The following is a 573,557-nucleotide window of genomic DNA, read 5'->3' on the forward strand; positions in this document are numbered from 1 at the left end:
CACAGTTCCAATCTGGTTGGTCCTACATAGCTTGCCATATTCCTTGCTATACTTGGCACACAGCTGATCAGCAACCTAAAAAGAAAAAGGACAGCAAATAAAAATAGAGACCACTCCAACAGACTGCTTTAAGCTTCTTGCTGGCAACAGCAAACACGCGTCTATTACAAGATTTCCAAAACACTGGACTGGAGTCTGCAAAACATTAAGGGGTACACATTAATCCACTATTTGTTCATCCATCCATCCATCCATCCATCCAATGAGCAGCACTCAAGTGCCAAACACTATCATGAGTATTATACGATACAAATAAAATGAACAAAACAGATACTGTTCCTACTCTTATAGAGTCTTACATTAATCAAATTGTACAAAGTAAAGTTTCCTCTTCAAAATTTCCCTTGTTAAAGAATAAATCATAAGTGTTAGAAATAAGTTTCTTTTAAAAGACTAACTTCCTTCAAGCCTCCTTGCTTTGTGCTAATAACTCTTTGTTAAGCTGTATCCTATGTAGCTGTTAAATACAAGAAATACATTCTATGTCCTTGTACTTTAACCAAGATATCTGTGCTAGACGTGCTCACAGGCATGTCCCAGCTCGCAGCCTATGCCCCTTCCTTATTTGGGAATGTTAGTGGCTTTTCTAAGTCTTCTCATAAGCAACTTCCTCTTTTCCTTTGTTCTCCCTTGCATACATCTATTTTAAAAAGTTTTAAAACCTTTAGCCAAACGGGTGTAGCCCAGTCTGTGAGGTCCAGTTCCAGCCAATGGAATCAGGACACAGCAGTAGGGTCCAGATGTGTAGGATATAAATATCTTTACCCCCTTTGTTCAGTGTGCTTTCGCCATTGTTCCATCTGCGAGGAGCACTCTTTCTGCAGAAGGTAAAAAATTGCCTTGCTGAAATAAATTTATATTGGAGTGCTATTTCTTTGTGGCACTGGGGAACAAGCATTTCTAACAAAATAATCACACAGATAAAGGTACAACTGAAGCTACAATAAGTGATACCAAGGGAAGGTGCACCATGCTATCACCAGCTTCTAACAGCAGAATCAAATCTGATCAGAAGAGTCAAGTAAGGCTTCCTGAAGGAAGTGATGCTTTGCTGAGATTTAAAGGATGACTAAGGCCAGGCATCGTGGCTCATGCCTGTAATCCCAACACTTTGTGAGGCTGAGGCAGGCTGATCACTTGAGTTCAGGTGTTCAAGACCAGCCTGGGCAACATAGCAAAACCCTAGTCTCTATTTTTAAAAGATACAAAAATTAGCTGGGCATGGTGGCACGCACCTCTTGTCTCAGCTACTCAGGGGGCTGAGGTGGGAGGATGATTAGTTGAGCCCAGGAAGCCGAGGCTGCAGTGAGGCAAGATCGTGCACTGCACTCCAGCCTGGGTGACAGATCAAGACCCTGTCTCAAATAATAAATTAAAGGATGACTAGGAGTTAACTAAATAGGGAAGGAAGCGCATTCCAGGAAAAGAAAACAGCAGTGCAAAGGCCTCTGGTAGAAACAAACATGGTCAGTTCTCAAGCCTGCTATCAGCCAGTGAGCTCACTCTAGTGCAGAGGCCAAGGAGCGTGGTGGGAAATGAAAAAGGCAGGTGGGAGCCAGACAATGCAGGACCATGTAGGCCGTATCAGGGAGTTTTGTTTCTATCACAAGAGCAACAGAAAGCTACTAATGGGCTTTAAAGCAAGAGGTCGTGACAGGATCAGAGCTGTATTTTGGACAAAACCCTCAGGTGGTTCTGATGGCATGGTGAATAGATTAAAGAAGCCAAAGTAGGAATAGGAAGAATATTCAAGAAGCTACTCTCTTTTCCAGACAGGAAACGATAGTAGCATTGGACCAGAGTGGTCCCAACATTCCAGAAGCCCAGTAGGAGAGTTCTCACTGTTCATTATGAAGACTTTCAGGGGTAACTGACACCTATGATATAAATGGCATTTGTCTTTTATGGTTTTTGTTTTGGCTGGTTTATACTACACAGAGATTTTTTTATTCACATTAATTTATCACTCTGTTTATGGCTTTTGAGTTTTGTAACATATTTAAGCCTTTTCCAAAATTAATTTTAAAAGAGTATAGAAGAGACCAAAAACGGCTGAACGTGGTGGCTCACGCCTGTAATCCCAACACTCTGGGAGGCCGAGGTGGGCGGATCACAAGGTCAGGAGTTCAAGACCAGCCTGCCTGGTCAACATGATGAAACCCCGTCTCTACTAAAAATACAAAAAATTAGCTGGGCATGGTGGCGGGCGCCTGTAATTCCAGCTACTCAGGATGATGAGGCAGAAGAATCGCTTGAACCCAGGAGACAGAGGTTGCAGTGAGCCAAAATTGTACCACTGCACTCCAGCCCAGGCGACAGTGCAAGACTCCATCTCAAAAAAGAAAAAAAAGTCTACATAAGAATCAGTTGCCTCTACTGTCCCTCTTCTCTGCCCACAAAACTCAATTACTATCCCTGGTACCCTATTGGACTATCGGAGGTTTACTCTGGGGGGAGTAAACTAAAGGGACTCGAGTCTACACACAGGAGACAACAGTGATACTTACAACAGAAGAATTAAGTGTAAGTCTTCTATATATCAAATACATTTTTGGCTTCCTTCTCCACTGGGCTCTCAGAAATGCTGGCAGCCAGCTTATACACTCGACAGAAGATAGGAGGATTCTGGAGAAAACGACCAACCCAAGGAAAGATGACTAGTTCCTCACAGTCTGGAATTCCTCCAAATAAGAGCTTAGCCAGATCACTCAGCAATGCAGGCATCTGGCAGTAAAAACCCACCCACGCACACGAGGTTCCAATCTCCTTTTTAGTGCCTCACTCTTAAATGTAAACCGACAGCCAAGGACCACTAAATCTTTGGAAAAGCCTCTACTATAAAACTAAGAAATAGGAAAAATGAACTTGAGAGAAACAAACATGACAGAAGTTTAAAAATAAACTATAATTAATATCCTCAGAGACTTAGAAAACATTGTAACCATGAAACAAACCATAAAAAATATTCAGAGAATTAAAAAGAGCTCTTGAAAAAACCTAGAAAACAAGGAAATCTCAGTAGATGGGTTGAGAGAGAAGAATGAGACAGTCTCCTAGGAAATAAAACAGAAAGGCAAAGATGTAGAAAATAGAAAACAACACAACTGAATTTGTATCCTAGGAGTCAGTACCATATCCACGTTGTGATGTGCAATTTTCTAGTTAATGTCTGTCTCTTCTGCTGGACTCTCAGCTACAGGAGTATGGCTGGTGCCATATTTTGTTCACCACTGTTACCCCCAGCACTTACATAGCTCATACAATTAATTTAATAAATATTTGTGGAATTAATAAAAGCAAAAACATCTGTCACCTTAATGTTATTTTAACTTTACTGGTTTACAGTTGTATAAGAACTTTTCTATTTGCATAGAGTTAAATAACATTAAGACAAAACTGGAGATACACAAAACTTTGCTCCTTAAAAAAACTGCTCAAGTTTGCAAAACGCTGTTCTATTCTAGGATATAAGGCTGAAAAGGAGAAACAAATTTATAAAACCTATTTCAAAAGCAACATAAGAATGGTACAAAATATCTGGTCAAATCAGCAGAAGTAACTTATATTAACCAACATTTCTAACAATATGAAAAGCTACAGACATCACTGAAACTACTTGTACTCACTATTTTCAACTCAGCCACTTCTGACTGGAGTCGAGGAGCAGCCCAGATCAATGTAGACACAGATTCAGCCAGACCAGAATCTAGTTCCCTAATCAAGGAAAAAAATTAATATAACATTCTTTAAAACAAACCAACAAAATCCTAGCTTTTGTTTCATATACTTTATAGCCTCCGAAGCTATTCTGTGAATCTCACTAGATTCTCACAATAACTCTAGGCTTCTAGCCATTTTCATGATCTTATTTTACTTTTGGAGGAACTCAAAACTACGGAACAAGCCCAAAGCCATGAAGTCAGAAAATGGTCGAGCCAAGATTCAAACTTAGGCTTCTCAGTTTCAGATTCTGTATTTCCTTTTTAACAGGACTTTCAGCACCTGTTGGGAAGCAGATCCTTGGGCAAGTGAAATAGTCCCTTAATGCAGAAAGAGATCATATTACTCCTTTCTCAAATTCCAGAAGTGATTTAGGTCTCTGAATCAAAATATCTTACTTCATAGACTGGATAAGGCCAAACCGAGCCAGCAGCAGGTCACAGTACAGCTCCAGGATCTCCATGGCCTCCACAAGGTAGTCTTCCCGGATAATGTGCTCCACACGGATCCGAGCTCGTTCATCTTTCCCAGCAGCCAGATAGTCAGCAATCTCCTTCCTTGCTTTCTGGGCCAGTTCCGCTAAGACACAAATCCCACTCCAATCTCACGGCCATAGAGCACTTGCATCTGGCCTACAGGCCAATCTCCCCACAACAGGAAGAACTGGGTGTTTCTACTATATCCTAGCTCCTCTCCTTTAGCAAATCTAATCCCATCCCCTCTACTGTAGAATATGCTACTCTGTCTAGGTGAGAAAACATAGCTCATGTGGCTTGACATTTCCAACTCGAGTCAGCTGACCTAATGCCACAACAACAGAGTATGTCCCTTTCTCTGCAAAAAAGGTACTCAGTCTAAAAGTCACAAAGGGCAGAAATGCATCCAAAGCTTAAAAGATATGATCCCAGGGCGGGCATGGTAGCTCACGCCTGTAATCCTAGCACTTTGGGAGGCCGAGGCAGGCGGATGAGTTTGAGGTCATGAGTGCAAGACCAGCCTGGCCAACGTGGTGAAATCCCGTCTCTACTAAAAACATGAAAATTAGCCAGGTGTGGTGGCACACACCTGTTAATCCCAGCTACTCGGGAGGCTGAGGCACAAGAATTGCTTGAACCCAGGAGGTGGAGGTTGCAGTGAGCAGAGATCACAGCACTGCACTCCATCCTGGGCGACAGAATGAGACCCTGTCTCAACAAAAACAACAAAAAAAAAGATATGATTCCTAAGACTTCATAGTACTGGCCTGAAAGACCCATTACTGGGGTGCTAGTATCCAGTGATTTATTTTTGGGGAAAAAAAGTACACTACTCACTTTTCTTTTTCTCCAATAGTTTAAGGCGATTTATGACTAATCTCAAATTCACTCTTAAGCGCTCAGCTTTAAATCCAGAGCCCAGCATGCTGTGCTGTTCCTCCTAGAAACAGAAGAAACACAATGACTATTTTCAAGTCAACATTAGTTCAGGAACTAACACCTCTTAGGGGTGAATCATGTGAAACAAAAACAGAGTGTTTTTCTAATACAGGAAAATGACATGATCTAATTCACATTTTTTACAGATTGTTTTGGCTGCTGTAAAGAAAACTGACTGGGGAAGGATAATACCGGAAGCAGGAAGACCAATGGGAAGGCTATTATCATCCAGACAAGAGATGGTAATAGCTCAGATTAGGGTGGTTAGCAGTGTCAGCAACTGGATTTGAAATCTACTTTAAAGGCACAGCTGAAAGAATTTGGTGACAGATGAAATTAATACCTAGATATTGGCATGGGGGTGGTGTGATAAAAAGATTAAAGCAGAAGGGCTCCCTGCTTCTCCCAAAAAAATCTCAACAGGGATGGCAATGGGGAAAGATGATCAAATTTAGACCCATAATTGAAACTATTTCATCTTAACTCCCCAAATCCTGCCAACAAGTCTCAGTTTTTGGGGAAAAGCTAGTACCCAAGAGTACAGAAATATCATTGACATCTACTCACGTACAGAGTTACACAAAGGGGTGAAAAGTCCAAGAAAAAAACTGCTCTACAAAATTCTACAACAGAAGGCTCTTTACCAGGAATTTCACTGAATAGCAGTTACAGTCAACAAAACCACCCCTCCTCTACCCGCAAGACTTTAGGGTATACCACTGTGCACTGACCACTGTGCATTCTATTTCAAAACAGCACAATTTCTATTTCTCTAAATTTAAATTCTGGACTCAAACTTAAAAACATGTAATACCCAAACAAAAGATAGGTCAAACAAAGTAACTGAAGAACAGACAAATCAAAAGAGCACCCAAGAAAGAAAGAGCAGTAGGAATAGTACTTGTCTACTAGTGAATTAACCACTAATAAAAAACATCAGATGTGTTTTCCTTTTGTAAAATTGCCCCCAAAAGCCTTTACCCTATATTTAAGAATTAACCTAAGTCCCAGGTTAAAATGGGGCTTTTATGTCATCAAGTATCTGGAATCCAGTAATTAAATTATGTTCAATCCATGCAATAAGTATTTACTGATTACACGTATGTGAGACACTGGCTTGATGGAGATAAAAAGCATAAATTAAGGTACAGTCCTGGCTGGGTGCAGTGGCTCACATCTGTAATCCTAGCACTTTGGGAGGCCGAGGTGGGCAGATCATGAAGTCAGGAGATGGAGACCATCCTGGCCAACATGGTGAAACCCCATCTCTACTAAAAATACAAAAAAAATTAGCTGGGCGTGGTGACGCACACCTGTAGTCCCAGCTACTCGGGAGGCTGAGACAGGAGAATCGCTTGAACCCAGGAGGTGGAGGTTGCAGTGAGCCAAGATCGTGCACTCCAGCCTGGGGAAGGAGCAAGACTGTCTCAAAAAAAAAACAAAAAACAAAAAACAAAAAACGGTACAACCCCTGTCCTCAAAAGAACCTGTATTCTACTGGAAAAACAACAAACAAACAACAAAAACCGGCCGGGCACAGTGGCTCACGCCTGTTATCCCAGCACTTTGGGAGGCCTAGGTGGGCAGATCACCTGAGGTCAGGACTTCGAGATCAGCCTGACCAACACGGAGAAACCCCATCTCTACTAAAAATACAAAATTAGCCAGGCGTGGTGGCGCGTGCCTGTAATCCCAGCTATTCGGGAGGCTGAGGCAGGAGAATTGCTTTAACCCAGGAGGCGGAGTTTGCAGTGAGCTGAGATCACACCATTGCACTCCAGCCTGGGCAACAAGAGTGAAACTCCGTATCCAAAAATAAAAAGCTAAATAGTAGGGTGTGAGTGTGGTGGCTCATGTCTGTAATCCCAGCGCTCTGGGAGGCCAACGTGGGAAGATTGCTTGAGCCCATGAGTTCAAGACCAGCCTAGGCAACATGGAGAAACCCCATCTTTACAAAAAATACAAAAATTAGCCGGGCGTGGTGGCATGCACCTGTGGTCCCAGCTACTCGGGAGGCTGAGCCAGGAGGATTGCTGGAGTCCCAGAAGCAGAGGCTGTGGTGAGCCGAGATCACACCACAGTATAAAACCAAGAGCTAATTGCATGTAAATGACTCCTATAACTCAATAACAACAATGTGATTAAAAACTGGGCAAAACACTTGAAGATATTTCTCCAAAAATTATATACAAATGGTCAACAAGCATATCAAAAGTGCCAATATCATTAATCTCTAGAGAAAGGCAAAATGAAATCACAATGAGATACCACCTCACACCCATTAGGATGGCTACTATCAAAAAAAAAAAAAAAAAAAAAAGAAAATTTCAAGTACTGATGAGGCTGTGGAGAAAATGGAACCCTTGTGCACTGTTGGTGGGATTGCAAAATGGTATAACCATTATGGAAAGACAGTATGGCAGTTCCTCAAAAAATTAAAATTAAAAATGGAACTACCACATAATCTAGAAATCCCACTTCTGGTATATATCCAAAAGAACTGAAAGCAGAACTTTAAAGAGCTATTTGCGTACCTATGTTCCCAGCAGCATTATTCACAATGGCCAAGAGGTGGAGGCAACCCAAATGGCCACTGAGGGATGCACGGATAAACAAAATGTGGTCTACACATACAACAGAGTACTAATCAGCCTTAGAAAGGAAATCCTACCCATCACATGCTACAACATGGATGAACTTTGAGGACATCATGGTAAGTGAAATAAGCCAGTCATGAAAAACAAATACTGTAAGATTCTACTTTTGTGAGGTATCTACAATTCAGAGGAACAGAAAGTAGAATGGTGGTTACCAGGGTCCGGGAGTGGGGGAAATAGGGAATTGTTTAATGAGTACAGAGTTTCAGTTTTGAAAGATGAAAAGTTTATGGAGATCTGTTGCACAACGATGTGAGTACACACTACTTAACTCTACACTTAAAAACGGGTAAGTTGGTAAATTCTGTCATGTTGCCATGTGTTCTTCACCACAGTTAAATTTTTAATTCTCAAGAGCTAAAATAAAACTATTAACATAGGATAAACATAAAAGAATAATTTAGGCCGGGTGCAGTGGCTCACGCCTGTAATCCCAGTACTTTGGGAGGCCGAGGTGGGCAGATCACGAAGTCAGGAGATCGAGACCATCCTGGCTAACACGGTGAAACCCTGTCTCTACTAAAAATACAAAAAATTAGCTGGGCGTGGTGGTGGGCGCCTGTAGTCCCAGCTACTCGGGAAGCTGAGGCAGGAGAATGGCGTGAACCCAGGAGGCGGAGCTTGCAGTAAGCTGAGACCGCACCACTGCACTCCAGCCTGGGCGACAGAGCAAGATTCCGTCTCAAAAAAAAAAAAAATTTATAATGGAGACAGAACAGGCCTTTTTAAGAAGAGACATAAAATTATTTTGTATGGAAAAATTACTTAAACTATAAAAAAATTAAAAGGTAAGCAATATTTGGGGGGAAATCTGCAATGGAGATTATTCTAAACTTGATCATGATGATGAGTGAGAAAACTGGTGCATTCTCAAACTCCTACTGGAAATGTAAATTGGCACCACCTCTCAAGATCACTCTTTCAAACTTCCAAGTTTGGCCGGGAGTAGTGGCTCACACCTGTAATCCCAACACTTTGGGAGGCAGAGACTTGAGCTCAGGAGTGAGACCAGCCTGGGCAACATGGTGAAAGTCCAACTGTACCAAAACTACAAAAATTCGCCAAGGCATGGTGGTGCGAGCCTGTAGTTCCAGCTACTCGGGAGGCAGGAGTGGGAGGATCACTGGAGTGTGGGAAGTCGAGGCTAAGGTGAGCCATGACTGTGCCACCGCACTCCAGCCTGGGCAACAGAGCAAGACCCTGTCTCAAAAAAAAAAAAAAAAAAAAAAAAAAAATTCGAAGTTTAAATGTCTATCCTGAAGAACAGTTCACATTCCCATGTATACAGAGGGGAACATACAATGATAAAAAATCATCTAAATTCCAACAATTAGAAACTGATTAAATTAAGACACATCTATTTTATGGGATACATGGCAGTAGTTTTGTTGTTTTTTTTTTTTGGTGTTTTTTTTGTTTGTTTTTGAGACAGTCTTCACTTTGTCGCCCAGGCTGGAGTGCGGTGCTGTGATCTTAGCTCACTGCAACCCTGCCTCCCGAGTTCAAGCAATTCTCTTGCCTCAGCCTCTGGAGTGTCTGGGATTACAGGCGTGAACCACCACACCTGGCTGATCTTTGTATAGCAATAGTTTTTTTTTTAAAAAAAGGTAACGTAGCATTCTAAAACATTTTAGCACAAAGCAAGCACTCAGATAATAACTGCCGAACAAATGAAAGGGAGGAGCTCCAAAATGTGTTACTTTTATTGTTTGTTTTTGATAAGAGTCTCACTCTCGCCCAGGCTGGAGTGCAGTGGCGCAATCACGGCTCACTGCAACCTCTGCCTCCTGGGTTCAAGCTATTCTCCTGCCTCAGCCTCCCAAGTAATTGCGATTATAGGCACCCGCCACCACACCTAGCTAATTTTTTGTATTTTTAGTAGAGATGGGGTTTCACCATGTTGGACATGCTGGTCTTGAACTCCTGACCTCAAGTGATCCACCAACCTCAGCCTCCCAATGTTTTTTTGTTTGTTTTTAAATCAAGCTGAAAAGTAGCATACACATTATACTACCACTTTATACACATACATAAATGCATGGAGAAGGGGCCTATAAAAACAGGTATTAACATTTTAATGGTGTTAACTCTGGAAAGCAGAGCTGAAGGGGAGCCTCAGTATTTTCTCTTATATACTCCAAATTGATGAATATTTACAAAAATGTATTCACATATATTTGAGTAAGAATATTTCTATTAATATGTAATCACCCTTGCCATTATGAAGTAGAGTAGTACCCCCTTATCCAACAGTTACGTTCCAAGACCCCAGTGGATGCCTGAAATTGCAGATCATACCGAATCCTATACATAGTACCAATTTTTTTTTTTTTTTTTTTTTTTTTTGAGACAGAGTCTTGCTGTGTCCCCCAGGCTGGAGTGCAGCAGCGCAATCTCGGCCCACTGCAAGCTCCGCCTCCCGGGTTCACACCATTCTCCTGCCTCAGCCTCCCGAGTAGCTGGGACTACAGGCACCCGCCACCACACCCAGCTAATTTTTTGTATTTTTAGTAGAGACGGGGTTTCACCGTGTTAGCCAGGATGGTCTTGATCTCCTGACCTTGTGATCCGCCTGCCTCGACCTCCCAAAGTGCTGGGATTACAGGCTTGAGCCTCCACGCCTGGCCAGTACCATGTTTTTCAATCTGATATCCAAGAAGGCTAAGTGACTAATGGGCAGGTAGCATACACAGCCTGGATATGCTGGACAAAGGGGTAATTCACATCCCAGGTGGGATGAACAAGATGGCACGAGATTTCATCAAACTACTTGGAATGACACACAATTTAAAATGTATGAACTGTTTATTCCTGCAATTTTAGACCACACTTGACCAAAGTAGCTGAAACCCCAGACAATGAAAACATGGATAAGGGAGGACTGCTGTACATCAAGACCTTTTATTATGTAACCAAGATAACAAATCAACTCCCACACAATTTATTTTTATCAGCAGTGACTGAAATTAGAAGACATTAACCTAAGGAACATTATCCAACTTGCTGTTAAATTACTCAATATACTCATGATTAATAAGGTAATTAGGTTTAAAAAGGTACAAAAAATATTCCTGAGTATGCCTCTATCATGGGTCCTACAAAGATCTTGCCCTTAGTAGACAACTACTCCAGCTTAAACACGGATACACCAAACTTGTCAAGTAAACAGTGACATTTCTAAAAGAAGGATAACCTAAGGAGTTATTCTCAAGTTTTCATTTACTATTTTGTATAATCCTAGAAGTGAACATGTTAACAAAGATAAGATTATACCTGCCAGACTGGCAAAAATTAGAAGTAGGCTTTCAAATATTGGCCAATATAAATGTATAAATTGATATGACCATTTTAGACACTAATTTGGCAGTATGTAATGAAAAGTATGCTTTAATGAAAGGTATCCACATACCTTAAGACACAGCAATTCCATTCCTGGACACACACCACCACAGAAATTTGTACACAGCACCATGAAGACACATGTATGCATTTTGTGGTAGTAAGGAAGTAGAAGAATGCTAAGTGTCCATTTCAAGAGGACAAATGAGGCCAAGTACGGTGGTCCATGCCTATAATCCCAGCAGTTTGGGAGGTCCGGGCAGGAGGATCGCTTGAGGCCGGAGCTCAAGACCAGTGTGGGCAACATGGCGAGACCCCCTCTACAGAATATTTAGAAATTAGCTGGGTGTGGGGGTGCACGCCTTTAGTCCTAGCTACTTGCAAGGGTGAGGTGGGAGGCTCACTTGCGCCCAGGAGATCAAGTCAAGGAGGCAACAGAGAGCTACGTTCATGACACTGCACTCCAGCCTGGGTGACAGAGTGAGACCCCGTATACAAAAAAAAAAGAACAAATAAAATTTGACAAAAACATGACAGAATACTATGCAGCAGACAAAATTAATTAAACAGCTGTACTTAAAGCAACATGGGTGGTCCTTAAAAATAGAAACTAAAGATGTAAGGAACAGGGTTCTAGGTTCAGTGTCTCTTTCACTGAATGAAGCTGTAAAACCTGAACAGAATGCATGTAGCAGCTATCTGAGAACTATGAAAAATAACAGCAGATGGACAAAGAAGACCACAATTTGAAGTACCAATAAACTGGCAGCGAGTTTATCATTTTTCCCTCTGATGTTCCCCGGCCTGGATGCACAGCAGGCTGAAACCCGGAAATGAGCATCAGCAGACAGAAAGAGCATCAAGAGCTCTCTAGTCCTGGCTTGAGGAACTAGAAAGGGGACCCCTGGTATAGACAGAGAGTGGGTGATACTCACTGGGAAAATCTCAACTCACACATCAACCTGAGACAACACCAACGTTGGAATTAACTGACAAAGACTTTAAAGCAGCTACTATAAAAATGCTGGCTGGGTGCAGTGGCTCACGCCTGTAATCCCAACACTGTGGGAGGCCAAGGCGGGTGGTGTTCGAGACCAGCCTGGCCAACATGGTGAAACCCCTCCTCTACGAAAAATACAAAAATTATCCGGGCATGGTGGCACACGCCTGTAGTCCCAGCTACTCAAGGGACTGAGGCAGGAGAATCGCTTGAATTGGGGAGGCGGAGGTTGCAGTGAGCCGAGATCGTGCCATTGCACTCCAGCCTGGGTGACAGAGCAAGACTGTCTCCAAAAAAAAAAAAAAAGCTGCAACAAGTAATAGAAATTTCTCTTGAATGGAAAGATTAAAAAGTAAAGACAGGCCGGGCGCAGTGGCTCACGCCTGTAATCCCAGCACTTTGGGAGGCCGAGGCGGGTGGATCATGAGGTCACGAGTTCAAGACCAGCCTGGCTAACGTGGTGAAACCCCATCTCTACTCAAAATACAAAAATTAGCTTGGTGTGGTGGCACGTGCCTGTAGTCCCAGCTTCTCAGGAGGCTGAGGCAGAGAATTGCTTGAACCCGAGAGGCAGAGGTTGCAGTGGCTGAGATCACGCCACTGCACTCCAGCTGGGCAACAGAGCGAGACTCTGTCTCAAAAAAAAAAAAAAAAAAGTAAAGACATAAAGAGGAAACAAATCTTAGAATTAATCCTTGCTTCTCAGGGGGCTGAGGCAGGAGGACTGCTTGAGTCTAGTTTAATTGACTAGCCTGAGCAATATGGTAAGATCCTGTCTCAAAATAAAAATAAAAACAAAAAATCTTAGAATAAAAAAATACAAACCAAAGAAAGAAACTGTATGGACTAAACACCAGAATGGGAAATGACAGAGAAAAGAGCCAGGACACTTGTAGGTAAGTCAATAGAAAGTATCTAATCTGAAAAAAAAAGAGAGAAAAAAATTGAAAAAAGTGAACAAAGCCTTACAGATCTGTAGGACAAAAGCAAGGGGTCTTAATGACAGTTGGGTCACTAAATCCAATAAGGGGGCCGGACGCGGTGGCTCACACCTGTAATCCCAGCACTTTGGGAGGCCGAGGTGGGCAGATCACGAGGTCAGGAGATCGAGACCACCCTGGCCAACAAGGTGAAACCCCGTCTCTACTAAAAATGCAAACAATTAGCCAGGCGTGGTGGGCGGGCGCCTGTAGTCCCAGCTACTCGGGAGGCTGAGGCAGGAGAATGGCGTGAACCCAGGAGGCGGAGATTGCAGTGAGCAGAGATCGCACCACTGCACTCCAGCATGGGCAACAGAGAGAAAGAGACTGTCTCAAAAAAAAAAAAAAAAAATCCCGTAAGGATAGGAGAAAGAATATTTTTATTCTTTAAAAACGTTATTTAAAATATTGCCTTTCTCAGATCTTGATTTAAAAAAAAAAAAAGAAAAAATACTGCCTGAAAACTTCCCAAATTTAGCAAAATACATCAACTCTACAGACTCCAAAAGCTTAGCAAACTTGAATCAGACAAAATCCAAAGAAATACATGTCCAGATTCATAATCAAACTGCTAAAACCCAAAGACAATTTTTTTTTTGAGACGGAGTCTCGCTCTGTTACCCAGGCTGGAGTGTAGTGGCACGATCTCGGCTCACTGCAACTTCTGCCTTCCAGGTTCAAGCGATTCTCCTGCCTCAACCTCCCGAGTAGCTGGGACTACAGGCATGAGCCATCGCACCCAGCCGACAAATTTTTTAAAATATTGAAAGCAGTCAGGGAAAAACGATGCATTACCTACAACGGACCTATTAAATGACTGTAGATTTCACTTCAGAAACCAGGGAGACCAAAAGGAAGCGAAAAAACGTTTTTAAAGTGCTGAAAAAAAAGAACTGTCAACTAAAATTATATATCCAGGGAAAATATCCCTCAAAAATAAAGTCATTCTCAGATGAGGGAAAACTAGTAAGAGAATTTGTCACCAGTAGACCTGATCTAAAAGAATTGCGGGCCAGGTCTGGTGGCTCACACCTGGTAATCTCAGCACTTTGGGAGGCCATGTCAGGTGGATCACCTGGGGTCAGGAGTTTGAGACCAGCCTGGCCAACATGGTGAAACCCCGTCCCTACGAAAAAAAAATACAAAAAATTAGCTGGGCGTGGTGGCGGGTGCCTGTAATCCTAGCTACTCAGGAGGCTGAGGCAGGAGAACCGCTTGAACCCAGGAGGTAGAGGCTGCAGTGAGCCGAGATCCCGCCACTGCACTCCAGCCTGGGCAACAAGCGCAAAACTGTGTCTCAAAAAACAAAACAAAACAAAACAAAAAGGCTGGGCGCAGTGGCTCGCACCTCTAATCCCAGCACTTTGGGGGGCTGAGGTGGGCGGATCACGAGGTCAGGAGATTAAGACCATCCTGGCTAACACAGTGAAACCCCGTCTCTACTAAAAACACAAAAAATCAGCTGGGCGCAGTGGCGCTCGCCTGTAGTCTCAGCTACTCGGGAGGCTGAGGCAGGAGAATCGCTTGAACCCGGGAGGCAGAGATGGCACCACTGCACTCCAGCCTGGGTGACAGAGTGAGACTCCATTTCCAAAAAAAAAAAAAAAAAATTGCTCAAGAAGTTTTTAATGCAGAACGGAAGTGTTAACCAGAAGGAAACCCAGAACATTATAAAGCAAGAGTTACAGAAATGGCGAATATCTGTTATAGATGGCTCTGCAAGTCTCTTAAAATATGTTTGACAATTAAAAACAAAACCAGTACTGTCTGATAGAGCTTTCAATGTAGGTAAATGTGATACATAAGATAACCAAAACATTATGGGATAAAGGGAAGAAGGGTAAAGAGATCATCTATAGAATAGTAAGGTTTTCATACTCCATGAGAAGTGGAAAAACATTGACTGGAAGTAGCCTATGAAAACAAGTTCGGCTGGGTGCGGTGGCTCACGCCTGTAAGGCCAAGGCAGGTGGATCGCCTGAGGTCAGGAGTTCAAGACCAGCCTGGCCAACATGGTGAAACCCCGTCTCTACTAAAAATACAAAAAATTAGCTGGGCATGGTGGTGGGCGCCTGTAATCCCAGCTACTAGGGAGGCTGAGGCAGGAGAATCACTTGAACCCAGCAGACGGAGGTAAGCTGACATGGTGCCACTGCACTCCAGCCTGGGCAACGAGAGTGAAACTGTCTCAAAAAAAAAAAAAAAAAAAAAAGAAAAGAAAAGTTAAGTTAATCCATTGTAATCCCTAGAGCAACCACTAAAAAATACTATACGGCCGGGCATGGTGGCTCATGCCCATAATCACAGCACTTTGGGAGGGCGAGGCGGGTGGATCGCAAGGTCAGGAGTTCGAGACCAGGCTGGCCAACGTAGTAAAACCCCATCTCTACTAAAAATAAAAAATTAGCCCGGTGTGATGGCACGCACCTGCAGTCCCAGCTACTTGGGAGGCTGAGGCGGGAGAATCGCTTGAACCCGGGAGACGGAGGCTGCAGTGAGCTGAGACCATGCCACTACACTCCAGCCTGGGTGACTGAGTGAGACTCCATCTCAAAAAACAAACAAAAACACTATGCAAAAAAAAAATTTTAATGGAATTTAAAAATATGTTCAAATAGCCCAAAAAGCAGGAAACAGAAACAAAAATGAGAGAACAGAAAACAAATAATAAAATGTAGACCTAAACTCAAACATTCAAAAATTACATAATTAAATGAAAATGGTATAAACACAATTAAAAGACAGATATTGTGAGAATGAACCAAAAAACGATCCACTATATACTGTCAACAACAAACTCACTTCAAATATAATAATGTAGGTAGTTTAAAAGTAAAGTATGGGAAAGGTATATATGCAAACACTAATCAAAAGAAAGTTGGAGGCCAGGTATGGTGGCTCATGCCGTAAGCCCAGCACTTTGGGAGGCTGATGTGGGAGGATCACTGGAGCTCAGGAGTTCAAGACCTGCCTAAGAGCAAGATCCCATCTCTACAATTAAAAATAAAAATTAGCTGGACATGGTAGCATGTGCCTGTAGTCCCAGCTACTTGGGGGGACTGACGTGGGAGAATTGCTTAAGCCCAGGAGGTCAAGGCTGCAGACAGCCATGTTTGTGCAAGTGCACTCCAGACTGGGCAACAGAGCAAGATCCTGTCTCAAAACAACAACAGGCCGGGCACAGTGGCTCATGCATGTAATCCCAAAACTTTGGCAGGCCGAGGCAGGTGGATCACTTAGGTCAGGAGTTCGAGATCAGCCTGGTCAACATGACGAAACCCCATCTCTACTAAAAATAAAAAATTAGCCAGGCGTGGTGGCATAAGCCTGTAATCCCAGCTACTTGGGAGGCTGAGGCAGGAGAACTGCTTGAACCTGGGAGGCGGAGATTGCAGTGAGCCGAGATCACACCACTGCACTCAGCCTGGGCAATAACAGCGAAACTCCGTCTCAAAACAACCACCACCACCACCACCAAACAAACAGAACGTTGGAGGGGTTACATTAAAATCAGACAAAGTAGACTTCGGAGAAAGGAAAACCAGGAATACAGAAGGACATTACATAAGCATAAAAGGGTGAAGTCACCAGGAAGATACAACAATCCTAATTGTGAATGCACCCAACAACAGAGCTTCAAAAACACAAAGCAAAAACTAACAGAGAGGAAAGGAGAAATAAACAAATCTAATTATAGTTAGAGGCTTCAACATACCTCCCCCACCGTAATTGATCAACCTAGCAGACAGAACACAAACAAGGACAGAGAACTGAACACCATCACCAACTGACGGCATCTCATTGACATTTATAGAACATTACACCCAACACAGCAGTGTACTAGAACATTCATGAATGTAGGACATAGCTGGGGTTCTAAAACCAAACTTAACAAATTAAATAGGACCAGGCATGGTAGCTCTCACCTATAACCCCAGCTACTTGAGAGGCTGAGGTAGAAGGATCGTTTGAGGCCAAGGGACCAGCCTGAGTAACACAGTAAGACCTCGTCTCTATTAAATTTTTTAAAAAGAAGAAAACAAAACCCAAATTAAATAGAATTGAAGTCATACCAAGAATGTTCTTTAACTGTAATGGAATTAAACTAGAAATCAACAGAAAATCTCTTAACATTTGGGAATTCTACAATATACTTCTAGATGAACTGCTTGGAAGTCAAAGAGAAAGCTTCAAGTGAAAAAAAATTTTAAAGGTTTATACTAAAAAAAAATATATATATATATGTAACAAATTTGTGGGATGTAGCTAAGGCAGTGCTTAGAGAAAAATTTATATCATTAAGGTTTTAATTAGAAAAAAAGAGGCCAGGCTCAGTGGTTCACACCTGTAATTCCAGCACTTTGGGAGGCCAAGGGGAGAGGATCACTTGAGGCCAGGAGTTTGAGACCAGCTTGGACAACGTAGCAAGACCCCATTCTCTACAAAAAAATTAAAACATTAGCAGGGCATGGTGGCACACACCTGGAGTCCCAGCTACTTGCAAGGCTGAGGCAGTGAGCACAAGAGTTTGAGGAGGCAGTGAGCTATGATCATGCCACTGCACTCTAGGCTGGACAACAGAGCAAGACTCTGTCTTTCCAGAAAAAAGGTCTCAAATTACTAATCTAAGCTTCCACGTTAAGGAACCAGAAAAAGAGCAAAATCAAACCAAAGTAAGCAAAAACAACAAAAAGAAAGCAAAAATCAATGAAATAGAAGAAAAAATAGAAAAAAAAAAAATCAAGGAAACTAAATGCTGCTTCTTCAAAACGATTTTTTAAAAACTGACATACCTATATAACAAACTCACAAAGAAAAAGAACATATAAACATATAAATTATCACTATCAGCGATGAAAGGGTGAATATCACTACAGATTCTAAAGACTTTTAAAGGTGATATTATAACCAACATATATCTATAAATTCAACAATTAAATGAAATAAACAAATCCCTCAGAAACTCAAATTTACTAAATTTGACACAAAGAAATAGAAAATATAACTGCACTAGATCTATTACAAAAATTGAATCTAGGCCAGGCACAGTGGCTTATGCCTATAATCCCAGCACTTTGGGAAGCCGAGGCGGGCAGATTACTTGAGGTCAGGAGTTCGAAACCAGGTTGGCCAATGTGGTGAAACCCCATCTCTACTAAAAATACAAAAATTAGCCAGGCGTGGTGGCAGGCATCTGTAATCCCAGCTACTTGGGAGGCTGAGGCAGGAAAATCACTTGAACCCAGGAGGTGGAGGTTGCAGTGAGCCGAGATCACACCACTGCATTCCAGCCTGGGTGACACAGCCAGACTTTGTCTCAAAAAAAAAAAAAAACAATTAAATCTAAAATTAAGAACCATTCCCAAAGAAAATCCAGGCCCAGGTGGCTTCTCTGGCAAATTCTATCAAACATCTAAGGAAAATCAGTACCAATATTACATGAACCTTCACACCTCTTGGGCTGGTATGAGAATTAAGTGAAAATTTGTGAAGAAATTAGCACATTGTGTTATATGTACACAGTAAGCACCATGTAAACATTTGTTAAATAAATTCCAGTCAATGGACCCATATTTTAAAAAGTCTTAGCTCTTCATCTAAAGATTAGCTAGCCTTTTTTGTGTGTTTTATGTTAAAATAAGATGTTTAAGGCATGCTTTGTATCTTTTTCCCCCGGTTTAACAATTCTGATTAATCTGTTTCAATCTCACTGCAAGACAACTGTTTCTTACATACTGCCTAGCACAGTATGTCACCCACACACCGCCTAGCACAGTGTTTTGTACAAAGCTGTCGCTCATGTATTATGTTAATTAGTAGAAAATTTAATTAAAAACCACATGCTTTTAAAAAAATTCTTCAAATTTATATAATCTAGTTTTGTTTTAGAATTAAGGAAAGAAAAGCAATTTGCTAAACTATTTTGTTAAGTACTGAGGATTTTTCAACTCCTATTCAACAGATCCCCATTTTACGAAGAAACTAATCATTAAAGACAATGACAGTAAACCACAAAAGTAGTAACTAAAGGATATATCCTAAATGATTACCAGTACATTAAATAAATCAGACTAAAAACGAATTTAAAGCAAAAGACTAGGCAGGGCGCAGTGGCTCACACCTGTAATCCCAGCACTTTGGGAGGCCGAGGCGGGCAGATCATGAGGTCAGGAGATCGAGACCATTCTGGCTAACGCAGTGAAACCCTGTCTCTACTGAAAATACAAAAAATTAGCTGGGCGTGGTGATGGCGCCTGTAGTCCCAGCTACTCGGCAGTCTGAGGCAGGAGAATGGCGTGAACCTGGTAGGTGGAGCTTGCAGTGAGCCAAGATCGTGCCACTGCACTCCAGCCTGGGCGACAGAGCAAGACTCCGTCTCCAAAAAAAAGAAAAAAAAAACAAAAGACTGACTTAATTACTATCTCAGAATTTGAACCTGTTTCCAAAGCTAAACATAACATAAACTTTGTTATCTTGTTTGATTAGGAACATTAATTTTGGAGATAATAACCTAAAAGTTAATAAAATATTCTAGTCAACATTTACTATTCATATATACATTAACAAATAAACAAATTTTTATACATATGTGATTATATACACATCACATACTAATACTGTCCAGTAAGTAATCTAAAATTCTTTTTGTGATTCAGAGGTTACTCTAAAATCACTCTGTGCTTCAACATCTTTACTGTCATTCACTCACTCACCAAGTATTTATTGAGTGCTATTCTATTAAGCACTGTGCTAAGCCACTGTCTACAACAGACATCCAAATGAGAGCTTCCCTAGCCTTCAAGGGGCTCACAATCAAATGGGTATAGCGGACATAAAAACAACTATAAGACAAGTAAGCAATTATAACATAAACTCTAAAAAATGGTTATGAACTAGTGACCACAATCCTAGTTCTCGGTATTGTTTATATACATAAATATACTTATCTTTATTAGTGTAACACCATTATTTTTATTAGTGTCACACATGGATCAGCAGCCCAATCCTTCACTTTACTCTAATTCTTAACACTGGCATAGCAAACCCATCTAGTTCCTCTTTTATCACTCAGCTCGCTGAGACTTCGGGAGCTAGATAGCCTCTCCATCCTGAATAAGCAAAGTAAAACCGTGGACTGAGTCCTTCCTCTTAGGATATTTGGGCGAGGAAAAGAATCAGAACTGCTGCCCAAAATAGTGAAGCTGCCCAGAGGTAATGATCCTGAAAGCTCTATTCAAAGTAGTAGTAGCTAAAAGTAGCCAAAAAAAAAAAAAAAGACTTCCTAAGGGAGTAACTTCAGTGTTTGTAGCTCTAAAAGTACGAAGTGAGGAGGGGAGAGAGCAGGGTCAAGACTGGCTACAGACATTCCAATACGTACAAAAGCTTTTGGTTTTGAAATGTATTATTTTATTTATTCTGATCTTTTTTTTTTTTTTTTTTGAGACTGAGTTTCCCTCTTGTTGCCCAGGCTGGAGTGCAATGGTGCGATTTCAGCCTATTGCAACCTCCGCCTCCCAGGTCCAAGCAATTCTCCTGCCTCAACCTCCCAAGTAGCTAGGATTACAGGTGTCTGCCACCACACCCAGCTAATTTTTTTTTTCTTTGAGACACAGTCTCGTTCTGTCACCCAGGCTAGAGTGCAGTGGTACGATCTCGGCTCACTGCAACCTCTGCCTCCTGGCTTCACGCCATTCTCCTGCCTCAGCCTCCTGAGCAGCTGGGACTACAGGCACCCACCACCATGCCCGGCTAATTTTTTATATTTTTAGTAGAGACAGGGTTTCACCGTGTTAGCAAGGATGGTCTCGATCTCCTGACCTTGTGATCCACCTGCCTCGGCCTCCCAAAGTGCTGGGATTACAGGTGTGAGCCACCGCGCCCGGCTGTTCACCCAGCTAACTTTTTCTATTTTTAGTAGAGACAGGGTTTCACCATGCTGGCCAGGCTGGTCTCAAACTCCTGACCTCAGGTGATCCACGCGCCTCGGCCTCCCAGAGTGCTGGGATTACAGGTATGAGCCACCGCTCCCAGCCTGAGTTTTTTTTGTTGTTGTTCTTATAAAAGAAGTAATTCGAACAAATTTAGGTATGACCACTGTATTGCAGTTACGAAGATGTGACGTTAGAGTAGAAACAGACACAATGAGGTGCTAGGACACATTTCCGAGATAATACAGCCCAATTCCTTTATCTTTTTAAAAATTTTTATTAGTAGAGATGGAGCCTTGCTATGTTGACCAGGCTGGTCTCCCAACTCTTGGGCTCAGCAATCCTCCTGCCTCAACCTCCCAAAGTGCTGGGATTACAGGCATGAGCCGCCACACCTGGTGGTCCAATTCCTTTAGAAGCATTACATGTACAAGTGGCACAAAGTTTACTGTGTATTTTCACACTATAATCAAATCTTCACTGGCCAAACTAATTAAGACTGAAAATTTAATTAAAAAAAAAAAGACTGTAAGATCAACAGCATCATGTGTTTGTTATTTACAAGAAAATAAGGCTTCAGAATTCAGAGACCATCAAAATTTTCTTGAAGGAGCTATAAATACTGAAATGCACAGGCATTACCAAAGTATCTTCATCTTGTTCTCAATAAAATTGAGATAAAAACATTACGGAAAATTCATTGGGTCTTTTACCAAGAGTGTTTCCTTTTTTTTTTTTTTTTTTGAGACAGAGGCTTGCTCTGCTGCCCAGGCTGGAGTGCAGTGGTGCCATCTCGGCTCACTGCAATCTCCGCCTCCCAGGTTCAAGTGATTCTCCTGACTCAGCCTCCCGAGTAGCTGGGAGAACAGGCACCCTGCTAATTTTTGTATTTTTAGTAGCGATGAGGTTTCGCCATGTTGACCAGGCTGGTCTCGAACGCCTGATCTCGTGATCTGCCCACCTCGGCCTCCCAAAGTGCTGGGATTACAAGCGTGAGCCACCACTCCCGGCCTATTCCTTTTTTTTTTTTTTAAAGACAAGAGTCTCACTCTGTGGCCCAAGCTGGATTTTGGCTCACTGCAATCTCCACCTCCTGGGTTCAAGCAATTCTCCTGCCTCAGCCTCCCAAGTATTACAGGTGCCCGCCACCATGCCCAACTAATTTTTGTATTTATAGTAGAGAGGGGGTTTCACCATGTTGGCCAGGCTGGTCTTGAACTCCTAACCTCACATGATCCGTTCACCTCAGCCTCTCAAAATGTTGGGATTACAGGCATGAGCCACAGTGCCCTGCACCAAGAGTGTTGGTTTTTTTTTTTTTGAGAGAGAGAGTATCTCTGTCACCCAGGCAGGAGTGCGGTGGCGCCATCTTGGCACATTGTAATCTCCACCTCCCAGGTTCAAATGATTCCCCTCCCTTGGCCTCCCAAGTAGCTGGGATTACAGGTGCCCACCACCACACCTGGCTAATTTTTTTGTATTTTTAGTAGAGAAGGGGTTTTACCATGTTGGCCAGGCTGGTCTCGAACTCTTTATCTCAAGTGATCTCCCTGCCTCAGCCTCCCAAAGTGCTGGGATTACAGGCGTGAGCCACGGTGCCTGGTCAAGAGTGTTTCTTAAGGCATAGTTTTACAAAGCTATACTCATGGACTGAGCAATATAGAATCCTTCTCATCGTATCTTGTTACAGTCTAAAACCTTGTAGTAAACGCTAATATTCCACTCAGTAATAATTTTTTCTTTCTTTTTTTTTTTTGAGACGGATTCTCACTCTGTTGCCCAGGCTAGAGTGCAGTGGCACCATCTCACTTCACTGCAACCTCCGCCTCTCGGGTCGAGCAAGCAATTCTCCTACCTCGGCCTTTGGAGTAGCTGGGACTACAGGCCACACCAACACTCCAGGCTAATTTTTGTATTTTTAGTAGAGACAGGGTTTCACCACGTTGTCCTGGCTGGTCTCAAACTCCTGACCTCAGGCGATCCACCCGCCTCGGCCTCCCAAAGTGCTGGGATTACAGGCGTGAGCCACCGTGCCTGGCCTCCACTCAGTAAGAATTTTTTTTTTTTTACCAATTCTCCAAACTTTTGACCATCTGTACCATATAAGTAATGCTGAAATAAGTATTCATAGGCATATTACTTTTCCTGTATTTGGAATGACTAATTATACTACTCTTTCTTTTTTCTAGTTTTATTGTAAAACCCTGGGATTTTATTCTGATTATCTTACAAGAACCAGAGCTTAAATCAAACAAACTAGAGATGGAGATTCTGGAGCTCCTGATAATTTAGAAACCAGAGACGTAAGAACAAAGAGGGAGAATGAAAAAGTATTTGGACAAAATAATAATACTATTTTTAAAATAAGATATACGAAACTGGATGACTTTAAAATGTAACACTAACACTGGGGATTCAAAATACTTCTACTCCCAGCATTTTGGGAGGATCACTTGAGCCCACGAGTTCAAGACCAGTCTGGGCAACATTAAGAAACTCTCCCCTCCCGACCCTGACCAAAAAAAAAAAAAAAGGCCAGGCGTGGGCCTGTAGTGTCAGCTACTACTCCCGAGGCTGAGGCGGGAGGATCACTTGAGTCCTGAAGGTCGAGGCTGCAGGCAGCGTGCACTACAGCACTCCAGCCTGGGAAACAGAGTGAGACCCCCGTCTGCAAAACAAAAACAAATACAAAAAAAAAGGAAGTGTTTTTTTTTTTGTTTGTTTTTTTGTTTAGACAGGGTCTCACTCTGTCCTCCAGACTGGAATGCAGTGGCACGATTACCGACTCACTGTAGCCTCCACCTCCCAGGCTCAAGCAATCCTTCTACCTCAGCCTCCCGGACTATAGATGCAGGCCTCCACGCCTGGCTATGTTTTTATTTTTGCAGAGAACGGGGTTTTGCTATGTTGCCCACGCTGTTCTCCAACTCCTAAGCTCAAGTCATCATCCCACCTAGCCCTCCCCAAGTGCTGGGATTACAGGGGTGAGCCACCACATCTGGCCAGTTTTATCTTCTAATGACTATTACCAAGTCCCCCTAACCCAAAAGTTCTGAGGAAGCAAATTTCCCACAAACTATTGGCTTGTAGGTACAAAAGCCAAAAGGCTTCTACTGGGAAAGCAGAGGGAAATATATACATATATATTTCAACTATTATTAAATTAGAAAAATACAGACGTAGGAGGGGTATAGATAAAACAAGATTAGACATGAGTTGATCGTGTTTGAAGATGGATGAGAGAATTCATTATACTCCTGTCTGCTTGAAATTTTCCATAATAAAAAGTTAAAATATTACACATAATTTTAAAATTCAAGTTTCCCGTAAAGATCTGTTTAAGACCAGACTTTAAGTTTACTACGACAGACAGTGTCTTTTGTAATTAACCTACAGCTCCTGGGTCCCGACCATCCTCAAAGTTTATGCTGTCGAGTTCCAAGAGCTCACCTCCATTACCCCGGAAGAGGAGCATCGAGAAAAACAAAGAGGAGAGGCGCAAGGATCCTTCCAAGACCTCTCACTACACACGCAGGGATCCGAGAAAGCGGGCAGAGGCCGCTCCTCGCTTCAGCGAAAGAAATTGTAATTTTCTCAGGCCAAAGTGGACCCAAGTCCGTTCCCCTAGCCCAGAAACAAGCCCAGGAGGCCACCCCGCCCAGTGGAAACGGCCCGGACTCGGGGGCATCCGCCTCTCGCGGCACTGGAGGCTCCGACCTTCCCGAAGTCTCTCCGGGCCAGAAAAGACGGGGTAGGGGTGTCGCCGAGGAGCCCTCGCCGAGGCCGCGGCGTTTCCGCCCCAGGGAAGACACACCTCGGGGCAGGAGGACTAGGAGAAAGTTAAGCGGCTTCGAGTATCCAGGACCAGCGGCCTCCGAGCCGCTCGCGGCCCTGCCACGCCCCCCACCCAGGCCTGGGCGGCCTCCTGCGCCGCGGGCCCTCGAGGGCCTGACCTCCGGTCTGATCCTCACTTCCACTATCCTTCCCTTTCTCCTCAGCTGCCCCCTCCGAAGTCGTTTGAATCCCGGGCTCTAGCGCTAGCTAGAAACCGCCAAATCAGGAGCGCAGAAGGAAGAGGAAGACAGAGACCTCTGACGCCGAGGATGCCACACTCACCTAACCGAATCCTGCCGTGAACACAGCAGACACCGACTTCAGGGTTCACCATCCAAAATGGCGGCTCCCTCGGCCTCAGCACAGCAAGCACGGGCGGAGGGATCCACGGGGCGACATAGCCACGCCCCCCTTTCCAGGGATTGGCTGCGCGATCGCCGCTGCCGGGACCCACGCGCTGACTCGGGGCATCCTCTCTCGGTTTCCTTTGGAGTCGGCGCGGCCGGGGACTACTTCCCGCGGCGGAGGCACGGGAGACGATGGGAGAAGCGCAGCGCCGGCTGAGTCAGCTGCTGGGGGCGCGCCCTTAATTTCGCTCTGGGCGCGGTGAGGCCAGCCACAGCTGTTGATTCTCGGACTCTGCGCCCACGGCCTCACCGCGCCGGCCTCACCGCGCCCAGTGCCTTGGTTCCGGATTCTTCCACAACCGGCTCCCAGTACCGCCTCTCTGACGCCGGCAGTTGCTCCCTGAGATTTGCTGCCGCCCTTCGCTGGACTTTCCCCCTGGGTGGAGCGGCCGAGCAGGTTTCGAAGCCTCCGTATCCCTGACTCTTCACCCAGCGCCTCCATGTCCCTCTACGTGCTCTACGCGTTCCCCCGCCCCGCTTTTTTAAGCCGTCCAGTTGCCCTTTCGACCAGCATCGCTACGGTCTGTGTGGTGTAATTCAGTAGTGGTTCCTCAGCAACACATTCTCTGGCGATTTCCCTAATTTATCTCGGTATTCAGAGAAAACATTTAACTTGGTTACCTTTGTTTTTAACTTGAAAACCATTATCTCTGTTTAAGCTTGGAAGGGGCCTTCCCAGCACTTTGAGAGGCGGGGCGGGAGGATCGCTTGAGGCCAGGAGTTGCACACCAGCCTGGGCACCACAGTGAGACCGCATCGCTACAAAAAAAAAAAAAAGTTAAAAATTAGGAGAGCGGCAGTGAGCACTTGTGGTCTCAGCTACTCGGGAGGCTGAGGCAGGAAGATCGCTTGAACCCGGAAGGTCGCTGCTGCAGTAAACCGTGATCACGTCACAGCACTCCAGCCTGGGCTACAGAAAAAAAGAAAAAGGGCCGGGTGCGGTGGCTCACGCCTGTAATCTCAACATTTTGGGAGGCCGAGGCAGGTGTATCACCTGAGGTCGGGAGTTCGAGACCAGCCTGGCCAACATGGAGGAACCTTGTCTCTACTAAAGATATAAAATTACGCATGGTGGCGCATGCCTGTAATACCAGCTACTCCGTAGGCTGAGGAAGGAGAATCGCTTGAACCCGAGTTACAGTGAGCCGAGATCATGCGATTGCCCTTCAGCCTGGGCAACAAGAGCGAAACTCCATCTCAAAAAAAAAAAAGGGAAAAAAGAAAAAGGGGCCTCCAGAAGGCAGTCATCTGCTCCCTGCTGTAGAGGCTGCATCTGACGCTTGTACCGGGGCAGTCATGTGACAAGTAGGAGCTAGCCGTTATCATAAGATGTTGATGTGAATTTAGAAATACTGTATCTTTATAAACGTTTGCAACATTTCAAGCTAAAACCAGGTTCCATGCCAGGCGCGGTGGCACATGCCTGTAATCCCAGCACTTGGGGAGGCTGAGGCAGGTGGATCACCTGAGGTCAGGAGTTCAAGACCAGCCTGGCCAACATTATGAAATCTCGTCTCTACTAAAAAAAAAAGAAAAAAAATTAGCCAGGCGTGTTGACACATACCTGTAATCCCAGCTACTCCGGAGGCTGAGGCAGGAGAATCGCTTGAACCCAGGAGGCAGAGGTTGCAGTGAGCCGAGATCTCGCCATTGCAATCTAGCCTGGGCAATAGAGCAAGACTCCATCTAAAAAAAAAAAAAGTGCGGATTTTTTTGGCTGGGCATGGTGGCTTATGCCTGTAATCTCAGCACTTTGGGAGGCCGAGGCGGGTGGCTCACCTGAGGTGCGAAGTTCTAGACCAGCCTGGCCAACATGGTGAAACCGTCTCTACTAAAAATAAAAAAATTAGCCGGATGTGGTGGCAACACACCTGTAATTCCAGCTACTTGGGAGGCCAAGGCAGGAGAATCGCTTGAACCTGGGAGGCAGAGGTTGCAGTGATCTGAGACTGTGCCACTGCACTCCAGCCTGGGCAGCAGAGTGAGACCCTGTCCCCCCCCCCAAAAAAAAAAGTGGGCCAAGCGTGGTGGCTTACACCTGTAATCTTAGCACTTTGGGAGGCTGAGGCAGGTGGATCACCTGAGGTCAGGAGTTGGAGAGCAGCCTGGCCACGTGGTGAAACCCCATCTCTACTAAAAATACAAAAAATTGACCGGGCGCGGTGGCTCACGCCTGTAATCCCAGCACTTTGGGAGGCTGAGGCGGGGATCACAAGGTCAGGAGATCGAGACCACCCTGGCTAACACAGTGAAACCCCGTCTCTACCAACAGTACAAAAAAAAAAAAATTAGCCGGGGGTTGTGGCGGGCGCCTGTAGTCCCAGCTACTCGGGAGGCTGAGGCAGGAGAATGGCGCCAGGAGGTAGAGATTGCAGTGAGCCGAGATCGCGCCACCGCACTCCAACCTGGGTGACAGAGCCAGACTCTATCCCAAAAAAAAAAAGGCCAGGCAGGGTGGCTCATGCCTGTAATCCCAGCACTTTGAGAGGCCGAGGTGAGTGGATCACTTGAGGTTAGGAGTTCGAAACCGACCAGGCCAACATGGTGAAACCCCGTCTCTACTAAAAATATAAAAAATTAGCAGGGCATGGTGGCGGGCGCCTGTAATCCCAGCTACTTGGAGGCTGAGGCAGAAGAATCGCTTGAACCCGGGAGGCGGAGGTTGCAGTGAGCCGAGATCATGCCATTGCACTCCAGCCTGGGTGACAGAGCAAGACTCCCTCTCAAAAAAAAAAAAAAAAAAAAAAAGGCTTTGTGGCTCGTGCCTGTAATCCCAGCTAATTCGGAGGCAGAGGCAAGAGAATCGCTTGAACCCGGGAGGCGGAGGTTGCAGTGAGCCGAGATCATGCCATTGCGCTCCAGCCTGGGTGACAGAGCAAGACTCCCTCTCAAAAAAAAAAAAAAAAAAAAAAAAGCGGATTTGTGGCTCGTGCCTATAATCCCAGCTAATTCGGAGGCAGAGGCAAGAGAATCACTTGAACTGGGGAGGCGGAGGTTGCACTGAGCCGAGATAACGCCCCTGCATTCCAGCCTGGGCGACAGAGCAAGACTCCCTCTCAAAAAAAAAAAAAAATTTGGCCGGGCACGGTGGCTCACACCTGTAATCACTCTTGTTGCCCAGGCTGGAGTGCAATGGCGCTATCTCAGCTCACTGCAACCTCCACCTCCCGGGTTCAAGCGATTCTCCTGTCTCACCCTTCCAAGTACCAAGTAGCCGGGATTACAGGCATCCACCACCACGTCCAGCTAATTTTTTTTTTTTTTTTTGAGACGGAGTCTCGCTCAGTTGCCCAGGGTGGAGTGCAGTGGCTCAATCTCGGCTCACTGCAACCTCCGCCTCCCGGGTTCAAGCGATTCTGCTGCCTCAGCCTCCTGAGTACCTGCTACAGGCCTGCACCACCATGCCTGGCTATTTTTAGTAAAGATGTTTCACTGTGTTGGTCAGGCTAGTCTCAAACCCCTGACCTTGTGATCCACCCGCCTCAGACTCCTAAAGTGCTGGGATTAAAGGCGTGAGCCACCGCGCTCGGCTGACTTTTTGTATTTTTAGTAGTGATGAGGTTTCACCATGTTGGCCAGGCTGGTTTCGAACTCCTGACCTCAAGTGATCTGCCAGCTTCAGCCTCCCAGGGTACTAGGATTACAGGCATGAGCCACCGTGCCCAGCCGACATGATTCATTTATTCGTTTAGAAAAATTGCTTTCTACTCAGGAGTTGTAAAGATTTAGCAATCATCACCTGTGTCCTGGGCTTTAACAAAACCTGTCTATTTAGATCCTGTAATATATCAACTGTGAATTGTACCCCAACAAGCCAATTATTCGAAACAGTATCTCTGAGGGAATTAAAAAACACAACATTATCTCTGTCCCTGCCTGAACAGACAAGTTTCATTCAGAAGCTAAACATACTGAAAAATAAACACTGTTTCCCTTGAAAGTCCAGTTTTGCTGTTGGGACAAATGTTAACACATAACATTTCTTTGGTAACTAACCAGGTACTTTTTTTGGGTAAATGACTGTAACTAGTAGCTGTAACTAAAACCAGATACAGTGTTTGAGCCCAATAAAATAAGAATCTATAACAGGCCTGCAAGCCCTAATCAGCCAACCTGTTTCGTGTACAGCCTCTCCAGCTAAGAATGATTTTTATATTGTTAAAAGGTTAAAAAGCAGGAAGGGGCTGGGCGCGGTGGCTCACGCCTGTAATCCCAGCACTTTGGGAGGCCAAGGCGGGCGGATCACGAGGTCAGGAGATTGAGACCATCCTGGCTAACACGGTGAAACCCCCTCTCCACTAAAAAATACAAAAAAAAATTAGCCGGGCATGGTGCTGGCGCCTGTATTCCCAGCTACTCAGGAGGCTGAGGCAGGAGAATGGCGTGAACCTGGGAGGCGGAGCTTGCAGTGAGCCGAGGTTGCGCCACTGCACTCCAGCCTGGGTGACAGAGTAAGACTCCCTCTCAAAAAAAAAAAAAAAAAAAAAAGCAGGAAGGGGAGGAGCATGAATGTGTGACAGTGACTTTATGTTACCCACAAATCCCAAAATATTTACTATGTGGTCCTTTACAGAAAAAGTTTGCTCACCTGTAATCCCAGCACTTTGGGAGGGCAAGGCAGGGGGATCACTTGAGGTCAGGAGTTCGAGACCAGCCTGGTCAACATTGTGAAAATCTGTCTCTATTAAAAATACAAAAATTAGCCAGGTGTGGTGATGCACTGTAATCCCAGCTACTCAGGAGGCTGAGGCAGGAGAATCGCTTGAACCCGGGAGGCAGAGGAGGCTGCAGTGAGTTGAGATCGTGCCACTGCACTCCAGGCTGGAAGACAGAGTGAGATCCTGTCTGAAAAAAAAAAAGAAAAGTTTGCTGACTTCTGCATAAAAGTACTACATATTGTGTAAGAGAAAGAAGGGAAAGATGATGGGCATAGAGTTATTTCCTTTGTTTTAACTATTAACATTTAGACTAAAGAATATACAATGAAATAAGAAAAAGAAAAAACAATAAAAAAAAGAATATACAAGGATATAGGAACTGCTCTGGATATCTTCCTAAAGCCTAGGAAAAAAAATCAAGATCACTTGTTAACCTATGAAACAACTCTTCAGAGAACTTATTAATATCACTAATTAGGGCTCTATACAAATATTAACTTATCTTTGTGGCATTTTACAGTTTACAAAGTACCTATAAACACATTATCTCAATTTCAGGCTGACATTTCTGTGAAGCAGCTGCAGGTCAAAAATCATTTTTTTGTTTTTGTTTTTGTTTGGTTTTGCCTGAGACAGGGTCTCACTCTGTTGTGCAGGCTGAAGTGCAGTGGTGCAATCATGGCTCACTGCAGCCACGATCTCGGGCCCAGATGATCCTCCCACATCAGCCTCCTGAGTAGCTGGGACTATAGGTGCATGCCATGCCACCATACCTGGGTAATTTCTTGTATTTCTTTTGTAGAGATGGGCTTTTGCCATGCTGCCCAGTCTGGCATTATCAGGTCAGGTTTTTTCGGGTTTTCTTTTGTTTTTCTTTTTTTGTTGTTGTTGTTTTGTTTTGTTTTTTGAGACAGAGTCTCACTCTGTCTCCTAGGCTGGAGTGCAATGGCACGATCTCAGATCACTGCAACCTCCACCTCCCAGGTTCAAGTGACTTTCCTGCCTTAGCCTTCCTGGTAGCTGGGATTTACAGGCATGCGCCACCACATCCGGCTAATTTTTGTATTTTTAGTAGAGAAAGGGTTTCACCATGTTGGCCAGGCTGGTCTTGAACTCCTGATCTCAAGTGATCCATGCACCTCAGCCTCCCAAAGTGCTGGGATTACAACAAGTGTGAGCCACCGCACCCGGCCATTATCAGTTTTTATAGGAGAAAAGTGAAGCTTAAAGCTATGAAGTGACCAATCTAAGGTCAACAGCTATAAATGCCAGGATCAGATCTTGAACCCAGACTTTGACACTCAACATCATATATTTTCATTTATTTACTTTTTATTTTAAGACATGGTTTCACTCTGTCATCAGGCTGAAGTGCAAGGGTACGATCACAGCTCCCTGCAGCCTCAAACTCCTGGGTTCCCATCTCATCCGCCTCAGTAGCTTAGACTACAGGTACATGCCACCATGCCTGGCTAATTTTTAAAAAACATTTTTGTAGAGACAGGGTCTCACTATGTTGCCCAGACTGGTCTCAAACTCCTGGCCTCAAGTGATTCTCTCACCTCAGCCTCCCAAAGGCATGAGCCACCTCGCTTGGCCTGATTATATACTTCCTGTATATCCATGTTTCCATAATAATTTCCATCCCTGTTGTACTTTCAATTTGTGTATATGGAGTTTATCAATACGTGAAAATAAAATGCATTAAATCACAGTTATTACTGTGATTTCGGTTCATATATAACATCAACAAAGTTTTCAAATCAGGTTGTTTTTACATTTATCATCATTGTAATCATCTAGAAAACTTACTTTTTCCTTAAATGAACTCAAAGGCATGAAAACTTGTAACTCTAGATTCTAAATATAAACACAAAAGTTTAAACATTATCCTTTAAAATGTCAGATTTTTATCAAGACTGTATGATAGTGGCATAAGGATAGGCATATAGGTCAATGGAATAGAACTGAGAGTCCAGAAATAAACCCATACATTTATAACCAATTGATTCTCAACAAGGATACCAAGACAATTCAAAGGGGGAAAGAACAGTCTTTACAACAAATGGTGCTAAGAAAACTGGATAACCACATGCAAAAGAATAAAATTGCCCCCCACCCCGGCCTCACGCTGTATGCAAAAACTAACTCAAAATGGATCAAAGACCTAAATGTAGGAGCTAAAATATAAAACTCCTAAGAGAAAACATAGGTGTAAATTTTCATGACTAGACGGTGATATGTTCGTAGACATGGCATCCAAACCACAAGCAATGAAGGAAAAAATAAATTAGACTTCATATAAATCAAAAACTTTGTGCTTCAAAGGACACTATGTGCCGCGACAGGGATACTAAATAAATAAAAATAAATTTTAGGCCAGGCGCAGTGCCTCATGCCTGTAATCCCAGCACTTTGGGAGGCTGAGGCAGGGAGATTGCTTGAGCGCAGGCGTTCCAGACCAGCCTGAGCAACATGGTGAAACCCCGTCTCTACAAAAAATACGAAAAATAGTCGGGTGTGGTGGCATGTGCCTGTAAGGGCATGCCTGTAGTCCCAGCTACTTGGGAGGCTGAGGTGGGAGGATCACCTAAGCTCAGGGAGGTCAAGGCTGCAGTGAGCTGTGATCACACTACTGTGCTGCACTCCAGCCTGGGCACCAGAGTGAGACCCTGACTCCAAAAAAAAAAAAAAAGACAACCCAATTTAAAAATAGGCAAAGGATTGGAATAGATATTCTCCAAATGGTCAATAATAAGCACATGAAAAGATATTCAACATCCTTAGTCATTAGAGAAATGCAAATTAAAATCACAATGAGATATGACTTTATATCCACTAGGGTGGCCATTAATGTCAAAGACAAACAATAACAAATGTTGACCAGGTTGTGGAGAAATTGGAAACACCATATGTTGCTGGTAGGAATATAAAATGGTGCAGCCACTTAGGAAAACAGTTTAGCACTTCCTCAAAAAGTTGAACACAGGGGGCTGGGCGCGGTGGCTCACGCCTGTAATCCCAGCACTTTGGGAGGCCGAGGCGGGCGGATCACGAGGTCAGGAGATCGAGACCATCCTGGCTAACACAGTGAAACCTCGTCTCTACTAAAAATACAAAAAAAAATTAGCCATGCGTGATGGCGGGCGCCTGTAGTCGCAGCTGCTTGGGAGGCTGAGGCAGGAGAATGGCATGAACCCAGGAGGTGGAGCTTGCAGTGAGCCGAGATCACGCCACTGCACTCCAGCCTGGGCGACAGAGCAAGACTCTGTCTCAAAAAAAAAAAAAAAAAGTTGAACATAGAGTTACCATTTGATCAAGCAATTCCACTCTTAGATATATGTATGTACTCATGTCCATACATAATGTAAAGACATAATGTTTATACAAAAACTGTACACAAATGTTCATAGTAGCATTATTCATAATAGCCAAAAACTAGGCCCAAGCCAAATATCATTCCACTAATGAATGGATAAATAAAATGTGGCATATCCATACAACAGAATATAATTCAGCCATAAAAAGGAATTAAGTACTGATATATGCTATAACATGAATGAACCTTGAAAACCTATTAAGTGACAAAAGCCAGATTAAGTGACAAAAGCCAGACACGAGAGGTCCCATATTGTATAATCAATCACATTTATATGAAATGTCCAGAATAGGCAAATCCATATAGATAGAAAGTAGATTTGTGGGTGCCAGGAGCTGGGGGAAGGAAGAATGGGGAGTTACTGCTACTAGGTATGGGATTTCTTTTTGGGGTGATGAAAATATTCTGGAATTAGATAGTAGTGATGTTGTCAACCTTGTGAATGTACCAAAACCCACTGAATTGTACACTTTAAAAGCATGAGTTTCGGCCTGGCGTGGTGGCTCACACCTATAATCCCAGCACTTTGGGAGGCCGAGGCGGGCGGATTACCTGAGGTCGGGAGTTTGAGACCAGCCTGACCAAATGAAGAAACCCCGTCTCTACTAAAAATACAAAATTAGCCAGGCTTGGTGGTACATGCCTGTAATCCCAGCTACTCGGGAGGCTGAAGCAGGAGAATCGCTTGAACCTGGGAGGCGGAGGCTGCGGTGAGCCGAGATTGTGCCATTGCACTCCAGCCTGGGCAACAAGAGCGAAACTCCATCTCAAAAAAAAAAGCAAAAAAAAAAAAAAGCATGAGTTTCATGGTATGTGAATTATACCTTAATTTAAAAAAATTTAACATGAGGTTCTTAAAATCCTCCTACCTTTATTGTTGGAATATAGAGCCCTAACAAGGTCATTGAAGAAGCCAACAAATATAAAATGGATTAGGAAGATATTTCAAGTGGAAAGTTAAATAGTTGAAGTGGCAAAATGATGACATAACTGTGAGTAGATTGGGAAAGCAGAAAAAAGTGAAGCTAAAAAAATATATATGGCTAATTAAAAGGTCTTCTAGATGTAGAACAAGTTTAGGTGAAAGCAGAGGAAAAATAAATTAATTCTTCTGTTTTAAAGAGACAAGGGTTTCACTATGTGGCCCAAGCTGGCCTCAAACACTTGGGCTCAAGTCATCATACCATCTCAGCCTCCTGAGTAACTGGGACTATAGGTGCCAGCCACCATGCCTAACTTAAACTAATTATTTATTTAATAATTTTTTCATTATTTGGTTGTAACCCTGAGTCACAACACCTCTGAGAAATTTTTAGAGCACAGGAAAATTATAAGAATAGCATTATTATGATCTCATTTTATTTGGAAGTCAAGGAGATGGAACAAGCTGCCCAACATTACATAATAATAATGCATCCAAGAAATTTCACTGGAGGCAAACTTTACCTGTTTGCTACTTTTCTGTTGAAAATGTCAACTAAGTCAGCTTTAAAGTGACATAATAAAGCCATACTTGTATCCCTCAGTCCAAACTGATCAAGAATTACTGTTAAATATAAAAGCCAATGTGTATTCTAGGTTGTATTCTTACACAAAATAGTACAAAAACTTGCTGGTTGGATGATAATATTCCATTTTCTGTCTACTTGGAAACCAAGTTTTTAAATGAAATTAAAATGTTTCCTTGACTGAAGTTAAACAATAATAATTGCTATCTAAGTAGCCCAATCACAATAAATAAATCAGTGAATGATGAATGAGCTATTTATCACGGAATTGTGAAGGACCAAGATCCTTCAGTGTAGTCATTCTATTACATTGAACACAAGACGCAGACAATGAGATCATCTCATAAAAGATTTGGGGAAAAGACAATTTGCAAGAATGTTCTATGCAAATACCAGGACTTGTCACTTTATCAGCAAATGTCAGCATCCTCGTTAGCCCTGCCTTTGTGCGACCAGTAATCACGAAAAACATTTGCATGACGCTTTTAGCCATTTGTTTTACTTAACTGGCACAACAACCCTCTGAGAATAAAGGCCAGGAATTATTGCATCATTATCCATTTGACATCTTAGGAAACAGAGGCTCAGAACAGGGAAGTGACTTGCCCAAAGTCAACAGGCTGGTGGGTGGCAGAGCTAGGGCTCAAAGCCGGATCTTCTAATACCAGATCTCATCTTCTTTCCTCTGCATTCCCTACTTCTCCAGGTAAGCGATGTCAGGGCAGGCTCAGGCATTCTAGAAGAGAGGAAGAAAAGAAGGCAACAGGAACTAGGAGAGAGAAGGACGTGGACAGGAGGAGGTGTTTGACTAGAAGTGCGTCCAACCAGGCCGGGCACAGTGGCTTACGCCTGTAATCCCAGCACTTTGAGAGGCCGAGGCGGGCGGATACCTGAGGTCAGGAGTTCAGGACCAGCCTGGCCAACATGGTGAAACCCCGCCTACTAAAAATACAAAAATTAGCTGGGCATAGTGGTGCACGCCTGTAGTCCCAGCTACTTGGGAGGCTGAAGCAGAAGAATCGCTTGAACCTGGGAGGCGGAGGTTGCAGAGAGCCAAGATCGCGCCATTGCACTGCAGCCTGGGTGACACAGCGAGACTCTGTCTCAAAAAAAAGGATCCAACGGCTCTCCATTGCACCCAAAATCCCTCACGTGACAACAGTGCCACAAGTTTCCCTGCCCCTGGGTCTGCAGCCAATGTTATTTTATCAGTTGAGAATCATGTCAGAAAATTAAATGCTCAAAAGAAATCTCAAGATTTCCCAGCTCTGAGGTTCTGACAGCTGAACTTGGCCCCTCCCACCAAGGCCCGTGGTCACATTCAAAGCCTCGGGAGCCGAAGCCACCGCGAAGCGTGGGGGAATGAGGCGAAGAGGGTTTGTGACGGTGGTGGGGATCCGGGCTAAGGTAGGGCTAAGGAGAGGGGGTGCCTGCGGCGGAGCTGTGGTTGGGGGATGTGGGTTTTGTGGCTGAACTCGATGGTGGGGTAAGAAACCAGGATCGGGGCTGGGTAGGGTGGCGTTTACACGTCCAGGAAGGTCTGGGGGAGCTGAGCGGCTGAGACAGCCAGAGAAAGACCTGGGAATGAGCGAGGCGGGGGGGGGGGGTCCCGGAGCCCTGGAACGCGGGCGAGCCCCTCTCGGGCGCCCGGGATTGGGCGCTCCCCGGAGCCCCTCCTCTCCGGAGCCCCTCTCCTCAGGCCCCGCCCACAGCGCAGGGCGCGCGCCGGGCCGCGGGGAGAGGGACCTGGCCGGCGCGGGGGAGGGGGAGAGGGAGGCTCGTGCACGCGCCTCACTAGCTGCGGGTGCGCGAGCCGCGCGCTCCCGCCGTCCGCGTCGCCATCTTTTTCCCCCTCCGTCTGTCTGTCTGCTGTTGGCTTTGTCCGTCTGCAGCGCCGCCCCTCGGCTCCCCGCCACCGGCTCGGCCCGGAGCCCCTTCCGCTCGCCGGGGCCCAGTCCCGGAGCGCCCCGGCCCGGCTGGCTTGGGCTGCGGTCCCGGGTCCATTGTCCGGCGGTCCGTCTGTCCGGAGGCGGGGCCCAGGGACCCAGAGCGCAGCGCAGCGCGGAGGCGCCGGGTAAAAAGACCCTCGAGCCGTCCCTCCCTGTCCGGGCTGGGAATGCGGGCTCCTCGCCCCCTCGCGGCCGCCGGCTGTCGGTCCTTTTGTCTGCTCTGGGGAGAGGGCCAGGGGCCAGCTCCGGCCCTGGGGGGGCAGCCCGGGCTCACCCTCCCCGCTTCCAACCCCAATTCCTCCCCGGCCGCTCCTCCTGCTGCCCCTCGGCGCTCTCGGGCGCGGGGCGCGGGGTGCGGGGCCCGGGGGTTTTTGCGCGGGCCGCGGGCACCCCGCCTCCTCGGGCCCCGGCGGGGACGGCCCCGGCGTCTGACAGCCTTGGGTGGAGCTGGGGGAGGGGAGGATGGGCGTGGGCGTGCAGACCGGGGGGTATCAGTCCCCGCGTCTGGGTCTAGCAGAAAAGCTTCTAAATTTAGATTTCGGAGATTGTGTTGTCTAAGGGTTTGTCTGAGCCGCCTCGGAAGACCTCCGGCTCTTGTCAGGCTCTTGTCTGGTAATTCCTAGGAATTTACCTGGGCTCGTGCTTGAAGAAGCAGAGGGACATCTGGGCTGATTAGACACACGCCCCAGACCCAACCCCAGGGGTCAGGTGAACAGCCAGGCGGCTAAGTGACCAGCTTTCTTGTCCTCTCCTTTTTGGCAGATACAGATCACTTGGATTCAGTCGAGTTTGCTTTGCTCCGTGGGAACTGCACCAGAGCTGGAGGTGGGAACGCACTCTCTTTTCATCAAGCTGAGATTTCACCCGTTTTTTTCTTGCTGAAGTCTGTGGTGTGCCCTAGACGCTGCCACCTAATACCTGTGGGAGAGCAGAGACAGTGTTCAGGGGAGAAGTTGCACCTTCCCAAGGACTCTTAACCTTGCTCTGAAGACGGACAGAACTGCTTTCCTTTTAAAATGGAATCCCTTCAGACCTGAATCTCACCGTTTACCTATCTTCCCAGCCCATATTCAGGCAGCTATCTATTTACATTTTTGGTTTGGTTTCAGATTTTGGCTTGGAAATTGAGGCAGTGTTAAAAGTAAAACAAAATGAGTGACCTTTAGGGCTGTATGTCTCTGGGTTTTATTAGCTTTAACTGGCTATAAAACAGTCATCTGGCCTCTGAGATCTTGCTTTGTGGTCAAGAGTGTCCTTTCAGCGCCATTTATTTATTTACTTATTGATTTTCAACAGCCCATGACCCCACAGGCCTGTTTTTGTTATTATTTTCGTTTCGTTGTGTGGGAGGGGACAGTAATTGTTTATTTTTCTCTTGATCACTCAGGTGTGAAGTCCCATTGGGTACCATCTGGTCAGTTCCCCATTTGGCCACTAGGAGGATTATAAGATGCAGCGGGCACTGCTGATTTAAATACGCAGATACTCATCTCTGTCTTTTGACTTGGAGCTTTAATATTGAAATGTTGCCTGGTTCAAATTATTTGGCCTTCCTTTAGAAGGGACTTTATTACCTTTATCTTACAGTTTCAATTTCTGATCTTGAAGGGAGAAAATATAAAAATTAGTCAAGATTCTGTTTTTTTCTTCTATAATAGAGTATATATATATTTAGCCTCAATAGATTATCACATTAGAGAAGTATATTTTATTTTTAAAATTTTTTATTTATCTTTTTTTTTTTTGAGACAGAGTCTCGTTCTGTCGCCCAGGCTGGAGTGCAGTGGTGCGTTCTTGGCTTCCTGCAACCTCCCCCTCCCGGGTTCAAGCAATTCTCCTGCCTCAACCTCCTGAGTAGCTGAGATTACAGACATGTGTCACCACGCCCAGCTAGTTTTTGTATTTTTAGTAGAGACGGAGTTTCACCATGTTGGCCAGACTGTTCTCAAACTCCCAACCTCAGGTGATCCACCCGCCTCGGCCACCCAAAGTGCTGGGATTACAGGCGAGAGCCACCGCCCCTGGCAGTTATTTATCTTTTTTTGAGATGGAGTCTCACTCTGTCGCCCAAGCTGGAGTGTAGTGCCTCTATCCCAGCTCACTGCAACCTCCTCTCCCCAGGTTCAAGCGATTCTCATGCCTCAGCTTCCCGAGTAACTGGGATTTACAGGTGTGCACTACCATGCCCAGCTAATTTTTGTATTTTTAGTAGAGGTTTCACCATATTGGCCAGGCTGGTCTCAAACTCCTGGCCTCAAGTGATCTGCATACCTTGGCCTCCCAAAGTGTTAGGATTACAGGCGTGAGCCACGGTGCCTGGCCATATTTTTAAAAATATTAATAAAGCCTGCATTTCATTACCTTTCCACTTGGTGATTCCACACACATATAGGAAATCCAAAGTGTGATATTCATTCACTGCTTCCGTGAATAAAACAACTACTTGATGAGAAAAAAATGACATACACAAAACTTAGAGAACATACACTATCAGCACTCAGTATATTGCCCTCTAAATAGTTAAAATTGATTTTTATTGTATACATTTAGAGTTTTGTTTTGTTTTGTTTTTAATTAAAGGTCTGAAAAAGAACTGTGTTTGATATGCAGATATGCTAGAAGACTGCCTGAAAGCTGCTTCCTTTGCCACTTCCTGTGGAGGCCTGTCTTTGCCATTTGCGGTTTCTTTCTTCTTTTGGTAAGGGGAGGCAGGATCTGATTATAGGTTTGAGGTCCTTCTAGCTACATAGAGGAGTTAGTTGACACAACAGGAGGTGAGTCTTCATTAACTGGAGTACAAAGTATAGCTAGCAGTAGTCTCCCATAACTCCTCTTAAGGCAATAAACTATGATTTTATATTTGCTTATTCAATGTGAGTATAACTCAAGAAGGTAGGAACTGAAAGAAAACTTAGAGTGTGACCAGATCCATATTCCTGTCTTTGGTAGGAAAGACAATCCCTTTTTATTCTATGTCTTTATTCACTCTATCTTTCTAAGAAAATGACACAGCTATTGATACTAATCCATCTCAGATTCTCTAACAGTGCTTAAGGCTGGGGCACTCTTTCTGTAATCAGGAACCTTCAGGCTTACATATATATCCCCTCCTATATGGGGTGGGGAGCAGATGCATGTCTTGGCAGCATTTTTCGTTTGGGGAACTTTTCTCTTTATTCCTCCCACTGGTCTCTTTGCTATCCAGAGGCTAGATTGAGAAGAGCCTCTAAAGTTATTAACTTTGACCACTTCTCTGGAATGTGTGAGGAGGGCCAGGTGGTACTCCACACTGGGGTGTTGAATTAGTACTCATCAATGTGGATGGCATCTGTCTCTTCTGGTGGGAGCCCATCTTCAACATTAGAAGTTTGATTTGCTTAGTGCCATGTCATTCACAGTGCAGTAGAGCATTGCGCCTGTATCACCAGATAGAGGCTTTATTTCCCATGCTGTTCTCATTTACAGATGCCTATTTGAGACATTTTCTGTCTCGCAGGGATGTGATGCCTTTGCTACCTCTAGGCAAGATAACATCCTGAGAAATCCGCTGGTGTAGACTGCAGGGCTTGACTTCCAGTGGGCATGTGACATGTGAGCTGCCACCCTCTTTGGCTTCCTTTTGCTTCCTTTTGCAATTCATGGGGGTTATCCCCTTGAGCCCACAGTACTTCTAACCCTGGTTGCCTGAGTTTTACTTCCTCTTTTATCCTGTGACCTTGATCATGATCACTTAACAGTATTCTGGATTCCAAAGATGGATTTAGAGTATAATTCTCTAAATCCTCTGAGGGAGTCCCCTCTTAAACTTTCTGGGACCTTGACGTTAGGCTAGAGATTTCTTTCTTTCTTTCTTTCATTAGTTCAATTATTTATAACTGGTGAGTTTTATATGCTCAGGAGCTGTTTTTTAAAGACATTTTATCTTTAAATTTGGTATAACTGCTGGGGAAAATGACATGTGCTAACAATAACCTTTGTTATTGCAGCTTAGCATCTTGCAAGGAAGTAGTAACATATCCAGTCGTGAAACTGGGGAAGACCAGAGCTGTTGCATCAGGGAAACATGTCCCGTCGGAAACAGACAAATCCAAATAAAGTTCACTGTGAGTATCGGGCTTTGTCTTCTGGAACCTGGGAATGCTGAGGGGTGGAATGGAAGAGTAACCTGAATTTAAGGGAGAGGCTCACACTGATTTGTGAAGAAGAAAAGTTTAAATGTAAAACACACTTTGCTGAGCAGAAGAGGAAAAAAGAAAAAAAGAAAGAAAAAGGGTTAAAGATGTTGGAAATGATGGATTTAAAGTGTGTCTGGTTGCTGAGGGAGGTGTTGGAAACCTATCTTAGGGGTATGTACACTTGATATATCTTTAATATCACATTAACAAACAGTTATAGGATACCTACTCTGTGCAGATCCTTATGCTAGATGTCAGGGCTGTAAAACAATATAAGATCTATAAGACCGTATTGTAACCTCAGATATATAAATATGAATGGTAGTATATGCTAAGTGCTAAACAGATGCTGCAGATTATATATACTAGAGAAGTTCGGAGGAAGGAAGTTAAGAGAGCTCAGTGGACAGAAGTAGCAAGGGGAATGCTTAATGGAAAAGCCTCTAAACCATGCGCCTGAGCTGGGCCTTAGAGGGTAGATAATGGATTTGAAAAAAAAAATTAAAAAGCAAGAGGCAGGGAGAGGGAACATCAGGTAGGGAAAATGAAGTGAGCAAAGACAGAAGCGGGAATCCACATGTTCAGAGGACAAGGAGACCTTATATGAAGCAGAGGTTTCATTTGTTCAAAAGTCAGAAGATGTGAGGTCAGAGATGCTTAACTCTACACTGTGGAAGCCTGAATGCCAGGCCAAGTTCAAAGTTCATTCTACAGTCCGTAGGGAACTACTGAAGGTTCTTAAGCAGGGAGAGGGGAGTGACATTTAGAATACAGCATTTTGGTACTATGAAGCAATTTGTGGGACGGATCACAAGAGGGAGAGGCTAGAAACCAGAAGGCCAGGTATACACTATTACCTTGTGTTGTTTTCAACAGTGTCACATGCATGTTTTCCTTTGCTGTTTTTTTTTTTTGAGACAGTCTCACTCTGTCACCCAGGCTGGAGTGTAGCAGTGTGATCTCTGCAACATCCGCCTCCCGGGTTCAAGCAATTCTCCTGCCGCAGCCTGCCGAGTAGCTGGGATTAAGGTGCTCGCCACCATGCCCAGCTAATTTTTTTGTATTTTTAGTACAGACAGGGTTTCACCATGTTGGCCAGGCTGGCCTTGAACTCCTGACCTCAGGTGATCTGGCCACCTCGGGCTCCTAAAGTGCTGGGATTACAGGCATGAGCCACCGCACCTGTTGCATATTTTATTTCAGTAATTGCATAGTAAACTTCTAGAAGGCAGAGACTATGTGCCATATGTATTTCCTTATATATCCTCTCTACTTCTAGCACTGCTCATAGAAGGTGTTCAAAAAGTGCCTTCTTAAATTGACATTAATATCTACGCAGATTTGAGATAATTAGCCATTTTCCTATTATCTAGGATATAATCATTCCCACCCAAATGTTCCTTAAAAAGACAAATAGTGGCCAGGCATGGTGGCTCGCGCCTGTAATCCCAGCACTTTGGGAGGCCGAGGTGGGCCGTATTACCTGGGGTAAGGAGTTGGAGACCAGTCTGGCCAACGTGGCAAAAAACCCATCTCCACTAAAAATACAAAAAAAATTAACCAGGCGTGGTGGCGGGAGAATCACTTGAACCTGGGAGGTGGTGGTTGCAGTGAGCCGAGATCGTGTCACTGACTCCAGCCTGGGCAAACATAGACTCCATCAAAAAAAAAAAAAAAAAAAAAAGACAAATAGTTCCCTATTATTATGAACTGATTGAGTGAAGTGCAGCAACATTTGAAGAGAATTCAGAGGTATAACAGATGAAAAGTTTGTAAAAAACAAAAACCTATATATATGTGTGTGTATATATATAAAATATATATACATAATATATATTGTTATGTATACAAAAAATATATATATTATATATATATATATAATTTATATAATTTTTTTTTGAGATGGGGTGTTGCTCTGTTGCCCAGGCTGGAGTGCAGTGGCGTGATCTCAGCTCACTGCAACCTCGACCTCCTGAGCTCAAGTGATCCTCCCACCTCAGCCTCCCGAGTAGCTGGGACTACAGGTGCATGCCACCACACCCGGCTAAATATTTGTATTTTTTGTAGAGACAGGGTTTCACCATGTTGCCCAGGCTGGTCTTGAACTCCTGAGCTCAAGTCACCTACCCACCTCAGCCTCCCAAAGTGCTGGGATTATAGGCATGAGCCACTGCAGCTGGCTAAAACCCTACATTGGAGAGGACAGATTAGTCAAGTAGTTGACAAGATAACTAAAATTTCTTAAAAACATACTATATAGGCTGGGCGCGGTGGCTCACCACTGTAATCCCTACACTTTGGGAGGCCAAGGCAGGAGGATTGCATGAGCCCAAGAGTTCAAGACCAGCCTGAGCAACATGGCAAAACCGTGTTTTTACAAAAAAATACAAAAAAACTAGGCCTGGGGGCATACATCTATAGTCCCAGCTACTCAGGAGGCTGAGGTGGGAGGATGGCGGGAGCCTGGGAGGTTGAGGCTGCAGTGAGCCAAGATTATGCCACTGCACTCCAGTCTGGGTGACAGAGTGAGACCCCGTCTCAAACAAACAAACAAAAAACCAAAAAACTATATCCCAGGCACTATGCACTTTATCTGAATCTTACTGGGTTACTTCAAGAGTAGAAGACAAAATAGTATAAACAGAGGAATTACGAGGGTTTTGAAATTTTATACATTAATGAGATTACAATAGCAAACCTCCATATGCAATTCTTTCTTCTATTTAAGTCCTGGAAAAGAGTAAAACGGAACGAGTTGGATGCTTCTAGGAGTATATTCTGGAATGGGGATGTGCAAAGGCTACTTGATACACAGATGAGTGGTTTAGGGAAGATTTAGAAATTGCTGCTAAAACAGCAAAATGCAGCGGGCTTGCATGTGAGGATTGTCAAGGAAGATAAAATGAAGTATCTTTAGCCGAGCTCGGTGGCTCATGCCTGTAATCCCAACACTTTGGGAGGCCAGTGCAGGATAACATGAGGCCAGGAGTTCGAGTGTAGCCTGGGCAACAAGGCAAAACTCCATCTGTACCAAAAATACAAAAATTAGCTGGGCGAGGTGGCACACACCTGTAGCGCCAGCTACTTGGGAGACAGAGGTGGGAGGATCGCTTGAACCCAAAAGGTCAAGGCTGCAGTGAGCTGAGAAAGCTGAGATCATGCCACTGCACTCCAGCCTGGGCGTCGGAGTGAGATCCTGTCTCCAAAAACAAAAAAAGAAAAAGAGAAAGAAAAAAATGAAGTATTTTAGCATAGGCCATCCATCACAGGGGTTTAGGATTGTTTCTCCTCTCTGGTTGATAAAAGACACAAGTGGCCAGGCACAGGTGGTGCACGCCTGTAATCCCAGCACTTTGGGAGGCCGAGGCAGGTGGATCATGAGGTCAGGAGTTTGAGACCAGCCTGGCCAAGATGTTGAAACCCCATCTCTACTAAAAATACAAAAATTAGCCGAGTGCAGTGGCGGGTGCCTGTAATCCCAGCTACTCGGGAGGCTGAGGCAGGAGAATCACTTTAACTCAGGAGGCGGAGGTTGCAGTGAGCCGAGATAGTGCCACTGCACTCTAGCCTGGGCAACAGAGCAAGACCCCATCTCAAAAAAATAAATAAATAAATAAAAAGACACAAGTGTGACCCCAAGAAGGCATCTGAAAAGGTACTCTTAGTAGAAATGATAGGTTCACAAACAAGGCAAGTATAGGAGTTGGGTGTTCACCTACAAAAGCCATCTGTCCAAGAGCCTGGTTAGATTTGAGGAAAGTAGCTGGTGGGGTGATGGCGTGATTGTAGTAAGGCCAGGGGAGCCACTTCAGGCTTGTGTGGCCAGTGTCTATGCCCATGTAGCATATATCCATAAGCTCCATCTCCCTGCACCATAGTCAAAGCCAAGATGAGCTAGTAATGGAGTTGAAAAATAGATGGAGGCCAGGCGTGATAGCTCACGCTTGTAATCCCAGCACTTTGGGAGGCCAAGGTGGGCGGATCACATGAGGTCAGGAGTTTGAGACCACCCTGGACAACATGGTGAAACCCTGTCTCTACTAAAAATATATAAATTAGCGCTGGGCACGGTGGCTCACTCCTGTAATCCCAGCACTTCGGGAGGCCAAGGTCGGCGGATCACAAGGTCAGGAGATCGAGACCATCCTGGCTAACACGGTGTAACCCCGTCTCTACAAAAATACAAAACAAACAAACGAAAAATTAGCCGGGCGCGGTGGTGGGTGCCTGTAGTCCCAGCTACTCAGGAGGCTGAGGCAGGAGAATGGTGTGAACCTGGGAGGCGGAGCTTGCAGTGAGCCGAGATCGCACCACTGCGCTCCAGCCTGGGTGACAGAGCAAGACCCCGTCTCAAAAAACAAAAAAAGAAAACAATTAGCTGGGCATGGTGGCGCACGCCTATAATCCCAGCTACTCGAGAGACTGACGCAGGAGAATCACTTGAGCCTGAGAAGCGGAGGTTGCAGTGAGCCAAGATCACACCACTGCACTCCAGCCTGGGCGACGGAGTAAGACTCCATCTCAAAAAAAAGGAAAAAAAGAAAAACAGATGGAAAAACAGGCCATGGAGGTGGGGAGAATATCACACATCCACAGTTGCAGAAATGAAGTTACAGAGTCAAGCGAAAGAACATTGTTTTGAGGTGGAGTAGGTGGGACTTTGCAGGCTCTTCAGAGGTGGCCATTACAAGGGCCTTTACTGCGGGGCTGTGAGCACAGATGTTCAGCTACAACTAAAGAGCAGACCCCCAGGGAGGGGCTGTTTTCAGTGACGCATTTGGTCAGGGAGCCATGAAGGCTTCTCAGGTGATACACTAAGCTTGACTAAAGAAGAAAAGACCCTGAGATTTGCTAGTTTCAGAGGACCTTCTATTTATTTGTTATTTGGGAACTGAAGCTGACCCTACCCTTTTCAAAAGATCATCTTTTCATTGCGCATGACAATAGTGGTAAGTAGAAATAGGTAATTTCATTTTCTGACCATGTGAGTCTCCTGTCACCTTGCGGTGAAATAGAACCAAGTAAATATATTTAATTTAATGCTGCTTGTCTATTAAAAGTAAATGAAATGGGGCCTAGCGTGGTGGCTCATACCTGTCACGTCAGCACTTTCGGAGGCCGAGGCAGGCAGATCACTTGAGGTCAGGAATTCAAGACCAGCCTGGCCAACATGGCAAACCCTGTCTCCACTAAAATCCAAAAAAATAGGTGGGCATGGTGACACACGCCTGTAATCCTAGCTACTTGGGGGGCTGAGGCAGGATTGCTTGAACCCAGGAGGCAAAGGTTGCAGTGAGCCGAGATCACGCCACTGGACTCCAGCCTGGATGACAGAGCAAGACTTGGTCTCAAAAAAATAAATACACAAAATAAAGTAAATGAAATGGACTCAAGGTCTGGGGGGCAGGAAAGTCGGCATTAAGCTTTGCTTAAATATAAAAGTTAATTGACACTTGAGCAGAGTAATGGCTGAGCTTCATTAGATCTGCTTTCTGGGAAGACGAAGATTGTGTGGCATGAAACTAATAGGCCACATAAAGGGATATATTAAGATTTCCTGGGTCGGGCTCAGTGGCTCATGCCTGTAATCCCAGCACTTTGGGAGGCCGAGGCGGGTGGATCACCTGAGGTCAGGAGTTCAAGACCAGCCTGGCCAACATGGTGAAACCCTGCCTCTACTAAAAAAATACAAAAATTAGCTGGGCATGGTGGCGGGTGCCTGTAATCCTAGCTACTCGGAAGGCTAAGGCAGGAGAATCGCTCTGACCTGGGAGGTGGAGGTTGCAGTGAGCCAAGGTCACGCCATTGCACTCCAGCCTGGGCAACAAGAGCAAAACTCCATCTCAAAAAAAAAAAAAAAAAAAAAAAAAGAATTCCAGCCGGGCATGGTCGCTCACACCTGTAATCTCAGCACTTTGGGAGTCTGAGACAGGTGAGACAGGAGAATTGCTTGAGGCCAGGAGTTCGAGACCAGCCTGGGCAACATAGCGGGACCTGATTTCTATAAAAAATTTAAAAATTAGCCAGGCACAGTGCTCATGCCTGTAATCCCAGTACTTTAGGAGGTTGAGGTGGGAGGATTGTTTGAGCCTGGGAGTCCAAGGCTGCAATGAGCTATGATTGCACCACTGCACTGCAGCCTGGGTGACAGAGCAAAACCCTATCTCAAAAAATATATATATATTTTAAAAAAAGAATCCCACTGCTATAACCCAGCAACATTTGATGGATCCACATTAGAAGCCAGTGGGCAACTGCTTTGGCACTCGCTGGGTTTTTATCAGGACTCTTTTTATGTCTAAATCACTGGCATGATCCTTTCCTCAGAAATATCTAGATAGACTCTTGTATTTTGCCCACTTCACTTCATTAATAGACTTGTTACAGAGCTTTTGGAATAAAAGCCCAAAATTGTTATTAGTTATGGAAAAACTGCTGATGGGCTGAAATCTGTGTTAGACCTCCTCCCTACCTCCTTCCCCATTTTACCCCTTCTGAGTACAGTTTTTTTTTTTTTGAGACGGCATCCTGCTCAGTCGCCCAGGCTAGAGTGCAGTGACGTGATCTCGGCTCACTGCAACCTCCGCCTCCCAGGTTCAAGCAATTCTCCTGCCTCAGCCTCCCAAGTAGCAGGGATTACTTGCGTTCGTCACCATGCCCGGCTAATTTTTGTATTTTTAGTAGACACAGGGTTACGCCATGTTGGCCAGGGTGGTCTCAAACTCCTGATCTCAAGTGATCTGCCCGCCTCAGCCTCCCAAAGTGCTGGGATTACAGGCATGAGCCGCCTCACCCAGCCCTGAGTACACATTTCTGTCAACTATTCATAGAAAGGTTGAAAATACAGTCCGTTGTACACTTTCATTTAGTGTGTTTGAACTAACCAAACCACTAACCAAATGAAAACCTCTTTTACTTGAGAGACTTTTGCTTTTAGATTGTAAAACACATGAGTGACTTAAAACTTTCAACTTCAACTAAAAGCTTTACAAAGAGGAGGAATAAAAGCCTTTGAAGTCCTTTCTCTTATAAAAAGCACAACTTGCTTTGTTTTGATTCATTCTGTTAGCATCCTCATGAAGTAAATGGCTATGTTCCCCACCTGCGATAGCACCGTGGATTACAAAGACTGTCAGCTAGAAATGGAATCCTAAGCTCCTCACTCCCAGTACTAGCTCATTTTTCCTGAACTGGATAGCTGCTCTCTCTTTTTTTTTTTTTTTTTTTTGAGACGGAGTCTCACTCTGTCGCCCAGGCTGGAGTGCAGTGGCGTGATCTCGGCTCACTGCAAGCTCCGCCTCCCGAGTTCACTCCATTCTCCTGCCTCAGCCTCCAGAGTAGCTGGGACTACAGGCGCCCGCCACCACACCGGCTAATTTTTTTGTATTTTTAGTAGAGACGGAGTTTCACAGTGTTAGCCAGGATGATCTCGATCTCCTGACCTCGTGATCTACCCACCTTGGCCTCCCAAAGTACTGGGATTACAGGCGTGAGCCACCGTGCCCGGCCTATCTGCTCTCTTAAAGAATGTTCCAGCTGCTTTACTTAATTGTAGAAGGTTGAAATTATGTTTGTTTAACTGCACCAAGGACCCAAGAGAGAACTGTAAAATCTTTACCTTTCTAATAACTTTCATCTCATTCCTCTCATCTGTTCTCCAAACTTGCTTACATGGCCTTGTTCTCATCTGGTCTGAAAAACCTTAACCAGGCCGGGCGCAGTGGCTCACTCTTGTAATCCGACCACTTTGGGAGGCCAAGGTGGGTGGATCACCTGAGGTTGGGAGTTCGAGACCAGCCTGACCAACATGGAGAAACCCCATCTCTACTAAAAATACAAAATTAGCCGGGCGTGGTGGTGCTTGCCTGTAATCCCAACTACTTGGGAAGCTGAGGCAGGAGAATCGCTTGAACTCAGGAGGCGGAGGTTGCAGTGAGCCGAGATTGCGCCATTGCACTCCAGCCTGGGTGACAGAGTGAAAAACTCTGTTTCAAAAAAAAAAAAAACCTTAACCAAATTGCAGACACCAGTATTTTGATTTTGTATCCAAAAAAAAAAAGGAGAGAGAACACCTTGGTTTTTATTGTGAGAGTGTAGTTGACTCTTAGCTATTAATAGACAAATAAATACGCATATTAAATAAGATGGCTGCCCTACATTAATATCTAGGGACCAGAGGATTTTTTTAAACCTACTCCAAAGGTCTCAAGACAGAAGGGAATAATAATTCTAACATTATAAAAATAGGCAGTTCTGTAACACTTCTTAATCACTAGTATCTCCATAGATCACATTAGACATTATACGGCAGTTAACATGACATGCTTTTAGCAAGTCTCACTGCCTTCTTATGAAGGGATAATTCTGGACAATTTTATTTGGAGATTAGGTAAATAGTAACTACTGGAAGATAATTCACATATCTTTTCTTATGAGGTCTGCTAAAATTGCTTCTTTTTTATGGTTTTGATATATTTTGCTTTATGGTGATGTTTAAAATAGGAATAGTCCTGAGGAATAAAGTTCACCTTTATTCTTTTTCCCAAGTCAGGAATAGACTAAAATATAAGAACATTAGCTCTTCTTTCCAAATTGCCAAAAAGGAATGACAGAATTAACTTCTCCCGGTTACACCAGGTGAGATTGCCTAAGAGTCCTAGATAGGCAAGTTGTATTGAACAGACTCCTCTCTGTTCCATGAAAGCCTCAATATTTAGACAACATCAATAGAAAAAAATAACTTTTGAGCTCAAGTTGGAGATGAAACTGAATTACTGACTCATCTTGAAAGGTACATATCCTTTTAGATGTCTTTTTACTAATCCAGTGGTGAATCCAAGAAAGAGGATAGAATGTTTATTCTTAGTATGTTCTAAATCTAGCTGGTTTCTGTCTGAGTTTCTTTGGAGACCAGAAGTGTCACTGATGAGAAAGGTCTTCCCCTGGATAATTATATGTTAGTACATAACTTGTTCCTTAGTGCTATGTCTGCCCATAGCTCCTAGGTCTGAAAACATGCACCTACCCCAAAGAATTCAGTAACTATTCCAGTTGGCCCTTGGCCAGGCATAGTGGCTCATGCTTGTAATCCCAGCACTTTGGGAGGCTGAGGCGGGAGTATCACTTGAGGTCAGGAGTTCAAGACCAGCCTGGCCAACATGGTGAAACCCCATCTCTACTAAAAATACAAAAATTAGCCAGGCGTGGTAGTGGGCACTTGTAATCCCTGCTACTCAGGAGGCTAAGGCAGGAGAATCGCTTGAACACAGGAGGCAGAGGCTGCAGTGAGCCAAGATCACGCCACTGCACTCCAGCCTGAGACTCTGTCTCATATAAAAAAAAAAAAAAAAAAAAAGGAAAGTACCAATTGGCCCTGGTCTTGTTGGAGTGTAACCAACACGGAGAAATTAAGTATTTCACTTCTGCAAAGGGACAAGGAAGTACTCCCCCATCGAATTCATTTTTTTTGCTTTCTCTACCCAGTAATTTATATCCAATGTGTCATCTTGGATATTGTGAAGATGGACTTAAAACAGCTTATTTTTCCTTTCCTTGAGGGATATGTAGCTAAGAGTACACTTTAACATGAACCACCTCCATTCCCAATCACAGTATGAGTCATAATAGCCATAATGTTAGTTACTGTAATCCAAGCATGATAACTCATGATGTGGTATCAGAACCATCATTTTTTCCTTTGATCATATACTGGCCCTGATAACATAATTTCGCTATTTGAGTTGTATGTATCCGTTTCTCATGGTATGAAGGAAACACTAACACTAGGATCAGAGCCATTCTCACACAGAGATAAGAGTTTGTTTTCAGCAAAACCATCTGAGGAAGCTTCTAACCTTCTAATTACATCTTTATTAGAAGGCGGTTAAGGAATATAGACATTAGGCTGGGCGCAGTGACTCACACCTGTAATTCCAACACTTTAGGAGGTTGAGGTAGGGGGATCCGTTGAGAGCAGGAGTTGCAGATCAGCCTGGACAACACAGTGAGACCCTGTCTATACAAAAAATAAAAATATTGCCAGGCATGATGGTGCACACCTGTAGTCCCAGCTACTCTGGAAGCTGAGGTGGGAGGATTGCTTCAGACTGCGAGGTTGAGACTGGAGTAAGCCATGATCACACCACTGCACTCTAGCCTGGGGGAGAGAATGAGACCCTATCTCAAAAAGAAAAAGGACATTAGAGTTAGATCTGGGTTTGAATACTTGGTTCCACCGTTAACCTTAGTTTTCTCCTAAGTAAATATAGACAGTAATACCTACCACCGAGAGTTTTGCAGAGAATTAAGGTGAGGTGATAACTACAAAACACTTACCATAGAGCCTGGAGCTTGCAAGTGTCAAACTATTATTAGTGTTCGGTAGCTGGCATATAATAGATGCCCAATGAATGTTTGCTGAATGAATGACTAAGGGGATCACATGAAGCCTACTTCACATCAAGTCTTTCACTGCTCAAGGTCTAGGAGTGCAGGTCAGCTCACCATTTAGTTCCTCCCACATCATTGTATCCTATCTCAGAACCTGAGCCTGTATGCCTGTGTACTTTCCTTTATATCTTCAGCAAGAAAGGACCTGGCTATTGTCAGACATTTCACTAGGGCTTTTTATTATTCCCTCTTGCTGGCTGGTGAATGGGGACTGTAGTTTCTACTCTGACTGAGATAATAGAAACCTCAAGAAACCCAACTCTCTTTTCTCCTTATGCCTGGTCTCCTGGAAATAAAAGGGCACTTATACTAACTCTTCAGTAGCCTCATGGATCCCAAGCAGAGTTCATGAGAAGTAAATGCAAAATCAAGGATAGGTCTGGGGATTTGGGATACTACACTTAAAAAAAAAACTGGACCGGCTGGGCACAGTGGCTCACGCCTGTAATCCCAGCACTTTGGGAGGCCGAGGCGGGCGGATCATGAGGTCAGGAGATTGAGACCATCCTGGCTAACATGGTGAAACCCCGTCTGTACTAAAAAATACAAAAAAATTAGCTGGGCATGGAGGCGGGTGCCGGCACTGTACTCCAGCCTGGGTGACAGAGTGAGACTCTGTCTCAAAAAAAATAAAAATAAAAATAAACTGGACCAAGAAGACTACATGAATATTATTTGTTGTAAATTAGCAGTGTGTTTCAGGAAGTTTGTTCATCTGCAGAAGTGAGTTCATATCTATTCTTCTTCTAGTCCACTATTCAACCAGTTGTTAATTTTCTCATGGCTAATTATGATAAACATTAGAAAGAAAGTCAAGGAAGAACTTCCAGAGTACGTTTTGGAAGAAGAGTGGATGAAAGATGGGGTTAGAGAGATTGTTACTTAGAAGGATGATTTGAAGCACTTGTTTATAGTCAGAGATAAGACACTGAGTCAAGACCATAATGCTAGTACATTAAGGTACAGAGACTTGGCCCAGATTTGTTGCCCTGTCTTCATCCCATCACTTTGCCCCTTCTTGCCTCTATCTTCCCAATCCTGATGGAAGGTTGTAAATGGATTTGAGCATCTGCAGTTACATTTGTGAGAGTCTGCAGTTACATTGATCACCTTTTGAAAGGAGTCAAGACTAGGAGGATTTAAGAGGAGCAAGTGATGCTTTCTAGAGCATCTGGCTTACTGCCCAGGAAGAGCAGCTGCACCCAGAAGCTGTTGGAGGCAGCAAGCTGACTTGGAGATGAATTACTCCACCACAGGGTACCTGCCTGTCTCCTACCTTTGAATGGTCTGACCTTCCAACCAGCTTGCCTGGGGATATGCTGCCCAGCTGGTGGCCTGACTATTTTTCCTTGTGACCACCAGGGGATCAAGTATTTGCTGGGCTAGAGGAGCAAGCCCGCCAGGCGATGATGAAAACTGATTTTCCTGGAGACCTTGGCAGTCAGCGACAAGCTATCCAACAACTAAGAGATCAGGACTCCAGTAGCAGTGAGTTCTGCACCTTCTGGTAATGACTCAGGGCAATGGGAGAAGAATTATCAGAGTGTGTGTGCTCTGGGGATTGTGCATGGGGGTTGGGAGAAAGACATGAAAAAGGATATATGTGGATCCTCAGTGTCCCCAAAGGTGGTCTAAGGTGTGTGGGCATATGTTTATCCAAAAAAGAGGACAGGTTTGGCATTTTATTTATATATATATAATTTTTTTTTTTTTTTTTTTGAGACAGAGTTTCGCTCTTGTTGCCCAGGCTGGAGTGCAATGGCGTGATCTCAGCTCACTGCAACCTCCACCTCCCAGGTTCAAGCGATTCTCCTGCCTCAGCCTCCTGAGTAGCTGGGATTACAGGCATGCACCACCAAGCCCAGCTAATTTTGTATTTTTAGTAGAGACGGGGTTTCTCCATGTTGGTCAGGCTGGTATCGAACTCCCGACCTCAGGTGATCCACTCGCCTCGGCCTCCCAAAGTGCTGGGATTACAGGCGTGAGCCACTGCGCCTGGCCGATATATATATTTTTAACTTACGGACTACAGTGTTTGGCACAGTGCCACATACAGATAGGTTTGTTGGTTGTGATAGGCAAGGATATAGGAATAAATAGTGCTCAAGCAGTCCCTGGGTTAGGTCAAATGAAAGGAAAAAAAATCCCTGTCTCCTAGTACCTATGTATTTGTAATCAATAAAATATAAGGGTGGCATTAATTAAACCTTGCTTGAAGGCCCAGTTTTAATGTTAAACAAGAAGATTTGCTTAGTAATGAGGTTATGCAGTGTATAAAATGCTAACGTCAAGGTCTTCCCATACCAATTCCCTAAGAAGATCCCTGTGGTTAAGACAGTAGCTGTTACAAGTTGAGCCTCATGGATTGTCTGTCTGTCCTGTGACCTGTCTGAACAAACACGTCTTGAGATGTGTTTTCCTAGGAAGATTTCAGCACTTTCCCCACCTCATCCATTTGATACTGGTTATTATTAGTATGAATTCAGAATGACTTTTCCAGTTTTTCACCACATCTGAGTCTGGGTTGGGTGAAAATGGAGAGAGGACTCTGTAACCTTCTAGGAACTTGTTTCCACTGAAGCTAATAATTAAGCAACATCAACAACATAAAATAATTTAGCAATTAATTGCTCGGGCACAGAAAAATGAACCCAAACATGTCTGGAAAACCTATGGAAGCCACCACTTTCTTGAGTAGCAGGTGGGAATTACAATATCTGCAAAAGTCTAATAGGTTTCCATTCTGAAGGATGTACTATCCCTCTAGACAGTACACATTTTTAAAAAATTTTTCTAGCAGTGAGATATATTTGGATTATTGCAAAATTACAAAAATAAGTTTGATATATCACTTTATATTATAAAGTTTACAAGTATTTCAAATAAGCTGGGGAGAAAACATGGTATGATGTAATCTGTGCCAATCCTTCATTATTGAGTTGGATTCAAATGAAAGGCGCTTTGGGCTAGGGAATAAGACACACAAACCATAGCTCTTTCCAGTCCCCAAATCCAGTCCACCAATTTCCTGGAGTATCTATCTAGTAAGGACACATGTAACTACTAGCAGATGATTTGGTTAGACCTTCTCATGAAGAAAGGGAGTATAACTAGTTTTGCCCAGGAAGAAGGGAAATATGTTGCTCACATACTGGTGGATTTAGATATTATGCAAGGGTAGTAGAGAAGACAGGCACGCTGTTAGCTAGGAAATCTGAGTTTCTTGCGGACAGCCTGGTGAGACTCTGCCCTATATTTCTCTCTTGCTCACATCAGGCCCAGAAATCCAGGATCCAGGTGGGGTTAAGATAGGGCTGGAGTGTGACAGCTTCCCTAGGCTTGGCTACCTCTTGTGATCTTCAAGGTACTAGCACTTTATTTTTTCCCTTTCAGAAAGAACTACGTTTGTTATTTGTTTTTCTGATCTGTTTTCATTTTCTATTTTATAAGTAATAGAGAAGAAAAATCAGCTCACATAAACCTTGCAGACTCCCCAGCCACCGGCAGACCTCCCCATAGCCACATCCTACCCCTAAAACTAAAACAAACTCAATTCCTATGTTAGTCACAAGAAATTACATTTCATCCTAAAGAATGGCCCGTTCCTTCCACTTAATGCATTCAGTTACCCATCAGATAATCCAAATAATCAACCGAAACAATGGACTTAGTTTAGAATGCCATGTTACAATAGTAGAGTAAGAACCGAGTGAGTCGGATACCACTGCAAAGTGCCTGAGGTTGGTTGCTGTGCTAATTTTTCCACTGTAATGAGCAGCCCTTTCCCTATAAAGTGACATCGTTTCAAACTAATTTACTGTTGCTTCCTTTGCTGGTAAGAGGGAAGAAAAACTTGATGTTTCTGTAAGTGTGCCTTGGGGTTTGCTGGGAAAGAAGAGATTAGTTGGGTTCAGAGTAGAATAGTATAGTGACACCGTGGAGAAGTTGTGCAGGGGGCTCATGGCGAAATCAGTGGAAAGTGTTGGTAAGTCAGAGGTGGTGTACAGTGGGAATGAGCTCAGTGTAAGGTGCTTGGGGAGGTGTGATTTGAAGTGTGAGGTATTTGAAAACCATGAGTCAGAAAGATTATTTTTATAATCATGTAGAGGGCACGATAACCATTTCCAATGCAGTTTTGCCTCATATCTTCCCTTTACGTGTATATGGCATAACAAATGACAGCTATAGCTGGTTTCCACTTGACATAATATGTACCCAACAAAACTATATAAACTATATTATGGAAGATCTGAAAATGTTTTCTATTATAACTGCCAACTCTAGGGTGGAGAGCAGCTCAGGATGTATTCATGCAAAAATCAGAACAAGTGACCAGTTTGTGTGTTCCAGGTGACAGTGAGGGTGATGAAGAGGAGACCACACAAGATGAAGTCTCTTCCCACACATCAGAGGAAGATGGAGGGGTGGTCAAAGTGGAGAAAGAGTTAGAAAATACAGAACAGCCTGTTGGTGGGAACGAAGTGGTAGAGCACGAGGCAAGTGACAATGGCCCCTGGGTCCAGGTCCAGCAATGCCCTACCCGTCTGCCTGCCCTGATGCTGCTCACCCCTGTGGCACAGTCTTGCCTCTGATGGTCTCCTGGGCCTGCACAGGAGGCCTCTTCCTTCATGGCACCAGAACCCACACCTCAGACTCTCAGTTCTCACCACACTCAGCTTTCCTTTTCCATCCACGAATCACTGCGCCCGTGCACAGCTCTTTCCTACAGCTCCCCGCGTCTTCCCGGACAGGAGAGAAACTTTGGTGAAGTAGAAAGCTGACTTCCCAAGGTGGACTCTTGAATGTGCTTGCAAATCTAAGTCAAGGTGTCACCTGGAGTGCCAGCTTCTCACTAACTTGTTTCCTGAGGATTCCTGAAAGGAACATGACAGGAAAAACGCTACCCCTGTCTGCAGAGTATCTTCAGGGAAAAAAATCGATTGGCTCTCTCTGAGGCAATCCTGTGTCCTCATGGCTGAAAGCCATAATTCCCTTTCAACTATGACTTTTTCCTTCAGCCCACACAGGGAAGCTAAGAATAACATGTGCCATCAGTCTGGGTTCCTTTTAACAGGATACCCTGTTTAAAAACCTGGGGCAGGGAAGGGATGAGTAGAGTCCTAATGAGTTGCCTATTTGTTGAATCACAGGTCACAGGGAATTTGAATTCTGACCCTTTGCTTGAACTCTGCCAGTGTCCCCTCTGCCAGCTAGACTGCGGGAGCCGGGAGCAGTTGATCGCTCATGTGTACCAGGTATGGATCGGGGAGCTGTGTGCTCTGGAACACAAGTGTGGGCAGCTTGTCTGTAGCCCAGATCCTGGTTTGGCCTTTGTCTCTCTCTGGCTCCTGAAGGAGTCTTGGGTTGTCACTTCTATTAAGATTCGTCGTAGGGAGGCTGGGCGCAGTGGCTCACGCCTGTAATCCCAGCACTTTGGGAAGCCAAGGCGGGTGGATCACTTGAAGTCAGGAGTTCGAGACCATCCTGGCCAACATGGCGAAACCCTGTCTCTACCAAAAATACAAAAATTAGCCAGGTGTGATGGCATGCACCTGTAGTCCCAGTTACTCGGGGTGCTGTGGCAGGAGAATTGCTTGAACCCAGTAGGCAGAGGTTGCAGTGAGCCAAGATCACACAATTACACTCCAGCCTGGGTGACAGAGTTAGACTCTGTCTCACAAAGAAAAAAAAAAAAAAAAATTCAGCCCAAAGCCAGGCATGGTGGCTCACACCCAGAATTCCAGCACTTTGAGAGGCTGAAGTGGGGAGGATTGCTTAACCTCAGGAGTTTAAGACCAGCCTAGGCAACATAGCAAGACCCCAGCTCTACAAAAATTTTTTTAAAAATTAGTTGGGCATGGTGGCGTGCACCTGTAGTACCAGTTACTTGGAAGACTGAGGTGGGAGGATAGCTTGAGCCTAGGAGGTTGAGGCTGCAGTGATCATGCTTCAGCTAGGGTGACAGAGTGAGACTGTATTTAAAAAAAAAAAAAAAAAAAGATTCTGCTCCAAGCTTCCAACATTTTAGAAAATAAATGAGATATATTAGATAAACACGTTCTGGGTTTCTGGGCAGACACACTGTGAAAATTAAGTGATTTTTTTTCTAAATTATTTAATGCATATTTTAAATAGTGAAATAGAAACTAATGTATACTAATAATGAGGGCTTTGTGTTAAAGAAAAGAAAATTAGTTAACATGGGCCAGGCGCAGTGGCTCACGCCTGTAATCCCAGCACCTTGGGAGGCCAAGGTGGGCGGATCCCTTGAGGTCAGTAGTTCAAGACCAGCCTGGCCAACATGGTGAAACCCTGTCTCTAATAAAATACAAAAAAATTAGCCAGGTGTGGTGGCACGTGCCTATAATCCCAGCTACTCGGGAAGCTGAGGCAGGAGAATGGCTTGAACCTGGGAGGCAGAGGCTGCAGTGAGCTGAGATTATGCCACTGCACTCCAGCCTGGGTGACAAAACGAGACGTGTCTTAAAAAAAAAAATTAGTTAACACAAATGGTGTGTTAAAAATTAGCATGAACCAGGGGATCCGAATACCAGACTTTTGTGTTCTTTTTACCATGATCCAATCACAGGGCACCTGTACTTCCCGGTTGGTGTTGACAAGGCATCAGCACACCTGGCAGCCTGGGCTGTACCATAAAGATAGTTGGTTCACGAGGACAAGTATTTCTTCAGAAGACTATCTTGAAAAGATTGAGAAAGCAAGATATAAATACCTATTGCACACCAGTATTCCAGGCCAGCTTCTAGATTTGGCCTTTGCTGTTCCCTTAACACGTATTTGTACCTGCACAGTGTGAGCCAGGGGGACAGAGAGAAATTATCCGAGACATGAATTCCTCTTAGGCTCTGAAGAGGGCTCCGGCGCCCCACTGTTGCACTGTTGTTGTTTGTTTGTTTGTTTTGTTTTGTTTTTGAGACAGAATTTTGCTCTATCACCCAGGCTGGAGTGCAGTGGTGTGATCTTGGCTCACTGTGAACTCCACTTCTCAGGTTCAAGTGATTCTCCTGCCTCAGCCTCCCGAGTAGCTGGGACTACAGGCGCCTGCCCCCACACTGGGCTAATTTTTGTATTTTTAGTAGAGATGGGGTTTCACCATATTGGCCAGGCTGGTCTTGAACTCCTGACCTCGTGATCCACCTGCCTCGGCCTCCCAAAGTGTTGGGATTACAGGCATGAGCCACTGTGCCTGGCCCCCACTGTTCCTTAAGTCAGCCGCATGTTCCAGAACGTAGGCAGAGCTCAAGCTAATGAAATCTAAGCAGTGGTCTAAATGGCCAGGGCCTCTAATGTAAGAGACTGACTTTTCTAGGGGCTAAACAGAATACTTGCAAGTTGCTTATTCTGAGACTAAAGAAAGGGGACATTTCCCAAAAGTCATTTCTAAATGGGTGCAGATTGTCCTGGAGGTAGCGCAAGACTGACAGATCAAGGCTCTGTTTTACAGCACACTGCAGCAGTGGTGAGCGCCAAGAGCTACATGTGTCCTGTCTGTGGCCGGGCCCTTAGCTCCCCGGGGTCATTGGGTCGCCACCTCTTAATCCACTCGGAGGACCAGCGATCTAACTGTGCTGTGTGTGGAGCCCGGTTCACCAGCCATGCCACTTTTAACAGGTCAGCTGGGCACTTATCCCTGTTGTGCTGGGAGCAAATTACTGGGTGTGAGTTCTGCTTTCTGAAGTCAAAGCAAAGGCTAGAAATAGGTAATGCAAAGGCAGCTGATGCATGCTCCTTGGAAGTACAAGTAAGAAGGCTAGGAAATATGCCTATTCCATCACATAGCCCCAAAGGAAAATGAATTCCCATTTCTTTTCCCATCAGAATATCTTCAACTAGAAAGAGATGTAGGCAATTCCAAGAACACTCATGATAAAGCATGGAGAAAGAAGTTATAGGGTAGAGAGGACCCTGGCATGAGGATGCAGTCTCCACCGTGTCCTAGGAAGACTGGAACGTTGTGTCCTTGTCCCGTTTGTCTAGTGTACAGTGCAGAGTCTGCCTTTGCATGCAGGCAGTGCGAGGGAAGGAGGTGAGTTGGTGGTCTGCACCTTGCCTGAAGGAGGTCTCCACCTCCAGGAGCCTCCATTCCCACAGCAGGACTGCCCATGCAAAGCTCTTATCAAAACCATTATTCTGGCTTGAGTGAAAACGCCAAGGGTTTGTCTGATTTCTGGTGCATTGCTGTGGCAGGTGCTTCAGTCATTAGCTCCAGATGGGCTTTTAGAGTTGGTAGACACCCGGCCGGGCGCAGTGGCTCACGCCTGTAATCCCAGCACTTTGGGAGGCCGAGGCGGGTGGATCACAAGGTCAGGAGTTTGAGACCAGCCTGACCAGTGTGGTGAAACCCCATCTCTACTAAAAATACAAAAATTAGCTGGGCGTGATGGCTTGTGCCTGTAATCCCAGCTACTCAGGAGGCTGAGGCAGGAGAATGGCTTGAACCTAGGAGGCGGAAGTTGCAGTGAGCCGAGATTGCGCCATTGCACTCCAGCCTGGGCGACAGAGCAAGACTCTGTCTCAAAAAAAAAAAAAAAAAAAAAAAAGGTGGTAGACAACTCTCGCGCAAAGAGAAGGGACAGAGCAGTAGAAGAGGTCCACCAAGCATTCAAACTGACCCCTTGTGGGTGAGCGTGGAGCCACCCGCCTCATAGGAAAAGAATAAGGCAGGGCTGGAGTCTCGACTCTTGCTAGAAGGAAACACTAACCATCCAAAATGTTTGCTTTCCAGTGAGAAACTTCCTGAAGTACTCAATATGGAATCCCTACCCGCAGTCCACAATGAGGGCCCCTCCAGTGCTGAGGGGAAGGACATTGCCTTTAGTCCTCCAGTGTACCCTGCTGGAATTCTGCTTGTGTGCAACAACTGTGCTGCCTACCGTAAACTGCTGGAAGCCCAGACTCCCAGTGTACGCAAGTGGGCCCTACGTCGACAGAATGAGCCTTTGGAAGTACGGCTGCAGCGGCTGGAACGAGAGCGCACGGCCAAGAAGAGCCGGCGGGACAATGAGACCCCCGAGGAGCGGGAGGTGAGGCGCATGAGGGACCGTGAAGCCAAGCGCTTGCAGCGCATGCAGGAGACAGACGAGCAGCGGGCACGCCGGCTGCAGCGGGATCGGGAGGCCATGAGGCTGAAGCGGGCCAATGAAACCCCGGAAAAGCGGCAGGCCCGGCTCATCCGAGAGCGAGAGGCCAAGCGGCTCAAGAGGAGGCTGGAGAAAATGGACATGATGTTGCGAGCTCAGTTTGGCCAGGACCCTTCTGCCATGGCAGCCTTAGCAGCTGAAATGAACTTCTTCCAGCTGCCTGTAAGTGGGGTAGAGTTGGACAGCCAGCTTCTGGGCAAGATGGCCTTTGAAGAGCAGAACAGCAGCTCTCTGCACTGAACCACACCCTCCTGCCTGCCCTCCTCCCCACCTACCTACCCACCCACCCACACCCACAGCCACGAGGACCAGTGCTGCTGCCACCCACGAGGCCTTGTCCTTGCTGCCAGAGGGTAGGCCTGGGTTTATTGCAGGTGGACCTGAGCAGCCCTTGCATATGGGAGCAGGATGATGGGGTCAGGAGGGACCTGGCTCAAGGCAGCTCTGGACAAGGGAGCAGGCAGTCCAGAGAACTGGCCTCCCCAGCCCACTGCCACAGGCCGTGCTTCTAGGACTGTGGGGCCCCTGTGTGGCCCATGAAGTTGTGAAGTCAAATAAATTAATTTTATCTTTACTGCCCCTTTCTTGCTTTTCTCTCTATGTCATTCTAGCAAATGAAGTGATCTAGGAGAAACCTGGGTGGAAATTTTCAGACAGTGGCTTCTGGTGGCTTGCCCTTTTCTTAGGGAGGGTGCTCCTCAGCTTAGGCTGTCCAAGCAGAGGTCCTTATTTGGGCCTTTACAAGTTGCCGAGGAATTAGCATGACACCGAAGAAAGAACCGATGTTGACTGTGATGATGATTCCCACAACCATAATGAAGATACCTGTGGTCCCAAGGGCTATTTAAACCTAGCTTACCTTTTCCAAACTCAGACGAAGTCTCTCCTCATAACTGGTGTTTTCTAAAGACTATGCAATACCTTCAACTAGGTGTGCAACTTTTCCCAGCAATATTGTCGAACATTTACAATTCTAGACAGTAGTCAGCTGCATCTAGGAATAGGCTCATAGAAATAGCTGCAATATTAAGGTCCACAGCACCAAGAAACTCATGTTTGCATTTTATTTGTGTTTTATTTGTTCACCAGAGGCAAGGTAGGAAAATAAGCTCACTGAAGAAAATCCAGAATTAAGGTGGTAAGAGAGCTCAGGTCAATAGTGGTTAAGGCTAGGGCAAAACGATTACTCTGGCAGGTTGTATGACTGCCAGACCATGGAGGAGACAAGAGCTGAGGTCATTTCTAAAAAGTGTATGTGATGGTACAGAACAGGCACAGAACCTTCCTAGCCTGCACCAAAGGTTGTGTTCAGTTTAGATAATTATAGATCTTGAGGTCCAGAAGGAAGTGCCCTAGTTAAATTGTAGCCAGAAAAATAACTATGCCAGGAATGTGGACCTCTTCCAATATCTTAACAGGGAAACTTGGATTCCTCTCTGACCTCCATAGGTCCACGGCTGTTTAACAGTGTCAATTGACCCCCACCAAACTAGGGTTTTTTTTGTTGTTTGTTTTTTGAGACGGAGTCTCGCTCTGTTGCCCAGGCTGGAGTGTAATGACGTGATCTTGGCTCACTGCAACCCCTGCCTCCCGAGTTCAAGTGATTCTCCTGCCTCAGCCTCCCGAGTAGCTGGGATTACAGACACATGCCACCACACCCAGCTACTTTTTGTATTTTTAGTAGAGACAGGGTTTCGCCATGTTGGCCAGGCTGGTCTTGAACTCCTGACCTCAGGTGATCCTCTGCCTTGGCCTCCCAAAGTGCTGGGATTACAGGCGTGAGCTACTGCACCCTGCCTGGGGTTTGTTTTTTTGAGAAAGGATATCACTCTGTCACCTAGGCTGGAGTACAGTGACAAGATCATAGCTCACCATAACCTCTAACTCCTGGACTCAAGTGATCCCCCTGCCTCAGCCTCCCAAGTAGCTGGGACTATAGGTGTGCACCACCACGCCCAGCTAACAAACTAAGATACTTTCACCAAGCAGGCTAAAATACTTGTTTTGAAAAATACATTTAAAAGAAAATACTTAGTTGGCGTGCTTGTAATCAATCCCAGCTACTCGGGAGGCCGAGGACGAGAATCACTTGAACCCGGGAGGTGGAAGTTGCAGTGAGCTGAGATTGTGCCACTGCACTCCAGCCTGTCAACACAGTGAGACTCCAAAAAAAAAAAAAAAAAAAAAAAACTACTTAATTGACCCAAATGCCTTTCTCTCAGAGCTCCATACTGGAGTCCTACTTGGGATGTTGGGATGCTTTAAAATGACTGAGTCCTCACTATGTGCCACAGATGATTCTGAGCACTTTACGTAGATGATCTCAATCTTCACAAGAAACTCTGAATTCATACAAACTCAGGAGTTGCATCTCTGGGTTCAGAAGTGCCCTGCCACTTACTAGCTGTGTGACTTTGGGGAGGTTACTTAACCTCTATGTCTTGGCTTCCCCATCCACAAAATGGAAATAATAACTAGCAACAAATGCTTGTCTGTACATACAAAGCACTTAGGATATTTTGTAGCCCATAATAAGTGTTCCATAAATGCCATTACTAGTGGCAAGCTTCCTAAGTTTTAGGCAGTAGTTATGATTGGGGCTGACTTATTCCAGCGATTTCTGGCAGTATTCCTGAGTAAAGAATTGGGGAGAAGGCCAGCAGCGAAGGCACCTACAGATCCTTGTGATTTCACTAGAATCTAAGTCTTCAGGTAGACTTCCAGGTCTCTGAAATCCACACCAACAGAGAGGAAAGACCATGCTTGAGGACAAGCTCATGCCATCTCCCTTGAGCTCACAGCACAAATATAGGCACCATTTGTGTTCCATTACAACTGCTCCCACAAAGGTTTCTATCCCCCACCCCATGGCCACCATCTAAGGCTGGGATAGGAAGAAGGCGCAAACACCAAAAGGAAAAGCTAGTAGTTTATATAGATAGATATATAGATATATAGATATTGATAGATATTGTGTTTACATAGTCCACAAGTTAAATGCAGGTATCCATAAGAAGAGCATTAACAATAAAAATACAATCTGTGTGTAGCCAAGTACAGAGACTTAAAATGGTAAAACAGCAAAAAGGATCTCACAAAAGTACAAATATACAGTACAAATTGATTTATTTAAAACAGTTACAAAAAAGCACAACAAAATAGAGATTATCCTTAGAATTATTAATGCTTTGTTAAAGATCAGGTAGGATTAGAGGGTAAGAAATGGTATTGGGTGGAGGGAGCACCTGACTAGTTCTAAGGCTTTAGATACAATGCAGTTGATTACATATTAATTCAGCCATTACATACTGGGGATAGTAGATGGGGGATCAGTAATTTATCTACAGGGAACTCCTACACAGATCCATCCAGACCTCCCCAGTGCCATCCTTCTCCACTCCTTAGGACCCTAAAGCCACCTGGATGACAACATTCCCATCCTTTCTCCACCCCATTCCCTATCCATATATTCCTCCCTCGCCTAAGGTGCTGTGCAAGCTGAGAGCAGTCTGCTCTGCAGCTGGATCATATACTGTTTTGGCTACAGGGATCCTGTGTGACTAAGAAGGTTGTAGGGGACAGCCTTATTTTAATACTTTAAGTTAGCCATGAGTACAGTCAGTCCCTCCCCCAACACAATCTAGATTCTCTTGAATGCAAGTATCAGTCAAGTGAGGGATCAACCCTGCCTTCAGCAATACCAGCAATGCACTAACCACTCACAGCTCACAACTACGTGCAAACTCCCTGTCCAGGGGGTGGGTGTAAAACCACTGTGTCATCAGCTCACGCTCTCTCTCTGAAGAACCTCAGTCCCCATGACAGTCACAAAGACAAATAAATGCTTGCAAGTTTGACAATAGGTAAAGGCACATGGGCTGCTGCCACACACACTGCAGGCAGGAACCCAATTTGAGGCCATCTTCACTGCCGGGCATTTGCAGTGGGATGGCTTTGGGATCACAAAACTTTGAGTTCGCAATCTACCAGGGAGGGATCTAGGTTTAACTGGAGAACTAATAAAGAAACCTTTAGTGTGAAAAGTGCATTTATGACTATTGTTCCTGCTGGGGAGGCAGCAGGGCAAACCGCAACACCTCTCCTCCTTCCACCCCAGGCACTGTGCATAGTCTGCAGCTAAGGAGAGAGTGCAGTCGACTCTAGCATCTCTGGGGCCAGTGTCATCCGAGGCACAGACCAGGATTCTGGTCCAAAGATGGATCCTAGAGTTGAAAGAGCAACTGACAGCTGCAAAGACCCAGATGCTTATTTTATTATTGCATAATGTGGGAGACCTTCCCTACCCCAGGAAAGCTGGAGGGTGAAGGCTTCCCAGCAAAGGGCAAACAGGTTCCTGATCAACATCCAACCTAATAAGGTTCAGCTCCTCAACTGTAGTGTACACTTTTGCCCATCTGGAAGGTACTATAGCTTCAGTGTGGTTTAGTAAACTTAGCCTAGGAGGCCAAGATGTCTCCCTAAAACTTAGTCTCTGTCCTATTTACTTTGTTTATAAGACTGTGACCTAACTTCCCATGGCCAATTCAGTCAACTAGGTTATCTTTACTCCAATGGACCCAGGCCTTTTCCCAGTCAATCCATGTCCAACCCTTCATCTCCAGTGTGATCACTCAACTCTTCAATATGCCTGCTTGCTGCAGGTTTAAACCACATCACCATCCTGTGCTTCCCCCTAAATCGCCCATGATGCCCACAGGTAAAAATAAAACTAAACCCCACTTGAGGTGCTATTTTAGCCAAACTTTAAACCCTCTCCAAACCCCAGAATCCACCTAACTGGAGCTGGACGAACTTCACTGGGATGCTGGCATGGGCCCTAATGTGGTTCCCTTCATCTAGTTTTTAAAACAAGATACAAGATACCACAAAGGAAAGAAGTTAATACAACAGAAGACACCACTAGTAGAAACCTGCTTGTTTCTCCCTCAAGATAGTCAGACATTTGGAGCCAAAGGGCTCCCAACAGCACTGAAGCCTTATCCCTTTGGATTTACCAGCCCACCAGCAGCATTTCATACCAACCCTATTGAACATGACTTTGCTATAAAATAACATGGCCTAACACAGGTAAGAATGAACCGGATGCCTAGACTTATCTACATGGCCAAAGACATGGAAGGACAGGGAGCTGTAGAGGGCAGCAGGCAGGACAGTGAGCGGACAGCAGCAGTGGCAAAGCAGCGCAGGGCAAAGCCCTTGGTGTTATGACCAACTGGGACCAAGAATATAGAAGGATCAGCCCAGATCGGCTGGGGGCCCTCCCCTCAGGTACAAGTAAGTACTCAGCTCTGAACTCCCAGAGTCCCTTTCCCCCATGCCACCTCTTCCTCATGTACACTAATCTTGATAGGAATGATTCAAGACTTGGCTTATTATCCATCCATGACTGGGTTCCTCTATTCCCAAAACGGTATACACATTTTTATACAGTGCCAGACAGTCAGCAGTCCTCCTTTCTATTCCTAACAGCTGGAAACGTCCTACTGCTGGACAAGGGACAGGCTCTGGCCCTTGTCAACTGCTCATTCCTAAAAAGTTGGTAACTTCCCACTAAAATACTCTCTAAAAACTGCTCTTATGTCTCCTGCAAACTCAGGAAATTCTTATAAGGAAGAATGGACACACCACAGGTTAGTCATATTTTTCATGCCTGGAGGAAAAGACTAAACTAGAGGTTAAAGGCAAGGGGGAGGCCACAGCTCTGACCGAGATTTAGAGCACAGAGCTTCTTTTCCTGGGGACCATATTTTATGAAAGATACCTTTGCAGCTCAGCAAAATCAACTATTAATATGTTATATATGCATGGAACGATATTGTGATATTACAGGAACTGCTGGTATTGCTTCACCAGCAAGAGACAGCAACAGAAAGGTCAGGGTCCAACTTGCCAGGGTCCGCAAGAATTTCTCTTTCCAGAATTCAGTGGAAGTTACCAGGCTGGAAAGTCACAAGTAGCCCAAGTGGAGGGTGATTTGATCTAAACTAATTGGTCTGTATCTGGTTAGACATAGGTTTACCCCATAAGGAGAAAGCTCAGCTTGTGTCCTTGCAGACACTGCTTGAGCATCTACTGTGTACAAGTCACTAAATTCAGTTGATGAGCCTTCCTATGAGGAAGGACGCTTGTGAGAAACCCGTGCAAACAATGAACTCTAGGAATGAGTTGCTCATGAAACAGCCAGAGATGAGGCCTTCTCCCAAGGCCTTCTCATTTGAGGGGATTCCTCAAGACTCAACCCCACAGGCCCCCACTGTAGGAAACAAGCCAGAGAAAGCAGCATTCAGAGAATGGGGGACAGAGAAGGGGAAAGATATGATCCCAAATGCAGTACAAAGTTGGTGTCTGGTTCTGACACAAACCAGATACTGAAGCACTCGCGGTCAGGTCAGCAGCTTCCTTTGATGGACCCCCAAAAGCTGACTGACCAGGCAACTGCTTTCAAGGAATGAAAGAGTGGAGTGTAGGGCTTGTAGCAAACAAGCCAGTTTCAGTCACTCTGTTCCCCCAGGAGAACAACCTTTAGCACCTGAACACTAAGAATGACTCCATTCTCAGAACTTCCCCTCCCCCCAGGAGGTAGGTAAGATTATTTATCCCCATTTGGCAGGTGGGGAGGAAGTGAAAGAGCCAGAGGTCACGAGACTTGCCGAAAGTCCTTGACAGAGCAGAGATCAGACCTCAGAGGTTTGGACTCCTGATGCCAGGCCAGGTCTCGGCCAATCCAAGTATACCTTATAAAGGACATGCCAGGATCATAGCCTGGGAGAAGTCTAACCAGAGAGCTGCATGGACAATACCCTGAGTTGCCTTCAAGAGTCTAAAGACCCCCAAAAAACAAACAAAAAAACTCACCCACCTGAAAGCTAGTGGGGGAGCCTAATTCCCAATACCCAATGGAACCCCACGGTCTGAGCTGATGCTAAAAGTTGTGAAGAAAATGTGGGATTAAGACATTGTTTGGGGGTGGGGGTGGGTGCAAATGCAACTAAGATTGAAAATACTTTTTGCAGAGGAATATACCGCCACAAAATGACATCTATTCAGGTACTGAAATGTTATCAAGACTATCCTAGAATCTTAGAGCTGGTGGTGGGAGGGGATGGCTTGGAGGCACCAGAATGCTGGGAGAGCCAGTGGAATAAGACGGGAGGGGCATATGGGACGTGTGAAAATGCCATGATGGGCACTGCCCAGCCACGCATTCGCCCTGGCCCAGGGCATAGTTCCCTTCTTGTTTCTTCACCAAGCTGTTTGGCAGTGGAAGTGGAGGGGACATGATTTTGAGATTTTAAAAATAGAGATTATAGCTGAAGGGGAAACCAGAGAGACCCCTACCCACCAAAAACTAGAGGTCTTGGTCAGAGTGGACAAAACCAACTTTGCAGACAAGGAAAGGCAGTGCAGCTACAAATGAGGCCCAGGTCACGACACCATGCAGAGGTCGGGGAGCAGGAGGATGGGAGTGGCGCAGGCACTTAGGCACAACACAGACAAAGGTGGGGGGTCGGTGCCTGGGAAAAAGGGTCTACTAGTTCTTTCTAAAGTCACCATTACCAGCAAGATTCTGTGAGATTTCAAAGTGGGTCTGGCATGCTGAGTTGGAGGAGCTTTGCTAGGTGAGCTACCTTTCCAGAGGGCCTGCCTAGAACCCAGTCAGCCTGGCTATCAAGTCTTTCTCCCAAAGTCCCCTGACTGAGTCCCTGACAAGGTAGTACTTCACTCTGAACCCTGAAGGGGCTCTCCCTGCGGGCCCCCGTGCTGCTAGAAGCCTTGTAGGCGGAATGGTGAGGAGAGATGGGGAAGGGCTATGAAGCAGAGCATCAAGCAGAGTCCTGCAGATGAGAGTGCTCCTCCCCCACACACCCAGCCATAGATATCTGGAACAAAATCACCCTTTAAAGTGCGCATCTCTCACAAGAAGGGTTCTGGGTGGGAACCCTCTTATTTCCAACCTTGGGGCCTCCTGCCCTTCCACCACAAAAAAGAAAAAAAACTTCTGACAGTTTAACTGCTACTATAAGCTGTGGATCATCATTTTTGGCTCTTTCTTTACTCCCTCCCTCTGCCATCTGCTCCCAAAGCCTGGACTTTCTCTTGCAGGAGCTAGGGATGGGGAGGAAAGAACAGGGAGGCCCTGATTTTGGAATGTTTCTTCTCCTGTGTGCACCCCCTTCCTTCCTTGCCCCAGGCCTGCTGCTCCCCATCACAACACCCTCTGGGGTTGTCCTGAAAGGACGCCATGGGGTAATGAGCAACAGATCCTGCCTTGGGAGGCTGACTTCATGCCTCCCCTTTCCCCCAAATCTCACTGCCAAGAAAGCCATTCCCTGCTCGGCGTGTGCAAATCCTCTGCCTGCTCACGGCGGCGAGGCGAGGCTCTGGGGTAAAGCCCCAGTCCTGGTCTGGGGAAGAGGTTCATTTTCCCGCATTGGAACGCCCTTCAATGGACAGCTTTACCTCCTGTGGAATGAAAGAGGGACGGAGCAGCGCAGCCCGTGCCTCCTCCCCTTGCATGCTGTATCTTTGGAAGCTTGGGGCTGGCCAGCAGGCCTGAGCACCGGACTCAGGCTGGGAAGGCTCTACCACACGGGAGCCCTCTCCTGCCGGCTGGCTCTTCCCCTCACTGTCACATAGCTCTCTGGGTCCCAAGACCGTCCTCTCAGGCCTTTCTCGGGGGGGACCCAGCTGGCCTGGGGGAGCACAGCTGGCCTGAGAAACTGAGTTACTGTTCAAGCTCTGTAAACTGATAGAGATGCAGACATCTCCCACCTGTAGCCGATGGCAGGGCAGAGAGAAGAGTTGTGTCGTCCGCCCAGGGCTGCAAGAGGACCAACCCTGGCCATATACAAAGAAGGGGTGCTCGGGGGGCACTTCGATGCTCACTTTGCTCTGCTGCTCACCAACCACAAAATGCAGCATGACAAATCCAGGCCACTGGCTCTCCTGAATGTCCACGACTGTGCTGGAGTCAATCTTCAGCCCCCCGCTCACTTCGGCACTGCGCACAAAATCCTGGGTCTGGAGGTCCTCCACCCGCTTCAGCTCTCCCGTAGCCAGCTGGATGATGGCGCCTTTCATGAAATGGGAAGGCAAGTGGGAGGAGGTAATGGGGGGCGGCGTTGGCTCCTTGTCTGGGAAGGTGGCTCTGGCCTGCACGTCCAGACTTGATGCTACCAGGATCTCCGAGCCGACAGGCAGCAGGCCTGATTCAGTTCCAGTGGGCACCAGGTTGCCATTGGCTACAACCATTGCTTTGGGTAAAGGTCTATGTTTTACTGGTTCCTGATGGGACTGAGGGTAGAACCCACGGGCCTGACTTTTCTCTGCCAGCTCTGCAGGGTTCCTGGCTGACCCTCGCCCCTCACCCTGATGGTCGGGGGTATGATGGGATAGGTTGAGGGGGCTGGGTTCCTCCTTCCTCTGAGCTGCCACCACACGATAGTCCTGAGAAGCTAAAGCGCCAACCACCCGCTGGACCTCAAGGTCAGTGTCCGGGGTCCCCCGGTGTGCTGGTGCCGCTACCTCCACCCGTGGAGTCTGAGAACCTGAAAACAACTGTCCATCCACCACACATTCTACCACTGGCACCAGTCCCTGGCCTTCACCCTTGCTGTTGGGGGAGTCAAGGGCTTCACTTTCCCGTCTTACTAAATTTCGCTCTCGTGGTCTCTGTCCTCCATTTGCAGCAGCTGCTTCCAGAGCAGACTGGCTCTCCTGAGGGGTAAGAACTGGGCTGGCACCTGCTGGAGGGGTTTCATGCAAAGTATACCCAGCAGGTAGCCTGGACATCTGATAATAAATGGGCATCCGACCTGGAGCAAGGTCCAGCGGCTGAGTACTCGAATGATGTGGCAATTGCCCAGGTGGGGAGGTGGCAGAGGGAGCTTTGTTAAATGAGTGGGCAGGGGAGGGAGCTTGTGGGGGAGGAGTGGCTCCTTCAGCCAGAAGTGAGGCATATGGCACAAAGTGTGGAAGGTGAGAGGTGGCAAGGTTGGCAGAAGGAGATAGGAGGGGACTCGGCAGGAAATTAGGTGGCACAGCATAGGGAAGGCTATAAGGAGACCCAATGAACTGCAGCGAGGTGGATGGGAGCTGAGCATAGTGGATTGGAGGATAGTGGATGCCTGGATGTTGAATTAGTGAAGACGCTACATTAAACGTTGGGGGCAAGGGACTCATATTCACCACAGATGGGAGGCCAGTTGGTGAAAAGGTGGCAGGCGGCACAGCCACCTTATACAGCATGCCATACTGGTCCACTGTCAGACCGGTGATGGCCTCAGCTCCATCACCCCCCAGGCTGACTCTGGCTCCTGCCTGGCTCTGCCCAGCCACCACAACCCCTCGGGACCATTCAGAAGCATCACTGGAGGGTGTGTGGTTAGTGGAGCAGCTGGTAGTTCTCCCCATATCCTCGCTGGTCACGGGGAGGTCTCGTTTCTTTGGTGGAAGGCATTCCTGACTCCTTTCATGAACAGGTTTCATATTGCTTTGTGGTGTTCCTGGAGCCTGGAAGGAGTCGGCTTGCTCCCTGGGGCATCAGAAGGGGCTTCTCTGTAGCTTCCCTGCACCCCTCTCTGCTTCTGGCTGGGGCGCCCACCATCTATTAGGGAACAAATCAGAGGCAAAGAAAAGTAACCTAAGGATGAGCCAAGACAAAGGAAATAGAACTGTGCCATGGAGGAAGATGTAACAAAGGGGACTGTTAGAAAATAAGGAGGAAAGAGAAAGAGGCAGACAAGGAGGCTACCCCCAACTCATCCAGCCTGGGACATGAGAGAAACAGTAGGGGAAATCACAAGGCACAAAGAGCTACAGGGACAAGCATTCACCAATGTACAAATAACCTGTGGGCTCCACAAGCCCAGAGAGACCAACAGCTTCACAGTTAGTCATGTGTCTCATAAGCACCTTGTCTCTTTTCTGCCTTCTTCCCAAAGGGGGCTTTGAACACATGGTCTTTCCTGCTGGCTCTTTTGCTTTTTTTTTTTTTTTTTTTTTTTTTAACACATGGAGTTTTGCTCTTGTTGCCCAGGCCAGAGTACAATGGTGCAATCTCAGCTCACTGCAATCTCCGCCTCCCGGGTTCAAGCAATTCTCCTGCCTCAGCCTCCCAAGTAGCTGGGACTACAGGCATGCACCACCACACCTGGCTAACTTTGTATTTTTAGTAGAGATGGGGTTTCACCATGTTGGCCAGGCTAGTCTCGAACTCCTGCTCTTGGGTGATCCGCCCACCTCAGCCTCCCAAAATGCTGGGATTACGGGCGTGAGCCACAGTGCCCAGCCTCCTGCTGGCTCTTTTTCTTAAGTTTCTCCTTTTGGTACCAAACATGAATGTGCCACCTTCTTTCCTGAACATATGACCTCATCCTTGCTTCCTTTCTGTAGCCTAATTTGGGTTATGATCTCATCTACTACTATCCCAAGCCTGGCTAAAAACTCTCTTTGTCCTTTGCCTCATCTCATCAGTACCTCAAGGACCTAGGTGCCAAAACCCTCAGGTCTGCTTGTGTGTTTTTCTTTTTTTTAGACTTTGCTCCCTAACCAGGTTATGAAAATTAACATCTTTGACCCATGAAATAATACATTTTAACTCAGCCTCTATATAGTTAAAGTGATTAAACTAGTTTGCTGTCAACTTGTTTCTCCTCTTCACCAAAGAACAACAAAATTCTAAATTCTTCTGACCTTCGTACACTTCCAGTTCCCTAGTCTCAAAAGGCTTCTTTTCTTCTCAATGATCGCCTTCAATTTGCCTTCTCTATTCATTCCCTTTCGTTTTTCGTTGTGCTTTCTTTTACCAATAGCTCCTTCTCCACTGTAGGTCTGCTCCAGGCACCACTCCATGAAATTTGGTTCCATTTCTCTAAACATGCCTGTTTTTTTCCCCGTATCTGTATGATTCATAAGAAAGTTCTTTTCCCCTTTTCTCTTATTGTCACCTTTCACAAATGCTTTTGTCCATTGTTATAAAGCAACTTTTTGGTCTGAACACTTCAGCGCACATGAACTTTGCTGCCTATTTCTTCCAACCAGGTTCCAGTTCTTTGGATCTGAAAAGAGCTTTCTATATTATATTCTGTTCTGTTTTTCCACTGTGACATCCCAGATATTTTCCTGAAACAAGGAATTCAAAGTGCCGGTATTACCTGAGTTTCCAGTGGTGCTTCTGAGTAGCTGTAGTAAGTGTCCTCCCGGCTGGCTCGGGAGCCTAGAAGATAGAAACAGGAATGGAGTAAGCGGCTAACTGACCTCTAATTCTCCCCAGGGTCACCATGAAAGGTAATTCCAAAGCATTAGAGTATACACGTCCTTGCCTCATCGTCTTCTCCACAGGTAAACAGTACATTTACCCAGAGTGCCCCAGCAGTTGAACAGAGAGAAAAACATCTCTAATGCTCCAACTTGTAAGAAGACATCCCTGAAAAAAAATTTCCATGTATCAAATTTCATCGCTTTTCCTCAACATCATTTCCCTAACATCTACCTGTGCCTGTTCCCCAAAGGTTAAATTTGCTCCAATCCAAATTTCAGATAAATGCACAAATAAAAATGGAAGCTTTAACACTGTTCCCATACGAACAATGGGAAGCAGGAAAAATCAACTCTATGAATTTCCCCTTTATTCTTGGCCTATGAAAACATAAATGTGGAGTTATTTAAATGAAAAAAAGCAGCACTAGATGAAAAAGAACAATTATTTATGTTTCTGGGGCAGAAAAAGAGGTCGGGGGGGGTCACTCAAGGAGAAGACTTATTAAGAGATTTTCAGGGTTAAAAAAAAAATGAGCGTATGTGTGTGTTTATGTATGTAAAATTTTCTGAGTGACAACTTTATACCAAGTGCTGAATCAAGTACGAAAGAAACTGAAAATATTGCTTTGGTCCTCAGCTGGCTAACACTGGTGAAACAAAACTACCACTAAACCATCACTATGTGAATCTACACTTGCCAGAAACGCAAAGCGAGAAAGAATGGAGCCTTAACCTCTGAAAACAGAGAAGGTAGTACAGATGAGTGACTGCTCTGAGAAACTGACTATCCTGTCCAAGTCCTATAGAACACTCTAAGCCTCAACCCAAACCGAATGCAACATTTCTCTCTTAAGATTGGCAAGGTGCAGGTGTACACAAAAGGTGGAAGGATAGGAAAACACAGTGGGAAGACAAATTCCTAATTCCACAAACACATATTATTACACAGTGGCATAAATGATGCCTCTTTTCTCCACCAGCAGCTTTAGTAACTGAAAAGCAGTTTGCTTTCTTCTTCATTCCCAACAGAAACTGGGGTCACACTTCAATCCCAAAATGATCCTTGCTTTCTGTAACGAAAACTTTAAAGAAAACCTGCCTCCAGGTCACCCAGAGGTTAGCAAACACAGGCTAGTAAAAGGACCGAAAAAGGCAAAAGGTCTGCAGAAAGGACAACAAAGAGCCAAGCCTGTGCGCCAGGTTCCCACAACGCAAAACACACTTAAGAATCCGAAACCTCCGCCCCTCGAGAACCTCACTGAGGATCTCAAAGGGAAAACGCAGCTTGTGACCCCAACCGAGCTAACAGGCTGTTCAGGAGAGTTGCCAACGCTGCTAGCAGAGCCCGGAACCGAGCTCCTCATCACGCTTGGGTCGGAATCAAGGGGCTGAACCCAGCTGGAGACCCAAATTCTCTGCGGGCGAGAGGTGCGCCCGACAGAAAGGGAGAAGCTTGTCAGAGACTATGGTTATGGCTCCCAGTGGTCCCGCAATCCTTGATCCAACAAGGGTAGGGCTCGAAATTGGGAATTCTGCGTTTAGAGAGTAGGGGGTCCACCCTTCACCAAGGGGGCAGGGACGAGGCCCTGCAGGCGACGCTTCCTTGTTTGGGGGCCCTTCCCGCCCCGCAGACTCGGACACCTTGGCTCGCAGGCACACAGCCTCCGGGGCGCCGGGGCCTGAGGCCGCCATCCAGGCCAGGCCAGAGAGAAGCGCGAGGGGGTCTAGGTGCGGCCTCTCCCCTCCGTCTGTCCGCGGTTCATGGGCCCCGGCCCGGCGGAGCAACGGGCTCCTGAGGGCCACTTCCTCCGGAGCACCGACGCCAGGCCTGCCTGGCCCCGGAGGCCACCACTTCCAGAGACACTCACCAGCCCATTTCAAAGCGCTTCCCAGGATCCACCCGCTCGTCCCGGAGCCGCCGCAACTGCGGCCGCCGCCATCCCCGGCCCCGGAGCCGCCCCACACCCAGCGCCCCCCCAACCGGGCGCCCGGAGATGGCGTCAAGCGCGTCCCGCCCCCCCGGCGCGGAGAGATTGCGTCACGGCGGGGTGGGAGAGCAACGCCCAGGACTCCCCGGGAAGGGAGGGTGCCACACTCCCTTCGCGTCGGGCGTTCCCTCTGGTGGGTGAACAAACTCCTCTCCCTGGGACCGGGTCATGTGAATAGGGCTGGGCCCGGCCCCCTCAGCCTGACCCCACAATGACCCCGCAATCTTTCCACCTCAGTAAATTTTGGGGGTTCCCAAACAGAGCCCCGGGGCGTGGTCATCAGCGACCCCCCATTTCCTGGACTTCTTGTCCTGACTTGTGCAGCCTCTTCTGGGGAACTTCGGGGAACTCCGAGGTGACCTAGGCTCAGGAGAAAAGGAGATGCCTCTTACCTCTTGGGGACCCAGGTGGAGATAGGAAGTCTTTTTTTCTTTTCTTTTTTTTTTTTTTTTTTGGAGATAGAGTTTCGCTCTTGTTGCCCAGGCTAGAGTGCAGTGGCGCGATCTCGGCTCACCCAACCTCCGCCTCCCGGGTTCAAGCAATTCTCCTATCTCAGCCTCCCGAGTAGCTGGGATTACAGGCATGCGTCACCACGCCTGGCTAATTTTTTGTATTTTTAGTAGAAACAGGGTTTCTCCATGTTGGTCAGGCTGGTCTCGAACTCCCGACCTCAGGTGATCCGCCCGCCTCGGCCTGCCAAAGTGCTGGGATTACAGGAGTGAGCCACCGTGCCAGGTCAATAGGAGCTCTTTAAGTGTTGAGAAGTGGCCCCCGAGGGAGCTAAGAGAGTGAACCCCACTCAGGATCTAGGGGAAGGTGACAAGGAGTGGAACACCTGAAAGTTTAGAGAGAGCCTGGGGTTTAGTACAGTGAGAAGCAGCTTGGTTTAGTGGAAAGAGGGCTTGACTACTCAGTGAAATATTATTCATTACAAATTAACTAGTTATTCATTACAAATTAACTAGTCAACTTCATAGTAACATGAACATCTGATTAACTTAAGTGAAAACAAAAGTGAGCGCCAGTTGAATTTATGTTTGAATAACAACTGTGTTTTTGTTGTTGTTGTTTGTTTTAAAGTATTAGGTTGGTGCAAAAGTAATTGCGGTTTTGGCCACCGAAATGGAGACTTTCAGTTTCTGCAAACTCTGTTCAATAAATAGCAATTGGGCCGGGCGCGGTGGCTCACGCCTGCAATCCCAGCACTTTGGGAGGCCGAGGCCAGCGGATCATGAGGTCAGGAGATCGCAGACCATCCTGGCTGACACGGTGAAACCCCGTCTCTACTAAAAATACAGAAAATTAGCCGGGCACGGTGGCGGGCGCCTGTGGTCCCAGCTACTTGGGAGGCTGAGGCAGGAGAATGGCATGAACCCGGGAGGCAGAGCTTGCAGTTAGCCGAGATCGTGCCACTGCACTCCAGCCTGGGCAATAGAGTGAGACTCCGTCTCAAAAAGAAAAGAAAAAAAAAAAAAGATATGTCATTGCAGTTGCATGTATGTGTGTTGCGTGTTTGTGTGTGTGTGTACACATAATTTTTTTTTTTTTTAGCCTTGTCGCCCAGGTTAGAGTGCAGTGGTGCCATCTTAGCTCACTGCATCCTCAAATTCCTGTGCTCAAGCAGTCCTCCCACCTCAGCCTCCGGCGTAGGTGTGATGATAGGCATGCACCACCATGCTCAGCTAATTTTTAAAAATTTCTTGCAGAGACAAGGTCTTGCTATGTTGCCCAGGCTGGTCTTAGACTCCTGTGCTCAAGTGATCTTCCCTCCTCAGCCTCCCAAAGTTCTGAAATTTCAGGCATGAGCCAACCACACCCAGCCTCGGTTGTATGTATTTCTGTGTATCTGTACAGAAAAGAAGTAGAATACATAACTAATTAACATTGGTTATTTTTGGGAAGGAAAGTGGAATTGGGTGGTGGTCAAAAGGCAAAGAAACAACTTATATTATGGTTTGAATAGGAGAATATTATCTTAGAAATAAAAAAAGTAAGTTGAGATACAGATACAATGTATGATCTCTAAGATTCTTTCTAGGGAAGCCTTAGACCCCAATTATATTTTCTCACCTGGATGGACACATAGGGCCATAAAAAATTATCAAGCACCACACACACACACGCACACATACACACAGCACAAATGGGAAAAAACATAGTGAAGTTACTGCTGTCATCTAAATCATCTGAGTGTTTTGCTTCATTAATATTAATATTGTTCATGACAGTCTCCTCTCTCAGTTTGGCCAAGAAGGAAGTCCTGTGGTCACTCAGTGTGTCCGTTTTAGCACTAACTGGCATTCTGGTTTCTAGTTCATTTCTTAGCTCACTAAACTGGCATTAAAATAGTCAAGATAGGAACCCTTGGACTATCCAAGCATATTCAAGGATAGCTAGTTTCTCCCAGATCAAGATATACACTCAGAGCTGGGTTTTCTGTACAAATTTGAAAGAGTAGACACAGGTAGATGTAAGCAAAAAAAAGTTTTATGGCTACCAACCATTAACATAATGACGTACATGATACAAAAGCATGTCCATTAGAAAATAAAAACAGGATGTTCTGATTGGTGAAACACAGGTGATTTCCAGGTTTGGCACTGCAGTCCCAAAAGGGTGGTTCATATGTCCGCTATATCCCATTCCCGAACTCTTTACTACTCTGAGTAATCCTTTTTTCTTTGGTTGTATATCTGGATGGTAGAAAGCTCCATAGCAACAGTTTGACAGGCATATTAGTGATAAGTAAACTAATAAAGTTTTTAGATTTATGGCACAAAAATAACCAAAAGTTACCTAATTTGTCCAAATTATATCTGTCCAAAAAATATCTGTATTATTTTTCTGGAATCTGGATAACACCCCTATTTAAGCTACTTATATTCAGTAAACCAGGCCGGGTGTGGTGGCTCACGCCTGTAATCCCAGCATTTTGGGAGGCCAAAGCAGGTGAATCACCTGAGGTCAGGAGTTCAAGACTAGCCTGGCCAGCTTGGTGAAACCCTATCTCTACTAAAAATACAAAAATTAGTTGGGCATGGTGGCCCGTGCCTATAATCCCAGCTACTTGAGAGGCTGAGGTAGGATAATCACTTGAACCCAGGGGGCAAAGGTTGCAGTGAGCCAAGATCACGGCACTGCACTCCAGCCTGGGCAACAGAGTGAGACTCTGTCTCAAAAACAAAAACAAACAAAAACTGATAAAGTAAATTTTTTTTGTTTTTGATGTGTTTTAGGTATTTGGGGTATTTGGAAAATGAAAAGTTAAACTTCAATCTGTTTTGTCCACTTCTTCCCTTTCCCTGGATTCCTATTGAATTCCATTGTTGTGTATAGATTGAATTTTTGTGATGGGAGCGCTTGAGCTGCTCTGTTGGAAGGAAAGCAAAAATAAAACCCTGTTAATGCTGGTTATTTTTCTCCCTGAGCAGTCAGGAGTTGCAAACTAGCTCTCTGTGTTACCTAGTTCTCACTGGTGATATTTCTTGTCCTGTAATACAGGGAGAGGAAACTCAGGAAACTACCCCAACTCTTTTTGACAATGCAGATCAAACCAGAGAGAAGCACTGGTAACTTGGGAAACCATGCGTGTCATAACAAGAGGAGTAGGTGGTGTCTTTCATACTGTCATGTCTTCCTGTTTGTATACTTGAGCATGTCAAGGTGTCATTTTAGGAAAGGAACTTTATCTTTGGATGCCAATGGCAGAAACAACAACAAACCAGCCAGGCGCGGTGGCTCATGCCTGTAATCCCAGCACTTCGTGAGGCCAAGGCAGGCAGATCACTTGAGGTCAGGAGTTCGAGACCAGCCTGGCCAACAGGGTGAAACCCTCTCTCTACTAAAAATACAAAAATGAGCCAGGCATTGTGTCAGGTGCCTGAATCCCGGCTATTCGGGAGGCTGAGGCAGGAGAATGGCTTGAACCCAGGAGGCACAGGTTGCAGTGAGCTGAGATTGCACCACTGCACTCTAGCTGAGGCAGATGGATCACGAGGTCAGGAAATCGAGACCATCGAGACCATCCTGGCTAACACGGTGAAACCCCATCTCTACTAAAAATACAAAAAATTAGCTGGACGTGGTGGTACACGCCTGTAGTCCTAGCTACTCGGGAGGCTGAGGCAGGGGAATCGCTTGAACTCAGGAGATGGAGGTTGCAGTGAGCCGAGACCGCGCCACTGCACTCCAGCCTGGGCAAAAGAGCGAGACTCCATCTCAAAAAAAAAAAAGAAAAGAAATTATACTGATACTCTAGAAATGTATCGGTGCCTAGTACTAGATTACATTTTTTTTCTTTTTTATTTGAGATGGAGTCTTACTCTGTCTCCCAGGCTGGAGTGCAGTGGCCCAATCTTGGCTCACTGCAACCTCCACCTCCCAGGTTCAATTGACTCTCCTGCCTCAGCCTCCCGAGTAGCTGGGATTACAGGTGCCTGACACCATGCCCAGCTAAATTTTGTATTTTTAATAGAGGCAGGGTTTCGCCATGTTAGTCAGGCTGGTCTAGAACTCCTGACCTCAGGTGATCCCCGCCTCAGCCTCCAAAAGAGCTGGGATTACAGGGATGAGCCACTGTGCCTGGCCTTAGGTTACTTTTCAAAAGCTTTTCTAGATATCCAAATGTAGAGATAGGCAATTCTCAAGCTTCTGTTTTAGCTACTTCTCTGAACAATTCTGTGTCCTCATTTCCACCTGCTTTTAATGTTATGTGACCTTGCCAGATTCCAAAAGGGATTTCCCTTGAAAATTCATTAATATTTTATTTAGAAGGAGGTCTTACAATTTCTCTGTAAGTGACTACTATTTCCTTTGGGGAGGGGGATCTCCATCTCTTGTATATTTCCTCAGACACTTGCCAGTTTTTGTCAAAAACTTCCTGCAGAACTCTTAAAGGTTACAGTAGAAAGAATGACCATTGGAATAAACTAAAGGAAAGCTAACCCTTATTTGCACTGTAAGAGTCATATCTGGGGAACTGGTCCACAGAGAAGCAAGTACATTCAGGCCATTGCTGAGTGGCCAGAAGTTCCTTACAGGAGGCTTGTTGAATGAATAAATTGAGTGTGGAAAAACTGGAGCCATTCGTAATACTAATAACTTTCTCTGGGAAGCTTGCTCAGCAAGGTAACTTGTGAGCTGTTGTGTCCTGTGATGAAATGTTCAGCTCCACCTGCAAAGTTAACTTTGTAGTTAATTTGCAACTAGTTATAAATCGCCTATAACTCCTGGGAAAAATGTGAGTAAATATTCTAGGCAGCATGGCAAGCTGCCTCTCAGATCACTGCACAGTCCTCAAGGCGATACATCGCCTAAGACCTCACTTAGCAATTTTGGAATTTAAAGGAATGTTTCTGACTTGTGAGAATGTGGTAATAATTATGATAGTGATTAACTCATTTTAAATGTTTCCAAAGACTGGAAGGGCACGTTGACTCATGCCTGTAATCCCAGCACTTTGGAAGGCTGAGGCGGGTGGATCACTCGAGGCCAGGAGTTCAAGACCAGCCTGGCCAACATGGTGAAACCCTGTCTCAACTAAAAATACAAAAATTGGCCAGGCGCGGGGGCTCATGCCTGAAATCCGAGCGCTTTGGGAGGCTGAGGTGGGTGGGATCGCCTGAGGTTAGGAGTTTGAGACCAGCCTGGCCAACATGGTGAAACTCCATCTCTACTAAAAATACAAAAATTAGCTGGGTGCGGTGGTGGGCGCCTGTAATCTCAGCTACTCGGGTGGCTGAGGCAGGAGAATTGCTTGAACCCAGGAGGCGGAGGTTGCAGTGCGCTGACATCGTGCCATTGCACTCCAGCCTGGGCGACAAGAGTGAAACTCCGTCTCAAAAAAATAAAAAATAAAAAAAATTAGACAGGCGTGGTGGCGAGAGCCTGTAATCCCAGCTACTCTGGAGGCTGAGGCAGGAGAACTGCTTGAACCTGGGAGGTGGAGGTTGCAGTGAGCCGAGATTGCACCAGTGCACTCCAGCCTGGGTGACAACGTGGGACTCCATCTCAAAAAAAAAAAAAAGTTTGCAAAGTCTGTTCTGTATCTTGACTATCAATATCGAGATCCTGGTTGTGATATTCAACTACACCTTTGGGGAAAGGTAGGGGATATGGTACTCCAGATTTATCTGTATTGATTCTTACAACGTGTGAATTACATGTGAATCTACCATTGTCTCAAAATAAAAAGTTTAAATTTAAAAAAGTTTCTGAAGGTTTAAATGTAAAACAATGCCCAGGATCGACACGGTGACTCACGCCTGTAATCCTAGCACTTTCGGAGGCCAAGGCCGGCGGATCACGAGGTCAGGAGTTCAAGACCAGCCTGACCAATATGGCAAATCCCCATGCCTACTAAAAATACAAAAATTGGCCGGGTGTGGTGGTGCGCACTGGTAATCCCAGCTACTCAGGAGGCTGAGGCAAGAGACTCTCTTGAACCCAGGAGGCGGAGGTTGCAGTGAGCCAAGATCTCACCGCTGCACTCCAGCCTGGTTGACAGAGTGAGACTCCGTCTCAAAAAAAAACAATGTCCAGATGTCCAGATTACTGGACTTCTCTCCACAAAGGCAGAGAACTTTTATCTAGTCAGTCTTTTAAATTGTGCAATAGCTATTAAGTTTGAGCGCTCTGGGCAAATTTCTCTGGAAGGGCTCCTTTACCTTTTTTCTTTCTTTTTTTTTTTTGAGATGGAGTCTCACTCTGTCGCCCAAGTTGGAGTGCAGTGGCGCAATCTCGGCTCACTGCAAGTTCCACCTCCCCAGTTCACTCCATTCTCCTGCCTCAGCCTCCCAAGTAGCTGGGACTACAGGCGCCCGCCACCACAGCCGGCTAATTTTTTGTATTTTTAGTAGAGACGGGATTTCACTGTGTTAGCCAGGATGGTCTCGATCTCCTGACCTTGTGATCCGCCAGCATCAGCCTCCCAAAGTGCTGGGATTACAGGCGTGAGCCACCGCGCCTGGCTCCTTTACCTTTTTTCAAACATGCACACACAGTGCTATTCCTTCCATCAGGTGACAGCTCAAGTCAGAGTACACCCATGAGCAGGGGTAGTGCTGAGTGTTATTTTTCTTAAGTTCAGCTTGTTTTCTGTTGCCTTTTGCTCTTTCCTCATTCCTATGGGTCACATGAGTCATTAACCCCTCAATAAACTAAAAAACTGATGATCTCTGATTATGAGAAAGGTTCAGGTGAAATAAATATTGCATGTTAATTAACTGCAGTTCCCTGAGTCTACAGTTAACAGCCCTGTTGATTTATCATAATCTATTAGTAGGAAGGTAGCCGTTGCTCAGACTTTCAAATTGATTTTTGGGCTTCTTTAGCCAGGTCTTGAAGATGTTTGTGCATTATTTAGACAATAAAGACCTAAGGAAAGTATCCAAAACACATGAAATTTATGCAAACCCATTGGTATCCATTATTACGACCATGAACAATGAGGATGACATTGATGGTATAAACAGCCCTTGTAAATTTTAAACTGTAGGCCAGACGCGGTGGCTCACACCTGTAATCCCAGCACTTTGGGAGGCTGAGGCAGGCAGATCATTTAAGGTCAGGAGTTCAAGACCAGCCAGGCCAACATGGCAAAATCCTGTTTCTACTAAAAATAGGAAAAAAACAATTAGTCAGGCGTTGTAGCGCATGCCCGTAATCCCAGCTACTCTGGAGGCTGAGGCAGGAGAATCACTTGAATCCGGGAGGCAAGATTGCACCACTGCAGCCTGGACGACAGAGTGAGACTCTCTCAAAAAAAACTATACATATATATTTTAAACTGTATGTCCACATGTTCTTTTATTTTATCCTGACAATCTGGGGACACATATTATCCAGATAAATATTACCCTCTTTTTACAAATGAAGAAATTTAAACGAAGCACCTGAGTGATTTGATATAAAACAAATTAGCCCTGTCTTACTGAAGTTTACTGTTTTTTTGAAAGGAGATAATAATCTTGACCTTCTATTTCTCCAGAGTTCTGTTTGTAACACAGTTCTATTACCTGGGCACACAATAAATGTGTGCTGATATTGGTATTGGTGTAACGGTGGCTCAGCATTGATCTGAAACAAGTCTGGTATTACCATGATTTCTTTTCCCTGAGCTGTCTAGTGCAAAGAACATTTTCCTACTTTGGACTTAGTCATGCCCCCTTTCAAGCACTGGGCCTTGTGTTTATCTCAGATCCAAATGTAGTCTCATGTCAGCATGTTTTGCAGTAACAGAGTAACTCTGTCTATTCATGATTAGATGGTAAACATCACTTGTTAGGGTATGGTGGACAGACAGCATATGTAATTTGGAGGCTCACAGGTTTTCCCGGCTTGTGAAAAGACCATTTCCTCAGGACTCAGTCATCAATTGATAACACAAAGTTTTTTTGTTTTTTTGTTTTTTTTTTTTTGAGATGGAGTCTTGCTCTGTCGCCCAGGCTGGAGTGCAGTGGCGCAATCCTGGCTCACTGCAAGCTCCACCTCCTGGGTTCACGCCATTCTCCTGCCTCAGCCTCCCAAGTAGCTGGAACTACAGGCAGCCGCCACCACAACCGGCTAATTTTTTGTATTTTTAGTGGAGATGGGGTTTCACCGTGTTAGCCAGGATGGTCTCGATCTCCTGACCTCATTATCCACCCGCTTCAGCCTCCCAAAGTGCTGGGATTACAGGCGTGAGACACCGCACCAGGCCTACAAAGTAGAACGACTTTATTTGTCTCAGTGGATTGGCCTGGGAGAGGTTACATTTGTTACCCTTCCAACATGATTCTACTTGTTCATTCTGTGGCATAATGTGGTTAAAAAAAAAAAAAAGTCATAGGAATTTGCAGCCGGAAAGTTTGGCCTCAAGTTCCAATTCAACCAATTACTCCTAATCATGTGACCATGGGCAAGCCATTTAATCCACCAGAGCCTCAATTCTCTCAGCTATAAAATGCAAATAATACAAACACACAGGTGTTGCTGGGATCAAATGGAACTGTATATATATACACAAACATGTTTTTCTTTTTTATTTTCTTCTTAATATAATTTTTTTCTTTTCTTTTTTTTTTTGAGACAGAGTTTCGGTTTGTTGTGCAGGCTGGAGTGCAGTGGCATGATCACAGCAGCCTCGACCTCCTGGGCTTAGACGATCCTCCTTCCTCAGTCTGATGAGTAGCTGGGACCACAGGTATGTACCACCATGCCAGGCTAATTTTAAAATTATTTGTAGACAGCCGGACATGGTGGTTCACGCCTGTAATCCCAGCACTTTCTTGGAGGCCGAGACAGGCAGATTGCTTGAGGCCAGGAGCTCAAGACCAGCCTGGCCAACATGGCAAAACCCTATCTCTACTAAAAATACAAAAACTAGCTGGGCGTGGTGGCACACACCTGTAGATGCAGCTACTCGGGAGCCTAAGGCAGGAGAAATGCTTGAACCCAGGAGGCAGAGTCTCAAAATTTTGAGAGTGAGGCTCAAAAAATAAACAGGCCAGGCACAGTGGCACACGCCTGTAATCTCAGCTATTCGGGAGGGTGAGGCAGGAGAATCACTTGAACCTGGGAGGCGGAGGTTGTACTGCAGCCGAGATTGCACCACTGCACTCCAGCCTGGGCGACAGAGTAAGACTCCGTCTCAAAAAAGAAGAAAAAAAAAAGCTCCAGGGAATCTTGTTAATGAATTTGCCAATGTGTTGAGGCAAAGAACATGTATGCACAACTACTAGTTTTATGTCCTCCCACTGACTGGTATCAAAGTTTTTCATTAGGGAACTTGTGGGCAAATTAGAGGGAGGTAAAGGAGTTTTCTTGATTACCTCCCAGAATCCCTGCATCTGTTGCAGCACATTACGGGTTCTGACACGACTTTGATAGCTTCAGCAATGTTAAGGCCATTCATTGCTCCTGCAAGACGGTGTTGAGTTTGTTGATCTCTGGATCAGTGGTTTGCCTAACTTTAAGTTTCATTTTTTGAGGCTGGGTACAGTGGCTCATGCCTGTAATTCCAGCACTTTGGGAGGCGGAGGTGAGTGGGTCATCTGAGGTCAGGGGAGGCTGAGGCAGGAGAATCACTTGAACCTAGGAGGTGGAGGTTGCAGTGAGCTGAGACTGTGCCATTGCACTCCAGACTGGGCAACAAGAGGAAAACTCCATCTCAAAAAAAAAAAAAAAAGTTTAATTTTTTATTTTTTGGATCCAATTCACTTGATTTAATTTTTTTTTTTTTTTTTGACAGAGTCTCATTCTGTCGCCCAGGCTGGAGTGCAGTGGCACAATCTCGGCTCACTGCAGCCTTCGCCTCCTGGTTTCAGGTGATCCTCCTGCCTCAGCCTCCCAAGTAGCTGGTACTACAGGTGCATGCCACCGTGCCTGGTTAATTTTTTTTTTTTTTTTTTGAGACGGAGTCTCACTCTGTTGCCCAGGCTGGAGTGCAGTGGCACCATCTCAGCTCACTGCAAGCTCTGCCTCCCGGGTTCACGTCATTCTCCCACCTCAGCCTCCTGAGTAGCTGGGACTACAGGTGCCCACCACCGCACCTGGCTAATTTTCTTTTTGTATTTTTAGTAGAGACAGGGCTTCACGGTGTTCGCCAGGATGGTCTCAATCTCCTGACCTTGTGATCCACCCGCCTCAGCCTCCCAAAGTGCTGGGATTACAGGTGTGAGCCACTGCGCCCAACCTAATTTTTGTATTCTTAGTGGAGACGAGGTCTCACCATGTTGGCCAGGCTGGTCTTGAACTCCTGACCTCAAGTGACCCACTCGCCTCGACCTCCCAAAGTGCTGGGATTACAGGTGTGAGCCACTGCACCCGGGCTTTATTTCAATTCTTTAATACTTTACTTAAATATTTTAATCAGTAACTTGCTAGTCTCCGTGGTATTCAAGCGAGAAAGAACATCTCCCCAACGCCAGTTCTCAAAACTCTAGAAGAGGGATTCAAAGGCATAGCCATTTCTTTTTTGAGCATGAACTTCTTCAATACAACAGAAGACAATGCTTGGTGTGGTCAACACCAGTAACACGGATTCCACAGAGTAGCTGTGTATCAGTCAGCCGGAGAATGCTGAGAGGTACTCCAGATGTCCTTTGAACACTGGCATTTTAGAAGAGATCTTGATCTTGTTATGTTTTCCTCAAACCCTTCAGGGAGTAATTAACCTGCAGGCTGTTGACTGCAGTTGCTAAAGTTTCCTTACAGCACCCCAGGGCACTTGACTGAATGGATAGTCTCCACAGTGAATTCTGCACGTTCTCCTTTAAGCTACCTTGTATTAGAGTTCTCTTAGAGGGGCAGAACTAATAGTTTTTTATATATGGGAGTTTATTAAGTATTAACTTACATGATCACAAGGTCCCACAATAGGCTGTCTGCAAGCTGAGGAGCAAGGAGAGCCAGTCCGAGTCCCAAAACTGAAGAACTTGGAGTCTGATGTTTGAGGGCGGGAAGCATCCAGCTCGGGAGAAAGATGTAGGCTGGGATGCTAGGCCCGTCTCTCCTTTTCACATTTTTCTGCCTGCTTTGTATTCGCTGGCAGCTAATTAAACTGTGCCCACCAGATCAAGGGTGGGTCTGCCTTCCCCAGCCCACTGACTCAGATGTTAATCTCTTTTGGCAACACCCTCACAGACACACCCAGGATCAATACTTTGTATCCTTCAATCAAGTTGATTCTCAGTATTAATCATCACATGTCTTCTAAGCATTTTTTTTTCCAGAAGTTGTGCAAGTAAGCCAAAATTCAAGGATCATCAAACAGACTGTAACAAATTGGGCATATGAGATCTTTCAGCACCTCCATCACATACTTTGTCCCCTGCCAACAGATGTGTTCAGCAGGGTTACCATCTCCCAGGGCAAAGCAATCACATTTATCTCCAGATCTAGACATAAGAATTGTAGCGTCTCTCCTTTCAGTCCCTATGTATGTAACTATATGTAACATACACAAGTGTGTAGACACAGGTATATTAATATATAGGTTTATGTTTCAATTTTAGTTTTTAAAACTGATTTAACATTATATTGTGAGCATTGTCCATGGACTACTCTTGAAGCAAGGAAAAGAGGGAAACAAGGCCCTGAATTTCATAATATTGTGCTTTCCTTAGGGAACTAGATTCTTGTCTGGCTGAATCAATATCTATACTAATCTGGGCAGTCATCAATTGCATGTAGAGTTGCCTGAGTTGAACTGAGTTTGACCAGTTCTAACTCTCTGCACCATAATTGTTTTTTGTTTGTTTTTAGGCAGGGTCTCACTCTGTCACCCAGGCTGGAGTGCAGTTGTGCGATCTCGGCTCACTGCAACCTCCGCCTCCCAGGCTCAAGTGATCCTCCCACCTCAGCCTCCCAAGTAGCTAGAACCACAGATGCACACCAACAAACCCTGCCAAATTTTGTATTTTTTGTAGAGACGGGGTTTTTCCATGTTGCCCAGGCTGTCTCAAACTCCTGAGCTCAAGCGATCTGCCCACCTTGGCCTCCCAAAGAGTTGGGATTGCAGGGGTGAGCCACCGTGCCTGGTGTGTCTGTGCTGTAATTGTATATGAGGGTATTCCTAGTGTTACTTGTTTGGAATTGTAGGATTATTTGGGGAATCCTTTTTTCTCTTAAGGGATAACCAAAAAGTATTTCCTTTTATTAGTCTTTTAAAAAGTGAAACATAAATACTTTATTATGGCAATGGTATAAAAACTAAATAAGCTTTAACTAAAAACAAAACAAAACTTAAAAAGTGAGTTTGTTTAGAATTAAAGATTTTTGTTTGTTTGTTTGTTTTTTTGACAAGGCTTGCTCTGTTGCCCAGGCTGGAGTGCAGTGGCATGATCTCGAGTCACTGCAACTTCCACCTCCTGGGTTCAAGCGATCCTCCCACCTCAGCCTCCAAAGTAGCTGGGACTACAGGTATACACCACCACACTGGGCTAATTTTTTGTATTTTTTGTAGAGATGGGGTTTTGCCATGTTGCCCAGGCTGGTCTTGAACTCCTGGGCTCAAGTGATCCCCCCACCTCAGCCTCCCAAACTTCTGGGATTATAGGTGTGAGCCACCACACCTGGCCCCAGTTGTTCTTCGTCTAAAACGAATTCATCATAACTTGATGAATCTTGCCTTTCTTTCTTTCTTGGTGATGATTTGCTGCAGGTATCTAATCAGCTGTGTGCCAAATACAGCCAAGAATATAATCAATGAGATTGGAATTGTCAGCTCTCAAGTAGTACCATTTCTGGAGACACTTATTTACTTATTTTTTCTTTTCTTTTTTCTTTTTCTTTTTCTTCTTCTTTTTTTTTTTTTTTCTGGAGATAGAGTCTCACTCTGTTGCCCAGGCTGGAGTGCAATGGCACGATCTCATCTCACTGCAGCCTCTGCCTCCTGGGTTCAAGTGATTCTCCTGCCTCAGCCTCCAGAGTAGCTGGGATTACAGGCACTCACTACCACGCCTGGCAAATTTTTTTGTATTTTTAGTAGAGACGGGGTTTTACCATGTTGGCTATGCTGGTCTCAAACTCCTGACCTCAAGTGACCCACCTGCCTTAGCCTCCCAAAGTGCTGGGATTGCAAGCGTGAACTACCACCCCAGTGACACATACTTTTTCTAAATGAAGAAGTCTGAGAAAAGCTGAGCAACTTAGAACACATAATTTGGTGCAGACGGAAAGATGTATAGAAATAAGTTTTGCATTGGAGGCAAAGCAACTTGGATAAAGGTCTCAAACTAGGGAATTGAACTTTATAAAAAAGCTAATGCCACCAGGCATGGTGGCTCACGCCTGTAATGCCAGCACTTTAGGAGACTGAGGTGGGAGGATCACTTGAGCTCAGGAGTTCAAGACCAGCCTGGCCAACATGATGAAACCCCATCTCTATTAAAAATACAAAAAATTGGGCCGGGCTCAGTGGCTCATGCCTGTAATTCCAGCACTTTGGGAGGCCGAGGCAGGCAGATCATGAGGTCAGGAGATTGAGACCATCCTGGCGAACATGGTGAAACCCCGTCTCTACTAAAACCACAAAAAAATTAGCCAGGCATGGTGGTGGGCGCCTGTAGTCTCAGCTACTCGGAAGGCTGAGGCAGGAGAATGGCATGAACCTGGGAGGCAGAGCTTGCAGTGAGTGGAGATCGTGCCACTGCACTCCAGCCTGGGCAACAGAGCGAGACTCCATCTCAAAAACAAACAAACAAATAAATAAATAAATAAAATAAAAATACAAAAAATTAGCTGAACGTGGTGGCAGGCGCCTGTAATCCCAGCTACTCAGGAGGCTGAGGCAGGAGAATTGTTTGAACCCGGGAGGTGCAGGTTGCAATGAGCTGAGATTGCGCCATTGCACTCCAGCCTGGGCGACAGAGTGAGACTCTGTCTCAAAAAAAAAAAAAAAAAAAGCTACAGCCAAGAAAACTGAGCTGATTTCTTTTTTAAGAAAATACACATTGGCCGGGTGCGGTGGCTCACGCCTGTAATCCCAGAACTTTGGGAGGCTGAGGTGGGTGGATCACGAGGTCAAGAGATAGAGACCATCCTGGCCAACATGGTGAAACCCCGTCTCCACTAAAACTACAAAAATTAGCCAGGCGTGGTGGCGCATGCCTGTAATCCTAGCTACTCAGGAGGCTGAGGCAGGAGAATTGCTTGAACCTGGAAGGTGGAGGTTGCAGTGAGCTGAGATCATACCACTGCACTCCAGCCTGGAGGACAGAGCGAGATTCCGTCTCAGGAAAAAAAAAAAAAAAAAGAAAAAAGTGAAGTACACATTTTACTAAATGTAACTGGCTTAGTAATATAAAGGAAGCTAATGAAATTTAGAAGTTTCAACTTTTGAACATCTGACATCATGACCACATTTACATAATTCAAAACTGACATTCAATGGAACACAGAGTTCTGGCCACAGCAGTTGCTTCAGGCTGGTGGACATTTTTTGTCATTCAGGGTGTCCATTCTGATCGGTTAGTGCCATGTTTTACTGGTTCTTGAATATGTTTACTGTCACCCTTGACATAATTCAAATACTTATCACAAAATCGAACTATCGATTCAAAGTTTGGATTTTTTTTTGAGACAGAGTCTTGCTCTGTAGCCCAGGCTGGAGTGCAGTGGTGCGATCTCAGCTCACTGCTGTATTTTTAGTAGAAACAGGTTCTCGCCATGTTGGCCAGACTGATCTTGAAATCTTGGCCTTAGGTGATCCACCCACCTCGGCCTCCCAAAGTGCTGGGATTACAGGCGTGAGCCACCACACCCGGCCTTTTCTTATGTTCACTTTCTTCCTCATATTCTGCTCGGTTTGAAGTTCTCTAACTCCGGAATAGGGCTGTCTTATACAGTCACAAGCAAGGCCACTTTTTGTTGCTAAATTATACATCATCTAAAAAAATTATACAGTAGTCCCTGCTTATCCATGGGGAACACTACCAAAACCCCTATTGGATGCCTGAAACTGCAGATAATACCAAACCTGAGTAAGTTTCTGTACATGTTTCCCACCCCCAAAATTAAGGCTTTTTCCATCCTAACTAAGCATTTATCACACTCTACGACCAAAAGTTTTGCAGTTTGTTTGAGCTGCGACAGGCAAACTAGCATGAATTTCTTTTTCCTTCTTCACAATTTCACAAATAGAAGATTCATTCTTGGCTGAGCACGGTGGCTGACACCTGTAACCCTAGCATTTTGGGAGGCCAGGCAGGTGGATCGCTTGAGCCCAGGAGTTAGAGGCCAGCCTGGGCAACACAGTGAAACCTAAACCCTGTCTCTACCAAAAAATAATTTTTAAAATATTAGCCAGCTGTGGTGGCACGTGCCTGTAGTCTCAGCTACTCAGGAGGCTGAGGTGGGAGGATACCTTAAGCCTGGGAGGCAGAGGTTGCAGAAAGCCGAGATCCTGCCACTGAACTTCAGCCTGGGTGACAGCGAGACCCTGTCTCAAAAAAAAGAAAAAAAAAACAAAAAGAAGATTCATGCTACCCATAGATCTTTGCTCTTTGCAACCTTACCATGTGATTTTTTTTCTATCCTTACACTTTTTTTTTTTTTTTTTTTTTGAGACGGAGTTTTGCTCTTGTCCCCCAGGCTGGAGTGCAATGGCATGATCTCGGCTCACTGCAACCTCCACCTCCTGGGTTCAAGCGATTTTCCTGCCTCAGCCTCCTGAGTAGCTGGGATTACAGGCATGCACCACCATGCCCAGCTAATATTTGTATTTTTAGTAGAGATGAGGTTTCACCATATTGGCCAGGATGGTCTTGATCCCCTGACCTTGTGATCCGCCCTCCTTGGCCTCCCAAAGTGCTGGGATTACAGGCGTGAGCCACCATGTCCGGCCCATGGTAAGTACTTTTAAGATGGGAAAATTGACTTAAAGCTGAGGTTTTTATTGTGCACTGAAAGATTTTTTTCTACTTAGTGATGTGGCTTCTAGAGTAGCTCTGGAAGAATTGTAAAGCAGGTAAAATTTGTACTTTTTCTCTGCCCACATACTATTCCTAACAGACCCTTATAAGTGGTTAGGTTTCTACAATAGAGTAGAAAACAAAAAAATGAAGGTACCTAAAAGTGTTACATCCAGAAGTGTGTGAAACATTTTTAATTCTTTTCTCCCCCGTCCTCTACTAAAAATACAAAAAAAAAAAAAAAAAAAAAAAATTAGCTGGGCATGGTGGCGCATGCCTGTAATTCCAGCTACTTGGGAGGCTGAGGCAGGAGAATCACTTGAACCCAGGAGGCAGAGGTTATGGTGAGCTGAGATCACGCCATTGCACTCCAGCCTGGGCAACAAGAGCAAAACTCCTTCTAAAAAAAAAAGAAAAAGAAAAAAGAAAGAAGAGTATGGGTTCAGGAGTGAAACGATCCATGTTCAAATCCTTGCTCCACCATATATTAACTGTGAGACCTCAGGTCAAGTGTCAACAACTCAGTTTTCTGGGCTAGGGATAATAGTATTTCCTAACTCATAAGTTTGTTGAGATGACTCAATTAGCTAATACACATAAGGAACTTAAATGCAATGCCTGGAACATAACAAATGTAATCAAATTTTGCTTTTGCTTTTTTTCATTGTAATCATTATCATGGGGGGTGAATTAAGCTTCCAGAAGATGGTCATGAACTGTCTTAGGACAAGACAGATTTTCCCCTAATGCATTTCACATCATTTCATGTGGGGAGCTACTTGTTTTAGTAATTGATTAAACTGTCTCTGGTGACTTCTTTATAAAGGATGGCTTCATACTTGGGGGTCAAACTTCTGCTTAGTGCAGGCATGAAGCAAAAAGTCTGTTCCATCTCCTGTGTTCCCACTGCTCTGCTTTCAGATTGCTGGATGTATCATGTTGGATTCCAGAGAATGGGCCACATTTATCTTTGCTGATGATGGTTTCCTGTTAGGGATTCTTTTACTCTTGTTCTCTTCCAAAGAATTATATAGCTTTTTGAAAAATGACACATTGTATACATTTAAACCATACAGAAAGGGACTTTAAAGCAGTAAAAGACATATGAAATGCCACTAGAGATGTGCTCAAGGGCTTAGTCTTTGGACCTCTTCCCAACTCTTGAGCTGACTTCATCCAACCACATGTTTTTCAATACCTTCTTTATGGTGGGGGCTTCCACATGTATAGCATTACCTAAGGCTTCTCAGTTTATATGAGCTCCAGGTTCATATATCCTCCTGCCTTCTTGACATCTTCACTTGAGTGTTTCATAGACACCTCCAACTTAACACGTCCCAAAGTGCTCTCACCCCTTCCAAAATATCTACCTATTCTACAGTTAATGGTAATTCTATGCTACGACAAAAATACTGATATCTTCCTTGACTCTTCCCTTTCTCTCAACCCCTACCCATCCAGGCTGGATTGCAGTGGTGCAATCTTGGCTCACTGCAACCTTTGCCTCCTGGGTTCAAGTGATTCTCGTGCCTCAGCCTCCCAAATAGCAGGGATTACAGGCATACGCCACCACGCCCAGCTGATTTTTTTATTTTTAGTAAAGACAGGGTTTCACCATGTTGGCCAGGCGGTCTTCAACTCCTGACCTCAAGTGATCCACCTGTCTCGGCTTCCCAAAGTGCTGGGGTTACAGGCATGAGCCACTGCACCTGGCCTCCAGTGCCTTTTTATTTTTTTTTTTTTCTTTGAGATAGAGTCTCGCTCTGTCGCCCACGCTGGAGTGCAGTGGCTCAATTTCAGCTCACTGCAACCTCTGCCTCCTGGGTTCAAGCAATTCTCCTGCCTCAGCCTCCTGAGTAGCTGGGATTACAGGCGACTGCCACCACACCCAGCTAATTTTTTATATTTTTGGTAGAGATGGGGTTTCACCATGTTGGCCAGGCTGGTCTTGAACTCCTGACCTCAAGTGATCCACCCACCTCCACCTCCCAAAGTGCTGGCATTACAGACGTGAGCCACCACACTTGGCCACATTTCACTTAGAATAATAGGCAAAGTCTTTCCCACAACCCATGCCTTCCCTCCCCATTGCTCTGACTTCATTCCTCCCAACCTTCCTCCTTGCTTACTCTGCCTTAGCCACGCTGGCCACTTTATGCTTCTTCAAATGCCCAAGAACATTCCAACGTCAGGGCCTTTGTATCTCCTTCTGGTATTCTGTGCTCTCTAGATATCTGCCTGGTTCCTCCCTTACTTCCTGGAAGTCTAAATGTTCTCTTCTCTGTGAGGCCCTTCCTGGCTATCTTCTCTAAAATGTCAGCCTCCTCCTTCTTCTCTGCTATTTTTTTTTCCTCTGTAGCACTTACCTCTAGCTCACATCCTTCATAGTTCACTTAGTGATCGTGTTTATTATTTGTCTCCCCCACTAGAATGTCAGCTCCATGAGGGCAGGGACTTTTGTCACAGTTGCATCCCCAGCCCTGTTCCTGTCTGTTCATTTTGTCAAAGGAATGAATAAATCTGGAGTTTACCACTGCTAAAGTTTAATAAACTTTCTTGTAGACCTATCTATGCATATTTACAGTTAGCTCTTAACTGTTTGTGTGCTAGTGTCTAACCTCATAGGTACTCAAAACATAGGCATGGAAAGAGAGAGAAGGAAGAAGCCTGTGGACTGGAAGGCCCAAAGTTTGCTTTTAACTCTCATTGACTAGACTATAAGCTTCATGAGGGCAGGAACCATGTCTCTTTGCTCACCATTTCTTCCCCAGGGATTCCAGGAATGTTTGGCATGTAGTAAGCGTGTAATAAACCAATGTGTAAAAGATTGAGAACCTGGCCAGGCGCGGTGGCTCACACCTGTAATCCCAGCACTTTGGGAGGCCGAGGCGGGTGGATCACCTGAGGTCGGGAGTTCGAGACCAGCCTAACCAACATGGAGAAACCCCATCTCTACGAAAAATACAAAATTAGCCAGGCGTGGTGGTGCATGCCTGTAATCCCAGCTACTTGGGAGGCTGAGGCAGGAGAATTGCTTTAACTCGGGAGGCAGAGGTTGTGGTGAGCCAAGATCACGCCATTGCATTCCAGCCTGGGCAACAAGAGCAAAACTCTGTCTAAAAAAAAAAAAAAAGATTGAGAACCTGGTGGAATTCTTACTCTCTTGTAAGGCTGAAGTCCCCAGCAGACCTAGTCAGTATTGGATTTACTGATGATGTCAAGAAAGATGGCCGTGGCAGAGGAGGTGGTACTGTAGTAGGAACTGGTGATCAACTTGGGGGGTATCAACAATATCTTCACCAGGACCCTTACATGTCATCTCCAGCCCTTTGTTGCTCTGTCCTTCCTCCTAAAAGATCAGTATGGATAGGAAAACAAAATCTGGAAGGACACTTGGGTAGTGCCAAAATACGTTTTTCGTTGTTGTTGTTGTTGTTTTGAGATCGAGTCCTGCTCTGTCGCCTAGGCTGGAGTGCAGTGGTGTGATCTCGGCTCACTACAACCTCTGCCTCCCAGGTTCAAGTGATCCTCCCACCTCAGCCACCCAAGTAGCTGGGATTACAGGTGCACTCCACCATGCCCAGCTGATTTTCGTATTTTTTGTAGAGATGGGGTTTCACCATATTGGTCAGGCTGGTCTTGAACTCCTGACCTCAAGTGATCTGTCCGCCTCAGCCTCCCAAAGTTCTGGGATTACAGGCATGAGCCACTGCGCCCAGCCACTTTTTTTTTTTTTTTTTTTTTTTGAGACAGGGTCTCACTCTATTGCTCAAGGCTGGGGTTCAGTTGCGTGTTCTTGGCTTGCTGTAACCTCTGCCTTTCAGACTCAAGCAATCCTCTCATCTCAGTCTCCTGAGTAACTTGGACCACAGGTGCACACTACCACGCCCAGCTAATTTAAAAAATTTTTTGTAGAGATAAGGTCTCATTATGTTTCCCAGGCTGGTCTCTGAACTCCTGAGCTCAAGTGATCCTCCCTCCTTAGCCTCTCAAAGTGCTGGGATTACAAATTACAAGTGTGAGCCACTGTACCCAGCCAAAAATACATTTCTTTTTCTTCTTTTTTTTTTTTTTTTTTTTTTGAGATGGAGTCTCACTCTGTCACCCAGGCTAGAGTGCAGTGACGCGATCTCTGCTCACTGCAACCTCTGCCTTCTGGGTTCAACAAATTCTCCTGCCTCAGCCTCCTGAGTAGCTGAGACTACAGGCATGCGCCAGCACGCCCAGCTAATTTTTGTATTTTTAGTAGAGACACGGTTTCCCCATATTGGCCAGGCTGATCTTGAACTCCTGACATCGTGATCCGCCTGCCTCAGCCTCCTGAAGTGCTGGGATTACAGGCATGAGGCACTGTACCCGGTCTGATCTTTGCAATGTTTTTAAGGATGGAGGGATATTTGCAATCATTTAGCTGATATGCAATGTATTTTTATGCTTAAATCATAAGAAAACAAGGCTATAGTCTCTCATCAACCTCTTAACAATAAAACAGTACAGACTGCAGAGAACATTTTTATGAGCTGGACAAATTTGAAAGTCTTTAATGTACAGTGATTTAGACTCGTTTTAGATTAGATATATTCAATTCATATAATATGGAAAACAATTTACTTTTATGTTGAAAATAGTATTAAGTCCAGGTGCAGTGGCTCACGCCTGTAATCCCAGCACTTTGGGAGGCGGAGGCGGGCGGATCACCTGAGGTCAGGAGTTCAAGACCAGCCTGGTCAACATGGTGAAACCCATCTCTACTAAAAATACAAAATTAGCCTGGCATGGTGGCACATACCTGTAATCCTAGCTACTTGGGAGGCTGAGGCAGGAGAATCATTTGAATCCAGGAGGCGGAGGTTGCATTGAGCCGAGATCGCATCATTGTACTCCAGCCTGGGCAACAAGAGTGAAACTCTGTCTCAAAAAAAAAAAAAAAAAAGAAAAAGAAAGAAAATAGTATTAAAACTTTGGGTGGGTAGGGGGGCTCACACCTATAATCTCAGCATTTTAGGATGCCGAGGCAAGAGAATCATTTGAGCCCAGGAGTTTGAGACCAGCCTCAGCAACATGGGGAAACTTCGTTTCTACAAAATATAAAAATAAATTAGCTGGGCGTGATGGTGTGTGCCTGTGGTCCCAGCTATTCTGGAGTCCGAGGTGGGAGGATCTTGAACCCAAGGGGTCAAGGTTGAGTGAGCCATGATTGCATCACTGCACTCCAGCCTTGGTGACAGAGCAAGATCTTTTCTCAATAAAAAAGAAAACCTCACAAAATTTGTATACATAAATCTGAAGAGGTCAAATAAATAAAAACTAAAGAGCTGTAGGCACTAATTTTCTTCACTTTTTATTCCTTCAGCATAAAGATAACTTCTTTGATCACTTTGCTAGGTTTTTTTTTTTTTTTTTTTTTTTGGTTTTTACTTCAAAATTTTCCTCATTACTTGCTAGGCATTTCTGAGCCTGAAGCTCTTTTTCTGAGACTTTATATTTCAGACATAATCCAAATCTGATTTTCTTGTTGAAATTATTTGTCTCAACCACACCTTGTATATTGCTCAGCTTCTATTCTCGAAATTCGAGTCCTCTGATTTAAAAATAAAACAAAGAAAACTTTACTAAGGAAAATTTTAGATACTGCATTTACAAAATTAGTATTACATATGAACTCCCTATCATTCAGTTTCAATAGTTATCAATATTCTGCTGCTCTTATTTCATCTATCTCTTCTTAACTTTTCTTTTCTTTTCTTTTTTTGAGATGGAGTTTCGCCCTGTCACCCAGGCTGGAGTGCAGTGGTGCCATCTTGGCTCACTGCAAGCTCCACCTCCCAGGTTCACACTATTCTCCTGCCTCAGCCACCTGAGTAGCTGGGACTACAGGCACCCACCACCACGCCTGGCTAATTTTTGTATTTTTAGTAAGACAGGGTTTCACTGTGTTAACCAGGATGATCTCAATCTCCTGACCTAGTGATCCACCCACTTCGGCCTCCCAAAGTGCTGAGATTACAGGCGTGAGCCACCGCACCTGGCCTCTTCTTAACTTTTCTGGGGGGAGAAAGCAGAGGAAGAATTTAAGCAAATGTGAGAAATTATATAATTGCAACTGTAAATACTTCATTACATATCTCTAACACATATCCTTTGTTTAACATAAAACAATGTCATTATTCTCATTATAATGAAAATAAGTCCTGGCCGGGCATGGTGGCTCACACCTGTAATCCCAGCACTTTGGGAGGCTGAGGCGGGTGGATCATGAAGTCAGGAGTTTGAGACCAGTCTGTCCAACATGGTGAAACCCTGTTTCTACTAAAAATACAGAAATTAGCTGGGCATGGTGGTGCGCGCCTGTAATCCCAGCTACTCAGGAGGCTGAGGCAGGAGAATCGCTTGAACCCAGGAGGCGGAGGTAGCAGTGAGCCGAGATCACGCTATTGCAACCCAGCCTGGGCGACAAGAGTGAGACTCCATCTCAAAATAGATAAATAAATAAAATAAAATAAAATATAAATAAAAGAAGTCCTTAATATCATATGATATTCATCTATATATTAAATTTATCCAACTGTCAAAAATGAATTATGCAGTTATTTTGTGAAATCAAGATCCAAAAAGATCCACATATTGTATTTGGTTGATATGTATCTGAAGTCTTTTAATCTTCAACACATCCTTTTTTTCCCATTACTCCTTTTCCCCTCTCTAGTTATTTATTGGAGAAGGTGCCTTCTGATTTTTTTTTTTTTTTTTGAGATGGAGTTTTGCTCTTATTGCCCAGGCTGGAGTGCAATGGCGCAATCTCGGCTCACTGCAACCTCTGCCTCCTGGGTTCAAGCGATTCTCCTGCCTCAGCCTCTCGAGTAGCTGGGATTACAGGCATGTGCCACCACGCCCGGCTAATTTTGTATTTTCAGTAGAGACGGGGTTTCTCCATGTTGGTCAGACTGGTCTCGAACTCCCGACCTCAGGTGATCCGCCCGCCTCAGCCTCCCAAAGTGTTAGGATTACAGGGGTGAGCCACCGCGCCCAGCCGCCTCCTCTGATTTTATTAAACAAACATCTTTCACAAATAGCATCTCCAGGTTCAAAGATAAAACATTTCCTGGGTTCTTATATGAGGCCATACATGACAGAAGCAGCAAGACCTATGGTCACTCTAAGGCTAATTGTTAGAAAGCACTAAAAAAAAAACTTCACCCCAAACAGGCCAGGCGCGGTGGCTCACGCCTGTAATCCCAGTACTTTGGGAGCCTAAAGCGGGCGGATCTTGAGGACAGAAGATTGGGACCATCCTGGCTAACATGGTGAAACCCCGTCTCTACTAAAAATACAAAAACAAAATTAGCCGGGTGTGGTGGCAGGCGCCTGTAGTCCCAGCTACTCGGGAGGCTGAGGCAGGAGAATGGCATGAACCCAGGAGGTGGAGCTTGCAGTGAGCCAAGGTGGTGCCACTGCACTCCAGCCTGGGGACAGAGGGAGACTCCATCTCAAAAAAAAAAAAAAAACTTCACCCCAAACAGGAAGGAAGCTTGACTGTGATAATGGGTAACTAAATTTCTATTCATTTTAAGAGATATTTATTGAAGGGCTACTATGTGCAAAATATGCATTTGTAACTCAAACCAATTACTTCCCAGTGATCTTTTTTCTTTTCTTTTCTTTTCTTTTTTTTTTTTTTTTTGAGACAGGGTCTCGCTCTGTTGCCCAGGCTGAAGTGCAGTGGCACAATCTTGGCTTACTGCAACCTCTGCCTCCCGAGTATCTGGGATTACAGGTGCGCGACACCATGCCCAGCTAATGTTTGTATTTTTAGTGGAGATGGGGTTTCACCATGTTGGCCAGGCTGGTCTGGAACTCCTGACTTCAGATACCTGCCCTCCTCTACTTCCCACCAGTGATCTTTTTTCTTTCAGAATGATGACTGGAAGAAGAATGATTTCCTTCCTTCATTGGTTCCTGGTAATTATAGAGAATGCTGGTAGCAGTTGGAGTTGTTTAGTATTCACTGAAGATATATATATATATATATTTTTTGTTGTTGTTGTTGTTGTTGTTTGTTTGTTTGTTTGTTTGTTTTGAGATGGAGTCTTGTTCCGTTGCCCAGGCTGGAGTGCAGTGGTGTGATCTCAGCTCACTGCAACATCCACCTCCCAGGTTCAAGCGATTCTCCTACCTCAGCCTCCCAAGCAGCTGGGATTACAGGTGTGTGCCACAACCCCCGGGTATTTTTTGTATTTTTAGTAGAAATGGGGTTTCGCCATGTTGGCCAGGCTGGTCTGAACTCTTGGCCTCAAGTGATCCTCCCACATTGGCTTCTCAAATTGCTGGGATTACAGGTGTGAGCCACTGCACCTGGCCTCACTGAAGATATTTGAGTTGTTATAAGACTATTTATTTTGTCCAAGTACTGTTTCTCACGCCTATAATCCCAGCACTTTGGGAGGTCAAGGAGAGATAATTGCTTGAGTCCAGGAGTTCATGACCAGCTTGGGCAACATGGTGAGACCCCATCTCTACAAAAGAATTAAAAAACAAAAATAGCTGGGCATGGTGGTGCACGCCTGTAGTCCTAGCTCCTTGGGAGGCTAATGTGGGAGGATGGCTTGATCCCAGGAGGTTGAGGCTGCAGTGAGCCATGATTATGGCATTGCATTCCCGTCTGGGCAATGAAGTGAAACTCCCTTTCAAGAAAAAAAGAAAAGAAAAAGTAAATAATATATATAAATTTCTTTAGCACTTAGTATGTGTGCAATAAATATTAGTTTCCATTTTTTCCTATCTTCTAGTGGACTAAATGTTAGTGATTCTGTGAGACTGGAGAGGCTAGAAAAGAAGGCCAAAATATTATTATTTTTTGGTTTCTTGCATAACTAGCTTTTGTTTGTTTTTATTATTATTATTATTTTGAGACAGGGTCTTACTCTGTCGCCCAGGCTGGAGTACAGTGGCTCGAACACTGCTCACTGCAGCCTTTACCTCCCCTAGCTCAGGTGATCCTCCCATCTCAGCCTCCTGAGTAGCTGGGACTACAGGCAGGCATCAACACACCTGGCTAATTTCCTCCCTCCCTCCCTCCCTCCCTCCCTCCCTTCCTTCCTTCCTCCCTTCCTCTCTCTCTCTCTCTCTCTTTCTTTCTTTCTTTCTTCTTTCGAGATGGAATCTCACTCTGTCGCCCAGGCTGGAGTGCAGTGGCGCTATCTCGGCTCACTGCAACCTCTGCCTCCCAGATTCAGGAGATTCTCCTGCCTCAGCCTCCCAAGTAGCTGGGACTACAGATGCATGCCAACACGCCCGGCTAATTTTTTGTATTTTTAGTAGAGATGGGGTTTCACCGTGTTAGCCAGGATGGTCTCAATCTTCTGACCTCGTGATCCGCCCTCCTCAGCCTCCCAAAGTGCTGGATTACAGGCGTGAGCCACTGCACCTGGAATTTTTTTTTTTGAGACGGAGTTTCACTCTTGTTGCCCAGGCTGGAGTGTAATGGCACGATCTCTGCTCACTGCAGCCTCTGCCTCCCGACTTTAACCGATTCTCCTGCCTCAGCCTCCCGAGTAACTGGGATTACAGGCATGCGCCACCACACCTGGCTAATTTTTGTATTTCTAGTAGAGATGGGGTTTCACCATGTTGGCCAGGCTGGTCTCGAACTCCTGACCTCAGGTGATCCGCCCACCTTAGCCTCCCAAAGTGCTGGGATTACAGGTATAAGCTACTGCGCCCAGCTTCTTTAGTATTTTTTGTAGAGACCGGGTTTCGCCATGTTGCCCATGCTGGTCTTGAACTCCTGGACCCAAGCAATCCTCCCGCCTCAGCCTCCCGAAGTGTTAGGATTATTGGCATGAGCCACCACACCTGGCCCATTTTTCTTTTTTCTTTTCTTTTCTTTCTATTTTTTTTTTTTTTTGAGACAGAGTCTCCCTCTGTCCCCCAGGCTGGAGTGCAATTGCGCGCGATCTCCGCTCACTGCAAGTTCTGCCTCCCGGGTTCACGCCATTCTCCTGCCTCAGCCTCCCGAGTAGCTGGGACTACAGGCGTCGGCCACCACACCCGGCTAATTTTTTTTTGTATTTTTAGTGGAGACGGGGTTTCACCGTGTTAGCCAGGATGGTCTTAATCTCCTGACCTCGTGATCCGCCCGTCTCGGCCTCCCAAAGTGCTGGTATTACAGGCGTGAGCCACCGCGCCCGGCCACACCCGGCCAATTTTATGTATTTTTAGTAGAGACGGGGTTTCACCGTGTTAGCCAGGATGATGTAGATCTCCTGACCTTGTGATCCGCCTGCCTGGGCCCTCCAAAGTGCTGGGATTACAGGCGTGAGCCACCGCGCCCGGCCCCATTTTTCTTTTCAACATATTTTATTTTTAAGATTCGTTTTAGGTTCATACCCAAAAGCCAAATTAATTTTTAGGTGTAATTATTGGTTATGCAAAATTTTTGGTTCAGAATTCTCTTTTATGTATCCCGGGGAGTTTACATTCCTCCTTTTGCATATGAGAAGGTGATACCTATAAACCAATGACTCTTTAAAAACCCAGTTTGGGGCCGGGCGCGGTGGCTCACGCCTCTAATCCCAGCATTTTGGGAGGCTGTGGCGGGCAGATCAGGAGGAGAGGAGTTGGAGACCAGCCTGACCAACATGGTGAAACCCTGTCTCTACTAAAAATACAAAAAATTAGCTAGGCGTGGTGGCGTGCGCCTGTAATCCCAGCTACTCAGGAGGCTGAGACAGGAGAATAGCTTGAACCAGAGAGGCGGAGGTTGCAGTGAGCCGAGATTGCACCACTGCACTCCAGCCTGGGCGCCAGAGCGAGACTCCATCTCAAAAAAAAAAAAAAAAAAAAAATCAGTTTCATTTTGAATGCTTCATTGTAAGATTTTCCAGTCCTCATAAAAGACAAGTTTATTTAAAGAATATGGAGTTAGAGAGAAGATCTTTAGGTCCAGGGCCAGGGACCTGCTTGCATAGCAAACTGCTTGCCTCTCCTTAGAAGTAAGACACCTCACTCTTGGCACCTACTTGGGTCCTAGACCATCAGCTGGCATGTGTGGACAGCTTGGCGAAGGAGTTTGTTGTTCCCTGAGTTGGGCACCAGGGACTGGCTGCCCCAGTTACTGCAGATGTCTTAATACTTCTTGGACGTCCCAGGCTAATTTTAAAGCAACTAATAGAACTGATTTTGGAAGAACAAGTATAAGACTTTGCAATTAAAGGAAAACAAAACAATTTACTATAGATTTTTCTAGACAAATGATGGTGCCCATATTTATACATATATTTTCGAGATGAGGTTTCACTATGCTGTCCTAGCTGGTCTCAAACTCCTGGGCTCAAGGCTTTTTCCTGCCTCATCCTCCTGAGTAGCTGGTACTACGTGTATGAGCCACTGCTTCTGGCTCAATGGTGTCCATATTAAGGAAATAAAATTACCTGAGTAGAACACAACGGGTCAGAAATCCTGCTTTGTTTCTAGATGGTGCATTCTCTTCTAGTGTACTTAGTTTTGTCATTCCTAAGAGGAGAATGGCACCATTTCCTCAATTTGGAATTTAAGTTGATTGCAGTCTCATACCTGGTAAAGTTTTTCCCTCCAAAAGTGCCAAAATAATACAGAATAATTTACAAGTCAAGAAAAACTACTCTAAGAAAATATTGTAACATAAAGCATCTCAGGTGGCACTTTGGGCTGCCTCTTTTTTTTTTTTTTTTTTTTTTTTGAGATGGAGTCTCACTCTGTTGCCCAGGCTGGAGTGCAGTGGTACAGTCTCGGCTCACTGCAACCTCCATCTCCTGGCTTCAGGTGATTATCCTGGCTCAGCCTCCCAAGTAGCTGGGATTACCGGTGCCTGCAACCACGCCTGGATAATTTTTGTATTTTTAGAAGAGACAGGGTTTCAACATATGGGCCAGGCTGGTCTTGAACTCCTGACCTCAGGTGATCCACCTGCCTCGGCTTCCCAAAGCGCTGGGATGACAGATGTGAGCCACCGCGCCTGGCCTAGGGCTGCCTTTTTAAAAAAAAAAAAATTCTGAAACAAAGAAGCAGCTTGGCAGAAGTTAATATCCTCCGGGCTTTGGTCTTTGCTCTTCTACATATAGTAGAGTTCCTAACGCTCTTGGTAAGAGGTCAAAGAGTATATGGAGTTGGCTGTTGGAATTTTAATTTTTACATCCTTTCTGGCTTTTGTCATAAGTGAAAGATGAATTCCTAAACTCTTGTCTCAGGCCAGCACACATTGTGATTAGGGACTGTGCTTTAAAAGAATTGTGAAAATGCTTTTTGTGAAAACATTACATAAACAGCAGACAGACTAATTTCTCTCTGACTTTCAGTCTTATTTATAGATTCGTGTGACTCAAAGGATAACAAAACAGGCCAGTGGAGCCGCCTCTTTGACTCACGTCATTGTATTTCTTACACGGCTGAGCCCCTCTTCACTCTAATTTCTCGGCTGAGATCTCTGGCACGTGGAGAGGCGGCAGGAAGGGTTCCTTGTGAAAGATGCTGACTGCATTTCTTCAGAGAGAGCTTTTCCCATCTGCTCTAAAGGTCACATGTTCAGCTGCTGATACTGACCGAATCATTTAAGAAACTCACTGTGCCGGATGAGGTGGCTCAAGTCTGTAATCCTAGCACTTTGGGAGGCTGAGGTTGGAGGATCACGAGATCAGGAGTTCGAGACCAGCCTGCCCAACATGATGAAACCCCATCTCTACTAAAAATACAAAAATTAGCTGGGTGCAGTGGCACACCCCTGTAGTTCTAGCTACTCAGGAGGCTGAGGCAGGAGAATCACTTGAATCCAGGAGGCGGAGGTTGCAGTCAGCCGAGACTGTGCCACTGCACTCCAGCCTGGGCAACATAGTGAGACCCTTTTTTTTTGTCTCAAAAAAAAAAAGAAAGAAAGAAAGAAAGAAACTCACTGCATCCTAAGCCCAAACAAGACAGTTCCCCTCTAGTACCCCAGATTCCACCAGATACTATGTATTCCAAAAGCCATCTTTCACTGCTCTAGTTCCCAGCGACCTCTCCTTTTTCTGCTCCTTCTGAACTAGAACTTCAGCGACCTCTCCGTTTTCTTCTCTTTCTGAACTAGGACTTATCTGCTGAATGATATCACTGGCTTATTTTATATTTGTGGATTTTTAAAAAATCTTGTTTTCCTCAATGAGATTGTAATTATCTGGAGGGTAGGGGCAGTCTCTTTTGTTATGTCTATTACAGATTCTGGTGCACCCAGGACAGTGTGGCCTAGGGGAAATAATCAGGTAGCCTGTTTGAATGATTACTATATGGGCTAGAAGACGAATCCAGAGTTGGAAGGACTAGATTTGAGTCTGGTCTCTACTGTATGAAAGTGTGACTGATTATTTAATCTCTCTGAGCCTCTCCTCCCCTCCCCTTCTCCTTTTGTTTCTCTCTCTCTCTTTTTTTAATATATTTTTTGAGACAGAGTCCTGTTCTGCCACTCAGACTAGAGCGCAGTGGTGCAATCATGGCTCACTGCAGCCTTACCTTTCTAGTGTCAAAAAATCCTGCCTTAGCCTTCTGAGTAGCTGGAACTATAGGCACATGCCACGATGTCCAACTAATTAATTTTTTTTTTTTTGAGACAGCGTCTCACTCTGTCACCTAGGATGGAATGCGGTGGCGCGATCTTGGCTCACTGCAACCTCTGTCTCACGGGTTCAAGCAATTCTCCTGCCTCAGCCTCCTGAGTAGCTGGGATTACTGGTGCATGCCACCATGCCCGGCTAATTTTTGTGTTTTTAGTAGAGACGAGGTTTCACCATGCTGGCCAGGCTGGTCTCAAACTCTTGACCTCAGGTGATCCCCCCTGCCTTGGCCTCCCAAAGTGCTGGGATTACAAGTGTGAGCCAGCGTGCCTGGCCTAATTAAATTTTTTTTTTTTTTTTTTGTAGAGATGGGGTCTCACTATGTTACCCAGGCTGGTCTCAAACTCCTGGGCTCAAGTGATCCTCCTGCCTTGGCCTCCCAAAGTGCTGAGATTACAGGTAGCCTCTGTTTTCTTATCTCTAAAATAAGGATGATAATATTTATCCTAAAGTGAGCTAATATTTATTGTGTCCTTACTATGTGCCAGTCACTTTCCTAAGTGCTTTAAGTGTGTCAGCTCATTTAATTATCACACCAGTCCTAAGATGCCAATGCTACCATAGGCTTCATTTTTCAGATGGGAACACTGGGTTCAGAAGTGTTCAGAGATGTTAAGTAACTTGTTGCAGGTCACATAGTAAAGTAAGGAAGAGCAGAGTTTTAAGCCCAGGTAGTGTAGCCTTAGAAACTTACACTCTTAACTACTATGCTATAATGCCTGTGTGGTTTACAAATTCATGGTGTATGAGGAGCAAATGAATGGATGTATATGAAAATACTTTTTTTTTCTTTTTTTTGAGACAGAGTCTTACTCTGTTGCCCAGGCTGGAGGGCAGTGGTACGACTCTGGTTCACTGCAACCTCTGTCTCCCGGGTTCAAGAGATTCTTCTGCCTCAGCCTCCCAAGTAGCTGGGATTACCGGTGTGTGCCAACACGCCTGGCTAATTTTTGTGTTTTTAGTAGAGACAAGGTTTCGCCATGTTGGCCAGGCTGGTCTCGAACTCCTGACCTCAAGTGATCCACCCACCTTGGCCTCTCAAAGTGCTGGGATTACAGGCATGAGCCACTGCGCCCAGCCTGAAAATACTTTTGTAAATGTAAGACACACTGTACTACTGTTACTTATAAAGGGCAGTCAGTAAATGCTTTAGTTGAATGATGAGGCAGCAGAAAAATTTCAGTATTTACATTCTTATGATGCTTCAGGCTTTTCAAAGTGCTTTCATGTAGCTGATCCCTTCTGCATAACAAGCCACTCTAAATCCATTTTGGAACAGGCAAGACATAAATAAATATTGGAAAGCTGAGTAAACAGGCTCAGAGATGTTTAACACCTTGCTCTGGGCAAAAAGTGAATTAAACCTAGCCAAGACTGGCATCTAAGTGGTCTGACTGCTAGCCAATGTTTCTTCAGTTTTATTTTTTGTTGTTGTTGTTTGTTAAATTGTTGTTATTATTATTTACTTATTTATTTTCGAGATGGAGTCTTGCTCTATCGCCCAGGCTGGAGTGCAGTGGCGTGATCTCGGCTAACTGCGACTTCTGTGATTTTCAAGTGATTTTCCTGCCTCAGCCTCCCGAGTAGCTGGGATTACAGGTGCACGCCACCATGCCTGGCTAATTTTTGTATTTTTAGTAGAGATGGGGTTTTGCCACATTGGGAAGGCTGGTTTTGAACTCCTGACCTCAGGTGATCTGCCTGCCTCGGCCTCCCAAAGTAATCACGTTGGGATTACAGGTGTGAACCACTGTGCCTGGCCTATTCATTGTTAAATTGAAGCAGTCCTCGGTAGTAAACAAAACCATAAAAATAATAATCTTTGGCCAAGCACAGTGGCTCATGCCTGTAATTCCAGCACTTGGGGAGGGTGAGGTGGGAGGATCACTTGAGCCCAAGAATTCCAGACCAGCTTGGGTAAAATAGCAAAACCCTGTCTCTACAAAAAAAAAAAAAAAAATTAGCTGGGTATGGTGGTATGCACCTGTAGTCCCAGCTACTCAGGAGGCTGAGGTGGGAGGATCACTTGAGCTCGGGAAGTCGAGGCTGCAGTGAGCTGTGATTGTGCCACTGCACTCCAGCCTGGGCAATAGAGCAACACCTTGTCTCAAAAAAAAAACAAAACTTTTTTCCTAGTTATTATCTCTTACTAAGTTTGTTTAACACTTTCAGGATATTGTTGTTTTAAAAACAAAAATTGGCCAGGCACGGTAGTTCACGTCTGTAATACCAGCACTTTAGGAGGTGAAGGTGGGCAGATCACCTGAGGTCACGAGTTCGAGACCAGCCTGGCCAACATGGTGAAACCCCGTCTCTACTAAAAATACACAAATTAGCTGAGTGTGGTGGCAGGCACCTGTAATCCCAGCTACTCGAGAGGCTGAGGCATGAGAATCTCTTGATCCTGGGAGGCAGAGTTTGCAGTGAGCTGAGATCATGCCACTGTACTCCAGCCTGGGCAACAGAGCAAGACTCTGTCTCAAAATAATAGATAAATAAAATAAAAACAAAAATCCATAAAACTGCATTTTCTTATGAGAATTTTCTTTTTAACTGTGTGCTCGTTGCAAAAACAAAATATAATATCATAAAGTAAAAATTCTCTGTAATCCCATCATCCAAAAAAGCCATTTTTTTGTTGTTGTTTGTTTTGTTTAAGATGGAGTCTCGCTCTGTCTCCCAGGCTGGAGTGCAATGGTGTAATCTCTGCTCACTGCAAGCTCTGCCTCCTGGGTTCACGCCATTCTCCTGCCTCAGCCTCCCGAGTAGCTGGGACTACAGGCGCCCGCCACCACGCCCGGTTAATTTTTTGTATTTTTAGTAGAGACGGGGTTGCACTGCGTTAGCCAGGATGGTCTTGATCTCCTGACCTCATGATCTGCCTGCCTCGGCCTCCCAAAGTGCTGGGATTACAGGCGTGAGTCACCACGCCCAGCCCAAAAAAGCCATTTTTAAATTTTAGTTTTGTCCTTCAATTTTTTTCTATGCATGTAAGTTATGAGTAGTAAACAAACCCATAAAAATAATAATCTTTGGCCAATGGCAGTGGCTCACGCCTGTAATTCCAGCACTTTGGGAGGGCAAAGTGGGAGGATCGCATGAGCCCACGAGTTCCAGACCAGCTTGGGTAACGCGGCAAAACCCTGTCTCTACAAAAAATTTTAAAAAATTAGGCGGGCATGGTGGTATGCACCTGTAGTCCCAGCTACTCAGGAGCCTGAGGTGGCTCAATATACACTTTGCAAGCTCATTTTGTAACATTGTTTTATAATATTTCCTTTTAAAGTCTACCATACTATAATAATAATGTTTTCATTTTATTGGTAGCATAGTATTCCCTTTTATAGATGTGCTGTAATTTATTTATCTGGAATTAGGGATTATGTTTGAGAAGATGGGGAGTAAGCCTTTCTAAACTTAAATCACTAGCCATGGAAACCGAAGATTCCAAGATAATGTGACTATGCTACATATTGGGGCAATTGCTTTTATTTATTTATTTTATTCATTTATTTAAAAGATGAGGAGGCCGGGCACAGTGGCGAATGCCTGTAATCTCAGCCCTTTGGGAGGCCGAGGCAGGTGGATCACCTGAAGCCAGGAGTTCGAGACCAGCCTGGCCAACATGGAGAAACCCTGTCTCTACTAAAAAATACAAAATTAGCTGGGCATGGTGGCGCATGCCTGTAATCCCAGCTACTCAGGAGGCTGAGGCAGGAGAATGGCTTGAACCCGGGAAGCGGAGGCTGCAGTGAGCCGAGATTGTGCCATTGCACTCCAGCCTGGGCAACAAGAGTGAAACTCCGTGAAAGAAAGAAAGAGGGGCGGGGAGGGGGGAAGAAGGGAGGAAGGGAGGAAGGGAGGAAGGCAGGAAGGCAGGAAGGCAGGAAGGAAGGAAGAAAGGAAAGAAGGAAGGAAGAAAGATAGGGTCTCACTATGTTGCCTGGGCTGTTCTCAAACTCCTTGGATCAAGTGATCCTCCCACCTTGGCCTCCCAAAGTGCTAGGATTACAGGCGTGAGCCACTGTGCCCAGCTGGGGCAATTGCTTTTAATTTTAGTTGCATGGAAGAAGGGTTTGGTAATTATAAATAAAGATAAATGGGCTGGGCGCGGTGGCTCACGTCTGTAATCCCAGCACTTTGGGAGGCTGAGGCGGGTAGATCATGAGGTCAAGAGATCAAGACCAGCCTGGCCAACATGATGAAACCCCGTCTCTACTAAAAACAGAAAAATTAGCCGGGTGTAGTGGCACGTGCCTGTAGTCCCAGCTACTCGGGAGGCTGAGGCAGGAGAACCACTTGAACCCGGGAGGTAGGGCTTACAGCGAGCTGAGATCACGCCACTGCACTCCAGCCTGGCGACAGACTCCGTCTCAAAAACAAAAACAAAAAAAAAGAGAAATGTAAGTTAAAAAATACTGAGAAAGGGTTTAGTTTTTAATGTTTAAAACTCTTAAACGCTCTGCACTTGGCATGGTAGAAAAAAGCTCTTTCCGGGGCCAGGCGTGGTGGCTCATGCCTGTAATCCCTGTACTTTGGGAGGCCGAGGCGGGCAGATCACAAGGTCAGGAGATCGAGACCATCCTGGCTAACATGGTGAAACCTCGTCTCTACTAAAAACACAAAAAATTAGCCAGGTGTGGTGGCGGGCGCCTGTAGTCCCAGCTACTCGGGAGGCTGAGGCAAGAGAATGGCGTGAACCGAGGAGGCAGAGCTTGCAGTGAGTTGAGATCGTGCCACTGCACTCCAGCCTGGGGACAGAGTGAGACTCCGTCTCAAAAAAAAAAAAAAGCTCTTTCCTCCTTAGGTAGCTGGCTTAATTTTTCTTTTGTGGTTCACAATGATACACATTTAAATTTGACCTCTAAGCATTTTTTTGTGGTGTTCCAAACGGAATACTTTAGCTAACTCTGCTTTGCAACTTACAAACTTCTTACTTATGTGGAAACCCCAAACTAAGTTTGGCCTGTGTTCCCTGCATAGCTATACCTCAGAGGAAATTGTGTTTTGGCTTCATTCCACTATTTACTAGCCTTGTAGTCCATGGTTGCACTGTACAGTAGCAGCATGGCAGGGGATCTGAATTCTGTAAACATTCTGTTCTCTAAACCACTTGTTGGGGGTTGACTCCATCCACCCTGAGAGTGTAGGTGTGTGTGTGTAGGTAGGTAGGTAGGTGGGTGGGTAGGTACGGGAGGTGGAAGATTGTGGTACCCTATGCTAATTTATAAAATAGCACTCTGGCCTGGTGTGGTGGCTCATGCCTGTAATCCCAGCACTTTGGGAGGCCGAGGTGGGCGAATCACCTGAGGTCAGGAGTTCGAGACCAGCCTGGGTAACATGGTGAAACCCCGTTTCTACTAAAAATACAAAAAATTAGCTGGGTGTGGTGGCGCGCACCTGTAGTCCCAGCTACTTGGGAGACTGAGGCAGGAGAATCACTTGAACCTGGGAGGCGGAGGCTGCAGTGAGCCAAGATCACACCATTGCACTCCAGCTCGGGCAACAAGAGCGAAACTCTGTCTCAAAAAAAAAAAAAAAAAAAAAAAAAGGCACTCTATAGCTCTATAGCAGAACCCCAGTGGAGGAGGGGAGAGGATGTGTCTTTTACCCAAGTTAGTTTCTTGAAGCCTCTTTTTCCTTATTTGTAAAACTAAGTTACTTATGCTTGCCTAGCCTGACTCAGGAGGTTGTCCAGAGGGTCAGATTAGATTATACACATGAAAGTGCCTTAAGAACAATGTGATATCAATATTTAATAATAAAAATGATAATTATTATCGCACCCATGGCCTCCTTTCTTTCCAGCCACTTGGCATGCCCCAATAGTTCAGGGACAAAATTGTACAGATGGGCCTACTTGGTTCAATTTTTTTTTGTTTTTTTGAGACAAGGTCTCACTCTGTTGCCCAGGCTCGGCTAACTGCAACCTCTGCCTCCCAGGTTCAAGCGATTCTCCTGTCTCAGCCTTCCAAGTAGCTGGGATTACAGGTGCCCGCCACCATACCTGGCTAATTTTGTATTTTTAGTAGAGATGGAGTTTCACCATGTTGGCCAGGCTGGTCTTGAACTCCTGACCTCAGGTGATCCGCCCACCCCAGCCTCCTAAAGTGCTGGGATTACAGGCGTCAGCCACTATGCCCGGCCTACTTAGAGCAATTTTTGTTAAGTGTTTTGAAATCCCTGCATGAAAATGACTAAGGAAAAAAGTGTAACCTTCTGTCTATGACACCCAGGTCCTAAACTCAAGATTTGTGGTTAGTTCTGGCCAGGCCGGTGGCTCACACCTGTCATCTCTACACTTTGGGAGGCCGAGGCAGGCAGATCACCTGAGGTCAGGAGTTCAAGACCAGCCTGGCCAACATGGTGAAACCCTCTCTCTACTAAAAATACAAATATTAGCTGGCTGTGGTGGCGGGAGTCTGTAATCCCAGCTACTTGGGAGGCTAAAGCACGAGAAATTGCTTGACCCCGGGAGGCAAGGTTGCAGTGAGCCGGGATCCTGCCACTGCACTCCAGCCTGGGCAACAGAGCGAGACTTTGTCTCAAAAAAAAAAAAAAAATTTGTGTGGCTGGTTCTGTTCTCTTTGGCACCCAGCCTGGTGCTGTGTTGTATTGTACTTTGTTGCCAATCTAGCAGAAGGATTTTAGTCTAGGTAGGTCACCTTTCCTTTAAACAGGCCAAGATATCAGGCCCTCTTTACATTCACATGGAAAAGACTCGCGTCATATGTAGTAATTATTTATCAGGTTAGGAACTGTCTGGTTAGACTTTCTTTGGCCCTGGTCATTAATTCATGGATTCATAGACCGAAAGCCCATTCTGTAAGGGTTTCAGCTAACATGAGTCCAAGTATTCTTTCTACATATGAGGAAACTGAATCCCTGGAGAGTTTAAGTGACTTGAGCAGTGCAAGAGCCGCGGTACTGGGCGTGGAATCCATTCTTTTGAGTCATCCTCTTAACTCTTCAAAAAATATGTTGCAAAGACACCATAAAACCATAGAATACCACCTGGAACATGCTCCTTAAGTTATAAAGAAAGCAAAAATCTTAAAGGAGACAGCAAAGAGTTCGGGATTCCAGTGGACGAAGACCTTTTCAGCCCTGCTATCTTCTCCGCCCCCACCTGTCTCGCTTGCTCTCACTTCCTGGGCTACCTGACCTAGCTCCGCCCCCTCCAGGTGGCTCCACCGCTTCCTGGTAGCCCAGCGGCCCCCCACCCCCCCACCAAGCGGAACCAATGTCCGTCCGCTACGGGGTAGGCCGGATCTTTCTCGCTCAGACTCATCGCAGCGGTGACTCGGCAGCAGCGTCTCGCGTCATCAGTGACAGCCCCGACCCTTGCTACGCTTTGCGTCGCTCTGCCAGGAGCAGTCACCTCCTCCTTGGCAAATAGTCCTCGGCAGGGTCCGAGTTCTTGGATAATCCGAGAGAAAAGGCACGATAAGTTGCAGTACGAGGACACGGAAACGACCAGGAGAGGAGGCCAGGGAGCGAAGTTTCCGCAATAGTGTGTGAAGTTAGTTAAAAACTCCCTCCTTCCTCAGGATCCCTCCGCCTGCAGTAGCGGTGGTGAGGCCGAGGGAGCCGCCATTTTGGATGTTCGGTTCCTGCTGCCACTGCTGCCGCCGCCCCCGGAGCTGCTGGTTTCATTCGAGGTTTCGGGCCGGTGAGTGTCACTCCCGGCGCTGAGAGCATATTGCTGCTTTTGCCCCGCCGCTGCCGCGGGCGCTCGACCGGAAGCTTCCTGTCAGTTTCAGGGGTCCCGTCCCAGGCTGTGGGTGTTGAGAAGAGAGGACACAGAAGCTGGGCCAGGAGGGGCCGGGAGCCCCAGGGGCTGCTCCGACTTCTGGAGGGCCAACCCAGAGGCCTCGGGCCGGGAGGTTCCGCGCGCAGCGGCGTTCCGTGTTGTGGCGTTGCCCCGCCGGTACGGGCCTCCTTGAACCCTTGACTTTCTCAGGCTGCGATCTTTGAGAGCTCATTCAGGGAGCCTGGGGTTTAGCGGGGCGGGCCCCACCCCCGCGTGTCTTCTCTGAGCCACGTATCAGCGTTCTTGTGTCTTGTACTCGTGTCAGGTCTCTCAGATAACTCCCAGCATATCCAAATGCCCAGTTAATCGCTGCCTGCCCCTGCAGTGCCGTCCTCTCGGAACCGGACATCGGCCTCGCCTCTCTCTAACCTTCCGACCAACTTCTTTCCCAATTTTCCGTGTGTGTGTGTATATGTTTTTTTGTTGTTGTTTTGTTTTTTTCAACCTACCTGCGAGTATACTGTTTACCCTTTTCTCAGTTCCTGGCCCTGCGGACGTCAGCGTCTAATAATTCTCCCGGTCTTCCTGATTGCTTGAAACAGTCGGGACGGTTCTGTTGATTGTGTTTCCCGGTTAGGACTTGGTGTAGGAGATCCATCGAACCACTCGCTCAGAGTAATGTTTATGGAGCAGATTTTGTTTATGAAGCAGATTAAATGGCTTTTGGGAGGCAGGAGTTGTCAAATGTTTTCTCATATGTGGATTCCCTCCCTGTGCTGATTACTTAGCTTTTTGGTACTTACTGACACCTGTGTGGTGTTTTTTTTTTCTCCCCTATTATTTATCCCTGAGCATGGAAATCTGTCCATGGAGAGAAATATTAATCTGAGGTAGGTAGAAAGGAGAGTTGGGCTGCTTTACAGTGATTAGTTAACAGAAGAGAGGAGTTAGTGCTTTCTTAGTGACCTTAACTTTGACGTGTTTGTACAGTAATGATCTTTGCTGACTGATTCTAAAAAATACTTGTAATGATTTCATGTATTGGGTTTTTCTGGGGATAGTTGAATTTTAAATATTCACTTCCACCATTCCCTAGAATACTTGTCAAATACCTAACTTGTCACACACCCTAACTTTCAAGCTTGAAAAATATGAACCCTCTAAGTACTCGTAATCTTGTCACTTTTATTCTAAAGGCATGTTTGCAGTCTAGCATGCTTGAATAAAAAGTATGTCTTTATTTTCATTTATTTATTTATTTTTTTGAGACGAAGTCTCGTTCTGTCTCCAGGCTGGAGTGCAGTGGCACGGTCTCGGCTCACTGCAACCTACGCCTCCCGGGTTCAAGCAATTCTCCTGCCTCAGCCTCCCAAGTAGCTGGGATTACGGACACACGCCGCCATGCCCGGCTAATTTTTTGTTGTTGTTGTATTTTAGTAGAGATGGGGTTTCACCATGTTGCCCAGGCTGATCTCGAACTCCTAAGCTCAGGCAATCTGCCCGCCTCGGCCTCCCAAAGTGCTAGGATTACAGGCGTGAGCCACTGTGCCTGGCGAATAAAAAGTATTTCACAGTAATTCACTGATATATTTCCTAAGTTTCAAGTTAGGCGAGTGTGATTGAATCACCCTTATTTCATCTCAGCCTGGGTTTTCACATCTGCAAAAGAGAAATTAACTTATTTGAGATCACAATCTAGTGGTTGAAGTTTAAATTTATAACTTGAACTGAGTCAAGCTTTTTAATATTGCTAAGCCACTTATAGATGCATTATTCTTATCAGGTTATTGAAATGAGATTGTAGATAAATTCCTCTATAGGTCATATGATGTCTCAGAAAAAAACAATATTTTCAGTTTAAATACTCAGTGATCTTGTTATTTGTTTTAAGCAGATTTTTCAAAAATATATTAGTTACTATTAGATATGTGAGTTCTGTATTACCCTGAAGCAATGGAATTCTCTTTTGGTTTAAAGGAACTGTCAAACACTGAACACCTATGTAATGCTCACTCATTTACTAAGTATGCCCTCACAGTTACTACTGAAATGTTCCATTTCTGACTTAGACTTTTCAAGTAAGGTGTTAGAAGAGCTATCACATAGATGTTAGTTAACTCAGTGTTTTTCATGCTTTAATATATTGGTATTTAAATGTCATTCAGGCGGGCGCTCAGTGGCTTATGCTTGTAATCCCAACACTTTGGGAGGTGGAAGCTGGATCCCTTGAGCCCAGGAGTTGGAGGCCAGCCTAGGCAACCTAATGAGACTCCGTCTCTACCAAAATATTTAAAAATATTAAACTTTTAAAAATTCATTCTTAGATAGTTTGCATTCACTGTAGAAAGGGTCCTTTTGCAGTTTGTCTTAATTTTAACTTCCCTGTTACTGAGGCTAGCCTTATTTGATACGTGTAATGGCCATTGGATTTCCTTTATCGAGAATTGTCTGCTCATGTCCTTGGTTCCTAGCAAAGTGTTGTTTAGTGCACCATTGATCAGTGCATATTTGAATGTCTGCTTTGTGTTTAGGAAACCTCCGTTTTCTTTTGGGAGCAGTTGCTTGTTCTTTGGTCTGACGTCTGTCATTGATAGCAGTTCTAGATTTGAGGGCAGATTTTAGAGTGAAACTATAAAGTACAGAATTTGCCAGGAATGCCTTGGTGATATTTCACCCCAGTATTTATTTTAAAAAGGAGTTTTAAAAATCAGTGGTATGCAAACCAAAACCAACTTCTTTATGATTTATAAAAACTCTTTTTTATTTTTTTATTTTTTTTTATTTTTATTGTTTGAGACAGGGTCTCACTCTGTTGCCCAGGCTGGAGTGCAGTGGTCTCGGCTCACTGCAGCCTGGACCTCCTGGACTCAAGCGATCCTTCTGCCTCAGCCCTCCACGTAGCTGGGACTACAGGCGTGTGCCACCACGCAGGGCTAATTTTTGTATTTTTTGTATAGATAATGTTTTATCATGTTGCCCAGGCTGGGCTCAAGCAATGCTCTTGCCTCGGCCTCCCAAAGTGCTGAGATTACAGGTGTGAGCCACCTCACCTGGCCAAAACTCTTTTAATTTATACAAATGAAAAAAGTTGAATGAGTGTTTTCCAAGATATTATTTTTAATTAAAAAAATTGAATTGGCCGTCCACATACCAAAACATATTTTCCACAATGCTTAATCCCCTTATTTGCATTTGATGAGGATTTTAAAATTTTGTGTATATAGCAGGACTTAATTGCTATCAAAACTTTAAAACTCTTATTTAGAACTTCAGAAAATTTAAAAATACTGTTTTAGGTGTTTGTAATTTAGTCTGTCTTTGCTTTATGAATTGTTTTCAGTTCTTTTTTGTTTGTTTTTTGAGACAAAGTCTTACTCTGTCTCCCAGGCTGGAGTGCAGTGGCTCGATCTCGGCTCACTGTGCAATCTTCACCTCCTGGATTCCAGTGATTTCTGCTGCCTCAGCCTCCCGAGTAGCTGGGATTACAAATGTGCGCCACCATGCCCAGCTAATTTTTGTATTTTTAGTAGAGGCGGGGTTTCACCATGTTGGCTAGGCTGGTCTTGAACTCCTGACCTTAAGTGATCCACCCACCTTGGCCTCCCAAAGTGCTGGGATTACAGGTGGGAGCCACTGCATCCAGTCTGTTTTCAGTTCTTGATTTTGGCTTTCTTTATTCTCTGTTGCTTTTACTCAGTTTCTAATGCAGAATAATGTTGAAAGTAGCAAACAATTTTTTTTCAACTCCTCTCAGCTTATAACTAACAAGCAATTTTATTTTTATTGATTGATTGATTGAGACAGGTTCTCACTCTTTCACCCAGGCTGGAGTGCAGTGGTGCAATCTCAGCTCACTGCAGCCTCGACCTCCTCCCAGGTTCAAGTGATCCTCCCACTTCAGCCTCCTAAGTAGCTGGGACTGTAGGCATGTGCCGCCTGATTTATTATTTTTTTGTGGAGACGGGGTTTCGCCATATTCCCCAGGCTGGTTTCGAATTCCTGGGCTCAAGAGGTCCTCCCACCTCTGCCTCCCAAAGTGCTGGTATTAAAAGTGTGTGCCACCATGCCTTGCCCACAAGCACTTTTAAACTTAAGAGAGCAGGTTGGTGCAGTGGTTCATGCCTGTAATCCCAGCACTTTGGGAGGCCGAGGCAGGTGGATCACTTGAGGTCAGGAGTTTGATACCAGCCTGGTCAACATGATGAAATCCCGTCTGTACTAAAAATACAAAAGTTAGCCAGGCATGGTGATGCGCAGCTGCATTCCCAGCTACTTAGGAGGCTCAGGTGGGAGGATTGCTTGAACCAGGAGGTGGAGGTTGCAGTGAGCTGAGATCACGCCACTGCACTCCAGCCTGGGTGACAGATGGAGGCTCTGTCTCAAAAAAAAAAGAAAAAAAATTAAGGGAGCGTATAGATTTATATAATCTTTTGTATTTCTTGGCTTACAGGTTTTGAAATTATCTTTGTTGGCCAGGCGAGGTGGCTCACGCCTGTAATCCCAGCACTTTGGGAGGCCGAGGCGGGTGGATCACGAGGTCAGGAGATGGAGACCATCCTGGCCAACATGGTTAAACCCCGTCTCTACTAAAAAATAGAAAAATTAGCTGGGCATGATGGTGCGCGCCTGTAGTCCCAGCTACTCGGGAGACTGAGGCAGGAGAATCACTTAAACCCGGGAGGTGGAGGTTGCAGTGAGCTGAGATCACGCCACACTGCACTCCAGCCTGGGGACAGAGCGAGACTCTGTCTCCAAAAAAAAATAAATAAATAAAATATGTTTGTCAAAATGTAGTAGCATTTTTCCAGTTGCCTTTTTGTATAGAAAATTTTATTTCAATGAGGTCAAGAAAGAGAAAAGGGAAAAGAGGTGTCTTTTTTTTTTTTTTGAGACGGAGTCCTCCTCTGTCGCCCAGGCTGGAGTGCATTGGAGCCATCTCCGCTTACTGCAACCTCCGCTCCCGGCTTCAAGCAATTCTTCTGCCTCAGCCTCCCGAGTAGCTGGGACTACAGGTGTGTGCCACCATGCCTAGCTAATTTTTGTATTTTTAGTAGAGACACGGCTTCACCCTGTTGACCAGGCTGATCTCGAACTCCTGGGCTCAAGTGATCCACCAGCCTTGGCCTCCCAAAGTGCTGGGATTACAGGCGTGAATGAGGTGTCATTTTTACTTTGAGGATACATGTTAAGTTTTTTTCTTCACTGACCTAGTAACACAATACACTTAATATGGCATGAGTTTTGGTTGCTGGAGAAACTGGTTAAAGTTTGAAGGGTCCAGAAGTGGGAGAAAAAAACACACTTGCCAAATGTGTTGAGTCAGCATTAACTAACACTTTAGCATAAAAGGGCAAGGTTTAGGATGAGATGATTGAAATGAGAAATGCTTTTTTTCACTAGGTACTTGGAAATTTTACTTTAAAAAAAAAGCCTACTCAGACCATTGGAGAGATTTAATTAGTAAATTATAAATGTTGTTGGCAACAAATTAAGTAGGTTTAGAAGGAAGAAGTCATTTTTTTAAAAGATGAGGAAAAAATACATGTGACTTTTGTAATTTATAAATAAAAAACATCTTATTTTTTATTTATTTATTTTTTTTGAGACAGAGTCTCACTCTGTCACCCAGGCTGGAGTGCAGTGGTGCCATCTCAGCTTACTACAGCCTCCACCTCCTGGGTTCCCATGATTCTTGTGCTTAGCCTCCCGAGTAGCTGGGACTGCAGGCGTGCACCACTGTACCTGGCTACTTTTTGTATTTTTAGTGGAGACGGGGTTTTGTCATGTTGGCCAGGCTGGTCTCAAACTCCTGACCTCAGGTGATTCACCTGCTTCAGCCTCCCAAAGTGCTGGGATTATAGGTGTGAGCCACCGAGCCTGGCTAAAATATTTTAAATCTTTCAAAGATATGTAAAGATGTTACGTGTTTTCTAAACCTAAAAATAAACTTCGCTGGCCAGACCTGGTGGCTCATGTCTGTAATCCCAGTACTTTGGGAAGCCAAGTTGGAAGGATCACTTGAGGACAGGAGTTCGAAACCAGCCTGGGAAACACAGTGGGACCCTGGCTGTACGAATTTTTTTTTTTTTTTTTTTGAGACAGAGTCTTGGTCTGTCTCCCAGGCTGGAGTGCAGTGGTGCGCTCTCACCTCACCTCAACCTCCGCCTCCTGGGTTCAAGCGATTCTCCTGCCTCAGCCTCCCAAGTAGCTAGAATTACAGGCGCCCGCCACCATGCCCAGTTAATTTTTGTACTTTTAGTAGAGATGGGATTTCACCATGTTGGCCAGGCTGGTCTTGACTTCCTGACCTCAACCTCCTGACCTCAGGTGATCCACCCACCTCGGCCTCCCAAAGTGCCGGGATTACAGGCATGAGCCACCGCGCCTGGCCCAAAATTTTTTAAAGTAGCTGGGTTGTGTCTTTGCCAGTAGCCTTAGCTGCCTGGGAGGCTGAGGCAGGAAGATCACTTGAACCCAGGAGTTCAGGGCTGCAGTGAGCGAAGACTGTGCCACTGCACTCCAGCCTGGGTGACGGAGATAGACTGTCTCAAAAAAAAGAGATAAGTAAAAAATGCTTCTTTTGCTTCCTTTTAAGACCGAACACTTTCTCAGTTGTTTAGTTTTGACGTTTAGTTAAATAGGTTCACTAACTTGAGCTGTAAAAACACTAATGGAACTCCTTTTACTTTGAGTAGTACAACTGTATAATCATTTGTATAAGTTAGCTCTTTCAACCAAATACACATTGAGTATCCCTTATCTGAAATGCTTGAGACCAGAAGTGTTTCATATTTTGTATTTTTTCAGATTTTGGAATATTTGCGTTACACCACTTGTACATCCCTAATCCTAAAATTCAAAATCTGAAACACCTGAAGAGCATTTCTTTTTTTTTTTTTTTTTTTTGGTTACGGAGTCTCGCCCTGTCGCCCAGGCTGGAGTGCGGTGGCGCAATCTTGGCTCACTGCAAGCTCCACCTCCTGGGTTCATGCCATTCTCCTGCCTCAGCCTCCAGAGTAGCTGGGACTACATGCGCGCACCACCACGCCTGGCTAATTTTTTGTATTTTCAGTAGAGACGGGGTTTTACCATGTTAGCCAGGATGGTCGTGATCTCCTGACCTTGTGATCTGCCCGCCTCAGCCTCCCCTGCTGGGATTACAGGCGTGACCCACCGTGCCTGGCCTTGAAGAGCATTTCTTCAAGCATCATGTCAACAATCAAAAAATGTCAGGTTTTGGAGCATTTCAGATTTTGGATTAGGGATGTTTACCCTATAGTGTTTACCCTGTAGTGTTACATCATCTATTCTATGACAGTCTTAATTTTAACCCAAAATTTTAACAGATTATGAATGAATATGCTTCAATATTTCTCTCAATGCTTAGTTAAGTCCTGTATATACTCACATAAGTGTACATAGGAATTTTTTGTTTTTACTAAAGAGAGATCATATTATTTATGTTACTCTATGACACGCTTTTTTTTTTTTTTAACATGTCATGGTCAGTAAATATAATTCTTTTTTTTTGTTTGTTTGTTTTTTTTGAGACAGAGTCTTACCCTATCACCCAGGTGGTGGGAACCTCCGCCTCCTGGGTTCAGTGATTCTCCTGCCTCAGCCTTCAGAGTAGCTGGGATTATAGGCACCTGCCACCACACCCGGATAATTTTTGTATTTTTAGTAGAGATGAGGTTTCACCATGTTGGTCAGGCTGGTCTCAAACTCCTGACCTCAAGTGATCTGCCTGCCTTGGCCTCCCAAAGTGCTGGGATTACAGGCATGAGCCACTGCACCCAGCCAATATAATTCATTTTTGTTTTGTTTTGTTTTTTCGAGACGCAGTTTTGCTCTTGCTGCCCAGGCTGAAGTGCAATGGCATGATCTTGGCTCACCGCAACCTCCGCCTCCCAGGTTCAAGTGGTTCTCCTGCCTCAGCCTCCCGAGTAGTTGGGATTACAGGCATGTGCCACCATGCCCTGCTAAGTTTGTATTTTTAGTAGAGACGGGGTTTCTTTCTTTTCTTTTCTTTTTTTTTTTTTTGAGACGGAGTCTCGCTGTGTTGCCCAGGCTGGAGTGCAGTGGCGCGATCTCGGCTTACTGCAAGTTCTGCCTCCCAGGTTCACGCCATTCTCCTGCGTCAGCCTCCTGAGTAGCTGGGACTACAGGCATCCACCACCATGCCTGGCTAATGTTTTGTATTTTTAGTAGAGATGGGGTTTCACCATGTTAGCCAGGATGGTCTCCATTTCCTGACCTCGTGATCTGCCTTCCTTGGCCTCCCAAAGTGCTAGGATTAAAGGCGTGAGCCCCTGCGCCCGGCCCGAGACGGGGGGTTTCTCCATGTTGGTCAGGCTGGTTTTGAACTCCCGACCTCACATGATCCTCCCGCCTTGGCCTCCCAAAGTGCTGGGATTACAGGTGTGAGCCACCGTGCCTGGCCAATATAATTCTTTTTTTTTTTTTTGAGATGGGGAGTCTTGTTCTGTGGCCCAGGCTAGAGTGCAGTGGTGCGATCTTGGCTCACTGCAAGCTCCGCCTCCTGGGTTCACGCCATTCTCCTGCCTCAGCCTCCCAGGTAGCTGGGACTACAGGCGCCTGCCACCACATCCGGCTAATTTTTTGTATTTTTTTTTTTAGTAGAGACGGAGTTTCACCATGTTAACCAGGATGGTCTCGATCTCCTGACCTCGTGATCCACCTGCCTCGGCCTCCCAAAGTGCTGGGATTACAGGCGTGAGCCACCACGCCCGGCAATATAATTCTTTATTATTATTTTTTTTAAAAGATGAGATTTTGTTATGTTGCTCGGGCTGATCTCGAACTCCTGGCCTTGAGCGATCTGCCTGCATCGGCCTCCCAAAGTGGTGGGATTACAGGCGTGAGCCACCGCATCCAGCCCATATAATTTATTATTATTATTATTATTTATTTTATTTTTTTTAAGATGGAACCTCGCTCTGTCACCCAGGCTGGAGTGCAGTGGCGCAATCTCGGCTCACTGCATGCTCCGCCTCCTGGGTTCACGCCATTCTCCTGCATCAGCCTCCCGAGTAGCTGGGACTACAGGTGCCTGCCACCACACCTGGCTAATTTTTTGTATTTTTAGCAGAATTGGGTTTCACCATGTTAGCCAGGATGGTCTTGATCTCCTGACTTCATGACCCGCCCACCTTGGCCTCCCAAAGTGCTGGGATTACAGGCATTAGCCACTGCTCCCAGCCTATTAGTTTTTTTAATAAGAGATGAGATATAGCTGTATTGCTCAGGCTGGTCTCAAACGCCTGGACTTGAGCAGTCTGCCTGCTGCGGCCTCCCAAAGTGCTGAGATTACAGGTGTGAGCCACTGCACTCAGCCCACAGTAAATATAATTCTATCTTGTTCCTTTAAACAGTCCTATTGTGTCTTATAGCATGGATGTACCATAATTTATTATTTTCCTGTGGACATTTAGATCATTTCTAAATTTTTGCCACTTAAAGTGCTACAATAAATATCCTTGTACATGCCACCTTATTTGCTGATGCTTTTATTTCTGTAGTCTCCAAAGGGGGAATTCTAGGTTAACAGAGAAATATATTTTAAATATTATTATTGCTAGATTACTCTCTAAATAGGTATCATAATTTTCATCCCAAATAGCAGTAACTTCTCCATATCATGAAATCACTGGGTATAAATACATAGTTTAATTTTTACTAGTCTGCTAGATGATAAATGGGTCATGCAGTTTGTCTTAATTTTAACTTCCCTGTTACTGGGGCTAGCCTTATTTGATACATGTAATGGCCATTGGATTTCCTTCATCGAGAATTGTCTGCTCATGTCCTTGGTTCATTTTTCTTTCTCTTTTTTTCTCCTCCTGTAGGAACACTTATGGAATGTTAATTCTTTGTTATATGGCACGTGTATTTTGCTTGTCTTTCATTTATCCTTTTTTTTTTTTTTTTTTTTTTTTTTGGAGATAGAGTCTCACACCCTTGTTGCCCAGGCTAGAGTGCAGTGGTGTGATCTCGGCTCACTGCAGCCTCCACCTCCTGGGTTCAAGCGATTCTCCTGCCTCAGCCTCCTGGGTAGCTGGGATTACAGGTGCCCGCCACCATGCCCGGCTAATTTTTGTACTTTTAGTAGAGACAGAGATTTGCCATGTTGGCCAGGCTGGTCTCAAACTCCTGACCTCAGGTGATCTGCCTGCCTCGGCCTTCCAAAGTGCTGGGATTACAGGCGTGAGCCACCGCACTGCGCCCGGCCTCATTTATCTTTTAACCTTATTTATGTCACAGACATTTTCAGGTAATTATATATATCCCTCTTTTCCTCTTTAGTTTCTGAAACTGTCTTAGAAGAGTCCATTCCAGCTGGGTGCAGTGGCTCATGCCTGTAATCCCAGCACTTTGGGAGGCCGCGGATCACAAGGTCAGGAGACTGAGATTATCCTAGCTAACAAGGTGAAACCTTGTCTCTACTAAAAATACAAAAAAATTAGCTGAGTGTGGTGGCACGCGCCTAAAGTCCAGGCTACTCGGTAGGCTAAGGCAGGAGAATTGCTTGAATCTGGGAGGCAGTGTAGAGACACAGTCTCACTGTGTTGTCCAGGCTGGTTTCTAACTCATGGCCTCAAGTGATCCTCCCACCTTGGCCTCTAAAGTGTTGGGATTACTGGCGTGAGCCACCACACCCAGGCTTAACAGTTTTTGGTGATAATTTTTCCTTGCTGTAGTGTCTATTTGTTCAAGTTTATTTTAGGTCTTTCAACAAATATTTTATAGATTTCGTAGTTTTTTTCATATAGTTTCTATACCTTTCTTACTAAATTTATTCCTATGTATTTTATTTTGACACTATTGTCAATGGGACTGTTTACTCTCCATTTCTAACTAGTTAATATCAGATACATCAATTAAAAGTAAATATTATACCATCTTTAATTTTCTTTGGACAACTCCCCCACTCTCCTTGTATATCCAGAATTAATAGAACTTGGATTCATGAAGAATATGCCAGGGAAAATTTGTCATCTTAGTGTTATATTAAGTAACTTTTTTTTTTGAGACGGCGTCTTGCTCTGTTGCCCAGGCTGGAGTGCAGTGGCTCGATCTCAGCTCACTGCAACCCCTGCCTCCTGGGTTCAAGCGATTCTCCTGCCTCAGCCTCCTGAGTAGCTGGGGTCACAGGCGTGCGCCACCGCGCCTGGCTAATTTTTGTATTTTTAGTAGAGATGGGGTTTCACCATGTTGGTCAGGCTGGTCTTGAACTCCTGACCTCATGATCTGCCCACCTCAGCCACCCAAAGTGCTGGGATTACAGGGGTGAGCCACCGTGCCCGGCTATATTAAGTAACTTTCTAATGTTTCTGCTTGTCATCCTAGGGAAGAGTACCCTTAGATAAGTTTTTCTGGAATGAATGACACCTTACTAGGTTTGAAAGTTTACAGTTGCTTTTTGTTAATTTGTTTGATTTTTTTCAAAGCAAGTTTTATTCCAAGTTTTACATGCTCATTACTTGAAAGATAGCAGACTATATATACAAGTTAAAAAGGCATCTATATTTACATCAGATAACCTCCTTCAACATTAATTATACCCTTTGGGTCATGTCTTTAAGCCAAATTTTTGTTTTGAGAATTTGATGATACTTCTTGAATTGAGAGTACTTTAGAATGGTTTTGCTAATAAGATTATGGTTGGGAGAATGAAAATTTTTTTTATTTCATTAGTGTCAGATTAGATGTTTGTCTTGTTTATCGATCATTGTTTACTTGGCCTTTATTGCTTTTCATGCTTATATACATATATATGTATATATTATGTATATAATAATAATATACATAATATATACATATATATGTATATAAGCATGAAATATAATATATATTATATATATTATGAAATATATATAATATATATATATAATTTTTTTTTAAGAGTCAGGGTCTTGCTGTGTTGCCTAGGCTGGTCTTTAACTCCTGGAATCAAGCAATCTGCCCGCCTCGGCCTTCCAGAGTGCTGAGATTACAGACCTGAGCCACTGTGCCCGGTCTGCTTTTTATGCATCCCAGTGCTGTTGAATTGTTCAGTAGGCATGTTTGCATTTATAGACATCTGCTTTTTAGATCTCAGTTCTGGTGAATTTTGGTTAGGGATAATTAAGCATAAAATAAGATTCCTGTAATTACTGTGACAATTTAGGGAGAATTGAACTTAAGTCCTCTTAGAGGGATGCCAGCTGGCTGCCTAGACAGGGTGGGGTGGTGTCTCAATGTGATCCTACATTCCACAGCCTATTCTTTAGCCTTGAAGATCCAGAAATTCCATTTTAGTAGTTCATCTCCTAGGGGTGATTGAGACCAATCAAACACACTGATTTATAAGTTATAATAATACTGTAGTATTGTAATTCACAGGGGGGCATATGCTTTTCTCCTGAATTACTTGTGTCTGCATTCCACAGGACACTGTTCCTTGTATGGAGGTACTTGGGAGTTGAGGCGCTTAAGGAAGTATTTAATAATCAGAAAGTTACACTGTGAGCCTGAAATCAGACCATATAAAGTTGGTCTTGAGTGTTTCATCATTTTAGGCCGTGGTGAAACCTGATCAAAGAATTATGCTTGTCTTACAATGCTGTTTGCCTCTCTAATGACCAGAATACTTATCCCCAGATTTATTTCATTTTATTGTTATTATTATTTTTGAGACGGTCTTACTCCATAACCCAGGCTGGAGTGCAGTGATTCGATCTCAGCTCACGGCAACCCATGTCCCCTTGGCTCAAGTGATCCTCCCACATCAGCCTCCCGAATAGCTGGGACTACAGACGCATGCGCCACCACTCCCAACTAATTTTTGTATTTTTAGTAGAGACTGGGTGTCGCCATGTTGCTCGGGCTGGTCTTGAACTCCTGGACTTGAGCAGTCTACCTGCCTCGGCCTCCCAAAGTGCTGGGATTACAGGCGTGAGCCACCACGCCTGGCCTATCCCCAGATTTAATCTCTCCTATTCAAACAGTGAAGTTCTAACTCTGGTCTTTTCCGTTTATTCACTCTGTAGACCATTTCCCTTCTGTGAACACATTTCTTCATATAGGGGAAATAGGTATGCACCCCTCTACTCCCCTCAAAAGAAAGAAAACCACAAAAACACAGGCAGTAAGAAAACCAGCTAGGCTAGATCAGTGTAATGATAGCCAGAATATCTAAGATGTATTGTAAAGTAAAAGTCTGATTGAAGCATAATACAATCAGTTGATTTGATTTAAGCTTTCCTAGTGTCACATTCTAGTCATAGTATTTTGCAGGTTGTAAATGCGTTAAAGCAACTCAGATATACATATGAAATAAAAATCTGAAATAGGGGTTCTGTATGGCCCATAATAAAGGTCATCTGGCGAATGCAAGAGGGAAAGCATGGTAACTTCTTTGGAGGGTTTTGCCTGTTGTTAACTTACATCCCTTGAACATTCTCAGCCAGACATTCTGTGACTGACACAGTAGTCAGTGGTGAAGTTAATTGAAGTCTCGTTTATTTGCTTGGGTCTTTTCTCATTGTTTAGCCAGAAAGACTTCTTCAAGTACAGTCTTTGTTGGATAGAAAAATAGGTGATTTTAATGTTGAAAAGTTAAGTTTTAGAATTTTGTTTTTAGATTTAGAGCTCAAATAACTTTAGGTCTATTAGGGGAAGACTGACCCCATAGTTGCAGAAGCTCCAGCTTTTTGGTTGTGTCCTTGACAGTTGGCTGTCAGTAGCTGAAAGTGCACAGCGGGGCAGTGTGAGTTCTGAAGCAGGGAGAACGTTATCTGGGCAGGGTAGAAGAGAGAACTGGGTTGAGTTCTGACACCCTTTTTCCATAGCTGTTGGTGAGCAGCTGGTACACCTTTATTTTGTGTGCTTTGGAAAGGACAATTCAATTTTTTTTTAAAGATGTTTTAGCATTTAGGATTTAATAAATATAGTATTTATCAAGTTTGTATTCTTATAGGAGGATACAAGAGTGAACAAGGCAAATGAAGATCTAGCCTTAGGGAGCTTGTATTTAGTGGGAAAAATAGGCATTTCAAAAAAAAAAAAAAAAGGCACTTCTCATGGCCTGAGAATGGTATTGCTGTGTGAGAAAAATCTTTATCCTTAAAGGGATTTGTGGAGATGTTGGAAAATAGCCATCTTCCCCATTTTGGCCATAAATTTGAGGAGAATTGAAACATGCACACATTATTTTTTTCTTCTTCTATTTAAAATTTTTTTTCCTTTAGTTTGTTTATAATTTTGATTCTTTGGGCATATAAAGTAATCTTATTTAGTTTAAGCTCCAAAACCCAATATTGCTTAACCATTTTGGATAGAAATTTTTCTAAAATGAATTTTATGTTTCCTTTTTTCCTCTGTTTTTATCATTATTTATCATATAACTGTTAATAAAAACTGAAACACATTAATCTATAATCCGTGTCCCTTAAGTCAGACTTTTAATATTTTTGTGTTCCCTTTCCATCCTTGTTTTAAGAGATGTTTTTATTATTTGCTTTAAAAAAACAGGACAAAGAGGGACATTTTATTTTGTTAGAGTGTACAAGCCATAATGAATATAAAATATGGAACACTTAAGCGTAGAGTGAAACCATTGAAATACTAAATGCAAGTGGTTATATATAAATGGAGAAATTGACAGAAACACAATCATAGTGGTAGACTTTAACATACCTTTCTCAGTCTTTGATGAGTCAGGTAGTTAAATTAGTAAGGGCAGATGGTATCTGAACTATAAAATTTTTAGAAGTTGGTTATAATACAGATATAATTTTGTATTCATGTTTTTCTTATTTTAACCACTTCTTGGAGAATCAAGGTCTTTTTATAAAACCACATTGTAGTCCAGGTACGGTTGCTCACGCCTGTAATCCCAGGACTTTGGGAGGCCAAGGTGGGTGGATCACTTGAGCTCAGGAGTTTGAGACCAGCCTGGGCAACATGATGAAACCTCATCTCTACAAAAAATACAAAAATTAGCCTGGTGTGGTGACTTGCGCCTGTAGTCCCAGCTACTTGGGGAGCTGAGGTGGGAGGATCGCTTGAGCCAAGGAGGCAGATTGCAGTGAGCCGAGATCGCGCCACTGCACTCCAGCCTGGGTGGCAGTGAGACCCTGTCTCAAAAAGAAAGCGAAAAACGACAACAAAAACTATATTGTGGTACTGTTTATAATTTACTGGTGCTCTTAGGACCTTAGTGGGAGTTGGCTGCTTTTTGGTTACACACTAAGTAGCTCCAGACTGTTTTAAAAATGCTTGTTTCTGCTGTATATAGGTTTTTATTTATTTGTTTGTTTTTGTTGCTGCTTTTGTTTCTTCCCTTGGTGTTGGGTGACATTTTTAATTATCATAGATATCCCCTTTTCTAAAGCAGTTTCTATCTCCTGGGTCCACCCTCCTCCCCTCTTTCCCTTACAGTTTTCTGATTGGTAGCTTCTGTTCCAGAACAGGCTGAATGAGGACCTCTATTTGGAGTAAAGTAGATGTTTTAGTGTGTTGATGTGTCACTATATTGGCTGCTTGAGATAATAAAAATGTGTTTTTGGATTCTCAGCTATGTTCTGTATAGTTTCATTACTGTGTTCAGGACTTAAAAAAAAAATTGGAGTTTATTATTGTTATTTCTTTTGTTTGTTTGCTTTTTGTGTTTTTTGAGACAGGGTCTTGTGCCATTGCCCAGGCTGGAGTGCAGTGGCCTGATCTCAGCTCACTGCAGCCTCACTCCTAGGCTCAGGTCATCCTCCCACCTCAGCCTCCCAAGTAGCTGGGACCACAGGTGCATACCACCATGCCTGGCTCATTTTGTTTATGTTTTGTAGAGACAGGGTTTCAGCATGTCGCCCAGGCTATTCTTGAACTCTTGGGCTCAACCGATCTGCTCGGGTCTGTGTCCCAAAGTGTGGTGATTGCAGGTGTGAGCCACCGTGCCCAGCCTCACTTGTAATTCTTTTTTTTGTTTCTTTCTTTTTGACAGACTCTCGCTCTGTCGCCCTGGCTGGAGTGCAGTAATGCGATCTTGGCTCACTGCAATCTCCACTTCCCGGATTCAAGCGATTCTCCTGCCTCAGCCTCCGTAGTAGCTGGGATCACAGGCGTGCGACACCACACCTGGCTATTTTTTGTATCTTTAGTAGAGATGGGGTTTTGCCATGTTGGCCAGGCTGGTCTCGAACTCCTGACCTCAGGTGATCCACCTACCTCAATGCTCCCAAAGTGCTAGGATTACAGGTGTGAGCCGCTGCACCCGGCCTCCTCACTTGTAATTCTTTAATTTCCTGTTACTTCCAATGCTTGGTTCCTGTGGTGTGCCTCCTTCCTTTCAGTGCTTTGGCCAAAATACGGACTCACATTTCTTTGTTTTTCAGGGTTGGAAAGGGCTGGGATTTTCGGAATAGACTTTCTTATATATCTAGGGTAGAAATAAGTAAAAGTTCCTGAAGATTTGTCATTGCCCTTCTCCACATATGTTAAGCATTATCTTCCCTTTCAGTCTGATTTTACCACTTTAGAATGCCAAAAGGGACATAGCTTAGCTGGTGGCTTTTTTGACCTGCCTGTGTTTGGAGGGCACGGTCTTTCAATCTGCCATACAGAAACTCCTGTCTAGACATCTTGACACCTTTATGGTTCAGATTAATAGAACCTTATTTTAGCCTTCCATCCCCCCATAGTCCCTGTCTCTAGTTTATTGACTCCGAAAATGACTTCATTTTTGAGGTGAGACTACCTTCAGCCATCCCCTGTATAAGAGTTTAGTGTTGGCCTGGCGTGGTAGCTCACACCTGTAATCTCAGCACTTTGGGAGGCCAAGGCAGGTGGATCACCTGAGGTCAGGAGTTCGAGACCAACCTGACCAACATGGTGAAACCCCGTCTCTACTAAAAATACAAAAATTAGCCAAGCATGGTGGTGCATGCCTGTAATACCAGCTACTTGGGAGGCTGAGGCAGGAGAAGTGCTTGAACCCAGGAGGTGAAGGTTGCAGTGAGCCGAGATTACACAATTCACTCCAGCCTGGGCAACGAGCGAAACTCCACCAAAAAAAAAAAAAAAAAAGACAGAGTTTAGTGTTAGCTTTTATAGGCCCAGCCGTATGACCATATCTTACTTAATATACCCATTACATACAACTTTTTTTTTTTTTTTGAGACAGGGTCTCACTCTGTCACCCAGGATGCAGTGTCACAGCTTACTGCAGCCTCAGCCTCCAGGGCTCAGGCTATCCTCCTGCCTCAATCTCCCGAGTAGCTGGGACAGTAGTCGTGTGCCACTATGTTCGGCTAACCTTTTTTTTTTTTTTTATTATTTGTAGAGACAGGGTTTCCCTATCTACATACAACATTCTTCACAAGATTTTACGATAATGTTTTGTTACTTGAGTGGTTAAATATGCCTTTAAGCAGGTTAGAACAACTAGTAATTTTCTCAGGTATATATTCTATAACTGATCAAATAGGTCTTAATTGTTTAGTTCAAGGGCTTTTTTGTTTACTTTAAAATAAACTCTTTAAAGTTAACATATGGTAAAATTGACTCTTCTGGTTTATTGTTTTACAGTTCTGTGAGGATTTTTTGTTTTTTTGTTTTTTGTTTTTTGTTTTTTTGTTTTTTTGAGACAGTATTGCTCGTTGCCCAGGCTGGATTGCAGTGGTGTGATCTTGGCTCACTGCAGTCTTGCCTCCCAGGTTCAAGCAATCCTCCTGCCTCAGTATCAGAAGTAGCTGAGACTACAGGTGTGTGCCACCATGCCCAGCTAATTTTTGTATTTTTTGTAGAGACAGGGTTTTGCAATGTTGGCCAGGCTGGTTTCGAACTTCTGACCTCAGGTGATCTGCCTGCCTCAGCCTCCCAAAGTGCTGGCATTAAAGGTGTGAGCCACTGTGCCCAGCTGGTGTGTCCTGTTTTCATAATGATGTCTTTTGAAGAGCAAAAATTTTAAACTTTGATAGGGTACTGTTATTAAGTTTTTCTTTTATACTTTGTGGTTGTGTGTGAAGTCTCTCTGTTTAACCTGTTTGCAAAGATTTTCCTCTGTGTTTTCTTCTGGAAGATTTTTAGTTTTAGCTTTGACTTTTAGGTTTGTGATCCATTTTTAGTTAATTTTTGTGTATTGTGTGTGGTTAGGATTGAGGTTAATTTTTTTCCCCCATGGAGAGAGAGAGTTGCCATCACCATTCATTGAAAGACTATCTTACTCCTATTGAATAACTTTGGCCTCTTTGTTAAAAATCACTTGTGTATATTTGTGTGGGTTTATTCCTAAACTTTCAGTTTTGTTTCTGGCTTTTTTTTTTTTTTTTTTTTTTTTTGAGATGGAGTTTCACTCTTGTTGCTCAGGCTAGAGGACAATGGTGCGATCTTGGCTCACTGAAACCTCCACCTCCTGGGTTCAAGCAATTCTCCTGAGTAGCTGGGATTACAGGCATGTGCCACCATGGCCGGCTAATTTTGTATTTTTAGTAGAGATGGGGTTTCTCCATGTTGGTCAGGCTGGTCTCGAACTCCCGACCTCAGGTGATCCGCCCACCTCGGCCTCCCAAAGTGCTGGGATTACAGGCGTGAGCCACCGTGCCTGGCCTGCTTCAGTCTATTCTTACATTCAGTTAGTTCCACATTTCCCTGATTACTATAGCTTTGTAGTAATTCTTGAAATTAGATAGTGCACATTCTGTTTTCTTTTGTTTGTTAACAATTATTTAGGCTGTTATATGTCCTTTATTAACTTTTTTTTTTTTTTACTCTTAAAAGATATTCATGACACTAATAGCCTTATTTTCTGAGGTTAGTTTATTTTTTCCTCATCACATTTTCAAAGTATACACGCAGTGTACTGGGATGATTACAGTTTGTTGAATGTGTTTTAATCTGACAATTGGTCTTCTCTCTTAATCTCTCATAATTGTTTGAGTTGAGCTATGATTGTGACCATATTTATTTTTGTTGAGCTATGTTATGTTTAACAGCAGTTGAACAGATAATATCTATCTTTTTCTAAGGTTAGGCATAGGCCTTTTCTTATTACTTTGAGGATTGAGTAAAGATTTGAGTTGTATTAGGTTCTGAGATATTTTGATATTAGTGATAGACTTTACATATTTAGTGTATTCTTTGTCTTATTTTGCTTAATTTAATACTTAACCATTTATGTTTGTAGCCTTTCCAGAAATGTACAGAGTTGAGAGGTCTGTATGTAATAGCTTTGCAGAAGCTTAGCACGCTTTGTTTAGCTTAGCTAAGCTGGATTTGGCAAGTCTTGAATTCTTAAAAACTAGTCAAAAATTTAAATGGGAAGTTGTGTGAATAGCTTTGGTAGTAAAAAATGTGAACATCTCTATTTAATGTCTTTCCATATCCAGAGGATGCCAGCCCCCATCAGATTGCGGGAGCTGATCCGGACCATCCGGACAGCCCGAACCCAAGCTGAAGAACGAGAAATGATCCAGAAAGAATGTGCTGCAATCCGGTCATCTTTTAGAGAAGAAGACAATACATACCGATGTCGGAATGTGGCAAAATTACTGTATATGCACATGCTGGGCTACCCTGCTCACTTTGGACAGGTAGGCTGGGCTGAGACTACATATAGCAAGGGTATTCTTTGACACTGTTGCTCAGGGATTGTCCATCTTTTTCTGGTGGGGAGGTACTTTTGATAGCCTTGTAGTCTGATCATTGTGGAACTGAGGGTAAGATTGAGAGAGCAAGCCAAAGACCTGGAAAGGCATGATATTGCTATAATTATCCTTTCCATTGGGAGTCTCATTATACGGATGAGAGAATGTTTTGATGGTGGCAGCTAGCTTGCTTAAAGATTGACCAGGATTATGTGGTTGTTCTGCCAGAGCGCCTGGACTATAATGAATATTTAAGAAAATGTTTCTTGCTGGGCATGGTGGCTTGTGCCTGTAATCCCAGCTACTTGGGACACTGAAGTGGGAGAATCACCTGAGGCCAGGAGTTTGAGATCAGCCTGGGCAACGTAGTGAGACCCTGCTCTTAAAAAAAAAAAAAAAAAAGCGTGGTGTGATAGAGCATGCCTTTAGTCCCAGCTACTCAGGAAGCTAAGTCAAGAGGATTGCTTGTGCCCCAGGAGTTTTGAGGCCTCATTGAGCTACGATTGCACCACTGTACTCCAGCCTGGGCAATAGAGTAAGATCCTATTTCTTTTTTTTTTTTTTTAAAAAAAAAAGCTTGCTAAATGTCTTCTTAATTACTTTATCTGGGCACAGCGTTGTGTGGAGAAGTTCACAATATGTTTTTAAGTTAAGGAAATTAGGTGGTTGCCAATTGGTGGCATCTATTTTGTTCTAATTACTTTGTGCCTTGATTGCTGTAACTAGAGCAGATCTGGCTGCTGATTCTCTCCCATGCACAAATGGTTACTATATAGTATGTCCAGTCTGGGCTTTGAGAATGATAGTCTCAATGATAAGTACTTTCTTCTTTCCATGTTTATATTGTCATAAGTGGGATTTAGTCACGGAAAAGGAAATAGTGGGTTATTTTTTATTTCATATTAATGCTATTAAATTTTATTTTAATAATTTAAGAATTGTATTGTATGCTAAATAGTCTCTCTAAGGAACAGACTGCCCAATTGAAAGAAAGAATGTGCAACACTATCAGGAAAGATAGTCATCAGCTTATTTTCTGTTTAGGTCAGTAATTTCAGTGGAAGGAGATCTCCTGCCCCCAAGTTAAAACAAAAAAGTACTGGGATTTAATCTTACCAGACTGACTTGGGTTTTATGCTCATCTTGGGGTTTGGAGTAGGGTCAACATCTTTAGAAATACATGATCAAGAGTGGGAATCCATTAGTTTCCCAAAGAAAAATTGATGTGTTAGTATCAGAGGAAAGGGGACTGGATCAAAAGAAAAGGGGCCAGGCAGAAACAACTGCTGGCTCATCAATATAGTCATATATTTGGTTTGGGACAGAATTAGTGTCATAATAGCATTCTTCTCTTTCACATGAATAGTTTCTAAAAATATAATATGTTCTTTGAAATATATTTCATATTTCATTTGTAGAGTGTTAGGAGTGGAATGAAACCCTCAGGCTCTGATGTTTCAGTTATAAGCTTTACCACATCAAAAATTGATCCAGGTGGTTGTCCATATAGTGTGTGTCATAGTATAAAGCAAATAGATGCCCACGTGTTCTTGTTGATTGGTTGATTGATTTTAAGTATTAGGTTAGATTTACAGAAATCTGATATATTAGAAATTGGGCTATAAAAAAGTCTAGTGAGGGAGAAGACTCTTAATTCCTCAGTGATAACCATTATTAACATTTTGGAAGCAGTACATTTACGTATTCCCAAGGAAGTTCTTTAAGAGCATATTCTTTTTTTGTTGTTTTTAGAGTCAGGGTCTTGCTCTATGGCCCATGCTGTGGCTCTGTGATGGCTCACTGTCGCCTCAACCTGCTGGGCTCAAGTTCTCCTCCTACCTCAGCCTCTCGAGTCACTGGGACTGCAGGTGCATGGCACCACACCCAGCTAATTTTTTTTTTTTTTTTTTTGAGACAGAGTCTCGCTGTGTTGCCCAGGCTGGAGTCCAGTGGCGTGATCTCGGCTCACTTCAACCTCCACCTACTGGGTTCAAAAGATTCTTCTGCCTCAGCCTCCCGAGTAGCTGGGACTACAGGTGTGTGCCACCACACCTGGCTAATTTTTGTATTTTTAGTAGAGATGGAGTGTTACCGTATTGGCCAGGCTGGTCTTGAATTCCTGACCTCGTTATCTGTCTGTCTCGGCCTCCTAAAGTGCTGGGATTACAGGAGTGAGCCACTGCACCCGGCCCCAGCTAAATTTTTGAGACGGGATCTCACTCTGTTGCCCAGGCTGGAGTGTGCAGTGGACACCTCAGGCTTACTTTCTACTGGGCTCACTGCAGCCTTGACCTTCTGGGAACCACACCTGCTAATTTTTGTATTGTTTATAGAGACAGGGCTTTGCTGTGTTGCTCAGGCTCATTTTGAACTCTTGAGCTCAAGCAATCCATGTGTCTTGGCCTCTCAAAGAACTGAGATTACAGGCGTGCACTACTGTGCCCAGTCAGCTAATTAAAAAAAAAAAAAAATTGGGCTGGGCGCAGTGGCTCATGTCTGTACACCCAGCACTTTGGGAGGCCGAGGTGGGTGGATCATGAGGTCAAGAGATAGAGGCTATCCTGGCCAACATGGTGGAACCCCCTCTCTACTAAAGATACAAAAATTAGCTGGGCATGGTGGTGCGTGCCTGTAGTCCCAGCTACTCAGGAGGCTGAAGCAGGAGAATCGCTTGAATTCAGGAGGTAGAGGTTGCAGTGAGCTGAGATCGTGCCACTGTACTCCAGCCTGGCAACAGAGTGAGACTCTTTCTCAAAAAAAAAAAAAAAAAAAAAAAATTGTTGAGTTGGATTTCTGCCACATTCCTGGCTGGTGTTGAACTCCTGGGCTCAAGTGATCTTTGGGCCTCAACCTCCCAAAGTGCTGTGATTATAGGTGTAAGCCACAGTCCCTGGACTAAGGGCAAATTCTTGAATTTGGAATCAGAGTAGATTTAAGACTTTGGGGGATATTTCATTTTGTAAAAACATCTCTCTATATTTTCTAAGATTCATTTCTTTAATATGTTTAAATAGAATGTGCTTTTAAGGTTAGGTGGCATTTGGGGGTATTTTGGGACTTAATTATTTGATAAAATATTTAATTCTTAGAAAGTGTAAATGCTCGAGAAAACTGTGCTAAAATTTTATCATAAAATATTTTTCTGAATGGGACTGGGAATCATAATTTTAAGTTCATATTCTGTTTCCTCTGTTTGAATGAGTCACCATCTTGTTCATATCAGTAATTTGGTACCTCATCCATTGGAATTACCTTTATAATATGCCTGTAAAAGGTTCATATCTAGATTTTGTCACCTGCACATGTGATCACAGTGCCATTTTCATTTAGTGTATAATAATAGCCACTTTTTTTTTTTTTTGAAATGGAGTCTCGCCCTGTTGCCCAGGCTGGAGTGCAGTGGTGTGATCTCGGCTCACTGCAAGCTCCGCCTCCTGGGTTCACGCCATTCTCCTTCCTCAGCCTCCCTAGTAGCTGGGACTACAGGTGCCTGCCACCATGCCCGGCTAATTTTTTTGTATTTTTAGTAGAGATGGGGTTTCACTGTGTTAGCCAGGGTGGTCTCGATCTGACCTCGTGATCTGCCCGCCTCGGCCTCCCAAAGTGCTGGGATTACAGGCGTGAGCCACCATTCCCGGCCCACTTTTTTTTTTTTTTTGAGACAGGGTTTCGCTCTTGTCACTCAGGCTAGAGTACAATGGCACAATCTTGGCTCACTGCATCCTGTGCCTCCCAGGTTCAAGCGATTCTCCTGTCTCAGCCTCCTGAGTAGCTGGGATTACAGGCGCCTGCCACCATGCCCGGCTAATATTTGTATTTTTAGTAGAGACAGGGTTTTACCATGTTGGCCAGGCTGGTCTCAAACTCCTGACTTCAGGTGATCCACCTGCCTTGGCCTCCCAAAGTGCTGGGATTACAGGCGTGAGACACCGCGCCCAGCCTGCAGCCACTCTTTAATTGCATTTTATTTGTTAGATGCCGTATTCATTATGGTAACCAGTAGTGCATGTAGCTATTGACCTCTTGGAATGTGGCTACTTCAACTGAGGTGAATCCTAAAGGAAAATAAGGTTTTTTTTGGTACTTGATTTAGCTAATGGAAAACTTTTTTTTTTTTTGAGATGGTGTCTTGCTCTTGCCCAGGCTGAAGTGCAGTGGCACGATCTCGGCTCATTGCAGCCTTCACTACCCAGGTTCAAGCGATTCTCCTGCCTCAGCCTCCTGAGTAGCTGGGCTATAGGCACCCGCCACCACACCCGGCTAATTTTTGTATTTTTGGTAGAGACAGGGTTTCACCATGTTGGCCAGACTAGTCTTGAACTCCTGACCTCAAATGATCCACCGTCTTGGCCTCCCAAAGTGCTGGGATTACAGGTGTGAGCCACCACACCCAGCCTAGTTATTGGAAGACTTTTAAATATGTTTTAAACAACTTGGGTATGTGAGTCTACTTTATAAATAGTAAATTTTATGAAATCTAAATACAGTTCAGCTATTTCTTTTTTTTTCTTTTTAGTTTAGCTATTTCTGATGAAAATGTACAAATTGAGATGTGCTGTAAGTGTAAAGTACATACTGTATATAGAAGCTTTAGTGCAAAAGCAAGTGTAAAATACCTAATTATAATTTTTGTGTTGATCATATGTTGAAATGATATTTTAGATATATTGATTAAAGAATATTATTAAAACTAATTTCACCTTTTTAAAACTTTTTACTGCAGTATCTAGTATGGTCCTGATAGAAATAAAATACAAGCTACTAGAAATTTAAAAATTTCTAGTAGCTATATTTTAAAAGTCTTAAGTTTTGCAATAAAACTTAAGGGGTAGGATGGACACGGTGACTTATGCCTGTAATCCTGGCACTTTGGGAGGCTGAGGTGGGTAGATCACCTGAAGTCAGGAGTTTGAGACCATCCTGGCCAACATGGTGAAACTCTGTCTCTACTAAAAATACAAAAATTAGCCAGGCGTGATGGTGGGCACCTGTAATCCCAGCTACTCGGGAGGCTGAGGCAGGAGAATCACTTGAACCTGGAAGGTGGAGGTTGCAGTGAGCCGAGATCATACCATTGCCCTCCAGCCTGGGCGACAAAGCGAGACTCTGTCTCAAACAACAACAAAAAAATATCTTAGCCCTGCCTTGCTGTACAAAGGATTTGAGATGGCATAAACTACCAGCATCTACATTAAAGAGAAAAAGAATAGTAAAAATTAAGAGTTGGAAAAAGGAAGCTTTTAGAGCGTAAGGCCAGTGTAGTTGCTGTTGGCGTGACAGCTAAGGCAAGAAAAGAGACAGTCAGCTCTTAGGTAATTGTTATTGCCAAGATGGAAGAGCAAAACTGCAGAGAACCAGACTGCCTGCATGTGACTTCTGGCTTTGAGCAAGATCTTTAACCTTTCTGTGTCTCAGTTTCCTCATCTGTAAAATGGGGACAATCTTAATGCCCACTTCATAGTGTTATTATGAAGATTAAGTTAGAAGTGTTCGACACATTTTGTATATAAAAAGCCTCAAATGTTATGCATTTTACCATTTCCTAAAGGACAGCAATGTTTTTTGAAGCACTGAATTCCAAGAGATTTTTTTATATGGACCTTTTGTCTAGGAGTCTCTTAATAATGTAAGAGACAGTATCCTCAGCATTTTTATAACAAAAGTGGTGATAGATTTCCTGTAGTGTGTGTAACCTTTTGCGTGTGTAGGTTAAGCACAACCCAGAAATATTAGTGAATTTTCTAAAGATAAGTAGGTAGATTGCAGGAGTAGAAAACTGGTGGCTCGGGGCCAAATTCTTCCAGAGATGTGTTCTTTTTTGTCCTGTATGGTATTTAAAATTGTTTCTGCCAGTACATTAAAAAAAAAAAAAAAAAAAAAGAATTTCCATAGAAATCTGGGTTTCTAGTTTCTCTTAGAAACATAATAAGATTTGTGGAATGGAAATCTACATTTCCATATGTCAGTAGTATGCTGCTTTTAGGCTGGGCCTGATTCTGTTTTTCCTCAGTTCTAGCCTTGCTTGCCATACCCAATTACCTGTGTAGGATATTCTTCCCTTCCATCTGTGTAGCATAGGACTGCACTTCTTTAGCTTCTCTAAATTTTACAGTGTTCTCCGTAGAGTCTTATGCATCTTTTTAAAAAATGTCCCTTAAAACACAGGATTTTTAAGTCTTAACACATCTTTGGAGAAATATATTTGTAGATTCTTTAGAGCTCTTGTTTCTGTTGCAAATAGTATCCTTTAAAATTTTAAATAATTATGTTGTAGATCTATAGTGATATAATTGATTTTTAAAAATATTTATCTACTTTGCCACATTATTGAACTTGGTTCTAAGAGTCTCTGTGGACGTCATTGTTTCCATGTAGTCAATACTACTATTGTCTGCAAACAATGGCAGTTCTTTTTTTTCCTTTGATATCCTTATACATTTTCTTATTTTCTTATTACACTGTACAGGTAGTACATTATTGCAAATAAGTGATGATAATAGCCACTCTTGTTAAAGCCGTAAACAAATGCTCTACAGTAATATGTGGGTGACTGTCATAGGGTTTAGTAGACACGCTTTCTCACATTAAGGAATTTTTTCTTAAAAAAAAGTACTTAAGCTAGTACTATTCCTTGAAAAGCCTCAGAATTAATGACCAGACCAGAAGCAATGAGCTATCCTTAAGCCTAGATTGTGGTCTCCAAATACTATTTTCAGCCCGTTGGAAAGATGGCTGATCCCAAATCCAGGGTAAGGAAATGTACAAAATAAGCTTGAACGATGTTACTATGCCAGAAAGCAAGAAAGACTGCAAAGATCATGTCAAAAGTTTCAGTAGTCACCAGAAGAGGCAGTCATACCCCCAAAAGAGATAATTTGAGTATTAATAAGAATAATAATTGGCCGGGCATGGTGGCTCATGCCTGTAATCCCAGCACTTTGGGAGGCCGAGGCGGGCAGATCACAAGGTCAGGAGTTCAATACCATCCTGGCCAACATGGTGAAACTCCATCTCTACTAAAAATACAAAAATTAACCAGGTGTGTTGGCAGGCACCTATTAATCCCAGCTACTCAGGAGGCTGAGGCAGGAGAATCGCTTGAACCCGGGAGGTGAAGGTTGCAGTGAGCCAAGACTGCGCCACTGCACTCCACCCTGGGCAACAGAGCGAGACTCCATCTCAAAAAAAAAAAAAAAATAATAATAATAATAATAATTGTAGGCTGGGTGCGGTGACTAAACCTGTAATCTCAGTCTTTTGTGAGCCTGAGGCGGGCAGATTGCTTGAGCTCAGGAGTTCGAGACCAGCCTGACCAACATAGTGAAACCCCATCTCTACTAAAAATACAAAAATTAGCCGGGCATGGTGGCAGATACCTGTAATCCCAGGTATTCCGGAGGCTGAGGCTTGAGAATCGCTTGAACCTGGGAGGCGAAGGCTGCAGTGAGGCAAGATCGTGCCACTGCACTCCATCCTGGTTGGCGGAGTGAGACTGTGTCTATAAAAAAAAGGATAATAATTGTAATTGATTGAAATAAACATTTATATTGCCTTTCCTTAGCAATAGTATGGCCTTCCTTTTATGTAGAGAAGTTTCTTCTTAGAGCTGTAGTCCAACTGATAAATAAAGGAATGAGTTAGAATATAATCATTTTGCAACCCATGATGATCATCAGTGCTGCTAATGTCACAAAAGAGAGACGACTACCAAAAATAATTATACGCCTCCTGATGAAAGTTCATACCACTGGCTCTAAGTGGTGCATATTTGCAAAATGAGATCACAACAGAACAAAGCAAAACCTGAAAAATCTGAATTTGATCAAGCCTCCTTAGGTATATAACCTAGATAAATTTTCCAGTATACAAAGACATGTATGTATAAGAGTATTCATTTCAGCAGTGTTTCTAATAGGTAAAGCATTGCAAACAATCTGTTTGTCCTCAAATAATAGGTAAGTTTATATTCAAAAGTGGGATACTATGTAGCAGTGAGTTATGACTGAATTAGAACTTCTTGTCTTGATGTGAGTAATACTCAAAGCTGTTGAGTGAAAAGAGTAGGAATACAGTTTGATATTTGTTTAAAGTTTAAAACATTTAAAACCACCTGTCTCTCCATGTGTAGTAAGAATATATGGCATGGCAGTCATGAGCAGCAGTTTAGGGTTTTGATTACTTCTGGGATGGAGAAATGAGATTGAGGCCCAGTACACAGAGGGCTTCAGTTGAATTTGTAGTGTTAAAAACTTAAATAGGGTGAAATGTTAAGATTTGATAAAGCTGCTTGGTGGGTCAGTGACAGTTACGTGATTTTTATGTATTTTGAGTGGAATATTTCATAATTTTCTCAAAAGAAAAAATTGGATTCACTAGGAATGTCAGGTTTTTGTTTTTTGTTTTTCTGCCAGAAGAATGAAAAAACAGACTCTAGTCTATATAGATTTTATGTTGTCAGGCCTACATGGTGGTAGTGCAGTTGTAACAAGCTTGCTTTTCAAAAATGATGATTTTAGGTGTGTGTGTATAAACCAGGCAGTTATTTCTGAATATTAAAAAGAAATAGGTTGGATATGGTGGCCCATGCCTATAATCCCGCACTTTGGGAGGCCAAGGCAGAAGGATCATTTGAGGACAGGAATTCAAGACCAGCCCAGGTAACATAGTGAGACCTCATCTCTACAAAAGTAAAAAGTTAGGGCTGGGTACAGTGGCTCATGCTTGTAATTCCAGCACTTTAGGAGGCTGAGGCAGGCGGATGGCCTGAGCTCAGGAGTTTGACACTAGCCTGGGCAATATGGTGAAACCCTGTCTTTACTAAAATACAAAAAATTAGTTGGGCATGGCACCGTGCACCTGTAGTCCCAGCTACTCGAGAGGCTGAGGCAGGAGAATCATTTGAACCTGGGAGGCGGAGGTTGCAGTGAGCCGGGATCACGCCACTGCACTCCAGCCTGGGCGACAGAGCGAGACTCCAGCTCAAAAAAAAAAAAAAAAAGTAAAAAATTAGCCTCATGTCGTGGCACATGCCTATAGTTGTAGCTACTTGGGAGGCTGAGGCAGGAGGATGGCCTGAGCCCAAGAGTTAGAGGTTACTAACTGTGAACTAACAGTGAACTGTGATCATGCCATTGTACTCCAGCTTGGGCGGTATAGCAAGACCTGTCTCTAAACAAAAAAATAAAATAAATAAAGGTAACTTTTAAAAAGGTCTACCCAATCAGTTGCAGGCCTGTTAATATTTACAGAATTTTAATTGCATCTTTTCATTAAGGTGATTGTTCATATCATAAAGGTGCAATTTTTTTTTTTTTTTTTAATTAAGAGACAGGATCTTACTGTCACTCAGGCTGGAGTGCAGTGGTGCAATCATAGTTCACTGCAGCCTTCAGCAGGAGGTTCAAGCGATCCTGCGGCCTGAGCCTCTTGAGTAGTTGAGACTACAGGCGCATGCCACCACGCCTGGCTGATTTAAAAAAATTTTTAAACCAAATTTTAAGACAAAACTTTGTTTAAGAAACTTTTGGCCGGCGCGGTGGCTCATGCCTGTAATCCCAGCACGAGGCCAAAACGGGTGGATTGCTTGAGGTCAGGAGTTCAAGACCAGCCTGGCCAACATGGCGGAACCCCGTCTCTACTAAAAATACAAAAATTAGCCGGACACAGTGCTGCATGCCTGTAGTCTCAGCTACTTGGGAGGCTGAGGCAGGAGAATCGCTTGAACCCAGGAGGCAGAGGTTGCAGTGAGCCGAGATCGCACCACTGCACCCCAGCCTGGGTGACAGAGCCAGACTTCGTCTCAAAAAAAAAAAAAAAGAAATTTAAACAAAATTTTTTGTTTTTAAATTTTGTAGAGATGGGGTCTTGCTGGGTTGCCTGGACTTGTCTCGAGCTCCTGGGCTCAAGGAGTCCTCCCACCTCGGCCTACCCAAAGTGCTGGGATTACAGGTGTGAGCAATTTAGATGTGCATCTGACCGTGTGCGAAACTGTTCTAAAAGCTAACAAAATAGGTGCAGCTTTTATCCAGGGGTAACCGGATTAAACATTGATAAGTGGCAACATTTGTACTTGCTACAGGAAAATGTAAAACGGCCAGAAACATGGAAAGTTCTCTTCGTAAAATAGCTTTGAAATTCAAAGAAAATTGTAACATTAAGAGCCATTTGGCGGGGTGTGATTGCTCACACCTGTAATCCCAGCACTTTGGGAGGCCGAGGTGGGCAGATCACTTGAAGCCAGGAGTTTGAGACCAGCCTGGTTAACATGGCAAAACTCCATCTCTACTAAAAACACAAAAATTAGCTGGGGTTGGTGGCATGCATCTGTAGTCCCAGCTACTTGGGAGGTTGAGGCACGAGAACTGCTTGAACGTGAGAGTCAGAGGAGGTTGAATTGAGCCAAGATAGCACCACTGCACTCCAGCCTGGGTGACAGAGTGAGACTCTCCCCACCACTCCCCAAAAAAGAGAGTCATCTAGAAAAACTGTGAAAATTAAATTGTCAGTGTCTACGTCAAATTTACTCCATCAGAATATCGGCAGGGGTGGGGTGGGGGTGGTGGGTGACCCACAGTTTTCAAAACTCTCCTACCTGTTCTGACCAGTTAAGTTTGGGAACCACTTCTTCAGGCACTGTATTTGTTACATAGGGGGCTGAAAACGTCGATCTCTTAGGCTTGTTGCTAATGGCTGACTAGAATGCTTCTGCTGAGAAGAGTTTGAAGTAAAAGTTTTCCGTTAATTGTGTGGAGTTCGGATATAAAAGCTGGACTGCTTACTCTGGTCTTAAGGCGTCTGCTAGAGTTGTGGTTAGAAATGTTTCAGGTAGGTTTTTCAAGTCACTTTAAGTGGAGTAGTAGTACTCCACTGAAATATTTGAGATTGTTACCTAAGGGGCAGATGCATGTAATTGATTACTTTTTTCCTTCTGTTCTTTAACTCATGCAACAGTGTGGAGTTTTGCTTTTGGAGATTTGGAGATTGCTGCGGAAAAATGGATGCCCTCCTTTTGTGTGCATCTCCCCCATTGTACTTTTTTCCCCCAAACCTTTATCTTTCTTTTTCAACATTTGATAACTTTGATAACATTCTTTTTTTTTCCCTTTTTTTTTTCTTTTTTTAAAGACAGAATCTTGATTTGTTGCCCTGGCTGGAGGGCAGTGGCGCGATCTCAGCTCACTGCAACCTCCTCCTCCCGCTTTCAAGTGATTCTCCTTCCTCAGCCTCCCGGGTAGCTGGGATTACAGGCGCACGCCGCCACGCCTGGCTAATTTTTTGTATTTCAGTAGAGACAGGGTTTCACCGTGTTGCGCAGGCTGGTCTAGAACTCCTGAGCAGGCAATCCACCCACCTCGGCCTCCCAAAGTGCTAGGATTACAGGTGTGGGCCACTGCGCCCTGCCTTGATAACATTCTTAAAGATTAAACATGGTATGTTCTCAGCACTATTGCTGGCCACTTAAGTATAAAGTGTGATCAGAGTTAATCCATCACTGGAGAGTATATATCAGATGCTATTTCCAGTCATATAACCTTATATTTTCCCTTAGATTTGTCACCTTCAAAAAGCAAATGCTTGTTTTTGTATAAATGGAATATTGAAATAATGCTTGCCCCTTTAAATTTCAGTTTTTCTTTTTGCTGTTTAGTTTTTAGGTAAGGTTTTTTTTTGTTGTTGTTGTTTGTTTTGTTTTTCCACCTCTTCTCTGTGCCTGCTGCACACAGAGGGAGAGGGCAAATTTTAGGTATGTCTTAAACAAATGTTACAAAAAACAGCTTGTATTCATCAGTCACTGGTGACTTAGTGTGACTATCTTAAAACTTGACCCGACTGAGCAGCCACTGCTGCCGCCGCCACTGTCACAATGCCAGGTTCTGGTCTCAGCCACCCTCCACTGTCCAGGGCCCCTCTGTCTTGGCCCTGGGACCCTAGCTCCCTGCCAGCCCCAGTCCTAGCACCATGTTGGAGAAAAGCGTGGAGGCAGTGGCTGAGTTGGGCACCAAGGACCTGAAGGAGAAGGTGGAGGAGAAGGCAAGCCAGAAAGAGTGAAAGAAAGAAGTGGTGGAGGAGGAGGAGAACGGGCCCAAAGAGGAAGAAGGAGATGATGAAGGGCTCGAGCTGAAGAGAGCTGCCGAAGAGGAGGATGAACCGGATCCCTAGCAGTAGAAGACAGAATGGGGCATCGGCATGACCTCCTGCCAACAGGCTGGGGATGGGAGGCCTCTCTCGGCCTGGAGGTTGTGGTGGGAGCAGACAAGTCTGGCCACTCTTCACCTGGCTCCTTGCTATGGGCCCTGCACCAGAGCCGCCACCCTCTTCTTTCTCCCCAGCTTTCTCATTTCCGCCTCTCCAGACACTGACCCCTCCACCCTCACTCTGCCATTGTTCCACCTGCTGACCTGCTCCATCTGAGCTCCCCAGCTGGCCCCCAGTTGCTCCTCTCTGTTTTCTTCTTGCCTCCCTCCCGCTTCCCCCACCCTCTGGTAGCCTCTCCTGCCTAACCTCTGCATCCCCTAGCCTCATGTCCTGCCTCATCCGTATCCTGCCTGGGATCTCCCTCAGATCCCCTCCTCTCAGACAGCGCCAGACTGGGGGTGGGCTGGGGTTGGGGCCAAACCCCACAGCTGCTCCCCTCCCCTCCCTTTTTGGTATAGGTTTTTTTTTTTTTTTGTAAACAGTTTGGCTCTTTTCCTAGGCTGGAGTGCAGTGGCGCGATCTCAGCTCACTGCAACCTCCGCCTTCAAATTTCAAACAATTCTCCTGTCTCAGCCTCCCGAGTAGCGGGGATTACAGGTGCCCACCACCGCACCTGGCTAATTTTTGTATTTTTAGTAGAAACAGGGTTTCACCATGTTGGCCAGGCTGGTCTCGAACTCCTGATCTCTGGTGATCCATCCACCTTGGCCTCCCAAAGTGCTGGGATTACAGGCGTGAGTCACTGCTCCTGGCCTGCCTTTTTTTGTATAGTTTAATAAGAAATGGTCGTGCAAAAAAAACAAAAACAAAAAAACCACACTTGACCCTAAAACCACAAAGTAGTATTAATGCCTAAGAGTATGTCCTATTCCTAATAAAATATTTTTGGATAATTTGTGTAATGCTTGGAGTTTGTCAGAAGTAAGATTGAATGAGAATGATGAAAACTCTGATATCTGATTCTTGGAACATTTGCTTTCACTACTAAAATACTTATAGAATTATGAAATGAGAAGATTGAAAAACCAGTTTGAAAAACCAGTTTGAAAAAGAGTAAGATTTGTTTGATAATATTTTAGCTTCTGATTTTCTCATTCACCTTAGTAAATTTTCTGTTGACATTGTAAAGATGACTTTCATCAACTTGTTTCAGAAATTGCTGTTTAAATTTAAATTGAATGTGAAGAAGAAAGAGAAGATTTGTTACTTACATAATGTTTTCAATTTCACAAGGCATTTATGTTTTCCTTTTTGATCCTGGTTATTTTCCTTGGAGACTTCTTTGAAATGCTCGTGATAGTATAGTCATTCAGCTAACTTTAGATATTTTTAATGCAGGTACATTGAGAGAACAATTTTTAAATAGCTTGAAACAACTCTGTGGAACTGTTTTACTTTCCTCAATTTCACTTTCGAATTTAGTAGATAAATTCATAATGGAAAGTAGTCTTACGTGATTTTAGCTTCCTGTATACACAGGTATCCATTTGAGCCCCTTTCCTTGGGAGGTATGATTCTAAAGGGGATCATGGTTTTTAAAACTCTTCTTGGTTAGTCTGTCTTGTGTACGCACTTTGAATACTGCTGTAGAGGTAATGTTTTGGCCTTTTCCATGTTTGTCAAGATGGAGTGATAAAGTATGTCAAAGTGATTTTGAAGGTGGTTCAAGAAAGGCCAAGTAGAGGGACAAACTAATTTACAAGAACTCTTAAGCCCTAAGAAGCTATTTCTAACAATGATGTAAAGAAGAAATCATGTAAATCATTTTAGCTTAATTCCACTACTGAGTTTTCCTCTGTTTTTTGTTTTTTTCTGTATTGGATTCCTAAACCCTCACCCTCTCCCATAGTACTTGGATCAAGCTCTGAATGTACTTGGTTCACATACTTTCCACATTATATTAAACTTAGTTATTGCCTCTCACTTTTTAAATTAATTATACGTTCCTCATGGTTAGTATGGGTTGGTGTATTTCTAGTTATTGAGTTTTTTTAAATTCCCAAAATGGAACTATACCTAAAATACACGTTAGGTGCTCATTTAATGTAACTTGGGAATTAAAGTAGGAATTTGGTTTGTTAATCTCTTATAATACTTCTAGTTTGTGTTTGTGTGAATCTGCAAAACTAATGTAAAACTGAGAGATTATTTGAATGGCAAATATCATGGGGCCTTGATAAAATGATCTGTTCTAGAACTTGATTTCTATTAAGATATCCAAAGGTCTTAAATCTTTGCCTTCTAAAAAGATTTAGGTAGTTTGGCTGGGCGCGGTGGCTTAGGCCTGTAATACCAGCACTTTGGGAGGCCGAGGCGGGCGAATCATCTGTGGGCAGGAGTTCGTGACCAGCCTGGCCAACATGTTGAAACCTTGTCTGTTCTAAAAATATAAAAAAAAAAAATTACCTGGGTTCGGTGGTGGGGGCCTGTAGTCCCAGTTACTCGGGAGGCTGAGGCAGGAGAATTGCTTGAACCCAGGAGGTGGAGGTTGCAGTGAGCCGGGATCGCGCCATTGCACTCTAGCCCCTGGGCGACAAGAGCAAAAACCCCGTCTCAAAAAAGAAAGAAAGAAAGAAAGAGATCCAGGTGCGGTGGCTCATGCCTGTGATCCCAGCACTTTGGGAGGCCGAGGCAGGTGGATCGGCAGAGGTCAGGAGTTCGAGACCAGCCTGACCAACATGGTGAAACCCTGTCTCTACTAAAAATTTAAAAATTAACCAGGCATGGTGGCTAATTCCTGTAATCCCAGCTACTCGGGAGGCTGAGGCAGGAGAATGGCTTGAACCTGGGAGGCAGAGGTTGCAGTGAGCCGAGATCATGCTATTGCACTCCAGCCTGGGCAACCAGAGCGAAACTCCATCTCAAAGAAAAGAAAAGATTTAGGTAGTTTGAAACACATTTGTACTTTACTTTAGCCAGCTGGGGACTCTGGGTTAAAACCATTGCTTTTCTAGATTGTGGTAGCAAGTTTTTAATTTCCTTCTTTTTTTTTTTTTCTTTTTTTTGCAGTTGGAGTGCCTCAAGCTTATTGCCTCTCAAAAATTTACAGACAAACGCATTGGCTATTTAGGGGCAATGCTGCTGTTAGATGAAAGACAAGATGTCCATCTTCTCATGACCAACTGTATCAAGAAGTAAGTCTTACTTTTCTTTCTTCTAACAACTGTTAAATACTTTGTTCTTTTTTGTATTTTCTTTGAGATGGAGTCTTGTTCTTTTGCCCAGGCTGGAGTGAAGTGGTGTGATCTTGGCTCACTGCATCCTCCTCCGCTGCCACCGTCCTCCCCCCACTGCCAGCCCAGTTGAAGTGATTCTCCTGCCTCAGCCTCCTGCGTGGCTGGGATTATAGGCACCTGCCACCACGCCTGGCTAATTTTTGTATTTTTAGTAGAGACGGGGTTTCACCATGTTGGCCAGGCTGGTCTCGAACTCCTGACCTCAGATTATCCACCCACCTCGGCTTCCCAAAGTACTAGGGTTACAGGCTTGAGCCACTGCGCCTGGCCTACTTTGTTCTTTTTTTTTTTTTCTTTTTGAGACGGAGTCTCGCTCTGTTGCCCAGGCTGGAGTGCAGTGGGGTGATCTCAGATCACGAGGTCAGGAGTTCAAGACCAGCCTGGCCAATGTGGTGAAACCCCGTTTCTACTAAAAATACAAAATACAAAAATTAACCGGACGTGGTGGCATGCGCCTGTAGTCCCAGCTACTTGAGAGGCTGAGGCAGAAGAATCACTTGAACCTGGGTAGCTACTCAGCCTCCCGAGTAGCTGGGATTATAGGCGCCCGCCACCACGCTTGGCCAATTTTTACAGTTTTAGTGGAGATGAGGTTTCACCATGTTGGCCAGGCTGGTCTCGAACTCTTGACCTCAGGTGATCCACTTGCCTCGGCCTCCGAAAGTGCTAGGATTACAGGTGTGAACCACCCCCACCCCGCCGCCAAGTTTGCTGAGTTTTCTAAAGTGTGTGTCTGACATCCAGTAGATAACATGTTTTTCAACTTCCACTGCTTTGGTACCTGGAAACATCGGCTTGTAAGCCTATAGGAGGGACTGTCAGTCTGTTTACTGTATTGATAATTTGTAATAAAGTTGGGATAAACATTTTCTGCAACAAATAATCCTATTGTTTTTGTTATTGGAGAAATCTTGAGTCATCCTGAACTAGTTTGAAATTGTGAAGCTGCTTCTTGGGGAGCACCAGGCTTGTTCCTACCTTCCTCTTTTCTTTTGCAGTGATCTTAATCATAGCACGCAATTCGTACAGGGGTTAGCACTTTGTACCCTCGGCTGCATGGGCTCCTCAGAGATGTGCAGAGATCTTGCAGGAGAGGTAGAGAAGCTCCTGAAAACCTCCAACTCTTACTTAAGAAAAAAGGTAACTTTTAATGAACCAAATGTCTGTCTGGATTAGGGAGTATTATGGAGATGAGAAGGCAGGTTACTCATTTTTGAAAGATCTGATGATAATGTAAAGTCACTTTTTCTGTGCAGTAAATCTGTTTTACATGATTATATATTAACCTTAATTCCTCTTTTCTTAAGGAAATGATTTATAAACAAACAAATGTTACTGGATATATCCTAGGTGGCATACCAAATTCCTAAGTTATCTGATTCTAAACAGTATTACAGCAAGGTGATTATGAACAGATTTTTATGAATTTACTTTTGTCCTAATAATTAATACCCATATCTTTGTATTAGTGCCTTTGTGTCTCTGGAAGGGCAGTTGTATTGGGATCTAGATAATTATTAGGGAATGATGTAGAACCCACTTTCTGAATGGATTAGTAATAGAAGAGAATTATTCTATCTGATTTTATTTGTTGATCTAAGCATTTTATTGAGTTTTTAAAAATTGCTTGAACCCTACAACCTTTGAAAATGAAGTGTATGGAATTTAGAAGTCCAAGAAATGAACATAAACTGTGATCTGTTTGGCATTTACTGTGCCTCTCTATTAATGGTTTGGGAAAGAGGCATTGAAAGGGCCAAGCCATTTCCCAGGATGATATGCAGTTAATGATGGCTGCAAACAAATTATTTTCTTAATTTGTAAGCTGGTCCTTTTTCTTAAAGAATATGTGAGCTACTCTTGTTCAGAAAGCTCATTATCATATTAAAATGAAACGTTCCTGCAGGTTAGAAAAAAAAGATAGGCCGGGCGCGGTGGCTCATGCCTGTAATCCCAGCACTTTGGGAGGCCGAGATAGGCAGATCACAAGGTCAGGAGATTGAGACCATCCTGACTAACACAGTGAAACCCGTCTCTACTAAAAATACAAAAAAAATTAGCCGGGCGCGGTGGCGGGCACCTGTAGTCCCTCACCTGGAGGCTGAGGCAGGAGAATGACGTGAACCCAGGAGGCAGAGCTTGCAGTGAGCCGAGATTGCGCCATTGCACTCTAGCCTGGGCGACTGAGTGAGACTCTGTCTCAAAAAAAAAAAGAAAAAAAGATATTTTTTCCTCCCAAATATAACATGGATGGAATTAGCAGAAATTTTTTTTGTTGATATAGCTAAACTTTTATGGTATTTGACTCAAACATATCGTAGTTATAGTTACTTTGGGGGATATACAAAATCAGTGTTTAAATGTACTTTTATTTTCCAGTGAACAAGCTAGTAAAACCATCTTTTCTTTAGTAGAGACTAAGTATTTTTCAGATGATTTTCTTGATGTCAGTAGAGTCATTTGAGGGCCACATAGATATTATTAAACATAACAGTAGATTTATAGCATTTACAGTATATATCTTTCAGTTGTGTGATGTTTTTATAGCCTGTTAGTCATCTTACTCAGAGGTATGATTATCACAGATTGAGATCGTTATCTATTTTTACTTCCTCAAAACTCCACATAAGTTATGTTTAACTTTTTGATAAATTCATATTAACCATACATAGTCTAATGTAGAAAGTTTTTGCCTATTTGTCTAGCAATATATGAACAAAGGGAGAGGTGAACTAGAAGATCTCTTTAATATAATAGTATAAACTGGAAATCCCCAACCAGTTAATAAATAATCTTCTCTCCTCTTAATTTTTTTTTAAATAGAGGCAGGTTCTTGCTGTGTTGCCCAGGCTGTTCTCAAACTCCTGGGCTCAAGTGATTCTCCTGCCTTGGGACTCCCAAAGTGCTGGGATTATAGGAGTGGGCCATCACCGTGTTCAGCCATAAATCTAACATCTAACCTCTTCCTTCTTTATTTTTCTAGTAGATGAACTAGTTGGTGAGATTTTTGTGTTGGTGGTTTTTTAATAAGATTTGTTGCCCTGGCATAATTGAAATAAACCTTTTGTTCTTTTATTTTTTTTTTGTAGGCAGCACTGTGTGCTGTTCATGTCATCAGGAAAGTTCCTGAACTTATGGAGATGTTTTTACCAGCAACAAAAAATTTATTGAATGAGAAGAACCATGGTAATGTAATTTGGATGTATTCATGAAGTATTGAGGGAGAAAGGGAAAGAGAAAAGGCTTAAGGCTATGTTAGTCCTGTGTCTCTCAGAACAGTGGAGTTGCCTTTCTGCTGTGCCTTAGACACTTTTCCAGGAAGGTCTGGTCTGACAAGTCTTTCCACTCACATATCCTAGTTTTATATTAGAGATTGATTCCTTCATAGTAAACTTATCTTTCATCTCTGGTCCTCTTTTACTTTATTAAAAATATTAAGTTATTAATATTTAGTGTAATATACAAATGAGCCTACCCATGATTTTCATGTGTAAAATCCTTTGATTTCTTGCCTGTTTTACAATAAAAGAAAAAATTTCATTATCATGTGGTAGGAGTATAAGATTTGTGCGGCTGGGCGTGGTAGCTCATGCCTGTAATCCCAGCACTTTGGGAGGCCAAGGTGGGCAGATCATTTGAGCTCAGGACCAGCCTGGGCAACAAAGTCAGAACCCATCTCTGCAAAAAATACGAAAATTAGCTGGGTGTGGTGGCACATGCCTGTGGTCCCAGCCACTCAGGAGGCTGAAGTGGGAGGATGGCTTGTGCCTGGGAGGCAGAAGTTGCAGTGAGCCAAGATTGTACCACTGCACTCTAGCCTGGGCTACAGAGCCAGACCCTGCCAGACTCAAAAATTGTGAAAATTCTTTTGGGTTATTTCTGAAAGAAGCTTGTATTAGGTACTCAGAATCTTTATATAAAACAGAGGAATTAAATGAAATGTGGCTGTTTTTTCCCCAAACATTTTATTCTTATTTGAAGTCAGTGAAATAAGTTCGGAATAAAGAAAATTCATGTGGCTTAAATGCTAAGAGGAAAAATTGTATGGTATATTTAATTTGACAAATTCGGTGCTGTGCCCAGAATGCTCAAAATGTACTTGTTGAACAACTGAATTATTTGGAGCACGTATTTATTACTTAGTGAAAAGCATTGTGAGATTGTTTTTACTGACTCTGGAGCAATTAAATTTACTTTGTCATCCAAAGTTTTCTCAGAGTTTTGATGCGTTTTATGTGGAAATGTAAAATCTTACTAAGATTTTTGCCTCTTGAATTATCTGTTACAACTCAGATAATAGCTTACTGATTAAGTATAGAACAGATCATACCTAGCTTGCATTGTGTGTTTTTATGGATATTCTCAGATGGAGAGACATATGTATTGGTCGTCACTTTTTAATAATTATTTTGATCACATAATTGTTGAAAACATTCCGATTTTACCAACTTGGCCACTTTTAAATCAGGCATCTATTAAGTTCCTCCTTTGTATTCACTTCAATGCTTAGATTCTTTGGGGGATTAAAAAGCAAAAGTAGCAACTATCCTTTTGGAATTGACCTTCAGGAACTCAAAGTCCTGTTCTATAAAATTGAATAATAGGCCTCATTTTTAGTTTTCCTTTGAACTTTTCTTTCAGGTGTCCTCCACACATCTGTAGTCCTCCTCACAGAAATGTGTGAGCGAAGCCCAGACATGCTTGCGCATTTCAGAAAGGTAGGTGCCATTCTATATGCCTAAGCCTTTCTTGATTGAAAAATGATTTTCCTGAAAAGTACATGATTTTCTTATTATATATTTTTTTGAAAGCAAGCTGTGGATCTGAATAAGGGATTTAACTAGCCCTGCTATGCAGTTGGGCTGGAAGCCAGATTTAGGCATATAAGTAAGAACTGGCACTAGTATTGTGTTTTCCCTTTCGTAATAGAAGTCTTCTCTCATTGTTGGCAGACACACCAATCTCATGTGTTTTATCTGCTGTTTTCACATTTGAGTCAAGAAACATAATCTGAGGTCAAATTAGAAATAGGAGTTTTGTGTGTGTGTTTTTTGTTTTTTTTTTGAGATGTAGTTTTGCTCTTTTTGTCCAGGCTGGTGTGCAATGGCGCGATCTCGGCTCACTGCAACCTCTGCCTCCTGGGTTCAAGCGATTCTTCTGCCTCAGCCTTCCTTGTAGCTGGGATTACAGGTGTGCGCCACCATGCCCATCTAATTTTTGTATTTTTAGGAGAGTCGGGGTTTCACCATGTTGGCCAAGCTGGTCTTGAACTCCTGACCTCAGGTGATCAGCCCGCCTCAGCCTCCCAAAGTGCTGGGATTACAGGTGTGAGCCACTGCTCCTGGCCTGTTTTTTTTTTTTTTTTTTGTATTTTTTTTTTTAAGGCAGGAGTTTCTTTTCTTTTCTTTTTTTTTTTTTTTGAGAGGGAGTTTTGCTCTGTCGCCCATGCTGGAGTGCAGTGGCGCGATCTCGGCTCACTGCAAGCTCCGCCTCCCGGGTTCATGCCACTCTCCTGCTGCCTCAGCCTCCCGAGTAGCTGGGACTACAGGCACCTGGCACCACGCCCGGCTAATTTTTTGTATTTTTAGTAGAGTCAGGGTTTCACTGTGTTAGCCATGGTGGTCTCGATCTCCTGACCTTGTGATCCACCTGCCTCAGCCTCCCAAAGTGCTGGGATTACAGGCGTGAGCCACCGCGCCCAGCTGTTTTCTATTTTTTTAAGGTTAAAACTAAAAATTTTTTTATTACTTTAGTATAAATTTAGTATAAATTAAATGAACCCTACTGTTCATTTTAGGCCATTGACTCCTGTGATGGAAGTCTTAGCTCTCTTAAGTACTCCCTTCTCTCTCTTTTTTTTTTTTTATGGCGGAGTCTCGCTCTGTCGCCCAGGCTGGGGTGCAGTGGTGCAATCTCGGTTCACTGCAACCTCCACCTCCTGGGTTCAAGTGATTCTCCTCCCTCGGCCTCCTGAGTAGCTGGGACTACAGGCGCCTGCCACCATGCCCGGCTAATTTTGTTTTGTATTTTTAGTAGAGATGGGGTTTCACCATGTTAGCCAGGCTGGTTCGAACTCTTGACCTCAGGTGATCCACCCGCCTCAGCCTCCCCAGGTTCTGAGATTACAGGCGTGAGCCACCGCGCCCGGCTTTTTTTTTTTTTTTTTTCCAACTAGTGTTTTAAAGTGGACATTTCTGTTTATCCACTTAATTTTAGAAGACAGTAGTAAGGAGGACTCAGAAGAAGACTGTTCTTTGGGTAGTTACATGCATTGAACTTCTTTTATAGGATGCTGGTCATTCCGTAAGTAGAACTCACTTTGTACTTTAGATCTAGTAAGGCTCTAACAGGAGTTCTTTTTTGGCTTTTTTTCCCTCAGATGTTCATGTCTTGATTAAATTATTGTAATATAGTATGAGGCCCGTATCTGTCCCTAATGCTTGCTTTGTATGTTTTGTTCCTGTTGTCTGTTTGGAATCCTGCTGTATGTTAGAATGAAAAGGTAAGAATTAACCCTCTTTTAGATGGTGCATGCTGGCATTAGGTCCTTAGTAGCTTTTGTGTATCCATCCACAAATGTGGCTTTTAAAATATACTAATGCTGAAGCTGTGCTTAATACTGTGAGTTATTGTTCTAGCATTTTTGGCTAACATCCTAGTCTAGTTTTTGTTTTGTCACTTAAACTCCTGACTCCAAAGTCAGCCTTGGATTTCAGTTGCAGCCTTTCCTGAGTTGTAAGCCTTCTTCTCTGCCTTTTCTTTATCTTTACTTGAGAAACTTTGAGCAGTTTCCCAGTGGCTTTGGTGATGGCAATTCCAGATTAGTCTGGAGCTTTGACACAAAATGCTGCTGCTGTTTGAAGTAGATATTTTAGAACCGCATGTGGGTAACCTCATACTTTAAAAAGCTCCGTATGTACTGCTGAGCTTTCAGTTCAGACTTAGAGCTTTTATTTCTCTCCTACCTGTACTTAATCTTACATAGAAGTTTTGGAATATTAAAAGGATTTTGAGGTAGAGTAGTGGGCACCAACTGATTTTCATGGCTGCAGCCTTTCCCTATGTCATCTTATTTTGTTTGTCTTGTCATCAGTTTTAATAACTTGCATTTTTGTCTGAAAAATGAAACTGGGTTCCAAGAATTGTATGCTGAACATTTAGACATTTGTGCTCTGTGTCCCAGGGTAATCTTATGTGATGTGCTGACCTTTTTGGCAGTGGATAAAACAATTTCTGAATTTATAGCCCAAGGAAAAATGACTTTTCCAAGAAATAAACCAGATGAAAAATAACTAGGGTTATATGTAGTACAAAAAAAACCCAGACCATTGGGAAGTATGCAAGATAAGGTTGGTAACTACTTGGTCTTCGTTTTATTACAAAAATATTGATTTAAAGTGGTTTTAAAAGGTATATTATTATCTCTAATATAACTTTGCCCATAGTTGACAGATTTAATGAATTTACACATCTCCATGGCTTAGATTTGTCTTATTTGGAGTTGTCCAAAGTAGACTTTTGTTTAGGTGACTTATAAGTTACTTAATTCCAAACTGTTATGGCTCAACTTATTTAAATTCATACATACTGTGTTTTCTTGTGTTTAGAAGTGGCTTTAATGTTTTGAATGCTTTGAGTGCATGCCTTGGATATAGCTTGGCTTTTCATTTCAATCTTAATCCCCTTTTAGGCTTGGGGAGTAGGGAAGGGACACAGTCTAAATACAGTGAGAAAAAATAACTGAGTTGCAGCAGAGTTGTAGCTAAAATTGCCTGCAAAAAAGATGGAATGCAGTTCACTTTGCATACTATTTAACTTAATTTTTGGTCATTAGAGTTGTTTATATAGCTAAAAATTGAGTTTTTAGTTGGAAACGTAAAAAGTTCCTATTGTGGCAAACCTTTTGTTTTAATATCAAGTAATTGATCAACAGAAATGAAATGAGTGCCAATATTTAAAACATCTTCGGCTTGGTAGTAAAATTGCCTTTACTATGTGTTAGGACTCTTTTTTTTTTTTTTTTTAATTAAGTATTTATTGATGATTCTTGGGTGTTTCTCGGAGAGGGGGATATGGGAGGGTCAAAGGATGATAGTGGAGAGAAGGTCAGGAGATAAACACATGAACAAAGGTCTCTGGTTTTCCTAGGCAGAGGTCCCTGCGGCCTTCTGCAGTGTTTGTGTCCCTGGGTACTTGAGATTGGGGAGTGGTGATGACTCTTAAAGAGCATGCTGCCTTCAAGCATCTGTTTAACAAAGCACATCTTGCACCGCCCTTAATCCATTTAACCCTGAGTTGACACAGCACATGTTTCAGAGAGCAAGGGGCTGGGGGAAAGGCCATAGATCAACAGCATCCCAAGGCAGAAGAATTTCTCCTAGTCAGAACAAAATGGAGTCTCCTATGCCCACCTCTTTCTACACAGACACAGCAACAATCTGATCTCTCCTTCCTTTCCCCACACCTCCCCCCCTTGTTTTCAACAAAACCGCCATCGTCCTCATGGCTCGCTCCAGATGGTCGCTGTCTCTTCGGAGCTGTTGGGTACACCTCCCAGACAGGGCGGCCGGGCAGAGGCGCTCCTCACCTCCCAGACAGGGCGGCCGGGCAGGGGCGCTCCTCACTTCCCAGACGGGGCGGCCGGGCAGAGGCGCTCCTCACATCCCAGATGGGGCGGCCAGGCAGAGGTGCTCCTCACTTCCTCCCAGACGGGGTGGCGGCCGGGCAGAGGCGCTCCTCACTTCCTCCCAGACGGGGTGGTGGCCAGGCAGAGGCACTCCTCACCTCCCAGACGGGGCGGCCGGGCAGAGGCGCTCCTCACATCCCAGATGGGGCGGCCAGGCAGAGGTGCTCCTCACTTCCTCCCAGATGGGGTGGCAGCCGGGCAGAGGCACTCCTCACCTCCCAGACGGGGCGGCCGGGCAGAGGCGCTCCTCATCTCCCAGACGGGGCGGCCAGGCAGAGGCGCTCCTCACTTCCCAGACGTTGGGCGGCCGGGCAGAGGCGCTCCTCACTTCCCAGACGTTGGGCGGCCGGGCAGAGGCGCTCCTCATCTCCCAGACGGGGCGACCGGGCAGAGGCGCTCCTCACCTCCCAGACGGGGCGACCGGGCAGAGGCGCTCCTCACCTCCCAGACGTTGGGCGGCCGGGCAGAGGCGCTCCTCACTTCCCAGACGGGGCGGCCGGGCAGAGGGGCTCCTCACATCCCAGACGATGGGCGGCCAGGCAGAGATGCTCCTCACTTCCTAGACGGGGTGGCGGCGGGGCAGAGGCTGTAATCTTAGCACTTTAGGAGGCCAAGGCAGGCGGTTGGGAGGTGGAGGTTGTAGCGAGCCGAGATCACGCTACTGCACTCCAGCCTGAGCAACATTGAGCACTGAGTGAGCGAGACTCCGTCTGCAATTCCAGCACCTCGGGAGGCCGAGGCGGGCAGATCACTCGAGGCTAGGAGCTGGAGACCAGCCCGGTCAACAGGGCGAAACCCCGTCTCCACCAAAAACACAAAAACCAGTCAGGCGTGGCGGCGCGTGCCTGCAATCCCAGGCACTCGGCAGGCCAAGACAGGAGAATCACAGCCCGAGGCAGGGAGGTTGCAGTGAGCTGAGATCACCGCAGTACAGTCCAGCTTCGGCAACAGAGGGAGACCGGAAAAAGAAGGGAGAGGGAGACCGAAGAAGGGAGAGGGAGAGGCGGAGGGGGAGGGGGAGGGGGAGGTAAGGGGGAGGGGGAGGGGAGGGGGAGGGAGAAGACTCTTAATGGATAAAGTAAAGGAAGGACAGGAAGGAAATTCCTGATTATAAGGAATGTATAGTCTCATTGAAAAGACAAGAAAACAGGCCGCAAAGCCATATATATAAATAAGTCCTGAAATTTAAAAAAATTGTATCATATGAATTAAGAATAGGAAGACGAAATTATTCATGGCCTTGATCTCTCTTAAGATGAAAGATTTAATTTTTTCATGTGTCTTCCATTTGATTACCGTATTACTGTTGTCAGCTTTGGTATTCCCTGTTGTTTGTTGGAAAAGGGTATAACTTCTATCTTAAGAGAAGAGATTTTTTTTCTCTATTTGAGGTTGTATGTTTTAAAGCTATAATTTTAATAAGATCACTAGTTGCATTTTGGTGTGATGACATGTTACATGCAAATGTTTGAATGGATGAAAACTGAACATGTTTTTGCCACCTAGGTTTGTCAAGTTCTACAGAACTAGAAATGCGGTATGCCCCATAGGCATCTGTTTTACCTGGTTCCCATAGGCTTTCTGGCCCAATATTATTTGTAATATCTTTACATATAACTCTGGCATAAAAAAGTCTGGTTTGGTTTTATCCAGATAAAATACATACTACTTCTTGAATATTGGCCTAAGTTACTCCTAAGTTTATCAGACATCTACAATACATTAGTATATTAAATCAGTAGAATTTACTTGGACTCGGACCCTTACACCCTTTTTCTAAACCAAAGGACCTGCTTATTCATGAGACATTCTTCAATATTCACTGTTTTTTGATGCATCTTTCTTCTCTGCAGCTTGTGCCCCAATTAGTTCGTATTTTAAAGAACCTCATCATGTCCGGATATTCACCAGAACATGATGTTTCTGGTATCAGTGACCCCTTTTTGCAGGTGAGGTTGAAAGAACGTTTTAACTAAATGTTATATGAATTTAATATCTTTAAGTAGACAATTTCCTTCCTAAGTTTGTGTTGAGTAGAAATTTGGTAGTTGGGGGGAGGGATAGCATTAGGAGATATACCTAATGCTAAATGGCGAGCTAATGGGTGCAGCACACCAGCATGGCACATGTATACATATGTAACTAACCTGCACATTGTGCACATGTACCCTAAAACTTAAAGTATAATAATAATTAAAAAAAAAAGAAATTTGGTAGTTAATTGATTAATTATATTAATGAATAGTGACACAATTCTATATTAGATTAAGAGGATACAATTACAGGTCTTGCTCTGTCACTTAGGCCGGAGTGCAGTGGCACAATCTTGCCTCACTGCAGCCTTGACCTCCCAGGGTCAAGTGATCCTCCCAAGTAGCTGGGATTTCAGGTGCACACCACCATGCCCGGCTCATTTTGTATATTTTGTAGAGACGGGGTTTTGCCATGTTGCCCAGGCTGGTCTCAAACTCCTGGACTCAAGCAGCCTGCCTACCTCAGCCTCTCAAAGTACTGGGATTACAGGCAAGAGCCACTGTGCCCCACTTCAAATTACAGTTTTAATAGTCAAAATCATTTATTATTTGAATTATTTAACATAGCTCTGCAGGTGGTAGTATCTGGTAGTATCCTTTAGCTGTGGAGTACTGAAGTGTGGATTGTCTTATAATAACTTTATTAGATGTAGAAGCATATATAGCTTCTCTAAATAAAGAAAATGTTTTCAATTCTTCTGTTTGATTTTTGACGATTTCTGATATGAATAAATGGTTCCAAATGAATTTCTAAGACTTCATTTAGTTATTTGAATTTCATACCAGTGAGATTTCTTTGTGTGAGACATAATTTGTTGACACCTCTCATCTTTTGCACATTAGGTACGAATTTTGAGGTTATTAAGAATTTTAGGACGAAATGATGATGATTCAAGTGAAGCTATGAATGATATATTAGCACAGGTGAGTAGACCAAACTTATATTAAATATATATTTTAGTTTCGCTGGGAGTAGAATGATTATGGTTATATGGAACAGTTTTTATTTGTGTTTCCTCATTGATAGCTGTAATCACAAAATGCCTCTTGTTAACTGTGAATATTTTTTGGGAGCATTGTTTTTATCACTTATGTACTGCCCTCGATATGTCTTTTCAGGTTGCCACTAATACTGAGACTAGTAAAAATGTAGGAAATGCTATTCTTTATGAAACGGTTTTGACTATCATGGATATTAAGTCAGAGAGTGGATTGCGAGTAAGTCTTTTTGAATCTTTTCTTCCCCCCCTAAATGTTTCACTTAGAATGGTTGACTTGGACTTCAGTACTTCAGAATTGTATTCCATTTGGAACTCGACTTTAAGAAAGAATGATGCAAAATGTGGAATGCTGGATTTTTGGTATCTGAAATATTCCTTCCCACTGAAGGCTTAACATTGATTATAATAAACTTTGGGAGATCTCAGGTGTAACAATGTAGTAAATATATTTGTCTTATCATTGGTGATGTTAACCTTGATCATTTGGTTGAGATGGTGTCTGCTGGGTCTTTCCACTGTAAAGTCATTATTTTTTCTTTTGTAATTAAAAATATTTTGGCAGATATTTTGAGACTATGTAAACATCCTATCCTCAGACTTTTACCTATCAGTTTTAGTATCCACCAGAGGATCTTGCCCACAACAATTATTAAGATGTATTCTAATGACAATTTTCCATTTCCCTCATTTTTTTCGCATTAATTGGAATTCTTCTATAAAGAGGAGTTATCCCTTCTCCTTCATGAATTTGTTCATTCTATCATTTATTAATATTAGAACTGTTAGCCCATAGCCTTGTAAAAAGCAAATTTACTAGAGTATAATATTTGTATACAGTTCTTTTTGTCTGTAGCATTATGGTGTCTAGTTAGATAACCAGAGTAACTTAGGTTAAGTTCTTTTCCTCTCCCCACGTTTCAAACAGAATGGTAACATACCATATATATTGTTCCCACTGTACTTTGTTCACCTAACATTATCTTGGAGCTACTTCCAAATTTATGCATAGAGATAAGTCTTGTTCTTTTTTTCTTAATTGTGATAAAATATATATAACATAAAATTAACCATTTTAAGCATTTTTAAGTGAACAGTTCAGTTAGTACACTCATCTTGTTGTGTAACCAGTACTATAGTTTATCTCCAGAACTTTTTTGTGTTCTGAAAGTCTGTATCCATTAAACGATAACTCTCCATGCTGTAACTATCTCTAGTCCCTGGCAACCACCATTCTACTTTCTGTCTGTGAATTTGACTACTCTCAGGTGCATCTGAAGAGATATAAGAAAAAAACCCAAAATGTTTTTTCTACTTTTTACTCTCTGCTCTCACACAGTCATTCAACACTTCACTTCTTTTTTGTTTTGTTTTGTTTTAGCGACAGGGTCTCTCTCTGTTGCTCAGGCTAATCTTGAACTCCTGGCCTCAAGCAATCCTCCCACCTTAGCCTCCCGAGTAATGTGAGCCATCATGTCCAGCTCCAGCATTTCACTTCTGACGCCATATGTGTTGGGGCTATTTCCCTATACATCAAGCAGTTTTCTGGTGGATACCAGCTGGGTATCCTCTAATTGAATTCAATTCTGACACTGTCTCCCTGGACATAAGGTGTCACATCCCACAGTTTGAGGGCTCAGTCCCAGAAGACTGACCCCCCTGCCCCAACTTCAGATGCCACTCCCAAGCTCAGGTTGTGACCTGTGCTTGTGACCAACCAACTGTAAGTCAGGGTTCCCACAACCCCCTCCTCAATTTTGGTTAGTTTGCTAGAGTGGCTCACAGAACTCAGGGAAACACTTTACTTATGCTTGCTGGTTTGTTATAAAGGATATAGATGAACAGCCAGATGGAAGAGATGCATAGGGCAAGGCATGTGGGAAGGGGTTGGAAGCTTCCATACCCTCTCCAGATGTGCGGCCCTCCAGGAAGCTCCACATGTTCAGCTATCTGGAAGCTCCTCTGAACCCTGTCAATTTGGGATTTTTGGAGGCCTCATTACGCAGACATGATTGATTAAATCATTGGTGATCAGCTTAACCTTCAGCATCTCTCCCCTCCCCAAGGTTGGGGGATGGGACTGAAAGTTCCAGTCCTCTAATATCATGGTTGTTCCCTTGGCAACCAGTCTCCATTCTGAGGCTATCTTAGGAGCCCATTGAGAGTCATATCATTAGAACTAAAGATGCTGTCACACAGGAAATTCCAAGGGATTTAGGAGTTGTATGCCAGGAAACAGGGACAAAAACCAAATATGTATTTCATCATATCACAGTACCTCATATAAGTGGAACTGTACAGTTTTTATCCTTTTGAAAAGCAGATTATCTTATTTCATTTAACATAATGTCTTCAAGGTTGAACCATGTGTCAGAATGCATTCTGTCTTAATGGCTGCGTGACGTTCCATTGCATGGGTGTGCCATAGTATGATTAGCAAATTTGCTATTAACGGAGTTTTAGGGTATCTCCTATCATTTGCAGTTATCAGTAGTGCCACAGTAGACTTTTGTCTATATGTGCAGTTGTTTGTCAGATCAATTCCTAAAAGTGAAATTGATAAAACAGAGAATATATATTCATTTTAAATATAGTTATTGCCAGATTTCCCTTAAAGAGGCTGTACTAATATTATTCATCCACTGACAAAACAGTGTCAAAGCATTAAAACAACCTTCCAGCACTTACCTTTAGAATATGATTTTAAGAGTTTGCCTTTAGATTTTTTCCTTTTTTTTTTTTTTTGAGACGGAGTCTTGCTCTGTTGCTCTGACTGGAATACAGTGGTACGATCTTGACTCACTGAGCTTGTGATCCACCAGCCTTGGCCTCCCAAAGTTCTGGGATTACAGGTGTGAACCACCGCACCCGGCTCCTTTTTTTTTTTGCTAGCAGTCTGTGAAGCACCAGAGGCCACGAAGTGATCCTTTAAACTGAGGAAACAATATAAAACTTCAATTTTCCTAAATTTCGACCTATGCTGTTTCTCTTTAGGTCCTAGCCATAAATATCCTGGGTCGTTTCTTATTGAACAATGACAAGAATATTAGGTAAGTCAACTGAAATTTATCTTTTATCTTGGATATTATAAGCCCAGTATTTTAAGAGCGATTCTGCTCAAGATCATACATGTATTAAGTCACATATCTAGAACTTTTAGCTCAGAATTTTTATGTTTTTCTGGTCTTAAAACTACTGTTTTGTGAAGAACTTAAGGATTTATCTCATGGCGTATATTCCTATTTGTTCTGTAAATCAGGAGTCAGCAAAATTTTTCTGTAAAGGGTCAGATGGTAAATATTTTAGGCTTTGTGGGCCATGGAGTCTTTGGTAACTACTCACCTCTGCCCCTTAGCATGAAATTAGCCATAGACAATATGTAAATGATGAGTGTGTCTGTGTTCAATAAAATTGATTTATTTACATCAAACTTGGGAACTAGTATGAAAAAAATATTTTGATGTACAAAAACAGCAGAGTGCTGGGTTTTACAGGTGGGCTGTAGTTTGTTGACCCCTGCTCTAAATTAAGAAATATGTAACATTTCAGGTAGCAAATCTGGAATGTCTTTGTGAACTCTAGCTAGTTTTTTAGGTAAATGAATTGATCAGTATTATCTTTTATTTTGTTATTTTCCTGTGTGTAGTATGTATTCCTGCTTACCTGTTTTTCTAATCAGGAGAAATTTTTCTTATATGAAACATGAAAAGATGTGGAAGCTAGGCGTAGTGGCTCACCCCTGTAATGCCAACACTTTGGGAGGCAGAGATGGGTAGATCATGAGCCCAGGAGTTCGAGACCAGCCTGGGCCACATGGCAAAACTCCATCTCTACAGAAAAATACAAAAATGAGCCAGGTGGCTTGGTGATGTGCACCTGTAGTACTAGCTACTCAGGAGGCTGAGGTGGGAGGATCACCTGAACCCAGGAAGTTGAAGCTGCAGTGAGCTGTGATCATGCCACTGCATTCCAGTCTAGGTGACAGAGTGAGACCCTGTTTCTTTTTTTTTTTTTTTTTGAGACGGAGTTTTGCTCTTGTTGCCCAGGCTGGAGTGCAATGGCGCAATCTTGGCTCACTGCAACCTCCGCCTCCCTAGTTCAAGCGATTCTTTTGCCTCAGCCTCCCGAGTAGCTGGGTTTACAGGTGAACGCCACCACGCCCAGCTAATTTTTTTGTATTTTTGGTAGAGACGGGGTTTCACCATGTTGGCTGGGCTGGTCTTTAACTCCTAACCTTAGGTAATCCGCCCGCCTTATCCTCCTGAAGTGCTGGGATTACAGGCATGAGCCACTGCACCTGGCTGAGACCCTGTTTCAAAAAAAAAAAAAAAAATGTGGAAATAATGATTGTGGCACCCAGAATTGTCTTCTCCTTCTAAAGAACACTTGGATTGCTGGGCGTGGTGGCTCACACCTGTAATCCAGCACTTTGGCAGGCTAAGGTGGGAGGAACGCTTGAGCCCAAGAGTTCGCGACCAGCCTGAGCAGCATAGTGGGGGATCCCATCTCTACTAAAAAATAAATACATAAATAAAATTTTAAAACACTAACATACTAAGTTAAATACTTGGATTTTAAGCTCAAATTTTTATAGATACAGTTTTGGTACCAGTATCAAATAAAAGCAGAGAAAACTCAAATGTTAAAATTAAAATTGCATTTTGGGGCAAAGGCAGCCTTAAAAGACATATTATATGCTCTTTTTGTATTACTATTTGGAAAACTTTAAAAGAATTGAGTCAGTCACTTCTGTTTATTTTATATTTTATATTTAATTAAATTAATTTTTTTTTTTTGAGACAGAATCTCGCTCTGTCGCCTAGGCTGGAGTGCAGTGGCACGATCTCCGCTCACTGCAAGCTCCACCTCCTGGGTTCACGCCATTCTCCTGCCTCAGCCTCCTGAGTAGCTGGGACTACAGGCGCCCGCCACCACGCCCAGCTAGTTTTTTGTATTTTTAGTAGAGACGGGGTTTCACCGTGGTAGCCAGGGTGGTCTTAATCTCCTGACCTCTTGATCCGCCCGCCTTGGCCTCCCAAAGTGCTGGGATTATAAGCATGAGCCACCGCACCCAGTCCCAGTTTTATTTTTTTTGAGACAGAGTCTCGCTCTGTTGCCCAGGCTGGAGTGCAGTGGCATGATCTCAGCCCACTGCAACCTCAGCCTCCCAGGTTCCAGCAATTCTCATGCCTCAGCCCCTCGAGTAGCTGGGACTACAGGCACCTGACACCCATGTGCCCAGCTACTTTTTATATTTTTAGTAGAGATAGGATTTCACCATGTTGGCCAGGCTGGTCTTGAACTCCTGACCTCAGGTATCCACCTGCCTCGGCCTCCCACAGTGCTGGGATTACAGGTGTGAGCCGCCATGCCCGGCCTACTTTTAGAAGTTTAAATGGACTTGACCATGAATGCAAATCTAAAATCCAAAGCATCTCCTGGTTGCCACTATTTTAGATTATGGTATCGCTTATACCTTTGAAATGTTACTTTTATGTTCACTAACTTTCTTTTAAATAAAAATGTATGCTTTCTCTTATCCGTTAAACGTCTTTCTTTTTATTATTTAAACAGAGAAAAACTATCCTGAATTTTACATTTTAACTCTGTTATTTTGTACCTGTTTCATCCAGATATGTGGCTCTGACATCTTTGTTGAAGACTGTACAGACAGATCATAATGCAGTACAGAGGCACAGAAGCACAATTGTGGACTGTCTTAAAGATTTGGATGTCTCAATAAAACGGTAACAAACTGAGAGCCTTTCTCAGTCTAGTGTTTTTGGTAAATTGAGTGACAAACAGATTATTGAGAGCTCTGTGCCCCTGCCATGTGATACTTTGTAATAGTTTTCAGAGCAAGAGTGTTGACATTTATGTATTTAGTCATTGTGTTCACAGATGGACTCTGCTCAGTGAATCCTTTTTTAGAAAGGATTGGCAGGGAGAAGTTTAGGTTGTTAAGGAGGCCAATAAGAATACTTAAGTGCACACTGAAGTTGTCCTTGGCTCTTTGATAAATACAACAGGCACAGATAACCTAGGCAAAAGTTTACCTAACAGAGGTACTGTGCTTTGTGTGTTGGAGGATGAAAGTACGGAGTGATCCATCGGCTAAGTGTCTTATCACAATGCTGACACTCAAATTGCTGACAGCACACGTTTTTCACAGTACTTATGCCCCAGGATCCTGAAGGCAGCATATTGCTTAGAACAGTGTATCCTGAAATGACTGATAGGCAGCAGATAGCACTCTCAAAAAGCATAAATCTCTTCCCTCAGTGGAGTAATTCTACTGGATCTCTTCTTAGAACTCTAGATGTTTGTAGACTATGTAGAACCTAGCTAAAGTTGGCCTCTGAACTTTCGGTTGTATGTTCAAATCTAGAACAAAGTATATTTAAAGTGATCTCTGAAACCATTCAGTTACCAAACATTTATTGATGGTGAGTTCCTTTGATTTGCACAGAACAGGTACAAATAAAAGGTGCTAAGTGCTTGAGCAATCTAAAGATAAGACCTAAACTTAATAACACCAAATTTTATATAGTGCTTTGCAAAAGATTTTATAAGTACCTTCTCAGTGGGTTCTCAGAGCAAGCCAATGAGAGAGCCTAAGCAACTACTTCTATCCCTAACTAACAGATTAGCTAAAATTCGGTCCCACGGGGATCAAATAACTTAACCTAAACCTTAATCCTTGTAAGGGGCAGTCTTGGGAATAGATATTAGCCTTCTGACTCTTTTTGTGTTGTTTCTCTCTAGCTCATTACTGGGCTGTGAATTTCAAAAAAAGTGAAACCTGTGTCTCTTTGACAGGATATATAACAGTAAGAGCTTAGACTCTGGAGCCAGACTGCCTCATTTCATTTTCTGACTCTGCCTTTAATAGACTGGGTCAAATTGCTTAAACGTTCAGTGCCTCAATTGCCTCATAAGTAAAATGCAGATAGAAGGGCAACCACTTCATAGGGTTATGCAGGATAAATTGAATTAATATATGTAAATTACATAAGCACCCTATAAAAGTTATTATATCTAAGGATTGAATTTTTTTGCTACTTATATGTTAGCTAAGATGAAAGTATCCCCTACTCGTTAATTTTTTTTTTTTTTTTTTGGGAGACGGAGTCTTGTGTCGCTCAGGCTGGAGTGTGGTGGCGCGATCTCGGCTCACTGCAACTTCCGTCTCCTGAGTTCAAGCGATTCTCCTGTCTCAGCCTCTCAAGTACCTGGGATTATAGGCGCCTGCCAACACACCCGGCTAATTTTTATATTTTTAGTAGAGACAGGGTTTTGCCATATTGGCTAGGTTGGTCTCGAACTCCTGACCTCAGGTGATCTGCCCGCCTTGGCCTCCCAAAGTGCTGGGATTACAGGCGTGAGCCACTGTGCCCAGCCTAAATTGTTACTTTTGAAAGTCAGTGTACGTACAGTGTTTGATATTATTGACCAAGTATGGAAAGATGCATATAGCAACCTTACAGCTTTTACATGTTAAACATTCCTATTTTTAACTTCATTGCCAACTTTGAATAGGCAGTTATAGAAACTCTTATTTGTCCTCATAGCACATGCCACTTTTTTTTCCCTTCTCATGGCCCTCATTTTCCCTTTGAATTTTTTTTTTTTTTTTTTTTGAGACAGAGTCTCGCTCTGTTGCCGAGGCTGGAGTGCCTCGCCTCACTGCAATCTCTGTCTCCTGGGTTCGAGCAGTTCTCCTACCTCAGCCTCGCTAGTAGCTGGGACTACAGGTGCCCACCACCATGCCCAGCTAATTTTTGTATTTTTAGTACAGAAGTGCTTTCACCATGTTGGCCATGCTGGTCTCAAACTCCTGACCTCAGGTGATTCGCCCGCCTTGGCCTCCCAAAGTGGTGAGAAAACAGGTGTGAGCCACCACGCCCGGCCTTGAATTTGTTTTTAATTTGAATTTTCTGCATACCTTTTGACATAAACTATATTACATCATGTTTGGACAGAGTGGGGTGTAATAAAAGTAGAATATGGTTACTTAACATGTCACATTTTTAAGGAATGAAGCAGATAGGTATTATTATTGGGTAATACATTTGTTGCCCCTCTTTTTGAGACTCTCAGGTATTCCAATTTCCACCTTTGTAGAACAGCCTGTTGAACCCAAGCTGCATGTTTGGACATTAGTGGTATATCTCGTAGAGACTTTTGAAGAAGAATATTGCATAAAGATTAAAAATATCAAAACTAACTTTGATTACATAAGAATACATCTCCTTGGTTATTTTGTGTGCAAAGATTGGGATCACAAGATCGTGCAAAGATGTTAGCACATCTGGCAGTACTTGGTGTTCACAGAGTGCATACCTGGGTCTTTGTTTCGTTTCCACTATAAATTTCTTAACTGTTTTTAATTTTTCCCTTCTGCAAGGCGTGCAATGGAATTGAGTTTTGCCCTGGTAAATGGGAATAATATCCGAGGCATGATGAAAGAATTACTTTATTTTCTGGATTCGTGTGAGCCAGAATTTAAAGCAGACTGTGCATCTGGAATCTTTCTTGCTGCAGAAAAGTAAGAATTAATTTTTACCTTTATTGGTAAAGTCTGCTTGGAACTTTTGGAAGTGTCTTTAAAACATGGGGAGGGGGCTGGGCACGGTGGCACACACCTGCAGTCTCAGCAGTTTGGGAGGCCGAGGCAGGCGGATCATGAAGTCAGGAGTTCGAGACCAGCCTGGCCAACATAGTGAAATCCTGTCTCCACTAAAAATACAAAAATTTGTTGGGCCTGGTGGCATGCGCCTGTAGTCCCAGCTACTCGGCAGGCTGAGGCAGGAGAATCACTTGAACCTGGGAGGTGGAGGTTGCAGTGAGCCGAGATTATGCCACTGCACTCCAGCCTAGGTGACAGAGCAAGACTCCATCTCAAAAACAAAACAAAAAAAAAATGGGGAAACTACTGTAAATATGTTTAAAACACATAACATTTATTTCAAACTCTCAATTATAAATTAGCTTGGAGAAGGCTATTATAGCCAGCATTTAAATACGCTGAGACCAAAAAAATTTCACACTTTTATGAAATCTTCTCCTTTATCTGTTATTTAACCTCTCATCTATGATGCTGGTTTTTTTTGTCTTGGGTTTTTTTGAGACAGGGTCTCACTTTGTCACCTAGGCTGGAGTGCAGTGGCACAATCTCAGCTCACTGCAACCTTGACCTCCCAGGTTCAGGGGATCCTCCTGCCTCAGCCCCCCCAAGTAGCTGGGACCATAGGCTTACGCCACCATACCCTGCTAATTTCTGGGGGTTTTTTTTTGGGTTTTTTTTGTTTTTTTTTTGTAGAGATGGGGTTTCGATATGTTGTCCAGGCTAGTCTCGAACTCCTGGACTCAAGCGATTCGCCTGCCTCAGCCTCCCAAAGTGCTAGGATTACAAGCATCAGCCACCACACCTGGCCTATGATGCTGTTTTAATAAAGGGAATAGAATAGTTACAGCATCTGAATTGCAGCTCTATGCAGAATTTTGAGGAAGTACCTTATGATTTTAGTAGTACAGCTATTCTTTCTCTTCTTTCTACTCTGAATTTAAGGAAACAAGTTTTTAGTCCTAATGTTGTTGTCTTGGTCTGAAAGCAGTCCCTTTTCTTCTTTCTTCTTTATCGTCTCCTGCCCTGACTGAATGATTCATTTTCTCTGAAACTGAAAATAAATCTCATTTCTCAGCTTAGCAACTCTTATTGCAATCTTATGGGAAAATCTGAGTTTGACTATGTACCCTCTTTTTTTTTTTTCTTTAATTTTAGAAACGGAGTCTTGCTCTGTCACCCAGGCTGGAGGGCAGTGGCCCAGTTGTAGCTTACTGCAGCCTGGACTTCTGGGCTTAAGCCATCCTTCTGCCTCAGCCTCCTGAGTAGCTGTGACTATAGGTGCAAATCATCATGTGCCACTAATCTTTTATTTTTATTTTGTAGAGATGGGGTCTTGCTATGTTGCCCAGGTTTGTGTGGAACTCCTGGCCTCAAGCACTCCTTCCTCCTTGGCCTCCCAAAGTACTGGGATTATAGGCATGAGCCACTGAAGTCAGTTGGCTGTATACCTTTTTATCACTCTTCGAAATGGCATTTGCTGCTAGATTTGAAGTTGAAATGTTTCCAGATATGTTCACTTATCCAGGGAACCTAGAAAAGACTGTAGGACAGGATTTTCTTTTCTTTTCTTTTCCTTTCTTTTCCTTTCCTTCCTTCCTTTCTTTCCCTCTTTTTCTTTTCTTTTCTTTCTTTTCTTTCTCTCTCTTTCTTTCTTTCCTTCCTTCCTTCCTTCCTTCTTTCCTTCCTTCTTTCTTCTTTCCTTCTTTCTTTGCTTCTCTTTCTTCCCTTTCTTTTCTTTCTTCTCTTTCTTTTCTTTATTTTCTTTCTCACTGTAGCCTCAACCTCCCAGGCTCAGGCAATCCTCCCACCTCAACCTCCCAGAGTAGCTGAAGTACTGGCACCCACCACCACACCCAGCTAATTTTTGTATTTTTTGGTGAGATGGAGTTTCACCATGTTGCCCAGGCTGGTCTCGAACTCCTGAGCTCAGGCGATCTCCCACCTCGGCCTCCCAAAATGCTGGAATGACAGGTGTGAGTCAACCTGCTTGGGCAGGATTAAGTCACTGAAAACAGTATATTTTACTGGTTCCAAGTGTCCCTTTCCATTGTTTTTTTCAGGTATGCACCTTCCAAACGATGGCATATAGACACAATTATGCGTGTTTTGACAACGGTAAGTAGCTTTTTTCAGACAGCATATACGAAGTGCTGGGATATACTGATGTTATCATGAAGTTTATGTTCTAGTCAGGGAGGTAAGAAATTCACAAGTAAACAGGTAACATTAATGTCAGTTAGGAATAAATGCCATGAAGAAAAACCTAAAGCAGCATGGAGGAATATAATGATGGCAGGATAAGGTGGGATATAGGGCAACTTGCCAAGTGTTTTAGATTAGAGTTAGTCAGGGAGGTCTCTCAAAGGAGATAACATTTGAGTAGAGACCTAAGAGACATGAGGTGCAAACCATGCAGAGACCATACAGAGGGAACACTAAGTGCACAGACCTGAGGTAGGAACAAGCAGCAGGAAGGCAAGTGAAGCCATAAAGTGAGAGAGGCAGAGAATGGTAGGATGGATGTCAGAGACATAAGCGGGGCCGGACTATGTAGGCCTCATGGGAGCTTGCATTTTATTTTGAATATGTTAGGAAGCCATTGCGGGGTTTTGAATGGCTACAGTTACTCAGGATTTGAAATCCTGTTTTGGATGGGATCCTTTCTTTGGCATTCTTGCAGAAATTAAGGGTTTCTGTGTTTATTATTCAATTAGTAGGCAAGGATTAGGTATTTAAGAGTAAAAATGAAAGTGCAGTGACATGTAAAGAAAACCATTTCCATCTAATTAAGGCACTAGAAGTAGATACTGTAAAGGAAAAGTCACAAATTTAACCATATTAAAATTAAAAAATTGAATAACGAAAAGGGGAACAGTCTACGATTTAAAAGGCAAATTAACAACTGGGGAAAACATTAACATATGACAGCATATTAATATATTTAATCTATGAAACAACTGGGGAAAACATTAACATATGACAGCATATTAATATATTTATGAATAATTTACAATTAATAGGAAATACCACTCTAATGGAATAATTGGTATTTGAGCCAGCAATTCATGAAGAAAGAAATGGCTAATTAACATTTGAAAAAATTTTCTTATTAAAGAAAGTAAAAGTGAGGTATCATTTTTCACATTTCATATTTTTTAATCTACTTCCCAGTGTTAGAAAATAGAGAAACAGGCAGTACTCTTCACTTTATGGAGTATAGGATGATGCCATCTTTTTACTGTGCAGTTTGGTAGCATGTAGGAAAAACCTTAAATTGTACCTTTGATTCATTAATTCAATTTTTAGGACTTTAGCCTGAAAAAATAATAGGACAAGTACACAAAAATATGTATGTAAAAGTATTCATCCTAATCTTGTTTATAGTAGGAGAAAACCGGAAACAACTAGTAGTCCCCAAATGGGGATTAAGTAAATTATGAAACATCTGTAGGGAGAGAATGATATTGAAATTATGACTTATATGTATTTGTTGACTTATGAAATTATGACTTATATGTATATGTATTTGTTGCTGTGGAATTGTCTCTGGGGCATACTCATTTTTTAGTTTACTTACAATGAATTAACTTGGTAAAAGGTTAAAAGTTAATAAATTTGATTAACAAGGGGAAAAATTATAATCTAACAAAATGTAATTAACATAATGATGAACAGAACATGTTTTCCTAGTTTTCATGAGGCTCAAAAGAAGGGAGAAATTAACACTCCTGAAGGAAAGTGTTTATAAGAATTCAAAAGCTTTTTTTTTTGTGCCCCTGATTTTATTTTTCTAACTGACTTGTGTTCTCTTATGATCATGTGATTTGTTTTCTTTAGCCTGTTAGGTGCTGGGTTACATTGATATTTGAATGCCTAACCAGCCTTACATACCTGGAATACGTGGTCAGGGTATATTATTATTTTTATAAATTTGTTGGGTTTGGTTTGCTAATATTTTGTCGAGTATTTTTATATGTATATTCATGAGAGAGATTGGCCTATAGTTGTCTCTTATAATGTTGTTTTTGACCCATGTGTTATTTAGAAGTTTGTTCTTTCAATCTGCAAATATTTTGGAATTTTTTTGCAGCTGTCTTTGTGTTGCAGATTTCTAGTTTAATTCTGTGTGGTCTAAGAACATACTCTGTATGATTTATGTTCTTTGAAATTTGTTAAGATATTTTTTATTACCCAAAATGTGGTCTTTCTTGGTTCAGTGTAAGTTTGAGAAAAATGTGTATTCTGCTGCTGTTGAATGAAGTAGTCTTATTATACAAGCCCATCATTAGATCACCCTGATGCTTTCGTGTATTTAATGCACTCTGCTTTAGGGAAGGATGTAAATAAACTAAACTGCAAATTACCTGCTTTTTACCTTCTCACCTTTCCTTTTGATCATTTTCCCAGAATTCTTCCTCTGTCTTTGTGTTTCTTAACAGGAGTGACCTGATAAAACCCTGATCACCTGGCTGTTTTTTTTTTTTTCTTTTTTTTCCTTTCCAAAATACACATGGTTAGGACTGGTCTCAGTCTTACAGATTAAATCTATTGTTCTATTTAGGAATGGGAGATTGACCAAGGTTGGGTGATAAAGTTTTAAACCTTTACATTATTATTATCATTGTTGGTAGTGATGGAGTCTTGCTGTGTGGCCCAGGCTTGTGTCAAACTCCTGGCTTCAAGCAATCCTCTTGCTTCAGCCTCCCAAAGTGCTGGGATTACAGGTGTGAGCCACTGTGTCCAGCCTTCCTTTTAATTTGGACAAAGAGAAATTTTTTTTTTTTTTTTTTTTTTTTTTTTGAGATGGAGTCTCACTCTGTCGCGCAGGCTTTAGTGCAGTGGTGTGAACTCGGCTCACTGCAAGCTCTGCCTCCCGGGTTCACGCCATTCTGCTGTCTCAGCCTCCTGAGTAGCTGGGACTACAGGCACCCACCACACGCCCGGCTAATTTTTTGTATTTTTAGTAGAGATGGGGTTTCATCATGTTAGCCAGGATGGTCTCGATCTCCTGACCTTGTGATCCGCCCACCTTGGCCTCCCAAAGTACTGGGATTACAGGCGTGAGCCACCGCACCCGGCCTTTGGACAAAGAGAAAAATTTTAAAAATAAAATAAAATTTAAAAATTTAACATATTTAAATAAGACTTTGAAGTTTGAGCTGTTATGAACCTGAGAATTGGAACCAAATTTATCTTTGAGGGTGTTTTGTGGTATTCTTCTTTTAAAAACAATAGTAATGGCTGGGCGCAGTGGCACATGCCTGTAATCCCAGCACTTTGGGAGGCCGAGGCACGTGGATCATATGAGGTCAGGAGTTCGAGATCAGCCTGACCAACATGGTGAAACCCCATCTCTACTAAAAATAGAAAAAATTAGCCGGGCGTGGTGGCTTGTACCTGTAGTCCCAGCTACTTGGGAGGCTGAGGCATGAGAATCGCTTGAACCTGGGAGGTGGAGGTTGCAGTGAGCCAAGATCGCGCTATTGCACTCCAGCCTGGGTGACAGAGCGAGACTCTGTCTCAGAAAAAGAAAGAAAGGAAAAAACACACAGTAATAATAATAGCTAACACTTGTTATCATCATTGCTGTGTTTTCTAGGGGTAATTGTCTGCATTTCCTTTTAGGCAGGAAGTTATGTTCGTGATGATGCAGTCCCCAATTTAATCCAGCTAATAACTAATAGTGTGGAGATGCATGCCTATACTGTCCAGCGCCTGTACAAAGCAATTCTTGGTGATTATTCTCAAGTAAGTACTTCCTTCAGCTATTTTAGGGGTAATTTTACCCTCAATGTTTCTGGTATGTTTTTCTTCTTTTTTTTCCCCCTCCTCTCTCCCCTTTGGTATGTCTTTATTTCTAACACTCTAGATATGCACAGTTTTGATCTTTATTATGAGATGACCTATGATTTGCATTAAATAACTGGAAAAATTGAAGTTCTTGAGAAATGTTGACTTTTCTTTTCACAGCAACCTTTGGTACAGGTGGCTGCATGGTGTATAGGTGAATATGGTGATCTTCTTGTATCTGGCCAGTGTGAAGAGGAAGAGCCTATTCAGGTACTCCTTGTCACTCTTGGTTAAATGGGGGAAAATAGTGGTTTTGGTTATAGGAGAGTAGTGTTTAATGGGGAGTTGAGGTTGAGTCCTTGAAAACTTTTTAGGCCAGGCGTGGTGGCTCATGCCTATAATCCCAGCGCTTTGGGAGGCTGAGATGGGAGCATTGCTTGAGCCCAGGAGTTTGAGACCAGCCTGGGCAACATGGTGAAACTCTGTCTCTACAAAAGACACAAATATTAGCCAGGTATGATGGTGTCTAGTCCCAGCTACTCAGGAGTGAGACCCTGTCTCAAAAAAATTTAAAAAATACCCAACTTTTTAAAGAAGCAAACAAGAATTATATTGGAAAACCTGCCATTTTTTGAGATGGAACTTATTGAGCCATTGTGAGGTTTGTTTTTTTTTTTTTTTTTTTTTTTTTTTTTTTTTTTTAAGAGAGAGTCTCACTCTGTCACCCAAGTTGGAGTGCCGTGGCGGGATCACAATTCACTGCAGCCTTGATCTCCTGGGTTTCAAGCGATCTTCCTACCTCAGCCTCCTGAGTAGCTGGGACTATAGGCATGCACCACCATGCCTGGCTAATTTATTCTACTTTTTGTAGAGACAGGGTTTCACCGTGTTGCCCAGGCTGGTCTTGAACTCCTGGACTCAAGCAATCTGCCTGCCTTGGCCTCTCAAAGTGTTGGGATTAACAGGCGTTGCTGGGCGTGGTGGCTCACGCCTGTAATCCCAGCATTTTGGGAGGCCAAGGCGGATGGATCATGGGGTCAGGAGAATGAGACCATCCTGGCTAACACAGTGAAACCCCATCTCTACTAAAAAATAGAAAAAATTGGCTGGGCGTGGTGGCAGGCGCCTGTAGTCCCAGCTACTAGGGAGGCTGAGGCAGGAGAATGGCGTGAACCTGGGAGGTGGAGCTTGCAGTGAGCCAAGATTGCACCACTGCACTCCAGCCTGGGCGACAGAGCCAGACTCCGTCTCAAAAAACAAAAAACAAAAAAACAAAAAAAACAGGTGTGAGCTACTTTGCTTGGCCCCGTTGTGAGATTTTAAAACCACTTTAGGCCCAAGTCCCTGTCCTAGTGGACTGAATTACTGTTTCTCTTACCCTCTGGCTGGTAAACAAGAAGAAATGAGACATATATCCATGTTCTTATTTGCACATTAAAGGACTGGCTTTAAAAGGGAAAATTGTGGCAACAACACTTGAACTCTGTGTGTTTTTCTTTTCTTCTTCTGTTTCTGCCACTTGAAGCTCTAATATTGCCTCTCAGCCCCAGTGGTCATTTTTCACTCTTTTTACCCCCACCTGCTCTGGTTGATAGAACCAGAGCACTTTTTTTACCCCCACCTACTCTGGGTGATAGAACAGCTTGGACAGTTACTCTGGCAAAGCACAGGTTGAGTTAGAGGCTTTTGTAATGGTAGGATTGTCTTTCTGGCTGCATCCCCTGACTTGATATCAGATTTAGATGCTTAATCATGCTACTCATTCTTCATCGTCTTCTTTTTCCTCCTCCTCCTCAGGTAACAGAGGATGAAGTGTTGGATATTTTAGAAAGTGTCCTAATCTCTAATATGTCCACCTCTGTGACACGAGGTTATGCCCTCACTGCCATTATGAAGCTTTCCACTCGATTCACTTGTACTGTAAAGTGAGTATTGAAGAAACATAGGGTGAACAGGTTGTTTTGTAATTAAAAAACAAAAAAAACCCCAAAAACTTATCATGGAAAATTTCAAGCATAGACAAAAGTAGAGAGAATAATAACACAAATTTGCATTACTTATTTCTCCACAGTCACAGTGATCAATTCATGGTTAATCTTCATTCATCAGTACTTTGTTCCCTCTCATTCTTTTACTCCCCTGTGGATTATTTTGAAGCAAAAAAGTTTAGGGGGTTTTGTTTGTTTGTTTGTTGAGACAGGGTCTTGCTCTCTTACCCAGGATGGGGTGCAGTGGTGCCATCATATTTTACTGCAACCTTGAACTCCTGGGCTTAAGGGATCTTCCTGTCTCAGCCTCCAGAGGAGCTGGGACTATAAGTGCACACCATCGTGCCTGGCTAATTTTTACATTTTTTTGTAGAGAAAGTGTTTCGTTTGTTTGCCCAGGCTGGTCTCAAACTCCTGGGCTCAAGTGATCCTCCTGCCCTGACCTCCCAAAGTGCAGGGATTACAGATGTGACCCACTCCACCTGGCCTAAAAGTTAACGTTTTTAGAATGAGATTTCTAATACCTTTTTTTTTTTTTTTTTTAAGTTGAGAATCTACTTCCCCACATAAAGGTTTTGGTTTATTTGTATTTTATATTTCATTTTATTTTATGACAGAGTCTTGCTCTGTTGCCCAGGCTGGAGTGCAGTGGCATACAATCTCGGCTCACTGCAATCTCCACCTCCAGGGTTCAAGCAATTCTCCTGCCTCAGCCTCCTGAGTAGCTGGGATTACAGGCGCGCACCACCATGCCTGGCTAATTTTTGTATTTTTTGGTGGAGATGGGGTTTCACCATTTTGGCCAGACTGGTCTCGAACTCCTGACCTTGTAATCTGGCCAAGGTTTTGATTTATTATATTTTGACAAGTCTTAATAGGAATAAAATCATGAATGTTTTGGTGATTAAATCTTTTAATTCTCCTCTTTGCTTTTTTGAATAAAGTAGATTCTCAGGTCACTTTCCCACCCAAGCATATTTAAGGCAAACTTAGTTCTTGTAGTCTGCTTCACTTTTAAATGTGAAGTCTTATAAAAAGTGGTATTGAATTACTTTTAAAATTCTGAACTGGAAGAATTTGGGGTCAACATTTTGATGCTCTGACCCTTTTGTAGATTAAAAATTATTTTAAAATTATCAAAGAAGAGAATGAACAGTACAAATTTCTTTCGTGGCAAAGTAATAGTTGGTACTTTTGTCTAGCAAAGTTTAGGGAGTGGCATATATATATATATGTTTTTTCCACACCATCATTGCTGCAGAATGGGGATGGCATATTTAACAGACAAAAATCTAGTGTTACAATGAGAATAGTATGTGAATGTCAGATAAATGGGTGAAAATAAAGTGTTTTGTTTTTGAAAAATTATATAAATTAAGAAAAAATGAGTATTTCAGTATTTTAACCAGAAAATTCTGGCTTATTAAACATTATCTCTGGTTATTTGTGAATTTTCTTTTGGGTATTTTATTTTGTTTGTCATTTTATCTATAGCCGAATTAAGAAAGTGGTTTCCATCTATGGAAGCAGCATTGATGTGGAACTCCAGCAGAGGGCAGTAGAATATAATGCACTTTTCAAGAAATATGACCACATGAGGTGAGCGAAAGAAACTAAGCAATGCGTGTATCTCTTAGCATCCTGACTAAATTGTCATGGTAATCCATAAAGAAGATTCATTGCTTGTGCTTTATTAATTGGTCCTCATATCCCTATTTAGTTCTAATTGCTTGGCTGCTTCTGTTTTGTCCATCTTCTATTCTGCCTAGTCTCTAAAGAAATAAATTAACTCCCTTTCATTCCACCTCCAAGCCTTACACTTTTTTTGGTATGGAAAGTTTGCTTTATTTTCTATTTTATTTAGTTAAGAAGTGGGAGGCCGGGCATGGTGGCTCACGCCTGTAATCCCAGCACTTTGGAAGGCCGAGGTGGGCAGATCACGAGGGCAAGAGATCGAGGCCATCCTGGCCAACATGGTGAAACTCCGTGTCTACTAAAAATACAAAAAAATTAGTTGGGCATGGTGGCGCATGCCTGTATTCCCAGCTACTGGGGAGGCTGAGGCAGGAGAATCATTTGAACCTGGGAGGCGGATGTTGCAGTGAGCCAAGATCATGCCACTGCACTCCAGCCTGGCGACAGAGCAAGACTCTGTCTCAAAAAAAAAGAAGTGGGAGTTGTATTTTTTCAAGACAAATAATCTCATTCAAATTCTTTTACTGTTAACATTCTAATGTTTGGGTCATCTTTTTTTCTTCTATTATGCAGTATCTTCTTGACTGTTAATACCTATGGATTTACCTTTCTTTCATCTCAATCTCTCTACCACTGAAATATATGCTTTGGGATTTAGCTGGGCAGTCTGTTTATTCAAGATTTTTTTTGTCTGCCCTTAATCCAGCCAGGAATTTAGGTCATGTATTCTTGTAATCTACCTTCTATTTTAGTGTGTGTGTTGGATGGGGAGGGGAGATAGATCTCCACGCTTGGGCTCAACATAGTTAATGGTGATTATTTTGGGTAGGGAATCTAGGTTAACTGCCTAGAATTTAACCACTTCAGATTGTTCTAGGTCTGCCCTACTTGAGAGAATGCCTGTCATGGAAAAAGTGACCACAAATGGCCCTACTGAGATTGTGCAGACAAATGGAGAGACAGAACCAGCTCCACTAGAGACCAAACCGCCACCCTCTGGGCCACAGCCCACCAGCCAGGTAGCCAGCCTTTCACTTGCTCATCTGGGGCTTCTTACGATTTTATAGTCCCTTACAGCTTGTCTCTTAGCTGAGTCCCTTTAATGTTCCTGGGTTGGTTGATGATTTCCTTCCTTATTATTACATATTGAAAGAGCTTTGCATTAGATGTATACTAGACAAATCAAATAATAATGAATTGAGGTGTTGTTACCTTGTTTAGGCCAATGATTTATTGGATTTGTTGGGAGGAAATGACATAACACCTGTTATTCCAACTGCACCTACAAGCAAACCATCTTCTGCTGGTGGAGAACTTCTTGATTTGCTGGGAGACATCAACCTTACAGGTGAGGCCAGTCTGGAGCTATTTAATACCTGGGAAAAGATAGAGGCCTCAGGGAAAAACTAAACTGAACTCAGACTTTCCAGCATGTGAATCATTTGAAGATGGGAGAGGCTAAATCAGAAGCAAGAGTCAAATCTTCACAATATCCGGGTTATATGTTGTCATGCTAATGCTCTAAAGATAATTTATAGGGATTTCTTAAAGGCAAACTTCTAATTTTGGGTGAATAAATTATTCATAGTGTTTTAAGATAGAAACAACTTTCCCTGGCTGGGCGCAGTGGCTCATGCCTGTAATCCCAGCACTTTGGGAGGCAGAGGCAGGCAGATCGCCTGAGGTCAGGAGTTCTAGACCAGCCTGGCCAACATGGTGAAACGCCATCTCTACTAAAAATACAACAATTAGCTGGGTGAAGTGGTGCATGCCTATAATCCCAGCTAGTCCGGAGGCTGAGGCAGGAGAATCGCTTGAACCTGAGAGACGGAGGTTGCAGTGAGCCAAGATCGTGCCACTGTGTACTGCAGCCTGGATGACAGAGCAAGACTCTGTCTCCAAAAAAAAAAAAAACACTTTCTCTTTCAAGCTCAAAAAATATATCCCATATCACCTTTGCTTTTAGTGTCCCAAGACATGACTTCTTCTTGGTTCCTTCCCACTCATGGTTAGTTTTCAGTAGCTGTGGCCATTTGTGGAGAGATGTTAACCTGCTACTTACCTCTTACCTTACTTCCCTTCCACACTTTCTATAATTAAAGCAACTGAAGGGCAATCACTCATAATATTCAAACATAACTTTTCATTTGGGAATATTTTTTCTTTTGTTCATATATACCAGTCATTTGTAATTGACCTGTTCAGCAATATGATAAACCCAAGTCCAGTACAACTTTTATTTTTATTTTGAGGTGGAGTCTCGCTCTGTTGCACAGGCTGGAGTGCAGTGGCACGATCTCGACTCACTGCAACCTCCGCCTCCCGGGTTCAAGCGATTCTTCTGCCTCACCCTCCTGAGTAGCTGGGATCACAGGCACGCACCACCATGCCCTGGCAAATTTTCGTATTTTTAGTACAGATGGGGTTTTTCCATGTTGGTCAGGCTGGTCCTGAACTCCTGACCTCATGATCCCTCTGCCTCAGCCTCCCAAAGTGCTGGGATTACAGGCGTGAGCCACTTGGCCTGGCCTTTTTTTTTTTTTTGAGACAGAGTCTTACTCTGTCACCCAGGCTGGAGTGCAGTAGCATGATCTTGGCTCACTGCAGCCTCTGCCACCTGGGTTCAAGCAGGTCTCCTGCCTCAGCCTCCTGAGTAGCTGGGATTACAGGTGCCTGCTATTGCACCTGGCTAATTTTTGTAGTTTTAGTAGAGACAGGGTTTCACCATGTAGGCCAGGCTGGTCCCGACCTCATGATCCACCCGCCTCAGCCTCCCAAAGTGCTGGGATTACAGGTGTGAGCCACCACGCCTGGCCTACAACTTCTATCCTAAATTGCAGTGTAAAGTATAGCTGAAAGATTAAAGTGTCTTTTTTTTTTTTTTTTTTTTGAGACAGAGTCTCACTCTGTCAGCCAGGCTAGAGTGCAGTGGGATTATCTCAGCTCACTTCAACCTCTGCCTCCTAGGTTCAAGCGAGCCTCCTGCCTCAGCCTCCTGAATAGCTGGGATTATAGGTCAATGCCACCATGCCCGGGTAATTTTTTGTATTTTTAGTAGAGACAGGGTTTTGCCGTCTTCAAGAGGATAATGAAGAGTTAAAGCATACATGACCTTGAGTAAAAAATAGACACAGGATAACAAGTTGGATGGTTAGTTAAGCTCATTCATTCCCACAGGCTGATTTTTTTTCCTAATACAGTGGAGTCACAGAGTATAGGATTTATGTCTGTGTCTTAACAAAATTTCACAATGTTACTTGTCATGTACTTATGAATCATTTACAAATGGTCAATTTCAAATCCTCAAATGTCAAAGCTGTACTGGATAACTGGCAAAGAAAAAACAACCCCATAGTTAAACCATAGCATATACTTCACCTAATATGTTAGTATTTCCATGTTAGTATATAGCCTTCATAATTATAATTTTAGGTGACTAATACTTTATCAACAAATTTGCTCTGTTTACTCAGTTCCTTAGTATTGGGTAGTTTGGCTTTTCTTTTTTTTTGAAATGGAATTTTGCTTTGTTGTCCAGGCTGGAGTGCAACAGCACGATCTCGGCTCACTGCAACCTCTGCTTCCCGGGTTCAAGTGATTCTCCTGCCTCAGCCTCCCGAGTAGCTGGGATTTATAGGCACGTGCCACCATGCCCAGCTAATTTTTGTATTTTTTTAGTAGAGATGGGGTTTCACCATGTTGGCCAGGCTGGTCTTGAACTCCTGACCTCAGATGATCCTCCCGCCTTGGCCTCCCAAAGTGCTGGGATTACAGGCATGAGTCACCGCACCCGGCCAGTATGGGGTATTTTGTTTCTAGATTTTTCTTACCTAGCGGCCTCAACAAATATTACATCAATTTGATCTTATTTTAGATTAATTTCTTAGACCAAGTGACTTAGTCTTTCTGAATCTGGTTAAAATTAGGATGATTAATACTTACTCCATAAGATATTTGTGAGGCCCATTGACCTATTCAGTGCATGATACATAGTAGGCACTTGGTAAATATTATTTACCTTTTCCTCAATTTATATGTTTAACCGCACAGTCATAAGCATTGTGTATTATCATTTTAAAAAGCCCTATTGGGTGAAAATTTGGTCCTATTATATTTATTTTTATTATTATTTTTTAAATTTTGTAGCCCTCTGCCAGGCTTGGTCAGCAGAGAGAGGCCCTATTATTTTTTGATCACGGAGAATGTTTAATATTTATTCACATATTTGTATTATAGATGAGGTTCTTTTCTGAACATTCTTATTGTATCCTTAGCTCATTTATTGTGGAGTCTTTTCTTTTTGTTCCTACTGTCTTGTTTTCCTAGTGTTATATGTTAAAACAAAATGATAAAATGTTAAAAAGTCTGAGTTTTCTTTCCTTATTCATAATGTGTTTTAAAGATGTTTTTCCACTTTTTACATTAAGTTTTAAAATTTTGAATTCTAGATTTCTTAATTTATCATTACAGTTTTACCCCATTATATAGAAATTTAAGTCAGTAGAAATTCAGAAATAGATTTAACATGTGTTTTTAAAGGGTTTGGAGCAGTAAGTTTCTGCTCTTCTCCTAAACTACCTTGCTATACTTTTACAGGAGAAAGAAAAGTGAAAATTTGAGGGAGTTGGAGACCTATATGCTGCCTGTATCTTGAGTAGCCTCTGATTTTCCATGAGAACACATTTCTAAAATTGTTTTGAAAATGGGAATTGGGGGAAATTTTCTCGATTTGATTTTTTAGACTAGGAAAACTGTATGAATATTTGCCTACTTCATTGATAATGTGCTGGACTGCACAAATGGTGTTTGCATTTATTTTAGCTTCTTGTGCTTGCTTAGCCATCTGTATTTCTGTTTTCTTTGCTAATTTTTAATGTGTCATTTACTTTTTTTTGTTTTTGAGATGGTGTCTTGCTCTGTCACGCAGGCTGGAGTGCAATGGTATGATCTTGGCTCACTGCAACCTTTGCCTCCCAGATTCAAGCGATTCTCCTGCCTTAGCCTCCCAAGTGGCTGGGACTATAGGCGCGTGCCACCACACCCGGCTAATTTTTGTATTTTTAGTAGAGATGGGGTTTTGCTGTGTTGGCCAGGCTGGTCTCAAACTCCTGACCTCAGGTGATCCACCCACCTCGGCCTCCCAAAGTGCTGGGATTACAGGCATGAGCCATCGCGCCCAGCCTGTCATTTACTTTTCTAGTGTTCTTCAGTATCTTTTTCCCCCTCATTCTTGCTGTCAATTTCTTAAAAAAAGATGACATTCTAGCCTTCCTTTATTTCATTGTGATAGTTCTTTTTTTTAAATGGCATATTTTCAGTTAATTTCACAAGTAGTTTGAAATCTATTTAAATATAAAATAAATTCTCTTAATTTTGCTGAATTTTCTTATGCTTCTTCTTCGAATCTTGATATCCCTCATGTTCTATGAATTATCTTCTATTGTATGATTGTCAAGTTGTTCTTATTTGGAAAGATTAAATAAGAATGGTAATCTGTTTCTTTTTCCCACCCCACTTTATACCACCCCTCACAGGGTGCGTGTGTGTGTGTTAAAATTTTATTATACAGCATTTAACATCTACAAAATTTAATGAATGTTTTGATCTACCTAGTTTGTAAAATAAAATATTAAGAGGGTTGATGTTCTTTGTGTATTTCCCTCTCGTCCCATTTCTTTTTGATTCCAGACATAACTACTGTCTATCCTAAAGTAGTGTTTAACATTGGTGTTTGCCATTCCCGTGCATTTCTTGATATAGTACGTAGTATTTGCCAATTTTTACCTTTTTAGACATGGTATCCAACTGAATGTGTTCTTTTTTGCACCTTTTTTTGCTAAACACTTTAATTGTGAGAATGAGTTATGAATAATCCATGTTAAGTGTATTTCTAGTGAATTCACTTTTTACTGTTGTACATGTGTAGTATTTTAGTATATCAATATATCAGTTTACTTATTCATTATCAAGATGACAGACATTTTGGTTGTTTCCAGTATTTCACCATTAGGAGTGTTCCTGCTATGAATGCTTTTGGATGTATCTCCCAGTGAACACATGCAAGGATTAATTAAAAGCATTCCTAAGAAGGGGTAATCGGTTCTCAACTGGGGAAGATTTTGCCCTCCAGAGGTTGGCAGTGTCTGAAGATATTTTTGGTTGTTACAGCTGGGAGGATGCTACCGTCTAATGCATAAAAGCCCAGGGGTGCTACTTAATATCTTACAATAAACAAGGCAGCCCCCTACAACAAAGAATTAGGAAGCCTAAAAGCTATTACTGTCAAGGTTGAGAAACCTCAGTTTAAGGATATAACCAGATTACTCTCTAGATTGGTTGTGCCAGTTTACCTTCCTATAGCAGAGCTTAAATTTTCCCATTGTTCCATCTTCTTGCCAACATCTGGAATTATCAGACATTGAAATTTTCACCATTCTGATAGACATGAGGTAGTATCTCACTATAATTTTAAATTCCACTTCCATCATTACTGGTAAAATTGAGCATCTTTTAGTAAGATTCCCTTTTCATTCAGGTTTCCTCTTTTGTGACTTGCGTGTTTTTATATCTTGACACTTTTAAATTGGGTTTTCCATTTCTTATTGGTTTATAGAAGACAGTTATGGTTTGGATACTTATCCATTCGTTACTGTATAGCAAACATTTTCTCCTGTCTGTGGGCTCTCTCTCTATACTTTTTTTTTTTTTTGCGACAGAGTCTCGTTCTGTCCCCCAGGCTGGAGTACAGTGGTGCAAGCTCACTACAGCCTCAACTTTCCAGGCTCCAGTGATCCTCCCACTGCAGTCTCCCAAGTAGCTGAGACAACAGGCGCACACCACCATGCCTGGCTAATTTTTGTATTTTTTTTTTTTGTAGAGACAGGGTCTCGCCGTGTTGCTCAGACTGTACTTTTTCTTACGGTATTTTTTAATAAACAGAAGTTGCTCGTTTTAAAGTACTTGAGTTTTTAGTTCTTTCTCTTTGTGGTCTATGCTTTTTGCATCTTGTTTAAGGAATCTTTTCCTTAACCTGAGACCGCAGTAATTTTCCCTGTAATTTCTTGGTAAGCTTTGTCATGCCACCTAAGGTTAACTTTCAGTTAAAATATTTCCTTTAGGTGCTCCAGCTGCTGCTCCTGCCCCTGCCTCAGTCCCACAGATATCCCAGCCCCCCTTCTTGTTGGATGGTCTCTCATCACAGCCTCTCTTCAATGATATTGCTGCAGGTATGATGACTGTTGTTACCATCATTACATGGAGCACTGAGTAATGAAAGGTGGTTATTAAGAAAAAGAAGTAATAATTCTGCAAGCATTAGGCTGACTACAATAAGACTTATCTTCCTGTACTTTCTCAGGCATCCCCTCCATCACAGCATACAGTAAGAATGGCTTGAAGATAGAATTCACCTTTGAACGGTCAAATACCAACCCCAGTGTAACAGTGATAACGATACAGGCCTCCAACAGCACAGAGCTAGATATGACGGACTTTGTTTTCCAAGCTGCAGTACCAAAGGTACTAAAATGTCTTCTTTAGATGTTTCCTTTGATTAAAGATTGGCTGGTTTTTTTTTTTTTCATGTGTTTGGTAAAGGATTTGTTTTAATGTTTACAGATTAAATTTGCAGACTTAATTCAAACTAACAATAATGTAACATGGTTCATGGAAGCGTATCATTTTTAGTGAATAATTTTTACCAGGTTACAAGTATTCTGATGGTTAGTATTGTGGGATAAAGAAAAACAATTCTAATAGTAGTGAGAGCAGAATTCTACGAGGTGATCAGTTAATGCTGAGGGCATTGAGGATAGGTTAGGCTTTAGTAATACAGTGTTAAAGACCTAAAAACATAAAATATTGCATAGGATTAAAGTTAAGTAAGATGAGAGACTTTGTCTATCTGGTATTATCTTCTAGTTAACCAGATCAGAATTACAATTTTTTGTCTGTTGATACATAAGTGAGAGAAACATTCCTCCTTCATTAACATCCAATTTATTATAGATATAGTAACTGTTTTTGTGAATCAAGGTTTGGTTTACACCAAATTTTAGTTTAAGGATATTTATGTTCATTTTTGAATAGGGAAAAATCTTGAGGCCGGGTGCAGTGGCTCACGGCTGTAATCCCAGTACTTTGGGAGGCTGAGGCAGGCAGATCACTTGAGATCAGGAGTTCGAGAGCCTGGCCAACGTGGTGAAACTCTCATCTCTGCTAAAAGTACAAAAAAAAAAAAAAATTAGCCGGGCGTGGTGGCAGGTTCCTCTAATCCCAGCTACCCGGGAGGCTGATGAGGCAGGAGAATCGCTTGAACCCAGGATGCTGAGGATGCAGTGAGCTCAGATTATGCCGCTGCACTCTAGCCTGGGTGACAGAGCGAGACTCCATCTCAAAACAAACAAACAAAGAGTTCTGAATAAAGAAAAGTTGAGAATGAGGAGTGGGTAGTTTTTCTTAAAAAGATGAGACAGTATTTTAGGCTGCTATCTGGTCTTTATTGGTACTCAGTTCTGCTCTTATAGTACAGAAACAGCTGTAGATGACATGTAAATGAATGAACATAGCTCTGTTCCAATAAAATGTTATTTGCAAAATCAGATGTTGTGGCCAGTGGGCTATAGTTTGCCAACCACTGGTTTAGACTAAGCTAACCTAATCTTGGGAGTGGCATGTGAAATATGGCATTTAGACATTCCGACAACACACTTTTGGAAATTGAGGATGTTTTCTTTGTTTATGGGTACTGTTGACTTTGCAGTCTTTTTTTTTATTTTTCCCCATCCTCTGACGCTCATGCAACCTTCTTTGCTTACACTTTGTAGGAGCCAGAATAATTTAGATGTTTAAGAAGCAGTTAGCTGGACACGGTGTCTCACACCTGTAATCCCAGCAATTTGGGAGGCTGAGGCGGGTGGATCGCTTGAGCTCAGGAGTTTGAGACCAGCCTGAGCAACATGGTGAAACCCCATCTTTACCAAAAATAAAAAAAATTAGCCAGGTGCAATGGTGTGTGCCTGTGGTCCCAGCTACTCAGGAGGCTGAGGTGGGAGACTCACTTGAACCCAGGAGGTGGAAGTTGCAGTGAGCCAAGATCATGCCACTGCACTTTAGCCTGGGTGATAGAGTGAGACACTGTCCCAAAAAAAAAAAGAAAAAAAGGGGAGCAGTAGTGTCAAGTGGTGAAAGACCACTAATGAACTCTAGAGCCATTCTGTTTGGATTTTAGTAGTAGTTGTATGACATGAAGAAAGTCACTGAACCTCTATGCCTCATTGTCTTCATTTGCAAAGAGGGTGGTGATAATGATAGCCACTTCCTAAGGTTGCTTAAAGGAATAAATAAGTTTTTTGAATCAGGCACTGTTTGAAGCACTTTTCATCTGTTCAGTGCTCAGTATATTTAGTTTCTTCAACTTAGGTTTTATACTTGTTACTTTAGGCTGCTGCTCTAGTGACTTATCACCTCTGCTATTAAAACATGACTTATTTTTGGTGCTGTACAGTGCAGCATGATAATGTATTTTCAACTTAAAATGTCATATTTTGCTGGGCGCGGTGGCTCACGCCTGTAATCCCAGCACTTTGGGAGGCCGAGGCGGGCGGATCATGAGGTCAGGAGATTGAGACCATCCTGGCTAACACGGTGAAACCCTGTCTCTAATAAAAATTAAAAAAAAAAAAAAAATTAGCCAGGCATGGTGGCGGGCACCTGTAGTCTCAGCTACTTGGGAGGCTGAGGCAGGAGAATGGCGTGAGCCCGGAAGGTGGAGCTTGCAGTGAGCCGAGATCGCCCCACTGGACTCCAGCCTGGGCAACAGAGCAAGACTCGTCTCAAAAAATAAATAAATAAATAAGTAAATAAAAAATAAATTAGCTGGGCGTGGTGGCGGGCGCCTGTAGTCCCAGCTACTCCAGAGGCTGAGGCAGGAGAATGGCGTGAACCTGGGAGGTGGAGCTTGAAGTGAGCCGAGATCGCACCACTGCACTCCAGCCTGGGTGACAGAGCAAGACTCCGTCTAAAAAAAAAAAAAAGTCATATTTTATAGGTTCTACTATGTACTATTTTCGTGTTTTAATGTTTCTAAAATTAGGGTACATTTAAAAATTGGTATCTTGTCATAATTCAATGGGCAGCATGTTTTCTATCTCAGTGGTACATAAAATAATGGTGTGAATTACAATTGGTGGTATCTTACATTTAATGAAATATGGTAGTAATGAATAATACTTTAGCTTACATAATTTTAATGTGGCAGAATTATGAATAAGGCCATATTATATATATATATATTTTTTTTTTTTAATTTTTTTTTGAGATGGAGTCTCACTCTGTCGCCCAGGCAACCTCCACCTCCTGGGTTCAAGCAAATCTCTTGCCTCAGCCTCCTGAGTAGCTGGGATTACAGGCATGCGCCACCATACCCGGCTAATTTTTGTATTTTTAGTAGAGATGAGGTTTCGCCATGTTGACCAGATTAATCTAGATCTCCTGACCTCAGGTGATCTGCCCGCCTCGGCCTCCCAAAGTGCTGGGAACACTGTGCCCAGCCCCCAGTGTAATGTATCTCTACATTGAGAGTGAATCTTCACTCTTGTAACTTTTGGCCCTAGAGAAGACTAGTGTCTCTCTCTCTCTCTTAAATATTTTAGAAGTTTAATCTACTTTTAGGAAAGATTTTCAAATTCTAGTTCATAGAATAGCTACGTAGTACAGTATGGTTTACCTAGCTTGCCCTATATAGCACTTTTTTTTTTTTTTTCGAGACGGAGTCTTGCTCTGTTGCCCAGGCTGGAGTGCAGTGGCATAGTCTCGGCTCACCACGACCTCCGCCTCCTGGGTTCAAGCAATTCTCCTGCCTCAGCCTCCCGAGTAGCTGGGACTACAGGCATGTGCCACCATGCCCAGCTAATTTTTGTATTTTTAGTAGAGACGGGGTTTCACTGTGTTGGCCAGGCTGGTCTCGAACTCCTGACCTTGTGATCCGCTTGCCTTGAGCTCCCAAAGTGCTGGGATTACAGGCTTGAGCCACCACACCCAGCCAGCACTTTCATCTCTTATTTCTATAAGTAAGCAAATAAACCCTACCAGCATTCAACAAATTAATAGTGATTGGCTTATCTAGGTCTTTTGCTGTATAGGCTGGTTCTGCAAGTCTTTCTGTTCCTTCTGTCATGTGGAGAGGAGGCTCTGACACATTATAGATTATGCAGCCTTTAAAAAACAAAAGTTCAAGTCTCTGTGTCCCAGTCATCCAATCACACAAAAGCCTAAAAGCTTATAGTTGGTGACCAGTATGTTGGTTTGCTATTTTTGGGAAGCTTTTCTTTTGGTTTCTTTCTGGCTGTTTTTTAAGCCAAAAGCACCCATATTTTACTTGCATAGTTGATCAGTTACTATTAAGTGAAGTTGCCAGAACAAGAATTGGTCAGCTTTTGAAAAGAGGTAGGCTAGAATTCCTTCTGCCAGAAAGGAGAACGTGGTTTATTGCTAGTTGTCATGATCAAAGAACCAAACAGTGGATTTTTACAAATACCACAGTGAGTCAGCTCACGTGCTGTGAATTCCTGATATCTAGAAAACAAGTATTAGGCAAAACTTAGTAGTAGTGAAATCTGTTGCTTGACCCATCATCTGGGTGTCTAAATGTTTTCTGGTATCTCTGACCTAGCATTGTGTATTTCTTTTTCTGAAGAGTGCCCTTTGTTCCCCCCTAGACATTCCAGCTGCAGCTCTTGTCTCCTAGCAGCAGCATTGTCCCAGCATTTAACACAGGGACCATCACACAAGTCATTAAAGTTCTGAACCCTCAGAAGGTGAGTAGCACATTTGTAGCCAATATCTGAGCCGAAGTGTAAGCATATTTCCTGAAATAAAATTCTGCTTTGTTTCTTTAGGTTTTTCTGACTCATAGTTAGAGAAGAGATCAATGAAAATGCCTGGTCTAACTTCCTTGCTCTTTTGTAAATAACAAATGGAACCCAGAGACATCAGGTGGCTTAGTGGTATCTTATTAAAATGCAACTTCAAAAAAAGCTAGATTAAAGGTCTAGTTTTTGGGGGTAGGGGAGAAGCTTAGACATTTTAATTTATACACAAGTTGAAATCTGAGGTAAGAGCATTTGTTGAAACCAAATACCTACATTTACTGCTATGGTTATTAAGTATAGAAAAATAGAGGCATTTTAAATGAAGCAGCCAAATGAAAAATAGCTCTAGAAACTGAAATTAAGCAATATTTTTATTATCTCTTCTCAAAGAAATAAGCTCACCTTAATAGTAATCAATTGGTTTTCAAACAGTTTTTGAAAATGGTTCAGAGAATTTCTTTAATAGAGCTCTACTAGTTGCTCATAAATAACAGTATACTTTCTTTCTCTTGTAACACTTGCCTTTCCTCTGCTATTCACTATATTTTGAGCATCTGCCTCTATAGTACAAGCACAAATTCCTTTGACCATCTGATACAGAGAGTAAAAAATTTCTTAGTGCATTTGTATTTGAAATCTGCCATATAAAAAGTATCTAATTGAGTTCTCTTAAAACTACTGCTGTTACCTGTGAGTTAAGTCATTTTTTAAAATTTTATGCTTTAGGAACAAAAGGTCATGTTCACATTTACTGTAGGTTTTTCAGATAAAGCAACAGTATATCTGAATGGAGAGCATACGATGAGTATATGTTCACCTCTTTTTTTAAGAGACTTGGATACAAGGTTTGAATCTTTTTGAAAAGGACTCAGCAAAATGTTACTAGGAGAATGCTCCATGGTGGCTCACGCCTGTAATGCCAGCACTTTAGGAGGCTGAGGCGGGCGTATTACCTGAGGTCAGGAGTTCAAGACCAGCCTGGCCAACATGGTGAAACCCCGTCTGTACTAAAAATAAAAATATTAGCCTGGTGTGGCGGTGAACGCCTGCAACCCCGGCTTCTCTGGAGGCTGAGGCAGGAGAACTGCTTGAACCCGGGAGGCGGGGGTTGCAGTGAGCCAAGATTGTGCCACTGCACTCCAGCCTGGGCAATAAGAGCAAAACCCTGTTTCAAAAAAAAGAAAAAAAAAAAAAGAAAAAATGCTCCCAAGGGGTTCTGTCCTTTTAATGCAGTTCAAGGATTAAAGCTAACCACGTGTTCTGGAGATGCGCTTTCTCTACTTGGTGGCATGACATTGTTAGCTTCTTGGCTCAAGCCTAGAGTACTGGGTGTTTTTTGTTGTTGCTTACCTGTCATTCTTAACAGACAGCTTTGCTTTAAGTTCTGACCTCTAAGATTAAAAGTCTATTTGTGGACTAGACAGATTCTGGAGATTTCATTTCAATATATAATTTGCACTTCTCTTTTCCTCTTATAGCAACAGCTGCGAATGCGGATCAAGCTTACATATAATCACAAGGGCTCAGCAATGCAAGATCTAGCAGAGGTGAACAACTTTCCCCCTCAGTCCTGGCAATGAGGGTTTGGCACCATTCTCATTCTTTATCCCACTCAATCAAAGGAACTCTGGGAAGGAGGTTGTGATTGCTGGCAAGTCCCCCCCAACTGTACCATGGGCATGAGGAGCTGAAGAGAACTGCGGAGGAGGATTTTCCTAAAGTTACTGCTGACCTTGAAGCATTGTTAAAGACTAATGTCCTCTCCTCCACTGTTGAGGCTGGCTGCTTCTGGAGGCTACTTTGCACTCTTCCTCTTCTTCTCCTTTTTCCGCACTTCTCCACCCCTCCCACATTTACAGCCAGAATCAACATTCCCTGGGCCCCTGAAGAAATAAGCAGCTGGTCTGGAGGAGAGGACTGCAATCCATGGCGAAAAAACACTCACTTTGTCTCTTGCAGCAAAGAGTTACCCCTTCTTTCTACTGTTGTTTCTCTGTGGACTGGGCAAGGTGGGGTATTTATTCCTCACTAGCTGGGTTACCATCTTCAGGCACTTTTAACATCTGGCATTCGGAATGGAAATGTAATAATGGACATTAGGGAGCCCTGCCTTTTTCTACTGGTTCCCCCAATGTTTGAAAGAGGCATTAGGCTCCTGGTAGCCTTTTCTGTGCATTGCTGTATACACACAGACACACACATGTATGTTTGTTATCAAGAACTGGTCAGACCTTGCGAGTTTATTTGTAAACACTGGACAGATGGAGTTAAAAAGAGCTTTTGTTGAGATTTGGCATGAAGGATATGGTGCTCTATTTGTAATAGAAACTTCCAAGGCTCTTCCAGCTCCCCTTTCTCTCCATTCTTTAGGTGTAGTCATGAATAGTCTCCATGATTTGCAAAATTGATTCCCTTTAAAGTGCAAAATGGTCACCTTCTAAAAGATATATTCATAGTTATTAATGACCCTATTCCCACCACAAATTTTAAAGTGCTCCTAAGCCCATAACTTCCCTGTTTGAACTATGGTAATGGGTGGAAGAGGAGTTCACCAGTTTTAAAGATCAGACTCTCTATCAAAAGTACCTTTGCCCTTAGGAAGAGTGAGTATTGGAGTCATCTTATCTATTACTCCAAACCTCCCTTTTTATTTCTTGAGCCTGGCTTGGACCTTGGCATTCCATTTGAATTCCTTCTAACTGGAACATTTGTGTTGTATCTGTAACACTGGCACTGAAATAAAGACCACACGGTTAAAGAAATCTTTCCATATTGTACTTTATGGTGTTGGAGTGAAGCCTTGTAGCTTCCGTACCCCTATGTCAGAGGAGGTCTTATGGACACCATAGGGTAGGAATAGCCTTTCCTCAGTCTGAGAAATTGGTCTCTTTTAAAAGACGAATCTCATGAATATTCACATCAAAGACTTGAGCTTTTTAAACTAGTGAGAGTGCCAAGTGCTTTTTAGAAAGGACCCATGCGTTATCAAACTTTGAAATTGAGTTGCTGGAATGAAGTAGAGGTGACTCTCTCTGTGGTACACATTGAATGTACTATGTATGTTCAAGTATTCAGGCGCCATGTCTTATATACTGAAGAAAGAAAAAGTGAGGCCCACCTTGCTCTTACAATGTTTGCAATTGTTACTGTATTGAATACAGTATAATGACTACTACGGCTTCAATCTTAAACCTGGAAACAAATATCCCTTTTTTCCCCCCGCTTCATTTCACCAAGCCTTTACTTAAAATCTTCAGTGTCTTGTCAAATCTAGCTCTGTATCAGATGCTGGACTATTCCTAACATTTGACAAACTGGAGTTGAACTAAAGGCTCCACAGGGGAAAGTTTCTGGTCTTACTAGTGTGTATGAGCAAGATCTGCTAAAACTTACTCCACTGGGTAAATGGTTGACTGAGTCAAGAACAGGATATTATCTCCTGCATAGTTTTCAGTAATGTAAGTGTGGACTAGTGCATATTTCAGACAACTGCTCTGCCTGTGCAATGAAAAATAGCCTTTAAGGGTTTCTTTGCAGACTGATTTCATTGGATGGATACTTAATGCTGTGAAACATGATAGGATTAACATAATGTTGGTGGATTTCTTGAATAGAATTTGTCTTAACATTCCTCTTTGTGTAGAGGCTTTATTTTCTCTCTTATATTTGTAGCTAACCAGCTCAGGTTTTTTTATTTGAACTGGGTTGAATCTCTGAAGAAATCTGTTCCAAGACCATGCTATAAAGACACTGTCAGCTAATGGAGCTGGGAAGGGTGTACTCTGCTGACAGAGCATTTCCTTGGGTGATCATAGTTTTGAGGTAGAGTTTATGATCATTCATAGCTTTGTCTAGAAGGAGTAAAATATCATGGCCTTAACACAAAGGGTGCTGCGTAGAATATGAATTGATTTTGGAATCCGAACACAAGCACCATACTGAAGGACTAGCAGCCAAATAACTGCCTAGGATACTGATGGTTGTGAAGACTGTTTCAAATGATTGGATCTTTGAAAGCTTCAGCGTGCCTTAGTTTCTAGGATCAGAATTAGTTTTCCTCTCACTTGGCCTTGCAGCTAAATGGAGAAATGTTTCAATTTCTTTGAATACTTGCACATTTCAATAATTCCTTTCCCGATTGCAACCACTCAAGGGGGAGCAAATTTGGATGGATTTACAACTTCAGAGGCATTGTGAGGAAAGAGCATTTTCCAAGGCTGTCTTGATAACCCTGGGGTGATAAGCAGTGATCCCTCACACACTTACTTTGACAATTTCACATGCACTTGTACCTCATTATTTCCCTCTTCAAGAGTCAATTCTATTCTAGTCTGTGCCCCATCCCCGGGGAATCCTAAGAGAGAATTTATTCATCTAAGTAATCTCAAAAAACTGTAGGAAGGGTGCTCTCCCTGAGAAGCTTCTCCCACAGTGCTTTGGTGCTGTTACCTTGAGGTGGTTTGGACAGTCACAGAAGTTTTAGGCTGTGCATAATGATCATCTGTTCATTTTAAGGTCTTTCTCATTTAAAGAAACATTCCTCAGTGTAACATTTGGGAGGGGATTATTTCCTCTTGCTAGTTTAAAGGTGTGATTCGTACTCCTTGTTTGTCCCATTCATATATGAAAATAAGACTTAAAACTGTCCAACACTAATGGTTTATGTAACATGCTTCCCATTTTTTTTATGTCATAGAAGAGATTGGAAGTTAGGGAGTACTGCTTTCAAGGTTCAACTTCATTATCTTCTGCATTGGAAAATATTTGGGCCATGAGAACTAGGGGAAAGGAGTTTGAATGTGTGTATTTTTTTCTAGTGAATGTATTTTAACCACAGTGTCCTAAACTGAGAAAACTAGAGAGGAAAAAGTGGGTGTTCATGAACTTTGTGGTTGGGAGAGTGGTTTTACATGTCTGTGTATTCATGACTTTGGGAGTGGGGAGGATCATTGGAGAGACAATTGCACAGAAAGTCCTGAAGTTTAAAACACTTTTGACCAGCTTTGGCTTGGGAGAGTGGGGCTGCTTGTGGAACTGGAAGTGAATAACTTTTTCAAGCAATATCAGTGAGTGGGTCCCATCGACAGGGTTCCAGGACCTGGAACACTTTAACAGAAGGAAATGCTGAAGCAGCTTGCATAGTTGCTTTACAGACTTCCAAGAGGCTGATTCTGGCTTCAAGATGGAGCATTGGAGTTGGTTTTTTGTTTTTTGGGTTTTTTTTTTTTTCCTCAAAGAACCTGCGGTTGCGCTTTGTGTGTTTTGTTTTTGTTTTCTATTTGGGGGCCCCATGGGAAAGAGCTTCTGAACTCTTTCCTTTATGAACTCCCACTGTGTTCCTATAAAGGCCCTTTTCTTTCATAGTATTGTAAGTTACATTTTCATTATGCCCCATCACATCTTCTTTACTGTAAAAATATTAAAAAGCTGTTTCCAAGTGGGACAGCTAATGAAGCTCTAATTATTGCAGACATATTTTTGAGATGTAAAAAAAAAAAATTAAAGTTAAATGATAAGTCTTAGAGGCGAGTGAGGAATAAAATGGATGTAAACATTTACATGGGATGCATTAGAATTCTGCTGTGTGTATTGTCTTTTGGTTGAAACAAATTATGAACAGTGACTAATAATAAAAAGTCAATACCCAATGATTTAAAATTTGCTTCCTTGCTTCTTACAATTGGATTGGAAGACTTAGATAAATTCTTATTCCAGAGGTTGAGCTAAACTTACTGACCTGTTAGTATTCCTTTTACACATAAGTCTCACCAAAAGAGGAATTTGAACCACTTAAAAACTTGCAGTAGCCAGGCGCGGTGGCTCACGCCTGTAATCCCAGCACTTTGGGAGGCCGAGGCGGGCGGATCACCTGAGGTTGGGAGTTCGAGACCAGCCTGACCAACATGGAGAATCCCTGTCTCTACTAAAAATACAAAATTAGCCGCGCGTGGTGGCACATGCCTGTAATCCCAGCTACTTGGGAGGCTGAGGCAGGAGAATTGCTTGAACCCAGGAGGCGGAGGTTACAGTGAGCCGAGATCACGCCATTGCAGTCCAGCCTGGGGTGACAAGAGTGAAACTTCATCTCAAAAACAACAACAAACTTGTGTTATAGACAGTGAAAAAGTCCTAAGTGCAATTGGACATTTTAAGTATAATATGATTAATTTCATGCTTAATCTCCATAGGTCAATTCTCAAGGCAGAGAAATCAAGATTAAATGTATATTAAGGGTGGTTATGGGTTTTCTTTATACGCTGCTTTTTGTGAATTGTTCAAGTGTATCTGTGACTGGGCAGAGGAAGGCTTGACCAGTCAAAATGAGTTACATTTCACGGTTTATTTTATATGAACTGTGTATTTTGTATATATTAACTTTTGTAGGGATGTGGTCTTGCTATGTTGTCTAGGCTGGTCTTGAACTCTTGGCCTCAAGCAATCCTCTTGCCTCGACCTCCCAAAGTGTTGGGATTACAGGCGTAAGCCACCGCACCTGTTTTTTTTTTTTTAAGACAGAGTCTCGCTGTATCACCCAGCTGGAGTGCAGTGGTGTGATCACCGATCACTTCAGCCTTGACTTCCCTAGTTCAGGCAATCCTCCCACCTCAGCCGTTCTAGTAGCTGGGACTACTGGCATGCACCATCATGCCTGGCTAATTTTTGTATTTTTTTTTCCTTTGGTAGAGACAGGGTCTCACTATGTTGCCTAAGCTGGTCTCAAACTCCTGGGCTCAAGTGATCCACTAGCCTCTGCCTCCCAAAGTTCTGGGATTACAGGCGTGAGTCACTGTGCCTGGCTGTCAACTCTGTGTTTTGGAGGTTGGAAGCTTTAGGTTTTGTGTTACTCTGATGATCCCTGACAGTCCCTTGATTGAGAAGGGGGAGGGTGTAGGCCCTGGCAGTTATCTAGTTTATGCAGAAGTGCCCTTTGGTACTGTTTGATAAGCAACATTTCTATAATCTTATGTATGAGTTAGTTAAACTTCATAGTTGTTTCTAAAATTTAGTTGGCACCTTCATGTAATTAGAGGAAAATATAAAAGCTGCAGTATAAAAGTTTAGCCAGTAATAGACATTTACTTAACAATACAACAAATAGTTTTCAGATCTGAATTTCAATTCAGGAGCACCAAATTAATTTTTATCACTTTTATGGGTTTTCTATCCTATGTCTTCTCCCCAATTCAATTGTCCCCATATTTGAAAAATACCAAAATGTTCACAGAAAAATTCTCCAAACTTTGAACCTAGGTAAACACTGCCTGTTTATTTGGAACCAAAATTAGGAATATCCAAATCTGCTCAACCTATTGGTAGAATAACAAGGTATTTAGGCCCAAAGATGACTTTGTGGATCACTGGAGTGGGTACTAGATATAAATAAGTAAATGTAAGTCTCATCTGCTTCCTCTCCCAACATCCGATAGGCATGAGCTTCCCTTCTCCAGGCTTCCCATTTTGTAGTGAAGATCTGGAAAAGCTCCTGGCGTAAAGAATGTGTGTGCGTGTGTACATACCAGAGAGGGGAAGTACAGCTGCTATAGGAAGGAGACAGGAGAGATCCTGATGACTTCTCTGTCTCTTGGTTTGAGCTAAACAGTGATTTTTGTAATGATGAACCTGCAGTGAGGGCAGATGGATTTTTGCACAAAAAAATCCCAGAGGAATTTATTTTTAGGGTTAGTCTCAGCTGTTTACCATTTCCAGAAATTGTAGTTACATAACCCTTGGCATACATAATGCACATTGCCTTGAACTGGGGGAAAACATCAATATGTGACCTTTGAAACAAAGTATAAAATGTTAATGGCACTATATGATTTGAAAAAATCAACTGGTTGTCACTACTGAATTGGATCTTAAATGATGGGAACCATTAAAGGTAGTTACATCATAAATTAGCCCCTGAAACTTTTGGGCGGATGGGTTTTTTTTTTTTTTTTTTTATGTTTTCCCTTTTGAAAGAGGAACTGCTGTTGCCAGAATGAAGAAGTAAATAGCAATGCTTATGCCCACTATCCCTTTAATTAAACAATTATTCACCACTGCTGTTCCCCAGCATGAGCTTAAACTTTAGTTCTGGAACAAGATCTTTCCTTTTTGTGTAGTCAGTCAATAAAGAGCTTCTACTCATGAAATCTGGAAAAGGTAATGTATAATGCCTCAAGAAACAGACTTACAGCCAGGTGTGGTGGCTCACACCTGTAATCCCAGCATTTTGGGAGGCTGAAGTGGGCGGACGGCTTGAGCTCAGGAGTTCGAGACCAGCTAGGACAATATGGTGAAGCACCATCTCTACAAAAAAATGCAAAAAATAGCCAAGCGTAGGGTGGCGCTCACTTGTGGTCCCAGCTACTGGGAGGCTGAGGTGGGAGGATCACCTGAGCCCATGGAGGTTGAACCTCCATGAGCTATGAACCTCCAGTGAGCTATGATTGTGCCCATACCGTACTCCAGCCTGAGCAACAAAGCGAGACCCTGTCTCAAAAATAAAAAAATATAAAAGGCTTTTTAGAAACACTTTTTTTTTTCTTGAGACGGAGTCTCCCTCTGTCTGTCACCCAGACTGCAGTGCAGTGGCACAGTATCTCGGCTCACTGCAACCTCCACCTCCCAGGTTCAAGTGATTCTCCTGCCTCAGCCTCCTGAGTAGCTGGGCCTACAGGCTCGTGCCCCCACGCTGGCTAATTTTTGTATTTTTAGTAGAGATGGGGTTTTGCCATGTTGGCCAGGCTGGGTTCGAACTCCTGACCTCAGGTGATCTGCCTGTCTTGGCCTCCCAAAGTGCTGAATTACAGGCATGAGCCACTGCACCCAGCCAGAAACACTTGTTCTAAACCACATTTTTTTCTTAATCACTGCTTGCCTGCCCTTGGAAAATTTGCTTCTGTCTCCATATTGGTACCTATTGCTTATATACCAGTTTTCTTGTTGGGAGAAATTACCCAGTAAGCACTGAAATGGGAATCCAACTACTTTGAGTACCTTTCCTGAAAATAATTTCAAGGTGGAAGGAAAATCCAGGAGGTGGATGACCTAAGGGTTTTCTCCCCCCTTAAACCAGAATCACAGTGACAAATCGTTTTTAATGCATTAAAATGAGGCCAAGAAATGAAGATTACTGGAGATTGGAATTTTGGTATATACAAAGCTAACTCGTGAAGGGAGAAAGTAGGTCAGAAAGGGGTCGGAACCTGCAAGAGCCAAATTTGGTCCTGGCATTTAAAATATCTCCAAATGGATACATATCTCAGATGGGGGACACAGACTGCCCTGTTAAATCTAAAAGTCTTGTACTAAGCCTGCAATTATTCTAGACATACAGTTAGTCTGAATGAGGCAAACTGAAGCAATGGATAATAGGGACAAAGGGTCCCGCTTTGTCACCCAGGCTGGAGTGCAGTGGCACGATCTCGGCTCACTGCAACCTCCGCCTCCCGGGTTCAAGCGATTCTCCTGCCTCCACCTCCCAAGTGGCTGGGATTACAGGCGTGCGCCACCCTACCCAGCTCATTTTTTTGTATTTTTGGTATAGACAGGGTTTCGCTATGTTGGTCAGGCTGGTCTCGAACTCCTGGAGTAATCTGCTTGCCTTGGCTTCCTAAAGTACTGGAATTACAGCTCTTCAAAAGTGAAGAAATTACTGTTTTTTGCTGTCTAATTCCTTACAAGTTGCTTGAAGATTCAACACCCTATGTACGAGGGGAAGCCCTAAAAATCTGCAAGTCTAGAAGCCTTCCTAGGAAAATGTAGGAGGAATCGACAGAGTACTTTCCGAGAAACCGATTGGATCTTCAATTTAGAATTTTTGAATTATAATGGCTACTATGAATCCCCACTATACGTTAGGCACTTTGTATGCACTAAATCTTCATCATAACTACTTGGCAGATTTTAATCTCTTTCTCACAGCTTAAGAACGAAAAGCTTAGATCAAGTAACTTGCACAGGGGTATAGATCTAAAGAAGGGCAGAGGGGAGATCTGGAATCAGGCTGGCTGACTCCAAATTTGGCCCATTGGCCACAAAACTACTATCACTGCGAGAACGAAAAGAAAAAAAAAGAAACAAAAAAAAGAACGAAAAGAAAATAAGTTAACTTTTAAAAGTTTTTTTCTGAATCAGCCTTGCAAATAAATCATAAACCGGGTCACAGGCCATATTACTGCTTGAAGGAGAGCACCGAATTCTGATAATTTTGCTCCAGGAGGAGGCAAGGGAATTAAAACATGGCTGGGAGGTGAGCGGACGTTTTGTACGAGATTGGGTTGAATTTGCTTAAGAAGGTCGCACGCATCTCTGATAAGGAAGAGAAAAGGCCTTGCCAAGGTGAGTATTCTCAACAGTTCGTTCAACGGCTTGGCAAGTGAGGGAAGTTACAAGAGCCACCCTGGGCGGAGGGCAGCGTCCTGTCACAATTGACAGGTGCCGCCGCCACCTGCTTCTTCCTCCCGCGGGTTTCTTAGAGGGCGGGGAAAGCAGCAAATACCCCTCCTTGCGCTCTAGTCCTCCAAGCTTAGGGCGGCGGGCAGTGGAGGCCCCGTGCCCTGCGGTGGTGCCAGGTTCCGCCATGCGGGCCGCGGCCGGGATGCGGCTCGGCGGCGCCCGGGCCACTCGGCGCCCGCAGCTACTTAGGTCCAGCGGGGTTGCGGGAGGGGCGGGTCCGGCATGGCTGCGGGAAGGGCGGAGCTGGCGAGCCGCCGGAGGGGCGGAGCCGGCGGGGGGCGGGGCCACCGGCTGCTCGCGCGCGCCGCCGAGGTTCCGCACACCGTCGCGCGGGCCGGGCGTCTCAGTGCAGCCTGGGTTGCCGATGGGGGAGGTGGAGCCAGGGCCCGCGGGCCCGCTGGATCCCCCGGAGCCGCCCGAAGGGCCCGCGAGCCGTCGGCCGGGAGGGATCTGGTTCCTGAAGGTGAGGCGGCGGATGGACGAGCGAGCGAGCGGGCAAGCGGACTAGGGAGGGAACGAGGGAGGCTAGAGGCCGCTGCCGCCCCCGCCCCGCGCAGTGGCTGAGGCAGTCGGCGACCCCCGCCCGGCGTCAGTCAGTCGGCCGCCCCACACCCGGCTGGGGACGCCGAGGCCTCCGCGCCGCGCCTGCGTCCAGGCCTCGGCGCCTCGGTCCCCCGCTGCTGTCCATCCCTGGCCGCGCGCCGCCCGCCTCGCAGGCCCACGCCTTCGGGCTGCCGGTAGCCGCCGCCCACCCGGACCCTTCGCCGCCCCTGCTTGCCTCACCGCGCTCGGGGCCCAGAGGCCCGGAGGCCGGCTCCGGAGGGCTCGGAGGGCCGCCGGCTCCTGGCACAGGAGCGGGGCTGGAAGTACGCAGGGCTTTCTCCCCTCCGGGACACCTGAAGACATCACCCCAGCGGGAGGATGGCGGCGGCGATTGGCCGGCGCAGCGGAGGGTTCAGGGCCAGGCCGGGTGGAGCCGGCTCTTCTGCACTCGGGGCTCGCTACCCGAGGTGCCGGCCGGAAAGGACGACCTGCCCCGCTTGGAGAGAGAATCCCCGCCGGAGCTGCGTCGCGGGGACTCGCTGGGCGTGTTGCGGAAGGGAGGAGGGGCCGGGCCGAAAGGGGCATTCCTGCTCGCGGGAGCGGGGCCGACTGCCGAGGGAGACGGAATGGGGGAGCCGTTATGCAACAGGCAGCTAGCGGGGCTTCTTGGCAGGAATTGGGGGAGTGGGAGGATATGAAAACAGATGCAAGCAAGAGGGGAGTGGAACCTTGAAGGTGATGACAAGTAAGTTTAAATATGAAGGAATGCACAAGGTTAGGGTGGCGATAGTGGGGAGGAGAAGATGGTTAAAGGGAGGGGTTGTGGGAGGCTGACTGGGTGGAGTTTTTTACTAGCATTTGAAAGAGTTGCAGAGAAATTTTTCTGTAGGTCAAATACGTAAACTAGGTGTCCTTCCGCAGGTGGAATGGAATTCTTTCTAGAGTTCTACATGAGGAATTCAGGATATGAAACTTGCCCAGTAGAAGGATGGAAAGGAAAGAAAATTTAGATTTGATGCGTTTCAAAAATACATTGCAAAACAAAACGTATGATGTTAAAAATAAGTAATAGTTTATTGGGATTGAGGTTCAGCAGTATTTACATGTTATGAAGGTTAGTACGATGTCACAAAGATGGGAACACGGAAAAAATATAATAGAACCCAGTGAATCCATGGAACAACATAAACTAGAACTGTGTAAAATATAAAACATTTTTTGTGCTACTGCCTGTCAGTTTTTTTTCTTTTTATTTATTTATTTTTTTTGAGACAGGGTCTCACTCTGTCACCCAAGCCTGAGTGCAGTGACTCGATCTCTGCAACCTCTGCCTCCAGGGTTCAAGCGATTCTCCTGCCTCAGCCTTTTGAGTAGCTAGGATTACGGGCGCCCGCCACCACACCCCACTGATTTTTTGTATTTTTAGTAGAGACAGGGTTTCACTATGTTTCCCAGGCTGGTCTTGAACTCCTGATCTCCAGTGATCCGCCCGCCTTGGCCTCCTGAAGTGCTGGGATTACAGGCATGAGCCACCGCGCCCGGCCTCATAACAGTTTTGTTAAGTAGCTGAGTGGTTGAATTTTGTGCCAAGTGATGCTGGAAAAGAAGTATTACAGTAGAATACTCTGAATTGGGAAGAGTCATCTCCCACTCATTTTTCTCCGAAGACCCTTCCAAAACTTCATTCTTTTTTGTAACTCTTTTATACCTAATACCAAATCATGAACTTTATTGTCAAATAATACAGATATTCTTCAAAAGGCTAATATAACTAAGCCAGTCTAACTTAGCCAGACTAGATCCAGTTCCATCTATCCTGGGATACTGGAAAATTTCCTTCAAAATGTGCCCCCAGATTTATTTAGCGAATTGCTGGACCATAGGTTTGTAAATTTTCCAGGTGTTTCCTACAATTTGGGGTTTATGGTTTTTTTAGTAATGATTAACTGTTTTTTACTCAGCTTATAGAAGATATGAAGTTACAGCTAATGTCGGTGTGTGTCATGAAATTCATTTTTTTTGTTTTTCAAGAATAGTTTTGGGTATTTAGCAAAGTATGTATAAACAATTAATGCCAAAAAAAATTTAAAAAGATTTTTTTTTAGAGACATAGCCTCATTGTGTAGCCCACGCTGGAGTGCAGTGGTGTGATCATAGCTCACTGCAGGCTCAAACTCCTGAGCTCAAGTACCTCAGCCTCCCAAGTAGCTAGGACTATAGGCACATGCCTGGCTAGTTTTTATTTTTATTTTTGTAGAGATGGGGTCTTGCTATGTTGGTCTCAAACTCCTGGCCTCAAGTGATCCTCTTAACCTTGGGCTCCCAAAGCACTGGAATTACAGGCATGAGCCACTGCACACAGCCCAAAACGTTATTATTGTTATTATTTGTTTGAGGCAGAGCCTCTCTCTTGCCCAGGCTAGAATGCAGTGGCGCGATCATGGCTCAAGTGATCCTCCTGCCTTAGCTTCCTGAGTAGCTGGGATCACAGGCACGTTTTTTTTTTTTTTTTTTTTAGTAGAGATGAGGTCTCACCTTGTTGCCTAGGCTGGCCTTCAACTCCTTGGCTCAAAGGCTGTCCCTCCTCGGCATCCCAAAGTGCTGGGATTACAGGCATGAGCCACCGTACCCAGCCCCAAAACATTTTTAAAGCACTGACGTATTCTTTCTCTATCTCATCCCATCCCTCCCCACCCCTTTCACAATATTTCATAACGTGTATATTCCCAGATATGAGTCATATTGTTTTAAAGTTTTGAATGCAGAAACATCTTCTACCTAAGAGTATTTCACATTCTTTTTTTTTTTTTGTCCTTTGTTTTTTTTTTTCGAGATGGAGTTTCACTTTTGTTGCCCATGCTGGAGTGCAATGGCACGATCTTGGCTCACTGCCTCCCGGGTTCAAGCGATTCTCCTGCCTCAGCCTCCCGAGTAGCTGGAATTACAGGCATGTGCCACTACGCCTGGCTAATTTTGTATTTTTAGTGGAGACAGGGTTTCTCTATGTTGGTCAGGCTGGTGTTGAAGTCCTGGCCTCAGGTGATCCGCCCGCCTCAGCCTGCCAAAGTGCTGGGATTACAGGCATGAGCCACCGCACCCGGCCGTATTTCACATTCTTGCAGAACTAACTGAATATGGAGAGTTACTTTACCAGACCCTGTTTATACAATGTATATCTTATTATTGTATGTGAGTGTGTAATAGTATATCACCTTTGAACTGATCATTGCCCTCATGGAACACTTTTATTTTTAGAGTTAAAAGTATAAAACTGAGCTGGGCAACTGTGGCTCAGTACTGTAATCCCAACACTTTGGGAGGCCAAGGCGGGTGGATCATTTGAGGCCAAGAGTTTGAGACCAGTCTGGCCAACATAGTGAAACCCCGTCTCTGCTAAAAATATTTTTAAAAATTAGCTGGGCGTGGTGGTGTGCACCTGTAATCCCAGCTACTCAGGAGGCTGAGGCAGGAGAATCGCTTGAACCCGGGCAGTGGAGGTTGCAATGAGCCGAGATCACACCACGGCACTCCAGCCTGAGCAACAGAGTGAGATGCTGTCTCCAAAAAAACAAACAAACAAAAGGGTAAAATTGAAGCAGTGGGTACTTAATTCATGGCTTACCCTCAAGACTTTTGCTTTCTAGAAAGATCTTTTTTTTTTTTTTAAGACAGAGTCTCCCTCTGTCACCCAGGCACATAGCTTATAGAAGATATGAAGTTAACAACTAATGTCGGTGTGTGTCATGAGATTCATTTTTTTTTTTCAAGAATAGTTTTGGGTGTTTAGCAAAGTGTATATAAACAATTAATGCCAAAAAAATTAAAAAAGATTTTTTTAAGAGACATAGCCTCATTGTGTAGCCCACGCTGGAGTGCAGTGGCGTGATCTCCGCTTGCTGCAGTCTCCACCTCCTGTGTTCAAGCGATTCTCCTGCCTCAGCCTCCACCTCTTGTGTTCAAGCGATTCTCCTGCCTCAGCCTCCAGAGTACCTGGGATTACAGGCATGCATGCCACCACGCCCGGGTAATTCTTTTGTATTTTTAATAGAGACGGGGTTTCCCTATGTTGGCCAGCCTGGTCTCGAGCTCCTGACCTCAGGTGATCCCGCCCGCCTCAGCCTCCCAAAGTGCTGGGATTACAGGCATGAGCCACTGCGCCTGGCTAGAAAGATCTTTCAATCTAAAATACGCTCTTTGTATACTTGTTTGATATAAGAGGTAATTGTAATTGTGTTCCCTTTTAAATAAATTTGTGATAACAATTCTATAAGAGTAAGGGGAAAATAGTTTTCTCAACCTAGCAATTCCAGTAGAATGGTGATTCTAAAAGTTGAAAGCACCTCAGAGGACAGTGTCATCTGCAGTCCTGACTCCTAGGAAGGTTTTTCCAGCGGTTAACTCATGTGTTAAGCAGTGGAGCAAGACATTCTTGAGAAGAAGGAAGCACTAGGCAATTCAGCAGTGGCTAATAACAGCTAAACAGTCCATCTAGATTGTTGCTGTAAGCCTTTGCATTGCTTAATATCCAGGCTTTTTAAGTGCCCATCAGTCAGGTTTAAGAGAATGATAAATACTGAAGTTGTAACTTAGCAGTTTATCTTTTTAGGGTGGAATGTATCATGTAGACAGGAGATAGATCCTTTGAGGTAAATGATGACCAACAGCATGTATATTTTGTTGTTGTTGTTTTAATCTTTATTTTATTTTAATTTTTTTAGAGATGCGGTTTCACTATGTTGCCCAGGCTGGTCTTGAACCCCTGACCTCAAGTGATCCTCCCTCCTTGGCCTCCTGAAGTGCTGGGATTACAGGCTTTTTTTTTTTTCTGAGATAGAGTCTTGCACTGTCACCCAGGCTGGATTGCAGTGGCGCGATCTCGGCTCACTGTAGCCTCCGCCTCCCATGTTCAAGTGATTTCCTTGCCTCAGCCTCCCAAGTATTTGGGATTTCAGGCACGCACCACCACGCCCAGCTAATGTTTTTGTATTTTTAGTAGAGACGGGGTTTCACTATGTTGGCCAGGCTGGTCTCGAACTCCTGACCTCGTGATCTGCCTGCCTTGGCCTCCCAAAGTGCTGGGATTACAGGTGTGAGCCACCGTGCCCAGCCACATATATGTTTTGATAATGTAAAGTTCCTTAAGGAATTTATAATCTAAGGTAAATATATATGCACTAAAAATGACTGTTAAAAATCCTCACAGAAGAAAAATCAGGCCTGGTGTGGTGGCTCATGCTTGTAATCCCAGCACTTTGGGAGGCCGAAGCAGGAGGATTGCTTGAGTCCAGAAATTCAAGACCAGCCTGGGCAACATAGCAAGACTCCATCTCTTAAAAACATACAGAAAATTAGCTGGATGTGGTGTCATGTGCCTGTAGTCCCAGCTACTCTGGAGGCTAAGGCTTTAGGATCACTTGAGGTCAGGAGTTCGAAGCTGCAGTGGGCTATGATCACACCACTGTAGTCCAGGCTGGGTGACAGAGCGAGACCTTGTCTCAGAACAAACAAACAAAACTTCCTGGGGTCTTCCTTGACTTTTCTAAGGTTTAGAAGGTCAGTGGACCATTATTTGACCTTAGAAAGTTTTTCTGAAGAAGACTTTTTTGTTTGTGTGAAACAGCGTCTGCTTACTCTTTTTTCTCCACTGGATAGAGAATGCAGAGCTTTGTATAAATATTGCTATACTATATGGAATACTGTTTTCAGATGGTCCAGTTAATCTTTCCCAAAGATTAAAAAATGAGGAATATTTAAAATTTAACAGTATTTACCTACTAAATATTTAACTATTAGCAGTATTTGACTATTCAGTGGTTAAAATTACTTAGTAGTACAAATACGATGGTCTCTATGTTTATGTAGTAAGCACTTGAAAGCCCTTTCATTCTGAGATGTTCAGCTTTGAGAAAATGCATTTGATGAGAAAACTAGTTCTCCCTGTAGCAGGGATTTATCCTACTTCTCTAAAGTTAGAATCAATAATCCTCATGGTTTTGAATAGCAATGCCTAAATCCCCAAGATCTGCAAAATGATCAGTTTTCCTGAGTTCTAAATTTAAACAATAAAGCCATTCTTACTCTTGTTTTTCTTTCTTCCCACATAGAAATACCTGCTAACTTTTCATTCCTCTTTCTCTGACATCTTTAAAAATGTATAACCCTCAAATTTTTAATCTTAGTAATTATAAAAATAGTATTTGATGTATTTATAGGTATTTCTATTTTCCAGTGAGGAACACTACTGAAAGTATTTTATTTACTTCCATTCACTTTGCAGCTGCTGCAAAGATGTAGGGTTCTCCATAGAAATGGGGATTTTTCCCCCCAAGTTTGTTCAGCTTCTTGCTAGAGCTAATTGGACTAAGGTACAGATTGGGAATAGGTTTCTGTGATGTCAGCTGAGTTCTACAAACACTTCTGTGTCACCCAGGTGTTAACATGCTAGAAGTGGAGAAGAGGAAGAAATATCAAATAAATAAATAAAACCCATCATCATCGATGTAGTATTAGAGGTGTACTCAAAGTGAAGAAGTTCTTCATTCTGTCTAGATAATTCATTAATTCTATCTAGTAAAAATGTCTGGTAGTCATTAATTCTGTCTAGGGAGAATGAGGATAGGAGATATGGAAGACTCCATAGAGAAGGTGGTGCCTGAGTAGGATTTTGAAGAATAACTTGTCATGTGGTTGAGGTGGAGAAGGACATTTCAGACAAGCCACAGAATTGTGGTGTACTTGGTGTGTTTGGAGAGCTGCAAGTAGTTGGAGGTGATTGAAACATGGAGTAAAGGGCAGTAGTAGGGAATGAAGCTGGAGAGGTGCGGCTGTGGAAATGTCAGTGGAAATTCTTTTTTATCAAAAAGAACAGAAATAGCCCATCATAAAAATAGAGCAGGCAAATGCTGATCTTTAGAAACTTGTTATATTACCTGTAGAAATTGTTTTTGCTTTGAGATAACTTTGCAATATATGAATTTCACATACCTAAATTATCAAATGCGACATTATTTTTTTTTGAAACAGGGCAGGAATAGAAAGTATATTTGTGCAGTATTGTGTTGATACTACACTTGGCTTATTTGGGATGTAAAGCAAAAGGTTAGGACCCTAGAGAAACACACATTTTCATAAGGAGACGTGTACAAAAATGTTTATTGCTGGATTGTTTCTAGCAGTGAAAAATTGGAAGCAAACTAAATTCTGTCAACAGGAGAGTGGATAAAGTTTGGTGTATTTGTATAAGGGAATATTATTCAAATGAATCAACTGGGTATGTTAACACAGTTGTATCTCTAAAGCAATATTGAACTAAATAAAATTACAGGGTGAAACATAAGTATTGTTAAGGATTAAATGAAGTTTAAATTAGATAAGACAATACTGTGTATGGTTTATAGATAAAAGTTTTTTTTTTTTTTTTTTGAGACAGAGTCTCTGTTGCCCAGACTGGAGTGCAGTGGCACAGTCTCAGCTCACTGCAATCTCTGCCTCCTGGGTTCAAGTGATTCTCCTACCTCAGCCTCCGAAGTAGCTGGGATTACAGGCACGTGCCACCACACTTGGCTAATTTTTTTTTTTTTTTGCATTTTTAGTAGAGATAGGGCTTCACCATGTTGGCCAAACTGGTCTCGAATTCTTGACCTCAAATGATCCACTCACCTGGGCCTCCTAAAGTGCTGGGATTACAGGTGTGAGCCACCCTGCCCAGCCTAAAGTTTCTTTTTTTTTGAGATGGAGTCTTGCTCTGTCACCCAGGCTGGAGTGCAGTGGCGCTGTCTTGGCTCACTGAAACCTCTGCCTCCCAGGTTCAAGCAATCTTCCCACCTCAGCCTCCCGGGTAGCTAGGATTACAGGCATCTGCCACCACAGCTGGCTATTTTTGTATTTTTTAGTAGAGATAGGGTTTCACCATGCTGACCAGGCTGGTCTTGAATTCCTGACCTCAGGTGATCCACCCGCCTTGGCCTCCCAAACTGCTGGGATTACAGATGTGAGCCTCTGTGCCCAGGCAAAATATTAAAATTTCTATTTTTGAGAGATAAGGTCTCGCTGTGTCACCCAGATAGGATTGCAGTGGCACAATCACGACTCACTGCAACCTCAATCTCCCGGGCTCAATCTGTCCTCCACCTCAAACTCCCAAGTAGCTGGGACTACAGGCATGTGCCACCGTGCCTGGCTAATATATATAAAAAAATTTCTTTTGTAGAGATGGGATGTTGCCATCTTACCTAGGCTAGTCTTGAACTCCTGGCCTCAAGCAATCCTCTTACCTTGGCCTCCCAAAGTGCTGGGATTACAGGCCTGAGCCACTACATCCCATTGTTTTGTTATTCTTGACACGTTTCTGAAAACAAGAAAAAGAGAGGGTCAGCGAAGATGATGGATGGAAACACAGCAGTAAAGAAAATTAAGTTATCTGAGTTATTACGAATGAGCATGACAGATGTGAAGTGCTCCACAAAAGGAGGGGATACTTGAGCAGAGTTTGGGGAATATAAAGTAGAGAGAGTTGGGGTGAGGACTGAAATGTCTAATTCAGTCAGATGTTCTAGCTAACGATTTCTTTCTCTTGATATTTTTTAGAGAAATATGAAACGCAATGGGAGCAGAAATTGTTTGAATAGGAGAAGTAGGTTTGGTTCTCGAGAAAGAGACTGGCTAAGAGAAGATGTAAAGAGAGGCTGTGTTTACCTTTATGGAGCAGACACTACCACTGCCACTACAACCACCACCACCTCCTCTTCCACTTCCTCCTCCTCCTCTTCCTCTGACTTACATCTCGTCCTTTGCACTGTAGAGACACCAGCATCAGAAATATGTGCTGGAGAGGGAAGAGAAAGTCTTTATTTGCAACTTCATGGAGACCTGGTCAGGTGAGGTCTCAGTTTTACCACTCTAATTCTACCGTAATATAAATAATATGTGTTTCTGCTTAGAACTGGACTTTAGGATTTTAATTCTGCCGGAACCGATGTTGATTACGGACTCACTGGGCTTCAAGATTTGTCCTTGGAAGGCTGACTTTATGAATCTTGAATTTAAAAACTATTGACCAAGGAAAATTTGAGGGTTCTTTGATTTGGAATACACCATAGGTCAGATATCTAAATTTAAAAATAAGTATTTTAAAAGTTAAATTTTTTTGGCTGGGCACAGTGGCTCATGCCTGTAATCCCAGCACTTGGGGAGGCTGAGGTGGGTGTATCACTTGAGGTCAGGAGTTCGAGACTAGCCTGGTCAACATGGCGAAACCCTGCCGCTACTAAAAATATAAAAATTAGCCAGGCATGGTAGTGCACACCTGTAATCCCAGCTAGTCAGGAGGCTGAGACATGAGAATCTCTTGAACCTGGGAGACCGAGGTTGCGGTGAGCGGAGATCATGCCACTGCACTCCAACCTGGGTGACAGCAAGACTCTGTCTCAAAAAAAAAAAAAAAAAAGAAAAGTGTTTTTTTTTTTTTTTTTTTTGAAAAGTGTAAATAGAATGAATTTTTTAAAAGGGTATAGAGTGAGAAGTACTTTTCTGTCCCCCATTCCCCAACTACCCAGGCCTGTTCTTGACAGTTATTACCAGCTTTTTATGCACACTAGGGATATTCTGTTTAATTATAAGCATATATGTGCCCATGCATGAATATGTGTCTCTACATATATTATAAATTTTAAAACTCATGGTGCTGTATGCAACACATTATTGACTTAATATCTTTTAGAGATCTTTCCATGTTAATATTTATATAGTTGTCATTTATTTAATGGCTGCAGTAGTGTTCAATTTTGAGTCTACTATAATTTTAGCCAGTCTTCTATTAATGGACATTCAAGTTGTTACCAGTTTTTTGCTACTACAAGAAGTGCTGCAGTGCGTATCCATGTACCTATGGTATCTCTCGTATGTGAGAGTCTGTATGATAAACTCCTAGAAGTGGAACTCCTGGGTCAAAGGATATCAGTATTTTTAATTTTCATAGTTACTGTCAAATTCTTCATAGAGGTTATATTTCCATCAGAAATATGAAAGTATATCTATTTTCCCCTTACTTTCTCAAAAACATGTTAGTATTAAATTTTACGTATAAATAGAGACACATACACATGAATGAGCTCAGACTTGCTCGTAAATAGAAATGATTGTTAAAAGTTTTAAAATTAGAGAATCATAAAGTCAGCATTCCAACGACAAATCTTTGTCTAGGCCAAGTGAGTTAGATTTCTGCAAATGTGAGAGGAATTTTGTCGTTTTATTTTAATTTTCATTTCTCTTAATGAGCATATTTTCATGGGTTTAAAAGTCATTTATGTCTTGAAAAATTTTTATATAAATGTGAAGAAAATATTTTTATAATAGTCTTATACTATGCATGTGAACTCTTTGATTCAGCTTTTTAAAGAAAATCACTGTTAGTTCTTTGAATTAGATGTCACATAAGAGGTCTTTAAATGCCTGACCATGATTTTTCTCTCCTCCCCATTTCCTGTCATTAAAAAAGTGTCTTGAAACAGAATTCAAAGCTGTGGATTTAATACTGTTGAAAGTGAAAAGGAAGCTCCCACTTACACCTTAAAAGTGTGGTAATAATAGTAACACCTTTAGCTGAGCTAAAATTTGATGTCATTTTTAAAGTCTAAACTGAGATCTACTATGTGTTCCTTTTAGGATTTGGACTAATTCCTGAAAAAGTAGATTAGCATTTGAATGTTTTCCTTGTTCACCAGTTAACTACATTTGCTAAATCCATTTGTAAAACGAAAGGATCAGACTGGGTGATCCTTAGGCTTTTCTGAGTCTTAACACTGATTCTGATCTAATTTTATCAGGTGGAAAGCCTTGGCCTAGATTATATCTGGTAGTGATTGATTAACTTATTTAAGTATATGACGTATTCATTTGTATAGTAATGTTTATGTATACAAAGATATTAGAAATATGAAGAAAATCCCACCGGAATTGGCTTGCTACTAGTAGTTGTGTAATTAGTTAAGAATCCGAATGTGATAGTTTATTTACTTATGTGTTTATTTACTTATGTGCCCTGTAGCCTTCATCATTTATAATGAAATAGCCCTTTGAAGGTATAATTGATTAGAAAATAATGAAAGCACTATTGAACTGTGGTTTCAAAGAATGAATTTATTTTCATTGCTGGAGTAGGAGCTCAGTAACTTTTATCCAGCTAAGGATGATGATGATTGTAGATTTCAGCTAACATTAAGTGCTTTCATGTGTTAGTATGCTTGGTGCTTTATGCACATTTTCTCATTAAATCCTCACAATAACTCCAAGGGAGGTAGTATTGTTGGTTTTAGATGAGGAAGATTGAGGCCTTGAGAGAGATTCAGTAACCTGCTCAAGGTCAGGCAGGTACTGCCCTGCAGTTGGAATGCCTGAATCATTCAAGGTAGATGATGGACTTCGTTCTGAATAAAGGCCAGCTGTGACAGGAACTGGCGCAGCAGCGACACTTCCTCAGTTTCACTATTTAATCATGCTTATTTCAAGATTGTTTTTAGATCTGTTACTCAGCTGTTACTTGTTTATGATCAGTTTTTACATTATCTAATCAAGGGAGTAAGTATTTTCTGCGTAAAAGCCCTTTATCAGATAGTTGACAATCTGAGGCATTATCTTTTTAAGGAACTTTTTGCTGATTACTGAAGTATGTTCACCGAAGAAATTTTGGAAAATGAAAAAGCATAAAGAGAAATGATAATAATCAATGCTTATGCTTTATGTCAATTACCTCATTTAATCCTCACAACCATCTTGTGAGGTAGACACTGTCCCCATTTTATAAATGAGGAAAATAAGGTTTCACAGGGTTAAGCATTTCGTCTAAGTGCAATCAGCTACTAAGTGGTAGAGCTGGAGTTTGAATCCTGGCATACTTACACTACGTCTGTCTTCTGTATTGCCTCCCCATAGTAACATTATTTTTACCCAGATCTTTTTTCAATCCTGCATACTTTTAAATATTTATGTATTTGGGCTCATATCATATTCAATTTTATGTCCTGTCTCCTGTCTACTTAGTGGATCATCTTAATTTCTTTTTTTTTTTTTGAGACGGAGTTTCACTCTTGTTGCCCGGGCTGGAGTGCAGTGGTGCAATCTCGGCTCACTGCAACCTCTGCCTCCTGGGTTCAAGTGATTCTCCGGCCTCAGCCTCCTGAGTTGCTGGGATTACAGGCATGAGCCACCACACTTGGCTAATTTTCTGTATTTTTAGTAGAGATGGGGTTTCTCCATGTTGGGCAGTCTGGTCTCGAACTCCTGACCTCAGGTGATCTGCCCGCCTCGGCCTCCCAAAGTGCTGGGATTACAGGCATGTGCCACCGTGCCTGGCTGGATCATCTTAATTTCATGGTGTCATTAGAAATTCTTTAGACACCAGTTTTAATAGTTACAGAATATTCCTCTGTATGGATATACTATAAGTTGAGACATAATATGCAATAATGGTTTAGAGATTGGATTCTGGAATGAGAGTGTATGGGTTCAAATCCTGGCTTCGACAGTTACTATGCAGGTTATATAATGCTCTGTGCTTCAGTGTAGTCATCTGTAAAATGGAAGATGATAATATTTACATTGTTGATTGATGATAATATCATTATCATCAATTATCATTATCAATGATAATATCATTGATAATATTTACATTCTTGAGGATTAAATTATAAGTGATATGAAGATTAAATGAATTAATATTTGTAGTGCTGCTTAAACTGTCCACCTGTGGGGCTTGTTCAAGTACACATTCTTATTCAGTAGGTTTAGGTGGAGCCTGAGAATGCACATTTCAATTAAGCTCCTAAGAGATGTGCTGTACTTCAAATAGCAAGGAAGTAAAGTACTTAGATTGATATCTGGCACCTAACAAGTGCTCGATAAATATTACCTATTTCAGTTGTCTGAAATCATGCAACTCTTAGAATTGGTGTTGCATTGACTAAACCATTGCCCATGTATTGTCACATTGCTGATTTCCCTAGGCTAGGTCCTGGAAATGGGATTACTGAGATTAAAATTACCCCACGTTTTCTCTGAGTTATTCATTACTACTTTATGTTTTTTTAACCATGAGTTATCACTTGAATATAACTCAAGAATTACTAATTTATAGAATTTTAGCACTTGAGGAAACCTTAGATCATCTCGTGGTGAAACTAAATCTACCCTATAACCCTCCCACCTTGCCATTTGGAAATATGTGTGGGGACAGGGTTTTTTGGTTGTCATAACTGCTGGGAAGAGTTACAGAATTTAGGTGGCAAGGGCCAGAGAGACTTATTGAAATGTGTGTGTGCCAAGTGCAGTGGCTCAAGTCTGTAATCCTAGCACTTTGGGAGGCCAAGGCAGGAGGATTGCTTGGGCTCAGGAGTTCTAGATCAGCCTGGGCAACACGGTGAAGCCCCGTCACTACCAAAAATATTAATATAAAAAATTAGACAGTCATGGTGGTGCACACCTGTGGTTCCAATGTGTGCACTTCTTAGGAGGCTGAGGTAGGAGAATCGCTTGAGTCTGGGAAATTAGACAGTCATGGTGGTGCACACCTGTGGTTCCAATGTGCGCACTTCTTGGGAGGCTGAGGTAGGAGAATCGCTTGAGCCTGGGAGGCGGAGGTTGCAGTGAGCCAAGATTGCACCACTGCATTCCAGCCTGGGCGACAGAGAGATCCTGTCTCAGAAAAAAAAAGAAAAAGAAAAATGTGTGTGGGACAACCCTGTACAGCCAAGGATTTTCCTGCCCCAAAAGTCAGAAACTTCCCCATTAGGAATCACTGAGGCCATTTCCCTCAGTGAAAACAGACTCAGAGGGTTCAGGTTGAACGTACATTCCTGCAGCTGGCTGGTGATAGATTGGTCTTGTCTCTCAATCTGCTGCTCCTTACAATTAAAATATTTGGCTTGTCTTTTCTATTGAACTGTTTTGAGTGATAAAAATGACTCACTAGTGAAGCTTAGTGTAATCATTGCCTCCTGTCTGAAAAGTTGTTAAGATCATTTGTGATAAAGTGGATTGCCCTTTGGCTGATGGTCATATACTTTTATTTTTAGTCATCAAAATAACCAAGCGTTTTTCTTTTTTTTTTTGATTTTTATTTTTTCATTAACCAGATGAGAAGAGAAACTAAGATTTCTAAATAGTCAGTAGCTATCTTTTAAAATTAGTTTAGAACCAATAGAGTGTGTATAACAAAATAGCACCCTTGGGATTTGGGATGCTGAGTTCTGATTCCCATTTGCTGAGTCACTAAAATTTTGTTTGCCATATTTTGAAATTATAAAGGTGGAATGAAAAATCCTGTTTTAGGATATGTACTGAACTGATTACCACTGAATGAGGAAAGGGAGTTTTTTTTCCTACATATTTTTGTACTATTTAAAAATTTTAAAAGAATGCATAATATGTTACAAAATTGGAATATAGGTAAATAATTTTCTTTATTTTGAAACACTTTTTATCCATTTTAAAACTTCTGAAATCAGCATATATATTAGAGTTGATGGTAGGTTATAGTTTAATTGGCAGAATTTTTTTGAATTTATTTTTCTTTTTTTAAAAAAATAGAGATTGGATCATGCTATGTTGTCCAGGCTGGAGTACTGTGGCTATTCACAGGCCCTATCATAACACACTACAACCTTGACCTCCTGGGCTCAAGTGATTCTCCTGTCTCAGCCTCCTGAGTAGCTGGGACTACAGGGGCGCGCTACTGCATCTGGCTAGATTTTTCTTTTTTTTTGTTCCTGAGATGGAGTCTCATTTTGTTGCCCAAGCTGGAGCGTAGTGGCACAATCTCAGTTCACTGCAACCTCCGCCTCCTGGGTTCAAGCGATTCTCCTGCCTCAGCCTCCTGAGTAGCTGGGACTACAGGCGCGCAACACCAGGTGCAGCTAATTTTTGTATTTTTAGTAGAGACGGGGTTTCACCATGTTGGCCAGGATGGTCTTGATCTCTTTGTCAGGGATGTCTGTGTGAAGAGACCACCAAACAGGCTTTGTGTGAGCAATAAAGCTTTTTAATCACCTGGGTGCAGGCGGGCTGAGTCCGAAAAAAGAATCAGCAAAGGGAGATGGGGTGGGGCAGTTTTATAGGATTTGGGTGGGTAGTGGAAAATTACAGTCAGCCTGCTCTTGTGGGCAGGGTTGGGGGTTACAAGATGCTCGGTGGGGGAGCTTCTGAGACTCATTGTCTAGGAGAAGGAATTTCAGAAGGTAATGTCATCAGTTAAGGCAGGAGCCGGCCATTTTCACTTCTCTTGTGGTTCTTCAGTTGCCTCAGGCCATCTGGATGTGTACAGGCAGGCTTGGGCTCAGAGGCTTGACATTCCTGTCTTTTTATATTAATAAGAAACACAAAATAGTGGTGGAGTATTGGGGTGGCAAAAATGTTTGGGGGTGGTATGGAGAGATAATGGGTGATGTTTCTCAGGGCTGCTTCGAGCAGGATTAGGGGCGGCGTGGACACCTTAAAGAAAGGCTTTGACCTCGTGATTCACCCACCGCTGCCTCCCAAAGTGCTTGTATTACAGGTGTGAGCCACTGTGCCCTGCCGATTTTTCTTAATGGTTATTCTGACACCAGCTGGCTTGCTGTAATACAGTTCTGACACTGACTGCCAGAGTTAGTGCAGACTTCACGATTTAAAGGGCAAGGCCCCAGCAAGACTGCCCTTCAGACTCCAGCTGCACTTCTGACCAGCTGTCTACAAGGAAGAACTTGGCAGAAAACTCAGGAAGGTGCTGTACTTACAATTACAGTTTTAGCTTGATGCAAATCAGCACCAGCCAACTGAAGAGACACATAGGGTGAGGTCTAGAAGAGTCCCAAATACAGAACTTTGTACCTTCTCCCAGTGGAATCAAGGCCTGTCACCCTTGTAGCATATCAAATAGTTCATCAACTAGGATACTCCACTGATGTTCAGTACAATGTTTTTATTGGGGAATCATTATGAAGGCATGATTGGTTGAATTTTTGACCTCATGATTCAACTCAGTCTCCAGCACCCTGTGCTTCCCCACCCAGGTCAGGGTAGCTCAGAGCCCCAACCCTCTAATCACATGGTGGTTGGTCTTTTCTGGTGACCAGCCCCTGTCCTGAGTCTTCTCATCTCTTAGCATAAACTGGGGGGTGATCCAAGGGGCTCATGAATAACAAAGACACTCCTATTATTCAGGAAATGCTAAGGATTAGAGTCTCCTCCCAGGAACCAGGGACAAAGACCAGCTGTATTCTTTATTATTCAGCAGTGGTGCGTAAAAAATGGTGTATCTTTTAAATCATGATATATTGGACTTAATGAAATAATGGTAATTTTAAAACATAGCTTTTTTAGGTTTCCTGGTGTGAATAAATTAACACATAAAGTGGTTTGAGCTCTCTTCTGCTTAATTTATTTTAACTATATATAAAATAATTTGGTTTTCCTAAAAAGAACCTAGGTTTTATGAAACCGACACAGGTTCCTACCCTGATGTTATTATGTACTAATTGTGTGACTCTGAATCTCATTTTTCTTATTTGCAAAATAGACATAGTTTTGTAATAATTAAACACTTTCAGCATAGTGTCAGGTATGAAATAAACATTCGTTGAAGTATCCCTATTGTTTCTATTTGTATTATTATCTATATTATTGATTTTAACATTTGCAGATTTTACCTTTATAGGCAGTCAAGGATTGAGTTTTAATCTGAATTTGATGTAGAACATGGTACTATACTTTGTTAGAGTCTTTGATTCCATGTGTTTGATTTTAATAGTGTATGGTTTGGCCCCCCACTATTAACTAAAACTCTTGTGAAATGATACTTGGAATGAAATGTACTCTTCTTACATATATCTTAACTATAGGGACTGCTTAGAATAACTAATACACAATGGTACTACTCTTGGCTAAGAGGTATAATCTGCTGTTAACAGCATTGCTGTGTCCGTTGGCTGGTTTGGAGAGAAATTACCATATGCATATATATTCAAATTTACATGGACTATAGTAGCTCTTAGAAGCATTTGAAGCAAACCAAAACTGTTACTCCAAAACTATTGTCTCCTTAAAGCAGTAGTAGAAATAGTTCAAATGCTAAATAGAACTTTTTGTTGCCAGTATTACTTTCTCTCACACCTGTTTTGCAGTATATAATTTCCCTTTGATTGGTGAGAGATTTAACAAATAGCTAATTACCAGACTCTTAAACTTTTGGAACTTTGAAACACAAAATTGAACTGTAAGCACATTATAGCATTTCCCTCCCCAATACTGTCTACTTTTTTCAGCAGAAGAGTTTAATGAGTAAATGGAATTAGTCCTTCATTTTACTTGTTTTTGTACTTCTTGAAATATTACTTGTTTACTTAGAAGAAAGAAAATACTTTCTTAGGGTAGATATGTATAAGGAGGTCCGGGTGCGGTGGCTCATGCCTGTAATCCCAGCACTTTGGGAGGCCAAGGCGGGCAGATCACAAGGTCAGGGGTTCGAGAGCAGCCTGGCCAATATGATGAAACCCTGTCCTTACTAAAAATACAAAAATTAGCTGGGCATGGTGGCGTGGGCCTGTAGTCCCAGCTACTCGGGAGGCTGAGGCAGAAGAATTGCTTGAACCCGGGAGGCAGGGGTTGCAGTGAGCCAAGATCGCACCACTGCACTCCAGCCTGGGCAACAGAGCGAGACTTTGGCTCAAAAAAAAGAAAAAGAAAAAGGAAAAAAGACGTGTAAGGAGGGTTTCCAAAATCTACAGAGGCTTTTTAGGCCAGGAAATTTGGTCTTGTAAAATATGTCAGAATTAGGATGCTTCCATTTCTTTCAGTTTTCTACAGAGAAATAGAAAAATTGAGCACTCGAGATTTAGCCTGAAAGTATAATTGTTTGTTGGTCCTGAATATGTGATCATGATATGGAATTATAGTGTTTAAATACACTGAACTGTAGGGGTCAGGTAGAATTTGTATTATATTAGGAAGGTGTCTTAGATACCTCATAGACCCTTGATTTCTGAAATGCCCTGAAGATCATCTGGCCCAGTTTGATTCTTACAGGTGTTTCTTCTAAAATATCTGTGACAGATGGCTCTCCAGGTCTCTCTGAGGAGTTCTGAGAGGCAGCTCATTTCATGGTTGAGCATCTCTAATCGTTAAAGTTCTTTCTCATATTTAGCTTAAATCTACCTATGCACCTTCTCATTGTTCCGAGTCCCATTCTTTGAGCAGTACAGAGTAAGTCCAATCCGTCTCAACATTTGAAGATCTGTCTCTTTATATCCTTACTCTCCTTGTCTTCAAGTTAATCCTCCATCAGTTTATTCATATTATATGGTTAGTTGACCTCTCTCCAGGATGCAGTTTATTAAAAGTCCCTCTTAAAACGTGTCTTTCTCTCAGAAGAATCCCACCATTGTGCTGGGAAAATGCCTAACATTGTCATAGACAATGAGTTTTGTAAATTTTGGTTTTGTTTGGCTAGGGATTAATTGTAATTGATGTCTACATAATCTGAAAAGTTTATTTCCCATTTCTCTTTAATTCAATCTTTATTGGTCATTACAGGCTTTTTGTTCTTTGATCATTCCCCGTGTATCAGTTCATTCTGAGTTTATTTGATAGTTTCTGGAAGCTAAAATACTGAACTGAGCAGTCAGGAGAGGCCAGGTGGTTGTTTTATTTTTGTCTTTTTTGTACATCAGTATGATTTCTGTTCCTAAATTATCATTTTGTTACAGTCGTTTATGTTTAGCTTTGTAGTTGTTTATGTTCAGCTTGTTGCCAACAGCATTTTCTAGTTCTTAAACTACAAAATGCAGACATTGTTCATATGTTTTTGTCATGATGGGAAATGCATCATGTTTCTTGTAGTTGTTAATAATATAAAGTTTTCTTTTTTTTTTTTTTTTTTTTTTGTGACAGAGTCTCGCTCTGTTGCCCAGGCTGGAGTGCAGTGGCACCATCTCAGCTCACTGCAAGCTCCGTCTCCCAGGTTCATGCCATTCTCCTGCCTCAGACTCCCGAGTAGCTGGGACTGCGGGCGCCCACCACCACGCCCGGCTAATTTTTTTGTATTTTTAGTAGAGATGGGGTTTCACCATGTTAGCCATCTCCTGACCTCGTGATCCGCCCGCCTCAGCCTCCCGAAGTGCTGGGATTACAGGCGTGAGCCACCACGCCCGGCTATTCTTAAGTTTTCTGAACAGGTTCTTTAAATGTTCTTTCAGACCTTTTGAACACATACAGACTTTCCTGTGCTTGCTTTTGGTTGTTGTTTGAGATGGGAGAAATACTCTATTTTTATTCTAACTAGAATTGATTCCAATCTTAGAATTTTTTAGAATAATAATCGTCAATATCTTACTGAACTCTTACTACATGTGAGATATTTTGCTAAGCACTTTTCATACTATATAGTATCTTGTTGAAAGTAAATAAATAAATTTAAACATCTTATGAGTTAGGTATTGTTGCTATTCCCATGATACTGATGAGGATTTAAAACAGTGAGAGTAAATAACTTATACTGGAGCATGCAGTTGGTAAGTGGCAGGACTAAGCCTTGAACCCAGGCGGTTGACTGTTGGAGCCTATACGTTTAGCCACTGTATTTATAACTGTTTGGTTTCTGGTAAAAGCATTATAAAAGAGCTGTCTTGCTATTATGACTGTTATAGCCCCTTCTATCAAAATACACATTGATCACTTTTGTTTTTTTTTTAAATATTTTTCAGTATTTTAAGTCTGTGATTTAAAATTCAGTGTCACCAGAGGCCGTAAGTGATTGCAGGACATTCTGGTTTTACCTTAGCTTTCAATTAGGACCATGTAGTAGAATGATTTTTAGGGAGTTATTTTAAGGTGAATTAATAAATGGAAATTCTCAATTTTAATTTCTAATTTGGTAAATATCAATAGATATAACATATGTAAACAAAAGCTCTTTGTGACCCCCAAAGTATAAAGGGGTCCTGACACCAAAAACTTAAAAAAACACTTGTTTAGATTAGTTGTATCATAGAATATTAAAGAAAATCTTGACCTAGGAATAAAAATCAAGAGCAGATTTTATGTGTTGAGTTACTACTCAGCCATGAAAGAGGAATGAAGTCATGTCTTATGCAGCAACATGGATGGACCTGGAAGTCATTGTCTTCAGTGAAATAACTCAGAAACAGAAAGTCAAATACTACCTGTTCTCTCTTACAAGTGGTAGCTAAATAATAGAGTGTGGGGTAGTAGACATTGGAAAAGCAGAAGGGTGTGAGGGTGGGGTGGGAGTGAAGGATGAGAAATTACTTAATGAATACAATATACATGATTCAGGTGAGGATTACACTAAAAGCCCAGACTTCACTACTAAGCAGTATATTCATGTAACAGAATAGCACTTATACCCCTGAAATTAATACAAATACAAATAAAAATACTAAAAAATGAACCATTTTTATTACTTACCAAATATATATATTTTTTTGAATTGTGTAATCAGGAGACTGGAACCTACTGAACGACCTCTTCAGATCGTTTATGATTACTTATCCAGGCTGGGATTTGATGATCCTGTGCGCATACAGGAGGAGGCTACAAATCCTGACCTCGGCTGTATGATTCGATTTTATGGTGGTAAGAATTTATCAGTGGCTTTGTATGTTAACTACTTTTAAGTTGATCATTTGTGCCTCTTATCTGCCGTCAGCTTTTTAAAAGTATTTTATCAAAAGCTAGTTTTAAGCCAATTAACTAACGTAGTTAACACCAACCAAACAACAACAAAAGCCAAGAGGTCAGGGGTAAGGGAACACTTTAAAAATATCTTCTCTTTTTATTTTTGCTCATTTTGCACTTGTATTTTGCTAACTTACTGGCATTATTTTATACCTTTGCCAGAATCTTGACTGGATCATGCTTTAGTAAATTATTTTTTCAAGCTCCTGGTAAAGTCTGTGAACTTCTGAATAGCTCAAAAATGTTGAGAGTAAGTAGTCATTATCATATATGACTTGACATTGATGAATATACCTGTCAAATTTGTATATTGGTGAATTTAGTGGGGTTTAAATCTAGGATTTTTGACTCTTCTGAGAAAAATATTTTAAGATGAATTTGAGGAACACAACCCATCTATCACTATAATACTTAATTAAAAAAACAAAAAGTTGGAACAGTAACATGCTTCTTATCTGATTGTGGTTGAACCCTAGTTCTTCATTATGGTAGTCCCCCCTTATCCACTGGGATTGTGTTCCAAGATCCTTAGTGGACGATTGAAATCACAGATAGTACTGAACTCTATATATACTATGTGTTTTCCTGTATACACATACCTATGGTAAAGTTTAATTGATAAATTAGGCAAAGTAAGAGATTAACAATATTTAATTATAAAATAGTATAATTATAGCAATATGCTATAATAAAAGTTAGTGAATGTTCTCTCTCTCAGAATATCTTGTACTTTACTTACCTGTTTTCAGACCATGATTGACTGCAGATAACTGAAACCTTGGAAAGCAAGACCACAGGTGGCAGGGGGGCTACTGTGTATATTTTTTTCTAGAATGAAAGTTGAACCTTTCTTCTACATGCAGTAATACTGCACAGTGGTTGGCTCTGATGCCTCTACTTTTCCTACCACCAGCTGATAAATTACAGCATATGCAGGATCTTAATGTACTATACCCTTAAGGGGATATTTCCAGTAGAGTCTAAAAGAGTACCAGTTTGTAGTACTTAAGTTTTGAGGGATCTTTCCAAAAGTGAGTTCTGTTGACATAGAAAAGCTAGTATGGTTTGAGTGAGGAAATTAAGTTTGGGATGAAACTTAAAGTTAATAATCTTTGAAAAAAGGTAATAATGTACCTGGTACCAAAAACAAAAGGTAGGTAGGTAGGTAGATAGATAGATGAATTCGTTATCTGTTGGTTCTGTAACAAACTGCCTCAAAACTTAGGACTTAAAATGGTAATAAATACTTAATAATTATATAGTTTTTGTGGGCCAGAAATCTAGCAGCAGTTTAGCTGGAGGGATGGTCCTGGCTTGGGTTTCATGAGAATTTAGTCATCTGAAGGCCTGAGTAGGGCTGGAAGATTCACTTTCAACACGGTTCACTCACATGGCCTCAGTTCCTCACCAGCTGCTGGTAGGAGTCCTCAGTTCCCTCTTCTGTGGATCTTTCCATAGGGCTTCCTGGGTGTCTTCACAACATAGTGGCTAGTTTCCCCAGTGATGAGACACACATGTACACACACATGCATGCACATGCACAGAGGCCTCAGTGTCTTTTATAACCAAGCTTTATAAGTCACCTTTACTTTTACCACTTTTTACTTATTAAGAAATGAGTCACAGGCCGGGCGTGGTGGCTCAAGCCTGTAATCCCAGCACTTTGGGAGGCTGAGGCGGGCAGATCACAAGGTCAGGAGATCGAGACCATCCTGGCTAATGCAGTGAAACCCTGTCTCTACTAAAAATACAAAAAAACAAGCCGGGCGTGGTGGCGGGCGCCTGTAGTCCCAGCTACTCAGGAGGCTGAGGCAGGAGAATGGCGTCAACCTGGGAGGTAGAGTTTGCAGTGACCCGAGATCATGCCACTGCACTCAAGCCTGGGCGACAGAGCGAGACTCTGTCTCAAAAAAAAAGAAATGAGTCACTAAACGCAGCCCATACTATAGAGAGAGGAATTAGCTCCAGTTTTTGAAAGGAGTGTCAAAGAATTTGTGGGTCTTTTTTTTTTTTTTAAATTTTTTATTTTTTTTGAGACAGGGTCTCACCCAGTTGCCTAGGCTGTAGTGCAATGGTGCCATCATGGCTCACTGCAGCCTCAACCTCCCAGGCCCAAATGATTCTCCCACCTCAGCCTCCCAAGTAGCTGGAACTACATGTGCACACCACTGCACCTGGCTAATTTTTGTATTTTTTGTAGAGCTGAGGTCTCGCCATGTTGCTCAGGCTGGTCTCAAACTCCTGGGCTCAAGTGATCCTCCTACCTTGGCCTCCTAAAGTGCTGGGATTATAGGCGTGAGCCACTGTGAGCAGCCAAATCTGTAATAAAACTGATGCAGGATATTTTCTTGACCCCTCTTTGGGACTTGTGACAGGGGTGCCCCATTTACTCAGCCCACCCTGCTCAACCCCTTGTGGGAGGGAATGCGCAGGTGAATGAGTGCATGAACTGGCTAGCTGATTGGATGCTGGTGGGAACAAACCGTGTTCACTGGGGTCTGTCGTGCTCCACCCTTTGTGGGATGTAGCACATAGGAGAGCGAGTGCAGGAACTGGCTGCCTGCTTTAGCACCAGCAGAAGCAAACTCTGTGCAGGCTTGCGGCAGCATCCAGGTGGGGGTGTCTGTGATCCCAAGGCCCCAGAGGACATGTTATAATGCTCTCTTACCTCTCTCATCTGCAGACAGCAATGTGTTATCAGGTCAGTGGTCCCTTTGCCTTGTTGCGTAGGGCGGCTGCTTTCCACCAGCGAGGGTAAAGGGCCAGTGTGACAGCCTTTTTGAATACCGGCACTTGGTGCGTCCCAAATTCTTGTCTGGTGCCTAAGAGGCATGAGGTCATGCGGACAAATTGAAGGATGGTGAATGTGGAGAATTTTATTGAATGATGAAAGCAGCTCTCAGTGAAGAGTGGAGCTGGCAAGGGGATGGGAAGGGCAGCTCACTCTCCCTTGAAGTCAAGTTGCCTCCTTGCCACTGTCTTCTGAAGTCAAGTCGCCTCTCCCTGATGTCCAGCTGCTTCTCTTCTCTGCTGGCTGAGTCTGGGGTCTTTATAGGCACAGGATGGGAGGTGCTGTAGGTAGTTTTGGAAAAGGCAACATTCGATTGGTAAAAAGACATTATTCAGAAAGAACCATTCAGGAGAGAGCAGACAAACAGGGATGGAAATTCTCACTTTGGGCCACAGGTTTCAGGCTTTTTGGCTTGAAGGTGGGGTTTTGCTGGGGACCTGTCCCTGTCTGCCTAGAATTTCTCTGCCTCTTGTCTCTATCAAAACTATCATAGAAAGTATGCTTCCCTCTCGCCTTTTTCCTCCAACCACCCAGTTCCTGAAACCAGACACAACTGTTGTTACAGAAGGAAAGAGTTGAAGTATTCTCTTTGAAGTAAATAGCTTAGTAATCAGCTTCAAATATTTTATGTGTAGAATTTTTGGTGCATCACCTTAGTTGGAATATAGTGTTAATAAAGTCAAGGTCATAAGGGCCCGAGTGTGAACCAGTTAATGTTGTGTTCTCTGGTTATAAAAGGACACTGGGTAGTGTCCCAGTCAGCCATTATGCAAATGCCAGTTATCAGTCTTGCTGGAGAGGGAGTGCTGGGGGAAAAGTGAGTGGAATGGCTCTCTCAGTTCAAATTCATAATATAAAAGCTGTGGAAATAACCTTTCACTAAAGTCAAGTTGAGTAGGTAGCATGATTAATCATGGGATTAAGAGAGCATGTAAATCCTCTGCAGCCAGTTAAGCCAACTGAGTTCCTTTCCTCATGGGGGCCCAGTGTGCAATGGCTGCCCACAGCAGCTTCCTTGGTAGCGTACTCAGCCTGTTTCTTGTATGGGTTGCTCTAAGGGACCTTGGAGACAGGCCTTTCAGATGAATGTTCATGTCTCTTTGTGCTATCCCCAGTCTAGGCTCCAAACAGGTATGCGAGGTGCCTTTGGAAAGCCCCAGGGCGCTGTGGCCGGGGTTCACATTGGCCAAGTTACCATGTCCATCTGCACCAAGCTGCAGAACAAGGAGCACGTGATTGAGGCCCTACGCAGGGCCAAGTTGAAGTTCCCTGGCCGCCAGAAGATCCCACATCTCTAAGAAGTGGGGCTTTACCAAGTTCAATGCAGATGAATTTGAAGACATGGTGGCTGAGAAGCAGCTCATCCCAGATGGCTGCGGGGTCAATTACATCCCCAATAGTGGCCCTCTGGACAGGTGGCGGGCCCTGCTCTCATGAGGGCTTCCACTGTGCTGCCCCCTCTTAATGCTCATCAATAAATCCTACTTTCTGGGCCGGGCGCGGTGGCTCACGCCTGTAATCCCAGCACTTTGGGAGGCCGAGGCGGGCGGATCACGAGGTCAGGAGATTGAGTCCATCCTGGCTAACACAGTGAAACCCTGTCTCTACTAAAAATACAAAAAATTAGCCGGACATGGTGGCGGGCGCCTGTAGTCCCAGCTACTCTGGAGGCTGAGGCGGGAGAATGGCGTGAACCTGGGAGGCAGAGCTTGCAGTGAGCCGAGGTGGTGCCACTGCACTCCAGCCTGGGCGATAGAGCAAGACTCCGTCTCAAAAAAAAAAATCCTACTTCCTGTTCACCTTAAAAAAAAAAAAAGAGAGAGAGAAAGAGCAAACCCCTTATTTGCATTGGAGAAAGTGGCATATAGAGGGTATGATTTGTGAGGGAAGTTGTAGCTCTGGGACTGTATGGCTCAGGTAGCACAACTCCCTGCCTGAACGTTTCTCTGTGGACTGCATTCTCTGCACATATTGTTTAAAACAGATTTGTCAAAAGAGCATAAATACAAACATCAGAAGCCAGACACAAAAGAATTACATCGTATGTTTCCATTCATTTAAAGTTCAAAAAACAGGCTAAACACAGCCATATTATTTTGAAATGTGTGGCAATACTATTGTTTATCAAAATCTGTTCTTTCATAATAACAAAATTGTAGTGGGGCATATAACTGCGTAGCTACAGCCCATTTCGCAGCCTTTCTTGCGGTTAGGTGTGTACATGTGACAAAATTTTCTTCCATGGTATGGAGTGGACTTGATGTGCGCCACTTCTACCTGGTGCCTAAAACCCCTAGTGTGTGCTTCTCAGGGCTCTGCTGCTCTTTTCCTCTCTGGTGGGCTAGGATGGCAATAATCAGAGCAATAATTGAAGTCAAGTGTGGAAAATTGCAGACCCTGAGTTTCTTTTTTTTTTTTTTTTAATTTTTATTTATTTATTTATTTATTGAGACAGTCTTGCTCTGTCGCCCAGGCTTGAGTGCAGTGGTGCCATCTTGGCTCACTGCAACCTCTGCCTCTCAGACTCAAGCAGTTCTCCTGCCTCAGCCTCCTGAGTGACTGGGATTACAGGAACCCTCCACCACAGCTGGCTAATTTTTGTATTTTTGGTAGAGACGGGGTTTTACCGTGTTGGCCAGGTCTCAAATTCCTGACCTCAAGTCATCCACCTGCCTCGGCCTCCCAAAGTGCTGGGATTACAGGTGTGAGCCACTGTGCCTGGCCAGAACCTGAGTTTTTGAATGACAGTGTTAACCCCTGGCAAAACAGAATGCTCACTTGAATGAATTAAATTCCCTTTGCTTGAGCCATTATATTCTGTTTGCTACAGCCATAGTTAATACAGGATATATACAAAAGTGGCAAAAATATAAAGAGATCAAGGAAATTATTATAAAAGTCAAGGGAGTGACTGAGGAGTGCAGGGAAGAGGACGTGATTCTTATAAGTAGAATTTTTTTTTTTTTGAGGTGGAGTCTCACTGTGGCCCAGGCTGGAGTGCAGTGTCGTCTAGGCTGGGTGCAATCTCAGCTCATTGCAGCCTCTGCCTCCTGGGTTCAAGCAATTCTCATGCCTCAGCCTCCCAAGTAGCTGGGACTGCAGGCACCCACCACCATGCCTGGCTAATTTTTGTATTTTTAGTAGAGATGGGGTTTCACCATGTTGGTCAGGCTGGTCTGGAACTCCTGACCTCAGGTGATCTGCCCACCTTGGCCTCCTAAAGTGCTAGAATTGCAGGCGTGAGCCACTGCGCCCGGCCACATTTAAGATTTTGACTCAGCATTCCCAAATTGCACAAATAGCTGTTACTAGTGTGTACTTGATTTGGTAGAATTTGGGAGTACTTATTTCCCTACACCTTTGACAACATCAGGTATCATCTTTGCCCCAATTGCAAAAATACTATCTCATGTTAATTTGCATATTTAAAGCTTCTTTGTTAAAATATAGGAGTAACATGGTAGAAAAACATTCCACCACCCTAATACAATTATTTTTATGATTGTGTATTTTCTTAGTCTTACTTTATATGCATATTTTATATTTTTATTTATTGTTCATATATTTTTGCTTTTAAAACATTTGGTTTTTAACTACACAAGTGTAATATGACTATGGTGTCATTATCTGTGGTGTTTTAATTTGTTATAATTACCTCCTAAGTACATTAACTGCTCTATAGATAACCACCGTCAATTTGGTGTATATCTGTTCAGAATTTTCCAGCTTGATTATTTTTATATAGTATATATTCATAGAATCATATGGATTTTGTTTACGTAAATGGTATTATTTGGTATTGATCTTCATGCTTTTTTCACCCAAGAGTTTGTCTTGGAGATCTTACCTTGTCAGCATTTGCAGAACCATCTTCTGTATGCATTTTTTTTTTTCCGAGACAGAGTCTCACTCTTGTTTCCCAGGCTGGAGTACAGTGGCATGACCTCGGCTCACTGCAGCCTCCACCCACCAGGTTCAAGCGATTCTGCTGCCTCAGCCTCCCAAGTAGCTGGGATTACAGGTGGCTTGCCACCACACCCAGCTAATTTTTGTATTTTTAGTAGAGGCAGGGTTTCACCATGTTGGCCAGGCTGGTCTTGAACTCTTGACCTCAGGTAATCCGACGGCCTCGGCCTCCCAAAGTACTGGGATTACAGGCATGAGCCACTGTGCCTGGCCCTGTATACATTTGTTTAAGGGGCATAGTATTGGACATCATGTATGCATTATAGTCTGTGTAACCATCTCCTTAGTGATGGACATTTACTTTGTTTCCAGTTTTGGATGGTTAAAACAGCCATTTTAGTAAAATTATCTCTTTGTGCACCTGTATTCCTTCAGAATGATCTCTAAGCATGAAATTATTGGGTTATAGGTTACTCGCATTTAAAATATTAATAGTTACTACTGCAGAACACTTTTATATCCTGTCAGTATAACAGAGTACCCTTTTGCCTATAACCTTTCAATATTATTAGGCTTTAAAATATTTACTAATCTGATAGATAAAATGATGGTCTCGGCTGGGCATGGTGGCGCATGCCTGTAATCCCAGCACTTTGGGAGGCTAAGGCAGGCGGATCACGAGGTCAGGAGATCGAGACCATCCTGGCTAACACAGTGAAACCCTGTCTCTATTAAAAAATACAAAATATTAGCTGGGTGTGGTGGCGGGCACCTGTAGTCCCAGCTACTCGGGAAGCTGAGGCAGGAGAATGGCATGAACCCAGGAGGCGGAGCTTGCAGTGAGCCAAGATCGAGCCACTGCACTCCAGCCTGGGCAACAGAGCAAGACTCTGTCTCAAACATAAAAAAAAAATTTAAAAAATGATGGTCTCTTTGTTTAAATTTTTTTCCCTTGATTATTAGTGTGATTTTTGTTGGATCTTTCGGTTTCTTTGAACTACTCATTGATATTTTTGTACATGTTTCTGTTTCTCTTTTTTCATATTGATTTAAAGGACTTCTGCATGTATTCTGAATATATATCTTTTGGGTACTATATTTGTGACTCAATTTTTTTCCCGCCTGTAACTTTTTATTTTATTTATTACTTTTTATTGTGCATAAGTTTAAAATTTTTATTTAGTCACTGTTTAGTCAATTTATTTGTTTTTTGAGACGGAGTCTTGCTCTGTTGCCCAGGTAGGAGTGCAATGGCATGATCTCGGCTCACTGCAAGCTTGGCCTCCCCGGTTCAAGCAATTCTCCTGCCTCAGCCTCCTGAGTAGCTGGGATTACAGGCGTCTGCCACCATGCCCAGCTAATTTTTGTATTTTAGTAGAGATGGGGTTTCACCATGTTGGTCACGCTGGTCTCAAACTCTTGACCTCAGGTGATCCATCCAGTCAATTTAAAAAATTATTTTATTTTATTTTATTATTTTTAAGACAGTATTGCTCTGTCACCCAGGCTGGAGTGCAGTGGCGAGATCTCGGCTCACTGCAGCTTCTGCCTCCCTGGTGCAATCGATTCTCCTGCCTCAGCCTCCCGAGTAACTGAGATTACAGGTGCCTGCTACCATGCCTAGCTAATTGTTGTGTTTTTAGTAGAGATGGGGGTTTTGCCATGTTGGCCAGACTGGTCTTGAACTCCTGGCCTCAAGTGATCCAACTGCCCGGGCCTCCCAAAGTGCTGGGATTACAGGCGTAAGCCACTGCACCTGGCCAGATTTTTACTAATATACATATATGATATATTTTGCTAGCTGATAGGAAAGTTTTCTGTCCCTGTTCTCTGGAAAATCAGAGATGTCAAGAAATTGGGGAAGTCTTTGTGAAGAAGTTGTATTTGCGTTGGTTCTTTAAAAATTGACAACGTTTCACTAAGCAGAAATGAAAAAGAAGGCAGCCGTGGGAGATTAAAATTTTCATTGTATGTTCATGAGTCACAGTTAATTTGAGTCCAGATTGTTTTGGGCCATGGGTGCTCCATCAGGAGTTTAGCCGTCATTTGGCAGATGGTAGCAGGAAGTGATGGGATCCAAGTGAGCCCAAGGAAGATCAGTCTGGTGCCAGTGTGGATAATGATTCAGATGTGAATTGATAAGGATCTGAACTAGGGAATAGGAAGGAATTGTTCATATGAGAGACTTTTTGAAGGAGTAATCAGTAAGACTTGATGGTTGATTGAAAAGAGAAGTTGAGAAAGCGAACTCAAGAGTTGAAGCTGCTTCTGAGGTTTTGAGCATGGGTGACTTCAGGAGATGAGCTTGAGTTGTGAGAAGGAGCTGCTGTTGTACAGGGATGGTGATGACTTGGTTTAGGCGTGTTGATTTTTTTTTTCTTTTGTGAGACAGAGTCTCGCTCTGTCCCCCAGGCTGGAGTGCAGTGGTGCGATCTCAGCTCGCTGCAACCTCCGCCTCCTGGGTTCAAGCGATTCTCCTGCCTCAGCCTCCTGAGTAGCTGGGATTACAGGCACACACCACCACGCCTGGCTAATTTTTGTATTTTTAGTAGAGATGGGGTTTCCATGTTGGTCAGGCTGGTCTTGAACTTCTGATCTCGTGATCTGCCTGCCTCAGCCTCCCAAAGTGCTGGGATTACAGGCATAAGCCACTGCTCCCGGCCAGGCATGTTGAATTTTAAGTGATGGTAAACATGTAGTTGGAGATATCTGGATAGTTGGAAATGTGGAACTAGAACTTAGGAATATAGATCTGGGAGAACCAAACTCTCTGAGGAAGGTGGAATTTAGAATATAGTCAGTCATCCATATCCACAATGGATCAGAAATATTAAAAAAAAAAAATGACATAACAACTATTTACTTAACATTTACATTGTTTTAGATATTATAAGTAATCTAGAGATTATTCAAATTATACAGGAAGGTGTGCGTAGGTTATATGCAAATACCATTTTGTTTTATATAAGAGACTATAGCATCTGTGGATTTTGGTATCCTTGGGGAGGTCCTGGAATCAGTCACTTGCCAATACCAAGGAATGACTGTATAGATGAAAGGATTGACCTAGAATAGAAGGAGAAATGCTTATGCCGTATAGTGTATTAATATACAAAGTTTTATTGAATAATACAATTTTAAGGCTTTGAAGTAATCTAGCCCATTTCCTCATATTATATATGGGAAATACATGGTTAAATAGGCAAAGTGATACCTAAGCTTGTATAAACAATTAAGTGGGCGGGCGTGGTGGCTCACGCTTGTAATCCCAGCACTTTGGGAGGCCAAGGCGGGCGGATCACGAGGTCAGGAGATCAAGACCATCCTGGCTAACACAGTGAAACCCAGCCTCTACTAAAAATACAAAATATTAGCCGGGCGTGGTGGTGGGCACTTGTAGTCCCAGCTACTCGGGAGGCTGAGGCAGGAGAATGGCATGAACCTGGGAGGCGGAGCTTGCAGTGAGCCGAGATCGCGCCACTGCACTCCAACCTGAGCGACAGAGCAAGACTACATCTCAAAAAAAAAAAAAAAAATATGTAATAATACCAGGAGTACAACCCATTCTTTCCAACTTCTGGGTTACTGTTTGGACCACCTTATACTGCTACTCCTGCTCATTTCTGTGTATAGTTAGTTGTCTTTTTTTTTTTAAGACACAGAGTCTTGCTATGATGTCCAGGTTGGCCTTGAACTCCTGGGCTCAAACAGTCTTCCTGCCTCAGCCTCCTGAGTACCTGGGACTACAGGTGCACACTTCTTTTAATAGTGTTCTTACCAAGAACTTCACGTCTTTTCTGTTATTATGTGCTGTTTTGTTCACTGTATCTCAGTCATGAAGGCCTCTGATGGGAAGTAGAACTTCCACCACCACAATCGGAATAGTTGATTGAAGTACCACCCATAAGTTTTTCCATATTAGTGGCAGAGAGATGGAGGATTATGTACAAAATTAGAGTACTCCTATAGTTACTAATTTCTTCCTTCTAGGGTAGATTAGTAACAATAGTGGTTGTCATTTATTCCATGTTCTTTTTGTACTAAAACTATGCTTAGTATTTTATATTCATTATCTTACTAAATTTTTTTTTTTTTTTGAGACGGAGTCTTGCTCTGTTGCCCAGGCTGGAGTGCAGTGGCGTAATCTCGGCTCACTGCAAGCTCTGCCTCCTGGGTTCATGCCATTCTTCTGCCTCAGCTTCCTGAGTAGCTGGGACTGCAGGTGCCCGCCACCATGCCCGGCTAATTTTTTTTTTTGTATTTTTAGTAGAGATGGGGTTTCACCGTGCTAGCCAGGATGGTCTCGATCTCCTGACCTCGTGATAACGCCCGCCTCGGGCCCCCCAAAGTGCTGGGATTGCAGGCGGGAGCCACTGCAGCTGGCCATCTTACTTAATTTTTATAAGAATCCCCAGAAGGTAGGTTGTGTTAAGATTCAAACTGTATAAATGAGTAAAGTAAAGCTTAATGAGAATAAATAGTTCAAGGAAACAAAGTGACAGAACCAGCATTCAAATTCAAGTATATCTGACTTCAGAGTTCATGATCTTAACCACTCTACCATACTGCCTTTCTCTAGGTACATAGGAGATATGGGTGTTGGAAGAAGGGTTAATTTAACAATGGCATCCAAAGTACAATTTTGCTTCGTAGACCAAAATTCACAGGTACTCCTACTGTATATGATTCAGTGATGGATAATATTTAAGGACTAGATCTAATTTTGTCATAACTATATTGCTTGGTTACTTATATCTATAAATAAGGTTGTTGAATGTTGACACACAATACCTTCTTTTTCCATTTCTGTATTCTTACACTGCTTTAATGGTGGATTCTGAAGTATTGTTTCCTTTTCAGAAAAACCGTGCCACATGGATCATTTGGATCGAATCCTACTGTCTGGCATCTATAATGTACGCAAGGGAAAGACCCAGCTGCATAAGTGGGCTGAGCGCCTAGTTGTCCTCTGTGGTACCTGCCTTATTGTTTCCTCAGTGAAGGATTGTCAAACTGGAAAGATGCACATTTTGCCTCTGGTTGGTGGAAAGGTAAGACTCACAAAGATGAATTATTTTTCATTTGATCATCTTAATTAAGAAAATATCACATAATGCTTTTCATAGCTTTTATTCATATCTTTTCAAAGAAGCCAGTATGGGCATTATTAAAGATTATATCAGAGACTCTCTCAGAGGTTCAGAGGCTACTATGCCTCAAATCCTGTTGCAGAACTATCTGTTCAGGACATCCCCACCTCCACTGCTAGGCATTAATTCTGGGTCTCACAATAGCCAGAGTAGACAGTGGATGCTACCATTAGAAGCTGCCTTTGGAAATTAGAAGTAGCTGCCAGCATCCATCACCGAATAGATTCTTTCTGGGTTTTTTTTTCCCCCAATTAAATTAAAATTCAGAGTTTGAGGTAGTTATAAGATGTGATCCAGCAGCCAGGGAGCCATGCCATTTCTTCCATCTGTGCTAGAGGAGTCTCCATCCCAGGAAAGGAGTTCACTTGTTAGTCAAGCAGAATGAATGACAAATGACCATAAACAGATATGTTAATATTTTTGGGAAGCTATCTATACGTGATTTTACTCTGTTTTGAATCTTGATTGTCATAAACCAATCTGAGTTTGTCTGGAAGACTTCCAGACAAAATTACCTCATGAATTCACACTTTGGATCAGGCATCCATTCTGATCCAAATACACAGCAATATAGATAGAATACATGTATTAAAAAGATAAATAAGCTGGGCGTGGTAGCTTGTGCCTGTAATCCCAGCTACTCAGGAGGCTGAGGTGGGAGGATCACTTGAGGCCAGGAGTTTGAAACCAGCCTGAGCAACATTAGCAAGACCCTGTCTTGGCCGGGCGCGGTGGCTCATGCCTGTAATCCTAGCACTTTGGGAGGCCTAGGTGGGCGGATCACTTGAGGTCAGGAGTTCAAAACCAGCCTGGCCAACATAGTGAAACCCCGTCTCTACTAAAAATAATTTTAAAAAATTAGCTGGGCGTGGTAGTGGGTGCCTGTAATCCCAGCTACTTGGGAGGCTGAGGCAGGAGAATCGCATGAACCTGGGAGGTGGAGGTTGCAGTGAGCCAAGATCATGCCATTGCACCCCAGCCTGGGAGACAGAGCAAGATTTCGTCTCAAAAAAAAAAAACCAGCCAGGTGTAGTGGTGTGGCGCCTGAAGTCTCAACTGCTTGGGAGGTTGAGGTGGGAGGAGGATGGCTTGAGCCCAGGAGTTCGAGTTGCTGTGAGCTGTGATCGTGCTACCGTATCCTAGCCTTATGTGACAGAGTGAGTCCCTGTCTCTTAAAAAAAAAAATTAATAAAAATATGAAAAGACCTAGCTGAGCTTAGAAATATAGAATAGAAACATAAAATGATCAGAAGTTCTGTGGGCCTCCTGGGCTCTGGGTCTGAAAGGTTGTGGCAGCCTCGGAGTTTGGCTCTTATAAGTATTTAGTAATAGTTTTCTGCTCATAATGGGGGTCCTGGGTTAGTCTTATGGCCTAATGCCAGGCTGATTGGTATCTTTTGTTTCTGCAAGAAAGCTAAAACAAAAACTGCCATTAAGCACTGACTGAAACCAAGGCTTATTTCTAGCAGTGGTCCTAAAGAGGTGGGAGAATCCAGTTGCATGGCCTTTGACCAGGAAATGAATGAAATCCCTACTAGTTTAATGAATGAATGTTTGTAACTCCAGTATCAACCATGGGGCAGGAACCCACCACTGTCAGTATGAGGTCTTGGGGGCTGAAGGACAAAGTGAAGAAAGAAGTAGAGTTGCTTGAGAGGGAAAGAGTGAATGTGAGGACAAGGTTGGGGATTGGTGGAGAGGAAGCAGCAGATAGGGTGAGAGAGAAAATGAACCTACCATTCAAATGAACCTGAAACATAAACTCCCTCACACACATACAGAAAAAAAAAAAAAAAAAAACACAGAGAAATTTAATACTAGGGAGGATTTCCACAAACTCAGCCATCAGGAGATAAACTCACTTCAGATTGAAATGGAAATAAATGAACAAACATCTTGAAAATAAATGTGTTTAGAATTTTCTAAGAGAGAATGGAAGAAGAAAAATGGAAAACAAATTCAGAAATAAGAATAACTGCCCATGAAAGAGCCAAGTAGAATATTGGAAATAAAAATACAGTTACTAAAATTTAAAACTTAAGTGGTTAAACTCTAGATCAGACAAAGAGAGAATTGATGAAGAGTAATTTTGTCTATTCTGTTTGCTAATAGAATTTTGTTCAGGGTAGCAGTATGCCCAGGATCAAAAACTAAATCTTCCAACGGAACCCTCTTGTAGCTACTGAGATATACACAGAAGTTTCCTGGAAGGACTTTTGGAAAAGCTCTTTAAAATGGGATAGACTTTTAAAGAGCTTGACCTTTAAAGGTCATAAAGGGATGGCTTGACCCTTTGCCAGTTCCTCAGTGTCAGAGGTGGAGCAGTCATACGATGACTATGAGTTGGCAAGCATACGTCAAGTGTAGCGTTTGAGGAAGAAGGAGCCTGGGTCCTTGCTGGCATATGGAGCTGTTAGGCTAGTCCTGGACTGACTCCTCTATTTTTTTTAAGCCACTGTTTAGCAGCTGAATGTAGTTAACTGATGTACTGAAGAATTTCACAGATAAAAACTATAAAAGAACCCTTCAGAAAGGCTCTGGTATACATCTAACAGGAGTTCTAGAGAAGGGAGAGGAAGAGAAAAGAGAAATAATATCTGAAAAAATAATAGCTGAAAATTTTCTAGAAGTGAAGACAAACATGAGTGTTTAGATGTGGCAATGTGTTTATTAAGTAAAGTGTGATACACTCTTGGGATAAGAGGATAGAAACATCAAATAATCTTAAAATTTATTAGAAAAATTAGAAAAATTTAACAATAGCCACTAAAATTAGAGGAGGAAAAGAGAATATGGAAAACTTTGTAACACTAAAATAAGGCAAGAAGAATTGAGAAAAAGGAGCAAAATAGCATGTTAAATTTTCACAAATTATAGTGATAGTAATGAATCCGAATATATCAGTAATCACAATGATGTGATAGTTAGATGTTATTTTAAATACTATTTGCTGTTCATAAGAGACATAATTAAAACTTACTCTTAGAAGGTTGAAAGTGAAATGATGAAAGAATATATACTCGTCAAATAGCAATCAAAAGAAAATTGGTGTGGTTATATTAATAGCGTATGAGACATTTATATGAAAGTTTATGTGCAACAAAGGATGTGTATTCACAATATATAAGGAACTTTTGCAACTAAGTAACAAAAAGACAAACCCAGTAAAAAACTGGGCCAAAGATTTGAAGAGACCTGTCACCAAAGCAGATATACAGGTAACAAGCACATGAAAAGATCTTCAACCTCAGTCATTAGGGAAATGCAAATAAAAATCATAGTGAGATACTGCACACCACTAGAATGGCTAAAATTAAAAGACTGATGAATAACAAGTTTGGCAAAGATGCGGAGCAACTGGAACATTTATACATCATGGTAGGAATGAAGTTACTTTGGAAAACAGTTTATTCATTTTTTGTAAAATTAAACGTGCTTTTCAAATAACCCAGCAATTCTGTTTCTAATTTTTTATCCAAAAGAAATGAACGTATGTTCTTTAAAAGACTTGTACATGAATGTTCATAGCAGCTTTATTCTAATGGCCAAAAACTAGAAACAACTTAAATGTTCGCTGACTTGTGAATTGATAAACAAATGTGATATATCTATACCAGGAAATACTGCTAAGTGGAAAAAAAAAAAGGAAAGAACTGCTGATACAAGAACAAGGATAAATCTTGACAGCATAATTCTGAGTGAAAGAAGCCAGACACAAAAGTCTATTTATTGAATTATTCGATTTATATGAAATTCTGAAAAAGGCAAAAAATTGTATTGATAGAAAACAGATCAGTGGTTGCCAGGGCGTGGTGGGGAGGGGGCTGACTGTAAAGGAGCACAGAGGGAAATTTGGGGGCCATGGGGTTGCACACTGTATTTATTCATTTATAAAAACTCATGAAATTGGTTACTTATAATCAGTGAATTAAAAAAAAAAATCAAGGCTAGGCATGGCACAGTGGTTCACACCTGTAATCCTAGCACTTTGGGAGGCTGAGGCGGGAGAATTGTTTGAGTCTAGGAGTTCAAGACCAGCCTGGGCAACATAAGTGGGACTCTGTCTCTACAAAAAAATAAAAAATTAGCCAGGAACAATGGCAGACACTTGTAGTTCTAGCTACTCAGGAAGCTAGGGCGGGAGGATCACTTGAACCTGTAAGGTTGAGGCTGCATTGAGCCATGATCACGCCATTGTACTCCAGCCTGGGGTGAAGAGTGAGCTGTCTCAAAAAATACAACAAAAACCAGTGAATTTTATTTTAGGTTATACCTCAGTAAGACTGGTCCCCAAAAGGACTTTTTTGTGTGTGTGTTTGAGACAGAGTCTCGCTCTGTCACCCAGGCTGGAGTGCAGTGGCACGATCTCAGCTCACTACAGCCTCCGCCTCCCAGATTCAAGCAGTTCTCCTGCCTCAGCCTCCCAAGTAGCTGGGCTAAAAGGACTTTAATGCAAAAAGCATTAGTAGGGATAAGGAGACTCATTACAAAATGATAAAAGGAACATTTTACCATGAATATTTAATAATTCCAAAGTTATACATATGTAACAATATAATCTCAACATCTGTAATACGGAAATTAAAATAATTACTCAGGGAAGTTGACAAATTAACTTATAGTGAGAGATTTACAGATCTTTCTCAGTGTTTGACATTATATGATTCTCTGTACTTTTCTGTGTCAAGCATTCCAAAATAAAATATTTAAAAGATTATGCTAAAACAATCAGTATCTATTCTTCATTTCAATAATATTCTTTATTTTGACACAGACTCATTCAGTTGCAATGATTTGTTACTAATGAAAAATGGTTATGTTGTATCACAATTTAATGTTGTGAAAATTATTTAATTTTAATGAATCTTTTTAATATGATTCTCTTTTCTGGAAGTATTTGTTTCTGCCGTTTGGTTCAATCTTTAGTTGGCACAGAAACCTAATGTAAGTTTCCATCTGATTTGCCAAGCTGTGACATAACAAAGTGAGATACCAGACAAAAAGATGTAAGTGGTTCCATGACTATAAAAAGACTGCTTCCTCATCAAAGCTATATAGGTTGAGTTGTTGGAATTTGGGGGCGAATTTCTTTTTTTTTTGAGACGGAGTCTCGCACTGTCGCCCGGGCTAGTGTGCAGTGACGCGATCTTGGCTTGCTGCAACCTCCGCCCCCTGGGTTCAAGCGATTCTCCTGCCTCAGCCTCCCAAGTAGCTGGGATTACAGGAGCCCGTGACCACACCTGGCTAATTTTTTGTATTGTTAGTAGAGATGGGGTTTCACTATGTTGATCAGGCTGGTCTCGAACTCCTGACCTCGTCATCCGCCCGCCTCGGCCTCCCAAAGTGCTGGGATTACAGGCGTGAGCCACCACGCCTGGCCGAGAATTTCTCTAAGGAGCTATTTTTGTGCTGTGAATTCCTGCCACCACTCCAATAGGAATGGGGGAGGTTTTTACCTCTTTTCTCAAGCCTAGTAAAAGAGATTTGAATTGGACTGAAGAGGACTTGGTAAGAGTTCCATGCAGTAAGGGGGACATAGTGGACTGGTATCCTGCTTCCTGCCCCGCAAGTCCTGAGGACAAGAGGTGCTACCCAGCTGCTGGTGATAGAGCAAAAGCACAGCTAATGTGTTGGGATCATTGTGTACTCCTTGGATGTGTTCATGTGTGACCCATTGGCAGATGGAGGGGGACAAGGAGGGAGAGAGAAAAAAAATAACTCTATTTTTAAAAATTCAGTTGTTCGTCTTGTGATTGCCTTTTGCTTTTGACTAGGATTTTTTTTTAGTGGTTCTGGTTTTCTCCCCTCCTCTTCTTCAGATAGAAGAAGTGAAGCGACGGCAGTACTCCCTTGCTTTCAGCTCAGCAGGAGCCCAAGCTCAGACCTATCATGTCAGCTTCGAGACTTTGGCCGAGTACCAGCGATGGCAACGGCAAGCATCCAAGGTGAAAAGTGGTAGGATGTTCTGATGTGGAGATAAGAATAGAGAACCCCAGGCCAGGCACGGTGGCTCACGTCTGTAATCCCAGCACTTTGGGAGGCCGAGGTGGACGGATCACCTGAGGTCGGGAGTTCGAGACCAGCCTGACTAACATGGTGAAACCTTGTCTCTACTAAAATACAAAAAATTAGCTGGGCGTGGTGGCGCGCACCTGTAGTCCCAGCTACTCGGAAGGCTGAGACAGGCGAATCGCTTGAATCCGGGAGCTAGAGGTTGCAGTGAGCCAACATCACGCCACTGCACTCCAGCCTGATGACAGAGCAAGACTCTTATCTCAAAAAAAAAAAAAAAATAGAGTACCCCAGGAGAAATGTATTTTGAAACTGATGGCCAGGTGCAGTGGCTCGTGCATGTAATCCCAGCACTTTGGGAGGCTGGGGCAGGCGGATCACCTGAGGTCGGGAGTTCGAGACCAGCCTGACCAACATGGAGAAACCCTGTCTCTACTAAAAATACAAAATTAGCCGGGTGTAGTGGCACATGCCTGTAATCCCAGCTACTCGGGAGGCTGAGCTGCAGCAGAATCGCTTGAACCCAGGAGGCGGAGATTGCAGTGAGCCAAGATCGTTCCATTGCACTCCAGCTTGGGCAACAAGAGCAAAAGTCAGTCTCAAAAAAAAAAAACAAAAGAAAAGAAAAGAAACTGAACTTGTTCCCAAGATAGCAAATTATAATTTGTAATTTCCTTTCTAGGCCTTTTCTGAATATATAATGAGTAAAATCATGGAATTCCACCAGGTCTTTAACTTATTTATATGTGCATAGTACAAAATGCTGTCAAAAATGTTTGCAGGTGCATTTTCCTCTGTACTGTCTCTGGGAGTTAGGGCCTTAGAAGGAATTGAGACACAAAGAGATTTGACCCTTGAAGGAATTGAGATACAACGAGATTTAAATGACCTTCCTTCAACCGTAATAGTCAGTGATATATGGATTCATTCCATAACTTGGGTCCCAGTGCTTCTTGGTCTGCATATGTTCAGAACAGCCTTGGTGAACGACTTCAAATGTGCAGTTATTGATGGGACAGTGACCTCTAATGCTATCACAAACCATTATTCCTATATGCCAAGGATAATTAGTCTTTCAAAATAATTTCTGCACTTTAGCCTTTGAAGAGCAATAAAGTGTTTTGTGATTTCCAAATTCTCTTTTTCTTCTAGCCGTCTTCACAGGATTTTGTATAAGAGATTGTTATAGTATAAGGACATGCTATCAAAACATGAATGACTTTTCTTTTTATTTTTTTTTTTGGAGACAGAGTCTCACTGTCACCCAGGCTGGAGTGCGGTGGTATAGTCTTGGCTCACTGCAACCTTTGTCTCCTGGGTTCAAGCAGTTCTCCTGCCTCAGCCTCTGGAGTAGCTGGGATTACAGGTGTGCACCATCATGCCCAGCTAATCTTCGTATTTTTAGTAGAGACAGGGTTTCACCATGTTGGCCAGGCTGGTCTTGAACCCCTGACCTCAGGTGATCCGCCCACCTTGGCCTCCCAAAGTCCTGGATTATGCTGTGAGCCACCACACCCACCCATGAATGACTTTTTTAGTGATACATTGTTTCTTTTTTTAGATCAATTTTTATAACCCATATTATATTAGCATACTATTATAGAACTATCAGGCTTGTTTTGATTTTATAACTGTAAAACAGTTTTACAGTTTTACAGTTATATTGTGTTTTACAGTTATATTGTGTTGGCTATAAAATCTGCTCTAAATAAAACTGGTCCCAGTTTTAAGTAGCTATTCCATTCTTCTGCTCTTTTAAAGAAAAGTTAATATTTTTTGAGTGTCTTTTGCAGTGTGTCTTTTGAGTGTCTTTAGCAGTGTGCTGTGTGCCTGGTTATTTACTTTTATCCTCAAAACAGATGAAGAAACTGCTGATAAGTAGCAGAGCTAGTGTGGCTACAAAAGGCCATGTCTTTTCATATCACACTGCCTCTTAAAGTTTTTTCCATTTATTTCGAATCATCTTATGATAACTTCTTGCGACCGGGTGTTGTGACTCACGCCTGTAATCCCAGCACTTTGGGAGGTTGAGGAATTCGAAACCAGCCCGGCCAACATGGTGAAACCCCGTCTCTACTAAAAATACAAAAATTAGCCTGGCATGGTGGCACAGGAGAATTGCTTGAGCCCAGGAGACGGAGGATGCAGTAAGCTGAGATCGTGCCACTGTACTCCAGCCTGGCTGACAGAGCAGGACTCTGTCTCAAAAAAAAAACCAAAACCAGAACAAACAAAAAACATTACTTCTTGCATAAAGTGTTAACTTTCCATCTTTAATGATACGTGTTTTTTTTTAACCTTGTACTTATAGAGACTTTATAACTTACACCCTTGTTTTTCAAGCAGCTTATGGTTTTAGGAAAAAGTAAAAATTAACTGGTATTTATAAATGAATAATTGGATCTTATTGCCTTTTTATTTTTTCCTATCTTTTTAATTAGTGTCTTTTTGTGTAAATGCCATTCCATTCTTTGCTGGGTGATAGACATCCCATACTAGCTCAGAAGGCTCTTCTCTTTGACATTATTCAGGTGGTGTCCCAGCGAATCAGTACCGTGGATCTCTCATGTTACAGCCTCGAGGAGGTTCCTGAGCATCTCTTCTATAGTCAAGATATTACCTACCTCAACTTGCGACACAACTTCATGCAGTTAGAAAGACCCGGAGGCCTCGATACACTCTACAAGTATGTGGAGAATGGGTTTCCAGACTAACCTGTTAAAACCAACTCATATTCAGTATCTTATGGCTTCTACCTGCTACCATTGTATGTATATCTAAAATTTCCCCTCCCTTTTGAAGAGGAAGTAAAAATGTTTATTCACAGAGTTCTCCTACCTGCCCTTTCCCCCCATAAAACAGAAGATTGGTGTAAATGTTCTGTGAGCTTCTGTTGATCTGGGTAATCTTTTCATGTGAATCATTGACACGATGCATGATCTGCCGCCAAGTTACATCAGGAGATTTAGTATGTGGGAAATTTTTGAATTAGAAGTATAAAATTTCAATAACTTAAAGGAGATAGGCCTAATTATAAGAATTTCACTCTGAGAGACAAGGCTCTATCTTCCCTTTGTACCTTCCACTGCCAACTCTTAAGCATTTAGTCAGCTGTGAAGCTTCTCTGTTCTAATACAGGAACCATTTTAGCCCTACAGTACTATGACCTACTTGTTATTCCATCTCGTTTATTAAAATATATACCCCATTCCCACACTCCACTCATCCCACCTCACTCCTCCACTTAAAAATGGACGCAGTGAATAAATATGTGTTGTAAGTAATTGTGTGGGCTTCTGGAGGAGAAGGGAGAAATTGGAAATTAAAGCATTCAAAGTGATTTAAATTAGATGGTGACTAAAAATATACATTAAAATGACATATTTTACATACTTCCTTAATAGCTAATAATTCTAGAGTAATGTCCAGAAAATGTTGTTTTTTTATCTCATCTGATAATTGTTTTAGAAAGTGTTTCAAGTATAAGCCTCTGTTGAGTAATGAGGTAGTTATTTTAGTAATATTGGCATGTAAAAATGAAAACAAGCAATAATTTTAAGGAAGTTGGTTTCTAGCATTTATTTGTGAGTTGCTATGAAAAAGAATTAGTCCAGTTTGAGGGCTGTATCATAAATTCTGAATTTAAAGCACCAAGCCAAAGGAATAATCAGTAATCAGGGTTAGGTCACCTGGAAATCAGAAGTTGAAAATTTGGAAGAGAAGTGTTACAGTGAGGTACCAGGGATTCAAATCTAGAAGCAGATAGATCATCATCATGGAGAACATCTCAGCCTTACCATCTTGCACTTGTATAATAACAAAATATCCTACTCCCCAGTGGAATTACCAGAGTCTCTCATAAAAAGTTCTTAGTAATGAAACCTTTAACATCTTAATTATAATACAGTGGATATCAGGAAGAAACCCAAGAGATCCATTTTATAACAATGCTATCTCTGGGTAAGACAATATAGATACTTTTACTTCCATGAACAAAATAGAAGCACTAAAAATTATTTTGTGTTGTGTATCAGGTCACATAATGGTAAAATGGCTGTCACATTCGTATTTTCAAGCTCTAACTGGTTTATTCATTTTATGTGACATTTTAGTCAACATAATTTCAGTATGAAAAAAGAAGTTGCTTATAAATGGGATTTGATCTACATATTTGTTAGCTGTTGCTCTATGAGTTGATTAATTATTGCAAGGATTTTGTATATTACATGTAGAAATTTAATAATGGAAAAAGATTTCAAGCGTATCAAGTATGATGAAATACAAAAGAATTGTACCAGCATGAGCTGTTCTTCAAGATTGTCTACCTTTTTTTTTTTTTTTTTTTTTTTTTTTTGAGACGGAGTCTTACTCTGTGGCCCAGGCTGGAGTGCAGTGGCGCAATCTCGGCTCACTGCAAGCTCCATCTCCCGGGTTGATGCCATTCTCCTCCCTCAGCCTCCCGAGTAGCTGGGACTACAGGTATCCGCCACCACCCCTGGCTAATTTTTTCTGTTTTTTAGTAGAGACAGGGTTTCACTGTGTTAGCCGGGATGGTCTTGATCTCCTAACCTCGTGATCCACCTGCCTCGGCCTCCCAAAGTGCTGGGATTACAGGCATAAGCCACTGCACCCAGCCAAGATTGTCTTCCTTTTTAAGGAGAAAAGAGAGCTCCCGTAATGCTAAGACGTGGTTTCCTTCATCACATGGACTGCGCATTAGTCATCTTGGTGTCCTCTGTCGCCACTCAGTGTTTGATATGTAGCGAGTGCTCAATAAGTATTTTTGGAATAAATTCTATTATAGACATTTAAAATAGATCATCAAAGGCCATTGATGTCCCTCGTAAAGCTACAGTAATAGATGTATTGAAATGCAATATGCATTTTTGCCTTTGCTCTTTAGATTTTCTCAACTGAAGGGCCTGAACTTGTCCCATAATAAACTTGGGTTGTTTCCTATATTGTTATGCGAGATCTCTACCCTGACTGAGCTCAACGTTTCCTGTAATGGATTTCATGACCTACCAAGTCAAATTGGCAATCTGCTAAAGTAAGTAACTTTTACTAGATTCCTCTTTTCCCTTGCAGAATAAGGAACTTGCCTGGGGTTTGGAATGAAGGTAGTATCTTGAGCTCTTGCAGTGAAATATATCATGTACTTCTTAGGATTCTAGTCAGCAGCAGTTTTTGACGTCAGAGATCTACCTGCCCGTAGCAGTGACTGATCCCTTAGCTTCAACAGCAGCGGTCTTAACTCTTAATGTTGGAGGGACCATTTGTTTAAGTTGTGTGTAACTCATCTATTAAGTCTGTATACATGGAGAGTTAGGACACTTTACTATTTTGGGATTGATAATAAATTAGTGACATAAATCAGAATCCCCAACTCTGATTCTGTGCATTCCAGTGAAACCTTTCATAAAGTAGACTTGTTTTGTTTTCTTTCTATAGTCTTCAAACCCTCTGTCTTGATGGCAACTTTCTGACTACTTTACCTGAAGAATTGGGAAATCTACAACAGCTTTCCTCCTTGGGAATTTCCTTCAACAACTTTAGTCAAATTCCTGAGGTTTATGAGAAACTCACTATGTTAGATAGAGTGGTTATGGCAGGAAATTGCCTGGAAGTCCTGAACTTAGGGGTGCTGAATAGGATGAACCATATCAAGCATGTGGATTTAAGGTAAGGTGATTTTTTACCACAGCTTCCTTTAAATTGACTCTGGTGGACCTTTATGTCTTCTCTTTATGAAGATTTGTTTAAAACATTAGGGTTTTAAAAATTTTGTTGTTGTTTTGAGACAAGATCTCACTTTGTCACCCAAGCTAGCATACAGTGACACGATCTCGGCCCACTGCAGTCTTGACCTCCCGTTCTCAGGCGATTCTCCCACCTCAGCCTCCCGAGTAGTAGGGACTTCAGGTGCACACCACGAGGCCTGGCTAATTTTTTTCTACTTTTAGTAGAGATGAGGTTTCACCATGTTGTGCAGGCTGGTCTTGAACTCCTGGACTCGAGCAGTCCACCCACCTCAGCCTCCCAAAGTGCTGGGATTACAGCCACCACACCTGGCCCATAACTTTAGGTTTTTTGAGTAGTATAGAAATATATATTTTCAAAGATATAGTAAGACTTTACTTATCACTCAGTAGCAGAGAGATTAAGGATCAGGTAGTTGTACCATGTGATATAGACTATCAAATTGCCTTTGACAAAGATTGTTCTCACTTACCCTCCCATCAGTGTATATTTTTTATTTTAAAAATTTTTTATAGAGATGGGGTCTTGCTGTGTTGCCCAGGCTGGTCTTGAACTCCCTGGCTCAAGTAGTCCTCCTGCTTTGGCCTCCTAAAGTGTTGGGATTACAGGTGTGAGCCAGTGTGCCCGACCCCTCCACCATTTTATGAGAATTCCCATTTTCTCATATATTTGTCAATATTGGATTTTAGCATTTCTTTTTATTTATCATCAGTCTAGTAGGTTGAAAAAAGTATTTCATTGTTTTAATCAATGTTTATTTACATAGCAGTGAGGTTGAACATCTTTTTTATATGTATATTAGTAGTTTGTAGATTTCCATAAATGACCATTTTTCTGTTGAGTCATTGGGTTTCTTCTTGATATCCATTGTATTACAATTAAAATGTTAAAGGTTTCATTACTAAGAACTTTTTATGAGAGTTTTATTTTCTAGTCATAATATTTTCCTAAAGGAAGCTGGTAAAAAGATACCTACTGGATGTTCTGTTATTTACAGTAAGCCATTGATGTAGCTTGTAAAGACAGTAAGAGAGAGTTTTTGTTTTTTAACCGCACCAGAGACTTAAGAGAGATATTTATAGAAATATAGGAAAGTGAGAACAGACCTGCATAAATTAAATCATACACTCGTGTAGAAAAAACCCAGAGGTCATTTTCTATAATTTGCCATTGAACTCTTCCATATATATATATGCAGATTATTTCCTTGTCTGTTAATTAATTTTGTGTTTGAACCTTAGCACTAGAGATAGAGCAGGCATAGCAACAGGAAGAAGTATGGCTCCATCCTTATACTCTGGACATGGTACTGTTGTGACTGCTTTGCTGCTCACTAACTCAAAAGGTTGTGTTCATCTTCCTGTTCATTTGTCCTACTTAGTGCCCACCTGACATTATTAGGTATTTGGATGTAAGTGTTTAACTGTTCATAGATATGGCCTCTTTTTTCCTTCTCTTTATTAATTTGTATATGTATTTGCCAGTTTGGATTGTCTAACTTGGCTGTACCTTGAGTTATTCATCAGCTGTAGTTATTTATATAGTACCTTGCAAAATGAGGCGAGTAGTGAAATTCTTAAATTGTTTAGGAAACAGAGAAAGGGGGCCGGGCACGGTGGCTCACGCCTGTAATCCCAACACTTTGGGAGGCCGAGGCAGGCAGATCATCTGAGGTTAGGAGTTCAAGCCTGGCCAACATGGTGAAACCCCATGTCTACTAAAAATACAAAAAATTAGCCTGGCATGGTGGGGGTGCCTCTAATCCCAGCAACTTGGGAGGCTGAGGCAGGAGAATCGCTTTAACCCGGGAGGCAGAGGTTGCAGTGAACTGAGATCACGCCATTGCACTCCAGCCTGGACAACACAGTGAAACTCCATCTCAAAAAAAAAAAAAAGGAAACAGAGAAAGGGATCATACCTGTCCTACTTTTTATTTTTATTCTGGTAAGCACATTTAATAGACTCTTATTTATGATTATTTTCTTGTTTCTGCGTATTAAGGATGAACCATTTGAAAACCATGGTTATTGAAAATCTGGAGGGAAATAAACACATCACCCACGTGGATCTGCGGGACAACCGACTGACTGACTTGGATCTTAGCTCCTTATGCAGCTTGGAACAGCTGCACTGTGGGCGGAATCAGCTGAGGGAGCTAACACTCAGTGGCTTCTCCCTTCGGACCCTCTATGCCAGTTCCAACAGTGAGTTTTCTGTGCAGCCTTTTTTTTTCTCTTTCAGCTGTTGTCAGTGCTTTCTGAGAACAGTGGCACCTGTGGTGTTCCTCAGCCACTCTGCAGGATGGGGTTTGTGGCTCATTGAGGCAAAGCTTTATCTTTTCACTTTGCTGTCAATACTTAAGTGGTTACAGTGTGCATAAAAAGACATGGCAGGATACTTTGAGCTTTACTAATTGAGCATAATAAGAGGCATTCCACAGAATAGTGGTGGTGGGGAGGTGGGCAAGCATGTTCAAAACAGAGCATCAATAATAGTCTAAAACAGGTTGGCAAACTATACCCCAGGACCGCATCTGGCCTGCCACCTCTTTTTTTGTGGCCCATATGGAATGGTTTTTACATTTTTCTAATGGTTGGGTAAAAAAAAAAGTCAAAAGGAGAATTTTGTGGCTGATCGTGGGGGCTCATGCCTGTAATCCCAGCACTTTGGGAGGCTGAGGTGGGCTGATCATCTGAGCTCAGGAGTTCGAGATTAGCCTGGGCAACATGGCGAAACCCCATTTCTACAAAAAATACAAAAATTAGCCAGCATGGTGGCACACCTATGGTCCCAGCTACTCAGGAGGCTGAGATGGGAGGATCACTTGAGCCTGGAAGGCAGAGGTTACAGTGAGCTGAGATCGTGCCATTGCATGTTCTTATGAGAGAACTGGGTGAGACTTGTGAGACCCTATCTCAAAAAAAGAAAGAAGAATTTTGTGACATGTGAAAATTACTATGAAATTCAAGTTTCTGTGTTTCTAAATGAAGTTTTACTGGAATGCAGCCACAGTGGTTTGCTTGCATATTATTTATACATTCTTGCTCTTGTGCTACAGTGGCAGAATTGAATAGTAGTAAGAGAGACTGTGATATAGTCCGCAAAGCCTAAAATGTTTACTATTTAGCCTTTTACAGAAAAAGTTTGCCAGTTTGTGGTTTAAAAGCTTGTGTAGCCTCAGTGCTAGAATGAGAAGCCCCTGATTTCAATAGTGATTTGCCCTAAGAATATTTTTCAATGAAAAGGTCCTCATATTTGTCAAGGCCATTCTTTTTATGGAAAGTTCTTTACCTTTCTTTACTTTTGATATGTGTTTAAGGAAGGAAAGGAAAATAGGTTAAATTTTACTGTCAGAAAAATGTAAATTTAAATAGTAACATTTTATACTCATCAAATTAAAAAAAAGGTAATTCTGAGTGTTTCCAGAGGCGAGGAGAAGCATCTTCCTGAGCACTCACACACTGCCAGTGAGAGGTGACTGGTAAAACCACCCTAGAGAGTAATGTGACAGTGTTAGAGATGTCGAGACACACACATACCATATTCTAGAAGTTCCCTGATTGGGATATATCCCAAAGACACCCACATGTGCACAAGGAGATGTATACCAGATTGTTTATCACTTTTTGTGAGCACGAAAAAGTAGGATTTTGAGACAGAGTCTAGCTCTGTTGCCCAGGCTGGAGTGCAGTTGCCTGGTCTCAGCTCACTGCAACCTCTGCTGCCCAGGTTCAAGCAATTCTCTTCTCTTAGCCTCCTGAGTAGCTGGGATTACAGGAGTGTGCCACCATACCCATCTAATTTTTGTATTTTTAGTAAAGACATGGTTTCACCATATTGGCCATGCTGTTCTTGAACTCCTAACCTCTAGTTAGCTGCCTACCTCAGCCTCCCAAAGGGTTGGGATTACGGGTGTGAGCCATTACACCCGGCCTAAAAGTAGGATTATTAATAGGAAAATGGGCAAATCAGTAGTATGTTTATGCAATAGAATATTGCACAGCAATGGAAATGAATGTGCTAAAGCTTTGTATGGTAATATGGATAAATTGCAAACTTTTTTTTGAGCAAGGAAAAGTGCATAATTAAATGTATATTGTGATAGTTATATCAAAATTTAAAACACACAGAAATATTGTTTTCTTAGCTATAAATATGCCATAACTATGAAAGAATACATGAGAATGATGAAAACCATATTCAGGATGATGTTTACCTCTTGGTATGTGTGGTATTTTAATTCTTTATTAAAAAAAAAAAAAGTCTGGGCCAGGCACGGTGGCTCAAGCCTGTAATCCCAACACTTTGGGAGGCCTAGGTGGGCAGATCACCTGAGGTCAGGAGTTCGAGACCAGCCTGGCTAATATGGTGAAACCCCGTCTCTACTAAAAATACAAAAAATTAGCTGGGCATGGTGGCGCTTGCCTGTAATCCCAGCTATTCGGGAGGCTGAGGCAGGAGAATTGCTTGAACCCGGGAGGTGGAGGTTGTAGTGAGCCAAGGTCATGCCATTGCACTCTAGCTTGGGCAACAAGAGCAAAGCTCCATCTCAAAAAAAAAAAAAAGTCTGCCGCATATAAAGCAGAATGTAGGTTTGTTAAAAGCTATATGATAGGTGAAAGAGGATTCATTATTTTATTCTCTTTATTTTTCTGTATCTGTAAACTAGATTATACAGATAAAAGTTGAGGACTTCTGTTTGCGTTGCCTTTTACTATGTTATAGAAGCTTCAAATTGTAGCTTAGATTAATTGCTTGGTCAGAAGAGTGTTAAAACTGGTGAGTGTTGACTTATGCTGTTTGTAGATGCCTGACATCGTAGTAAGTCCTAGCTGTGGAGATTTTTGTTATCAGGCCCATCCCTATCCTTAATGTGTCTAAACAGTCTGAATTCCTGGCCCTACTGGAAAAGACCTCATCAACAGGCACACAGTCCTAAATATTTACTCTTTGTAAATATTTAAGTATATACAAATAAATGAAATATTTTAATAGTATTTAAATACTTAAATATTAAGTATTTAATATTTAAGGGCTTGTTTGAGGTCTTCTACTCCATTTACAAAATCCTTAAATTCTACAACCTGGAAGAATTCACATAAAAACTTGCAGTTTTGATGCCTCAAAGTCAAAAACTCTGCTTTACAAAAAGAAGTTATCTAAATGTGATCAGTTAATATAGGGAAAGCGCTGAACTTGACTAGTCATCAGGGATATGCAAATTGAAACTCCTACGTAGCACCACTATACACCTACCAGAATGACTAGAATGGAAAGGCCTAAAAATCCCAGGAGCAGCTGTTGGAATGTAAATTGGTACAACCACTTTGGAAAACTGTTCAGTAGTATCTGCTAAGGTGAACAGAAACATACCCTGTACCCCGCAGTGCCTCTTCTAGGCTTATGTTCAATATAAGACTTATATTAGTCCACAAAAGACATGGACAAATATGTTCATAGAAGTACTATTCATAGTAACTGCAGACTGGAAGACTTAACATGTCATCAACTCTAAAATGGGCCAATAAATTGTGGTATATTCACATAAAATAATTTTTTACAGGCATGAGAATGAATGAACTATAATCATATACAACTGTATAAACAAATCCTGTAAACATATTATGGAGTGAAAGAAGCCAGACAAGTAAATTATACATACTGTGTGCATATATTTATGTAGATAGGCAGAAGTAATTATACATACTGTATGCATATGTTTACATAGATAGGCAAAAGTAATTATACATACTGCATGCATATATTTATGTAGACAGGCAAAAGTAGTTTGGTACTTGGAGTCAGGGTAATGTTACCCTTCAGGGGCAATGACTGGAAGGGGAAACATGGGGTAGTTCCCAGGGAGCTGGTAATGTTCTGTTTCTTGATCTGGGTGTTGGTTCCACTAGTGTGTTGGTTCCACTAGTGTGTTCAGTTTGTGAAATTTTACTGAATTGTTGCACTCTTCTGTGTTTTTGTTATACTTCAATTAAAAGTTAAAATATTGCCAGTAAAAGTCTAATTATTTTTATCAAGTTAAAAAGCTAAGTAGTTACTGTTAACATGTAACTACTGCTTAACGTATAAAGGCAGTGCAGTACACAGGATCCTTCAATTTGCTGTTACATTTGTTTTTCAAGACAAATTGGGATCAGTTAGTCAAAGTGAGTTTTCAGTAGTTTTTGTCTTTAGCTCATCTTAGTAGAATACATCAGTTTTCTCTCTGGTGATTTCACTAAGCTACTTTTCCATTGTCAGCTCTCAGTTACTTTCTTTTTTAGAGGATTTCACTAACACCTGTTTGTTTTTGGATTAGGGCTGACAGCAGTGAACATTTATCCAGTACCCAGCCTGCTTACTTCCTTGGATCTCTCCCGGTGAGTGTCTTTCATGAGGGTGGCGCTTGTTTCTTACTATTTAAGAGATACATGTGGATTCTTTGGCAGTTTTGATGCACAAGAAATCTAAGTATATTGAAATATTTGGATAACCTGGAAAAAGAAAGGATGAGTGGACGAATAAGTTTAATAGCCTTACTGTATAAAGGAAGGATTCTCTTGAAATAGTAAGGTGTCTGTGAATTACTTTTTCTTAAAGACTATGGATGTAGGATGAGATGCAAACAAAGAAGACCTGTTATCTTCAAGGCACTGATTGCTGTTTTGTCAGTTGGAATCAGATAATTCTTGATTTTTAGATAGTGGGTGTTTGTTTGTTTTTTTGAGACGGAGTCTCGCTCTGCCGCCCAGGCTGGAGTGCAGTGGCATGATGTCGGCTTGCTGCAAGCTCTGTTTCCCGGGTTCACATCATTCTCCTGCCTCAGCCTCCCGAGTAGCTGGGACTAAAGGTGCTCACCACCACACCTGGCTAATTTTTTGTATTTTTAGTAGAGATGGGGTTTCACCACATTAGCCAGGATGGTCTCGATCTCTTGACCTTGTGATCTGCCTGCCTTGGCCTTCCAAAGTGCTGGGATTACAGGCGTGAGCCACTGAGCCCAGCCAGATAGTGGGTTTTTAAAATATTATTTAATTTTTTTGTACTCCTATAACTCATGTTGGTCTTATTTTTGAAGGGACATTAATTATATTCAGGATTTTATTACTCCTCTCGGTGGCCAGAAACAAACAAATGAGGTTTGTTTTTCTTTTATTCATTTATAACCACTGTTGGGCATTCTGGGTTCAGCGGTAGAGTTTTGCAGTCTAGTGGCGAGATGAACAATCAAACAAGCAGTGACAGGGCAGCATCCTAAGTGCTGTGAGTACAGGGTGCCCAAAGCAGATCAAAGGGGCAGTGGGCAGGGTCCTATTTGGTCAGGGTTGTTGTGAAGACTGAGATGATAAATGCAAAATGCATAGGATAGTACCTGACTATGTAGTCATCTCAAGAAATACTAACTGTTTTAGCCAGGTTTCTTTTTGTTGATTTCGTTACTTTATCATTATCATTTTAAGCTAATGTTTTAGATTCCCTTCCATTTCTTTTCTGCTTATCTTCCCAGCAAAACCCCAGCATGGGTCAGTACTAAAATTTTACCTTTTCCATTGAGCTTGATCGTTGCCGAAGAAAATCACATCCAAGTAGACACCACTACAAACTCAAAATTTCCAACCTCATCTGGAGCTTATTGGTTCTTTGTCTTGCCAGCGCCTTCCAGTGTCCTCAGCATCTACCTCCCTCAGTGTCCCCCTCCCCAGTCTCCTCCATGCTGGAACTTAGCTTCCTACTTGACTGGGAAAATAGAGGCCATTGTGGGCGATTTCCCTCAGCTTCCAAACACCCACCTTGCTTGAATTTATGCAGATGCGTATTCATTCTCAGCTTCTGTCCTCTGTTCATGGCCAGTCCAGCTGTCTGTGCCTGTGATTCCTCCGCTCCCACTGCCCTGGACCTTGCTCTGTTCGTCGTCATTATTGTCCTTCTCTCTCCCCCTCCTCTTCCCTTCCTCTCGTGTGTACGTGTGTGTGTATGTGTGTGTGTGTGTGTGTTTTCAGCCTCTTTTTTCTTAGTCTGTACACACACTTTGTCTTTTCTGTCATAACAAAGTTCCCTTTACCTCACAACCCCCCTAGCTATTTTCTTAATTCATCTCTTCCCCCTTTTGTCCAAATTTCTCAAGAATTATGTGCATTTGTTGGCTTAGTTTCTTCAGTCCCCATCTGCTTATCCTTTTAACAGCTCAGTTTAGTTCTGCTCTTATTGGAACTTTTCTGTGTTGACACAGTTAATCTTGTTCTCTTTTCTCCCAACATGCTTTTTCCTTGGCTGGCTAATACAGTCTGATTTTTTTCATGCCACTATGGCCATGTTTCTTTTGCATACCCTTCTTCCTCAGCTAGCCCTTTAAAGGTCGATTATCCCCAGGGTTCTGTCCTTGGTCTGCTATACTTCATTGGACGTGACCTCATTTACTCCAGTTATTTCAGCTACACTCAGATCTCCAGCCCAGGCCATCTCCTCCGGGTGCTCCAGCATCACCAAGCTGCTTGTTATTCCCCATACATGTCATGCATTTCTTCTCTTGCTTCTGTGCTCTAGCTCATGTTGCCACCCTGTGCTTGGAATGTGCTCCTCACCTCAGGCCTTTGTACAACATCTTCATATTCTAACCCACATATTTCTTAGAGAGCTTGTTTTGATCCATTTTAGGTAAAGGGTTTCCTTCACTAAGGTATAGCAATATGTGTGTTTCTCTTACATAGCGCAGCTTCATTCTGCCTCATTATATCGCTTGATAAACCCGTAGATACCTTGAGGCCTAGAGAAGCTGTCATATCTGAAAAAAAATTCTCTTGACTAAATATCTGCCTGGTGCTCTACTAATTATTTGAGCTCACATTCTAAATGGTTTGAAACTTTTTCCCTACTAGTTATCTTTTACCTGTACTGTCTTACTTGTATTCATTCTGTTCATTTTCCTTGGAATTTTCTTCTCTTCTCACCCAGTCATTACCTGTGGAAGTCTTAACTCATCTTTGAAGGTTTGTTAATTATAATTCCTTATCTTTCCCTCATCCCATCCCGCCACAAGTGTGCTTTTCTATTGCAGAAAGCCTTTTTATCCTCTTTGAGCATGTAACATAATTGATCCAGTATTATACATTTTCAAGTACTTGTCTCTCCTCTCCCTTCTAATTCAACAGCATTCACTGAGCACCTACTATATTCCAGGCAATGTTCCAAGGGATGCCTTGGAGACAGTGTTCCTGCCCTCAAGGGGTCATAGGCTGGTTAATGGATACATTATAGCCTAGTGAAATGAGTTCCACTTGTCATCTTAAATGGTGCCATTTAATTATTTATTTTCTGCAGAAACCTGCTAGAGTGTGTCCCTGACTGGGCCTGTGAAGCAAAGAAGATAGAAGTATTAGATGTGAGCTATAATCTTCTCACAGAGGTTCCCATGAGGTATGTGTGCCTGAATGCATATATTATGTATATATGTATGTATATACTAACATTTACGTGTGTGTATATTTAATTTTTTTTCTAGATTTGGGTTGCCTTTTATTTGTTCAGTGTGTTGAGTACCTGCTGAGCATGAGGCAGTGTGATGTGCTGTAATAAAGCATGGGCTTGGCTTGCACGGAAAGTAATGAGAAGATAGTGTAACATATGTGGATAACTGTGATGAAATAAATACACTAAGAGTTGCTGCCATAGGTTGGTGACATGATAGTAATAATAGTTAATTTTTATAGGATGAGCTATTATAAGCTGGGCAGTGTTCTAAGAACACCACTTTTATGATTTTACCTAATCCTTTAAAAACCTTATCATATATTTAATAGGTGCTGTTATCTTCATCTTAGAAATGAGGAATGTAAAGCTTAGAGCAGTTAGGTAACTTGTTGAAGGTTGCACTTAACCAGGAAGTGACGGGAGCTGGCATTTGAAGGTAGTCTTTTTTTTTTTGGAAACAGGGTCTCATTCCGTCACCCAGGCTGGAGTGTAGTGGCACAATCACTCCTCACTGCAGCATCAACCTGCCAGGCTCAGGTGATTCTCTGGCCTCAGTGCCCCCCTCAGTAGCTGGGACTATGGGTGCACACCACCACACCCAGCTAATTTTTGTATTTTTAGTAGAGACAGGGCTTTGCTATATTGGCCACACTGGTCTCAAACTCCTGGGCTCAAGCAATGGGCCCATCTCAGCCTCCCAAAGTGCTGAGATTGCAGGCAGGAGCCACCACACCTGGCCTTGGATGTAGTCATTTTTACTCCAGAGCCTTCACTCTTTTTTTTTTTTTTTTTTTTTTGAGACAGAGTCTTGCTCTGTTGCCCAGGCTGGAGTGCAGTGGCTCAGTCTCGGCTCACTGCAAGCTCCGCCTCCTGAGTTCGCATCATCCTCCTGCCTCAGCCTCCCAAGTAGCTGGGACTACAGGTGCACGCTGCCACACCCAGCTAATTTTTTTTTTGTATTTTTAGTAGAGATGGGGTTTCACCGTGTTAGCCAGGATGGTCTCGATCTCCTGACTTTGTGATCCGCCCACCTCTGCCTCCCAAAGTGCTGGGATTACAGGCGTGAGCCACCGCGCCCAGCCAGAGCCTTCACTCTTAATCACTACACTGTATAAATTAAATGGAGAAAATCAGAAGAAATTTGAATAATTTGGAAATGTTTCATGGAGAAGATGGCATTTGAATTGACCTTTACCAGATGATGGGATTTTTCTAAGTGGTGGGAGAAAGAGAGGGGGGCTTGGTGAAGGCGGCAGGGAATGATATATTCAAAAGCATTGAGGTATAAAATGTTATTTTCTATGGAGTCTTTAAAATTAAACTAGAGGCGTTTAACATACTAAATGTGAACACAATCTTTGAAGTCAAACCTTAATTCAAGTCCAGACTTTACCATTTACTATGCAGTGTGAAATCTTAGGCAAATCAAATTACTGAACCTTTCTGAATTAACTTCATTGTTAAGTGGCTTAGCACATTTTAAGTACTCAATAAATAGTAGTTTTTATTGTAATGAAATGTTACGAATTTATTCACAAGATGTGTTAATATTAATATACTGAATTTGTGGTGCTGCTTAGACTTAAAATCTAAATTGATTTATTCTAGAAATTGCCTTTTTAGTGTAGATCTCCTCTGTGCTGTTTGCCTTCACTAATTCACCTTTTCTCAGAATGACCTTAATGACTTCCTGGTGGGTGGTAGGTAAATATATGGTCATAGCTGCTTTCTTGGCTCAGGCACTTACTTGTCAGTGAGTATACAATCTAGGAGAATATGTTTCTATAAGTTAACTGATTTCAGTTAAATAGGCTAGGACAGCCTCAGAAAGAATGATTTAACTAAGTTTTTAATGTGTTTGTTTGTATGTTTCCCCCTTAGAATTCTGAGTAGCTTGAGTCTTAGAAAACTGATGCTGGGACACAATCACATGCAAAACCTCCCAACACTGATAGAGCACATCCCCCTTGAGGTGTTGGATCTTCAGCATAATGCACTCACGAGGCTGCCAGACACTCTCTTCTCCAAGGCCTTAAAGTAAGTACCATAGAATTTTTTTCAGAAGAGCAGAATCATTGGCTAAACAGACTGCAGTGACTTATCATTGGAGTGACCTTTGGAACTATATTTACAGAGAGTTTACCTAATAGTCCAACTATGAGTGGAGACTTATTTGCAATTTTTATGAAACAAAATATGACACTGTTTTATGAGGCAGTAACTCATAGTTGAAATAACTGTCAAATCCTTAAAGAGGTTTCTGTGTTGTAAACAATTTCAGACAGGTTGAGAAGATTCAGGCTTTCATCTCTGAAAATGAATATAGTTATGATATTTAAAGAGAAAGCACAACATTCTGCTGTGGTTTCTTTGGGCAATTTTGAGCTTTTGCATTGGAGAGAAAAGGACATACCACTAAAGTTAATTTGGTTTTTGCTCCTAGCTTTACCGAACTGCCTTTAAATTACAGTCTTTATGTGCAAACCTTTTTGTGTACTTTTTGAAAACTGTATTTACAGATAATGTGCTTCCAAAAGGTGTCATTTGCCTTCTCACTATAAATTAACAAATAGATGACATGTCTTGCTATTTTAGGCCTGTAATCAGGTGTACCTAATGTGTACATCACCTTTAAGTGAAAACTAGTTTTGTGGAGTTTATTTGTTTTTTGTGGGGTTTGTTTTGTTTGTTTTTTGTTTTTTTTTTTTTTTTAGAGACATGGTTTCACTCTGTCACTCAGGCTGGAGTGCAGTGGTGCAATCATAGCTCCCTGCAGTCTTGACCTCCTGGGTCCAAGTGATCCTTCCTCCTCAGCCTACTAAGTAATTGGGACCACAGGCATGCACCACCACACCTGGCTAATTTTATTTTTTGTAGAGACACGGTTTCACCATTTTGTTCAGGCTGGTCTCAAACTCCTGGACTCAAGTGATCTGCCTATCTTGGCCTCTCAAAGTGTTGGGATTAACAGGCGTGAGCCACTGCACCCAACCTGAAAACTAGTTTTTTTCTTTTTCTTTTCTTTTTTTTAAATATGGAATGGTTCACAAATTTGCCTGTCATCCTTGCTCAGAGTCCATGCTAATCTTGTCTATATCGTTCCAATTTTAGTATATGTGCTGCCAAAGCAAGCACTGAAAACTAGTTTTTAATTATATTTTTCTACAACATGGAGAAGGCAATATTGTCTTCAATTTAGAAATGGAGAAAACAGAGATGAGCAGTAGTAAATGAATAGGAGACCTAAAAAACTGTTTAGCCCACAGTTGTCTGGCTTGTTCTCTCTTTAGCAGCTTATACATCTCTTAATGTATAATACAGTTGGTTGGATAGTCTTCAAAATAAAATCTTTGGAAATTCTAAAACGTATTTAAAGGAAATTTTCTTTATGTAACATTTAATGGAGTATTGATGCAGTTGTTAATCTACAAATATTTGTTAGCAATGCATAACGCTGCATTTGGTCCTCATGATAGACTGAATGAAATTAGTTTACAACCTTAGAATCTGTAGTGAGTAACTTAGCTGTAGCGAACTGTCGGTGGTATTTATTTAATACAAACTCTGGACAGAGCTTTGTTGAGACCACAACACAAGCAGACACACAGTACCTGCCATTAGCTTAAAAGCTAATTCGTTATGTGAAACTTATATTTCAATATAAAAAGTGAATTAGGGATTATGGATCATACAACATGAAGAAGACATGAGAACACACAAGTTTAATGATAAATAGCTGCCTTTTATTGAGAATGTTCTGTATATACCAAACACTATGTTAGGCAAATTTTAAAATTGTACCATGTTTTATCTACTAGACTGGCAAAGATTAATGGATTTGTAATATTCAGTGTTGACAAAGTTGTGACAAACTGGCACTCTTAATAGTCTTCTTGTGGAAGTATAATTTATTTTTTTTTGAGACACAGCCTAGCTGTGTTGCCAGGCTGGAGTGCAGTGACATGATCTTAGCTCACTGCAACCTCCGCCTCCTGGGTTCAAGCAATTCTCCTGCCTCAGCCTCCCAAGTAGCTGGGATTACAGCCATGTGCCACCACACTCAGCTTTTTTTTTTGTATTTTTAGTAGAGATGGGGTTTCACCATGTTGGCCAGGATGGTCTCAATCTCCTGACCTCATGATCCACCCACCTTGGCCTCCCGAAGTGCTGGGATTACAGGCGTGAGCCACCTCGCCCAGCCGGAAGTATAATTTCATATACTCTTTCAGGAGCTCAGTTTGGCAATATATTAAATCTCTAAAAAATGTGTATCCTTTGATCCCACAAATTCCGTTTTTAGGAATGTACTCTAAGGAAATAATTGGTTAAGGATACAAAGATGCTCATTACAGTGTCTATAATAGCGTGTGTATAGAAATGGAAACAGCCTATATGTTCTTTATTAGGGGATTATGGAATTGGCTGAATACATAATGATGCTGTTAAAACCAGACAAAAGTCTTTTTTTTTTTTCTTTGAGATGGAGTCTCACTCTTTTGCCAGGCTGGAGTGCAGTGGCACGATCTCGGCTCACTGCAACCTCCGCCTCCTGGGTTCAAGCAATTCTCCTGCCTCAGCCTCCCTAGTAGCTGGGACTACAGGAGTGCACCACCACACCCAGCTAATTTTTGTTTTTTGTTTTTAGTAGAGACAGGGTTTCACCATGTTGGCCAGGATGGTCTTGATCTCTTGACCTTGTGGTCTGCCCACCTCAGCCTCCCAAAGTGCTGGGATTACAGGCGTGAGCCACTGTGCCTGGCCCAGACAAAAGTTTTTCTAAATGGTGTCTTCACAGTTCAAAAATATGTGAACATGATATTCAGCAACATCCTTTCAGTAGGCAGTTTGACAGTAAAAGATGAAGTTAGGTTAGAATCAGGCACTCCAGAAGCCTGGGAAAACAACCAGGCTTGTACTTTTTCCTCTCTAGTTGGTTTGCATGAGTTGAGTAAAAGGAACTTTGGGTTGGATAGGATCAATTAGAGAAAAACTAGCTGGAATTTTTTTTTTTTTTTTTTTTTTTTCCATTTGGAAGCTTAGAATGGCAGCATTCCATACTGAAGTGACATGATGGTTTCTATATAGGAAGGCAACAAATAAACTTAAAGGAGGTGATGATCTGTGTGTGTTCTGTCAGTCTCAGATACTTGAATGCATCTGCAAATAGTCTGGAGTCTTTACCATCCGCCTGCACTGGAGAGGAGAGTTTGAGTATGCTGCAGCTGCTTTATCTGACCAACAATCTCCTGACGGATCAGTGCATACCTGTCCTGGTAGGGCACCTGCACCTGCGAATCTTGCACCTTGCAAACAATCAGTTACAGACCTTTCCTGCAAGGTAAAATGAATGCAAACTTCGATCATTTCAAATACACAACATTAATTCTACATTTGTCAGAAAAAATATAGCCATCTGACTATGACTCTTTGTTTACGTTCACTGACTTCGAGATGCTATGATTTCACTAGTTGAGTGGCAAAAATGTCATCTTAATAGTTAGTACCCTGTTGTTAAGTATCGGTAACCAGGAAAATTGGTCAAAATATGTTTAATTTTTAGTTGTGACTTCTTAATTATGGTCTAATGCTCAATCTAGAAAAGTACAGGCTTATGAAACAGATTCCGAAGACAATTTTTTCTTTTGTCAGCACTGTTTTATAAAATACTGTTATCTATTTATTCATAATACAAAAATGGAATACTTATTATATGTCAAGTATTATGAACAGTTACAGTCTCTGTCCTCTAGGAATGTATAGTCAAATTGGGAAAATAAACAAGTGGATGGGTAGTTGCAGTGCAGTCTAAGAAAGGCGGGGTATTTGGCTGGGAGTGGTGGCTCACGCCTGTAATCCCAACACTTTGGGAGGCCAAGGCGGGCGGATCGCAAGTTTGTGAGTTCTAGAGCAGCCTGGCCAATATGGTGAAACCGTGTCTCTATTAAAAATACAAAAAAATTAGCCGTACGTGGTGGCACATGCCTGTAATCGCAGCTACTCGGGAGGCTGAGGCAGGAGAATTCCTTGAACCCAGAAGGCGGAGGTTGCAGTGAGCCAAGATTGCGCCACTGCACTCCAGCCTGGATGACAGAGTGAGACTGTGTCTCAAAAAAATAACTAAGTAAATAAAATAAATACATAGAAAGGCAGGCTGTTAAAGACGATATGCACACATTGCCAGTCACACTGCACAGAGCCTGGGGATGGGGCTAGGCTCCCTGGAGGAAGAGATGAATAGTAGTTAGCCAGGCTATACCTATAACACATAAGAAAGATGTTTAATGCTGTCAAAGTATGAGACAGTGTCAGTGGATAAGTAAATACCTTTCAAAATACATTTGGTTAAAAAAACAACTTTAGAACTTTTTTTTTTTTTTTTTAAGAGATGGGATCTCATTATGTTGGCCAGGTTGGTCTCGAACTCCTGGGCTGAAGTGATTCTCCTACCTCAGCCTCTCAAGTACCTGAGACTGCAGACGCATGCCACCATGACCAGCTAAAACTTGGAAAATTTAACACCAGAAAAATCTATGCCATGAAAATAGTCATTAAAAATAATATTTTCAAAAACTAAGAACATGGGGCAATGACATTTGATATTAATAATTTTGGATGAAATTATATGTATGTAAATTATAAAATTATAATTTTTATGAACATTTACCATTTACAACATGAGATAGAGCTTCAGAAGACATACAGGAGAAACTTGATTGGAGTTCAGGTGATTCTCCTGCCTCAACCTTCCAAGGAGATGGGACTACAGGCATGCACCACCACACCCAACTTATTTATTTATTTATTTGAGATGGAGTCTTGCTCTGTTGGCCAGGCTGGAGTGCTGTGGTGTGGTCTTGGCTCACTGCAACCTCGGCCTCCCAGGTTCAAGTGATTCTCCTGCCTCAGCCTCCCAAGTAGCTGGGATTATAGGCATGTGCCACCACACCTGGCTAATTTTTTGTATATTTGTAGAGACAGGGTTTCACCATGTTGGCCAGGCTGGTCTCGAACTCCTGGCCTCGTGATCCGCCCACCTTGGCCTCCCCAAAGTACTGGGATTACAGGCGTGAGCCACCGCGCCTGGCCTGCACCCGACTAATTTTTTACTTGTAGAGGCCGGGCGTGGCCACTCATACCTGTAATCCCAGCACTTTGGCAGGCCGAAGCGAGCGAATCACGAGGTCAAGAAATCAAGACCATTCTGGCCAACATGGTGAAACCCTGTCTCTACTAAAAATACAAAAATTTAGCCAGGCATGATGGTGGGTGCCTGTAATCCCAGCCACTCGGGAGGCTGAGGCAGGAGAATCGCTTGAACCCCAGAGGCAGAGATTGCAGTGAGCCAAGATTGTACCACTGCAACTCCAACCTGGCAATGGACCAAAACTCCATCTCAAAACAACAAAACAAAACATACTTGTAGAGGTGGGATCTCGCTATGTTACCCAGGCTGGTCTTGAACTCCTGGCCTCAAGTGATCATCTCACCTTAGCCTGCCAAAATGCTGGGATTATAGGTGTGAACTACTGTGCCTGGTCAGCCTCCTTGAGAGAATTAAAATAATGACTTTTTACTTTTACTGTTTTTTTTTTTTTTTTTAAATGACTTCTAAAATGAATGCAGAATCTTAATTTCAGGGTGTGGTAGCTCTCTTGAAATTTTATCAGATTAACCTAATTGACCTCAAATATGTTCATATAAAGTGAAAATAATAGACCACTGGAAGCTGTTGGATGATACCAGGCATAATGCTGTAAAACTAATGAATCTCACCTAATTTGATGACACTTCTATTGTTGGAGGGGTCAAAAGCAGGTTGATATAAAACTTAAAACATATCAAAGAAAATGAAAATAAGAAGTAATAAAGACAAGAATTAGGCCAGGCACGGTGGCTCACGCCTGTAATCCCAGTACTTTGGGAAGCTGAGGTGGGTGGATCATGTGAGATCAGGAGTTTAAGACCAGCCTGGGCAACATGGTGAAACCCTGTCTCTATTAAAAATACAAAAATTAGCCGAGTGTGGTGGCGTGTGCCTGCCTGTAATCCCAGCTACTCAGGAGGCCAAGGCATGAGAATCGCTTGAACCTGGGAGGTGGAGGTTTCAGTGAGCTGAGATTGCGCCATTGCACTCCAGCCTGGGCAACAGAGCGGGACTCCATCTCAAAACAAAACAAAAAAAGACAAAGACAAGAATTAACATCACAAAAAAATAGAGTAATCTGAATATATATAATAAAACTGAATGGAATTTAGGAACAACATATTTTTTAAAATGTGTGTTCTCTACTAAATAATAAATCTACTGTCAGTTCATTTCCTGAGCAGTGTTGTAATTGTATATGCACAATAGAAATCTTGTTTGTTTCTTTTGAACTGTTTTCAGAATCTAGCACAGTTCTGGGTACTCAGTAAGAAACTGATTGAGGAGGCTGCATTTCTATTTACAAGTCAGAAAAATCCAGGCAGGATAAGGGAAAAAAGCATGAGATTTGGACATGAGAACACTTTTAAAATATATTGTTAAATAAAAGGAAGTCATAAATACAATGTATAGGCCAGGCGCGGTGGCTCATGCCTGTAATCCCAGCACTTTGGGAGGCCGAGGTGGGCAGATCATGAGGTCAGGAGATCGAGACCATCCGTCTCTACTACAAATACAAAAAATTAGCTGGGCGTAATGGCGGGTGCCTGTAGTCCCAGCTACTTGGGAGGCTGAGGCAGGAGAATGGTGTGAACCCAGGAGGCAGAGGTTGCAGTGAGCCAAGATTGTGCCACTGCACTCCAGCCTGGGCAACAGAGCAAGACTCCATCTCAAAAAAAAAAAAAAATACAATGTATATACAATGTATATAATATAGTACCTTTTTTTGTTTTTTGTTTTTGTTTTTTGAGTCAAAGTCTTGTGTCGCCCAGGCTGGTGTGCAGTGGTGCAGTAATAACTCACTGCAGCCTCAAACTCCTGGGCTCAAGCGATTGACCTGCCTTAGCCTCTGAAATTACTAGGATTACAAGTGTGAGCCACCACACCTACCTGGCCTATAATACCATTTTTTAATTTGAAAAGTATAGTTTCATGCCTTAAGAAAGACAAGAATACCATCTACCAAAATGTTTTCAGAGATTATTTAACTTATTTTAATGAAGTAGCATTAAAAGATTTTTTTTCCTGTTTGTCTCTATTTTTGAGTTTTTTTCAGTGAGTATATATTATTATCAGAAAAAATAATTGTAATTTACAAAGCTTAGTTATTTAAAAATATGAAATTTCTAGGAGTATAAATTATTTATGATATGTTATATGAAAAAGGCAAGATATAAAATTTATGTAAAACAAATATATGAAACATTTGATAGGAAATTCAGCAAAATGATAAAAGTAATTCTTTCAGATTGCTGGTATTGGTGATGTATTTCTTTATTTTTCAGACTTTCTCTCCGTGTTAACAGCAGTCGATTGTTTTTATAATTTTTAAAACAGTAAATCAAAATAAATTAGAACTATTTGTAATAACCTGAAGGTGTTAGTCTCACTTAAGTTATTTTGCTTACCATGTAGAAAGCTTTGCTCAGTCATGGAACAGTGTGAATCACTTGCCTCACAGCACAGTGCTGTGTGTATAATAAGAACTTGATAAATGTTTAGTGGAGATGAGTTAATGTCATGAATTGGGTAAGTATAGAAATTTAAAACTGAAAAGAATCTTAGTGATGGGCCGGGTGCGGTGGCTCACGCCTATAATCCCAGCACTTTGGGAGGCTGAGGTGGGCAGATCACCTGAGGTTGGGAGTTCGAGACCATCTTGGCCAACATGGAGAAACCCTGTCTCTACTAAAAATACACAATTAGCCGGGTGTGGTGGCGCATGCCTGTAATCCCAGCTACTCGGGAGGCTGAGGCAGGAGAATTGCTTGAATCCAGGAGGCGGAGATTGTGGTGAGCTGAAATAAGGCCATTGCACTCCAGCCTGGGCAACAAGAGTGAAACTCCGTCTCAAAAAAAAAAAAAAAAAAAAAATCTTTGTGATGATTTAGTGCAACCTTATTTTTCATTTTTTACAGCTGAGGGTGTTGAAGACTGCTGACATTGACTTACTTAGTATTTTGCCGCTAGTTAGTGGTAAAGCAAGCATCAAGACTAATCCCCCAACTTGAGGCCACTCCTTTTCTAGCCACTTTTTGTACATTAGGTAACAGGAAGATGTTCCTGCCCACAAGATCCAGCAGCCCTTGAAGCACACTGAGGCAGATCAGGCTTAGTTATAGCAGGAGTGGTTATCTTCTTGAGCCATTGCCTTTCCTAGTATTCCTGGTATCGGTTTCATTTCTCTCCAGTCATCTGGCAGTGGACCGTGTTGGCCTTCTGTACTCTGTGGCTGCTGTAGAATAGCACTTCCTTGGCAGCTGCTCAGTCTTGATGCATTATAGTATTCTGTTGTTTCTTTTTCAGCAAACTAAATAAATTGGAGCAATTGGAGGAACTGAACCTAAGTGGCAACAAACTTAAAACCATTCCCACAACCATAGCAAACTGCAAAAGGCTGCACACCCTTGTTGCACACTCCAACAACATCAGCATTTTCCCAGAAATACTGCAGTTGCCTCAGATCCAGGTACTTCTGTGTGCTGGAATGATGTCCTTACTGGGGGAAATGGCAGGAGAGTGAATGACATTATTCTCCTTTTATAAAGAAGAAGAAAGGAGTGTGAATGAGATTATTCTTATAAGGAAAAATATTATTGTCTTCTTATGTACTCCAGTTTGGGACCAGAATGTATGTAATGGATTCCTGGGAAGAAATTAAGTTCCTCTTTGGGGATATAGTAAGAGATTGGACACTTGGGAGTGAAAAACTAAGTCTCTATGATGTATTTTCTTTTGATTTCTCCATTTTTTCTTAGTTTGTAGACCTAAGTTGCAACGACTTGACAGAAATCCTGATTCCAGAGGCTTTGCCTGCTACATTACAAGACCTTGACCTGACTGGAAATACAAATCTGGTTCTGGAACACAAGACACTGGACATATTTAGGTAGGAAAAAATTTGAAATGGAATATCTATGTGTTCTTAGGCCCACCAGCCATGTGTAGGTCTTCCTTAGTACTGTGGAGATCTTGATTAATGAAAAGAACAGAATGAAGTTAGGCCATAAAGCCGCTAGGTTCTCTTCTTTGATTAAGTTATGAATAGATGTTCTATCCAGTAGTCAATCTGTTTATATTAGGACTACTCCATGGCTACTACCCACCCACATACTGAATATTTTCACAACAGGCATAGATGTTTTAGGTGGCACAGATTATATAATATCTAAGAGACAATACAAGTTCATCCATTGTACCAAGATGTCATTGTATCAAAATACTTAACATAAATAGATGGTTGACTAACACTTAGAAATCTTTGTTGTGCTTAGTTTTTGATTGAAACTCCTACCCCTTTGATCCTCCTACCCCTTTCCTTTCTCTCCCCTCCTTCTTTGCCAGTAGTTCAGCATACTACTTTCATCAGTCTCTCTGGAAATGAATCTTAGTCAGTCCATAGGTTATTTTATTAAGAGATAATATTATTGTTGGCCGGGTGTGGTGGCTCACGCCTGTAATTCCAACACTTTGGGGGGCCAAGGTGGGTGGATCACCTGAGGTCAGGAGTTCGAGACCAGCCTGGTCAACATGACAAAACTCCATCCCTATTAAAAATACAAAAATTAGCCGGGAGCGGTGGCTCACACCTGTAATCCCAGCACTTTGGGAGGCCGAGGCGGGCGGATCACTTGAGGTCAGGAGTTTGAGACCAGCCTGGCCAACATGGTGAAACCCTGTTTCTACTAAAAATACAGAAATTAGCTGGTTGTTGTGGCAGGTGCCTGTAATCCCAGCTACTTGGGAGGTTGAGGCAGGAGAATTGTTTGAACCCAGGAAGCGAAGGTTGTAGTGAGCCCAGATTGCACCACTGCACTCCAGCCTGGGCAACAGAGGGAGACTGTCTCAAAAAAATAAATAAAATAGAATAAAATAAAGAAATACAAAAATTAGCTGGGCATGGTGGCATACACCTGTAATCTCAGCTGCTTAGGAGGCTGAGGCAGGAGAATTGCTTGAACTGGGAGGCAGAAGTTGCAGTGAGCTGAGGTCACACCACTGCACTCCAGCCTGGGTGACAAGAGGGTGACTGCTTCTCAGAAAAAAAAAAAAAAAGAATACTATTGTTGGGATAGTTTTTGTAAAATATAGAAGAATATATGGTTTAATCTTCCTTCATCTCCCACAGCCATATCACAACCCTGAAAATTGATCAGAAACCTTTGCCAACCACAGATTCTACAGTTATGTCAACCTTCTGGAGCCATGGACTGGCTGAGATGGCAGGGCAGAGAAATAAGTGAGTATATTGGCCATGGAGACTGAGAAAGAAAAAAGGCAGCCCCTGGCATCTGAGAACTGGCCTGATGCTCATAATAGCTAGGCCATGTTGTTCTGTTGTACACAGACAAATCATAGAACATCAGTGTCAGATAAGATCCCTTTGAGATCATGATAAAGTTTTAAGACAAAAACAACAGTAATGTGTAGTCAACAGAATACCAGACACCCTCTTTCATGGCTAAGATGGGTAGATGCTACTTTCTTTACCAGTTACAGCTTTATCCTTCTGCTAATTTTCCTTTCCTATAGATAAGATTTATACCCAGCCATAGAATGGCCCCACTTTCTGATGACACCCAGTCTAGTATGATCCTCTTCCTTAGACCCTCCCCAAAGTGACCAAACCAAAGTCCAAACCCTATACTGGGTTCTTTTCAGCACCACTTAGTACCTGTATACCCCAGGGTTCCATGGGGTGCACTCTCATTTGCTATAAGGAGTAATAAACTCAACTTTTTCAACCATAGGTGTGCTCTGGTGGTCTTTGACTGATAGGCCTTGACAAAACTAATCCTTAGTTACTACTAAGAGAAAGTGTTTTATCTTACCAGCCTTTGGCAGCATTGCAAAGCTAATATGTATTGCCCGTGAATGCGACTGTTTCCCCTTTCCTTAGGACATTAGCTCTTTCAGATGTTGCTTAATTATCATGTCTGGGGACTTTTTTTATGTGTAGATTACGATTTGCTAGTAGTCTTCGCCACCTTTAATTAAGACTTACTTTTTAAAAGAATGCTTCTGGCCAGGCGCGGTGGCTTATGCCTGTAATCCCAGCACTTTGGGAGGCCAAGGTGGACGGATCACAAGGTCAGGAGATCAAGACCATTCTGGCTAACATCTCTACTAAAAATACAAAAAAATTAGCCCAGCGTGGTGGCAGGCACCTGTAGTCCCAGCTTCTCGGGAGGCTGAGGCAGGAGAATGGCGTGAACCTGGGAGGTGGAGCTTGCAGTGAGCCGAGATCACACCACTGCACTCCAGCCTGGGTGACACTGCAAGACTCCCTCTCAAAAAAAAAAAAAAAAAAAGAATGCTCCCTGAAGAATAATATTTTACCAGTAACTTTTCTGTTTTCTGTTTTCATGTTTCTGTTATAGGCTGTGTGTCTCAGCACTTGCTATGGATAACTTTGCAGAGGGGGTGGGAGCTGTGTATGGCATGTTTGATGGAGACCGAAATGAGGAGCTCCCGCGCCTGCTGCAGTGTACGATGGCAGATGTGCTTTTAGAAGAGGTACAGCAGTCAACTAATGACACAGTTTTCATGGCTAACACCTTCTTGGTATCTCACAGGTAAGCAGGTGGGTTGAAAAATCCCTAACTCAGTTCTACTTTTGGAAAATATATTTTTCTAAACCAGAAGATCAGGGTCTAAATTATGAGTACAGGATCAAGGAGAGAACTCACGTTGTTGTCTTCTATGATCATTCTCTATATGAGCATGGAGTGTGGGGACTTTGGCTCTTTCAAAAGCCTGTGGGGTCATCTGTTTTCTCTGTTGAATCCAAAGGCTGCTAAGGATCTAGGAAGCCCAGAATTTATGTGCAAAAGGTTGTGTGTGTATATATATGTGGTTGTACATTTTGAGGAGGAAGGTGGTCAGCTTTCATAAGATTGTCCAAGGAGTCAGTGACCTACAAAAGAGTTAACCAAATACTCATCAGATTGATACGTTTAGAATGCCTCTTTCTGGGATTTTACCAAACTAATCTTCTAAGTAAAGTATAAGCCACTTAAGGGCAAAAACCGTATACAGATGCTCCTCAACTTAGAATGGGGTTACACCCTGATAAGGATGTAACCCTGACATCATAAGTTGAAAATGTGGTAAGTAGAAACTACATTTAATACACCTAACCTACTGAACATCATGGCTTCACCTAGCCTACATTAAGTGTGCTCAGAACGCTTACTCCATTAGCTTATAGTTGGGCAAAATCATGTGGTGACACAGGGCACTGTATTGGTTGTTTACCCTTGTGATCAAGTGGCTGGCTGGGAGCTATGGCTCGCTACCTCTGCCCAGCATCATGAGAGAACATCGTACCACATGTCACTAGCCCAGGAAAAGATCAAAATACAAAGTACAGTTTCTACTAAATGCATACAGTATTGCTTTTGCACCATCGTGAAGTCAAAAAATCTTAAGTTGAACCATCGTAAGTCGAGGACATCTGTATAACCTAACTAATGGAGCATTTGCATGTCAGGTGGACCAATAAAGGATAGGAACAACTGAGAGGTTGTTTGTCAACTTGTATAATCCAGGTTGAAATGGAACAGCTTGGAGCTTGAACTAGTTTTTTTTTTTTTTTTTTTTTTTCCTTTTTTGAGACGGAGTCTCGCTCTGTCCCCCAGGCTGGAGTGCAGTGGCGCAGTCTCGGCTCACTGCCAGCTCCGCCTCCCGGGTTCACGCCATTCTCCTGCCTCAGCTTCCCGAGTAGCTGGGACTACAGGTGCCATCTCACCCGGCTAATTTTTTGTGTTTTTAGTAGAGATGGGTTTTCACCGTGTTAGCCAGGATGGTCTCGATCTCCTGACCTCGTGATCTGCTCGCCTCGGCCTCCAAAAGTGCTGGGATTACAGGCGTGAGCCACTGCGCCGGGCTAATTTTTTGTATTTTTAGTAGAGATGGGGTTTCATCGTGTTAGCCAGGATGGGCTTGAATTAGTTTTATCTGTCGTAACACAAAGCAAAGTGTTAGGAAGAAGTCAGTTTTTCAGTAGTATAAATTGAGCTAGAGACTTTGCAAAAATAAAGGGTTTAGAAAAGGGAACTCAATTTATGAAGCAACTTGAGGCAGGAATTGTAGCAAGTATTTTTCATGCTATATATTTTATCAGAGAAATTTCCTGGAGAAATGGCTTGCTGAGGGTCTGTAGCCAGAAAATGGCAGAGCTGAGATTTGAAACTAGGTCTTTCTGCTAGTGTCTGTTCCTCGTTAACATTGTTTCCAAGTACAGATGCGTGGATGCCCTGCATATGGGGGAAATGCAAGAATCATGGTCCTTCCCTCGAGGAACTTAGAACCTGAGTGAGTGGTTCTCAAAGTGTTGTTCTAGGACCAGAAGCCTCAGCATCACCAGAAATTTCTTGAAATATAGTTTATTGGGCCAGCCTCTTACCCACTGATTCAGCAACTCTGGGGCTAGGGCCCAGCAGTCCCTGTTCTGACAAGCCCTCAGGGGATTCTGATGTGTTAAAGTTTGAGAGCCCCTGAATTAGGAAGTCTTTGATCAGACACAAAAGCTATGGAGAAAGATGCAAAAGGGAGATTATCTCCCTTTTGTAAAACCTTTTCCTCAGCTGAGAGTGGAAGGCAGAACTGTCTCCACCACCATCAGCCACAGCAAGTCTGCATTTAGGTGGATAAGGGTAAGGCTGGTTCAGGATCACATGGCAAAAAAAAAGAAGGAGAGATGTACATGCAGGACCACCACTTTCTTCTAAAACTAGCCACCACGTCTTCTTTTTCTTTTCTTTCTGAACAGGAAATTAGGAATGGCTGGCCAGAAGTTGGGCTCCTCCGCTCTCCTGTGCTACATCCGCCCTGACACTGCCGATCCAGCAAGTAGCTTTAGCTTGACTGTAGCCAATGTTGGCACGTGCCAAGCAGTCCTGTGCCGAGGTGGGAAGCCAGTGCCCCTCTCTAAAGTCTTCAGCCTGGAGCAGGACCCAGAGGAGGCGCAAAGGGTGAAGGACCAAAAAGCCATCATCACAGAGGTGTGTTCTGCTCCCCGCCAGTCACTTCTGCTCCCCAGATCAGTGGAGGCTGCTTTGTGTAGAGGTGACGAAGGCCCATTTTCTTCCTGTCATGCCCTGTAAATTGTATCCAATCTAGATAAAAGTTCAATTCAGATGGTTTCAGCAACAGTACTGGAGGAAAATCTGATCAGTTAGTGACTAGCACAAAGAAAAAGCAAAGCGAATTAGAAATACAAAATCCTAATTTGTGATCCTGTATATTGATAGCTAGCTTGTAAAATGGATGTTAAATATCCGCCTTAGCTAATTTCCAGCTCATCTGGTTTGTTATTCCAAATAGAAGAAAGAGTTCTCTAGTTTGACATCCCCATTCTGAAATGCAAAGTTTCAAAATGTTTTGTGTTTATACTCTATGTGGTGTAGTATGCTCTGGTGTTCTGTTTCGATAATGAAACATCAGTATTTCTACTGTTTTATAGCTTTTCTTCTTTTTTAGAAATTAACATTTTTGCTTTCAGAAGAACTTTAGCAATTACTTGTGAACATTGTTTATCACAAAGCGGAATTCCCGTTCAGATCTTTTGAGAACTGTAAATTGGATTGTTTGTTTCTGTATTGTTGAGTTTTAAGAGTCTTTGTATATTTTGGAAACAAGTTCTTTATCAGATACCTGTTTTGCAAATATTTTCTCCCAGTCTGGGGCTTGTCTTTCCATTCTTTTAACAGTGTTTTTTTTGCAGAGCTTTTAGTTTTAATGAAGGCCCACCTGTCAGTTTTTGTCTCATGGATGGTGCTTTTGGTATTGTATCTAAAACTCATCGCCAAACCCAAGGTCACCTAGATTTTCTTCTGTGTTATCTTCTAGAAGTTTAGTTTTGTGTTTGACATTTTGGTCCATGGTCTGTTTTGAGTTAATTTTTGTGAAAAGTGTAAGCTCTGTATCTATATTCATGTTTTGCATATAGGTGTCCTCTTGTTCCAGGACCATTTGTTGAAAAGACTATCCTTTGTATGGCCTTTGCTCTTTTTTCAGAGATTAGTTGACTGTATTTGTGTGGGTCCATTTCTGGGCTGTTTTGTCAGAATTCTATATTAGAGTTCATCTAAGGAAACAAAATCAAAAACCATCATTTTTATGTGATTGATACTATTAGGATTCTGGAAGTATGAGACATTAGTTTTGGGAAGCTCTTTCAGTCAAAACAAATGAAAGATAAAAGATAATGTTTTAAATTTTTAGTTTTTTTTTAAATTTTTTTTTTAGAGACAAGGTCTTGCTGTGTTATCCAGTTTGTACTTGAACTCCTGGATTAAGTGATCCTCCTGCTTTAGCCTCCTGAGTAGCTGGGACTTATAGGCACATGCCACTGCGCCTGGCTTCAGATAACTTTTGTTTGACTAGTTTTTTATACAGTTTGGATAATGATTAGATTTTTCTTTTCTTTTTTTTGAGGCTGAGTTTCGTTCTTATTGCCTAGGCTGGAGTGCAATGGAGTGATCTTGGCTCACCATAATCTCCACCTCCCGGGTTCAAGTGATTCTCCTGCCTCAGCCTCCCGAGTAGCTGGGACTATAGGCATGCACCACTACGCCTGGCTAATTTTGTGTTTTTTTCCATGTTGGTCAGGCTGGTATCCAACTCCCATCTCAGGTGATCCGCCCACCTCGGCCTCCCAAAGTGCTGGGATTACAGGCGTGAGCCACCGTGCCTGGCCAATGTTTAGATTTTTCTTAGGGGATTGTAGACAAGTAGGAAGTGTTTTTATAAATGTTATTTTAACCACAAACATTTATTGTTTGTCCATTATTTGCCAAACACCATACCTTTATTATTTTTCTTAATCTTAACAGTAACTCCCATGAATTGGTGGGCCCTAGCCCCAGAGTTCCTAATTCAGTGGGTAGTTGTTAAACTCCCATTTTCATTTTACAGATGAAGAAAGTACAGTTTAGAGTTTATGACAAATTCTGGCAAATAAGCTCAGGTCTTCTTCCTAGTGGGTGATTGCAACTGTGATATTAATTTATTGATGACTTTAGAGTTTTGTTTTGTATTTTTTTCTTTTCTTGAAATCAATACAACAAAGTGTCTGGCTTGTGAGCATTCCCAACCTGCAAGCAGGGTTACTCTGTTTCCTCTAAGTTTTGACTTACAGGGATTTTGATTTGATCAGCTATTTATTCTTGATACAGTCCCCAGAGCATAGGTAAATTATGCTGCACATCTCAGACTCCCGTTTTTTAGGCTGAATAACCTTAGAGATTATTTGATGCCTTAACTACCAAGATTGTCTTTGCCATTGGTATCTTTGTAGTCCCAGTTGACATCCCTTTAAGTGAGAAATCACTTTTAGTGACCTTTCTGTTTCATCCTCTCTGAGAGTACTAGTGATAGAGAATTAATGATAGTTCTGCTTATTGTTTTTCTATCATGTTTCTCTATTTATAGATATACTGAGGCCTGTTCTTCATGTTAAAGCAAACATCTTTTGGGATGGTGGTGCCTTTTAGTCACTTATTTTTACTTGGCACTATAGTAACCATATAATATTTTGTCTTTTAGGACTTCTCTACATTTATTTCTGTGCATCCATTTAAAATTATACTAATCCATAGGAAAAATCATATATAAATTGTTTTATTGTAGTTCCCTAAGCACCGTGATCTGGAAAGATAGGTTGGCTATCATTGCTGCTTGTTTCTCAGAATTTGTGTCCTGCTCTTCTCTAGGACAACAAAGTGAATGGGGTAACCTGCTGTACCCGGATGCTGGGCTGTACATACCTCTACCCTTGGATCCTCCCCAAGCCCCACATATCTTCCACTCCACTGACCATTCAAGATGAGTTGCTGATTCTGGGAAACAAAGCATTGTGGGAACACTTGTCCTACACGGAAGCTGTCAATGCTGTACGTCATGTACAAGACCCATTAGCAGCTGCTAAGAAGCTGTGCACATTAGCGCAGAGCTATGGCTGTCAGGACAATGTAGGGGCGATGGTGGTTTATTTGAATATTGGTGAGGAAGGCTGCACTTGTGAAATGAATGGGCTCACCCTCCCAGGTCCTGTGGGATTTGCTTCAACCACCACTATCAAGGATGCCCCTAAGCCAGCCACTCCATCCTCTAGCAGTGGGATTGCCTCTGAGTTCAGTAGTGAGATGTCCACCTCAGAGGTGAGCAGTGAAGTGGGGTCCACTGCTTCTGATGAGCATACTACTGGGGGCCTGGACGCTGCCTTGCTTCCGAGGCCAGAGCGGCGCTGCAGCCTCCACCCAACACCCACCTCTGGGCTGTTTCAGCGCCAGCCTTCTTGTGCTACTTTCTCCAGTAACCAGTCTGACAACGGCCTGGACAGTGATGATGACCAGCCCGTTGAGGGGGTCATAACCAATGGCAGCAAGGTAGAGGTGGAAGTAGACATCCACTGCTGCAGGGGGAGGGATCTGGAGAACTCACCCCCTCTCATAGAGAGTTCTCCTACCCCGTGTTCTGAGGAACATGCTAGAGGGTCGTGTTTTGGGATCCGAAGACAGAACAGTGTGAATAGTGGCATACTCCTGCCAATGAGCAAGGACAGGATGGAGTTACAGAAGTCTCCCTCCACCTCCTGCCTCTATGGGAAGAAACTCTCCAATGGCTCTATTGTGCCCCTAGAGGACAGCCTGAACCTCATTGAAGTGGCCACAGAAGTGCCCAAGAGGAAAACTGGCTATTTTGCTGCCCCCACTCAGATGGAACCAGAGGACCAGTTTGTTGTGCCTCGTGACCTGGAAGAAGAAGTGAAGGAACAAATGAAACAGCACCAGGACAGCCGGCTCGAGCCTGAGCCCCACGAAGAGGATCGGACCGAGCCCCTGGAGGAGTTTGACACAGCACTATGACTGCCCCACTGGGCACAGTGTGGGAGGAGGCTGTGCAGGGTTGGGGTAGGGACCTGCCAGAGGCATTCTGCCTCTGCATTTCTTTTTGTTTGTTCAGTTTTTTTTTTTGAGACGGAGTCTCGCTCAGTTGCTCAGGCTGGAGTGCAGTGGTGCAGTCTCGGGTCACTGCAACCTCTGCCCCTGGGTTCAAGCCATTCTCCTGTCTCAGCCTCCCGAGTAGCTGGGATTACAGGCACCTGCCATTATGCCCGGCTAAGTTTTATTTTCTTTTTAAGAGACGGGGTTTCACTATGTTGGCCAGGCTGATGTTGAACTCCTGACCTCAGGTGATCCCTCCTTCTCTGCCTCCCAAAGTGCTGGGATTACAGGCATGAGCCACCACGCCCAGCCCTGTGTCTACATTTCTAAATCATAGCTGTGTGGGGTTGAACTCGGAGCCAAAAAGTGTGAGAGCCATCAGGGGCTGGCTCTGGATAAACTGGTAGCCACCATCAGTGTTAAGTTTCACATTTAACCTGCATTGGAATTCCCAGGGGTACTGGGAAGAAAGCAGCTGTTCTGTATCAGTCCTACCACCTGCCATTAACCCTTTCTCTCCTAGGATCATTTTGAGAATTTGCCTGCCTGGGCAGGAAAGGGACTATTTCTGTGGAGGAAAAAAGTGAAGATTGATTCTCTTTACTAGTTGCTGCTGATGGATCTCTGTGACAGAGAAATCACCTTATCTCAGACTAATGGGGTGTGATGTGACTAGTCACATGGCTTTTCATTCTTCTCTACGAGAATACAGCCTATCAAAATGATGTCTGTTGGAAATGTAGAACCAATCAAACAGATAATTTATGTATGTAATGTAATGAGAGCACTTTTCATTGACTGTGAACTTTTTATTTTTGAATCTGCACTCGAGCCAATCTTCTTAGAGGCAGCCCGGCACCTTCATCCATAGGCAGAGAGAGAATTGGGTGTTGGAGACTTATTCGAGGGTATAGGGAGGGCCCTGTGAAGTTGATTTAACTGTTGGATGTCAGACTGTGAAAGCTCCTGAGAAACTTGGGGTAATAGGATCTTCTTCTGGGGATGAAAATGGGGAAGGCGTGAGGACCTAGACTACTTCTCCCTAGATCAGAAAAAGAGAATTACCCCTTGACAAATATGATACCTGCTAGGTATTTCCCAGGGAAATTTAGGGATTGGCCTCTTTCCCTAGCATGTGGAGGAATTGGCAGACAGCTTCCTAAGGGCGGAGGGGGGGCCAAGGCTGACACTGCTTGCATCCACGTGACCGTAAGTTATGGCAGATGACTCTGAAACGGACTAAGGCCAATGGGAAGAGATGGATGGAGCACTCAGGTTAGACTTGCTCCTTCTCCTATGCTGGAGGAGAGGGATCGTTCTCTAGAATGTTGGAAGTGAGTTGAGGGCTCGCCTCTTGAATGTTTAACAGTGTACTCTTCTGAAAACTGCATATTCACTTTATGTGGTTTCAGAATACTGGGCTCAATACTAACATAAGAAAGACACTTCATTGAGAAATTCCAAAGCTTACAGAAAACCTATACTTTTTGCACATTCCACATAACCCTAGCAAAATGCAGTTTCTTCATGTTTCTGTCACTTTTTCCATTGGAAGATTTGCTTAGGAAAATTAATTCCTATTTATTCCCACAAAATGTTGGCATTGCTTGATTTTACCGAATGGGGAATGTGCTTTGAATTTTTGGAACACTTTTACAATTAAAAATAAAGTAGAGCCATTTTTAATTTGTTTCATCAGAAACAATATGTTAAAGAGAGGGTTAAATAGAAATATATTTTCGTGTGTATTTTTGGGAAGATTTTTGTTCAAAGCAATAGTCAAAAATCATGACCTGTCCATAATAATTATGTGTCTTCATCTTCTCAGAGGCCCCATGCCCATATGCATGTGTCATTGGGATACACTCTTGGGGGATTTGGTACACTCTAATGGATGTCTAATGTTCAACCCCTCGAGAATCTGAACTTGAGTCCCCAGATTGTCAAACTACTGGTCAGCTATTGAGAATTTTAGAACTCAGGTCTTTGATTTGAAGTAGGGAACATAGTGTCTCACACAGAGTTCAGGTGCTGTTAGAAAGATGGGAACGAGAGTGTTTTGCCACCTTATTTTTATATGGGAAATTTTTTTTTAATGAAGAAAAAATGAAAATGAAATAACACAGGATGATAGTGATGAGTGATGTAAAACATCTTACTTAGACGGCAGAACCTTCGGGTTGTAGAATAGTGATGTCTAAAAATTAAAGTTTTGGGAATACACCACTTTAATAGTATATAGTCTTATAAAAATTATTCATTATGGTGAACCCCTTTCTTATCTGCTATTCGTTTCCCACCCTACTTATTGGAACCACCTCAAAACCCAGTTCTGAAATGACCTTACCAAAAGTAAATGTATTTACTTTTTAGTCAGCAGAACGCTGTAATTCCAAATGTTCTTCTGTGTGGTAGAATTTTTTTTTCAGGAACCATTAGGTTGTATTGAAAATCATATAGGCGATACCAAAACTGATTATTCTTTTTTGCAGTCTGCTTTAATTCATGTCCTTCTGCAGTTGCTCTGTATTAAAACAGGGTAAAAAGGCCATAGCCCATTATGAAAAATATAATACAAAACTCTTTGACCTATGAGGTAATTTACAGACATTGTGTTTTCTAAACAGGCTGTCAGTGAAAGCCCGTATCTGTCTCCAGGTGAATGTAATCTACTTCCGAGTACTTTACCCAGAGGATGTGTTCCCCGGGTGGGCGGAGTACAGTTGATCTCTAGCACAGAGATTCTGCCCTCTGCATATTCTCAGGTCTCTGTGTGTACCTCCCATTGAGTAGAGAAGCTTAAGATAATTTCTGAGAGAAGAACACTGCTGATTATGGGAGCAGTTTAGGAGTCCATGGAAGAAAGAAAAATACATGTGTCTTGGCAGCCATGGTATATTTTTGTCTAAATGGATTGGAAGGATATTTGAATATTTGAATGTTGGTATGACATAAAGCTGCAGTGCACTATAGAGTCAAGTCATTGAATTACCACTCCTGATATAGGGCTTTATTGTACTACTGTGAAGTGTATGTGTGCAATACATTGGTGAGTTCATTTACTGGTATACGGAAGAGCCAGCAGGAGCAGCGTGGTCATTGCTCGGTGCTATTACAGTTGCTTATAGTGAGTGCTATTTTCCAGGAGATGGAGCCAGTTGGGTGTGGCAGATCTACTGAATATCAAATGATGCTCTTCTTCCCATGCAGACCTTCAGCAAAAGCCGGTACTTGGAAGCCACAGGCTCACCTTCTCTATCTATCCAATAATTATTAATGAAGAGACCTCCATAAGGGAGCAGCTGGCTGTTATCGATAAATGTACCAATTATTAAATAATTAGTCTCCAAGCCATTCAGTGATGTCTTCAGCATCACTATAGAACTGTCTAGTGTCACTTTTTCCTTCCTTCTGGGTGGAGGCTTTCAGACTCCCAATCATGAAGGCAAGTTAATCTTTCTCTCCAGTTAGTGACTTTTGCCCCATAGTTGGGTAAGCACTTCCTAGATTGAGAAAAAGCAGCTACAGTCAATCCTGCTCTGTTTCCCTCATTTGGTGATCATGATCAGTCAGTCACACATAAGTTCCTTGTATTCTAAATTTCATGCACTTCTCCCAGATGCTATAGGGTTTTCTCTCACTGTTGCCAATGGATGTCATCCAGACAGTGGGCTCATATCTTACGGTTTTGTGCAATCATTGTCGTATTGTAGTCTTAAGACTCATTATAGTGTATTTTTGATATTTTTGAAATGTGTTAAATTTTTTAATTCAATAATATGAGCCAGAGCATGTTGCAGCAAATCTATTGTTTGTAAAAATAACAATAACAATAATAAATAAAATAAAGTGGAATCTCTTTTTCATGGCTTTGTTTTAAAATGGAGTGCTTGTTATTTCATAAGTATTTTAGCATGAAGCTATAATTTTCTCTCCTAACTTGTTTGTAGAATTGGGTTCTTAACCAAAAGCACCTGCAGGACTTTCCTGGGGAAGATAAGTGAGAACAAACACATGAAACCACATTCCATGACACTGCAAAGCTATGAGTTAAGGCAAGAATAAATATTTTTGATCAGCTTTTAAGCTGAAATGGCAATATAGATTTTTACTTTACGAAACACTATATTTTGCCTTGGTTTATATGCTTAACAGAAATCACAACGCCAGGAAAAAGGAAAAAATCAAGAAACACCGTCCTTATTGACATGCAGTTTAGCTGACTAGCAGAAACTCAACTGTAGACAATCCACAGCTCTGTCTAAATGACAGCTGACGACACCATGGAAAAGCCAGTCATCACGTTTTTCATGACAGCTTTGGTGTGAGAAGGAACTTCAGAGTCTTGGCTCATGAGCTCCAGTTAAGCCTCTAAATTGTTGCTCGCCTACCCCCACTCCCGTGGGTGTCTCCCATAATCTCTGGACTTTCAAGCAATATTAGCTACCTCTCAACTGATTGATTGATTGATTGAGACAGGGTCTTGCTCTGTTGCCCAGGTTGGAGTGCAGTGGTGTGATCTTGGCTCATTGCAACTTCTACCTCCCATGCTAGTGTGATCCTCCCACCTTAGCCTCCTGAGTAGCCAGGGCTACAGGCAAGCACCATCACACCCAGCTAATTTTTGTATTTTTTGTAGAGACATGGTTTTGCCATGTTGCCCAGGCTGGTCTCGAATCCCTGGGCTCAAGGGATCTGCCTGCCTTGGCTTCTCAAGGTGCTGGGATTATAGGCATGAACCACTGCACACTGCCTGCTACCTCTCATTTTAAATAAAGGTCGAGATAAAGTTATTTTGTTTCCTCTTCGTCTACCAGAAGGAACATTTATTTATTTATTTATTTATTTATTTATTTAAGATGATATCTTGCTCTGTCACCCAGGCTGGAAGTGCAGTGGCGTGATCTTGGCTCAGTGCAACCTCTGCCTCCTGGCTTCAAGCTATTCTCCTGCCTCAGCCTCCCAAGTAGCTGGGACTAGCACTGCCACACCCAGCTAATTTTTTGTATTTTTAGTACAGACAGGGTTTCACTGTTACCCAGGCGGGTCTTGAACTCCTGAGCTCAGGCAATCCGCCGCCTCAGCCTCCCAAAGTGCTGAGATAACAGGCACGAGCCACCGCGCCCAGCCATTTATTTATTTATTTTTTTGAGATGGAATCTAGCTCTGTTGTCCAGGCTGGAGAGCAATGGCACGATCCCAGCTCACTGCAACCTCTGCCTCGCAGGTTCAAGCGATTCTCCTGCCTCAGCCTCCCAAGTAGGTGGGATTATAGGCATGCGCCACCATGCCTGGCTAATTTTTGTATTTTTAGTAGAGACGGGGTTTCACCATGTTGGCCAGGCTGGTCTCGAACTCCTGACCTCAGGTGATCCACCCGCCTCGGCCTCCCACAGTGCTGGGATTACAGGCGTGAGCCACCACACCTGGCCAGAAGGAACATTTTAAACACTTGGTTCAACAACCATTTATTGAGCACCTTCAACATGCTTTTGTGCCTCAGTTCCACGAGACACACACCTCCCTAGGCCAGCATGGCAGAAATGAATCAATGTCATGTGATATAAATTCCCTGGTACACCAAAGGCCACAAGAGTATGTTAGTCACTCAGAACACCTTCCAGTGTGTGATTCAGTGGGGCTGAGTTTTGTCTCTGCTCCTTAAAAGTTTTGTGACTTCAGGCAGTTACTTAACATCTCTAAGGCTGTTTTTCTCATTAAATGTTAATACTAATATCTTTTATCAAAGGGCTTCTTTATCACAGTACTGTACATACCTGGCACACAGTGAGCATTAACTCTTTCATAAACCACCTAACCTTGAACCTTGTCTCCTTATCGGTAAAGTGTGAACAATACACCTTGGCCTGTCTGATTGACAAGTGGTAGTAAGAGAAGGTTTGCTAAAGCATCGTGAACGTTATAAAGCCGTAAGACATGGGAGTGGTGGTGTTACAGTGATGGCTCCATTCCCTTGAGAGGAGCTGCCTCTCCGGAGCAGTACTGGATCTGGGCCTAGGCACAAGGTTGGGATCAGATAGGCCAAAGTCTCCATTTTATCAACCACAGGAACAGACGTGGGCAAGGATCTAATAAGGACCTATTTCAGGGAATACATGCTAGGTGAGAATAGTGGGTGGGCTTGGTGGTATTTCTCTGGAGGGTAGGTGGAGAGTGGGTCGCTTGATTCTGGCTACAGTTATACTTCTCATCTACCACTGAGTGAAAATTGTGTGGGACTCGAGCCACTGCCTTGGGCTAAGGGTGATGGAGTGGAGACACTTTTCTGAGGCACCACAACTTTTTTTTTTTTTTTTTTATGAGATGGAGTCTCACTCTGCCACCTAGGCTGGAGTGCAGTGGCGTGATCTCAGCCCACTGCAACCTGTGCCTCCCCGGTTCAAGCAATTCTCTGCCTCAGCCTCCCGAGCAGCTGAGATTACAGGTGTCTGCCACCAGGCCGGTTAATTTTTTTTGTATTTTTTGTAGAGACAGGGTTTCACCATTTTGGCCAGGCTGGTCTTGAACTCTTGACCTCGTGATCCACCTGCCTTGGCCTCCCAAAGTGCTGGGATTACAGGTGTGAGCCACCGTGCCTGGCCAAGACACCACAACTTTTAACCTAGCAAAGTAGATTTCCACTTGATTATTTTCCAAGCTTTATTTTTATAAAAGTATAATCTAGATCTTTTCCACTTAGGTAGGAGGCTTAGCTTCGATCCTTTGTCCTGAACAGATTCTATAAGAATTCACTACTAAAAAGCAAGAGGACAATTAGCAAAAAGACCGTAACTAGAATGTGTATTTCTAGTTGCATCTGATTTGAACTAATATATTTGGGGCAAGCTGTAAAGTATAAGAATAGGTGTAAAACACGTAAGATTAAAATTACTTAACTTTATTTTTAAGATTCAGTGTTAGTGATCTGTTACATTATGAGACCAGTCCAGGGTAATAAGATTACTATCTACCTTTGAAGGCCTACTCTATGGAGCACTGTCAGGGAATGCAGAAATGAAAAAGCCTCTAGTATGCCTTCAGGGTCTAATAAAATCTACTGTCCTATCTTTTTTGTTGTCGTTGTTGTTTTTGAGACAGAGCCTCGCTCTGTTACCCAGGCTGGAGTGCAGTGACGTGGAGTGGAGTTTGCTCACTGCAACCTCTGCCTCCCAGGTTCAGGTGATTCTTGTGGCTTAGCCTCCTGAGTAGCTGGGATTACAGGCGTTCGCCACCAAGCCCAGATGATTTTTTCTATTTTTTTTGAGACGGAGTCTCGCTCTTGTTGCCCAGGCTGGAGTGCAATGGTCTCGGCTCACTGCAACCTCTGCCTCCCGGGTTTAAGAGATTCTCCTGCCTCAGCCTCCAGAGTAGCTGGGATTACAGGCGCCTGCCACCATGCCCAGCTAATTTTTGTATTTTTGATAGAGATGGGGTTTCACCATGTTTGCCGGGCTGGTTTCAAACACCTGACCTCAGGTGATCCGCCCACCTTGGCCTCCTAAAGTGCTGGGATTACAGGCATGAGCCACCATGCCCAGCGATTTTTTGTATTTTTAGTAGAGACAGTGTTTTGCTATGTGGGCCAGGCTGGACTCAATCTGCTGACCTCAAGTGATCCGCCCACCTCAGCCTCCCAAAGTGCTGAGATTACAGGCATGAGCCACCATGCCCGTCCTCAATTCTTTAACTTTGCCTCAGTCCAGAGAGATCATTTATAAAGTCAAGTGTTTGAAAACCATAGTTGTCTAATGTGGAGTTTTAAAAGACCTGTCTTTTTAAGAGAAACAATGTTGGTTCACATTTAGGTTCCAGAAGATCTCAAAGAGTTCCAGACCACAGATATTCCGGTGCATCACTGTAACTTCTGGGCTGCTCTCGGCTGCCTTTGTAGCGCTTCTGTTCTCGGTAGCTACGCAGGGCCAGCACCACGCTGGCACTATACATGATCACGAGAAGACAAGCAAAGGTGGCTGCTGCTCCGTCAGTGCCTGCCAGCTGGCAGTTCATCCAGGTGAGACCCTTGCGGGCATAGAGCCTCTCTCTTGTTTTGCAAGTGTCGGTGCTATTGATCTGCAGAGCCACGTGGAGGTAAACACCAATGCCTGTGCAGTAGCCCGCTGCCGCTAGGAGGCTGAAGGCGGCCTCTGTGAGGAGCCACTTCCCTGACAACATTGTTAGACTCTTGGCTCCTTGGAGTAAAACACCCATGGTGAGGACCCCCAGACCCAGAGAAACAGCCACGCCACCATATATCAGGGGCGACCGGAGGATCGTGTACTGCTGGTCCAGCTGCCGAACCTGCTCTAGCTCAGTGCCCTCGAACGGTGAGTAGTAGTTGTTCCCAAAGCCACCGCCACTGGAAAAGCTGGCACTGAATCCGGCAAGGACAAAGTAGGAGGCCACGATGCATATGAGAACCATCCCATTCAAGACCACCTCCACTATCTGCACCACACCTAGGAAAAGAGAGATTCGGGCTTTAACACTGACATTACTCACCCAGGCCAAGCCAGAGACATACCACAGGCCACCTGATTTTAAGGACATGGTCGATTCAATGTCAACTTTTTTTTTTTTTTTTTTTGAGACAGGGTGTCACTCTGTCATCCAGGCTGGAGTGCAATGGTGTGATCTTGGCTCATTGCAACCTCCACCTCCTGGCTTCAAGTGATTCTCCTGCCTCAGCCTCCTGAGTAGCTGGAACTACAGGCACATGCCACCCTGCCTGGCTAATTTTTGTATTTTTAGTAGAGATGGGGTTTCACCATGTTGGCCAGGCTGGTCTCGAACTCCTGACCTCAAGTGATCCACCTGCCTTGGCCTCCCAAAGTCCTGGGATTACAGGCGTAAGCCACCTCACCCAGCCTCAACATTAGTATATTTAATTTGCTTTTCGTTTTTGTTTTGTTTTCAATCTATGTTTGAAAAATCAAAGTACCACTCTGAAAACAAAAATGTGGACATAAATATTCATTGTAGGTTTATTTATTATAGCCAAATATTGGAAACAACCCCAATGTCCTTCAGTGGGTGACTCTGGTTACACAAACGGGTACACCCATACCATGGACTACCCTACTCAGCGATAAAAAGGGATGAACTCCTAGGCTGGGTGCAGTGACTCCCGCCTGTAATCTCAGCACTTTGGGAGGCCAAGGCGGGCAGATCACTTGAGGTCAGGAGTTGGAGACCAGCCTGACCAACATGGTGAAACCCCATCTCTACTGAAAATACAAAAATTAGCCGGGTGTGGCAGCACGTGCCTGTAGTTCCAGCTACTCTGGAGGCTGAGGCAGGAGAATTGCATGAACCCAGGAGGCAGAGGTTTCAGTGAGCCGAGATCATGCCACTGCACTCCAGTCTGGGTGACAAAGTGAGACTCTGTCTCGAAAAAAAGGAATGAACTCTCGATACATGCAACAACTTGAATGGATCTCAAGGGAATTATGATGAGTGAAAAAGAACCAGTCTTGGCTGGGCGCAATGGCTCATGCCTGTAATCCCAGCACTTTGGGAGGCCGAGGCGGGCAGATCACCTGAGGTCAGGAGTTCATGACCAGCCTGGCCAACATGGTGAAACCCCAGCTCTACTAAAAATACAAAATTAGCTAGGTGTGGTGGCAGGCGCCTGTAATCCCACCCACTCAGAAGGCTGAGGCATGAGAATTACTTGAACCTGGAAGGTGGAGGTTGCAATGAGCCGAGATCACGCCATTGTCTTCTAGCCTGGGTGACAAGAGCGAAACTCTGTCTCAAAAAGTTACATACCGTGTGATTGCATGTATGTAACAGTCTCAAAAGGACAAAATTATAGAGAAGCCCAGATCGGTGATCAACAGGGGACAGGAATGAGTAGGATGGGGGAGGGAGGAAGAAGATGGATGTGACTATGAAGAGCTAGCACAGGGATGTCCAGGGTGAGGGAACAGTTCTGGACTGCATCGTGGTGCCGCTCACACAAATCTGCACATGAGATAAAACGGCTTAGAACTACAAACACATACAAATGTGTTCAGGTAAAAGGGTGAAACCTAAATGAGCTCTGTAGATTGCTACTTTCCTGGTCTTGATATTGTACTAGTTATGCAATATATTATCATTCGAGAAAACTGGGTTAAGGGTACACAGGAGTACTCTGCACTGTTTTTGTGACTTCTTGCAAATCTATATTTCAAAATGAAAAGTTTCTAAAAAATTGAAATGACTTAAGGTATAAACTGAGAAATTTCACTCATATCGTCTCTTCAGCGTTGCCAGCCGCTTTCATTGGTTTCTAATATAATTGTCCAGTGTTCCTTTATGCAAATAAAAAGCACGTTTAAATCTGCATTTCATTCCCTTCCCTGCATTTTTCCACAAAAGTAAGTGTACCACGTACACTGTTCTGCATCTTGATTTTTTCATTTACTATATCCTCCAGATGTTTTTAGATCAGTTCCTACAAGAGGAGCCACATTTTGTTAAGTGGCCTTCGACTTCATTGTATGGATGGATTTGTCTGTTCAACCAGGACCTTACTGATAGATATTTGGACTGAAAGGAACCCACAAATGGCACAAGGCAGAGGAAGCCAACAGGCCAACAGACTGAAGATCTTCTTGTCCAAGGTCAGCTTTTATTTGTTACTGACAGAGGCCCCAAATCCTTCTTAGGTGTCCTTCTGGGAGAGGTTCTCCTGCCATTCCAGTGGCGTTCAGGGATGAGCATGAAGAGAAAAACAAATGAACCAAGAGCAGGACCACTAGATTCAAGTCCCTGCTTTTTACTGTCTTGTCATCTTGGCCAAGCCATTCAGTCCTTCTAAGCCTCAGACAATATGACAAATGAAGCTAAGTCTGCCAATCTTCACCCACAGGGATGTGGGGAGGCTCAAATGAAAGCAACCGTGTGATAATGTGGGAAGTTAACAACAACAACAAAAAAGCAAGTATGTGAAAATACTCTAAAAATAAAATAGTATACAAATGGATGGTGACGCTACTCAGTAATGTTTCCAAAATGGAAGGGGATTGGTGAGAAACGTAAGAAAGAATGGGATAAATTTAAGAAGAGTGTGGTTTCCCAGAAATCAGGACAACCCTCTAACACACTAGGGGGTACCATGATGTTTATAATCAGGACAGTGAAAGACTCTAAAGTACTTAGGCAACAGCTACTTAGCTTGTTAATCCTCTCTCCTGCTGGGCCCACACAAATTCCTAGCGGTCCACAGGGACATAGCAGTTGAGGGCTCTGATAGTTGAGAAGTTACATTCCTCTAATTTAAAACTGAAAATAACATCAGACTAAAACTGCCCACTCATCACTCAGGCACAGTAAGCTACTGGTTTACACTCTCCCTACAGCAGAGCAAGTGAATTGACCCAGACATCATTCTAATTCATGGGGGTTAGTGGACCCAACACCTTTCTCTCCCTTGGTTTTCCTTCTGCATGGACGTTAATATTTCACCCCCTGAAGGAAAACAGAAATACTCTACTGAAAATACTGAAATTCCTCTGGGACGGATTCACAACCCAGGCAGCATCTATCTGTTAGGCTACAATGGAATAAATCTAGATCTTGTCAACCACCTCTTGACTGCGCCAACTGACAGGAATAATGGTCTTCTGCTGGGTCCATTGATATTGGAACTGTTGAAGGAATATGGCCAGGGAATATTATCCCAGGTTCCAGCCAGGGTTGGCCTGGCTTAGCTATCAATATCAAGCAGGCTCAAGTATTTCCAAGCATGCTGTTAGTGCAGAAAGACACATGGGGCAGGGGAAGGGGAAAAGGGTGGCGAGCAGAGCTAGCAGTTTATCTCTATGGTGGGATGGGACACGTCTCTGGAAAGACAGCAGAGGGTTTGGTAGAGGGAAGCAGAGATCCTGAAATGACATGAGATCTTTGTTGTAAATAACGTCTTTCTGGGTCTGGCGCGGTGGCTCACGCCTATAATCCCAGCACTTTGGGAGGCTGAGGTGGGTGGATCACTTGAGCCCAGGAGTTCGAGATGAGCCTGGGCAACATGGTGAAACCCCATCTCTACTAAAAATAAACAAATTAGCCAGGCACAGTGGCATGGGCCTGTAGTTCCAGTGACTCAGGAAGCTAAGGTGGGAGGACAGCTTAAGCCTAGGAGGCAGAGGTTGCAGTAAGCTGAGATCCTGCCACTGCACTCCAGCCTGGGTGACAGAGCCAGATCCTGTCTCAAAAATAAGAAATAAAAAAATAAAAAAAGTCTTTCTGGGTGAGGCTGTTTTTGTGGCTGATCGTTTAATAATCTGCTTAACTATATATCCATACCTGCCTTTGAACTTTAAATGTGGTCCTGAAAAAAACTGAGGAGAGCAAGTCAACTTTTTTACTTTTTATTTTTCTAAAATTAATACATGTGCAGTCAAGCCATGTATAAATGAAACGTCCCCTTCTCTTCAAAAGCAAAACTGTTAATACTTTCTGATGTTATTCTTCAAGAAATTTTCCAATCATATACAAGCGTGTATATATATATTTCCTTTTCTAAACTCAAATGGAACTCACCTTTTAAATGTGAAAAATTGTCTGTATTTAAGAGAATATTATAAATGTATTGTAAAGAGGACATCAACTCCAAATTAAAATTCTTTGGATTTTTTATTGGATTCACATAAAGCAAAGAACTTATTCACTTGGACCGAGAATATATTGTAATGTTCCATAAGTCATAATTTAATGTGCAGTAAGAACCCATGAAGTTGTCTGGCCAAAAGTAACACTCTTCTGTTGGGAAAGATTTTACATCCTTTTATTCTGGATGAATCCTGAATTCTAGATGTTGGGTTTAATGCTTCACACAATGGCACATTTACAAGAGGTACAAAACACTTATTGAGCTTTCAGGGCCACTGTAAGGGGCTTGCAGAATAGCCTCTTTGCAACCCAGAGAATTAATCTGATTCCTCTTTCCTCAGCCCACGCCTACCTCCAACTTCAATTTTACAGGAGTAATTTCCCAAGAGTCACCACCCCCTCCATTTGCAGAATTAAGGAAGTAGAAGGACTGGAGAGTTCAGTGTGGAAAAATGTGTGGGCTAATCTGCTTGAGACAGCTGTGTTTTAGAAAAATTCAGGCTGAAGTGTGGTCTCATGTCTATGTGGCTCTCCATGAACCTTTTTTTTTTTTTTTTTGGTATTTTGGCAATACGGTCTCAGTCTGTTGAGGCTAGAGTGTAGTGGCACAATCATAGCACACTGCAAACTTGAACTCCTAGGTTCAAGCAATCCTACCTCAGCCTCCCAAAGCTCTGGGATTACAGGTGTGAGCCACTGTGCCCAGGAACTTTGAAGGTAAGGTTCATCAAATTCTCTTGGTGACCTCCCTTTACTGAATGAAGAAGTGCACTCTGTTGTAGTACATGCCTTTTCCTTGTGGCTCTTGGGCTCCAGTTTTTATGCTTTTTTTTTTTTTTTTTTGAGATGGAGTCTCGTTCTGCCGCCTGGGCTGGAGTGCAGTGGCGGGATCTCAGCTCACTGCAGTCTCCGCCTCCTGGATTCAAGTGATTCTCCTGCCTCAGCCTCCCAAGTAGCTGGGATTACAGGCGCTCGCTACCATGCCTGGCTAATTTTTTTTGTATTTTATTAGAGACAGGGGCTCACCATGTTGGCCAAGCTGGTCTCGAACTCCTGACCTCAAGTGATCCACCCACCTCAGCCTCCTAAAGTGCTGGGGTTACAGATGTGAGCCACCGAGGCCGGCCATTTTTTTGCTTTTTGAAAAATGATTTTGGTTGGTCCCTCACTCACAGAGGACTCCAGAAGCCGGGGTCTGTTGCATCCATGAACACCGCTCCATGCGATTGGGAGCTCCGCCCACCACACCAACGCTGGCTCACCGCTTTTCCAAAGTTGGAAAGTTCCACAACGAGGGATTCTTGGGAAAGACAGTGGCTCAGACTACCTTCCACCACCACTTGCATCTGGCAGAACGTTTTAGAAACCCTTAAAATTCAAACATTTCTGCTGGCTTCTCTTTTAGCTTCCTGACTTTTCGGTAACCCTTTATGGCCAGGACAGCCCCCAGGGCAAAGACCACAATGCCCAGAGCGGCAAAGATTCCAGCTCCTATATCTGCTCCGTGGAAACTGCAGCCGAAACCGCTGTAGCCTTTGCTTTGGTACAGTGCCTGCCTCTCTTTACACACAGGAGAGCCATAGGCAGCAGAGAGGTAGTGCAAGTAGAAGTACAAGGCCGGGATGTACCCCCCCGCGACGAGCATGTCCAACAAGCCTTCGGTCACCAGCAACAGCGGACAATGCCACGGGACCCGCAGGACACCCATGGCAATGAAGAGGCAGCAGAGGGCTGTGAGGGCTCCACTACAGGCCATTGCCACAGTGACCATGGGCAGCTTTAGCTGGTAGAACTGGACATCCAGCTGCTGGGCCTTCTCCCCGTCAGCACCATCAAAGCCACTGTAAGCCCCTCCGAACTGATAGTAGTAAATGCCCCCCAAGCTGGTGATGCCCGTGTAGCCCCCTGTGGAACTGTAAGACACAGAGCTGCAGGCCAGGATCAGCAAGTTCAGGAGAACCTCCAGCATTTGGCAGCAGGCTGCAAAAAAAGGGTGTTACCATTTTTGAGTGATGCTGTTTGGCACCAGGAGACTCTTCCACCTGAGGCCCACCTTCCGCGCAGGGCTCAGACCCCTGTAGGCTTCTGCCCCCGTGGAAGACCTGAAGCCAAAGCAGCGCGATTAAAACTAGGGGGCAGTAGGGAACTGTGGTCTCCAGAAATACTATGGACTCAGAGGGGTGACTCTCAAAAGAGAAAAGCGGTGTGCCCTGAGAAAGCGGCAGGAGGATGATGGGAGAGATCAGGCCAGTGAGCAGAAACAAAGCCATCCTGGATGGAAGGGCAAGAACATTCCACCTCCCACCACCAGAAAGATGAAACAAGGCTGGGCGAGGTGGCTCACGCCTGTAATCCCAGCACTTTGGGAGGCCAAGGCAGGTGGATCGTTCGAGGTCAGGAGTTTGAGACCAGCCTGGCCAACATAGTGGTACCCTGTCTTTACTAAAAAATACAAAAATTAGCCAGGCGTGGTGGTAACCACCTGTAGTCCCAGTTACTTGGGAGGCTGAGGTAGAAGAATCACTTGAACCTGAGAGGTGGAGGTTACAGTGAGCTGAGATCGCACCACTGCATTCTAGCCTGGGTGACACTCCATCTCAAAAAACAAAAACAAACACAAACAACAACACAAAAAACTAAACAAGTTGTCTCTTTTTTTTTGAGACAAGGTCTCACTCTGTCGCCTAGGCTGGAGTACAGTGGCACGATCACAGCTCACTATAGCCTTGACCTCCCAGGCTCAAGCAATCATCCTGCCTCAGCCTCCCACATAGCTGGGACTACAAATGCATGCCCCTGGGCCTAGCTAATTTTTGTATTTTCTCGTGATATAGGTCTTGCTGTGTTGCCTATGCTGGTCTCAAATTCCTTGCTTCAGGCGATCCTCCTGCCTTGACCTCCCAAAGTGCTGGGATTACAGGCGTGAGCCACTGCACTGGTCGTTATCTCCTCTTTATATATGTTTTGTGGTGAATACAATTTGTAAGGGGAGAGTTCTTCAAGTTTGAAGAAAATCACAGAGCTTAAAAAATATAATAATTCAGAAAAAAAGCATGGAAGTTATATATCAAAACGTTAACTGTGGTTCGTGTATTAGAAATAAGAAAAATTGGCCAGGCGCAGTGGCTCACGCCTGTAATCCCAGCATTTTGGGAGGCCGAGGCAGGCAGATCACCTGCAGTCAGGAGTTCTAGACCAGCCTGGCCAACATGGTGAAACCCTGTCTCTACTAAAAATACAAAAATTAGCCAGGTGTGGTGGTGCATGCCTGTAATCTCAGCTACTCAGGAGGCTGAGGTGGAAGAATCGCTTGAACCCAGGAGGCGGAGTTTGCAGTGAGCTGAGACTACACCACTGTACTCCAGCCTGGGTGACAGAGTGAGGCTCTGTCTCAAAAAAAAAAAAAAAAGAAATAGGAAAAATTAAGTTAATTAAACCCTTAATGCTTACTGAATTAAAAAAATTGTTTTATTGTTCTTAGACTTTAACTCATAAGTATGTCTTAAAGTTTAATGCTGTTTTATTTAGTTCCCTAAAGAGTGTATCTGGGCTGTGATATTTTCCCAGAGCTGGATTCTTCCCGGTCCCTTGGCTTCTTTATCTTGGACAAGGAAAACTGGCTGCTTTCCTTAAAATCAACCTTAGTGAAATATAACTTATATGCAACAAAACGACCCACATTAAGCATACAGCTTAATGAGTTTTGACAAATGTATGTACCATGTAACCATAATCAAGACACAGAACATTCTCATTAGCCTAGAAATTTCCTTAGTGTTGCTTTGTAGTCAATCCCTCACTTTCCTTGTCAGCAAACCATTGATCTGCCCTCTCTCATTAGAAACTAGTTCTGCCTTTTCTAGAATATCATGTAAATGGAATAATAGTTATATGCTTTTGTGTATGTGGCTTCTTTTGCTCAACATCATATAGGCTGGGTGCTTCTGAGCTGGAAATTGTACATGCTGCCAACGTCGGCCTGTCAACATCCTGCCTGATGTTTGATAACCAGATTTTATGTCTGGTTCCAGTTGGTCTATTCATGAAACCACAGCTACACATTGTCTAAATGAAATGATGATGCTCTCTCAAGTGTGATCTTTACACTGTATAATTTTCCCCCAGAATGCAAACAACATTATTGTTTTCTTTCTTTTTTTTACAGACAGGGTCTCACTCTGTCACCATTTTATTTATGAAAGTTATACGGCCAGGCGTGGTGGCTCATGTCTGTAATCCTAGCACTTTGGGAGGCCAAGGCGGGCAGATCACGAGGTCAGGAGTTCAAGATCGGCCTGGCCAACATGGTAAAACCCTGTCTCTACTAAAGATACAACAATTAGCTGGGCATGGTGGCACGCGCTACCTCCCAGCCACTCGGGAGGCTGAGGCAGGAGAATTGCTTCAACTGGCACCTGTGAGGCAGAGGTTGCAGTGAGCCGAGATCATGACACTGCACTCCAGCCTGGGCTACAGAGCAAGACTGTCTCAAAAAAAAAAAAAAAAAAAAGACAGTTATACTTACTTATAACAACAACAAAAAAAGGAAATGTAGACTTAAGAAAACATGCAATGTAACAATTGCCTATAATACAACCAATTTAAAAAAATCACTGTGAATATTATATTTTTTCCTGAACTTTATTTGTATATTCATAACTTTTGTTGTTTGCTCTCAATAAGAACACAGTCTTCTGGATAACTTACTGTACTTCTCTGAAGCTCAGGAGCTGCTGACAGAATTACAGGCTGTGAGGTTGTGCCAGTATCTGCAACTAGAGTAATGATCCTTGTACCTGCATCACCTAGAGCACTTTCCTCAAAGTTCCTATAATCCTATAATCATAAGCATCTTTGGAATTATCCTGAGATTACATTTTCAGGTATGAGCTCCATAAGTTCTCTCTCTTAGGCTGGAACGTTTTCTCCCTTAGTCATAGTAAACCAAGAAATATTTCTAGCCAAATCATGTGAACTATAAAGCTCTCACCCAGACAAACCAGATTTTCTTCATTGCTGGCAAGGCCAAGACCGCTAGAATGGGAACCTGGGGATGCCACATTTGGGGTGGATACATGATAGGCTGGAAGTGTTTTTCAGACTGTGGGTCCTAAATAACTATGGTTTTTAAAAAATGATTTTGTTTTTAATGAACGGGATAGAAAATATCAGAGTACTTGGTATATAATAGGGTCAGTATGATTTCACAACATTTTTGTTTCTGTGTGTGTGTGTGTGAACTCGGTCTTAATGTAAAAAATGTATATATTTAACAACCTTGTGAATATATTATGTGTGTGTATATATATACATGTATATTATTATTTTTGTTTGTTTGGTTTTTTTTTTTGAGACGTAGTTTCGCTCTTGTTGCCCAGGCTGGAGTGCAATGGTGCAATCTCAGCTCACTGCAACCTCTGCCTCCCGGGTTCAAGCGATTCTCCTGCCTCAGCCTCCCAAATAGCTGGGATTACAGGCATGCGCCACCACCCCAGCTAATTTTATGTTTTTAGTAGAGACAGGGTTTCTCCATGTTAGTCAGGCTGGTCTTGAACTCCCGACCTCAGGTGATCCACCCACCTCGGCCTCCCAAAGTGCTGGGATTACAGGCGTGAGCCATCGTGCCTGGCCTTATTATTTTTAAAATTTTTTTAATTTTTAATATTTTTGAGATGGAGTCTCACTCTGTCACCCAGGCTGGAGTGCAGTGACGTGATCTCTACTCACTGCAACCTCCTCCTCCCAGGTTCAAGGAATTTTCCTCTTCACCACTTTGGCCAGGCTGGTCTCGAACCCCTGACCTCAAGTGATCCACCCACCTTGACCTCCCAGAGTGCTGGGATTACAGGCATGAGCCACTACGCCAGCCTTTTTTCCTTTTTTTTTTTTTTAAACTAGAGATGGGGTATTGCTATGTTGCCCAAGTTGGTCTCAAACTCCTGGGCTTAAGTGATCCTCCCTCCTGGGCCTTCCAAAGTGCTGAGATTACAGGCATGAGCCACTGTGCCTGGCCTCAGTCAATAAAGTTTAAAAGCCATTGATCAAGTGTTGGGCGTCAGATCCTCAAGGAGAACAGGTGCTGCAACTTGGCTGCCCACACCAGGTGATTTTCCCTCTCTGTTAATTCAGCTGCCTCGCCAGAAGATCCCTCCTCCGACAGCTGGCAGCTCAGAGCCAGTTCCACCTTCAGGCCTCTGCACTTCCACCTGGAGTCTGAAAGCTGCAAACATGGCTGCTTGCCTTTGCAAACCCAGGGCATGTTTAAGGAGAAGCACAGGAAATCTAGCAGCACTTTTGAGACGTTCCTCCTTTTTTTTTTTAAGAAAACAAGAACCTCACAAGTACAGAAATGAAAATGCTAGGAACCCACAAGGGAATCTGCTTAAATTTTTGCTTCACCAGCTCAGACCATCCCTTCCAGAACCACCAGTGACAGTAAATGATCAAACAGCCTGCAAAACGGCTCACCTCTCCCAGTGCACAAGTATTTGCATTTGTGGCATTCCAGGAGTCCTTCCGCCTCTGATTGGTAATATTCCACCTCCTCTCGTCCAGGCCTGGGGGTCGAGGGCAGATATCTCCCCGAAGGGGGTTCACTATAACCAAAAAGTATACACGGTCATTAGGGGGTGTCTCATTCAATAGCGTTCAGGATTAGAACTCTTGAATCCTCGTGCTGGGCCCAAACATTAGAAGAACAGAAATAGAATTTGTCCCGGTATTTTAAACTCCAGAGAATTCTCTGGTTTAGTGGCCCCACAGGACATCCAAATACTTGGCCCAGCTCCGCTAACCACGTGACAGATGCTGTGATGGGTACCGCTGAGCACCACCTTTGATGGTTTGTCTGCCCCTGGGAGCTGTCTCACCAGGTAGCTGCGAGCTGCCTTCCTGTGAGTGCAAGTTCTCAGTTCAGCATGCACCAGGCCTCTTCAAAACCAGTTTGCATTCACATGACTCTGATGCCCAGGCAGGCATTCTCTTCCTCCTTTTGTCACTTTGGAAAGTGCTGAGTCAGCAATAACTCTCCAGGCACATGGGAGCTGCAGACCACGGATTTTGACATCATCACATCATTTCTTCCTCTGGCAGCCCTAGCATTTTCTGTCCCTTCTCTCCTTGCTTTATGCAGCACATCCTGAGCTTTGTCCAAGATTCAACAGGGGGCTGCATTCTACTTGCCAGGCTCCCACAGTCTTTCTAGAACATCATATCTCTCTTAGGTTTGAAATTTTTAAAACTTTTAGCATGCACAGGAAGCCCCTGTTCATCTCTCTACACTCACAACCTCATGCTCGCAGACACAGCCATACTGAACTACCCGCTTCCCCTCAAAAGATGACTGCTTTTCCATGCCTCTGGGTTACTACAGAGGCTATTCTTCTCCTTGGGACACCTTTCCTCTTCCTCCCCAGTCTTCCTTTTTTTTTTTTTTTGAGATGGAGTCTCACTCTGTCACCCAGGCTGGAATGCAGTGTCGAGATCTCAGCTCACTGCAACCTCCGCCTCCCAGGTTCAAGCAGTCCTCCCACCTCAGCCTCCCGAGTAGCTGAGATTACAGGCGTGTGCCACCGCGCTCGGCTAATTTTTTTGTATGTTTAGTAGAGATGCGGTTTCGCAATGTTGTCCAGGCTGGTCTCGAACTCCTTACCTCCAATGATCCTCCCGCTTCGGCCTCCCAAAGTGCTGGGATTACAGGCGTGAGCCACCGCGTCCAGCTCGGACAGTGGTTTTTAAAGAAACCTAAAAATGCAGCTCTGAATTCTCCCAGGTCCTGCAGTTGCAAGTGCAATGGGCTTTAGTCAGGGAAACAACAGCCCTTTCCCTGGGCGCAGCTTTGACTGTATCTCCGCGCACCCTTTGTTATGCTAGTTGGTTTTAGATAATGTAACATAAACTCAGGATAGGAGCTCTCCCGCTGTGTGGACATAGCAGGGAGAGAGACTGGGCTCCGCCTCCAAGTCCCTGGGAGAGGGGAGCCTGACTCCTCCCTAGAGAAGAGGCCAGGTGTCAAAAACCAGAAGCAGTCGTCACCTCGGACCTGTCTCCTGTTGGAGCCGGCAGGGGAGATATCCCATCTGCTCACAGTTCACCGTGTGGGGCACATTATCTGCGTATTCAATGGATGGAAAAAACACCAGGTCCCTAGGAGCGGGTGTGGGGACCAGGTCCTCTCTTGTCTTCTCTTCCATCCCCACCCTCTCCTAGCTCACAGAGTCTTCCAGTACACCCTGAACCTTTCTCTTTACAAGGGGCCTATGGGAATTCTGTGCAAGGCAGAGATGGCAAAGTTTTTTCATTAGGAGGGTGCGGTCTCAAGCAGCCGTGGGATTCGAATGACGCTGCCTAGAGAGACCTCACTGGCAAAAGGGAAAACAAACCTGTACCCTTCAGTGGGAGAATTTTACGTAGACTTTGTTCTTTGGTTAAAAATGTAGCGTCTCCCGTCTTTTTTTTTTTTTTTTTGAGACGGAGTCTCGCTTTGTCGCCCAGGCTGGAGTGCAGTGGTGCGATCTCGGCTCACTGCAACCTCCGCCTCCCAGGTTCAAGCAATTCTCCCGCCTCAGCCTCCCAAGTAGCTGGGATTACAGGCAACCGCCATCACGCCTGGCTAAGTTTTTGTATTTTTAGTAAAGACGGGGTTTCACCATGTTGGCCAGGCTGGTCTCGAACTCCTGGCCTCAGGTGATCCGCCCGCCTCGGCTTCCCAAAGTGTTGGGATTACAGGCATGAGCCACCGCGCCGGCCCATCTGTTTTTGAAGGCACCTGTTCCTGGGAGGGGTAACACATGCAACTATTAACTCTTCATTGGGCTTCTCAAGTGGGCGGCCCGGCCACAGGGAAGGGGACTTTGGAGTCGGGAAGGGCTGGCTCTGGAACACGGGACAAGGGTTTGAACCCCAAGGCGCAGTCCTGTGACCATGCGGGGCGGGTCGGGGAGGAGCCTGGGGTGAACCCCACCCGCCTGGTCTCCTCCCACCCCTCCCGCTCGGGTCCCGGGGTCTCTCTTTCTCTTCTCCAGGTCCTCCAGCCCGGCCACTGCTCACAGGGGCGGTTTTTGCTTCGTTAATTGGGTTCAGGCCACGATAAGGGGGAACCCTAAAGTTTTCCTTCCCTACCAGGTCGCCTCTGAGAGCGCAGAAGGGAGAAACGGCATTTCTTCCTTTAAACGGGCTCCTAGGACGAGAACCCGGGGACGCCAGGGCCTCGCGGGCCGGCCTGGGCCCCAGGTGTCCCGGCGCGGAGGTCGCAGCGCCCGGGCCCCTCTCACCTTTCGGGTCTGCGGCGCCCGGAGTCTCCCTTCCTCTGCGGCTGCGGCGGCTCCGGGGCTTCCCAGGGCGCGGGCCCAGGAGGGGCGGCTGCGTCCCAGGTCGGTCCCCGGGCTCCGTCCCGCGTCCGGCTTTGGCGCGGCTTTTCCCAAACTCCGTGTTCACCTGAGCGAGGGCCCGCGTCCCTGTGTGTGTCCCGGCGGGGGCCTCGGGCCGGGTCTCTCTCCCTCTCTCTCTCCCTCTCCCTCTCCCGGTCCCGGTTCCGGTCGCGGTTCCGGTCCCTCTCCTGTTCTCTCTCCGGGTCCCGGTCCCGGTCCCTTCGCCGGTTCCCGTCGCTGCTTCGCTCCCTGCGCGGGTCCCCGGGTCGGTCCCGCTGTCGATCGTGGGTGCGGTCTCGGTCTGGGTGGGGGCGCCGTCCCGGGTCCCGCTCTCTCGGCCGGGCCCGGGGCTCGTGAGCCCCCGACGGATCTTCCATGGCCCGGTTCCGTGTCCCCGCCCGGGAGCGACCCGAGGGCAACAACCAACAAGTTTCCTGGGCAGGTGGCCAAGCCCGGGGGCGGGGCGGGCACTCACCTGTGCGCGTGCCCGCTAGTCCGGGAGCGCACCTGAGCACGGGCGCCGTCAGGGGGCGCCCTGAGCGCGGCTGGGGCCCGGGTGGGAGGGGTGCCTGTGTGCTGGGTGGGGGCTGTGGTGCTGCTGCTGGAAACCCGGGCAGGGCGACCCACAGCCGCGGCTTTCTGCCCCGAAGTAATCCCTTGGTGACCCCACAAGGTTGGCGGCCTAAGGGAGCCAACTGTGGCCACCTCCCCTGGCTCAACTTACACAGCAACTTGGATTTACCTTCCCAGAGGTACCCATCCTCTTACTCACTCAGCCAGACACTCGTTCATTCACCCACCCCGCCACTACCCGCTCATCCACTCACCCACCCATCCACCCACTCACCCACCCATCCACCATCCATCCAACCATCCACCCAATCACCCACCCGTCCAACCATCCACCCATCCATCCACCCATTCAACCACTCACCCATCCATCCACCCATCTATCCACCTATCCACCTACTCACCTACCAATCCAACCATTCACCCATCCATCTACCTATCCACCCACTCACCCACCCATCCACCACCCATCTACCCACCCACTCACCTACACATCCGCCCACCCACCCACCCTCCATCCACCCACTCACCCACCCATCCACCCACCCATCTACCATCCACCCACTCACCCACTCACTCACCCACCCATCCAGCCACCCACTCACCCATTCACCCACTCACCCACCCATCCACTGTCACCCCCCCATCCACCATCCATCCACCCACCCATTCACTCATCCACCCATCCACCCACCCATCCACCATTCATCCACCCACCCACTCACCCATCCATCTACCAACTCACCCATCCATCCACCCATTCATCCACCCACTCACCCATCCAGCCACCCACCCACTCATCCACCCATCCACCATTCATCCACTCACCCATTCATCCATCCATCTGGCCACTAACCTACCCACACATCCATCCAGTCACCCACCTTCCACTCCTCCCTCCACCCATCCACTGTCCCTCTTTCTCCCTTCTCCTGTTTTCCTTATAACACCTATGTTGTAAGGGGCTTGCAGCCAGTTCATCTATCACAATAGTCCTGGGCTTACAAATAGCCCTGTTTTTTAAAATAGGGACTTACACAAAATTGGCAGCTTTTAATTCTGCCAAGTAAGGATATTACAAAATATATACAATTGGCATCTGGTAATTAATTCTTTCAGCAAATATGTATGAGCACCTGCTTTAGCAGGTACTGGAGATATAGTGGAAACTGCTTGCAGGGTGATTGCATTCTAGTGTGTCAGGAAAAGGGAAAACAGGTAGTAAACAAAGAAGACAGTGTCTAAAGTTTAATGGGCAGGGCGGATTTCCTCATATAGACCTGGGAAGATGTCGTTTGAATTGAGTTCTGGATGACAAGAAGGCTGAGAAAATGTCCCGGAAAGAGAGAAGGTTGAGGAACGCAGGATCTGGACAAGGAGATCCCTGGGAGTAGAGTTGGTGGGCATGAAATGAGGCTGGAGAAGTGGACCAGGCAGACAGTGTAGACGACAGTGTTCATTTTTATTCTAAACAATGGGAGAACATTGAAGATTTTGAGGAGGAGAGTAACCTTTTCTGATTGATATTTTTGAAAGACCACTCTGGCTTCTGTGAGGAGGGTGGATGATGGGGGCCCAGAGTAGAGGGAAGAGATGAGTTACAAAGCTGCTGCTGAAGGAGTCTAGGTGAGGGTGACAGTGGCCATGGAGACAGTGACAAGTTGACAGATCCAGGTTGTAGTTTTGGGGAAGAATTTACAGTATGGATCGGATGTGGGGAAATGAGGGGAAGGGAGGAGTGACCAGGTGAATGGTGGGGTTTTTTACTGAGACGGGGGAGACTGGACAGAACCAGATTTGCAGGGAAATTAGAGAGTTCCATTTTGGACATGCTAAGTTTGAGATGGCTATAATTCATCCAAGTGTAGATGTCTAGTTGCAGTTGAATATATGAGTCTGAAGTATGGGGAGAGGGTTGGGCTGGAGATGCTCTGTGGGAGTAGAGAAAGGAGGAAAGTAGAATGGAGAAGAGGCCTTGGGCAGAGCCCCCAGGGAATTCTAACTTTTAGAGCTAAGACTCAAGAGGATTAAGAAGTGATGAGTGAGTAGAAGGAAAACGAAGAGGGTGGGGGTGACCAGACATCAACCTGCAACCCACAGAAGTGCTACTGTGAGCCCTGAAGCCTTTCTTCCCAGAGTGGAGAGGATGGGGCCAAATTCTAGGACCTTCCACAAATCTTTATTGAGCAAAGCCCTGTTCTGAGCCCGGGACAACTATGGATGCAGAGGAAGCCTGGTGAACAAGCAGACACAGGATGGTTTGTGGAACAGCATAGCCCTTCCTCTCTTAGACCTTCGCTCTTGACCTCTGCAGACCTCTTTCAGAATAAACAAACCCTCAAACCAGCTTGCCTTTTAGTTTCATTTCTCTTTGTTTTTGTGTCTTTATACACAAATTATTATCGTTTTGCCACATTTGTTCCATCTCTCTATATATGGATGTAAACTTTAAAAAATGAAACATTTGTGCTAAATTCCAGACACATGGCTCTTCCCCTAAATACGTCAACATGTTTTTCCAAAGAATAACTTCCTCTTACACAGCCACATTACAGTGACCACAATCCAGAAATTTAGCATTGATATAATATTATCGAATATATACTCTGTAACCCAATTCCCTTATTATCCCAATAATGTCCTTTATATGTACTCCCTCCCCACTTAAAATCCAAGGATTCAATTAAGGATTATTCATGATATGTGAATAATGCATTGTCACATCATCGTCATCATGTCTGTTTAGTCTCCCTTAAGTCTCCTTCAATCTATAACAGTTTCCCAACATTTTTTTTCTTTCACAGCATTGACTTTTTTTTTTTTTTTTTTTGAGACGAGTCTCGCTCTGTTGCCAGGCTGGAGTGCAGTGGTGCCATCTCAGCTTACTGCAACCTCTGCCTCCTAGGTTCAAGCTATTCTCTGCCTCAGCCTCCCAAGTAGCTGGAATTACAGGCGCCCGCCACCACGCCCAGCTAATTTTTGTATTTTTAGTAGAGACGGGGTTTCACCATGTTGGTCAGGCTGGTCTCGGACTCTGGGCTTAAGTGATTTGCCTACCTTTGCCTCCCAAAGTGCTGGGATTATAGGCATGAACCACTGTGCCAGGCCACACAGCACTGATTTTTTAGGAGAGTTTAGTCCAGTTATTATTTTTTTTTTCAGACTGACTCTAATTTTGAGCTTGTCTCATGGTTTCCTTATGATTATATTTATGTTCAACACTTTTGGCAGGCAGATTAAAATAGGTGATGTTGTATCCTTCTTGGTACATCCTATCAGGAGGCACAAGATGTCAGTTTGTCCCATTATTGGTGATGTCAGATTTGATCACTTGGGCAAGGTGGTGTCTGCTATATTCTCCATTTTAAAAATACTTCCACTTTTATGTTTAATAACTTTGAGACAATATGTTTCCCCACAACCTTTATTGCCTGAATCAATTATTGCAATGGTAGTTGCAAAGTCGTGGTTTCTAATTCTATGAATTCTTCTAAATTTATTAATTTGTTGACATTCTCCTGTATAGAAGAATTTTCCCTCTTATCCAGCTGATCATCCCACAGAAACAATTTGAAAACCACACCCAAAATTTGGTTCCAATACTGAGACAGATGCCCAAAACATACCATGAAGGAATAAAAATATTTATTAGTGACATAATGAGGCTTTCTGGGGAGAGCAGAGCAGGTTTCCAAGTAGGTCTGAAATGGTTTGAGAAAGCAGGAAGGGGTGACTGGCTTTGGGGTTTTATTGTGGTTAGAGAGTAGCACTAGGGTGAGGGTTCTTGTCAGTTTCCTGTCTGTGCCAAGGGCATACCTGGGTTTTCTTATTAGTTCACCACATGTGGGATAAAAAGGCAGGAGCAGAATGAGGCTTCAAAGCTATTGAGAGTTGAACATAAAAAATGGAGGCAAACTATTATCTCTGTAGACTCATTTTTCCCCTAATAATGCATTGTAATCCATTAATTCTGTTTGTTTTTCTGATATTTAAAATTGCCCCAATTTGGCCAGTGGGAGTCCCTTCAAGCTGCCTTCTCTGTTCTTTTGACATCAGAAGAATTATCCTAGGCCAGGCATGGTGGCTTACGCCTGTAATCCTAGCACTTTGGGAGGCTGAGGCAGGCGGAGCACCTGAGGTCAGGAGTTTGAGACCAACCTGGGCCAATATAGTGAAACCCCATCTCTACTAAAAATACAAAATTTAGCCAGGTGTGGTGGCGCATGCCTGTGATCCCAGATACTTGGGAGGCTGAGGCAGGAGAATCACTTGAACTTGGGAGGCAGAAGTTGCAGTGAGCAGAGATTGCACCACTGCATTCCAGCCTGGGCAACAGAGCAAGACTCCATCTCAAAAAAAAAAAAAAAAAAAGAATTACCCTGATATACCTATCAGTTTTTGTGACTTCATTTTGTTGCTGAATTGCTGATATGGTTTGGATGTTGGTCCCCTCCAAATTTCAGGTTGAACTGTGATTCTCAGTGTTGGAGGTGGGGCCTGGTGGCAGGTGATTGGATCATGAGGGCGGATCCCTCATGAATGGCTTAGCACCATTCCATTGTTGATAAGTGAGTTGTTCCTCTGAGTTCACAAGAGATCCATCTGGTTGGTTAAAAGAGTGTGGTATCTCCTCCCACCCTTGCTCCCTCTCTTGCCATGTTACGTGCCTGCTCCCCCTTCACCTTCCATCATGACTGGAAGCTTCCGAAGGCCCTCACAAGAAGCAGATACTGGCAACACACTTCCTGTAGAGCCTGTAGAAACGTGAGCCAATTAAGCCTCTTTTCTTTATAAATTACCCAGCCTCAGGTATTTCCTTAAAGCAATGCAAGAATGGACTGACATAACTGCTTTGCCTCCTGGTCTAACCTGCCTCTCCCCTGAAGTTCCCACTTCCCTGGATGCTCCCTTGAGTGGAGAATACTCATTCTGGAGCCCTGCATAGGTGCATTCTGCTTGCTTCCATATGCAGAGTGATTCTCTTTCCTTTGAGGCTTGTCATAGTTAGGTTATAAGTTTGGCTGGATGGGCTAGAGACTCAACATAAAAGTATCTTAAGCAAGAGAGTTATTTCTCTCTTGGAAATGACTGATCTGGTGGCTCTGCTCTGTGACATTGTCAGAAGTCCACACCCCTTCTAGCTTCTTTTTCTGCTCCCCTTTAGATATTGCCCTCATCTACGTGGTCCAGGATGGCCAACACCATGTCTACACTACAGTCTGCAGGGAGGGAGGAAGAAAGGGGACCAGAAAGGGCTTTCCTTCTGTAAGAATGAGACCCACAAGTTGCAGATATTAATTCTTCTCAATTCTTGTTGACCAAGATGGTAACATGATCATGTGTAAGTGCAAAGGAAGCTGGGAAGTGTGGCCATATACCCAGCTAAAAACTTGGCGTTTTTATGTTATAAGAGTAAGGGGGATGCTATGGTCTGAGTGTATTCCCCTACAATTCATATGTTGAAACTCAATCACCAATGTGATAGTATTAAGGGGTGGGGCCTTCAGGAGGTGATTAAGTCATGAGGGGAGAGCTCTTGTGAATAGGATTCATGCTCTTATTAAAAAGTTTGAAAGGAGCTCCTGTGTCCCTCCACTGTGTGAAGATGCAGCATTTGTCTCTTCTGCCATGAGAGAATGCAGCCCCTCACCAGTCATTGAATCTGCCATTTCCTTGATCTTGGAGTTCCCAGCCTCCAGAACTGTGAGAAATAAAAGTCTGTCTATAAATTACCCATCTAGGGTATATTGTTAGAGCAGCCCAGTTGGACCAGGACAGGGGAGAATGGAAGTTAGGGAAGAGTCAGAAGTCTTTGTCATTCAGACAAAGTCTGAATCGGTCTTTGGCAATTCATTCACTTTCTACTGTGTTTTGATAATGTCATGAACTGGGCTCCTGGTCCCTTCACCATTTCATTGAAGACTCACTCCATTCCAAGCCCTGCCATGATCACCATTGAGGCTACAGATACAATATACCAGTCTCTTTTTTGTTGTTATTTTTGAGACAGAGTTTTGCTGTGTCTCCCAGGCTGGAGTGAAATGGAGCAATCTTGGCTCACTGCAACCTCTGCCTTCTGGTTCAAGTGATTCTCCTGCCTCAGCCTCCCAAGTAGCTGGGACTACAGGCATGTGCCACCATGCCGGGCTAATTTTTGTATTTTTTTAGTAGAGACGGAGTTTCACCATGTTGGCCAGGATGGTCTCGAACTCTTGACCTCGTGATCCACCTGCCTCAGACTCCCAAAGTGCTGGGATTACAGGCGTGAGCCACTGTATCCGGCCCTCAACTTCTCTTTTAATTATAAATTTTATCTTTAATTCAATTCTTTCTTCTCATATTTTACTGTAAGCAGTCAAGAGAAACCATGACGCACCTTCAACACTTGCTTAGAGATTTCTTCTGCCAAATAGCCTATTTCATTGCTTGCAAGTTTTACCTTCCACAAAACACTATGACATGAACACAATTCAGCCAAGTTCTTTGCCACTCTATAACAAGGATGGCCTTTCCTCCAGTTTATAATAACATGTTTCTCACTGCTGTCTGAGAGCTCATCAGAATGGCCTTGACAGTCTATATTTCCATAAACATCCTGATCACGATTGCTTAGGTAATCTCTTTTTTTTTTTTTTTTGTTCTGAGACAGAGTCTCGCTCTGTCACTCAGGCTGGAGTGCAGTGGTGCCATCTTAGCTCATTGCAACCTCTGCCTCCTGGGTTCAAGCAATTCTTCTGCCTCAGGCTCCTGAGTAGCTGGGATTACAGATATGTGCTGCCACGGCTGGCTAATTTTTGTATTTTTAGTAGAGACAAAGTTTCACTATGTTGGCCAGGCTGGTCTTGAACTCCTGACCTGATGATCCGCTGGCCTCTGCCTCCCAAAATGCTGGGATTACAGGTGTGAGCCACTGTGCTGGTCTGCTTAGGTAATCTCTAAGAAGGTTGAGGTCTCTACAGCTCTCCTCTCCTTCTGATCCCTCACAAGAACTGCCCTTTACAGTATGTTTATGGCAATATAGGATTTTTCTAGTGTGCTCTTCCAAATTCTTCTAACCTCTGGTCATTACCTAGTTCCAAAGCTGCTCCCACATTTTTAGGTATTTGTTACAGCAGCACCCCACTTCTCCTACCAATTTCTGTTCAGTCCATTTGGGCTGCTATAACAAAATACCATAGACTGAATAATTTGTAAATGACAGAAATTTATTTCTCATTAATTCTGGAGACTAGGAAGTCCAAGATCAAGATGCTAGCAGCTTTGGTGTCTGATGAAGGCCTGTTCCTCACAGATGATGCCTTCTAAGTGTCCTCACATGGTAAAAGGAGAAAGGAAGCTCCCTTCAACCTCTTTTATAAGGGCACAAATTCCATTCATGAAGGCAGAGCCCTTATGACCTCATCACTTTTCCCAAGGCTCTGTCTCTTGATACTATCACATTGGGTATTGGGTTCCACATATGAATTTTGGGGAACACCGACATTCAGACCATAGCATACCTTTTCCAAGTCAGGTGGCCCTCTGTTGGGTGGTGGGCAATTCCCCAGAGAAGGAACAGCTGTGACTTGCTGTCAGTCAGTGTCATCGTGGCTGGGGGATGGGTATATCAGCAGGAAAAGGGGATCCAGAGCCCCCCTCAACAAACAATCATTGCAATGATTTTCTTGTGAATTGTTCTAGGGTTTGATTCACATAAATATAAGCAGAACAAATCTATATACCCTTCTTCCTGATTCACATGAAAGCTAGCATAGTGTTCTCTGTTCTGTGACTTGCTTTTTTCATGTAATTATCTTGAAGATCTTTTCATATTGGTAAATAAAAAAAGTCCTCATTCTTTTTTTCAAGCTGCGTAGTGCCCTGCTGTATGGCTGTATCATAATTTATTTAATTAGTGCTCTCTTGACAGACATTTGGATTATTTCTAATCTTTTGCTACTATAAAGCTGTATGATTATTTCTAATCTTTTGCTACTATAAAGCTGTATGAATGACCTTGTGTGTTATTTTGCATTCTCACATGTACATCTGTGGGGTAAATCTCCAAAAGTTTAATGTCTAAAAAGTGACCTAGCCATCCAAAAGTAGGAGAATCACTTGAACCTGGGAGGCGGAGGTTGCAGTGAGCTGAGATCACGCCATTTCCCTCCAGCCTGGGAGACACAGCAAAACTGTCTCAAAAACAAAAAAAAAGAGTCTGGTGTATTGTATCTGTAGCCTCAATGGTGATCATGGCAGGGCTTGGAATGGGGTGAGTCTTTAATGAAGTGGTGAAGGGACCAGTCTAAAAAGTGACCTAGACATTAACCTTTTTTTTTTTCTGAGACTGAGTCTCACTCTGTCGCCCAGGCTGGAGTGCAGTGCCATGATCTCGGCTCACTGCAACCTCCACCTCCCGGGTTCAAGTGATTCTCCTGCCTCAGCCTCCCAAGTAGCTGGGACTATAGGCACCCGCCACCACACCTGGCTAATTTTTGTATTTTTAGTAGAGACAGAGTTTTGCCATGTTGGCCAGGCTGGTCATGAACTCCTGACCTCAAGTTATCCACCCACCTCAGCCTCCCAAGACATTAAACTTTTGACAGATTGCCAAATGTCCTTCATAGTAATTATATAGATTTGTATTCCCACCAGTTATACATGAGAGTGTTTATTTCCCCACAAGTTCATCAACAGCATGTATTACCAAACTTTTGGTTTTTCTCCTAAACTAAACATCCTTTAAAATCTAGGCAGAGGTAGCCATGTCCCCATAGCTCTTGCACTCTGTACATCGGTGGAAATGTGATTAAAATCACCTCCCCAGTGATTTTAAGAACTGTTTTTTTCTGATTATAAAAATAATACACAGGCTAGGCATGGTGGCTCACACCTATAATCCCAGCACTTTGGGAGGCTGAGGTGGGAGGATTGCTTGAGCCAAGGAGTTCAAAACCAGCCTGGGCAGCATAGGGAGACCCCTGTCTCTACAAAAAATATAAAAATTAGCTGGGTGTGGTGGTGCACACCTCTAGTCCCAGATACTTGGGAGGTTGAGGTGAGAGGATCGCTTGGGCCCAGGAGGTCGAGGCTATAGTGAGCTGTGATGGCACCCCTGCTCTCCAGCCTGGGCAATGGAGTGAGACCCTGTCTCAAAATAATGATAATAACAATAATAATACATGTCCACCTGTAGAACATTTGAAAAGTACAGTCTTTAAGCTTGTTATGTTTTGCCTATGTTTAAATATTTGAGAAAAAATTTTATCCACTTAGCCTAAGGATATTTTTGTCTTAATTGCCTAAAAGTTTGCTCACAAGCAGTCAAAATACTTAAAAAAAATCACAACTTTCTTATGATTTTTTTTGAGAGGGAGTCTTCGCTCTTGTTGCCCAGGCTGGAGTGCAGTGGTGCGATCTTGGCTCATCGCAACCTCCACCTCCTGGATTCAAGTGATTCTCCTGCCTCAGCCTCCCGAGTAGCTGGGACTACAGGCATGTGCCACCACGCCTATCTAATTTTTGTATTTTTAGTAGAGGCGGGGTTTCACTATGTTGGCCAGGCTGGTTTCAAACTCCTGACCTCAGGTGATCTGCCTGCCTTGGCCTCTCAAAGCGTTGGGATTACAGGCGTGAGCCACTGTGCCGGGCCTCTATGTTTATTTTTTAATGTGTCTGTTATTTGACTGTACCTTGTAGAGTAGGCTCCATGAAAGCGGGGACATATCCTGCTCCCTGATAAATCCCCAGAGCCTGGAACTCCAATGGCACTGAAGGCACTTGTTCAATGAATAAGTGACTCTTGAATGAATGGAGGGGAGCCACCCAGGGCCATGTCTCCAGGAAGCCGGCTCAAATTCCTCCAGCTAAAAGTGGTCTTTGGCTCTCTTTAACATCCTGACACTTTGTTTGCAGGGTTCTTTGTGCTTTGCCCTGTAGCTTTTTTTCTCTCTTTTTTTTTTCTTTGCGATGAAGTCTTGCTCTGTTGCCAGGCTGGAGTGCAGTGGCACAATCTTGGCTCACTGCAGCCTCCTCCTCCCTGGTTCAAGTGATTCTCCTGCCTCAGCTTCCTGAGTAGCTGGGACTACAGGCGCACGCCACTATGCCCAGCTAATTTTTGTACTTTTAGTAGAGACAGGGTTTTACCATGTTGGCCAGCATGGTCTCGATCCCTTGACCTCGTGATCCGCCTGCCTCAGCCTCCCAAAAAGTGCTGGGATTACAGGCATGAGCCACATGCCCCGCTTTTTTTTCTCCTTTAACTGACACCAGCACTGTGAACCCCAAGCCAACATCTCCAAATCACCTGTAAATGCTCCCCTGTCCCCAAATGCACTCAACCAGGATTTGCTGAATAGATATGGGGATAGATAAATATCAGCTGTGGACTCTTTAAGAGGGTTTGTTGAAACAGGTGGGACCTGAGGATATCTTCCTGGGAGCCTGAGAAATTTACACACTTAAAGAAAAGTCTTTTACAGGTCCAGGCTACATCTTAAATTCTCTACAAACCCTCTGTGGCAGATTGCACTTTCTGAGAAAGGCCACACCAGCTGGGCGCGGTGGCTCACTCCTGTAATCCCAGAACTTTGGCAGGCCAAGGTGGGCAGATCACCTGAGGTCGGGAGTTGGAGACCAGGCTGACAAACATGGAGAAATCCTGTCTCTACTAAAAATGCAAAATTAGCTGGGCATGGTGATGCATGCCTGTAATCCCAGCTACTTGGGAGGCTGAGGCAGGAGAATCTGCTTGAACCCGGGAGGCGGAGGTTGCAGTGAGCCGAGATTGTGCCATTGCACTCCAGCCTGGGCAAAAAGAGCGAAGCTCCATCTCAAAAAAAAAAAAAAAAAAAAAAAAAAAAAAGTCCACACCAATATTTCCAGTTTCACGTGCTTTTCCAGAATCTTGCTACTGCCCCATCTAGAGGGGAAGTCAGTGTCCCCACCCTGTGAGCCTGAGCAGGCCCTTGTGACTGCTTGGACAAATAGAATCAAAACCAGCTACATCATTTATGGGTCCCAGTAAAATGAAAATACGGGGCCCTTGTGCAAACATTTATTTAGTTATTTATTTTGAGACAGGGTCTTGCCATGTTGCTCAGGCTGGTATGCAGTGGTGTGATCACAGCTCACTGTAGCCTCGAACTCCTGGGCTCAAGTGATCCTCCCACTTCAGCCTCCTGAGTAGCTGGGATTACAGGTGTGCATCATCATCATAGCTGGCTAATTTTTTTTTCAGTTTCTTTTGTGGAGATGAGATCTTGCCATGTTTCCCAGACTGATCTTGAACTCCTGGCCTCAAGCGATTCTCCTGCCTCAGCCTCCCAAAGTGCTGGGATTATAGGTGTGAGCCTCTGTGGCTGGCCATCAAATATTATTACGAATTTCCAGGGGGTGAGATCAGAGCATTAAACCAAGCATGGGGCTCTTTGTGACCACACAGGTCACATGCCCATTAAGCTGGTCCTGAATAGAATGCAGTGGAAGTGATGCTGAGTGATTTTTCAGGCTCATCAACAAAGGTGATACAGCTTCTACCTGGCTCTCTCTGAGGATGCTCTACCTTGGAACCCAGTCACAATAATGTAAGGAATCCCAGGTGACATAAAAAGGCCATGTATAGGTGTTTTGGCTGTTGGTTCTAGCTAAGATCTTAGTCTACAGCATCATTCTCGAGACATTAGTGAATGAGCTCTCGAAACTTCCACCCCCAGCCATCAAATCACCCCCAGCCTTTGGGTCTCTCTGCTCAGACCCTAGACATTGTGGCACAGAGACAAGCCCTTCCTACTGTGCCCTTTCCAAATTCCCGACCCACAGTATCCATGAGCATAATAAATGGTTGTCTTACACCTTTAAGTTTGGGAGTGATTTGATACTCAGCAAAAGATAACCAGAATATTTCCCACGACTTCAGCTCATACTGGCCTCTCCTTTTTTGAATTGTTGCAATTTTGGCTCAAAACATGCATTTCATCTGCTGGTCTCAAAATTTGAAAGTATACATTTAATAGGCCGGGTGCGGTGGCTCACGCCTGTAACCACAGCACTTTGGGAGACTAAGGTGGGTGGATCATTTGAGGTCAGGAGTTTGAGACCAGCCTGGCCAACATAGTGAAACCCCATCTCTACTAAAAAAAAAAAAAGAAAAAAAATACAAAAATTAGCCGGGTATGGTGGCCCAGGCCTTCAGTCCCAGCTACTCAGAAGGCTGAGGCAGAAGAATCGCTTGAACCCAGGAGACAGAGGTTGCAGTGAGCTGAGATGGCACCACTGCACTCCAGCCTGGGTGACAGAGCGAGACTCTGTCTCAAAAAGAAAAAAAATTCAGTACAATAACATGCTATACAGATTTGCGGTCTAGGAGCAATAGGCCTAGGTGCGTTTAGTAGGCTATACCAAGTAGGTACACTCTGTGTATAAATACACTCTATGATGTTCACACGATGACAAAATCACCAAATGATGCATTTCTCAGAACATACCCCTGACATTAAGCAACACATGACTGTATTTGTGTAGTGTCTGCGTCTCTCTCTGGACTGTCAGCTCCCATAGACTATGCCTTTGCCATTATGCCTGGCACCTGGTATATGCTCAATAAATAATCATTGGGTAAATAACAGGATCTTGCTCTGTCACCAAGGCTGGAGTGCAGTGGCACAATCATGGCTCACTGTAGCCTTGACCTCCTGGGCCCAAGTGATTCTCCTGCCTCAGCCTCCTGAGTAGCCGGGACTACAGGCACATGCCACCATGTCTGGCTAAGTTTTTCTTTCCTTTTCTTTTTGTAGAGAGAGATAGGGTCTTGCTATGTTGCCCAGGCTGTTCTGAAACTCCTGGGCTCAAGCGATACTCCCACTTCAGCCTCCCAAAGTGCTGAGATTATAGGAGTGAACCACCATGCTTGGCAACATTAGTTCTTACAAATTAATTCTATGTACTCAAGGAGATGACAGGGATCTTTTATTTTCTATTGCAACTTGTAACATCGTTAGGTACAGTAAAAGTAAAACAATCCACTGGGTGTGGTGGTGCATGCCTATAATCCCACCTACTCGGGAGGCTGGGGCAAGAGAATCTCTTGAACCAGGTAGGTGGAGGTTGCAGTGAGCCGAGATCATGCCACTGCACTCCAGCCTGAGCGACAGAGTGAGGCTCTGTCTCTAACGTGTAATTTTTGATAAATTAACCAACCACCCAAGTAAGGACGGAGTAAGTAAGGTAGTTGAGAGTTAAAGCCTAGTGAACATCTGATGAGTTTATTTTATTTTATTTGTGGAAGAGGAGTTTAGGAACCAATCTTCTGACCTCTCTTTTGCCTTAATTAAAAATATAACACCTTTTGGTTATTCTGCTGTTCTTCCAGGAACCTTTGGACAGACATTATGCATACAGTGGAAAGTTACAAAAAGGGAGTTATTTTCTGAGAAAATCCCCCGAGTAAACTTTAACCAAAGCAAAGAGTGTAAGTAGTAGATGACCAAAGAGTAGAGAATAGGAAAGTACCTGTCACTGGTATATTAAAGATAATTTTCCAAAAAAGAAACTCTCGCCCGGATGTGGTGGCTCACGCCTGCAATCCCAGCACTTTGAGAGGCCGAGACAGGCAGATTGCTTGAGGTCAGGAGTTCGAGACCAGACTGACCAACATCGTGAAACCCTGTCTCTACTAAAAATACAAAAATTAGCCGGGCGTGGTGGCGCACGCCTGTAATCCCAGCTACTCAGGAGACTGAGGTAGGAGAATCGCTTGAACCCGGGAGGTGGAGGTTGCAGTGAGCCAAGATCGGGCCACTGCACTGCAGCCTGGGAGAGAGAGAGAGACTCCCATCTCAAAAAAAAAAAAAGAAAGAAACTCTCATATAGATATAAAATGAACATGTTCAAGATTTTCTTTAACTCAATGATCATTGAAGAAATCAAGCAGATATTACAATAGGTTCAAAAAATAGACCCATTTGTAGACCAGGAATAATGAAATAAATGTGCAAATGGAGGCAAATGGATTTTTTTTTTTTTTTTTTTTTTACAGAAGGTAAGCAAAATCAATTGACTTTGTACTAGACAGAACATAATTTGCATGTTTATAAACAATAATTTTTTTTTTTGCATTGCTACCAATTAGTTATTTTGTAAAATAGCTCAAAGTCAATGAAAGACTAGAGTCAGATACCCTGGAGGAGTGTTCTCTAGACGATGAAGTTTTTCACTGAAGTTCAAGTGGAAAGGCATTGGTTTTCCTCCAGCTGGAAAGGTGAGATGTTAAGTGGTCTGGGAGCTTTGGGGTTTGGGAAAATCTGGGTTTGAGGCTAGTCCGGAGAAGTAGTGCCTCCCAGTGATTCTGATTCAGCAGGCTGGGAACAGAGCCCGGGCATCTGTGTTTTCGAATAGCTCCATGAGGTACCCTAATTAAGAACCGGTGTGTTAATTTAGCACTCACTATTCCATCCTAAAGGAGAATCTAATGTAAGAATAATACAAATATTTACCTAAGTTTTTCTTTAAACAAATAAACATTTCTATTGATTTTGGGTACAGGCAATGGCATTTGGGGACACAGAGTTGACTTTTCCCATTTGGTTTCTTTGAGTGGTTTCTTTCAGCCTTCACTTACGAGGGAGGCAGTCCTTGGGTATGTGGATCAAAGGGAAAATCCTTGCACATTCCCCGCGAGATCTTCTGATTCTCTTCCCCACTCAGCACATCCTGTGCTTGCTGTCAGACCCTAGACTCAAGCTCTGGTGGCAGAGGGAACTTCCGGCTGGGTTAGTTCCTACGCGGGCGCTCTAGGTGGGAAAGGGAGCCTGCAGGGGGCGCAGAGCTGGCCAGCAGGGGGCAGCACAGGCTCAGGCTCGGAGGCGCGGGAGCCCATAGGATGCCGTCTTCCTCAGTTTTGAGAATCCCCTCCCCCGACTCAGCCTGGGTGACGAGAGTTCTCTCATCCAGCTATGAAACAACGCCTGGAGTTCACTATTTAGGTCCACTAAATAGGTTCACTATTTCCTGAACTTCGCCTAATACACAGGTGAGACTGAGCTTGGGAAATCACTCACCCTCCCTCTGCCCAAAATGCAACCCTCTCGCTTGCAAAATGGGGATAATTGTACCTACCTCATAGGCTTAAATAAGTAATATGCATAACACACTGGAGCAGTGCCTAATATATATTTAAACTACACATGTATTAGCTATTCTTTTATTTTATTTAAAATTTTTTTAGAGACGGGGGTCTTGCTATATTGCCCAGGCTGGTCTTGAACTCCTGGGTTCAAGCCATCCTCCTGCCTCAGCCTCCAAAGTCCTGGGATGACAGGTGTGAGCCCCCGCGCCTGGCCTGTATTAGCTATTGTTATTGCATTGCTACGGCTTATCAGGCACTGTGGATGCCATTGTGATGCAAGGAAGAGAAATAAGATAGTCGTGCTGGCTGAGAGCTCACAGCCTCATGAGAGAGGCAGCTAAGTAAATTCTTTGTGACACTGGGAAGAAAAAGATGAGCATGGAGATGTGGACAAGGTAAGGAGGCAGAAGTAACCAAAAGTCTTTGGGAGGCTGAGGCAGGCAGATCATCTGAGGTCAGGAGTTTGAGACCAGCCTGGCCAACATGGAGAAACCCTGTCTCTATTAAAAATACAAAAATTAGCTGGGTGTTGTGGTGTGCGCCTGTGGTCCCAGCTACTCAGGAGGCTGAGGCAGGAGAATCGCTTGAACCCAGGAGGTGGAGGTTGCAGTGGGCAGAGATCGCCCCACTGCACTCCAGCCTGGGCAACAGAGCAAGACTGTCTCAAAAAAAAAAAAAAAAAAAGAAAGAAAGAAAGAACCAAAAGCAACGAAGGAGTGAGGGGAGAGCATTCCCTTCACCCTCTAAAGGGTTGCTGAAAATTAACTGACAAAAGGCAGATTAATAGGAGAAATAGAAATTTATTAATGTGTAGGAGAGTCTTACAAAATATAAGATCTCAAAGAAAGGGAAGAGGGTTGGACACTTTTTTTTTTTTTTTTTTTTTTTTGGAGACAGAGTCTCGCTGTCGCCCAGCCTGGAGTGCAATGGTGCGATCTTGGCTCACTGCAACCTCCGCCTCCCAGGTTCAAGCAATTCTCCTGCCTCAGCCTCCGAGTAGCTGGGATTACAGGCGTGTGCCACCACACCTGACTAATTTTTGTATTTTTAGTAGAGAAGAGGTTTCACGATGTTGGCCAGGCTGATCTCAAACTCCTGACCTCAGGTGATCCACTCACCTTGGCCTCCCAAAGTGCTGGGATTACAGGTGTGAGCCACTGCGCCCGGGCTGGGTTTGTGCGCCCGGGCTGGGTTGGATGCTTTTATACCATCTTGAGGTTACAGGAAGAATAGGGGTTGGACTCTGGCACAACAGACTATGGGAGAGGGAAAGGAGGAGGCCTGGCTAGCGAAGGTGGTCTTGTTATGTAGCTAAAACTTCACAAGTAACCACTCTCAGAGAGAATAGATATGAATGTTTCTTTCAAACCTTTATTTTTTATTTTTATTTTTTGTAGAGATGGGGGTTTCACTATGTTGCCCAGGCTGGTCTCGAACTCATGAGCTCAAGTGATCTGCCAGCCTCGGCCTCCTACACACCCAACCCCTTTTGAACCTTTAAAGGTGTTAGACACTTACTTAACCTTCCCTAGATTTGGACAAAGGAGGGCTTCAGAGAAAGCCTGGCTACATCAAGGCAGATTTTCTCTATAGATAAAAATCTCTCCCACAAAAGACAGCTTTTCAGCTATTCTTGTATTTCCAGTTCTTCTGAATAGCCAGCTTGAAATGTGTCAAAGAAGTATATTCTGGGGCAAAAGTTTTTGCTTTCCTTTAGTGACTTCCAGGAGAGAGTGTGCTTAAGGAGAGTTTTTAGGAATGAGTAGGACTGTAATCCTCCCTTTTTTTTTTTTGAGATGGAGTCTTGCTCCATTGTCCAGGCTGGAGTGCAGTGGCAGGATCTCAGCTCACTGCAACCTCTGCCTCCCGGGTTCAAGCCCTCCGAGTAGCTGAGATTACAGGCATGCATCACCACACCCAGCTAATTTTTGTATTTTTAGTAGAGATGGGGTTTCACCATGTTGGCCAGGCTGGTCTCGAACTCCTGACCTCAAGTGATCCACCTGCCTCGGCCTCCCAAAGAGCTGGGATTACAGGCATGAGCCACCACTCCCGGCCCTGTAATCCTTACGTTTGAACCACAAGGGAAGAAGTAAAGGGGAGCAAGGGAAGAAGTAAAGGGAAAAAAAGGCAGAAGAGGGAGGCAGGGGTCGGATTATAAGAAGCCTGGAAAGCCAGGCATATGCAGTTAGTCATTTCTCCTACTCTTCTCACCCAAGACACAGTCTGACTCCTTCCTGGCAACCTGAAAATGATCTGTCTAATATCATTGACAACTTCCAAACACAAATGACACGTTTCATTCTTGAACTTACTCAGCTTCTCTGTAATAAAAACGTTACAGCTACCAGTAGCTGACATTCATTGAGTACCTGACATTCACCGAGTATTTTGAGCATCTGTAGTTCATTGAGTATTTATTTGACCATCAGTGACTCATTGTTCTCAGGAAATGAGTCACTGATCGTGTATTCTCTCTGGGTCTGTGGTCTCCAAGCAGGTGCACACAACCTCTCAATGTGGTGAAGGGAAAAAATCCTAGACCTCTATTTAATCTGGAAATATTATCTTTTTGGGAATCGCTTTTTCTGTATCTGATTTATAATGTAAATAGTATGTTAATACAGCAGTTCATAGATATAATTTATAAATACATGTGTTCCTGTTGGGGTTAGGTTTGAGAGTACAGGCTGTATGGAGCCACCAGAGATGGCTTTTAATCAGAGAAATACCTCAGTCAAATTTGTTATAAAAATAACATTCCAGGCCAGTCACAGTGGCTCATGCCTATAATCCCAGCACTTTGGGAGGCCAACGCGGGCGGATCACAAGGTCAGGGGTTTGAGACCAGCCTGGCCAACATGGTGAAACCCCGTCTCTACTAAAAATACAAAAATTAGCCGGGCATGGTGGCACGCACCTGTAGTCCCAGCTACTCGGGAGGCTGAGGCAGGCGAATCGCTTGCATCTGGGAGGCAGAGGTTGCAGTGAGCCTAGATGGCGCCATTGCACTCCAGCCTGGGCGACAGAGCAAGACTCCGTCTCAAAACAAAAAAACCAAAAAACATTTCAGGCTAAGCGTGGCGGCTCATGCCTGTAACCGCAACACTTCAGGAGGACAGAGCAGGAGGACTGCTGGAGACCAGCCTGGGCTACATAGGCAGACCCCTATCTGTTAAAAAAATTTTTTTAGCCGGATGTGGTGGTGTGTGTCTGTAGTCTCAGCTACTTGGGAGGCTGAGGTGGGAGAATCATTTGAGCCCAGGATGTCGAGGCTGCAGTGAGTCGTGATTGCACCACTGCACACCAGTCTGGGTGACAGAGTGAGACTCTGTCTCAAAAAAGAAAAATAAAAAATAAATAACATTCCAAAATATTCTGGAGGGAGAGCAGGTCCCAGCTGAGGCCTAGGGAGGGAGAAAAAGTGAACGTGAGCGATATTAAGAAGGGTAATTACATAAGCAAGAAGGAGCAGGTGATCAATATCATTGAATGAGAACAAAGTCACTGATGGTTCAATAATGAACTACAAATGCTGAAAATATTCTCTACCACACTGCGGATCAGAAATTCAAGAGCGGCTTGACTGTGGGTTTGTGAGTCTCCCTCGACATTACAGCCAAGAGGTTGTCAGGGACTGCAGTCATTTAGGCTTTGATGGGGCTTATTCTGTGGAAGGGCTGTGTATGCAAAGCAATCTTCAAACACAGAAGGAGCTGAGAAACTAAAGAACAAGGCAGGTGAATCCAGTTTGTCAGTAGAGGATGAATTATTGGGGAATTTACAGGTGGAAGTGTGGTCTTGGACGGCAGCAAGACAGGTAGATCACTGTACCGTTACTTCCCAGGGGGCTTATACGCCAGAGGGAAGGGGTGTACATGCCTGCCGTATAGACGCAATTAAAGGCAGCCCTCCAGAACAGGCAAGAATGCTATGTGTGTCACAGCCTATAATTTGCACGATAACATCAAGGTTGCTTTGGTTTAAAGGCAGGATTTATAGTGAGTACATATTCTTACATAAAGGGCAGTAAACAACGTTGGAATCAGGAGGCACTCCTGGGGATTGGGGTTAATCAGAAGTCAGCATGGTGGATTAGCATCCAAGATGGAGACACTTGAGTCTTCACAAAGCTTGAGGATCTGCTCCAAAGCTGGCTTGCCCAAGGTGAGCCTCTCCACAGGGCTGCTGTGGTGTCAGCATAATATGGCAGCTGCCTTTTGCCAGAACAAGAGAGCCAAGACACCAAGATGGAAACTCAATGCCTTTTTAAAAAAAAATGATTTTTTTTTGAGATGGAGTTTTTGCTCTGTCTCCCAGGCTGGAGTGCAGTGGCGCAATCTTGGCTCATTGCAACCTCTGCCTCCCAGGTTCAAGTGATTCTCCTGCCTCAGCCTCCCGAGCAGTTGGGATTACAGGTGTGCACCACCATGTTTGGCTAATTTTTGTATTTTTAGTAGAGACAGGCTTTTGCCATATTGGCCAGGCTGGTCTCGAACTCCTGGCCTCAAGTGATCCACCCGCCTCGGCCTCCCCAAGTTCTGGGATTATGGGTGTGAGCCACTGTGTCCAGCCTGCAATGCCTTTTTTGAGTTTTACCTTGGAAGCCACATGCTATTAGTTCCACAGTATTCTAATGGTCACACAAGCCAGCCCTGGAATGTGGGAGGAGCACAGCAAGGCCTAAATTACAAAAGGCAAGGATCACTGGGACTGTCTTGGAGACTGGTATCCCAAATGGGAATTATAGCTTTGTTTTTTTCGAGACAGAGTTTTGCTTTTGTCGCCCAGGCTGGAGTGCAATGGCACAATCTTGGCTCACTGCAACCTCTGCCTCCCAGGTTCAAGTGATTCTTCTGCCTTAGCCTACCCAGTAGTTGGGATTACAGGCGCCTGCCACCACGCCCAGCTAATTTTTGTATTTTTAATAGAAATGGGGTTTCACCATGTTGGCCAGGCTGGTCTTGAACTCCTGACCTCAGGTGATCCACCCATCTTGGCCTCCCAAAGTGCTGGGATTACAGGCGTGAGCCACTGCACCCGGCCTTTTTTTTTTTTTTTGAGATGAAGTTGATGTTGCGTTATGTTGCCCAGGTTGGTCTCAAGCAGTTCTCCTGCCTCAGCCTCCCGAGTAGCTGGGATTACAGGCACATGCCACTGCACCCAGCTTTATCACACTTCTTTTGATATACAATATCCTTACGAATTTTCCCAGATTGTGACGACTTTTTCAAAGCATCCCTTGTTTTCAGAAAAGGTCTATAAAATCATGTGTATATATTAATTTTATTTATTTATTTTTTTAGACAGAGTCTCACTCTGTCACCCAGGCTGGAGTGCAATGGTAGAATCTTGGCTCACTGCAACCTCCGCCTCCTGGGTTCAAGTTATTCTCCTGTCTCAGCCTCCTGAGTAGCTGGGATTACAGGTGCACACCACCACGTCCAGCTAATTTTTGTATTTTTAGTAGAGACAGCATTTTGCCATGTTGGTCAGGCTGGTCTCAAACTCCTGACCTCAAGCAATCCACCCATCTCGTCTTCCCAAAGAGCTGGGATTACAGGAGTGAGCCCGTACCCCTAGCCTTATTAATTTTAAAAGTAATGTAATAATGTAAAAAATAACCCCTCCCCTAACTATGTACTATTTTCATTTTTGCATATCCTATAAAGGCTTTGTCTGCAAAAATATTATTTACGTTTTATTATTATTATTATTATTATTATTATTTTGAGACGGAGTCTTGCTCTGCCACCCAGGCTGGAGTGCAGTGGCGCGATTTCGGCTCACTGCAAGCTCTGCCTCCTGGGTTCATGCCATTCTCCTGCCTCACCCTCTCTGAGTAGCTGGGACTACAGGCGCCTGCCACCACGCCCGAATTCTTTTTTGTATTTTTAGTAGAGACGGGGTTTCTCCATGTTGGTGGGGCTGGTCTCGAACTCCCAACCTCAGGTGATCCTCCTGCCTCAGCCTCCCGAAGTGCTGGGATTGCAGGCGTGAGCCACCATGCCCGGCCTTCTATGCACTGATCTTTACTGTATTATTTTACATATTTCTCAAAAACTCTGTGAAATAGGATGATGATGATGATGATGATGATGATGATGATGATGATGATGATGATTTTGAGAGCAAGAGGGATCTTGCTATTTTGCCAAAGCTTATCTTGAACTCCTGGGCTCAAGCAGTCTTCCTGCCTCAGCTTCCCGAGTAGCTAGGATTGCAGGCACACGCTACCATGCCCAGCTCAAAGTAGGAAAATTATTATCTTCATTTTGCGTGTGAGGAAGTGGAAGTTAAGTAACTTATCCAAGGTCACAGTTGGCTTAAGTGGTAGATACTGGATTCAAAATCTGAGTTTCTCTTATACTGAAGTCCAGGATTTTAAACACTATAGACCAAAGATTTATTTCCACTCCATTTATTTTTTAGGATACATTCTCAAGAGTAAAATTCCTGGACCGAAGAATAGAGATCTTTTTTTTTTTTTGAGACGGAGTCTTGCTCTGTCGCCCAGGCTGGAGTGCAGTGGTACTAACTCGGCTCACTGCAAGCTCCACCTCCTGGGTTCACGCCATTCTCCTGCCTCAGCCTCCCGAGTAGCTGGGACTCCAGGCGCCCGCCACCACGCCCGGCTAATTTTTTGTATTTTTAGTAGAGATGGAGTTTCACCGTGTTAGCCAGGATGGTCTTGATCTCCTGATCTCGTGATCTGCCTGCTTCGGCCTCCCAAAGTGCTGGGATTACAGGCATGAGCCACCGTGCCCGGCTGAGATCTTTTTGTGTCACAATGTGTTTTGCCACTTTGATTTTCCAAACAAAGGGAACTGTTGTGGCCTACGTCTGAAACATAGCCATAGCAAATTGGAGTCCTGTGTAATTATTTGTCTCTCTCTGGGCCTCTCCACGGTTTCAGGACTGCACAGTGCCCTCAGAACATTGTTCTGTTTTTTGTCATAGCACCCATGGATGAAGTCCAGGAGGTGCTGGAGAAAACTGCAGTTCTCTAGACCTGAAGAGGTCAGTGATGACACATGTACAGTCCTTGCCAAGGAACGGCACCTGCATTAGCCCATCTGTGGGCCTGGGCGACCTTCTGCACACTGACGTCCGCTGTATGCCCTATCCTGCTCTCAAGCCCTGCCTCTTCCAATCATACCCTGGTGTTGGTGATTCCCATCGTGGGTTTCACAATCTCCCAACGAAGGTGGATGAAAGCAAGAAGCAGGCTAGGACCAAGGAGGGTGGAACTCTGGAACTCTGACTCTAAGAGCCAGTTTCCAGTACAGTCTGGACACAAACAAAGAGTGCTGCTCACCACGTTGAGACTTCTCCATTCAGCATCTTTTCCTTCTCTGGGAATGCATGTCACCCCCAGCAGGCTGCAGTCTCTACCTCCACATCCCCTATCCCCCAGAATTTGCTCCAAGTTAACTTTCACACAGAGGAACAAATGATCTGTTTCTTTTTTTCTGTTTCTTAATTTTTTTTTTTTTAATTTAGAGACAGGGTCTTGCTCCATGGCTGAGGCTGGAGTGCAGCGGTATGATCATAGCTCACTGCAGCCTCAAACTCTCGGGCTCAAGCCATCCTCTCACCTTGGCCTCCCAAGCAGCAAGGACAATCTACAGGTGCTAATTTTTAATTTTTTTAAATTTATTTATGGTTTTTAAAATTTTTATTTATTTATTTATTTTTTTGAGTCAGCCTCACTCAGGCTGGAGTGCAGTGGCATGATCTCAGCTCACTGCAACCTCTGCCTCCCGGGTTCAAGTGATTCTCCTGCCTCAGCCTCTGGAGTAGCTGGGATTATAGGCGCATGCCACCACATCCAACTTATTTTTGTATTTTTTTTGCAGAGACGAGGTTTCATCATGTTGGCCAGGCTGGAGCAAAAAGTTTTTTGTTTTTTGTTTTTTGTTTTTTTGAGACGGAATCTTGCTCTGTCGCCCAGGCTGGAGTGCAGTGGCGCGATCTCGGCTCGCCGCAAGCTCCGCCTCCCAAGTTCACGCCATTCCTCTTGCCTCAGCCTCCCGGGTAGCTGGGACTCCAGGCGGCTGCCACCACACCCGGCTAATTTTTTTGTATTTTTAGTAGAGACGGGGTTTCACCGTGTTAGCCAGGATGGTCTCGATCTCATGACCTCGTGATCCGCCCGCCTCGGCCTCCCGAAGTGCTGGAATTACAGGCGTGAGTTACTGCGCCCGGCCTGGAGTAAGAAGTTTTAAGCAAGGATGAAGGAGAGAAATGTGACATGATCAGAAAATACTTTGGGATGATATTACTCTGGCTGCAACATGGAGAACAGATTAGGATGAAGGAAGATTACCAAGGAGGCGATTACAAATAGTTCTGCCAAGAGGTGATGGTGATGTAGCTAGGGCTAGGAGGAGATGATGAAATAAGGAGAAGGAAATGGATTCCAGAGATATTTAGGAAGTAATTTTTTTGGTTTATTTTGTTTATTTTTTAATTTTCCATACGTTATTGGGGTTCAGGTGGTATTTGGTTACATGAGTAAGTTCTTTAGTGGTGATTAGTGAGATTTTGTTGCACCTATCACCCGTGTGCACATTGTACCATATTTGCAGTTTTTTATTCCTCGTCCCCCTTCCACTCTTCCCCCCAAGTCCCCAAAGTCCATTGTATCATTCTCATGCCTTTGTGTCCTCATAGCTTGGCTCCCACATATCAGTGAGAACATATGATATTTGGTTTTCCATTACTGAGTTACATCACTTAGAATAATAGTCTCCAATCTCATCCAGGTCACAGGCAAATGCTATTAATTCATTCCTTTTTATGGCTATGTACTATTCCATCTATATATATAGCACAGTTTCTTTATCCACTCATTGATGGGGCATTTGGGTTGGTTCCATGATTTTGCAATTGTGAATTGTGCTGCTATAAACACGCGTGTGCAAGTATCTTTTTTGAATAATGACTTCTTTTCCTCTGGGTAGATACCCGGTAGTGGGATTGCTGGATCAAATGGTAGTTCTACTTTTAGTTTTTTGTCATCTCCACACCGTTTTCCATAGCGGCTGTATTAGTTTACATTCCCACCAGCAGTGTAGAAGTGTTCCCTGTTCACCACATCCACACCAACACCTATTGTTTTATGATTTTTTGATTATGGCCATTCTTGAGGGAATAAGGTGGTATCACATTGTGGTTTTGATTTGCATTTCCCTGATTATTAGTGATGTTAAGCATTTTTTCATATGTTTGTTGGCCATGTGTATATCTTCTTTTGAGAATTGCCTATTCATGCCCTTAGCCCACTTTTTGATAGGATTGTTTGATTTTTTTCTTACTGATTTGTTTGAGTTGGTCGTAGATTCTGGATATTAGTCCTTTGTCAGATGTACAGATTGTGAAGATTTTCTCTCACTCTGTGGGTTGTCTGTTTACTCTGCTGACTGTTCCTTTTGCTGTGCAAAAGCTCTTTAGTTCAGTTAGGTCCTAGCTATTATCTTTGTTTTTATTGCATTTGCTTTGGGTTTTTGGTCATGAAATCCTTGCCTAAGCCAATGCATAGAAGGAGTTTTCCAGTGTTACCTTGTAGAATTTTTATAGTTTCAGGTCTTAGGTTTAAGTCCTTAATCCATCTTGAGTTGATTTTCGTATAAGGTGAGAGATGAGGATCCAGTTTTATTCTCCTACATGTGGCTAGCCAATTATCCCAGCACCATTTGTTGAAAAGGGTGTCCTTTCCCCACTTTATGTTTTTGTTTGTTTTGCAAAGATAAGTTGGCTGTAAGCATTTGGGTTTATTTTTGGGTTCTCTATTCTATTCTATTGGTATATGTGCCTATTTTTATACCAGTAGAATGCTGTTTTGGTGACTATGGCCTTATAGTATAGTTTGAAATCGGGTAGTGTGATGCCTTCAGATTTGTTCTTTTTGCTGAGTCTTGCTTTGGCTATGAGGGCTCTTTTTTGGTTCCATATGAATTTCAGAATTGTTTTTTTCTAATTCTGTGAAGAATGATGGTGGTATTCTGATGGGGATTGCGTTGAATTTGTAGATTGCTTTTGGCAGTATGGTCATTTTCACAATATTGATAGACATCCATGAGCATGAGATGTGTTTCCATTTGTGTTGTCTATGATTTCTTTCAGCAGTGTTTTGTAGTTTTCCTTGTGGAGGTCTTTCGACTCCTTTGTTAGGTATATTCCTAAGCTTTTTTTTTTTTTTGCAGCTATTGTAAAAGGGGTTGAGTTCTTGATTTGATTCTCTGCTTGGTCGCTGTTGGTGTATAGAAGAGTTACTGATTTGTGTACATTAATCTTGTATCCAGAAACTTTGCTGAATTCTTTTATCAGTTCTAGAAGCTTTCTGGAGGAGTCCTTAGGGTTTTCAAGGTAAACAATCATATTATCAGCAAACAGTGACAGTTTGACTTCCTCTTTACCGATTTGGATGCCCTTTATTTCTTCCTCTTATATGATTGCTGTGGCTAGGACTTCCAGTAGTATGTTGAAGAGGAGTGGTGAGAGTGGGCATCCTTGTCTTGTTCCAGTTCTCAGAGGGAATGCTTTCAACTTTCCCCATTCAGTATTATGTTGGTTGTGGGTTTGTCATAGATGGCTTTTATTACATTAAGGTATGTCCCTTGTATGCTGATTTTGCTAAGCGTTTTAATCATAAAGATATGCTGGATTTTGTAGAATCCTTTTTCTGCATCTATTGAGATAATCATGTGATTTTTGTTTCTTAATTCTGTTTATGTGGTGTATCACATTTATTGACTTGCATATGTTAAACCATCCCTGCTTCCCTGGTATGAAACCCACTTGATCATGGTGGATTATCTTTTTGATGTGTTGTTGAGATTCAGTTAGCTAGTATTTTGTTAAGGATTTTAGCATCTATGTTCATCAAGGATATTGGTCTGTAGTTTTCTTTTTTGGTTATGTCCTGTCCTGGTTTTGGTATTAGGGTGATGCTGGCATCATAGAATGAATTAGGGAGTGTTCCTTCCTTCTCTATCTTGTGGAATAGTGTCAAAAGGATTGGTACCAATTCTTCTTTGAATATCTGGTAGAATTCTGCTGTGAATCATTCTGGTCCTGGACTTTTTTTTATTCGTAATTTTATGAACAAATTGGTTTCAATTTCATTTGGTTCTGCTTTGATCTTCGTTATTTCCTTTCTTCTGCTGGGTTTGGGTTTGGTTTGTTCTTGGTTCTCTAATTCCTTGAGGTGTGACCTTAGATTGTCTGTGCTCTTTCAGACTTCATTTTTTTTTTTTAATTTTTTTTTGAGACAGGGTCTCACTCTGTCACCCAGGCTGGAGTGCACTGTTGGGATCTCAGCTCACTGCAACCTCCACCTCCTGGGTTCAAGTGATTCTCCTGCCTCAGCCTCCCAAGTAGCTGGGATTACAGGTACATGGCACTATGCCTGGCTAATTTTTGTATTTTTAGTAGAGACGGGGTTTCACCATGTTGGCCAAGCTGGTCTCGAACTCCTGACCTCAGGTGATACACCTGCCTTGGCCTCCCAAGGTGTTGGGATTACAGGCATGAGCCATCTTGCCCGGCCCTTATTTATCTATTTTTGTTTTGTTTTGTTTTGTTTTAAGGAAAGGAAACAGGAGTTCCTGGGAGACCCCAGAATAGCCAGCATTCACATTTCTTATAGTTATTGATTGTTGCTCTGACATCAGGCAATATTACATCACCATCTCTGCACATTCTGTGGACCTTTGTACAAGGAACTTTGCAGGATCAATCATTGGTCACTGTTTGTTGGTTCTTTTGTCACCCTCTTGCATCCCTGGGTGGCCCCTAGTTCTTCCCCATCTCATTTACCGGGATTTAGCTTTGCTTTGGCCACTTGATTCTCATTTGTGGAGGGAGTGGGGGTGAGGGGGATGAATAGATTCATCCCTGTGGCACACGCAATAAGGTGCAACACTAAACTCATCGAGCTCAACATTTCCCAATATTTGCTCTGGCAGAGGTAGGGAGCTAAAGCTGATCTTTTGTTCCAGGGGACCAAAAACTATTTTGTAAAGAGAAGGGAGCAAATACACCCAGCTTTAGGTCTAGAGGGCAGGAGGTTTGGAGGGCAGTACGTCCAGTGTTCCTTTGTTTATCCACTTGACAAACTGTAATTCCTCCTTCAAGTTTCAACTCAAGGGTAGATATGGTCCCCTCTCTTCCTCCAGGCTCATCCTGAACCTCCTACAGACCTCCATGGTGATAATCATTTGTTTACTGTCCTCTCACCTCTGTATTGGGAATGCCTGTGTCTTATCTACCTATCCCCAGCAACTAGTACAATGCTTTTCACATCAAGGGCACCCAGCAAATGTCAATAAAACAAAAACCAACCAGGGCAGGTTGACTTGGTCTTACTTTTGCCTATTGATATTCACCAGCCAGGAAACAAAAAAGCCTAATCAACTGGGGGCTGAAGGGAGGTTGCTTTGGTCACAAAAGTTAATAATTTTTGTTGCTTTATTGATTTCTTAAATGCCACTTAAGTACTGTACCAATAGAGAGAGAGAGGGAGCGAGGGAGGAAGACACACACACAATACACACACACACACACACAAAGAGAGAGAGAAAGAGAGAAAGACAGAGAGAAGAGAAAAAAGATCACCTGCAAAAAACAAGACAAAACAAAACAAACAAAGCAAAAACCTGGCTGAGAAAGGTGCCACTGAATCTCGGTCCCATATTTGACCCTTCAAAGTAATTTTGCAGAAAGAGGTGGAATGACCTCAGTTGGAGGGTGTCTTATTGGTCCTTTCAGGTAACTATCCTTTGGGAACAAAATCTATTCAGTATCAGGAGGACAGCAGCTTGGTGTGGTTTTGCCATTAGGAGTCTCCCAATTGAGGAATGTTTGCATTCCAGTTTAGGGGACACAAAAATCCCTGTCCTCATCACCATTGCAATGTAAACTCAACTGGATTGCCCACCCTGGAGCCCATTCTCCATGTTTCATTGCCAGAAAGATCTCAAACTTCACACTCCTCCTTTAAACCTTCAGAGGGCTTCCCCTTGTACTTGGAGTAAAATCTAAGCTATCCAGAAGGCTCCCCCACCACCATCCTACCATATTCCCCCAACTCTCCAAGCTTGGCCACACCAGCCTTTTGGGTCCTTGAACAAGCAGAAGTACCCATTTCACAGGGAAGCTGAGGACTGTTACAGCAGAGGAACAATCTCCACTCAGTCTTTGACTTCCAAAAAGGATTCTTGAAATCCATTTTAGAGGTAATAGTTATAAAAGTCAGAGCTTTTGATTCTCTTCACTTTGGAAAAGGAAAGAAAAAAGGCTTTTGGCAAATCAAATGAAGGAAAGTTCATAGTTTACATGCAATGCATTGAAAAGACAGCTCAGATGAAAAAGCAGAACAACCCTTCCCTAAGCAGGGGATTACAACTGGGACCTGGGAGGGGGCAGAGCGGCTAGGAGCTCTGTTGCTCTCATAGTCCTCCTGCCACCATCCTGCAGATGACTTCTCACTTTAGAGACCAAACTTGGAGACTCATTGAACTGCCCTGTGTAGGCAACAAGCTGTCCAACAGCCAGTGACATTCACTAAGATCAGGGTACAGAAGGTGGGCCCAGAACATGGGATGGAGAGGAGGGAGGAGAAAGGGAAGCTGTCTAAGCTTGGATGGGAGAAGCCCAGGCCCAGCACTCAGTGCGGTGGGGGGTTGGGGGTAGATGAAATCCAACTGGCCCCAGATAATTTCCTCCTAAGTTGTGACAGTCTATGTTTGCCCACTTCACCCTTGTTAAACCTGATTAAGAGAGAAATCCTATCTAGCAGTCAATTGGTCCATAACTAATTTCCAGAACAAGACTGAAACCAGTGAGGTGGCTCAAGCCTGTAATCCAGCACTTTGGGAGGCTGAAGCGAGAGGACTGCTTGAGGTCATGAGTTTGAGACTAGCCTGGGAAACATAGTGAGATCCCATCTCAACCATAAATAAATAAATAAATAAGCCAGGCATAATGGGACATGCTGTAGTCCCAGCTACTCAGGAGGATGAGGTGGGAAGATTGCTTCCTAGCAGTTCGAGGCTATAGTGACCCATGATTGTGCAACTGTACTCCAGCCTGGGCAATAGAGTGAGGCTCTGTCTCTAGCAGGAAAAAAAAAAAAGAGTGAGATATTAACTAATTAACTAATTAACTAATAGCTTTCAAATTCCTCTTATAGAACCCATCAGGGACTGAAATCATTGTTCCTTGAAACCATCTGTCCATAGGACTCTCAGAGAAGGGCCAAGAAAATGACTGGATTTGAAGGTCCTTTGGTGAGATGGGTGTGTGTGAAATCCCTGTGCTGGTAGGAGTGCAGAGCCCTGGTTCTGTGCAGATGCGAGCACAAGGACAGCCCTCATCTGAATCTCTGTTTGATCCCACAAGTCTGAGCCCAACTCCCACAGAGTAGGGTGACCCTGCTGACCCACTCTGTTAGCAGCACATGCCTACTGTGGATTTTATTAACATTTTAGTTTCTGAGTGGGGCAGACACACTCTCCCATCCCTTCATGTCCACAGGCATTCATAGGTGACTAGTTGATATCTATACAACTGGGGACATGAAAACAAATTTATCTGTGTTGAACCAGTAGCCCTTGTTCATTCTCTTGGAAGCAAGACAAAGCACTTTCACTCTGACGTCATCCCTGCCGTGTTCTACTTTGCTCACCCCAACCCCCTTGGCTGTTTGTGCCCTGAGCACACCAAGTGCAGTCCCACCCCAAGGCATTTGCCCCTGCCATTCCCTCTGCCTGGGGCATTGTTCGCCCAGTCATCCATGGGAATCATTCCCATCTCCCATTAACCATCACTACCTTAGGGGACAATTCTAGTGATCATACACAAAATACTGCCCTTTCTAACCCTACATCTTGCTTTATTTTTCTTTATGGCATTGGTGCCTTCTGACATCTGTTTCTCTGTTTATTACTTCTCTCTCCCAACAAGAATGTCAGCTTCATGAAAGTAGGGCTTGGTTTGGTTCTTTCATTGCAGTATCCCCCGCATTCAGAACAGAGCCTGGCTCATAAACACTTACTGAATGAGTGTATTAATGAAACATGGCTGCAGGACTCTTGCTATGGAAGAGCTTTAAGTGACAGGTAGGCACAATGTCCCACCTCTCCTGTCCCACCTCTCCAGGTTTGACTTGGTTCAAACCTAAATCTTCTTATTTGACTTGGTTCACTCTTATCCCATCTCATTCTTTTTCATTCTCTCTCTACCAGTCCTCCCACGGAACATATGTACTCATCTTCTCCAATCCTGGAGACCCCATTGTGTCTCATCTTTGTTTTGCCCATGGTGCTGCGAGAACTCGATGTTCCCAGACTTGGGTAATTCAACTGTCATTTGGCCCCATCGATGGTACTGTCCCTTCTGCAGATTCTGGAAGTGAATCTGGATAAAGTTTGCTGAGTTGCATCACCTCTGGCACTTGTTTCCAGGCAGAATAGGGAAGGAGTGGTCTTGAGGCCTCACTGGGGGATGGCCATGACAAACTCTTTTACCTTTGGAACATTGTATGATTCTTGGCTGACAGAATTCTTCAGAACTACAGACCATGGGGATCTACTCAGGCCTCTCTACAGCATAGACACTGAGCTCAGTTCCTGTCTCATATGGAAAGCAGACCTTGTATTACGCACCAAAGCACAGAATAGGGGATGCTTCAATTTACTGTGCTACCCCAAGATACTCTTCCTCATGAAAAGCCCTGTCTTGTGCTCAGAGCTCTCACTGCAGTGGAAATGTAGGCCTGAGTAAAAGGTCAAAGGATGGAACTCCCAAGGCCCAGGGATCCCAAATAGGTCAGCAAGAGAGAGAAAGGTTTTGTATATCACGTCATTATTTAAACCATATTTTTGGTTGATTGCTCAGAAATCAGGCTTCATGGGAAAATAATCTCTTTCTTTCCCTTTGTACACATATTATAGCTACATCTATATATGTTCCTCTTATTTACAGAACTAGTTAGATGTTTACAAGAGGAACTGGGCTCCATTTTGTGTACCAACATTCACGAAATTTTTCCAGGAAGGACAAGGAATAATATGCAAGGGCTGACCAATTATGGGATCTTGGAGGAAGCTACAAAAAATTGATTTGTTTAGCCTGGAAAAGAAAAAACAAATGATGCTTTCTTGAGAGTATAAGTAATTCAATATGTAGCAGGATGCTACCTCTCCTTTTGAAAGTGGCTTGTGAAAAGTTCTGAGATTTAAACACTGAGGTTCTGTGTTTAAAATAGGGTGAATAGAGACCCATGTATGCAGGATGACCTAAAGCTGATGGCTTTTCAGGATTATCCCAACCTTCATTACTCATAGGATCCTGTGATCCAGGTGAGAAGTTAGGGGTGAGATTTTGGTTTCCAGGCATTTTTGGTTGTGGTTTGGGGTTGTGGTCATGGGGTCCCAGAAGGAAACAGATTTTGTACACAAACTAGGCAATTTGAAAAGAATTTAATAAAGGAAACATATGCAAAGATGTTCTGGCATAAAGTAATTTACTTTTGATGTCTTGTACTTCAGAATATTGACTGGGAATATTTGAGTGAATCTCACCTGGGATTTCTCATGCAGTTGCAGCCATCTTTGTCTGGTGTCATCTGAAGGCTCAGATGGGCAGGACATCCAAGGTAGCTTCCTCACTTACCTGTCTAGTACCTAAGTGCTTCTCTCTATGTCCTCTCTCACCAGCAGAGTAAACTGGATTTCTTACATGGATGCTCAGGGTGCCAAGAGCAGGAAGCAGAGGTTGGCACAGTAACGAGCCTATCTCTGGAACTGTCACAGCGCCACTTCCCCCAACTTCCATTGATCAAAGAAGCCACAGGGCATGGCCAGAGGCAAGAGGGTAGAGAAATAAACTCTACATCTCAATGAGGACCTGGCAAGATTGCATTGCTGAAGAGCATGTGGGATAGGAGTGTTGCTGCAGTTATTTTTGGAGACTAAAGTCTGCCATAAAAGGTGTGAAGAGGTATTACAGGACTACAGCAAACAACAGGGGAGCTGGCCCCAATGAAGCCTCAAGGGACAAGGGGAGGAAGTGATTCCAAGGACCCAGAAAGAATGGCTGTATGGAAACAGCCTCCTGATACTAGCTGTGGCCTCTGGAAGATGCAACCCAACAAGAAGGGAGCCGAGGATGAATTGCTCAACTTTGCACATCTCCCTTTCAAATCTCCTGCCAGTGACCCCCAATGGTCAAGAGACCCCTTTGATTGGGTTCATGCAGGGCAGCTCCATGGAGCAATGAGAAGGATGGAGAAGGGCAAAGAGTAGATCTAAGGAGGCAAACAGAAGACATCCAACATATCAGTGGATAACAAAAATATCGAGGATATGTTATCCATGGGCAAGAATAGGGCTTAGGACCAAAATTACTCCTTTTGGGACTGGAAGGAAAACTGCCTACTTTTGAGCAGCTCGTAGGATTTCTAAATGCCCTGGTGTGTTGGGAGACAGTTCAAGCCTTGTCTTTTGGGGAAAAGTAGATGCTACAGCTACTGATCACTTTACCCATAAGCACAGTCCAGCCAGCCCCCTCTTCGTCTCTCTAGCCTCATTGTCCATGACTCCCCTGTTACTCACACTGCACCACCACTTTCTCTCAGGCCTCTAGCCCATCAAGGCTTCAGCATGCTATTTTCACAGTTTGGAATCTCTATCCCCCCTTCTGCCCAAACCTTCATCTTTCCAACTCAAATTAAATGCCACTTCTCCAGTGAAGACTCCTTTAACCCCTATCCTCACTCCAAGCTATTCTCCATGCACTTTCCCTTTATGGAACTTACTCTAATAGCAATTGAAATATTAATTTCTATAATAATTTGCTTCATGTCTATCTGTGACACTAGACTCTAAGCTACATGACAGTGGAGTCTGTATCTATATTCTTGACGCCTACATCTGTAGGACATAGAACAACGTTTAACCTGTAGTAGATACTCAGTAAATATGTGTGAATCAATTACTGTATGCATCTGATAGAAAAATCAGCAATGGTTTCTGTAAAGGTGATCTTTTTTATTGAGACAGAGTCTTGCTCTGTCGCCCAAGCTGGAGTGCAGTGGCATGATTTCAGCTCACTGCAAGCTCCAACTCCCAGGTTCAGGCCATTCTCTTGCCTCAGCCTCCCGAGTAGCTGGGACAACAGGCGCCCACCACCATGCCCAGCTAATTTTTTTGTATTTTTAGTAGAGATGGGGTTTCACCATGTTAGCTAGGATGGTCTCTATCTCCTGACCTTGTGACCCGCCCGCCTCAGCCTCCCAAAGTGCTGGGATTACAGGCGTGAGCCACCGCGCCTGGCTGTAGGTGATCTTTTGGTGTTCCTGTGTGTTTGTTTTTAGCTATAGCCACTGTTTGACTATATTTTGTTTGTGGGCTAGACATGGGGTTGAGAAGGAAAACAAGCTGTGACACCAGGAACTGAGTCAATTAGTAAACACTGAGCAGCTACTAAAACATAGTCAACTAGGACATGAACCAAATTTCCTTTAGCTGGTGAATAGATATGCAAAATGTGGCATAGTCCATGTGAATAATGGAATATTATTCATCCACAAAAAGGAATGAAGTGCTGGTACATGCTATAACATGGCTGAACCTTGACGACATTATGCTAAGTGAAAGAAGTCAGATACAAAAGACCACATATTATGTGATTCCATTTTTATGAAGTGTCTGGTATAGACAGATCCATAGAGGTGAAAGGTAGATTAGTGATTGCCAAGGGCTGGAACAGAGAGAAATGGGAGTAACTGCTAATGGGATAGGGCATAGGGTTTCCTTCTGGGATGATAACAAGATTCTGAAATTGGATAGTGGTGATGGTTGTATCATTTGTGAATATAATAAAAGCCACTGAATTGTACTCTTGAAAAGGATGAATTTTATGGTATGTGAATTATACTTCAATTAAGAAAAACACAATCAACAATGTGTTACTATAAAAATAACAGGACATTGTGGTCCAGAGGTAGGCTGATAGGTTGGACCATGGTTTGGACTCTAGATTATTCTGAATGTCAGAATGGCAAGAATGCAGAATGATTTCCCAGGAACCTAGGTGTATTTGCTTGGTGGCTTCCTCTGTGAGTACAAATGACACCCTTTCTTGATGAATGCTAAGAACTAGAGTGGGATTCAGGTTTTAACCATTCACAAGTGAAGGAATGCTAAGTTCCAACTAAATGAAAATGACTGAGTTAATGGCCATGGTTTAAATGGTTATGCAAAGCTCAAAACAAACAGGATGATGTTATTTGCTAAGCTTCATGAGGAAGTGGCCCGCAAGCATTTCAATCAGCAAACAGATGAAGATTCTATTTCTTTTTTAACCTTTAGAGCTCTGATGTGGAATGAGTGGCTGTAACTTTAAAAGCTCAACTGGTCTTTCCAGAACCCATGAGAAAAATATCAGACAAACCCAAATTCAAGAATATTCTACACCAAAACTGCCAAGGTCATGAAAAACAAAGTCTAAGAAACTGTCGCAGACCAGAGGGGACTAAGGAGACATGACCACCAAATATAATGTGATATCCCAGATGGGATCTTGGAACAGAGAAAGGATGTTAGTAGGAGAAACTACTGAGATCTGAGTAAAGTGTGGAGTTTAGTTAATATTAACGGGCCAATGTTTGTTTCTTAGTTGTGACTAAGAATTTACCATGGTAAATATAATATGTTTAAAAAGGGAGAAACTGGGTGAGAGGTATGTGGGAACTCTACTATATGCAGCTTTTCTGAAAATCTCTTTTTTTTTTTTTCATTTGAGATAGAGTTTCACTCCATTGCCCAGGCTGAAGTGCAGTGGCATGATCTCAACTCACTGCAACCTCTGCCTTCTAGGTTCAAGTGATTCTCCTGCCTCAACCTCCAGTGTAGCTGGGATTACATGCATGTGCTACCACGCTCAGCTAATTTTTGCATTTTTAGTAGAGACAGGGTTGTTGCTTAGGCTGGTCTCAAACTCCTGACCTCAGGTATTCCGCCCATCTTGGCTTCCCAAAGTGCTGGGATGACAAGTGTGAGCCACCACCCTGGCTGTGAAAATCTTTAAATAAATAAATAGTTTCATTAAAAAAAGAAAGCTCAACCAGGCTTACCTCTCCATTCTGACAGCCTTCTCCCTGTCTAGCTTATGGGGTGAGAGAGAGAGAGAGAGAGAGAAAGAGAGAATGACATAAGATAATTGAGATAATGAGTTGGAGATCAAACCACAAAGCCCTCTATAAATGTAAGGCATTATACATTATCAAAGTCCAACCTGGTCTCTTAATCCCTCCTAAATTCTTCACCCCACCATCTACAAATACAGTAAATATGAAATGACTTTGGTTTCCCTTCAATTACCACTTCTTCCACCATTTATCCCCCTCTGGATTATGTACTGTAATTTATTGCCAACTGGCTAACGAGTATTGAACACGGCTTCTATAAAGTGCTGGGCCAGATACAAAGGAGGATGTTGAAAGTATTAGGAATGTCCCCGCTATGCATTTCCTCATGTAACATACAGTCAGCTAGGGGAAGTAGAACATGTACATTCTCTGTACCCAACAGATGAGTGATAACTAATGATGATTCAGGGTGCAAAGATACAAAATAATTAATAAAGATGAGCAATAAAAGGTCGGAGAGTAGTCCATATTAATCCACATAGTTAATTCACTATTTTCTTAAGGCTTTCCCACTTGGCTCTGTCTTCATGTTTTCTCTTTTTATATTCCTTAGAGAAGAAAAGACTATGCTTCTCAACTTGCTTTGTCCGCTAAAGAGAGGCAGACTTGTGTAGTGAGATCTGGAGCCAGATTATGAAGCTTGAATGAACTCCAACTCGCCACCAATTACCAGTGTGACTTAGCTTTCATTTGTAAAGTGGAAATGAAACAGGCTCTACTTCTAGGACTGATGTGAAGATTACATGACTCGATTCAGGTTCAAGATGCCAGACAGTGCTTGGTGTGGGATAGATGCCCAATCTGCATAGGTGGAGAAAAGAAAGGGTGTGGGAAACAGGTTTGTAAAAATGAGGGCCCTGGGGTTTTAGGCGACTATTGATAAGCAAGTTTACAAAAATTTTTATAGTCTTAGGAAAATGTTCACAATATACTGTAAAATGAAAACCGTGGAATACAAAACTCTGTATATCTAGAAAAAAGTAGAAATTTCAAGATGTTAATTGTGGGCAAAATGGTTCACAGTGGTTATCTCTAGGTGATGGTGTTATTTCACAAATACTTTTCTATCAGAAAGCAGAAAGGTAGTTGTGAAGGGCTAAGGGGAAATTGAAGGGGGACTTCATGCTTAATGGGTGTAGAGCTTCAGTTTTACAAGATGAAACAGTTCTGGAGATCTGTTGTACAACAACGTGAATAAACTAAACTGTACATTTAAAAATGTTTAAGTTGGCTGGGCATGCTGGCTTATGCCTGTAATCCCAGTACTTTGGGAGGCTGATGTGGGAGGATCACTTGAGGCCAGGAGCTCAAGACTAGCCCGGACAACATAGTGAGATCCCGTCTCTACGATAAAATAAAAAATTGGCAGGGCGTGGTGGCGTGTTTCTGTAGTTCTAGCTGCTCTGGAGGCTGGGGTATGAGGATCACTTGAGCCCAGGAGTTTGAGGCTGCAGTGAGCTATGATCACACCACTGCACTCCAACCTGGGCAACAGAGCCAGGCCCTGTCTCTTAAAAAAAGTTAAGATGGTAAATTTAATGTTAAGTATTTTTTTTTACCACAATTAAAAATTTTTAAATACAAAATGGCAAACAACAATTTTATACTTAAGAAAAAAAAGGCCAGGTGTGGTGGCTCACACCAGTAATCCTAGCACTTTGAGAGGCTGAGGCGGGTGGATCACCTGAGGTCAGGAGTTCGAGACCAACCTGGCCAACATGGTGAAACCCTGTCTCTACTAAAAATACAAAAAATTAGCCGAGAGTGGTGGCGGGCACCTGTAATCCCAACTACTTGGGAGGCTGAGGCAGGAGAAACGCTTGGACCTGGGAGGCGGAGGTTGCAGTGAGCTGAGATCGTGCCATTGCACTTCAGTCTGGGCAACAGGAATGAAACTTTGTCTTAAAACAAACAAACAAACAAACAAACAAAAAACGAGTGTTTCTACAGTTTACTGGGTCCTGACTTCCCTGTAAAGTTTATCTGGCATCAGGAAAGCTTCCTAAGTAGACTTGGGTCCTCTCACATTCTCTCTGTCTTTTTTTTTTTTTTTTTTTTGTTTGAGATGGAGTCTCGCTCTGTCGCCCAGGCTGGAGTGCAGTGGCGCAATCTCGGCTCACTGCAAGCTCCGCCTCCCGGGTTCACACCATTCTCCTGCCTCAGCCTCCAGGTAGGACTACAGGCACCTACCACCACGCCCGACTAATTTTTTTTTTTTTTTTTTTGTATTTTTAATAGAGACGGGGTTTCACCGTGTTAGCCAGGATGGTCTCGATCTCCTGACCTTGTGATCCGCCCGCCTCGGCCTCCCGAAGTGCTGGGATTACAGGCGTGAGCCACCGCGCCCAGCCCTCTCTGTCTGCTTTTTCTACTGAGGGAAAACATTAGCTACAGAAGAGCGCATGACCAAAACTTGTTTGCCTTGTCTGTTTTTCCTTCTGATTTAGGTTTCATTGTCAACTGCCAAAGCCAAGGCGAGGGTGTGTCCATGGTGATGACCTTCTGATACAGCAGCTCTTGTCCCCATCACACACCCCTTGGCCTGCAGATTCTGCGTCAGCAGCACTATTTGCAGGACAACCCGCCAAAATTTTGTGCTGCTTGCTGTTTTTTGATCTGTAAACCTGAGTCTCAGCCAGTCAGGTTGACACAGAGGAGACTGGGCCAGTGATCTCAAAGCAGCTGTCTTGTTGCTTTGCAGTGGCTTCCTAGGCCAAAGTCCCACCTACGAAAAAGATGAGTCCCCTTGTAGACAGACGGGTGAGGGACATGAACAGACAATTCACAAAATGGGAAGAGCAAAGAAACATGAAACATGACCACCCTCGCTAAAATAGAGGGGACAGAGTTAACAGAAATAACAGCAGCACTTGGATACCATTTTTCCTCCATCAATCAATTTGGCAAAGTTTTTTTTTAGAAAATAATTCCCAGGGTTTGCAAACAATTACTGATAGAAAGGTAAATGGCCTTTCTTAAAGCAACGTGGCTGTGTGTATAAAGAACTGTAAGAATGTTCATTCTGGAATAGAATATTCTGGAATAGCGTATGCCAGAAACAGATTCAAGAAGATGCAGGAATTTAGTACAAAGTGACATTTTAAGTAAGGAAGAAGACAGATTTCCTTTTCTGGCTGTATTGAGGACAGGATAACCTAGAAAATCTTCCATTACAAAAATATTTAGACATACTTGATAAAATATAACAAAATGCCTGAGCTCCCAAGATAAAAAGGGAAGACTCCAGGGGTCACAACCTATAAGGGAATAATCTAAGTCTCCTGGTTTAATGTCCAGTTGGAGACAGGACACCAATCTTACAGGCTGTGTGAATGTGGGAGGGGGAGTTGGATCTGAGTCTCCTTGAAAATCTGAACCTTGAGGCCAGGTGCAGTGGCTCACGCCTGTAATCCCAGCACTTTGGGAAGCTGAGGCGGGAGGATCACTTGATGTCAGGAGTTCAAGACCAGCCTGGCCAATATGGTGAAACCCCGTCTGTACTAAAAATACGAAAATTAGCCGGGTGTGGTGGTGTGTGCCTGTAATCCCAGCTATTCGAGAGGCTGAGGCAGGAGAATGGCACGAATCTGGGAGGCGGAGGTTGCCGTGAGCTGAGATAGCGTCATTGCACTCCAGCCTGGGTGAGGAGGGTGAGACTCTGTCTCAAAAAAAAGAAAAGAAAATCTGAACCTTGAGTGACAGAAATCAGTCATAGTAGCCTTCTCACATTGAGAAAAATCTGATCCTTTCTTGATCTCTTTTAAAGACCAATGGTCTCAACCTCTGACAAAGATTCTCTGATTGACCAGACTTTTGTCAGGCTTCTGGATCTTCTTCTAAGCCCATCTGCACTTCCTTGCAAGATCTAGTTTTAGCAAAGAACCCTGAGTCATTTTGGCAAGATTTCCCATCCTGCATATCTGACCAGGTTCCTCATTCTTTGCTGTCCCCCAGGGAATGTTTGGTCACCATGGCCTGTCTTCAGCAGGATGACACTGACACTGGCCTTCTAGGTCAGTTTAGCAGAATCCCCCTTACTCCTGATGATTCCTCTTATTTTTTCCATCCTTGGCTATAAATCCACACTTGCCATCACCATATTTGGAGTTGAATCCAATCTCTCTTCCCCACTGGAAAATCCATTGCAGTGGGCCGTCTAGCTATTGGAATGGTCCTGAATAAAGTCTGCCTTACCATGCTTTCACAAGTGTTATTGAATAATTTTTTTAACACCTCTGAGTCTCTGTCCACCTACAGGGTGGTACTCTTGAGAACCACTACAGTAACACTCAGTGGGGTACCTGTGTCATCTCTCAAGCACGGTATATTGTCATGACAAGTAGTCTGAACTCCAAGAGGTTGTTCAAATTAAACACATTTGCATTGCTTTAGTCTTTGTATAGTCTGTCATTGAAACTATCCCCCAAATAACAGGATATGCATAAAAGTTCTCTATCAATCATGAATGTACAAGGACATTCGATATGCTTTATTTTTTATTTTATTTATTTATTTATTGAGACGGAGTCTGGCTCTGTTGCCCAGGCTGGAGCGCAGTGGCACGATCTCGGCTCACTGCAAGCTCCGCCTCCTGGATTCATGCTATTCGCCTGCCTCAGCCTCCCGAGTAGCTGGGACTACGAGTAGCTGGGACTACAGGCGCCCGCTACCAGGCCCAGGCTAATTTTTGTATTTTTAGTGGAGACGGGGTTTCACGGTGTTAGCCAGGATGGTCTCGATCTCCTGACCTCGTGATCCGCCTGCCTCAGCCCCCTCAAAGTGCTGGGATTATAGGCGTGAGCCACCACACCAGGCTATTTATTTTTATTTTTTATTTTTTGAGATGGAGTCTCACTCTGTTGCCCAGACTGGAGTGCAGTGGCACGATCTCAGCTCACCACAACCTCCACCTCCTGGGTTCAAGCGATTCTCCTGCCTCAGCCTCCTGAGTAGCTGGGATTACAGGTGTGCACCACTGTGCCTGGCTAATTTTTGTATTTTTAGTAGAGATGGGGTTTTGCCATGTTGGCCAGGTTGGTCTTGAACTCCTGATCGCAGATGATCTGCCTGCCTTGGCCTCCAAAGTGCTGGGGTTACAGGCATGAGCCACCACGCCCAGCCCACACATTATTAAGATTTAAAAAAAAGCAAGTTACAGAACAGCCCTGTCCAATAGACAGAATGCAAGCCACATAGTGACTTCAAATTTCCTAATAGAAATATTTTAAGATATAAAAACAAATAGGTGAAATTAATTTTAAGAATGTATTTTATTTTACTCTGTACACCATATATATATTTTATTAGTATATATTTTATTATATATATGGTGTACTGAGTAAAATAAAATACATTTTATATATATATATATTTTTTTTTCCTGAGGCAAGGTCTCATTCTGTCACCCAGGCTGGAGTGCAATGGCATGATCACAGCTCTCTGCAGCCTTGACCTCCTGGGCTCAGGTGATCTTCCTACCTCAGCCTCCCAAGTAGCTGGGACTACAGGCTCATGCCACCATGCCTGGCTAGTTTTTGTATCTTTTTGTATGGACGGGGTTTCGCTATGTTGCCCAAGCTGGTCTTGAACTCCTTAGCTCAGGCGATCCATCCACCTTGGCCTCCCAAAGGGCTGGGATTACCAAAGGTGTCAGCCACCATGCCCAGCCCTAAAATATTCTTTAAACATGTAATCATACAAAATTATATGAGATATTAATATTCTTTTTTTATACTAAGTCTTCAAAAGCTGATGTGTATTTTACAACACATCTTAATTCAGAGCAGCCACATTTCAAGTATTCAACAGCCACTTATGGCTAGTAGCTACAATATTAGACAGTGCAACTATAGACCACGTTTAGTTTCTATTTTTTTAGCAACTGCCAAACCAGCTTTATACGTATTGTAATAAACATAGAAAACATTTGGAAGGGTACACAAGAAATGACTAAAAATGATTTTTTTATATGAAATGAGAATGCAGGGAGTGAAGGTGATCAGGGTTTAATTCATGTACATCTCTATTTGAATTTATTATATAAGGATATATCATATTTACTAAAAACGTAAAAGAGAAATGCTTATTCTTTGCAACACAGTCCTTGTATAGAAATCTGTCTTAAGGAAATAATAAAATATGTAAACTAACATTTATGACAAGGATGCCCTTGACCCAAGACGTGAATAATTTTTTCTAGTGTATCCATGCTATAGATGTTACCTGCCATTACTGTATAAGAAAAAACATAGTGTACCTAGGGCTCAGTACTACCCATGGTTTCAGACATCCATAATTTCAGGCATCCACTGGAGGTCTTGGAGTCTGCTCCCTGTGGATAAGGGGGGACTACTGTATTCAACCCCACTGGAGGCTTGGCTCCCTGAAAAGTGAATGGAGAAGACCAAACTGATGAGAAAAATCTTTGTCTTCCAACAAATAAACAGATAGGATCTGAGCCCTGGGGAGATCACTGAGGCTTCTCTTAACCCTTCAGTGGGTGGTATTTTCCATCTGCTCACAGGAATGTTGAGATTTTGGCTGTGGACCTTGTGTTTTGCTTAGCAAAGTTGTTTTGTGTAGATTGCACCTGACATTTTAAATTCTTCCAACAACCATAGGAGGTAAATGAAGAATTCATGCACAGTGCAAGGATAAAACTGCACAGGTTTCAGCTGCCTTGGACACCCTGTGCTTTTCAGATATTTGTTGAATGGAACTTAAGTGCCCAATTTGTTCTGATTGGAGCAAAACTTTGTGGACTGACAAGGAGGGGCATCCAAGATGTAGGAAGTTAAACAAAAATGTTGCCAAACAAGGTGTGGAGCACGATCCTATCTGTGTTTTGAAATCTATAAAATTATGTATCTATGCACCTATATCTAATGTATCTATCTCGGAATGGAGAGAAAGAGCCTGACCATTACCACCCTCTACCCCTGGGAGTGAGAATGAAGTGTACAGGGAGCAGGTGCAGGGAAGAATGCTCACTTCTTACTTTATATATTTCTGTACTGTTAAAATTTTAACAGGCTGTTTTGTAAAAAAAATTTAATAAAAGCTATCAACTGTAATCAGAACTACTCTCTGACAGTAGATGTTCTCAAACCATCTCACCAAGTGCCCAGAAAGAGTTAACACAGGAGAATTCCAGATGTTTGAAGTGAGGACAAATTCCTGCTTTGAGGGTGGGAGGTGGGCTTAGGGATGAGAGGCAATGAGGAGGGGAGAGGAGGAAAGAAGCTGAGGGGAGGGCTGGCTGCTGAGCTGTCATTCCAACCAATGGCATGAAAGTTTCAAGCCCAACGCCCATTTGTGGAGACTATTTCAGGAGTTAGGATTTGCATCTGAGTTCATTGCCACTGTAACCTGTCAAAGAAGAGCTAAGGGAGCTTTCGGGGTTGGCTTCTTGGAGGCTGCTTTCTCCTTTACTTGGAAGGTAAAAATCTCAAGCCCAAGCTGATCAGGCGGTGGTGACTGATTGGGCTGTTAATTTTTTTCTTTTTGGTGTATTGATTTCTTTTTCCAGCTAGGGCTGTAAGATGCTTATGGGATAAGGTTTTACTTTTACTAACAATGATATTTACATGGAACTTCTAACAAGATGGAGTGGTTCTTCCTGGTCCTCTGCAGGTGACAAGAAGCATTAGGTAGATTTTCTTGGATAGGCTCGCATGGAAAGGAGGGAGCACCTATGCTTTGATTGATGAACAATTTTCATGTTATTCCTTCTTGGTTTCACATAGAGCATGGTTAAGCTTTGACAGGAATTGCAGATGCGTGTAGCAAATCCTACTTAAGTAGAATGGATTCTTGCTTTATTTTCCATCTCAGTAAAAACTCTTAAAATTCCCCTCATTCATAGTAAAGCTACTTTACAAGAGAAAGTAGAAAAACAAATAGAGTTTGGAAAGACACTTTTAGTGAAGCCACCCAATGTTTAGGTCCAAATGTAGCTCCTCTCTCCCCCAGCGCTACGTTTTCAACATCATAGGGACCTTCTTTCCCCTCGCAGGCTTCGCTAGTGATGGACCCATACGTGATTCAGATGAGCAGCAAAGGCAACCTCCCCTCAATTCTGGACGTGCATGTCAACATTGGTGGGAGAAGCTCTGTGCCGGGAAAAATGAAAGGCAGGAAGGCCAGGTGGTCTGTGAGGCCCTCAGACATGGCCAACAAAACTTTCAACCCCATCCGAGCCATTGTGGACAACATGAAGGTGAAACCAAATCCAAACAAAACCATGATTTCCCTGTCCATTGGTGAGTTGGGGACACTACTGAGGGACTGTCATTGTCCTCCTCTACTCTCAAGTTCACAGGCTGGTTGGAGAAGATGGCAGTTGGGGGTGAGTCTGAGTACTGAACATGGGAGAATAACCTCTTGGCTCCTTTTGTTTTTTTCCTCCCATAAAAAGGGGACCCTACTGTGTTTGGAAACCTGCCTACAGATCCTGAAGTTACCCAGGCAATGAAAGATGCCCTGGACTCGGGCAAATATAATGGCTATGCCCCATCCATTGGTAAGCTCCTCCTGAGACTCCATACCTGGTGACTGCCAAATCTTTAGTGCTCTTATAACAGGACTAAATGTCTAGTAATCCTCTTCACTTTCCTGAGGCATCATTCCTAAGGAGAGGCTAAGATTACATGGTCCTTTGGACTTGGGAAAGGGGTCTCGGGATGCTTAAATACAAGGCATCAAGGTCCAACTTCTTTCCTGGCTTTCTCTGGCATATGGGCACTTCCCCTCTAGGCTCCCAAACATACTTATTTGTCAAGTAAAGCTCCTATCCTATCATTACTAATTCTAATCTGAAGGCCTTGAGTCTGGCAGGAGCTTCGTGTTTGCTGAGCCTCTAGGTCCTAAATGGATTTACTTATTGCTCTGTGTAAATAGCTGCTTTGCTTCATTTCTGCTTCTCTATGTATTGAAGGCCTATTTTCATTATGGTCCTGAGCACATTGAAATGCAATTGTTACCGTTTAAGACTAACAGGGTTAAACAAACAAATAAACAAACACCCAAGAACAACAAAAAATGGACTGTCAAACTAAGGATAGAAGGCTGTTTCTGATAGATTGAAATTACTCCTTTTTAGGTTTAATTCTCTCCATCTATTAAAAATTTCTACCCTGAATATTTTGGTAAAGTACATGATTCCCTGACTTTCAGTGTTGAACATTTTTTTCCTTATGTGTACATAGAAACACATTCTTAATGCAGAATAAAACCCCAGTTTCATGATAAAATCAAATTTTAAAAACACTTTAAAGAGTTATATCGGGGACTTCGTGGTTTTTCGGTTGATTACTTACATTTTATAAAGTTTCATACAACAAAAATAAAATCAAAATCAAGACCAAAAGTTCAGTTATAAAAAAAGTTTCTAATGACTTTAATATCCAAATACTAGGAAACTGATTTAACCTGAAAAACCAAAACCAAGTCTCCATTTGACAAATGTTCAAAGGTTCTGAACATTTCATTTTAAAGGAGATACGGGTGTTAATATATGTCTTAAAAAGTGTTCTTCCTCATTAGTAATTAAGGAAGTGCTGATTTGTATAATTTTGAGAGACCCATCTATACCTATTAAATTAGTAAACGTTATGAAATAGTGCCTCTAGCCTTGCTAAGTTGTCTTTTTGAACATAAATTTTGCAAAATATTATGATGGGCATGAAACTGCTGATACTTCAAGCTTGTAAGCCAACATTTGGAAATATTGTACAAAAATAATCTGAAATAAAAATTTGTACAAAAATACTGATAGGAATATTACATAACATAAAAAACTTAAAATGGACCACATGAATTGAATGCATTGATTACAACTTCTTTTTTTTTTTTGAGACGAAGTTTTTGCTCTTGTTGCCCAGGCAGAGTGCAGTGGTGTGATCTTGGCTCACCACAACCTCTGCCTCCCAGGTTCAAGTGATTCTCCTGTCTCAGCCTCCTGAGTAGCTCGGATTACAGGCACGCGCCACCATGCCCAGCCAATTTTTGTATTTTTAGTAGAGATGAGGTTTCTCCATGTTGGTCAGACTGGTCTCAATCTCCTGACCTCAGGTGATCCACCCACCTCGGCCTCCCAAACTGCTGGGATTACAGGCGTGAGCCATCGCGCCTGGCGATTACAACTTCTTAAAAAATACAGTTCCTAAAAAAGATTTAGGAATAATAGAAATCCTTGTATTACACAGAATAAAACATAATCACAGAAATCAAGATGGTGCAGAGTATTTGGGGAGCTCTTCCTTGTTATTATTTATACATTTGTGCTTATTCTAAAATTGTAAAACATAAAATGTGAAGTGAATCTCCTTTATCCACAGTGGCTGAGAGCTGAACTAAATACAATGCCCTCTGAGCAGGGGCAGAGGCAGCCTGAAGCCCATGCTGGGCCTCCAGGGCATAGCTGTCAGTTGAGGGATGAAAACTTCATCTTCTGGCCAGGCACAGTGACTCACCCCTGTAATCCCAGCACTTTCAGGAGGCTGAGGTGGGAGGAGCCCCCTGAGCCCAGGAGTTTGAAATCAGCCTGGGCAACAGACGCAGATTCTGTCTCTACAAAAAAACAAAACCAAACCAAACAAAAAAAACAAAAAACAAAACAAAAAAATTCAAAAATTAGCTGAGTGTGGGGGAGCACGACTATAGTCCCAGCTACTCAGGAGGCTGAGGTGGGAGGATCCCTTCAGCCCAGGAATTTGAGGCCGCAGTGAGCTATGGCTGTGTCGCTGCACTCCAAGCCCGGGTGACAGAGTGAGACACAGTCTCTAAAAACCAAAAAAGCTCCACTTTCCACTCTTTTCTTTCAGGCTTCCTATCCAGTCGGGAGGAGATTGCTTCTTATTACCACTGTCCCGAGGCACCCCTAGAAGCTACGGTGAGCCTTATATAAGACACCAGCTCTGAAGCAATTTAGGGCAAACTATCCCCTTTTCCTTGTTTCTGTTCCACAAGAAGTACGGGTGTCAGAGGGGGAAAAGCTGAGAACAATTTCCCTTTAGCAATTAGAAGACTTCTCATATAGTTGGGGTCACTAATCAGTGATTATAGTTAATGTCATTACAGTGTGATAATGACCATCCCATACAACTTAATGTGGTGTCTGTCTCAAGGAGGCCGAAAGGATCCAGAGAGCACCTATATTTGATTGTCTGTAAAAGATCATTTGAGAACAACTCATGAACACTAAAAAATTATTTAAAAAATTTTATCAATAGGATCTTTTTTAAAAAAAAAAATTGTAGCTTTTCTCATTTACTGTAAGATCATTTAGAGAGAAAGATAGAAGTACCAAGACATACTGAATTGATGGCAGTGCCAAGTTTAAATGATGTCCTTCCCTCTATACTCTACCGTGTGGGGTCAGCATTTTCTAACATAATGTGTGTCTGTCACCTGTATGTCAGAGAAGAGCCAGGCTTCAAATCTCTGGCCAAAAGTAAATAAATAACCAAGCGAAAAAGGTCCAAGGCCAGCATGCTCTCTCATGGAAGTCTGCTGAGTCACAGCCAACCCGTCCTTTTTAAAGTGATTTAAGTGGCCAACATTTCAACAATAGTTATCAACATACACAAATTTCTTTCAGTTTTGGCTTAGTACATTTCCTACTACTTACAACTTGTTAAAGGAAATTCACAATTGCTCCCAACTCACCCACCTGACAACTTCTTTTCTCCTATTGCTGTTGGAACCCCTAATGAAATTAACCTTTTATTTCCTTCACAGGACGTCATTCTGACAAGTGGCTGCAGTCAAGCTATTGAACTTTGTTTAGCTGTGTTGGCCAACCCAGGGCAAAACATCCTGGTTCCAAGACCTGGTTTCTCTCTCTACAAGACTCTGGCTGAATCTATGGGAATTGAGGTCAAACTCTACAATTTGTTGGTAAATGATTTTTTAATCTTAGACTCAAATGCTCAGTTACTAACCTGTAAAAAATATATGACCATTACTTCAGCAGAGGAAGGTCTCAAAGTGGTGGTTGAAGCCAGAGACAGACTTTATTGCTTACATTGGACCCTTGAGATAAGTGAGGATTCCCCCTAAATGTTTCAGAATCATCTTAGTCTCATCCTTTCTTTCTCTCCAGCCAGAGAAATCTTGGGAAATTGACCTGAAACAACTGGAATCTCTGATTGATGAAAAGACAGCTTGTCTCATTGTCAATAATCCATCAAACCCCTGTGGGTCAGTGTTCAGCAAACGTCATCTTCAGAAGATTCTGGCAGGTACGTCCAGCAGACTTCACAGAGGACGAGGTGGGGACAGAATCCTTCAGCTGTTGTGTGAAATGACAAAAACCAGTCATTCCCTAAGTTCCAAGCCTGGGGTGGAGGTGAGGAGCTCCACTGATGTCTCTCATCAATACTGTGCCATAGGAGTGGTAGGCCTTGCCTAAAAGAAGAAAAAGAAGAAATACTTGTCTCTTCATCACTCCCAGGAGAAAAAGAAATAATACTTGCCTCTTCATCACTCCCATCATGTTGAAGATAGGGTCTGAAATATCTTAGTTACTTAAATGGTGAATTCAGGCTCTGCACTCTGGAAGAGTATATTAAGAATTTACAGTTCTTAAATAGGAAGACAAAACACACAAACATGAAATGCAAATCACACTTTGCTTGTGCTTTTTTGTCTTCCTCTTTAAGAATTGTAACTTCTTAATATTACAGGATAGGGAAATTACATGATATTATGTGACTATTACATGATAAAGCAATTCACATTAAAACTGATTTCAGCATGTTTTATTTTCAGTGGCTGCACGGCAGTGTGTCCCCATCTTAGCTGATGAGATCTATGGAGACATGGTGAGTCTTGATCAGGATATATCACTACAATAATCTCAAATTATTTTATGGGAACTTTAGAAGTGGAATAATCGGAAACAACTCCTAATTGTTTCATTACACTAAATCAGTATCCCTACACTTTTTACAAATATACAGAACCACAATTCCTTAGCCAGTTTTCCGAAACCCAAAGAACTTTGGAAATCCAAAGATTCTTGGAATTCATTTGGTTACAAAACCTGATTTGACCCGATATTTGTAGATTTTTATTTTTCCCACTTATGGATCTATATATTTGTTAAGAGTGTGGGGAAAATGGCAGAAATGTTAATATTCTTGATTAGGGGTAGTATCCTAGACAGCTCTGGGAGTGTTACATAACGTATGGTAAATGTGCTACATGGCCTTTCTAAAGCCCAACCATTCTGCATTAGGAAACATACCTGGCCCCAGGAATTTCAGATAAAGGATTGTGGACTCATATTTTAAATCTGTAACTCCTATAGACAGTCATTTCATAGAACCAGCTTCATGGAGTTGTAAATATTACTGGGCTTGGGTCAGTTTCCTCATTTTAGGCTTCCTTTAATCCAGTCCAGATACCGAATTAAATGTCTTTGTGTAGTCCCCTTCAAAGCCTCTTGCAATCCCAATCATGCTTCAGGGTAGGGATGATCCCATTAATCCAAGGACCTGTCTCTAGTGATAGAAGGAAATGGGTGGGAGCCACAGGATCTGGGATTGCAGTGAAAAGTAGACAAGAAAACAACCGTAACAAGTGCTTCTTCTCAGGTGTTTTCGGATTGCAAATATGAACCACTGGCCACCCTCAGCACTGATGTCCCCATCCTGTCCTGTGGAGGGCTGGCCAAGCGCTGGCTGGTTCCTGGCTGGAGGTTGGGCTGGATCCTCATTCATGACCGAAGAGACATTTTTGGCAATGAGGTGATAACAATATGGTGAAAGAGTATGTGTAATTTAGGGTATATATTTACTTCGTGAGCACAGTGGGGACAAGGGAGGCTTTTTTCTTTTCTTTCTCCTCGTCAGTCACACAGCGCGTGTGTGGCAGAGCTGGGCTACGAACCCAGAGGGTCTGATCTAAGAACGCCACTAGACACCATCACTTCCCAAGATTAAAAATCTGATAGAAAGCTCAGAACAAGAAACCCTAAGACAGGGATGCTTAAGAAAAGCTAAACAACATGTTTCTTGTGGGTGTCTTTTAGATCCGAGATGGGCTGGTGAAGCTGAGTCAGCGCATCTTGGGACCCTGTACCATTGTCCAGGGAGCTCTGAAAAGCATCCTACGTCGCACCCCGGGAGAGTTTTACCACAACACTCTGAGCTTCCTCAAGGTAAGGGCAGCTCCTGCCCTCCACTTTGGGAGTTTGGGAGTCAGAGAATGCCGCCCGTGGAATTAGGAATAATTGGTTCTCCTTTCTGGAGCCATGTTCCAATATTAGGAGACGGCATCGGTGTAAGCATCCACACACATGTTTCTCACTTCCGGCCATTCTCTCTGCCCCTGGTGAAAAGCTTCAAGTAATACAGCTTTTTCTTTTTCACTCCTTATGCCAGAACATCACACCTACGTTCCCATTCTTCAATGAGGGGTCTATTTTTAATGACTTGGCTTTTCTTTTACTTAAATTTTGATCCTTGATTTCTCCCTGCCTCCTCTTGTAGTCCAATGCTGATCTCTGTTATGGGGCGTTGGCTGCCATTCCTGGACTCCAGCCAGTCCGCCCTTCTGGGGCCATGTACCTCATGGTGAGTATGTGGGTGGCAGGCACTAGGTCAATGCATGTTGTAAGGCAAAGGGCAGTCATTCAGCAGAATTGCCACAGGCAGTCACGCAGGGTACAAAGACAACCGGCTAGCCTCCTGAGCCAAGCAGTTTAGGAGTTGTCTTATTCTGAATTGTCCCACTGAGGTAATTTAGCCTCTATCAGTTCTCATAAAACTCTTTAAATGACTTAATTAGGCAGGGCATGGTGGCTCATGCCTACAATGCCAGCACTTTGGGAGGCCAAGGTGGACGGATCATTTGAGCGCAGGAGTTAGAGACCAGCCTGGGCAACGTGGTGAAACCCTATTGTCTCTACAAGAAATAAAAAAAATTAGCTGGGCGTGGTTGCACACTCCTGTAGTCCCAGCTCCTTGGGAGGCTGAGATGGAAGAATGACTTGAGCCTGGGAGGTCGAGGCTGTAGTGAGCCATGATCGTGCCACTGCACTCCCGTCTGGGAGACAGAGTGAGACCCCATCCGAAAAGAAAAAAAAAAAAAAGATTTAATTCTTCAGTACAGAGAATCATTTTATATATGTAGATACAGGGAAGATTTAAGACACAAATAAGAGGCTTTTCATACCATTGTAATTCTCAACTGGGAGTGATACTGGTTCCCTAAGGGTATCTGGGAACGTATGGGAATTTTGTTTGTTTTCAGAATGACTAGGGGCTGCCATTTTGTGGGTCAGGGATGTTAAATATCCTGCAAGGGGTGGGCTAGTCTCATGCCATAAAGAGTTGCCTGGCCCTAATGCCAACAGTGTCTCTTTTGAGACATACTAGCATTCTATTTCCAGCTTTTATTTATCAGCGTCCGGGAAGGAACTCTTTAATAAATTACTAATAAAAATATATCCTTTCTTCCCTGAGAAAAATTCCATAAGTATTAGCCCTCTTTTTTATCAGTGATCAGTAGTACAGTTCCAAGATATCTTTTAAAGTAGCCCCTACCTTAATTTCTGGCATAGGAAATTGGCCTGTTCTCCCTCCTTCTGATAAGTTGGCCTCTCCCTCCTGTTGGTATAGGTTGGAATTGAGATGGAACATTTCCCAGAATTTGAGAACGATGTGGAGTTCACGGAGCGGTTAGTTGCTGAGCAATCTGTCCACTGCCTCCCAGCAACGGTGGGTGCCTGTGTCTCTCAGGACATTCTCAACAGTTTCTAGAGCCCCAGAAGCAAGCTCTGAGCTGGTTTTTAGCCTGATCTTTTCTCCTCCAACAAAATGTCTTCTCATTTGATAAGATTTAAACTGATGTGTCTCATGGATCCTATTTAAAATTTGCTTCTCCCCCCCATCATAATCCCATCCATACTGGGAAGAAAAGTTATAAACAAACGTTCTAGGTGAGAGGAAATCAAGCCTGTCCCACAAGTCCTTTTAAGATGAATGAACTCAGTTGCTGACTTAGCATCCTAGTCATGGCAACTGTATGAACTGATGGCCCTGATGAAACGGTACCACTTCTTGTGGATCAGGGTCCTGACCATTTTAGGGTGGTCCAGTACCAGACTCAATTGCTCTGAAAGTAACAGGCTCTTCTTTTTGCAGTGCTTTGAGTACCCGAATTTCATCCGAGTGGTCATCACAGTCCCCGAGGTGATGATGCTGGAGGCGTGCAGCCGGATCCAGGAGTTCTGTGAGCAGCACTACCATTGTGCTGAAGGCAGCCAGGAGGAGTGTGATAAATAGGCCTGCATCCATTCTCCTGAGGATGTGTCCCATCTGGGGAGGGCTGGACTAGGCCTTGTGGCTCCTCAGGGACTCAGGTGGCCCTACTGGGAGAGGGGCCTCAAATGCACCATGTCAAGAGTTCAAGATTGTTCCTGCTTTTCCCCAAGTACAACCACATCCACACTCAGATCCTCCTCATTCACATCCCAGATTCTCCCTTGCTCTGCGCTGCTAAAGTGACTCACAAATTCATTAATCTGCCTCTCTCTTGTAAGATTTCCTCCTTTTTTTCTTGAAAGTACCAGGTGAACAAAGTTTACCAGAAAGCAGTTGAGACAAGAAAATAAGAGCTCAGGATGAGGGAAAAGAAAAAGATTGAGAGAATTTGTGCCCCCAACCATTTCCTCAGACTCTAAGAAAAAACACACTCTCTCCAGGCAGGTCTGAAGCTCAACTCTCTTATTGCCTCACTTCAGGTATACCTCACTTTATGCAATAGAATTATAACTGGAAAGAAGTTGGGGACACATGTATTTGGTAATTACATTTTAAACACATTAGGAAAAGTTGCTATTTGAACTTTTTATTGATTTTTAGGGGGAGTAAAGAATTATTTCGTGATGCAAATAAATATCCTTTAATTGATCGACTTCCTAAATTTAGATTTGTGTGCATCAGGCTTCCTTTTTTTTCTTTTTCCTTTTTTTTTTTTTAAGAGAAGTTCAATATAAGCTTTTCTTTTCTTTGTTTGTTTCTTTCTTTATTTATTTTGAGATGGAGTCTTGCTCTGTCACCCAGGCTGGAGTGCAGTGGCACGACCTCGGCTCACTGCAACCTCCGCCTCCCGGGTTCAAGCGATTCTCCTGCCTCAACCTCCTGAGTAGTTGGGACTACAGGCGTGTGCCACCATGCCCGGCTAATTTTTGTATTTTAGTAGAGACAGGGTTTCACCATGTTAGCCAGGCTGGTCTCAAACTCCTGACCTCAGGCAATCTGCCCACCTGGGTCTCCCAAAGTGCTGGGATTACAGGCGCGAGCCACCAAGCCCAGCGGCATCAGGCTTTCTTAAAGTGAGAGCACATCTGTACTAGAGCAAGCAGGAATCAGAGACCTTCCAGAAATATCTGGCCCTGTGTAAGGGCCAGAAATATGTTCACTTGCCATTGTTATATAATCATTATTACTTTTGCTGTAATGTTAATATTGATTTATTAATATATATTATATTATCTTTTCATACATTTTCTAAGAAACATTTATATTGACAAGATCTTTTATTTTGCCAACGGCATAAATTATTGTTTTTCTTTTTTTTTTTTTTAATAAATTTTACCAAGTATGGCTCTTCTGTGATGTGTTTTTTTCTCCGTTTGGGAATTTCTAATCCCAGGCACTGCTCAGTCTCATTATTTCATTACCTATGAGGTTTCATTTACTTCTTTGTAAATGTACTGACTTTTGGAGTTACTTAAGAACCACAATTCCTAAAACATTTTATTTGGGAGCTCAACTCCTGGCTTCCTACTTACAAACAAGGCAAACCAAGAGGCAGTAAGTTATAACCTCTGGCCTTTGTCTTTACATTTTCAACTTTTCGGATCCCTAACCTCTGGTCCCAAGTTACTACCCTTGCCTAGATCCACTAACCACTCACTAGGTCACAAAGTTGATGGCTCTGGCTTGACCCAGCGAATGAGAAGTGTCCTAGAGGTTTTTTTTTTTTTTTTTTTGGCAAATCTTCGTAGGCACAGTTGCCTGTTTAATTTTTTCTTCAGCCCTTCCCTTAGAGGAGGGAGCCTTAAGTTATCTTTCAAGGTTGGGGGTTAGGAATCTATCATAGCCAGAATAGAGATTTCTCACCAAGGGAAATTTTCCTTATCTAAAAGAGGAACTTCAGGTCTCAACCCTGCCAGTCACACCCAGTTAATGTCCTTCACAAAAATAAACAGCATATGTTCCCTTTCAATTTAAGTTTGAGTTCAGTGAGCTCACAGCAAAATTTACCTTTTAATTTTCTTCAGCAAATCCAAGATGAATATACAAAGGATGAGATTAGATAAAGATTTCAGTTTCCCGTATGCCACCGCCGCCGCCAATTTTCCAAAAAAGCCTGGCTCCTCTTTTCCTGTTCCTCCATCCAAGCCCCCAAAGATCTCTAACCAGAAATAAACAGGAAGACTCCGTGATGTACAAAAGACGTTTTAGTTTCACACGTACAGAAAATTCTACCCAGCATTACAGAATTCTTAGACTTCTTAAATTCCTGATTTTCCTTGGTATCTACATTTTGATAAGGGAGCCAATGGCTCTTCAAACATTTGAAAAGAACACATGCACACTGGACAATTTCAAACGATACAAACAAACGCAACTGTCCTTCTTTCTCATTCCTGTCCTTCAGCCACCCAGTTTCTTCTCCCCTGAGGGAATCAGTTATCAGTTGCTGGTCATACTTCCAGATTATCCCGTGCCTATGTAAGTGTGTGTGTGTGTGTGTGTGTGTGTGTGCGCACTTTTCCTTTTTTCAAATAAAGTGTTACTCAACTTTGTAATTCTGCGCGCTATGGAGGTCAAAGGAGGGATGGCATTGCTGGGGTGTCCCCCACATCCTGAGTGTCTCTAGATAAAAAAGGAGCTACCGGGCGGCGGCTGCTTTCCACACAAGCTTAAAATTGCCAAGAGTCAACTGCCAGTTGCTTTGGGTGGTGGCGTGAGATTGTCTTCAGATAACACGAAGAATGCGTGTAAAGATCGGAGACGGCCGGGCGCGGTGGCTCACGCCTGTAATCCCAGCACTTTGGGAGACCGAGGCGGGAGGATCACGAGATCAGGAGTTTGAGACCAGCTTGACCAACTTGGTGAAACCCCGACTCTACTAAAAATACAAAAATTAGCCGAGCGTGGTGGCGCGCGCCTGTAATCCTAGCTACTTAGAAGGCTGAGGCAGGAGAATCGCTTGAACACCGGAGGCAGAGCTTGCAGTGAGCCGAGATGGCGCCACTGCACTCCAGCCTGGGTGACAGAGCGAGACTCAATCTCAAAAAAAAAAAAAAAAAAAAAGGATCGGAGACAAGGGCTCTCAGCTGCGAATTCATCTTTTCTTTGTGTCCGAGCCCCGCCTACCGGGTAACTGGAGAGTATCAAGACTGGGTGCTACCAAGCGCCTCACAGCAGCCCCCAACCGACATCAACATCCCGACCCTGGGCGACCCGCCGCTGCGCAGGCGCGGATGCATGTTTAGGGCGCTGCGTTAGTCAGTGCGCATGCGCCGTCGCTAGGCAACAGGGCCCAGCTCCGGGCGCCGGCGTAGAATCTGAGCTGCAGGTGAGGGTTAGTTCCTTTACTCGGCCCCTGCGTTCTCTTAGGATGTTACATTTTGTTTCCTTTTTCAGCCCGTCTACCCTGGTCACACCTTGCTTCGAGTTTCTCTTCCTCCTTTGCCCCCGGTTTGGGCTCTGACTGGTGGAATTGTTCCAGGAAGTTGACAGAACCTCCTAGGATTTTGTAATCACCTGTTAACCTTTCCCAGCTCTAGATTAGAACCAGCAACTTCCATGAGTTGTGTTGCAGAGCAGAAAATCCCATTAGCTGATGTTAGTTTCCAATGGTATAGCACCCTGGAACTTTTCTCCAAAGAATCGCGGCCCTCACCGTCCTCAGTGCCTGACATTAGGATCTCTACTCAGCCAGAAAAATAAATCCACCCCCGTGCTCTTGTCAAAGACAAAGCAGGACAGTAAAGCGGTTGAGACAAGTTTTAACCAGTAATATACTAATGGAGTAAGGAGGAGTCCAGCACGAACTGAACTCAACTTTGATTTGTACAAATGTTACTCAGACTTTAAAGGAAAAATGGGGGAATAGGGAGGGGGAGAGGAATGAGGGGGCGCTCAGAAGAGTGAGGGAAGTGAAAGTTTACAAAAAGTGCGAAGTAGGGGTTAGTCCACGTGAAACCCATCTGGGTTTGTTAAATGGTGTTTCTGGAAGTTAGGCTTTTATCCTCCCACAGAGGCTGAGAGACAGGGGCCGTATCTTAAGGTGTTGGCTGGAACAGTAAATTCCTTTGGCAGCCTGAGTTTTTTCAGGCAGGCCCTTTAAAGCAGGGCAGGAGTCATCCTAGAGATGCTACCTTGAACTGTTAGAGACTGTGTTAGAGTTTTGTTCAAGTCTGTTAAGGCCTTGTCCACAAATGGCTCAGAGGAGCCTGGCTAGAGTTTGGTCAAGGAGAGAATTTTTGTTACTCTGCATATTCTGCACATTACTCTGCATGAGGTGTTGTATTTTACGTACCCTAAAGTTTGAATTATTGCATATATGTTGGAAAAGAACTGAATTCTCAGTACATATTATTTATATATTTCTTTATTTTAAACAATTTAGGTTTATTTACAAACAAGTTTCGTATAATGTTATAGAACCTGCAAATACAGATGCTCTCTATAGGCCAAATTGTTTCACAGCACCTTCCAAAGAGGCAGTCAGTCATTTGCTAAGGTTAAGGTTGAAGCTGTATAGGAGGTGATGCCCAATTCCTCAAAGAAAACAATAAACAGAAGAACTAGCACATGTGTGTCTTAATTTTTGTGTGTTTCAAATGTAGAAAAGAATTCTTGGTCTTTAACTCATTTGATAGGCTAAATTTAATGTATTTTTACGTTATACCATATTTAAAAAGTAAAGCTGTGGGAGTGTTCCCTTTGGCAGTGCATATGCTAAAATTGGAACAATACAGAGAAGATTAGCATGGTACTAGCAAACCAAATTCAACAGTATGTTACAAGGATTATACACCATGATCAAGTGGGATTTATTACTGAGATGCAACATATAAAAATCAATCAATATAATATGCCACATTAACAGAATGAAGGACAAAAACCACATAATCATCTCAACTGATGTAGAAAAGTTAGTTGACAAGATTTGACACCTTTTCACGATAGAAACAACAAACTAGAAACAGAAGGAACCTACCTCAAGATAATAATAAGGACCATCTATGAAAAGCTTATATCGGGCAGGCAAGGTGGCTCACGCCTGTAATCCCAACAGTTTGGGAGGCCGAGGTGGGCGGATCACCTGAGGTCAGGAGTTCAAGACCAGCCTGGCCAACATGGCGAAACCCCATCTCTACTAAAAATACAAAAATTAGCCAGGCATGGTGGCACATGCCTGTAGTCCCAGCTACTCAGGAGGCTGAGGCAGGAGAATTGCTTGAACCCGGGAGGCAGAGGCTGTAGTGAGCCGAGATCATGCCACTGCACTCCAGCCTGGGTGACAGAGCAAGACTCCATCTCCAAATAAAGAAAGAAACAAAGAAAAGAAAAGCTTATACTGAACTTCATACTCAATGGTGAAAGACTAAAATCTCTTTTTCTAAGATCAGGAAAAAAGCATGGATGCCCACTTTCACCACTTTGATTCAACATAGTATTGGAAGTAGTGGCCAGAGCAATAAGACAAGAAAAAGAAATAAAAAGCATTCTGTTGCAGGAAGTCAGGGACCCCGAATGGAGGGACCAGCTGGAGCTGAGGCAGAAGAACATAAATTATGAGGATTTCATGGACATTTATCAATTCCCAAAATTAATACTTTTAAAATTTCATACGCCTGTCTTTACTGCAATCTTTGAACATAAATTGTGAAGATTTCATGGACATTTATCACTTCCCTAATAATACTCTTATAATTTCTTATGTCTTTCTTTACTTTAATCTCTTAATCCCGTTATCTTTGTAAGCTGAGAATGTACGTCACCTCAGGACCACTGTTGTACAAATTGATTGTAGAACATGTGTATTTGAACAATATGAAATCTGATTGTAAAACAGGTGTGTTTGAACAATATGAAATCAGTGCACCCTGAAAAATAACAGAATAACAGTGATTTTCAGGGAACAAGGGAAGATAACCATAGGGTCTGACTGCCTGTGGGGTCAGGCAGAATAGAGCCATATCTTTCTTCTCACAGAAAGCCTATAGACAGATGTGCGAGTAGGAGAAATACTGCTGAATTCTTTTCCCAGCAAGGAGTAACCTTGGGGAAGGAATTCATTCCTGAGGGTAGGTCTATAGACGGCCGGTTTGGGAGTGTCTGTCTTATGCAGTTGAGATAAGGACTGAAATACGCCCTGGTCTCCTGCAGTACCCTCAGGCTTTGGGAAATTCCAGCCTGGTGAATTGTAGTCAGACCAGTTCTCTGCTCTTGAACCCTGTTTCCTGTTAAGATGTTTATCAAGACAATGTGTGCACAGCAGGACATAGACCCTCATCAGTAATTCTAATTTTGCCTTGCCTTGTGATCTTTATTGCCCTTTGAAGCATGTGATTGTTGTGACCTACTCCCTGTTCGTACACCCCCTCCCCTTTTAAAATCCCTAATAACAACTTGCTGGTTTTGTGGCTCGGGGTCGTCATCACAGTCCTACCAATATGTGATGTCACCCCCAGAGGCCCAGCTGTAAAATTCCTCTCTTTGTACTCTTTCTCTTTATTTCTCAGACCGGCTGACACTTAGGGAAAATAGAAAGAACCATGTTGAAATATTGGGAGCTGGTTCCCCCAATAGCATTCAAATTGGAAAGGAAGAAGTAAAATTATCTTTGTTCACAGATGACATGATCTTATATGTAGAAAACCTTAAAAGATTCCACAAAAACTCTGTTAGAACTAATAACCAAATTCAGCAAAGTTGTAGGATACAAAATTGTTATGCAAAAGTCAGTTGCTTTTCTATACACTAACAATGAACAATCCAAAAAGAAAATTAAGAAAACAGTTCCACTTACAATAGCATCGAAAGAATAAAATACTTATGAATAAACCTAAGCAAGGAGGTAAATTATTTGTACAATCAGCTGGGCATGGTGGCTCATGCTTGTAATCCCAGCACTTTGGGAGGACAAGGTGGGTGGATCACGAGGTCAGGCATTTGGGACCAGCCTGATGAACATGGTGAATACCCATCTCTACTAAAAATACAAAAATTAGCTGGGCATGGTGGTGCACACCTGTAATCCTGCTACTCAAGAGGCTGAGGCAGGAGAATTGCTTGAACCCATGAGGTGGAGGCTGCAGTGAGCTGCAATCATGCCACTGCACTCCAGCCTGGGTGACAGAGCGAGACTCTGTCTCAGAAAAAAAAAAAAAAAGATTTGTACAATCAAAACTACAAAACATTGCTGTAAGAAACTAAAGGAGACACAAATAAATGAGAAGGCATCCCATTCTCATGGATTGTAGTACTTAATGCTGTGAAGATATTCATGCTGCCCCAAGTGATCAATAGATTTCAACACAATCCATATCAAAATCCCAATAGCATTTTTTTTCAAAATAGAAACAAATCACCCTAAAATTCACACAAAATCTCAAGGGACCCTGACTAACCAAAAAAAATTTTGAAAAAGAAGAATAAAGTTGAAGGAGTCACACTTTCTGATTTCAAAAGATATTACGAAACCACAGTAATCAGAACAGTTGGTACTGGCATAAAAACAGATAAATGGGCCAATGAAATAGAATAGCCAAGAAATAAACCCTTGTATATATGGTCAAATGATCTTTGACAAGGGTGCCAAGACGACTGAATGGGGAAAGAAAAGTGTCTTCAACAAATGGTTTTGGGAAAACTAGATATCCACATGCAAGGGAAGCTGGGCCCTTATATTACACCATATATAAAAATCAACTCAAAATAGACTAAAGACCTAAATGTAATACCCCAAACTATAAAACTTCTAGAAGAAAACATGGGAGGAAAGCTTCATGATATTGGATTTGGCAATGATTTCTTGGATATGACACCAAAAGCATAGGCAACAAAAGGAAAAATGGAACTTAAAAACCTTTGTGCATCAAAGAACATAATCAAAATGAAAAGGCATTTTCTTCTGCCTGTGGAATGGGAGAAAATGACCCAATTTAAAAAGTCAAATGACCCAATTTAAAAAGGCACTTGAATAGGCATTTCTCCAAAGATACCCTAACTCATTTCTCTCAAGTTCAAAGTTCAACAGGTCCCTGGAGCAGGGGCACAATGCTGCCAGTCTGTTTGCTAAAGCGTAGCAAGAGTAACCTTTACTCCAATTCCCAATAAGTTCTGTGAAAGAAAAATACACTTTGGGGCCCCAAAATCACTAAGCTAAAGGGAAAAGTCAAGCTGAGAACTGCTTATGGCAAACCTGCCTTTCATTCTATTCAAAGTCATCCTTATGCACAATGAGATAAATGCATATCTGATTGTCTCCTTTGGAAAGACTAATCAGAAACTCAAAAGAATGCAATAATTTGTCTCTCACCTACCTGTGACTTGGAAGCCCCCTCCCTGCTTGAGGTGTCCCACCTTTCCAGACAGAATCAATGTTTATCTTACATATATTGATTGATGTCTCATGTCTCATGTCTCCCTAAAATGTCTAAAACCAAGCTGTGCCCCAGCCACCTTGGGCACATGTTGTCAGGACCTCCTGAGTCTGTGTGATGGATGTGTGCCCTCAACATTGGCAAAATAAACTTTCTAAATTTACTGAAACCTGTCTCAGATATTAGAGTTTCACAGTACCTCATCTTCATCTGATACCTCCTCAGCCTGGACTTCACTGTCCATATCACCATCAGCATTTTGGTCACAACCATTCAAGAAGTCTGTAGGAAGTTCCAAACTTTCTCCCATCTTCCTATCTTCTTCTGAGCCCTCCAAACTGTTCCAACCTCTGCCTGTTATCCAATTGCAAAGTTGCTTACAAATTTTCAGTTATCTTTATAGTAATGCCCCACTTCTATGGTACCAATTTTCTGTATTAGTGCATTCTCACACTGCTATGAAGAACTACCTGAGACTGGTTAATTTATAAGGAAAAGAGGTTTAATTGTGCTCACAGTTTTGCAGGCTGTATAGTTTTCTGCTTCTGGGGAGGCCTCAGGAAACTTACAACATGGCAGAAGGTGAAGGGGAAGCAGGCACATCTTCACATGGCCAGTGGGAGTAGGAGGAGATTCTACACACTTTTAAACAAGCAGATCTTGGGAGAACTCTATCACAAGAACAGCAAGGGGGAAGTCCACCCCCATGATTTAATCACCTCTCACCAGGCCCGTCCTTCAACACTGGGAATTACAATTTGACATGAGATTTGGGTGGGGACACAGAGCCAAATCATATTACTTATAGAGACAGAAAATAGATTAGTTACTTCTAGAGCTAGAGGTGAGGCCATATGTGGGAGATGGAGAGAGATGGCTAATGGATACAGAGTTTCTTTTTGGAGTGATGAATATATTCTAAAATTGATAATGGTGATGGTTACACAACTTTAAAGAAAGTAAAAACCACTGAATTGTACAATTTAAGTGGGTTGAGTTGTGTGGTATGTAGATCATATCTCAGTAATACTGTTTTTTTGTGTGTGTGGAAAAAAAGATATAAAGGAGTCAGACTTTAGGGAGATCAACTCAAATATCTGTGTGGCATTTAAAGGATTTTTAGGTTTTTAAAGAAAAGAAAAAGCATGTAAGATTGCCAATTTGTAGCTATCTGTTCATGGCGGAAAACAGTAACTTTTTCTCATGTTCATCCTAGTCACAAACATTGTGATGTTACTTCAGACATAATCATTCTAAAAGGCAGAGATAACTTCATTTTTTTAAAGATGAGGAGTGCACACTTACAGGAATTAGTCTGGGGACTAGAACTAGATGGGGTGACCTCATCATTGTTGTTTCATTTAAGGGTACAAAGTGCTTATTTTTCCTGACTCTGGTATTTCATAATGGAAGCAGGGCAAAGTGTCAGTTGGGCTTCCACACTGGGAGCAAAAATAAGAAATTTCTATTTCTTATTGATGTTTCTGTAAATAGCAGAAACATCTATTTCTGAGATGTTTTCTAAATAGCAGAATTAGCATGTGTGATAAACTAGTGGTTTTTACACTTTTTTGTTCATGTGTTCCCTAAAATAATTTAGAATTCTTGACTGTGAAAATTCAAACATATATAAAAGTAGAAGCAGTAGTATAATTAGCACCAATATACCCATCACTCAGATTTAATGACTCTCAAGATATTGCCATTTTTGTTCCTCCCTTCTTTTTCTTGTTTTCTTTGCCAAAAGATTGTAAAGCAAATCCTGGACATCATGTTAGTTCTCCCCATACACCTCAGTACACATCTCTAAACACATAATTTCTTAACCACAGTGCCACATCACATCAAATAGTAAGATATTTTTGGTTGCCTCCAAAATGTCTTCTTATAGTTGGTTTATTTGGATCAGGATTCAAGCAAAGTTTAAACATTACTTTTTAGTTTTATGTCTTAAGCTTAAATATCTCTTACTCTAGAGAAGGCTCCTGTTTTTTTCTTTTCTTTTCATACCATTGACTTGTTGCAGGAATGGCTGTCTTACAAAATGTTCTACATTCTGGATATGTTTGTTGGCTTCCTTGTGGTGTCATTTAACTTGTTCATTTAACTAGAGCATGCATTTTTTAACAGAGATGATATTGGATATTTACTAGAAATTTACCTTCTTTTTTTTGTTGTTGAAACAGAGTCTTGCTGTGTTGTCCAGGCTGGAGTGCAATGACATGATTACAGTCACAGCTCACTGCAGCCTTGACCTCCTAGGCTCAAGTAATCTTCCCACCTCAGCCTTCCGAGTGCCTCGGACCATAGGTACATGCCACCATGCCCGCCTAATTTGTGTATTTTTTGCAGAGATGGGGTCTCACTATGCTGCCCAGGCTGGTCTCCTGGGCTCAAATGATCCTTCTGCTTTGGCCTCCCAAAGTGCCAGGATAATTTTCTTTCTTCATCTTGTATTTCTGTTTTATGTTTTACCCCAGTTTTATGTTAACGTTATCCTTATCTTTGAAAGTATTTTATTGATCATACTTCTTTGCCACAAAAATACTGACTGATATGGCAGGTTGCTAGAGGTTCCCCAATGACTTTCTCTCCTTCTTTTGTAGTATTAAAACTGCTGATGGGGTTGGGCATGGTGGCTCACGCCTGTAATCCCAGCACTTTGGGAGGCCAAGGGGGACAGATCACCTGAGGTCAGGAGTTCAAGACCAGCCTGGCCAACATGGTGAAATCCCATCTCTACTAAAAATACAAAAAATTAGCCAGGTGTGGTGGCAGTCGCCTGTAATCCCAGATACTGGGGAGGCTGAGGCAGGAGAATCGCTTGAACCCGGGAGGCGGAGGTTGCAGTGAGCCGAGATCGCACCATCACACTCCAGCCTGGGGGACGAGAGCAAGACTTTATCTCAAAAAACAAACAAACAAAACAAAACAACAACAACAAAAAACTGCTGATGGAATGGATCAGGATCACTTTTCAGTGAATTTCTCAACTTTGGGGTTTCCAGACCATACAGGTAGGTTACATTTGAACACTAAACCCATGTAAAGGAATGCCTATGCTTACAAACTGTCATGGGAGAGTTTTCTTTTTTCTTCCCAGGGGCCAGAATAAGAAAGATTTCTTTATAATCCATCTTGTTACTCAGCCTTAACATTTGGAAGGGCTTGGCTTTGTGGAGAGGTCTAAATTTTAAATCCCTGCCTTACATGGGTCTAAGTCCTCCTCCGCTAGTGTTAAACTCTAAACCCATGATTACTGAGATGGTACCAGCATAAGCATACTCTTATTTTCCAAATTTTCAGGCCCCTCTTTGTTTTTGCTTCTTTGGGGATTCCGTTACTCTCTTGCAAGCTTGGCTCTGAATTTGAAAATACGTTTGTTAGATTTTATCCATCATATCTAGATGTTTTGAAGCCCAAACATTTTCATATGATCTTTCTTGTGATGTTGCTTTGGAAGTCTCCATACTTCTCTTACATCTCTCCATCCTGATGTTTCCTCCTTCCGTTCTCCCCCTGCCCAAAATCTTTGTTCCATAGCAGGTACAATTATGTGCCATTATCAAACTGTTTACTTCTTTGCCTTAACTGTAACTTCGCTCTTCCCCTAAAGTCACTGTTTGTTCTTTTTTTTTTTTTTTTGAGACAGAGTCTTGCTCTGTTGCCAGGCTGGAGTGCAATGGCACCATCTCAGCTCAGGGCAACCTCTGCTTCCCAGGTTCAAGCAATTCTCCTGCCTCAGCCTCCTGAGCATCTGGGATTACAGGTGCGTGCCACCACACCCAGCTAATTTTTGTGTTTTTAGTAGAGACGGGTTTCACCATGTTGGCCAGGATGATCTCAATCTCCTGACCTCATGATCTGCCCGCCTCCGCCTCCCAAAGTGCTGGGATTACAGGCGTGAGTCACTGCGCCCGGCCAACTCACTGGTTGAAATAGCTTTTTTTTCCCACATAGCCCAGACTCTAACTTATTGTCTTTTTTCATAGCTATACTCCCCCAGACTCACATAATAACCAGCTTCCTTTAAAACATGTGCTGAATTACTTTATTCCTTTCTGTGCACACTCCCTTATTTATTTAGGGCCGGATACATGGGAAATTTCAACATCTCTGTGGATGGCCTCACCCACACTCTAACCTCAAGGCCTCTTGCTTATTCCAGACATGAGGAGCTGTACAATCTACCCCACAATGGCCCCACTCCCAAAGCCACACCTGTGTTCCTTGTCATCACTTGAACCAGACTATTTTAGGATTCTTAATCCCTAACATGTAATTTACTAACTGCAAGTTGCTCACCCTCCAACTGGCTCACAATCTGACACCTGGACATTATACAGCCCTTTAATCTCTTCAAACATTTTCCAAGTCTATTAACTCCCTTGCATTGTTACACTTCTTTTTTTCCTCATAGTGCTGTACTCTGCCCACATTCCTGCCAGCGACCTCAACTTCTTAGCTTCCTTATTCCGCAGCATCTACTGTGCACAGCCTCTACCTGGGATTAATCTGATCCTGAACCTTCTCAATTTCTATACTTAAAGTAAAAATAAAGGTAAATGGGTGCCACTGGTACATGGTCTCTGGCCTCGCTAGGGCCTCAGTACTGTTTTGGCAATCCCTTTACAAACACTGGACCAGTGCTTCCTTGAGTTGAAGATGGCAGGCCCATAGAATGAGAGGAGCCGGATGCTTCAATTACTGCTCGGAGAAGAGCTATTTACTGACCATGTTGGTCTTCATTTGAGCAAGAAAACACTTCAATTGTGTTTGAGCCATCAAGCTTTTGGTATCTGTTTGTTGTAACAATTACCATTACTTTAACAAATACAATGAGATACCATTTTAAAATTTTAATTTTCATCAGCAATAAGAGAAAATGTTATTTTATTTATTTATTTTTTTGAGATGGAGTTTCGCTCTTGTTGCCCAGGCTGGAGTGCAATGGCGCAATCTCGGCTCACTGGAACCTCCGCTTCCCGGGTTCAAGTGATTCTCCTGCCTCAGCCTCCCGAGTAGCTGGGATTACAGGCATGTGTCACCTCGCCTGGCTAATTTCGTATTTTTAGTAGAGAGGGGGTTTCACCATGTTGGTTGGGCTGGTCTCAAACTCTGGACCTCAGGTGATCCGCCCACCTTGGCCTCCCAAAGTGCTGGGATTACAGGTGTGAGCCACCCGCCCAGCTGAGAAAATATTATTTAAAACCAGCAATATAAAATTTAATTTCTTTCTTTCTTTTTTTTTTTTTCAGACAGGGTGTCACCCTGTCGCCCAGGCTGGTCTCGAACTCCTGGCCTCAAGTTATCCTCCCGCCTCAGCCTCCCGAAGTGCTGGGATTCCAGGTGTGTGCCACCACACCTGGCCTAGGAAATGTCCTTTCATTTTTGCTTCTCATCTCCCTGGTCCTACCTGCCTTATACCCTATGGGGCTCACTATTTTTAGTTTCTCATGTATTCTTGAGAGTTTCTCTACAAGTATATAAGCAACTTTGAGTATAGTTTTATTCTCCCTTAAAACAAAACATAGTATGTAATCACAATTTTAAACTTCCCTTTTATTTCTTCTTTTCCTTCTCCTTCCTCTTCCTCTTTCTTTTCCTCCTTCTCCTCCTCCTCCTCTTCCTCCTCCTTCTCCTTCTTCTTTGCCTTGCTCTGTTGCCCAGGTTGGAGTGGAATGGTGTGATCATAGCTCACTGCAGCCTTGAACTCCTGGGTCAAGTGACTCTCCTGCCTCAGCCTCCCAAGTATCTGAGACTACAGGCATGTGCCACCATGTTTAGCTAATGTTTTTGCTTTTTTTTTTTTTTTTTGACGGAGTCTCGCTCTGTTGCCTGGGCTGGAGTGCAGTGGCATGATCTCGGCTCACTGCAAGCTCCCCCTCCTGGGTTCACACCATCCTCCTGCCTCAGACTCCCAAGTAGCTGGGACTACAGGTGCCCGCCACCACGCCCGGTTAATTTTTTGTGTTGTTAGTAGAGACAGGGTTTCACCATGTTAGCCAGGATGTTCTCGATCTCTTGACCTCGTGGCCCACCCACCTCAGCCTCCCAAAGTGCTGGGATTACAGGCATGAGTCACTGCGCCAGGCCTTGTTGTTTTTAAATTTTTTAATAGAAATGGGGTCTTGCTATGTTGCCCCAGCTACTCGCAAACTCCTGGCCTCAAGCGATCCTCCTGCCTAGGCTTCCCAAAGAGCTGGGATTACAGGTGTGAGCCACCATGCCCAGCTTGCCTTTTTGTCTTTAACAAAATATATTGGGGAATTGGGGAGTTTTCCATATTACACACAGAAATTTCTCTCTCTGTCTAGCTGCACAATATTCTATAGTATGGTTATACCATAATTTTTTGCCCATCAGTAAGAGATTGGTTGATGAGATGATTGCTTAATAAAGAAATTAGGGTGTACTTTGTTTTCTAGCTTTGGGGAACATGGGGAGAGAAGCCCAAGGGAAGAGCAGCTTGCCCAAGAAGCAGTAGCAACAGACACGTGCCTGGAGGGAGCGTGATAGCATCTGCCACGTGGAGGAGAGCATGAGCCATTCTCCAGCACTAGAGAAGATGGCATTGCAGCCAGCAGGAATGTGGCATCATTCTAAAAGCAGTGAGAATGACACTAATGCTGTCCCCGAGCTCACCACTTCCCTCTCAGGCCTTCACTCAACCCCTCTACTTCTTATTTCCAGTGTTTCTGCATTAACTACCACCTACTTTTTAAGAACTAATGAATCCCAGAGGTTCCCATGGGCCAAATTCTCCCTTTCCAACACCATCTTAACCGTGCTTCAGTAAACATGAGTTGTCAACTCTCAAATGTGTGTCTCTAGTCTAGACTTCCCTTCTGAACTTTAGACTTGCACATCCAACTGCCTTCTCCCATCTGCACTTAGAGGTCGCTAAAGTTCCACCAATTCATCATTTCCACGCTTCCTCCAGGCACCTGTCTGTTGCCACTGCTTCTTGGGCAACAAGATTCCTTAGGACTTTCTACACATAAGATTATGTCATCGGAAAATAGAGATCATTTTACTTGTTTCTTTCCAATCTGGGTGCCTTTTATTTCTTGCCCAATTTCCCTGGATAGAATCTCCAGTATGATATTGACTACAGAGGTGAGAGTAGACATCCTTGTCTTATTTTTTATCTTGGGGGAAAAACCATTCTTTCATCATTAAGTATGATGTTAGCTGTGGGTTTTTAATAGATGCTCTTTATCAGTTTGAGGAAGTTCTATCGTTGATTTTTAAATCATGAAAGGTTGTTGTATTTTGTCAAGTGTCTTTCTGCATCTATTGAGATGGTCAAGTGGTTTTTATCCTTTATTCTATTAACATAGTGTATTGTGTTAATTTATTTTACAATGTAAAACCAACCTTACGTTTCTGGACAATTCCCAGTTGAAAATGGTGTATAATTGTTTTTACATGTTACTGGATTCCATTGACTAGTATTTTGTTGCTTTTACATCCATAGTCATAAGATATATTGGTATGTAGTTTTTTGTGTGATATGTTTGTCTGGTTTTTGTATCAGGGTAACACTGGCTTCTAGAATGAATGGGGAAATGTGTAATATTTTTCTGTATTTTGGAAGAGTTTGAGAGGATTCATAGAAATTCTTTCAATGTTTGTTAGAATTCACGAGCAAAGTCGCTTGGGCTATTCTTTATGAGAGCTTTTTTTTTTCTTTTTTTTTCTTGGAGTCTCACTCTGTCGCCAGGCTAGAGTGCAGTGGCATGACTTTGGCTCACTGCAACCTCTGCCTCCCGGGTTCAAGCGATTCTCCTGCCTCAGCCTCCCAAGTAGCTGAGACTACAGCCGTGCACCACCACACTGAGCTAATTTTTGTATTTTTATTAGAGACAGGGCTTCACCATGTTGGCCAGGATGGTCTTGATCTCTTGACCTCGTGATCTGCCCGCCTTGGCCTCTCAAAGTGCTGGGATTACAGGCGAGAAATTTTAAATTACTAATTTAATCTCTTTACTTGTTATCAGTGTTTTTGGATTTTCTATTTCTTCTTGAGTTAGTTTTGGTAGTTTGTATCTTTCTAGGAATGTGTCCATTTCATCTAAGTTATCTAACTGGTTGTTTTTAGTATTCCCTGATAATTCTTTTTTAGTTTTGTAAGGTCAGTAATAATGTCCCTCTTTCATTTCTGATTTTAGTAATTAGTCTGTTTTCTTTTATTGGTCAATCTAGCTAAAACTGTCAATTTTGTTGATCTTTTCAAAGAACCAAATTTGGTTAGACTGATTTTTTTCTCTCTCCCTCTTCTCACTCTCTATTTCCTTTATTTCTGCTCTAATTTTTATTGTTTCTCTCTCTTGCTCTCTCTCTTTTTTTTTTTTTTTTTTTTGAGATAGGGTCTTGTTCTGTTGCCCAGGCTGGAGTACAGTGGTGCAGTCATGGCTCACTGCATCCTCGACCTCCCAGGCTCAAGTGATCCTTCCACTTCAGCCTCCTGAGTAGCTGGGATTGCAGGTGCACACCACCATCGCTGCTAATTTAAATTTTTTTTTTTTTTTTTTTTTTTTTTTTTTTTAGAGATGGGGTCTCACTATGTTGCCCAGGCTGGTCTCAAACTCCTGGGCTCAGGTGATCCTCCTGCTTTAGTCTTCCAAGGTGCTGAGATTATAGGCATGAGCCACCGTGCCTGGCCTATTGTTTCTTTCTTTCTTCTTGCTCTGTGTTGAGTTTGATTTTCTTTTCTTCTGTTTTCAAGGTGGAAGTTTAGTTATTGATTTGAGATTTTTCTTCCTTTTTTAACATTGATATTTACAGCTAAATATTTCCCTTTAAGCACTATTTTAACTCTATCCCATAAGTTTTGGTATGTTGTATCTTCATTTTCATTCATTATTTTAAAAATATTTTCTATCTCTTTATTGATAATATTTGTTGGATGAGACATTGTCAACATACCTTCCTTTAATTCTTTAAGCATGGTGTCCTTTAGTTCTTTGAACATATTTATAATAGGGGCTTTGAAGTCTTTGTTAAGTCCAACATCTGGGCTCCTCAAAGGCATGTTCTGTTGCCTGATTTTCCCCTTTTTGTTTTATGGGTCACACTTTTCTATGTCTTTGCAAATCTCATAATTTTTGTTGAAAATTATGCATTTCAGATAAATTTTATAAATTCTGGATATTAATCACCCTCTCACCTGGGGCCCGTTATTTGCTTTTTTTTAAATTTCTTTAGTGACTTGGCTGGAACAGATTATCGAAATCCATTTCCCTCATAGTGTAATGTTGCTCCTTAGAGAGTGAAGACTTGGCCATGCACATAGTCCCTCTGATGAGCTGAGATTACTGGAGTTTTAGCAGGGTTCTCTGGTCCCCTGTTAAGCTTCTTTCTGGTCTGACTTTACTGGTAACATATCCAGCTGTTAGCTGCCAATAACTGCTAGCTGGTTGCTCTATTTTTTTTTTTTAACAACGTCTGGGGCATAAATTGCTCCATCACCTGATTCAACTAGTCAGGTCCCTTTGCTGGGGCAGTCTTTGAGGCTTGCTTCGAGCCCAGGAGGGCTCTGCTTAGCTGTCTCTTTCCCTGGTTCTCTGTTAAACTTCTAGCTGGTCCACCATTTTATTTGTTGCTAGTAGTTTAATGGAGCTAAGAGCCTCCTCCTAATTGTTTACCACCAAAATCTCCAGTTTTTGACAGCACACTTAGGCATGAACTTCCTCACATTTTCCTCTAAGTACAGTAAGTCCTTTTATTTTATTTTATTTTAGACAATGTCTTGCTCTGTTGCTCAGGCTGGAGTGCAGGGGCACGACCTTGGTTCACTGCAACCTCTGTCTCCCGGGTTCAAGCGATTCTCTTGGATCAGCCTCCCGAGTAGCTGGGATTACAGGTGTGTGCCACCACACCTGGCTAATTTTGTATTTTTAGTGGAGACGGGATTTCGCCATGTTAGCCAGGCTGGTCTCGAACTCCTGACCTCAGGTGATCCACCCCCCCTCAGCCTCCCAAAGTGCTGGGATTACAGGCATGAGCCACCACACCCGGCTCAGTAAGTCCTTTTTGAAAGAGTCTCTGAGCTCTCTATTCTTATGGTCTTCTCTCCCCCTGGACAGAATCTCTGCCACTACATCAGAGTCGGGGGGACAAGGAATGTGGTCCACTTCTTCTGAAATGATACACCTGCCTTGCTCCACAAGTGGAGCCTTGGATTTGGATGGTAGCCCCTAGTCTTTTTAGCCTGCTCCTCCTGGCATAAAACCTATGAGTGAGCTGATGTGGAGGTAATTGAGACAATTTTCTGAGCCTTCTGTGCCTAGGAATAGCTTCTGCCATACAAGTGGGGACTAGGTTTTGGAAGGAAACCCCAGTTGAGTTCCCTGCCTCAACTTCTGAATAGTAAAAGAGTTTCTGAATAGTAATGGGAGGTGAAGTATGCTGAAAGAAAAGAGATGAGAGGCCAGTTAGGAGGCTCTTGTAGAAGTTCAAGAGAGATTTGAGGTTGCTTTGAATTTGAGGTTGGATTAACACTGTAGCAGTAGAGATGGTGAGAAGTGGTCTGATTCAGGGTATATTTTGGAAGTTGAGCTCACAGGATTTGCTGATGGGTAGAATGTAGAAGGTGAGAGAAAAGATCAAAGATGACTATTCCCCCAAGCCATTCCTTTAATCATACTTGGCCATTGTGAGAGTGGAGAAAGAAAACAAGCCAGAAACTTTCTTCTTGGAGATTTGGCTAAAAACCAGGTTGTAAAGCAATCAGTCAGCAAATATTTGCCAAATGCTTGCAGGTGGCAATCAATTAGTTCATAAGCTTCACCCTGTGAACACATGTGTTACTGGAAAGGGGTCCTGATCCAGACCCTAAGAGAGTATTCTTGGACCTCATGCAAGAAAGAATTCAGGGTGAGTCCATAGAGCAAAGTGAAAGCTAGTTTATTAAGAAAGTAAAGGAATAAAAGAATGGCTACTCCGTAGGCAGAAGAGCGGCACGGGCTGCTTGACTGAGTATACTTATAGTTATTTCTTGATCATATGCTAAACAAGGGGTGGATTATTCATGAGTGTTTCAGGAAAGGGGCAGGCAATTCCTGGAACTGAGGGTTCCTCTTCCCTTTAGACCATATAGAGCAACTTCCAGATGTTGCCATGGCATTCGTAAGCTGTCATGATGCTGGTCGGAGTGTCTTCTAGCATGCTAATACATTATAATTCATGTATAATGAGCAGCGAGGATGACCAGAGGCCACTTTTGTCACCATCTTGGTTTTGGTGGATTTTGGCCTGCTTCTTTACCACATCCTGTTTTATCAGCAGAGTCTTTGTGACCTGTATCTTGTGCTGACCTCCTATCGCATCCTGTGACTAAGAATGCTTAACCTCCTGGGAATGCAGCCCCATAGGTCTCAGCCTTATTTTGTCCAGTCCCTATTCAAGATGGAGTCACTCTGGTTCAAACACCTCTGACACATGCAGCTCTTCATAAAACCAGCCATAATTTTCAGCCTGTCTTGCCACAATAATATTACTATTAAAAATACAAGTCAACTTCAGTTTTTTAATCTCTGCTTTGCCCACCCCCTCACCTGCTAACTTACTTGACCCAGCACTTCTGAGCTGTTGGCTTTAAGATTCAGCTTCCCTTATTTCTCTCAAAGAGGAAACTTTTAAATGGTGGCTCTGTCTTATCTGGATCTGTAAAGATGTCACTGTGTTTCTCAGAGTAAAAGCTTCTGTTATTGGCTGAATATGCCTTTTTTCCCCTAAATACTATATAAAGGATGAGCCCTTTACATATAATGCAGATAGAATGAAGGTCTTCATTTATTCAACAAACATTTATTGAGTGCCTACTATGTGCCAGGTACTATGCTAGTCATTGATTATACTGCAGCAAATAAGACAGTCTTTTCCCTCAGAGAGTTCAAAGAATATGCAAATTGAATGGTTTTATAACAGTGTGGTAAATGCTATGATTATAGAAATCATACAGCAGTGGCTTCCAATAGGGAGTTGGGAGGCAAGGCAGGCAAGACTTTCAGAGATGTTGAAACCTGGAGGATCAAAAATATTAGCCAGAGAAGTTGGGAATGGGACAAAGTAGGGTACTCCAGGTAGGAGAAATAGCATGATCTAAAATCCAGAGGAAGGTGTGTATGTGGTAACTTGATAGATCTACAGATATGAGATGGGTAGAAAGTAGAGTCTAAGAAGGAGGGATAAGAGAGGGAGACAAGGGTCAGATCATGAATGCAGCTTTCTAAATGACATTAAGCAATTTAGACTTTCTGAATTTTTAATCCAGTGTAGACACTGGATTGATGTTGGCAGTTTGGAGGCAGGATGACAGACAGTGGTTCAGAGAAGAGGTGATGGTGGCAGGAACAAGGCAGGGAGGAGGAGGTTGAGGAAAAAGAGAAGCAAATGAACTTAAATGCTGACCAGGTAGAATCAACAGTTCTTGGTGAATGACTGGGAGAAGAAGTCAAGGGCAAAATCCAGGTTTTGGATTTGGCAACAAGTTGAAAGGTGGGAAAGAGACCCAGGAAGGATGAGGAAGCTTGGCATGGTCTAGTCTGGAGGAGGGGGAAAATCATGAATGCAGTGTTTGGACACTGAATCTGAGGGTCTTCTGAGATGTCAAATCAGTGATAGGATATACAGATCTGGAACTCAGAGAAGCCTGAGCTGGGGATATACATTTGCAAGTCATCTACATATAAGTGGTGTTCAAAATCGTGGGCGGGGTGAGATTGTCTAAAGGGAAAGCCAACAGTGAAAAAAGAAGAGGCTGTTCTATGCCTGAGCCTTGAGGAACTCCAACTTTTAATAGCTATGCAGAAGAGAATCTTCTATAAAACACTGAGAAGTGTCCAGAGAAATGGAAGAAAAATTGGGATACAGTGTTTTAAGGAGAAAATGGTCAATAAGGTTAATTGTTGTCGAGCGTTCAGGTGAAATGAGAATTGGAAAATATCTGTTGGAGTGAGTGGGCACCATGGAATTTAATTTTTATTGTTTTCTGGAGCTGGTTCAGGGGACAGTAGGGAGCAAAATCCAGATTGGAGTGGGTTGAGGAGGAAGTGGAAGGTAGAAAATAAGGCCCATGAATGTAGACAACACTTTAGGGCAGTTTGGTCGTGAAGGTGAAGAGAGAGAGGCTAGTAGCTGTAGCAGGATATGGGAACGAGGGGGATTTTTTTCAAGAAGGAAGATCATTAGGTTAAAAAAGCCAAAGAGAAGGATTTAGTGGAGGAGAAGTTCAGCAGAGAAGAAGTGAATAATAAAAATGTACAGTTCTTGAGAAGGTGGGAGAGGATGGAATGCAAAGCTGTGATGGTGGGACTGGCCGCCAACAGCATATGGAACATGTGTACCATAATGTGGTAGAAGAGGAAAGATGGGCTATGAAGGGAATTTATACATTTGGCATTGGAGAGTTGAGAAGTTCCTGTCTGATGACTTTCGTTTCCCCACTGGGAAGGAGGAGAAGAAATGTGGTCAGAAGATGAGGAATGAGGTGATCCATAAAGTGAGGTAGGTGATCATAAATTCCATGTGAAGTAAATTTCCCTAGCGTGTGGGTCTCCGTATTTAGCATTTGCCTTGCTGGGGCTTAGGAGAAGACAAGGCGTTAAGTCCATCCAGGGTTATGATTGCTGGAAACAATTCAGCATTTCCCAGACGAGTCTTTCTCAAAATACTCTCCTGACAGATTTTAATAGGTATCTTGAGAAAACAAAAAATCTTCCCTGGTCAAAGTTTAAGAGAATCACTCCTTTCTTTCTTTCTTTCTTCCTTTCTTTCTTTCTTTCTTTTTCTTTTTCTTTCTTTTTTTCTTTCTTTCTTTCCTTTCCTTTCTTTCTTTCCTTCCTTCTTTCTTTTTCTCTTTCTTTCTTTCTTTCTTTCTTTCTTTCTTTCTTTCTTTCTTTCTTTCTTTCTTTCTTTCTTTCTTTCTTTCTTTCTTTCTTTCTTTCTTCTTTCTTTTCCTTCCTTCCTACCTTCCTTCCTTCCTTCCTTTCCTTTCTTTCTCTCTTCTCTCTTTCTCTCTTCTCTCTTTCTTTCTTTCTTCTCTCTCTTTCTTTTTTTCTTTGTCTTTCTCTCTCTTTTTTTTTTTTGACGGAGTCTCGCTCTGTCGCCAGGCTGGAATGCAGTGGCCGATCTCAGCTCACTGCAACCTCTGCCTCTCAGCTTCAAGCGATTCCCCTGCTTCAGCCTCCCGAATAGCTGGGACTACAGGAGTGTGCCACCATGCCCAGCTAATTTTTGTATTTTTAGTAGAGACAGGGTTTCACCATGTTGGCCAGGATGGTCTCAATCTCTTGACCTTGTGATCCGCCTGCCTTGGCCACCCAAAGCGCTGGGGTTACAGGCATGAGCCACCACGCGTGGCCACTCTACTCCTTTCTTAATATAACTCCAGTTAAATTTAATATAATCAAGTTTTTCAATTTATTTGTATCCAGATTGCTTTGTGTGTGTTGCATCTGTAAAGGCCTTATAGCTTGGTTTATGATGCATCATAAAAGAACAGGGGGCCTTTTTTCCTTTTAACATGTTTCCATCATCAGCACTTAGCCATTGAAATCCACATTGATTTAGGGCAGAGCAAGAGCTAACCCTGAAAGGTGCCTCATTCTTTTATTTTTTTGAAATAGAGTCTCACCCTGTCCTTCAGGCTAGAGTGCAGTGGCGCGATCTCCACTCACTGCAACCTCCGCCTCCCAGGTTCAAGTGATTCTCCTGCCTCAGTCTCCTGAGTAGCTGGGATTACAGATGCCTGCCACCATGCCCAGCTAATTTTGTAATTTTTAGTAGAGATGGAGTTTCATCATGTTGGCCAGGCTGGTCTTGAACTCCTGACCTCAAGTGATCCACCCATTTCAGCCTCCCAAAGTGCTGGGATTACAGGTATGAGCCACTGTGCTGGCCTGTACCTCGTTCTTCGTGAAGAGCAGCATCATGTGCTTACTGCATGTGTTTTAATGAAACGTACGTTTCTCTCATTAAAACACAAACAATAAACTAGCCTCCTTATTGCCCTTTTAGGTCCATAAGAAGCCCACTTGAAAACTGGTCAGGGGGCGGGCACAGTGGCTCATGCCTGTAATCCCAGCACTTTGGAGGGCTGAAGCAGGAGGATCACTTGAGCTCAGGAGTTCAAGACCAGCCTGGGCAACATAGGGAGACTACCCCATCTCTACAAAAAAGAAAAAAAAGAAGAAAACTAGCCAGGAAAGCAGGGCCAATGCCCATCCCACACGGTTAGGTTGAGGGTTGGGGATGGGGAGAGGACACTAGTCAGAGTTACTTGTATTGTTATTATTACTTTTCTATTATTGAGAGAGAGTCCCCTGCTGTCACCCAGGCTGGAGTGCAGTGGTGTGATCTCAACTCACTGCAAACTCCGCTTCCCAGTTTCAAGTGATTTTCCTGCCTCAGCCTCCCGAATAGCTGGGATTACAGGTGCCTGCCACAATGCCTGGCTAATTTTTATATTTTTAGTATAGATGGAATTTCGCCATGTTGGCCAGGCTGGTCTCTGATCTTAAGTGTTTCACCCGTCTCAGCCTCCCAAAGTGCTGGGATTACAGGCGTGAGCCACTATACCTGGCCACTTGTATTATTTTTTTACTACTACAACTAACTGACATTGTCATAGGTCTTTACAGTTTGAAAATTGCTCTCCTATGTGTGATTTGCTTAATCACAATTAATTACTGTTGAGCAAGGAACATAGTTGGGGGTTTGACAAATGAAAAGATACGTTGAGAAAAAAAGAGAGGGGCTGGGGAAGGAGCTGAAAATATTAGGGACAGTGGATTAAATCATACATTCTCAAGGGAAGTGACCATGGAGTGGTAAAAGTTGGTTCTTGGGCAGGGGGCAAGAACCCTTAGATATTACAATGGTTTGTAGTCCTTCAAAGGGCCACGATACGTAAACAAATTGACAGTATATTTGTTTTGTTTTGTTTTGTATTGAGACAGGGTCTCACTCTGTTGCCCAGGCTGGAATGCAGTGACACAATCACGGATCACTGCAGCCTCGACCTCCCAGGCTCAAGAGATCCTCCCACCTCGGTCTCCTGAGTAGCTGGGACTACAGTGTGCACTAACACTCCTAGCTAATTTTTGTATTTTTTTTGTAGAGACAGGGTCTCACCATGTTGCCCAGGCTGGTCTTGAACTCCTGAGCTCAAGTGACCCACCTGCCTCAGCCTTCCAAAGTGCTGGGATTATAGGCGTGAGCCAAAGCTGGGCCCAACAGTATATTTGTGATATTAAAATTTTGTATGGGGGATGGTGGCGATTAGGAAAACAATGTCTACAAGGCTCGTTGGAGTAGTGGTTGGGGATGATAATGAGGAAAAAAAATAAAAAAAGGTTGAGAAACACTGGTCTCAATCCTGCGGTGCCTACAGAGCTTTTTGGCGTTTGTGAATGGTGTCTCTGTTTCCAGTCACGCATGTTTGTCCAGCACATTTGCTTCAGGCTTCATTCATCCTGCCCATTTTACCCGAGGCCCTAAATGATCATGTTTTGCCTCTTTAAACCCTTTCCTCTTCTGGCTACAGGTGCCTGAATTAGGGTAGACATGAGCCATGACTAGTTAAGGCACAGCGAGTGACTGGTCCCAGGAAGGCTGGCTGCACCTGACTTCCTCTCCTCAGTCTTTTCTTAGTTCACCTTGTGTGATGCAGCTCTGTAGTTTTGTAACAGCTACTCTACCACTCTCCTTTTGAGATGGTTACTAATGGAGTGGGTATCAAAAAGCCCTGGTTATATCTCCCCAGTCAGGACATTTGGGCTGGTGGCACATCCGTTTGAATGAGGTTGGATGAGATGAAAGGGAAATCCATTTGAGTCATCAGCTCTTTATCCTTATCCCTGGTTGGTGTAGAGTGGGGGTTTTCAACAGCTGCACGATTAACATTTTGGACCAAATAATTTTTGTTATAGGAAACTGTTCTGTGCTTTGTAGGATGTTTATTTAACAGCATCCCAGGCCCCTACATGGTAGATGCCCAGTAACACTGAATCCCCCGCTCTCCAGTTGTGACAATCAAAAATGTCTACAGATAAATAGATAAAATTATTATCAATTAAAAATAAAATATAGTTGGACGTGGTGGCTCACACCTATAATCCCAGCACTTTGGGAGGCTGAGGAGGGTGGATCGCTTGAGGACAGGAGGTCAAGACCAGCCTGGCCAATATGGTGAGACCCCGTCTCTACTAAAAATACAAAAACTAGCCAGGCATGGTGGTGCGCACCTGTAGTCCCAGCAACTCAGGAGGCTGAGGCAGGGGAATTGCTTGAACCTGAGAGGCGGAGGTTGCAGTGAGGCGAGATCACATTACTTCACTCCAGCCTGGGTGACAGAGTGAGACTCCATCTCAAAAATAAATAATTTTTGAGTGACTTTTATTATAATAATAATAATAATAATAATAATAAAAGTCTCCAGACATTGTCAAATGTTCCCTGTGGGACAAAATTGCCTCCAGTTGAGAACCACTGATGTAGAGAACCTAGAAGATCAGGAAGTATAAATCTCACCATTTCAGCATGATCAGAAATGCCATAGAGGGGTTCAGATCAGAAATGGGAGAAAAGCATTGTAATCATGATATTCACAGCTAATGCTGAGTGAGTGCTCGCTAAGGACGTTCCACACACTGACTCATTAGCCCTTCCAGTAACTCCAAGGAGTCGTCCTGCTGTTATTCCACCCACTCTATACTTGAGGGATTTAAGACATGGGGATGTTGAGGAACTTGCCTGAGGTCACGTAGCTGGTAATAGTGGAGTCATCCAGGCAGCACGGTTCCAGTGCCCAAGCGCTCGGGAGTGCATAACCTCTCTGTCTTACTGTCACGGTTCTACTTCCTTATCCTCCAGGGGGCGCACGCAGCACAGTACCAAGCACACAATGGGTTCTCATTAGACTCAATGATTCTGTCCATACTGACACTGGCATCTACTGGGGCACTCTGCCCACAGATCTCTGCATGGCAACCTCCTTTACTTGGAGGGGGTCTCTGCTGCAATCTCACATTCTCTGCAAAGAGGTCTCCTATTGCCTCTGTAGAATAGCACCCTCCTTCACTGCCAGGCCCCTTCCCCTTATTTTTCTTTATAGTACTTAGCATCTGACATATATTTTTTGTTCTCTTGCCTCCAACAGACTAAATGTCTGTTGTATGAAAGGAGAGGCTTTGCCTGTTGTGTTTGCTGCTGTATCCACAGCACCTAGAACATTCCTAGGCATATAGTAGATGCCCATTAAGTGTGTGGAAAAAGTGAATACATCCCTTAGCCAAGTGCTATATTCAAATTTCCTTACTCTGGTTATTGGTTACTACTTTTCCTCATCACTGCATTGAAAAAAACAAAACAAAACAAAAAACACACAAAAAAAACCCTTTCTCTGAATGACCAGGGACCTTTATCCAGAAGTGGGGCATAACCCTTGACACAAGGGGCAATGGGTTGGGGATCCTCAACTAATACCTGTCAGAGGTTTATTGTTAACTGAACTAGGTTACTTACAGAGTTCATTTTTAATTTTGTTTTGTCAGTCTGTGAAAGTAATTCAACAGAGTCATGATAATGTACATAGTTAATGAAGTTAATTTATATTTAGCTTGGGTATAAATCACATAGTAAATTATAAATGATATTTTGAGAAACATATTACAGACAATTCAATGGCAGATTTTTGCATAAAAATTAACAAGTTGATTCTATCTTTCTCCATAACCACTATTCATAAGTTGAAAAAATGTAGTTTTAATGAAAATGTATTAAAAACTTAGCAACTGCTCTCATTCTATAGAAAATGAAGCCACGGCTGGGTGCAGTGGCTCATGCCTGTAATCCCAGCATTTTGGGAGGACAAGGCAGGCAGATCACCTGAGGTCAGGAGTTCAAGACCAGCCTGACCAACATGGCGAAAGCCCGTCTGTACTAAAACATACAAAAATTAGCCGGGTGTGGTGGCGGACGCATGCAATCTCAGCTACTCAAGAGGCTGAGGCAGGGAGAATTGCTTGAACCCAGGAGGCAGAGGTTGCAGTGAGCAGAGATCACACCACAGGACTCTAGCCTGGGTGACAGAGTGAGAACTCATCTCAAAAAACAAACAAACAGACAAAAAAACAGAAAGAAAATGGAGCCACATAGTAACTACAGATAGAAACATAGTTAAGTTACTCTTGGCACCCCTTTGCCTCAAACATATTCCCTTCTCACCATCCAGATAATTATTTATAAAGTTTGAGACCTCCACCCCCCGACTCCCAATTGCAAACATAGGACTTGGAACAGTTGCCTAGTTTGGCATTTTGTAAAGAAATCTATTGCTGTATTGCAATTAGGCAATTCAGGCTGTTTTGGTTACATTAGACTTGAGTGAAGCTCATTCCCTAAACCCTAAAAATTAGCTTTGAGAAATGTGATAAATTCACCCCTAATCTAGGTTTAAACTCATGCACAGACCCTATGCAGCTAGACAGGCTGAGGTGGAAAGAAACACCTTTCTGTTGCTGGGGGTTGGGGATGGAACAGATGCCTCTGAATTAGGAAGGATGTCTTGCAGAACACCATCCTCTATGCTTGTCACCAGTTCTCATGTCCCCAGACGCCTCATATCTCAATTGAGTGTTGCCATTCTCACCACTGAATCCCAGCTCCAGCCTCCTGAACACTTCAACAAGAGACTGTGCCATTGTTCACTGCAGCCTTGTTCAACACTGGGTCAGGCTTTTAAGATTATATAGCATGATTTTTTTTTTTTTAAGACAGAGTCTCACTCTGTCACCCAGGCTGCAGTGCAGAGGCACTGTCTCGGCTCACTGCAACCTCCGCCTCCCGGGTTGAAGCAATTCTCCTGCCTCTGCCTTCCGAGTAGCTGGGATTACAGGTGTGCACCACCACACCCGGCTAATTTTTGTATTTTTAGTCGAGAGATGGTTTGTCCTTGTTGGCCAGGCTGGTCTCAAATTCCTGACTTCAAGTGGTCTGCCCACCTTGGCCTCCCAAAGTGCTGGGATTGCAGGCATGAGCCACCACACCCAGCCTATATAGCATGATTTTATATTATGCACTCTATGCTATATAAAAATGCCATGATATTATATATTCTTTAAACTTTTTGGCCTAGGAGGATGGGGCTGAATTAGGGATTAGATGATACACATATAAAAATGAATTTAGACCAGAATTGTCCAATCAAACTTTTGCAATGGTGGACATTATATCTATGCTGTCCAATACAGTAGCCACTAGCCTCATGCAGCTATTGGGTCCTTGAAATGTGGCTAGTGTGACTGAGGAGCTAAAAATTTATTAAATTTTAATTAACTTAAATCTAAACAACTACTGGTGGCTAGTGGCTACTCTATCGGAGAGCACAGATATTTTCTTCAAGGGTGTGGCTCTTAGATTCTGGACCTCATTGGATATCTCAGACTTGGAATGCAGGAAATTTAAAGCTGTTCTAAAGTGGATCTTGAATAAGACTCTGAGACTTCTGTGTGGCTAGTCTCTTTTATTGTATCAGGATGGGGTGATCTTTTTGGAGAAGGACAAGCAGGCATCACATAGGGATGGCTCATAAAGAGGTTGCTAACTTTAAAACAATTCAGACAGACACTGGACTTTCAGAAGGGAAATCAGCGGTGGTTGAGTCTACCACTGTCTGTTCCCTCACTGGCCCTCTTCACTCTGTTCACACCGTCATCTGCTGTTCTGGTCTTATTTTCAATGATGGGAAATTTTAATCTGACATTGTTTAGGAGGTAAACATTTGCCTTGTAGAGGCAAGCATTTGCCTGGGAGATCCTAGGCTCTTAGGAGTTTTTAAAGACTTGGACATTAGAATAAATTAGCTTCTTTAAAGCCAAATATACATTAACTTCAACAGACCCAGCTAGGGAAAGTAGCCACTCAAGTATCTCAGGCAGTGGAGAAACTCAATCACTACTCGGCCGAATGGAGTGCGAGAGTTCTGACCTGACATCCTGGAAGCTTTATGAAGCTCGTCAAAAGGTGGAAACAAAAAGAAAGAGAAAATGACACAATCTCTCAGACTTGGACAAAGTGAAATATTTAAAAAGTCAGGACTCAGAGGTCCACGGAATTCCAGACATATAGGGAGCTTCTTTCTATTCTTTCCAACCCAAAGACAGCACCAGTGGCAAGAGGAAGTGGCATGCATACTCTGCATTTGTGGAAGAGTCACCTTTCTTGGAGCAAGAAGGCAAACAGTGTTGCTGCCTGGCGCAAGGTGCGCTAGTGCCAGGCTAGCCATGGAAGAGTCACCAGAACTCCAGCCCCCATACTGGTGGATTCTGATTCTAGCAGATTTGAGGTAGTGCCTGGCAATCCGCATTTTTTAACAGGTGAAATTCTATTGTAAAACTACATCTGAGGGCTCCTGCCAAGATTGGGAGTAACAACTTTTCTTATTAGGAGAAGTGGCCAGGAGGAGCTAAATAGCACCAGTCATACTAGAACTGAGGTCCTCTGGCTGAGGGATAAGAGTAAAAGAACTCTCTGCCCAGACCCTAGGGGGACACATATGGCATTATCACAACTTATACCTCACACAACAAAGAGAGGGCTTAGCTGCTGATTGTCTATTTTCCACCAATTCTTAAGAGGGTATAGACTTAGTTCATCATCTGAAACCAAACATTATCTTAGCAATTTTCTGTATAAATCGGTGATAGATAATAGCAAAGGTGTTTTAAAAAACCAATAAAGATGATTACATCTATTCTTAGCTTAGGATCGCATAAGAATGAACATTTACTGCTAATAATTAAGAAGCATAAAAAGGGACATTCTAAACAGAATCTTATTTTGGAATTTTAGTATTAACAGATGGCAGCTTCACAGGTCAAAATCTTCTATGTGATAGGAAAATGCAGAGGGGAAGTGATATTCAAATGCAGCCCAGGCATCCTGTGAACTTAAGAGCTTGCTCTTTTGTGCAGAGATTTTGTTTCATATTTCTGATTACCAATAGCTGTGATGGTCAAGCTCACAAGTAGGCATCCAACCTTGTTCCCACTTCCTTCCTTGAATCCACTGGGAACTCCGAGCGCTCAGAATTTGCATCTCTGTGGAAAATGCTGGTGAGCTCTTTGGTGAAAGATCCATTCCCCATTGGGCAAGATGTGGACAGGGAGGTTTATGGATCAATTCCACTGATACTGTGTCGTGCTTAATAGGCCTCCAGGCCACAAAGTCTCTGAAGTCTGCCAGACAGGAAGATCAAGAAAAGAAGAGCAATACCCTGTTTCACTGGTGGGATGTGCTGCTCACATAAGGTTCCCGAGTCTGTTTTCTAGACACAAGCATGGACACAAAAGTCCTTCTGCTTGAGCACGTGTGGATACAACTCACACTCAGTGTGATACCCACAGACATGTAGTTAAGGCTCAGAGATGTAGGCAAGGCTCAGAAGCATTCAGAGAAAAGTGACTGAGGCTGACACCAGGTGGCGGCAAAGCCTTCTCAACTCTCTTAGTGGCTTTGCTTAGGGACAGTCCAGGTAGACAGAAGATCCAGCAACAGGTTTCTCTGTTCTTGTTCAGATCTGACTTGGCGGTAGCCCAGCAAATTCATGGCATCGCCACAGGCTTTCTGAAGTCGAGAAACCTTTTCATAGGGCAAAGACCAGCGCCAAGCCTGGGAGACATTAAGGGCATCCCTGGCATTTGTGTGGAAGGCGTGGTCACCCATGCCCTTGCCTCGGGTGATGTTATGCACCCAGGTCTGAAGATGGGGCAAGAATTCCAATCCCACGAATTCATACATTCGGGAAGTCTGGGCCACAGGGGCTCGAGCCAGGTCCTCATAGCGCATGAGCAGGTAGCGTTCCTGCAGGGCCTTGGGCAAGGACTGGATGGTCTTGTAGATCTCCAGCTGGCTTTGGCAGATTACCTGCATCACATAGTAGGGTTGGTCCTCCTTCTTGAGTTTTTGCTCATGCTGCCCCATCACAATGCGACTGTCAATCATGAGATCTCCCTTTGTGCGTTCTCGGGAACGGAACACGGCCCGGGGGTCCCGGACCAGGTGCACGATATGCAGGTTGAGGAAGGGGTCTTTCAACAGCGGGTAGAGGGACTGCAGGTTGAAGAAGCGCACCTCCTTGAGCACCACGTGGCTGTAGGAGCGGCAGGCCTTCTCCACCACCTCGAAGGGCTGTTGACTGCACAGGAGCCTGCAGTGAGCCCGGGGGATGATTTCATCGCGTGGGATGATGTCACAGGCAGGTGCAGAACACAGGGCCCGGCTGCCATCCCACTGGAAGAGGCTGGACTGTCTCCGGGGACCAGGTTCCATGTAGGCATCAAAGACGCTCATGTCGCACAAGAAGACAGCGCGTATCAGATCCCGCACGGCCATGTGCAGCGTCCAGGCAGTGCTCTGCTTGAAGGTCATCCACACGTGCCAGGCAGGCTCCATCAGGTAGAAAACATCTGGGTGCTGCCCAAAAAGCTGCCCCACAAAAGAAGAGCCAGAGCGCCAGGAAGACAGAACCAGCACGTGCATGCCCTTGGGCTGCGCCTTCATAGACAGGGAGCTGATGTTGTGGCTGTACATGTGGAAGAACAGAGCCAAGATGGCCATCTGGAAAACCAGAAACAGCAGGAGCTTCATTTTTTTAGGCAGTAGCATTGTGCTGAAGTGGAAGACCTTTAAGGAACAAACAGAAAGGGTGGAGTTGGGCTGCTGTTTTATTGTTTGCCTTCTATTCCCCTTCTGGCCAAAGCCACCTGCTCTCTGACCCCCAACCAAAGAGCAACATGGAAAGCCAGAGGATTCCTGCCAACAGTGGCGCCAATCCTTCTCCAAATCATTTCCTGTCCCTTACACTTAGTGTGTTGATATGTTCTCCTTCAGGGTCTTTAATTCCTCCTTCCTGGTCTTTCTAAACCAAGCCACCTTGCCCATTGGTTTACCAAAAATATCTGAACTCAACCATATTTAATCAACATAAGGAAATGTGTCCATCATGGTGCCCTGACGACAAGGATGTCTTCAGACAGGCCACACAGGGGAGGCTTCACCTCAGTCTGACTCAAGTCTTGGATGAATGCCTTGTGATTCCTGCAGAGACAGAGGGAGATAAGCTACCTAGTGAAGAACTGCCTCCAGGCCACTGCTTAGCCATCCCTCCATCATAAGGGAGACTGCAACCAAGACTGTGTCTCATCTCCCTCCCTCACTGCAATTAAGCACAGGACTTTCCACTCCAGTCCCTCAAAGGATAGGGCTGCAGGCTGTACAACTGCTTGGCTTTAGTTGGAATTGTCTCCTCAAAGTTAGAGCCAGGTGCTCATGGTGCCTGTCATCTATTTATCTGCTAGCTGGTGTTTTGCCATCAGTGTAGAGTGAAAAGTCTACGTCCAGCACCTGACCTCACCTGCCCATTTCTCACCTTGCCCTAGATAGTAAATCCTTCTGATTTGGTGTCATCCCATGGGACCAAGGCCATGGGGAGTTGATCCAATGTTGACCTTGTATCTGTGTAGGTAATAAACTATCTGAATCTATTTGAGCTGAATTAGAGTTATTTGAGCTATTAGTGTCTCCTTACCTGCCAACTCTAAGAAAGCGTGGCAAGGCAACCTAAGTGCTACAGATCTCAGAGCTGTATCACTCTCACTGGGGACACTTGTGACCCATGAGTCCCACACTGCTGCTTGAGGCATGCTTAATTACGTGGGACAACCTACTCAGGGCAGCTCAGTGAAGTTGGGCAAGTGTGTATGACATAACCCTAGGGAGCGCCATCCCATTAAGAATTTAGATATTTATTTTCAAAATGTTTTTTGTAGGTGATAGTAAAGTATCTTGTTCCAACAAAATAAGTATATTAAGGCCAGGTGCAGTGGCTCACGCCTGTAATCCCAGCACTTTGGGAGACTGAGCTGGGCAGATCACTTGAGGTCAGGAGTTTGAGACAAGCCTGGCCAACATGGCAAAACCCTGTCTCTACTAAAAATACAAAAATTAGCTGAGTGTGTTGGCACACGCCTATAGTCCCAACTACTTGGTAGGCTGAGGCAGGGGAATCGTCTGAACCTGGGAGACAGAGGTTACAGTGAGCCGAGATCACGCCACTGCACTCCAGCCTGGGTGAAAGGCTGAGACTCCATCTCCAAAAAAACCCACAAATATAACAGAACAAAACAAAAAATAAGTATATTAAGATGGTTTTCCAGTTGATAGACAGTAAATATCTAGAGAAAGGGTCTCACTTTGTGATTCGTACTGTCTCATACTGACTGATGGCAACATTTTGCAATCAGGGCTTGCTTCGTGTGAAAGGACCACGGTTCCCAGTGGTATGCTAGAATGTTATTCCAAAGGATATTTTAACCTCCTTCCCACATGACTTTGTCATTCTGGGTGACCTTCTGACATAAATAACTATTGGGAGAGAGAATAGCTATTGCACATTGTAAAATATTCATAGTAGTAGTAAGGTGTTCATTTGTATATCACCATGTACATGAGAAATTCTCCCTTCCAGCTTTAGTAAAAAATAGAGGCTAGATTTCCAGATGGTAACTGGGGCTGGATTTGGGGGTCAGCTATTTTTGTGGTGGCAGGTCTTATACCAATTATTTTAAAAGTTTTTATTTATTTATTATTTATTTATTTATTTTTGCAGAGACAAGGTCTTGAAATGTTGCTCATGGCTGAGCACAGTGGCTCATGCCTGTAGTCCCAACACTTTTGGAGGCCGAGGCGGGTGGATCATATGAGGTCAGGAGTTTGAGACCAGCCTGGCCAACATGGTGAAACCCTGCCTCTGCTAAAAATACAAAAATTAGCTGGACGTGTTGGCTGGTGCCTGTAATCCCAGCTACTTGGGAGGTTGAGGTAGGAGAATCACTTGAATCCGAAAGGCGGAGATTGCAGTGAGCCGAGATTGTGCCATTGCACTCTAGCCTGGGCAACAAGAGCAAAACTCCATCTCAAAAAAGGAAAAAAAAAAAAAAGAAAGAAAGAAATGTTGCTTAGTCAGATCTTGAACTCTTGGCCTCAAACAATCTTCCTGCCTCAGCCTCCCAAAGTGCTAGGATTACAGGCATGAGCCACCGTGCTCAGCGGGCCCTAAAAAGTCTTTAATAGGTAATAGTCACATGATTCAAATTGTTTTGAAAAGTATCTACAGACTCAGAATTTAAAACAAGCATTTTCTCAGATTCTGTATGCAGGAGGGAAAGGAGTGCCTGCCAGCCTGCAGCCCCGCCTGACACACCCCAGGCTTTTAACATATGTCACTGGGGAGGGGAAATTTTTATGTTTACTTAAGTGAAGTAAGGAGGTCAGTCAGAATGAAAACTTAGGTTTCCAGTACAAACCTATGGAGTTGTCATGTATTATTCTAGTTTATCATATGGCCTTGTTCTTTAGAATTTGTCACCAGGCTACTATAATAAAACTCAATTTACCAAATTCTTCAAGATTTAACTTGGTAATGAAGCTACAAAATTTATGAATAAGTACAGACTGCCCTCTTTGAACAGACTGTTCAAACTAAGAGTGGATCTAATTGATGAACTAGGTAAAAACTGGGGTCTTGCTCTGTCGCCAGGCTGAAGTGCAGTGGCGTGATCTCGGCTCACTGCAACCTCCTCCTCCCGGGTTCAAGTGATTCCCCTGCCTCAGCCTCCTGAGTAGCTGGGACTATAGGCACGTGCCACCAGGCTCAGCTAATTTTTTGTATTTTAGTAGAGACGGGGCTTCACCATGTTGACTGGGATGGTCTTGATCTCCTGACCTTGTGATCTGCCTGCCTCAGCCTCCCAAATTGCAGGGATTACAAGCGTGAGCCACCGTGCCCAGCCGGGAGGGAAAATCTTATGACAAGCACTTGTGCCTGTGAGGGAGGCCTGTACTCAGAAATTAGTAAACTTCTAGAGCTATTTGTAAACATGGGTAGTGACGTATCTTTAAAGGGGTCATAGTATTTTTCCAGAGGAAAGAAAACCTAAGAATTTTACTAGCTGACAAATCAGTCCCCTCTTCTTTATGTACTGACAGCTGCTATTTATCTGCTAGCTGGTGTTTTGTCATCAGTGTACAGTGAAAAGTCTACTTCCAGCACTTGACCTCACCTGCTCATTTCTCAACTTGCCCCAGATAGCAACTACTTTTTTTTTTTTTTTTTTGAGACAGATTCTTGCTCTGTTGCCCAGGCTGGAGTGCTGTGGTTGGTGCGATGTCAGTTCACTGAAACCTCCGCCTTCCGGGTTTAAGTGATTCTCCTGCTTCAGCCTCCTGAGTAGGTGAGACTACAGGCGCACACCACCACGCCCGGCTAATTTTTGTATTTTTAGTAGAAACGAGGTTTCACCATGTTAGCCAGGCTGGTCTCAAACTCCTGACCTCAAGTTGTCTGCCCGCCTCAGCCTCCCAAAGTGCTGGGATTATACAGGCATGAGCCACTGTGCCTGGCCTGAGTTCATTTTTTAATGTGTCTTTTCAGTTGCTTTATGTGTACACAAGAACATTCAAATGTGTATGTGTTCTTAATTTTTTTCCTCTTTAAAATGCAAAAAAAAAAAAAAAAAAAAAAATTCAAGTTATCTGTTCTGTGCTGCCCTTTGTTTTTAGTTGTCAATATGTCTTAGGGAGCATTCCAGGGCAGTTCGTAAAGCAGTTCCTCATTCCTTGTTGCTTCGAAGAAGTATTATATGGATTAACGACAGTTTATTTAATCAGTTTCCTCATTGATGGGCTTATGAGTTGTTTCCAATCTTTTGCCATTTCAAATGTTTCAGTGATGACCTTTATGTTCACACACCGTCACACATGTATGTAAGATCACACATGTATGAAGGCAGCCTTCATACTGATCAGAAACTATTCTCTACGTCCAGGGCTCCAGAGTCCTGCAAGAGTAGATTTTAGGACAGAAATTGGGCAGCCACAGGGGAGACTCTTGGCATTTATAGCTTTCTTCCTGAAGGGAGAGCATGCTTTGCCAGCTCGTGGGTTTTCCTTGGAAGTCCCCTGAACCTTCTGGGAAGTATGTAATGACTCAAGCCAAACCTTGGGTGGCAATAGCAGAAAAACCCCTTATCTTCCATTCATAATAACAGTGCTTTTCCTCTGGATGTGCCAAAAAGATCCAATGAGGATCATCTCATCATCATGGCTGAAAATCACTTGCTGTACGGCAGGAAAATGTCAATGACTGGTAATTCCTGCCCTGTAGTCTTAGCCCTGTAGATTAGAACAGGACCAGCTAGGCTGGGCGTGGTGGCTCACGTCTGTAATCCCAGCACTTTGGGAGGCCGAGGCGGGCGGATCACGAGGTCAGGAGATCGAGACCATCCTGGCTAACACGGTGAAACCCTCTCTCTACTAAAAATACAAAAAATTAGCCGTGCATGGTGGCGGGCACCTATAGTCCTAGCTACTCGGGAGGCTGAGGCAGGAGAATGGCGTGAACCTGGGAGGCAGAGCTTGCAGTGAGCCGAGGTCGCACCACTGCACTCCAGCCTGGGCGACAGACCAAGACTCCATCTCAAAAAAAAAAAGAACAGGACCAGCTAAGATGTGCTCCTAGTTCTTAAAACTTGAGTGCAAGAGGAAAATGATTAGAAACTAGGCTATTATTGATCATGGCCCAAGGATGTCCTCCCTCCCCGCAAAGACTGAAGAGGTGACTTTAGCAAAAGAGCTTCTCCTAAGGGCAATGTGAGTATGAGAAAAAGTTTGGAACAAAAATAGGAAGCAATGGAGCAAAACCAAAAAGAGAGGAAAATGAGAAGAACTTATCCTGTATACAGTTATAAGGAAATGGTGATAGAATTTTATAAGCAGGGCTTATAATTAGGAAAAAGCTAACATTTCCTAGGGATTAGGAGAATAGACCTTTCAAAGTGACACCCTCCCTCCCTCCATCCCGCTTGGAGCCAGTTCTGTGTCCTGTGTGGGGCTTGGTGACTCTGGGCCCTCCTTGCCTGCCAACTGCTGCTGGCCTGAAGCCTGTTTCCTCCCCAAGCTGGAGCTGGGCCTCTTAACTGCCCCCAGTTGTTCCCAGGTGTTAGTTGTCCACAGTTCTCAGGAACTCCCACAGAAATCCTCTGACTTCTTTTTCTTTCCGTGAGCACTTGCCCTGGGTAGAAAGCATAGCTTTTGTGAAGCAAGTCCCATCCCTTGTCACTGAGCCCCAAGACACATCTGGATCTAGACGACACACAATGGGCTGACCAGAGAGCCAGGGGATACTTTAGGATGTGTCTTGGGCAAAACTCATTTCTGAAGACTGTAACGAGCAGCAGAGGCAGATGCTCCTGGGCCCTGGCAGAAGCGAGGTGATGCGAGTCACCAGGGTGCTTCATGGAAGGAGACCAATAGTGTCCTTGAATTCCACTCTCCCATTGCCAGAATTCCCAGCTGCTTGTGTCTAGGGTGGCCTTTGACATCGACCTTTCTCTTCTGTCTCTCAGCATCTCCCCATGATCCATTGCTGCCAAAAACTATCTTTTTCATTTTTTTTTAATTACTATTTTTTCTTTTGAGACGGAGTCTCACTCTGTCAGTTATCTCAGCTCACTGCAACCTCTGCCTCCTGGGTTCAAGTGATTCCTGTGCCTCAGCCTCCCAGGTGGCTGGGATTACAGGTGCCCACCACCGTGCCCAGCTAATTTTTGTGTTTTTAGTAGAGACAGGGTTTCGCCATGTTGGCCAGGCTGGTCTCAAACTCCTAACCTCAAGTGATCCACCTGCCTCAGCCTCCCAAAGTGCTGGGATTACAGGTGTGAGCCACCACGCCTGGCCCAAAATCTTTTTTTTTTCCTTTTTTAGAGTCGGGGTCTCACTCTGTCGCACAGGGTGGAGTACAGTGGTGTGATCATAGCTCACTGCAGCCTTGAACTGGCTCAAGTGATTCTCGATCCTCCTGTCTCAGCCTCCCCAGTAGCTGGGATCACAGGTGTGTCCAATCACACCCAGATAATTTTTTCATTTTTTACTAGAGACTGGCCCTCACTATATTGCCCAGGCTGGTGTCAAACTCCTGACCTCAAGCCACCTTCCAGCCTTGGCCTCCCAAAGTGCTGGGATTAAAGGTGTGAGCCACCGCATCTGGCCAAAAGTATCTTTTTAAAGCACAAGTCTATCAACTTCCTGCTTAAAAATCCTTCAATAAATTTCCAGTGTATATGGGATTAAATAAACATCCCCACGCCTTGCACCTGGGGTCCTTCATGGCCTGGTCTTGATTTCCCGTCACTCGCCTCTGTTTTAGTGCCTTAGGCTCCCAACTTTCAGTTCTTCCAAACTTGCCCTGTTATTTAAAAGCCCTGAGATTTTTGCAGGACAGCTACTCTTCCTTCAAGAATCTGACCTGCCTTCTCCCTGAAAGGGAGAGCCTGCCTTCTCCCTGAAAGAAGTTCTGTCTTTTTCTCCTGATATATATATTTTTTAATTTTATTTTTTAGACAGAGTCTTGCTCTGTCGTCCAGGCTGGAGTGCAGTGGCATGATCTCGGCTCACTGCAACCTCCGCCTCCTAGGTTCAAGCGATTCTTCCGCCTCAGCCTCCCCAGTAGCTGGGATTATAGCCACGCCCAGCTAATTTTTGTATTTCTAGTGGAAACGGGGATTCGCCATGTTGGTCAGGCTGGTCTCGAACCCCTGACCTCAGGTGATCTGCCTGCCTCGGCCTGCCAAAGTGCTGGGACCACAGGTGTGAACCACCGTGCCCGGCCCTCTCTTGAGATTAATTTGTTTCCCAGACCTTCTGTTAGCAGCCATCCCTTTTGACAGTAAAAGCCTGTATGGGTGCCTCTCTTTTCTCTGGGCCGCTATAGCTTAAGGGAAAGGCTGTATCTTATCTTACTTACAGGTACATAACAATTCTACAAATGATCAGGGCTCGTCTCATTAAACATTTGCTAAATAAATGAGTAAGTGAGTAAATAGATGAGTGTGGGCTCGATCTCCTGATCAAGATCGCACCACTGCACTCCAGCCTGGTCAACAGAGTGAAACTCGGTCTCGAAAAAAAAAAAAAATAGATGAGCGTGGGAAGAGGCACAGTAATTGCTAGAAAGCAGAAAACCAAAGGAGCTCCTTCAAGAGAATGAAACATAAGTATCCTTTTCTGAAATGCACACGGACAGTCTTCAGCATCAGTGACTAAAATTTGGGTGATTGCATGGAGCAGTGAGCACATTGCCCATGCTGTCTCAGTTAGTTGGACCAAGTTACTAATAAAGTCAGAGGCATGGGTTAGATGCAATATGGCACAGTAACCCTTGGTCCAAAAAACAGTTACTATACCAAGCATGCATTAATTAAAACCAGGAGGGAAATTATTTTTCCCTTCCTGTATGAAAATTAGTTTTAGAAAACGTTTAAAAAATAAAAGCCTCATTGCTGGGTGACAGGCTACCTTGCTTGAATCAGCTCAGTTACTAGGCTAACAAAGCAAAAGCAAAAAACAAAACAAAACAAAAACAAAAACAAAACAAAAAACCTAACCTCAGCACATTCCATCATCACCACCCCAAAAAATTAATTAAAAAAAATGTTGCCCCAATGATGGGTGAGCGGTATCATCTTAAAACACAAAGGACAGCCATTTCTGAGGAGTCAAGAGAACCTTAGGATCTTGAAAACACCACTAAAGGGTGGTGAGAAGGGAGAATCTATGTTTGGTACAGGAACCACGAAGGTGCCAGATGGGTGACCTCAAGCAGCAGCTGATTAGAGAGGGCTGAATTATAGATGTCCCCCAAATCGGTACCATGTAGCCTTGTAGAGACAAAATGGGAAATTCTGAGGGGGAAAAAAACCAGATAGATACTAATTTAAGAAGTCTGGGTTTCAGCCACTGGATGCATTCCTAACTTACACTTCCCATGAGATTATGCCCCTTACAAGTAGAAATTAGATAGAGCAGAAGATACCTTGAGCAAAGAGAGAGAGAATGGGGTTGGATTGGGGAAACTGGCATCCTCACAAATAGCCTGAAGACCTGGAAAACCTCTGAAGCTAGGCACCTGGGTAAAGGGTGTCCATATAACAAACTCTCCCTAGACAGTGTCAGGAGGATTGGACCTGGGTCCCGCCAGGGCTGTGTCACTAGTGCCAAGGACAGTGCATGGCACATAGTAGGTGCTCAAGGAACATCTGTCAACAAATGACAAGTGAACATATATTTGTACAGTGTTTTTTTACTATATGAGACCCAGAAAGGAAGATTGAGCAAGATATTATAAACCAAAAATAAAATTCTAAGGTCCCCCAACCATCTGAAAGGACTTCCTCCTCAGCCAGGACTCTTTTTTTTTTTTGAGATGGAGTCTTGCTCTGTTGTCCAGGCTGGAGTGCAGTGGCACGATCTCGGCTCACTGCAACCTCGACTCCTCAGGTTCAAGCGATTCTCCTGACTCAGCCTCCCGAATTACAGGCGCATGCCTGTAATCCCATGCCTGGCTAATTTTTTGTATTTTTAGTAGAGACATGGTTTTGCTATGTTGGCCAGGCAGGTCTCGAACTCCTGACCTCAAGTGACCTCAGTCTCCTAATAGTGCTGGGATTACACCCATGAGTCACTGTGCCCAGCCAGGGGTCTTTTTAAAGTTTAACCTGAGAGACTGTTTCAGGCCATGACAAGAAGTGGGGATCTAACATGCCTCATTATACCTCTCCAGCATTAACACCAACACAGACCTTAAGTCTGATAAGAAACATTTTACAACCTATTCTGTCTGAAGCCTACTACCTGAAGGCTTCCTCTCGGTTGCAGTGAGCTGAGATTGCCTGCCACCATGCCCAGCTAATTTTTTTTGGTATTTTTAGTACAGACGGGGTTTCGCCATGTTGGCCAGGCTGGTCTTGAACTCCTGGCCTCAGGTGATCCGCCTGCCTCAGCTTCCCAAAGTGCTGGGATTACAGGCGCGAGCCATTGCGCCTGGCCAGATGTATTTGTTAAATGTATTTGATTGAAGTCTCATGTCTCCCTAAAGTGTATAAAACCATACTGCACCCCGACCACCTTGGACACATGTTCTCAGGACCTCCTGAGGGCTGTGTCACGGGCCATGGTCACTCATATTTGGCTCAGAATAAATCTCTTCAAATATGTCACAGAGTCTGACTCTCTTCATCGACAATATTACATTTATTTTACACATAGAAAAGTATTTCAATTCTAATTAGAAGTTTCAAACTTATCCAAGGCCATGCAAGATAGACGTATCTTCTACCTTAGCTGATATGCTGGCACCATAACTTAATCATATTGCACATGTGCGTGGTGTTCCACATTTTTAAAGCCCTTTTAGCTGCAATTATGATAATGATCCAGTTAGATATTTTAGACAGTGATGAGACATTTCTTCATTTTTCAGAATAAATAAACTAAACTTTAATTGATTGGCTCATCCAGTATAAATAGCCTTTTCTGGATCAGAACCCAGGTTTTGGGGGTCCCAGGGCTGAGAGTTTTCAATGATCACACTGTCCCTCTCCTGAGCTATAGAAAACCTACGGCTCCTTGCACCTCCTGTCTTCCACTCCCCAGCAGAAAACAGAGGAAAAGCTGCAGGAAGTACAGAAATTTGAGCTCCAAAGCCAGGATCTGAATGAGTCAGTTAGCACCAGAGGACCATCTACAAAATATACATCAGAACAGCCTGATCTGCTTTCTGGGCTCTTTTGGACCCATTTAGGGATAGAGCTGGTGGGGCTCGGGGGCTGCTGGTAAGCAGCTTGTGTTTTATTTTCCCCAGAAAATTCCCCAGATGATCTGATTTATCCCCTCTGCGCAAACCGCCTTCGCCACTGTAATCTCCAGCTTAGCTGCCAGAGGTTATCTGATACTCTTGCTCCAGCAGCTCTGGGATAATGGCTCTGCATTGGAGTCGTACACAGAAATTCTCTTCTTACCTTGTGGCTTGGGCTTCCCTGCTGCTTTTGAGAGGCTCACTGCTAGCCGGGCCGTGCGCTTTTCTCCACTGACTCACCAACTCCCCTCTTGGCTTCCTCCTCCTACTTGCTTTTGCATAACCGTCCCTACTCAGAGCACATTTCACTGTCCCTCCCTTCTGCCAAAAACAAAAAAGGACCCACCTTGCAAGACGGGCTTGAGAAAGCACTTGCTCCCAGGAAGCTGTGAAAGTAACAGCTTTAACACTGGTGAGACTCAAGGGGTGGGGAGACTGCTTGAAGTGGGCTGGGAGAAGCAAATGAGGAAGCATTTTCCCCCAGACTGGAGGCATCCTGGAATGTTGACTCCTGAAAGGCAACTGTGAAGGTCAACTCCCTTGGGGCGGAGTGGGGAGGTAGGGAAAAAGAGAAAGAAAGAGAGAGAGAGAGACCCAGGGAGCTAGTAGATGAGGCTGATAGGGAAATTTCATGACACTTACAAGCAGAAAGGCTACAAAATCTCAAACCTGATTCCTAGACCTTGTTGTTATCTCCAAGGAGAAAATGTGAAAGTTATTTCTTGCATTGCACCTGCCTGCTCACTCCACCCTGGGTCTAGGGAGGTAACATTTCTCAGCCTCTGTGTCGTATTCAATATCTTCACCCTTGCTACAAGAGATAATAAATATTTTCTGGGAGGACATAGATGTACTGGCTTGGTGGTACAGGAGAAAAAAAAATCCCCTTTAAGAAAAAAAGAAACAAGTTATCATTAAAGATTACAACTTCTCCCTTGCTGTGTGCCCTTGGGCAAATCACATACCTACTCCGTGCTACTTTACACGGTTATCATGAGTCTGAAACAATGGATGCCCATGAATAAACGTAAATTGTGGTGGAGAATGGAAGCCTCAGACTTCCAAGTCCAAGATCTTGCCGGGCAAGTCATACCACCTCTTTGAGCCCTAGAATATCATCAGTGTTAAATAAGGGTAACAATATCTATTTTACAGTATTGTTGTGAATGTTAGGATTAATGCGTATGAAGCTTCTAACACAATAATATGACAATATAAGAGTTAAAAAGTGGTTGTTATTATTGAATAATAATACCTTCCCACCGCCGCCCACCCCTGCAAGTCAGCTGCCACTTCCTTTTCCAGACCTTGGAAGAGAGAGAGCAGGCAGGGAGTTGTGTGAGCTCTGGGATGATCTTTGCCGATTTCCATCAGCTAAGTCCACTAAGCACAAATGACAAGAACCTGTCCTTGACTTGATTTCAATTGTGTGGCTCTTCCTCCCTTCCTGTTTCTCTCTGGCAGAGAGAAGAGAAATTTCTTTTCCTCCAGTGAAGGACTTTGGGCAGAGGTGTAACTAGAAGCACTGGAACTGGGCAGTCAGTAGTTTTGCTTTTATGGACAAAGAGATGATTCATGTGCTGGCACGACAGAGCGAGATGGCACAAGGATTCATCATGCTACTCAGAATAGTATGTAATAAATGAACTGTTTATTTCTGGAATTTTCTCGTTTAATATTTTCAAATCGTGGTTGATGATGAGTAGTTAAAACCGGGAAGCAAAACCGTGGATAAAGGGGGGACTCCTGTAGTTTTATTCCAGCCCTTTCTAATATTCTTTTCGTGTTTTTCCAGCACCTTCCCAAATATAGTGAGGTCACTCAAATACACCATCACACCAAGTAATTCAGATCACCTGCCGTCTTTCCCTTGCTAGGAATTCATGCTGGCAGAATGCCAAGCAGCTGAAGAAAGGCATCTTCTGGTCACTAGTATACGGTGGTGACCAGCATGTTCAGATACTGGACTTCCAAGGGTCTACCTCATTCCACAGCACTGGGAAGAAATTTGAATGTTGGTGTCTGATATCCAGGCCTTCTTGTGGAAGTCCTGCAGCCCACATCTCTAAGGTAGCACTGTCCAATAACAGTCTCTGTGATGATGGAAATGTTCCATATCTGCACTGTACAGTAGCCACTGTCCACCTGAAACGTGCTAGTGCTACCATATTGGGTCGTGCAGTCAGGTAAGAGATCTAATCTTTTTCTTTTTGAGTCTCCAAAATCTGATAACAGATATAGACCTCTGTAGAAAAATGTACAATTGCTCATATACAAACACAAAATCATGCGCAATGCCAAGGAATCCCAAGTTTAAAATCCGTACAAAATGCTATGTGTATTTGAAGTGATTTAGACAATTGTCTCCTGGGGACCACTATTCAGTGGAGTGGCTGATCTCATCTTTGCCTTTGGAAGTTTACCATCTTTACTGTCTGGGAACCCACCTGAGTGGTGAAGAGACCTGGGGTCAGCTACTGACCTAGACTCTGATTTTCTCAGGGGTCAAAAGGATCTTTCTGCTGGTTATACTACCTACTCCTGCTACCTTACCCTGAACATCACTCCAAATGAGATTGCAGTTTCTTCACTTCCACACTTACCTATGTATCTTTTCTGTCCCTAGTGACACTAAAAGGACAGTGATGCTTCCTTGAGTGTCTTTTCATGTGGGGGCTCTGGCATTCCTCATTTTTTTATGCTGAGCATCAGCCTGCAATGCAGATGTTCAGGCCTGAAACTGTTGAGGAACTTGTCATTCCCTACATTGGTCACCAACCCTGTTTTGCTTTCCAAAGCCAGTGTCTGGCCTGAGTAGGTCACTGGCTAAGTGGCTGAGTTTAGAGAATAGATTCTGGAGGGCTTTGTAGCTTGGCTAAGTTTCTGAAGTCTATAGAGACTGGATCTTAGCATCACAGGGAGCCAGCGCCTTCAGAAGAAGTGTCTGCAAGCCAGGAAGGAAATCTTGGTTGCTGTAAATCCTATTATCAAATGGGTAATTGCTTTCAGTAGAACTTGCTTCCTTGAGCTGGGCCCTGGTGGTGGACATCTGTGTAGGGAATCCCCCAGCAATACGATGTCCCTTATCTGTGTTAGAAATATTTGTTTCAACAGTGGGAGAATAAGTTGGACTAGAATAGATCAAGATTAGGGAAAAAATGAACAGTTTTAAGTTTTTCACTGGTTCTTGCTTTCTTGTTGCTCCCTTGAAGGGCAGAGGGGATGGGAAAATAAGAAATAATGAGCCAGGAGCTCCTAGTAAAGCTCAGGCATCCCTTGTGTGTCTTTGATGGTTCAGGAACATAACATTGCTGCATAATTGTGGCTTTATCTGGAATCGGGCTCCTGAAATTCTACCTCTGGTCTTCCAAAAACTGTCAGAGACTGCTTCAGGTGACCTGTGATGATTTAGTCAGGGAGTTTCTGGGGATGAAATCTGGGGAGACTATCAGTGTGTCTTTCAGTGGACTGTCACCTCGTGTATCACATTGATCACCAATGTCTGTCTAAAGGTAAAATAACCTTAAATAGCTGTCAAATTTGCCCTCCTTTTTATGTCAACAGCCACTGTCTTCAGTCTGCCTTTCAATTTTTTTTTTTTGCTTGAATTTCTGCCAACAGTCTCTTACTTTTTCCCATATCCCCAATCTTACCCCCTCCAGCCTTCCCACTCTACCCTGCAGCTAGAGTGATCTTTCCTAGGATGGATCTGATCCCCAGCATTTCCCTGATGAAAATGCTACAAAAGAGCTCATTAGAGACACAGTACAAATTCCTCGAGATGCTTAGTTAGACACCTTTTAAGAGTTGGTGTCTCTCGGCCGTGTGTGGTGGCTCACGCCTGTAATCCCAGCACTTTGGGAGGTCGAGGTGGGTGAATCACCAGAGTTCAGGAGTTCGAGACCAGCCTGGCCAACACGGCGAAACCGTGTCTCTACTAAAAATACAAAAATCCACCAGGTGTGGTGGCATAGACCTGTAATCCCAGCTACTCAAGAGGCCGAGGCAGGAGAATAGCTTGAACTCGGGGAGTGGAGGTTGCAGGTAGGTGGGTAGATGATGTGCTGGGAATTTGTGGAAATTCCCTTCTCATTGCTTTTATTCTCCTAGTGAGTGAGGGGATAAGTTTGTCAGCTGAGTCTGAGGATGGGGAAGGAGTTATGGAAGCTTGAAGAGAGAGAGGAAGATATGGAATGGCCACCTGTGAGAATACGTTAGTGATTGTGCTAGGGTAATGAAGTAAGACAGATGAGTGAAGCTGAAGGTGAGTGGTCATAAACTTAAAATGAAAGCAGATAGCAGAGGTGTGTAGTTTTTCCAGCCCTGTTCGGCTACTACTACTTGTGTGGGGATAGCTGGAGGGTAGATTTAAGTAAGACCTCTGCTTTTCTGGAAGAGTACAATGAAGTATTAGAGAGGCAAGGGAGCCTAGGGGATATTCAAAGGTGTAATTATAATAATGAACCATGGAATCTAAGCTGGCTAAGAGGAGAAAGAAGGACAGAAAGGTTATAGCTGAACTAAGTTGGAGGGCAAGTTTTTTGGGAGTGAGGAGGTCAAGGATTTGAGACATCAGGGCTTTGAAAGTATCATGTCTAAGGATATTGAATTCATGTAGAATTGTCCCAGGAGTAGAGTTGGAGAGTGGCAGGGGTCATATGACTGTAATGAGGGCAGTATAGTCTGGTTAATATCAGAGTGAAAGCTGGAAAGATTTAGGAAGGAGGGAGCCAGAATAATCTGGAAGCAGCAACGAGGAACAAGAAAACCTATTCCACTGTGGAGTGTAAGAAACAGCCACCACTTGAGAGGACTGCAGAGAAAGCAGTGTCTTCAAAGGAGACCTAGTTTCCTTTAGAGCAAGAAAGTGAAGAGGAAATTAAGAGACTTCGAGAAAAGATGGATTTTGTGGATCCCAACAAGGGTGTCGGGATCAGGAGGGTGGGAAATGGGGTCAGAAAATGAGACGTTTGGAGCCATTTGGGATGAAACGCAAGGGATAAGGAACAACTGAGGATCCTGGGCTACTTGTGTGACTGGCATAAACCAGAATAAAGGAAATAATAACAGATAATGATGGCCTCCAAGAAGATAGTGGTGGCCAAACTGAAAACTTGGGGAAGGGCAGTGTGAAGTACCTGCTGGGAGAGGCTGGGGTGCTCCCTCTTTACTCTTGGCAGTGGTGATGTGGAGCCCAGGGTAGGGGTGTTGTTGAAACTCTAGACATTGAGAAACTGCATCACCACTTCTCCAAACAATGCAAAGCATCTGGAGTCAGCTTGGTTGAAGGAACAAGAGTTTTGGGCCGGGCATGGTGGCTCATGCCTGTAATCCCAGAACTTTGGGAGGCCGAGGCGGGCAGATCACCTGAGATGGGGAGCTCAAGACCAGCCTGACCAACATGGAGAAACTCCATTTCTACTAAAATACAAAATTAGCTGGGTGTGGTGGCGCATGCCTGTAATCCCAGACACTTGGGAGGCTGAGGCAGGAGAATTGCTTGAACCTGGGAGGCGGAGGCTGTGGTGAGCTGAGGTCGCACCATTGCACTCCCGTCTGGGCAACAAGAGTGAAATTCCATCTCAGAGAGAGAGAGAGAGAGAGAGAGAGAGAGAGAGAAAGAGTCTTGATTGAAGGAGAAAGAAGAGATAGATCACGGAGCACTGAGGGACTAGGTAGTTCTCCAGGGGATATCACAGGAGTTCCTGGGTGCTGACCTGTGTGACATGAAGTCATGTAGTCATACAGTTGGGGTGGATACAGTGGCTCAAGAATGCCATTGGGTGACCTATTTCTACAGACCAGCAACTTCATGCTTATTGCCTCATGGCCAGGAGACAGCTGTGCACATCTAGGGCTCACATCTACATTCCAGACAGGAAACTGCAGAAAGGTTAATAGCTGCAGGGCATATGCATCATATAAAGTAAAGATGTGGAAGCACTTCAATCTCCAAAGCTCTTGGTTCACGTGGGTTGCTCTGCTTAAAGCACCTTCTCTCCTTTATGGCCTGGCTAACTTGCATCTTCTCTTTCAAGATTCAACTCAAGTCAGCATCACCTTCTCTGGGACATCATTCCTTATGTCCCTAGGCTGAGTTAGGCGCCCTGGTCTGTGTGTTCAGAGCCCATGGCAGATTGCCATGATGACCTCCATTCTCCCATCTTTGTATCCATGCCCTATGACATATAACTCTGCCTGGGGTCTCAGCTATGCCACTCGCTTTGATTGTAGGGAATTTTTTCTTTTTTCTTTTTTTTTTTTTGAGATGGAGTCCCGCTTCTTTATCCAGGCTGGAGTGCAATGGCGCAATCTTGGCTCACTGCAACCTCCGCTTCCAGGGTTCAAGCAATTCTCCTGCCTCAGCCTCCCCAGTAGCTGGGATTATAGGCATGTGCCACCATGCCCGGCTAATTTTTGTATTTTTAGTAGAGACAGGGTTTCACTATATTGGCCAGGCTGGTCTTGAACTCCTGATCTCAAGTGATCTGCCTGCCTAGGCCTCCCAAAATGCTGAGATTACAGGCATGAGCTACTGCTCCTGGCCTGTTGGGATGTTTTTAAGCAGAGGCTTAAAAGTAACTTGTGAAGTTGGACATGTTCTTGCTCTTGTGTCTAAGTCACTGCCGTGAGATCATGCCTGCTGGATGAAAGGCACGGGAAGCACATCCAAATTACCACGGTTGTCCTAGCTGAGGCCATCCTAGATCAGCCAACGGCAGCTAACCACCAGACACTTGAGTGAACCCAAGCCAAATCAGCAGAACCACCTAAGCGTCCACCCTAGATGCACGAGAAATGAGGTTTTATTGTATACCACTGAAGTTTCATGGCTGGTTGTTACTCAGTATTATGGTAGCCTTAGATAATTGTTGCAGAGTCCCTTCAGCATAGCCACAAGCCTTAGTCATGTCTGTCTTTCCAACTCACGTTGGGAGAGAAGCATCTTTTATCTGTGTATGTCACCTCTTGCCTGTGTATACCTAGCATGTAGCACAATGCTTGGCCCATAGAAGGCGCTTGGTGAAAGTCTGGGAAAGGAAGGAATGAATGAGCCTTTGTTCAGCCTTAAAAAGGAACTTTATTTTTTTTTTGAGACAGAGTCTCACTCTGTCACCCAGGCTGGAGTGCAATGGCATGATCTCAGGTCACTGCAACCTTTGCCTCCTGGGTTCAAGCAATTCTCGTGCCTTAGCGTCCCTAGTAGCTGGGATTACAGGCATGTACCACCCTGCCCAGCTATTTTGTTTTTTGTTTTTTGTTTTTGAGATGGAGTCTTCCTCTGTCGCCCAGGCTGGAGTGCAATGGCGTGATCTTGGCTCACTGCAACCTCCGCTTCTCGGGTTCAAGCGATTCTCCTGTCTCAGCCTCCTGAGTAGCTGGGACTACAGGTGCCTGCCACCACGCCCGTCTAATTTTTCTATTTTTAGTAGAGATGGGGTTTCACCATATTGGTCAGGCTGGTCTTGAACTTTGAACCCACTTCGGCCTCCCAAAGTGCTGGGATTACAGGCGTGAGCCACCGTGCCTGGCCTAATTTTTATATTTTTAATAGAGACAAGGTTTTGCCATGATGCCCAGGCTCGTCTCAAACTCCTGACCTCAAGTGATCTGCCCACCTTGGCCTCTCAAAGTGGTGGGACTACAGGTGTGAGCCACTGCGCCCGGCCAGAAAAAAAAAAAAAAAAAAACAGGTGCACATTCCCTATAACTAAACAATGTAATCAAATACACGTACCCACAGAAAACCTGGTCCAACAAACATATGTGAAGCGACAATATAAAACCAATTCTCATCACTGATTAAAGCACTTTTCTACCTCAAGTACAATGATTGTCTCTCAAACATGGGGCGCTTAATTTTACATTTTATTGTATTGTATAGTTCAATCCAAAGATAATCTAAATCCCACAAGTACATTTTAAAAGGTCGAAGGTAAAGAAGTAGATATGACTCAGTGTCAATATTTTTTCTATTATCTTCGGTACACAACACTAAACCACTCTAACCACTGACGTTTCCTAAACAATATCAAGAAACTTGCATTGCTTAAAAAATTATTTGTATTAACGTTAAAAACAGAGAAAATTTCCACTAGGAGACCACAGAGGACACATGTATCTAGTAACCTAGTTAAGTGTGTGGTTGGGATGGCGAGAATATCATCTTTATGAAAGGTCAGTGGTCACATGGGATTGCGTGTTTGAGGCACACTAAGAAAATTAGTTTTGTCAAAGAAGAGGGTTTCTGCAGAGCAATAGTGAAAAAGGGTGTGGATAGAGGGCAGAATAGAGCTTAATTGTGGAAATCCGAGTGTAAGGTTAGGGCATTTTTATATTCTACTTAGCAGAGAATAGTTACAACTTTATTTTTTATTTTTAAGACAGGCTCATTCTGTTATATAGGCTGGAGTGCAGTGGTGCAATCACAGTTCACTAGCACCTTGACTGCCTGAGCTCAAGCGATCCTTCCACCTCAGCCTCCCAAATAGCTGGGACTACGTGTTTTTATTTTGTGTAGAGACAAGGTCTCACTTTGTTGCCCAGGCTAGTTTTGAACTCCTGGGCTCAAGTGATCCTCCCGTCTTGGCCTCCTAAAGTGTTGGGATTACAGGTGTCAGCCACCACATCTGGTTGCTTTCAACGTTTGAGCAAGGGAATGACACAATGAAGTGTTGGGTCAATCTAGCTGCTAGATTCTAGCAGTATGGTGAAGTGGTTTTTGCAGAAACATGTTTAATAGTCATATCAAATAATTTAATGCCAAAACACCATTATGGAGATGTACCCATTTATTTAAAAATCACATATGTCTTAAAGTCTAGATTGATGGGAGGATGCAAATGAACAAGAAATCATTTTGAGATCATAAGATTTGCTCTTCTCTTCCTGATAGTCATCTAGTTTGTTGCCCGTTGTGAGTCCATGAATTACTCGTTTTTTTTTCTGAGTATTGGGTTGTCCTCATTTTCCTTTATTTTGCCTTTGATACTCTCCCTTGGGTCCTATTGGTCCAGTTCCTTGAAAAAAATAATTACAAATTTGTTGGAGTTCATTGTAGATTCTGGATATTAGCCCTTTGTCAGATGAATAGGTTGCGAAAATTTTCTCCCATTTTGTAGGTTGCTTGTTCACTCCGATGGTAGTTTCTTTTGCTGTGCAGAAGCTCTTTAGTTTAATTAGATCCCATTTGTCAATTTTGGCTTTTGTTGCCATTGCTTTTGGTGTTTTAGACATGAAGTCCTTACCCATGCCTATGTCCTGAATGGTAATGCCTAGGTTTTCTTCTAGGGTTTTTATGGTTTTAGGTCTAACGTTTAAGTCTTTAATCCATCTTGAATTGATTTTTGTATAAGGTGTAAGGAAGGGATCCAGTTTCAGCTTTCTAAATATGGCTAGCCAGTTTTCCCAGCACCATTTATTAAATAGGGAATCCTTTCCCCATTTCTTGTTTTTCTCAGGTTTGTCAAAGATCAGATAGTTGTAGATATGTGGCGTTACTTCTGACGGCTCTGTTCTGTTCCATTGATCTATATCTCTGTTTTGGTACCAGTACCATGCTGTTTTGGTTACTGTAGCCTTGTAGTATAGTTTGAAGTCAGGTAGTGTGATGCCTCCAGCTTTGTTCTTTTGGCTTAGGATTGACTTGGCGATGCGGGCTCTTTTTTGGTTCCATATGAACTTTAAAGTAGTTTTTTCCAATTCTGTGAAGAAAGTCATTGGTAGCTTGATGGAGATGGCATTGAATCTGTAAATTACCTTGGGCAGTATGGCCATTTTCACGATATTGATTCTTCCTACCCATGAGCATGGAATATTCTTCCATTTGTTTGTATCCTCTTTTATTTCCTTGAGCAGTGGTTTGTAGTTCTCCTTGAAGAGGTCCTTGAACAGACACTTCTCAAAAGAAGACATTTATGCAGCCAAAAAACACATGAAAAAATGCTCACCATCACTGGCCATCAGAGAAATGCAAATCAAAACCACAATGAGATACCATCTCACACCAGTTAGAATGGCAATCATTAAAAAGTCAGGAAACAACAGGTGCTGGAGAGGATGTAGAGAAATAGGAACACTTTTACACTGTTGGTGGGACTGTAAACTAGTTCAACCCTTGTGGAAGTCAGTGTGGCGATTCCTCAGGGATCTAGAACTAGAAATTCCATTTGACCCAGCCATCCCATTACTGGGTATATACCCAAAGGACTATAAATCATGCTGCTATAAAGACACATGCACATGTATGTTTATTGTGGCATTATTCACAATAGCAAAGACTTGGAACCAACCCAAATGTCCAACAATGATAGACTGGATTAAGAAAATGTGGCACATATACACCATGGAATACTATGCAGCCATAAAAAATGATGAGTTCATGTCCTTTGTAGGGACATGGATGAAATTGGAAATCATCATTCTCAGTAAACTATCACAAGAACAAAAAACCAAACACCGCATATTCTCACTCATAGGTGGGAATTGAACAATGAGAACACATGGACACAGGAAGGGGAACATCACACTTCGGGGACTGTTGTGGGGTGGGGGGAGGGGGGAGGGATAGCATTGGGAGATATACCTAATGCTAGATGACGAGTTAGTGGGTGCAGCGCACCAGCATGGCACATGTATACATATGTAACTAACCTGCACATTGCGTACATGTACCAGAAAACCTAAAGTATAATAATAATAAAAAAAAAAGAAAAAAATAATTACAGTCGGGGTAGAGGTCAGAAGTAAGAATGAATGAGACTCCATGAAGCCAAAACCAGAATCAACATTGGGATAAACTGTTCTAAGCTCCGTTTCCAAGAACACAGTTCACCCGAGTTATGATAGCATTTACCTTTTGGGTGTGAGGATATCATTTTGCCTTTGAAGTGTGTTTCATAATCCACTGATTGGACACATTGCTATATTGCTGTCACTATTTCTTTTTATTCAAGAGGAACTTAGAGTTAGGAAGGATAAATAACTTTGTCCAAATTATTTTGTTATGTTAGTCACAGAAGCGTGTCTTTTCACACTCCAAGCCTCTCTAAGACCTGCTGTTTCTTCTAGAATGTTCTCCTCCCCACCTTACTCCCATTCCACCTGCCAAAAATTCAGCTTTCTAAACCCTGTTCAGGTATGCCTTTCCTGTGCAAGCTTCCCTTCTCCCCGTGCCAGTTCTTTCTCCTCTCCCCCAAAGTAAATTGTACAAACCTCTGTAATGATGCACATGCGTTTACACATATGCCTCCCTATAGGACTATAGGGGTCTTCCATTTTGTGCCCCCAGCACCAGCATCTAATACACAGTAGGTGCTTAATGTCGGATACAAGGGGAGAAAATCTAAAGGCAAGGAGGGAAATTTTAAACCCTTCCAAAATCTAAGCAAAAGATAAAGATGCAGCACCTAAAACCACCCCTACTTGGATTAATCTTTTTTTCTTTCTTTTTTTTTTTTTTTGAGACGGAGTCTCACTGTGTCGCCCAGGCTGGAGTGCAGTGGCGCGATCTCGGCTCACTGCAAGCTCCGCCTCCCAGGTTCACGCCATTCTCCTGCCTCAGCCTCCCGAGTAGCTGGGACTACAGGCGTCCACCACCACACCCGGCTAATTTTTTGTATTTTTAGCAGAGACGGGGTTTCACCGTGTTAGCCAGGATGGTCTTGATCTCCTGACCTCGTGATCCACCCGCCTCGGCCTCCCAAAGTGCTGGGATTACAGGCGTGAGCCACCGCGCCCGGCCTAATTTTTTTTTCTTTAACACATTGGGGAAGGAGGCTTCTCAGCCCTCCCGCAGCCGTCAGGAGGTCGTCGTGGGGCCGCTTTCCCGGCTTCACCTCGAGGGCTCCCATGCGATCCCCACAGCCTCCCCGGCCCCGCACGCACCGCGGCCGTGACCTCTCCCCACACCGCCCTGCAGCCCCTGCGCTCTACATAGTGCGCATGCACTGTGCGCCTTGCTGCGTTTCCCAAGCTGACGTACCCTCTTCTTTACTCCTCTTTGTCCTTTTCTCACGTTTCCTTCGCCCAGGAACTTTGTTTTCCCTCTTAGAGGACATCTGCCTTTCTGGCCACATCCTCCACCCAGCCCCTCCCTGGAGAGCTGGCAGAGCCACGCTGCGGCGCCAGGAGGGGACTTCTGAGCCCTGGGCTGCGCTTTCTCTTGCATGAGGCGTTTTCCTTCCAACTTCTCCAATGCGCAATCGGGCGGTGAGGACTCAAGGAACGTGAGCACAATTTGGTTAGGGGGCGAGAAGGAGGTCTACCCTGGCAGGCAGGCCGGCTTTTCCGGCTGCTTCTAGCTCCTTGCAGACAAACCACTGGTCCCACAGGCTTAGGGTTGAATCCTGTAGGTGGATAGCCCTGGGGTCCCACACACAATCCATGCCAGAAGAATGTTTTTATTTTCTTATTTTTGCTCACTTGTATTTTTTGGGGGATGGCGGGGACAGGGTCTTGCTCTGTTGCCCAGGCTGGAGTGCACTGGTGCTATCATAGCTCACTGCAGCCTTGAACTTCTGGGCACATGTGATTTTCTTGCCTCAGCCTCCCAAGTAGCTGAGCCTACAGGTGTGCACCACCACTAGCAAGAACATTCTAGAAGAAACACCTGGCCCCCCCTTTTTTTTTTTTTTGTAGAGATGTAGTAGTCTTGCCATGTTTGCCCAGGCTGGTCACTCCTGTATTTTCTAATTTTTAAAAGTGCGCATGTATTTCTTATGTGATAAAAACCATTAAATGCAAAAATATCTTCTTTGGAAGTAGGGATCCTTTGTGCAGCAGACTTGGTGGAAATCTCAAATATCTGTTGAAAGTGCATAAAAGAATGTGCACATCAACTTTACCCCGAATCCTGCATCTTCTGAAGTTCTAACTCAAGTGCAGCCTTCTCATAAAACATTTCCTTATATCCTCAATTACATAGGTCTACAAAGCCTTACCTGATTTGGCCACGCCCAGCCCATCCCTCACTGACCCCCTCACCTCCTGCTGTTCCTCATTCCCGAGGCTCTGAAACCTTGGCCTCTTCCTCCCTGTTGTTCCTGGCACACTGGAGAAAATCGATTAATATTTGTTGAATGAGTGAATGAATGTGACCTCTTCCTGGTTTGTATCATTCGGACAAAATCTGTTTTGTTCTATAATTAGGTATTTGTCCTATGTCCCCTACTGTTAAGCAACTTGAGCCCTCTTACACCCTGTGATATGACCCTCGCGGTGCCTGGCACAATGCTTGATATGTAGTAATAGCAAATATTAACAATAATAGTAGGAAGAGTTGTTACTTGAGTGATTACTAGGGGCCAACATTTATAAGTACTAAACATTTATAAGTATTACCTCACTTATATATTTAATGACCGTGAAGATACCCAGATTATAGGAACACATGCGGCCATAAACGTAGCCTTCTATTCTTAGTGCTGCTTTACAGCGGTGGAAGCTGTACAGGAAATGCAATCCTAATTTATTATCAGATCCATAGTTTTCAAAGTGTGGTTCAGGAACCACTGGGGTCCTCAAGACTCTTTCAGGAGGTCTGTAGGTGCAAAATCATTTTAATAATCATGCTAGGACATCGTTTGCCGTCTTCATTCTCGTGTGTGTGTATGGTGGTTTTTCCGAGGCCGTGTGTCATGTGATATCAAGTCACCTTGAATGCAGAAGCAGAAAGGAGAATCCAGTTGTCTTCCATTAAGGCAGACTTTAAAGAGATTGTCAAAACTGTAAGATAATGCTAATCATTCCCCTTAATTTAAAAAAATAAAATATATATATTTTTAATAAAAGCATTTATGTCAACATGTAATATGTTCATAATTGTCATTTTTGAATAAATAAATATTTAAAAATTTATCAGTTTTGATTTCTAATATGGTAAATATCTATAGAGAGGAGCCTATATAAACAAAAACACTATGGGATTCTCAGTATCTTTCTGAGTATTAAGGGGCCCTGAGACCAAAATGCTTGGGAATAGATGTATTAGATAATATTTGTTTCCTCGAAGCTCTAAAATTTAAAGGTTCTCAGCTCCTGGGGCAGTTTAGATAATTTGTAACTGGTCTAAATTTTCAGTCTGCAGATCAGCTTGGAAAAGAGGGGCAGCCCTGGGGTCTGTCTCCATGCCTGGTCCTGACTGGTCTTGGCTACCTGGATTTATTCTGGTCTTAACTGCTCTGTGAACTTCTGGAAACTCCCATTCCTGTCTTGGGCTCACACATAGCTCCCAGGTAGACTCATTATTTCATTCCTTTATCCCCCATTCTCTTTTATGCTTATGTGGCATGTCAGATTTTACCTTGATCCTGGAGTAGACCTTTCTCCCAACTTTCTATACTGTCTTACAGAACAAAGGTTCTTTTTGTTTTTGTTTTTCCAATATCCAAACACTTCCTGGATTCCGGATGAGCCCTGAATGGCTTATTTCCTGTTGCCATGGCATGTACAGAATTATAACATATCTTACATTCTAAATTATTTCTCATTGATTACCTCTGGGAAAAGGAACTGGGTGGCAGGAGAAAAGAAGTAGGAGGAAATCTTACCTCTTTTGTAATAGCTTTTGTACAGAAATTAAATTTAAAACTTTGCTCCAAGCAAAGCAAAATCAACAAACAAAACAACAAAAAGCAAACCATACACAAATATCTCCTGAAATGTGATTATGTCTAGAACTTCTTTGTTTGGTGGGACACTCCTTTCAGGAGAGGATCATTTTACACAGTGGATTCAGAAGTAGAAAGCATGTCATAGGTCACTGGACTGTGAAGAAGGAGGTGCAGTTTAGAATGGAGACTGCCTTTGGGAACTTCAGGTTTTGGAGTTTTTTTCCCCCTTCAGATATCTGAATCATAGTTTGCTGGAATAAACTAAGAATATGAATTGGCCTCTCTTTATGAACATTATTTAAAAAAATCTTTGCCGAGGCGCAGTGGCTCACCCCCGTAATCCTAGCACTTTGGGAGGCCGAGGCAGGCGGATTGTCAGATCTCAGGAGTTTGAGACCAGCCTGGGCAACCATCTCTACTAAAATAGAAAAAATTATCTGGGTGTGGTGGTGTGGGACTGTAGTCCCAGCTACTCAGGAGGCTGAGGCACGAGGATCGCTTGAACCTGTAAGAGCGAGGTTGCAGTGAGCCGAGATCGTGCCCCTGCACTCCAGCCTGGGCGACAGAGCATCTGAAAAAAAAAAGTTGATGTACTATAAACTTAGATATACAATTACTTCTTGGCCTTTTGGCTAACATCAAGTGTAAACTTAGTTATAAACAGTACAATATATTATATATAGTATACATATTGAATCTACTTTATACTTTTTATTTATTTGCTGGTGTTTAATTTAATCAGTGATTTCTTCAGGTTTTGCTTTTATTGTTGTCTCTATATTTTCCTGTGCTGATGCATTTGGAGAAAGGAGGTAAATGCAGGTTCTATTCCCAACCAGGTCACCTATTTGCTGTGTGATCTTTGGCAAGTCTCTCACCCTGGGTCTCCGTGACCCACACCTGTTGCACAAAGGTGAGACTTGCCTTTGAGGGACAGTTGAGAGGGAAACAGAAGATCCAGGCAGCAAAGTCATTCAGAAACGTAAAAGTGCTATTCAAAACCTAAGTAGTACTGCTAACTCTTCTTCATGCTGAGGACTAAACTCTGATTTTTAAATCTTGCCCAAATTCCTATCTAAGCGTTCTGAGAATCATTCTCTACAAACCATAAATTCTCATCAGATGGGTTTTATTTTTATATATCGTGACTTACTTTCCAATCTGACTGTGGCATAACATTATGTGACAAAGAAGGAAGTCAAAATATTTTACCCCAAAACTCGTTTCTTTGCCATGTTTTGAAATGGTCCTGCAAAGCTGTCCTTTGTGGGGGGAAATGTGCATCTAAAGAATCTCTATTAACATAGTTAGAACTTTTTCTTCCAGATCCTCCCAATCTTTAAGAGATTAAGTAAGAGTCTAGTACCTTTTAAAGGTCTGAATAGGAAACAATTTGTCATCTATTGTCTCTAAGGGCAGCCACTATAAGACTTCAAAAGAACCTTGGTCTCCATAGTCTTTTGTCTTAACCTGAACATTTTCTTTCTATTGATCCCAGGTCTTTAGACAAACTCAACTAAATTTACCTATAGTCTGGAAGCTTCCCACCTCTCAACCCGCTTTGAGTTGTCCTGCCTTTCTGAACCAAACCAATGTATTTCTTAAATGTATTTAATTGATGTCTCATGCCTCCCTAAAATATATAAAACCAAGCCGTGTCCCGATCACCTTGGTCACATGTTCTCAGGACCTCCTGAGGGCTGTGTCATGGGCCATGGTCACTCATATTTGGCTCAGAATAAATCTCTTCAAATATTTTACAGAGTTTTGACTCTTTGTGTTGACAATGCTTAATTCTCAAAATACCATGAGAAGGAAACAGGAAACTAGATATTGATTCCAATTTCAGATTAGCACAGTAAGACATTAAGGAATGTTCTCCAAGTTTCAAAGCAAGTCAGTAACGGTTGAAACCGCTGTTATCTGCCTTTTTCCAATATTTTGAGGAAATATTCTCAAAGCAAGGGGTCAGCAGTCAGTGGTCTTCAAAGTGGGAAGAGTAAAGTGGACAGTTCTAAGGGACTCCAGTTTTAGATCCTCAGCTTCATGTGTGGTCTTCTGGGAATGGCCCTGGTTGCTTGTGCAGATGCTTCTTTCCCAAGCACCTCCTATAATCTGTTCTTCTCTTGCTTTGCAAAAGGAGTGCATACCCTTACCCTGCCCTGAATTGCCCCTGGGAGGCAAAACCTCTGGGGCACCAAACAAAGGGACACTTTCAAATATGGACTTCTGAAAACGCTCCTTTAGTAATCAAAGGGGAAGGGGGGAGAAAACTTGCCACCGTTTACCTTCCATTGTCTTGAACATTTTCCTGTTGGGAGGAATTGGCCTGCAAATGGATATTCTGAATTGAATATTGTGGAGTAGGAATAGTGGAATAGAAGTTATTTCATCTCTTCTGAGAGAGGTTCCAAGATGGCTGAATAGGAACAGCTCCAGTCTACAGCTCCCAGCGTGAGCGACGCAGAAGATGGGTGATTTCTGCATTTCCAACTGAGGTACCGGGTTCATCTCACTGGGGCTTGTCAGACAGTGGGTGCAGCCCACAGAATGTGAGCTGAAGCAGGGCGGGGCATCACCTCACCCGGGAAGTGCAAGGGGTCAGGGAATTCCCTTTCCTAGCCAAGGGAAGCCATGACAGATGGTACCTGGAAAATCGGGACACTCCTACCCTAATACTGCGCTTTTCCAATGGTCTTAGCAAATGGCATACCAGGAGATTATATCCTGTGCCTGGCTTAGAGGGTCCCATGCCCATGGAGCCTCGCTCACTGCTAGCACAGCAGTCTGAGATTGAACTGCAAGGCAGCAGCAAGGCTCGGGGAGGGGCGTACACCATTGCTGAGGCTTGACTAGGTAAACAAAGTGGCTGGGAAGCTTGAACTGGGGGGAGCCCACTGCAGCTCAAGGAGGCCTGCCTGCCTCTATAGACTCCACCTCTGGAGGCAGGGCATAGCTGAACAAAAGGCAGCAGAAACTTCTGCAGATTTAAATGTCCATGTCTGACAGCTTTGAAGAGAGTAGTGGTTCTCCCAGCATGGAGTTTGAGATCTGAGAACAGACAGACTGCCTCCTCAAGTGGGTCCCTGACCCCTGAGTAGCCTAACTGGGAGACACCTCCCAGTAGGGGCTAACTGACACCTCATACAGCTGGGTGCCCCTCTGAGATGAAGCTTCCAGAGGAAGGATCAGGCAGCAACATTTGCCGTTCTGCAATATTTGCTGTTCTGCTGCCTATGCTGGTGATACCCAGGCAAACAGGGTCTGGAGTGGACCCCCAGCAAACTCCAACAGACCTGCAGATGAGGGTCCTGACTGTTAGGAGGAAAACTAACAAACAGAAAGGACATCCATGCCAAAACCCCATCTGTACATCACCATCATCAAAGACCAAAGGTAGATAAAACCACAAAGATGGGAAAAACCAGAGCAGAAAAGCTGAAAATTCTAAAAATCAGAGCTCCTCTTCTCTTCCAAAGGAACACAGCTCCTCGCCAGCAACAGAACAAAGCTGGATGGAGAATGACTTTGACGAGTTGAGAGAAGGCTTCAGTAATAACAAACTTCTCTGAGCTAAAGGAGGATGTTCGAACCCGTTGCAAAGAAGCTAAAAACCTTGAAAAAAGATTAGACAAATGGCTAACTAGAATAAATAGCATAGAGAAGACCTTAAATGACCTGATGGAGCTGAAAACCACAGCATGAGAACTACGTGACACATGCACAAGCTTCAGTAGCCGATTTGATCAAGTGGAAGAAAGGGTATCAGTGATTGAAGATCAAATGAATGAAATGAAGTGAGAAGAGAAGTTTAGAGAAAAAAGAGTAAAAAGAAACAAACAAATCCTCCAAGAAATATGGGACTATGTGAAAACACCAAATCTACTTTTGATTGGTGTACCTGAAAGTGACAGGGAGAATGGAACCAAGTTGGAAAACACTCTTCAGGATATTATCCAGGAGAACTTCCCCAACCTAGCAAGGTAGGCCAACATTCAAATTCAGGAAATACAGAGAATGCCACAAAGATACTCCTCGAGAAAAGCAACTCCAAGACTCGTAATTGTCAGATTCACCGAAGTTGAAATGAAGGAAAAAATATTAAGGGCAGCCAGACAGAAAGATTGGGTTACCCACAAAGGGAAGCCCATCAGACTAACAGTGGATCTCTCAGCAGAAACTCTACAAGCCAGAAGAGAGTGGGGGCCAATATTCAACATTCTTAAAGAAAAGAATTTTCAACCCAGAATTTCATATCCAGCCAAACTAAGCTTCATAGGTGAAGGAGAAATAAAATCCTTTACAGACAAGCAAATGCTGAGAGATTTTGTCACCACCAGGCCTACCTTACAAGAGCTCCTGAAGGAAGCACTAAACATGGAAAGGAACACCCGGTACCAGCCACTGCAAAAACATGCCAAATTGTAAAGACCATCGATGCTAGGAAGAAACTGCATCAACTGACGAGCAAAATAACCAGCTAACATCATAATGACAGGATCAAATTCACATATAACAGTATTAACCTTAAATGTAAATGGGCTAAATGCTCCAATTAAAAGACACAGACTGGCAAATTGGATAAAGAATCAAGACCTATCAGTATGCTGTATTCAGAAGACCCATCTCACATGCAGAGACACACACAGGTTCAAAATAAAGGGATGGAGGAAGATCTACCAAGCAAATGGAAAACAAAAAAAGGCAGGGGTTGCAATCCTAGTCTCTGATAAAACAGACTTTAAACCAACAAAGATCAAAAGAGACAAAGAAGGCCATTACATAATGGTAAAAGGATCAGTTCAACAAGAAGAGCTAACTATCCTAAATATATATGCACCCAATACAGGAGCAACCAGATTCATAAAGCAAGTCCTTAGAGACCTACAAAGAGACTTAGACCCCCACACAATAATAATGGGAGACTTTAACAGCCCACTGTCAATATAAGACAGATCCATGAGCCAGAAAGTTAACAAGGATATCCAGGAATTGAACTCAGCTCTGCACCAAGTAGACCTAATAGACATCTACAGAACTCTCCACCCCAAATCAACAGAATATACATTCTTCTCAGCACCACATCGCACTTATTCCAAAATTGACCACATAGTTGGAAGTAAAGCAGTTCTCAGCAAATGTAAAAGAACACAAATTATAACAAACTGTCTCTCAGACCACAGTGCAATCAAACTAGAACTCAAGATTAAGAAACTCACTCAAAAGCACTCAACTACATGGAAACTGAACAACCTGCTCCAGAATGACTGCTGGGTACATAACAAAATGAAGGCAGAAATAAAGATGTTCTTTGAAACCAATGAGAACAAAGACACAACATACCAGAATCTCTGGGACACATTTAAAGCAGTGTGTAGAGGGAAATTTATAGCACTAAATGCCCACAAGAGAAAGCAGGAAAGATCTAAAATTGACACCCTAACATCACAATTAAAAGAACTAGAGAAGCAAGAGGAAACACATTCAAAAGCTAGCAGAAGGCAAGAAATAACTAAAATCAGAGCAGAACTGAAGGAGATAGAGACACAAAAAACCCTTCAACAAATCAATGAATCCAGGAGGTGGTTTTTTGAAAAGATCAATGAAATTGATAGACTGCTAGCAAGAGTAATAAAGAAGAAAAGAGAGAAGAATCAAATAGATGCAATAAAAAATGATAAAGGGGATATCACCACCGATCCCACAGAGATACAAACTACCATCAGAGAATACTATAAACACCTCTACACAAATAAACTAGAAAATCTAGAAGAAATGGGTAAATTCCTGGACACATACACCCTCTCAAGACTAAACCAGGAAGAAATTGAATCCCTGAATAGACCAATAACAGGCTCTGAAATTGAGGCAATAATTAAGAGCCTACCAATCAAAAAAAGTCCAGGACCAGATGGGTTCACAGCCAATTTCTACCAGAGGTACAAAGAGGAACTGGCACCATTCCTTCTGAAACTATTCCAATCAATAGAAAGAGGGAATCCTCTAACTCATTTTATGAGGCCAGCATCGTCCTGATACCAAAGCCTGGCAGAGACACAACAAAAAAGGAGAATTTTAGACCAATATCCCTGATGAACATCAGTGCAAAAATCCTCAATAAAATACTGGCAAACTGAATCCAGCAGCACATCAAAAAGCTTATCCACCATGATCAAGTGGGCTTCATCCCTGGGATGCAAGGCTGGTTCAACATAAGCAAATCAATAAATGTAATCCATCATATAAACAGAACCAAAAGACAAAAACCACATGATTATCTCAATAGATGCAGAAAAGGCCTTTGACAAAATTCAGCAGCCCTTCATGCTAAAAACTCTCAATAAATTAGGTATTGATGGAATGTATCTCAAAATAATAAGAGCTATTTATGACAAACCCACAGCCAATATCATACTGAATGGGCAAAAACTGGAAGCATTCCCTTTGAAAACTGGACAAGAGAGGGATGCCCTCTCTCACCACTCCTATTCAACATAGTGTTGGAAGTTCTGGCCAGGGCAATCAGGCAGGAGAAAGAAATAAAGGGTATTCAATTAGGAAAAGAGGAAGTCAAATTGTCCCTGTTTGCAGATGACATGATTGTATATTTAGAAATCCCCATCATCTCAGCCCCAAATCTCCTTAAGCTGATAAGCAACTTCAGCAAAGTCTCAGGATACAAAATCAATGTGCAAAAATCACAAGCATTCCTATACACCAATAACAGACAAACAGCCAAATCATGAGTGAACTCCCATTCACAATTGCTTCAAAGAGAATAAAAGACCTAGGAATCCAACTTACAAGGGATGTGAAGGACCTCTTCAAGGAGAACTACAAACCACTGCTCAATGAAATAAAAGAGGACAAAAACAAATGGAAGAACATTCCATGCTCATGGATAGGAAGAATCAATATCATGAAAATGGCCATACTGCCCAAGGTATTTTATAGATTCAACGCCATCCCCATCAAGCTACCAATGACTTTCTTCACAGAATTGGAAAAAACTACTTTAAAGTTCATATGGAACCAAAAAAGAGCCTGCATTGCCAAGACAATCATAAGCCAAAAGAACAAAGCTGGAGGCACCACACTACCTGACTTCAAACTATACTACAAGGCTACAGTAACCAAAACAGCATGGTACTGGTACCAAAACAGAGATATAGACCAATGGAACAGAACAGAGCCCTCAGAAATAATACCACACATCTACAACTATCTGATCTTTGACAAACCTGAGAAAAACAAGAAATGGGGAAAGGATTCCCTATTTAATAAATGGTGCTGGGAAAACTGGCTAGCCATATGTAGAAAGCTGAAACTGGATCCCTTCCTTACACCTTATACAAAAATTAATTCAAGATGGATTAAAGACTTAAATATTAGACCTAAAACAATAAAAACCCTAGAAGAAAACCTAGGCAATACCATTCAGGACCTAGGCATGGGCAAGGACTTCAAGACTAAAACACCAAAAGCAATGGCAACAAAAGCCAAAATTGACAAATGGGATCTAATTAAACTAAAGAGCTTCTGCACAGCAAAAGAAACTACTGTCAGAGTTAACAGGCAGCCTACAGAATGGAAGCAAATTTTTACAATCTACTCATCTGACAAAGGGCTAATATCCAGAATCTACAAAGAACTTAAAGAAATTTACAATAAAAAATCAAAAAGTGGGTGAAGGATATGAACAGACAGTTCTCAAAAGAAGACATTTATGCAGCCAACAGACACATGAAAAAATGCTCATCATCACTGGCCATCAGAGAAATGCAAATCAAAACCACAATGAGATACCATCTCACACCAGTTAGAATGGCAATCATTAAAAAGTCAGGAAACAACAAGTGCTGGAGAGGATGTAGAGAAATAGGAACACTTTTACACTGTTGGTGGGACTGTAAAGTGGTTCAACCATTGTGGAAGATAGTGTGGCGATTCTTCAAGGATCTAGAACTAGAAATACCATTTGACCCAGCCATCCCATTACTGGGTATATACCCAAAGGATTATAAATCATGCTACTATAAAGACACATGCACATGTATGTTTATTGTGGCACTATTCAGAATAGCAAAGACTTGAAACCAACCCAAATGTCCATCAATGATAGATTGTATTAAGAAAATGTGGCACATATACACCATGGAATACTATGCAGCCACAAAAAATGATGAGTTCATGTCCTTTGTAGGGACATGGATGAAGCTGGAAACCATCATTCTGAGCAAACTATCGCAAGGACAGAAAACCAAACACCGCATGTTCTCACTCATAGGTGGGAAATGAACAATGAGAACACTTGGACACAGGGTGGGGAACGTCACACACCAGGGCCTGTCATGAGGTTGGGGGAGGAGGGAGGAATAGCATTAGGAGATATACCTAATGTAAATGATGAGTTAATGGGTGCAGCACACCAACATGGCACATGTATACATATGTAACAAACCTGCACGTTGTGCACATGTACCCTAGCACTCAAAGTATAATAAAAAAAGAAAAAAGAAGTTATTTCACCTTTTCCTTCTTTGGTTTATTGTTGAAGAAAGCTTTGCTCCTAGCAAAAGCATCTTGAAAGCAAAGCAGATGTTAAATCCCGAAGATGTCTTTCCCTCCGTATATTTAAGGTAAACCCTTCCATTCAGTACATTGCCAAGACATGTCTTTTGTGGAAAGAAAAGGGCCTCCAAAGGGATAGAACTTGACAATGATTATTTTCAAGGAAACTGGAATGTGTTATGGGACTAACAAATTATTTAATATATACTGGATAAACGTGCCAACAAAGCTTTATACGATTTCCTTCAGATGTTCTGTGCATTGATCAATATGATGGCTAATAAGGTAGATTTATCAAATCATATCATGAATTATTTCTATAGCAGTCAATCTTCATTTTATTTTGTCTTATAAAATGTTTAGTGATACAAGTCCTGGACCAATTAGTGCAATATATACCTTTCTCTTTCACAGGAAATGTTCAATCAAGATGTCTGGTAAAATTAGTAAAGTTAATTCTAATGTTATACTTTGTTTTATTTAATTATTCCCAAAGGCTGGATATCTTATTTTGATCTATGCACACACATATATCAAAGGAATATCATGCCTCCCATCGTATTTCTTGCTTTGTAAATAACTTACATGTTAGCTGCACAAAACACTGCAGTATTATAATTAAGTGATAGCAGGTCGCATAATTATCTTGTTTTCATAAATTATTCTAAATGTGAATAAACTAATCATATAAGAGCTACATTATTATTATTATTTTTGAGATGGAGTCTCCCTCTGTCGCCCAGGCTGGAGGGCAGTGGCATGATCTTGGGTCACTGCAACCTCCGCCTCCCAGGTTCAAGCAATTCCCGTGCCTCAGCCTCCCAAGTAGCTGGGATCACAGGCGAGTGCTATTACACTCAGCTAATTTTTGTATTTTTAGTAGAGATGGGATTTTGCTATGTTGGCCAGGCTGGTCTCAAACTCCTGACCTCAAGTGATCCACCTGCTTCAGCCTCCCAAAGTGCTGAGATTACAGGTGTGAGCCACTGCATCCAGCAAGAGCTACATTATTTTAGTCTTTCCCATATTAATTGAAAAATCATAAGATCTCCAAATTTGGAAAGAAGACTTTATTTCTTATAAAGGGTTACAGCCTGCATCCTAACAGGCTGGGAAATGTAGCCTTTGGTCAAAGTCCGGAAGCAGGCACTTTGAGGGAGGGAGGGGTAAGGCAGGAATTTGAGCTGAATGGGTTGGCCAGTTACATATATTCAACAGGTTACTGGAGGAGCTATGAATATCCATGAAGGTGATCCTAATGCATGCATGCTGAACAAACATGCATGTAACTTATGACCTATGTTCACCTTGGGGTGGAGACTTAACATTTAAATTTATTACAATTAGGTCCTGTACATCAAAAGGTGAAGCTGGGACATAAAGGCCCTCAAGTGCACAACCTCTGTAAACCAGCCAGAACCAGTCCATGGTCTGTGATCTCTTAGGTGGAGAAAGTTACTAAAATCAGCCTCTTGTCCAATCAAAGCTGTAGTTATGGCTTGTGGAACAGGTGGACTCAGTAAGTTGGTGCCTGGTGGTGGATGAGCTGCAGATTATTTTAACATTGCTTATCTTGAGGGCAGTGCTTATTTAGCTGCTAGAGAAAAAGAAAAACCTTGTGTCAGTTAGAACATAGTTGATTCTTTAAGTGTAGGAGTCCATGACTTAACCCTTGCCTGGCACAGCGTTAGGTCTTGTTTATAATCTGGTATCTTATTGCCACAAAGAGTCTATTCAGTCAGTCTTATGATCTCGATCTTAATATTAATGCTGGTCAGTTGTGAATAAACTACAAAAGGGAGGGGATGTAATGGGGCATGTCTGACCTCTTGTCCCATCATGGCTGGGAACTCAGTTTTTAAGATTTCTCTGGGGTCCCCTTGGCCAAGAGAGGGTCTGTTCAGCGGTTGGGGAGTGATATAGTTTGGATGTTTGTCCCCTCCAAATCTCATGTCAAAATGTGATTTCTAATGTTGAAGCTGGGGCCTGGGGGAGGTGTTCGGGTCATAGGGGCTGATCCCTCATGAGTGGTTTGGTGCTGTCCTTTCCATAGTGAGTGAGTTCTCATGAGATCTGGTTGTTTAAGAGTGTGGCACCTCCCTCTCTCTCTTGCTTCCAGTCTCACCATGTGACATACCTGCTCCTGCTTCACCTTTCACCATGATTATAAGCCTCCTGAGGCCTCACCAGAAGTTGAGCAGATGCCAGCACCATGCTTCCTGTACCGCCTGCAGCGCTGTGAGCCAATTAAACCTCCTATTATTTGTAAATTACCCAGTCTTAGGCATTCCTTTATAGCAACACAAGAATGGCCTAATAAAGGGGGCTTAGAATTTTTTTTTAGTTTAAATTCCTCCCACTTTTATTTTTTATTTTTATTTTTTCAGACAAGGTCTCACTCTGTTGCCCAGGCTGGAGTGCAGTGGCATGATCTCAGCTCACTGCAGCCTTGACCCTCTGGGCTCCAGCGATCCTCCCACCTCAGCCCTCCAAGTAGCTGGGACTACAGGTGCATGCCAGCTCACCTGGCTAAGCTCTCCTTTTAGTAATGAATCTTACAAGATGTGTTCCATAATTTATTTCTCAGTAATTTTAATAATATTCCTCAATAATGCCTATTAACACATTGCTATGGTTTGTTTTCCCTCCAAATCTCATGTTGAAATTTGATCCCCAGTGTTGGAGGTGGGGTCTAATAAGAGGTGTTTGGATCTCGAGGGCAGATCTCTCATGAATAGCTTGGTGCCATCCTCAGAGTAACGAGCGAGTTCTCGACCTCTGGATTTCTGCAAGAGTGGTTGTTAAAAAGAGTCTGGCATCTCCCTCCCTTCTCTCTTGCTTCCTTTCTCATCATGTGATCTCTGCACATGCCAGCTCCCCTTTGCTTTCTCCATGACTGGAAGCAGCCTGAAGCCCTTACCAGATGCAGATGCTGGCATCCTGCTTCTTGTCCAGCCTGCAGAACTGTGAGCCAAATAAACCTCTTTTCTTTGTAAATTACCCAGCCTCAGGTATTCCTTTAGAGCAACACAAACAGACTAATACACGCATTTATTTGAATTTTAAAAGTCAGTGCTGGGTGCGGTGGCTCATGCCTGTAATCCCAGCACTTTGGTAGGCTGAGGTGGGTGGATCACCTGAGGTCGGGAGTTTGTGACCAGCCTGACCAACATGGAGAAACCCCGTCTCTACTAAAACTACAAAATTAGCCGGGCATGGTAGCGCATGCCTGTAATCTCAGCTACTCAGGAGGCTGAGGCAGGAGAATCGCTTGAACCTGGGAGGCGAGGTTGCGGTGAGCCAAGATCGTGCCATTGCACTCCAGCCTGGGCAACAAGACTGAAACTCCATCTCAAAAAAAAAAAAAAAAAAGTCAGAGAGAAATTAACTCTGATTATTTTATTGGTTTGAAAATGAGGATCAGAGTGTCCAATTAGGTTATATGGTGGGTATTTTTCATAGTTGAAATGAAATAGATTTCCAAGGCTTTTTAACAAGAATGTATTTAAAACATAGGATGAGATAAAAATATTTTTGTTGAAAAAATATTAAATTGGTGATGGTGGTTTGATATAAATATTTTGATTTTCCAATAGTTTTTGAGTATTATCAACAAGTTAAACAAGGTGTAGCTTAAGTGAAAGAATAATAGCAGGCTGATGCACTGTGATCCTAGTGCTTTGGGAGACTGAGGTGGGAAGATTGCTTGAGGCTAGGAGTTCAAGGTGAGCATGGACAACATAGTAAGACTGCATCTGTATAAAAATAAAAATAAGACAATTTAATGGGGTGTGGTGGTGCATGCCTGTAGTCCTAGCTACTTAGGAGGCTGAGGCAGGAGAATCACTTGAGCTCAGGAGTTCAAGGCTACAGTGAGCTATGATTGTGCCACGGCACTGCACTCCAGCCTGGGTGATACACAAGACCTTGTCTCAAAAAAAAAAAAAAAAGAAAGAATAACCAGTATAATTAATTATAATTACCTGTCTCAAAATTAATAAGTCTAATTAATAAAATAAGTCTCAAAATCAATAATTAATATAATAATGATAATTTCTGAAGTTGAGTATACTAGTTTCTAAAAATTAAGAGAGTGGTGACTCTAACAACTAGGGAACAAATTCTTTTGCAGGTTTCCATTTACTGGCTTTCATTAAAATTGAAGAGGAACTTCATTTCATAATAATGGATCCAGGTTGTGTCATTGATAGCTGCTAAAACCATTAGAAGGAAAGATAAAAACACTGAACCCACTGCACATACCACCTGTGAAGGATTCTTGCCAAAGTATAAAATCTGAATCTGACCAAGCCATGAGATCTAAAGATCAATTTTCAGGAAATTCAGGGGCCAGGAGAACATGTTAAACAGTAAGCCAAGGAGATGCAAAGAGACTTAAGAGAAATATCAGCCAAATGCAATTTGTGGGCCTTGTTAGGATCTTGAGTTAAAAAACCAACACTAAAAAAGAAAAGAAAAGAAAGAGAAGAAAAACCAACACTAAAATCTAAACCAAACCAAAACAAAAATATGTGTGAGACAATTAGGGGAAATTTGCACATTGGATGGATATTGAATTACTTGCATTTCTTAGGTGTACTGGTTTATAAGTTATGTTTTCAAAACATCCTTATTTTTAAGAGGGATATATATAGAAGTATTTGCAGGTGAAGTAAAGGTGTGTAACTTGGGATTTGCTTCAAAACAGTCCAGCAGTGATGAAGTGGTGTGGGGTGGAGAGGAGATGGGAAAGGTAGAGATGAAACAAGATTGGCCATGGGTTGATGATAACATTGTTGATGCTGGTGACGGGCACATAGGGATTCTTTTTATTCTTCTATATTTGTGTAGACTTGAGCTTGTCAGTATAAAAAATTAAAGAATAAGTAAAAACAAACCTAAAAAACAAATTAACGCATTGAAAGAATACCTAATCTAGCCATGAGCTGATAGATCACTAAAGATAAATTTTTAAGGAGGGGTGTGGTGGCTCAGGCCTGTAATCCCAGTGCTTTGGCAGGTGGAGGTGGGAGAGTCACTTGAGGCTAGAAGTTGGAGACCAGCCTGGGTGAGACCCCTGTTTCTACAAAGAAAACCTTTTGAAATTAGCCGGCTGTGGTGGTATGTGCCTGTAGTCCCAGCTACTTGGGAGTTTGAGATGGGAGAATCGCTTGAGCCCAGGAGTTTGAGGTTACAGTGAGCACCACTGCATTCCAGCCTGGGTGACAGCAGGAGAGACTCTGTCTTAAAAAAAGAGATTTTTTTTTTTTAAATGATTAACAACCATGTGATTTGGGGCATAAAACTCAAAAGGATTGAGTGACTGACACTGATATCTCAAAACTCTCCATTTCCATCTTCTTGTTTGTGTAAACAGTGCTTATATTTCTAGAAACAAAATTTAAAAATAGAGTTTATGCTGAACCCTCATTCTAGCATAATATTTATCCACAAATGTGTGAATAAACAGAAAAAAGCCCCACCCAATCTATTAAAACATCTGTATTTTTAACAAATTTTTTATTTTTGTGTTTAATAATTATTTATGTTATTTATCAAAACTTGTAATATTTATGTTGTTTTGATCAGTTATATACTAATAGCAATAATAATAACCAATCCAGAATAAGTTTCCACTATTTGAAGACTTTGGTGTCAGTAGAGTTTTTAAAAGTTTCTAATTTAAATTATATACATATTTTATATATGATAAGATAATTGGGAGAAGACTTTCAAACCTAAAAAATTATACAAGGTTGAAAGTTTGTGGAGAGGTGTAATGGAAACATAATTTCAAGGAGGAAAAGGAATGACAAGTTAAAATGACAGTTAAAGAAAAGATTGTTCATATATTTTTTAAAATAGGCGATCAACTTAAGGAGATTTTGGGCTGAGACGATGGGGTTTTCTAGATATACAGTCATGTCGTCTGCAAACAGGGACAATTTGACTTCCTCTTTTCCTAATTGAATACCCCTTATTTTCTTCTCCTGCCTAATTGCCCTGGCCAGAACTTCCAACACTATGTTGAATAGGAGTGGTGAGAGAGGGCATCCCTGTCTTGTGCCAGTTTTCAAAGGGAATGCTTCCAGTTTTTGCCCATTCAGTATGATATTGGCTGTGGGTTTGTCATAGATAGCTCTAATTATTTTGAGATACGTCCCATCAATACCTAATTTATTGAGAGTTTTTAGCATGAAGGGTTGTTTTCTAAAGAGCTTCTGCACAGCAAAAGAAACTACCATCAGAGTGAACAGGCAACCTACAAAATGGGAGAAAATTTTCGCAACCTACTCATCTGACAAAGGGCTAATATCCAGAATCTACAATGAACTCAAACAAATTTACAAGAAAAAAACAAACAACCCCATCAAAAAGTGGGCGAAGGACATGAACAGACACTTCTCAAAAGAAGACATTTATGCAGCCAAAAAACACATGAAAAAATGCTCACCATCACTGGCCATCAGAGAAATGCAAATCAAAACCACAATGAGATACCATCTCACACCAGTTAAAATGGCAATCATTAAAAAGTCAGGAAACAACAGGTGCTGGAGAGGATGTGGAGAAATAGGAACACTTTTACACTGTTGGTGGGACTGTAAACTAGTTCAACCATTGTGGAAGTCAGTGTGGCGATTCCTCAGGGATCTAGAACTAGAAATTCCATTTGACCCAGCCATCCCATTACTGGGTATATACCCAAAGGACTATAAATCATGCTGCTATAAAGACACATGCACACGTATGTTTATTGCGGCACTATTCACAATAGCAAAGACTTGGAACCAACCCAAATGTCCAACAATGATAGACTGGATTAAGAAAATGTGGCACATATACACCATGGAATACTATGCAGCCATAAAAAATGATGAGTTCATGTCCTTTGTAGGGACATGGATGAAACTGGAAATCATCATTCTCAGTAAACTATCGCAAGAACAAAAAACCAAACACCGCATGTTCTCACTCATAGGTGGGAATTGAACAATGAGAACACATGGACACAGGAAGGGGAACATTACACTCTGGGGACTGTTGTGGGGTGGGGGGAGGAGGGAGGGATAGCATTGGGAGATATACCTAATGCTAGATGACGAGTTAGTGGGTGCAGCGCACCAGCATGGCACATGTATACATATGTAACTAACCTGCACATTGTGCACATGTACCCTAAAACCCAAAGTATAATAATAATAAATAAATAAATAAATAAATAAATAAATAAATAAATAATTACCATCTAAAAAAAAATAGGCGATCAAGTCTGAAATTAATAGTGCATTAAGATTGTATGGCTATATTTAAAAGAATGATGTAACAGTTTTATTTTAGATTACATCCTTTGCAACTATTTACACTTATGTTTGAAAATATTAAATATTAGCTAAAAACGTATTAGGGGATCTGGGTTTATTTTCTTTTATGGATTTTTTTAATTGAGTAAAAGTCACATAACATAAAATTAACCATTAACTATTTCAAAGATTACAATTCATGACATTTAGTACATTCACAACTTTGTACAACCAGGATCTCTTATTTCTGAGACATTTTCATCACCTCAAAAGGAAACCCTGTACCCATGAAGCAGTTACTCTCCATTCTGCCACATCCCCCCACCACCCCGCTTAGCATAATGTTTTCAAGGTTCATTGCACTGTAGCATGTTCCAGTACTTTGTTCCTTCTTATGGCTGAATAATATTCAATTGTATGAATATACCACATTGTATTTATTCATCAGTTGATGGACATTTGGGCTGTTTCCATCTTTTCGCTATTGAGACTGGTGCTGCTGCAACACTTTCCTCTACAAGGTGTTTGTTTGAATACCTGTTTTCAGTTCTTTTGAGTACACAGTATTCCGCCTTTCTGCTATTTCAGTTATCCTTGGTCATCCATGGCCCGAAAATATTAAACAGAAAATTCCAGAAGTAAACAATTCCTAGGTTTTCAATTGCATGTCATTCTGAGTAGTGTGATGCAACCTCTCCCTGTCCCGCTCTGTCCTGCCTGGGACGTGAGTCACACCTTTGTTCAGCATATCTACACTGTCGATGCTACCCACCTGTCAGTCACCTGGTAGCTGTTCTAGATATCAGATCAACTGTCATCACATTGCAGAGTTTGTATTCAAGTAACCCTTATTTAATGGCCCCAAAATGCAAGAGTAGTGATGCTGGCATATTATTATTATTGTTCTATTTTATCATTGTTGTTAATCTCTTACTGTGCCTAATTTATAAATTAAACCTTATTGTAGGTATGTATGTATAGGAAAAAAGCATGGTATACATAGGATTCGGTACGATGCATGATTTCAGGTATTCACTGTGGGTCTTGGAACCTCTCCCCTGAGGATAAGGGGGAACTACTATATACCTAGCAGTGGAACTGCTGGTAATTTTATGCTTAACGTTTTGAGGAACCACCAAACTTTTCCACAGTGACTGCACTATTTTACGTTTCCACCAGCGATGCACAAGGGTTCCAATTTTCCCACATTCTCCACAACTCTTGTTATTTTCCATTTTAATTATGGCTGATCTAGTGGGTGTGAAATAGTAGCTCTTTTTTTTTTTTTTTCTTTGAGACAGAGTCTCGCTCTGTCACCAGGCTGGAGTGCAGTGGTGTGATCTTGGCTCACTGCAACCTCCACTCCCCGGTTCAAGCGATTCCCTTGCCTCAGCCTCCCGAGTAGCTGGGATTATAGATGCTGCCACCACGCCCAGCTATTTTTTTTTTTTTTGTATTTTTAGTAGAGATGGGGTTTCATCATGTTGGCCAGACTGGTCTCGAACTCCTGACCTCAGGGAAGCCACCCACCTCGGCCTCCAAAAGTGCTGGGATTACAGGAGTGAGTCACCGCGCCCAGCCTCGTTTTGGTTTTGATTTGCATTTCCCTGATGACTAATGACATTGAGCATCTTTTCATGTGTTTGATGGCCATGACTACCTAAACTATTTTTTTAATGAAACTGTTTTAATGGGTATGAAAGCAAAACAAGGTTGCAGACCATGGCTTATAAGTGAGAACATGCAGCATTTAGTTTTCTGTCCCTGTGTTAATCTGCTTAGGATAATGGCCGCCAGCTCTATCCATGTTGCTGCAAAAGACATGATCTCATTCCTTTTTACGGCTGTGTAGTATTTCATGGTATAGACGAACCACATTTTCTTTATTCTGTACAATGAAATTTGAATGCCAAAGTGAGTCCCTTGCACACAGTGAGTGTTTCCCATGCTAGTTTACTGGTTTGTCATGACAACCAGAAGGGACCTTCTATCCTTGCAGACATTCTTTAGTGGGATTGCACTGGGAAAGACATTTCTGTGTCAGGCTGGAGGAAAGTGAGGGAACCAGGAAGCGTGTGGGCAAATGGATTTGTGGTTGGCCAAAGAGCTGTGAAAGTAAGAAGGGAGAGTCTCCAGACTCTAGGAAAGCGGAGAACACTGTGAGTGGCAATCTCCACAGGTGCATTGTTAGATCATTGGACAGCATCCTACTCCTATATCCCTATGTGCTCCCTAACACGAAATCTGGTGCATAGTAGGTACACCAGGTGGCTGCTGAATCAGGTTCGTCACTGTTAATCTCTGTCCCATGATGGCTCTGTCGAGTCCCTCTTGTCTCCTTGATGGGAATTAAGAGGTAGACATCTTGGGTGCTGCTCCTGCTCTGCCCTCATCCCTGTCCATCTCAGTCTGACATTCTCCATGGTTCCTCATGACCTCCTACCAGCATGTCCCTTGGATCACTAGTTTTAGTGCTAAATATCCCCAATACTCTTGATCATTATTTCTAGAAATCCTCTTCTTCCTTGTCATTTCTATTATGTTTGTGCTACCTGTAGGCATGGCTGTGTTTGGGATCCTAGAATCACACCCAGTCCTCTGTGGTAAAGAAGAAATTGTGAGACTATGGCATTTTTTTTTTTTTTTTTTTTTTTTTTTTTGCTGATAGACCCTTACCCCAGATGTTTTGTAGGTTTATCTGGGGTTATTCACTGCCTCTAAGGCTCCTCTGCAGATGGTATAAGCCTGCTTGATAATGTTTTGAGGGCCAGGTGGGAGAATGGAGCTGGGGCAGTGGCAAGGCCTTGTGATGTTTGTTCAGCATGCACACTTTTAATCACCTCCTTGTTTTAAATGCACTGTCTCCATCTGGCCGTCTGCTGGTTTTTTCCCCAGAGAATAAAGCTCCTATATTGCATGGTTTGGGAGGAGAGGTCTCTGGGCTTTGCAGATGGGAATGAGATCGGTGGGTCCAATTGATCCTTATACGTCTGTCACATGGCTTGCCTCTGCCTTGTGAAGTCTCTGATGCCTGATCCCTGAGCCTTTCCAATGGGTGAATCAGCTTGCTTCCTGGTATCACCAAAACATTGTGAACATCTCTCATCTGCGTTTGTCTCCTTTCTCACTCTCTTGTCCTTGTGAATCTGCAGCCTTTTTGTCCTTTAAGTGTCATGTTATGGGGCTGAGGAAATGCCCGTGTTCATTCCACTTACATCTAATATGCAACTATTCTTTAAAATCAAGTCCATGCAATGTAATGTTCTGCAGCTGTTAGAGGAATAACATATATCTACATGTCTGGGCATGCTAAGTGGTTAATATAGAGTGTTAAGTGAAAAAAGCAAGTTGTAGGTTGGCTTGTATAATATAACACTATTTTCATTACAAATTTTAAATATTATCTATAAATACACATGTATACATATAGTGTGTATATATACATATATAGAGAGTAACATATATTATCCTAGCATTATCTGAGATAATATAAATAAATGTCAAAGTACATATGGAGAGCTAGTGGAATATTTTCACGTAGCCAAAATATTTAAATATTTCATGTAGCCTGGACTGGGCCAGGCATGGTGGCTCATGCCTGTAATCCCAGAACTTTAGGAGGCTGAGGTGGGAGGATCACTTAAGGCTAGTAGTTTGAGACTAGCCTGGGCAATATGGTGAAACCCTGGCTCTACAGAAAAATTAAAAAATTGGCCAGGCATGGTGGCATGCACTTGTAGTCCCAGCTGCTCGCAAGACTGAGGCAGGAGGACTGCTTTAGCCCAGCAGGTGAAGGCTGCAGTGAGCAGTGATGGTGCCACCACTCTCCAGCCTGGTCAATAGAGTGAGACACTCTCTCTTTATATGTATATATGGGACTGATTTAAAAGGCTAGGCATTCTGGTGAATGTAAAATTAACTTTGAGGGCCGTGAAGCCTGGGAGCATCGTTCACATTGTGTTCTATGTGACTGGTTACCCCTAGAGTTTCACAACTGCAGTGGCCCTTCCTGGGAGGTCCCCAGTGGGAGAAGCTGTCATTCTGTGAAACATTAGGGAGTGTTCATTTGCAAAGGAGTTGCTTCTCCCACATGTAATTCCGAGTGACCTGTACCCCAGGATATGTGTGTTTGACTGTGGTTAATGATCCTCTTGAGCTATGCTGGGGAGGCCAACTCACAAGGTGAATAATAACAGCTAGACTTCTATTTACAGAGATACCCATTCCAGCATGTTGTGGGAAACCTAGGCTTTCTCACAAAAGCAACTAGCTCTTCCTCCTTCCAACCACCCTCACCTCCCAAACAAACAACTCCCAAATCAAACAAGAAGAACTGGAAAATTTTCAGTTCAAGCTCAATGGCACGGGGTTGAGAGGAATTTAGCCATATAATTGAATGTTCTCTAGAAACGTGTCTCTAGCAGTGGTTCTCAAGCTTTACTGCATAGTATAATCACCTGGGGAGGTTTCAAAAATCCCACACCCAGGCTGAATGCATCCGGAGAGTTGTATCTTTGGACAGAGTTTCTCCACCTTGGCACTAGAGACATTTGGGACCAGATAAGTCTTTGCTATAGGAGCTGTCCTGTGCATTGTGGGTTGTTTAACTGCACCCTTGGGCTCTACCCACTAGATGCCAGTAGCACACTTACCTAGTTGTACTGACCAAAAGACATATCCATGTATTTCTAGTAGTGGGGCAAACCACCTAATTGAGAATCACTGTTTTGCGGGATGGGTCCTAGGCACTATGTTTTTTTAAAAAACTTCCTAGGTGATCCCAATGTGCAGCCAAGTTTGAGAACCAGTGCTCTGATGGATTTTCCCTTGGGAAGCGTAGCCTGGTGGTAAGTCCCAGGAATTTTGGAGTACATTTTTATAAACTGTGATATAATACTGATTCAGTAAGAATGGATATATTCTGAGCCAGATGAGTGGACCCACTCATCCTATCTAGTAGACATCTGTTTCTTTCCATCAAGGGGAGTTTGGAAAACAAACAGGCTGTGAACAATTTGATGAGCCAGATGAAGGGTGTCATGAGCCAGATGAGCTTATAGCAGACAGAGAACCTCTACAGCGAATAAGGTATGCAAACTAATGAAAGGTCTAAGCAACACTAGAAAACCACAGGGTGTACGTTATTGGTGCCAAGATAATGTCTGTCATTGACTGGAGGTCCTCTGTGGATCAAGGTCTTGTGCTAGAGGATCTATTTACATGTCATCACATAAGAAGGCATCTAAGTTAATAATAATAGTAGTAATAATAATAAATAGGGCTGATGTAAAGAACACACATGTCAATACTTCTGAAACATGCTTTAACCTTAACTGTTGTATATAAGCACTTATGTAATTTGAGTGCTTCTCTGTCTGACTGTGGCAGGAATTGTAGATGGGCTCACACAAACCCCCCCTTTCCATCTTCTTCCTACTATGGAAGCAAGAAAGTAAAAAAACTTGCCTAACAGATTCCTCTGCTGTTAGGAGCAGCCATGTGACATAATTTTGGCCATTAAGAATGTGAGCTCTATGAGGACAAGGGTTTTTTTATTTTTTCTATTTTGTTCTCTGCTGGTCAAAACTTATCACATTGTACACTCTAAACATCTCTGGTCTATTGTACATTAATTTTAAACCCAATAATGTGTAAAATTAAAGAGTAATTGTTAAGAAAATCCAAAGGCAAATTACAAATTGGAAGGAAACATTTTCTTGGCCCTGAAGGAAGTTGAGGTGAGGATCCTGAGGCACTGAGACCCTGTGCTTAAATTTCAGGTAAGCTGCAGAGCCGGCTGAAATTTATCCCGCTGACACTAGATGTCACCATTGTGCTATGTAAATGTAGCTGCTGTTCAGCGTGCTGTTCAATATTCAGGACAGAGGCTCTTCAAATGGTTGAAGATTGTTAATTTTTCTTCCTTCTTAATGCCAGAATATGGTGTGGTTCAAAAATGACGACACTAATAATGATGGAGGAGAGCAAAGATCACCTGGTAGCCATCAAGCAGACCATCCGGAGGCAAAACTCCTTGTCTGAGGAATTAGGAAGTAATTAGACTTCCCTATTATCTAAAGCTGGCGTCTGGTACCAGACTTCTTCCCCCTAAATTTGTAAGTAACTAGGAGTTCTATACATCTCCAAAATCCATGCACGTTGAAACTCATTGTGCAACCCTTGCTGACATCAAGGCACTAAAACGTCTACAAATGTGGTCATTTTTCATGACCTACGTTGCTAATGTGGTCCAAATTACTCTTAAGCTCCTGCTTTAAGGTCCATAAATACCCCTAAGGAAAATCTACCAGCACGCTTAGTCCTCTCTTGCTGAAGTGCCTCACTGCACTCTCCTGCAGTGTTCTTTCTATCTAATAAAACTTTCCTTTTCAAACCTATACTGTAAATTCTTTTTTACCACCTGCAAGCCAGCCACTTTCTATTGCCGGGGCTCTGATACCTCACCTGGCAGGGATCAGAGAAGTTTGTACAAGGAGCAACAAATAAGATAATTCTACCCAGTATGAGACCACATTTACATTATTAAAGCAAATAAATATGCAAAAAAGGTTCAACCTATGTTGGAAAAGACCCAAAATTAAATATTTGAAATGAAGTAGGCCGGGCGCGGTGGCTCACACCTGTAATCCCAGCACTTTGGGAGGCCGAGGTGGGTGGATCCTGAGATCAGGATTTCGAGACCAGCTTGACCAACATGGTGAAACCATGTCTCTACTAAAAATACAAAAATTAGCTGGGCATGGTGGTGGGCACCTGTAATCCCAGCTACTCGGGAGGTTGACACAGATGAATCGCTTGAACCATGGAGGCAGAGGTTGCAGTGAGCCGAGATCACACCACTGCACTCCAGCCTGGGTGACAGAGTGAGTCTCCGTCTCAAAAAAAAAAAAAAAAAAAAAAGATGAACTAAGGCATAACATTGCAAATCACTAACTAGATGCAAACTTTGGGTGTGCTCGGGGAGAAGAGGGAAGAGAAAGACCTCAGGAATGAACAAAGAAGCTCAAGGGAAGAATAGCTCAGAACACCATCAATGACAAGCAAGTAAAATAAGAAAAAGCATGAGGACAGTTAATTACTACTTCAAGGTAACAGGCTTGGGAGGGAGAAACAGATTAAAATGGCATGTTGAAATTCTGAATGAAGTTGCTAAGACACTTGAACAAAAACACAGTAAATTCACAGAATTGCAGAACTTTTGTGTGCAGAGTGAAAAGAGGGGAAGAGAACAGTGCTAGCACACTGCGTTGGGCTGTTCTCGCCTTGCTATAAAGAAATAGCTGAGACTGGGTAATTTATACAGAAAAGAGGTTTAATTGGCTCATGGTTCTGCAGGCTGTACAGGAAGCATGATGCTGGCATCTGCTCAGCTTCTGGGGAGGCCTCAGGAAACTTACTATTATGGCCAAAGGTGAAGGGGAAGCAGGCACATCACATGGCAGGAGCAGGAGCAAGAGAGAGAGCGGGGAGGAGCCACATCCTTTTAAACAACCAGATCTCAGGAAGACTCACTCCCTATTGCAAGGACAGCACCAAGGGGATAGTGCTAAATCATTCATGAGAACTCTGCCCCTATGATCCAGTCACCTCCCACCAGGCGCCACCTCCACCACTGGGGATTACATTTCAACATGAGATTTGGGCAGGAACACGTATCCAAACTATACCAAACACCATCTTTAGAAAACAAGGCACTGGAGCCCAAACTCCACACATGCTAAATCTCCACGGACTGCCAATATCTTCAAGGAGCCACTCACTGTCTCGCTTGCAGGTCTAGCATCCAAATCTGCACAAGATAGGGATCTTCCACAAGATGGGAGCATGAAAAAGAAATGTAGAAGATAAACAACAAGAACGTATAAAAATAAAAGCTAATGTACTTAGCTCAGAACAAAGAACTAAAAACCAAGGTGGGACTTTGGTCTGCAACTTCCATTTTTTTCTTTTTGGAGATGGAGTCTTGCTCTGTTACCCAGACACTGTACCCAGGGGTACAGTGGCACGATCTTGGCTCACTGCAGCATTCACCTCTCAGGTTCAAGTGACTCTCCTGCCTCAGCTTCCTGAGAAGCTGGGATTACAGGTGCACATCACGATGTCCAGCTAATTTTTATATTTTTTATTAGAGATGGAGTTTCACCATGTTGGCCAGATTAGCCTTGAACTCCTGACCTTAAGTGATCCACCCGCCTCGGCCACCCAGAGTGCTGGGATTATAGGCGTGAGCCACCACGCCCAGCCGGTCTGAAACTTGTAGGACAAAGATACGTAATGAAATCTCTGCAAGTGAACTGACCAATGGCCCTTCCTCCTATTTGGTGTTGATTAGATTCCAGAAGATTTTTTGGGGGTTGTTAGATTCCTGTAGCTCATTTTCATTTTATTTGAGAGTCACCTTACTGTAGAAAATTGATGTTCTCTGTGAGTAAGCCAAATCCTGAGGATAAATTAGTTCAAAGGATCATCTTGGAATCAGAAGAAAACTATTTGGTAAATTTCTGTTCTAATACACTTAGATCTGATTCCAGTGCTGAAGGGCCTAGTCTAGGGTTTTCAACTCCAACTTTTTTGTTGTTTTTGTTTTTTTGAGAGACAGAGTCTCGATCTGTTGCCCAGGGTGGAGTGCAGTGGTGCGATCTCAGCTTACTGCAAACTCCACCTCCCAGGTTCAAGCAATTCTCCTGCCTCAGCTTCCCAAGTAGCTGGAACTACAGGCACGTGCCACTCTGCCCGGCTAATTTTTGTATTTTTAGTGGAGATGGGGTTTCACTATATGTTGGCCAGGCTGGTCTTGAACTCCTGACCTCAGGTGATCTGCCTGTCTCGGCCTCCCAAATCAACTCTTGCTTATTAATAGAGGCTTTTACTGGTATAAGCAGAAGAAAGAGAAAATAATTTTTCTAATACTGTCTGATTTCATTTTTTACATATAAGCCTACCTTGATAATTTAGCTGTTAAAAAGTGTTAGTTTTTCATAAACTTCCATAATTTTATAAAACTTACAGTTATCTTCCAAAGTTAATTTGGAAATTAATTTTACACCCCAGAATGCTATTTCCAAGTGAATTAGCATCTTAAGTGGTGGTTAAGTCACTACCTGGAAATTAAAATCAGTTTTTCCATACTGGAGCAATTTTGTTATATGTATATGTCAGTGCAACAAAACAATTACAATATTAGCAAATACCAAATAAAAGTTTCTTCCATTTCATTCTCTTTATTAAGACAGCAGGTATAATGTGAGAGAAATTAATTACAATATAATCTAAGTTCTATAAATGTAAATATTTTTTGTCTGTTTTATTCACTGCTCTATCCCCAGAACCATACCTGGCACATAACCAGTAAAACCTCGATAATTATTTGCTGAATAGATAGCCATTGGAGAATTAGGAGTTTATTGAAGATGTTATGGAGAGGCCTCCTGGGAGTGTCCAAGGGCTTTAAAACTTGATCTCTTAAAACTATGGTCATTAAAAACAAAATACAGAGAGAGCCAAAAGTTGGTTAATGGATACAAAAGGAGAACTAGATAGCAGGACTGAGTTCTAGCGTTCTAAAGCATAATAGAGTGACTATAATTAACAACAATTTATTGTATATTGAATAGCTAGAAGAGTGGATTTTGAATGTTCCCAGCACAAAGAAATGATAAATGTTTGAGGTGATGGATACGCTAATTATGTGGATTTGATCATTATGTATTCTATATATGTATTGAAATATCACACAGTATCCCATAGGTATGTACAGTTATTATATATTAATTAAAACTAATAAAAGCAAAAATAGAGTTTTCCATTCCACATTCAAGTTTTATCTCTAGTTCCTCTACTATAATTACCCATTACCAAGGTCTTTTTTTTTTTTTTCAACACATTAATGAAGAGGCAGAGAGGGAGACTGAGTTTTCTGAGAATATTGAGTAAATATTAAAAAAGAGAAAAGGGAGAACAAATATGTTTAGGAAGAGTGTGCAGGGAGCCACTAGAGTTGGACTTGAATAAAATAAAATCAAACTCCTGGGTCAAACTACCAACTCACACTAAGCATGGTGGGGAACAAGTCAAGATGTTAAATAACACCACAGCCAAACACAGAATGGGAGAAATTCTGTAGGACAAATAGTCCAACATCTTCAAAGAACAAATGTCATTTTTAAAAGGAGGACAAATTGTTATATATACTTAAGAGACTTAAGAGACATATTGCTAAATGAAGTATGATGACCTTGTTTGGATCATGATTAGAAAGACCACCTGTAGACCTGGCGAGGTGGCTCACACCTGTAATCCCAACACTTTGGGAGGCCGAGGTGGGTGGATCTCTTGAGGTCAGGAGTTTGAGACCAGCCTGACTTACATGGTAAAACCCTGTCTCTACTAAAAAAATAGAAAAAAAATTAGCCGGGTGTGGTGGCGCATGCCTGTAATCCCAGCTACTTGGGAGGCTGAGGCAGGAGAATTGCTTGAACCAAGGAGGTGGAAGTTACAGTGAGCCAAGATCGTGCCATTGCACTCCAGCCTGGGGAACAACAGCAAAACTCTCTCAAAAAAAAAAAAAAAAAAAAAAAAAAACCCACCACAACAAAAAACAAACAAACAAAAAACCCACCTGTACAAAGCCATTTTTGAGACAATCAGGGAAAATTGAATATGGCTGGGTATTAGGGGGTATTAAGACTTGTTATTAATGGTAATATAATTGTGTTATCTTTATCCCCTTATCTTTATCTCCTAGAGAAACACAGTGAAGTACTGACAGTAGAAACGATATGATGTCTGAGTTCAACTCCAGCAAAACAGGTAAACAATAACAGCAAAAGTGTGTGTGCACATGTTTACGTGTGTGTTTGTAGGAGCAGATGCAATGAGATGGAATTGAAGCTGGTGATGATGGATGGGCACCAGGGGGTCCATTATACTACTTTACAGCATAACTTTTAAAAATCTAAAATTAAAAGTTTAAAAAATATGGGCCGGGTGCGGTGGCTCACACCTGTAATCCCAGCACTTTGGGAGGCTGAGGCAGGTGGATCACAAGGTCAGGAGATCGAGACCATCCTGGCTACGGTGAAACCCCATCTCTACTAACAATACAAAAAATTAGCCAGGCGTGCTGGCGGGTGCCTGTAGTCCCAGCTACTCGGGAGGCTGAGGCAGGAGGATAGCGTGAACCCAGGAGGCGGAGCTTGCAGTGAGCCAAGATTGTGCCACTGCACTCCAGCCTGGGCGACACAGCAAGACTCTGTCTCAAAAAACAAAACAAAACAAAACAAAACAAAACTCTGCTGGTTTGACACAGTTGAACTCCCATTCCATAAAACCCTGCTTCTGTGTCTTCCAAGATTCTACATCCTCTCTTAATTTGAACCTATGTCATGAGAGGGTTCCTCTTCCTATTTCCTCCTAAAATGTCATCGCTTTCTAGGGTTCCTTTCTTAACCCACTGCTTTCGTCAGTGGTGCTCAAACATTAATATGTGTCATAATCATCCAGGGGACATGTGAAAAATACAGAAACTTAGGCCCCTATTCTATTTAAATGAACCATCTGGGCCTTTGAACTTGTAACCGAAGGCAGGTCTGGACGCTTGCTGCTTGCAGAATCCAATAACAAGAGCGAGCTGTGATAGAAAGAAAGTGACATTATTTACCAAAACTTGCAGTGGGGAAGTGGTCGGATTCACATCCAAGGTAACCACTTCAAATTTTAGGCTGAGGAGAAGGGCTTAAAAAAGGGAACTGGGAATGGGAGGCATATGAGAGGGGTACTGAGTACAAGGTCTGCGTGTCTTGTTCCAGTGGCTATCTTGAGCTGTGGTCCACTTAGAGTGTGGGCTGGCATCATCTCAACAATGGCCAGGTTATTTTCTAACTGCCTTGAATTTCTGGAATTTTGCAGCTGGGTCCCTATGCTTGGTCTGTTGCAAGATTAGCCCCTGGAATTTCTAAGTAATCACATAATTAGATACCAGCACATAGTTAGATAAAAATGTGCATGGTGTAAGGAAGTGTATGGTAAGAAAGGGAGGGACGTGGTGTTTCAAAGAAAGTAAATTTCAAGGCTGTACTTTAAGACTAAGGAGAAGAAAACAATGATATATGCAGTAAGCTTCAAGGTTATATCTTGAGACTAGGGAAAAAACAGAAAAAAGAAAAAAGGTTTTAAAATGCATTTTCAGGCTAGGCTGTTTGGTTACAAATTCTCTGTTGGCTCAGTGTGATCCCATCTCATCTTACATCTTTATCCACCCATATCACTACCTCTGCCCTGCACTTTCCCCTGGGCTTCAGATGATATGTCCAACTAGATGTGTTTCCATGCAGACACCAGAAACTCATTATTGCTTGTCCACCTCTCCCTCTGAAACCTCACCACCTACTCAGTTACCCCAGGCAAAACCCAGTATAATTTTAGCCTTCCTCCTCTGATTCACCAAATAATTAGAGTTTACAATTCTCATAATGGTTCACATTTATTGAGTGTGATGTAGAACAAGTGTACTCTCATATGCTGCTACTAAAGGGGAAATTAGTACAAGCACACTGAAAAACTGCATTTTACACAGAGACTTCAGAGACATATCGTTAAATGCAGTGTAAGGACCTTGTTTAGGTCATGATTAGAATAAACTACCTGTAAAAAGACATTTTTGAGACAATCAGGGAAAATGGATTATGGCTGGGTATTAGAGGATATTAAGAATTGTTATTAGCTGGGCATGGTGGCTCATGCCTGTAATCCCAGCACTTTGGGAGGCTGAGGCAGAGGATCTCTTGAGCCCAGGAGTTCAAGACCAGCCTGGGCAACATAGCAAGGCCCCATCTCTAAAACATTAAAAAAGAAAAAATTATTAATAGTAATAAAGTTGTGTTATCTTTTTGCTTATACCACCTGGTCTGGTGGCAGTTATTGACTAAGGCGAAATGTATGATATCCAATGACTCAGCAAATTCACTCTTAAGTATGTTTAAGGAAGATAAGAGCTTATGTTCACCAGACGTGTGAAAATGTTTATTGCAGTTATTCATAAATAATCTTCAAGGTTATTCATAAGAGCCAAAAAGTAAAAAAACCCTAAATGTCCATCACAGTAGATATTTTTGGGTAAAAAAATGTGGTTTATTTAACAATGAACCATTAAACAATGATAAAAATGAATGAACTATAGTTATATCCAATAGATGAATCTCAAAGATATTATGTTAGATTAAAGAAACAAGCTGCATGGTTCTATTACAATATGATTCCATTTATATAAAGTTTAAAAACAGGTAAAGCTAAGGTGATGGAGGTCAGAATAGTGATTATTTTGGGGAGGCTATCAACTAGGAAGGGGTATAACAGAGAGGTTTCTGGGGTGCTGGGGACATTCTATATCTTGATCAGGTTGGAGTTACATATATAAATATTCATCAAGTTTTACACTTAAGATTTGTACTCTTTACTGAACTTAAATTATACCTCATCTGGGCACAGTGGCACGTGCCTATATACCCAGCTATTTGAGAGGCTGATTGGGAGAATCACTTGAGCTCAGAAGTGCAAATCCAGCCTGGGCAACATGGAGAGACCCCCTACTCTAAAAAAAAAAAAAAAAAAAAAACTAAATAAAAATGAAACAATCAATTAATTAGAAATGTAGCGAATGTTTACAATAAGTTAGACATGAAAATAAGTGATTTTCATATGTTGTTTAATCCTCTCAACAGCCTACAAAGTAGGTATTAATATTGTACCCATTTTATAGGTGAGAAAATTGAAAGCACAGAGAATCTAGGTAACTTGCCCCAAATCACAGTTAATAAGTGGAGGCTTGGAAACATTAGTTTGACTTAACATATTTCAACTTCTTCTTCACTATGAGACACAGAACTACATATCTGAGGCAGTGATAGAGTGCTTATGTGTGTATACTGAGGCCAAACTATCATGGTTTGAATTCTGGCTCTGCCACATAGCTGTGCATGACTTTGAGCACGTTATTTAATCTTTCTGTGTTCAGTTTCCTCATCTGTAAAATGGGAATGGTGTCATCTTATATGGTTCTTTGGCCCTTATTTCAGAATTTGATGATTTTTCCTCTTACAGTTACTGTTGCTCTTCTCTCTCTCTCTTTCTGAAGGGACTGAGGTCAGAAAGCTTGTGTCCATGGTGTGAGAGCATAGAAAGGCATATTGGGACTTGGAATACCACCTAGTATATTGTTCTGGAAAGCCAGTTTGACATGGTGGAAATAATCTAGGGTTTAAATCTTAACTCTGATACCTATTATATGCTGTGGCCTTACTGAAACTCTTTGAGTCTTGATTTTCTCTTATGATTCATTCTGCATTGAGTGCTTATATTATCTGTCCCACTCTCCCTTATAGTAAGGGAGTATAATCATTTATGTCCAACTCTTTATTCATCAAAAAATGCTTATTGATCATGAACTGTGTTATAAACACTATTCTAGAAACTTGGGATACAGTCTTGGAAAAGATAGAAAAGCCTCTTTCTTGAGGAGTTTACACTCTGCAGAAAGCCTGAGTGTTGCTCTTGAAGACTTGGGTCATGGTCCCATTTGTCTGGACTTGTGTTGCTGAAGTCCCGACTGAACAGAAAGTCCAACTAGTCATCCTGGAAGTCCTCAGTTCATGATGAGCTAGCTATTTTAGCACTCTGATCTCCTAAGAACCAACCCTGAACTGCCACCAGGCTTTGCTTATACTATCTGGTCTGGTAGTAAAAAGTGTACAGACGCCCAAACCCACTGAGGTTTATAACCATTTTCAAAGGTTTCAATAAAAAGATTGAACATTGGATTAACTCCAGAGCCTATTCAGGCTCAGTTCCTAAGCTATTAATAATCGCTAATATCTAGTGAGTGTAATAATTACTAATATCTAGTGAGTGTTTAGTATGTGCTAGACACTGTACTGATTTACATGTACTAACATCTAATCCTCACAACAATCCGGGGAATAAATACTATTATTATCCTAGTTTTAGCAATAAATGTGACACTTAAAAAAGAAAAAAATAAATAAATAAATGTGACACTTACAGGTTAAGTAATGCACCAAAGGTCACAGAGTGGTCCTTTGGCCTTTGAAACAAAGCATCCTGATGCCAGGCTGTGCTCCTTACCACTATGTCATACTGTTGTAAAGGAGATGGGACTAAGACGCTCTAAGTCCTCTGTTTGTTTTGTAATTCTGTGACAGCGATCACAAACGTTTTGACAGTCCAGCAAAATCCTGGCCAGAGTTCTCTTTTGTGGACCCAGAAAGCCACAGGCGCTAACACTTTAGAGCTATCTCTCTTACCCCATATGCCCTGCGCTTTTGGCATTTTCTTTATCATTTAGAGGGGAAGGAGGGTAAGGGTCTGAGAAGCCTTGAATGTTGACTTGGACTCCAGGGGTAGTGGCAAACCATTGGAGGTTACAGTGCATGGAATTAAAGACAGCTTGAATGGCTCATTCAATTGAATGAGCCAGCTTGACTGGCTCATTTTACAGAAGACAAAAGCTGCTCAGAGACACAAGGGTCTTCCTCAATGGCCCGTGAGTGGCAGAGCTTGTGAAAGGAAGTTGATTCACTGCGAGTGAACCAGAACTCAGAAAGACCAGTAAGCATCCAGGAAACACAGGCCACCATCTAGGCCTGTGGTGACAGCGGTTTTATCACGAATTCCTTCCTGACAATCAACTGCTCCCGGGCAGAGGCGATCCCTTTCCTGACCCACCCAAATGGATAATGACCCAGGCGTGAGGTTCCTGAGGAGTGAAGAAAGTGTGTACAAGGAAAGGAAGAGGATGTCTCCCAATCGGAAACACCAAGATGCGGAAAAGTTGCACCGTAGAAAGAGCAGCCGTGCTCATGACGCACTTCTGGCCTCCAAGCGCCCCACGAGCGTGACGCACTTCCGGCCTCCTAGCCGTTCTCGTTAGTGGTGCGCCTCTGGCCTCTGTTTTGAGTCCGCGCTCAAAGGGGCCAAAGTGCAAGGACCCACATTTGGGCGGAGCTTGGGTTGAGAGTGAGACAGCATAGCAGCCCAGGCTGGTCCCCTGAGCGCAGCTCAAAGAAGGGGACGGGGGAGGGCGTCACTATACAACTGTGGCTGGGTGGGACCTGGGCTTGTTTCTTCTTGGAGGCTGTACAGCTACAAGCTTTGCCGCGCACGAACTGGAGCTGGAGAAAGAGCCCCCCAAGGATGGGAGAATGACAGAAGTGTCTGCAGATGGCACTGCCTGGGCACCAGGAGAGGCAAGGACTCCAGCTGATTCCTACCTCCTAGGGAAGCCATCTCCACTCTTAGTTGGGGACGGCTTAAGTCTTTAACCAAGGCTGTTGCAGTGTCCGTTTCTTTTGAAGAGGCAGATTTGGAGACCTATGTCCAAACAAATATCATTGTCCCATAGTGTTTTTATGTTTTTGTTAGTTTGTTTTGTTTTTTTTTTGAGACAAAGTCTCGCTCTTGTCACCCAGGCTGGAGTGCAATGGCACCATCTCTACTCACTGCAACCTCTGCCTTCCGGGTTCAAGTGGTTCTCCTGCCTCAGCCTCACGAGTAGCTGGGATTACAGGCGCCTGCCACCACACCCGGCTAATTTTTGTATTTTTATTAGAGACGGGGTTTCACCATGTTGGTCAGACTGGTCTCGAACTCCTGACCTTAGGCAATCCACCTGCCTCGGCCTCCCAAAGTGCTGGGATTACAGGCGTGAGCCACGGCGCCTGGCCTGCTGACCTAGTCTTTCTTAACGTGCCTGGGTCTTTACCTCTAAGGAGGACAGCTTTTTTATGCAACGACCCTTTGGCAATCTGGTGACAGCTTCAAAACCAATGAAAATCCAATTAAACAGTTTTTTAGAATTTGTAATACAGAAATATAAGTGCGTCTTTACCAACGTGATGAAATGAAATGACAAGACTTGAAGGTGGGCCCGATAACAACAAGGATAATTTCAAATTAGTGACGAGAATAGCCATATTCTGAGATCTGCATGAACTGTAATGTGATATGAAAATATCTGTGATTTCTGTCGGTGACAGTCACAGGTACGGCTGATACTACTGTAGTTTGTTGCCGACATATAACAGAAGAAAATGCTAAATTTCGGTTAGAGATTAGCGAAAACAGTGATATACTTTCTTTCCTATTCAAGGTCTCTGAGGATCCCCGGGGGGAAACTCCTCCTGGGAGTAAAACCACACAACCACTGAGAAGACCGCTCCGGCATCCTAGAGAGGACGCGTGTGAGGCTAGGTGCAAGGCCAACGTAGTGACGCACTTCCGTTCACGCACCGCTTTCTGTTTTTCATGAGGTGAGTGTTGGGGTTTGTTGCCTAGGAGTCCTTGCTAGGCTCAGGCACTGTACTTCTAGAGAAGGCTGTCGGCTTCGTGCCTGCTGCCTCAGTGGAGGGAGACAGGGCGGCCCCTCCGGGACCGGGGAGCGGAGGCTGCTCACGGGCCGGTCCCGGTCTTCCTCTGGTGCCTTCGCTCCCCCATGCCTGCATCGGCGCCTTGGGAAATGGAGGCTGTGGATATGGGCGGCTGGTTGGAAGGGACGCCTCTGTTCTCGACGCCGCCCAAACCCCATCTGCTCATTGGGCCACAGCTGCTTACTGAGCAGCTGTGTGCCAGTTCCTGCTCTAGATTCCGGGGATGCAGCGGTGAATGAGGTGGGGCGTGGGCCCCGCTCCCAGGAAGCTTTCCGCCCAATGGGAAAGTCATGTATCAATCATATCTGGCACTCCACCTGCCCGTGACTTAGTGCATGTAGATCGAAGACCAAGTTCTTGACGTGCACAAAGTGTGGCTTCGTCCCTTGTGACTTCTTCAGCATCATCTAACAGCACACTCTCCCTTGACTGCTACTACAGTCTTCTTGATCCTTCACTACTAGAACATGGCTTTTGCGTATGCTGTTACTTTTGTAAAGATTTCCTTCATATCTTAGTTAATTTATTTTCTTAAGCTTCCCATGCACGTTAGTTTCCCCTGGCAGTGATCTAGTTGTGAACTTAAAAGTTATTTGAGAGAATCTTGATTAATGTGTCTTTCCTTTAGACTAAGCTCTGCGAGGGACGGGATCGTGCCCCTTCTCTCTTTACTTCATCTGTTGTGTGTCATACGTGGCCTTGCATGAGATATGTATGAGATAAATATTTGTTGAATGAAGAAAGCACAAATCAATATATAATTTCAAACTGGGTTAAAGCACAAATCAATATATAATTTCAAACTACGGTGCGAGTGGAGTGTTTAACAGAGACACCTGACCTGGTCTGTAGAGCGATCGTGATCTGAAGGTGAAGGGTGGCTAGATTACTGGAGAGAATGGCAGGCAGAGAATCTCAGTTGTAATGGTTCTGAGGTTGGAGAAGCGTAGTTCATACAGAAGAAACAGCAGGTATGAAGGTCCTGAGTTAGTATAGAGGAAACTGAAAGAAGGCCATTGTAGCTAAACTAAGAGAAAAGAGGAGGGTGGCACAAGATGAGGCTCGCAGAAAACAGCATCATGCATTAAGTCCCTGTAGGGAAGATGCTGGCTTTTTAATAGAATATTGCTGTTTAACTAGAATACAAAGTGTCTGTAAGAGATGATATAGTTAAAACAATAACCCAGATGTTTTAGTGTGTTGAGGTGGCCCTTCAGGGTCCTTTGGTAATCAGTTTCTGGTTTTCATGGCCCTTGAATGGGGCAATGAACAAAAAAGATGCCTGCTCCAGGTCCAAGTAAAGGAAGACTTGCTCTGAGATTTTTTTCCTGAATTTTCTTGGCCATTCTTGTCTATTCTTTTATATTAACCTTAAAATCATTTTGCCAAGTTCTAAAAGCATTCCTGTTAGGATTACTATTGGAAAGAATGTAGTGTAGTTATTAAAAGCATGAGGCGGTGCCTCACGCCCATAATCCCATCACTTTGGGAGGCCGAGGTGGGTGGGTCGCTAGAGGCCAGTAGTTTGAGGACGAGTTTGGGCAATATGATGAAACCCCGTCTCTACTAAAATTACAAAAATGAGCCAGGTGTGGTGGCACATGCCTGTAATCCCAGCTACTTGGGAGACTGAGGCAGGAGAATTACTTGAACCTGGGAGGGAGTGGTTACAGTGAGCTGAGATCGCGCCATTGCACTCCAGCCCAGGTGACAGCGAGACTCTTGACTCAACAAACAAACAGAGAAAAACATGACCTTTGAAGCCTGGCAGATCTAGTGTGGGATCCGAGTTCATCCATTCACCAGCTGAGTGATCTTGGTAGAAGAAATTATTCTCTTAGCCTTGTTTTCTCATTTGGTAAAAATTAAAGGTTCAAAAGATTGTTATGAGGACTAAATAAGAAAATATGTATTTTTCATCCAAAAACATGATACTTCGTATTTTTAACCTTTTATGTTCTCAGTCAAATTTATTTTTAAAAATAAAGGTCTGAGATTCTTCTTGTTAGGTTTTGCTCTGAGTTTGTTGGTGTCTTTTGTTTGTTTTGCTCTTCATTTAGCTTGGTATTGGTGAGGACAGGCTCTGGTGTCCTAGGACAAGTTACTTATTCTTTAAAAATCTGTTTCCTCAGAATTACAAACCTCATGGTATGATGTGGATTAAAAAGTACATATTTATACACCACTAACCCAGTGAGCATTCAGTAAGTCAATGCTGCTTGTTATTGGCAAATTTATTGCTTTAAAGAGAGCATTTTACTGGGCTGAGCTCACTGTTGGTTCTCTCTGTTTCTTCCCTCAGCCTTTGCCTGCTAAGAGGGAGCCCAGGTCATGGCAGCCATGCCTCTGAAAGCTCGATACGAGGTGAGCTGTGGATCCCTGAGGTCAGCGTTATGGAAGTCTGAGTTGAAGGAAATGAGTGGTGGCGGAAGGTGGATAAAGGTGATTCTGGCAAGTCTTAGAGCCAAAGCAGTAGGAAAACCCCTGTTAATTCCCTCCAGTAGGACTGGGTGCTGGGGAAAGAGCTAGGGGCAGTGAAGATGGAAACAGGACAGAGTGACCTGGAAAGCCGAAGTACAGCCTCTTGAATACTGAGAATCTCTCCTGGGCCAGAGGATCCCCAGGTTCAGTAGCTGTCCCTCTGCAGAGGGAATTGTGAGAATGAGGGACTCAGGCTGGTGATGTAGGGATCCAGGATAGGATGGAAGTGACCAAGATCAGCAAGGGCACAAGGTTTTTGGGAAGTAGCAGCAGAGGGACAGCAGGAAGAAGACAAGAAAGAGGGGGGCCTATCTCATTTGTCCTCCAAAAGAAAGAAGGAAGTTTGGGCTTCAGAATCAGGGAACACATGTCCTTGAGGTCAGTACTGCTGGCAAAGTGAGGCAGTGGGCTGTGATAGGAAAAGTCTACACTACAACAGGACACCTGAAGTTAGGGATTCTCTTAGGCCTCAGTGGCATCGTAGCCTTGAGCCAGTCACATAACTGCTTTGCATCTTAACTGGATTCATTTGTAAGGTGAACATAAGTACCTTACATTTTTGGGACAGAGAATTGATTTCCTGAATTACATTTCACTTTTTGAGATGGAGTTGCTGCTTTGTCATTTCTTTCCTCCTGGCACTTATTTATCCAGTAACTTAGTATCCATGAACCATATCCCAAATCCCAGTTTCATATTTCTCACATCCTTCAGTTTTCTCTACCTGACTGTCTCACTGATATATCAGCTTGCTTGGAGCGCCCACCCTCTTCTGGTTTTTCCACAAGTGTCTGACATCACACTATATTGCAGTCCTGATCACTCAGTTTCTAAATTGCTGTGTAATTGTTGACTGTGTTCTCCCCTGATACCATTTCCAGAGAGACACAAAGTCTTGCTGTTTTTCCTTCTCTCTCTGCCATTTGTGCCATCTTTTAGATTACATTTAGAGTTTGTCATTACTTCTCTGGAATTTTGTTTGCAGCACTTCCCAGATAGATTCTCTGTGTATAGTTGTGCACCTTCCCATCACCTTGTCACCTAATACAGCTTAGTTTCCTGAGTTTGGATTTTATCCTCCAATCCAGTGTTCTCAAACTTCAGTGTACATCAGAATTACCTGGAGGGCTCACTGAAGCATGGACTGCTCTCAGAGTGGGGCCCAAGAATTTGCCTAACAAATTCCCAAGTGTTGCACCTGCTACTGGTGGTGGTCTGGAGACCACACGCTGAATACCACTGTTCTAGTTAGTGGTGATTCATTTAAGAGGTTCATTCAGGAGTTGATGAGGTCAGATTGTCAGCTGGGCAGAGGATAGGTTCAGTGTGGGACAAGACTGGAAGTAGAGCTAAAGTGTCCCCAGCTGTTGACCTAGTTTACTGATTGTACCATGGTGAAGAAGAGTCAGATTCCAGAAATAACGTAGGTGATAAAATTGGCAGGACTTGAGTATTAACTGTCAGCAATGAGTGATGATGGGGGTTAGAATGTCTAGGATTAATCTGAAGTTCTAGCATTAGAGACTGGGTTGAAATTGGTGTTATCAACAGAGGGGAAAATATTGTCACTCTGCGACTTAGTTTATATAAATTAGAAAGGAAGCCATTTTGGGGAAGATGAGTTTGGTGTTGTTTGGTGAGTCAGTGTGTTGGGTCATCCAGAGAGTCTGAGGCAGTGCTGGGATGAGGAGGATGTGGAGATGTGCAAAATCAGTTGAGGCACTGGAAGGTTGGAGTATATTCCCTGAGCAGTCCGGTAACGAAGTTTAATACCAACATCTGAAGAGTGAATAGAGGCTCTAAAACAGATGCCAGAACTTTGTGGAAAGGTAGAGTTGAGGCCAGCAGGGAGGGAAAAGGGTGTCTATTGAAAAAGCATGAGGGGCTGGGCATGGTGGCTCATGCCCGTAATCCCAGCACTTTGGGAGGCCGAGGCAGATGGATCTCTTGAGCCCAGGAGTTTGAGACCAGCCTGGGGAATGTGGCAAAACCTTGTCTCTACAGAAAATAGAAAGATTAGCCGGGCATGGTGGTGTGCATCTATAGTCTCAGCTACTCAGGAGGCTGAGGCGGGAGGATCACCTGAGCTGGGAGGTTGAGGCTGCAGTGAGCTGAGATTGTGCCACTGCACTCCAACCTGGGTGACAGAGCGAGACACTGTCAAAAACTCTTCTTTTTTGTTCAAAAAAGAACAACAACCAAAAAAAAAAAAAGAGAGAGAAAAAGAACCAAAACCAAAAGAAAGAAAGAAAAAAAACCCAAGAAGCATGAGGCTTGGTTGGCAGAAGCTATTACAGATTGTCTTGGAGCTATAAAGATAAGGAGCTAAAAGAGCTACCCAGCAGCAGCAGTTTAATTCTAGAAGCATCATTTTCTAGGAAAAGCCATCAAGGAGCAGAGTGGATTGTGCCAGGAGACTCTGAGCTCCCTCTACAGAATGCTCTTGAGCACAGGCAGCGCAGTCCTTTATACAAGAATCGAATGGGAGTTGGATGAGATAGGCCCATCAGTGCAAACCGTGACTCTGTGCTTGTTTCATGGGCATAAGGTTTGGGGCAGGGTGAACACATGTGGGGAACAGATAGATTGGCTGGGAATAGGGAGTACCTAATAGGAACAGGTGGGTCCTGAGATACCATTTGAAGCAAATTGTCCACCTGTAGGTACAACACTAAAAGACTGAAAATATTTACTAAATCAAAGAGATTTTTGCCCTAGGAAGGTTAACTAATAAGAGACTTTTTTTCCTAGGGTTTAAAAAATGTTAAATCACATTTTATGATAGTCAATTTTATATCCTAATGGAATCTCTTCTGGTAGTGAGAGAAGTTCCAGATTTTTCATTGTAAAAATAGTCGTATAATGGTCTAATATCCAGTTCTTTCACCTTTTCTCATTACCCATCCCTCACAGGACTTTCCCTCAAGCCCCTACCTGTCCCCTCTGCCCCACACTCTGGCCCGGAGCCAGAGGATTGGCTCTGGGGCAGCAGGAACCTGTTGTTTTAGGAGATGGTGACCTTCGAGGATGTGGCTGTGCACTTCACCAAGACAGAATGGACTGGTCTTTCTCCTGCCCAGAGGGCCCTGTACAGAAGTGTGATGTTGGAGAATTTTGGGAACCTGACTGCTTTGGGTAAGGCCATTTTCCTCCTAGGACTCAGATCTGTACTTTTCCAGTTTTATTCCTTCTTTTACAGCCTGGGGGGAGGGGTGTGGAGTGGAGAGGAGAGGTTGTCTCTTGTGTTCTCCACTGAGTGACTGCAGAGCTGAAGCTCAGTGACCAACTTCAAAGATTTCTCGGTAGGGAGAGGTCTTGGGTCACTTTGGTCTCCCAATGAAGGGAATTACTGTCGCCTGGTAAGAGTATGTTCCATCTTCCAAGAGGCTCTGCACAGTAAGGAATAAGTAGTAGTTGTTGTCTGGGGAAGGGCATGTCCCCTTCCCTGTGTTTGTTCCTGCCTTGTGGATTTCACTGACTTACTTATCCTTGAGTGTTTTTTTTAGGAAGAAGTCACAAATGCTCAGTTTCCTCTTGATCAGAATCTCTTTGGCCTTCTCCAGTTGAGAACCCTCTTCTGTGGGTCTTACTCTTACTGAGACTCCTGGGGTTTTCCTTCTTTTGACACAGCAGATACAGGGCTGAAAAGTACCATTTGCTTCCTGTTTTCAGGGTACCCAGTTCCCAAACCTGCACTGATCTCACTTTTGGAGGGAGGGGACATGGCTTGGGGCCTGGAAGCACAGGATGATCCCCTGGCAGAGACGACCAAAAACGTCTGTAAAGGTAGGTGAGGCAGATTTAGAACCAATAACTGTAGAGTTTTATGGAGCACTGTATTTTAAAATGAACCATGCTGGGCAGGATTTAAATAAAACAGATGATTTCACCTAATAGGTAAAATATGAAACCTTTCTTACCGATCTTAACTCTTACCAACATGTAATCACTCAGTACGTCTCATCTGCAATCCTTGAATCCATTGCTCCTTTCTGAGATTCAACATTGCCTACCTTAGTTGTCCTCCTTGGTTGGGATGGATTTATTCAGGAGCAGTTTTTGAGCAACTTGCCATGTACTGAACTTTGTTTAAGAAGTTCTGGAAGATACAAGTTATGGAGACAGATGTAAAAAGCGAAAAAGAAAAGTATTAAGTGCTATTGGAAATGGGATGGAGAATGTGAAGGTAAAATGGGCCAGATCTTCCCAAAAGTTGGCCATAAATGGGGAGAGTTGAGTCAGATAACACTAGGAGGTCATAGCGTGGGAGGGACTTTTTGAATTCATAGGAATTCAGAGCTGAGCACAGGGTGTGAGGTGCCTTTAGAATAGGCAAGTGGATGGCTAGAGCAGGCCATTGAGAAGGTGGGTGGAGAGTCTGAGATAAAAGGCAGGTCTGAAATGGTACTCTAACACAGCTGGGTTGAAATGACCCCCAGGAAGAAAAAAGGAAGGCTGAATCTTAACCATTAAGGGATATTTAATTTCAGTGAGAGAAGGAAGAGAAAGTAGACAGTCAAATAGTCAGATGGGGGCCACCAAGAGCAAATAGTGAAATTGAAGGCAGAGGCCGGAGTTTCAGTGCAGGTGGTTTGCAGAGAGCAAATACGTGGAAAATGATGAAGCTGGCACAGCACTTCAGCCTCTTATTCTAAGAATCTGAAAAAGAATCATCAAGACAATTGAGAACCTGGTGGTTTGTTCTCACATGCTTCCTCTCTCTGATGATGAGGTGATGATTTTTTTTTTTTTTGTATTTTAGTAGAGACGAGGTTTCACCGTGTTAGCCAGGATGGTCTCGATCTCCTGACCTCGTGATCCACCCGCCTCAGCCTCCCAAAGTTCTGGGATTACAGGCGTGAGCCACCGCGCCCGGCCGATGATTCTTTTTCAGACTCTTGGTTACCTTGTTTACTTCAATCTCAGATTACTCTTCTCCCAACATTCTCCTTCAGAGTTCCCTTACTCCTTTAACTCACAGTCATAGGATGAACTTGATTAACCATCACATGAGTCCCAGGTAACCCAAATTAATGTTAAAACCAAGCCCAAAATTTCATATAAAATAGATTGACTTTAACTCATTTAAAATGTCATCCAATCTTTTGGAACACAAATGCCATTTTATGGGCTGCTTGTCTCCTTTTTGCCGATAGGAGAAAGAATACTCTCAGTCTAGGTGTGTCTAAGTAAACTGTTCATCCCTTTTCAAATAGAGAGTCTAGGACAGTAGTTTCTCTGCATGTTTGAGGTTCAGCAGTTTTAGGGCATTTCCTCATCGTCTGTAGTCCATCTGTGGTTCTGCAGTTAAGAACCTCTGGACTAGGTAATCTTACAACATATTGGGAATAATGCTCTCTAAGCACTTCTGTGATTTTCTTTCTCTCTGTCTTGCCACAACCCAGTGTCCGTAATGTTCAGTGTCTTAAGTCTTTTGGGACATCTGCAGGGTATGAGTTTTTAAAAAGAACAACAATTCATCCTTTGCCTTTGCTTTCTGATACTGTTCTGTTTCACTTTCTGATTCTGAGTCTTGCCAGCCCCAATGTCACTGCTTGTTCTTAAGACCTGTGCCGCCTTTGGCATTTTATAGGCTGTAAGTAGCATCAATTCAAAAGATACTAGCTCATGCCAGGGACAGTCAGACGTCATTCAAATATTAGAGTGGAAAAGCTTAGGAAGCAGTCTTATGTGTGTTGTGTCCACTGATACCCTGTTCCACCTCAATGTTCTCTGCCTGTGTGATATTTGGCACTTTGATTTTAACAGCCTTTCTTCCCAGCATGCTGATGTGAAAGTTGAAATGATCTCTTTTAAAGCCTTATCATTTTCAATGCTCTATTATTTCTAGTATAGTTCTCAGGTGGCATTATTTGTGTTTTCTATCTCTTATGTCAGATGTTGAGACCAACATTGACAGTGAGTCCACATTAATCCAGGGAATTTCTGAAGAAAGAGATGGGATGATGTCACATGGTCAGCTGAAGAGTGTCCCTCAGAGAACTGACTTCCCAGAAACATGTAATGTGGAAAAGCACCAGGACATCCCCACAGTGAAAAATATCCGAGGAAAGGTTCCAAGAATCCCCTGTGCAAGGAAACCTTTCATATGTGAAGAGTGTGGGAAATCCTTCAGCTACTTTTCTTACTATGCTAGACACCAGAGAATCCACACTGGGCAGAAACCCTTTGAGTGTAGTGAGTGTGGAAAAGCCTTTAATGGCAATTCTTCGTTAATTCGGCACCAGAGGATTCACACTGGAGAGAAACCCTATCATTGTGAGGAGTGTGGGCGAGCCTTTAATGATAATGCAAATCTGATCAGGCATCAGAGAATCCACAGTGGGGACAGACCCTATTACTGTACAGAGTGTGGGAATAGTTTCACCAGTAGTTCCGAGTTTGTTATCCATCAGAGAATCCACACTGGGGAGAAACCCTATGAGTGTAATGAGTGTGGCAAAGCTTTTGTTGGTAATTCACCCCTACTTCGGCATCAGAAAATCCACACTGGAGAGAAACCCTATGAGTGTAATGAGTGTGGCAAAAGCTTTGGAAGGACTTCCCATCTAAGCCAACATCAGCGTATTCACACAGGGGAAAAGCCTTATTCTTGTAAAGTATGTGGACAAGCCTTCAATTTTCATACAAAACTAACTCGGCACCAGAGAATTCACAGTGAGGAGAAACCCTTTGACTGTGTAGATTGTGGAAAAGCCTTCAGTGCTCAGGAACAATTAAAAAGGCATCTGAGAATTCATACTCAGGAGTCTTCGTATGTATGTGATGAGTGTGGAAAAGCCTTCACTAGCAAAAGAAATCTTCATCAGCATCAAAGAATCCATACTGGAGAGAAACCCTATGAGTATAGCAAGTATGAGAAGGCCTTTGGGACTTCTTCCCAGCTAGGTCACCTTGAGCATGTCCACTCTGGAGAAAAGCCTGTGCTGGACATTTGTCGTTTTGGCCTCCCGGAATTTTTTACCCCCTTTTACTGGTAATAGTACACTCCAGTGAAATGTACTGAGTGGATTCCATCTTCTACTCAGGAATGGAATGTATGACACAGGCCTGACTCAGCCTCTGATCCATCCCTCAAGCCACAGTTACTGATTCAGATGTCAGTAGATGACCAAAGATGGTCCAATTAGAGTCCCAGGATTGCAAGAGCTAATAGGAAGAAATACTCCCCCCGGCCCACCCCCATTGGTTTTAACGCTGAGAAGAACTCCTAGACTCTCACAGAGGCGAGAATGAAGTCCACGCAGCAAAAAATGCATCTGAGAATTGGAGAGCAGTCAAAGACTGAAGATAATGTTTGAACAGCCACGTTAAACCATGCCTGAAGCTAAAAATACATACGGATTTTTGAATTGCAGCAGCCAATAAATTCCATTTTTGTTTGGTTGGTTTTGGCTTTGGCACATTTGAGTTAGGTTTTCTTCCCTTGGAACAGAATTTTGACTTAAACAGTGTTGTCAGTGTAGCAGTTGTTTGAAGTTTTCAGGGATAATGTACCCGATGGAGAAATGTTTTGTATGTATGATATGTGGGAAAGTCTTTAGTTATAGTCATGGCAGCTCCTAAACCCCATGATTGTGATGAGATTGGGAAGCCCATTGTAACACTGGAGAGCCCAGGTTATATCAGACACCACCAGTGGATAGAAGTTCTAACAACTTGAGCTCTGTAACAAAAATCTCATTGTACTGCAAAATTACGTCTGCAGCAGTGAGTCCATTCTCAAGAAAAGTCTTAACTAGGAAACTAAAAGCTTTCACTCTTAAAGCTTTCATTTTCTGTTTATTCAGTTTTTTATTTGGAGTGGATGCTACTCTAGGCCTTAAACTGAGAAATGCCAGGCTATTGTAGCTATTATAGCTTGGTATTTGCCATTTTAATTCCTAGGACAGCATGCCCGCTTTTCCCTTTGACCTGGCTAGGGAGCCAAGGAAATGCCATGGTTCTCGGTCATAAGATGCACTGCAGATATCTCTCAGTAGGAAAACAGAACTGGCCCTTTTCTTTGGTGATGAACGTAAACTGCACCCTTTTTTTCTCCCATGTGCCCTTCTGCTGCCAGCCAGTGTTGGAATCTCCCTACCAAATTCCAGACTTAATTGTCCACTAAGTCTAGCACCTGGGTGGCTTCATCACCTCTTTCTTACTTGTCAGCAGATGAATGAGCAGTTGTATCATGTGCTTGGGTTGACCAATGAATGATAGACTTGGGGAATTAAGTAAACACTTTTTAATTGAAGTATAACACAAACATAAAAATGCATGAGTCGGCAAGGTGTGGTGGCTCACACCTGTAATCCCAGTACTTTGGGAGGCCGAGGTGGGCGATTATGAGGTCAAGAGATCGAGACCATCCTGGCCAACATGGTGAAACCCCATCTCTACTAAAAATACAAGAATTAGTTGGGCATGGTGGTGCATGCCTGTAGTCCCAGCTACTCGGGAGGCTGGGGCAGGCGAATCGCTTGAACCCGGGAGGCGGAGGTTGTAGTGAGCCGAGATTACGCCACTGCACTTCAGCCTGGCGACAGAATGAGACTCCTTCTCAATAAAATAAAATAAAATAAAACCATGAGTCATGGTTGTACAACTTGAATATTTACAAAGAACATAGCCTTATAATCACCAAGATAAAGAAATAGAACATAGCACCTTACAAGTCTCCCTGTACCTTATTACAGTCCTTACGGAACCTTTACCCTGACTTCTATCACCAGAAATTATTTTGCCTGTTTTTGTTCTTTTGTGTCAATGGAATCATCAGTACAGATTCATTCTCATTGCTATTAGTATTCCATTACATGAATATACCACAATTTATTGCTTACTGTTGGTGGGCATTTGGGTTATTTTCAGGGGGATCTTTTTGAAGGCAGAAAACCTAAAAGCCACTCAGAAAAAAAACTGGTTAAAGTAACCATGGTCAGGGACTGCTTCAAATGCTGCTGCATCAACCCAGCTGCCCTGTAGTAAATGATAACAGCAGTAATTTTTTTTTGGCACTTAACATGTGACAGACACTTTCCTAGTCACTACACAGATTTACTCAATATGATAACTTTATGAAGTGTGCTATAATTAGCTCCATGTTACAGTTGAGAAGACATTAATTAGGTTGCCTAAGGACACAGTAGTGGAGTAGGTATTCAAATACAGGCAGTCTGGTTTCAGAACTCATGTTCTAGCTGTTGCACAGTATGGCCCTATAGAAGTTGTATGTGAGGTATGTGACACTGTGTCTTGGTAACAGAAGAGAGATTGTTGGAAGAAACTGATATGGTCCTTAGGGGTGGAGGAGAATATTAGGATAAAGTCAAGATGGGGAGGCTGTGCTTGGCTTCATACAATGGGAGGTGGAGAATTGGCATCAGGGAGGAAACCATAGGTTGAGATAGAATCATAAGATATGTCCAGTACAAACTGTCCCAGGAGAGTTGTCATGAGGGAGGTAGCATGCCTCTAGTAGGGAGAGGATCTGGTTCTTAGCACTGCCTCCCTGTCTTATTGGCTGTGTACCTCTCAACACCATCTGAAAATGGGTATCTTCATATCATGTACCTGAACCAGAGAGCTGGCTCCACTGAGGTCCAAGTGAGGCCCCCCAACTTTTCAGCCTTGAGGTGTAGGGATAGCTGAGTGAGGTTTGTTTCCTTTTCTCTGTTCTTCACTACTGAGTAGTTAGCTCCCTTGGCCCCTGACCCCAGTGCCACTGTCAGGAAGCCCTCTCCAATTGAGTAACTGTCCTTGAATCAGTTATGATTAATGTATTCGTTTTCTTTGGCTTCTTAACAGAAATCTGTTCTCACAGTTCTAGAGGCTAGAAATCTGAAAACAATTTCCCTGGGCAGAAACAGTTTGTCAGCAAAGCCATACTCCCTCAGAAGTCTCTAGGGCAGAATCTGATCTTTCTTTAAGCTGCTGGTGGCTGCCGGCATTCCTTAGTGGCAACATCACTCCAGTCTCTGCTGTCTTCACATCACCTTCTCTGTGTCCAATCTCCCTGGCCTCTCTCTCATAAGGGCATTTGTGATGGCATTTAGGACTCACCCAAATAGTCCAGGATAATTCTTCATCTTAGGACCCTTAATTTAGTGACACCTACAAGAACTTTGCCATTTAGGGCAACATTCATGGATTCCAGGAATCAGGACCTGGTATCTTTGGATGGGTATTATTCAGCCCACCACCGTCACTGAGGTTTATCTGTGTGTATCAGAAAAGCCCTAAACAAGACACCCTAATACAAGACAGAATTTTTCTTAGGAGTCTGGAGATAGCCCAGGGCAGCTAAGGCAGTTCTACAATGTTAGTGGGGACCGAATCTCCTTCCAAAGTACCACTTGGCCATCCTCAATGGGGCCATTATCCTCATGGTCCAAGGTGGTTGCTAGAACTCCAACCATCAAGAGCTTGTTCCAGACAGTAGAGGAAGGGGAAGAAGAGCATGCCACTTTGCCTTAAAGAAGACTTTCTGTAAGTACCATAGAACATTTCCAGTTAAGTGTTTATTTCAAGAACTTAGTCACATGACTATACCTGGCTCCCGAGGACACTATATCCTTCAGTCGAGTGGCAGTGTACTACATCAAATAACTTCGAGATTTTGTTCAGGAGGACGAAGGAGAACAAGTGTTTGAGTGGGTAGCTAGCAGCCTCTGCCATGGCGCATGACTGCCATTGAATTCTGCATGTCTAAAAGCTTTGGATAAGGAAAAAAAATTGGTTTACAGCTGGCTGTGCTATTTGAATTTCAATGTGCATAACAACTCTAGGATAGGTGCTATATTTTTCCCCAGTTTACAGGCTGGGTATAGTGAAATCTAGTAGATTGATGGGAGAATAGAGCAGATGCCTCTGAGATGCACGCACATCACTTTGGCACATCTCTCGCTTTCGCTGTAGCTGTGGTGAACAGTTGTATGTGAACTTAGAGCTCCCCTTGCAGTGCTCGAACACTCCACATGCCTTCTGACATTCTGCCTCAGGCACTTTTCCGGAGCCCACTCAACTAGGAAGCACAGCCTGTGAATACACAGGGCAAGTTAGCAATCCCAGAAAAACCCTTAATGATGCTGGACAAGAGCTTGAGGATAAAGGTTCCAGTTTCCCATCTTTCAACTGGACAATTAGAGGAGGAAGTCTACTCTTTTCTGGAGGTCCCAGTGCTCATAGCATCAACCTTTAGAACACTTCATATTGTCATTTCCTCCTATCCTGTCTCACTCCTTGGGTTCTTTTAGTACTGCTTCCTGGGATCATCTCCTGAATAAATGTGCATTTGAGTCCTTGTCTCAAGCCCTGCCTTCAGGGAAACCCAAACTAAAGAGAGGGAGACAGAACTTTCAGGCAATGAGAATGTGTCTTATATTCTAGTAGTGAATATTAGTAGTCTACTCAACTGAAATCCTTTAGATGTTAGAGGATGGCCCAGATGAGCATTTTTGTGATGAAATCCTGTTCTGTTTTCAGTGGTGGCTGCATATTTCTGATTTCTACTTCAAAGAAGCTTCCTCTCCGAGCAACTATGCTGTGGGGCGCAAAGTTTTTCTGTGTGTCACTGAAGTGCATACTTTTAGATAGACTAAGTTGTTTATATAACTGTAGCTATGTGTGGCCAAGAGGTAAAACATGGTAAATATCACAGTTATCAGCCTGTAAAGAGGACCTGGCAATGCATGTCCCTCAGATTATCAACTAAAACAAGCACTTGGAGCCATGCAAATAAAAGAATCCTTAGAAGTGTGCCACATACAATAAATGATTTTATTAATTACTCAACTTTTTTTTTTGACACAGGGTCTTGCTCTACCACCCAGGCTGGAGTGCAGTGGCACGATCATGGCTCACTGCAGACTTGCCCTCCCAGGCTCAAGTGATCCTCGTACCTCAGCCTCCCTAGTAGTTGGGACTACAGGCATGCGCCACCACACCCAGTTGATATATATATATATATATTTTTTTTGAGATGGAGTCTCGCTCTGTTGCCCAGGCTGGAGTGCAGTGGCATGATCTCGGCTAACTGCAACCTCTGTCTCCTGGGTTCAAGCTATTCTTCTGCCTCAGCCTCCCGAGTAGCTGGGACTACAGGCAAGTGACACCACACCTGGCTAATTTTTGTATTTTTAGTAGAGATGGGGTTTCACCATATTGGCCAGGCTGGTCTCGAACTCCTGACCTTGTGATCCGCCCACCTCAGCCTCCCAAAGTACTGGGATTACAGGTGTGAGCCACTGTGCCCATCAGTTTATATATGTTTTGTAGAGACAAGATTTCACTATGTTGCCCAGGCTGGTCTAGAACTCCTGAGGCCAAGCAATCCTCCCACCTTGGTCTCCCAAAGTGCCAGAATCACAGACATGGGTCACTGTGCCTGGCAATAAATATTTATTTAGTGACTTCTGTGTGCTAAGCAACATGCTAGATGATAGCACATGATGACAGAACATGTTACTGATGAGCAACATGGAGCTTCTCTCCAGTTAGGAACTGGTGCTACTGCCCTGTTCTGAGCCACCAACATTTCTTTCCTAGACTACCACAATTGCTCCTTAAGTAGTCTCCCCACTTCTGCTCTTGAATCTTTCTAATCTATCTGCCAGTCAGCAGCCAGAGTGTGCTTTTAAAAATATGGAACATAACGTGCTTTTCTTAAAACATTTCAGTGGGTTTCCATTGACCTTGGAATAAAATCCAAACTCTTTAACATGGCCTGCAAAGCTCTAATGACTTCATGGCGCAGCACTTCCTCCCTCCTCTCTCCCCATGATGTGTCAAGCTTTTTTTGTTTTTGTTTTTTTTTTCCACTGAAGGGCCTACACATGCCATTCCTCCTGCCTGGAATGCTGTCTCCTTGATTATGTGCCCAGATATTTCATTCTTATCTTTCAGGTCTCAGCCCAAGATCACTTCCTCAGGCCTTTCCTTACCTCCAAGTTAAAATGGTATTCCCTTGATATTATCTCCTAAACACCTTGCTCTTTACCTCCCTCACATGAATGAAAGTTTACAATAATATATTTATCCAGGTGTGGATTTACTTAAAAGTTGTGTCCCCCACTACAGTCTATGTTCTACAAAGACTGTAACATGTAAGCTTTGTTTTCTGTATCTATAAAATAGATATAATACCTTCTGGATCTTCTTCAGTATGGATGTGAAGAAAGCATTACATAATAAACATAAATGTGTCTAATAGTTAATGAAGTGCAATTCAGATGAAAGATGTCTTTGGGCCAGGCGTCATGGCACATGTCTATAATCCTAGCACTTTGGGAGACTAAAATGGTTGGATCACTTGAGGCCAGGAGTTCCAAACCAGCCAACGCAGCATAGTGAGACCCCATCTCTACAAAAAAGAGAAAAGAAAGAAAAATGTTTTCATGGCTGAGAACACCTGAATGCAAGGTAACTCACCAGGAAAGGAGTGTAAGGTAGTTGAATAAAGCAATTGGAATACATGAAGTTTCAGATTTTATTACATTTTTATTATGTTCAAATAGTGTTGAGGTAATTTATTGTTAACAAGAACAATACATAGCTTCCTTGTCTTTTAAATCTTTCAAATACAAATAATTTATGTTTACAAAAATTTTTATGATGTAAGAAAGCTTCCCAGAAGAGCCTCTCTTAGCCATTTGGGTCCACAATAAATTATCATCTTTGGAATCTCTGGATTTTGAGGCAGAGTGATAGAGAAGACAAGTAGGAACTGGGGCACTGGGTGATATGTGTCAGGTTCTGATCAAATGAGTTCAAAGAAAGGAATAGGGTGAGATTAAGTATCTGGATATCAGGCTTAAAATATAGCCAGAGGGAGGCTGGGCATGGTGGCTAATGCCTGTAATCTCAGCACTTTGGGAGGCCAAGGCAGGTGGATCACCTGAGGTCAGGAGTTCGAGACCAGCCTGGCCGATATGGTGAAACCCCATCTCTACTAAATATACAAAAATCAGCCAGGTGTAGTGGTGGGCGCCTGTAATCCCAGTTACTCAGGAGGCTGAGGCCAGAGAATTGCTTGAACCCGGGAGGTGGAGGTTGCAGTGAACTGAGATCGTGCCACTGCACTCCAGACTGGGTGACAAGAGTGAGACTCCTTCTCAAAAAAAACACACACATATATATAGTCAGAGGGGACCAACACACCAGGTTGGAGGACAATGGTTCTAAGGCCAGCCCCAGAACCTTGGAGAGCTCCACAGACACCCCACTGAGTTGGAGCTAGCACCTTGGACAGCACCACAGCTTCTCTGTTTTCTACTGCTGTCCTTTGTACCTGAATGACACTAAACACAGGTTGCAGTGGTCACTGTTAATTTCCTGGGGCTTTCGACTCCGGTGTACCTGGCAATTGTAATCCTCTAAAGTCAGCAGTCTTTTAGAAGGTTCTTTATGACAAGGTGGGGGTTGAGATTCTTTCTCTTCCTTCTAGAAACTTCAGCATCAGAGCTGATAATTGGACCGACTCCCTTGGGAGGTCTATGGGATTGGTACCTAGTATCATTGTGTTATGCCGGAGGCCAACGTCCTTCAAGTTAGGGGAAAATGTGTAATAGCTGGTCATACTATGTAAGGAAGAATGCTCAGGGCTCTTCCTAGGCACATATAAGCAAATTATCAGGCAATGCATGTGAGAAAGAAGGTATGTTGTATTCATTTGGAGACAGGCTGCTCGATTCTTTTTCACACCGTCTCCTCACATGCTAACCCCCACCTGTTAACCTATTTTCAGAAACATAGAATGGATTGGATCTGCTTTCTCTGTGGTAAAAATCTTCTGAACTTGATTGTTGTTAGCAAGTTTCTGTGAGGTTATGCACAAAAACTTTGAAGGAGTTTGGCACTGTAGGTCTTTCTCCTAGTTATAATATGTCATATTTACAAACTTATGCATTACTAACTTCCTTATTGACAAATAAAAAAGTGTAATCAGGTCCACAAATAATTTAGAGGAGGGGAAAAGTTAACATTAATTGAGCAACTACTGAATCCCGGTCCCTGTTGTATGTACTTTAAGTAAAACAATATGTGTAATATTTACAACAACTGTGCACTATTATCTCATTTTTCAGATGAACCAATGGAATTTCAGAAAAGCTAAGTGGTTGTCCAAGGTCTCATAGCTAGTAGGTGAAGAAATCAGGACTTCTCAGTCCTGTACATTTATTTTTAATTTTCTTTCCTCTGTGTTTCTTTTTGAATAGTTTCTATTGCTATGTCTTCAAATTCACTCATCTTTTTTCTGTAATGTCTAATCTGCTGTTAATCCCATCCAATGTATTTTTATTGCACATTATAGGTTTTTATCTTTAGAAGTTTGATTTGGGTCTTTTTTATATGTTTCATTTCTCCATCAAACTTTTAGATGTATCAGATGTGGTTGTAATAACTTTTAAATGTCATTGCCTACTAATTCTGTTGTGACTATTTCAGAAGTCTATCAGGATTAGTTTTTAATGTAATTTCTTGGATTATGAATTACTTGTCCAAGTAGATAGTATTAATTTAAACTCTATACTTAATGATGCAAACTATGATTATAAATTTTTAGAAGACATTTCTACTACTACTTCAAAGCTTAGGCAAGAACCATAAGATTCTTTGTTACCTCTCTTTGTTCATGAGATTTTTTAAAAATTTATCCTTTCATGTGTTCAGGCATTTGGATGAGTGTATGTGTGTGAGAAAAGTCTCTGTTCCTATTCCTTGTTCCTATAATATGCCTCCTGCATATTATAATTCTGCTTTCTCAGATATCAAGACTAACAACTCTTCACCATTCCCACCCCTGTTGGCCAAAGCATCAGCTGAGGTCCTCAGTCCAAACCAACCCCTCTGGTTTTAGTTTCTTGTTTGGTTTTGGTACCTGGGTACACTTTCCTGTGAGTTAAGTATTTAAAATGATGTTGAATATTATATCTTATTCTAAATTTCTAGATTCTAGTTTATATTATTTGCTACATTGCCCTCAACAGAATTCTGCCTAATAATATTTATTGTCTTAAACTTATTGTTGTGAGATATTAATATAGCTATGCCATTTTTCCTTTAACTTAATACTAGTCTGATATATCTATTTGTCATTCTTCAACTTTCAATACTTGTGCATTCTTAAGTTTCAGTAGTACCTTATAAGCATCTAACATTTTTTCTCTTTCTTTCTTTCTCTTTCCTTTCTTTCTTTCTTTCTTTCTTTCTTTCTTTCTTTCTTTCTTTCTTTCTTTCTTTCTCTCTCTCTCTTTCTTTCTTTCCTTTCTTTCTTTTCTTTCTCTCTTTCTTTTTTTCTTTTCTTTCTCTCTTTCTTTTCTTTTCTCTTTCTTTCTTTCCCTCTCTCCTTCTCTCCTTCTCTCTTTTTTTTTTTTGACAGAGTCTCACTCTGTCGCCCAGGCTGGAGTGCAGTGGCATGATCTTGGCTCACTACAACCTCCGCCTCTCGGGTTCAAGCAATTCTCCTGCCCCAGCTTCCCCAGTAGCTGGGATTACAGGTGTGCGCCACCACACTGGGCTAATTTTTGTATTTTTAGTAAAGACAAGGTTTCACCATGTTGGCCAGGCTGGTCTTGAACTCCTGAGCTCAGGTGATCTGCCCACCTTGGCCTCCCAAAGTGCTGGGATTATAGGCATGAGGCACTGTGCCCAGTCGCTTCTAACATTTTTTCTACGTAAATTTTAGAATCATTTTCACAAGTTTTAAAACAAATCCTATAGGGGTTTTATTTGGTATGACATTGGACTTATGGATTAAATAAAGAAAACTACCCTTCCTACTGAAGGATTACCTGTGCCTTTCCATTTACACAAGGTGTTTTCATTGGTTTAGTCCCCAAATGTTTAAAATTTTCTTGATATATGTCTTATACATTTATTAGTAAACTTATTCCTATATATGTTTGCTTGCTTTGAGAATAAGACCTCACCCTACCCTAGCACATTTCTCCACATAGATTAAATGATTTGTTCACAGAACTCACAACATCAATAAGTAAGTAAAAATTTTGTAGCGTGAAAACAGCCTTGGACTCCTGGAATGAACATCAACCAGACTGTTGTTTTGCAACAATTTTCATGAGAAGAAGCAGGTAAAGCCATCTTTACTCTGTCCTATTAAAACTGGAAACAAGAAGAAATATTTTTTTCTCTTTTGAGATGGAGTTTCGCTCTTGTTGCCCGGGCTGGAGTGCAATGGCGCAATCTCAGCCCACCACAACTTCTGCCTCCTGGGTTCAAGCGATTCTCTTGCCTCAGCCTCCCGAGTAGCTGGGAATACAGGCATGTGCCACCACGCCTGACTAATTTTGTATTTTTAGTAGAGACAGAGTTTCTCCATGTTAGTCAGCCTGGTCTCAAACGCTCAACCTCAGGTGATCCCCCCACCTCAGCCTGCCAAAGTGCTGGGATTACAGGTGTGAGCCACCATGCCCGGCCAACAAAAAAGATTTTTTAACATGAGAAGATTGTCAGCTTTCCCTGGTGGTCAGAGAGGAAGGGCTTTAGAGAAGTCTTGGGGCTGCAGGGACAAAGGGTGCAGGAGAAGAAGCCTTAGAGCTGAGCAGGAGGAAACTGACACTACATGGTTGCAGGCCCAGTGTGGAAATGAACTTCTAGAATGCTGTAGTGGAAGAGCCAGCTTAATTTTTTAACTGTTGTGTTGTGTGATTTTTCCATCCTTCCTCATTTCTAGGGGTATTAGGCTATAGGCTTGGAAATTAATTTGAAGAACCCAAATAAATGTGGTTTAAATTTGATGAAAGTTTATTTCTCTCTCTTGTATCAAGTAAGCCATCTGGGGCTGATATAGCAGCTCTGTGACTCCTCCTTTTAGTTGCTCTGTCATCCCCAGCAGCCACCCCTTATTCACATGGTCTAAGATGCTCTGATGCTCTCCCTTGTCAACATTCCACCTGGTCAGTGAAGGTTTGGGGCCAGGGAGGGCATGTCCCTTGTCTTTAAGGACACAGCATCACATTTTCTTACAGCCTGTTTGCCAGAAGTTGGTCACATGGACACACTTTGCCTTAAAGAATGCTGGGAAGTGTGTGCTTTTTCCCTGAGCTGTCATGTTCCTTGCTAGAGATGATGTAACCATATAAGAATGGAAGAACAGGGGTTGACAGACAAGAACTGATCGCCATCTCTCCAGACCTACCGTAGAGCTTTTGAAACTTGGTTTGTGCATTATTATCTCATTTTTCCAATATTTCTGAAGTAGGAGTAGGAGTTTTGTGGTTATTTAGAGAGCTTTATTTTCTCATCTGTAAAATTAGGCAATGGGTTTATGATGCAAACATTTGGGGCCAGCATTTATGTGATCTCCTGATTCCTTCCTATTTCTTTCAACAAGTCCTCACTCCTGATTTCTGACCCTAGAAAGAAGTGAAAACCAGAACTTATTGACAAGAGCAATGTAATCCCCAGCTATTACTCTGCCCAATCATTTTCTTAATGAGCTCATTTTGGAAAACAGTGAAGATCAGGGTCAGAGCAAGGCAGAGAAGGGCACCTGGCCATGGTCACTGTCAAGGTCCAAGGCATAAGACATATCCTACCCTTGGGGACACACAAAGTAGGCTTCTGCCTAAGAGTTAGGGCTGGAGCCTTTGGACCATTGTCAACAACAAATGTTTATTGCTCTCCTTCTTTCTGCCAGGTTATTCTCTAGCTGAGGATGATGATGTTGAACAAGATAGATACAGTGTCTGTTCCCTGGAGCCACCAGAGAAGACAGACATATGAATAAGCTATCACCATTAAATAAGTACACAGTGCTGTGATGGCACGTAAATGAGTGTCCTGCCTTATTCTGGGTGATCAGGGAAGGCTTGCTTCCCAGCAAAATGGGATTTGAGCTCACACTTCCAGTAACAGTTAAGATGGAGGGTAGGAATGGGAGGGGAAGGGCATTCTAGATTTAGGGAACAGCATTTTCAGCATGTAGGGCTGAGGTGGAGTCCGGGAATGAATGGGAGTGATAAGAGGCCACAGAGGCAAGTGGGAGCCAAATACCAGTCTCCAGTGCAGCAGCGTTGGATGGATCAGAGCTGGAAGGAAGAAAAGCCTACATTACCAGGGTTGGGGTGTGTGTGAGGGGGTGGGGATTTTAAGGGTCGTCCAATCCAGTGGCATTTAGTACTGTCTCCCTTCCCCCAGGGCTCATTTTGGAATTTTATGGTAGGTATTTTGTTATATTTGGTGTCAGTGGTAACATTGCTACTAGCGTTGTGGATAGGAGCCAGGATCCTGCAATGTACAGGACAGTCCTGCCCATTGAGAAAATGTTCACACTTTCAAATGTCTTGCTGAACATTCAGGTAGGTGAAAATTCTATTTCTAAATTATCTGAATCTAAACCTGTTTTCTGGATAAACATGTATTTTTGCACAGTTTTAACATACACTGATGTTCTAGGAATGTAATTATTGTATAATCAAGAGACGATTGTCCTGTGTTTCATTCAGAACTTCACCAAAACATGTTTGCCATTTTGGATCACAATTTTGTGCCTTTTGAAACAATATAAGTCACAGCTTTGTGGCTGTGGCATTCAGACAACGTCTATGTGTAAAGCCGACCACCTTATTAGGTCTCCTGCAGCAGCCAAGACCAAACACATTGAAGTATGTGTTTTTAAACGACAGATGAGGGTCCTCTTTTTTTTTCTCTTTCATTACACTTAAGGCATAACATTAGTTTTTAATATGTAGGTGTCTATGTTATGTATGGTTTTCTAGGCCATTATGTATGAATATCAGGTCAGGAAAATAAGATGGACATTACAAACTATTTGTTAGAAAAAGGGGGCATTGGGTGCGACAGCGCGCCATCCACTGGTCCATTTCCAAGACTCCCACACGTGGCTGCACCTGCAGCTTCACCTCCCGGGCTGGGTCCCCGCTTGACTCTGATTCTTACCTGCCCCATTCCCCAGGGGTAACAGTCACCGTGGGCCAGACCCGAGCTAGCCGACAGGGATGCTGCCACAGCTGGCCGGGCGTGACCACCACCGAGGCGGAGCGACCTTGCTCCTAGAGAGGCCCGGCCGCCTGGTGACGCACTTCCGGCAGCGCCGGGAAGCCGCCCGCTACGGAGGTGAGTGCGGAGCTCCGGGAGCTGTGGGCCGTGTCGTGTTCCCCAGGCTCTGGGTCCGGTTGAGACGCACTCCCACCGTGGGTGCTGCTGGGTCTCTCGTGGCCTACGCTGCCAGGAGGCCCAGGCTGGGAGAGGGAGCAGGGTGGCGACCCGGGGTGCTCTTACGCGCTCCTCGACTCCAGCTTTGGTCTTTGTGGCTCAATAGCTTGCGCCCATTGGAAGGGGAAACTCACGTTGCTGTCCCAGCCACAAAGCCCCGAGCATTTAGCACTTGATCGGCTGGGGGAAGATGTGTCGATGCAGCTAAAATATGGAATATTTGCGGGCATGAAGCGGCACGAGGTGATGCCACAAGTCTTTTGACATGCTGAGGTCTGGCAGGAAGATTAACCTATGTGCCTCCCGAGTATGGACCGTGTGCTCCCCAGGCTCCTGACATAGGGTCATGAATTGGGGCCGATTGGGAGCGCAGAGACCCTCCCAGTCACCCGGCAGCAGAAGCAGCCCGGCTTTTGGAGACATTGTCTCCTGGAGCAGTGTCAGTCCCAAAAGGTAACTCAGCCCTGCTTCTCTCGGCTCTGGGTTGACAATGACCTGGGAATGACTTCTACAACGTAATTACGAATTCACTCAGTTTTAGAATATATTTAGTGGTTTCAGAATCGCTAATTCATACCCTCATGAAAAGCAAATTTACTACCTAAAGTACAGTACTTGGATACAGGTCTTTTTGTCTTTACTCTTATGGTATTTAGTTAAAATACTCTTTTCCAAAGTTGCTTACCCGTTTTCTTTCCTACCACTTAAGTGTGGTTATGTTCACTGTAGTATAGTTAGGCACATTGGCTGTTCTTTTGATTACATTTTGGGTCCTCAATTTAACCCCATCCTTGTTGGGTTATATATTTATTTAAAATATATATTTATATGTTTTATATATATAGTAGTAAAAAGCATCCATGAACACACCACCCAATTAAGAAAGAGAAGATTGCCAGTACTGCTGAATTTATCAATGTGTTCCTCCTCCTCAACCCAACTCCCAGCCTCCAACCCCTGTAGGTAACAGTTATCTTGAATTTTGTGTTAATTGTAGCCCTATTATTTTTAAAAATAATTACATATGCATGTATCTGTAAGCAATGTACTTAAATTTTTTTTTTTGAGCTTCATATAAATGGCACCGTTGTGTGTATAAGTCATCTGGGACTCGCATAATTCAATGTTAAGTTTCCAAACTCATTCTGTGTGTAGCTTCTGGATAATGTTCCATTATAAAAACTGTATGAAAATTTATCGATGTATTTTCAATGGACATGTGGGTTGTTTTCAGTGTTTTGTTATTAAAATGTGCTGATAATATTTTTGTACGTACCTCCTACATATGAGAGTTTCTCTAGTATGTAAGTTTTTAAAATTAGGCACAAATGTTGAATTATGTTAAACATCTTTGGCATCTGTTGAGATGGGCAGTGTGTTTATCTTTGATTTATTCATGTGAAAAATACACTAATTAGTATCCTAACGTTGAGCTTTGTTTATCTTCGTGGGATAATCCTACTTACTCATGATGTATTTAATGAGCTACTGGAGTCTATTCCTTGATAGAATTTTTGCATTAGAATTCATAAATGAGACTGGTCTGTAGTTTTTGCATCAGTATTGTGCTGGCACCATAAAAAGAATTGGGAAACTTACTTTGCTGTGCTCTGCTACGGTTTACATAGTGTTAGAATTACTCATTTCCGAAACATTGAAAGGATTTGCTCATGACACATCTGAGCTCAGTGTTTTGTGAGAGTTAGTTCTTCACTGGCCATCTTGGTTTAATTAGGTAAAAGTAATCAAGGATTATGTAGACAATCTGTATAATGTCATAACAGGAAAAAACCCGGAATCGTATTTAAAAAAAAACTGTCCCCTTGGGAGGGAGCCAAGAGACCAAAGAATGCCTTGGACAAGTCCAGCTTGGCAAGTAGATGAGTTTATTAGGACTTACATACTTACTCCTGGATGGCAGCAGGACAGCTTTAGAGACCTGTGATGCCCCTCGTCTCTAAGAACTTTTTAGAGAATTTTCTGGCTGTTTGCCTACTGCATTTAAACAATGAGACTTTTCTTGGTAGGTTCTCATATACTTTCTAGGATGTTTACGTTCTTGCAAACACCTGCTCCTCTGCTGAGCCCCATGGTCTTGACTCACTGCCTGGCCTTCAAGGTTCAGGCAGCAGGTATACACCCTTGACTATAAACCCTTGACTAGCTGAGCGGGGTAGCTATCACACTACATATGTAATTGGTAGAGTTGGTTTATTATCTAAAAATGGAATTGTATATTCTCCCATCACAGAATAAGTTTTCTCTTTAAACACCAGATAATATATTTTTTTAAATGGACACGAGTCACAAAAAAACCCTGAAAAATGTGTAAAGTAGAAGTTAGTAGATTGGGTTATATAACCATCATGCAATAAAGCCAGAACTTAGAAGAAATTAGCAACAGCAAACTATCCTAAGCAATTACTAGGTCAGAGACAAAACAGAATTGCTGACTGACTATAAAACAGTAATTAAAACATGAAATATAAAAACCTCTGGAATGTGGCAAATAGCGTATCCCGAGGAAAATTTGTGGCCTTATAGGCTTTAATTGCCAAATAGGAAAGAATGAAAATAAATGAATAAGTCATGCAACCTCAAGAAGGTAGGAAAAAAGCCTTTTGTAGTCTAAGCTTCCCCAAAAGCAGAACGTGGAACAAAGATTTGTATGTAGGAATTTATTTAGGAATATGGTCACAGGGGCAGAGTGAAAGACAAGGGGAGTGAAACAGAAATGGGAGAACTGGTACAAGGATGCATTGGTATGCTCGGCCCTCAACAGGCTCTGCCTTGCAGGGTCTTTGAGGAGCCTTGGAGTCTTAAGGCTGCCCTGCTGGGGGATCGACGGGGAAAACATTTATCCATTGGTTTCTCTCCCTTATTGGTCAAGGGGGTCCCACAGGTGTTAATGCCTCTGCACTTCAGGGCCCAGCCAGTGTCCACAGGTGTCCCACATAGGACACCAGAGAAGCCCCAGGGCAGGAACCAGGCATAGGTGATGTAGGTCCTTGTGAAGGTTCTGGTAGGTTGCAGCTTCACAAAGCTGACTAACCTCTGTAGAACTGGACTAAGGATGGGATAAGAGGATTGGAGTGGTGCTTACACTGCCCCTTAAAGAGCTGAAGGAACAAACTAAGAGCAGAATTAGTGAATTTAAAACAAATAGAAGAAAGTAGTGTTGCTCAACTAGAAAAGCTGGTTCTTTGAAAATAAAAGGAAACCACATTAAAATAAGTAAACCACTGCTCAGCCTAACTGTATTAGTCTGCTTGGGCTGCCATAACAAAATACCATAGACTGGGTGGCTTCACCAACATACTTATTTCTCACAGTCCTGGAGACTGGAAGTCCAGGATCAAGGTGCCAGCTGATTTTGGCTCCTGCCAGGGCTGTCTTCCTGGCTTATATAGATAGTAGCCCTCTCGTTGTGTCCTCACATGGGGGAGGCGGGGAGTGAGTGGGTGCGTGGGCTCTGGGTCTCTCCTTCTTCTTGTAAAGGCACCACCCCTATTGGACCTCATTTAACCTTAGGACCTTTAGTCCCACCCTTAGGACCTCATTTATCCTTATAACCTCCTCACAGGCCCCGTCTCCATATACAGTCACATTGGGGGCTAGAGCTTCAACATATGAATTTGGCAGGGACATAAATGTTTAGTCTGTAACTCTAACCCCGGGAAAAAGGTCTAGAAAGCACATGTATTCAAAAGAAGAAGTGGGAAAAGCAAACTAGCTCTGGATATGGAGGAAATGGAAAAAATCCTAAACCAGTATTTTCTGCAACTCTGTACTAGTAAAGTTGAAATCCTGGAAGAAATGGATGATATTTTAGGAAAATGTAATTTCAAGACTGACTTTAGGGGCAGTAAAAGTCAGAAAATCACCAGTCCATGTGTTTTTGAATACAGTGAACAAGAGGCTCTGGGTCACGGGACTGGCTGCTACAGTGATCTTCTCTCTCAGGAGCTGATGCAGAAGTGTAGGCCTTGGCTCATTCACTGTCAGAAGACTGGAAAGTTTGGGAAACAGCCTGGTCCCTAACTTCCAGCTCAGCTTCCTAAGGACAGCCTGTGCTGTCCTTAGGAGGACTGACCTCTCAAGACCTCTCCAGAGGTGTTAGGATTCTTGAGGACATTCAGAGCTCTGAGGAAATGGGGCAGGATACTGGGGGGCAGCTGCCTTCTCCAGGTGCTGCCTCCCTGGGGTCTGACTCCCCAGGCCTGTGTACTGGGGCTGCAGCCCAGCCAGTCCAGCTTCTCCTGCTGTGATACCGAAGATAATACTTGTGTTGAGAAAGAGAAATAAGTCAAAGATCTTGGTATTGTCCTATTTCTTGAACTGAATTGTGGATACATGACTCTTTGCTTTATGTTCTAGGCTCTGCATACATTTTATTTTATTTATTTTTATTTTTTATTTTTTTGAGATAGCATCTCACTCTCATCACCCAGGCTGGAGTGCAGTGGTGTGATCTTGGCTCACTGCAGCCTTGACCTCCCGGGCTCAAGTAATCCTCTTACCTCAGACTCCTGAATAGGTGGGACCACGGGCGTGTGCCACCACCCCTGGCTAATATTTTTTTGTTTTTGAGACCGAGTCTTGCTCTGTGGCCCAGGCTGAAGTGCAGTGGTGCAATCTCGGCTCACTGCAAGCTCTGCCTCCCGGGTTCACACCATTCTCTGGCCTCCACCTCCGAGTAGCTGGGACTACAGGCGCCCGCCACCATGCCTGGCTAATTTTTTGTATTTTTAGTAGAGATGGGGTTTCATCGTGTTAGCCAGGATGGTCTCGATCTCCTGATCTTGTGATCTGCCTGCCTCGGCCTCCCAAAGTGCTGGGATTACAGGCTTGAGCCACCGTGCCCGGCCTAATTTTTGTATTTTTTATAGAGACAGGGTTTTGCCATGTGTCCAGGCTGGTCTCGAACTCCTGAGCTCAAGTGATCCACCCGCCTTGGCCTCTCAAAGTGTTGGGATTATAGGCATGAGCCACTGTGCCCAGCAGGTTTTATATGCACTCTTCTTCTTTTTATTTTTTATTTTTATTAGTTTATTTTTAAATTTTATATATATACTCTTCTGAGTGTGTGATATGTATCAGAATTGTAAAGTCCTAGGGTTCCTGGCAGTGAATTTCAGTGTCATAGCCTGGAGTCCTAGGCACTGAGTCAGTGAACAGATCACTCCCTTCTTGGGCAGCTCGTGTTCGCACTCCTATTTGGATGCAAGCTGCCTGTGTCTTGCATTTTCTGTGAGGGGCTATGTTGCTCTGGTGGGGGTGGCTTGCCTCACACTTGTCTCTCTTTGTGTTTCTCCTTAGCTCCAGCCCTTCTCTGAGAGGGGGGACCAGGGGATGGCAGCCATGCACCTGACAGCCTGGCCCCAGGTGAGCTGTGGGGTCCTTCAGCTCTTCCTCTGGGCAGTTTCAGGTTGAAAAACATTGAGAAGGGGAGCTGGTGAGCCTCGGGATGACAGCTGCTTCCACCTGCTGGACTGGAACTTGTGGGAAAGAGGTGTTGTGCGGGGAGGGCGGCAGAGACCAGGACAGTAGCGAGTGGAGGCAGCGGGAGAGTGAGCAGGAGAGCAGGAGGGTGGTGGTCTTCTGCACACTGAGGGTCTCTGCTCCTCTCTACAGGAGCACCCCCAGCATAGGGCTCTGGGTGAATGGGGACGTGGAAACCGCCCCCTGTGGGATGTACTGTGCAGGGATGTGAGTGGAGGACAGTGGCAGAGGATTAGACTATCTGTGGTGGGAATGTAGAGAAGAGGAATAGCAGGACCTGATCAGAGAAGGATGGCTGTGCCTCTAATTCAGGGGTAAGGGAAGGTCACAGGGAGTGGAGTCCAGGGAGGGGGAAGACAGTCACATGGGACGGAATGTCTCATTGTCCTTGTGAAGCTTTCAAAGCTTAGGATGCAGACTTTAGTCTCTGAGAAGAGCTTTCCACCCTGTCCTGCAGAAAAATAAACCTGCAAACCAAATTTTCCATAGATTTTCAGGGACTTCACGGATCCCCTGAAGCTCATCCATGGACATCCATGGACTACAGGTTGGGAACAATCATAGCCACAGTCACACCAGTTGTATCTTTGGAGGCTTACTGTGCTCCAGGCGCCATGCTAAGCCCTTCGTATGGTCGTTTGGTCCTGACAACCGCCTCTGTGATAAGCGCTGTGTTGTACTCTTTCCACCTAAAAAGAAAAGGCAAGAGGGGAGTAGAGTAACTTGCCCAGGATCACAGAGTTATTGTGTGATTCAGAACTGCTTAGCCACAAGACAGCTGTGGAACCAGTGATGTTAACTTGGTCAGATTTGTGATGTGTATGGAATAATTTGTAAGGAAGATTCAAAAGCACGGTGACCACTTCACAAAGAAGAATCCCACTGGTCCCGTGACATGGGCTTCATCAAGGAAAGCCATCATTAAAGGGGGATCCAATTCAAGTAATGCTTAAGATAGAAAAATCATGGCCGGGTGTGGTGGTTCACGCCTGTAATCCCAGCACTTTGCGAGGCTGAGGTGGGTGGATCACTTGAGGTCAGGAGTTCCAAGATCAGCCTAGCCAACATGGTGAAACCCTGTCTCTGCTAAAAATAGAAAAATTTGCTGGGTTTTGTGGTACATGCCTATAGTCCCAGCTACTCAGGAGGCTGAGGCAGGAGAATTGCTTGAGCCCGGGATGCAGAGGGTGCAGTGAGCCGAGGTCACGCCACTGCGCTTCAGCCTGGGTGACAGAGCGAGACTCCAACTCAAAGAAAAAAAAAATCTTTCGGACATAGAGAGTCAAAGGATTTGTGGTGATAAGGAAGGCGGGAAGTCAAGAACAGTCCCCAGGTTTCTGGCTGAGGTTTCTTGTGAGGATGATTCTGACCCCAGCTGAGGTGTAAGTTCAGAAGGAAGTGCCAGCTTACTGGGGTGGTGGTGGCGGCACACAGTGAAGACATTATATTTTGTGCAGAGAAGTTACTTGTTGAAGGTCACACAAAGAAGACTCACAGAAACACCTAGAGGTTGGACTAGAATTGCTGATGGGTGGAGGTCAGTAAACTCCAGGAAGACACATCCTGGCAGAGAGGAGTTGAGCAGCAGATCCCTGCCAGTGAGCCCCCATGGTTGTTAGAGCAGGCTGAGGTGGGCAGAGGGTGAGCCTGCCAGAGGCTGCAGCTGCCCAGGAGGGGTGATTGGGCCTGGGAGCGACACGAAGCATCCCTGAGTGGTGGAGCTTGTGCCAACCATATAGCTTAGTGATGCAAAGGGGAGAGTAGCCAGCCAGTGGGAAGGCCGGTCTCCCTGCTTTCCCAAATGTTCTTGGAGAAACAGTGAAGGTTTCGGAGAAGTTGGAAAGGATGAGACTTGAATGGGAGAGGGTAAGGAAAATTCTGGCTTTCCAGGAAGACCCCGCATCCTGGGCAGCATGGAGCATCCTTGGCTGGAGGTGCTCAAGCAGAGGCTGCACAGCCCCTTGTTGGGGGATCTGTGAAGGGAATCTAGTGGGGCTGGATAAGACAGAAGCCGTGGCTGATCTTTGGGGGTGGCTTGAGCTGTGAGGATGAGGGCGATGGGTGGGGAGCAGAACAGGGCTGAGGTTAGGTGCAGGGGAGCCAAGAGCTCAGGGGAGTGGTGTGGGACCTGCTGGTGGATCAGCCCTGAGTTTGCTGGGAGGGAGCAGCTTATCTAAAAGAGTGGAGTTGGCTTTAGAGAATTTGCTTATGGAAACTTTTTTTCTTTCAGCCTGTCTTATGTGACCTCTTATTTGTGTGAAAAATGGCATGAAGTTTCCCTGCTGTGGGAGAAGGTGGATACTCTGTAGTTTACTTTGTCGATGTTTTTTCTGAGATCTTTCCCTTGTTGTTAATATTAATTTTGTGCTCTCACAAGCACGCTCCCCAAGCCCTTATACTGCCCTCTGCCCCTCACTTAGGGCCTGAGCCATGGAATTGGCCCTAGGGCAGCAGGAACCTGTTGTTTCAGAAGTCGGTGACCTTTGAGGACGTGGCTGTGTACTTCACCCAGGCGGAATGGGACGGCCTGTCCCCTGCACAGAGGACCCTGTACAGGGATGTGATGCTGGAGAATTATGGGAATGTGGCCTCCCTGGGTAAGACCTCTCTCTCCTGGGAACCTGGACTCTGCCAATTGGGGTTCCTGGCTTGCTTCTCCCTTACAGGTTACTGGGGGGAATCTCTGGTAATCCTTTACTGAGTGAGAACCCCAGAGCTGTTCCTAATCTCCTAGACTTAGAGGTTACTGGCAGGGGCAAACGCCAAGCCTTTTGTAGGCCTGTATAGGACTTTGCTTGGAACTGGTATGCACTGTTGATCCAACCCATGAAAGCTATGTTTTGGAAACACTGGAATCCAGTGGCTTCCTGTTCCACAGTGGCATCTTCAGTTGCCCCCTCATCTTACCTGTCTTGAGTCTTTTCAAGGATCTCAGTGTACTCTGGATATTTCAGGCCAAGGTCAAAAAGTGGTATCCCTTTGGGCGGAATCTCCCTGCTTGCCCTGCATGAGGTCTCCTAGGCCTACAGTCTGGTCCCTTCCCAGGCTCTCCCACACTTTCCCAAGCCTTCACCCCCAACCCCCACATTTGCCTCCCAAAGCCCTTGGAAGTCTCCAAGGTCTCTCTAGTCCTTCCTAAACCCCACAGTACTTTCCCGTAGTCCTGAGGCTTGGGACCTCCTGGGGTTCTTACCTTCCCTCTGCATTGCTGAGACAATCTGAGAAGAGGCTTAGGAATTTGTCTGTGGGAGTTTATTCATCTGTCTCTCCTATTTACCTCTCCCAAACCAGGATTTCCACTTCTCAAACCTGCTGTGATCTCACAGCTGGAGGGAGGAGGTGAGCTGGGGGGCCCATCTCCACTGGCTGCAGGAAGAGGCCTCCAGGGCCTCCGGACTGGTAAGGGAGGTACATATTTCCCATTCTGTTGGAATTTAGCACTTTAGTCATAAAGCCAGCTTTAGCAACATATAAACATACTGTGTTTATTGGCCAGTCATATAGAGTGAAGTTTGAGTAAATTTTGATGATTCATAGAGATAGGTAGTCCTTATCTTTCTGTCTTCAAAGTTTGTTGTGTCTAATTCCAAGAACAGATCTTTTTTCAAACCCTTCATTCTGACTCTTCAATCCTAATTTTGGAATCCTGCCTTTCTCAGACAAAATTAAGGGACTCAGTAGTTTGGGGGTTCCTTGCCATTTCTAAGCATTCTTAGTGTGGAGGATACAGAATTAACAGCCTTTTCACACAGATAGAAGTGGTTAAAAGCACAGTCTTTAGAGGAGACTTTGCTGAGGTCCAGTCCCAACTGTGCTGCTTCCTAATATGCATGACTTTGAATGGGTTATTTGAGTGTTCTCATCTCTGAAAATGGGTTAACAATAAAAGGAGGTAATAGTACTATCTTGTGGGTTGAGGTTTAAATGAGATAACACATATCAAATACCTAGCTTATAATGTGTGCTCAGTTCAGTATTTTTATTTTGGTTTTGGGGAAGACAGCTGTACACAGGGAAGGTAATGTGGAAGGCAGGAAGTGCTCTTAATTTTTGCTTCTTAAATGTGAATGTGTAAAGGAATCCTGAGGTCTTACAGATATGCAGTAAATGTGGAGTCTGCATTTCTGTGAAGTTCCCTGCTGATGTGGCGATGCCAGTACTTCTGGTTACCAGACCACACTTGAAGAGCAGGGCTCCAATTGGTGCCAGCAGAGTAGCTGCCAAATGACTTCTCATTCCCCCAAGGCCCCCCGTTATTTCTTATATTTAGGGTCTGTGAGATTCTCTTGAATTTTTTCAGTGAGTCTTCATTTTTCTTAGATGGTTTCTGTGGGTTTTTATTCCTTTTGATCATTCTATCAGATGATATCTGACCAAGGAAGGCATGTTTTGGAAATGGAGAGTTTGCCGTATAATGGCCTTGACAAATATAGGAAAAAAAGTGATATTGTGAGGTCTTAATCAAAGGACCCTGTATTTTATTCTGTAGACAGCTGACTGTCCTGAAGTCTTTGACTTTTCCAGGAAATCCATCATGATCCTAGCTGGTGATAGAAACATTAATGTAGTCAGTGTGTGTGGGTTAATTGGGATGAGGAATCAAACAGGCTCTAGGCAGGCAGAAGGGAGGGCAAAGGGCATGAGGCCCATGGCAGCAGTGTTGACTTTCTTTTTAAAAATCTTCAGAAGCCCACTCAGTGATACCTGTTTGACTCATTTGCTGTAACTGTGTCAAATGGCCATCCTCACTGCAAGAGAGGGAAATGAAAACGAGAGATATTTCACCTATCATATTGAGAATAATTAAATTATATTCAATGTTGGTGAGAGTGCAGCAAAGCAGGAATAGACTTCTGGAGACAATGACTAGACATCTGATAGTATAGATGTCTTAGTCAGTTTGGGCTACAATAACAGACTGCCATAGACTGGATGGCTTATAAACAACAGAAATTTATTTCATACAGTTCTAGTCCAAGATCAAGGTGCAGGCAGGTTCTGTCTGGCAAGGGCCTGCTTCCTGGCTAATAGACAGCCATCTTCTCGCTGTATCCTCACATGGTGGCAAGAAAGGGAGCTCTCCGGGCTCTTTTTTAAGGGCATTAATCCCATTCATGAGGGTTCTGCCATAGCCCAACCTCCTAATACAATCACATCAGGGGTTAGGATTTCAGAATATGAATTTGTGGGGAGGACAAACATTCAGTCTATAGCGACAGATGAGTATTATTTTTTTAGTTGGGAAGAGACCAATATTATTTAGAAAGTGCTTGCTGGGGAATCCAGGCAATTGGAGGGGCTTATTGAGGGCAATTATGAAATACTGGGGCAGGGGGCATATTACATGTGGTTGAGGAGTGATGAAAGATGAAAAAATATGAGGCAGCATTTTGGGACTCAGCTTTTGAGAAAGTTGGGAACAAACGCAGAGATGAGTAGTTCTAGTTCTAAAGACTATTGGGATTATAAAAAGACTTTTAGGGAATGATCAAGTTTAGGATTGGAGGAAGAAGTGAAAGGAAAAGGCAAGGTTAATGCAGCAGTATTTGAAGGGGAATGGGAAGAAATGGGATGAGATGGACCTCAAATAGAGCCTGTCTAAAGTAGAAATGAAGTTGAATGATGAATTTTGGAAAGCCCACAGTTAACGTTCTAAGGAAAGAAACAAAATTATTTCCATTTTGCTCCCTGGTGCTGCTGACTCTTGTCATCTTCCAAGTTGCCATATCCTGTTGGATCCTGTGCCTTTTCCTTCTTCAGCATTTTCCTTTTTTTTTTTTTAGTAAGGAACTGAGTGCTATAGGAACAACTAAGAAGAAACTGCAGGGTGTAGAAGAGCATGGTGTGATTAAAAGAATGCTGATCTGGTGGACAAGACCTAGAATTTTATTCCACTACTGTCACTTTTTTTTTTTTTTTTTTTTGAGATGGAGTCTCGCTCTGTCGCCCAAACTGGAGTGCAGTGGCAAGAACTTGGCTCACCGCAACTTCTGTTTCCCGGGTTCGAGCAATTCTCCTGCCTCATCCTCCCGAGTAGCTGGAACTATAGGCACGTGCCACCACACCCGGCTAATTTTTTGTGGTTTAGTAGAGATAGGGTTTCACTGTGTTGCCCAGACTGGTTGCAAACTCCCAAGCTGAGGCAATCTGCCTGCTTCAGCCTCCCAAAGTGTTGAGATTACAGGCGTGAGCTACCGTGCCCAGCTGTCACTTTTAACCTTCATGTGATTGGTTATGTTCTCTACAGTGGCCTTGTGTTAGGCACAGTGGGAATGGTGATTTTTTTTAATCATTACTTTCATTGCTTTTCATTACTTTCATAATATTGACACCTACTCAACAGTACAGAAGGTGTATAAAGTAGGGAAGCAAGTCCACCAAACTTCCTATGCCAGTTTATTTAGTTTCTTATGGATTCTTCTAGAAGTTTTCTAGATATGTACAAATATATATATCTGTCTTTTATATTTTTCTTTACACAGCTGAAAATCTACATACTGTTTTTTCAACTTGTTTTTCCATTTGATTGTATCTTGGATATCTTTTTATGTCAGCATATATGGATTTATTGTATTCTTTTACTAGTTAGTTACAAATTACTTATCCCACCTTATGGAGAAACCCTATGTTTTTTGACCTAGTCTGGTGATTTTAAGGAGCCCCCTGATTATTATGGTCTTTTATAGCACAGTTCTCTTCTTTTTCCTAACATGGTTCTTACATGACATTTTATGTTTTCTGTTTTTTATAGTAGATATTCAGACTGACAATGATTTGACAAAGGAAATGTATGAACGAAAAGAGAATGTATCATTTGAACTTCAAAGAGACTTTTCCCAGGAAACAGACTTTTCAGAAGCCTCTCTTCTAGAGAAACAACAGGAAGTCTACTCAGCAGGAAATATAAAGAAGGAGAAGAGCAGCACCATTGATGGAACAGTGAAAGATGAGACAAGCCCTGTGGAGGAGTGTTTTTTTAGTCAAAGTTCAAACTCATATCAGTGTCATACCATCACAGGAGAGCAGCCCTCTGGGTGTGCAGGATTGGGGAAATCCATCAGCTTTGATACAAAACTCGTTAAGCATGAAATAATTAATTCTGAGGAAAGACCTTTCAAATGTGAAGAATTAGTAGAGCCCTTTAGGTGTGACTCTCAACTTACTCAACATCAAGAAAACAACACTGAGGAAAAGCCTTATCAGTGTTCGGAGTGTGGCAAAGCTTTCAGCATTAACGAGAAATTAATTTGGCATCAGAGACTTCACAGTGGGGAGAAACCCTTCAAATGTGTGGAGTGTGGGAAAAGCTTCAGCTACAGTTCCCATTATATCACACATCAGACAATCCACAGTGGGGAGAAGCCCTATCAGTGTAAGGTGTGTGGGAAGGCCTTCAGTGTTAATGGAAGCCTAAGTAGGCATCAGAGAATCCATACAGGAGAGAAGCCCTATCAGTGCAAGGAATGTGGAAATGGCTTCAGCTGTAGTTCTGCATATATTACACATCAGAGAGTCCACACTGGAGAGAAACCTTACGAGTGTAATGACTGTGGGAAAGCGTTCAATGTTAATGCAAAATTAATTCAACATCAGAGAATCCACACTGGAGAGAAACCTTATGAATGTAATGAATGTGGAAAAGGCTTCAGGTGCAGCTCCCAGCTTAGGCAGCATCAGAGCATCCACACAGGAGAAAAGCCCTATCAGTGTAAAGAGTGTGGAAAAGGCTTCAATAATAATACAAAACTCATTCAGCATCAGAGAATCCACACAGGTGAGAAACCCTATGAATGCACTGAATGTGGAAAAGCCTTCAGTGTCAAAGGGAAGTTAATCCAACACCAGAGAATTCACACAGGCGAGAAACCCTATGAGTGTAATGAATGCGGGAAAGCCTTCAGATGTAACTCCCAATTTCGGCAGCATCTGAGAATTCACACTGGGGAGAAGCCCTATGAGTGTAATGAGTGTGGAAAGGCCTTCAGCGTTAATGGGAAACTAATGCGGCATCAGAGAATTCACACTGGGGAGAAACCTTTTGAATGTAATGAGTGTGGGAGATGCTTTACTTCTAAAAGAAACCTACTTGATCATCACCGAATCCATACTGGAGAAAAGCCCTATCAATGTAAGGAATGTGGGAAAGCCTTCAGTATCAATGCCAAACTAACTAGGCATCAGAGGATACATACTGGGGAGAAACCTTTCAAATGTATGGAATGTGAGAAAGCGTTCAGCTGTAGTTCTAACTATATTGTACACCAGAGAATCCATACAGGAGAGAAACCCTTTCAGTGTAAGGAGTGTGGAAAAGCCTTCCATGTTAATGCCCATTTAATTCGGCATCAGAGAAGCCATACTGGGGAGAAACCCTTCAGATGTGTGGAATGTGGCAAAGGCTTCAGCTTTAGTTCTGACTACATTATACATCAGACAGTCCACACTTGGAAGAAACCCTATATGTGTAGTGTGTGTGGGAAAGCATTCAGGTTTAGCTTCCAGCTCAGTCAGCATCAGAGTGTCCATAGTGAAGGAAAATCCTAATAATGAGAAAGATATAGAAAACTCTTAAGGTTAATGCCAAAATGGATCAAGTATCATCAGATTCATCCATTGAAAAACCCCCAAGAGGGCATGAATATGGCAGAGTCTTCATATGAAAACAGTTTTTATTCTATTCAGTTTTAATCAGGAAAGGATGACCAGTTAAAGAGAAACATCCAAAAATAAATAGCTTTGTTTTGTACCAACAGGAATTAGAAAATATAATGAAAAGATTTTGTTCCCAGCAGCATCAAGAAAAGTAGATTTTCTAGAAATAAACAGTTATGGAGGACTTGTATGGAGAAATTTAAGTCTTCACTGAGGGCCACTTTACAAAGGAAATTTGAATAAATAGAGAGAGAAGCCTTGTTGTTGGATAGGAAAACCCATACTAAAGATACTCTACCTACATTAATTTATTTGTTTAATTTTTGACAACAAGCATGTATTACTTTTGAAAAGATGAAAAATAAAGATTTATTTAAAAAAGAAAAAAGATATGAGTACATTTTTAATTTTCATGTAATTGAGAAAAACTTTCTAAGCATTAGATGAAAGCCAGAAACTATCCACAGGGTATGTACTGATAAATTGACTACTCAAAACTAAATATTCCTATATGTTTTTGTTTTAAAGTTTAAAAGATAAAGTGCAAAATGGGGAAGTACTTTTGTAAAATTTGTGATATAAAAGTGTAGTATTTGGGCATGGTGGCTCAGACCTGTAATCTCAGTGCTTTGGGAGGCTGAGACGGGAAGATTGCGTGAGGCCATGAGTTCCAGACCTGTATGGGCAACATAGCAAGATCCCATTGCTACAAAAAAATAATAAAAGCCAGGCGTGGTGGTATGTGCCTGCAGTCCTTGCTGCTTGGGAGGCTGAGGCAGGAGGATCGCCTGAGTCCAGGAATTCGAGGCTGCAGTGAGCTATGACCACCACTGCACTCCAGCCTGGGTGACAGTGAGACCCTGTCTCTTAAAACATTAATATCTAAAGATAAATAATTTAGACACACTAACAGGCAGCTTTTAAACAGATACTAAAAAATGACTGTTAGATACTCAATCTCAGTACTCTAAGGTGTGAAAATTAGTAAGTTTTTTTGCATATTACATTGTTATATATGCATACATGGGAAACTATGCAGCTGTCAAAAATGACATTTACTATAGATGCCCTTTATATAAGTATAAAATGTAGTCAACAAGATAGCATGTTACAGGATTTCTATTTTGTAATAACTGGAACTCTTGCATAAACACATGGCTTTTCAGGTCCTGAAGGAAGGTGGCTACCTTGGATTCCCAGTCTCATTGGTGATTTTCAAGGTCTCTGATGAAGATCTTGGAAGCCTCAAGATACTCTTTAGAAGGGAATCTCTCAACACCTTAAAAAATTCTAAGCAATAGGCTGGGCGCAGTGGCTCACGCCTGTTATCCCGGCACTTTGGGAGGCCGAGGTGGGCGGATCATGAGGTCAGGAGATTGAGACCATCCTGGCCAACATGGTGAAACCCCGTGTCTACCAAAAATACAAAAATTAGCCAGGCGTGGTGGTGCCTGCCTATAGTCCCAGTTAGGAGGCTGAGGCAGGAGAATCACTTGAACCCAGGAGGCGGAGGCTGCGGTGAGCCAAGATCATGCCACTGTACTCCAGCCTGGGCGACAGAGTGAGACTCTGTCAAAAAAAAAAAAAAAAAAAACTGTAAGCACTAATAGGAGCAGGCAAGCTAACTATCAGGAAGCTGAAGAACAGCAGGCCCAATAGTAGTAAAGGGACATGATAACTTCTACAATCCCCCAAGTGCCACACACCCTCTCCTTACCATGCCTACCTGTGAGCTCTGTAAGACATATGCTGTCTCTGGCCCCCAGGCTCCTTAGAACAGCAGCTAGTCTGCATTTAGTTTAGAATGAGGTTCAAAACCACTGGAGGTTTTCTGAATGTGGGACAGTTATTTAAGATAATTGGACTGGGAGCATCACTCTTCCTTCAGATCATCATGCTCCAGGTCTTCTGACATGCCACAGATAAAAACAGGAGAAAAGCAATCGCTAGTAAATGAGACTTAACGATCACCAGCAAACTCCAAATCCTCATAAGCATCCCTGCAGGCCCAGAGATACTCAAGTGTCCTCAAAGACAGACGATTGAGGCTGCACAGAGTGACAATAGGAGTAGGGAGGGTGGAGAATTGAAGATTGCACGCCCTACCTAAAGAAGGCAGCCTCGACTCAGCTGTAGTAAATTGTGGGTAGGCAGCAAAGCAGTTCCAGTAATGCCAAATATTCTGAGTCTTCAAAAAGTTAGTAATCGGATTTTTAAAAATCTGAAATCTCTCTGTCCCTCTTTTTGCTTGTTAAGATGAGGATTTATTGTCCCAGAATCCTTGAACAATTTTTAGTAAAAGTCCATTTCTAGATGGTGGTTTTCTTCAATAAATCATACAGCAGAATCTATTTGTGTACACCAGGACAGTATAACAGTATGGAGAAAATAGGTTCATCACCTGTTATTGGTAGTAAAGAAACACTGCTTTTCACAAGACCTTTGATACCAAATGTGTTGGTTTTTCACACGATTCTCCAATTCTCTGCAGACACCGACTGGGTGTCCTACAATTTTTTTTTTTTTTTTTTTGAGACGGAGTCTTGCTCGGTCACCCAGGCTGGAATGCAGTGGCCTGATCTCGGCTCACTGCAAGCTCCGCCTCCCGGGTTCATGCCATTCTCCTGCCTCAGCCTCCCAAGTAGCTGGGCCTACAGGCACCTGCCACCATGCCCGGCTAATTTTTTTTTGTATTTTTAGTAGAGACGGGGTTTCACCGTGTTAGCCAGGATGGTCTCGATCTCCTGACCTCGTGATCCGCCTGCCTCGGCCTCCCAGAGTGCTGGGATTACAGGCGTGAGCCACCGTGCCTGGCCCTACAATTTTAACAATTGACACTTCCAGAGTAAGTGAAGACACCACAGGTTAAGGGCTCAGTTCCACATGACTGCCCTGCACTTCAGAGACAAGTTATAAGTAGAGGGTCCCCAGGTTACCCATGCTTCTGTGTGACGTGGCTACAAATTGGGGGTTCCCATGACCCCCTCTTCCAGTTCAGTAATTTGCTAAAACAGTGCACAGAACTCAGGAAAACACATTACTATTACCATTTTGTTGTAAAGGATACAAATGAACAGCCAGATGAAGAAGTACTTAGGGTGAGGACTGGAGGCCGGGTTATCTTCTCACTCAGACAAATGACGTGGTCCCACCTTTAAGTTTCCTGTAAGTCTGCTCTAAGTTCACAGGGCTGTGAAAGGGCGGGGCCCCAATCAGAGGTAGTCAAACTGAATTTTATCCCCGGGAGAGTCCAAGGACAGCTAGGGGAGAAATGCCTAGAAAATGCATAATATGAACTTTTAAAAGACACATAATCATCATTTTGCCCATTTCCAAGTTTTGGATATCTTTTTTTTTTTTTTTTTTTGCACACAGATGAGAAAACAGGTCTGAAGTGTCTTCATATCTCCGGGCCTCCATTTGATCATCTGTAAAATGGGGTAATAGAGAACCTGCCTCCCAGATATGGTTGTGAGGCCTGAATTATTTGCTTCCGGGAAAGGCTCAGCCAGAGCCTGGCCCAGAGGTGGTGAAGCGGGTGGTGGTTTGAATGTGTGCACATCTGATGTATAGTCATGCACAGGTGCACACATGCAGGAAGCCCCCAAATCCTTCTCCCATAGGCACAAGCAAGATGCACACACACACCTTCCCAGGGACACACGCAGTGTACCCCACAGACCTCCACATACACAGACACACATGGACACACATGGACCCCCCACATACATAGACACACACAGTGCACCCTGCGGACCCCCACATCCACAGACACACAGAGATCACAAACAGATACCCCATGCACACATAGCCAATGCACAAGGACACACACAGACACCCCCCAACATACATAGACACACACAGACACATGCACACACATAGACATACACACAGACCCCCCCCACACAGACACACACACACACATAGACACACAGAGACTCCCCCCCACACCCATAGACACACATAAGACACACATGCACACATAGACAAAGACACACCCCTCACATACATAGACACACACACACGGTGTACCCTGCAGACCCCCACATCCACAGACACACCTAGTGGTACACATGGTACACCCTACAGGCCACACCCTCACATAGACACTCCTGCACTGGCTTTCCGTAGCTCGAGGGCTGGTGTCGGCCAGGAGTGCTGCCTTGAGTATTTCAAAGGAGCCATTCCTGTCTGAAAGCTTGTCACGTGGCACAGGACCTTGGTAGAGTGTCCTAGGGATGCCATCGTGTAAGTCAGCCCCACCCCAGGCATCCTGGGAGCTGGGCACGGGAGGAGGCAGCCCCTAGAGCCCCCAGACCACACCTTGGGGAGAGGGAAGAGCAGGACCCTTCCTCTCCTTGACCAGCCAGCCCTGTTCCTCTGGGCTGTTCCAGACCAAGCACTGAGACCCTGGAGGGGTCCAAGTCCTGGATTTACATTTAGAGAAACTGAGGCCCAGAGATGGATGGGACGACCCCCTGGTCATGCAGCAAACCAGGGGCTGATGTGGTCTCTCACTGGGGCCAGAGGAGAGTTCAGAAGGCCAGGGCTCACCCCAGCCTTCCCAGTTGATGGACAGCCTCTGCAGGTCTCTGAGACATAGTCCGTAGAGGGGGACAAGAAGTCCTGCAGCCCTGGCTTCCCGCAGGGTCCAGTTTCTTTGCAGTGGCAGGATCAAGGCTCAGACTCATGGAGGATTGAGAATCCTAGAGGATATAACCTGATATCTCAGATCTGCCACCAATGTCCCATGTGACCCTGGGCCTCTCGACCTCAGGCTCCTGGTCAGCACAGGGTGGGGATGGTCCCAGGACTCTGATGGTTTTCTCCCTCTCCGTAGGCTTGTTACTGTCCAGGGCAGGTCATCTGCTCAGACCTCAACAACTGGACGGTGAAGAAGGCAGTCAGACACCTGCAAAGCCTGGTGAAGTCACATGACCCCACCACCCAGGAGACCGTGTAGCCTTGGTGTTCACCACACCAAGGCTATGTGTGTGCAGTGTGGGTGCCATGTGGTGCAGTGGAGGCCTTACCAGAACAGCAAGAAACCTGAGCACAGGAGACTCCAGAACCCCGCACAATAGCACTTCTGCTTGGCTTAACTGGAGCCCTGGGCCTGGAACAGGGAGGACTAAAGTCTTTCTTCTTCAGTCGGGATGTGCATGTTCTGTCCCTGCAGTGCAAGGTGCACACACCCACCTTTGCCTGTCACATTGGAAGGGACCTCAGAGAACAGCTGGGCCTGCTTTGGCCAGGTCAGGAGGGGAAATGGAAGCTCAAAGGAAAACATGACTGTCCTGTCTCAAGGCACCCGCAGGTAGAGGGGAGAGCCTGGTGAGAGGCCTAAGCAGGGCGTCCATGCGCTGAGGAGCAGAGCTCCTGTGTCATCTGCACAGCCTCCTGGAGGCCTGGGGTCCCTCTCTCTGCAGGGGCTGGGGGTTCTGGGAAGAGGCTCTGGATTTTCTCCTGTTCTCTCTGCCTCTGAAATCTCCACTCCTGCACATCTGTTATCTTCTGGCCTGGAGAGGATGAGGACATCCTCCGACACATTCCATTGCACTCCATTCCATTCCACCACTGTCCGCAGGCCCCTTCCACAGGCCAGGGGTTGACCACCTGCTGGGGAACCCTCCATGGGTCAACCTTGGCCTTCTCCTGGGGAACGCCCCAGCCTGGGGGAAGGCGGGGATCCCTGTAGCCCCTTCCCCTAGCTCGCAGGCCCGGAGACCCACTACAGACCAGGTGGTCCTTAGCACATCCTGTACTGGGCAGGGTCTCAGGGGCCTCCCCTGCACGGTCTGGGCCACCTCTGCTCGCTTTCCGGCTTTCTCCTCCTTCTGGATCTCTCACTGTGCCGCCTGTTCCTCAAGTGGCTTCAGTGTTCCTGAGGCGTGGCCCCCACCCCCTGCCAGCCACCGAAATCCCACCCACCCTCGGCTCAAGCCCAGCCTCCAGGAAGCCTTCCCGACTGCCCTGCGGCACCGAGCCTCCGTCCTCTGGTTGCCCCGAGGGACCTCAGCGCCCCCGCCACGGTAAGGGGCTGTTCTGCCGTGGATCCCCGCGCGTCTGCCGGTCCCCCACCCCGCCATCGGCCCGCAGCCCCGCGGCCCACGTGCTTCCAGGCTGGGGCCGCCCGCGGAGGTGCTGGCGCCGGCGAGGCCGGCTGGAGTTGGAGACTGCGCGTGAGCGCCCGAGGGCCCGTCTGCCTCTGCGTCGGCCGTGGGCCAGCGCTTCTGACCCCGGGCCTCGGCTGTGGCCTCGGTGTGGAAGGGGGCAGGGGAGCGGGGCCCTGCGTCCGGAAGTCTGCGCCCTGCGCGGTGGGCGGAGAAGCCACGAGGAGTCCTTGCCGCCCCCGGCCCTTGGTGCCCCCTGGCGGCCGGCGCGATCGCTGCACCCCTGCCCGCTTTCCGGGAGCGCGGGAGGAAAATCAAAGAGCCAGGCCCTGGGGCGCCGGCCAAGCGAGAGCTCGACCCTGCCCGACCCAGAGGAGTGGCCCTGTCACAGCTGCCCACGGCCGGAGTCCTGGGGCAGCGGGTCCGAGCTCCTGGTGGGAAGCTTCCCGTGGATCCGCTGGGAGTGGGGGCATGGGGGTCTGTGGGGGGCGGAGATGACCTCAGAGACCCTAACCTAGCAAGCCCGGCCGCGCACGCCGCGCCCTGCAGGCCAGAATCCCAAGGACGCTCTGAGTGGTTAGTGCAGCCATTGCAACGCGGTGGCGCACGCCTGTGATCCCAGCACTGTGGGAGGCCGAGGCAGGAGGATTGCTTGGGGCCAGGAGTTCAAGACCAGCCTGGACAACAAAGTGAGACCCTTGTCTCTACCAACAACAACAAAAAGTAAACTTTTCTTACGAAGCAAATCGAGTGAAATCCTGCTGCGAAGCCCACATTGTAGAGTTGCTGTCGAGGACTGTGGTGGAGGCAGAAAGTTGCCGGCGGGCTCCTGAGAGTGACTGAGCAGGGGGCTTTGGTAACAGGTCTCTGGGGAGATAAGGAATGGACCCAGGACAGAAATCGGAATGCAGGACTTGGGAATGCAAGCTTCCCATGGCAGGGACGGGACGCGAGGTGGGTGGGAAGAGCAATGCACGATGCGGGAGACGCCACCGTGCTGGGAGGAAGGGGCCTTGGCAAGGAATGGGAAGCTGGGGCTCCCCGTGGCAGGGAGGTAGGAGGTGAGAAGAAGCGTCAGGGACTAGGGGAGCAGCGAGGAGGGGCCTGGCCATGCATTATCCTTTCCAGGTGCCCGCCAGAGGGCGCGCCAGCTCTCAAATAAAGATCTGGAACAGTCGCAGTTCTGCCCAGATGACCCCATCTCTGGCCTTTGTGTTGGCCCACTAGGTGTTGGGGTCCCACCCGCCATTTGACTACAACTGCCCATAGCCTCCGGGCTGGGGCACGTGCAGCTGAGTGGCTCTTCTAGGGGAGCAAAGGGAAGAAAACCACCAGCTAAACTGCCTGGAATTTGCTGGCTAAAGGGGAAGAAGGAAAAATGCTGTTGGGATTTGCAGGACCCCTAACTCATGACCCCATGTCTGGTTTTGGGTCTTTCTTGTAAAATACACCTATCATGAAATTTAACACTTTAGCTTTTTTTTTTTTTTTTTTTTGAGGCGGAGTCTCGCTCTGTTGCCCAGGCTGGAGTGCAGTGGCCCAATTTCGGCTCACTGCAACCTCTGTCTCCCGGGTTCAAGTGATTCTTCTGCCTCAGCCTCCGAGTAGCTGGGATTACAGGTGCCCACCACCACGCCCGGCTCATCTTAGCTATTTTAAAGTGTACAATTCAGTGGCAATAGGTACATCATAATGTTGTACAACCATCACCACCCTCTAGTTTCAGAACTTTTTTGTCATCCCAAAAGGAATTCCAGACCCATTAAGCAGTGGTGCCCCATTCCCCTTTGCCAGTCCCTGGCAACCACTAACCTGCTTTCTGTCTCTAAGGATTGGCCTTTTCTGGATATTTCATGTCGATAGAATCATGCAGTATTGGCCTTTTGTGTCTGGCTTATTTCACGTAGCATAATATTTTCAGGTTCACCCATGTGGTAGCATGTATCACAGCTTCATTCTTTTTACAGCTGAGTAATGCTCCGTTGTATATTTACACCACATTTTGATCCATTCTTCAGTTGGTGGACACTTGGGTTGTTTCTTTTTGGCTATTGTGAATAATGCTTCTGTGAACACTGGTGTCCAAGAAATGTTTAAGTCCCTGTTTTCCATTTTTGGGGGCATATACTCAAGAGTGGAGCTGCTGGGTCAGATGTTTAACTGAGGAGCTGCCAAACTGTTTTTCACAGTGGCTGCTCCATGGTATTCCTATCAGCAGCGTAGGGGGGTTCCAATTTCCCCACATTCTCACCAACATTTGTTATTTTCTGTGGTTTTAGTGGCTGTCACAGCCATCCTAGGGCGTGTGAAGTGATCTATTGCATGTGGCTTTGATTTCCGTTTCCCGGATGACTGGTGATGTGGAGTGTCTTTTTCTTTTAGCTGGGTCCTAGCCTCCAGTCTTGTCCCCTCCTCCCAGTCTATCCCTAGAAGAACAGGCTGAGTCCTCCTTCTGAAACCCAACTCTAATTATGTCTCCCCCAGCTCAGAACCACTCCCAAATGCCTTCCAACTCTCTCTGGAAAGGAGGACACATTCCTGCCCTCCCTGCCTCCAAAACACACACCCTCTGTGCTCCAGCCCCTAGAAAATTCTCCCAACTGCTAAAATCCAATCCTTTGCCTCTGCCTTTCTGTCTGCCTGGAACATTCTCCTATGCTCTCTGCTACCCTGCTTCCCCCGCTGAGTCCTTCCATCCTTCCGACCTTACCTACTCCCTATCACCTTTCACTTCCAGGTTATGTGACTTTCTCTGGGCTCACACACCCCGCCCCTTTACAGCCTTCCTCCTCCATGTCACTTTCCACTCTGACTTGTAATCTCCAGTTCAGTGGTCAGTTTCCCTCCAAAGAGGGAATTCCACACGGGTCATGGTCAGCTCTGTGGGCCCAGCCTCATCTCCTCAGTGCCCAGCACAGCGGGGGTCAGTAAGACTGTGCCAACAGACCACGGGGATGGAAAGGTGGTGGGGAAAGGGCACAGGTGTGTTTGATTACTATCATCAGCCCTGTTTGCTTTCTGTGCGTTGAATCAACTTTACCCTGGTTCTGACAGTTTTGGTCAAGGGGGTCCCACCTGTTGCCCACATACACCTGAATTTCAACTATGGCACATCCTGACCTCAAGCTGGGTCCCTGTATCCACAGCTGAGGGACAACAGGATGCACTGTCTGTCCATCCAGTTATTTCTAAAGCACCACTTGCCTTTAACTTGCCTCTGGGTTTAAGAACCATGGCTCTCTTTGACTCTTGCAACTCCTTAGGCTGTCCCCATTTTCACCTTTTTTTTTTTTTTTTTTTTTTTTGAGACGGAGTCTTGCCCTATCACCCAGGCTGGAGTGCAGTGGTGCGATCTCGGCTCATGGCAACCTCCATCTCCTGGGTTCAAGCGATTCTCCCTGCCTCAGCCTCCCGAGTAGCTGGGATTACAGGCACCCACCAATATCCCTTACCTTTAGCGAGCACATCTGCACATTCCAAGTTTAATTACAGTTCCTTTTCTTTTCTCTCTTTTCTTTCTTTCCTTCCTTCCTTCCTTCCTTCCTTCCTTTCTTTCTTTCTTTCTTTCTCTCTCTCTCTTTCTTTATTTCTTTCTCTCTCCCTCTCTTTCTTTTTTTTTTTTTGATGGAGTCTTGTTCTGTCACCCAGGCTGGAGTGGGGTGGCGCAATCTTGCTTCAGGGCTCCGCCTCCTGGGCTCAGGTGATTCTCCTGCCTCAGCCTCCTGAGTAGCTGGGATTACAGGCATGCCACCACGCCTAGCTAATTTTGCATTTTTACTAGAGACGGGTTTCACCATGTCGGCCAGGCTGGTCTCGAACTTGTGACCTCGGGTGATCCGCCCGCCTCGGCCTCCCAAAGTGCTGGGATTACAGGTGTGAACCACTGTGTCCGGCCACTCCTTATGGTTTCTTATAAGTAGAGACACTAACAGAAGATGGTGTGTTCCTCCTCTTGCTTTCTGAGGATGCTCCACTCTACAACAGAGTAGTTTCTGATAAACTTGTTTCTTTCACGCTGCACTCTGTGACCTGCCTTTAATTCCTTCCTGCGTGAGATTCAAGAACTCTTGGGGTCTAGATCAGGACCCTCTTTTTCCAGCAACATTATCTTGAAGGCAATAGGCAGCCACAGACGTTCTGGGGACAAGGGGTGTGTAAGTGAGGTGGAGGGGAGAAGGGAGAGACAGAGAGCTTTGGAGATTGGAGGTCAGGGGGTGGTAAAAGATTCCTCTGTAAGTAGCAGCCATCTCAGGACTTCTTCAAAAGAAGGAAGCCAATGAATGAGAAAGAAGCCAGAGGAGAGGAGAGAGTAGATTCAGTGGGGGAAAGGCAGTGATCGGGGAATGGAGGCAAAAGCAAGGAGTGGAGGAGGAAAGGGGTCCAGCTTCATCACCCCTTCCTCTCCTTCCAGAAAGCGACCATCAGACCAAAGCATTCCCCTAGTGCCTCTCAGATGCTGGTCCCCAGCCTGGTGGCAGCAGCAACAACATCACCAACAGCATCGGGAACTTGTTAGAAACACAGTCTCGGGCCCCACTCCATGCCTACTGAATCAAAATTTCTTTCTCTTCTCTTCTCCCTTCCCTTCCCTTCTCTCTTCCCTTCTCCTTTCCCTTCTCCCTTCCATTTCCTTTTCTTCCTTCCTTCCTCTTTGTTTCTTCCTTTCTTTCTTTTCTTCTCTCTCTCCTCCCTCCCTCCGTTTCTTTTCCTTTTTTTTTTTTTTTTGAGACAGTCTCACTCTGTCACTCAGGCTGGAATGCAGTGGCACAATCACAGCTCACTGCAGCCTCCACCTCCCAGATTCAAGTAATTCTTGTGCCTCAGCCTCCCAAGTAGCTGGAATTACAGGCACGCACCACCATGCCCAGCTAATTTTTGTATTTCTAGTAGAGACAGGGTTTCACCATGTTGGCCAGGCTGGTCTCAAACTTCTGACCTCAGGTGATCCACCTGCCTCGGCTTCCCGAAGTGCTGGGATTACAGGCGTGCACCACCATATCCAGTTAATTTTTGTATGTTTAGTATAGACAGGGTTTCACCATGTTGGACAGGCTGGTCCTGACCTCAAGTGATCTGCCCGCCTCAGCTTCCCCAAGTGCTGGGATTACAGGTGCGAGCCACCGTGCCCAGCCCTGAATCAGAATTTCTGGGAGTGGGTCCACCACACTTTTAACAAGGCCTCAAGGGGATTTGATGTGTGCTCCAATGTAAGAACCACTGGCTGAGACAGCCACGAAAAAGAGAGGGTTCCTCAGTCTTTGCTTTCAGGGACACTGGTAAAAGATTAGAGGCCCATAGCCAGGCAAGTCTGGGCCAGAGCAGGGGAGGAAGAGGAAAGCGGCCCCCTGTCCCTCCCATAATCACCCACTCTTGGCTTCAGGCCAAGATCAGCCTTCTCAAGCAAAGAAGATTCACCTGGAGCTGAGACTCTGACTCTTGGCTCTGGCGAACAGCTCAACTCAACTCCCCATCTTTGCACAGACGCTGGCTCTTGTAGGGCAGTTTGAATCCAGTCCAAAGACGTATCCCCCTAAAAATGTCTCCCTCTATCTTGCCTCCTGCCATGGAAATACTTGGTGGATCCCTGTCTTACTACCCCCAATTCAAGGACTCATAGGTTAACCTGAGATACCGCCAGCAGCAGCTTGGCTCAGCCAGGTTGGTTGTGTGGCCACGCCTGGTGATAGATTGATAGCCATTCAGGGCCAGGATACCTGACCGAGGTTCTGACCCAGGGCTTGATGATCCATTAGGCTCACGTTTAAAAGCAGCAGCACTGCAGGATAGCAGCAGCACCTGGCTGTGGAAGGGAGGGTCTGGGGTTGGGAGAGGATGTGGGGATTCTTATGCCTGGCTGGGTCTTAGCTTGGCTGACTTCCCATGTCTAGGGTTTGACCTTCTTCCTTCAGAGGTGAGATTCCTGCCATGGGGGTTTGGGTGAGCCCCCAGCACCAGCATTTTGGGGGCTTTGGAAAGAGAGTTGTCTGGTAAGGGGGTGGGGATCTCTGTGTTCCTAGCTCTGGGAGAGAGAAGAGAAGGGAATCGGTGATACTGACTCTTCCTCCTGCTCTTTCTAGAAAGCCTTGTTTTATTCTTAGGGTGAAATTCTGGCGAATTTGGAGTCTGAAGCCCTGGTTAAATAGTTTCACTGCTTTTAAGCTTTATGTAGCCCCCAAAAGGGGGTCTGAGCAGTGGTGGTATCTGCTGGGAGTTTCCATGCTCCAAGCTCAGCCCTGGTGTCTCCAATTAGAGGAGCCTGACGCAAGTCAGGGAGAGTGTGTTAAATTATTTAAACAACTAAGAATCAGGAGGATCAACATTTGGGGTGAGATGAGAAAGGCTCCAGATCCAACCATTTTTAACATAGGTTTGAATATCCAGAAATATGCAGAAAAGGTACTGAGTTATGCAGTGACAAATCTCCCTCCCATTCTTCTTTCCTATTTGCCAGTTTCCATCTCTGAAAGGCAACCACTGTTTCTAATTTCTTATATGCAAAGATGTACAAAGATACATTTAATTTCCATTTTTCTTTTACATAAAAGTTGCATATTTGGCACATTTTTCTGAACATTGCAGTTTTCACCCACTTATTAATACACCTTGGAATATTCCATATCAATGTATGCGTCCTTGTCATTTTATTTTATTTTATTTATTTATTTATTTATTTTGAGACAGAGTCTCACTCTGCCACCCAGGCTGGAGTGCATTGGCGCGATCTCGGCTCACTGCAACCTCCTCCTCCCGGATTCAAGCAATTCTCCTGCCTCAGCCTCCTGAGTAGCTGGGATTACAGGTGCGTGGCACCACACCTGGCTAATTTTTGTAGTTTTAGTAGAGACGGGGGTTTCACCTTGTTGGTCAGGCTGGTCTCGAACTCCTGACCTCATGACCTGCCTGCCTCGGACTCCCAAAGTGCTGGGATTACAGGCATGAGCTACCGTGCCTAGCCACGTCCTTGTTATTTTTAATAGCTGCATACTATTCTACCATATGGCTATACTCTAACTTATTGCACCAGTCTCCTCCCATGGCCATTTGGGCGTTGGCCAGTCATCTGCCAAATCCCAGCCTGGAATGCAGTGGTGCAATCTTGGCTCTGCAAAGGTTATAATAAACAATGTCCCAACATTGTCACAAACAATGCTGCTGTTCTCCAGCTTGTACATCTATTATTTTGCATATATCCAAGTGCACCTCTAGGGTACATTTTTAGACGTAGAAGTACTAGGTTAAAGGCCACTGCATTGGTAATAGTGGTGGATATTGCCTTCCTTCTAACAGGGAGGTAGGAAAGGAGGTGGTTTAGAGCTATGCAGGACAGGGTTCGAACCTCCTCTCTGTGTTTTCTAGCAGTTTGATCATGGACCCAGTGCTCTCCAAGCTCCAGTTTTAAAAAATCTATAAAATGGGGCCCATATAGTTGTGAGCATAAAATGAGATCAGCTATGTAAAGCATTTAGTTCAGGGCCAAACACACAGAGAAGTAAAACTCTCCCCTGCATCTTCCCAAAGGCAGGTAGCCTGGGCCCCCACCCTGGTGCTTGCCGTAGAGTTCGTGGGTGTTTGAGAGCCAACTATCGAGCCCGGCTGTCAAGCTGGTGGTTCTCACTGGAAGATCCTTTCCCCACGCATTGTCTTGTCCCATCCCTAAGGCTCCTGATATGCTCTGTTCATAGAACCCTGGGTCTCTCCAGGGCCTTCCTAGGGCTGGCTGTTGGGCAGGAGCCTTCCTGAAGGAGGGTATTTGGTCTACTTAAATCCTCAAAGCTCTGGTCCCTGACATAGGCCTCAAATAAGTGTACTATCTTCTATTGATTGTTTACCACTAGCCTTGTACAATGCCGAGTATTCTACTTGAGTAATTGCATCCAGTTCTCAGAATTATCCCACAGGGTAGGAAATAGTAACCACCTCCAAGCCAACTTCATTATTAGATAGCCTTGCCCCATCCAGGTAGGACACCTTATATTCTTAGGATCTCTTGGAGTTTCCTCCAACCCCTCTAGGAGGTGAGAGACACATGGTGTGTGTGGAGTTTCCTGTTGCCTTGTATTTTATTTAGCTTAGGTATGAGCCCTCATTTGAAATATTTACAGCCAGATGAAAAGGTGAGTTTGATTTTTTTGAGACGGAGTCTTGCTTTGTCGCCCAGGCTGGAGTGCAGTGGTGCGATCTCACCTCAGTGCAACCTCCGCCTCCCGGGTTCAAGTGATTATCCTGCCTCAGCCTCCCAAGTAGCTGGGATTACAGGCACATGCCATCATGCCCGGCTAATTTTTGTATTTTTAGTAGAGATTGGGTTTCACAATGTTGGCCAGGCTGGTCTCAAACTCCTGGCCTCATGATCTGCCTGCCTCGGCCTCCCAAAGAGCTGGGATTACAAGTGTGAGCCACCGTGCCCGGCAGGTGAGTTTGATTTTTAAATGACCAGAAATGCAGTCCATTTGCATAAAAGGAAAAATACAATGCCTGGCACTAACATCTCAAAGTGCTTGTGTGACGCTTTCACCCTTAACATCATTGCCGCCAACACCTAATATAAAAAGTTAGTTGGCAACCACTCTTTTGAATCTTTTCACCAAAGGAGACATTCTCTGTCCCTTCTAAAGAGACCCTACAGAGCACATGTGCATAGCTGCCTCTCTTTTTTTTTCACCTTACAGGGGATCAGGACACATTGGGAACCTGGGATCTGTTTGGCGGGTCTATTTATCAAGCCCTAGAACCAGGTGGTCCAGGCACATCACTGATCTAAGAACATGAGTGGAGAGAAGGAAGAGGCATCGTTCAGAATGTTCGGGGCTTATGGTGAGCCAGAGGAGAGGAGGGATGTGCCAGAAAGCTCTGGCGTTTCCTCTCAGCCTGAGCCACAAGTGCAGCAGCAACTGGGCAGTCTGTATGGAGTGCCCTGGCAGCCCCCGGGCCCCCTGATACAGCACAGCCCTGCTGATCAAGAGACAAGCATGGTGACCCAGCAGCAGTGGCACCTCCAGGGCCTGGGTAGATCTGAGCTCCAGGCCGCTGGGCTCCCTGATGCACAACCAGGAGAAGCAGCAGAGTCCAGCCCAAGGCAGGTCTTGCTTGAACCTGACTCAGTGGGGGTGGCAAGCTGGACTGGGAAGAGGGCAGCCCAGCAGGAAGCTCTGTGGCTCACACTCTGTCTCCTCCCTCCCTCTCCCCATGTGTTGTAGCTTCCTATTGGGTTCTGAGGTTGGTGAGTACCAGTCACGGTGGTGCGTGTGGTCGCCCAAGCTGGGCCCCAGATGGGGGACTAGGAACGGGGGCCTGGTGTCAACAGAGCAGGCTTCTCCCTGAAGCGTGGGACTCTGTGAGCAGGTGGGCATTGCTCTTTCCCTGCAGGCCAGCCTTACTCTTCTTCCTCTCCCAGTGAAGAAGTCCTCTCATTGCTCAGAGCAATTGTAAGTGTCTAACTTCATATTCAGGATCCTTCCTTTCCCACCCACCCCCAATCAAGAAACCATGTGTCCACACTTTCACTCTCTCCCCCATAGGTAGGGGGGTGTCCTGGGCTCCTGCTGCTTTTGAGCTATGTTCCCTGTTCCCGCATCCTGAGAAGTAGGGTCTTCAGCTCACAGTGTCATTTCTTCAAGAGCTGTGACCCTGGGAACCAGGGGCCAGGTTCTACGGTTGGGTGGGTGGATGGGTGGGTGGTTAAGAATCTAGCTGGAAGACAGGGGTGGGCTGTCCTATTAATGATAGCAGGTCAGGGCCACTGCTATCCACCCTCTCCTTGCCCAGCCCCCCATTCCAGATGAAGTTGTGGTCAGACAGAAGAGGGCCCCACAGGGCTCCTGGAAGGTTGGCACACTCCTCCATGGAAAGAGAGTCTACGCAGTGGCCATCAGTGGCTCAACCCACCACGTGTACACGTGTGGCTCCGGCTACATCAGGGTGTGGGATGAGAGTGTGCTGCATGCGGGGGACAAGGCCCCTCGGGCCCAGCTGGACTTGCAGGTGAGGGGGATCCAAAGCAGGACTCAGGGAACTCTGACAGGGCCTCTGACATGAGACCCAGGGTCGGTGCCCCGAGGGGATACCAGTGTGTGAACCCTTCCTACAGCATCCCCAGGACCGTGTTGTTACCTGCAAACTGTTCCCTGATGAGCGGAGCCTGATCACAGGGGGTGCGTCCCAGGCCGTGACTCTCTGGGACTTGGTACCCACCCCCCAGGTCAGGGCACGGCTGACCTCAACAGGCCCTACGTGCTATTCTCTGGCTGTCTCCTCTGATGCCCGTATCTGTTTGGCTTGTTTCCATGGATTTGTTGAGATTTGGGATTTGCAGAACCAAATCTTGATCAGGTATGACCTCCCTCCAGAGCCACTCAGGTGTACCTGGGGGAGGGCTTGCCAGTGAGGCTCACTCTTCCCTCTTTGCATTAGGGCTGGGCAAGTCAGTATAGAGGATATATCTGGGGTACTCCTAGGGGCTTCCTGACCCTGAAACTTCCCGGGGGCCCAAACCATTCAGTGATCCTCTAAGTTGTTTTCCCACCCACCAGGAAGCACGAAGTTCCTGTATACGGGTCCCGATGTGTGGACATCACCGGCAATATATTCTGGACAGGAGGTGAAGACACCACCCTGTATTCCTGGGACCTGAGGAGCTACCAGAGGCTGCACCAACACAACTTACAGAATGAGGTGCCCAGCTGGCCACCACTGGCAGAATGCCACCTGCAGTGGAGCCGTGCATGGAGGCAGGGGTGGGAGTGTGAGCTTGACAGGTGTGCACAGAGGATGGCGTTGGCAACTTTGAGTGCTGACCTCAAACCTGCTTCCACGAACAGATCCTCAGCATTACCCATGACCCCGGTGAAGAATGGGTATTGGCGGGCCTGAGAACAGGTGATATCGCATTCCTTCACACTCGTCGGAATGAGCAGTTTAAGGCTGTCATGAAAAAATACACGCGCCACCACAGCCTCAAGTTTGCCTCCTGTGGTGAGTGAGAAGCCAGGTGACACCTCTGGGTGTCCGATTTTGAACTTGCTGTTGTCTCTTCTTTCTGTATTCACCCCCTTTCCTTTTCTGGCTCCCTCCGTAATGGGAGGTCCTGCACAGAATGATAGCCTGAAGACGCAGGCAAACTGAAGAGGCGTGAACCCTATTTGATTGTCCTTCTGTTGTCCCGTGATAACCATGATCTTGTGTGTGGTAGGAGGGTGGGGGCAGATAAGGGAATGGCTTGGGTTGTGTGTCTGATTTTCATAGATAGGGAAACTGAGGCAGAGAAAGACTTGCCCTTAGTCTGGTTGGGGACAGTGCTGGAACTAGAATGCAGGATTGGTCTCTGGCCTCTCATCTGTTCGTTCCTTCACCAGGGAGCTATTTTGTGACCGCAATAGATACGCGCCTCAGTGGCTTGGAGGCACCTTCTCTACAAAAGTTGTTTCAGGTACTGGACACGGAGGGATGCCCGAACCCAGGCACTGGGAGCTTATAGCTCCAGGTCCCAGTTGGTTGGATTCCAGTGGGTGTTGGAAAACACCTCTGAGATGGCACCCAGGGCCATTTTACAGAGTAGGGGAAATGAAGACTTCACATCCTATGAACTCCCAAGTCACCTTGATCCCTGAGACCTGGCCCTGTCCTCCGCCTGAGCCTTAGGTCTACACTGAGCCTTGAAACAGCCCTAAATGAAGCCTTCATGTCTGGCCCAATCCTTGCCCCAAATGTGATCCCTGTTTTGGCCCTTCCATCCATCTAGATAGAGGAGTCTTCAGGTATCCTGTGCTGTGACGTGTCCTCTGACAACCAGTATCTGGTCATGGGCTCCAATAGCAGTGCTACCATCTACCAGCTCTTGTATTAAAGGTGGCATGCCATGGTCCTGCCAGTGAAGACCCAGTCTTTGGGCTGGTGTGGCTGTGAGGATGGCTTCAGAGTGCTGGACACCTCTAACACCTGCCATCCCCTCTGCCTTAGCTTGGGTCATCCCTCCCCTCTAGTAGCCTGCTCTCAGCCTGCACTCCCAGATTTTAATCAGATGGTTTGGAGCTTTTTCCTTTGTTATCTTCCTAACACTGATTTCTGGGTTTTGGCAGGAAACTTGAGATCCTTTTGTAATGAATAAAATAGCAAAGCAGAAAGCAAAGTGGCTTGGATATGTGTCCCTTTCTTTCAAGTCACAAACTCATTGTGATAGATTGCTTATGCCTTCAGCAAATTTCAAGGTGGGGAAGGAATTTTAGACCAGACTTAGTTTTGTTTGTAAACTTTTTTTTTTTTTTTAAGCGGGGAATTTTTGGAATCTTAAAGCTCAAGAAATGTAAGTCCATGTACCAACTTTCAGATTGTATCAGGGAGTTGATAGATAGACCAACAATGCTCAACTCTTGACTCAGGTAGAACTCCTAGAGCTGGTCTAGCCATGTTCTGAGGACAGGTTCCCTTTTTGTGCCTAACTTCAGTGATGGAGAAGCTCCCTGCTTCATGCTACTTCACTTTATTTGACTCTTTAAAAGTCCTGATGCTAATTCTGGTGTTTGGTGCTAATCAAAGCTACTTAGCTCACTGTTTCAGGACAGTTTCCTCATGTTTGAAAATGTGACAATGTAGTATTATATCTGGGCTTCACCAGGCTGGAAAGGGCCCAGCTCCTGGAAAAAAAGCCATATAGGCCTGCTTTCTAGTCTTCTTTCCATCAGTGTCCTCTTTTTGGCTTGGTGTTTGTATAGCTGAGACTGCCAGCTGCCCACTGAAGTTCATGGCTTGGAGTTTTCCCTGGGAGGAAGCTGCAATGCCAAGGGCCAAGTTTGCCATCCTTTGCAACATGTAGACATTGTCAGGAACTTAGTTCTTGCCAGTGGATCATGAGTGAATAATATGTGTCAGCTCTGGGCTAGGCCTAAAGAAGCGGGACTGTTCCCTCCAGGGTCTCCTTCCACTTCTACCAGCTCAAGGCAAATGATGTGGAGGCCCCAGGGCATTGCAGAACCACAGGGTAGAAGCATCCTGTGTGCATGAGTCAGACATTGAGATAAGCTGTTCACTTTGGACTATTGCATGGAAGAAAACAAACCCAAAGGAGTTATCACTTATCTGTTAGGATGGCTAGAGTAAAAAAGACAATAACAAGTGTTGACAAGGATGTGGAGAGATTGGAATCCTCATATATTGCTGGTGGGATTGCAAAATGTTGCAGTCGCTTTGAAAATGTTTGGAAGTCCTTCAAAATGCTTAACAGAGTTACCATATGATTCAGTAATTCCACTCCTAAGTATGTGTCCAAGAGAATTAAAAATAAAGACATACAAGTTGGAAGGGTAATAATTGGGAGTGGGAATACAAGAATTTTAAAATGCTTTCTGGAAATAAGAGTCCTAATTAATGCAGTGTTGATAAATCAAGGAGTAGCATTGTAATCTCTAGGTTAATTGCTAAAAGAATATTAAATAAGTATACAGCTTCCAAGCAAAGACAGAAAATACTGGAATAATATATAATAATAATCCAAAAAAAGAGGGAAAAGGAAAAAAGGAACAAAGAAGCAGCAGAAAAGGAAAAGCTTACTGAAATGATAGATTTAAATCCAAATATAGCAGTAATTATATTAAATGTAAGTGGATTAAATATTCCTATTAATTTGTAGAGATCATATCACAATTCAAAAAATCATAACTGTTTGAAAGATACATTAAAACAAGGGTACAGAAAGTACAGCATAGTAGAAGATACTTTCTGCACAAATCAAAGAAAGTTGATGTTATATTAATATTAGACAACATAGTAGAAAACAAAAAATATTTTAGATAAAGGTGAACATTTCGTAAGTGTTCAATTCAGGTTCAATTCAACAGGAAGCACAAGAATTCTGTTTTTATGTAGTTGTTATTTTAGCCTCAAAATACAAAAAGAAAAATCAACAAATTAGACAAATTTATATCTCACAGTAACCAGCAGTTCAAATAGACAAAAAATTTATAAGGGTACAGAAGTTTTGAATAACATGATTAGAAAACTTAAAACAAGGCGCCGGGCGCAGTGGCTCACGCCTGTGATCCCAGCACTTTTGGGAGGCCGAGGTGGGCGGATCACGAGGTCGGGAGATCGAGACCATCCTGGCTAACATGGTGAAACCCCGTCTCTACTAAAAATACAAAAAATTAGCCAGGCGTGGTGGCGGGTGCCTGTAGTCCCAGCTACTCGGGAGGCTGAGGCAGGAGAATGGCATGAACCCGGGAGGCGGAGCTTGCAGTGAGCCGAGATCACACCACTGCACTCCAGCCTGGGCGACAGAGCGAGACTCCGTCTCAAAAAAAAAAAGAAAAGAAAACTTAGAACAAGGCACACAACCACTACAGAACACACCCCCACCCCGCCCACATACACAGCATTTACAAGCCATAAATTTCAAAGGATTTAACTTTTACAGAATATATTATTTGACCACAATGCAATTAAGATATAAATAACAAAAATAAAACTAGAATTTTCCTATTTTGGAAATTAAATATGCTTCTAAATAACTAATAGAGAATAAACTACAAAATAATTAGAAGGTATTGTAATGAAAAATACGGAAGGATTCAGCTAGAGCTAGAACCAGAGCTTGTCATTGAAGCCACGCCCCATCCCCCTCTCTTAGATCTCTTGAGGCTGGGTGCTGACTGCCTGGGTCTTCCTGGCTCTTGGAAGCTGGGTCTGGGATGGAGCGAGGGTGGAGACAAGGCCTTTCTCCTAGCAGAGGAAGGTCGGGGAAAAAAGAGATTGGAAGTGGTCTAGGAGGCTGATTTTCATAGATGTTGCAACAGGAATTGACTCAATTTAGCTCTCACCAGCAACGCTTAGTGTCCGTTTGCCTACATTCACGCCAACAGTGCGTGTTTTCTCATTTGTGGAGGTTTTTGTTTTGTTTTGTTTTGTTTTAAAACTGCTGGAGTGCAGTGGTGTGATGAGGGCTCACTGCAGCTTCGACCTAAGCGATCCTCCCACCTCAGAGGTGCTGGGACTAGAGGTACTTGCCACCACTCCTGGCTATTTTTATTTTTTGTAGAAACAGGGTCCCATTATGTTGCCCAGGCTGGTCTCTAAATTCCCGGGCTTAAGCTATTCTCCTATCTTGGCTTTCCAAAGTGTTGGGATTACAGATGTGAGCCAATGCACCTGGCCTCATTTGTGGATTTTAATTCCTGGGAGAGGGGACAATAGCAGTTCCTGTGGCTGTGATCTGAGTTTCTTTCGTTATGAGCGAGGTTGAATCATTCGCGAGTTGACGTTACCATGTATTTTATTTACGCAGCCCTGTGGCGGGGTCCGCTGCTCATGTACACCTGGCTCTCAGGTGACGGAACATCCTTACGCTCTGGTCCTGGAGGGGCACATCTACTCTTTGCCCATAGTTCAGAGCGCTTTGCTGGGTGACATCCGCACATTTGCGGCAATCATAACACAACAAAACAGCTGCCCTCTCTGAGGCTCGAACTCAGGACCTTCAGATTATGAGACTGACGCGCTGCCCACTGCGCTAAGAGGGCTTCTGGCAAAATGCTCTTCCTACCTCCCATAAGAAAATGCCTGCAGCCCCTTGCGCTCGCGGAGTCACCTACCCAACGTCGGGCTCTGCAGGCAGCAGCCTCTGGTCTCACCCCGGTCTTGTGCGCACATCTGGGGACACGTGGGAAGGTCGCTCTTGCGGCCATGCAGCGGCCTGGGCTCGGGGAACGAGTCCCGCGCCGGGAAGAAAGCTGCCTGCCGGGAGCGCAGCCTACTGGGGACCCGAGACCCGAGCCGCCGCGGCTCACCGAGAGGCGGTGGGACCCTGCGGTGCGTGTGGGACGCCCGGCGGGCAGACTCTGAGCACGGCCAGGTGGGGACAAGCTCCGAGGCGTGGGGCTGGGGCGCGGGGGAAGCGGGGGACGAGCGCCTGGGTCCAGTGCAATCGGCGGGGTGTGGCGGGAACCGGCAAGCACGGGAGAGGAGGCTGCAAGGGGTGACCCCAGCTGGGGTCCTCAGTCTCCAGGGCGACGGCCGCTTGATTGGGCGGGAGATGGGCTCGCGTGGCTGCCAAATGCAGGGTTCCAGGGTGGACTGAGGCTGGAGCGTGCGACGTCAGCCGCGGGTGGGCGTCAGGGGCGACCCCGTAGCGAGGGGTGAGTAGGGCCCTGGGGAGCAGGAGGGCGTGGCAGGAGGGCGGAGAAAGGGGTGTGGGGTGTGAAATCTCCAGGCCCAGGTCTAGGTCCTGGAGTCACGGTGGGGGTGAGGTGGAAGCAGGGAGGGAAGGTTCCAGAAGATTCTTGGACATGGATTCAGTCGGAAAATGGAGGGAAGAAATTATGATTGCCTTGGACTTGCCAATTCTTTTTTTTTTTTTTTTTTTTTCGCATCCCGCATGTTTCTTTTTCCCTCTTCTTTCTCAAATAATCTTGCTTCCTGGTTACACATAGGCCCTGAGGCTCTATGAAGGGCAGCAGAGTCGCACTACTCATTCTGAGCAGGGCTCTCCAATTTATTGTCACATGAAAACATGACAGGAATAAAGGGTGCGGGGCGGGATGGGCAAGTGGATGGGTGGGTGGAGGGAGCTTTCCCCATCTCAAGATTCCCTCCTCACTGGGATGTTACTGCCCCAGGGAGTCTTCACCCCATCGTATTGCCCAAAAACCATTTTGGGTAAGATGATGACCTTGAACTTGCCAGCTTACTCATTCTCTAAGCCCTTGTGGCATTTTTGCTTGTTTTCACCAGATAACCAATCATATATTTCAATACCTGATAGGACTAGTCTCTTCTACCCCCAACCCCCCACGCACACACCTGCTCTTCTGTTCGGGGTTTCGGTGCTCCTTTGGGAACTGGTTTCCGGTGATTTCTTGCATAGTGGTCATTCTGATTCTTCCTTCTCTGATCTCCCAGGGCACTTGGTGACTAGCACATCCCAGGGTTTGAGGGGGTTCTCAGTTGTTCTCTGTGTGTTAGTCCTGTCTTCTCCATTAGGCTGGGACCTCTGCGATCCAGAGACAGGATCTGAGCCACCCCTGGGTGGGCCACGTTCCACATGCCCAGAGGTATGGGGAAAGGGGGGCTCAGGATCCCACCCCCAAGCCGCCCTCTGCTGCTCTCTCCATTCCAGGTCCAGCGCAGGAGGGAGAGTGTGAAGGGAGGAAAGAGCACTACCCGAAGTCTGTGTCCTGGGTGCGTTTCTCTCTGCCACCAGCCAGCCTTGAATTTGGGGCTCCCCTCATGTTCATCTTGGGGCCATACACACTCTGCCCCAGGGAGCTGATGGACAGGCAGCATCCCCAGTTGGGGTGGTTCCCAGATGCTCTGAAGAGCTGCTCAGCCAGAGAATCTATAGAGGGAAGGAACATAGTTTGTTCTAGCAATCCCTTTAAACACATTTTTCAAGATGTCCCCGCTTCTAACCTTGAGTGGCTTCTCCCAGCCTTTGGGGAAATATTCCACAGGGCCCTGCAAGGACAAGGCCAACCCATACTCTCCCACCTGGATGAAACGGGCCACACACTTCCACGGACCCGTCCAGAACCTTCCTGCCATCCTCCCACTTACCCAGTCCTACTCCAGCATCCATGGTCCACAAGACCCCTTCCTTCTGGGATCCCCTTGCCACAGTGGCCCAGAACTAGCAGGGAATGTTCTTTCTCTGCTACTTCTTTGTGCCTTTCCTCTTTCCGTGAGCTGACTTCTCCTTCTTAGGGGCAGAGGCTGGTATGGAGTTTTCTGAATTCCTTGCATCAGGTATGCAGGAAGAAGTTTTTGCTTATTGATTTGTGAAATGTCGAGATTGTAGACAGTTGTACGTAGGAAGCAGAGATCCAAGCATTCAGTGTTAGGGGTGGGTGTGTGAGGCTGGGTGCGTGGTGAGAACAGGAGTCATGGACAATGCCAGGGGCAGGGGTGGCTGTGAGATGAGGCTGGCATGACCAGCGGGGAGGAGAAAGCAATAGAAGATTGGAAGGAGTCGGCCATTGGAGCAGCCCCAGGACTTTGGTGCGCAGGGAGGGAGGAGCGGAGGGGAGGCAGCAGGACCAGGGACCAGTGAGAAAGGCACCAGCCATGCCTTCTCTGTGTCCCCAGGCATTTCTTACTGTCTTCTTTATGCCTGAAGCCATTCATCTTTCACACTCAGATCAGATATGATCCCGACTGTGAGGAGTCCCCTCACTTGTTTGGCTGGCATTTGTGTGTTTGTTTTTAGACAGAGTCTTGCTCTGTTGTCCAGGCTGGAGTGCAGTGGCATGATCTCAGCTCACTGTAACCTCCGCCTCCCGGGTTCAAGTGGTTCTTGTGCCTCAGCCTCCTGAGGAGCTGGGATTACAGGCATGTGCCACCACTCCCGGCTAATTTTTGTATTTTTAGTAGAGATGGGGTTTCACCACATTGGCCACGCTGGTCTCGAAGTCCTGACCTCAAGTGATCTGCCCGCCTCAGCCTCCCAAAGTGCTGGGATTAGAGGTGGCCACTGCGCCCATCTTTGGATGGCATTTGGTCCTTTCCCTGGCCTACCCCAGCTCTCTGCTCACCAGACTGTGCATCGGAGACATCCAAGAAGTCATAACTTTTGTGATGATAGACAGCGCCATCCACTCGGGTTTTGTCTCTACTGTATCCATCCCAGTGTCTCTGACATGGAAAGCCATCTCTCTCTAGGTGTGTTTTTTTTTTTTTTTGGTTTGAGAGACAGGCTCTCAAGCTCTGTCACCCAGGCTGGAGTACAGCGGAGTGATCACTGCTCACGGCAGCCTTGAACTCCTGGCCTCAAGCAATCCTCAGCCTTGAACTCCTGGCCTCAAGCAATCCTCCTGCCTCAGTCTCCGGAGCAGTTGGAACTGCAGGTGCACACCACCACAGCTGGCTAATTAAAAACATTTTTTTTGTAGCAACAGGGGATCTCAAAGTGCTGAGATTACAGGCATGAGCCATGGCACTTGGCCCTTTCTTTCTTTCTTCTTTTTTCTTAGGGACTTCCTGGAACTTGAATCTTGAGAGAGTCAATTATTTCAGTCATGCAGTGAGAGGAAAAATTCCCTTGTGTATACGGGGCCCCTGATATGACTTCACCAACAGGGTCCAGAAGATTCCACAGTGGGGCACTAATAAGAGAGGAGCCCAACGCAGTGGCTCACACCTGTAGTCCCAGCACTTTGGGAGGCCAAGGCAGGAGGATTGCTTGAGCCCAGGAGTTTGAGATCAGCCTGGGCGACAAAGTGAAACCACTGTCTCTACGAAAAAAAAAAGTTAGCTGGGTGTGGTGTCATGCATGTGTAGTCCCAGCTACTTGAGAGGCTGAGGCAGGAGGATCACTTGTGCCCAGGAGTTTGAGGCAGCAGTGAGCTAAGATCAGGCCACTGCACTCCTGGTTGAGTGACAGATACCTGTTTCAAAAAATAAAGGCTGGGCGCAGTGGTTCATACCTGTAATCCCAGCACTTTGGGAGGCCGAGGTGGGAGGATCACCTGAGGTCAGGAGTTCGAGACCAGTCTGGCCCACATGGTGAAACCTGTCTCTACTAAAAATACAAAGAAATTAGCTGGGGTATGGTGGTGCATGCCTGTAATCCCAGCTACTCAGGAGGCCGAGGAGGGAGAATCACTTAAACCCAGGAGGTGGAGGTTGCAGTGAGCCGAGATGGTGCCACCGCACTCTAGCCTGGGCGATAAAATAAAATAATAAAATAAATAAAAAAGAAGAAGAAAGGAGAACCTCCTGGGGCAGGTCACTAAATCCACCATCATGCAGAGTGAAGCTGCCCAGGGCCTCTGTTAGGGTTGTCTGCAATTTCTGGCCCTTTCTCTGGGGGGAAGCCTTGCATTGCATCTTTCACCCCAATACATGGCCGTGGATGCAAAGGGCCCTGTGCAGGAGATCTGGACTGGCTGCGTGACCTTGAGTATGTCTCTTCCCCCTCTGGGCTTGTTTCTCCTCTATGAATGATGGGGTCAGTCCTGGAAACAACTGTGCACGGTTGCTGGAGTGATCTATTCATCCCCAGGTCTGCCATGCTTGGCTGAGAGACCTTTGACAAGTATCTTAACCTCTCTGTTCCCATAAAATGGTGATCATACCTGAATCTACTTCACTGGGCTGCTGAAGGGAGGTTATATTATAGAGTGGACAGAATGTGCCTAGCACGGGAAGGCAGTGGCTGATCACTGATTATCACTGATCACTGACTTGCGGCCACTTAGAGATGAAGGATCCCTCCTGGCCTGGCTGAGCCCTCTCTCCTCACCACCTAGTGTGGAATGGGTCCAGTTATTCTCAAGACCCTCTGCTGGGAAGTAGGAGTGGCTTCCAGAGCTGCCAAATTTCAGGCCCGTCTGTCATATTCCCCTGGTTCCCACCGGGATAACTGAGGAATGCCTGCCACTCACCCACAAAAAAAGATTTATGTACAGTGTAAAATTTATCATACATTTCTTTTCTTTGAAGTAAACATAACCTCAAGATTTTATTGTCTTCATAATAAAACAAAAGATGAAATTTAGAACTGAATCACTTGGCCCTTTCTCTTCTTATCTCCTCCCAGTTCAAAATGCTTGCACGTCCTCATAGCCCGCATCGTCTTAGATCTGTAGCTGGGCTCAGCGCTCAAGCCTCGGCACCATCTCCTTTGTAGTTTTAGCCTTTTTCTGGAAAATCAGCTTACAGAAATCAATAGCCTTGATATACACAAACAATACTTAGGTTAGAGGACTTAAGAAAACCCCATGTATAATAACAACAAAGAAGATTAAATACTTAGAGATAAACTTAATAAGAAATGTGCAAAATCTATAAAAGGAAAATTTTACAACACTCCTGGAAAACACAAAAGCACGTGGAGTGGGAAGATATACCTTGTTTTAGGCTATCACAATTCATCATCAAGATGCCCATTCCCTCCAAGTTGATTTATAAATTGAATGCCATTCCTATAAAAATACCAACAAGCTTTGTTTCATGGAGTTGGTAAGTCGATACTAAAGTTTCTAAGGAAAATAAACATGCTGGAATAGCCAGGGAAAAACTGACACAAAATGGGGGCCTAGCCCTACGGGCTATTAAAACAAACTATAAAGCCTCTGTAATTAGAACAGTGTGGCATTGGCCACATGAACAGGCAGACAGACCAATGGAATAGGATAGAAAGTATAGAATAGACCTAAGTACGAATGGCAATTTAGTATATGATAAAGGTGGCATGTCAAATCTCAGAGGCAGTGATGGACTTTTTATATTTATTTATTTATATTTTTTATTTATTGAGATGGAGTCTCACTCTGTCACCCAGGCTGGAGTGCAGTGGCGTGATCTCAGCTCACTGCAACCTCCACCTGCTGGGCTTAAGCAATTCTCATGCCTCAGCCTCCTGAGTACTCAGCCCAAGATTGCTGCTGTGCTTCCTGTCATGACGCCACTTTCCCCGTGTATACATGGCATCCTTGCCCTTCTTGTCCTGTGCCACTTTGTGGGGTTGGTGCTTGCCACACTTCTTACAGAAAGTCTGGAAGGCTTTAGGAACGTGCACCACATTGTGGGAGCCCTATTGCATGGAAAGTTATTGTTAATTTCTAAGTCATTTATGCTTACAGAGCTGATAGGAGCTGAACTAAGACACGGGTTATTCGTAGGAGGAAATAGTTTGGGGAGTAGTCTACATAGTGGTCAAGAGTTTTTTAAAACTCCAAACCTTAGATTGTTTTCTACATATACCCTCTTGGGCAAAAGGTAGTTCTTACTTGGAGAAAACATAGATTGTATTATCTTGAGGAGGTCTAAAGGGAACCACAGAGGGGAGGAAGAGGAGACATGGGAAGTCTTTCTGGTTAGGGCAGTGGTCTCCCTGGTGGGGTGGACACCCTTGTCTTGGTGTGATCATAGAACTCATGGAAATGACAGGCGGCCTGTGACACCAACTTTTCAAGGGAAGGGTTTCTTGCATGTATTGATGGGGCCTCAGCTGTATCTAATAGGAGGTACATACTGCACTGGAGGCCTCAGATGGCCCTAGGAACTATCCTTGAGGCCTCTAGTCTACACTGGGCTCCTCCAGCAAGAAAGACCCCATGGGTTTTCTGGTTGTTGGTGGTGGGAGGAAGACCTCACCTGGTGTGGGAATGGGGGTGGGACCAAAACTCTGGTGGTTGAGGGTGTCTTGCAGGAAGTCTCTGATGACTGTTGCTTCTCAGGGCTGTTTCGAGGGACACGGCTGAGTGAAGACTCTCCCTTCCTCTGTATGTTTACCCTGAAACGTGTCTCAAGTTGGTAGCACCTACTTTCTCTGTGGCAAGAGCTTTTTTTTTTTTGAGATGGAGTTTTGTTCCTGTGCCCCAGGCTGGAGTGCAATGGCGTGAAATTGGCTGACTGCAACCTCCGCCTCCTGAGTTCAAGTGATTCTCCTGCCTCAACCTCCCAAGTAGCTGGGATTACAGGCATGAGCCACCACACCTCGCTAATTTTATGTTTTTAGTAGAGACAGGGTTTCTCCATGTTGGTCAGGCTGGTCTCAAACTCCCGACCTCAGGTGATCTGCCCACCTCAGCCTCCCAAAGTGCTGGGATTACAGGTGTGAGCCACTGCACCCGGCTGGCAAGAGCTCTTTTAACATACTATGCCATGAAGGAGAGTTCATGGGTGTTCTTGTTCAGAATGCAACTCTGGATTGTATAAGGCCTTTCTTGTTTTTCTCATTTTTAATCCAGGTCTTGGAGTTTTGGTTATTTTCTTTTGGGGGAAAGATTTTGCCACTTCCCTTCATGTTCTTTTCTTTGCTAAGCAAACTGGTTTTTGAGATTCCGTTTGCTGACAGCTTTCATTAAGGCTCTGTGGTTTTTAGATTGATGTTCCAGAAGAGGCTTGGTCCCACGAAGTAAGTCAGTGTTACCTTTCACTATGGCAGTTGCTCTCCCAGCCCCTGTCTTGCGGATGCTCTTCCGAAGTGCGTTTGGAAGGCTGCGTCTCGCTTCCATTTCTTTCTCTTCCAGAGTCACCTTGCTTAAGGGCTGTGATTTTCTGCTAATGCTCTGCATGAGTGGGCTGTGCAGATGCACGTTATCTTTTCAGGAGAGTGTTGGCCTTATGCAGTGGGTAGTCACCTTCTTTCAGCTGATTTACTGTTCTTCCAGATGTTGCTTGTCTGACACAACCTCCCTCTGTGTTGCCTGGAAGTAGTCTGTGCTTTTCCCCATCATGGTTAACGAAGACTCTGTCAAAGTCATCTGCCGTCTGACTTGTCCGAAACTATGTCTCATCGCTCTACTGGCCTGCCGGCGCTTCTCATGGTGTAATGTGATCTTTTAGATGGGCATTTTCTTGTGTCTTGCAAAAAAGGACTTGGAGGACTCTCTGAGATTGCTCATGGCATTTGATCAAGTCATTAAAGGCAGCATGTTGGTTTCTCTGTTTCTCTTTTTCCTGTAGGAATTCTGAAGCCTCATATGTTCTTCCCAAGCCAGACAGAAGTTAGATCCACATGTCTCCTTTGCATTTACGTTCTTTAAAGCTCTTCTTACCTTAGAAAGTGTTATTAAATCTCACATATGGTTTTGTAATATTTCACGTTGTCTCTGTTTTCTCTTGTTATCCTGGCTCCAAATTAACAAGTAGATTCCTCACTAGAATTTAATTTGATCTGTTGAAGCCCAGATTCTTCCTTTGACTGATTTCTGTTTTTTACTCTGATGGCCTCAAAGAATGTCCCTGAACTTTTGATCTTTTTGTTCAGAGTCAAACAGTGTTTTTAGAATGTCTCCCATTCCTTCAGATACATTTTGAGGAGTCAGTTGACAGTCTCTGGGGCAGGAAGGAAAACATCCCCCAGCCTCTCAGCTGAAGCCCAGGCACTAGGCTGGGTCTGCAAAAGCTGGGGGTGAGGTCTTTGGGGAAGCCTCTTAGATTGGTGAGGAGGATATGGTCCCCCTCTGCCTCAGGTTTGGATGGCCTCTGTTCTGGGTGCTGCCTTCCAACAGAGAGGGCGTTCCTTGGCCTGAGGGGCAGCAGCTGCAGGAGAGGTGTCTGAAGTGGGGGTCTCCTTTGTCCCTAGCCTTTTTCCTGGTGAGCTGCAGCCTCCAGAGGGAAGTGGCAAAGGCTGTGGTCCCTGTAGCACCCCACTATGTATGGTAGCAACAAAGATGATTAAATACTTAGGGATAAACTTAATAAGAAATGTGCAAAATCTATAAAGGGAAAATTTTACAACACTTCTAGAAAACACTAAAGCACGTAGAGTGGGAAGACATCCCTTGTTTTTGGCTATCACAACTCAACATCAAGATGCCCATTTCCCCCCAAGTTGACTTATAAATTGAATGCCATTCCTATAAAAATACCAACAAGCTTTGTTTCATGGAGTTGATAAGCTGATATTAAAGTTTCTATGGAAAATAAACATGCTGAAATAGCCAGGGAAAAACTGACACAAAATGGGGGCCTCGCCCTATGAACTGTTAAAACAAACTATAAAGCCTCTGTAATTAGAACAGTGTGGCACTGACCACATGAACAGACAGACCAATGGAATAGAATAGAAAGTGCAGAATAGACCTAAGTACGAATGGCAATTTAGTATATGATAAAGGTGGCGTGTCAAATCTCAGAGGCAATGGTAGACTATTTATTTATTTATTTTTTTTGAGATGGAGTCTTGCTCTGTCGCCCAGACTGGAGTGCAGTGGCACGATCTCAGCTCACTGCAACCTCCACCTCCTGGGCTTAAGCGATTCTTGTGCTGCAGCCTCCCAAGTAACTGGGATTACAGGTGTGTGCCACCATACCTGGCTAATTTTTGTATTTGTTTATTTATTTATTTTGGTAGAGATGGGGTTTCCCCATGTTGGCCAGGCTGGTCTCAAACTCCTGACCTCAAGTGATTCACTCATCTGGGCCTTCCAAAGTGCTGGTATTACAGACATGAGCCACTGTGCTTGGCCCAGACTTTTTAATAAATGGTACTGGGATAATGGGGTAGTCTTTTTTTAAAAAAAAGATAAAATTAGATCTATTGTTCACAGCATATATGAGAATAAACTCAAATGGATCATGAATTTAAATGTAAAAAATGAAAACATATAAGTACTAGGGGGAAAAAGTCCGTGGGTGAATTCCTCTTAACCTCAGTGTAAGGAAAGGATTTGAAAGCGTCACTCAGAATCCAGAAGCAATGAAATAAAATTCTGGCAAATTGGACATGGCAAACGAAACCAAACCAAACAAAACAAAACAGAAAACCCAAACCACAGAAACCAAAGTAACTGAAAAATTGAGAAAATATTTGTAACACATACCACAGACAAAGGGCTAATCTCCCTAATATATACAGAACTCTTAAAAATTGAGGGACAGAGGATGAAATACTCCACAGAAAAAAGAGAAAAGACTTGGACAATTCACACACACATTAAAATGGTCCTCAAACATATGCCAGTTACTCGGACAGTGTTGTGGGGACAAAAATAAGTAGACACAGTTCCTTCCCCCAAAGAGTTTCCAGTTCATTGGGGAAAGTCACAGAAACTAACTTGAATGGGGGCAGAGTATGGCTAAATTTCAAGGGGTAGGCTGGGAGCGGTGGCTCATGCCTATAATCCAAGCACTTTGGAAGCTGAATCAGGAGGATCACTTGAGCCCAGGAGTTTGAGACCAGCCTGGGCAACATGATAAGACCGCATCTCTACAAAAAATTTAAAAAGTAGCCAGGTGTGGTAGTGCGTGTCTCTAGTTCCAGCTACTTGTGGGGGGTGAGGTGGGAGGATCACTTGAGCCAGGGAGGTTGAGGCTGTAGTGAGCCATGATCATGCCACTGCACTCCAGCCTGGATGACAGAGGGAGACCCTGTCTCAAAAAATAAAAAAAATAAAATCAGCGGATGGGGTTGGATTTCACCTGAGCCTGCTGGAGGGCGGGGAGGAGCAGTTGGTGGGGGAGTGAACAATCTAAGAGGCAGTTGAAAGTGGTTCTGAGCAGAGAGGACCATTGGGGGATGAGGCAGCTGTTGGAGAGGGATGGGTCAAGGGATGGAGGGTGGCACTATGAGCTGAAATAGGTGAACTGGGAGGGATGCTGGCTAAAGAAGAGGTAAGTTCAGCACTTACTGTGCTTGGAGCTATGAGAGGCACCTGAGAACAGATTCCTGCCCTCCAGGATCCCACAGTCCTGGGTGGAAACCAGCAGGGCCTTGATGAACTAGACTTCCGGAGAGAATGAACTTAGTACTGTAGTGGAGGGACCAAGGCCAAGCTGCCCAAGGCTCAGATTAGAGTTGGGGCTGGTTGGGTTTCAGGGGAAGACAGACGTCCATGTGGATCTAGCCCACTGGTCTCTGGACATGTGGTTATGTTGGTCAAAGGAGAAGACCAAGGCTCAGAACAAAGACTTGAGATTTGCCCCCACAACTGTCAGAGAAGGAGTTATGGAGGGAGAGTATGGCCTGAGGGTCATGGAGCGGCCAGGGGAGAGTCTTGGGCAGTCACACATTGGAGGCCATGAGAAAGAGTAGTTAGGAGAGGGGTGATTGAGCCAATAATCAGATTCAAGTCCCTGTTATGCTCATGTGCCAGCTCTGCCCTTGAGTTTTCTCATCTTTAAATTGGGGAATGGGGCCGGGTGTGGTGGCTCACACCTATAATCCCAGCACTTTGGGAGGCTGAGGCGGGTGGATCACAAGGTCAGGAGTTTGAGACCAGCCTGGCTAATGTGGTGAAACCCCGTCTCTACTAAAAATACAAAAATTAGCTGGGCGTGGTGGCGGGTGCCTGTAATCCCAGCTACTTGGGAGGCTGAGGCAGGAGAATCGCTTGAAACCAGAAGGTGGGGAGGCTGCAGTGAGCCAAGATCACACCACTGCACTCCAGCCTGGGTAACAAGAGCGAAACTGTGTCTCAAAAAAAAAAAAAATTTGGAGAATGAATCAAGGCATGACTGTAGGACCAAATGAGTTCACATATGCAAAGTGTTTTAATATGGTCAAAGCACTCAATAAATGCTGCTGTTAATTAGGAGGCAAGAAGAGATTGAAGAGAAAACTCAAGGGGCTCCAGAGAATACTACGATGGTACAAAGTCACAGAAGCCCTGGGAAAAGCAGGTAGAATGGAGTTGCCATGACATTGAGCCTCATCCAGATGCCAGGTAGGTAACACGCATTATCACAGGTGAGTCTCACTGTAATCTCACAAGGGAATTTCTATGGTCATCCCCACCCCACAGTGTAACAAGCTCAAGGTCCCAAGAGACCTACATTTCCTGTTCTGGACCTTAAGTTTTATTTATTTATTAATTATTTTACTTTTTTTGAGATGAGGTCTTGCTGTGTCACACAGCCCAAAGTGCAGTGGTGCAATCCTGACTTACTGCAACCTCCGCCTTCCAGGCTCAAGCAATCTTCCTACCTCAGCCCCCCAAGTATCTGTGAGTACAGGCATGTGCCACCACACTCGGATATATATATATATATATTTGTGTGTGTGTGTGTGTGTGTGTGTGTGTGTGTGTGTGGAGATAGGGTTTCACTAGGTTGCCCAGGCTGGTCTCAAACCCCTGGTCTCAAGTGATCCGCCTGCCTTGGCCTCCCAAAGTGTTGGGATTCCAGGCATGAGCCACCGTGCCCAGCCTGGACCTTAAGAATGAAATCATCCTTGGGTTAAAGGCTGGTCTCCCTTAGAGATGGTCATTTGCAGGTCACCTTCCAGGGGCTAATGCTCTGGTAAATGCTGGTGACCTTGAGATGAATGAGCCTTGATCCGTGTACTCAGTGAGCTCTCAGGATGAGGGTTCCTGTAGCCTCTCTCTTCATTGCATCATCTCCAAAACCTGACAGGACTGATGCTGGAAGGTCTTTCCAAGGCCCAGACTCCTCTCCTGGCTCAAACACTTTCCATGGCTCTCTGTGGCCTCCAGCCCAGGGTCTGAATTGGTTCTACCTGGCCAAGTGCTCTGCCTGCTTTTAGGGTCTGGTCTGTGCCCCGAGCCCCTGTCCCATCCCAGCTTTATCTCCCACAACTGCCCAGCCCTTACCTATGCCCTGGTCATGTGGATCCTTTCCTGCATGTCAGTACCCTTCATTCATCTTGGTCTTTTGGTCTGAAATGCAGCCCCTCCCTCCACTGGGAAGGAGGGAAACCTAACCCACCCTCCTCCTGCACTGCCTGGACTGCAGGAAACCTTCCCAGGCTACGTATCCAAACTAGCCTTTTTCTCCCTCCTCTGTTTTCCTAGATTTAGAGATGGTTCTAGTACGTGACTCAAGGTAAGAGGTTGTGTTTGACTGATACCAAGTGTGTCTGTCCAGAGTTAGATATGAGGATAGAAGCTCCTTGAGCCAGGGATGGTATCTTAGCTATCCCTGGGATCCCCACAGGACATGTGCTAACAGGGAAGTTCAAAGACCCCACCAAACTCCTGCCACTATTTCCTGCCCTCTTGTGCCCAGGCCCACATCTGAGTTGGAGGAGCAGGGTACTGTGGGAGAAGGCGCACTAGTACTGGAGTCAGGGCCTTCAGGTTTGTGCCATCCCACTGAATACATGGCCAATGACCTTGGGCAAAGGGACTCCTCCCTCGGGGCTTTAATCTGTGCATCCACAGACTGTACATATGGCATTGGACCAGGACCTCCCTACTGCCTTTTTGGTAAAGAGGACCATAAGTTTCTTAGACTTTTAATATGTAGATGAATTCCCTGGAGAATCTGTTAAATGGCAGATTCTGACTCAGTAGGTTTGGGGCAGGTCCTTAGTTCTAACAAGCTCCCGGGTGACCTTGATGCTGGTGGTCCGTGAGCCACGCTTTGCATTAACAAGGGTCTAACCCAGTGATCCTCAGCCCTAGCCCGATAGAAGAATGGCCTGAAAGGTCGCTCTTTGCCTCCTCCACTCCCTTCTCCATTTTAAATTAAAGTTTCCCTTGGGAGATTGTAAAAAGATGTTAGGATGGCACCGCAGGGCCATTAACTCAGCATTTGTAGGGGTGGGAACTTGGCATCGGTAGTGTTTAAAGCTCGCCAGGTGAATCCAGTGTGCAGCCAGGACTGGGAACTGCTCTACCTCGTGGGTGGAGAACTTCAGCAAATGGTTTTCAGGCAAAGCTTTTTGTCTCTGCTGCCCCCTTGTGGTCATCTTGTTCACTCACAGTCAGAGCGCAAGCCCTGTTCCCAAGAGAGATGGGAATCGCAGAACAATTGGGAAAATGATGTCGTTGCCCATGGTGGACGGGCTTCCCTGAGACCCCAGCACTCACCCTGACATGGTGAGGAGAGGCTCCTCCTCTGCCATGATGCTGAAGACGATTCCTTAAACAAGGGCCTCGTTCCCAGTGTCCTGGCGGTAGCTCACATGAGTAGGAAAAACTCTGGGTGGGCCAGGAACTGGAAACAGCAGGGGGCCCTGTAGTCGGCAGCTGAGATAGAGGTTGGATACAGCAGGTCCAGGAGAAACTTCCTAGGAGAAGGTGGGCGCTGAACCCAACCCTCAGCTCTCCTGGGCGGGAGCCATGAGAAGTCTTAGATGCAGACCTGAGGTTTGGGTTGCTTGGAGGTCAGCCAGCAGGGGGCACTCTGGCTCCACGTAGAGTTCCCAGGTCGGGTCTCCTAGTCTTCGTCGTCTTGACTGGGAACTGTTCACCCCGGTGCAGGATGCCCCAGGTGCAATGGAGCAGCTCAGAGCCCCAGGGCGTGACTGTCCGCAGCTGGCTGGCTTCCCTCTGTGCCAGGTGCAGGGTCGAGGACATCCCCACGCACACAGCCTGCTGTCAGTGGGATGAGGAGTAGGAAGGTTCTGATGCTGCTGCCCATTCAGAAATGCAAAATGGCCCAGTACCTTGAGCACAGGTCTAGTCCCTACCGTGCCCTGCCTGGCTGTGTGATCTTGACACATTCATCTCCCCTTTGTGGGCCTGCTTCTCCCTCATCCAATGCATCCCCCAAGCCATCCTGGGCTGTGGTGCTGCTCCCCAGACAACAGGGAGTTGGACTCATGGTTTTGGGGGGGCTCACATTGCCCTTAGGGGGCCAGAGTCAAGGGAATCACCTTTTTTTTTTTTTTTTTTTTTTTTGCCTTCTGCTGCAGGGCCTGGTTCTGGGCTGGACTTTTCCCATCCTCTTCCTGAAAGCCACCCTTGTTCAATCATGGGGACAAGATACAGTCCAGGAAAGGAGCTAGGGCCCTCCTAAGAGATGATCCCGAATAGGGCCCAGCTGTGGACAGGAAGATCTCTTTTCCAGCTGGGCACCATGGTTCATGCCTGTAATCCCAGCACTTTGGGAGGCCAAGGTGGGAGGATCACTTGAGGTCAGGAGGTCGAGATCAGCCTGGCCAACATGGTGAAACTCCATCTCTACTAAAAATACAAAAAATTAGCTGGATGTGGTGGTACACACCTATAATCCCAGCTACTTAGGAGGCTGAGGCAGGAGAATCACTTGAGCCTGTGGGAGGTGGAGGTTGCAGTGAGCCGAGATCGCGCCTGGGTGGTAGAGTGAGATTCAGTCTCAAAATAAAATAAAATACAATAAAATAAAAACGCCAAATCCCTTTTCTGTTAGTTGTCAAACACACTAGACATCAGGACACAGTGGTCCTGGCTACATGGCTGCCTTGTAACAGTGAGAAATATCCAGAGATGGGATGCACGTTAGAGTTGAATGGGGTTTGTCCCAGGGAGAGAGGGGACCCAAAGGAATAGCAAGAGAGTGGGGAGCTTAGCTTTAAAATAATGTTTTGGCTGGGCATGGTGGCTCATGCCTGTAATCCCAGCACTTCGGGAGGCCAAGGTTGGGAGTTTGAAACCAGCCCAGCCAACGTAGGGAAACGCTGTCTCTACTAAAACTACAAAAATTAGTTGGGCATGGTGGCACATGCTGTATCCAGCTACTTGGGAGGCTGAGGTATGAGAATTGCTTGAACCCAGGAGGCAGAGGTTGCAGTGAGCTGAGATCGTGCCACTGCATTCCAGCCTGGGCGATGGAGTGAGACTCAGTCTCCAAAAAAAAAAAAAAAAGTTTTACTCATTTAAAAAATGTGTCTGGTGTACCTATGGCAATTGGGTGGGACTTGCTAAATCTGGTTGGCTGTTGCTTTCTGAAACACAGATTTTAGACTCTAATATGTGCATTTGCAAACTCTAAGACATATGCGCCTCTGAACGCAGTCTGGGTGAATGCAGTTTCTTGATTGTCACAGGCTTCCGACAGAGTTGCAGGTGTTGTATTGCGTGGTTTTCAACAGCAATCAGACCAAAAGGGTGACTACTAGCATGTGAAAACAGAGGATAAGCTTCCTGGGCTCAAATTCCTGAGCTGGGAGTCAGTTCCAGGCTACAGTGTCCAGCCAGAGGAGGACAGCAAGCTCGACTCCTGCATGACCAGTAGCTCACCTGGTCCAAATGTAGCCTTTTGCTGTGAAACAAAGGTAGAGAGAGACTGAGGGAACTGGAAGGAGGTTCAATGGAGGAAAAATAAGACAACCTCAGGGATTCACTTTTACTCTCATTTCATTAAGTTCCAGATATTGGCAGACTGCTGGCCTCCTGAGGAGCCCAGGAAGGGGCCTGGCAGACTGGTGATCCTGGTTGGAGATGAAGAGGGGCTGATTAAGAGGAGCTGACTGAGGCCGGGAGGTTTCCTGTCCAGGAGTGGTGAGCCTGTCAGCGCTGCACCTGGGCCTACCTGTACCTAGGAGAGAGTCAGGGCATGGTTGGCTTCCCGTGAACACCTGGGGCTCGAGGAGTGTGCTGCCTCTGTTCCATACCTGATGTCATCCACATCCACGCCCATGCATCTGGCCAGGAGTGACTGTCACTGATGAGGGCAGTGTGATAGTACCTCTGATGGTTTCTCTGAGCTCAGCCTTTGCACTTCACCTGTGTGGGCCAAATGGAAAGCCAGGGTGGAGACGGAGCATCCTGGGTCAGCTGGGATCCCACTGTGTGATTCCACGACATGGGGTGTCAGAACCTGGAGTGCTGGTGGCGGCCAGGGCAGGGGTGGGGTGGCATTCCTGTGGCTTTGCCACTCACTGGCTGTGTCACCATGGAAAAGTTATCTAAACCCCTCGGTGCCCCAGTCTTGTTCTCTGTCCATGGCAATTCGAGTAGTCCTGACCCAGTTGGATGGCTCTGAGGTTTCAATGACGTCATACATGCAAATGGTTTTTTTGGAGCAGGGTTCTTTTTATTTAAAAAGATTTTTTAAAATGAGAATACTCGCTAAAAAGAGTACCTGACCTCAGCTGGGCACAATGGCTCACACCTGTAATCCCAGCACTTTGGGAGGCCAAGGCGGGTGGATCACGAGGTCAGGAGATCGAGACCTGTAGTCCCAGCTACTCAGGAGGCTGAAGCAGGAGAATCGCTTGAACCCAGGAGGTGGAGGTTGCAGTGAGCTGAGATCATGCCACTGCACTCCAGCCTGAGTGACAGAGTGAGATTAAAAAAAGAAAAAGAAAAAGAACCTGACTTCAGTATCTTTGGGTGTCTGGGATTGAGGAGTGTTCCTGAATGGGCATCAGGGACTGATGAACACTTGTGTAAGAGTTAAAGAAAGAGGAAAGAAACATGACATTTTTAAAGACAGGTTTACTTTAGATAAAACCTAGAGGGGCTTCTGGCTGATTTTGGTCAGGAGCGCTTTCTCTTACAGACTAAGAGTATATATTGGTTTTAGGATGAGGGGGCTTATCACAAGCTTGGAATGTTTTTGGGTCAGGGAGAAGTCTATAGCAGGGTCGGAATGTTTCTGGGCAGAGGGGAGGTTATCTTGGGGCTGACATCTTTCTGGCAGGAGGGAGGTTAGTTATCTTGGGGCTGGCATCTTCCCAGCCAGAGGGGGGTTATCTTGGGGCTACCATGTCTCTGGTTGGGGATGAGTTTGGAACGTTTCTGGTCGGAGATGTTATTTGTAGTTTATGGTCATGCTGACCTTAGCCATTAGGCTGATAACTTTTGGCTTTAGGCGGTTTTTGATTAAGATGAATTTTAAAATGAGGTGCTTGTCCACAATGGCAAGGCCCCTGTTCTGTCACCTTGTCCCCCAAAATTGCAAAGCTTTGTTTCTGTGTATGCACATATAATTTTTTTTTTTTTCCCCTTAGAAGAAAGGCAATAGCTTAACTAAGATGTTCAGAGGGATCATGACAGAAAGACTGGATGCCTGGGGTTGGGGTCAGGGGCGTGTTTCAGGTGCCTTTATTTTATACCAGAGTTTCCCAACCTGGGGAATCTTGCCATTTGGGGCCAAATCATTCCTTGTTGTTGTAGACTGACTTGTGCATTGCAGGGTGATTAGCAGCATCTCTGGCTCTACCCACTAGATACCAGTAGCACCCTTCACCCCATCCCCACCTAGTTTCACCAATAAAAAATGTCTTCAGACGTTGCTCAATGTCTTTGGGGAGGTGAGAGGGGGACAAAATTGCCCCCAACTGAGAACTGCTGCTTTGTGATGTTCCTAGTGGAGTGAGCCCTCGATAAGTGGTTATTTGCTTTGTTGAAGTTTGGCAAGATTTCTCTTCTGGGCCTTGTTGATCCCTCCTATTTCTGTGCACTGCTTAAAGGGAAAGTCGACGACTACGGGGCTTCCAAACTCCAGCCCTGTTGGATATAAAGTACTAGTTCCTTAATCTGGTGGGGCAGCCTGATCAACTAGAACTTGGTTCTTACTGTGTTCCTCGTTATGCAAACCTTAAGGATTCCAGCCTGGGCAACATAGTGAGACCGTGTCTCTACAAAAAAAAAAAAAAAAAAAAAAAAAAAAAAGGAGAGGAAAAGAAAAAAAGAAACGAAATTCAGCAGAGCCCAGTGGCATGCCCCTGTAGCCCCAGCTACGCAGGAAGCTGAGGTGGGAGGATCGCTTGAGCCCAGGAGTTCAAGGTTGCAGTGAGCTATAATTGTGCCACTGCACTCCAGCCTGGGTGACAGAGTGAGATCCTGTCTCTAAACAAACAAACAAACAAACACCCTAAAGGTTCTTGAGAGCATTAAGTGCAACATAAATCTTTCAGTCCTTTACTATTAAAATATGAGCTACAATTAAAATGAAACAGTTAATTTTGTGGGGAGCAAGATCTTGAGGTAATCTTCATTTGTGGTGAATACATTTCTGTTTAACCACAAGCCTCAGAATTAGTAGTTCCTCATTCAGGGGAAAGATTGGAGAAGGGTCTTATGGAGAAGGACAAGCAGGAGACAGAGGTGGAAGAGTTGGATGTATTTGAAGTCTCCACTATTTAGGAGGTGGCCTAAAAGATCCTGGGGAGTGGGTGGGCACCTCCTTTTGGTACCCCAGATGTGAGGAGGGTCTCCAACACTGATTTTGGCTGCTGCTTTGTTGCACCATCCTCTATGGATGGTTCGGCTCTTCTCTTGTTTGACTTATATACCTGCTCTAAAATCTCCCCAGGAATTCCATACAATTCACGGAAGTGTTGCTGCTCAGGAGTGAGAAATGTTCCTCCAGATTTTGGAGAAACTTTCTTTCTGAATGTCTCCAGAGCTTGCTTCGGAGCAGCCCTTCAGTCACAAGTTTAGCAGCATAATAATTCCTCCTTACTGAGGTTGTCCCAGGAATGACACAGAGCACCAGAAGCAAGCTTTGGAAACACAGCTGGTACAACAAGGAGTGCCTCTATGCCTTGGCGTAGAGAAGCAGGTTCTAGTTTTTGCCCTGAGTTAGTTGATGGCCCCAGGTATCACATGGAATATCTTTCTATTACAAGAATCAGCATGGAGTTGAATTCTAGGAGAAACGTCTCAGTGGTGTTGGGCATGGCCATTGGAGCCTCCTTTCTGATCATGTAGACCTGGGCCATCATTTGTGCAGCTGGTCCTGTGAACTCAGTGTTTAAAATTCCAATTAGCACCTTGCGATAGCATGGTTGTGCCACAGAAAAAAGTAACATTGGCGGAGATGTCCAGAATTGGGTGAGGTGTGTGCACCATAGAAATGCTGCTGGCTGTTTTCAAGGCATTGAAGAAGCTCTCTGCAGAGGTGGCTATTATCCCCGGACTCTCTAAATAATGATACTAGAATGTCGGTTGCAGCATGATTAAACCAAATCAGAGTGGAAAGTCATCACCATTTCAGATATTCTGGTTTCCCTTGAATGTCATGGTCACAATGCTGGGGTTTCAGATTTGGAGTCAATTGCAAACATGCCTCCAAGAATACCTCTCTTAAAGCCAGGCACACTGCACAGAGGATTGTGGTGTGGATTATCCTAGCAGTGTTGAGTCCTCTCATTTGCTATGTATACAGACAGCATAGCCAATGTTGAAGCACGTCCAGCCTCCACAGATGTGACCCCAGTCTCCTGAATCTAACTCAGGAGAGCCAGGGAGGGATGCTGAGGAGCTGTCGATTGGGCTGACCCTGGATTCGCCATCATTTTGGGAACCGGGTTGGTTCCTCTTTGATACTTTGACACGGTACCTTTTGTGTACTTACCTGCAGAAGTGAAGGTTGCAGCAAAGCACAGATGCAAGGTCAGGAGAGACCCCAAGTGAGCCCTGGGACAAAGTGGAGGGTCTTCCCCAGCAGGCACAGTCCCCAGTTGAGGTTGAGCTCCCCAGTGAGGGATGAGGACTTTGTTGCTTGGCTCATGATTGGTGGTGGGAGGAAATAGTTTGGTGGTCGTCTTTACAGTGGTCAAAAAGATTTTTTTTTTTTTAATCTCAAACTTCATATTATTGTCTGCATATACCTGCTCAGGCAAAAGGAAGTCCTTATTTAGGGAAAGCACAGATTGTGTTTTTTTCAAGAAGGTTTAAGAAGAACCCTAAGTGGGAAGAGGAGGAGGCTTAGGAATTCCTCCCGGTGGGTGGTGGTCTCCCTTGTCATAGTGTGATCATGGAAATCATGGAAACCATGGGCAACCTCTGATGCCCAGCTCTTTAGAGGAGAAGGGTTTCTTGCATGTATTGGTGGGGCCTCAGCTGTACCTAATAGGAGGTAGGTACTGCACTGGAGGCCTCAGATGGCCCTAGGAACTAGTCTTGAGGCCTCCAGTCTACACTGGGCCCCTTCAGCAAGAAGAGAAAGACCCCACAGGTTGGCTGTTGGTGGTGGGAGGAAGACCTCACCCATGTGGGTGTAGGGCCAGAACTCTGGTGGTCAAGGGTATCTTCTGGGAAGTCTCTGATGACTGTTACTTCTCAGGGCTGTTTGGAGGGACACGGTTGGTTGAAGAGTCTCTCTTGCTTGGTGTATTTTCCCTGAAATGTGTCTCAAATGACTCTGTGGCAAGAGCTTTTTTAACACCCCGTGCCATGAAGAGGGGTTTGTGGCATTCTTGTTCGGAATGCAACTCGGAATTGTGTCAGGCCTTTCTTGTGTTTCTCACTTTTTATCCAGGTCATGGATTTTCTGTTTGTTTGCTTTAGATTCTTCAAGCAGCCTCTGCTCTTGCCTCTTGCTGATCAGGTGTCTGTCCACCAGTGGGACATTTTGCCGATGACCTTCTTGGAGGCCTGTGAGGGTGTACCTTCATTATCCAGATGAGCATTGATTTGATGCAGGGAGCACTCAGTCTCCTTTGCTGCGATACTTACATGGTCACTCCTGCCCGGCTGACCCATCCTCTCACTCGGGCCTGGAAGGCCGCATTGTTTTCAAACCTCCCTCTTTCTTCCTGACTTTGTTTGCATTGCAGAACCATGACTTGCTGTAGACAGCCTTCTGAATGCTTGTGTGAGGTTCCTCTTGAATTTTCAGGAGAGCGTTGGCTATACCTGGGCCTCCCTTGTTCTCCCGGCTGTGGCTCAGTGACACCTCTTCTTTCCATCTGGAAGGGAAGAGGACCACCTCTTTTAAACCATGGTGGACAGTGTTTTGCCCTCTGGGTTCATCATGAATGGACGTGTCAAACTTTGTTCTCACCCTGAGATTCAACTGCTTTCTAACTTGTGGTGCTTCGGATGCTGGGGAGGGTGAGGCACGTGAGATGAGGGCAGTGAGTGATAGCAAATGGCACCGAAAATTAGGGTATTGACCCACCAGCTCCTGTCTCTCATTGGTTATGTTGGATATAAAATACTCCAGGAATAAATGCTCGGTGCTGGGAAGTAAAACCACACTCAGGCAAAAGTTTAATCCTCTCAGCAAGGCAATTTACTTCTGCAGAAGGGTGTCACTTGTGTCAATCAAGATCCCAAGTGCACACAGAACAAAGGAGACCAGGGGGTTTTTATCCTTAACACAGTCCCTACCCCCATGGGCTGGGGTTGTACCACACCATCTGAGCTGACCCGATTGGCTACTTGTACATATTTTCCTAAATATAGCAGGGAAGGGGGACATGAGGTACAGAGGTGGAGCGTGTAAGACGTGCAGTTTCTGGGGAACAATGGGTACAGGTAACCAAGGGAACAGATGTGAGTTATTGATTAGAGCTAATGGGAAGGATTAGGCTGTTTACAGTAACTAGGGCCAAGGAAGAACAAGAAAGTTGAGTTTGTGAACAAAGGATAAGGAAGTTAACAGGCTAAACCTTTTGAAGAGAAACTCAGGAAGATTTATTGTATCTTACAGTTGAGACATGCTCTGGGTGAGGGGGCCTCCTCTCCAGGATGTGTGGCCTCCCTGCCCTCTTGGGCCATCTCTTTCGCCTGCCATACTTTTGCCTGTGTCTCTGCAGCTTCTTAACAATGACTGTGGCCATGCTTTGAACTACTTGGTTCTTGATTAAATATCCTGTTTTCTGAGCAAATATCCTGACTTCCGTGATTTTCACAAAACCAGAGGTTAAGGAAAGTCACAGTGGAAAGGGAGTCCATTGCGGCCACCTCCTCCAGGACTCCCAGGGCCGCCTGGTGAGTGAGGCATCTCTCCCTGAGGTGGTGTCTCTGGGCACAGCTCACAGCCCTTAGGCCTCTGCCCTCTGGGTGCCCACAGCAAGCCCTGGCTGACCCTCCACGCTGTCCCACCGTCCCTGCCTTGAGTGACCGAGGACAACTGCAGCAGGGCCAAGGGCTCTTGGGATTTAGCTCTGTGGTCAGGCAGGACTCTTTAAAACTTTAATTTTTAGAATTCATATCTAAAACCCTTGCTTTTCCTTCACCTTGCATTTCAGTTTGCAATTTCTGTTCTGATGAATTTCAGCAAGCTCTTCGGGGGGCTGATGAGATTCTGGGTTGCTTTCAGAGCAGTTAGTGATAAGGCTGACGACGTCCCCTGCTCACAACAGGACATGTTAATGGGTCCCAGGTTGGAGATAAACTCCTGTCTCCACAGTCAAGAGGGGGCAGGGCTGGCTTCAGGCCCTGAGCTTGGTTTAATGCTCTGCTGCTGCCTTAATTATTAATTAAATGATTATTAATCATTTAATGTCTAATGACTTTTGAAGAAGAAGGCCCCACATCTTCTCTCAGCACTGGGACTTGCAAATCATTTCCCTGGTCCCAAAGAGGACAGTCCCAAGGCAGAAGCCTGTCCTGGGCCGATTGCTGGGGGCCATGAAGACCACGGGGACCAGCTTGGCCAAGACGGAGGCTAGGCTTGAGCAGAGAGCAGAGGGGGATAGAAGGAAGATGACAAAGTGGGGACAGAGGGGCTTGCTTACCAAAGGGGATGGATAGGATGAGAAGCTGGCGTTTTGGGTGGGATTCCAGAGGGCAGGAGCATTGCTGTGATTTTTTTGCCATCTCGCCAGACGGGGCTCATGTGTGCGGGCAGGGGTTGGGCTGCCTTTGTTCCCCACCGTACCCCTGGGTGTGAGTACAGCATAATGCACAGCCTGTACTAATGCTCAAAAAAAAAGAAGTTGTCATATGACAGCTCGTGACGAAAAAATGTCATCTGAGCAATGTCACACCTGCACCGTATGACAGTAAGGTATGTTTCTTTGACAAGCAGCAAGTTTCCGGACAGGAGTGCTGGTTACACAGAAACCAGGGAAGTCGTTTGGTGTTGATGATGAGTGTCTATCTCCATTGCTGGCTTAAAGTGAAGGAGCATGTGCCCTTCGGTCAGTGTCGGTGGGATTGGACCCTGTGACTGCTCTGTGCCTTTGGAGAACCTTCTTCTCTGGGCTCCTGGCCCCTCATGCTGGCTTCTTCGTGTGTCGCTGCTGGGTCCGTTGTTCCTCCCTCCCCATCACCCTGGATACAGGGCTGTCCAACGCATGCACCTTGAACATGTGCCCTTACCAGGAAGAGGGTGTGGTGAGTCCCGCCATCTACTTCTGTCTCCTTCTGCCTGTGTCTGCATTGCTTGTCGTGCTTCCCATTTGGCCAGCCCTCCCGCTCTGTGCCTGCAACTGACCCAGTCCTTTAGTCAATGTCAATGGCCTCTGATTGATCAGTGTGCTCGCCTCACCACTGGCCTTCCCTATCCTGCAATGCTGCTCCTTTGGAGACAGACTCGCCCCTGCTCCTCACCTTGTGTGGGTTTGCTGGAGAAAATCCTCCCAGATAATGCTGGGAGCCCAGGGGAGGGTCTCTGGATGGCGTCAGCTCTGTCCTGGGGAACTGCAGCTGCAGCAGGGCAGGGGACCAAGGGGGCTGTTGTTCTGTGGGAGGGAGGGCAGAAGCCTCTGATGCAGAGGGTGAGTTAAGCACACTCCGCAGTACATGGTAGGTCACTATCAGGGGGTCTCTGTGAGGTCCCTCTCTTGTTTTATTCCCTTTGAATGAGATTTCTCGCCCCTAGGCCTCCCTCTCCCACTGCAGGAGTTGTTACTCTTTGTCTTGGGTGCCTTTAGAAAAATGCTCTAACAAAGCACTGTGGCTGTTTTGCGTGTAGGCACTTTTAATTCACATAGATGATATCATTCTGCTATTTCTTCTCCTCCTTCCTTTCTCAATCAATGCTATGTTTTAAGGTCTGACCTTCCTTTCTACGGTCTTAAAAACTTACTGAGATTTCCCAAAGAGCTTTTGTTTATGTGGGCTAATGCTATTGATGTTTACTGCATTAGAAATTGAAAGGAGACACTTAAAAGAATTCATTCAAAAATAGCAGTGATGGGCCGGGCGCGGTGGCTCATGCCTGTAATCCCAGCACTTTGGGAGGCCGAGGCGGGTGGATCACCTGAGGTCAGCAGTTCGAGACCAGCCTGGCCAACATGGAGAAACCCCGTCTCTACTAAAAATACAAAATACAAAATTAGCCAGGGGTGGTGGCATATGCCTGTAATCCCAGCTACTCAGGAGGCTGAGGCAGGAGAATGGCGTGAACTCAGGAGATGGAGCTTGCAGTGAGCCAAGATCGCGCCACTGCACTCCAGCCTGGGTGACAGAATGAGACTCCGTCTCAAAAAAAACACAAAAAACAAAAAACAAAACAAAACAAAAGAAAATAGCAGTGATGGACTCATTGCATGTTAACATAAGTAACATTTTGGCATTATTGTGAAAATTGTTTTGACCTTGCAGAATTCCTGTCCTAGTTAAGTGTCAGTTTGTTTTAGAATATGAAAGGGCACTGTGAAGGACAAAAATTGGAAAGTGAATTTTATTCATGTTGTTTTATAATACCTGATTCTGGAAAGAAACTATGAAATGTATTACATTTTAGTAAAATCTGCTGTGGTTTCATGAGCTTGCCTCCTTGGTTACTGATGGATACCACTGCCTAGAACAGGAAAGGTTATTCTGGATAGTAAAGATTCTGTGTCATACCAGAGTACTTAACAGTGTTTTATGTTTAATTTGTAATGCCCTAGAATAGGACACAACAAAACTTCCTCACTCATGAACAAGCTATATGTATGCTTCTTTGTTTATTTTACTTATTTATTTTGCAGTTCATGTGTGCGTAGGCTTTTTAAGAAATTGAGATCTTGTTCGCCTTTTTAAAGAGTACAGGTCAATGGTTTTTAGTATATTGCTAGGGTTTGCAAACAGCACCACCATTTACTTCTAGAACATTACAGAAGGAAAGCCCACGCTCATTAGCACACACTTCCTGTTTCTCTTGCTACCCCTAACCCCTTGACAACCCCGATCTACTTTCTGTTTCTATAGATTTTTCCATTCTGGCCATTTCATATAAATGGGATTGTACAATACGTGACCTTTTATGTCTGGCTTCTTTCACTTAGCATAATGCTTTCAAGGCTCATCCATGTTGGAGCATGTATCAGGGCTTCGTTCCACTTAGGGCTGATTGACACTCCATTGTATGGGTATACCACATTTTGTTTTTCCATTCATCAGGTGATAAGCATTTAGATTGCTCCCACTTTTAGCTATCATGAATGATGCTAGGAACATTTGTGCGCAAGTTTTTATGGGGACGTATGTCTTCAATACTCTTGGGTCTGTTCATTTTTAAATGCTTTCTTATCACTTAATTAAATGAGTCACCAAAGATTGTTTCTCAGCCACCCATGAGCATATATATTAATCAAGCATCTAAATCTCTGACAGCTCTTTAGATGTTGCCTTGCGAAATTAGACAGGAAAGAAAAATGAAAAGGAATTTTTGGGATATCTTTTACACCTACAATAATTTCCCAGAGGAGCCTTGGAAAATCGCAGAGATTTGTTCTTCCACCTTATGAGAAGAGAGTGCTAGGTTTGTTTGATTGTGTTCCTATTATAAGATTTACATGAGCAGAATTGTCAGATTGGAAGAGATGCTCAGCATTCCCCCAGGTTAAAGTTATATAGACAAAATGTTATTAATGAATTATTAACTATTTTAGAAAATGTGTGTTTTATGGGAAGTCCCTGGCGATTTGTCAATGCCCTCACCGCCCAGAACTTCACCCTCAGGAAAAACACAGATCCAGACTGTTGTGAAATAGTTTAAAAGAATTCGTTTGAAAATAGCAGTGATGGACCCATTGCGTGGTAACATAAGTAACATTTTGGCATTATTATGAAAATTGTTTCAACCTCGCAGAATTCCTGTCCTAATTGACAGTTTGTTTTAGAATATGAAAGGGCACTGTGAAGGACAAAATTTGGATAGTGAATTTTATTGATGTTGTTTTATAATACCTGATTCTGGAAAGAAACTATGAAATGTATTACATTTTAGTAAAATCTGCTTGCCTCCTTGGTTACTGATGGATACCACCTGAGAGAGAAGTTTACTCTCCTCCCTGACATTATTGGTTATAGTAATAAATTAACCACAGCTGCCGGCGCGGTGGCTCACACCTGTAATCCCAGCACTTTGGGAGGCCGAGGCAGGCGAATCACAAGGTCAGGAGATCGAGACCATCCTGGCTAACACGGTGAAACCCTGTCTCTACTAAAAATACAAAAGATTAGCCAGGCGTGGTGGCGGGTGCCTGTAACCCAGCTACTCGGGAGGCTGAGGCAGAGAATGGCGTGAACCCGGGAGGTGGAGCTTGCAGTGAGCTGAGATTGCGCCACTGCACTCCAGCCTGGGCGACAGAGACTCAGTCTCAAAAAAAAAAAAAAAAAAAAAAATTAACCACAGCTATGAAGTCTCTGTCATCTACAGATAGTGTTTGCTTTTCTCTGATGCTTGCTTGAAGGTTCTGCTCTAAGCTAGAGGCTGCAGTTGGTGTCATCAACGAAAAAGAACAGTTTTAGAGCCTGGTGGTAAATGACTGGACCAGACACTTCCAACTGTCTGCATTTTATAGACTCGTGAGCACAGGCATCTGAACTGACATCACTTAAGCAGCTCTCAGATTGTAACAGTGGACTGAGTCAGGATTTCTAGGACTTTTTTTTTTTTTTTGACAATGATGTCGTTTATTTAAAATGTTTATGCCAAGAAATATATATATATATATATATATATATATATATATATATATATATATATAAAATAAGACAATTACAGCACTAAACCAGGCACCTTCGACCAAATCACAACCTCCTCTTTGATTCCCCTTCATGCTAAGCCTCTTTCAAATTCTTTTTCCTGAGCTGGAAGACCAGTCGGATGCCCGCAGGGTCAGCGCCAAGCACATTCCCAGCCAGGCAACTGTGTACCTTTCTCTAGGAGTGCACGACACCCTTCCCCCACAACTCCTTGTTTTAAAGGATTTAACCCATTAGGAAGCCCATTTTTCAATCTAAGCCAGAAGGAGGTGCGGGACAAGGCAGTCTTCACTTTGAAGGTCCCTTTCCTGCTCTAGTCCCTGGGCTAGGGTTCTAGAAGAGGCTGGCTGCTGGGTTTACATGAGGCCACCGAAGATCTAAATTCTAGGACTCTTTTTTAATCTGCAAGCAGACGACTTCATGAAAGCAGAGAATGCAGATCCAAGATCCAGTGGAACAAGAATTTATTTCATGGGACTGCATGAAGTGCTGTGGGAATTTCTTCATAGTTATTTCTTTAAACTCTTGTTAATGTTGTTTCAATGTTCTATTTTCAGGCTCTAAGAGGAAACCTTTTCTCTTCTTTGGCTCCCTGTAACCCACCACAATTTAGTGGACTCTGCTTTTATACACTGCAATACAACATTTTAAAATGAGACTTGGCTCTGGCTGGTGTGCAAGGGTACCTCATTGTGGTTTTAATTTGCATTTCCCTAATGGCTATTGATGTTCATCATATTTTATGTGTTTGTTTGCCACTCGTTTATCTTCTTCATCGAAGGGTTAGGAAGTAAGATTCTTTTTTTTTTTTTTTTTTTTTTTTGAGACAGAGTCTTGCTCTATTGCCCAGGCTGGAGTGCAGTGGCGTGATGTCGGCTTGCTGCAGCCTCCGCCTCCCAGGCTCAAGTGATCTTCCCGTTTCAGCCTCCTGAGTAGCTGGGACTACAGGCACAAGCCACCACACCCGGCTAATTTGTAGTATTTTTAGTAGAGACAGGATTTTGCCATGTTGGCCAGGCTGGTCTCAAACTCCTGACCTCAGGTGATCCACTGCCTTGGACTCCCAAAGTGCTGGGATTATAGGCACAGCCTAGGAAGTAAGATTCTGAAGGGCACTTTCACATCATCTGTTCCAAGCTCCCCATTCTACAGATGGGGAACTTGAGATCCAAAAAGAGATGTCTGGCCATTTTCCCACAGCCGACTGTGGTCTCTGAGTGGAAACCAAGGACAGGTGTGGGGAGGACGGAGCACACTGAGCCAGACCTCTGGGCAGTCTCTGGAGCCTCCGTCTCTTCGGCTTTTCTTCTGCCCCACTGTGGGATTGGTATGTGCAGGTCAGCTCAGCACAGCTACTCCCTTGGCATACAGTTCAGAGGATTCATACCCGCTAAGCAAGAAAAAGTATACCTGGTAGGCACCTTGTCTAAGGAGTTCGAAACGTGGAAGTACCTGAGTTCCTGTGAGCCCTGGGGCAGCCGCAGAACATACACTCAGAAGTAGAGGCAGCATCTTCTGATCCAGAGGTCAGAAGTCCAAACTGGATCTCACTTGGCTGAAATCAAGGTCTTGGCAGGGCTGTGTTCCTTCCGGCGGTCCAGGGGAGGATCTCTTTCCCTGCCTTTTCCAGCTTCTAGACGCCACCTCTTCCATCTTCAAAGCCTGTTATGGCCAGTGGAGGATTTCTTCCATTGCGTCACTCTGACCCTGACAATTCTGCCTCCCTCCCTCACACAGAAGGTCCCCTGTGATTACATTGGCCCACCCAAACAAGCCAGGATGACCCCCTATTTTATGGTCATCTGATTAGCAACCTTAATTCCCTTTTGCCACGTGAGATCACGTATTCATCATGCCCCAGGATTAGACAGAGACAGCTTTGGTGGGGATTATTCAGCCCTCCACAGCTTGCTTGGCCCCTAAGACTTGATTGTTCTGGAGAGGAGAGGGGTACTCGGTGAGGAGGAGCCCTGAAAGGGGCAGGTATCCCTAGGTGTGTGGGTTCAGTGGATGTAGGCGGGAAGAGCGATACATGAGTCAGTCACCCTTGTGGGCTTCTACTGAGGGAGCTGCCAAAACCTATCTCACATGGTCAACATCCTATGGAGAAAAATATGGCCGGGGAGGTTGTAGAGTGTAGGGGGTGGTGGAAGGCTGTAGCCTAATCAGGTTTCAACGAGAGAGGTGACATTTGAGCCAAGCCTGGAAGGAGAACAGGAGCCACGCTGCAGGCCGGGAAAAGAGTAAAGTCCAAAGACCCAGCAGGCCTGCAGGGCCCTTCGTGAGCTGGTCCTGGCTACCCTTTGAGTTTTATTTCTTGCTTCTCCCTCCGAGCTTCCTCTCGGTTGAGCGGCTTGCAGTTCCCTGACATGAGCCAGGCTACCTCTGGCCTTGGTGCCACTGTTGATGCTATTTTTTTTTCCTGCTTGTATTAGTCTGTTCTCACGCTGCTAGCAAAGACATATCTGAGAGACTGGGTAATTTATAAAGGAAAGAGGTTTAATTGACTCACAGTTCATCGTGGCTGGGGAGGCCTCAGGAAACTTAGAATCATGGCAGAAGGGGAAGCAAACGTGTCCTTCTTCACATGGCAGAATCAAGGAGAAGTGCTGAGCAAAAGGGGGAAAAGCCCCCTTGTAAAACATCAGCTCTTGGGAGAACTCACTATCATCAGGACAGCATGAGGGTGACCGCTCCCATGATTCAATTACCTCCCACTGGGTCCCTCCCACGACACATGGGGATTATAGGAACTCCAATTCAAGATGAGATTTCGGTGGCAACATTGCCAAACTGTATCACTGCCTGAGATGGTTTTCTTTCCTTTTACCCCTTCTCCCGACCAAATCCTACATTACTTCCAGGTCTCTGCTTATTCCTCACCTCGTCCAGACTTCAGCCCTACTCCAAATCTAGGTTAGGGGTCTCTTCCTCGGCTTTCTTTGAACCCACTAGTATCATCACACTGAGTTTCTAGTTTCCTCTTCTCAGTACTTAAGCTTCCAGCAGCCAGAGATTGTTGCATTCACTACTGTGTCCCTAGCATCTAGCCTGGGGCCTAGATCATAGCAGATGTTCAATGAATATCTGAGGTGAATGAACACTCTCTACTATTTATTCAGCCCCTGTACTGAAAAGTACAGCCCTTGTGGACACAAGTCATGGGATCAAACTGCCTCTGGTTGAATTCTGACTCTACCACTGACTTGCTGTGTTACTTTAGGTAAGTTGCTTCACTGATCTGTGCCACTTTTCTATAAAGAGGAGACAATAGTAGTACCTTTCCCACAGGACTGGTATGAGGATCAAGCTAGCCAACCCCAGGAATATGCTTAGGAGAGAACCCGACACAGGGTATGTGACCCCAAAACCTGTTCTAATGGTATCACCTTGTATTGGTCTCTAATATTTTGTGTGTATGCTTCTACCTGCTTAACTTTTAGCCACCAGTTACCCTGAAACAAAACAAAACAGGGCATGAAGTCAAGGTCCAAAATACTTTGATCATCAGAAGAGGAACCCTGTTGAGGTATTCCATGGTTCTCTGTGCTGGGCCATTTTCTATTTCCTGAGCAGTTTTCCTGATAGGACACTTGGAGACGCCTTCACCCCACATATTCTTCCTGGCTTTAGCTAGGAACTACATCTAGCCACTCTACCTTCAAAACAACAAGAGCCCCTGCCTATATGTGTGTGTGGCTCCTGACCCAAAGCCCACCCGAAAATGTGATGGCCACTCCCTCTCCGGTCTGTCTTCTCCATCAGATCTAGTCAGTGCAGTGCTCAGCACCCAGGCCACTTTAAGGAACACACAAAAATGTCCTAATTTCTTTTTAAAAGCTGAGGAAAGATGACATCTTAGGTTGAATAAAATGTTTTAGTAAAGAATATCAACATATTTGTCTTTATACCAATGCAGTCATACAGTATATGTTACACTACTTTTTATGGAGGAAGGTGTTCACCAAAGCAAAAGTGCCTAGGGCCCACAAGAGTGAAAACACAGCCCCGTTCCCTCTGTTTCTCTCTTCACCCTTACCCAGAACTAGAAGAAGGAGGGCTGAGAAGTTTCTAATTTCTTATGACTCCAACAGGACGCAAATATGCCTTGGGAAGAAGGGTTTCTTCTGGATGAAGTTCCAGTCTCACTCTACGTGTCACACCCAATCCCGTGCCCCTCCACATCCACCGTCAGTCCTGCATAGTCTCCCAGACCCCTTGTTGGCTACTTGTGTACCTGTGCACATGTTGACATATGCATCCCGGGCCCTCTTGCAGGTTCTTTTACATATATGCCCACGTGTTGACATGTGCATCCTGTCCTTTCTTGCAGGTTCACTTACATACATTCCAACATGTTGACATAGGCATCCTGTCCCTTCCTGCAGGTTCACTAACATACATGTCCACGTGTTGACATATGTACCCCATCTTCCATATGCATCCAACATCCCTTCCCCCAAGTTTTCAAGTTCTAACATGTTAATTCCTGTTGTCTTGCCCTTTCCTCCTTCAATCCTTTCCTACTGTCAGTGGGCCAAGAGTGAAGAAGACCTGGGCTCCAGTGCTTGAGCTAAATGTGTGGCATTCTCTGTACAACTCTTTCCTTCTGGGTGGTCTTGTGATCTGAGGAAGGATACTTAAACTTTATGGCCTCGATTTTTTTCAGTTGTAAAATGGGGATTTGTTGGGTGACCACTGTTTCCTGCTGGGGACTGGATCACTCATCTACTCTTTGGAATTCCCATCCCCTGTCCCACATGTCTGATTCTAAGAGGGTCACCCCACCTGCTGGCCATGGGTGACTGGTCAGAGGTGAGCACGTGACCAAAGGTGGGTCAATTAGAGCTCCTTCTCTGTGGCATTTTGAACTAGAACTAAGGGAAGAGAAACAGTCCTTTGCCAAATGTGCATCTTGGAGCCAATGAATTCATGTGACAGATGTTTATTGAGCACCTACTGTGTGCTTGGCATCGTTCTAGATGGTGGGGATATAGCCAGCTAAGGTCATGTTTCCTGCCATATGGAAGACATCAGTCTGAGAAAATAAAGCCATCAGTTACAGCAAAGCAGAAATAAGAGAGAGAAGACTCCTGGCAGTATGTGTGTTCCCAGTTCAGGTTGTCCAGGAGGCCCTTCCAGACATATGAGATAGTCTAGCTTCTATCCACTAATTCTCTGTTTTGCCTGAGCCAGTTGTACCTGGATTTCTGTCACTTTCCAAAGGCCTGACTACTGCAAAGGTAACACATTCTGACTGGCTCATGTCCCGAGGTTCTTGGAGTTGTTATTATTTTATCATTCCCTAAAGGGTTTCTCAAGTTCAGACTCACACCCACCCTCTTTCCCTGATGGTGGAGTCACTCAATCATTCATTTGTGCACTCTTGTGGCCATGCACTGCTCAAAAAACACAGCCCCCACCTCTAGGAGTTCCCATTATCCTTTTGGAGGACTTGGATAAGGAGACAACCAGGCATTGAAATCTCAGCCTTCATACATTTCAGCAGTATCTGATACCTTTGATCACTTACCTCATTTTCAGACACCACTTTTCACTTGTCTTTCAGGAAACCATACCCTCCTGATTTCTCTCTGCCTGCCTGGCCATGCCTTCTTCCCTTCCAGAGCTCTCACTAGGGGAGGGTCCAGAGATCCTATCTCAGACCTCCTTTCTAGTATTCCTGGGGGAATCTCATGCCATTCCCACCACCTTAAAACCCATCTTTGCACAGATGTTTTACAAATTCATATTTCTAGCCCCGACATCTTCCAGAACTTCAGGTTCACATATTCAGTGCCTACTGGTGTCTCTAGTTTCTGAGTGTGTTGGGTGTGTCCTCACTGTCCCTCTTCATCACTCCCCACCCTTCCCCGCTTGTTTTGTGTCCTTGAGGTTGGCCTGTGTGGACTCCATGAGTAGGCTCCTAGCCCTCTGACTTCAGGCAATGTGGAACCCTAGAAGGAGATGGGAAGGAAGCAGGGAGGAGAGGGCATGTGTTTACTCCATAAGAGCTAACCTGGGCTTGGCCATGTGCTTGAACAGAACATGTGACATTCCCTGCACAACTCTTCCTTTCTGGGTTCCTCTCATTACTTTGGGCCTAAGTGTGGTAACAGCAACTTCCCTGTCACTAGTCCCTGGTTCACCACTATCCCTTATGAGTCCCTTGTATTTCACTCACATGTGTATAAAAGATGTTTGTGAACAAATCCTCCTTGAATGATATGAATGGAAGGTGCTGTGTTTTCTATTGGAATCTACACTGAATTAGTAACTGGTACTGGAGATGGCCCTAGGAAACAAGATCTGGATATTCTGGGGTTGGATTGATAAATTATTCAAGAAAGACAGGGATGGCCTCTTTGTCAGAGGGAAACAGAACATGGATTCTTCATCACAGGTGGTGGCATCACAAATTGTCAAATGATCACTGGTAGTGACAGGGACAATAGGTGGGTAGAGGATAAAGCACTGAGGTTTCAAATGGTGCTTCAAATGGTTGTGGTACTTAGTTCCTATGGCAACCAAAAGGAATTTAAAGATTTTGGGGTCATCTGGATCATTCTTGTGGCTCTAGAGAGTACACATAAGGAAAAATATTCTTTTTTGAAATAGGGTCTCACTCTGTCACCCAGGCTGAGTGCAATGGCGTGATCTTGGCTCACTGCAGCGCCTCGACCTCCCAGGTCAAGCAATCCTCCCACCCTCAACCTCCCGAGTAGCTGGGAGCACATGCGCATGCCATCATACCCAGCTAATTTGTTGTATATTTTGTAGAGATGGGGTTTCACTATGTTTCCCAGGCTGGTCTCGAACTCCTGAGCTCAAGCCATCTACCTACCTCAGCCTCCCAAAGTGCTGGGATTACAGATGTGAACCACCTTGACCAACTGAGAATTTTTAAAACTACAAATATACAAGTAAGAGCATACATGAAGATTAAGAAGACCTCTAGGATGGCCTGGAAGGAGTTCCTTGTCTCCTGTGGTCCAAGGGCAGATATGGCTGAACTGATAGGGGCTGCAAGTTTGCAGAGGCAAAGCTCCTACCCCAAGGTAAGGGTGCCAGTGGGGGAAAGCGTAGGGCCCTGAGACATGAGGGAGGCAAGTAAATTTGAGTCCCTAATTGCCCCGACCCCATCCCCTAATGTTTTTGAGCCTTAGTTTCTTTATCTGAAAATAGTATCCATCTTGTAGGATTGTTGTGGGATTAAATGAGGTAGTGTTGTTAAAATACGTCTTGTAGACAATCAATATGTGACAGCATGAAAAAAAATCAGTCATCTCTCTATTCTAGGATCTAAGAGCTCTGTGGACCCAAAGGCCAAGCTGGCCCTACACCAAGAGGCATGTGATCGGGTGTTGGGTAACTTGCACTTTGAGGAGGAGAAGCTAAGTTCTGGTGGTCTAGAGCTTCTGGCTGGAGGTCCTTCCTGCTTGGTGGAGATCACCTAGTCCCAGTGGTAGGGACCCCACTGGTATAAAGTGGATCCAATCTGCTGGATTCATACCCTGGCTCTGCCCCAACTGGCCAGGGCTCATTACTAAACCTTTTTATTTATGTATTTATTTACTTATCTATTTTGTTTATATTACTTTTTGAGACAGAGTCTCAGTCTGTTGCCCAGGCTGGAGTGCAGTGGTGCAATCTTGGCTCACTGCAACCTCTGCCTCCCGGGTTCAAGTGATTCTCAGGCCTCAGCCTCCCAAGTAGCTGGGATTACAGGTGCGTGCCACCACACCTGGCTAATTTTTGCTTTTTTTTTTTTTTTTTTTTTTGAGATGGAGTCTCGCTCTGTGGCCCAGGCTGGAGTGCAGTGGCACAATCTCGGCTCACTGCAAGCTCTGCCTCCCGGGTTTACGCCATTCTCCTGCCTCTGCCTCCCGAGTAGCTGGGACTATAGGCGCCTGCCACCACGCCCAGCTAACTTTTTGTATTTTTAGTAGAGACGGGGTTTCACTGTGTTAGCCAGGATGGTCTCCATCTCCTGACCTTGTGATCTGCCCGCCTCTGCCTCCCAAAGTGCTGGGATTACAGGCGTGAGCCACTGCGCCCGGCCTAATTTTTGTATTTTTAATAGAGACGGCAATTCACCATATTGGCCAAATTGGTCTTGAATTCTTGACCTCAGGTGATCCTCCCACCTTGGCCCCCCAAAGTGTTGGAATTATGGGCATGAATCACCGCACCAGGCCCCAAACCTTTTTAATCTTCAGTTTTCTTGCCTGGACAGTGGAGACAATCACAGCACCTCTCTCAAAGGATTAGGAAAGATACTCCAGGTCAACTGTTGAGCACAATACTAATACTACCCTTAGTAAGACTTAAATGAACTTGTCAGCTATGTTATAATCTCAGAGATACAGAAACAAACATGAAACAAAGAAGCGACTCAGGTTGGTGAAGAGACAGGCAATGAATGGTGAGTGAAAGCCATAGAGTCTTGGGGGTCCTATGCCCCACTTAGGTGGGTTCCATTACCCTCCCTCACCCATGTGAGAATAGGCCCTCCCTTTGTCAAGCAGAGCTGCTAGCTGCAGAGAGAAGTTGACCACTAGACAAGACTGGGTTAGCTTCCACAGCAGAACCTTTCCATTTTATTGTCTGTAAACTCTTCTTTGGTAAACAAGAAACCCAAAGAGAAAAGGAGCACGCCGAGTAAAGAAGGCAAGGAAAGGGCGGGTGCCCTCCACACACAGGAGTTCTGAGAGGACAGCTACACCATTAGCAAGGTGGCGGCTGGAACCTGGAAGTTTGGGGTGGGTGGTGGCATGGGGGACCGGCAGAGGGGAGCGAGAGGGAAGAGTCCACTCTGTTGGACATACAAGCCTAAATCATACAGCGAGGGAGCTCATGCATCACAGCAAAGAGAATTAGGGACCCTCCACCCATGCCCCCATCACCTTCCATGTGTGTGATCCACTGAGGCATAGTCTGCCTGGGCAAGGGTGGGTGCAGGGGGCTCAGGACAGCCCCCCAGCGGCCCATCCTCCATCTCTCATTTCTTGCTCTGCAGGCAGGTGTGTGCAGGCTGCAGGGGTGGGGGCGGGGCGCTCACGGTCTCTGGGTCTGGGTAGACGCATCAGGGCAGCAGGAGCAGGGTTTGGGGGAGGTGGAGAAGTAGCCCCCATCCCCACTTTACATGGGGGGCTCACTGCAGAGCACAATCTCCAGGTCCTTGCGGTAGAGCTTCCCTGCCTCCGCCAAGGACATGACGCTCTTTCTGTAGTTGGTGAGCTGTTGAATATTCATTTCCTAGGAGATACAGGGAGAGGGTAAGAGCAGGTTCAGGGGATGGTCCCGACGCAAGGAGCCCACGTCCACATTCACAAACACAAACACCCGCACCTTTCTCTCATCTCATCCCAGGATAAGTGGCTTAGATGAATGCAAAGCATGGATTTTGGAGTCAGACAGATGGAGGTTAAAGCCTCTCTTTCACTTACTGGCTGCATTGCTTTGGGGAAGGTAGTCAACCTTCCTGAGACTCAGCTGCCTCACCTGTAAAATGGGTACACTAAAAGTTCATGCCTCATGGAGGTGTTGCGATGATTACGTGAGGGAATGAATATAAGCCACATCAGCAAGCACTTGAAAAATAAAAGGTAGCTGTTGTGACAGTCATGATCTATGTATAACTTGTATATATTCCTCGACCTCATTGGGCCTCCATTAACTCAAGGCCAATCTGGCTCCCTGCAGGTGATGAAGAGAATGCCAGGAAAGCTCTCTGGTCTTGCCTTCCAGCCTCCTGGACCACTCTTTCCTAAGTCTCATCTATTTAAGCAAGGAATTCAATTTTTTTTTTTTTTTTTTTGAGACAGAGTCTTGCTCTGCGGCCCGGGCTGGACTGAAGTGATGTGATCTCGGCTCACTGCAACCTCTGCCTCTTGGGTTCAAGCTATTCTCATGTCTCAGCCTCCTGAATAGCTGAGATTACAGGCACCTGCCACTATGCCCAGCTAATGTTTACAGGTTTTTTTTTTTTTTTTTTTTTTTTAGTAGAGATGGGGTTTCACCATGTTGACCAGGCTGGTTTCGAACTCCTGACCTCAGGTGATCTGCCCGCCTCCACCTCCCAAAGTGCTGTGATTATAGGTGTGAACCACCACGCCTGGCCCCTATTTAAGCAAGGAATTCTAAATCCCAGCTTCTCCAGCAATAAAGCTCGCCAGCCTACTTCTTGTTCACTGGCTTCTTGTGTTCAGGGGCCACTGAGACAGGTGAGCCATGAACATATGCCCATTGTCTCATATAAATGGAGACCCATATTAAATACCAACACCTGATATGCCTGATGTTAAATACATGCTTTACAATGATTGCTTTGGATACAAATAACCAATGGGTCTGGAATATAGCAAGGTCATCATCAACACTGGAAAATCACTTAAACAACCTTTTCTTTCTTTCCTTCTCCCACACTCCATCCTTTTTTTTTTTTTTTTTTTTTTTTAGACAAGGTCTTGCTCTTGTAGCCCAGGCTGGAATGCAATGGCGTGATCACAGCTCACTGCACCCTTGACCTCCTGGGCTCAAGTGATCCTTTTGCCTCAGCCCCCCAAGTAGCTAGGACTATAGGTGGGCGCCACTACATCCAGTTCTTCTTACTTTTATTCTTTTGTATTGAAAATGTTAGCAGATACTTACAATTTTTTTCCCTTCTAGGCTGATGGGTCATTATCTCCATTCTGCTAATAAGAAAACTGAGGTGCAGTCATGCTCATGAATATCTGTAATCTAATCATGAATATCTGTAATCCAAGCATGAGCCCTGAAGTCTAATGATTTCACTGGTGCACTATTCTGTCACCTCTTTCTCAGGGCTCGAAGGCCAGTCTTTTTTTCCCTTTGTGCCAGGACTTCTCTTTTTATGTCATTAATTTCTGGTTTGGTGCCATGAAAACCCAAGGGCACTTTGCAAGCATGTCTAGCTTTGAGAGGCACCTTCCCTAAGTTGTGATGTTCTTGGAAATGTCACATAACACTGGTGTGCACCTGAGATATCTGCCACTCAATCAGAAGCCAAGGAAGGGACCTCATCTATCAACCCCAAGCTTGAGACAACTTCTGCAGTGGATTGTGGCAGCGAGAGACTTAGCAGCATGGGGGAGGGGCTGCTTACTTCCTATAAGTTTCACTTAAAACTGGGGAAGGCTCTAGTGAGTTGCCATGGCCTCAGGAGTGCTAAGAAATACTGAAGTTCAATCCCATCAGCCTGTCCCCTCGAGGAGCCTCAAACATTAATCTGCTCAGAAACCTTATCACACTCCATGCAGGCACCATCCAAATGGAATGCGTGCATGTATGTGGGTTTACAAAAAAATGGCCCTTCCCTTCCAGCACAGGTGCTGTGATTTAGTCATGCAGCTCTCTCTTTCTACTCATTCACTCTCTCAATCCTCAGGTGCCAAATCTGAAACTTGATACAGGTGGAAGGCTCTCAGGTAAACAGGTTTGTTAATATTCTTGCTCTCTGACCTTCAGAGTGGCTTCTGAATCCCAATAGCAGAATCTTTACTTTTGTTTCCATACTTGGAGTCAAGCTGTGCAGCACCACAAGCTGTCCTTTGTGTGAACCAAGGAAGAGCTTAGTGAGTTGATGACCAGGAAATTCAGGTCACTCTGAGATTTAATGCATGTCTTCCGGGTTTATCCACCTCAGGTATAAGGCAGAGTCTCACGAAGACAAACTATGCCTCATTCATACAATTACACATAAAGATATTTTCCACTATGGTGCCCAACATTCCTTGGATACATAAGGGCACATACATAATTTTCTCCTAGAATTTAGTGCCAAGAAAAAAGTTTGCCGAGTTCAAACACCTGGTGAGTACCTCCTTCTTCCCAGGAAGTATTTGCTTCCTTATCATTTATTTTCTGCCTCTTTCAAGAGTAGTTGTAGGTAACATTTAAATAAAAAAGATGAAATAAATGAAGGATGATATTTAAGATAAAGAGATCAGAAAGCACTTGGAAAGGGAGATGAATAGAGGCTGCAGATAATTTTTTCCTGAAATTGAGCATTAAATTTAGCTGTTGCTTGTCAGCCAAGGCAGTGAGACAACTCAAGGAATTGTAGAGCTTTCATTGTCTAATTAAAGAAAGCAGCAAAACCAGTTGCTCAGAGAAAGACATTTTCCAGGTGGTGAAGGAAGACAGCTGCAAAGTTTTGGCTCCTGGCTGCCATTCCACCTGACTCCTCCACCCAGTGCACCAAACTGAGCCCGTGGGAGGGTCTCCCGGGGTATTCCCAGCAGGCAACATCAGGCAAAATAGTGGAGTTCACTTCTTTGCCTTTTCTTTGAGAGGAAAAAACTCTTCAGTGGCTCCTTTTAACCCCTTCCTCAGCTCCCGATTCTGCAGTTCATCAATCCAGAATAGCCCTTTACCTCTCACTGGCCTCTGTCCTCCAAAATCTCTCTTTGTGTGGAAAGTGTTTTTTTGGTTGGCAATTTGGCTAACACTTTCACACATCAACACTGTCATGGCCTCACAGCAGCATCCCCCACAACAGCCAGCAGATGGGTGCAACCCAAGCGTCCACAGAAAAGAATGGGTACACAAAATGTGGTATATTTATATGATGCAGCATTATTTAGCTTTAAAAAGGAAGGGAATTCTGACACATGCCACAACATGGATAAGCTTGCAAGGACATTATGCAAAGTGAAATAAGCCAGGCACAGAAAGATTATACGATTTTCTTTACATGAGGTACCTAGAGCAGTCAAATTTACAGAGGCAGAAAGTAGAGTGGTTGGCAGGAGATGGGGGACAGGGGAATGGAGAGTTATTTTTTAATGGGTACAGGTTTTGGCATTGCAGGATGAGAAGGTGGCCATGCATGTGCAATATTATGAATGTGTTCAGTGCCACTGGACTGTACGCTAAAAATGTGAAGATGGTGAGCTTTCTGTCCTGTGTTTTTTGCCACAAATAAATTTTAAAAAGAAACATCAATTAACCAATCAACCAGAAATTAAAAAACCAAAAGCAAACCCACAAAATGGCTATTGCCTTGCTGTGGCAGATCAGAGGGGAGTAGAGAGCAGGACCAGGCACCTCTCCCCTCCTCTCCCGCAGAAGCCTCTCCCATGCCCTGGGGACGGTGGCCGGGCCTCAGGCTCGGCTGCTCACCTTTTTGTTTTTCTCGTACAGATCCTTCAAAAGGGCATCCAGCTCATGCTCGTCAATGTAGCCGCTTCCGTCCTGGGGATGAGAGCAGAGTCAACCGAGAGCTCTAAAGCATGGGCCCCCACTGTCCCGACTCATTCCAGGGATGTCTAAGAGTCTAGCCTCTCCATTACTCTGCGCAAAAGGGGGTGTTCAGATCGTGTAATGACAAAATAATGCGTCCCTTCTGCCTTGACCAGTCATGGCAGGAAGGTGGCAGTGGGTGCAAGCTTTGGGTAGCCTTTCATTGTGGTGCTTTTCATCTGCATTGAAAATATAAGTGAGGTTCAAGAAGCATTTGGTTAACTCTCTGAGTCCAGGGGCTATTTAAAGTTTACCTCCAACACCTTGGTTATGAAGAAGACCACTGGACTCATGTGGGCAGGGGACAGCCAAGGGAAGGGTGGGTATGGAGGTCATCTAACTTCCAACTTTCTGGAGAAAGACCTGGCCCTGGGCAGAATTGTGATCTGGCACCAGGGCAGTTCTGAGTGTCTCTTCCCTTTGGCTCCCGACAGTGTGGTCACACCCTAGTTCTAAGCATAGTCCTCTTCCCCCAATGATTCTCGGCTGCACTCTGCAGAAACCAACCCCTCGGGCTCCATAGGCCACCGGTGGAGAATGACATTTGCCTTCTCATACAGCAGAAGATGCGGCAGGAAGAAACCACACGGCCCAGGCCGCCCCTGGAAAGCTGTCTCTTCCCAGGGATGAAGCTGAGCCCTTCTGGCCGGGCTGATGGGCTTCTGATTTTCCCTGCCATGCCGACTCCCCCTCTTACCTTGTCGTAAAATGTGAAGATCGCGTTAAACTCCTCTGAGGTCAGCTTCATGCCCTGCAAGAACCAGGGTATTAAAGACAGAAGCAGAAGCGCAGTGGTGTGTGTGTGGGTGTGCGTTGGTGTGTGTGTCGTGTGTGGTGTGTGTGTGTGGTGTTTGTGGTGTGTGTGTGGTATGTGTATACATGTGATGTGTGGTGTGTGTGGTGTCTATGATTGGTGTGTGTCTGTGGTGTGTGGTGTGTGTGATGTGTGTGTGAGGTTGTGTGGGGTGTGGTGTGTGTATGGTGTATGGTGTGTGTGTATGGTGTATGTGTGGTCTGTATGTGTGCTGGTGTGTGTGTGTGGTGTGTGGTATGTGTGGTGTGTGGTGTTTGTGTTGTGTGTGTGTGGTGTGTATGGTGTGGTGCGTAGGGTTATATGTGTTGTGTGTTGTGTATATATGTGGTGTGTGTGGTATGGTGTGTGTGGGTGGCATGTGTTTGGTGTGGTGTGATGTGTGTGTAGTGTGTGTGTGGTTATGCGTTGTGTGTATGTGTGGTGTGGTGTGTGTGTGATATGTGTGATGTGTGTTGTGTGTGTGTGATGTGTGTGGTGTGGTCTGTGTGTGGTGTTTGTGTGGTGTGTGGGCATGTGGTGTGTGTGTTTGTGGTATGTGCATTGTGTGTGTCATGTGTGTGGTATGTGGTATGTGTGATGTGTGGTGTGTGGTGTGCATATGTGTGGTGTGGTGTGTGTGCGGTGTGTGTGGTGTGTGTGTGTTGTGTGGTGTGTGGGCATGTGGTGTGGTGTGTGTTTGTGGTATGTATGTTGTGTGTGTCATGTGTGTGGTATGTGGTATGTGTGATGTGTGGTGTGTGGTGTGCATATGTGTGGTGTGGTATGTGTGTGGTGTGTTGTGTGTGTTGTGTGTTGTGTGTGTGGTATGTGGTGGGTGGTATGTATGATGTGTGGTGTGTGTGGGTTGTGTATGATGTGTGTATGATGTGTGTGTGGTGTGGTCTGTGTGTAGTATTTGTGTGTTGTGTGTGTGGTGTGTGGTGTTTGTGTGTTGTGTGTGTTGTGTGTGTGGTGTGTGGTCTGTGTGGTGTTTGGTCTGTGTGTATGTGTGGTGTGTGGGTGTGGGGTGTGTGGTGTGGTGTGTGTGTGCTGTATGTGATGTGTGTATGTGGTGTGCCTTGTGTGTGTGTTGTGTGTAGGGTGTTTGTGTGTGTTGTGTGGTGCGTGTGTTTGTAATGTGTGTGGTGTGTATGTGGTGTGTGGTCTCTGTGTGGTGTGTGCATGAGGTGTTTGTGTATGTGTGTGGTGTGTGTGTGTGTGTGTGTGGTGTGTGGTCTGTGTGTTGTGTATGTGTGGTACACGGTCTGTGTATGTGGTGTGTGTGTGGTCTGTGTGTGTTGTGTGTGTTGTGTGTGTGATGTGTGGTCTGTGTGTGTTGTGTGTGTGGTGTGTGTGGTGTGTGGTCTGTGTGTGTTGTGTGTGTGGTGTGTAGTGTGTGTGGTGTGTGGTCTCTATCTGGTGTGTGCATGAGGTGTCTGTATATGTGTGTGGTGTGTTGTCTGTGTGGTGTGTTGTCTGTGTGTTTGTGTGTGGTATATGGTCTGTGTGTGTGGTGTGTGGTCTCTGTGTGGTGTATGTGTGATGTCTCTGTGTATGTGTGTGGGGGGTGTGTGTGTGATGTGTATGTTGTGTGTGTGGTCTGTGTGTGTTGTGTGTGGTCTGTGTGTGTTTTATGTGTGTGATATGTGTGTGTTGTGTGTGTGGTGTGTGTGGGTGTGTGTAATGTGTAGTATGTGGTGCGTTGGGGGAAGGAGGGTGCAGGGCCAGGCTCAGAGGGATGAGGGAAGGGGGAAGGAAGGAAAGCAAAGTTTTACCTGAAATTTAAGCAGGAAGTTTTCCTGGACAGGCAAGAGTCTGGGGAGAAAATGTTAGAGCAGAGATGAAGAGACTGCACAGGCAAGGGCAAGCGGGTGAGGGGAAGGGAGAGGCGGCGCCTGCAGTTACAGAAATGATTTCTGAGCACTTCACACATAATAAGGAATCAGTGGGAAGTTCAAAAACGACGGAGACAGACAAGGTGAGGTGTTGACGGTCACAATTCTATCTCCCTTTGTCTTGAGCTTCTTGACACCCGCACCTGTCACTTTCCCACCAATGGATCTCAGAGACAGATGATAGCACAGGAATGACCTGCGGGAGTCGGCATCAGTGACCCCGGGGGTGAGGTGCTTACCGGGACATCTCTGAGAGGCCCAATTTACCATCCCCGTTCAAGTCAAACATCCGTAGCTGTTGGGGACAGAAAGAGATGCCTGGGTTATTTGCTGTGAATTTCTCCGACCTGACATCCCCTTTTACGGGAGAGGACGGGAAGGAGGAGAGGTGACACGTGCTCATGCTTCCTCTGAGGTCCGTGGGGGCCAAGGACCAACATGGCCTAAATCAGTCCCGGGGGTCCCCTGGGAGGACCACAGGGACTCGTTTGCTGCTCATCTCTCCCCTCCTCAGGGACAGGGGCAGCTGGGGCACAGCAGGCTGGCACTAAAGGCCCACTCTCTCCAAGACCATCCTCTCCTAGAGCTGCAGAGGTTGCCATGGAGACAGACAATCACATTGGCCCATGAGTCAGCTCACACCCAGGACCTCAAAGGGTGTGTGAAGCCACGAACTAGCATCCCTTTTTGCCAGCTGCCATTGTGAATCACTTCCCCCGGGCCTGAAGAATCAGTGAACAAGAGACCCTGCACACCAGAGCTCCAGTGGCTTGGGGCGCAAGTCCTGCACCCTGGGGGAGAGAGACACTTCTGTCCACTCACTATGGTTTGGGTGTATTCCTGGAGCTTGGGCTCATCGTACGGCCGGTTCGCTTTCTTCAGCAGGTCTGACAAGAATCCCTGCAACACAAAAGGCCTCTTTAGTACTCCTGATTCGTGCATTCAGTCCCTCATTCATTTCCTTACTTGCTCATTCAGACAGTCTCTCAATGTGTGTGTGTGTGTTTTTCAGGTCTACCAGTTCTATGACTCAGGGCCCTCATAATTCTTAATTCTTGGGGAGTGACTTTAAAGGCTTTACTAGCTGGTGGTGCAACCCCACCCCACAGAATAGGCGCTAGAGATTGGCTTTGCCTCCTGGGAGGCCAGTATACGGAGCTAAGCAGTGCCTGGGGAATCACTGGGTAATAGCCAGAGGAATTTAGAGGTGGACCTAGGAGCCAGAGGCCAATCTTCTGGAATTGCCTGGAGGACGCCTGTCCCGAGCATGGAGGTGCAGAAGAGCTGGGTTTGGTTGAAATCTACAGCCTGGCAGCTCTATGTTACTGATTTCCCCTGACTTCTCTAAACAAGTCCAACAGTTCAGTGCCAGGTCTGAGTATTCCTAAGTAGCCCGTAATCCAGCATCTAAGGATGCCCCTCATCCAACATCTCCTCCCTCCCCAGGCACCTTAAGCCCACCGCCACTCTGGCCTCACACCCTCCCCAAGGCCCATCTTACCTTGAGCTCATTGGCTTCGATGTAGCCACTCCTGTCTGTGTCGTACTTCCGCCAAGCCTGCAACAACGGGAATGTCAACCTCTTTGCAAAGACGTATCAAAATCTACCCGCCTCCCTTCCATTCCCCTTTAATGGGCCAGCCAGGGTCTTGATCTTCAAGAATATCAGAATGGGATGGAGACATGGAGATGATGTAGCCCAGACCCTTCAAGGTCACAGAGAAGGAAATGAGGGGAAGTATCTCGACGGTGATCTCATGAGCGCCTGAGCCAGAACCACAGCTAAGCTGTTTCCAAATTCCTGACCATAGAAAGTGGGATGTAATCAATGTTTGTTGCTTCAGGCTGCTAAGTTTTAGGGGCAGTTTATTATACAGCAATAAGTAACTCATTCAATGGTCCTGTATACAACTCTCTGACTTCCCTGCCTTTTACCATGTCATCCGGTGGAGAAGAGGGAAAGCCACAGGAGCGGCAGTGGTGCAGGGGAGGGGACTGCCCACATCTGGGGCAAAGATGTCCGGAGAACCATGTTCCACTATATCTTTGGTCTATTTAGTGCCACATGTTTCTAAGATTTATTTGTTTTTCTCTTTCTTTCCTTCCTTCCTTCCTTTTTCTTTCTTTCTTCCCTTCCTTCCTTTCTCTCTCTTTCTTTCTCTTTTTCTTTCTTCCTCCCCCTCCCCCTTCCCCTCTCCTCCTCCTCCTCCTCCTCCTCCTCCTTTTTCTTCTTTTCTGAGACAGAGTCTCACTCTGTCACCCAGGCTGTGGTGCAGTGGCGTCCAAAGCTTACTGTAGCCTCTCCCTCCCAAGCTCAAGTGATCCTCCCAGCTTAACCTCCCAAGTGCCTGGGACTACAGGTGTGCACCATCACACCCAGCTAATTTTTTATTTTTTTGTAGAGATGGGGTCTCACTATGTTGCCCAGACTGATCTCCAAACTCCTGAGTTCAAGTGATCCTCCTACCTCAGCCTCCCATAGTGTTGGGATTACAGGCATGAGCCACCATGCCTGGCTCCTAGATTTTCTTTCAAGTTTTGTTCCCCTGACTTTTCTTCCCTTCTCCCCCAGCTCCAAACTGCACACCTGAAGACCAGCAACACTTGATTTTCTGAGAGCCAGCAACCACTAATCCTTTTCCTACAGCTTATCCCCTGCCTCCCCCACTTCTCCACCGCATGTGCCCCTTTATTGTCAGGACTGTTAGAGTTTATGGACATTTAGAGTTTAGTTATATTTTACGGAAAATGTCTCTTTTTAAACACCAGCAAACAAGGTTATGTAATTTTCATGGTGACAGGGCTCAGAAATTTTGGTCCTGATTTTTTTTTTTTTTTTAGTTACAAGACAGGAGCAAATCCCAAGAAAAGGGTAGATTTGTACTACATGCAACTCAGGTCGATGGTATTTGATTACAAGAGTGTCTTTTCTCTGCAGAAAAATGCCTTAGACTCTGAAATACTCCTTCCCATGGCCAGAAAGTCTGCCCTTGAAAAGGCACTAAAAGATATGTGAGGATTTCCAAATATGACTTCACCAACAACTCGCAGGCACTTAGTGCATTACAGTTTAGTTTGTCTAAGTTGAGTCTTTACTGAGAAGAGGAAGACACCCCCTCCAAGTTGCCTAAAAGGGCAATAATCTGAAGGAACCCCAGTCCCTGCACAGAGCAAAGCACCAGCGCCTGCTTTCCCAAGCCATCTTGCCAGCCGATCCACTCCCGACCATGCCCCCTGACAGGACGCCAGCTCTGGGCTCCCCCGCGTGCCTCCTCTCCCCATCCAGCACTTGTGCTCATCATCATCAGTGCATCCTTTCTCTTCTCATTCAAGGAAAAGAGTTCAAGAGACCTGGGCTTTGTGAAATCTCAAAGAAATCCCGAGGCATCACTAAAATTAGAAGTTATACTGAGTGCTGGGATGGGAGCTACCTGAGAGCACAAGCCTTTCAGGGCTACTGAGGGACCATTTCAGGCTTCTGGCTGGTAAAAATGGAACAAATGGAACAGACCCCAGGAGGGGACAGTGGGACGGTACTGTGGGAGGGTGGGGTCCCAGAAACCTTGGCGGGCATGTCTCCTCTGCAGTTATGCTGGGACTTAGAAGGACAAATACATGTAAGAATATGAAATCCTGAGGCTGGGCATGGTGGCTCATGCCTGTAATCCCAGCACTTTGGGAGGCCAAGGTGGGCAGACCACCTGAGGTTGGGAGTTTGAGACCAGCCTGACCAGCATGGAGAAACCCCGTCTCTACTAAAAATACAAAATTCGCCGGAAGTGGTGGTGCATGCCTGTAATCCCAGCTCCGCGGGAGGCTGAGGCAGGAGAATCGCTTGAACCCGGGAGGCAGAGGTTGCAGGGAGCTGAGATCGTGCCATTGCACTCCAGCCTGGGCAACAAGAGCGAAACTCCGTCTCAAAAAAAAAAAAAAAAAAAAAAAGAAAGAAGGAAGGAAAGAAAGAAAGAGAAAGAAGGAAAGAAAAGAAAGAAATCCTGTCTGCTGCACAGAGAGAAGCCACTAATGATTTTGAGAAAGAGAAAGAGAAAAGGGTCCGGGGAGATGCTTTTAGCTCCTCTGTAAGCATCCCTGCCCCCCTACAAGCTGCCACCATCCCTGTTTCCAGACCAGAGGTGGAATAGAGGCCAGTTTTTGGCTGTCTCTCTATCAGGAAAGGAGTCAGGCATGATGCTCCCTTTTCTATAGTTGGAAAACTTCATACAAAAGCAACACCCTGACAAGTTATAAGGATACGCAGAACTTTTTTTCTCCCAGGCAGGCTAGAGGACTAAGAACAGAAGCCAGAATGTCAATTATCAGCTTGTGGAATCTTGCCATCTTGAAAAAACTGGGGAAAAATCTTTTAAAGCACCACAAAATTAAATCCATCTCTGATGCTCAGGCAAGCTGTCACTTAAAAAATGACTCTTCCACCCTGAGAACTGGTTCTTTCTCACTGACTGCCCAGGAGGGGAGCTTGCTGCCACACAGGCTTCTGGGCCAGCTCTCCAGTTGTTACAGGCAGTGGATCACGGAGAGGGAATTACCGGTGGCTGGAAATAGATTTAATCCCAATGAATGGCAAAGAGAGTCACGTCGTAGGCCAGTTATTATTTACCAGAGCAGGCAGTTCTTGAGGTGGGTACGGGTTGAATTTCACTCTGAGGGATGCATATGCTGAATGGTTAGAGTGTGGAGTCCCAGAAAGAGAGCAAGAAATAATTGGTAGTTTGCTGGACATCAGGATTAGTAATATATTTGGTTGAACCACATAGAATTTCCACTTTTTGTAAGTAAAAAATCATTAAATATCAGCAATTTCATATGGTTCAATTTATCAGATGAATATTACTCAAGAGACATGAATTTGAACATCATATTTTACATGAAGATCTCAAGGAAATTATATTGCCAAGAGGGGAATGCTAATTTTATTTATTTATTTATTTATTTATTTGACAGAGTCTTTGTCTCCCAGGCTGGAGTGCAGTGGTGCGATCTTGGCTCACTGCAACCTCTGCCTTCCTGGTTCAAACGATTCTCCTGCCTCAGCCTCCTGAGTAGCTGGGATTACAGGCGTGCACCACCATGCCCAGCTAATTTTTGCATTTGTAGTAAAGATGGGGTTTTTCCATGTTGCCCAGGCTGGCCTCAAACTCCTGACCTCAAGTGATCCACCTGCCTTGGCCTCCCAAAGTGCTGGGATTACAGGCGTGGGGCACAGTACCCAGCCGGGAATGCTAATTTTAAAAAGGAAAACCGAAACCTTATCATAGTCAAAGATGAAATGTGGAAGGTACCAAAAACTGGAATCCTCACTGGACTTTTGTAGCTATAGAATCGTACATAAGTCCATCTTTCTCTAGCCTGCTTCTTGGAACTCTGACTTCGAGAGACACAACATTATTATTGAGTGGCATGAGATCCTGGAGCCAAACTGAGTGGCACAGTTTTCTTTATTGCTTGATTTCTCAGAGCCTGTAATACGCAAATGACCACAACAAATCCCCAAATGAGAGATGCATGTACACAGTATTTCCCAAGCATACTCGACCCAAGCTTACTTCTCATGTTATTCCCTACATTTTAATGTGCATACGCATCATCTGGGGATCTTGTTAAAATGGAGCTTCTGAGTCACTGGATCAGGGAGTCTGTCTACCTTTTTTTTGTTTTTGTTTTTAATTTGAGATAGGATCTTGCTCTGTGGCCCAGCCTGGAGGGCAGTGGTGTGATCTTCAGCCTCAAACTCCTGATCTTCCTGCCTTAGCCTTCCTGAGAAGCTGGGACTACAGGTGTGCACCACCATATCCCACTAAGTTTTTTATCTTCTTTTTTTTTTTTAAATTCCTGTTCACTATGGTAGCTTTTTATTTTTGTAGAGACAAGGTCTCACTATGTTGCCCAGGCTGGTCTTGAAACCCTGGTCTCAAAAGATCCTCCCGCCTTAGCCTCCTTGAGTAGGGATTACAGGCCTTTCTCCCTTTCTTTCTTTCTTTTTTTGAGACGGAGTCTCTCTCTGTCACCCAAGCTGAGAGTGCAGTGGTGCTATCTCAGTTCACTGCAACCTCTGCCTCTCGGGTTCAAGTGATTCTCCTGCCTCAGCTTCCCGAATAGCTGGGATTACAGGTGCCTGCCACCACGCCGGGCTAACTTTTTTGTATTTTGGTAGAGATGGGGTTTTGCTATTTTGCCCAGGCTGGTCTCGAACCCGTGACCTCAGGTGATCCGCCTGCCTTGGCCTCCCAAAGTGCTGGGATTACAGGCGTGAGCCACCACTCCTGGCCCCTTTCTCTTTTCTAACAGGCACCCAGGTGATACTGATGCTGCCGGTCCATGGACCACACTTTGAGTAGCAGAGCTCTAAGGGGTTTAGCATCTCCCAGGGACCATTACCAGGCAGGAGGGTGGGCCTGGCTCTGAACACAGGAGGAAGGCAGGTCCCAATGCTTAGAAAGAAGGTGGTGCCTTGGCCTCACCTCCATAAACTCGGCGCTGGAGCCCACGTGCTGCCTGAAGCACAGAAGGAAGTTCTCTTCGGTTGGCAGGATCTGCGCCAGCTGTGAAGATACAGAGAGCGACACCAACGTTACGGAGGGACTTGCCAGGGAGCAGAGCAGATTTTCCCCTAAGAAGGATGGAAAGGGCCAGTGGTGAGGCAGTGTGGGAATTGCATTTTCTTCCTTCCTTGAGAACGGGTGCTGGCAGTCCTTCAAAGGGAAAGAAGGATGTTCAGAGAAGTGCTTTTGAGTCGCCCCAACCTTAAGGGATGAGCAATTGGAGGGGGAAAAAGTGGTGCTACTTTAAAATGCAAGCACCCAGACTCAAAAGAATACTTAATAGATGATTCCATGTATGTAAAATTCTGAAAAATGCAAACTAATCTAAGTAGATGGGTGGTTGCCTGGGGTAAGAGGGCCTGCACCAGGCTAGAGGAACCTTTTGGAGGGGGTAATAGAAAGGCTATATTTCCACTGGGGTGGCAATTTCATGGCCTAAAATCTAAACTCAAGGAATTTTACACTTCAAATGGATGCAGTTATTGTATGTAAATTGATACTGCAACAATTCGATTTTTGAAAAATGCAGGTACCCTCTTGCAGTAAGCCCTGCTGGCTGCCCACCCAACCGCCCTTGCCCTCTTTTTTGCTCCTGGAACGCTTGTGTCACAGGCCAATCCTGATGAGTCTACGTTGGTGAAGTGTGAGCCTCCCATTCTCCTTGGCAGTGATTGGCTTACAGGTAGGCACGTGACCCAGTTTTGACCAATGAAATGTCGGGGAAGGGCTGCTGTGGGTACTTCTGGGAACATTTCTTTGCACTTAAGAGGGGCCCTTTCTGCAGCTGGACAGTGGTTGTATATGGATGTATGTGGATGTATGTAGTTGGATGTGGTTGTATTTGGGTGCATGTGGTTGTATGTGGATGCATGTGGATGTTTGTGGGTGTATGTGGGTGCATGTGGTTGTATGTAGATATATATGGTTGTATGTGGGTGGGTGTGGTTGAATGTGGATGTATGTGGTTGTATGTGGGTGCATGTGGTTGTATGTGAATGTATGTGGGTGTATGTGGCTGCATGTGGTTGTATGTGGGTGTATGTGGGCGCATGTTGTATGTGGGTGCATGTGGATGTATGTGGGTGCATGTGATTGGATGTGGATGTATGTGGATGTATGTGGGTGTGTGTGGTTGAATGTGGATGCATGTGGTTGTATGTGGATGTATGTGGGCGTATGTGGGTGTATGTGGCTGCATGTGGGTGTATGTGGATGTGATGCCTGGCACTGTGGCAGCCATCTTGCTAGCAGCCTGAGGATGAAGGTATTTTGAGGGCAGAGAACAGAACCAAGAGAACTGCAGGGAGGCAGAGCGGGAGCCCTGGCTTCCACCTGGAACCAACCCTACCCCTGGCCTTTCTGTTAGAAGCCTCTCATGGTAAGCTATGGCCCTCAGGCCAAGTATGGCCCAGGAGTTGTTTGTAAAGTTTTATAAGACGTGGCCACACCCACTCATTGACATACCACCCATGGCTGCTTTTGTGCTACAGTGGCAGAGCTGAAGGGCTGTGGCAGAGACTGGATGGCCCACAAACCCTAACACACTTACCTTAATCTGTATTTTTAGAGAAAAAGTCTGCCAACCCTTGGTTTAAGCCCCCTTGAATCAGCATGGGCATCTATAGTGGCCATTCTTGGTGCCTCTCCCTGCTCCTCTATAACTAGGCTGTTGGCCATCCCTTAGCTGCTATGAAGTCAGACTGCTAACAGCTCAGCCCTGCCCCTGCACGAGAACTGCCCTCAGCCAGACCAGAGCTGCCCCACTGGGGAAGTTCCACAGGTCCCCTCCTTGCCCAAAGAGGGGCAGCCTGCACCCAATGACTGAGACACAGGGGTACAACAGACCAGCCCCCTTGCCTCAAGGTGAGACCCACTCTGTGGCACAGTCCACACTCCAGAGTCCCTATAAGCCTAGCCAAGGCGAGGCTCCAGTTGAGACCGCATCCTTGCACAGCACTATCCCCTGCCTTTTCCTGCTGCCCTTCTCTGGAGAGTTCTGCCTCAGCAAGCCACTTCCACTCAAATCTCTGTCTCAGGCACCCAACCTAAGGCAGCATCCCAACAATATACCCTGGGGGGAGCTGTGCCCTAGTGCCTGTGCCACCATCATCATTCTTATTTATTTATTTATATGGTTTGTAAAGATGGGGTCTTGTTATATTGCCCAGGCTGGTCTCAAACTCCTGTCCTCAAGGGTCCTCCACCTCGGCCTCCCAAAGTGCTGGGATTACAGACTTGGGCCACGGAGTCCGGCCAGCACTCTTGAGCCCTTGACTGTGGTCACTGATTACCAGAGGTGTTTGACATGCACCTGTATATGAGTATGTGTGGGTGTATGTGTGTATGCATATATACGTGTGCATATATGAATGTATATATGTATATATGGATATGTGTAAATTATGTTATATGCAAATTATGTATGTTTATATATGTAAATTACTGATGTGAATTATAAATATATATATTATATTATTATATGTGTGTAAATTATGTATCTAACTTTAAAAAATTATGCCTTTGGATGCCTTTAGGTGGGGCATGGAGTCTCCTGTTCACCGTCTTCAGCCTCGCTAATGTCTTCAGCTGGGCTTGCCACTTGGTTACAATACCTGTTGGCTCCTGTGGGCATTTAAGGTCTCCACCACTATCTTTGGTCATTGTTTGTTGCTTCCTCCTTCCTTGGGTGACACACAAGAAAAGTCCCTGCTGTTCTCTTTGGTCAGCCCAAGTGCTGGGGGTGCAGGAGCTTTGAGGCCCCCACCTCACTCCAGTCCTCAGCAGGATGCTCATGCCTGGGAGAGGCACAGGGACCCAGGGCCCCTCCCACACAGCTCTTAACCAGCGAGGCAGGGCTCACCTCTGCCATCTCGATTTTCCCATCTGAGTTTTTATCATACTTCTGCATGAACTCCTTCATCTTTTCTCCAAAGTTGTCACTCTTTGACATCTGTGGAAAGACAAAGGGGGCTGATTTTTGCTGCTGTATCTCATGTGAACCATGATCTCAGAGCAGGAAGCTTGGAAATTATTTGCATCCTGGGTAAGTGGGTGTAGAACCAAGTTGTGCTGATGCTCTGATTGATCAAAGCTGTGTTGTTTTCCTTTTCATGTCCCCTCCAAATCAAGTCATCTCTTCTTCAAGGCTCAGTCATATAAATTTCAAAGGACACATGGCCATGCTCCATACCATGTAATCAAACATGCCCTGCTGCCTTTGAGATGAATTAAGCTACAACTCTATAGGAAGGGTTTGGACTTGTTCCCATCACTCAGATGTGAGAACTAAGGCCTCAACATTTTACTGAAGCAGGTTGTAATCAAACTGAACTTAATCCAGTGCCCCCTAATAGGTTCTAAGCACTTCATTACAGCAAGATGGATTGCTCTTTTTCTTCTTTAAAGACTAACTGGCAATTCCACAATATTTTCACTCTTGATTTTCATGCCAGGAGGAACATGAGGAGGAGGTCATCATGTAGCCGAAGGGTAATTTAAACAGTCCACCCAATTATTCTGACTACTAGAAAGCAAAGAACTTAAAACATTCCTTCAAGCCCACAGCTGCCTATCTTAAATATAGACTTGAAGCTCTCGAACCTTCCCTTAATTTGAGATAGTGCTGACTAATTATTTGCATTAAGGAGCTGTTCCTTCTCCCTAATCAATGATGAGCCCACCTTGCATGGCTGATGTTTCTGCCTCACTCAGTTGATGACTTCCACATGAATTGTGTGCTCCCCAGGATTGGGCCAAGGGAAATCCTACCACTTCTGAGAATTTCCTGAATCCCTCTGATTGCTTTTTACTTTTGGAATTAGTATCAATTTGTTAATATTTATTTGTTTATCAGTATTTATTTATATTTACAAAGGCACATAGTCTGATCCCAGGCACTTGTCACAAATGTGGCCATCTTATTTAAGTTTTACAGTAGCTCCTGTGAAGTTAGTAGCCCTTCCATTTGACACACTAATGGAGGCCGAGATGACTTCTCGAGAGGGCACCCAGTAAGTATAGACAGAATTTGAACTCATGGCTTTTGCTTCCAAGGCCAATATTCTTTCTACCATATAACAGCTGCTCTGAGAACCAGTCCTGGATGACATCAGTTGGGATTGTGGACAGACTTGAAAATTACCCAGATGACATCTGAGGAAGGGAATGACTAAGAGAAGGATTTTAGATGCAAAGCACTTCATAAAAACACATTTCTCCGACTAGCCCATGATCCCAGAGTCAGTTCTGAAGCCCGTGCTTTCTGTGATCCAGGCTTCATTATCCTAGGAGTTGATGGGAGAACCGTTGATAAACAAACCCATGAATTGCCTCCAACCCTTTAAGCCCATCACTTTGACCTCCTTCTCATTGGGGCGCTCTGCCGAGCTTTGAACCAGGAGCTCACCAGCGGATTTGTGACTCATCTCCCAAACTGCTCCCTGAAGAGCTGCAAATAAACAGTGGATTGGCCAACAGACACGCAGCAGGGGAGAGTAGAGACACCTCCAGAGGACCCAAGGGAGCTGATGGGAGGGTGTGGGGCTGACTCCATGTACTCCAGAACCAGACATGGGAATCACAGCAGACTAGTTCCAATCACCTGAGCTTTGCAGTATTTCAAATACCTCCCCCAAAAGGCTTTAGCAAACTCAGTAGTGCCATGTTGGCACCAGGGAAAGCAACATTCCTGTCACTAAGGGGCTGGGATGTGATCTGAAGTCACTTTGGGCACGCTCAGAAGGTCATGACACCACCATGAATGAGGCCAGCCAGTGCCGTCTGGTTCAGATACTGGCTGAGAGCAATCCTCAATTTTCCTCTAGTTCCTTGCTGGGGATTCTAGCCTGTGTTGGTCTAGAACAGTGGTTCTCTTCTGAGGATGATTTTGCCCCCAATCTCCCACCAAGGGGACATTTGGCAATGATTGGAGACATTTTCGATTGTCACAGCTTGAAGGAGGATGATAGTGGCATCTCATGGGTAGATCCAGGGATGCTGCTAAACTCCTGCAATGCACAGGGCAGCCCCCACAACAAATTATTCAGCCTCAAATGCCAACAGTGCTGAGGCTGAGAAACTCTGGTCTAGAATCAGGGCACTTGAAACCTCCTGGGCATCCAGTCTGGAATCATGACCCCTAAGCACCTTAGGGAAGCTACGGACTCTGTCCCTAGGGGAAAAATACTACATATATATTAATATACGCATACACAGACAAAGCTTTACAGCTTTGCAGGAGGGTTCATCAACCCCTGGTGTCCATTCATGAATACCCCTCAATCCCAGACACCCAAGGATATTGAGATGGGGTACTCTTAGGCGATAGTCTATTTTTCATCCTTACAAATAAAATGCTGTGCCAAGACCGGCGATATGAGGCCTGCTTATGGCATACATAACTGGGACACGGCATGCTCAAAGGCATAGGTCAGGAAAATCTCAAACAATGAGAGATGGGGCTGGGCTTACCATGCCAGAGCCTTTTCTTGCCTTCTCCAGCTCTTGGAAAAAGTTTTCTAGCTCTTTACCTTCAATATACCCATTTCCTGTAAAGAGAGAGAGAAAAATCAATCTCAGCACTAAATAGTAAGGGGGGTATGGGGTGGGCATGTTGGGGGCTTCGTGGAGAATGTCTTCTCCCAGCTGGCCAACAGGCAGGTGTCTAGGCCAGTGGAGCTAGGGGTGTGGGTCCAGCCCTCAGGGCATTTGCACCTAGAGATCCAAGATGAACAACACATTCAGCAGCTAGAAAATACTGGGAGGAACTAGCACAGGGTCCGAGAGGACAGAGGAGAGCAGAAGCTGGCAGCTTCCGAATCTGTCCTTAATGTCTGGGCAAGCATGAGGTGGCAGAGGTGTGACAGGTCATCAGCAAGTGGCAGGCCCTGATCAGAGGCAGAACGGGTCCCTGGAGTTCAGAGGGTGTAGCGGGTTGGAGTGCTCCCCCAGAAAGGGACCTTATTTGGAAACAGGGTCATTGCAGATGTCATTAGTTAAGATGAGTCATACTGGATTGGGGTGGGCCCTAAATCCAGTGGTTGGTGTCCTTATAAGAAGGCCTCGTGGAGACACAGAGACCCAGGAAGAAGACCATGTGAAGACGGAGGTGAAGAAGAAGACCCAGGAAGAAGACCATGTGAAGTGTGATGTGTGTACAAGCCAAGGAACGCTGTGGGCTTCCAGCAACCACTAGATGCCAGGAGGGAGGCAGGGAGCAGATTCGCCCTCAGAGCTCTAGCAGAGCCTGCCGACACATTGATTTCACACTTCTAGCCTCCGGAAATGTGAGAGAATACATTTCTGTTGTGTTAAGTCACCCAGTTTGTAGTGCCTTGCTATGACAGTCCTAGGAAACAAAAACAGAAGGGCCCAGAAAAGAGAGAACCACAGGGCATCTGTCCTATGGGTTGTCACCTCCCATCCCCCGCCCTACCTCAGACTTGGTCACAGGGATCAAGGGTAGGAGAGACATCCCACCTGGTAATGAAGAAAGGAGGCTCTGAGGCCTGTGGATGCAGATTTAAAGCCTGGTTCTGCTGTGCTTACCAACAGTGTGACTTTGAGACAGTTATTGAACCCATCTCATCTGCAAAGTGGGTTATTATAATTAAACAGGATTTTGTATGAAAAGCCCATCCTCTAGTCATTATGAGTGCAGCAGAAATGTTGTTACTGAGTTCCATTACCAGAACCCATGCCTAAGGTGGGAATGAATCTGTGGGAAAAGTGCAGTGATCAGAACCAGGTCCCGAGGTCACAGCCTGACTTGTGAGATCACATAAGTAGTGACAGGTCCTTTAGGGTCTCTCACCTTGAGCCTGGATTGTCTAGAGACCAGGACTGAGCTGAATGCATGGTCAAGGTCACTGGTCAGTGCTGTGATGGGGAAGGAGGCATTTGTGGGTGGGAAATCAGGCAGGGCTCAGGCTGTGCCTCCTAGACTTTGCTGTGGCAAAGAATCTCCTGGGGATTTTTCCTTTTTTTGAGACAGGGTCTTGCTGTGTTGGCCAGGCTAGAGTTCAGTGCTATTCATAAGCATGATCATAGCACACTATAGCCCCAAACTCCTGGGATCAAGTGATCCTCCTGCCTCAGCCTCCCAAGTAGCTGGGACTACAGGTACCTGACACCCAGAGATCTTAAAAAAAATATGGATATCTGGCCCCCACCTCTAGACTTTCTGATGCAATTTGTTTGGGGTGTGAACTAAGCACCATGATTTTTTTTTACACTCCCAGGTTATTGCCTATGCAGAAAAGTTTGAAAACCACTGACCTAACGTCAAGTTCCAAATTTGATCTAAAGCCATTGAGCAAGATTCCTGTAGAGGAGATTCAACTCGAATGGGAAGGGAGGTGGTAGCTTTCACCAAGGGCAAATGGAATTACAAACGCAACAGAGAAAATAAAGGAGCATTTACCCTGGCCTCTGTGAGGGGTTGTGGGGGGAGGCTTTTCCCAGCCTCCTAGGGCCCCCTGAGAATTTAAATTCTGAATAAACTTAGAGGCACTCTCGAGTGAAGAATATGCCACAATAAATATTGTATGGCAAGAATCACATGAGATAAATTATGTATTTTTGTCTGCAGGGAAAATACATGATTGCAATGGGCTCGCAGAGTGAGACTTGAGTTCCCTTTTATCCTAGGATGGGGTGGTTATCTTCCTTCTAGGATGTTTGTAAAGCTTCTTAGGAGAACTGGAATTTCAGAAGAGTGTGTTTCCTGTGAGGCTGGCTAAAGTAGGGGAGTGAGGGAGAGGGAGATGGGCTTTCTAGGCCAAAAGACATTCGTCTAGTTGATGATGCTCTGAGTTGGAAGAATGAATAATTTTTCTCTTCCTGGTTACTCCCTGCAGTGATCTGGCTATTCTCCTATCGCTGAGGTGCAATTTCTTCTCAACTGAGAAGGCAAAGTCACATTCTTCTCCTCGGAGGCTTTGTAGAGTCAGATGGGGAGGTGGAAAGCTGAGCTCAGCCCTGGGTGCATCTGCAGCTTCCAGAAGCCTGAGGCTAGGGCAGGAGGTGGGGGCTCAGAGCTGGCACCACGAGTGTGTGTCATGGTTCAGTGAAGCAGAGGCCACAGGAGCCAGGGCTGGGCAGACACAGGAGCGAGTATATGTTTGTTTCATGCGTGTATCAGGAGGTGGCTGAAAGGAACTGGGTAGGGGAAGCCTGCAGAGCAGCATGGTATGTTTCCAAGAGCTGCCTCCACTTAGCTCTGAACAGGGTCTGTCATCCCTCTGTGGAGCCCTGTTTTGCACCAGGTCCTTCATGTTCTGCCACTTCTTCTCTGGCCCCTTCACCTACCATTTAGGGGGGTGGCAGAGTGACTGGCCTTTCTTGCTGAGGCACCGACACCTGGTTCTTCTCCTCCCTCTGTCGTACCCAGATTAGAGGACACCACCTCTGTGAACCTCAGTTTCTTCTCCTATGAAATGGGGACAATGATAGCACTCTCCTCGTGCAGCTGCCTTGAAGATTAAAGAGGCTAATAATACACTTGCAGCGCTGGCCTGCAGTGAGCCTCAAGCATGTCGGCGGACACTGCCGTTGTGGCCGCTGTTTGTGCCTCCCGCCCGTGCTGCAAACGCCTTGGCCCTGGGCTGCTTTCTTCAGGTTGGAAAGCTTTAGGGGTGCAGAGGGAGGCTAGAGCAGGCAAGGCTAGCACGGAGCCCCACCCCACTGAACGCTCTGAACCCAAAGAAATAAAGTACAGATCTCTAGGGGCCACCTTTTCCTTGGAGTTTTTCTGGAACTTAGAAAGAATACGTATTTATTTTTACTCCATCTTTTTTTCTAGAAAGATTTGAAGGAAGTTTAACAACCTCAAGAAACTCAGACAATCAGCCAGTGCCTCACCCAGCAGGAAAGTTCTGAAGGTCAGTGGAATGTCTTTAACTTTTCAAAGTGCTTTTGCCCTCTTTCTTTGCTCCAGCAGATAATTTGAGCCCTCACTATGGGTAAGGCCTGTGTGGGTTGCTGTGGGGGAAATGAACCCACACATAATCTTTCCAGACACACGGGCATGGCAGAGTAGAATCCTCTTCTGGTGACAGAAGATACTGAGGCACAGGACAGAGAAGGCAAGCAACTTGCTCAGGACCACACAGCCAGGGAGGACCAGAACGGAAGTGTCCTAATTCCTGATCCAGGTTTAATTCACTCATTCATTCATTCATGTGAGGAATTTTTTAATTTTTATTTAGTTTTATTTTTTTAGACAGGGTCTGCTCTGTCACTCAGGTTGGAGTGCAGTGGCTGGATCACAGCTCACTGCAGCCTAATGTCCTGGGTTCAAGCTGTCCTCCCACCTCAGCCTCCCAAGAAGCTTGGACGACAGGCACATGCCTGAATAATTTTTTGTTTGTTTGTTTTTGGTAGAGACAGGGTTTTGCCATGTTGCCCAGGCTGGTCTTTAACTCCTCCACCTGTCTTGGCCTCCCAAAGTGCTGGGATTACAGGCGTGAGCCACTGTGCTTGGTCCATTGGAGGAACCTTTGTTGAGCATCTGCATTGTGCAGGCACTGGAGGCGCAAAGAACAGCTAGGTCCTGCCATGGTGGGGCTTATGCTGTGGGGCAGGGGACAGACAATAAGCAAAGAAATGAATTTAAACATGGTGTTTCCAGTGTCAAGAGCAATGAAGGAATGATGGTGTCATAGAGTAGAGATCGACTTCCAGGGATTCTTGGAAAGGATGAGCAGGGAAGACCTCCCGAGAAGCCTAAGCCTCTGGGAAGGGGGCAGAGAAAGGAAGGAGGAAAACTGGAGGCAGGGAAAGGGGTCCAGAAGCTAGAAGGACAGCCCTGTGGAGAGAAGCCGCCTCCCTGAATTCAGCTTGAGCAGCACAGGCAGCAGGAGGTTCCCAGGGCAAGAGGAACCCCCCTCCCCACACTAGGAATTCCACTACCTCCCTCTGGGCACCTCAACAAAAGGCAGAAATGTGGTTCAATGCAATGAGCCTTGATGTTTTTGAACTGAGCCACTGTTCCACTTTGTACCTGGTGCTCAGGGAGCTATCACCAAGTTTTAGATGTGGGCCCATTTCCCAAGAGCATCAATGGTCAGCCCGGGAGAGGCAGGCAGACAGGCAGCTGATGGCAGACAGTGAGGAACAGAGGAGAGATCGGCAGGTGGTGCTGCAGGGCCCAGAAAGGACACTTCACACCCAGCCCTCAATTGTGGATGGAAAATGGCCTTCGCTGCTCTGGCTTCCCTCAAAGCGACTCCCCATCCATCTCCAGGAGGCCCTTATCACTGGAGGCTGGGGTAGAGGAGGGGCTGGTGCACACCCTTCTAGGATGACATCGGCACTGAGTGAATGGTCTGCTGTTTCTATGACCCTCTTGCAGCGGGTGGGGTGACTGGTCACCAAGCAAGGCTCATGCTGATGGGCATCGATAAAGACGTGGTTACCATGGCAACCATCACTTCTAACCTCTTATCAAACCACATCCTGTGAACATGAGGGAGCAGAACCGAAGTGAGAGCCAGAGACCCTGCATCCTTCCTTATTCTACTCTTGCTACCATTCTTCACCACCACTGTGCCTCAGTTTCCCCCAATTTAAAGTGAGACAATACTTCTTTATCTTTCATCTGACCACAGGCACTTGGGAAGCCATGCCTAGAGGAGGCTTCACCCCTCAGTGAAAAGAGACCTCAGGGAGACCTTGTTCTCCCTGAGCCTTGTACATTCAGATTTTCTGGGAGTTGAACAGGTAAGAGGTACCTGAGTAAGAGGTATAATGTTAATAATTCTACCGCCTGCTCTATGACTGTCCATGTGATATTGGGCAAGTGAATCTCTCTGAGCCTCAGTTTCTTTATCTCTAAAATGGGCATAACTATTTATGCCCTCTCTACTTTACAGAGTCATGGTGAGAGCTGTACAAGGTAATGTTGTGGAAGCACTCTGGAAGATGTAAAATCTCACATAAATGGAAGGAACAAATACTTCCTTCCATTTATACTCCCTCCTCTTAAGTTCCTCTAAATCAATTTATAGATGAAAACCTGTTAGCCTGAAGAGTTCCAGCACCACTGCTTTCCTTAGAATACTGGTTCTCAAGCTAGGTGTGGTGGCTCACGCCTGTAATCCCAGCACTTTGGGAGGCTGAGGTGGGTGGATAGCTTAAGGCCAGGAGTTCAAGACCAGCCTGGCCAACATGGCGAAACCCCATCTCTACTAAAAATACAAAAATCAGCTGGGTGTGGTGGTGTGTGCTTGTAGTCCCAGCTATTTGGGATGCTGAGGCATGAGAATTGCTTGAACCCAGGAGGTGGAGGTTGCAGTGAGGTTAGATTGTGCCACTGTACTCCAGCCTGGGTGACAAAGCGAGACTCTCTCTCTCAAAAAAAAAAAAAAAAAAAAAAAGAAAAAAAAAAAAAAAAAGCCAGGCGCAGTGGCTCAGGCCTGTAATCCCAGCACTTTGGGAGGCCGAGGCGGGTGGATCACAAGGTCAGGAGATTGAGACCATCCTGGCTAACACAGTGAAACCCCATCTCTACTAAAAATACAAAAAATTAGCCGGGCGTGGTAGCGGGCGCCCGTAGTCCCAGCTACTTGGGAGGCTGAGGCAGGAGAATGGCGTGAACCTGGGAGGTGGAGCTTGCAGTGAGCCGAGATCGTGCCACTGCACTCCAGCCTGGGCGACAGAGCAAGACACCATCTCAAAAAAAAAAAAAAAAAAAAAAAAAAGAAAGAAAGAAAGAAAAAAGAATACCCGTTCTCAGTTGAGGCTGTGTATTAGGATCACCTGGGAATATTTGAAAACAACATTGTTGCCTTGGCCCCATCCCCAGAATTTCTGATTTAATGGATGGGGGGAAGGGGGTGTTTTCAAAGCTCTGCAGGTGATTCTAAAGCTCAGAACAGTCAAGGCTCAGAACTGCTTCAGAGCAGCATGTCTCAAACTTTTGGGTACATAAAAAGTACCCAGGGATCTTATTAAAGTGGAGATTCTAATTCAGTAGGATTGGAGCATAAGGGCATGCTGTTCAAAGTGCAGTCTGTGGACCAGTAGCATTGGAACTACCTGGGTGCTTGTTAGGAATGCAGAATCCCAGGCCCACCTTGGACCTACTGAATCTCTTTCTCTGGGGGATGGTGCCCAACAATCCGTTGATCACACTGTCTTGGTGATTCATCAATGTGCTAAAATCTGAGACGCACTGGCTCAGTGGTTTTCAAATTTTGGTCTAGGCCAGACACATGAACGTCACTTGGGGGCTTCTTAGAAATGCAGATTCTAAGGACTGACCCAGGACCTACAGAATCTGAGTCTCTGGGGATGGGGCGCAGAAGCCTGTGTTCTAACCAGCCCTCCAGCACACTCAAGATGTTGCATCCAGTTGCTTCTAGTGCACCAGTCTGTGTAGCACTCGCGGTCCGTAGATTAGAGAGGTCAAAGCAGGGAAGGTTCGCACCTTCCGAATTTCCTCATTAAGCTGCACCAGAAGGCATCCAGGAAGCCAGGCCACTTGTCGGTCTATCTGGAGTTCAGATTTATCGAAGGCAAACAGTCCTCTAACCTCCATCTGGAGTACCCTCTGGGACAGTCAAATCCTACACTTTGGGGTAAGAAATTGGCTTCCCCAGGCTCTGCCCCAGTATTAATCCTGCTTTGCATGGTGCACACCATTCACAAAGAGCTTTCTGCTTCCCACATCATCTGTTCTTTACGATCCTGCCAGGTAAGCAGTTATCAACCCCATCTTAGAAAGGAGGGAGGGGGAAGGAGATTCAGCTACAGCTGACAGAGGTCCTGGTCTCCTTCTGTTTGTCCCAGGGACAATGTCTGTCCATATCTGCATTTGTCCTGGCTTCTCTCTCTCTCTCTCTCTCACACACACACACACACACATACACATACACACACACACGCTTCTTCCAGTGGCTTCTGGAAAAAAGAATAAGCCCCAGAGTGAAGAGCTACCAGCCACCAGCTGAATGCTTGGGCACTTGAATTTCAATCTGAGTTTCTGGGCTGTGCTGCTTTGGACCCGTGGCTCCGGAGCTGGGCTGGGTCCCCTGAACCTGTGGACATCTGGCAGCCTAATTCTGGGCTGAGTCCCAGGCATGAGGGAGGCCAGAAGGATAGGGCAGATTGGGTGAGAGGGGAGATAGTGGAGAGCCAACAAGGACAGGGGGAGGGCTGAAGCCAGAGGCCCCAGATGGGCCGGCTTGGCAAAGGAGGGCCTGGGATGCAATCCGCCGGCGGGCTAGGGCTAGAGAGGCACTGTTCTTGAAGAGCCTCAGGCCTGCTCTATTAATTCTGGCTCCCTTGGTTTTGGAATTGATTTCCCTGAGGGGTCTCCTTAGCCCTGGAAACCTCCCTCAGGGGCTTGGCTGGTAAAGCTGCTGAAGTCTGGAGGGGAATATACAAGCTGAGCAGGGCAGGGACAGCCGGCCCGGCTGGGCTGGTAGCTGCCCTGGCAATGCAGGGCTGGCATCTTGTTTGTGAAACGGGTCCCTTAGGCGGGCTCCCCCGGGAGCCCCAGCTCTTCACAGACCAGCTGCTCCCTGCTGCCGGCTGGTGCAATCAGAGTCTGAGAAGCAGAGCCATAGCAGGCAAGAGCCCACCTGGAAGTACCCAGCGTAGAGCTGCTGCACGTGGACACTCCACAACCCAAGGACGCTGTTAGTGAAACAACTGGGGAGTTGGGGGTGGGAGCAGAGGCGGGGGTGGGGGACATTTTCCAGGGCCTACCCCAGATGGGTCAGGCGGCTGTTCCCTGAGAGCCTCATATCCTGACATCACGCCACGCCCAGCCGAGAGGTATACAGACCCCCAGAGGTTCACTAACAGGGTTCAGAGAAAGCTCTCCTCTGACAACTTTAGTCTTGGTTCCCAGTGTGAGACCCTGTTGATTTTAATGGGCCAAGACCCAATCGTTTTGATAAATCCTATGATTACCTTATAGCATTGTAACTGTTGTGTCATTTATATAAACACTTAATATACATCACGTATTTTGTGACCATATTTCAGCGTGTCTTTCACTCTGGTATTGCAGGACCTCTCATGCAGCTGCCTGAGGCCAGTTGCCTAGGTTCCCGTTCATCTCTGAGAGGTGCTGCTGTTCTGAATTTCCTCCCCATTCCCTAAACCAGGGACAAACAAATGAGCAGTGACCCGTGCTCTGGAAGAGCCTGGCTGGGCACTGCAGTCTGGCCCTGAGTGGTCCTCAGTGTTGTGTGGGCTTGGAGACGACTTCTGCCAGGTCACTGGGTTTCAGAGGGCGAGGATGGGAGCCTGCGCAGAGCCATCCTCAGCCTTTTGTGGCCTCTGTTGTTATTTTCAAAATCCTCAGGGTCCACATAGATAAGGAACAGGACTCAGTCCCTGTGAGAGGCTTTGAGCACCCCCTAAGTCACCTGGGCCACTTGGAGGTGGACAGAAGCCCAGAAGAGTCTAGGCAGATCCCCCCACCTGGAGACATATACGTATTTCTTACAAGGGAAGAAAAGGTGTCTATCACATTTTCTTCTTCTTATATCTTTATTTATTTAGTTAGTTATTTTTTTAAAGATAGGGTCTGGCTCTGTTGCCCAGGCTGGAGTGCAGTGGTGCAATCATAGCTCACTGCAGCCTGGGAGTTCTGGGCTCAAGCCATCTTCCTGCCTCAGCCTCTCAAGTAGCTGGGACTACAGGCATGCACCACCACACCTGGCTAATTTTTAAATTTGTAGTAGACAGCGGGGGTCTCACTGTATTGCACAAGCTGGTCTCGAACTCCTGGCTTCAAGTGATCCTCCTGCCTCGGCCTCCCAAGGTGCTAGGATTATAGGCCTGAGCCACTGTGCCTGGCCTTCCTTCTTATATCTTTATTGTTTTGCTGACTACACAGGAAATAGATGCTCTTGTAAAATTTTCAAGCGCTATGGAAATTAACTTAGAAAGTAAAAGAAAATCCCCTTTCATTTGGCTCATCCACTCTTCAGAGAGAGCAGCTATTATTCAGTTGTATTTTTCTAAATATCCTGCAACATACATGTCATTCATAATAAAAATGGGCTTATATCACAATAGTGTTCTGCTACAGTTTTAAACAATATCTTAATAATACATCTTGGACATTTTTCCATGTCACTACAAAAGGTTCACTTCACTCTATCATACTCCATCATAGGGATGACCATATTTATTTTTCTGTCCCCCAGTGAAGCACAGTCCCCCCTCCACCCACTGAAATTGTTAGTATTTCCAAAGAACACTGTAATAGACCTGTTTGTTCATATAACTTTCTGCGCACATACGAGTATATGTAGGCTAGATTCTTGGAAGGGAGTAGGATGTTCAACTTGGCCCCATGAATGTCTGCTTGCCCCTGGAAGAGAACTCATGTTATCTTTACATTCTTAGTTGCTTTCAAAGGGGTAGCAAAAGCTAAGGCATTTCTCTTTGGAGCCACAACTTCGCTGCTCGCAGATGGTCAGTAAAATAGGAGCCTGGTGGCCTGTCTAATCAGAACCACAAATAAAGGACAGTGTGAACTCTGAACTGGGCATCCCTCAGCCACTTGGATCCTTTAGAGGGGGAAAGTTCCTGATACAGAAGTGTCCAGGAAGCAACGGAGCAATGGGCTCAGATACATAAGGCCATGTCAGGGCCACTCGGAGCATGGAGGTGATGTGTGGAAGAGCCCTAGACCCCACCAGGGTCATTGGGTGGGCTTGGCTGTCATCTTCCTTACCTCAGCCTTTGAGAGACAACGTTGGAACCCTCCCAAATGCATGCCCTTGGCTGACTGCTGAGGCAGAGTTGGTGGAGTGGTATTGCGGACTAGGAGACCAGATTCCTGGTTCCCCCTTCACCTCTTCCTGCTTTGCTGTGTGATCTTGTGAAAAGAATTTTGCCTCTTTGAGTCCTAGTTTCTCACTCTCCAAACATACACTTCTTCATTTCTCTACCACAAGGCTAATAAGAATTTTGAAAATAATCCAACTCTTTAGGGTGATGGTGGCTTTTTCTGTTTTGGAATGGGCTAAGGGTCCTCCTGCCCCCATCCTCCCTCTCATTGGGATTCAGCTGCCTCCTAAGGTCTCTTTGTCTTTGTTTACTACCAGCCAGCATCCAGAAGGGGTGGGGAGATGGCTCCCACTCTCTGGGGGCTGTGGTTAATTGGGCTCCAGCAAGCTCACTCCAGGGACCTGGAGAGCTGCAAGGGAGAGTTCTCTCAGGTGTTTTTAAGATTGTGAGTGGTGAGGGGCACTCTTAGAATTGGGAAGAAACCCCATGTTGAAAACGGAAACCAGAATTGGTAGAAGAGAGGCCTAAACAGGGCTGGGAGTGCCTCAGGCACTGTGGTGTTGGGCTCACCTGTAGCCTTTGGGTGTTCAGGAGGGGAGGAAGGTCGCCCAAAGCCTAATTCTGGATCCTTTTGTGGAATTCCAATTTGGCTGTATACATATTTTCCTAAGTCACCTCTCTCTCATCTCTGGTATTTTAATCCTCGTTGCCCTCCTTCTGTGTCGGGTCCATGGCCTTTCCTTGGGACTTCCCTGAGGCTGTGATGTAGAGATGGCAGTGGAAGCCTGATGGACAAGGAAGAAGGTGCAAGCATCAAGCTCCCCCTTCACCCCAGAGCAGGAGGGAGCCAGAGGCACAATGGCTTTAGGAGGCTTTGAAGATCATGGGTTTGGTGGTAGCTTAACTACACTCTAGCCAAGCCAAGGACCCCATTTTGGGATACACGAAACTGCCCATCACCCCCAAGGGTGGGTTGGGGGCTTTTCTTTGGGAGAATGAGAGGGAGACTTATACCTATCATCAGGGGAAAAAACCCTCTTCCAAACCAAGCGGGTGTTCAGGAACCAGAGTGGGAGAATAAACGCTGGCCAGGAACCAGCCCCACCAGTAACTTGCTCCATGACCTCGGAAAAGTCAACCCCTGTGTCTGTTTCCTCATCTGTATAAGGGGAGTCATGGTCTGCCCAGCAGCCTCACACCTTGAGAAGGTGCAATTGTGCTTAAGTACAATGTCTCAGATCAACGTAAGGATCTGCGTGGTTATGGACAGTGCTCTTGGTTGTCCCTCTGAGAATGGGGGAAAGTAGAAATGTAGAGTCCTCCGTTTATAGCTGACTCATCTACCAGGAAGCCAGTGGTGTAACCTTGGCTGCTTGGTAACTTTCCTTGAATCACGCAAGTCTCTGGTGCAGATAAACTGGCAGGAGCCTCCTTAGGGAATGTGCATGTCATCTGGAATACTAAAAGGCTGCACTTCTCTTAGGAGAGCCCTTTGTACCAAGGGAATTTTATGGCAGGAGCTGGGGATTGGAAACACAACCCCTCCTTAGCCCCATTTTACAGATTCAACAATCTACCCACCTCCGTCAGTAATTCATAGGCAGATCACAGTCCTAACTCAGGTATTCAAATACCTAGTCCCCTACTCCTCCAGCTTTCTCAGTTGGCTCCAAGGAAACAAAATTTCACCCATTAGCATCCCCAGACATTAACCCCTGCCTCCCCATAGCACTCTGGGCAGAGGATCTCTGTTCAGCCACCTCCACACCCTGCCAAGGTGAGGAAGGGAGGAGGGAAGAATGGAGTGAGGCACACCTGATGCCCCTCTGTTTTCCATCCCCCTTGCTCTCAGACCCCAGCATAAACTCCCTGTCATCCCACACAGATCTGGGACAGGGGCCTGAATGACAGGTGTCAGAGCCCACAAGGCTGAGCCTTGCCCCCTGGGGGGCTGTGCAGCGCAGTGGTTAAGAACTTGTCTTCTGGAGACAGCATCTGTCTTAGCCTTTCCCGTTGGCCTCCCTTTGGGGTCAGCCCCTCCAGGAGCCATTAGCTACCCCAGGGGAGGGTAGCTACAGACACCACAAAATGTCTGAGATGCCAGGACATTTTGGATGCTCATCTTAGCCAGGTCTGTGCGTAGAGAGGGAAATCAGATCACTTATTTTTTCGGAGTGACAGAAACAGAGTCTCTAGTGATATCAAAAGCCTCTAAAGGGGGACCACCCTTTATGCCTGAGTCAGACCACCACAGACTCTTGGAATCCCAGTGCTGGGGGCTACCTCCAAAGGTCATTTGGTCTGGCCCTTGCTTTTTGGGTGAGTCAGTGTCAAGACCACACAGAGCAGAGGGTTGGTCACTGAGGCACTTAGGGTGGTGCCTCCCCCTACCCAGAGATGAAGTCACCAAGAGCACCCAGGATTATCACTATGAGGGAACAGGTCTGGGACTGGCACCCCAACGCTGCCCCCACCACACCCACTGCTGCTGTGTTGGGAAACCTACATGCCCATGGCGACTGGAAAATGGACAAAGGAAGCAGGGGGGTGTTCAGGGCCCCCAATGCCATTTTCCACTCCTGCTCCCAGCCAATCAAGCTGGGGAGGCCAAGTTTCTCTTCAGGATCCCCTAATTGATCCCAGCCTCCAGCAGGGTAAGGGGGCTAACCTAGCATTCAACAAAAGGGGAAGAGGAGGACAGAAATGAGTGGTCTTCTGAGACCTGTGGCTGGAGCAGCTGAAGGCAGGGGAGGTGGGGGAGATGGCAGGGGGAACCTGGAGGCCTTCCCAGCCCAGGCCACCTCTCTGAGAAAGCTCCCACTTGCTCAGAATCAAGGTGCAAATGCGGGTGGGCTCTGGGTCATCTATGTTAGGGAAGAAAGTTACTGACAGTTGTGCCCAGAGCAGCCGGATGTCTCCCAAACCCGGGACCCCTACCCCAGCAGGCTCTGCGACCAGACCACCTCCTGAGGGCAAACGTACACCCGCCCGCATTCAGCGCCGCCCCCTGCCCCCTTCACCGCAGGTCCCCTGGGTGCCAATGGTCACAGAAGTTGGGAGCTTTACTGACCGTCTGCGTCAAAGTGCTTCCATATTTCCAGGAACTGGGACGCCGTCAGCTCGGCCAGGTGCAGGTAAGGGGGCTGCTGCTGCTGCGGGCCAGCCATGGCGAGCCGCTCGGAGACCTCAGCCTGCACCGCTCCCGCTCCGCGCCGTCTGGGCTCTGGCACTCGCGCTGGGGCTGTGCGCCACGCTGCCCTTATATACGCTCTGGAGCCTGCGCCCGCGCCCGGCCCCCAGCAGGGGGCGCGCGCGCTCAGGGAATCCGACCGGGGCGCGGCGCGGCGGGGGCGGCGGCGCTAGAGGCTCGGCCCGGACTCCTAGGGGGCCCTTACCTCTGCGCTGAGACCCCTCGGCTCCGGGCCAGGGACACCCGGAGGCTTTTCGGTGAAAATGAGGGAGAGGCTGCCCTTGCCTTCCCTCCCGACCGTCTTGAGTACATCCACCACTTATTATTGCTGGCAGTAGCAATAATAATAATAACAGCAGTAACAACTCTAATAGTAATACTAACACAAACTTGACAAATATTTAGCTCTCGGGCTTCGGAGTTCACTAGGTCTCTCGTGCCTCCTCTCTCCTGATCCTTCCACAGCAGGAAGAGCAGGGACCACTTTTCTGATGAGGGTACTTGTGACTTAAGATGATTAAGTGATTGGCCCAGCAAATTAGTGGCAGGGCTAGAATTTGAACTCAGCACTCTTTCCACCCGGCACGTGGCTCCTTCATGGGGCCCAGCCTTGCAGAGCAGCCAAGAGTTCTCAAGGCTTTAGTGGGGAGCAGCTGGAATCAGCAGTGCCCCGGGAGGATTCCGATGGAAGCGGCGTGGGGGTAGGGGTGGGGGGCTTCCACTGTCTGTTTGGGTCCTGGTATATCCGTCCCCTCGGAGCCTCCCTCCACCCCTGGTACCTGCCTCACCCTGGCCATGCTCTGGGGGGCTTTTAGACATTCGGCCAGGGGGTGGCAGAACTAGATCAACCCGTACCAGGTCTTAACCACGCCCACCTAGGGACATCGTGGGAATGTGCCTGCTCCAGTGGACAGAGAACAACGTCCATCTCTGTCTTGGGGATGTTCTGAGCTGGTCTCAGAGAAAATAGACGCAGCTACTGAGCGCACATCCTGAGGGCAGCAGACATGACTCCCCAGCAGGGAGCTGGGCCCTCTCCCCATTCTCTCCTGCGGTCTGAGCCCTTGGGGGTCTGTCCTGGCCTTGTGGTAAGGTAAGACACCTTACCCACAGAGTGACAGCATCATCCCTCCTTTCTCCCCTCTCCTGCCACGGAGTGACTGAGACATGAATTGGCGCTCATTAACATGTGCTAATGAGTGTTAGCTGAACCACCTTCCAAGAGGAGAGTGAAAGGCAAGGAGGTAAGTGAGAATGAAAAGGAGGTCGCTAGGGGAGAGGGGAACCCAGGAGGAGACGGAGAGGGGCTTGTCCCTTGGAGAGAGGGCCAAGCCCAGAGCGAGTCTCAAAGGGGCAATAGAGAACGCAGGTTCCAAAACCGCTTGTTCTTTGCCTAGGGTGAATGTGTTTAGAGTTACTTGCAGGAACAGACTAGGTGGGAGAAGTCATCAAAAGTTAGCTTTAGAGGTACCCATCCACCCTGCTGAGAGATTCACCAAAGCCCCTAGGGAGGCAGGATGACTCAGTGGTTAAGAGTAGGCACTCAAGAATCAGGCTGCTTGGGTGCGAATCCCAGAATAAACTGTGTGACCTTGAGCAAATTATATAACCTGTCTCTGCCTCAGTTTTTCTCTTCTGCAAAATGGGCATGTGGGCATATGCCTTTTAGAATTGTTGGCTGGGTGCGGTGGCTCATGCCTGTAATCCTAGCACTTTGGGAGGCTGAGGCAGGCAGATCACGAGGTTAAGAAATTGAGACCATCCTGGCCAACATGGTGAAACCCCGTCTCTACTAAAAAACAAAACAAAACAAAACAAAACAAACAAACAAAAAAACCCACAAAATTAGCCAGGCGTGGCAGTACATACCTGTAATCCCAGCTACTGGGAGGCTGAGGCAGGAGAATTGCTTGAACCCAGGAGGCGGAAAGGTTGTGGTGAGCCAAGATCGCGCCACTGCACTCCAGCCTGGGCGACAGAGTGAGACTCTGTCTCAAATAATAATAATAATAATAATAATAATAATAATAATAATATAAATAATATAATTGTTCTGAGGATTACATGAGTTAGGGCTCCTGCTGCCCTTCCTGGAGCCAGTGATCAGTGGTTGGCTTGGCAAGAAATTTCTCGGTCAGCATCATCTCCCCTGGGGTAGCTAATGGCTCCTGGAGGGGCTGACCTCAACAGGAGGCCAACAGGAAAGGCTAAGACAGATACTGTCTCCAGAACACAAGTTCTTAACCACTGTGCTGCACAGCCCCCCAGGGGGCCAGGCTCAGCACTGTGGGCTCTGACACCTGTCAGTCAGGCCCCTGTCCCAAATCTGTGTTGGGTGAGAGAGCTCATCCCTGCTTTTCCAAGAAGCAAAGCCAGTGTCCCCATGCCACTTTGGTTTTCCTGGTGAGGAGTCAAAAGTGAAGCTCCTACTTCCTGCTTTCCAGAGCTGTTGAGATCAGGGGGACACGGTTCTGGGTATGACAGTAGGGTGACCACAGCGACCTTTAAACTCTCTACTGGGACAGTCTTGCCTCATTCATTTCAGATGCACACTTGGTCTGTTTCTGGGAGGCCCATTCCTAGAGGACTGAGGAGCCCAAGCTGGTGCATTTGTGGTTTATCTCTAAGTTGAGTCCTGCAGAAATAGCCGCATTGAGCAGTTACAAGTTCCCGCCCTGGAGTCAGGTAGATACGGCTCAAAACCCTCTTGCTGGTTGTGAGGCCTTGGGCAAAGCTATTTAACCTCTTTGAACCTTACTAAAAATCAAGGTAATTAGTTTCACAAAGTCAGTGGAAGGACCAAAAAGAATGTAATCAAGGGGTTAGCTAGCAAGAACCCCAGCAGCCGTAAGTGCTTAATTAATAGGCAGGTATTCTTACCAATGCAACGATGCGAGGAGGGATTTTTCTTGTTGTTCTGAAATAGTGGCAGTTAGGCCACATCTGGAATCATAGGAATCAGATGCCTCATGTCTTTCTGGCTTGCTCAGCCTGCCCGCCACCACCCACCAAGACCAGGGATTTTCAGGGGAGATGTCTGGGTGCGGGAGAGAGCAGCATTGGCCTTCTGGGAGTGCAGCATTTGTGGCTGTCCTGAAGTCAAGTTTTGTTGGAGGAACCCCCAGAAATCCCCTCCAGGTTGTGGGGGATTTCAGCAGCAAGGAGGAACTGGAGATGTCACCTGGCTCCGGAGTGGGCTGGGGTGAGCAGTGTTCTGGAGTTTGGGCCACATATGAAGATGGACTGGCGCTTGCTTCTGACTCAGAGCTGTCTGATGGCCTATGAAAGCAGCCTAGACTGCCCTGTCCTGCGTCTAGAAGGAAGATGGGAGCCACCATGGTTCTCTGCAGCCCTTGGGGGTTGCTATGGCTCCTGGGAAAGGTGCATATAGTTTAAAGAGGGGGCCGAAGCCAGATACCTGCTGGTGTTTATGATATCTTCGGTGTTTAGGAAGCTAGAGCTGAGCTGAAGACTGCTCCAAAAAACCTTCACTCCACCATGCACAGGCCCTCAAATTCCTCAGAGACCAGCAGCGGGAGCCAGAGCCTGGGATGCTCCTACAACCTGCAAGGGACCAGAGAGGTAGGAAGATCTCCCGCCCCTCATCTCTCCTTGCAGCTCCGTCTGCCTTACCAGGAGGGGATGTCTTGGAGCCAGCCACCTCTTCTATCCAGGCTCAGCTTCAGACCCAAGCTCCTTGTCCAGTTTGCAATGGGAAAGGAGAAGAGCTTTGCATTGGAGAAGAGACTGGAGTCTTAGCTGGACTGGTCCAAGTTTCAATAACCAAATGTGTGAGGAGAAACATGGACTCAGATAAGAAATCATTCAGGGATGGGAAAGAGAGGTTCGATGAGTGTATTTTAAAGAAGTGACGGTAAAGACGGAACATTTATGAGCACATCTTCATGAACTGAGGCTCTTGTAAGTAATTTCAGATGTCTGGGGTTCTGCTTCCCTTCCAGGACTTCCCCTCGAGTTTTACTACAATAATGATAATGATGATGATGACGACAATGATGGCTATAACCATGAGGATACCTTTAAATGCCTTTACAGAGGGTTTTGATGTGACTTGCTTTGGTCCTCACAACTACCCTATCAGATGTGCAATGCAAGAATTTGACCCATTCTAAAGATAGGGAAATCAAGGCTCAGAGAGATTAACACCCAAACAAGACCTGGGAGGGGTGGGGTATCAAGAACACTTTGTCCCCTCCAGTTTCCATGGTATATGGAGTCTTTGTGGACCAGGTGCCAAGCTCCTGGGCACTATGTATAAAGTTCTTCCCAGACCCTGGCCACTGGAGCCACAGGGCCCCTCCCAGTATTAAGGAGTAATGCCAGGCCCACTGTTTCCAGGATGCCCCCCAGTTCTCTGATGGCTGGTTCCTCCCTCCACCAGAAGGGCAAATTGGGGACCACCTTCACTTTCGCATCCCCAGCCCACCAGCTCATTTGAGTGCTGTGATCTGACACCAAAGATTGGCAGGGAGACTTGCCCAACTGTCCCTCTGCCCCAGGACCCTAGAATCACTCCCTCAAGAAGGGAGGGAGGCCTGGTGACTGAAGTGGTGAGATGTCAGAGGACAGATGACAAACAACTTTCTAGCCAGGATCCACTGAGCTTCGGTAATTGGCTGAGCTCCTTAGAGCACCTGGTGTTATTTTGGAGCACTTCAAAGGAAAAAATAAGAAGCCTGACCTGGTACCTCCGTATGCCTAGAAGTGTTTCTTCCAGATATTGCTTCTTTGGTTTTTATAATGGTCAGGCCTGGCTACTGGAGTGCCGGAGAGCTGGCCTTGCTTCCCAGAAAGGAGGATGAAAGGGATGCAGGAGCCCAGCAGTTTCCATGGAAACGGACTGAGGTGGTGGAGAAAATAGAGAAACCAGAGGAACCCAGAGGTGGAAGCAGGACTTTTGAATAACCTGGTCTGAAGCTTGAGATCTATGGGCAGCTCCCTCTGTGCAAAGGATTTGGGTCACCAGGATAGCAACAGGAGGTGAAATAGCAGTAGCTGGGGGCTGTTGGGTGATCCTCCCTCCGCAAGCAGGGACACAGGGGCTGAGGGCTCAGGCTCCAGAATTCCACAGACCCCTTTCAGCTCCTGGATCTGCTGTTTATCGGCAGTTCTACTATGTGTTGGCTTTGTCACCCTGGGTAAAGTGTCTACCCTCTGAGCTTGTATTTCCTCATTGGTAAAATGGGGATAATCCTAGTAACTGCCTCACAGGCTTTGTGAGCATTAAGAGAGGTAATGCATGTTAAGGGTGATGCAAGGCCTGGAACAAAATAAGCATTCAAATGTTATTACAGGGGAGAAAACCGAAGGCAAGTGATGGCGAGGTTAATCCAAATGAGTGCAACCCAGCTCCACCCTGGCCAAAGCAACTGGTTCAGGGATAGGCGATGAGACATCATATCCCAGAATGCAAAGGAGCTACTGGGACCCCCTGTCTATTTGCAGACAGTCTGGTGTGAAGCTGTGAGGTCTGGAATCACTGCAGCTATCTTGACACCATGAGTGCAGAGCCTGGAGTGAGGGAAATGGGAGAGAGCACAGAGTAGACACTGAGGTTGAAGCCAATGTTGCAAAAGTCAGAGCAGAGAGACTGCAAGAAATGAGGTCACAAGTGACATCATTTGAACTGCTGGATCAAGCTGAGCCTGAAGTACCTTTGGACTTCTCAGTTGCACGAATCAATATATATCCTTTAGTGTTCAAGCTCATTTATGGTAGGTTTTCTTTCATTTGCAACCAAAAAGACCTAACTGATAATCCGTGAAGAGGACAGTTGTCCTCATGGGAGCTGGAAACAGGCAACCTTTTGGAACCAAACTTCTCTGTCCCTCTTTCTCTTAGAGCACAGGGCCACTCCTTCACGGATTGTCTGTGTGTGCACTGTGCCTCTATTTTCTTCTCTCCCTCCCAGCAGGCATCCTTACAACCTTGCCCTTTACAGGCATCCTTACAATCTTGCCCTTTACAGTCACCAGCCACAACTTGTCCCCAAGACTCCTCTACCTTCAATTTCCCCTGACAGCCTTGCCTCTATTTCCATATTCCAGACTCCCCAGAGAAGAATCTGATTGGTCTAGCTTATCTTTTCATGTGAAGCCATTCAAATCATCGGCTGCTGTCCTGCCTTGCAAGGCCACCTAGGGTTGGGCACCCATCTCTCAGTCCAATCAGCTGTGGCTGGGGACGAGTCTCAGGAGGGCGGTGGGCAGCACAGAGGGGGCCTATTTCCCTTAGGGATATCTATGGACATGGTGGAAGTAACTGACACCTCGAGTGTTGGGTGCTCAACACAGAAAATTCAACAAGCTGTGGAACATGTTTGCTTTAACATTGGGTAAAAAACATTCAGACAAATGAATTCAAATATAAAACGGAGAATCTGGGGGAAGGATGTCATCTAAAACAGGGTCAGCAAACTTTTTTTTTTGTAATGGGCCAGATAGGAATTTTTTTTGTGGGAGGGTGCTTCATGGGCCGTAGGTTCTCTGTCTCAACTACTCAACCCTGGTATTATGGTGCAAAAGCAGCTATAGATAATATGTAAACAGAAGAATATGACTCTGTTCCAATAATACTTCTTTTAGTAATAATAATAATAATAATAAAAACATGGTGGGCCTAATGGGACATAGTTTACTGACCCTCATCTAGTAAATGAATTCTAGGTTCTCTCTAACCCTAATGAAACCTGTGTAGAAGGATTGTTGTAATGATTCCATAAAATAATCTATGCAAATTACCTAGCACAGTGATTGGCACAGGGTCGATGGTGTTGGCTGTTTTTGTTCTCTTTTTTATCGAGTGGGCTCTCGGAATAACTGGGTTCCAGATCCACCAATGTGCTTGGCTAATCTAGAAGAGTCCCTTCATCTTCTCTGAGCTAAGCTGGAAGCTGTTCACGTTACTCCGTATGGTGAGATGGGATTTCTAAGGAAAGGAGGTGGAGGAGGAAGAGAAAGGTGCAGGCAAGGAGGACGAAAGGAAATGTAGCATGCATGAGTCCAGATCCACAGGGTGTCTGTGTGAGGCGGGCTTGGCTCTGCCTGGGGGCCTGGCAGGGAGCCCTGGGCTTGATTTGCAAACAAATTTGCTCTATTTCCTGCCAGAACAGGACTTCCAGGTGGCCGGGAATTTGGACTCCTTTACCAAGGATGGGAAAAGTGTCCCTAGAGAGACAGTGTCCCACTTCCAGGATTCCCCAGAATGCAGCAGGAATGTGAGAATGAGATGTTCAAAGATAAGGGCTGCATTTCATTCACTCATGAATTCATTACAAATTTTATTCATTCATGCTGTGGAAAAAATATTGATTAGCCAGTTACTTTGTGCCAGGCACTGTACTAGGGCCTAGGGATTCAGTGGTTTGTAAAACAGAAATGATTCCTCCTTTCAGGAGTTTAAAGTCCAGTGAGGGAGACAGACATTGATCAAACCACACAATCACACATATAAGTGAAAACAGAGTGAGTATCAGGGAGCGACCGTATCTAGCATGAGTAGGAAGCCATCCTGAGAGTGAACTAACCAGGAGGAGGAAGGAGGTGAGCCTTCCTGGATTTAAACCCCATGCACCAAGGCTCCATGCTGGCAGAGCTGTAAGAAAGCCAGAGGGATGGGAGATCAGTGGGACGAGGGGGTGCATGGTGGAGGTGACCCTGGAGAGGTTGGCAGGGCCAGACCCTAGAGCACTGGGAGCTATCAAAGGGCTTTCTGCCATCAACAAACATAACTAGGATTATGGCTCCTGTGCAGGGGGTGACTAGCGAGGAGTCTAAGTGGACACAGGGAAACCTATCAGGTGACTCCTGCGACTGTCCGGGAAACACGGCCGTACCTGGGCCTCCAGAGGGGCAGTGGTCATGGAGCAAAGTGGTCAGGAACTTTGTAGGCAGAAAATAGGATTTGGCCATGAGTTGGATATGGACGGTGAGGGAGAGG

The 573,557-nt window shown here is 44.1% G+C and overlaps 12 protein-coding genes, 3 long non-coding RNA genes, 4 other non-coding genes and 3 pseudogenes across 106 annotated transcripts in view; 12 read left to right on the plus strand and 10 right to left on the minus strand.

Annotated features, from left to right (window-relative positions):
- IST1 (IST1 factor associated with ESCRT-III) overlaps positions 1-31,833 on the minus strand; it is a 40,199-nt gene extending 8,366 nt beyond the window's left edge. Inside the window, exons 1-7 of one of the 6 annotated variants that reach the window (XM_054533168.2) lie at positions 29,929-31,833; positions 26,905-27,026; positions 25,216-26,099; positions 5,094-5,196; positions 4,179-4,359; positions 3,687-3,774; positions 1-75 (exon numbers count right to left, since the gene is read on the minus strand). The exon at positions 1-75 is cut by the window's left edge and continues 9 nt beyond it. In XM_054533168.2, coding sequence (XP_054389143.1) covers positions 1-75; positions 3,687-3,774; positions 4,179-4,359; positions 5,094-5,181 — 432 coding nt within the window. In that variant the 5' untranslated portion in view covers positions 5,182-5,196; positions 25,216-26,099; positions 26,905-27,026; positions 29,929-31,833. 6 annotated transcript variants of the gene reach the window in all.
- A 3,783-nt stretch (positions 31,834-35,616) lies between these two features.
- ZNF821 (zinc finger protein 821) lies at positions 35,617-61,193 on the plus strand. Of its 19 annotated transcripts, XM_009250888.4 has the most exons (9): positions 37,645-37,659; positions 39,415-39,532; positions 40,300-40,425; positions 40,821-40,937; positions 52,821-52,946; positions 55,809-55,954; positions 56,609-56,713; positions 58,924-59,090; positions 60,205-61,193. In XM_009250888.4, exons 4-9 carry the CDS (start codon positions 40,898-40,900, stop codon positions 60,857-60,859), a joined length of 1,239 nt encoding a protein of 412 aa, XP_009249163.1. In that variant the 5' UTR covers positions 37,645-37,659; positions 39,415-39,532; positions 40,300-40,425; positions 40,821-40,897; the 3' UTR covers positions 60,860-61,193. The 19 variants fall into 19 exon arrangements, with proteins under 19 accessions (XP_054390050.1, XP_054390049.1, XP_063573809.1 ...); XM_024233819.3 differs by lacking the exons at positions 39,415-39,532; positions 40,300-40,425 and adding an exon at positions 37,312-37,446 and having other exon boundaries at positions 37,597-37,659; XM_054534073.2 differs by lacking the exon at positions 37,645-37,659 and having other exon boundaries at positions 39,445-39,532; positions 40,331-40,425.
- A 2,337-nt stretch (positions 61,194-63,530) lies between these two features.
- Positions 63,531-161,519, minus strand: ATXN1L (ataxin 1 like). 4 transcript variants are annotated; one of them, XM_054534070.1, is made up of 5 exons: positions 161,341-161,502; positions 146,891-147,010; positions 139,666-139,787; positions 72,796-72,857; positions 63,531-71,246 (listed from the first exon to the last, which is right to left on the minus strand). In XM_054534070.1, exon 5 carries the CDS (start codon positions 71,126-71,128, stop codon positions 69,059-69,061), a length of 2,070 nt encoding a protein of 689 aa, XP_054390045.1. In that variant the 5' UTR covers positions 71,129-71,246; positions 72,796-72,857; positions 139,666-139,787; positions 146,891-147,010; positions 161,341-161,502; the 3' UTR covers positions 63,531-69,058. The 4 variants fall into 4 exon arrangements, with proteins under 4 accessions (XP_054390045.1, XP_054390046.1, XP_054390044.1 ...); XM_054534071.1 differs by lacking the exon at positions 146,891-147,010 and having other exon boundaries at positions 161,341-161,519; XM_054534069.1 differs by lacking the exons at positions 139,666-139,787; positions 146,891-147,010; positions 161,341-161,502 and adding exons at positions 72,964-73,067; positions 74,770-74,898.
- LOC100448133 (E3 ubiquitin-protein ligase TRIM13-like) lies at positions 85,721-86,683 on the minus strand (annotated as a pseudogene).
- Positions 112,497-192,506, plus strand: AP1G1 (adaptor related protein complex 1 subunit gamma 1; the record flags this gene model as incomplete). Its single annotated transcript, NM_001133262.1, is given in 23 exon segments — positions 112,497-112,568; positions 132,032-132,235; positions 147,494-147,618; positions 148,719-148,860; positions 150,810-150,906; positions 152,362-152,438; positions 158,260-158,355; positions 159,283-159,363; positions 159,559-159,657; positions 162,432-162,487; positions 165,071-165,184; positions 167,845-167,985; positions 170,127-170,181; positions 173,692-173,814; positions 174,037-174,126; positions 175,654-175,781; positions 177,339-177,443; positions 178,417-178,558; positions 178,761-178,887; positions 184,658-184,765; positions 184,897-185,057; positions 189,257-189,355; positions 190,888-192,506. Coding segments are annotated over 22 exon segments (2,469 nt in total). The 3' UTR covers positions 190,990-192,506.
- On the plus strand, positions 165,514-165,599 carry LOC112129480 (small nucleolar RNA SNORD71). The gene has a single exon (XR_002911878.1). It is a non-coding gene; the product is annotated as a small nucleolar RNA SNORD71 (small nucleolar RNA).
- A 7,005-nt stretch (positions 192,507-199,511) lies between the features above and the next one.
- Positions 199,512-278,179, plus strand: PHLPP2 (PH domain and leucine rich repeat protein phosphatase 2). Of its 6 annotated transcripts, XM_002826606.6 has the most exons (19): positions 200,170-200,318; positions 208,985-209,274; positions 220,884-221,017; positions 232,677-232,867; positions 238,786-238,911; positions 241,510-241,664; positions 243,882-244,028; positions 244,430-244,660; positions 246,740-246,942; positions 251,055-251,115; positions 254,054-254,149; positions 256,085-256,240; positions 259,341-259,541; positions 264,654-264,816; positions 265,106-265,236; positions 266,476-266,586; positions 267,728-267,922; positions 270,121-270,352; positions 273,065-278,179. In XM_002826606.6, the coding sequence occupies exons 1-19, from the start codon at positions 200,220-200,222 to the stop codon at positions 274,217-274,219; spliced, it is 4,077 nt and encodes a 1,358-aa protein (XP_002826652.3). In that variant the 5' UTR covers positions 200,170-200,219; the 3' UTR covers positions 274,220-278,179. The 6 variants fall into 6 exon arrangements, with proteins under 6 accessions (XP_054390043.2, XP_002826652.3, XP_009249166.3 ...); XM_009250891.4 differs by lacking the exon at positions 208,985-209,274 and having other exon boundaries at positions 200,240-200,318; XM_054534067.2 differs by lacking the exons at positions 200,170-200,318; positions 208,985-209,274; positions 220,884-221,017 and adding exons at positions 221,033-221,369; positions 232,396-232,483.
- LOC129050839 (large ribosomal subunit protein uL16-like) lies at positions 221,363-225,758 on the plus strand (annotated as a pseudogene). Its single transcript, XR_008514666.2, has one exon. The product of XR_008514666.2 is annotated as a large ribosomal subunit protein uL16-like (transcript).
- On the plus strand, positions 224,851-224,985 carry LOC112129461 (small nucleolar RNA SNORA70). The gene has a single exon (XR_002911862.1). It is a non-coding gene; the product is annotated as a small nucleolar RNA SNORA70 (small nucleolar RNA).
- On the minus strand, positions 257,232-257,338 carry LOC112129519 (U6 spliceosomal RNA). Its single transcript, XR_002911910.1, has one exon. It is a non-coding gene; the product is annotated as a U6 spliceosomal RNA (small nuclear RNA).
- A 2,777-nt stretch (positions 278,180-280,956) lies between the features above and the next one.
- On the minus strand, positions 280,957-296,710 carry MARVELD3 (MARVEL domain containing 3). Of its 2 annotated transcripts, none has more exons than XM_024233810.2 (3): positions 296,164-296,710; positions 293,360-293,487; positions 280,957-282,753 (listed from the first exon to the last, which is right to left on the minus strand). In XM_024233810.2, the coding sequence occupies exons 1-3, from the start codon at positions 296,634-296,636 to the stop codon at positions 282,116-282,118; spliced, it is 1,239 nt and encodes a 412-aa protein (XP_024089578.1). In that variant the 5' UTR covers positions 296,637-296,710; the 3' UTR covers positions 280,957-282,115. The 2 variants fall into 2 exon arrangements, with proteins under 2 accessions (XP_024089578.1, XP_024089579.1); XM_024233811.3 differs by lacking the exon at positions 280,957-282,753 and adding an exon at positions 287,708-288,871.
- A 43,460-nt stretch (positions 296,711-340,170) lies between these two features.
- On the plus strand, positions 340,171-350,203 carry TAT (tyrosine aminotransferase). Its single transcript, XM_002826608.4, has 11 exons — positions 340,171-340,411; positions 340,567-340,671; positions 342,974-343,041; positions 343,890-344,048; positions 344,254-344,392; positions 344,922-344,974; positions 345,749-345,901; positions 346,186-346,314; positions 346,646-346,729; positions 347,777-347,875; positions 348,302-350,203. Exons 1-11 carry the CDS (start codon positions 340,177-340,179, stop codon positions 348,440-348,442), a joined length of 1,365 nt encoding a protein of 454 aa, XP_002826654.2. The 5' UTR covers positions 340,171-340,176; the 3' UTR covers positions 348,443-350,203.
- Positions 344,140-351,693, minus strand: LOC103892703 (uncharacterized). Its single transcript, XR_008514667.1, has 3 exons — positions 351,548-351,693; positions 350,429-350,579; positions 344,140-344,558 (listed from the first exon to the last, which is right to left on the minus strand). It is a non-coding gene; the product is annotated as an uncharacterized LOC103892703 (long non-coding RNA).
- Positions 351,694-353,113: 1,420 nt separating this feature from the next.
- On the plus strand, positions 353,114-353,212 carry LOC112129534 (U6 spliceosomal RNA; annotated as a pseudogene).
- Positions 353,213-377,305: 24,093 nt separating this feature from the next.
- Positions 377,306-391,087, minus strand: CHST4 (carbohydrate sulfotransferase 4). 3 transcript variants are annotated; one of them, XM_002826615.5, is made up of 2 exons: positions 390,894-391,087; positions 377,306-380,481 (listed from the first exon to the last, which is right to left on the minus strand). In XM_002826615.5, the coding sequence occupies exon 2, from the start codon at positions 380,461-380,463 to the stop codon at positions 379,303-379,305; it is 1,161 nt and encodes a 386-aa protein (XP_002826661.2). In that variant the 5' UTR covers positions 380,464-380,481; positions 390,894-391,087; the 3' UTR covers positions 377,306-379,302. The 3 variants fall into 3 exon arrangements, with proteins under 3 accessions (XP_002826661.2, XP_054390062.1, XP_054390061.1); XM_054534087.2 differs by having other exon boundaries at positions 377,306-380,415; positions 390,711-391,053; XM_054534086.2 differs by having other exon boundaries at positions 390,711-391,053.
- Positions 391,088-436,679: 45,592 nt separating this feature from the next.
- On the plus strand, positions 436,680-449,564 carry ZNF19 (zinc finger protein 19). 18 transcript variants are annotated; one of them, XM_063717088.1, is made up of 7 exons: positions 437,647-438,109; positions 438,217-438,376; positions 440,626-440,697; positions 440,796-440,857; positions 443,983-444,109; positions 444,647-444,760; positions 446,873-449,564. In XM_063717088.1, the coding sequence occupies exons 4-7, from the start codon at positions 440,825-440,827 to the stop codon at positions 447,973-447,975; spliced, it is 1,377 nt and encodes a 458-aa protein (XP_063573158.1). In that variant the 5' UTR covers positions 437,647-438,109; positions 438,217-438,376; positions 440,626-440,697; positions 440,796-440,824; the 3' UTR covers positions 447,976-449,564.
- A 5,827-nt stretch (positions 449,565-455,391) lies between these two features.
- LOC134760432 (uncharacterized) lies at positions 455,392-460,978 on the minus strand. The gene is made up of 2 exons (XR_010137857.1): positions 459,995-460,978; positions 455,392-459,354 (listed from the first exon to the last, which is right to left on the minus strand). It is a non-coding gene; the product is annotated as an uncharacterized LOC134760432 (long non-coding RNA).
- A 22-nt stretch (positions 460,979-461,000) lies between these two features.
- ZNF23 (zinc finger protein 23) lies at positions 461,001-475,718 on the plus strand. Of its 34 annotated transcripts, none has more exons than XM_054533005.2 (7): positions 461,045-461,629; positions 462,022-462,135; positions 466,496-466,561; positions 468,909-468,972; positions 469,099-469,275; positions 469,970-470,086; positions 473,430-475,718. In XM_054533005.2, exons 5-7 carry the CDS (start codon positions 469,242-469,244, stop codon positions 475,220-475,222), a joined length of 1,944 nt encoding a protein of 647 aa, XP_054388980.1. In that variant the 5' UTR covers positions 461,045-461,629; positions 462,022-462,135; positions 466,496-466,561; positions 468,909-468,972; positions 469,099-469,241; the 3' UTR covers positions 475,223-475,718.
- Positions 475,719-481,276: 5,558 nt separating this feature from the next.
- TLE7 (TLE family member 7) lies at positions 481,277-493,567 on the plus strand. Its single transcript, XM_054534088.1, has 10 exons — positions 481,277-481,362; positions 490,113-490,519; positions 490,641-490,663; positions 490,810-490,868; positions 491,209-491,424; positions 491,531-491,772; positions 491,973-492,114; positions 492,261-492,414; positions 492,795-492,868; positions 493,181-493,567. The coding sequence occupies exons 2-10, from the start codon at positions 490,209-490,211 to the stop codon at positions 493,283-493,285; spliced, it is 1,326 nt and encodes a 441-aa protein (XP_054390063.1). The 5' UTR covers positions 481,277-481,362; positions 490,113-490,208; the 3' UTR covers positions 493,286-493,567.
- A 3,309-nt stretch (positions 493,568-496,876) lies between these two features.
- TRNAM-CAU (transfer RNA methionine (anticodon CAU)) lies at positions 496,877-496,949 on the minus strand. The gene has a single exon. It is a non-coding gene; the product is annotated as a tRNA-Met (tRNA).
- Positions 496,950-507,350: 10,401 nt separating this feature from the next.
- LOC112129402 (uncharacterized) lies at positions 507,351-514,772 on the plus strand. The gene is made up of 3 exons (XR_008514668.2): positions 507,351-507,486; positions 508,408-508,538; positions 512,903-514,772. It is a non-coding gene; the product is annotated as an uncharacterized LOC112129402 (long non-coding RNA).
- Positions 514,773-532,713: 17,941 nt separating this feature from the next.
- On the minus strand, positions 532,714-565,674 carry CALB2 (calbindin 2). 3 transcript variants are annotated; one of them, XM_024233685.3, is made up of 11 exons: positions 565,479-565,674; positions 552,125-552,201; positions 549,516-549,605; positions 546,575-546,655; positions 541,597-541,653; positions 540,918-540,995; positions 540,335-540,390; positions 539,976-540,015; positions 538,105-538,158; positions 537,288-537,359; positions 532,714-533,399 (listed from the first exon to the last, which is right to left on the minus strand). In XM_024233685.3, exons 1-11 carry the CDS (start codon positions 565,573-565,575, stop codon positions 533,283-533,285), a joined length of 819 nt encoding a protein of 272 aa, XP_024089453.1. In that variant the 5' UTR covers positions 565,576-565,674; the 3' UTR covers positions 532,714-533,282. The 3 variants fall into 3 exon arrangements, with proteins under 3 accessions (XP_024089453.1, XP_024089454.1, XP_063573811.1); XM_024233686.3 differs by lacking the exon at positions 549,516-549,605; XM_063717741.1 differs by lacking the exons at positions 532,714-533,399; positions 538,105-538,158; positions 539,976-540,015 and having other exon boundaries at positions 537,289-537,359; positions 565,479-565,642.
- Positions 565,675-573,557: the final 7,883 nt, after the last annotated feature.

Source organism: Pongo abelii, chromosome 18 (assembly GCF_028885655.2).
Source record: "Pongo abelii isolate AG06213 chromosome 18, NHGRI_mPonAbe1-v2.0_pri, whole genome shotgun sequence".
Classification (NCBI taxonomy): domain Eukaryota; kingdom Metazoa; phylum Chordata; class Mammalia; order Primates; family Hominidae; genus Pongo; species Pongo abelii.

What these genes read in the sequence shown, in the direction of transcription:
- CHST4 (XM_002826615.5), bottom strand. Translation starts at nt 380,463, where the DNA reads ATGCTACTGCCTAAAAAAATGAAGCTCCTGCTGTTTCTGGTTTTCCAG.
- PHLPP2 (XM_002826606.6), top strand. Translation starts at nt 200,220, where the DNA reads ATGGGGGAGGTGGAGCCAGGGCCCGCGGGCCCGCTGGATCCCCCGGAG. An exon ending in CAAATTGGCAATCTGCTAAA is followed by an intron (nt 244,029 to 244,429) that starts GTAAGTAACTTT and finishes TTCTTTCTATAG; the next exon opens with TCTTCAAACCCTCTGTCTTG. An exon ending in ACCTTCTTGGTATCTCACAG is followed by an intron (nt 267,923 to 270,120) that starts GTAAGCAGGTGG and finishes CTTTCTGAACAG; the next exon opens with GAAATTAGGAATGGCTGGCC.
- TAT (XM_002826608.4), top strand. Translation starts at nt 340,177, where the DNA reads ATGGACCCATACGTGATTCAGATGAGCAGCAAAGGCAACCTCCCCTCA. An exon ending in GAGACATTTTTGGCAATGAG is followed by an intron (nt 345,902 to 346,185) that starts GTGATAACAATA and finishes GGTGTCTTTTAG; the next exon opens with ATCCGAGATGGGCTGGTGAA. An exon ending in ACACTCTGAGCTTCCTCAAG is followed by an intron (nt 346,315 to 346,645) that starts GTAAGGGCAGCT and finishes CTCCTCTTGTAG; the next exon opens with TCCAATGCTGATCTCTGTTA.
- MARVELD3 (XM_024233810.2), bottom strand. Translation starts at nt 296,636, where the DNA reads ATGGAAGATCCGTCGGGGGCTCACGAGCCCCGGGCCCGGCCGAGAGAG. An exon ending in GGGCGCCGCAGACCCGAAAG is followed by an intron (nt 293,488 to 296,163) that starts GTGAGAGGGGCC and finishes TTTTGGTTATAG; the next exon opens with TGAACCCCCTTCGGGGAGAT. An exon ending in ATACTTGTGCACTGGGAGAG is followed by an intron (nt 282,754 to 293,359) that starts GTGAGCCGTTTT and finishes CTCTTTTCCTAG; the next exon opens with GTGTGGTGCAGATAGTGGAG.
- TLE7 (XM_054534088.1), top strand. Translation starts at nt 490,209, where the DNA reads ATGAGTGGAGAGAAGGAAGAGGCATCGTTCAGAATGTTCGGGGCTTAT. An exon ending in GGGCCCAGCTGGACTTGCAG is followed by an intron (nt 491,425 to 491,530) that starts GTGAGGGGGATC and finishes CCCTTCCTACAG; the next exon opens with CATCCCCAGGACCGTGTTGT. An exon ending in CCTCAAGTTTGCCTCCTGTG is followed by an intron (nt 492,415 to 492,794) that starts GTGAGTGAGAAG and finishes TTCCTTCACCAG; the next exon opens with GGAGCTATTTTGTGACCGCA.
- ZNF19 (XM_054533153.2), top strand. Translation starts at nt 440,825, where the DNA reads ATGGCAGCCATGCCTCTGAAAGCTCGATACGAGGTGAGCTGTGGATCC. An exon ending in TGGGAACCTGACTGCTTTGG is followed by an intron (nt 444,110 to 444,646) that starts GTAAGGCCATTT and finishes TCCTGTTTTCAG; the next exon opens with GGTACCCAGTTCCCAAACCT. An exon ending in GACCAAAAACGTCTGTAAAG is followed by an intron (nt 444,761 to 446,872) that starts GTAGGTGAGGCA and finishes CTCTTATGTCAG; the next exon opens with ATGTTGAGACCAACATTGAC.
- CALB2 (XM_024233685.3), bottom strand. Translation starts at nt 565,575, where the DNA reads ATGGCTGGCCCGCAGCAGCAGCAGCCCCCTTACCTGCACCTGGCCGAG. An exon ending in CAAGAAAAGGCTCTGGCATG is followed by an intron (nt 549,606 to 552,124) that starts GTAAGCCCAGCC and finishes GTCTTTCCACAG; the next exon opens with ATGTCAAAGAGTGACAACTT. An exon ending in GGCCTCTCAGAGATGTCCCG is followed by an intron (nt 540,016 to 540,334) that starts GTAAGCACCTCA and finishes TTTTCTCCCCAG; the next exon opens with ACTCTTGCCTGTCCAGGAAA.
- ZNF23 (XM_054532998.2), top strand. Translation starts at nt 466,644, where the DNA reads ATGACAGCTGCTTCCACCTGCTGGACTGGAACTTGTGGGAAAGAG. An exon ending in CTGGAACTTGTGGGAAAGAG is followed by an intron (nt 466,689 to 469,148) that starts GTGTTGTGCGGG and finishes CTGTTGTTTCAG; the next exon opens with AAGTCGGTGACCTTTGAGGA. An exon ending in TGGGAATGTGGCCTCCCTGG is followed by an intron (nt 469,276 to 469,969) that starts GTAAGACCTCTC and finishes CTCCCAAACCAG; the next exon opens with GATTTCCACTTCTCAAACCT.
- ATXN1L (XM_054534071.1), bottom strand. Translation starts at nt 71,128, where the DNA reads ATGAAACCTGTTCATGAAAGGAGTCAGGAATGCCTTCCACCAAAGAAA.
- ZNF821 (XM_054534074.2), top strand. An exon ending in GCGGTTTCTTTCTTCTTTTG is followed by an intron (nt 39,533 to 40,820) that starts GTAAGGGGAGGC and finishes TTGTTATTGCAG; the next exon opens with CTTAGCATCTTGCAAGGAAG. An exon ending in AGCCATGCCACTTTTAACAG is followed by an intron (nt 59,091 to 60,204) that starts GTCAGCTGGGCA and finishes TTTGCTTTCCAG; the next exon opens with TGAGAAACTTCCTGAAGTAC.